General features: G+C 38.4%; 2 protein-coding genes and 2 long non-coding RNA genes across 31 annotated transcripts, besides 12 other annotated features; 3 read left to right on the forward strand and 1 right to left on the reverse strand.

Annotated features, from left to right (window-relative positions):
• Positions 33,176 to 33,653: a transcriptional cis regulatory region, noted in NCBI's record as "candidate enhancer chr7.924 targeted for multiplex CRISPR interference". NCBI's record gives its function as "positively regulates C1GALT1 gene expression with high confidence in K562 cells {active_cell/tissue: K562}" and the evidence as "EXISTENCE:mutant phenotype evidence [ECO:0000015][PMID:30612741]".
• C1GALT1 (core 1 synthase, glycoprotein-N-acetylgalactosamine 3-beta-galactosyltransferase 1) lies at positions 41,764 to 133,003 on the forward strand. Of its 16 annotated transcripts, none has more exons than XM_017012444.2 (7): positions 66,931 to 67,207; positions 67,813 to 67,981; positions 69,184 to 69,245; positions 69,771 to 69,864; positions 118,690 to 118,926; positions 122,642 to 123,309; positions 127,911 to 133,003. In XM_017012444.2, the coding sequence occupies exons 5-7, from the start codon at positions 118,707 to 118,709 to the stop codon at positions 128,112 to 128,114; spliced, it is 1,092 nt and encodes a 363-aa protein (XP_016867933.1). In that variant the 5' UTR covers positions 66,931 to 67,207; positions 67,813 to 67,981; positions 69,184 to 69,245; positions 69,771 to 69,864; positions 118,690 to 118,706; the 3' UTR covers positions 128,115 to 133,003. The 16 variants fall into 16 exon arrangements, with proteins under 16 accessions (XP_047276576.1, XP_047276579.1, XP_016867933.1 ...); XM_017012445.2 differs by having other exon boundaries at positions 69,771 to 69,860; XM_047420621.1 differs by lacking the exon at positions 69,771 to 69,864.
• Positions 66,671 to 67,280: a silencer, noted in NCBI's record as "silent region_17961". NCBI's record gives its function as "represses an Ori minimal core promoter by ATAC-STARR-seq in GM12878 lymphoblastoid cells {active_cell/tissue: GM12878}" and the evidence as "EXISTENCE:reporter gene assay evidence [ECO:0000049][PMID:35858748]".
• Positions 67,501 to 67,720: a silencer, noted in NCBI's record as "silent region_17962". NCBI's record gives its function as "represses an Ori minimal core promoter by ATAC-STARR-seq in GM12878 lymphoblastoid cells {active_cell/tissue: GM12878}" and the evidence as "EXISTENCE:reporter gene assay evidence [ECO:0000049][PMID:35858748]".
• Positions 85,731 to 86,249: an enhancer, noted in NCBI's record as "H3K27ac-H3K4me1 hESC enhancer chr7:7240975-7241493 (GRCh37/hg19 assembly coordinates)". NCBI's record gives its function as "activates a minimal SCP1, AML or CMV promoter by ChIP-STARR-seq in naive H9 embryonic stem cells {active_cell/tissue: H9 hESC(naive)}" and the evidence as "EXISTENCE:reporter gene assay evidence [ECO:0000049][PMID:30033119]".
• Positions 86,400 to 86,529: an enhancer, noted in NCBI's record as "active region_25638". NCBI's record gives its function as "activates an Ori minimal core promoter by ATAC-STARR-seq in GM12878 lymphoblastoid cells {active_cell/tissue: GM12878}" and the evidence as "EXISTENCE:reporter gene assay evidence [ECO:0000049][PMID:35858748]".
• Positions 93,800 to 94,371: an enhancer, noted in NCBI's record as "NANOG-H3K27ac hESC enhancer chr7:7249044-7249615 (GRCh37/hg19 assembly coordinates)". NCBI's record gives its function as "activates a minimal SCP1, AML or CMV promoter by ChIP-STARR-seq in primed H9 embryonic stem cells {active_cell/tissue: H9 hESC(primed)}" and the evidence as "EXISTENCE:reporter gene assay evidence [ECO:0000049][PMID:30033119]".
• Positions 94,372 to 94,942: an enhancer, noted in NCBI's record as "OCT4-NANOG-H3K27ac hESC enhancer chr7:7249616-7250186 (GRCh37/hg19 assembly coordinates)". NCBI's record gives its function as "activates a minimal SCP1, AML or CMV promoter by ChIP-STARR-seq in primed H9 embryonic stem cells {active_cell/tissue: H9 hESC(primed)}" and the evidence as "EXISTENCE:reporter gene assay evidence [ECO:0000049][PMID:30033119]".
• Positions 94,943 to 95,514: an enhancer, noted in NCBI's record as "OCT4-NANOG-H3K27ac hESC enhancer chr7:7250187-7250758 (GRCh37/hg19 assembly coordinates)". NCBI's record gives its function as "activates a minimal SCP1, AML or CMV promoter by ChIP-STARR-seq in naive and primed H9 embryonic stem cells {active_cell/tissue: H9 hESC(naive and primed)}" and the evidence as "EXISTENCE:reporter gene assay evidence [ECO:0000049][PMID:30033119]".
• Positions 139,541 to 162,456, forward strand: LINC03016 (long intergenic non-protein coding RNA 3016). Its single transcript, NR_108073.1, has 4 exons — positions 139,541 to 139,565; positions 143,939 to 143,983; positions 151,624 to 151,829; positions 161,972 to 162,456. It is a non-coding gene; the product is annotated as a long intergenic non-protein coding RNA 3016 (long non-coding RNA).
• LOC107986764 (uncharacterized) lies at positions 155,791 to 261,799 on the forward strand. The gene is made up of 3 exons (XR_002956539.2): positions 155,791 to 156,231; positions 260,948 to 261,023; positions 261,657 to 261,799. It is a non-coding gene; the product is annotated as an uncharacterized LOC107986764 (long non-coding RNA).
• Positions 205,981 to 206,080: an enhancer, noted in NCBI's record as "active region_25639". NCBI's record gives its function as "activates an Ori minimal core promoter by ATAC-STARR-seq in GM12878 lymphoblastoid cells {active_cell/tissue: GM12878}" and the evidence as "EXISTENCE:reporter gene assay evidence [ECO:0000049][PMID:35858748]".
• Positions 206,131 to 206,180: an enhancer, noted in NCBI's record as "active region_25640". NCBI's record gives its function as "activates an Ori minimal core promoter by ATAC-STARR-seq in GM12878 lymphoblastoid cells {active_cell/tissue: GM12878}" and the evidence as "EXISTENCE:reporter gene assay evidence [ECO:0000049][PMID:35858748]".
• COL28A1 (collagen type XXVIII alpha 1 chain) lies at positions 222,581 to 428,257 on the reverse strand. Of its 13 annotated transcripts, XR_926936.4 has the most exons (37): positions 420,137 to 420,260; positions 417,139 to 417,299; positions 415,735 to 416,291; positions 408,616 to 408,636; positions 406,292 to 406,348; positions 404,449 to 404,502; positions 402,183 to 402,224; positions 400,201 to 400,227; positions 395,478 to 395,522; positions 391,504 to 391,548; positions 390,401 to 390,454; positions 374,965 to 375,033; positions 373,776 to 373,844; positions 361,499 to 361,567; positions 358,988 to 359,056; positions 340,431 to 340,499; positions 337,827 to 337,895; positions 336,706 to 336,774; positions 328,805 to 328,876; positions 327,972 to 328,040; positions 325,177 to 325,248; positions 321,781 to 321,849; positions 320,782 to 320,850; positions 317,019 to 317,087; positions 316,860 to 316,928; positions 304,272 to 304,340; positions 302,246 to 302,314; positions 265,931 to 265,999; positions 265,169 to 265,249; positions 265,047 to 265,082; positions 259,848 to 259,884; positions 257,385 to 257,933; positions 255,112 to 255,269; positions 244,777 to 244,915; positions 243,016 to 243,192; positions 225,130 to 225,186; positions 222,581 to 224,064 (listed from the first exon to the last, which is right to left on the reverse strand). XR_926936.4 is itself a non-coding variant. In XM_011515360.3 (36 exons), the coding sequence occupies exons 2-35, from the start codon at positions 417,260 to 417,262 to the stop codon at positions 243,020 to 243,022; spliced, it is 3,378 nt and encodes a 1,125-aa protein (XP_011513662.1). In that variant the 5' UTR covers positions 417,263 to 417,299; positions 420,137 to 420,260; the 3' UTR covers positions 240,590 to 241,407; positions 243,016 to 243,019. The 13 variants fall into 13 exon arrangements, 12 of the variants coding, with proteins under 12 accessions (XP_011513662.1, XP_011513660.1, NP_001032852.2 ...); XM_011515360.3 differs by lacking the exons at positions 222,581 to 224,064; positions 225,130 to 225,186 and adding an exon at positions 240,590 to 241,407; XM_011515358.4 differs by lacking the exons at positions 222,581 to 224,064; positions 225,130 to 225,186; positions 420,137 to 420,260 and adding an exon at positions 421,525 to 428,257 and having other exon boundaries at positions 242,262 to 243,192.
• Positions 323,039 to 324,238: an enhancer, noted in NCBI's record as "P300/CBP strongly-dependent group 1 enhancer chr7:7478283-7479482 (GRCh37/hg19 assembly coordinates)". NCBI's record gives its function as "activates an origin of replication core promoter dependent on BRD2, BRD4, P300/CBP, MED14 and CDK7 cofactors, with strong dependence on P300/CBP, by STARR-seq in HCT116 cells {active_cell/tissue: HCT116}" and the evidence as "EXISTENCE:reporter gene assay evidence [ECO:0000049][PMID:35650434]".
• Positions 349,796 to 350,479: an enhancer, noted in NCBI's record as "NANOG-H3K27ac-H3K4me1 hESC enhancer chr7:7505040-7505723 (GRCh37/hg19 assembly coordinates)". NCBI's record gives its function as "activates a minimal SCP1, AML or CMV promoter by ChIP-STARR-seq in primed H9 embryonic stem cells {active_cell/tissue: H9 hESC(primed)}" and the evidence as "EXISTENCE:reporter gene assay evidence [ECO:0000049][PMID:30033119]".
• Positions 428,258 to 429,523: the final 1,266 nt, after the last annotated feature.

Consider the following 429,523-nt stretch of genomic DNA (forward strand, 5'->3'; position numbering starts at 1 on the left):
GGATTACTTTCAAAAACTTAGAAAATACAGATAAACAGAAAGAAAAAAATCACTCAGAATCCCATCTCTAACTACAATCACTATTAACATCACAGTACACACCCTTCAAGATCTTTCCTCACATTAAGTCATTACATATAGACATGTCCAGGTTGGGACCGGGCTTATGTGCAGGAATTGTTCTTTACAGGGTCAGTGCCATGACTGCAGTATTGCTCAAAAGAGACTATTCCTTGTTCCAGCTAAAAAATTTCAAAAATTTGTGGGTTTTTTCTTTGTTTTACCCCTCACCAATTGCTTTAAACAGGACATGACTTTTCATTTTGTACCATGTATTCCGTACCTTTCTTATATCCTAAAGTTTTTCAAGCTCTCGATGATAAACCAGGCCAATCCACCTCAGTCTTCACCCAAACAGCTCCCATCTGGAGTCCTCAATCCTCCTGCTCCAATGTAGGCTATTGCTCTTCCTGCTGCTGCCAGCAAATGTCCTGAGGCCTCAACGCCCTGCTCTCCTGGGTTGGAGCGACTGCTCCAGCGTCCCCTACCTTTCTCTTTCTTAAATTATTCTGTCATTGCTGAAATCCATCCTCAAGGAACATTTTTTAAAAGGGTATATTGGAGATAAAATTTCTAATACTTAAATATTTGAAATGCCTTTTTCCTCCTATTGATTGTTTGGTTGGCCAAACAATAGCATAGCATAGCAACCTGTATTTTAAATTACTATATAAATTACTATTTAAAACAATAGCATCGCAACCTGTATTTTAAATTATTTTTCCCAGAACTTTGAAAGCGTTGCTCCATATTTTTCTTAGCATTTCATGATGCTGATAAGAAGTGTGATGCTGGTAATTAAGTCTTCTGTTCCCCTCTCTCTCATCTCAGGTTTTAGAGTGAGTTGGGTTTATGTGTGTAATTGCTAGATAAAAGGGAATGTGTATATTTCACTGTAGTGGGCCGAATAATGCGCCTCCTCCTCACACCCCTCAAAGATGTCCATGTCCTAATTCCCAGCACCTGTGAGTTTGCTATCTTACACAGCAAAAGAGATTTGACCGGCATAATTAAGGTTACCGACCTTGAGATGGCGAGATTAGTTTGGATTGCCTGAGTGCACTCAATTTAATCACACAAATCCTTGAAAGTAGACAACTTTCCTGTCTGGATCAAACTTGAAACAGAAGGAGGAGATTTGAATCGTGAGAGGGACTGGAGCTGTCACTGCCGGCTTTGAAGAGAAAAGACTATAACCATGAGCCAAAAGTACAGGCAGTTTCTAAATGATAGAATTGCCCTCAGCTGATAGTCAGCAGGACCACAGGCAATTTGGATTTACATATTATCTGCAAGCAACTGAATTCTGCTAGCAACCAGAATAAGCTGGAAACGGATTCTAGAGCCTAGAAACCCTAGATCCTAGGACTAGATCATAGAGTTTCCAGAAAAGAACACAGTCCTGATGACCCTTTGATTTTAATCCAGTGAGACTCGTACCAGACTTCTCACCTACAGATCTTAAATTAATAAATTTGTGTGTGTCTTTAAATATGTGTTGTTTGAAGCCACCATGTTCGTGGTAATTTGTTACAGCAGCAATAGAAAACCACTTTTTAAAATAAATGCTGCCAAAATTTCATCCCCCAAAGCTAAATTTATTTATACTTATACCAACAGGTGATGAGAAAACTCTTCCTCAAAACCTTCACTGACAAGGGATATTTTCAATATCTTGATTTTTCCAAGCTGATCCTGAGAAATATTTCACTTTTGTTTTCATTTGCAGGCCAGGCCTCTAATTTTTTTAACAAGGTTGAGCATCCTTTATATATTTGTTTAACACATTCTGTTTTATTTGGAATTACACCATTTTGTAAAAGTCCTATCCTGGCTAACAAGGTGAAACCCCGTCTCTACTAAAAATACAAAAAATTAGCCGGGCGCGGTGGCGGGCGCCTGTAGTCCCAGCTACTGGGGAGGCTGAGGCAGGAGAATGCCGTGAACCCGGGAAGCGGAGCTTGCAGTGAGCCGAGATTGCGCCACTGCAGTCCGCAGTCCGGCCTGGGCGACAGAGGGAGACTCCGTCTCAAAAAAAAAAAAAAAAAGTCCTTAGATTTCTAAAATTTCAAACTATTAATAGTTATACTATGACTATGCATATAAAAATATGTCCTGTTTGGTATTTGTTAAACACTTTTAATTTAATGATTTATATCTCCCACACTGGAAATTATTTTGCATAGTAAACACTGTGGCAGAATCTGCTAGCTGCCTAGCTGAATATCAACACTCCCCTCCTTAATAAGCACATCTTGATCTTTTTAACATCATATTGCTGCCCAGAATAAAGGACTACATTTCCCAACTTTCCTTGCAGCTAGGTTTGGCCAGTGAGATATAAACGGAATTAATGAAAAGCTTCTTAAAGTTAGCTCCCACAGCTTAGAAGGGCCTTTCCCCACGTCACCCTGACTTCGCTTCTTTTTCTCGTCTGGATTTAGGCTTAAAGGATGCAGTTACAGCAGCCATCTCGAACCATGAGGTTGCCGTGCACATGGAAACCTTTTAGCGGGGGGAGTGGTAGCTCAGCCTGTTTTCCCAGCACTCTTGAGAGGCCAAGGTGGGAGGATCGCTTGAGCCCAGGAGTTTGAGATCAGCCTGGGTAACATAGTGAGACCCTCTCTACAAAAAATAAAAATATTACCTGGACGTGGTGACTTGTGCCTGTAGTCCCAGCTACTTAGGAGGGGGAGGTGGGAGGATCGCTTGAGCCAAGGAGGTCAAGACTACAGTGAGCTATGGTCACACTACTGCATTCCAGCCTAGGCAAGAAAGCAAAACCCTGTCTTAAAAACAAGAATGAAACAAACCATTTGGTAGATGATAGAATGGGAAGGTAAGGGCCTGGTGATCCTAATGCCTCACTGAAGTCACCAATCCACCTCAAAATTTTCTTTTATGTGAGTGAAAAACTTATGTCTTTTCAATCTTCTATCATTTTGTGATTTTTCTATTGTATGCAGTCAAATCCATTCCTAATACAGAATTCTCACAGTGATCTGTTATGTATTTTATCTGCTATCTTTTGATCCCTCTCTCTTTTTATTTTCCAGGTGAGTGCCTTGATTTCATCTTTAAAACTTTTTTTAAAAAAGTTCTGCAATTATAATTTCATTTTCTAAGAGTTATTTCTTTTTCATAGCATGTATTTTCTTGTTTTGTGTATGCAATAGCTTTTCAAATCTCAGAAGTCACTAGTTGGAAAGTCTGTCCTATTTTGAAGTATACTTCTGTTCTCTGAATTCTTTCCTTTGATGTCACATTTTTCCCGTTGGTTTATCTTGGGTTTTCCTTTTCATGTTAGAGACTTTCATCTGATGTTTATTGATCCTTGGTTACTGCTCACACTAAGAATGAGACAATAATGGGGTAAATTTACATTACATGCCTTATCACAAGATACGCACTGAGGAAAACACTGACTTCAGTGGTCTTCCTGCCAAAAGTGCATGACCTGAATTTAATCATGAGGAAACATTAGACAAACTCAAACTAAGGGACATTCTACAAAATAATTGACTTGTCATCTCAAATATTAATACCATGAAGCACAAAGACTAGGAGATTGGGCCCCATTAAAGGAGATTAAAGACATAAGACAACTGAATGCAACATGATCTAGAAATTTCCTTTCCTAAAAAGGACTTTTTAAATAATCAGCAAAATCTGAATAAGGTCTATATTTAGATAATAGTATTATATCAGTATTAATTTCCTGCATTTGATATTCTTCCTCTAATTATGCAAGAGAATGTTTTTAAGAAATAAGCACTGGAATATCTAAGTATAAAGGGGCATCATGTCTACAACTCTGAAATGGTTCCACAAAAATAAATTGCATATCTATCTATTCATCCATCTATCTCTCTATATATCTATGGAGAGAAAAGGATAAAGTACATATGTTAAAATGTCAATATTTCAGAAACTTAGGTATACTATATATGGGAATTCTTTGTACTTTTCTTCCAACTTTTCTGTAAATCTAAAATTATGCCAAAATGAAGCCTTTTAAAAAGAATATGGCCCATATAAAGATTTTCTGGGAGCTTTGTGGGCATAGTCAGGACTGGTTAATGACAGGCTTCAATAGTGTGTGTGTGTGTGTGTGTGTGTGTGTGTGTGCAGGCATGAAGCCAGCTGTAACTCTGGGAACCTTTAAATGCCAGACTTAAGAGGTATTTACTCTAAGAGTGCTTTCCCTTGCCATCTGCCCAATTTTTTCCTGGGCAATGTCTTAAGATTATTTAAACCCTCTAATTTTTGGCTTGGGGCAAATGGCTGCCTGCAAATCCTTTCAGTCCAATTTCTCAAACCCATTTCCCACTCTATCTACTACAGCCTTTCTGGGTGTCTGCCAGGACAGTCAGCTTCATGGTGCTCCCTTGGCTATGGCTGTCTCTACTCAGCTTCATCAATTTTAAGAAAACTTCCAGAAATGTATTGCAATCTCTTGTCTACCAATTATTCCCTCATTCTTTTTATTGTGCTGTTTTTGTTTTTTTTCTTTATATACTTTATTTTTATTATTTATATAATTTTATTTTTGTTTTTATTCTTTATATATTTTATTTTTGTTCTTATTCTTTATATAATTTTATTCCTAAGCATGTGTTTCATCAGCCATCTTGAATCAGAATTCTTTAGATAATTTAATGTTAATTTTTATCTGTAACTGGTTATTCATTATTTATGAACGCATACTTTTTTTTCTTTTTTGGTGTATCTGATAATCCTTCAGCTTTTCAACATTCCATATTGTCATAATATGGTATCACTACGGATCATATTGGATTCTCACCCTTGGTACTTTTTGTCATATTATTATTCATTGGGCCATTTAGTCAACATATATAATTCTTTCATGTGCATTGTCTTCTTTAGCTTCACCTCATAGATATTAAGTTTGCTAAGCCCAACGTCAAGTACATTATTTATTCCTTTCTTTTACCTAAAGTAAATATATACCCAGAAGAATAAGCAGTCCAACACATTACGTGCTACCTCTTCTTCCCCGAGCCATGGATGATTAGGTCAGGTATCTGCTCCAAATGGGCAGCCAATCTGTTGGTTTATCAGAGACCTCTGATTGGTATGGCTTGACTAGAACAGATGATCTGCATTAATCAGATTCCCTCCATCATTATTTTAAACTATAAAATACAGAGATTGTTACGAGTCAGGGTTGGACACTGGAGTGGCAAAGTCAGCTTAGTGGTGGAGGAAGCCATTTGCAAGCTGATGAGTAAGCAAATGAAATTGATTTTTAGAGAGATGAAAGTGGTATAGTTGTGGAAAAAGAAGCTGAGATTAAGTGAGAGACAATTAATATTGGTTCTAAACAGCTTTCTACTTTGTATGAGGCCCAGTTTCACACAGTTCTGTGATATATCTGTAACACTGAAATTAATCATCTTTTCTAAGCTAGTTTGAGTGAGTTTCTAATTCTTTCCAACCAATAAAAAAACCTTTCAACTTTTAATTTTATGATTTTAATTTCCTGTTTTTGTTTTTCAAAAGGGAAAGAATTCTTTATTAACAAAACTGTGCATAAAAATTAACATCTATACTAATTATTCCACAGTTTTTGGTTTTTTTTTTTTTTGAGACAGTCTTGCTCTCTCACCGAGGCTGGAGTGCAGTGGCACAATCTTGGCTCACTGCAACCTCCACTTCCCGGATTCAAGTGCTTTTCCTGCCTCAGCCTCCCTGAGTAGCTGGGATTACAGGTGCATGCCACCACACCCAGCTAACTTTTGTATTTTTAGGAGAGACAAGGTTTCACCATGTTGGCCAGGCTGGTCTCAAACTCCTGACCTCAGGTGATCCACCCACCTCTTTCTCCCAAAGTGCTAGGATTACAGGTGTGAGCCACCACACCTGGCCCATTCCACAAATTAAAGTGTCAAAGAATTAGAATTTTTTACAAATCCTCTGATAGAATATGGAGTCTTCTTCACTAATCCTTGACTGTTTTTACTGAGTTTAATCCCATCACTAAAGTAAAAGTTTATTTTGGGGAAATTTGTTTCAAGAATCAAGGATCAGGCACAATTTTCCATTGCAAGCTCGCCTGTCAGAGTTGCTACAAAAAATGGATTAGGGAAATGCCATGCGTCCTCCGTTTCCTTCATTTATCCTTCTTCTTCTTTCTCCAGAAGCAACAGGAGAAAGACCCAATGCCTTCAATGTGTTTCTGTAGTTGCTATTGTGAAATTATGACCTTTATATGCATTTTGGCCTTTGAAGCTAGAATTTCTTCTTGTTTTTACATCAGATCAATCAGATATATTATAGGTTTTTAAAAGAATATATAGAATTATAAAAATATCCAACCAGGATAAAATTATTTAAACACACTTAAACAAATCTTAATTTTGAAAGAGGGTTACACAATAATTTTACAAAAGTCCTCCAAAGTGAGTTCCCAAATGTAGGGACCATGTCTTTTAATTCCTTTGTATGTTCCCTCCAAAATGAAAAAACAAAAAAAGATTCAGAGTTATGCAACTTTCAGCTGTCCAATAAATGTGGTTGAATCGAATCACTTCAATTACCAGAAGAAAATTATATTAAACTTCCGTGCCAAGTTTCAATTTGAAAATACTTTTAAAGCAATGTTTGGAAATGACATTAAAATTTTTGAGTTGCAAAAGTCGGCAATTAAGAAAAGTGCTCCAAAATAAGCACGTCTCATCTCCTGTGAATAAGCAGTTTACTTTGGCAATGGCAGCAGCTTGTCTTGGGTGGATTCATAATATCCCACTCCATAGCTGTTAACTTCCAAACCAGTGAGAGATTTATTTTTTATTCAACTATCTAACTGATTGCTAAAGCTAAAACAAATGTGTTTTCATAACAACAATTTTTTCCACTTTAAAATAGTTTATGTTCATAAAAGAAATTTTTGAAAAGTATGACAAAGTTGGAAAAAGAAATTATCTAGAGTTTTATTCTCCAGCTAGATCCACTTTTAATATATTCTTTTTATTATTTCCTTATTGCAGTCCAAAAAATACACGAATTGCTTTTTTCATAAGATAATCTAATCTGCATGAAATGTTGAGTAACTGATTATCTAAATTACAATGTACCACTTGTTCGTGGATTCTCCCAGACTTACTTCTGTGTTCTAGATTACAGTTGCCCTGCTGAGGGAAACGCTTTGGCCTCAACCACAGGATGTTCAAGTATATATATGTTGAGGAAAGAGAGGGAAGCATCCAAAAACAGTGCTTCTCAAATTTTTCTGCACTTAGTAATCATCTGGCAATCTTGTTAAAATGCAGAGTTGGCATTTTAACCTAGAGTGTAGGATAATTGATGGAAATTTTTGCCTTAATACATCTATCTACCATTAAGCAATTACCCCAACTCTAACCCATTTCTGGGAATACATAAGAGTATTTTTCATACCTGGAAAGTTTCCCATAGTCTGAGGGTGGAGTAGGATTTATTTATTGCAATGCAAGTGAAAGTGTTGAGCAACTATGGTGAGTCCCTCTGCACAGGAAACCTTCCAAGGTTCGCAAAATACTTGTTCATTTCTTCTCCCTTGGTAGTAATACATATCATCTCTGGGCACGTAGCTTCCTAGAATAAAGTTGGCATTTCCCAGCTTCCTTTGAAGCTGGATGTGGCCATGTTACCAAGTTGCTGCCAATGGGATCTAAGCAGAAGCATGTGTACAAGCCATGTTTTAGGATGGCAATTATATTTAATTAAGATATTTTGTTTGTCCAATTCAGGTTAAGTTACAACCCAAGAGCAGTCAGCTAAAATTTCAGTTGAAAGTTTGCACTCCAGAGGTGGCATTAATGTTCTAATTAAAAAGCCTATATCATAGAAGTGATTGTTTCTGTCATTCATATCTGGGTCTTTGCTAACATTCTCAGTGAATTTCAGAAATGGGCTTTTAAGGGTGAATAAAATTAACAATCTACTAATGAATGCTAGATAGGAATTGTCATTGGCTAAATTAATGATATTTAAGGTATAAGGTTAGTGAAAATATTTTAGAGACACTCTCCACCTTTGCAGGAGTAGAATAAAAGAATCCAGTGTGACCTGTGGCCTATGGTTTGTACCTTTAGGAAAAATGCCCGTGGCTTAATCTCTAAATGATCCTGGGTTCGGTATTTGGTTTTAAGGGCTTTTTAGCTCCCTGATGCTGACTACACAGATAAGAGATTCCTGCTTCTGGAACGTTGTCATAACTGCCTTGGTTCAATTTTTCATGTCAGGTGAGATTAGAGATTGGAGGAAGGAGAGCCAAGGCTACCTTCAACTGAAAGAAAAGACTAAACTATTCTTATGCTTTCTTATAATTAAATGTTTTGTTATAAATGATTGCTTTTGTGGCAGAATTTGTTCTGTGACTTGCTTTCCATACAGCCTGATAGCAAGGTTGAAGAAGCAGCTGATACTTTCATCTCAAATCTAGTATATTCTGCCAAAGACACCCTAAGAGTTGTATGGGACCAAATGGGCTTGTGTCAGTCCACAGTACAGAACAATGGGGTAGAAAAAGATAGGTCTCCTAAAATGCTCTGGACTGCTCTCCTCCAGACAGGTTGTTGTGTCCATGTTGTGTCCAAATTGAAAAATAAATTTCCAATGTGTGCCAACCTTTATCATCCTATGTTTTCTGTTATTCATAGCAGAACCTATCTGATAGTCCTGTTGGCCCCAGTCACCATCACAGGGAAAACTTCCCATGGAAAACTTTCATGATTTAACCTCCCCCTTCCTCAAGCTTGTCTTGTCCTCCTCTTTAGTTTAGGGTTCTCTCTTGCCCCTCCCTCCCTCTACTTTTCAGATACTCTACATTCCCCTTCAATGTTTCCAATCAGAAATATCTACTCTCCCAGGGAAGGATCTTCTGTAACATTGCTGCCTTGGTGGGGACTTAATCACTTACCATTACTATTTCAAAGAAAAGAGTTTTGTTGTTGTTGTTGTTGTTGTTGTTATTGTTGTTGTTCGTCTTTTTGAGATGGAGTCTAGCTTCGTCACCCAGGCTGGAGTGCAGTGGCGCCATCTCAGCTCACTGCAACCTCCGCCTCCCGGGTTCAAGCGATTTTTCTGCCTCAGCCACCTGAGTAGCTGGGATTACAGATGCCCGCCACCACACAGGCTAATTTTTGTATTTTTATTAGAGACAGTGTTTCACCATGTTGGTCAGGCGGTCTCAAACTCCTGACCTCAAGTGATCCACCTGCCTCAGCCTCCCAAAGTGCTGGGATTACAGACATGAGCCACCACGCCTGGCCATCAAAGAAAAAAGTTTCTAATCCTAATTATTTTTCCAATGACAGATATATCAGAAGTCAGATATTTAAACCTTAGACTCTATATCTTACCACATATAACTTTAAAAATAAAAATGATCAGTTGTTCAGGATCAGATATAATCCAAAGCCCATATAACACGATATAGTATTTCCTTATTTTTTCAGGTACTTTTTAAAAAACTCATCTTTTCACATGAAAAAATGCTCATCATCACTGGTCATCAGAGAAATGCAAATCAAAACCACAATGAGATACCATCTCACACCAGTTAGAATGGTGATCATTAAAAAGTCAGGAAACAACAGGTGCTGGAGAGGATGTGGAGAAATACGAACACTTTTACACTGTTGGTGGGACTGTAAACTAGTTTAACCATTGTGGAAGTCAGTGTGGCGATTCCTCAGGGATCTAGAACTAGAAATACCATTTGACCCAGCAATCCCTTTACTGGGTATATACCCAAAGGATTATAAATCATGCTGCTATAAAGACACATGCACACGTATGTTTATTGCGGCACTATTCACAACAGCAAAGACTTGGAACCAACCCAAATGTCCAACAATGATAGACTGGATTAAGAAAATGTGGCACATATACACCATGGAATACTATGCAGCCATAAAAAATGATGAGTTCATGTCCTTTGTAGGGACATGGATGAAACTGGAAACCATCATTCTCAGCAAACTATCCCAAGGACAAAAAAACAAACACTGCATGTTCTCACTCATAGGTGGGAATTGAACAATGAGAACACATGGACACAGGAAGGGGAACATCACACAGCGGGGTCTGTTGTGGGGTGGGGGGAGGGGGGAGGGGGGAGGATAGCATTAGGAGATATACCTAATGTTAAATGACGAGTTAAAGGGTGCAGCACACCAACATGGCACATGTATACATATGTAACTAACCTGCACGTTGTGCACATGTACCCTAAAACTTAAAGTATAATAAAAAAGAAAAAAGAGAAAAGAAAAAAAATCTCATCTTTTGTGTTCATTTCACAATTTAAAAAAAAAAAAACAGTTTTTCAAGATTACAAATGCCTCAAAATTACATAATATTTGAGATTACATAACATGGCTTTACCCATTAGAATGCCTTTTAGGTCTATTACCATTCTTTGTCATTCTCTTCATACTTACACTCCACTTCTCCAAAAAGTAAATAGAAAAAGGAACTAAATAAACTAAATAAAGGATCTAAGACCTCTCCAATATTTGCATAGATCAGTACCATAATTTGAATTCTTCGCGGATTTCTCTTTGTGTAAAGTTCAGCCTGTGATGAAAGCAGGAGAGTCTGATGATTTAGCTTATGCTCTAGAGGCAGTCTGAGTTCAAATCCTGACACTACCCATGTGCCCTCAGGCAAATAACTTAACCACTTTGTGCCTCAGTTTCTCACATGAAAATGGGAATAATAACAATACCTACCTCTCAAGGTTGTAAGGGTTAAAGAAGATATTAAAGAGCTTAGTATAGTGCTTGGCATGAAGTAGCATTTAATAATATTCAGTTATTCAACAAATAATTATTCAACGTGTGCTTTGAGCGAACTACTGTTAAACACTGTAGGGAAATGAACACTGAGGCAGACTGGCTTCTTAGTCTTAAGGAATGTACAATCCAGTAAGAGAAATAAAACATGCAAAGTACATAACTAGAATAATAGAAATGGATATATGTGAAGCTATTCAGATACATTATTTATTGCAATATATTACAGATGGTTGCAAATCATTTGCTATTCCTGCTATTGAGTTTAATTCTCCTCACTTTGAATCTGGAGCGAGTCTTAGTACTTTGCTTTACTAATAGAATGTGACAAGTGATCCTCTAGGACTTCCAGTGTGTCTCTTAGAATGCTTGCTCTAGGGGAAACTAACCATTATGTAAGAACTCCAGGTATCTGGGACCACCATGTATAGGGAAGCCCAAGATATCCCCCTGATAAATCTGCATAGACATGGCACTAGGCCTAGCTATTCCAGCCGTCCCAACCAAGACATCAGACATGTGAGAAGAAGTTGTCTGGCAGCATCTTGGCTACCTCTGTGAACATGAAGTAGAGAAGAAGCAAGGAATCCAACTAACAGCCAGAACCAAGGGTTCACACCTATGGTCCCAGGTGAACTATCCTAGCCAACTAACTAGATATGACTTAAAACAAGGTAGTCAGCCTGTCTGTGCTACAGATGAGTTATCTTAAATGAGATTATGTCAGTTGTCATTCTTATGTCTCTCTGAATGCTGGAATGAAGAAAATAGTGTGAGCAGAATAGTTAACATAGCAGGCCTGAGCCTGCTATCCTTAGAAAGGCCCACTTACAAGATCAGCCCTTAGCTGGCATCTGGGAACTTGGCTGGTAAAAAGTTTCCTGCACACCTTTAAAAATTTGCCTAAATAACAAAGGTGACTCACTATGGCTATACTGTTTGTGTAAACAGCATGTTTATGGTGAACACCTCCCTGGGAGGGGAGCCTGGAATTTTGGTATATGGTAGGAAGAGGGTTCCTATTTGACAAGCCTTCAATAAAAGAAACCTTGGACACCAAGTCTCTTCTGAGCTGGCCCAGTAGAAAGCACTTTGCATGTGTTGCCACAACTCATTGCTGAAGGAATTAAGCCACTCCACTATGAAAGAACCCTTGGAAGCTTGTGCCTGGTTTTCTCCTGGTTTTGCCTCATGTGCCTTTTCCCTTTTTTGATTTGGCTTTCTATCTTTTCATGGTAATAATATCAGCCATAAGTACAAATACATGCTAAATTATTTGAATCCTTTTACCAAATCATTGGAAATGAGGGGTGGTCTTGGGAACCCCTGACACACAGCATTCTAAAAATTGTGAGAGAAAAGTTGGGAGAAATGAGATTGCTCTTCTACTTTCTTTTTACAGAAGGAGATTTCTCTCCTACCTTTCCCATGTTCTTCCTCTTTTCTTCTTCTTTCCCAGAATATGCATGCTGGACTTCCTTATTTATTCCCCACCAAAGTCCACAGTGGCCTGTGGACATAAACATAACTCTCAGAGACAACACTCAGTTCCTCAGCCCTGGAAAAGCTATGTAACTGCTATCTTGCATACAAATACAAGATTGGTTTCGCCTGTATTTTACTTTTTATCTAGTTGTGTTTACTTTGTAGGGGTATAGTATACAGACCTTTATCTTATTGGGCTAAAGATATTGAAATTTATTTTTAAAGCATTTACCTAAAGACTAAACTAATGATAAAAAGTGTTTTCCTTGCAATTACATAGCAGCCTTCTTATATTTTTGGCTAATCTCTAAAAGAACTGACACTACAGCAGGAATGTATGTCTACCGCATAAAATCTATGCAGCATCTCCTGCTATGTAGTATATCCTTCTCATATCATACAATATGCATGACTTATTTTCAGATGATTTTCCTGATAAGCTTTGTGATTATATTTTGACAGGTCTGAGTATCGTTTCTTTAATCTTGGAGAATGACAAGAGCTTAGGCACTATGACAAGCAAAGTTCTTGGATTTGGCTCTAAAAATTACTGACTGAGCACAGTATATTTTAAGAATTCATGCAAGAAGCCAGTAAACTACTGAGAATTGTGTGCAGGAATTCTGTTAAGTACTTAAAATCACGTTGTAGACATAGAGACTGAGAGTTAGGAGACCAAGTTGTGACCTGGTCTATGTTTTAAAGATATGGCCTTGGGAAATAATTTATCCTAATGGGACCTCTGTTACACCAGCTGTAAAATGACAGGTTTGAGTGAATCATTTTTTTCCATCTCAAACATTCTATGGTTCAATGATAATAGAAAGTGTGGGATAAGTGTCAAATGAGAGGATACAAGTGTATTTCATAGGAGGAAGAAGTCCCCAGAGGCTGAAATGAGAGACTTTAGTTGGCCAAACAGAGAGAGATACTTCTGGGGAAAGGAGCTTGAGTGAAGGTAAAGAGACACAGTGCACTTTGTGGGATCTTAGTGAAATGTCAATGTGCAATAATAATGATATTAATAATAGTTAACCTTTATGGAGCACTCACTAAGGTAATATGTGTTATCTCATTTAATTTCCACACCAATCCTAGGTATTATTATTATTCCCATTTTACAGAAGAGAAAACAGGCACAGAAAGATTCAGAATTTGCATGAGGTCAAATAGCAAGTGGTAGAATCCACATGTGAACCTAGGCAATCTGATACTCCAGAGAGTAACTTCTAATTACTGCTGTGGCAGCAATGCATGTAAGTCAGAAATAAAATGCTCCATAGAAGCACTATAGTTTTCGTGAATTTGACTGGAAAACTAGCAGTTTTGATAGGCTGTCATCAAGAAGAATAATGATAGTTACTATTTATGTAGTGCCAATTGTGTGCTTTTCATACATTAGTTCTAAACCTCACAGATGTTTTTGCTTTAAATGACCATTTTACGGATAAGAAATCTGGGCTCAGCACATGCAACTTGTACAAGGTCAAAGTTTGTAGGTAGAAAGCTGGGATTCAGCTCTGAGTTTGCCTTATTTCAAAGACCTTCCTTAACCCACTGTGCCACGCTAGATTCTTGGCTAGAGAGAAGAAACTATTTTCAAATATTAAAAACAGCTGTATATTACTGTAGGCTTTCATTTATATGAAATTCTAGAACAGAAAAAACTAGTCAATAGTGACATGAATCAGATCTCTGGTTTCTTGGAGTGGGAGAAATGAGGGGATTGCCTGCAAAGGAACACAAAGGAACTTTTTGGAATGACGGAAAGATTTCATATCTTGATTATGGTGGTGATTACATTTACATCATATCTGTCAAACTCACTGAATTGTACACTTAAGATAGGTGCATTTTATCATATGCATATTGTATCTCCATATAGTTGATTTTTGAGAAGCCCAGCTGAATCTAGTGTTTGGTCTTTGACAGAGGCTGGGGCCACTGGCATAATGTGTCTTTTTATATGCATGGGACCATAGTGATGGATATAAAACCCTAGCTTTTAGCAACCATTCCAAACACCTTCTATACTACTTTCCTGTATTGCAGAGGCTGAAAAGCTCAAAATTAGATTTCTCTGACTCCTTCGTAGCTAACTTTCTGATTGTAAGTGACATACTTCCAATTAAATAGCTTTGAGTGAGACTAGGGCCACCTGCCTGCTATGATGTTTGTCGCTGCTTGGTAAGCAGGACCATGCAGGCGATAGGTTTTTCTGCAATAGCATTCCAATATCCAATGCCCAGCTTTATGAGTGTTATGAGTTAGTAGCCGCAAGGATGACAGTGGCTTCTCCATCCTCAGATTGCAACTATAGCAGTGTGTTCAAGAATCCAAAAGTTTCCATGGCATACTCCTGATTTCACACATTTAGGACTGGGACAGAAGATACAGCTCCCCTAGCAAATCAGCTTGATGGTTATCTCCTGGGAGTTATTTCTGGAGGCTCAGTTTAGAGACTGCTCTTCCAGCTCTCCAATGATTTGACAAGCACATAGTTACCCTTATTACATCTCTTTCTATATGAAATTGCTGGAGTGATTTCTGTTTCTCTGGAACTATACACTGACATCACCATGAAAATTGGTATGTTTTTCTTCAGTCAAAATTATAACTAAAATGATTACTAGCATCATCAGATTAACAGCAATGTTTTCAGGGTACTGACTTTCTGCTAGGATAAATGCAGTAAGATGCAAACAGAGCACACCTTTATTCTTTCTCCCATGCTACTTAAACTGTATGGGTAGATTGTCCCCTACTGCATGAATGAAATGAGGCAGCTCTCAGATCATAAAATCAGTCACTCTCAGATCATCAAAAGTTCTCCAATTCATGTCAGTCCCCAAAATGATCTCATTTTAGTTAGTAAAATGTCCGATCTGGGGTTAATATTACATAACCCAATGCGCTTCTTGTCCACTTACATACACCCCCAGCTTGAGATTCCTTGGGGCTGGAGGAGGACATGGTTGGCTTTTGCTCAATTTCTCTGTAAGATGCCTCTCCATTTCCCTTCTCTTTCCTCTTCCCCTTCTATTTCTCATATTTTTCTCTCCCGCTTGGGATCCTCTCATGTGGGAATACAACTGGGAAGAGGTAAAACTGGGAAAGGGGAAGAGCCTCTAAACTGGTCTGGATGTCATCTGGCATCGAGCCCTCTTAGTATGGCAGATTCTCAGTGCTGACTCTTGCTCTGCTGGGGTGCTGGCGGAGCTTCCTCAGAGAACCTTCATTGCAGCCTTTCCACCGCAGCTTCTTACTAAGCTGGCCAGTGTTGAATCTCTCTCAGTTTCTGTATCTGACGGTATACTCCAACTTCTTTTAGCCAAGATCCAGTGTGGCAGGAAGACCCCTCACACAAGTCCTTTTGAAATGACTCCAGGCTAGCTTCATCCCTCCAGCCCACTGGGCACACAGGAAATTCCTCACTTCATTGTTCTGCTGTCAGTGGCAGAGCATCTGGACCCCTGCGGCCATCAGGCAGGCAACTCCAAACATAGCCTCCCACATTTAATCTTCACAGGTGTGAGTCAAACATCAGGTCCTACTTCCCCTCAAGCCCTCAGAAGGGTTCCTGTCACCTGACCTGAGGTGAGGAGGAAGCATTGGAGCAGGAAGAAAAATTCTCTCTAAGAAACAATTTCCCTCTACTGGCCTTATCAGCCTTGATTCCTTTTTCAGTAGAGCTGGGTGGTTGCATATACCAGCCCAAATAGTTTTATACTCTCTAAGCATGTCTTGCATAGTTAGTCTAGCAACTCACTTTAGAATGTGAATATTTTGGAATTAATTATTTTGTTTTTGTTCTTTGAGGCCATGGCCAAAATTGAAACAGAAGGAGCTCTACTCTAATATCATGTTACTCATATATTATGTAATGATCTCAACAACCCTATAAAATAAAAATCAATGACCCTATTTTAGAAACAAAGGTTCAGATGGCAGCAAATGGGATTCCAACACAGATGAGTCGGCCGCTAAGTCCTTTGCCGTTAACCATCATGTTTATACGATTGATATCACAAATACTGATGATTGTCGTGGGTTGAATTATGTACCCCAAAATTTATACATTGAAGTCCTGACCCCTAATACTTCAGAATGTGACCTTACTTGGAAATAGGGTTATTGCAGATGTAATTTGCTAAGTTACAATGATGTTGTAATGGAGTAGGGTGGGCCCCTAATCCAATGTGACCAGTGTCCTTACAAAAAGGAAAATATCTGGACACAGACACACAGGGAGAAAGCCACGTGAAGACTGAGTTATGCTGCCACAAACCAAGGAACGACCAGAAGCTAGGAGAGAGGCTCAGGGTAGATCCTTTCCTTGTGCCTTCTGAGGGATAATGGCCCTGCAGACACCTTGATCTCATACTTCAAGCCTCCAGCTTGGGAGACAATACATTTCTGCTTTACAAGCCACTTTCTGTTGGTACTTTGTTAAGGCAGCCCTAGAAAACCAATAAAACTACTCTGTGACAGCCATAGAAATATGATGGAGATTTCATGGTTGAAATCTGCCTGTGTGAGGGAGCACCTGAGCTCTGAGGGAAGAAAAGGTACTGGAGCAGCCGAAGTAGGGCCTGCTATTGTCCATGTTCAATGACAACACTGGGTTGGTCACTAAAAACTTTGGATAGGCTGTGAAGTAGAAAGCTTCTAAATTAATTCTACTTCCTTTATAACAGAGAAAGATTACTTGGAAAAACTTGAGAAAGTTTGCCTTGAAAAACTTTTAAGAAAAGAAATCTCAAACTAGAATTTTGCATAATTGTTTCTGAGAAGGCCTAAAGAAATTTGAAAGTGGCCCAAACAGGATATTATACCTGTATCTGAATGTACAGAACTAGGGGTAAATGAAAGGACAATACAGTACAAGCTTATATTTAATATTTAATGTCTTGCTGGCTTTGAGAACAGGAGCGCTGAGATATTGGAATAAGTGTAACGGAATTCTCTTATACATCCATGGGACGTCCAAATGCATAAATAATTATAAAGATTTTCAAATTGTAATTCATGCAGAATGTGAAGACACATCTGCATGTTCTGATCAAGATATGCACACACACGTTATTGTTTTAGAGATTTTAGATTCAATCAATTTCCAAAAATATTGGCTCAAGTAACACAGATATGCAATTAAATATTAATGCAAATATCCAAAACATCTCAGTTGCTTATCACAATAAATATTTATTTTTTGCTCACATCACAATCCAGGGTGGGTCAGATGGCCCTTCTATAGTTTGTAACTATGCCATCTAGAACATTTGACCTCCACCGCAGGGGAAGAAAGGGATAGAATAAGGCACTCTGGCTCTCAATCGCCTCAGTCCAGAAGAGACATAACACTACTTCTGTTCATAGTTCACTGGCCAGAACAAGTCACATGGCCCCCAACCTAACTGCAACTGAGTAATATAGAAAAACAGCTGGAAAATTTTGGAAATGCTAATTGTCTTTTCCATAAAAACAATACAGTAATGCAAAGGGAATAAGTGTGTAAAACACATTAACTCAAATAATAAGATGTTTGTTAGACGATACTCCAGTGAGAATCTGATCTCATTAATCTTAACAAGGGGACATTCTGGTGCCTTTCTATCTATGTGAAAATTATTATAGTATGGCTCAATTACTAAAATTAAATGCTGCTCAAGAGATCCCTATTTCTTCTGGAAATTCCCAAAGTAGTGGCTCATATGTGACCTCCCCACAAAAAAGCTAAACTGTTCCACATACAAAACAAAAAGGAACTCAAGAGTTTCCAGGGCAGCCTGGAAGCAAGGAGATAGCAGTAAGAGAATGCCAGGACTTGGAAGTGAAGTAAAAAGATGGAGGAGAGGTTCTCACCAGAGGGCAGGGGGCCCAGTCAGATGGCAGCAGGGAGGAGCCCTTGAGAGAAGGGTGGACAGCGATACATCCCCCATGTCAAGACAGTGATGTCTAATGTTCAAGTTTAAATCATTGTCAATTCTTTCATGAGCTTTCGTACTGTCTGTTAGTTTAAACAATACAAAAAGTCTACTATCCCTGAGTAAGAGTCTGACCTTCAGGGTCAGGGAAGTTTGGAGTAGCTGCAGAGACTTTAGTCCTACATTCTCCTGGGTAAGGCCATCATCTGGTCCCACATTCTACAAAAAGTCCACTTCCCAGACCTTGTGTCCCAATTTTGTCTTCAAAAAATATTGTCGTTGTGAAATCATCCCTGTGGAAAAACTGGAAAGAAAGATTTTTCTGTGCTGCAGGGAGGGCCCCATAGAGAGCAGATGACAGCACAGATTTGAAAGTAGAACCAGGCAGCATAGCTTTTGCCAACAGTGTTCAACAGAAAGAAAAGAAAGATCTATATTTTTATTGTATTACATTTGCATAAGTAAACCCTAGAGGGATATCAAAGAAGCTAATCAAGTAAGTACTTAGGGTGGGGCGAGGTGGGTGATAAGGCAGATGAGGGCAGAGGTGGGAGTGATAATTTTTACTATGCATACTTTTATATTATTTGATTTTTGAACTATGTGAATATATTATATATTCAAAACGTTGAAAGAAATTGAAAAAGAAAAAAGTCTTCCAAGCATCACAGATTTTGTTCAAGCTGTTTTGGGAGAACAAAGGAGTAGGACAGAATCCATCAAGAGGGAAGCAACATAGACAGAGGACAGTAGTCAAAGAAAGAATTACAATGTCAAGATAAGCAGGAAATGTGAACATGAGGGAATCAAGGGAACTAGGAGTCCCTGACTCAAATCCCCCTTCCTTGAAGTTCCAGAAATACTTAGGGGGAGAGGCTTAGGATGAGGAGGAGGATGTTGGGCTTTCCAGAGAATGTGGAATAGGAGCTGGAGACTTTGCAACTTTGAATATTAGAAGAAAGGGTGGCCCCAGAAGGATGGTGTGACTTGAGGACATCCAGGTGGCAGATACTTAGATTATATTAGCATGGCATCCAACGCCCTTGACAATTTGATCTGACCCCTTACTGACCCTCACTTCTTTCCTGCAGCACTTTTCTCATTAAGGACCAGTCCAGGCTAAGTGTTGGGGACACAGGATGAATGCAAGATTAAGGAGCACCCAGTCTGATTGATAAAAGCTGATTTAAAAACAAGATGTTACACATGCTCTACTAGTAAAGTGTACAGTTTCAGTAGGGACTCAAGTGCAAAGTGGACAATTGTGTGTTCCAGGGCTTCATTCACTTGTCAGGCACTCTAGCCAGGGTGATGAAAATAGCCAGGAATTGGCTGGGCTTCTCTCTTTTCACCAAATCTCTCATCATCCCATAATCTAGCCCTAGCTTCAGTACATGGAGGCTGGATCCCAAGAGTCTAAAGAAATCTGTAAGCCCTCTTAAGGTATAGGCCAGCAAGTCACATTGCATCATTTTCACCACATTCTATTGGTGAAAGCAAGTCATGGGGCTAGTCCAAATTCAGTGTAGAGGAAACAGATACTACCTCTTGATGGGAAGATTAGAAAAGTCACATCGCAAAAGGGCAAATTGTATGACAAGGATTATGGAGGCTGTCTTGAGAAATGAACTACCTTAGTGGCAAAGCACTAATTTGAGATATCTACAACTCAATTACAGACTCTCACTTAACCACTCATTAAAGACTTGTTCTCTAAATGTAGTGAACTTAGATTGATAACCCAATATCTGGACTGCCATTCTAAGTATGGGTATCTTCCTTACGATACCCATACACTTATGGCCACCACTAGACTTTAACACCCGAAGAGTAAGACTCTATCTTAATCATCCTCTACATTCAGGATTGAATGTGATACCTGGCACTTAGTAACACCATAAAGTATTCACTAATTACATTTGTTGAATTAATAAATAATAAAATTAGGTATTTATTGGGCACTCTCTTATACCAGAGACTATTCTAAATACTTCAGATGTTGTATTTGGCTGTTCTCATGCTGCTAATAAAGACATACCCAAGGCTGGGTAATTTATACAGAAAAGAGCTTTAATTGACTCACAGTTTCACATGGCTGGGGAGGCCTCAGGAAACTTAGAATCATGGCAGAAGGGGAAGCAAACATGTCATTCTTCACATGGCAGCAGGAGAGATAAGTGCAGCAAAAGGGGAAAAGCACCTTATAAAACCATCAGATCTTGTGAGAACTCACTCACTATCATGAGAACAGCAGGGAGATAACCACCCTCATGATTCAATTACCTCCTACCGGGTCCCTCCCATGACACATGGGGATTATGGAAACTACAATTCAAGATGAGATTTGGGTAGGGACAAAGCCAAACCATATCAGATGTTTTGACTTATTTAAGTAGTACAACTCTGGCTATAATTTGCCTAAGATTATATACCTTGTGTGCAGTGGCCCGGCATATAGATCTCCTTTATCTGGCTCCAGAGCCTGTGCCCTGAAGGCTTTGCTGCCTTAGCAAAAGAGTAAACAACTATAGTGAAGACAGGATTGAAAATTGCAGAAATAATGGACTTGGAAAAGGACAATTGTCCAAGGCATGAATCACTTAGAAGCATTTTAGTATACTGGTTAAGAGTGTAGTCTCTTTTAGTTTCAATTTCAGCGCTGCCAAATACTATCTTGGGTGGGATGCTGTCTGAGTCTGTTTTCTCATCTGAAAAATAAGTCTAAGAATAGTGCTTATCTCATAGGGCTGTGGTGAGGCTCAAATGAGATAGGGCAAGTAAAGTGTTTCTCTTAGTTCTTCAAACATAATGAATGCTCAGTGAGTATTTACCATTAATCACACAGACAAGCAATTAAAAAATGAAATGGCAAAACAGTGCTTAAAAGTAAAAATTGGAGTCAGATGTAAGTCGTTTACACCGTGCATGACAAAATTCCCTTCAGAAGTGTTTATTTTTTAATACAAAGAAACCTAAATTGGAAAAAGAAAAACAATTAAAACCCTTCATTAGAAAGTCAAAAGAACTCTGAACATTGAGCAACTTTCTCTTTATCAACAATGTTTTGCTAACCTTTTGAAGAGGAAGATTACATCACAAAGGTTTTAAGGGCTACTACAGGAAGAAAATAAAGGCTAGCTATAATAAAATCATTAAGCATTATAAATCTCAAGAGTCAAGAAGACTATCCCATGAGCAAAACACAGAAAATCACTGAACTCTATAAGAAAGGAAAAGAAAGAAAATTCCAGCATGCTAAAAAGCTAATACCAGCTTTCAAATTAAGGTTCAAGGGCACTATAAAGAAATCAATATGTAAACACCAAGTGATGAAAGTCATGAAACCTATCGACACAAGTTTTATTAAAAGGAAACCATGCTAGATAAGTTGAATAAGACTATGATCGATATCTGATGAGAGAAAAGTCACAGATATGATCACTAGGGTTGTCAAATAACGTTTTTTGGCACATACAGGAAACCTTTATTAGAAAATTAGCAAATAACTTCTAAAGAAATAAAAAATGATGCATCTTAAATTACATTTCAGTCATCATCCCTCAAGCTACTGTGGCTTCCCCTTCTCCTATGCCTTTCCCTTCGTCCCTCCCTCAGGAGAGTAAAGGAAGTGGGAAGGAGAAGAATTTGAGTGGCAGCAGTGGTGGTGAGGAGGAGATGGGTGCAAACTTCTGAGGCTATTGCTTTCTTGTTTCTATAACATATAACAACAACCAAAAAAGGCTTGTTTTCCATGTAGATATTGGACACTTTGTTTTGGCTTTAAATTATAAATACCAATTGAAGTAGAAGATTATAAAACTAGGTAGGTTTTCCAAAAGAGGACTTTTCTAAAAGAACTGGCTTTATAAGGCTCTATAAGACTAAAGACTATCAGGTGTTTACGGTGTTCCTTTTTCACTTCGCATGTTCCTTATGCAGCTCTGTAGACTGTAAATGATGCAGCACTATGAGCACTTTGTGGAAAAGAGGCATAAGAGGCCATATTTATTTTAGGTATAGGAAGCGTAAGAGCATGTTTTAAAAGGGAAGATAATATACAAGGCTACTTGACTTTCATTGACTAAATGATGGGATTCATTTAATCATGCATTCAGCAAATATTTATGAAATGTACCCTATGTGCCAGGCACTATTCTAGACACTGGGGAGACAGCAATAAACATGATGAAGTTCCCACTGTCTTGTGCCTTGCATTCTAGTGGAGGGAAACAGACAATAAGCAAAAAGACTTATAAAAAGTTATTGGGCCCTATGAAGAAAGATAATTCAGGGTAAAGAAAGGAGGGAAGAGGTTACGAATCTCTTTAGGTAAGATATTCAGGGAAGGCCTCCTGGGGAGCAAAGACCTGAATACAGTGAGAGAGTCTTGCAGGTATCTGAGGAGAGAACACCCAGGATCCAGGCAGAGGACATACCAAGTAGAAAGGTCATGAGGCAGGGTTTGTGATCTGTATACTCACATGGGTCCCCATTCTCAGAAGGACTCTGTGCTTTCTTCAATGCTCAGCAGTCACTGTCTTAAAATTCTTAGTAATTTTTGAGCAAGAGGCCCCAGGTCATTTTGCACTGGGTCCCAAATATTATGTAGCCAGTCATGTCGTGAAATGGGAGTGGTCTTAGCATGTTTGAGGAATAGCACAGAAGGAGCAGGGATGGAGATGAGTGATCAGGTGAGGAGTAGGAACGTAGGAGATGCAATGAGAGAGGTAGAAGAGGAGGGAGCAATTAGGACACTGCAATAATACTGGTAATTAATGAGCTGTTACAATCTCAGATGGTCATCATGGTGCTTGATAAGATAGTCATAAGATATGTTTCCTGATAAATAGATCACTGGTATCAGATCCACAAATTCCTTGTCGTTCATTATAAATTGCAGTACTATTGGTACAACACTGTATAGTCATGTGCTGCATAACAATGTTTCCCTCAAGGATGGACCACATACCCTTGGGTGGTCCCAGAAAATCATAATTGAGCTGCAATATTCCTATCACCTAGTCACGTTGTTGATGTTGCAGCCATCATAATGTTATACTGCAACACATTACATTTTCTGTGTTTACATACGCAAATACTTAACATTGGGCTACAATGGCATGCAGTATTCAGTACAGTAATATGCTATACAGGTTTGTAGCTTAAGAGCAATAAGCTATTACCATTCACCCCACGTGTGTACTAGGCTATGTCGTCTAGATTCGTGTAAGTACACTCCATGATGTTTATACAACGATGAAATCACCTAACGACGCATTTCTCAGAATGTATCCCCATCATTAAGCAATGCATGGCTGTATTCAGGATCAAATAATTGAATGAAGCCCAAGCCCTTCATTTCTAGGAAACAACTAATTTGGTATCTATTACTAGAGAAACTGCTAAATAGCAGTAGTGAACAAAGGATTTCCTGGGTGCTGACACCCAGTGCCTAGCTCTCTCTTTTAACACTCTTTACAGGTATTAAATAAAAATCATAGCAGGTCATTGTTTTGGGCTAAACTCCTGCACTAGGGTCCAATAGACCAGACCAAAAATCAAAAGGGAGTCAACTGTGCTAAAGTTGCACACTACCAAAACAAAACTAGATTGTTATGTGACTTTGAGAGGAATCAGGATAGAGAGATGACAGCCATCTGTCCAAACAGGTCAGTTTTAATCTTAACAGGCATGATAGTGACATTCCCTCTGTTTTTGTTTGTTTGTTTGTTTGATTATTGTACTTTAAGTTCTAGGGTACATGTGTACAATATATGTATAAATGTGCCATGTTGGTATGCTGCACCCATTAACTCGTCATTTATATTAGGTATTTCTCCTAATGCTATCCCTCCCCCATCCCTCCACCCCACAACAGGCCTCGGTGTGTGATGTTCCCTGCCCTGTGTCCGAGTGTTCTCATTGTTCAATTCCTACCTATGAGTGAGAACATGCGGTGTTTGGTTTTCTGTCCTTGCGATAGTTTGCTCAGAGTGATGGTTTCCAGCTTTATCCATGTCCCTACAAAGGACATGAACTCATCCTTTTTATGGCTGCATGGTATTCCACGGTGTATATGTGCCACATTTTCTTAATCCAGTCTATCATTGTTGGACATTTGGGTTGGTTCCAAGTCTTTGCTATTGTGAATAGTGCTGCAATAAACATACATGTGCTGGAGTCTTTATAGTAGCATGATTTATAATCCTTTGGGTATATACCCAGTAATGGGATGGCTGGGTCAAATGGTATTTCCAGTTCTAGATCCTTGAGCAATTGCCACACTGACTTCCACAATGGTTGAACTAGTTTACACTTCCACCAGCAGTGTAAGAGCCTTCCGATTTCTCCACATCCTCTCCAGCACCTGTTGTTTCCTGACTTTTTAATGATTGCCATTCTAACTGGTGTGAGATGGTAGCACATTGTGGTTTTGATTTGCATTTCTCTGATGGCCAGTGATGATGAGCATTTTTTCATGTGTCTGTTGGCTGCATAGATGTTTTCTTTTGAAAAGTGTCTGTTAATATCCTTTGCTTACTTTTCGATGGGGTTGTTTGATTTTTTTCTTGTACATTTGTTTAAGTTCTTTGTAGATTCTGGATATTAGCCCTTTGTCAGATGGGTAGATTGCAAACATTTTCTCCCATTCTGTAGGTTGCCTGTTCACTCTGATGGTAGTTTCTTTCACTGTGCAGAAGCTCTTGAGTTTAATTAGATCCCATTTGTCTATTTTGACTTTTGTTGCCATTGCTTTTGGTGTTTTAGTCATGAAGTCCTTGCCCATGCCTATGGCCTGAATGGTATTGCCTAGGTTTTCTTCTAGGGTTTTTCTGGTTTTAGGTCTAACATTTAAGTCCTTAATCCATCTTGAATTAATTTTTGTATAAGGTGTAAGGAAGGGATCCAGTTTCAGCTTTCTACATATGGCTAGCCAGTTTTCCCAGCATCATTTATTAAATAGAGAATCCTTTCCCCATTTCTTGTTTTTGTCAGGTTTGTCAAAGATCAGATAGTTGTAGATGTGTGATGTTATTTCTGAGGCCTCTGTTCTGTTCCCTTGGTCTATATCTCTGTTGTGGTACCAGTACCATGATGTTTTCGTTAATGTAGCCTTGCAGTATAGTTTGAAGTCAGGTAGTGTGATGCCTCTAGCTTTGTTCTTTTGGCTTAGGATTGTCTTGGCGATGCGGGCTCTTTTTTGGTTCCATATGAACTTTAAAGTTTTTTCCAATTCTGTGAAGAAAGTCATTGGTAGGCTTGATGGGGATGGCATTGAATCTATAAATTACATTGGACAGCACATCCATTTTCACGATATTGATTCTTCCTATCCATGAGCATGGAATGTTCTTCCATTTGTTTGTGTCTTCTTTTATATTGCTGAGGAGTGGTTTCTAGTTCTCCTTGAAGAGGTCCTTCACATCCCTTGTAAGTTGGATTCCTAGGTATTTTATTCTCTTTGAAGCAATTGTGAATGGGAGTTCACTCATGATTTAGCTCTCTGTTTGTCTGTTATTGGTGTATAGGAATGCTTGTGATTTTTGCACATTGATTTTGTATCCTGAGACTTTGCTGAAGTTGCTTATCAGCTTAAGGAGATTTTGGGCTGAGAGAATGGGGGTTTCTAAATATACAATCATGTCATTTGCAAACAGGGACAATTTGACTTCCTCTTTTCCTAATTGAATACCCTTTTTTTCTTTCTCTTGCCTGATTGCCCTGGCCAGAACTTCCAACACTATGTTGAATAGGAGTGGTGAGAGAGGACATCCCTGTCTTGTGCCAATTTTCAAAGGGAATGCTTCCAGTTTTTGCCCATTCAGTGTGATATTGGCTGTGGGTTTGTCATAAATATCTCTTATTATTTTGAGATATGTTCCATCAATACCTAGTTTATTGAGAGTTTTTTTAGCATGAAGGGCTGTTGAATTTTGTCGAAGGCCTTTTCTGCATCTATTGAGATAATCATGTGGTTTTTGTCTTTGGTTCTGTTTATGTGATGGATTACGTTTATTAATTTGCATATGTTGAACCAGGCTTGCATCCCAGGGATGAAGCCAACTTGATCTTGGTGGATAAGCTTTTTGATGTGCTGCTGGATTCAGTTTGTCAGTATTTTATTGAGGATTTTCACATCGATGTTCATCAGGGATATTGGTCTAAAATTCTCTTTCTTTGTTGTGTCTCTGCCAGGCTTTGGTATCAGGATGATGCTGGCCTCATAAAATGAGTTAGGGAGGATTCCCTCTGTTTCTATTGATTGGAATAGTTTCAGCTCCTTTTTGTACCTCTGGTAGAATTCGGCAGTGAATCCATCTGGTCCTGGACTTGTTTTGGTTCATAGGCTATTAATTATTGCCTCAATTTCAGAGCCTGTTATTGGTCTATTCAGAGATTCAACTTCTTCCTGGTTTAGTCTTGGGAGGGTGTATGTGTCCAGGAATTTATCCATTTCTTCTAGATTTTCTAGTTTATTTGTGTAGAGGTGTTTATAATATTCTCTGATGGTAGTTTCTATTTCTGTGAGATCAGTGGTGATATCCCCATTATCACTTTTTATTGCCTCTATTTGATTCTTCTCTCTTCTTTATTAGTCTTGCTAGTGGTCTATTAATTTTGTTGATCTTTTCAAAAAACCAGCTCCTGGATTGATTGATTTTTTTGAGGAGTTTTTTCTCTCTCTATCTCCTTCAGTTCTGCTCTGATCTTACCTATTTTTTGACTTCTGCTAGCTTTTGAATTTGTTTGCTCTTGCTTCTCTAGTTCTTTTAACTGTGATGTTAGGGTGTCAATTTTAGATCTTTCCTGCTTTCTCTTATGGGCATTTAGTCCTATAAATTTCCCTCTACACACTGCTTTAAATGTGTCCCAGACATTCTGGTACGTTGTGTCTTTTTTCTCATTGGTTTCAAAGAACATCTTTATCTCTGCCTTCATTTCATTATTTACCCAGTAGTCATTCAGGAGCAGGTTGTTCAGTTTCCATGTAGTTGTGCGGTTTTGAGTGAGTTTCTTAATCCTGAGTTCTAATTTCATTGCACTGTGGTCTGAGAGACAGTTTGTTGTGACTTCTGTTCTTTTACATTTGCTGAGGAGTGCTTTACTTCCAACTATGTGGTAAGTTTTGGAATAAGTGTGATGTGGTGCTGAGAAGAATGTATATTCTGTTGATTTGGGGTGGAGAGTTCTGTAGATGTCTATTAGGTCCACTTGGTGCAGAGCTGAGTTCAAGTCCTGGATATCCCTGTTAACCTTCTGTCTCATTGATCTGTCTAATATTAACAGTGGGGTGTTAAAGTCTGCTATTATTATTGTGTGGGCATCTAAGTCTCTTTGTAGGTCTCTAAGGACTTGCTTTATGAATCTGGGTGCTCCTGTATTGGGTGCATATATATTTAGGATAGTTAGCTCTTCTTGTTGAATTGATCCCTTTACCATTATGTAATGGCCTTCTTTGTCTCTTTGGATCTTTGTTGGTTTAAAGTCTGTTTTATCGGAAACTAGGATTGCAACCCCTGCTTTTTTTTTTTTTTTTTTTTTTTTGCTTTCTTTTTGCTTGGTAGATCTTTCTCCATCCCTTTATTTTCAGCCTATGTGTGTCTCTGCATGTGAGATGGGTCTCCAGAATACAGCACGCTGATGGGTCTTGACTCTTTATCTAATTTGTCAGTCTGTGTCTTTTAATTGGAGAATTTAGCCCATTTACATTTAAGGTTAATATTGTTATGTGTGAATTTGATCCTGTCATTATGATGTTAGCTGGTTATTTTACCCATTAGTTGATGCAGTTTCTTCCTAGCATTGATGGTCTTTACAACTGGGCTTTTTTGCAGTGGCTGGTACTGGTTGTTCCTTTCCATGTTTAGTGCTTCCTTCAGGAGCTCTTGTAAGGAGGCCTAGTGATGACAAAATCTCTCAGCATTTGCTTGTGTGTAAAGGATTTTATTTCTCCTTCACTTATGAAGCTTAGTTTGGCTGGATATGAAATTCTGGATTGAAAATAGTTTTCTTTAAGAATGTAGAATATTGTCCCCCACTCTCTTTTGGCTTGTAGGGTTGCTGCCAAGAGATCTGCTGTTAGTCTGATGGGCTTCCCTTTGTGGGTAACCTGACCTTTCTCTCTGGCTGTCTTTAACATTTTTTCCTTCATTTCAACCTTGGTGAATCTGACAATTATGTGTCTTGGGGTTGCTCTTCTCAAGAAGTATCTTTGTGATGTTCTCTGTATTTCCTGTATTTGAATATTGGCCTGCCTTGCTAGGTTGGAGAAGTTCTCCTGGATAATATCCTGAAAAGTGTTTTCCAGCATGGTTCCATTCTCCCTGTCACTTTCAGGTACACCAATCAAACATAGATTTGGTCTTTTCACATAGTCCCATATTTCTTGGAGGCTTTTTTCATTTCTTTTTACTTGTTTTTCTCTAAACTTCTCTTCTCACTTCATTTCATTAATTTGATCTCAATCACTGATACCCTTTCATCCACTTGATCAAATCAACTACTGAAGCTTATGCCTACATCACATAGTTCTCGTGCCATTGTTTTCAGCTCCATCAGGTCATTTAAGGACTTCTCCATACTGTTTATTCTAGTTAGCCATTTGTCTAATCTTTTTTCAAGGTTTTTAGCTTCCTTGCAATGGGTTCAAGCATCCTCCTTTAGCTTGGAGAAGTTTGTTATTACCGACCTTCTGAAGCTTAATTCTGTAAATTCGTCAAAGTCATTCTCCATCCAGCTTTGTTCCATTGCTGGTGAGGAGCTGCGATCCTTTGGAGGAAAAGAGGTGCTCTGGTTTTTAGAATTTTCAGCTTTTCTGCTCTGGATTCTCCCCATCTTTGTGGTTTTATCTACCTTTGGTCTTTGATGATGGTGACCTACAAATGGGGTTTCGGTGCAGATGTCCTTTTTGTTGATGTTGATGCTATTCCTTTCTGTTTGTTAGTTTTCCTTCTAACAGTCACGTCCCTCAGCTGCACGTCTGTTGGAGTATGCTGGAGGTCCACTCCAGACCCTGTTTGCCTGGGTATCATCAGCAGAGGCCACAGAACAGCAATATTGCAGGACAGCAAATATTGCTGCCTGATCCTTCCTCTGGAAGCTTTGTCTGTGAGGGGCACTTGGCTGTATGAGGTGTCAGTCAGCCCTTACTGGGAGGTGTCTCCCAGTTAGGCTATACAGGGTTCAGGGACCCACTTGAGGATGCAGTCTGTCCATTCTCAGAGCTCAAACACTGTGCTGAGAGAAGCACTGCTCTCTTCAGAGCTGTCAGACAGGGACGTTTAAGTCTGCAGAAGTTTCTGCTGTCTTTTTTTCAGCTATGCCCTGCCCCAGAGGTGGAGTCTACAGAGGCAGGTAGGCCTTGTTGAGCTGCAGTGGGCTCCACCCAGTTCGAGCTTTCCAGCTGCTTTGTTTACCTATTCAATCCTCAGCAATGGTGGCTGCCCCTCCCCCAGCCAGGCTGCCTCCTTGCAGTTTCATCTCAGACTGCTGTGCTAGCAGTGAGCAAGGCTCTGTGGGTGTGGGACCCACTGAACCAGGCACAGGATATAATCTCCTGGTGTGCCATTTGCTAAGACCATTGGAAAAGTGCAGTATTTGGGTGGCAGTGTCCAATTTTCCCGGTAGAGTCTGTCACGGCTTCCCTTGGCTAGGAAAGGGAAATCCCCCAACCCCTTGTGCTTCCCAGGTGAGGTGATGCCCCGCTCTGCTTCGGCTCGCCTCTGTGGGCTGCACCCACTGTCCAACCAGTCCCAGTGAGATGAACCAGGTACCTCAGTTGGAAATGCAGAAATCACCCATCTTCTGCAACAATCATGCCGGGAGTTGCAGACTGGAGCTGTTCCTATTCAGCCATCTTCAATGTTTTCCTGACGTTCCCTCTGTTTTAATCTTCACAACAAAAAGTCACCTGCAGCCAGGTGCGGTGGCTCACACCTGTAATCCCAGCACTTTGGCAGGCTGAGGCAGGTGGATCACGAGGTCAGGAGATCGAGACCATCCTGGCTAACACGGTGAAACTCCATCTCTACTAAAAATACAAAAAAAATTAGCTAGGCGTGCTGGCAGGCGCCTGTAGTCCCAGCTACTTGGGAGGCTGAGGCAGCAGAATGGCGTGAACCCAGGAGGCAGAGCTTGCAGTGAGCCAAGATCGTGCCACTGCTCTCCAGCCTGGGTGACAAAGCCTTGGTCTCAAAAAAAAAAAAAGTCGCCTGCAGTAAGCTGATGTCAGTCAGTTATATTTCTATTTTTCTGTCTCCCTATTCCTGTCTTATAATAAAAGTAACTTTAAAATGACTGCATTTTGTTCTTTGTTTCTGTTTTCTTCATCCCTTTCTGTGTGTAAAACCAAACCCTTCTGCACATCTCAGTGGAACACTTATTTTATGGAACGAAGTGTCGTCCTATTCTAGAATTGCAAATGAAGCCAGTTAAACCAATAAATATCTCAGTTAAGATCTTTATCTAAATTGATTGTACTTTTTTCTTTTGACATGAGCTAATTGTTTTCTGCTGAGAAGGTTTTGCAGTTTGCATTGTGGGCCATTAAAGATGCTGCCTATCTGAGCTGCTTTACCTGCCTGAATGGTAGGCTCAATGGCAACAATGACAAATCATACACATTTTTATCTTTCTTTATCAAAAGTCTTTCATTTTTCTTTTGTATCAACTACATTATCAACTCTTATAGGAAATGTTTTAGCTACATATATGAAAGCAATCAGTGACTCTGAACCCAGGACGTATTACCATTATCCAAAAGAAGGCTGTTTGCTTAAAAAGTTCCTTTGATTAAAAATGTCTTGTAGCTTGATAACATAAGCCCAAATCACCTTAATAAAATTACATTGCTCTCTTACTGATGCAGGTAGGGTACCTCAATGACTTTCCTCATTGGCCTGGCCTGTAGCTAGTTTACAATTTTACAAATGCTTTTCTAAGAACAACTGACAGGCAAACCACACATTTAAGTCCATGCTAATAACCAATTGTAAGCATCTTCCTCAACCTTATGGTCAAATTTACAAAGCAATCGTATTCTTGGCATCAGTGGGAACCAGTTGGAAAGATCTTTTTGAGGTACATCATGCTGGTTCTTTTGAGTAGGAAGAGGCTGGGTTGACCACATATATCATAGACCACCACTTCCCTCTTCTTTGGACCTGGAGATTGGCTGTGGCAGTGAGTATTCTGAGAACTGTTCCTCATGGGTTCTATGTCGTGGATAATTACTATTGCGGGCAGCAGTTTACACCCTCATTCTGGTTCACATGGGGCCCACAGAACCTACTGGATTCTCCATCAAGCCTGCACTGAGATTCTGCACAAACTCCTGTTATCATTGCAAAGAGTTTATCTCCTCTCCTTTAATCATATTCAGTATTATTTTTTAGTCCCCTTGGGCATTTGGATCATCCCTGGTGAAAACTGAGATTCTAATGAGTAGTACAATTGTCATTAAGAATTTCTTATAGGAAGTATTCGAATTTCATTACAGTATTTGGACTGAAGCAGCATTAATGTCAGATGAGTGCCCTCACCCTGTTATCCTCAGTCTGATATGTACCAGTGTGCTCTACTCTGCCCCAAAGTCCCATATGTGGATTTAGTACTACATATGGCTTTAAATACCATCTATTCACTGATGACTCCTCAGTTTATGTTTCTAGCATAGGCTTCTCTTGTGAACCCCATATTTACAAATTCATCTACCCACTTGACATCTTCAACTGCATGTCTAATAGGCATCTCAACTTAATGTGCCTAAAACAAATTTGTAATCTTTCCTGAAATATGTTCCTTTCTAAGTTCCCCCATCTCAGTAATAAATAAAATCTCTCCAGTTGTGTAGGTCAAAAGCTTGGAATCATCTTTGACGCCTCCTGCTCTCATATACCCCACATTTGATCTATCAGCAAATGCTGATGACTGTGCCCTCAAAATATATCCAGAAGTCAATGACTTCTCATCCCTTCCTTTGGAGCCAACCTAGTCCAAGTTATATTACCTTTTGCGATAGCCTCCCAATTGATATCATTGCTTCTGATTTTGCCCCACCACAAAGAGAGTCAGATCATGTCACCCCTCAGCTCAAAACCCTCCAATGTCTCCTCATCTCACTCAGTGCAAAGTTGAAGTCCTTTCACAGGCCTACAAGGCCCTACATGATTCTCAGGTACTTCACCTATTTCAAATCTCTTCTTCCTTCATGCATCTTCAGCCTCACTTATCTCACTGTTCTCCCAAAATACAGGATATAGGCCCCTCTGGGCCTTTGAACTTGTTACTCCCTCTGCTATAAATGCTTGTCCCTGAGATGGTCACATGTTTTTCTTTGTAACCTCTTTTAGGTTTTTCTTCAAATGTGCATTTCTCAGTGACCACCCTATTTAACATTACAGCTCCTGCTTGCAGCACTCTCTGCTTTTTTTTTTTTCTCCATTGCACTTATCACTATCTGACCTCGTGATTGTTTATGGTGTTACTCTCCCCACCCACCAAAATTTAAGCTTTATAAAGGAAGGAATTTTTGTTCTCCTGCTTCAAAGGTCTAACCCCAGATCAAAAGCCTGGCCTATACAGCTAATCTTCTGTATCTGTGGGTTCCACATCCATGAATTCTACCAACCATGATTAAAAATATTAAGGAAAAAGTTCAAAATAACAGTACAATAAAAATAATGTAAATATAGTATTATAATTATTTACATAGCATTTACATTGCACTAGGTATTACAAGTAATATAGAGATTATTTAAAATATACAGGAGGATGTATGAGGGTTACATGCAAATACTATGCCATTTTATATAAGGGTCTTGAGCATCTAGAAATTTTGGTATCCTGCAGTGGTTCTAGAACCAATCCCCCTCAAATACTGAGAAAAGACTGTATTAAGTACTCAAGAGATCTGCATTGCATGATTACCACAGCTGTCAGTAGTCTCTGGTGAGCATGAGTCTCCAGTGTGTTTGCTGGTGAGTAGGCTAGGGTGTGACAGGTCCTTAAGACAAGTGGAATTAAAGAACCTGACAAGAAAACATACAACTGCTCAGAATTCTCCTCCTGGAATGCCTGGGAGGTGAAGGAGACCAGAATGGCAGCCTGCCTGATGGGGTGACATCTCTCCACTCCCACAAGCAGCCTCAGGAACACAGGGCTGGGTAGGCCTCCTTATCTGGCCATCACATGGGGTATGAAGTAATACTCACTCACAAGAGTTCTTTTCATTGTACCCAGATCCTGACACTTCCTGGGCCTCATGCGAATCCCCAGGACCCCACCCCCTCTCCTTTAGACCCTTGGGCACAAAAAGTTCTCCCGTTTCTCCGAAAACAGAATTCCACTACCTTTGAGAAAGCTCCCAGAACTTAGAAAAGCCAGTTTATCCTACATGGAGGGTAAAAGGCTCTGGAATTAAGAAACTCTAAAGAACAAAGACCTTCTTTTATCCTATCTCAATACCTGTACTGTGTGTGTGTGTGCGTGCGTGTATGTGCGCACATGGGCGCAAATGCCTACCATTAGTCTCTTACAGTCACCAGCCCCTCCCTTCTGTAGCAGGTCACCACCTTGCTAATCCTGTTATTTGAATACTGGAGGAAATTGAAACAGTGCTAGAAGTCAAAATAAAATCATTGAATCCAGTTTTTAAATAAATAATAATGAGGGAAGATTTGTTTTTGACCAAGGGCCTATGAGATGATCAGGAAGCCATGTTTAATCAATCAAATTATATAGCTATATCACAGGAGTATATGGAGGCTTATGTGACAAATCTAGCAGGTTGGCTTCTTTTTTAAATATTTTAAAATTATTTTAACTGGCATTTTAAATTTTAAATTGGCATTGTAAATTTAAATTTTAAATTTTAAAATAAAAATTTTAATTTTTTCTTAGCAGGGATGGGGCCTTACTTTGTTACCCAGGCTGGTCTTGAACTCCTGGGCTCAAGTGATCCTCCTGCCTCAGCCTCCCAAAGGACTGGGGTTACTGGTATGAGCCACTCCTTCCAGCCTACATGTTGGTTTCTTAAACACAAAAGTTAGTTGAAGGCTACAAGATAAATGAGCTTTTTACTAACTAAAGAATCAATAATTTCTACTTTTATTTTTTGAGACAGAGTCTTGCTCTGTCACCCAAGCTGGAATACAGTGGCACGATCTCTGCTCACTGCAACCTCTGCCTCCCGGGTTCAAGTGATTCTTCTGCCTCAGCCTCCTGAGTAGCTGCAATTACAGGCGCATGCCACCATGCTGGGCTAATTTTTGTATTTTTAGTAGAGATGGGGTTTCACCATGTTGGTCAGGCTGGTCTCGAACTCCTGACCTCATGATCCACCCACCTTGGCCTCCCAAAGTGCTGGGATTACAGGTGTGAGCTACCATGCCCAGCCAATAATTTCTACTTTAAAAATATATATGCTAATTAAAATGCTCATTTTACTAAAATATATTTTTAATTGGCATTTCTTCTGAGAGAAATATGGAGACAGAAGTGCCATAAAGGGCAAAATGAATGGACTGAATTGCCTCAATCAGTAAAGGTGAAACTTGGCCCACCAAAAAACAAGGTCATCACCATTTACAGGTGCCTAATACAACTTAATTAAAGGTAATAAAACAAACTAATAGTTACGATAAGTAATAAAGCCGGAAAGTAAGCCAAGGTCAAGTACATGGAAACAAATGGTTCCAAGAAAAGCAATTGCCTGAGGAGTGGTAAAAAACAAGGTAACAGAGACTCACCTACATAATGGTGATATATTAGCTAGAAAATGATAATCTTTGCTATTCAAATGTGGCTGGAAAAGAAATTTGAAATCACTGTCATGCATATTTCTGTTGCAATCTTTGATCTGCAATAATTCAAAGGAAGGAAAGAAAGGTATAAACCCATACAAATTTAAATATAGTTTTTTAAGGAACTGTATTTCCTTTGAATTATATTTAATAGTTCCTGAAGGAAGGAAAGGTGTAAATTTAAGCATATTCAAATTTAAATACATAAAACATAAGTTAAAACTAACATTGAGGGGTATTTATGCCACACATATCCATTATGCTATTAATATTTCATCATCAACAAACCCTGCTGAGATGGGCATTATCTTATCCATTTTACTACTAATAAAATTGCCTCACAGAGAGATCTTGTAACAGATTCAAGTTACAAAACCAGCAATCACTAGTATGGGATTTGAACCCAGGTCTGTATAACTCCAAAACCCTTGTTTATTCTACTTAATGACCCAGCCTCTTTTCTGATCCTAATTAAACAAGTCCTGATAAGTGAAATGCAGGCAATGATTGTGGAAGCCAGAATGCAGGGTAGAACAGGACTGAACTTTGGGCTGCAGAGCCAAAAGCCAAAGATATTTAATGACAAAAACAACAATAATTATATATATATACATATATACACATATATATACATGTATATATACATATTTTATATATGTATATATATGTGTGTGTGTGTATATATATATACACACATACAGCATATGTATATACATACAGTGGCTGGTAGCCACTGAACCAGAATACAAAGCCAAGAAGACAGTCCAAAAATCTGTCAAAAAGATGTTAACCAGTGTTCCAAGAGGAAGTGGGCCGTCACTGGACACTCTCCCTTTCAAAAAAAAACCCCTGAAAAAAAGGGTGGGGTTTTTAACACCAAGAGAAATAGAGTGGTATAAACGGAAAAGCCAATCACCTGTAAGTGGGTGAAATTTGACAGTGACGAAAGCTATTATATAAATACCCAAGGGAAGTCAGGATATGGGATAAATGGGGCATTTATATCTCTTTCATGAGATAATAGTAATGATAATAATATCAACAACCATAGGAGCAACAGAGCTAACACTTATTGAAACTTCTCAACAACTATGTTAAGCACTTTGCAAACATTACATAATTTGATCACAATATCCCCCCAAGGTATATGTTCTTAAGGAGGCCTGCAGAGGAATTTGGCCCCAGAACTCTCAACTGCTACATTATAGATTCCAATTTCCTAAAGAAATAACCTACCCTCATTAGGGAAATTTTCTGCTTTTAACATAATTTTTGTCTCCTCCCCTCCCCTCCCCCACTACCCCCCTCACTTCCTCTCCCCTCCCCTACACTTCCCTTCCCATCTTTTTAAAGAGACGGTCTCACTCTGTTGCCCAGGCTGGAGTGCAGTGGTGTGGTCTGGCTAATTTTTTGATTTTTAACTTTTTTATAGAGAAAGACCTCACTATGTTACCCAGACTGGTCTCAAACTCCTGGCCCCAAACAGTCCTCTCACCTTGGCCTCCCAAAGGGATGGGGTTACAGGTATGAGCCACTGTACACTATACCTGGCCTGTATTTCTTTTCTTTTCTTTCTTTTTGAGACAGTCTTGCTGTGTCACCCAGGCTGGCGTGCAATGGCATGATCTCGGCTCACTGCAACCTCCGCCTCCCGGGTTCAAGCGACTCTCCTGCCTCAGCCTATCAAGTAGCTGGGATTACAGGCACCTGCCACCATGCCTGGCTAATTTTTGTATTTTTTAGTAAAGATGGGGTTTCACCTTGTTGGTCAGGCTCGTCTCGCATGCCTGAACTCAGGTGATCCACCCGCCTAGGCCTCCCAAAGTGCTGGGATTATACGCGTGAGCCACCGCGCCTGGCCACCTGGCCTCTATAATACTCTAGTCTTATTATGCAAAGATTTATTATTTCAAAATTCTTTTCTTTCCCTCAACTATTTAAAAGTATAAGAACTGGCTGGACATGGTGACTCTCTCCTCCTCTCTCATATTTTCCCACTTCTTCCCCCACAAAGGGAAAACCCTATCAGATAACACTGCCTCCAGGTTTAAACAGGTACCAAGGAGATACAAGTGATCATCTTGGCAAGCTTAAAATTTATGTCAACCAAATATAATGGGAAAACATAAATTAAGGACACATAAAAGCTAAACTATTTATAAATGACATTGAATGAATTGAAATCATGAAATGCTCAGGAAAATAAAATATAAGGTAATATTAAAATTTACATTTTCATTGATATAAAATTCATTTTAAAGTTTGTGTGTATGTGATTTAGTTCTATATTTATTGAAAATGAAGGATGATTATGATATATTTAGAGAAAAAGACTGCAAAAGAATATGACCATATGATTCTATTTTTGTTTTAAACATGAGTGTGCATTTGTTCAAAGAATAAAAATGTCTTAAAAGGTAACAACAAAAATATGTATAACATAGTAGTTATCTCTGAGCGACAGGATTATAAATAAAGATTTTTTTCTAACTTTTCCAGAGTAAACATAAATTGTTTTTGTAAATTTTAATACTTAATGAAACAAATCATGGCCTGGCACTCAAGAAACATTTTACTCTGAGATAGGGAGCAGGATTTATTTATTCGGGGGCCAGAGAGGGGAGTGAGTAACAATACTTAACGGTTATATTTTGCTGGTTACCAAGTTTTGTTTTTCTGTTTGTTTGTTTTTGCGATCTTTTTGAAATGGAGTCTCGCTCTGTTGTCCAGGCTGGAGTGCAGTGGCACGACCTCAGCTCACTGCAATATCTGCCTCCCAGGTTCAAGCAATTCTCATGCCTCAGCCTCCCAAGTAGGTGGAATTACAGGTGTGTGCCACCATGCCTGGCTAATTTTTGTATTTCTAGTAGAGATGGAGTTTCACCATGTTAGCCAGGCTGCTTTTGAACTCCTGACCTCAAGTGACCCACCTATCTTGGCCTCCCAAAGTGCTAGGATTACAGGTGTGAGCCACCGAGCTCAGTCAGCCAGTGACCAAATTTTTAAAGAGATCCTCACTAAGCATCAGAAAATTCTGGATCCATTTTCTGGCTCTGCCATGGGCCATCTGGGCATGTTGGACAAGTCACGCTGAGACACAGTTTACCTATCTAAAATGTGAAGGTGTAAATGTACTTAATCTAGAATTTCTTTCCCAGAACTAATATTCATTGACTTCACATTCCTAGTTCTGTGGTAACCAGTAACATGGTGATATGGTTTGGCTGTGTCTCAGATGGAGATAAGGAACTTGTGAACCTCTGCCTAGATTTCAGAAGATATATGGAAATGCCTGGATGCCCAGGCAAAAGTTTTCTGCAAAGGCGGGGCCCTCATGGAGAACCTCTGCTAGGGCAGTGCAGAAGAGAAATGTGGGGTTGGAGCCCCCACACAGAGTCCCTACTGGGGAACTGCCTAGTGGAGCAATGAGAAGAGGACCATTGTCTTCCAGACCCCAGAATGGTAGATCTACCCAACAGCTTGCACTGTGCACCTGGAAAAGCCACAGAAACTCAATGCCAGACCGTGAAAGCAGCCAGGAGGGAGGCTGTACCCTGCAAAGCCACAGGAGTGGAGCTGCCCAAGACCATGGGAACCTACCTTTTGCATCAGCATGACCTGGATGTGAGAGATGAAGTCAAAGGAGATCATTTTGGGGCTTTAAAATTTGACTGCCCTACTGGATTTCAGACTTGCGTGGGCCCTGTAACCACTTTGTTTTGGCCAATATCTCCCAGTTGGAATGGCTGTATTTACTCAATACCTGTACCTCCACTGCATCTAGGAAGTAACTAGTTTGCTTTTGATTTTACAGGCTTACAAGCAGAAGGGACTTGCCTTATCTCAGATGAGACTTTGGACTGTGGACTTTTGGGTCAATGCTGAAACAAGCTAAGACTTTGGGGGACTGTTGGAAGGCATGATTGGTGTTGAAATGTGAGGACATGAGATTTGGAGGGGCCAGGGGCAGAATGACATGGTTTGGCTGTGTCCCCACCCAAATCTCAACTTGAATTGTACCTCCCAGAATTCCTGTGTGTTGTGGGAGGGACCCAAAAGGAGGTAGTTGAATCACAGAGGCCAGTCTTTCCCGTGCTATTCTCGTGATACTGAATAAGTCTCATGAGATCTAATGGGTTTATCAGAGGCTTCCGCTTTTGACTCTTCCTCATTTTCTCTTGCTGCTGCCATGTAAGAAGTGCCTTCCTCCTCCCGCCATGATTTTGAGGCCTCCCTAGCCATGTGGAACTGTAAGTCCACCTAAATTTCTTTTTCTTCCCAGTCTCAGGGAAGCAGTGTGAAAATGGACTAATACACATGGGTAGATCTTTTCTTTTCCTTCCCAGGTATTAATTAATTTATTAATTAGTTTATTCCTCCATCCATGCATTCATACATCTATCTCTTTGATCGAATAATATTTATTGGCAAGCTATTACGTGTCTAGAACTTAGCTGAAGCATTTCCTGTGATTTTTTGGTTGAAGCTTGTTTTCTCTGTATATTTCTTAGGGAATAATATTCATTCAGTTCTTGTATGCTCACAATTGCTTTATTTTTCCGTAGCTTTTATATTTTAACGTAAGTTTGGGTATGCATAAAAATTTCTTTTTTTTTTTTTTTTTGAGACAGAGTCTCGCACTGTTGCCTGGTCTGGAGTGCAATGGCACGATCTCAGCTTACTGCAACCTCCGCCTCCCGGGTTCATGCTATTCTCCTGCCTCAGCCTCCCTAGTAGCTGGGATTACAGGCACGCACCACCACACCTGGCTAATTTTTGTATTTTTAGTAGAGATGGGTTTTCACTATGTTGGCCAGACTGATCTCAAACTCCTGACCTCGTGATCTGCCCTCCCTTGGCCTCCCAAAGTGTTGGGATTACAGGCATGAGCCACTGCACCCAGCCTACTTTTTTCTTTTTAATAAATATATTGCTCCATGGACTTATGAAATCTGATGTAAATATGATTTTATTTATGATTTTATTTTTGATGACTTGGTCTTTATGCCTGAATGTTCAAAGAGTTTTTTTATTTTCCAGTTATACTGGAATATGTCTTGGTATTGGCCATTCTGGCTCCACTTTTCCAAGGTTAATGGTGTGCTCTTTCAAAATAGGTGTTCAGTTTTTTTATAATTTTAAGAACGTCTTGTTGTATTATGGATTTTTGTATTTCCTTTGTTCCGTTGCTTTCATTTTCCTTCCAACATAAGTTACACTTATGTTGGATTTTCGTTTCCTGTCTTCTATATTTATCATTTTTCTCTCGGATCCTTTCTATTTCTTTCTTTCTGTTTTCTTTTCCTCCTTTGTAAATTGTATTTCCCAAGTCTTGTTTCTGAAAATAGTGAACTAGGTTGTTTTAGAACAATTTGAAGGTATTGAAAAACCACTCATGTAGTGAGGACTTATGGGGCCAGGATCCAGAAGAAAAGGGAACCCCAGAGAGCTGAGCCTGACATGTGCCATTGCTTTTAGTCTTGAGGCATTTGCCTATTTGAGAACAATGGCTGAAAGGATGAGAATTTGAACAAAACTTTCAATAGACTCAAGGAGTTGAGGGGAAAATTGGAGTTCTGAGCTGCACAAGGAGGATGAGATCTAAAATAAAACAAAAACCGAAACACGAAAACACTAGGCTTTCAATTGGGACCACAAGAGACCACATTTTATGAAAAAGGATAAATTGGAAATGGACCAGTGACTCAACTCCAGTTCTGAATTATATCAGTCCCCAATTCATGTTTAGCCATCTCGTCTCTGAGTTTCCTGGTTCTAATATATGCTGTTACTTTATAGTTTCCATTATTTTCTTAATTTGCTTCCATTAATTTTGTTATATTATTTAGTTTTCATTTTTTTAAATTATGTCTTTTCTGGTACATATTAACTACCCATTTTTTCATTATTTAGTTTATTTTCTTTATAATAGTGTACTTGTTTTGTGTTCGACCATCTCCTTTCTGTTGCTTTTGTATAAACAAAATCAGGTGTTCTGTACTTTTAGGAAATGCCTCCCTTGAAGGGAAATGGGATATGCTATGATAGCCTTTATAGTTTCAGTGCTTAAGAGATTCCTCCCCTATTATTATCACATAGCAGACAGATTAAGATACACATGTAGACGTGGATGGCCTTTGTGTCGTCACACCCACTTCCAGAGATGTGCCTTCTCTGGAGACCCACCTGACCTCCCAGTGTTTGATCTTTTTCTCTCAACAAACAACAAAGGCATTGTAAGGTCGTCAAAATATTGGATTTACTCTCAGAGTTTCTATCCTGCTCAATTTGAATTTTCTTCACGGAAGTGTTTTCCTCAGGAAAGATATTTTATTGGCTATTTCTGAGTTATTTGAGTACATAAGCCACCCAGTACCTTCTGATCTTCCCATTTTCTCTTAGTGTGTGGCTGAGATATTTTTATTCTACTCAGCCATAAATTGGAGTCAGAAGCCTTCTCCTTTTTACTGTTATTTTCACAATATTTACTTGCTGAGAATCCCACTCAAGGTAAGACCTTCTCTTTTTGAGTATTTGTGGACAATTTCTGTATTGCAGTGTTCGCAGAACCTTCTAAACTCTTGTTCTCTCCTGTCCACTGCCTCTGCACAGCTGCTAAAACTAGGCATGCTCTGTATGAGTTCTACTGCTGTTGTCTGTGGTTTGGGTGGGGCAAAACCCACTGGCATTCTGAGGCTCATGGGGATGTTTTTTCAGTTGGCTTTCTGGAGGATGTGGTGAGTAGAACTTATCTTTTGCTATTCTAGTTGGTTCAGTATGCTTTTAGGAATGGATTTGGGGAAATTAAGAAACTGTACACCATAACCTTGCCCTGACTTGAAGTCAAGATGGGTTTATTTTTAAATCATGAATCTATCAATCAAGGCACTGATTCCGTGTTGCTCTACTGTCTTGACTGGCTTCTAAGATTATATTTATTTCAATATAGTTTCTGTTCAACTTAGTTAGGTGTCTATTAGCTTCCCTAAAGATACTCTTTTGAAGTATAATCAACCTCTATCTCACAGTTGCCAACATTCTTATATTGCTTTCATTTTCTTTACCACCAAACTTCAAATTTCAGTTTCTTCATTAGCTAGCCTCAGTAAGGGTATGTACATGTACATTCTGAACAATTCCTTCAATCAATGAGATCTCTTTTCCTTTAAAATCAGACTTTATTTGAGAACTGTCTTTTTGCTAAAATTGCTGTATTTTCCTCCCAGGCATGTTTCAAATTGTTCTTTATATTTCAGGAACCTCAGTCAGAATGCCTCCTTTAATGTTCAGATAACTTGCTAAATCAAAAGTAGTTTCCTCAAGTTGCTGTTGCATTAACTTAGCAGTACATTCCTTTCACATGAAAATTGGTGTATTCAAGCCTGTTACCCTCACATGACCACAGCTGAAATATTTCTCTGATGAATACAGTAAAATTACTATATCCCTCTGAAGTTTTGTAGAGTCCACTCTAGTCTTTAGAACCTGTTAGAATGTCCCTTCCTTTCTGCTAAAGAAAAGAAATTAAATGGGAGGTTAGGGTGGGGTTAGGAAGAGTGGTCTCTAGTCTCCAGTGATCTACTGCAGGGCTCTATACCTGACTCTGTTCTGTCTAATTCAATCAGCATTCCAGTATTCCATTAACACCTCCTATGTGCTGAGTTTTATGTTGAATAGAAAGGAAAAATAAGTCTCCAAGAAGGCATTGGAGTTTGATGTGGACTCAAATTCTGATTCTACTGTTCACTAGCACGTGGCCCGAGTCAGCTGTTTGATCTCTCTGAGTCTTAATTTCCATATCTGAGTATAACGATTCCTATATAACATAGCTATTGTAAACACTTAGTATGTTTTTTCATTATATTTTACATATTATATACACATACATTTTTATATATTTATATATTATATAAACATTTGTATAAATGTACAGGTATATACACATGTATCTATTTATATATGTATGCATGTATATGTATATATACATATATATTTCATCTATAATTTTATAAAAGCTGTATCATGTAGGACTCATATACGCATATATGACATGTAATAGGTGGTCAAATAAGTGTTTGTTCCTTTTGGATAATGTTATGACCTACTTGTAATTAGATAACATTTCTTTCCCTTTTTGCCTACCCAAACACACAAAATGGCTGTTAGACGGCCTATTGATTTTCTTAATGAATTAAAATTAACTGTGTTTTAAGGCATTCTATCTCAAACTGTGTGACATTTGTGAAATATATTGAGACAACGAGCAGGGTTCTTGATCTGAGGGCGGTCATAAACTATTAAGGGGTTCAGGGAGTTTTTGAATCTTCTGAAATTATATGCAAATAGGGCATGTTTGTGACTTATGCATTTTTGGAGTGAAGCAATTCATTGCTATCACCAGATTTTTAATGGGACTTAGAAACAGGAAAAAAAAGTCAAGAATCATGAAGGTGTTATAAAATCACAGCTGGGACTCAAATGATTGTATGCTTTTGGAGGTCAGAAACTGTCTATGTAATTTTCTTTTTACAATGCTTGGCACAGAGCCAGAAAGAGTTAAGTACTTAATTTTTATTTTTGAACGACTGTAATATTGACCACCTTTTCTCTACTAGGAGGGTCAGATATAAAAAGTAGAACTAAAAAATAAAAAGGAAGAGATTGGAAAGACGCGGGACAAATACCAAGAGCAGTAAAAGACTAGGAAGCAAAGAAAAAGAAGGAAAGAAAGAAAACAGGAAGAGGAGGGGGAGGAGGAAATAGAGTGGAACAGAAATAGAAATGCAAAGCGGAAGAGAAAGAGAAAGGAAAGAAAGTGGTGTGTTGGACTGCGCTGATTTGTTTCCTTCCTTCTTGTCCCCTTTCCCCAATAATCTCTTCAAGGCAAAAGGTTCCCCAGAGGCTCAATAGAAACAGGACTCTTACAGACTAAATGAAGGTGTATGAATTCTAATTTTCGCTTAATTTGATAGTAATGCCTTTGGAAAGTCACTATTTTTACACGTAGATTTTCTTTATCTGCAATCTTTAGATAATGTTAGCAAAGTTAAAAAAATTCTCTGTCTCCATGTAAGCTATATTCAAAAAATTCATTTTAATGTGATTCAATTCAAAGAGGGCATTTTCCTATAGAAACACTGTTACACAGAGTATCACTACAGTTCATAAAAACATACTTAACATGTAATGGAAGAAAAGGGAACTGGCCTTTCAGCTATCAGCTCCGAGCTTGGTAAACTGGAGCACAGCATCTCTTTTCATTTCCTTTCTCACATCCTAGGGAGCTTTGCACCAATCCATGTTCATAAATTGAGGGATATGTCTGCACTTCAAAGATCAATGGCAGCAACACTGTGAACGGCTGTTCATACATAAGTAAAACTAGTTAAATTTCCTGATTCTTACTCTTTCCCTCAGCTCTTTCCTGCCCCACATGTGTGTCCTTCTTGTCCCTAGTACCTTTCCACATTTTATATTGGGTACACGTTCCAATAGCCTCATGGAACTAGAGATCTGTTTCTTCTCAACTCTGGAAAATTCTTTCTATTCCATTTCTGCATATGACCTTTACCTTCCATCTAGATCTTTTTGGTCTTCAACTGTATAGAGTGTTATTTCTCTCTTGAACCTCCACCTTCTACCTCCAACCCCTAATCCCTGCCATTTGACTAATCAGGTATATCCTTGACAAAAGTCTGATGTACAAGGGGACAGATAATGTTACCTTGATTGACAGTGTTCTAATACATATATTAAGCAGTTGATGTAGAACAGGCGGGAAGACAAAATGTTACCCTGTTTCTCATGAGAAAGGAGGCTACACTGCTCTTCTTAGGAAGTAGGAAGATAGATGCAGAGACAGATATTTAGAAGGGGAGGAAAATAAAAATTGTCTATGTGTCTGCTAACCTAAATCCATTCAGTAAAAGAGAAGTCAAGTTCAGTTCAAGACAGAAGTAAGGTTGGTTCCAAAGGATGGACACATACATGCAACTCATTCCTGGGTACACAAAAGATGAAATAGAGGGCGTGTGTCGAAGTACATGTCCAAAGGTATGAAGTAGCTGCAGGAATTTTATCAGAGAAACCAGTCCCCAGGACTAATGTTAACAGATGACAGAGGGAAAGCTGTCTGAATTATTTGCCAGTAGACTACTGGTCAAGAGGACTTGGAACTATAGCTGAAAAAAACCTTAGAACTATACACACAAACACAGTACTAATCAGCAGAAGTAATGAGTATTGAGAGAAAACAATGAGCCATAATTTACAATCAACTTAAATAGAATTTATGCAACTGAAATCTAAGACAGAATAATAGGCAGTAACTTCCAGTTTATAATAATGACTACTTGTGTAGTCATTACTACACAAAATTACTGACTACTTGTGTACTGACATGTATTTTGCACAATGATATGACAGACTAAGACAAACTGAATAGTTTGCAAGTAAACTACTTGTCAAGAGGACTTGGAACCATAGCTCTATTGACATGTAACCATCCTTACCAAAGACAGACTCAAATTCTCAGAAACGTTTGCTTCTATTTTGGGGAGATCATCCAAATCTATAAACTTGTGAGGCTTTAACAGTGGGAAAAAAAACCTTACAACTCACTTAGTCTAACTTCTTTACTTTAAAGGTAATTGCCCCTTGGATGAAAATCACTAACATTTTAGTATAAACATATTTACAGTGAATAACTTTACATTTGCTAGCCAAAATTTGTTGCCAAGGGACTAAAAAATGTGGCAATAAATGAAGTACTTGTTAAAAAGATACTTAGTTTTAAAATTTTTGTCAGTCCACTTTTTATTATAAGAGTTGCTGATAAAAATAACTACCATTTATTGAATACTTACTACATGTTAGACCCTTTGCAAACATCCTCCCCTTTAACCAGCACAACCACTAGAAAAGACAGGCATCATCATCTTCCTTTTACAAAGTTGAGGACCATGAGGCTCAGAAAATAGTAGATAGTAGTTAGTAAATAGTAGAGCCAGGATTAAAATACATGTTTTCTAATACTTCATACTCTATCAGATTGTGTCACAATGGTATTAAAAAAATTAGAAATATAGGAAAACATGAATACTTTCCATATTTTCTATGGTAGGTGCTATTTCAAGTATCCTTAAAATATGTGTGCAAGTGCAGAAGATTCTATTGAAGTTTACCTTAAGGCAAAGACAGTCATAAAGAGGTCAGAAAGAGGGCTGACTTACTGAAAGTACTTCAAAATTCTACTCTCTCATTAAATGTGAACAGTTCAAAAACTTTAGCAATTGTCATTGATCAGCATGGTGAAATGATTATGGCCTCATTTGTGAACAGGCCTGATAGGTTGCACTGGATTTATCTTTCTTCATTTCTTTTTTTTTTTCTTTTTTTTTATTAGCTATTTTTCTTTTTTTAAATTTTATTTTATTATTATTATTCTTTAAGTTTTAGGGTACATGTGCACAATGTGCAGGTTAGTTACATATGTATACATGTGCCATGCTGGTGTGCTGCACCCATTAACTTGTCATGTAGCATTAGGTATATCTCCTAATGCTATCCCTCCCCCCTCCCCCCACCCCACAACAGTCCCCAGAGTGTGATGTTCCCTTTCCTGTGTCCATGTGTTCTCATTGTTCAATTCCCATCTATGAGTGAGAACATGTGGTGTTTGGTTTTTTGTCCTTGCGATAGTTTACTGAGAATGATGATTTCCAATTTCATCCATGTCCCTACAAAGGACATGAACTCATCATTTTTTATGGCTGCATGGTATTCCATGGTGTATATGTGCCACATTTTCTTAATCCAGTCTATCATTGTTGGACATTTGGGTTGGTTCCAAGTCTTTGCTATTGTGAATAGTGCCACAATAAACATACATGTGCATGTGTCTTTATAGCAGCATGATTTATAGTCTTTTGGGTATATACCCAGTAATGGGATGGCTGGGTCAAATGGTATTTCTAGTTCTAGATCCCTGAGGAATCGCCACACTGACTTCCACAATGGTTGAACTAGTTTACAGTCCCACCAACAGTGTAAAAGTGTTCCTATTTCTCCACATCCTCTCCGGAACCTGTTGTTTCCTGACTTTTTAATGATTGCCATTCTAACTGGTGTGAGATGGTATCTCATTGTGGTTTTGATTTGCATTTCTCTGATGGCCAGCGATGGTGAGCATTTTTTCATGTGTTTTTTGGCTGCATAAATGTCTTCTTTTGAGAAGTGTCTGTTCATGTCCTTCGCCCACTTTTTGATGGGGTTGTTTGTTTTTTCTTGTAAATTTGTTTGAGTTCATTGCAGATTCTGGATATTAGCCCTTTGTCAGATGAGTAGGTTGTGAAAATTTTCTCCCATTCTGTAGGTTGCCTGTTCACTCTGATGATAGTTTCTTTTGCTGTGCAGAAGCTCTTTAGTTTAATTAGATCCCATTTGTCAATTTTGGCTTCTGTTGCCATTGCTTTTGGTGTTTTAGACATGAAGTCCTTGCCCGTTCCTATGTCCTGAATGGTAATGCCTAGCTTTTCTTCTAGGGTTTTTATGGTTTTAGGTCTAACGTTTAAGTCTTTAATCCATCTTGAATTAATTTTTGTATAAAGTATTGATGGGATGTATCTCAAAATAATAAGAGCTATCTATGACAAACCCACAGCCAATATCATACTCAATGGGCAAAAACTGGAAGCATTCCCTTTGAAAACTGGCACAAGACAGGGATGCCCTCTCTCACCACTCCTATTCAACATATTGTTGGAAGTTCTGGCCAGGGCAATTAGGCAGGAGAAGGAAATAAAGGGTATTCAATTAGGAAAAGGGGAAGTCAAATTGTTCCTGTTTGCAGATGACATGATTGTATATCTAGAAAACCCCATTGTCTCAGCCCAAAATCTCCTTAAGCTGATAAGCAACTTCAGCAAAGTCTCAGGATACAAAATCCATGTACAAAAATCACAAGCATTCTTATACACCAATAACAGACAAACAGAGAGCCAAACCATGAGTGAACTCTCATTCACAATTGCTTCAAAGAGAATAAAATACCTAGGAATCCAACTTACAAGGGACGTGAAGGACCTCCTCAAGGAGAACTACAAACCACTGCTCAAGGAAATAAAAGAGGATACAAACAAATGGAAGAACATTCCATGCTCATGGGTAGGAAGAATCAATATCGTGAAAATGGCCATACTGCCCAAGGTAATTTATAGATTCAATGCCATCCCCATCAAGCTACCAATGACTTTCTTCACAGAATTGGAAAAAACTACTTTAAAGTTCATATGGAACCAAAAAAGAGCCCGCATCGCCAAGTCAATCCTAAGCCAAAAGAACTAAGCTGGAGGCATCATGCTACCTGACTTCAAACTATACTACAAGGCTACAGTGACCAAAACAGCATGGTACTGGTACCAGAACAGAGATATAGATCAATGGAACAGAACAGAGCCCTCAGAAATAACACCGTATATCTACAACTATCTGATCTTTGACAAACCTGAGAAAAACAAGCAATGGGGAAAGGATTCCCTATTTAATAAATGGTGCTGGGGAAACTGGCTAGCCATATGTAGAAAGCTGAAACTGGATCCCTTCCTTACACCTTTCTTCATTTCTCATGTGGAACATTAATGTTAACGGGTCTATGATGTATGAAGAGCTAACTCTAAGTAAGCAGAAGTAAGTCAAATTCTATAACCTATTGATCTGAGATACCTAAAAAGGAGCTTGGATTTCAGGAGGATTGGGATACAGCTCTCCTCTTGCTTTACATTTTGCCATAGGCTGGGTTTTCCAGAAAACAGACTCTGAAATGGAGATCAGCATGTAGAAAGTTTATTAGGGAAGACTTTTAAGATCAGCACCTGTGCATGGAAAGAGACAGAAGCAGGATTGGACAGTGGGAAAAGTTGAGCTGTGATATAGTCTTAAAGTCCTCAGTCAACCCGACGAGGAACTCTGAAGGTGGAATGGCCCTAAAGAGTATCACAGGTCAGGGAAGGAAAGCTCTATTTTTAATACCCCTATGTTGATCAGTCATTGGATGTGGGTGCCTGAGGGGGCATGGCTTTAAGTTGTTTGCACCTGAGGCAGTTCCCTGAGAGGGCTGTAAGCTGAAGGTCATCTGCTGGCAGCACTCCCAATAGTTGTGGAAATAAATCTTTCTGTCCTGAAGGAGGAACAGGGCAAACCATTACAGTGTTCACCTTGGGTTTGCTGCCTTTGATTGCATGTAAATATTATTTTGTATTATTTAAGATGTGTAGGGTGAGTAAAATGCCCTAGAAACCCTAGGAAAGATTAACCTTGCCTGTCAACTTTATTCATTTATGTGTTTCTTTTAGATTTGAAAGCCTCAGAGAAGGACCAAACAGTGCCTGAGAAGTTTGAATTTAGAATAAAAGGTTGGTCTGGCATTTTTATGTGAACAGAACTAGAAACCACAGTAGCCAGGAAGAGAAGATGGCCAGATAACTGAAAGACAGAAGGCAGGTTAGGAAGGAGCTCAGGCCAGGTTGTGCCCACCCATCTGTGTTAGAAGATGGTGATCCTTGTGCAAGCAGATATGGAACTAAATAAAGCCCCTTTACTCACTGTGGTGGGATTATGTGGAATAAAGCACGCATCTAGGAGCCTTGACTATTTTTCCATTGCTTCCTTTTACATAATTATACCCATTTAATTTATCCTTTAATTTTTGTGAATGCATCACTCTATTTCAGTTACGCTAAGGGAATAAGAAAAAAATTGTGTCCATATTTGGATTAAAGAGAAAAGACAAACATCATATCCATGGGGTGCAGATGAGACAGGTGTAGGAGAAATCAAAGTGAGAAAGATTAAGAGGACGTTTCAGTGTAGGAAGCTCTAGATGCAAGAATTCAAAGCTTTCAAGACAGGAAGAAAGAGTCCAGAAAGGCATGTACTGCTATATCTTTTCTCATTTCCTTCTCCGATATGTTCCCTTTCAGGAGAAAAAAAAATGAATAGTTGTAAGCACCAATTTATGATCACATGGTACCAGTTGAGCATCTGTAATCCAAAAACCCAAAATCTGAAATGGTCTAAAATCCAAAGCTTTTTGAGCATCAACATGATGCTACGAGTGGAAAATTCCACACCTAATGTTATGTGATGAGTCACAGTCAAAATAGAAAAACTCATTTCATGCACAAAATTTTTGAAAATATTGTATAAAATTACCATCAGGTTATGTGTATAAGGTGCATATGAAACATACATTTCATGTTTAGACTTGGGTCCCATCCCAGAGATATTTCATTATGTATATGCAAATATTCCAAAAGTTCAAAAACTCTGAAGTCCAAAATACTTCTGGTCCCAGGCACTTGAGATAAGGGACACCTGTACCAGGCGTGTTCACGTTCTCTCATTTACTGATAACAACCATGTGAAAAAAACGTATATTACTGCCATTTTATCATGAGAAAAACCAAGACTCAGGGAGAATAATTAGGTTTCCTAAGCCCACACAATAAGTGATGGAACTGGGAAGAGAGTGTAGCACAGGTTTAGGGTGAGAAACAATTGGATTAAATGTCCTTCAGTATTTGAATGAATACAAAAATTGTGGTATATTCTTATAATAGAATATTACTGAACAATAAAAAGTAATAAACTATTGATAAACATAACAATATGGTTTAATTTCAAAGTAACAATGCCAGTGAATAAAACCAGATATGAAAAAGCACATAATGTATGATATCATTTTTATAACTCTAGAAAATGCAAACTAATCTCTATTGACAGAAAGCAGATCAGTGGTTGCTTGGAGATGGGGCAGGGTGGGAAGTGGCAGGAGGAAACTTTTGGAGGTGATAGATACATTCATTATCTTGACTGCGGTGATAGTTTCATGGGTGTATACATATGTCACAACATCAAATTATGCACTTTATGTATACTTATTGAATGTCAATTATACCTCAATAAAGCAGTTAAAAACAACCGGGTTGAAATCCGTGTTATACTATTTACAAATTGCTTAATCTCTAAGACTACATTTTTTAAAAATCAGTTAAATGGAGTTGCTAATGCCTACCACAGAGGGTTGGTGTAAACATTAAATCAGTAAGGCAAGTGCTTAGCACACTGTGTAATACAATAGTAAGCATGCCGCAGTAGTTATACAAGGAGTCCTAGACTGAGTTCTTCCTTCTTAGAGCTTTCTCCACTTTAACTAATCATGTTAGTCCTTTTTATTTACAGCTGGAATTCAAACACATCAATCTTACTTCAAAGACCAAGATCTTTCCACTAAACTGTGCTAAGCCATGACAAATTTTATGATTTGAATTGAGGAGGGCATGCCCTGATTGGACACCAGGCTCAGAGTATTCCACATAAATGCTCCTCTGTATTACCCCAGGGTCTGGAAAAGTCACTCTGGGCCAGGGAGGAAGACCAGTGGTTCAGCTGCATATTCTTTACCTATACTCCTTCAGATTCTATCTCTGCTCCTTTTTCAGATCCCTACTGGCTAAACAGCAATGAAATTGCTTATGCAGTGTACAGATAAATTGAGAGCAACAGGTCCTGTTTCTCAGGAGTTTGCCCCGAATGGCAATCCAAACTAGACATAATATTGGGAGAACAGCATTCATTGAGATTAACTGACTTACTCTTTATGAAACATTTGCTTTCCTGGATAAAATAGTGTATTAAGAATGTTATACATTATGTATTAAAAATGTTATACTGCACATTACACATCACATATTTAAACTACATGTAAATTTATAAAATATATAAACAATGATAAATCTCCCATGTTTATTTTCTAAAGAATACTGTTAAGAGTAATACATCTTTAATATGTCCAATCAAGATGCCATTTCATGGAATTATGTAAGTTTTTTTTGTTGTTCATTTTTTTTTTCTCCAAGTGATAATCATTGAGAGGGTCTTTTCAAGCAGAATCTGTGGTATGCTGACATCTTATAAGATTGTCCTTGGACATTCCAATTCACCAAAATTTGGACCCCCTGATACTACAGCTCTTTTCTTGGCCTACTACCCCCAGGCCTCTTCTCACAGCGCCCAGTCCCTTATTCTCCTGAGACTGTTGTTTCTCCTCTTTTCTCACCCTCTCTTTTCCTACTCCTATGAAGCAGCAAAAACATTCTCCTAGACTCAGAATGAGCAGCTTAGTCCTTGTCTCTGAAGGCTTGGTTAGCTTCGGCCTTATGGAATCCTAAGAATCTTACCTTCTACTCCATTTTTTTCAAGGTTTTAAATTTTCTTTCAAAGAAAGACACTGTTCTTTCTTAGAGAAATTCTGATGCCATCTATAAAGAAGCATGTTCTCCACATTTCACAGGGGAATGAACAAATTCATGAATAGGTAAGTAGAGATGGTGAATGCAGACTGCTGTTTCAAAAAACCTAGTGATAATGCAAAGGAAAGAAGTGTGCAGCAGTTGTAGAGGGTGGTAAGGTAATGGGATATAGAAGTCAGGGGCATGACAGAAATTGGAAATTTAGAAAAGATGCAGGTTAGTTGCTGAGGCAAGTGCTGAAGAGGAGGGAGGGGCTGGTCTCCAAAGCAGAGTACGGCTGGAAGGCCAGCCTAGAGCAGGAGGAGACAACACTTCAGAAGCTGCTACTGAGGGAAGTTTGCAGGTAGAAGAGAAGGAGTTGAGGTATATTATCTTAAAAAATACCACCTGGTGAGAATAAAAGTGAAGGAAATAAAGGAGTGTGAATATTGATTCAAGTAACTTTCATGGGAAATGGGAAAGAGAACTAATTGGAAAAGTAAAAGGAAAGCCGTCAGGCCCCAGCTGAGACAACAAACCTAATAGGTATAGCAGAGAGATTACTTCCAGCAATCTTCTCCTATTTTTCCTGTTAATGATAACTCTTAACAGTTACCATTTTCGTGGTTACAAAATATTTCATCAACTAGGTGTATGATAATCTATCAAGATTACTCAGTTCCTTTTCAAATGAACTAAAATGTGGTATTTTTAAAAAGACAACTAAGCATACTTTAATTACCTGTAAGAATATTGTCTACCTACAAATAATTAAAGTCTCTAAAAAAGGAAGCAATACATTTGCCTTTTCTGCCAACATTATTCCTGTCTTCAGCAAAACACCGTAATTTAAAAATATACACCGAATCATTTCTTTTTTTATTATGATAACATATACACAACACAAAGTATGACATTTTAACCATTTTAAGGGTACAGTTCAGTGGCATTAATTGCATACATGCTATTGTGCAAACACCACCACTATCTGTTAATGAAGCTTTTCCAGCACCCAAAACAAATTCAATAACCATTAAGCAATAACACTCCCTTATCCCCTCCACCTTTAACCTATTTTCTGTCTCTATAAATTTGCCTCTTCTAGATATTTCATATAAGTGGAATTATACAATACTTTGTCATTTCTCTGGCTTATTTCACTTAGTATAATGTTTTCAAGGCTCATCCATGTAGTAGCATATATCAAAACTTGATTTTTTTCATGGCTGAATAATATCCCACTGTATGTGTATAAAATATTTTGTTTATCCATTTCTTGGTTGATGAACACTTGGGTTGTTTCCACCTTTTGGCTATTATGAAGAAGGTCACAACAAACGTTCATGTACAAATATCTCTTGAGTCTCTGTTTTCAGTTATTTGGGGTGTATATCTCAGAGCCAAACTGCTGGGTTGTATGGTCATTCTATGGTTAGCCTTTTGAAAAACTGCCATGCTGGTTTCCACAGTGGTTGCACCATTTTACATTCCCACCAGTAATGTGCAAATGTTCCAATTTCTCCACATCCTTGTCAACACTTGTTATTTTCTGTTTGGATATTTTGTTTTTTTTTTTCTTAATCTTACAGCTATCCTAGTAAGTGTGAAATGGTACATCATTGTTGTTTTGATTTGCATTACCCTAATAACTAAGGATGTTGAACATCTTTTCATGTGCTTATTAGCCATTTGTACATTTTTTTGAGAAGTGTCTATGCAAGTCTTTTGTCCATTTTTAAATCGTGTTGTTTGTCTTTTAAGTATGTTGTTGGATTCAGTTTGCTAGTGCTTTGTTGAAGATTTTTGCTTCAATATTCAGAAGGGATATTGGTGTGCACTTTTTTGTGATGTCTTTATCTGACTTTGGTATCAGGGTAATGCTGACCTCACAGAAAAAGTTAGAAAGTGTTCTTTCCTCTTCTATTTTCTGAAAGAGTTTGAGAAGAATTGGTGTTAATTCTTCTTGAAATATTTGGCAAAGTTCACCAGTGAAGCTATCTGGTCCTGGACTTTTCTTTGTTGGGAGGTTTTTGATCACTGGTTCAATCTCTGGCCTTGTTGTAGGTCTAGTGAAATTTTCTATTTCATCTTGAGTAAGTTTAGTTAATTTGTGTGTTTATCCATTTCATCTAGATTATCCAGAGCTGGCAGTAATGCCCCTATTCTCATTTTAAATTTTAATCATTTGTGTCTTTCTTTTTTCTTTTGTCAGTTTAGCTAAAGGTTTGTCAATTTGATTACTTTTTTTACAGAGCCAAATTTTGGTTTTACTGATTCTCTCTATTGTTTATTCTGTTTTATTGATCTCTGCTCTAATCTTTCTTTCCTTCCATTGTCTAGTTTTGGGTTTGGTTTGCTCTTCCTTTTCTAGTTTCTCAAGGGATAAAGTTAGGCCATTGGTTATCTTTTGTCTTTTTTAATGTAGGAATTTATAGTTATAAGTTTGCCTCTGAGCACTGTTTTTGCTGCATCTGATGTTTTAATATATGTGTTTTAGTTTTCATTATTAAACATCTTATGTTAGGCTGGGCATAGTGGCTCATGCCTGTAATCCCAGCACTTTGGGAGGCCGAGGCGGGCAGATCACCTGAGGTCAGGAGTTTGAGACCAGCCTGGCCAACATGGTGAAACCCCATCTCTACTAAAAATATGAAAATTAGCCAGGCATGGTGGCAGGCATCTGTGATCCCACTTACTCAGGAAGCTGAGGAAGAGAATCACTTGAACCCAGGAGGCAGAGGTTGCAGTGAGCCAAGATCATGCCACTGCACTCCAGCCTGGGTGACAGAGCAGGAGTCCGTCTCCAAACAAACAAACAAAAACATCTTATGTTTTAATATGTGTGTTTTCATTTTCATTATTTTCTAGTTTTTATTGTAGTTTCTTCTTTGACCAATGAGTGTTTGGTAGTGTGTAGTTTAATTTCCATATATTTGTGGATTTTGCAGTTCTCCTTTGATTTTGATTTGTAGCTTCATTCTACTTGGTCAGAAAAGATACTGTGTATGATTTCAACTTTTTAAAATTTATTCACTTGTTTTGTGGCTTAACATATCATCTATCCTGAAGAATCTTCCATGTGCCCTTGAGAAAAATATGTATTCTGCTGTTATTGGGTAAAATGTTCTATATACACATGTTAGGTCTAGTTGGCTTATTCAAGTCTTTTATTTTGTGACTTATCTTCTGTCTAGATATTCTATTCATTTTTGAAAGTAAGTATTGGAGTCTCCAACTATTATTGTACAACTATTTATCTGCCTTTAATTCTGTCAATATTTGCTTGAAACATTTTGGGTCTCTGTTGTTTGGTGCATGTATGTTTATAATTATGATAACTTTTTGATGATATATATATTTATCTATATATCAATATATAATGTCCTTCTTTGTCATTACAACAGATTTTGACTTGAAGTTTTTTGCCTAATATTAGTATAGCCTCCTTGGCTCTCTTTTGGTTACTATTTGGATGTAATATCTTTTCCATTCTTTCACTTTCTACCTATTTGTGTCGTTAAATCTAAAGTGAATCTCTTACAGACAGCATTTATCCATTCTGCCCATCTCTGCCTTTGAGTGAATAGTTTAATCCATTTATATCTAAAATAATTACTCATAATGAAGTATTTCTGCCATTTTGATACTTGTTTTCTGTATGTCATACTTTTTTCCTCTCTTATTTTCTCCATTATTGCCTTCTTTTATGTTTAGTTGATTTTTTTGTAGTGAACCATTTTGATTCGCTTCTCATTTCCTTTTGTATATATCTTTTAGATATTTTCTTTGTGGTTACCATAGCAATTACGTTTAATGCCCTAAATTTAAGGCAATATATTTTGCATTGATACCAACTTAACTTCAAAAACATTTAAAAACTATACTACTATACATCTTTATCTTCCCCCTTTATATTGTTAATGTCTTTTTACATCTTTAACATTGTGTCCCCAACAGGAGATTTATTATTTTTATATATGTGTTTGTTAAATCTTATTAAAAATAAAAGGTAGAGTTACAAACAAAAATTAAATAGTACTTGTTCTTATATTTGCCCTACCTTTACTGTAGGCCTTTATTTTCTTAACATGGCTTTGAATTGCTGGCTAGTGTCTTTTCATTTCAACTTGAAAGACTTCCTTTGCATTTCTTGTTGGAAGGAAACGTTGAACTCAACTTTTGTTTATCTGAATATATCCTAACTTTTCCATCATTTTGAAGGACAGTTTTGCTAGATATAAAATTTCAGTTAATAGGTTTCATTTTCTTTCACCCACTTAAATATGTCACTCCACTGTCTTCTGGCTTCCATGTTTTCTGATAAGAAACTGGCCTTTAATTTTAATGAGGATTCCTTATATGTGATGAGTTACTTTTTTCTTGTTTGCTGCTTTCAAGATTCTCTCTCTACCTCTGGCTTTTGATGGGTTGGTTAAAATATCTTAAGTGTGGGTCTTTTTGAGTTTATCCAGCTTGGAGTTCATTCAGTTTCTTGGATTTGTAGGTTACTATATTTAATAAAATTTTGGAAGTTTCTGGCTATAATTTTTCAAATATTATTTCTGCCCCTCTCTTTGTCATCTAAAACTCCCAAAACACATATGCTGGTCCTCTTGATGATGACGCACAGGTCCCTTCATCTCTGTAAACTCTAAAAAAAAAATTAACAGACTTTATTTTTAATGCCATTTTAGGTTTACAGTGAAATGCAGCAGAGTTACAGAGAATTCCCATATATTCCTTACTCTCACACAAATACAGCCTCCCCCACTATCAACATCTCACACCAGAGTGGTACATTTGTTACTATCAATGAACCAACAGTGACACATCATTATCAAGCAAAGTCCATAATTTACATTAGAGTTCACTCATGGTGTTATACATTCTGTAAGTTTTGACCAATGTATAATGAAATGTATCTACCATTATAGTATCATAAAGAATAGTTTCCCTGCCATAAAAGTCTCCTATGCTCCACCTATTCATCATTCCTTCCCCTCATCTGATTGGAATCATGCAGTCTGCAACCGTTCCAGATTAGCTTCTTTCACTTAGCAATATGCACTTAAGGTTTGATATAGTTTGGATATTTCTCTTTGCCTGAATCTCATGTTGAAATGTAATCCCCAATGTTGGAGGTGGGACCTGGTGGGAGCTGTTTGGACCATGGAAGCAGATCCTTCATGAATGGCCATCCCCTTGGTAATAAGTGAGTTCTTGCTCTGGTTCACATGAGATCTGGTCATTTAAAAGTGTGTGGCATCACCCCTCCACCTCTGTCTCTTGTTCCTGCTCTGGCCATGTGATGTGCTTGCTCTCCCTTCACCTTCTGCCATGATTGCAAGCTTCCTGAGGATTCCCTGGAAGCCAAGCAGAAGCCAGCATCATGCTTCCTGTAAAGACTGCAGAACCATGAGCCAGTTAAACCTCTTTTCTTTATAAATTACCCAGTCTTGGGTATTTCTCTATAGCAATGCAAGAATGGATTAACACAAGGTTCAACCATGTGTTTTTTTGGCCTGATAGCTTATGTCTTTTTAGCATTGAATAGTATTCCATTGTCTGTGTGTACCACAGTTTATTTATCCATTTACCTTGTATTAGTCTGTTTGGGCTGCTATAACAAAATAGTACAGACTGGACTGGGCACAATGGCTCATGCCTGTAATCCCAGCACTTTGGGAGGCCAAGGCAGCAGATTACTTAAGCTCAGGAGTTGAAGACCAGTCTGCGCAACATGGTGAAACCCTATTTCTATAAAAAATACAAAAAATTAGCTGGGCATGGTGGTGCATGCCTCTGGTCCCTGTTACTCGGGAGGCTGAGACAGGAGGATCACTTAAGCCTGGGCGGTGGAGGTTGCAGTGATCCTGCCGAGATCATGCCACTGCACTCCAACCTGGGTTCCAGAGCAAGACTCCATCTCAAATTTTTTTAAAATAGGAAAAAAATAATATAGATTGAGTGGCTTAAACAACAGAAATTTACTTTCTCACAGTTCTGGAGGCTGGAAATCCATGACAACAGTGCTGCCAAATTCACTTTCTGGTGAGGGTTCTTTTCCTGGCTTTATAGGCAGCCGTCTTTTTTTTTTATGTCCCCACACGGCCTTTCCTCGTGTATGCTGAGAGACAGAAAGAGAGAGTGCTCTGGTATCTCTTCTTGAGAACACTAATCTTACCAGATCAGGGCTCCACCCTTAACTTGCACTACTTCCTTAGAGACCCCATCTCCAAATACAGCCACACTAGGTGTTAGGGCTTCAGCATAGGAATTCTGAAGGGTACATAAAAGCGCATCTTGGTTACTTTCAAGTTCTGGCAATTATTAATAAAGCTGCTGTAAACATTCAAATGCAGGTTTTTGTGTGGACATAAGTTTCACCTGATCTGGGTAAATAACAACGAGCCCAACTGCTGGATTGCATAGTAAGAGTATATTTAGTTTTGTAAGAAAACTGCCTTTCAACATGCCTACACTGAACCAGGTGTGGTGGCCCATGCCTGTAATCCTAGCACTTTGGGAAGCTGAGGTGGGAGGATTACAAGCTCAGGAATTCAAGACCAGCCCGGGCAACATAGTGAGAACTCATCTCTAGTTAAAAAAGAAAAAAAAAAAGTAGCTATACCATTTGCATTCCAACAACAAATGAAAATTTCTTCATTCTTTTTCCTTTCTGCTCCTCAGCCTCAGTAATTTCAGTGGTCTTATCTTCAAGTTCACTGACTCTTCTGCTTGCTCAGTTCTGTTGCTGAAGCCACTTAGATTTTTTTATTTTTATTTTTCAGCTTCAGAATTTCTGTTTGGTTCCTTTTCATAACTACTATCTCTTTGTTGATATTCTCATCTTGTTCATACATCATTTTCCTGGCTTCCTTTAGTTCACTGTCAATGTTTTCATTTCCATGTTTAGCATTTTGAGCATATTTAAGACAATTGTTTTAAAGTTTTTGTTTAGTAATTCCAATGTCTGGACTTCCTCAGGGACAGTTTCTATCCATTTATTTTGTTCCTTTGAATGAGCCATACTTTCTTGTTTCTTTGTATGCTTTGTGATTTTTGTGTGTGAGCTTGAAAAGTGGACATTTGGCTCCTATGATGTGGTAACTAGAAATTAGATTTTCTTCACTTTCCTAGGGGGGTTTGCTGTTTTCTGGTTCTTGAAGGCTGTAGCAGTCAGTTTATTTGATGCCTGTCTCAAACTATTATTTCAAAGACTGTATTCCTTGTCAATATGGTCATGGAAGACTCTGTCCCTTAGCCTGTGTTCAGCTAGTGTTTTGGCAGATTTCCTCGAATGCCAGAAGCTCTCACAGTCTTTGCAAAGTGGCTCTAAGCCAGGGCTCTACTTCAATTCTTAGTTAGCCTTGCACTGTGCTAAGGGATCAGCCCAAAATGAAAGCTTAGGGTTTTCTCAGGTGTTTTCTAAGCAAGTGTTTTGCCCTGGGCATGTGCATGGCTTTCTAAATTCCCACGTATATATGGTTGCTTTTGAATATTTTAATTTCCCAAAGAAACTCTCTCCAGATTTTGCCTTAGGCAGTCTATTGCATGTTTCAACTGTAATCTCTGCCTCCAGGTGTCTAGGGTTATTACTTCAGTTTGCTGTGTTTTCCAGCTTTTTCTGCCCTAGGTTCTGAGTTAGCAAAACAGAGGAGAGGATCTTGCATCAATCCTTCAGGTAGCCCCTTGTATTAGTCTGCTTGGGCTACTGTAACAAAATACCACAAACTGAATAGCTTAAACAACATAAATTTATTTTTCACACTTTTGGAGGCTAGCAAGTCCAAGATCCACATTCTGGCTGACTTGGTTTCTGCTGAGGGCTTTTTTTTTTCTGGTTTATAGATGATAGGCTTCTCTCTGTGTCCTTACATAATGGGGAGAGAGAACTCTTCCTCTTCTTGGAAGGGCACCAGGTCTATTGGATAAAAGGCCCTACCTTTATCCCCTCATTTTACCTTTATTACCTCTGTAAAACCCCAAAAGGATAGGGTTGGGGGGCTTTCCAAACACATAGAGGTTCCCAGAGGTTTGTATGCCTGGAGACAGCATGGAAGCTACATGCCATTTCTTCCATACCTTACATTATACATCTCTTCTATCTGGCTATTCATCTGTATCCATTATAATAAGTGAGTAAACATAGGTAAAGTATTTGCCCAAGTTCTGTGAGCCATTTCAGCAAAATGGGAATTTGTGGAAAAAGGTCGAGGAAGGAGATGCTTCTCTATGGAGGATGAATAGAAACAAGAAAAGGTATCTACTATAGGTCCACCTTTAGATTTAGAAATACAACTTGAAATAAGAAAAAAAAAATGCCACATTATGCAGCTACACAATTTGTAAGTCAATTAGTTCTTTTCAATAACAGATGCAACATATACATTTATAAATAATTTACTCCTTTGGGATTTCAAACTAAAGAAACTTCAACTATTTCACTTACAACAAATGTTTCTGCTTCTGTTTCTCATCAATTGAGAAAACAATTAAGGAACACTCCTGATTCTTATTCCAGGGAACTAGAGGAACAAAGAGTAACCCCAGGGATTCTAGCCTCGTAAGCTGAGAATATTTTTCTAGATGACACAAGTTCCTCAGTGCACACGTGACAGTCTCTGCTTTCAAGCTAATATGCTGTGAGTCACACTGAGTCCTCTTCCCTCGAGGTTAAATGTATTTCCTAGACTTTTTTTCTTTATTTCTTCCTCTGCTCTATTCTCCATCTTAACCCTATTCCTCTGTCAGTCAATTCAGAAAACAACACCAGCCATTCCAATTGTCTCAAAATCTTGGTAAATTTTGTAAAGATGTAGCTACAAGGAATAAAAACTGTTTAGAAAATGTTCTCTTAGGTTATACAGGGTGGCATTGTCAGGTATTTTCAATAGGAGACGAGAAGCTCTGTCTAAAAGCACAATGTTGCCAGAAGGATTTCCCTGATCTTTGTTTCCTGGTGTCCATTTTTCACTTACTCCCTAATTTAACATAGGAAATGAGGTGCAAGAAGCTCTGTCCCTTTCTTCCCCCTAGAGTTCTTCTTTTTCTTACTCAGGGATCATCCACAACAACAAACAGTCTGATATCTAATTAGGCCAGTAGTTTCAACTGATTTGGGCTCACAGCTGAATAGCTGAAAGCAAGAAAAAACCATACAATTAAATTAGGGACCTTGTATTTAAGGCCATTCATCCACTACATAATCAGGACTTGAGTCTCACACTAAGGCTCTGTCTTACTCATTCTAACATATTTACCTCTCAGGTTAGTCATGCCACAAAAATGTGCATTGTTAATAATTGCCTCATCTCTACCTTTGATGTTCCAGTATATAAAGCCTTCCCCTGTGTGCCCTAAGTTCTGCCCTCTGAAAGAGAAAGACATGTTTTCTGCCATTTATTTTCTTGCTATTGGGTGCAATTTTGCTCTAGGATGAACTCATAAACTCAAATAACCGGTTATATATATGTTTGTTATTAAGTTTGTTTAAGTACCTCTGTCACAACAAAGAGGAGCAGATATACTCAGCCACAGTTACAAATTAATTCATGAAAAAGAAAAAGGAGCCAGTGATAATTATGCATTCTTTTAAAAGAGTAATAAATTTTCAACAGGCTCATAAAATGAGACCTGACATATAAGCTACCATTCTGCCATACTCTTAAATCCAAACTGCTTGCTATGAATGATGCTACTATTTTATACAGTACACAGTAAAATCAGTAAATAAGTTGTCACTTCCTGAAAGGTCTCCATGGTATTCATGTAAAATACTTAATGCTTAATTGCTTAAACATCAGGTAGACCTCATCAGCCTAATTTAATTAAAAGAATGCTAATGCTTTATATGTAAAGCATATTTACATATAATCTCATTGACTGCCTTTTGGGGTACATTGGGATAATTTTCCCCAGTTAGTGGATAGGGAAATTGAGATTCAGAAGGGTTAGGTGACTTACTACAGGTCATCCAGCTAATCAGTGATAAAACTGGGGGCACTGAAAGATAAGTACCTGGATTGGGCTTACCAAAGTGGTGGCTACAAAAAGGCTGGAGCTGTGTTTAAAAGTTTACAGGAGAGCCATCCATTTTTAGTTGACTTTTTTAGGAAATGATCCAGTTTGAAAAGGAGCAAGAATGCAGGAATTCTGCAACAGAGGGCTTTGAGAGAATTTAGATCTGTAGATTCTGATCTTTGGATAGATTACATCAAAGCAGAATTGAACCGCCCCCTTGGTAGACCTGAGAAATGTAGACAGACCTGTTGGCGAGCCATGAAAATGTTGCAGAGAGAGTCATCAGAGGCATCTGTAGCTAAACATGCTATGCATCAGACTGGTCATTTGTGAAGAGAAATAATACAGCCAACTTTGTGAAATAGTATTGCAAGCCCTCTGGGCAAATTTGTATTATGAGTCAATCTGTAATTTGCTTGGAGATGGCAGACAAGATGGCTGTCTGGTTTCAAGACATGGTTTAATTTTGTGTTAACTCATTAATTTTTAAAAAATTAAAAAAAATTGATTGAGGAAAAACAACTGGGGGCAGAATTCAAGTTTCAAGGATTCCGTTGTTCTATTCACCATGTTACTTCCACAACTGGCAAAGTTTAGCTCTCAGTAAGATTCACACTACATCTCTCTATAAGAGATCAAAAAACCCTTAGATAATACAGGTGTCAGGGAGCAAAGATAATCCTAACATTGTATGCTACCTACTAAAGTGAAAAAGATATACTTCATTCAATTATTTATTCATTCAAACAACAAATAATTGAACACCTGCATGTGTGCCAGGCATTGTGCTAGGCTCTATTATATCCAGCTGTATGAGTTACCTATTGTTGTATAACAAACTATCCCAAAACTTAGTGGCTTAAAACAACAATCATTTAAACATTTAGTATCTCACTGTTTCTGTGGCCTAGGAATTCAGGAGCACCTTAGCTGAATGGTTCTGTCTCAGGGTCTCTTTCTAGGTTACAGTCAAGATGTTGACCATGATGCATGCAATCATTTGAAGGCCTGAAGGGTTGGAGGATCTGCTTCCAAGCTCACTCACATGGCTCTTGTCAGAAGGCCTCAATACCTCACCGGTTGTTGGCTAGAAGCCTTAATTACTCACCATGTGAGCCTCCTTATAAGTTGCCTGAGTGACCTTATGACTCTGACATAACAGCTACCTGGCCCCAACAAGTAATCCTAGAGAAAGAATAAAAAGTCTGGCATGTTTTATAGTCTCCCCTCAGAAGTCACATTACATCATTTCCACTACATTCTATTCATGAGAACAAGTCATTTAATACAGTCCAAACTCAAGGTGAGGGGAATGAAGTTTGACCCTTTGAAGGAAGAAGTATCAAATAATTTGTGAACATATTTTAATACTACCATATGAGTTAATAAAATTTAATACACGAAATTTAACTTAATTATTATAAACTGGTGTTAATATATTTGTAAAATGTAGGTATTTAAAGGGAAACTAAGTCTATTAAAGAAGACAATGTTTTAATGTTGTTGCTAGCTTGTTTGCATTTTCTGTCACCATTTTCACCTCATTCTGTCTATTAAAAAATTCTATATATAGTGCTAAATAAATGATGACTTGGCCTATCTTATTATGTCAACTAAGAATTGCATTTGATACTTACAACAGACAATAACAAAATCTTATATAGAAGGGATATAATCTTCCTCACCTAACAACAAATCCAGAAGTGGATAGTCCAGACCTGGTAAGTTGGCCCTCCAAAGCAACCATGGACCTAGGCACCTCTGGTGTCCTACACTATTAATAGTGTCTGTGTGGCTTTTGTTATTATGGGTGAAATATGGCTGTTCTACCTCCAGTATCATGTCCCTGTTTCAGGTTCAAAAAAAAAAAAAAAAAAGGGATGGGTGCATATCAAATGGCTAAAGCGATATTTCTTCCATAAAGCTTTCCTTGAGTCTCCTCTACAGAAATTCACTTTTATTTAATTGATGGTCACATGGCCAGCCATGACTTATGAAAGTCTAGGGGCATGAATATTTTTAACTGGCCACATTGTCACCCTGAAGAAATCAGAGTTCTACTAGTAAAGAAGAAAGGATTTTGGTTTAGACAACTAGTAATGTCTACCGACCTACTCCAACGAGTTTTGACATGCATTATTAAACACTAGACACAAGAGAAACAACAATACTGAGGTTTATGTGTGTTTCAAGTATGTTTCAAATGGGAGAATCTGGTCAGTTTTGAGTCCCACATATAAAGTATATTTTTCAAAGTAACCACAATTTTTATTCTCTAATTGAAAATGTCGAAGAATTGGCTGACATTAATGTCACTTCTAGGAATGTGTTCAAGGAGATAATTGCACAATTGTGCAAAAGCCTATGGATAAGAATGTTCATCAGAGACTTTTTTTATGGTAGTAAAAACTTGGAAACATAAATGTCAATCAATAGAATACTGGTTGGATAAATGATGGTATATCCATTTAACAGACAGTATGCAACTTTTAAAAATGATGTTATTCATGACTGTTGTTCACTGTGCAGATAATACGATCCAATTTATGAAATATTGTATTTATATGTCTATATGTGCTTTTATTCTTAGAGAGATGCCTAGAAGAATGTAACACAAAATTTAAGAAATGGTTATCTCTATATTATGGTATTTGGACAGATTTTAACTTCTTTGCATTTTTGTTTAAATTTTTTAAATTTGTTTGCATAAGCATGTATTGTTTTTATAAAACAATAGTTATTAGCTGGGTGCCACAGCCTGTGCCTGTAATCCCAACTACTGGGGAGGCTAAGGCGGGAAGATTGCTTCAGCCTTCAGCCCAGTTATTCGAGGCTGTTGTGTGCCAAGATCACACCTGTGAATAGCCACTGCATTCCAGCCTGGGCAACATAGAAAGACCATATCTCTTCAAAAAAAAAAAAAAGCTATTTTCAAAGAAAGGCAGGGTGGGGGCAGGGCTGATTTGGTCCAGTATTGTTTCTAGCAAGTAATTTTCCAGGATAAGGCTGTGGCTGACCTTATTTTAGGAAAGGGTTCTAATCTTTGCTCAATGGAAAAAAGTGTTATTCTTTATTAATTATAACTTTTAATAAAATTAAAACGAGATAAGGAGTTGTGAGTTTTGGTTTCTATTTGGAACACTGACCCCTGAAAGAGTTCTCCTTCCATGTTTCACAATGGATGGCAAGACATTGCGGAAAGGTGGAAGGATGTTGCGGAAAGGTGGAAGGATATTGCGGAAAGGTGGAAGGATATTGCGGAAAGGTGGAGGGGGAGGAGGCTGAGCAACAACTGTATACAAGTTGGGGAGGAGTAGAGAATGGACGTAATCATGTAAGGCAGAGAAGTCTGGACCCATGAGCCAAGGAAAGAGCAATAACCTGGACATCAGGATAGCTGCACTTCTCTTCTAACATGGACCTATCAGTTTATCTTTCTGGCCTTAGTTTTGTCATCTGAAAAATGAGACATCTGTATTAGAATCACTACATGTGCTTTATGTTTCACAATTCTTTTGGATATATTGATGCAATGTCCTGAGAAACTACACTACAGCTGAACCTAAGCAAATTAAAGGAAAAATAACAATAACTAATGTATATTATTATTTGTCTCAGGCATTCTAAGTAACTTGCCAATAGGTGGAGGGACCAAGATGCCAGCCCGGGCAGTCTGATTTCAGAGCCCATACTCTTTAACAACCATGCTGTAGAGTACTAAAGAACCGCTTGGATAGGGCATTTAAAGGAAGCAGGGTAGCTTTCCTATTCTGGAACGTGGTCTTGTAGATAATGGTTAACGCCAGTAAAGACTAAACCTTACCCTCACCTCATGACTATTGTGGGGTTGCCTCAACAGGTGGCAGCCTCCTCCCCCTATTCCAAAGACAACTTCCTTATTCAGAGCCCAGCGAAAGGGGAGATAGGTTTTGTTACGCCCCTAAGAAGCTCTTCCGGCCATTGCCCCACAGAACCGAAGTGCTGACAGAACCAAAGACGAAATGTGCCTATAGAAAGCTTTCTGGTATCATTATCTCGGTTCTCAGCTCTTCCTGGTTCTCACATGATGACCCAGCACCCGTATGCATACTTCATCTTATTACTTCCTTTTATTAAGCCCAGAGAGATACTGAGTAAAGAGAGCACGGGGAGAGAACAGAAAAACAAATGAACGGGTTAAGAGCAGGCTACAGGCCACAAGAGTCCTGCAGGGTTAGAGCCTGTACCTCAGACAAAGGTCCTTCAAGCATCCCCTTTCTCGCTCCCTATTGTTACCCTGCTTTCGTCCCGCTCAAGGTCTTGAAGCTAGTGCATAACCTTACAGCAGGATCAGAAATGCGGAGAGTAGCAGACACAAGCCGCAAGGGGGATACAACAAAATCTACTGCTCGTGCAAGATCCGACTTCCCAGACCCCTTCGCATTAGGGCGGAGCGTGCACCCGGCAGCCAATCCCCGCTTCCTCACGTCGCCGTATCCCCGCCCACCGCCCCTCCCGCTCCGCCCTTCCCTGGGGCTGGTGCGGCGGCGGAGACGTCAGCGCCAGGAGACTTCGGGTGGCGGCTGCGCCATAGGCGGGCCACGGCCTGGACGCGCTGCGGGGAGGGGCGGAGCGAGCGGGCGGGAGCGCGCGCTGGGCCCGCCTTGGCCGCCGCCGCTGTGCTGCCGCTGCCGGGGAATAATCTGGGCGGCAGCGGGCGGCCTCGGCTAGCGGCCACGAGCCACTTCTGCGGCTGCCCAGAGAAGCAAAGGTCACCAGTCCCAAGTCGTCCCCCTCTCCGCCCCCCAGGAGGGGCGAGAGGGAGCCGCAGCTGATGTCAGGTATGGCCGGCGGAGGCGCCCTCAGGCTACGGGTCCAAGGTCTCGTCTCCCCTCGCCCTCCCCCCTCTCCGGGTTGGTGGGGAAGCGTGGAGGATGGAACCAAACCCCGGGCGCGGCGGAACAGGTGTCTCGGGGTCAAAGCCGGGCTGGGGTCGTCCGGGCTCCTGAGGAAGGCGCGAGGACTTCCCGCTCCCGGAGCCTTAGCGATCTGCCACAGCGTTCGGCTGCGTACCCGGCCTCAATTTTGTGGACATGTACCCTCCTCTTCGTCGTGGGTCCTTCCCTTGTGCCCGCTCGCGCCCCTCTTCTGCTCGCGCGCTGCCTGGCGGCGCGGCGGGGCGCGCAGTGCGCCCGGACCGGACCACTTAGCGGTCCTGCCCCGCCGGGCCCTCCCAGTCCCTCCTCCCGGGCCCTCCCCGCCCCGCCGCAGACCTGTGGGTCCCGCCGGACTGGGCGCCCAGGTGTTGGGCACCTTCGCCGGGGAGCCACTCGGCTGCCGCGCCGCCTGAGCGCCCAGCGAGCGGGCTCCTTCCAGAGGTGCCTGGAGCTTGCTTGGGTCTAGCTTGGATCATCAGGTTTGTCTGTAGCTGATTTATTTCTTTAAGTTTCCCTGCCGCAGAGTGAAGCAGATACGTGTGTGTTGGGGCATTCGGGGCATGGAGGAGGAAGAAAGGCATTAAATTTTTTTTTTTTGCTTCTGCACCCCATTTTTCCCCAACAAATTGTGATGGAATTAGTAGGTGTTGACAAGTTGTCCATTTGCTTTGAATTTGGGTAAGTCGTACACTCTTAAAAGATGACCATAATTTAGCGCTGTGGATTTATTCTTTCCTGGTCCTTACCGTCTCCCCACCCCCCACCACCCCGCATTTAAAGCAAACAACAGTATCAGCAACAAAAAACCCACACATCCTGGAAAAATTCTCAAGATTTCTAACCTAGTTCTCTATATCCATTGTACATACTACTGTATTTCCTTTTAACGCTTTTTTAAGATAGAAAACTATTGTGCTAACCATGGATTGATTTCATTATGAATTTAAAAGTTATAAATTTAGAACCATAATGAATCAATGAATAATTGGCCGATGTGTAAGGGAGAGAAATATGTTAACTTACTAAAAGTTGGGCATAGAACATAGCTCTGCCAGGAAAAAGTGCGCATAATTTCAAGTTGCTTCATTCTGGTGTGAGTTTGGGAAGTTGGAATCCGAGTTTTTAGAAGGTATTTAGATGACAGCTTTTCACCCTCTTAGGTAAATGGCAGTTGAGCTTAATGCCCATGATGCTGTATGTTCTAAATATTGTATATAGTACACTATACTTTCTACCAGTCTTTATATATAGATGTACAGTTTAAGTGAATATAAAGTTTCAAGTTAGCAAACAGTTAACTCTTCACCTTATGGTAAGTGAAACAATGACTTAGTAAGGAAAGTATGACTCATTTAAAATTCTTCATAAAGAGAATAATTTTTCAGTATTAGTGGAGAGCTACTAAATGCCTCTCAAATTTGCCTGGAATGTGTATTTTTTTGTATCTTCCTACTTAGGATTAAGCATTTTAGAAATATTTTGTGTTTCCTATTTAAAGTTTTTCATAATTATGCTTTTTAAGACTAGACTACGTTGAGTAAATTCAATATCCAGTTATTCTTAAAATTGTATCACAAATTTATTTCAGGGTACACATAATGAGTTCTTGTTTACCTAATAGAAATATGAAAAAGTATGTCACTAGGCACATGCTACTATTTGTGTATTGATTTGTGCTAAAATTAAAATTGCATTATGCAGTTTAACATTATAAGCCATGGTAATTTAGAGTCTTTGTGTGGTAAAATCATTGATTGGAATTTTTGTGACAGTGCAGCTATAAATAAACCTTAAGTAGAAAATGGAAAGCTTGATGCTGAAATTAAATTCAGATAGGCTTAAAAGTTTAAGCTTCCCAATACAACCATCTTTTCTTTTAGAAGATTTCTTAAGATTTGATTAAAGACGCTGATGTACAAACTATAGCAAGGCTGAAAGAAAGGTATGACAAAAATCTTTTTACTTCAAATTCAGTGGGATTAAGTCATTCTTTTAAAAGAAGAAAGGTGGGGAGCGGGAAGGAGACTTGTTCCATAAAATGAGAAGTTAGCCTTTTATCTTAAAATCTGGTTAGAGAGGAACTCCAATGTGTACTTAAATTATTTTGCAGCTAATTCAAATGTCCAAGGGGAATATATATGCCAAAATCTGTAATATGTGAGAATAGGAAGAGGGAGAAAAAAAATATATAAAGAAACTGGTGTTTGTGATTTAGGGAAGCACATAAGAAGGTGGGGGAAACTGAAAGGAAAGTCTAAATAAATTATCTAGCACCTGTAGTATGTGCTGCCTTGCACATTGAAGGGGCGTGTTGGGGGCAACGAGAGGCAATATTAGGGAGATTCTGGAATGGGAAACCTGTATATTAAAGCACATTTAAACGGCTAGATGTTGGATAATAGGCAGAATTTGAAATTAAATACAGCTTGGCATAGTTATTTGCATTCTTGGTCATTGTATTTTCTAGGGCTGCGGTAACAAAATACGACAAACTGGGTGATTTAAAACAACAGATTTATTGTCTCAGTTCTGGAGGCAAGATGTCTGAAATCAAGATGTAGGTATGGCCATGCTCTCTCAAGGTTCGAGGGGAGAATCTGTTCCATGCCTCTTAGCTTGTTGTGTTACTGCCAATCCTTAGCATTTTTTGGCTTGCAGCTATGTCACTCCAGTCTGTGACTCTGTTATCACAACATAATCCCTGTGTGGCTCTGTCTTCAGATGGTGTGCTCCACTTCTTGCAAGGATACTAGTCGTATTGGATTAAGATCCACCCTAATCACCTCATCTTAACTTGATTACATCTGCAAAGACCCTATTTTGAAATAAGGTCACGTGCAGAGGTACTGGAATTAGGACTTCAACCTATCTTTTGTGGGGACACAGTTTAACCTGTAACAGTTGCACGGTTTATCTTTTACATCGTTCAGTAAATGTTTAGCATTATAGACTGAATCAGAGGCTATAGTGGAAACAGGATGGGACACTTACATTTATTTACATATATCAGTGATGTCTTAATCTGTTTTCTGTTGCCTCTAGCAGAATATCTGAAACTGGATAATCTATAAAGAAAAGAAATTTATTCCTTACAGTTAGGAAGGCTGAAAAGTCCTGGTTCAGGGGGCCACATCTGGTGAGGGCATTTGCTGGTAGGGACTCTGCAGAGTCCTGAGGATAGCACAGGGCACCACATGGTGAGGGGGCCGAGCATGCTAGCCCAGAACTCTTTCTTTCTTTCTTTCTTTCTTGTAAAGCTACCAGTTCCTTTCCCATGATAACCCATTCATGAGGGCTGAACCCTTAGTACCCAGTCACCATTTAAAGACTCCAGCTCTCAATACTGCCACAGTGGTGATTAAGGTTCAACATGAGTTTTGGAGGAGACAAACATTCAGACCACAGCAAGTGCTTACTATGTGCCAGGTCCTGGAGATAAAACAGTGGATAGGCAAAAATCTCTGTCCTCATGGAGCTTACATTCTGAAACACGGGTTCTAAAAATGTGGTCCCTGGATCTGCAGCATCATCATCACCTGGGAAGTTGTTAGAAATTGAAATTTTCAGGCTCCATCCCAGAACTCTTTATTTAACTAGCCTTCCAAATGATTCTGATGGAGACTCAGGTTTCAGAACCACTGATCAAGATGGAAAAGAGACAGTAAACAAGATGAATAAGTAAAATAATATTTGATATTAATAGGTGCTGTGGGTAAGCATAGGGTGGCCAGTGAAGACTCCTGAAAAGTAAAGACCTGAAGGAGTTGGAGAGTGAGCCATATGAGCACCTGGGTGCGTGTTCTTAGCAGAGAACAGTTAAGTGTGAAGACCCTGGCACGTTTGAGGAATGACAAGCAGTTAGTATTAGGTTCAATCTATGAAATTGCTGCTGTTTGTTCATTTTTGACCTACAAAAACACCAAATACTGGGGAGAAGAGATCAGAAAGAAAGGGGTGGAGTAGGATGCAGATTGTGGGTAGATCCTTGTAAGGTTTTGGCTCTCTAAGATTAGGAAGACGGGAGGGTTTTGAGCAAATGAGTGATGTGATCTGATTTCAGTTTTAAAAGGATCATTGTGGCTATTGGTAAAAATGGGCCAAAGAAGCAAAGGCTAAAGGAAGGGGAAAGTTGGTTAGAATGTTGTTGGAGTAGTTAAAAGACAGAGAGGTTGCTCAGACCAGGGTGATAGCAGTGGAGAAGTCAGAAGAGGTACAAGACTAAAAACGCACAGTAAATGGTTTGAAAAGTAAGTTTTTTTCATCCCACTCCAGTTACCCAGTTGTCCTCCTCAAAGGCAATTAGTGTTAAAAGTAGTCTTATCTCTATTCTTCCTGAGATTTTTTTTTTTTTGAGACGGAGTCTCACTCTGTCGCCCAGGCTGGAGTGCAGTGGCGCGATCTCAGCTCACTGCAAGCTCTGCCTCCTGGGTTCACGCCATTCTCCTGCCTCAGCCTCCCCAGTAGCTGGGACTACAGGCACCTGCCACCATGCCCAGCTAATTTCTTTTTTTTTTTGTATTTTTAGTAGAGACAGGGGAGATCTTTTATGTAAATGTGAGAAACAGTTTTAACAAATTAGTGGAGAGGTTGTTACCTGGAAACATTTAGCAATGTCTACAGACATTTTTGTTTGTCACAACTAGGGGGAATACTACTGGCATCTAGTGAGTAAAGGCCAGGGATGCTGGCTAAATATCCTACAGAGGACCGGACGGCTTCCACAACAGAGAGTTATCCAGCTCTTAATGTCAGTAGCGCCAAGGTTAAGAAACCTTAGTTTAATGGGATTTACAGAGGTTGGTGGGAAGCAAGTGTTGTAGTCAGAGAAGACAGTAGGAAGAGGAGCTGACCATATTGGGAACCTTTCAGTAACTGTAGACAGTTCAGGATTGCTGAAGCAGACATAAATTATAAGGCACAGAATAGCAAAAGACGAGGCTGGAAACCTGGACAGGCTCTAGGTCATAGCCTTTATTTATATATCATGTTAATAAAAAATGTTTAGTTTTTGTCTTGTAGGCAGTGGAGTTCCGTGAAAGGATTCATGGGGTGACATGGTCAGCTTTTCATTTTAGAGAGCTCATTCTGGTGACGGGGTATGAGTTAAAGAGGGATAGCACTTGAGTCAGAGAGGTTAGATATTGTAATAGCCTGTGGGGAGAGAGGAGAGTCTGAAATAGGATAAATACTAGAAATGGAGAGGAGACAATGGATTAGAATAATATTTAGGAAGTAATGTTGGCAAGACTTGGTAATTGGATTTGGGGTGAAGATAAGGGAAGCATTAAGAATATCTGTGTACTTTGTAGTTTAGATAATCCTGTGGCTCTGAGTGAAATAGGAACCCATTGGTGAATAATTTAGGTAATTACCAGTAATTAAGGTAAAATGAGCAGAGGAAAGTAATGAGTCACTTTGGAGGTGTTGAATTAGAGATGCCTATGGTCCAGGTGGAAGTATTTAGCAGGCATTTGTGTATGTGAATCTGAAACTTGGAGAAGTCTGAAAGGATCAAGAGATCATTTTGTTTGACAAGTGTGGAGAAATTAGTGGACTTTAATTTTTATCATATTATTTCACTCTGTAGATAAAAATTGCCTCCCTTTATTTAATTTTTATCAGAAAAGTAATGTGTGTACCCGATGCAAAATTAAAACATCAAAAGGTTATAAAATAAAAAAAAATTTGTCCTTCCTTGCTCATGCCACCCAGTGCTAGTTCCCAGAGATAGCTCTTGTTAAATATCATATGTATATATATCTTAACAGATTTTAAAATATATACAGAAACATTTAAAAAGCCAAGTGAAATCATACTAGAAAATATTTCGGTACATTGTCTTAAAAAATAAACCTTTTATCTTATACAGTTGTTAAAATGAATGACATTGTGTTATGGATAAAATAAGTGAAGGGGTAAATTAAAGTGCAGACTAACCGATAAGCATGATCTCTGATGTAAATTAAAAGCTGAACATACATATGTGATGATATAGGCATTACCCAACGATACGAAAGCAGTTACTTTTGGGGAGAGATAGTGGTAGAGATGGTAAAGAAAATTTACTCTTTTCTGTCTATGATTTTCTTTCATTTGTTTAGGTTTGTTCCTTTTGTTTTCTTTACATTTTCTGATGTTTAAAAAAATACCCAGTATACCTTATTAACAATAAAAAGTAACCTTTGTCAAAAGCACAAAGATTTTCCCTATCAGCACATGTAGATCATTGTTTTTAACAGCTACTACTATTCTATGCTATGGCTCTATCTTTTTTTTAAAAAACTGGTTCCTCATCAACAGACAGACGTCTTATGGTTATGGCTGTCGAGCATCTTGGCTGACTTCTATGATTATATCTGTAAAATAAGTTTCTGATCATGAAGTGATATATCAAGGCATAATTAGTTAAAAATTTAAAAAGATGTTGTGAAATGCCCTTCCAAAAGACAGTAAAAGTATGTATTATGAGAAAGAATACAGGACTACCAGTTTTCTTGTATCTGTGTCAATAACAGCTGTTAATAAACTTTAAAAGTTTTGCCAATATGTTAGGTTAAAAATAATATCTCTTCATTTGATTTACCTTTGTGAGTGAAATTTGAACATCGTTGACCATTTTTTACTGTGAATCTTTTATTTTCTTTATCTGTTTTTGTATTTGGTTAACTATCTTTTTTATTATTTATGATACTTTTTGGTTCTTTTTGCTGTACATTAAAAAAATATATTTCATAAAGAAATATGCCCTTTAACCAGCGACTTCATTGCCAGAAGTTTATCCAATGAATAAACTCATAGTGTTTTAATAGTCACAGCTTCTGAGTGTGGGAGAGATCTCAATTCGTAATATCAAAATGCAAAAATATATTTTCTTCCAGTTTTGTTTTAATTCCATTTTCTAAAATACTGAAATCTTAGAAACATTTGAAATTGTTACTAGAAAGTAAGGATCCAGCTGGTTTTGTTTTTTTTTCCCCAAAAGATTAATTAATTCAATACCATTTCTTCAATAAGCCACCTTTTTCTTGATTTGAAATGCTGTTTATTATGTATTAAATTTCCACATGAATTTTTGTTTTCCATAGAGTCTTTATTTCAACCTGATGAAGTCCCTTTATAAGATTCATCTGGTAGAGACCACCAGGGACACATCTGTAGGCTGACAAAGGTTAATTAGCTTGCTGCAGTGAAGGAGACTTGCACAGCAGAGGAAATGTCAGCATTTCTAAAGAAGGAACCAGGGTTATTATAGGATTTTGGAGAATGGTGGAGTTTGGATAAAGTTTAAACGCAACAATATTTGATAAGCTTAAAGCACGGCAAGACTGTGTGTCAAGGGTTAATAAACATCAGGCCTGGGCTGAGAAGCTGACTCAGGATTCTGATTCCCTGGAGACTACAAAATCGCGATACATGTGGAATGTTGTGTCTGGAAACCCCTTATCTGAAGCTCTGAGTTGCAAAGTGAGGTTGCTTCTGTTTCATAATGATCTACCATCAGTGCGAGAGTGGGATGTTCCATTCTCACTTTATAAAATTTCAAATAACATAGTTTCTGACAGTCTGATGTAGAGAACAGTTTCTCAGCACATTGTCTTTAGTATTAACAAATGCATTTTTTTAAACAGACTGAGAGTTTGTTCAGCATAAATACCAAATTGTTTTCATTACCTTTTTTAAGGTAATATATTTTTATATGTAGTAAACTTTGTCTCTTCCCCTTCCCCAGTTCCCCTTTCAAGAGTTTTCCAGTGATACTCACCTATTTTTCCAGATAACATTTAGAATAATTTTTGCCACATTAATTTTTTAAAATCTTTTTTATAACTTAAAATTGATCAGATCAGATTAGTACACCCCTTCCCACAATGCCCCTTTCCAGAATTTCCCAGTTACACCCACATGTTTATTGGTCCAAAGTTTTAGAATACTTTTTGCCAAGTTATATAATTTTTTAAAATCTTCCTGTGTTTTAGCTGGGATTACTTTACATACAGGTTAATTCGGAGGAAATCAACATCATTATCATTGATACCTTTTTTTTTCCAAACTTTTTAAAATTTTGGTAAAATACATACAAAGTTTACCATCATAATCATTTTTAAGTTTATAGATCAGTGGTATTAACTACATTTATATTGTTGTGCAACCATCACCGCTGTTTATCTCCAGAACTCTTTATTTTGTAAAACTGAAGCTCTATATCCGTTTAAACGATAGCTCTCCATTCTCACCTTTCCACAGGCCCTGGAAACCAAAAGCCTACTCTGTCTCTGATTTTTCACTACTTTAAAGTACTTCATGTAGGTGGAATTGTGCATTATTTGTCCTTTTGTGATTGGCTTATTTCATTTAGCAAAATGTCCTCAAGATTCATTCATTTTGTAGCATATATCAGAATTTCCTTACTTTTCAAGGCTGAATACTATTCCATTGTATGTAAATACATTTTGCTTGTTCATTCATCCTCAGTGAACACGTGGTTTGCTTCACATTTTAGCTCTTGTGAATACTGCTGCAATGACCATGAGTGTACAAATACTTTCTTGAAACCCTGCTCTCATTGGGTATATATCCAGAAGTGGAATTGCTGGATCATATGGTAATTCTATTTTTAATTTTTTGAGGAATTTTCATACTGTTTTCCATAGCAGAAATAACATTTTACTTTCATACCAATAGTATACAAGGGTTCCAGTTTCTCCACATTCTCTTCAACACTTAACAATTTTCTGAATTTTGATGGTAACCATTGTTATGGGTATAAGGTAGCATCTCATTGTAGTCTTGATTTGTTTTGCTAATGATTAGAGATGTTGAGTATCTTTTCATCTGTTTATTGGCCATTTGTGTATCTTAGGAGAAATGTGTATTTGAGTCTTTTGCACATTGTTGAATCAGGTTGATTTTTTTTGTTTGAGTTTTAGGAATTTTCTATATATTTTGGATACTAATCTCTTATCAGATAATACGATTTGCCTGTATTTTCACCCATTCTGTGGCTTGCCTTTTACTGTTGATAGGGTCTTCTGGTGCACAAATTTAAAAATTTTTCATCAAATCTAATTTGCCAATATTTTCTTTCAGTGACTCTGCCTTTGTTGTCACATCCAAGAAATCATTGCCAAATATAATGTCATGAAGCTCTTTTGTTCAATGTTCTAAGAATTTTATAGTTTTAGGTCTTATATTTAGGTCTTTGATCCATTTTGAGTTACTTTTTCTTCTTTTTTTTTTATTTCAATAGGCTTTTGGGGAACAGGTGGTGTTGGGTTACATGGATATGTTTTTTGGTAATGATTTTTGAGATTTGGGTGCACCCCTCACCCAAGCAGTGTACACAGTACCCAATGTGTAGTCATTTATCCCTCACCCCCTCCCACCCTTTACTTCAAGTTCCCAAAGTCCATTGTATCATTCTATGCCTTTGCATCCTCATAGCTTAGTTCCCATTTATGAGTGACAACTTACAATGTTTGGTTTTCCATTCCTGAGTTACTTTACTTAGAATAATGGTCTCCACCTCCATCCAGGTTGCTGTGAATGCCATTATTTCATTATTTTTTATGGCTGAGTAGTATTCCGTGGTGTGTGTGTGTGTATATTATACATACCACATTTTCTTTATCCACTTGTTGATTGATGGGCATTTGGGTTGATTCCATATTTTTGCAGTTACAAATTGTGTTGCTATAAATGTGTGTTCAAGTGTGTTTTTCGTATAATGACTTCTTTTTCTCTGGGTAGATACCCAGTAGTGGGATTGCTGGGTCAAATGTTAGATCTACTTTTGGTTCCTTAAGGAATCTCCACACCATTTTCCATAGTGGTTATACTAGTTTACATTCCCAGCAGCAGTGTAAAAGTTTTCCCTTTTTACCACATTGATGCCAACATCTATTATTTTTTGATTTTTTGATTATGGCCATTCTTGCAGGAGTAAGGTGGTATTGCATTGTGGTTTTGATTTGCATTTCCCTGATAATTAGTTGTGTTGAACATGTTTTCATATGTTTGTTGAACACTTGTATATCTTCTTTTGGGAATTGTCTATTCATGTCCTTAGCCCACTTTTTGATGGGATTGTTTGTTTTTTTTCTTGCTGATTTGTTTGGTTTTTTTGTAGATTCTGGATATTAGACCTTTGTCAGATGCATAGTTTACCAAGATTTTCTCCACTCTGTGGGTTGTCTGTTTACTGATTATTTCCTTTGCTGTGCAGAATCTTTTTAGTTTAATTAAGTCCCATCTATTTGTCTTTGTTTTTGTTGAATTTGTTTTTGGGTTCATGGTCAGGAAGTCTTTGCCTAAGCCAATGTCTAGAAGGGTTTTTCTGATGATATCTTCTGGGACTTTTATGGTTTCAGGTCTTAAAAGATTTAAGTCTTTGATCTAATCTTGAGTTCATTTTTGTGTAAGGTGAGAGATGAGGATCCAGTTTCATTCTTCTACATGTGGCTTGCCAGTTACCCCAGTACCATCTGTTGAATAGGGTGTCCTTTCCCCACTTTACGTTTGTGTTTGCTTTGTCAAAGATCAGTTGGCTGTTAAGTATTTGGCTTTATTTCTGGGTTCTGTATTCTGTTTCATTGGTCTATGTGCCTATTTTTATACCAGTACCATGCTGTTTCGGTAACTATAGCCTTTTAGTTTAGTTTGAAGTCGGGTAATGTGATACATCCAGATTTGTGGGTTTTGGGGGGTTGTTTTTGTTTTTGCTGAGTCTTGATTTGGCTATGTGTGTTCCTTTTCAGTTTCATATGAATTTTAGGATTGTTCTCCCTAGCTCTGCAAAGAATGATGGTGACATTTTGATAGGAATTACATTGAATCCGTAGATTGCTTTTGGCAGTATGATCATTTTCACAATATTGATTCTACCCATCCATGAGCATGGAATGTGTTTCCATTTGTTTGTGTCATTTTCAATTTCTTTCAGCAGTGTTTTGTAGTTTTTCTTGTAGATGTCTTTCACTTCCTTAGGTATATTCCTAAGTATTTTATTTTTTTTTTGCAGACATAGTAAAAGAGTTTGAGTTCTTGATTTGATTTGCAGCTTGGTTGCTGTTAGTGTATAGCAATGCCACCGATTTGTGTACATTAATTTTGTGTCCTGAAACTTTACTGAATTCATTTGCCAGTTCTAGGAGCTTTTTGGATGAATCTTTAGGGTTTTCTTGGTGTATGATCATATCATCAGCAAACAGCAACAGTTCGACTTCCTCTTTACTGATTTGATGCCCTTTATTTCCTTGTCTTGTCTGATCCCTCTGGCTAGGACTTCCAGTACTATGTTGAATAGAAGTAGTGAGACTGGGCATCCCTGTCTTGTTCCAGATCTCAGGGGAAATGCTTTCAACCTTTCTCCATTCAGTATAATGTTAGCTGTAGGTTTGTCATAGATGGCTTTTATTACCTTAAGGCATCTCCTTTCTATGCCAATTTTGCTGAGTGTTTTAATTATAAAGGGACACTGGATTTTGCCAAATGCCTTTTCTGTGTCTATTGAGATGATTATGTGATTTTTGTTTTTAATTGTTTATGTGGTACATCACAATTATTGACTTGGGTATGTTAAACCATCCCTGCACGCCTGGCATGAAACCCACTTGATAATGGTGTGTTATCTTTCTGATATGCTGTTGGATTCGGCTAGCTAGTATTTTGTTGAGGATTTTTGCATCTATGTTCATCAGGGATATTGGCCTGTAGTTTTCTTTTTTTTTGTTATATTATTTACTGGTTTTAGTATTAGGGTGATACTGGCTTCATAGAATGAATTAGGGAGGGTTTCCTCTTTCTCTGTATTGTGGGATAGTGTCAATAGGATTGGTATCAGTTCTTCTTTGAATATTGGATAGAATTTAGCTGTGAATCCATCTGATTCTGGACTTTTTGTTTGTTGGCAGTTTTAATTACCATTTCAGTCTTGCTGCTTGCTGTTGGTCTGTTCAGAGTTTCTATTTCTTCCTGGTTTAATCTAGGAGGGTTGTATGTTTTCAGGAATTCACCCATCTCCTCTCGATTTTCTAGTTTGTGAGCATAAAGGGGTTCATAGTAGCCTTGAATGATCTTTTGTATTTCTGTGGTATCAATCTAATATCTCCATTTCATTTCTAATTGAGCTTATTTGGATCTTCTTTGCTTGGTTAATCTAACTAATGATCTGTCAATTTTGTTTATCTTTTCAAAGAACCAGCTTTCTGTTTCATTTATCTTTTGTGTTTTTTGTTTGTTTCTTTCTTTGTCTCAATTTCATTTAGTTCTGTTCTGATCTTTGTTGTTTCTTCTTCTGGATTTGGGTTTGGTTTGTTCTTGTTTCTCTGGTTCCTTAAGGTGTAACCTTAGATTGTCTGTTTATGCTCTTTCAGACTTTTTGATGTAGGCATTCATTGCTGTGAACTTTGCGTTTAGCACCACTTTTGCTTTATCCCAGAGGTTTTGATAGGTTGTGTCACTTTTATCATTCAGTTCAAAGGATTTTTAAATTTCCACCTTGATTTCATTGTTGACTGAATGATCATTCAGGAGTAGGTTATTTAATTTCCATGTATTTACATGGTTTTGAGGGTTCCTTTTGGAGTTGATTTCCAATTTTATTCCACTATAGTGTGAGAGAGTACTTGCTATAATTTTGATTTTCTTAAATTTGTTGAGACTTGTTTTGTGTCCTGTCGTGGTCTGTTTTGGAGAAGGATCCATGTGCTGATGAATAGAATGTATATTCTGTAGTTGTTGGTAAATGTTCTGTAAATGTCTGTTAAGTCAATTTGTTCTGGGGTATAGTTTAAGTGCATTGTATCTCTATTGATTTTCTGTCCTGATGACTTGTCTAGTGCCGTCAGTGGAGTATTAAAGTCCCCCACTATTACTGTGTTGCTGTTTATCTTATTTCTAAAGTCTAGCAGTAATTGTTTTATAAATTAGGGAACTCCAATGTTAGGTGCATATATATTTAGGATTGTGATATTTTCCTGTTGGACAAGGCCTTTTGTCATGATATAATGTCTCTCTTTGTCTTTTTTAACTTGTTGCTTTCAAGTCTGTTTCGTCTGAAACAAAAATAGCTACTTCTGCTAGCTTTCTGTGTCCACTGGCTTGGAATATCTTTTGTTGTTGTTGTTGTTGTTGTTGTTTTTGTAATTTAATTTTATTTTTTATTATACTTCAAAGTTCTAGGGTACATGTGCACAACGTGCACGTTTGTTACATATGTATACATGTGTCATGTTGGTGTGCTGCACCTGTTAACTCATCATTTACATTAGGTATATCTCCTAATGCTATCCCTCCCCCCTCCCCCAACCCCATGACAGGCCCCAGTGTGTGATGTTCCCCACCCTGTGTCCACGTGTTCTCATTGTTTAATTCCCACCTATGAGTGAGAACATACGGTGTTTGGTTTTCTGTCCTTGCGATGGTTTGCTCAGAATGATGGTTTCCAGCTTCTTCCATGTCCCTACAGAGGACATGAACTCATCCTGTTTTATGGCTATATAGTATTCCATGGTGTGTATGTACCACATTTTCTTACTCCAGTCTATCATTGATGGACATTTGGGTTGGTTCCAAGTCTTTGCTATAGTGAATAGTGCCACAGTAAACATACATGTGCATGTGTCTTTATAGCAGCATGATTTGTAATCCTTTGGGTATATGCCCAGTAATGGGATGGCTGGGACAAATGGTATTTCTAGTTCTAGATCCTTGAGGAATTGCCACACTGTCTTCCACAATGGTTGAACTAGTTTACAATCCCACCAACAGTGTAAAAGCGTTCCTGTTTCTCCACATCCTCTCCAGCACCTGTTGTTTCTTGACTTTTTAATGATCGCCATTCTAACTGGTGTGAAATGGTATCTTATTGTGGTTTTGATTTGCATTTCTCTGATGGCCAGTGATGATGAGCATTTTTTCATGTGTTTTTTGGCTGCATAAATGTCTTCTTTTGAGAAGTACCTGTTCATATCCTTTTCCCACTTTTTGATGGGGTTGTTTGATTTTTTCTTGTATATTTGGATATTAGCCCTTTATCAGATGGGTAGATTGTAAAAATTTTCTCCCATTGTGTAGGTTGCCCGTTCACTCTGATGGTAGTTTCTTTTGCTGTGCAGAAGCTTTTTAGTTTAATTAGATCCCATTTGTCTATTTTGGCTTCTGTGCCATTGCTTTTGGTGTTTTAGTCATGAAGTCCTTGCCCATGCCTATGGCCTGAATGGTATTGCCTAGGTTTTCTTACAGGGTTTTTCTGGTTTTAGGTCTAACATTTAAGTCTTTAATGCATCTTGAATTAATTTTTGTATCAGCTATAAGGAAGGGATCCAGTTTCAGCTTTCTACATATGGCTAGCCAGTTTTCCCAGCACCATTTATTAAATAGGGAATCCTTTCCCCATTGCTTGTTTTTGTCGGGTTTGTCAAAGATCAGAAGGTTGTACATGTGTGGTTTTATTACCGAGGGCTATATTCTGTTCCATTGGTCTGTATCTCTGTTTTTGTACCAGTACCATGCTGTTTTGGTTACTGTAGCCTTGTAGTATAGTTTGAAGTCAGGTAGCATGATGCCTCCAGCTTTGTTTTTTTGGCTTAGGATTGTCTTGGCAATGCGGGCTCTTTTTTGGTTCCATATGAACTTTAAAGTAGCTTTTTCCAATTCTGTGAAGAAAGTCATTGGTAGCTTGATGGGGATGGCATTGAATCTATAAATTACCTTGGGCAGTATGGCCATTTTCATGATATTGATTCTTCCTATCCATGAGCATGGAATGTTCTTCCATTTGTTTGTGTCCTCTTTTATTTTGTTGAGCAGTGGTTTGTAGTTCTCCTTGAAGAGGTCCTTCACATCCCTTGTAAGTTGGATTCCTATGTATTTTATTCTCTTTGAAGCAGTCGTGAATGGGAGTTCACTCATGATTTGGCTCTCTGTCTGTTATTGGTGTATAGGAATGCTTGTGATTTTTGCACATTGATTTTGTATCCTGAGACTTTGCTGAAGTTGCTTATCAGCTTGAGATATTGGGCTGAGACGATGGGGTTTTCTAAATACACAATCATGTCATTTGCAAACAGGGACAATTTGACTTCCTCTTTTCCTAATTGAATACTCTTTGTTTCTTTCTCTTGCCTGATTGCCCTGGCCAGAACTTCCAACACTATGTTGAATAGGAGGGTGAGGGAGGGCATCCCTGTCTTGTGCCAGTTTTCAAAGGGAATGCTTCCAGTTTTTGCCCATTGAGTATGATATTGGCTGTGGGTTTGTCATAAATAGCTTATTATTTTAAGATATGTCCCATCAATACCTAATTTATTGAGAGTTTTTAGCATGAAGGGCTGTTGAATTTTGTCGAAGGCCTTTTCTGCATCTATTGAGATAATCATGTGGTTTTTGTCTTTGGTTCTGTTTATATGATGGATTACGTTTATTGATTTGCGTATGTTGAACCAGCCTTGCATCCCAGGGATGAAGCCAACTTGATTGTGGTGGATAAGCTTTTTGATGTGCTGCTGGATTCAGTTTGGCAGTATTTTATTGAGGATTTTCACATCCATATTCATCAGGGATATTGGTCTAAAATTCTCTTTTTTTTATTGTGTCTCTGCTAGGCTTTGGTATCAGGATGATGCTGGCCTCATAAAATGAGTTAGGGAGGATTCCCTCTTTTTCTGTTGATTGGGATAGTTTCAGAAGGAATGGTACCAGCTCCTCTTTGTACCTCTGGTAGAATTCGGCTGTGAATCCATCTGGTCCTGGACTTTTTTTGGTTCATAGGCTATTAATTATTGCCTCAATTTCAGAACCTGTTATTGGTCTGTTCAGGGATCCACCTTCTTCCTGCTTTAGTCTTGGGAGGGTGTATGTGTCCAGGAATTTATCCATTTCTTCTAGATTTTCTAGTTTATTTGCATCAAGGTGTTTATAGTATTCTCTGATGGTAGTTTGTATTTCTGTGGGATCGGTGGTGATATGCCCTTTATCATTTTTTATTGCATCTATTTGATTCTTCTCTCTTTTCTTCTCTATTAGTCTTGCTAGCGGTCTATCCATTTTGTTGATCTTTTCAAAAAACCAGCTCCTGGATTCACTGATTTTTTTTGAAGGGTTTTTTGTGTCTCTATCTCCTTCAGTTCTGCTCTGACCTTAGTTACTTCTTGCCTTCTGCTAGCTTCTGAATGTGTTTGCTCTTGCTTCTCTGGATCTTTTAATTGTGATGTCAGGGTGTCAATTTTAGATCTTTCCTGCTTTCTCTTGTGGTCATTTAGTGCTATAAATTTCCCTCTACACACTGCTTTAAATGTGTCCCAGAGATTCTGGTATGTTGTGTCTTTGTTCTCATTGGTTTCAAAGAACATCTTTTATTTCTGCCTTCATTTTGTTATGTACCTGATAGTCATTCAGGGGCAGGTTGTTCAGTTTCCATGTAGGTGAGCGGTTTTGAGTGAGTTTCTTAATCCTGAGTTCTAGTTTGATCGCACTGTGGTCTGAGAGACAGTTTGTTATAATTTCTGTTCTTTTACATTTGCTGAGGAGTGCTTTACTTCCAACTATGTGGTAAGTTTTGGAATAAGTGTGATGTGGTGCTGAGAAGAATGTATATTCTGTTGATTTGGGATGGAGAGTTCTGTAGATGTCTATTAGGTCTGCTTGGTGCAGAGCTGAGTTCAATTCCTGGATATCCTTGTTACAACTTTCTGTCTCGTTGATCTGTCTAATGTTGACAGTGGAGTGTTAAAGTCTCCCATTATTATTGTGTGGGAGTCGAAGTCTCTTTGTTGGTCTCTAAGGACTTGCTTTGTGAATCTGGGTGCTCTTGTATTGGATGCATATATATTTAGAATAGTTAGCTCTTTTTGTTGAATTGATCCCTGTACCATTATGTAATGGCCTTCTTTGTCTCTTTTGATCTTTGTTGGTTTAAAGTCTGTTTTATCAGAGACTAGGATTGCAGCCCTTGCTTTTTTTTGTTTTCCATTTGCTTGTTAGATCTTCCTCCATCCCTTTATTTTGAGCCTATGTGTGTCTCTGCACGTGAGATGGGTCTCCTGAATACAGCACACTGATGGGTCTTGACTCTTTATCCAGTTTGCCAGTTTGTGTCTTTTAATTGGAGCATTTAGCCCATTTACATTTAAAGTTAATACTGTTAGGTGTGTATTTGATCCTGTCATTATGATGTTAGCTGGTTATTTTGCTCGTTAGTTGATGCAGTTTCTTCCTAGCAGCGATGGTCTTTACAATTTGTCATGTTTTTGCAGTGGCTGGTACGGGTTGTTCCTTTCCATGTTTAGTGCTGCCTTCAGGAGCTCTTGTAAGGCAGGCCTGGTGGTGACAAAATCTCTCAGCATTTGCTTGTGTGTAAAGGATTTTATTTCTCCTTCACTTATGAAGCTTAGTTTGGCTGGATATGAAATTCTGGGTTAGAAATTCTTTTCTTTAAGAATGTTGTATATTGGCTTTCACTCTCTTCTGGCTTGTAGAGTTTCTGCAGAGAGATCTGCTGTTAGTCTGATTGGCTTCCCTTTGTGAGTAACCTGACCTTTCAGTCTGACAATTATGTGTCTTGGGGTTGCTCTTCTCGAAGAGTATCTTTGTGGCATTCTCTGTATTACCAGAATTTGAATGTTGGCCTGCCTCGCTAGATTGGGGGGGTTCTCCTGGATTATATCCTGAAGAGTGTTTTCCAGCTTGGTTCCATTCTCCCTGTCACTTTCAGGTACACCAATAAGACGTAGATTTGGTCTTTTCACATGGTCCCATATTTCTTGGAGGCTTTGTTCGTTTCTTTTTACTCTTCTTTCTCTAAACTTCTCTTCTCTCTTCATTTCATTCATTTGATCTTCAATCACTGATACTCTTTCTTCCACCTGATCAATTCGGCTACTGAAGCTTGTGCATGCATCACGTAGTTCTTGTGCCATGGTTTTCAGCTCCATCAAGTCATTTAAGGACTTCCCTACGCTGTTTATTCTAGGCAGCCATTCATCTAATCTTTTTTCAAGGTTTTTAGCTTCTTTGCGATGGGTTCGAGCATCCTCCTTTAGCTCGGAGAATTTGTTATTACCGATTGTCTGAAGCCTTCTTCTCTCAACTCGTCAAAGTCATTCTCCGTCCAGCTTTGTTCTGTTGCTGGCGAGGAGCTGCGTTCCTTTGGAGGAGAAGAGGCGCTCTGATTTTTAGATTTTTCAGCTTTTCTGCTCTGGTTTCTCCCCATCTTTGTGGTTTTATCTACCTTTGGTCTTTGATGATGGTGACGTACAAAATGGGATTTTGGTGTGGATGTCCTTTCTGTTTGTTGGTTTTCCTTCTAACAGTCAGGACCCTCAGCCGCAGGTCTGTTGGAGTTTGCTGGAGGTCCACTCCAGACCGTGTTAGCCTGGTTATCACCAGCGGAGGCTGCAGAACAGCGAATGTTGCAGAACAGAGATGTTGCTACCCGATCTTTCCTCTGGAAGCTTCGTCTCAGAGGGGCACCCAGCTGTATGAGGTGCCAGTCGGCCCCTACTGGGAGGTGTCTCCCAGTTAGGCTACTGGGAGGTCAGGGCCCCACTTGAGGAGGCAGTCTGTCTGTTCTCAGATCTCAAACTCTGTGCTGGGAAAACCACTGCTCTCATGAAAGCTGTCAGACCTGGATGTTTAAGTCTGCAGAAGTTACTGCTGCCTTTTGATCATACTGGTGACCAGGGAAGCGGGGGAAAGCCGGCAGTAACAGGCCTCACCCAGCTCCCACAAAGCCCGAAAGGCCAGTGCCACTCCCAAGGTGCCTCTTCCAGCAGCACTGAGTTAATTTCCAGGCAGCTGCTGAGCAGTATTGAGAAGCTGCCCCAGGCTATATGCCCTCCCCCTCCCCCGAGGAAGTAAGCAGGGCTTTCAGGTTTCACGCTTCCCTACCTGCCGTGGTTTCTTTGCTGCTTTCTGCACTGCCTGTTTGCCTCCTCCCCCGATTCTGTCCAGGAAACTTCATGTTTGTTTGAAACTGTTACACAGTTCAGCTGGAAGTTTCCTTCTCCTTGGGGTCTTTCCCCAATTCCACTGGCAGCTCTCCCCAAGGGCCTCTGTGAGACAAAGTCAGGAATGGCTTCCCTGGTGACAGAGAGTGCCCACAGGGCTCTTCTGCTTCTTCCTTTATCCCTATATTTCTCACAGCTCTCTAAATTAATCTCAGCTCCAGGTGAGGTCACATCCTTCTCTCGTGAATTGGCCCTTTGGGATCCCCAGTGAGGATGTGTGTTCAGAGGCAGACATTCCCTTTCACACATTGGGCACTCAGAGTTTTTTGGCTGTCTCAGGGGACCAGCAGCTGTAAACTGCTTCCTTTGAAAGGTCTATGGATTCTCTCGGCTTTCCTGGTACGTTCCCGTGGTAGTAGTTCTTCGAGTAAAAGTTCACGGTGTGAGTCTCCACACACTACTCGGTGTGTCTGAGTGGGAGCTCCAAGTTAGTTATGCGCCCTGTCTGCCATTATTTTCCCATTTTGAGTTAGTTTTCATATATTGTGTTATGTAAAAGTCCAACTTCATTCTTTTGCATGTGGATATCCAGTTTTCCCAGCAACATTTGTTAAAAACCTGTCCTTTTCCCATTGAATGGTCTTGGCTCCCTTCCCAAAAATCCTTTGACCATAAAGTGAGATGCTTTTTTTCCTCTGAATTCTTTATTTCATTGTTCTGTATGTCTGTTTTCATGCCAGTACTGCACTATTTTTATTAACGTAGCTTTGTAGTAAGTCTTGAAATCAGTAAGTATGAGTTTTCTAGCTTTGTACCTCTTTTTCAAAACTGTTTTGGCTATTCAGGGTCCCTTAATATTCCATATGAATTTTAGAATGGATTTTTCTCTTTCTGCAGAAAGCATTGTTGGGATTTCAGTAGGAACTGCATTGAATCTGTAGGTCACTTTGGATAGTATTGACATCTTAACAATATTAAGTTTTCTAATTGATGAACATGTAATGTCTTTCTAATTATTTATGTATTCTTTAATTTCTTAAAGCAGTGTTTTGTAGTTTTTGTCGTACAGATCTTTCACTGTCTTGGTTAATTCCTAAGGTTTCTTTTTTTTGCTGTTGTAAATGGAATTATTACTTCAAGAAGTGTTCTAGTTAGTGCGTAAAAATGTAACTCATTTTTGTGTTGACTTTGTATTTGCTTCTTTGCTAAATTAATTTATTAGTTCTAACAGGTTTTTTTTTTTTTTTGGAATCTTTAGGGTTCCCTGCATATAAGATCATATCATTTGTAAGAAGATAATTTTACTTTTTCTTTCCAGTTTGGTTGTCTTTTGTTTCTTTTTCTTTCCTAATTGCTCTGGGTAGAACTTCCAGTACTATGTTGAATAGAAGTGATGAAATCAGGAATTCTTGCCTTGTTGTAGATCTTAGAGGAAAAGCTTTGAGTCCTTTACCATTTGATCTTAAAGGAAAAGCTTTTAGTCCTTTACCATGTGTCTGATGTTCACTGTGGGTTTCTCGTGAGTGTTTATATCATGAAAGCATATTGAATTTTGTCAGATACTTTTTCTGCATCAATTGAGAGGACCATGTAGGGTTTTTTTTTCCTCCTTAATTCTGTTAATGAGGTGTATTGCCTTGATTGATTTCCATATGTACAACTATCCTTGCATTCCAGGATAAATCCCACTTGGTCATGATGTATATAATCTTTTAATATGCTGCTGAATTCAGTTTGCTAGTATTTTGTTGAGAATTTTTACATCACTGTTAATAATGGATATTGGTTTGTAGTTTTTTTTTTCTCTTTTTAGGTTGCTCTCATTTCTATTTCTAAAAATAATTTTAATTGACACAGTCATTGTACATATTTATGGAGTACATAGTGATGTTACAGTACATATAATGTATCAGGGTAATTAGCATATCCATGATCTCAAACACTTCTTTGTGTTGGGAACATTCAGTATCCTCCTCCTAGCTGTTTGAAACTATATTATTATTGTTAATTATAGTCATCCTACAGTACTATAGAATACAATAACTTATTTCTCCAACTATTATCATTAGCTGTAATTTTGCATCCTTTAACACATCTCTCCCTATGCCTCCCTTCCCCTTCTTGGTTTCTACTATCCTTTGTTGGTTTGTGGTTTTCTTGTGTGTCTTTGTCTGGCTTTGGTATCAGGGTAATGCTGGCCTCACAGAATAAGTCAGGAAGTGTTCCCTCCTCTTCTGTTTTTTTTTTTTTGTTTTTTTGTTTTTTTTTTTGGAAAAGTTTGAGAAGGCTTGGTTTTAGTTCTTTTTCACATGTTGAGCAGAATTCACCAGTGAAGCCATCATGTCCAGGGCTTTTCTTTGTTGGGAGGTTTTTGATTACTCATTCAATCTCCATACTGATATAGGATTTTCAGATTTTCTGTTTGTTATTCTGTTTCAGTAAGTTTTGTGTTTCTCACAGTTTTTCCTCATCTAGGTTATGCAGTTGTTGACATTCGGTTGTTTATAGTATCCTCTTATCATCCTTTGTATTTCTGTGAAACTATTAGCAATGCCCTACTTTCATTTCTGATTTCAGTAATTTGAGTCTTTTCTTTTTTTCTTAGTCTAGCTAGAGATTTATCAGTTTTGTTCCTTTTTGAAGAACCAACTTTTAGTTTCATTGATTTTTCCATGTTGCTTTCCTGTTTCCCATTTTGTTTATCTCTGTTCTTTATTGTTTTATTTCTTCTGCTAGCTTTGGGTTTAGTTTGTTCTTTTTCTGGTTTTTAAAGTTGTAAAAATAGGTTCTTGAATTGAGAACTTTCTTTTTGTTTCGTGTGTTAATAACTATAAATGTCTTCCTTAGCACTGCTTTATCTGTGTCCCATAAATTTTCTTATGTTGTGTTTTTCGTTTGTCTCTAAGTATTTTCTAATTACTCTTGTGATTGATTCTTCGCCCCATTGGTTGTTTGATTTCCACGCATTTGTGAATTTTCCATTTTCCTTCTTTTATTGATTTCTAACTTCATTGTATTGTGCTCAGAGAAGATACTTTGTATGCTATCTGTCTTTTAAAATCTATTAACACTTTATTTGTGGCCTAACATGGTGTATCCTGGGAAATATCCCCTGTGTACTTGAGAACAATATGTATTTGGTTATTGTTAGGCAGAATGTTCAGTCTATGTCTGTTAGACCAAGTTGGTTTATTGTGTTGTTCAAGTTCTCCATTCTGTGTGGTTCTGTTAATTATTGAGAGTGGGGTACTGAAGTCTCCCAACTGTTATCATAGAACTATTTCTCCTTTCATTTTTTTCACCTTTGGTTCGTTCATCTCAGTGGTCTGTTATTAGGTATGTAAGTGTTTATATAGCTGACCCCTGAACAACACAGAGGTTAGGGATGCTATCCCCCCCACGGAAATCTGCATGTAACTTTTGACTTTTCTAAAGTTTACTAATAGACTGCCGCTGGAAGTCTTACTGATAATGTAAGCAGTTGATTAACACATTTTATATATGTATTATTTACTGTGTTCTTATGATAAACTACAGAAAATAATGTATTAAGAAAATTATAAAGGAGAGAATTTATTTACAGTTCATTAAGTGGAAGTAGATAATCATGAATGCCTTCATTCTTGTCGTCTTCACATTGGGTTGAGGAAAAGGAAGGATTGGTCTTGATGTCTTCTGGGTGGCAGAGGTAGAAGAAGATGCACATATAGATGGACCTATACTGTTCAGACCCATGTTGTTCAAGGGTCAACTATAATTGTTATATCTTTTGCTGTATTGAATCTTTTATTAATATATAATGTCCTTCTTGTCTTTTGTAACCTTTTTTGATTTAAAGTCAATTTTGTCTGATATTAGTATGGCACTTCTGTTCTCTTTGTTCTTGTATGAATGGAATATCTTTTTTTCATGCCTTCACTTTCACCCTGTTTGTGTCTTTGGGCCTAAAGTGAGTCTTTAGTAGACAGCATGTAGTTGGATGATGTTTATCAATTCTGCAAATCTCTGCCTTTTGATTAGAGTTTAACCATTTACATTTAAAATCATAAGGAGGAACTTCTGTCATTTTGCCATTTTTTTCTATGTGCTTTGTAGCTATTTTGTCCTTATTTCCTGCATTACTGTCTCATTTCTTTTTGTGTGTATTCTATAAGCTATTTTCTTTGGTTACTGTGATGATTACACTTAATATTTAAAAATTACAATATTTATACCAGCTTAATTTCAGTAACATAAAAAAATTATGCTTCTTTACAATTCCATCCCCACCACTTATTGATGTTGCAGAATTATATCTTTATACATTGTGTGTCAAAAAATATAAACTAATTTTTTAATGTGTTAGTCTCAAGTTATGTAAAAAAATGTGGAGTTCCAAAGTTACAATAATACTAGAATTTATAATTGCCTATGTATTTACTGTCACTGCAATTTTTATTTTTTCATATAGCTACAAGTTATTATCTAGTATTCTTTTGTTTCGACTGGGAGAATTTTGCTCTACAGAGCAGGTCTTTTGGTAATAAACTCTCTCAGCTTTTTACTTGAGAATGTTTTATTTAAGAATGTCTTGAGAGGCTGAGGCAGGCGAATCACCTGAAGTCGGGAGTCAAGACCAGCCTGACCAACATGGAGAAACCCTGTCTCTGCTAAAAATACAAAAAAATTAGCTGGGTATGGTGGCATACTGCTGTAATCCCAGCTACTCGGGAGGCTGAGGCAGGAGAATCGCTTGAAACCAGGAGGCGGTGGTTGCAGTTAGCCACGATCGCGCCATTGCACTCCAGCCTGGGCAACAAGAGCAAAACTCCGTCTCAAAAAAAAAAAAAAGAAGAGAATGTCTCAGCTTTTGTTTTAAAGGACGGTTTTTGTGGATGTAGGATTCATGGTTGGCATTTTTTTTTTTGTTTTATTATCTTAATTATATTGGCCTATGCCTTCTGTCCTCCAAAGTGTCTGATGAGAAATCTGATAATTTTATTGAGGACTGCTTATGTGTGATTAGTTACTTCTTTCAGCTTTCAGGATTTTCTCTTTGCCTCTTAGTGGTTTCATTATAATATATTTTGCTGTGAGTCTCCTTGAAGTCATTCTACTTGGAGTCTTTTTCAGCTTCTTAGATGTTTATATTCATGCCTTTTATTAAAATTGGGATTTTCAACCATTGTTTCTTCAAACATTTTTTCTCTCTCCATTACTTGGGACTATGACAGTGTTTATGTAGGCCTACTTGATGGTGTCACAAGTCCCTTAGGACCTTCACATTTCTTCAGCCGTTTTTCTTTGTTTTCCTAAGACTCAATAATTTCAATTGTTCTCTCTTCAAGTTCACTGATTCTTTTTTTCTTCCTGTCTAGATCTGCCTTTCAGTCTCTCTAGTGGATTTTTAATTTCATTTATTGTACTTTTCGGCTTCAGAATTTTTGTGTGTATCCTTTTAGGTTTTCATTCTCTGTGTTTCTCTTACTCTGTTGCTTTTTTTTTTTTTTTTTTTTTTTTTTTTTTGAGGTCTCACTCTGTTGCTCAGGCTGGACTCAAACTCCTGGGCTCAAGCAATCCTCCCATCCCAGCTTCCTGGGTAGCTGGGACTGTAGTTGTGCACACTGTGCCTGGCTCAGATTTTCCATGTCTTTATTCATATTTCCATTTTGTTCATACATCATTTTCTTAACTTGGTCCACATTTTCCTTTAGTTCTTTGAGCATTTTTCAGAAAGTTGTTTTATAGTCTTTGTTTAACAGATCTACCATCGGGTCTTTTTCAGGGACAATTTGTTAGTTTATTTTCTTTCTTTTAGTGGGCCATATTTTTCTGTTTCTTTGTATACCTTGTGACTTTTTTGTTGAAAACTGGATGCTTAAATTTAATTTAATGTGGTAATTCTGGAAATTAGGTAGTATCCCTTCCTCAGGGTGTGCTTTTTTTCTTTGTTTTTTTTTTTTAATTGTTGCAGTCTCTTTGCCAAAGATCAGTCTGAGATTTTGTACAATTAAGGTATTTTCAGGTCTTTTCTGTGCCTGTGCCTTAAGCTGGATATGTAATACAATAGTCCCTCTTTATCCCTGCTTCCACTTTCTGAAGTTTCAGTTATGGTCAACAGTGGTCCAAAAATATTAAATGGAAAACTTCAGAAATAAACAGTTCATAAGTTTTAAATTACATGCTTTCTGAGTAGCATGATGAAATCTTGTTTCAACCTGCTTGGGACATGAATTATCCCTTTGTCCATCATATGCACGTTGTATATGTTACTCACCCGATAGTCACTTAGCAGCTGTCTTGATTATTAGGTTGACTCTCGTGGTATTGCAGTGCTTGTGTTCAGTTCAATAAAGTTAAGGTTCAATAAAGTTAAAATAAAGGTTCAATAAAGTTAACCTTTATTTTACGTAATGACCCTAGGGCACAAGAATAGTGATGATGGCATATTGTCATGATTTTTTTTATTATTTAATATCTTATTGTGCCTAATTTACAAATTAGACTTTCTCATAGGTGTGTATATTTAGGAAAAAACATAGTACGTGTAAGGTTCAGTACTATCTGCGGTTTCAGGCATCCACTGGGGTTCTGGGAACATATTCCCTGTGGATAAAGGGGGACTACTATAGTGAATTTCTATTTTCCCTTGTATATGCAGTTTCTTTTGAATGCCTCAGTCCTTGATGTTTGGCTCCTAAAAAAAAAGGAAAAGGACAAAAATGAAGAGGGTTGGGGAGAGCACCAGCCTTTAAGTTCCTTGGCAGTTACCTCAGCTAGAGGGGGAGGGGCTTGCATCAGTGGGTGGAGGTACAACCACAATGGCTGCCAGCCCCTGCACCTATATCTTCGTGATCAGAAGTAGCAGTCAACAGTCAGAACACCCATTCCTGATATTTGGAGGACGGGGTCCTTATTGCCCACCCTAACTCCCACAGCTACATATAAGCTGCTCCACAAACACGTGCACAGTTGCCTGCCTGTGGGAGTGAGGGTGGGGTGGGGTCGGTAGCTGCTGCTGAGCAAATAACTGAAATTGACTGAAATCAGCCACAGTTTACCTTACTGTCCAGGACTTTTTCTTGAAGTTTGAAGTTTTCAGTATACTTTGAGAGCTTCATAATAGTTGTATGAGATAGATTCTACCAGCGTAAGTGTTCTCTGGGTATACAGACTCATTCTTGGTGCTTTCTACTCTACTGTCATCCAAGAATCCTCTAACTTAATCATGGATTCTTCGTATCTCACAACACATCTTGTCTTTCCATTTACTCGTTTTATTTTAGATCCTTTATGGAATTATAGTTTTCTTTATGTAGAGCCTATACATTTATAGTTTTGTTATTCTTTGTTACTTATAGCTTTTTTGTTTGCTATTGAAACGTGACCTTCCATTATAAGTCGCATATTATCTGCATATAAAAAGTGATTGACTTCACATACTTTGTAAATGGCAGCCTTAAGTGAATTTACTGGTTTTTTTGGACAGCATTTTAGTATTTTTTCCGAAGATGGCCATAGTATCTGCAGTTAATGATGACTTTCTCACCTCTTCTGAAATATTTGTACCTTTATCTTCTTGTGCAGTTGGATTGGCTAGTGCTTCCAGTATTAAATAGTGTTGATAACCTGCACCCTTGTCTTAAATGGATACTTTGTGCATATAAGTATAGAAACAGGAGCATGATGCAGAAAGAACAAGCTCTTCAAGAATAATCTGCTTCCAGGTATGTCTTACAGCCTTCTGAACCTTGTAATGGATAAGGATCAGCCTACTCCTGGGACAGGCAGATAGGACATTCGTGGAGAAAGAATATTGGATGTTCCTAGAAAGTTTTCAGTGTGATAAAGCAGTATAATTTTCTCCCAACCTTGGGTATTGTAGAACCTTTCACTCACGTCCGTGTGAAGAGACCACCAAACAGGCTTTGTGTGAACAATAAAGCTTTTTATTTCACCTGGGTGCAGGCGGGCTGAGTGCGAAAGGAGAGTCAGCGAAGGGAGATGGGGTGGGGCCGTTTTATAAAACGGCCTATTTATAAAAATAGGATTTGGGTAGGTAGTGGAAAATTACAGTCAAAGGGAGTTGTTCTCTGGCGGGCAGGGGCGGGGGACACAAGGTGCTCAGTGGGGGAGCTTTTGAGCCAGGATGAGCCAGGGGAAGGAATTTCACAAGGTAATGTCATCAGTTAAGGGAGGAACAGGCCATTTTCACTTCTTTTGTGATTTTTCAGTTACTTCAGGCCATCTGGATGTATACGTGCAGGTCACAGGGGATATGATGGCTTAGCTTGGGCTCAGAGGCCTGACAGAACCTGTTGAGGTTGCAAAAAATATTTGTGACTCTTGGAACAGTAACAAAAAGTTGTTCTGACTTTTTATTTTCTGAACCTGGAATTGTGGGACTATTTTAAAGGGTATAATTTCAACTGGAGACTTGGGGAGCTTGATTTTGACTTGATTGCGAAGCATCTGTATAGCTCATGTTGTATGTCCAGTTTATGGCTTTGTATTATAGAAATGTATTTAAAGCTTCAAATGATGAGACCATGCATAATTTCATGGTGGGCAGATTCTTTTTTTTTTTTTTTTTTTTTGGTTTTAAGGAGCGGAGAGTTTAATAGGCCAGACAGAAGGGAGAAGGCAGAAGGAAGAAGCTCCCCCGTACAGAGACAGAGGGAGGGAGGCTCCAAAGCCAAGAGAAGGGATCCCCAAGTGCGGTGGACACCAGCCAGGTATATATGCAGAGGCTGGAGAAGGTGGTGTTCGATTTGCATAGGGCTCCGGGGATTGGGTTGACTAGGCGCATCATTCACATAGCTCATGAAAAAGCTGGCTCTTCCACCCTGGTCTTTTAATATGCAAATACATGGCGCCATGATGTTCTACGCTCGTCGGGATTCCAGGAACATGTAGGGCAAGGGCAAGAAGGCTGTGGGAATCTCCATGTTTGGGTGGACCCAGTTTCTAATGGCCTAAATTTGCATATGAAAGGTTGCTGGCCTGGCTTTAACAGCCGTGGCTTTACAAGAAACTTTTCTGGAGATGCTTTAAAAAATGAAAACTTTCCAAGGACCCCTTTTTCTTCTCTGCCTAAAATAATTTCTTAATAACTCCTACAACATTCCCGCCTGTGGAGATGCCACACTAACTGCTGTTAGAGGGTTTTGGGCAACAACTCCTTCTGGCTACTTACTGCTGAAAAGGGGCATCATATGGGGAACAGCAACTAGGGCTCCTCCTGGGGTTGATCTAAGGATCCTCGGAAGAATGGCATGTCCATGTGTGGATCAGTTTGCAGCACCATTTGGAGATTGATTGCTTCTAGGTGAGAGTTACAGTATTGAGTATACAGGGCCCAGATATCAATACAAGACATATAAACAAGAGAAGGCTTAAAAAAGGAGTTAACCAATTCCTTAAGGAAGACTGGAATGTATTAAAGAAGAATTTGTAGCCACCCGGGGCTGAAGCTGGCGTTTTCCCTGAGCCTGTCAATAATTTTGATTTGATCTTTAAGTACCTGTAGATTTTTCTCTACTTTACTAGAGGTGTTAATCACCCCTAAACCCAAAAAAAGTCCTAGCAGACTCAGTGATAGTAAAACTTTCATGCTTCCTTGTCAGTAACTATTATTCCTGCTCTAAGGATAATAATTAAGCAAAATACAACAGCAATGGAAACTCTGTCCAATATTTCAGTTAGAAGGTGCTACCGTGTGTATCCCTATTGCAAACAGTAGAGTGAGTATAGCAGTTCCCACAAGTGTGGTGTAGTAGATAATTTCCATCTAAAATTTTACTTGCCAAGATAATTTCCCTTTGGTGGTCTATGAAGCTTTGGTTTTATTTTCCTAAACAAAGAAACCTTCGGGTTATGGATACCCTACTTACTTTTATTACCTGGCAGAATTTGCAGGATAATTTCCCACAATTAGTATAGTGATTCAGATTTTTACATTACCCATCCCTTTTTCTTTCTTCCAAGCTGCAGAAGATTACCACTTGAGTCACAGGAATAAGCAGGGTTAATTTAAAATGTAGGCAAAAAGCTTAAAAACAATTAATGAGACTAGGATTTAATGACAAATGTATGATAAGCTTTGGAGCAAAATTTTCTCTCCAGTTCTCATTTTTGGTAAAAGCTAATTGTGAATGAACTTTAGTCTTATACTTGGCCTGATTATTTGCATGAAGTGTTAGCAAGAATGGTTATTTCTACATAGGTCTTTTGGATGGCTTTGATAAAACTCAGTTCCACAAGGAATCTTAGATAAGACCTTTAAAGCCTAGGCCAGCAATGGGTTTCTATCCTCAAATACCTGTGAGTTAGGTGATCCTCTCTTCTTGAGGTCCCAAGAAACTCGGAGCTTCCAGACCTGTTAGAAAGTGACGTTCTTTACTGACCACAGGTTAGGAGCCCTGTGCGGGGACTGTGTAGACAAGGTATGATGCCAGTTCTCCCAGGGGCTTTTTATTGGCTCTGCGTGTCAAGCTTGATTCCTTAAAGGGAAACACACCCTTTCAGTCAAAGCCTTGGTATAATAACCAGTTTTTCCAATTGTGTCCTGTTGAGAAAGAAAAATGGATTCTTACTGCACTAATGCAAACAACTATATTGCCATAAGTTAAGAGTAATTACAGTTAGTCTCCAAATTATAGAGGAACCAGGTGGGGAAAAATGAACATTGTTACTTATGTCCGTATAAGAGACCACCTGAGCAGGCTTAGTGTGATCAACAAGGCTGTTTATTCACTTGGGTCCAAGTGGGCTGAGTCAGAGAAAGGAGTCATTGAAGGATAGTGGGATTAGCATTGGTTTTTAAAGGTTTGGGATAAGTGGTGGAGTCAGGAGCAATTTTTTGTGGGTAAGGGATGGATGTTGCAAAGTACATTCACAAGGGCGGGGAGGAATGTTTCAGAGTACATTCACAAGGGAGGGGAGGGTGTATTGTCACAAGGGCTGGGAGGAATGTTACAAAGTACATTCACAAGGACAGGGAATATCACAAAGTACATTATCACAAAGGCAGGGGAATGTCACGATGGCTTGACCATGGTGCAGCCAGCTCAGAGGACCTTACAAAACATGCTCCAAATTTTGTTTACAGTAGTATACCTTACTCAATTATTAAAAGGTCATAAATAGTTTAGAATAAGTTTCCTTGACTCTGAAAAACCAAACAAGGATCAACAATATTCCAAGCAAAAGTTAAAAAGTTGCTTAAACTTTTTGAGTGCAGTCCACTTAGTTAACTCTTGTTTTGCTTGATATTTGTGAGCATGTCAGTTCTTTAGGAGTCCCATATCTTCTTTCTCAATTTCAGTGTTACAATCTTCAAAGCTATTAAAAACCTGCAGTTAAAGTCCTTAATATAGCTTGATTATAAACCGTCTTTTGAGAAGGAACAAAGCAAGACAACAATTGTCTGCAAATGACAAAATTTTCAGGATAGCTACAGTTAAAAACATGACTGATAATTTATTTCCATGGTTTACAGTAACTTTAGCCTTAATTGTGATTGACAGCATGTACTTCGGCATTAGAATTTTAGAAATCCCATACAATTTTGGAACGTATATTAGTATTATTTACCGAAATATAATTTAAAGAAGATTGGACATCATTTTGGCAATCTTATGTGACTAAACATGTCAGATGATTCCGTCTACCTTTTCTCTGAATGTTTCAGGGGCCCTCTGAGCCATCCAGAAAGCCAGGCATCAGGAAGGACAATTTCCAGATTGGCATAAATATTTTGCCAAAATGGTGACTTAAAAGGCAAAAATCTTTCATTAGCCTTTACTGTGACATGAAAATTTTGTTTAAATCCAAATTTTACCCTTGCACTAGTTTATTAATGTTAACCCCAATTAGTTTAAATGAAACCTTATGGATTATTTCATCTAATTTTATCCACTTTGACCATGAGGTAAAAATCTTTACAAACCTTTTATAACCTTTTTACTAAAGGGCAGATTAGTGCCTTAAGACCCTCTTGCTATGCGTTTATTTCAATGCTTAATTTATGAAAAGAACATATAAATATCATGGGAGAAGACACTGTAGTTCTTCTACCATGCATTTCATTGCAAGGCAACCCAAAGCCAATTGGCTTATTTTGTAATCAGTCCATCCCTGATGGGAGGCTCATCTCCCAGTGGGGGGTAGGGATGTTTCCTTATCTTCCAGGTGGCCAAGAGCATGCTTTCTAATTTATAACTACTATTAGCCATCCCTACAGTGTATTTTCTACTTAGTTATTACACACCAAAGCTTTTCATAATGTGAAGTAATTTGATACCCCCCAAACTTAAAACACAGTAGATAACACAATGCAAAACAGAATAGAGCCTTTGATTTTGAGAGGGATCCATCTCCTTTTAATTCCTGGGATTTCATGAGGAAAAAAAGGTTTTTTTCCCAAAACAGGGTCTGTGGCATCTCCTGTTTTTCCCAAGGAGTTCCATGCTACCAGAAGTTATCTTAGGACCTCTCATGCATGCATTAAGAGTGGTAAGACAAAAAATGGAGAAAAATAATTCAGTCGACTGAGGAGAGCCTTTTTCCAGAAAAACAAGATCCAAGAAGAGAAAAACATAAAAGCCTTTTAAGTATACCTATAACTTGAATATCCACTTTTAATTAAGCTGAGCACTCTTTAAGGAAATCCTTTTAAATCCCCTGTTACTTGACTTTAGCCATGCCAAGCAGTTAAGATTTTCGGCTTTCGAACTTTCGAAAGTAACCTCACAGGTGAAACCAACAAGGCTTAATCAGGTAATGACTCAACTGAGGGTGTACAGAGTATTTTCAAAATTGAGACTGAGACAGTGAAAGAGATCCAACCCAAGCAACTCCATTTGGTTTCCAGCCCCCAAGCTGTCCTTGCCCATCCCAGGGGTAGGCCGAACAAACTTTCGGAGAAGCCGGGTTTACATTCTCCAGTCGAAAACAAAGATGATAATAGCCACTTCCCATGATATACTTTCCACTTGCCTGGGGACCAGACCAGGAAGCTAGCTACAAGACTAGAAACCTTGGCCCAGGAGCCATGCAGCTGGAGGCTACAAGATTTTGACCCTCCTTAAACTGCTCTCAAGATCAGGCTTAAGATATTTTGTAAACCCTGCCTCTGATGGATCAGCTGGTACCATCCAGGTTGACTAACTGGATTATCTGATTTTGTGGCCCTCACCCAGGAACTGACTTAGCACAAGAAGACAGCCACCATTGTAAAATGGTGGAGACTAAAACAAAGTATTGCCACGCGGTTACAGATCGTGTTCCCAAGGACGTGAAACAAGATGGAGGCTGTAGCCAAGTTTGCCACCGACTGCTTTGCTGGGCTGGCTTGAACAGCAGGCTTACGGAGTCCTGGGCCTGCATCCTAACCTAAGGTACCCTTTCTTTGACAGAACCATACAGAAAGAGACATGCAAAGCACACCAGATTGTTTATAACTGAAGACCAACCTCACAAATCCTTCTTCATTAATTATAAATTTACAGAGAATATAAACAATGATCCTTATTATCCCTTTGCCAGTTTGTGCCGGGAGAGAAAAGCCAAAAGCCCGACTGGTAAGAAATTTTTACACTTTTGCCAGCATATCAGGCTTCTGGGTTCCCTTTCCCCCTAGCTTAACTTTAAGCCAAGCATTTTAAGGTTTGGAAAATTAGCCTTTTTCAGGTTGGAAGAACATTATAAAAGAGACAGAAGCCATTTTAAACCGCGAAAGAAGGAAAAACACCATAGAAAGGAATTCCAGTTAGGGTTTTCAAGAAGTATTGCCTCTCTTCCTATTGGGAATAGTGTTTCCTCTATTTCTTTGCCTTCCCTATTTTTTCTTTTCCCTTTTGGCGTACTGTAGGAGACATATTGCTTATCTCCAAAATTCTCTTCTGCTTGCAGAGCTGCCTGTTTTAGCTGCAGTGAGGGCTTGAGTTAGCAGCAACATAACATCCTCCCGTGTGAGGTTAAATACCTGAGTTAAATTTTGGAAAGTCTCTGTATACCTATTTCGGGTCATTAGAAAATCAGTCTAAGTCTCCTTTTACTTGCCTAAGGTCCTGCAATGAGCAGGGAACTTGAAGGTGCCCCAAATAAGGGGGACCCCTAGATGATTTCCCTGAAAGTTACTTTTTTTTTTAATTTTGGGGAACTATTTTCCCTGGGCCTGCCCAATATGGTGCTAAAAGATCTGAGTTGATCTTACAACGCTTGCAGAGGTTTATTAGAAATGCCATGCTCTTCTGCAAAAGAAAATGAGTTGCTTTCTTTAAAGTTCTGAGGTTAAGGAAGTTCCAGTGTTTGAGAGTGCACTCCAGAGGGGTGCAAGCTGAAGATAATTTATTACCCATTTAGAAAAAGAAGCGAGAATAAAAGCATTTTCTTAGTCTCCTTCCTTTCTGTATGACCCAGAGTGGAGGAGAAGACGGGGTATCCTCTGAATGTCTTACCTTCCCAGTTTCTGGATTCCGGCACCTTCTTAAATGTGCTCCCCCATGGTTGTAGGCATGGTCCTCCAAGCTGTGGATCTGGATGAACTAAGTAATGGGGCTAACCACATCTACCCAAGCAGCCTTAGCTTATCCGCCTTGTGTGATTTCTCTTTGACTTCCTAGAACCAGTGTGATTTGCCTGGATCCCCCCTCCCCCAGCCAAAAAAAACATCTGGAGAGGCTGTCACCTTTCGGGCAAGGCTCCTTTAACGGAGGCAATGTGCTATAGATTGCCTGCTATTACGGCCCATGCTATAAAGCACTTACCCTTGAAAGAAAACAGTTCCAGTTAACTTCCGAACTTAAACTTCCCTTACTAATTAAGTACTATCTTAATCGGAGACAGAATAGATGCCTTAAAAGAACGTAGGAATAGAATGGCCGTTTTCCCACTGATGGGACAATATCGGGACTAAAATCTGGCTGCCGAAGACATTTTACTGCTAACTTAAAAGCATAAACTTCCGTTCTCAGAAGAGTCCTAGAGCCTGATTTCTGCTAAGTGGCTTAGAAATGACCATGTGCTTCCCAGAGAAACCATAGAGAGAGAGAGTTATTGAGTACTGCCTGCTGTAATTCTCTTTCTTTTCTAACAGACCTCTTTTTCCTAAACTGTAAGTATTCCTGCACATTAGACACACACACACACAGGGTAAGAGATTGTGGATAAAAAGAGAAAATTTGGCGACAGGGTAGATGGAAGAGAGTATTGAGATTATAGGACAGATTTAAAGTTGAAATCCGCTGCATACTTACCAGTCTGATGAATGAACTTCCTTTACCGGCCAATGCACCAAAATGATAATGGTTCTGATGAGTGAAGGAACACCAGGGTTCTTGGTACTCATGCTGGCTTAGATAAAACGACATGGACACACATGGAGGGGTTTTAAGGAGCGGAGAGTTGAATAGGCCAGAAAGAAGAAAGAAGGTAGAAGGAAGAAGCTCCCCCATACAGAGCCGGGGAGCTGAGGGGGTGGGGGGGCTCCAAAGCTGAGAGAGGGAATTCCCCTACCTGCCCCCACCTTTTTTTTTTAAGAGACATGGTCTTGCTACATCACCCAGGCTGCAGTGTAGTGGTCATTCACAAGTGATCCTCCTGCCTCAGCCTCTTAAGTAGCTGAGACTACAGGCACATGCCACCTGCACCTGGCAGTGGTTAAAATCTTAATGATTATGTGGGCACATGCTTTATTCGCTGATGGATTATTTCATTTTTATTCCTTTTTGTTTAATAAGATAGAAACTTCTTTAAAAGCTTTGAGAAAACTATTGAAAACTTAAGAGGTGTAGGCATGATTTGAAATACAACAGAAGCAGTTCTTTTGTTTTTATGTATTTCCTTAAAGAAGCAAAGTCTCACTCTGTTGCCCAGGCTGGAGTACAGTGGTACAATCATAGTTCATTGCAGCCTTGTCCTGAGCTCACGTGATACTCCCACCTTGGCCTCCTAAAATTCTGGGATTACAGGCATGAGCCACTATGCCTGGCCCAGAAACAGTTTTGTTTGGTAAATCAGGCAGCATAGATACCGTTTGAGAAAAATCATTTCAATTGTAGCTCTCCCCTCCCTGCCGCAAAAAGCTAGATGGCTCTTGCAAGCTGAGCGGTATGTTAGATACTGGTGAGAGAAAGACACATGAGCCCATAGCTGCCATTTGCGGGGAGCTTTACTGATGAGTATATAGTAAAGGTGTAAATGAAGGAATAAGGAAAAATTTGATGGGATAGTATTATAGTTTGGCCGTGGGAGTTAGGAAAGGGGAGCAGTGGAAAGTGCTGAAACTAAGATAACCTTTAAAAGTTAGTTACAGGTCTGTGGAGTAGACAAAATCAGGCCAGGCACTCCAGTCATAAAGATTAAAATGGTCAGTCATCTGTATAAAAGGCCATGGAAGTCTTGGAGAAAGGCTCAGTGTAGGCTTAGGGATGGGGAATGTCAGAAATAAAATGACAGAAAGGTGAACTAGAGCTAGACCCTGTGTACCAAGTTAAGCAGTTGGATTTAATTTTGTGGCATTGAAAAGTATTATATTTTTAAGACAGGACTGTTAGGTGAAGTCTCTATGGGGTTGTTTGCAGATAGTAGTAAAATTTATTGGCCCAACGAAAAATGAACAAATAATGGAAGGAGAAAAGTGTCATCAGAGTGGTTAAAATGGAGCAACGTAGAGATATTAGATTTGGGGGTGGGGGATGAATAAGGTGAGCTGCTTTGCCCCCTCATTACAAGCTAGTTCTTGTGTATTGCACTAGTGCCTCATAAAAAGAATCATAGCAACTCTGAGAGGTAAGATATTCTGTTTTGCCTTATTTTGCCTTCTGAGAGTTTACACTGAAACAGTAGAAGATGTGCTAGTGACTATATCTTTGGCTCCTAGTACAATATTTAACATTTGGAAAGGTCCATTTGGTAGCACCTTCCAAAGATTACAGAAAACCTTGTAATTGGGTTTAAAATCAAATTGGTATACATCTCAAACCGTGTTTCTATTTTTTTTTTTTTTTGAGATGGAGTCTTGCTCTGTCGCCCAGGCTGGAGTGCGGTGGTGCAATCTCGGCTCACTGCAAGCTCCGCCTCCGCAGTTCACGCCATTCTCCTGCCTCAGCCTCCTGAGTAGCTGGGACTACAGGCGCCCGCCACCACACCCGGCTAATTTTTTGTATTTTTTTTTAGCAGAGACAGGGTTTCACCATGTTAGCCAGGATGGTCTCGATCTCCTGACCTTCGTGATCCGCCCGCCTCGGCCTCCCAAAGTGCTGGGATTACAGGCGTGAGCCACTGCGCCTGGCATGGAAATAGTTATTTTTCATAAAATACATGATTTGTGTTAACAGGTAGAAGGTTTAACATTACTGTTTTGAATAGTTTATACATAGGCTTTTAGGGGAATGAAAATATTCTATGATACTATAATGACAGATATGTATCATTGTACATTTGTCCAAACCCATAGAATGTACAACACCAAAAGTGAACCATAATGTAAACTGTAGACTTTGAATGATAATGATGTGTCAGTGTAGGTTTATCAGTTGAAACAAATGTACCCTCTGGTGAGGAATGTTGATAACAGGAAGCTAGGCATATGTTGGGGCAGAGAGTATTGGGAAATCTCTGTTCTCCTTCCTCTCAGTTTTGTTGTGAATCTAAAACTACTCTGAAAAAAATAAAGCCTTAAAAATTTTTCAGTTTTAATTTCTAATAAAAATCTAATCAATAGATAAAACCTACATAAATAAAAACTATTTGGAGATTCTCACTAATTAAGAGTTTAAAGGGATCCTAAGATTACTTTTTGAGAGCTGCTCAAGAAATATATATTCATTAAACTCAATTTAGAAAAATAATGTTAGTTGGCCCTTATCCAATTGAAATATTAGAAGCATTTTAAGTATTTTGGTTTATTTTCTTCTAGTCTTTTTTTAGTATCACTTTTTTTAAGCACATAATTGTAATAACATTGTCTATAAAATTTTGTGTGGAATTGTATATGAAATTGTTGTATATAAAATATTTGTGTTCACTTATGTTCTAATATGTTTTCATAATAAAATGTAATCTTCAACAATTTAGCAGTTGTATAATCTACTTAGTGGGTATATCTTAATTTACATAATTTTACCTTGTATTGATTCTGATTTGGGATATTAAATCTTTTTCATTTAGCACATCCTTGGAAGCTTATTATGTACAGGCACTGCTCATGAATGCTTTTTATTTTTTATTAAGATTTTCTTAGATTAAGAGTTGAGTGGCTGAGTAAAAAGAGGGGAATGTGCTAAAGAGAATCTTGTCTTTTGAGTTTTTTGTAGTAGCAGGCCATATAGCAAGCAATTAAAATTAATAGGAATTTACACAACTCTGTTAGCCAGCATAGGGTTGTGGAAAGTTATGGTAAATTAATTTAAAGCACTTAGAAGAATATCCTTTTCAATGAATAATTACTCAGTGTTAGCTATTTTTATTTGCTATATTATATTTTAGAGTTGAGTGTTCTTTTTAATTTGTAATTCAAATATACAGGTGACCAATTCTGAAACTTCTCCCAGTCCCCAGACCTGTATCTCCAACAGCTTGCTCAACATTTCTACATCAGTGTCCTACTGGTGCTTTAAAATATGGTATATGCTGAGCATTGATCTAAACAAAATCTGTCATGTCTTTAAAGTATCTTTATTCTTTTTTTTTTGAGACGGAGTCTCACTCTGTCGCCAGGCTGGAGTGCAGTGGTGTGATCTCGGCTCACTGCAACCAAGCTCCACCTCCTGGGTTCAAGAGATTCTTCTGCCTCAGCCTCCCAAATAGCTGGGACTACAGGCATGTGCCACCACGCCCAGCTGATTTTTGTATTTTTAGTAGAGATGGGGTTTCACCATGTTGGCCAGGATGGTCTTGATCTCTTGACCTTGTGATCTGCTGGCCTCGGCCTCCCAAAGTGCTGGGATTACAGGTGCGCCCAGCCCAAAAGTATCTTTATTCTTCCCTCACACTTGTTGCATAGTTTGAGTATAAAATTCTAGGTTGAAAATTATTTTTCCTCAGAATTTCAAAGGATTTTCTCCACTGCTTTTTAGCTTTCAATGTTGTGCAAGTCCAGAACCACTTACTTTCTGGTCTCTTGTATGTGACCTTTTGTTCCTCTCTCTGAAAGTTTGCAGGATGGCTTTGACCCACGCGTCCTGAGGTTTCATGATATGTCTTTATGGGTCTGTTTTTATTTACTGTGCTGGGTATCATTGGATCCTTTCAGTGTGAAAATGAAAATGTCTTTGAAATATTGAGTTAATGATTTCCTCTTCTCTTTTATCTGGACCTCTAAAGTGATCTTTAGTTTTCACAGTTTTTTTTCTTATTTTCCATCACCTCGTCTTTCTTGTCTTTTAACTTTGCTTACTTTCAGGGAGATTTCTTTATCTGATTTACAGCTGTTCTATTTGAGGTTTTCAATTTTCTTACATTTTAATTTTTAGGAGTCTTTTGTCTTCTGATTTTTAAAAACTGATACCTTGTTCTTCATGAATGCAATGGCATGGTATCTTTTCTCTCTCAAGATATTAATGGTGGTATGTTGTTTGTTTTTAAGTTTTCATCTCATTGCATAATCTCTACCAAATTCATTTAAATGTGACTGTTTGTCTTTTTCTTTCTTATCAGAGCCATTCCTTAAAATGTCTGGTGATTGATAACTGGTGTTGGTAATTTAGACTAGCTAATAAAAAGCGAATTGAAATGTCTGTACAAGTTGTTGGGACTAATCACCAGTGGTTTTTAACTGTAGGATGATCCCACTGGAGTGATATATTGCTCAACCTCTTAGGAATTCCATAATGCAAATCCAAACAAAGTGGTTTTTAACTTTCTGTATCCAAAACTTAAACTGTAGCAGATGATGCCAGTGCTCTCTCCATAGGCCTGTGTTTCCTTCCTGCTGTCAGACTCCTAGTGTCTGTTGATTCTCAACATCTAGCTCCTAAGGCTTGTTGCAAGGCCACCCTCACCATGCCAGAGCCTGTTTTGCCAATGTACATGCCGTGGAAGTGTCTGGAAAATTTGCTTCCTGAAGACAGCCCTTAACCAATGACTAATGATATGAGTAAACTCTGAGGTGTGACCTACGTTAACACCAGAACTACCCTGAGGGACTGAGCTAAAATTACCCTCTATGGGACCTTCCTTGGTGTCTTACCCTTGCTTAGCTTCCTTCCCTTCCTGTCCTGTTTCCCTACAAGGTTTTCCATAGAATACTTTCTAATAAATCACTTTGACACAAGCACCTCATCTTAGAGCTTACTGCCAAAAGACCCAACTTAACGATAACTACTACTAATTGCTCAGCATTCTCTTTAATTGGAGTGAAATCAGACTGAAGTTTTCTATGCTGTTCTTTGGGTTCTGTTTGTCAGATAATGTCATCAAACTTTTATATTAAAGAATAATTGGTTAATTTCTGCTCCTTAATTTTCTGGAATGATTTATGTAGTCCAAAAATTATTTTTTTAAAGATTGAGAGACTTCGTCCAGGAAAGTCTGGACCTTTTTGAAGTCTGGCTCTTTGACAACATTTTATTTTTTCTATGGTTGTCTATTAGGTTGTGTATCTTGAGTCAGATTTGATAATTAGCTTTCTTTTAAATAGAAATGTGTGTTTCATTGAGGTTTTTATGTTTAATAGCTATTATACAAAGTGTTATTTTTTCATTTTTTCTGTGAACATGAATACTATTTGAATTCTGATTTGAACAAACCAACTGCGAAAAGACATTTTTGTGCTAATTGAGACAGTTTGATTACAGAAGACAGTTGTGGAAATTTGATTACAGACTGTGGGTTAGATGATTCCAAATAATTATTGCTATTTTGTTAGGCATTTAGTAATGGCGTTATAGTTTTTAAGAAAATGTTGATATTTTCGGACAGGTATACAGAAGTATGTAGAAATGAGATGACTTTATGTCTAAGATTTGCATTAAAATACTATAATCATTTGAAGAAAGAATAAAGTAAATATGCCAAATTTTGTATTATAATTCAATCTGTATGACAGGTATGTGAGTTTTTTTTTGGTTTTATGCTTGTGTGAAGATTTTTGTAGTTAAGCTTTTTTTAAAAAAAAGTCAACTGAGTTACTTACGTGATGAAATTAGAACACATACTTCTTACAAGCACATTCTCTCCTATCCCCCTCTCCATTTCAGTTGGCACCATAATGCCATTTTTGCCTAACCATAACATAAATTAATATCATTTTATTTTATGGAGTTTTTCTTTCTGGGATAATAACATTTCTGCTTTGTTGCATAATTATCACAGACAGGTTTTTCTTTTTTTGGAGATGGAGTCTTGCTCTGTCACCCAGGCTGGAGTACAGTGGCGCGATCTTGGCTCACTGCAACCTCTGCCTCCCAGGTTCAAGCAATTCTCCTGCTTCAACCTCCCCAGTAGCTGGGATCACAGGCACCTGCCATCAAGCCCAGCTAATTTTTAAAAATATTTTTAGTAGAGATGGGGTTTCTCCATGTTGGCCAGTCTGGTTTGGAACTCCTGACCTCAAGAGATTCTCCCACCTCAGCCTCCGAAAGTGCTAGGATTACAGGTGTGAACCACAGTGCCTGGCCACACACAGGTTCTTTAGTTTTATATGGGAAGAGATTGCATGTCTTTTGCCAAGCCTTTCATTGTATGATTTCTCCATTTGTGAGTTTTATGGGTTTCGTTTTTGTTTTTGTTTGTTTTTTATTATTTTGGCATGTGTATCTTATATCCTGTGACCTTGCTGAATTTACTCTTTGTAGCATTTTTCTTTTCACAAAATCCTTGAGATTTCCTTCACAGTCACATTATCTACAAATCTGCAAATAGGGATGGTTTCATTTTTTCCATTACAATCTATATGCCTTTTCATTCTCTTTTTTATTTTTCTCCTTTATTATACTGGCTAGAATTTCCAGTACTATATTGAGTAAGAGTGATGAGAGTGGACATCCTTTCCTTGTTCATGATCTTAACGTGAAAACATTCAGTCTTTTACCATTAAGTGTACCATTAGCTGTTAGTTTTTGATACTTGTTCTTTATCAAGTTAAGGAAATTCCTTCTGTTTTTGTTTTTCTGAGAGTTATTTGTCCTGAATATTGGATTTTGTCAAGTATTTTTTCTGCATCTTTTCATTTGTGTGAATTTTCCTTTTTAGTTGGTTAATAGGATGAATCGTGTTGATTTTTAAATGTTGAACCATCCTTACATACTCAGAATAAACTCTACTTGGTCATAATTCTTTTTACATAATGCTGAATTCTATTTACTAATACTTTGTGAAATACTAATACTTCATTAAGTATTAGTACTTAACATGCTAATTCATACTTTTAAGTATTTTTGTTTCTGTATTTCTGAGAAGGGTAGTAGTCTGTAGTTTTTTTTGGTTTTTTTTTTGTACTGTCTTTGTTGGATTTTGGTATCAGGGTAATATGAACTTGATAAAATGAATTGGGAAGTGTTCTCTCCTACTTTTTGGAGGAGATTGTACAAATTGATGTTAAAACATTAAAAAATAATTTTTAGAACATCTGTTAGAATTCTCCAGTAAAACCATCTGGACCTGGAGATTTTTGTGGGGGTCAGGGGCGGGGGGTGAGGGGAGTTTTAAAATTGTGAGTTCAGTTTCTATAAATAATTATATGGCTGTTCAAATAATCTATTTCATATTGAGTGAATTGTGATGGTTTATGCTTTTCAAGGAATTGGTCCATTTCATCTAACTTGTCAAATTTATACGTGTAGAGTTGTTTGTAGTATTCCCTTATTATCCTTTGGTATCTGCAGGGTCAATAGAAATAACCCCTGTATTATTCCTGCTATTGGTAGTTTGTGTCTCAATCTTTAGAGGCTGTCCATTTTATTAATCTTATCAAAGAACCAGCTCTTTTTTTTACATTTTAGGTTCAGGGGTACATATACAGGTTTGTTACAGAGGTGAATTGTGTGTCATGGGGGTTTGGTGTATTTAAGCATAGTGTATTTAAGTGTATTAAGTGTATTTAAGTGTATTAAGCGTATTTAAGTGTATTAAGCATAGTGTATTTAACCAATAGATAGTTTTTCAGTCCTCACCCTCTTCCCTCCCTCCAGTCTTAGGTAGTTTCTGGTGTCTGTTATTCCCTTCTTTGTGTCCATATGTCCTCTGTGTTTAGTTACAAGTGAGAACTAATAAGGTTTTCTGTCCTGTGTTAGTTCACTTAAAATAATGCCTGTTTTAAATTTTATTAATTTCTGCTCTTTATTATTTTATTCCTTCTTGCTTTGGGTTTATTGTGCTCTTTTTGTTGAGTCTTGAGGTAGAAGCTTAAATAATCAATTTATTTCTCTCTTTTTTAATGTAAACAGTTAGTGCTATAAGTTTTCCTCTTAGCACTGCTTTTGCTGTGCCGCTCTATTGTTTCCAAACTGTTTCTTTGCTATTTTTACTTCCCTGTGTCATTAGCAAAACTAAACTCCAGGAAAGCAGGGAAAGGTACTTGCTTTTTGCTTTTCCCAGTATATAGCATAGTGCTGTGTATTTGAAAATAATTTTTGAGCTTTAAAACTTAGATCTCAGCTTGGCAGCTTACATCTGCTTATAACCAGGAACTGGAAGAAACACAATACAAATATTCCCTAAAATTAGAAGAAAACTATAGAGGGTTTATTGCAAGTAAAATTCTACTTAATAAATTTATTTTTGTTTGTTGAAAAGCATATGGAAAACACTGTATGGGTTAAGTCTTTAGCAGTGTGTTTTTTGTGTTTAAGAATTTATATAGAGAAACATTTGAGTTTTTTAATGGCAAAATTAAAGAGCAGAGGCATGAATATTTAGTCTGAAACCAGTTCCAATCTCTCAGCAAACATTAACATCCTCCCAGTCCATTCTTAGAGCCCGTGGACTTTTCAATATCTTATTTGCACCTCAAGATTTATAAATAGAGCAAAAGCGGTTTCTTGTTGGACCTACTGATGACATAACCTTTTAAGTATTCCATTTAAAGATAATTTTAGAGAGAAAGGGAAAGGATATGGAAAGTTAATAGACAGCTATAGGTGCGAGAGTGGTGTGTGGAAAAACTAGTGAACTTTAAATGAAATGGGGGTGAAAATTCCAATTTACCATGTTGGCTGGCTGGTTTGGGTCCATTTAATTAACCTGTCTCATACTCAGTTTCTTCATCTGTAATATGAAAGGGATACTGCTATCGAGTTTTCAGGTTGCTGTGAGCATCAGAAAAAAACATAAAAATTTCTAACATGGTACCTCACATGTACTATATTTGTAAATGTAAGGTGTGTGACTGTAAGATTTATATCACTTTCATAAGGAAAATCTTTTGGGAAAATATAAAGATGTATCAAAAATTATTTTAATATGGTTAGAAGAGGGAATATATTTTGAATACATAAATGCAGCAAATGAATGCCATAATCCAGAGCAAAATTAGAAGTACCTGATTGTCACCTTGGCAAAATGTGGTATAAAGTGTTAAAATTTAAAAAAAAAAATAACTAGAATTTCAGGGCTTTATTGTGAATTACACTCACTGACTTCCCGAAAGCCTGAAAGGAAGAAGACGTGCGCTCATGGTAAAGGGCATTAAAATCTTGGTGAAAGAATATTCTTGAACTGGTGGAGTGGCTGAAAACCAAGCATAAGAGAAGAGGTTAAAGGCTGTATCCTCAGAATTCTCTGGCACCCATGTAAGAAGACCATGGAGTAATATTTACAAAGTTCTTAGGGAGAAGAAAGTTTGTGCAATAGCAGACATTCTGAAGCCTGCAAGAATTTCAGATGTGGCACCGATTAGCGCCATTAAAAAAAACTGCTTGCTGAAACCCAGCTAACAAAAACATGATATTAATGAAAAACTCAAATTTAGAGGAGTTGTGATTAAAAAGGACTCTTGTTGAGCATGGAATCTAGTTTAATGTAGATCCAGGATTAAGCAGTCATGGAATTACAGTTCATAATTCATATAATGTAAACTATGTACATTTTTACCAAATAAAAGCAGTTAACAAAAATTGGTTGTGGCAGAGGGAGTGTGTGTGTATGTATATGTGTATATATATATTTGTACATGTGTGTATCCATGCTGATTTCCACATTTCACAGCAAGAAATCAATAGATAGTGCCTAAAATTGAGCTTATTTAATGAGCCCTCCAACTCCTTTCTGTTTTTTTGTAAACTTTTCTTAATTTTTAGAGGGATCCTTTAGAGGATGGGGGTCATATTACAGATGTCTAGGTGACATTCAGATTTTTTAGATTCCTTTATTTCCTATAAATTCAAATAAATCTAATATGTTAATTCTTTAAAAACGAGATGACTAATATAATTCCCATTCTGTAAAACTGTAGGGTTATGGTTTGAATATTTGTCCCCTCTAAAACTCATGTTGAAATTTAATTCCCAGTTTGGCAATATTAACAAGGCCTTTAAGGAAGTGATTGGTTTATGAGACAGACCTCTGCCCTCATGAATGGTTTAATCCATTAATGGGTTAATAACTTAATGGGTTATCATGGGAAGGGAACTGTTTTGGCTTTATAAAGAAAGGGAAGGCCGGGCGCGGTGGCTCACGCCTGTAATCCCAGCACTTTGGGAGGCCGAGGCGGGCGGATCACGAGGTCGGGAGATCGAGACCATCCCGGCTAAAACGGTGAAACCCCGTCTCTACTAAAAACACAAAAAATTAGCCGGGCGTAGTGGCGGGCGCCTGTAGTCCCAGCTACTTGGGAGGCTGAGGCAGGAGAATGGCGTGAACCCGGGAGGCGGAGCTTGCAGTGAGCCGAGATCCCGCCACTGCACTCCAGCCTGGGCAACAGAGCGAGACTCCGTCTCAAAAAAAAAAAAAAAAGGGAAGAGGAACAAACCTAAGCTAACACGTTAGCATGCGTATCCCTCATGCCATGTGATGCTCTGTGCCACCTCAAGACTCTTCAGAGGAGAGTCCTCAACAGCAAGAAGGCTCTTACCAGATGTGCCCCCTTTGGCCTTGGACTTTCTAGCCTCCGTAACTGTAAGAAATAAATGCTTTCTCTTTATAAATTACCCAGTTTCAGTTGTTCTGTTATAAATACCAGAAAATGGACTAAGACATAATAGCAAAGTGGTTAAGAGTCTGAATTCCTGATTCAGATTGCTAGTGTGACTCTCTGTGTCTGAATTCATCTGTAAATGGGAATACTAGTCCGTACTTTATAGTTTGCAGATGCTCTTAGTACAGGGTTCAAATGTTAACTGTAATTACCTCTCCTATTTTTGTTATTGCTAGAGAGAAACCTGTAATGATAATCACAAAATATTAATAATTGTTGTTTCTGGGTAGTAGGACTTGTGATGATTTCTTCCTTCTAAATCCTTTTTTAACAATGAATAGCATAAAGCTGTCCCTTTAAAAATAAAATTAAAATATAAATTTTAGTTGTCCCGGGAGTTCTTTTGTATCTGAAACCTCAGTTGTCAAGCTTGGAAATCTGTACTTTTAAAATATCCTCAAGCGATTCTGATTACACATCAGGTTTGGAAGCACTTGGCATAAAGAACTTCCCCCACCCAATTCAAAGAAATAGTATTTAAGCCCTCATAATGTGCAGTGTGGTTAAGCTGTGTCTTTTTCCAGTCTAGTCTACCTCAACACTCTTGTGGACATGATTTTTGCCAAAAATCTGAGTGAGCTTTGGGATGCATTCTACCCCCATGAGATGGCTATTTTATCCCAGGAGCAGGAAAAAAAAAAATGGGAGTTTACAGTTATTTAGTCATAAGGCCGGAGTCCTTTAAATTGGAAGGGAATGTGGTAAACACAACACAAGAGGAGCCAACACATTCTGAGTGTGCTGATACTCTGGGGGAGAAGAGTAAGAGAGTATGACAGGCATCAGACAGCATCACAAAACATTTTAAAGTTAAAAACAATTACGTAACACCAAGAAGTCAGTTTTCCTTACATTCACTCCAGGATAGATGCCTTGCTTAAAAAGTGCCTCTTCAGCTAAGAAAAACTGTGTCCATAAGTACTTCAGTAGCTTTCCACAAACAGTAACTGTTTTTGTGTTATAGAAGTAGGCTTGTTCTGAAGCTCAGCATGTCCTTGGAATATGATTGAGTAGCATGTTAGTATTCATAGTTGATGGAGCTGGGTTAGCACTTCTTTAACTTCAGATATCCATATGATGATAGAAATAGGAATTTTCTCTGGTCCTGCAGTCCTTCCTCTTCTCAGTCACAGTGCTTTCTGCCTAAGTGGTACTGAATGGCATTGTGACTACTGCTTTCTTCTCCAGTGCCAGGAGCGGTAGACTCTGCAGCAGTAAAATACTGTCTTTGTTCTTTTCTGAGATGGTGAAGTGGCTGTGTATGGTATTAAGGCAAAATCACAGCTAGGACAAAAAGCAATGGAAAACCAAGATCAGTGTGCTGTAAGGCAAAGTGTTAGTGAGAGAATCAGAGGATGTAGAGAGTGACAACTCAGTATCTGCTAATGCTCCAGGTTCACTGCTTCAATCGTATTCTGCTTGTCTTCCTCCATAAGAAATTAAGAGTTAAAACATCTTTCATTTACTTCTCTTGGCTTCATGTTTTCAATTCATGGTACTTTCATATCACATACCTCTATTGTAGATTGTCTTGATCATGTATACTGCTAAAGGAAGGACTTGTATAATATCGAACAGATACTTGACTAATCAGTTCTCTCTGGCTGTTTGAATGAAATTTCAAACCAAGATTTCTGGTTAGAGCAAGGTCTAATGAACTGGTCCTCAGACAATCGAGATATTTAGAATTTCAGAACAATCACTTAAGACAGGAGGGATATGTTTTATTGTATCTTTTGGATATAAAGATTACACTAACGGCCAACCTGAATGAGGGAAAGGGGGCAGTAGGGAGGCAGAATTTGAGACCCCCTCATCAGAGAAAACAGCAGAAAGACATGGTAAACTTGTTTCTGGTTTTCCTGTGGCAAATTTGATTGGGTGTAGAGAGAAGGATCGTTGAGTGGGGCTATGTACTCATCATCCATGAAGGCCTACCTTTCTGAACTTGAAGGTACAGTCAGGATAGAGCAAAAGGTGTAAACATGTATCTGATAGTTTCAGATGGTTAATTTACATCTCAAGATACTGGGCAGCTTTGCTTATACTGTGCTGTTCCTTCACCTCTCCTCTTCCTCTTAGGGTTTTTCTTCCCAAACTGGAATTACAATTCAGGAGAGAGCCTGAAATATAAGATATATAATGCAGCATAAGCATGGTGTGTTGTCATGGCATGTCAATTTTACTTGTAGATTTTGGGATATTTTTATATCAAATATGAATATATTAAGTATGTACTTAATGGGATAAAGACACATGAATGGGTTTTTGTATACACTTTTTACTGAAATAAATGTTAATACAGAAAAGTATGTAAAATCATAAATGTAGAGCTTAATGAATGTCACAGAGAACAAGCCATGTAACTACTAGTTTTTTTTGTGGTATCAATAAGCTTTCCTTTAATTACTGTTTGTATGGTATATTTTTCTATTATTTTGCTTTCAACTTTATAAATCTATTTAATATGTGTCTCTTGTAAGCTGCATGTAGATGAGTTTATTTTTCTCGAGTCTGGCTGGCAATCTTTATTTTTTAATTGTAGTTTTTAGTCTATTTGCTTTTAATATAATCATTGATATGTTTGGTTCTAAATCAACCACCTTACTATTTATTTTCTATTTGTCTCATCTATTCTATATTCCCTTTTTTTTTTTTTTTTTAACATTGCCTTGATTTGGGGTATTTTCCCATTTCATTTTTTTGTATTTGAATTTAATTATATTGTTTTACTGTTTGTTTGTTTAAAGATTATATTAGACATCCTTGGTCTTTTAAAGGCTATTATTAATCAGTTTTTTTTTTTTAAACAACTCCTGGACAGTGAAATGACTTTAGAGCTCTTAAACTCTATGGATCCTCCTTATACTTTTTGATGCCAGTTTTGTAATTTGTTTTAATGGTAATAATACTAATATCTTGTGAGACTTTCAAAAAATGTTTTATTATAGCCAATATTTATTTGGATTTACTTACATACATACCCTTTTTATGACTCTCCCTTCCTTCCTACATCTCTGAATTTTTATCTGAAATTCTTTTCCTTCTGCCTGAAGAATTAGAAATAGAACTGTTAGTGATAAATTCACTTAGGTTTTGTTTTTCTGAACATGTTTTTAAGGCTCATTCTTGAAGGACATTTTTGCTGGATACAGAATGCTAGGTTGGTAGTTCTGTTCTTTTAGCACTTTAAAAATAGTTCACTGCAGTCTTGATTCTGTTGTTGCTGCTAAAAAGTCAGCTGTCAATCTTATTACACCTTTGAAGTTTTTTTTTCTGTCCTTGGTTTTCAGTAGTTTGACTGATGTACTTAGGTAACATTTTCTTTTTCTTTGTAATCTTCATTGGGTTTTGTAGATTTTTAATGTGAGGGTTGGTACTGTGTCAGTTTCGGAAAATATTCAGTCATTATTTCTTTAAATACCACTTCTCCTGAGTTATGTCTCTTCCCTCAAAGGTTCCAGTTAACACTTACATTAGACCCTTTCACTTTATTCTGTTTTTTTGCTCAATTCTTTTTCAATCCATTTGTTTTTCCATACTTCATTCTGCGTATTTTCTTCTGACCTAGCTTTTTAGGTTATTAATTTTTTTCTTCAGCTGTGACTATTCTATGCCTAATTTCTTAATCTTGCCATTTAATTTCTTGACTTTATTAAGAATAGTTATTTCTAAGCTAAAAATATGAAAATCTTATTTGAGTCTTTTGGCTCTGTTTCTATTGTCTACTTTTTTGTGTTTAGCCGTAATTTTCATCTTGATGCCTGGTTGTTTTGGACATTGTGTATCAAAATTTTGTCCATGTTGTATACCAAAAAAAAAAAAGTCGTCATGATAATTTGAGGTTCTTCATGATTTTATATTTCTCCAGGAGAATATTTTTACAGTTAGGCTAGGGCGGATCATCCAGTCAGTGGCTGAGATGACTCTAACGTAGACTTCAGCCGTTGTAAAGATTGGTCTATTTTTGTTTTGTTCTTATTCTCAGATTGTAGCCTTTCAGAGTCCTTGATAAGAGCATAGGTGTTTTTCAGGACCTCTTCTCCTAAGCAGACTTTGGACATTAATTTTTGCTTAGCTTTATTGCCCTTGCTGTTTTCTCTTTCAGAATCAGTCATTGTCTTGAGGATAGAGCAGTGCCAGATGTCTGGTCTGCCTCTTTCCTTCCTTCTTCCAGATTTTGGCCCTACTAATTCTCACTGCCTTGATATCTTACCAGTGTCTTCAAACACATATTTATATTTTTTTACATTTTGTTCAGTTTTTCTGATTGCACTTGGTTGTACTAAAAGAACCTAGTCAGCCATTCCAGAAATACATGAAGTTGTTTTGTTTTTATTATTGTAGTGGTGATTGTTGGTTTGTACTTTTGCTTTCACAAACTATTTCAAAGCAATTTTGATTTTTAGGGTTATATTTCCCAGACCTCTACTTTCACTGCCCATTGCCCTCTGCTGTTAGTGGTGATTAGGTGAAGAGTTTGAGAAATGTAATGGAAAGGGCGTGGGTTTTTTTTTTTTGTTTTTTTTTTTTTGAGACAGAGTCTTGCTCTGTCACCCAGGCTGTAATACAGTGGCATGATCTCGGTCCTGCAGTCCTGCCTCCCAGGTTCTAGTGATTCTTTTGCCTCAGTCTCCCAGGTAGCTGGGATTACAGGCACGTACCACAACGCCTGGCTAATTTTTGTATTTTTAGTAGAGATGGGGTTTCACCATGTTGGCCAGGCTGGTCTTGAACTCCTGACCTCAGGTGATCCACCCGCCTTGGCCTCCCAAAGTGCTAGGATTACAGGCGTGAGCCACCACGCCCAGCCGGGCATGGGCTTTTTAAGCACACAGACCTACATTCAAACTGTGGCTCCTTCTGATTGTGTCAGCCTATATGAATTAATTACCTGTTTAAAATTACCTTTTTAAAATTTCTCTTTCCTCATCTGCAGACGGGTTTAGTGAGAATGAAAAAGGACATTGAAATTAAATTTTATTTAAAATGAAATAATGTATGGACAGCTTCTGGTATATAATAAATGCTTAGTAAACTTATTTTTTTAATTATCTTGAGGAATAGGAAACTAGAGTTAAGACCAATCTTTTAAGGAATTTAATAGAAGTTTATAACTTCACCATATAGTAATTGTTAACAAAAGCTTAAAAAGGGCGTTTATGTCAATGTTTGGTTGTGGGGCAGTTCAACAGGCATCTGTGTCCCAGGTACCCTACTTAATCTCGTTAATATTATAGATTCCATCCAAAATCTAGATCTTGCAGTATAGAGCAGAGGTCAGCAAACTTTTTCTTTTTTTTTTCTGAGATAGTTTCACTCTTTTGCCCAGGCTGGAGTTGAGTGGTGCAGTCTTGGCACACTGCAACCTCCGCCTTCTGAGTTCAAGTGATTCTCCCACCTTATTCTTACCAATTCTTCCCAAGTATTCACCTTATTCTTCCCAAGTAGCTGTGACTGCAGGCATATGCCACCATGCCCAGCTAATTTTTTACCATGTTGTCCAGGCTGGTCTCAAGCTCCTGACTTCAAGTGATCCACCCGCCTTGGCCTCCCAGAGTGCTGGGATTACAGGCATGAGCCACTGTGCCTAGCCAGCAAACTTTTTCTATAAAGGGCTAGGTACGGTTTTGTGAGACATATTGCCTCTATTGTAGCTATTCACTCTGCTGTTTTAGGGCAAAAGTAGCCGCAGTCAGTATATAAATGAATGGGCATGGGTGTGTTCAAATAAAACTCTATTTACAAAAACAGGTAGCAGGCCAGGTTTGGTCCATGGGTCCTCAAACTGTGCTGACCCTAGTCCTCCACAAGCTACAAGTGTTTTTTTACGTTTATAAAGGATTGTTTAAGAAGAAGATGCAACAGAAACCACATGAGACCCAAAAAGCCAAAAATATTTTATTTCTAGTTCTTTACAGAAAGGGTTTGCTAACTTTTGGGTTGGAGAAGGGGTGGTGGTTGCTACCAGAGAAAAAGAAGTAGACTTCCGTACTCAGAGTTAACAGCAAAGAAAGAAAAACAACACGACAGGAAGCCCTGGATCCACAAAGGATCCTGGTGGGAAGAATAGGAAATTCTGTGTGCAATACTGACATACTCATCCATACCCCACCCCAACTGTGACTGTCCTACTAATTAATCTGGTTTTATGGATTTTCCATAATGTGCTGTTTTAGCAGCAAATAGAGGGGTAAACTCATAGATAATAGCTAAATACTGTTAGAAATTAACTTTCCGTTATAGCTAAATGTTACCAGAATTTTTACTCCGGTTATGTATACAGCTTTGATTTTATAACATCCTGCTAATTTTTGTTCTTACAGAAATACACTTTCGGGAAATGGCCTCTAAATCCTGGCTGAATTTTTTAACCTTCCTCTGTGGATCAGCAATAGGATTTCTTTTATGTTCTCAGCTATTTAGTATTTTGTTGGGAGAAAAGGTTGACACCCAGCCTAATGTTCTTCATAATGATCCTCATGCAAGGCATTCAGATGATAATGGACAGAATCATCTAGAAGGACAAATGAACTTCAATGCAGATTCTAGCCAACATAAAGGTATGGTTTACTTTATTAAGCAGTAAACATAAGCAGTATTTTAGTCTAAATTTTGTCATATTCCTGTCTGTATCTGTTAATTAAAATGGGCTATATATTCCAGATATTAAAAATAATTCTTGGTTTGCCTCAAGAGAAGGGAATTGCTAAAACTCAGATTTATTTAGGGAATAAGATATTAATTTTGAATTCGTTTTTAAGTAGAAATAGTTCAGAACCCATGATTTGGGGAAGGGCATAACTATTCAGATTTGATTTGTTTCTGAAAATGTTTTTCTAGGTTCAGTTTTGTTATATGTGTGTCTTTGGTTTTTGTTACTTGTTTTGGTCATAGCTTTTGCTTAAGTCTTGTTTTCCTAGAGAAACTTGAGGTGTATGTAAGTTTCGATTTATATTTTTATAATTAGTTAATAGAACTAATCTTTTTTTTCCTCAAGAGGCACAAAGAACAAGGAAGTTAAAAACCAAGGATGCGTTCTAAAGACTTCATTTTCTCCTAGCCTCCTACCTCTAACCAGATTTTCTCAGTTGAGTTATTTATGTGTCCCTTAAGTGTTGGTTCTCTCCAAGTTTCTGTCCTTTAGCTGTTTGTCTGTGTGACATCATTAACCCGCATAATTTTAATTTCCTTCTATTTCTTACTGTCTTTAGCCCAGTTCCAGACATTGTGAGGTGACATTAACACAATGCAAAATACGGTTTGACAGAAAATAATATAAGTAGCTTGAAAACAATTGGAATTCTGGGATGCAGAGGGTCCACTATTCAGTTTTTTCTCTTCTCTTCTCAGTAGTAAATTATTTCTTCACCACCTCTCAAGCAGAGGTTGAATGGTGAGATTTCAAAGCCTGGTTCCATTTTATCAACTAGCAAACATAAACATACTATTACAAAGTATGTCGTGTTTTGTGATTGTTTATGTAACAGTAATTCAGCTCTGAGCAAGTGCTCTGTGTTCCTACAGAACAGTTTGGTCACTGTGTATTTGCTCTGTAGCATAGCCACATGTCTTTAGGTGATCAATTGGAGGCAGAGTTCCCTACTAATAGTAAGCCGTACGAGGCCTCACTGCAGGCATGTGTATTAGATACATACTTGTCCAGCTCAGTGGCCTACAAAATGTGGGGTATGCTAAAAGTTTGTCTACTCCCTTCAGACTCAGCATGTGTAAATTGAGTCTCCTTTTCCTTCCTACTCCTAGAAGTTGCTCTTCCTCCTCTATTCTTTCTTTTATATGGCTCATTACCATCTGTCTGTGCCAGAAATTAAGAAATCATGGTAGGTGCTTGCCTTCACATGCTAGCCAATTCGATTTGTCAGTACATTCTAACAGTGCTGCTACTTTACCATTTTTCATCTCTTTTCCTCTCAGTCCTCAGTGCATTTCCGATTCAGGCCTTCAGCTATACCCATGTACCTGCACTCAACCAAACTTCACCATTCCTTTTGGTGAACTTATAACCTATTTTCTGTATTATGTCTTTATTTTTTAATCTTCCTCTTTGTTCTACCTAGGTCCCTATCTACTGCTCTGTAGGATTTATTAGCCACTATTTTCCTTCAGCACATTGAATCCTTTGTTCATACCTCTATAATAACATCTCTTAGTATTTAGCAATTATTGGTTTGTGTGTCAGGCTCAGGCTCCCTGAATGGACTGAATTCCTCTGCAGCAGGAAATGTGTCTTACTCATTTTTTTCATCTCCTATGCCAGCCCATGCCCAGTACAAAGCAATTAGTGAATGAAAAATTATTTATCAAGTTCAGCGGTGGACAAACCTGTCTTACCTGAATGAAACAGATTGGGGATTCCTGCATTCACTGTTCTATCCATTCAAGGTTTGGTATATTTGTATAGCCAAGAGATTGGGCTCCTCAAGGATATGAGATGTCTATGCTTTCTGACTGAAAGTAGGGTGATTTTGTCTGCTGTTGTCCTTTTGGATTGTGAATCTTGATACTCAGAGGGACATGAGAATTTTTATTTTTTATTTTTTTTGAGATGGAGTCTCGCTCTGTCACCCAGGCTGGACTGCAGTGGTGGGATCTCGGCTCACTGCAACCTCCGCCTCCCGGGTTCAAGCAATTCTCCTGCCTTAGCCTCCCGAGTAGCTGGGATTACAGGCGCCCACCACTACGCTTGGCTAATTTTTTGTATCTTTTTTAGTAGAGACAGGGTTTCACCATGTTGGCCAGGCTGGTCTCGAACTCCTGACCTCGTGATCTACCCGCCTCAGCCTCCCAAAGTGCTGGGATTACAGGCCTGAGCCACTGTGCCCAGCTGGGACATGAGAATATTTTTATGTTCCACCCAGCTTTTCCCATTATTCCCTCTCAGTTGGTTAACTAGTATATTATATGCCTCCATTGTTAATTTCTCATAGGACTAAGCTTCTGTAACTTGCTGTTTGACCTTAATTTTAAGCATATGCTTCGTCAGGATACTGCCCAGAACATTGCTACTGAAAGTCAGTTCATAGACTCATTCTGGTCCTATAACTAAAGAATGTCTGCTTATTTGGGAGTAAGCAGAAACTTTTATTGTAATTGGAGTAATTTTGTCTGAAGCTAAAAATAAAAATTTAGGACTTGTTTTATATTTTAGTTTTATTTTTCTTATAATTCATTTTTATCCTATTTACACAGTGTAGACCTCTTTTAGAAATAAAAATTGGCCTTTCACCACAGATAGCTTGGGAAGTACTCATCTAGAATCTCATCATTGAGCTCTTCCTCTGTACCGGTGCTACTCAAAATGCGGTCCTGGCCTGACACTTTGTCAGCTGTTTGTCTGCACAAGATAATGAGGTTACACTAGGATGTAAATCAGTTTTACGCTCACTGCTTACTTAAATGGACAGTTTTAAGTTTCAGTTTTAAGCTCACTGCTTAGTTAAGTGGACATTTTGATTGGTTGGTTCTGATAGTAGGCCTTTTTCAAAGTAATGTGTTGCTTTCTGTTCTGGTATAAGCTCCTTATTTCTTTGCAAACCTGTAGTTTAAAGAGCACTGCTCTAGACCATCTTGGAATTCCCATGTCTACCATTGTTCTCTTCTGTTTTTGATTGGTGGATTTACATTTTGGAATGAGGTATGTGACTATCAGAAAGTAATCTCAACTCCTGTGCTTTGACCTTTTACCACCTCAGGGTACTTGTAGAAATTCTTAATAGTGGATTATTGTGAACTTCAAAAATGAACTGCCACTTCAGCAGCATGTCTTTCCTGCTCTTCAGAAACTCGTTCAGAGCAGTGAGAAATTTCTGTCAGTAATCTATTAAAAACTGGCTGCTTTCTTTTATGAAGTGCCAAGCAGAGACTATTTAAGGCAGCATTTAGCATGCCTATGAAGCACCAGGAGAACTTATTAAAATGCTGATTCTGAGTCAGTAGGTCTGGGCCTAAGATTATGCATTTCTAACAGGCTCCCAGGTGATGCTGCTGCTTTTAATCAGTAAACTACAGTTTGAGACGAATTTAGATTATAATGTCAACTCTTACTAGCTCCAGTGATGTCCTAGATAACACTGACATGAAACCAATAAATCAGAGTGTCAGTTCACATTAGGATGAGTTTGCTTTCCTTTGGCTAAATCACTAATAGAGGGATAAATAGGGACTTTGAAATTAGGACAGTGCTTTCTTCAGTATAATTTATTAATATTTGGATTTTACATCTATGTAAATAACCTTTTAAAATGTTTTGTTTAATAGATGAGAACACAGACATTGCTGAAAACCTCTATCAGAAAGTTAGAATTCTTTGCTGGGTTATGACCGGCCCTCAAAACCTAGAGAAAAAGGCCAAACACGTCAAAGCTACTTGGGCCCAGCGTTGTAACAAAGTGTTGTTTATGAGTTCAGAAGAAAATAAAGACTTCCCTGCTGTGGGACTGAAAACCAAAGAAGGCAGAGATCAACTATACTGGAAAACAATTAAAGCTTTTCAGTATGTTCATGAACATTATTTAGAAGATGCTGATTGGTTTTTGAAAGCAGATGATGACACGTATGTCATACTAGACAATTTGAGGTGGCTTCTTTCAAAATACGACCCTGAAGAACCCATTTACTTTGGGAGAAGATTTAAGCCTTATGTAAAGCAGGGCTACATGAGTGGAGGAGCAGGATATGTACTAAGCAAAGAAGCCTTGAAAAGATTTGTTGATGCATTTAAAACAGACAAGTGTACACATAGTTCCTCCATTGAAGACTTAGCACTGGGGAGATGCATGGAAATTATGAATGTAGAAGCAGGAGATTCCAGAGATACCATTGGAAAAGAAACTTTTCATCCCTTTGTGCCAGAACACCATTTAATTAAAGGTTATCTACCTAGAACGTTTTGGTACTGGAATTACAACTATTATCCTCCTGTAGAGGTAAGTTTAGAAATTTTATTACTATGTCAATACTTGGACTGACTGAATTTTGTTGATAAAAACATGTTAATATGTGTATGTTTCTTTAGTACCAACAACAAGGACTCTTCCTTAGTCTTTTTAAATAGAGTGGCAGTATAACAAAATAGATGAGAACAGGGACATCAGCAATCAGCAGTAGTCACTTAGCAAATAGCTATTGATGCTGTTATATGCCAGGCACTGAGAATGTAGAAGTAAATCACAGCCAATTTCCAGTTCTCGTGAACCTTACATTCTGGATGAGGAGATATACAGTAAACAGGCAGACTTGTAAATATAAAATAGGATTTTAGTAGTAAGTGCCCTGAAGAAAAATAAGCCAAGTAAGGGGATGGAGAGTGACCCAGAGTGGGATGGAGTCCTCTGGTTTGGGTGATTAAGAAGGCCTCTCAAAGAGGTGACTTTTGAGCAGAACCCTGAGTGTTATTAGAGAGCAAGTTGGGTGAAGATCTGGGTAAAGAGCCTTCTAGTCATCAGGAGGATTTAATGGAGGTTCAGAAAGACCTAGAGTCAAATCCTGCTCTCTCACTTAATAGCCGAACAACCTTGGATGGACAGGAGCCTTGGATGACATCTGAGCTTCAGTTTCCTCATTTGTAAGATGGACATAATGTACCTGTCTTATTTAGTTGTTGTAATTACAACATAGTACAGCCCTTCACACAGTAAGCATTTAATAAGCCTTGGCTCACATTCCTGAGAATTTTATCTAAAGTGCATTATTTTAGGAAGTATTCCAGTAGTACAAATATTTCAGAATATACATTGTACTTATCCCCTGTCTTTACCAAATATTAATCTTTTTGCCACATTTGTTTCAGTTATTTAAAGAAGAAAATGCTATAGTATTGTTTTTCAGATTTTTAAATAAATATCTTTCTACAACTTGCCCTTTTCACACAACATTGAGATTTATCAATGTTAATTACATGTCTGCTGTGTTCACTATTATAAGCATTGCTTCAGTGAATAACTGAATGAGACCAGGAATCATGGAACCTAGCTTTTAGGCTCAGTTCTGTTACTAATAATGCCTTTAGGCAAGTCACTAGTTCTCTATGCCTTCTTTTCTGTGGACCTAACGTATAAATAATACACTTCATGCTACTACTGTCATCTTCATAAGGCAATGCTTTCAAATCATCATCTGGAACAGTGATTCTCAACCCAGGGCAATTTTGCCCCCAGAGGACATTTGGCAAGGTCTGGAGACATTTTTGGTTGTTACAGCTAGGAGGCTGCTACTGGCATCTAATGGGTAGAAACCCACTACATTATAAACCTACTAAATGCTAAACATCCTAAAATGCACAGGACAGCCTCCTACAACAAAGAATTACTCTAGCCCAAAATGTCAGTAGTACCATGGTTCAGAGACCCTGGCCTAGAACATCTGACCCAAGCTTTAGGTAATCAGCTTTAAAAGGAAACTTTTGATAGTCTGTTTTTCTATTTTAGTGAGAGTACTACTTTGGATGCTTTTTTGATGTAAACTTTTCTTAATATATTTTGACCATTCCAAGATGACTTGATCTTTTTTCCTTAATTCTGTATCCTTTTCCCATATAAAAAATTTACCCAAATTCAAGAATATAAACATGTAGCAAATACATCCAAATGCATATAAGATCTTACTAAGAGTATCTGATGTTGGATACACATACAGTAGTAGCAAAGGGACATCATAATTGGCAAATTTGTTCTTTCTCTAGAAATTTATCAAATTATGTTGAAGACCATAAAACAGAATTAGAATTCAGAGTACCAAAATTGACCCATCAATCTGACATTGCCTGTTCTCCCTCAGGAGATTCTTACATAAACCCAACGTGAAACTAAAATTCTATTATTATCCATCTATCATTTAGTAAGTTTTCTTCCCCCTAAATGAGTTTAAATCTTATACATACTTTTTTTTTCTATATACTAATTACTGAAAATACAGAAAATTTTTATCTAGCAAGTCAGGGTAAAAGATATTCTAATTCATGAAAGAGTTACATTCCTAAATTTCTTGTTCAGAACTGACTCTTAAGCAGTTCCCTTCCCACTCCACCTTCTTAGTAATAGACTTTTCACCAGAGAAGTTGCAGTGAGTCTTAATATGGTAGATTTAAAATATATGTGTAATTGTTTACATATATATCTCTCTACATGAAAAATTGACTTTTCTGTAGGTCAGAAATGGTCAAATATGATCTACTTTATTCAGTTTTATTTACATTATTCTATCTGAAACATATTAGTACATAAGTGAGGTAGAGAGCTCCTGATTTTTTTAAATTGTTAACTAATTATTCTACTACCATTTTTTAACTCATTACTGATTTAAAATGTCCCCCTTATCATACACTGTAACCTTACTTATAGTAGGATCTAAATCTGGGATTTCATTTCTATGCCATTGTTCTCATTTGATTTTGGCCCAGCACCATATTGTTTTGAACCTTGTAGCTTTACAGCAGTTTTAAGTTACTATTCTAAGGGCAAATTAACTCTTCTTTTTTTCTAAGTGTTTTGGCAACTCATTTCTTTATCTTTGCATACAAACTCATTAATTTAGGGACAATAACATCTTTGCCCAGGATTTTTTGTAAGTCACCTTTTAGGTCCTTTGGTCAAGTTTTATAAACTATTTCCATAGGTATGCAATATTTTTGTTACTGTTCTACTTGGGCTTTTAAAGACTTAACTTTTTACTGATATATATGAAAACTTATTTGTTTGATTTTCTTTTTAAGCATCTTTAAAATCTGGCTTTGTAACTGAATTCTCTATTTCTGATGATTCTTCACTTGAGATTCTTGAGTTTTTTTGGGTAACCATAATTGTCTGCTAGCTCTTGTTTTCTAATAATTATAGCTTTTTACTTTTATTGTCTTTTATTGCATAAATGCTTAACAGAATCCTGGCCATCCAGTAAAATATAAATAAATAAGAGCAATATAATTAATGCAGTAAATCTTATCAAAAATATTATTTTACAGAATATAAAAATTGCTTCCAGAGGTCAGCAATTTATAACTATTACTGGTCTAGTCCTTAAGTTTAATATGCACTGGACAGTATAGTAGCCACTAAGTATGTGTGGTTATTGAGCACTTGAAATGTGGCTAGTCCAAATTGAGATATGCTGTAAATAAAATACACACCTAATTTCAAGAAAGGTTTCATTAATCATCGCAAAACTATTGCATGTTAAAACAGTATGATGAACTTTTTCAGTTAAATAAAATGAAATTTCACTTTTTTTTTTTTTTTTTTACATTTTTTATGTGGCTACTATATGGCTTACATATCTGTTGGACAGAGCTAGTTTAGATAATCACAAGTTGACTTATCTGGTTATTTTTCCTATTTGCTTTTATTCTGATATTTCCTAAAGGTGCAAGAGTAGGTTGTCTAAGAATCTACATATCCAGTGTGTGTTTCAAAGGAAAGTTTAGAGATAACAGCAGAGAAAACGCAGTGGACAGTTTGATAATTTTTACACACTGTAAGCTACATACTTCCAAACATAAATTATTAGATTTATTAAATATTCAGTCAATATGAATCTTCTCTTGGAACTTGCCAGACTATCTCCCTCATTCTTTACAAAGATGTCAGATGGAGCCTGAAGTTTTGTTGGAGTCACCTGGATGACACCAACATTCTCCAGATACCAATTCTGACTCTAGGTTGACTGCTTAATTCATCTCTTTTTCTGTCTTCTTAATTTTCTTGCTTTCTTGTTCGTTGTATTGTTGTTGTTTTATTTTAAACTTTGTTCTCATACCAACCCTATTAGGAATTTATGAGAATTACATAACTGGACAAAGGTTTAAATCTGACCTACCTTAGGGCCACCTGATATGATTTTTCAGTCAATAATAGCTAACATTTATTGGGCATTTATTTTAAGCAAAGGGTAATTTACACACATTGTCTCCTTTAAATAACCACCTTTTACAAATGTGGAAATTAAAGCTTATAGAGATTAAATAACTTACTCAAGGTCGTATACTAGCCCACAAAATTTGGGTTCAAACCCAAGTCTAGGTTGAGAGCTTTGTCTCAAATACTGTACTGTTTGGGTTGATACATATATAGATGAAGTGTATTGGGTTGTAGACACCTAATGGGCAAGGCTTTGTAGTCATTGAATGCCCTAGAGGTATGTTTCCGAGTATGAGCCACACAAAAAATTACAGTGAGAAAATGAGGAAGAGAAAGCAGATGTTGGAGAAGGAGATTTCTCCTTGTATAGCTGCTCCTTTGATTTGAAGAAATCTCAGTAATTTTATCCGCTAAAGAGTGTGAGAGAATATTGTTTCATTTAAAAATACTTTCCACAGTTTCACTTGGTTTCACCAATTTCAATTGGTTTTAAATCATTAGGATGTCTAAGTAAACTATTGATTTCTTCCACAGGTCTAGTACATTAGGTTCCTCTGCTTTACCTTGCCATCTTTAATGTTTGTATTCTTTTAAAATTAGCTGGTCCTTTATAAGTATGTAAATATTGTAGCTAGCAATGTGCTGTTTATTAACAATACCTGTTTCCACTACTTTTTTAGGGTCCTGGTTGCTGCTCTGATCTTGCAGTTTCTTTTCACTATGTTGATTCTACAACCATGTATGAGTTAGAATACCTCGTTTATCATCTTCGTCCATATGGTTATTTATACAGATATCAACCTACCTTACCTGAACGTATACTAAAGGAAATTAGTCAAGCAAACAAAAATGAAGATACAAAAGTGAAGTTAGGAAATCCTTGAAAGAAAATCATGAATGAACAAAGGTAATATGTCTAGCACTGCACTGAAAAAGGACTTCTGCATTTCTGACATAGAACACTGGAATCCCAGTGAGGAATTCTAAGTGAACATTCCTTATAGAAACCTTTCACATGAATGACTATAAACTGAAGCTTTAAATGAGCTGTGAAGTGTGTTAAAATGTGTTTTGATACAGTAATATATAAATATGTCTATATATATGAGGAACTTGTGTTTTTTAAATGGTGGCCAGGTAGAGGAACTAGAAAAGAGATTTTGTTGCCTGTTTTCTGACCATCTGTGTTATTGTCACTGAGAAACTAAAATAGTAAATTTACTAAAACTACACTGCACCATGTTAGTAATAAACAGATCTGCCTTAAAGAAAAGAAAATTTTAGAAAGAAATATTGTTGCTCAGTGTTGTTAATATAGCTCAAGAATTGAGTTTATATTTGCAGTATGCTATAAATGATACCCCCCTACCACACCCACACACACAGTTTTTGTCTAATGAAAATGTTGCTGTGATTATTTATAATTGGTAGTATTTCTTCCAGAAGAAGCTAAAATAAGACTGGCACTTACCCTGAAGTGCATTAATAAAACCACACTTTAAAATTATCATGGGCCTTGACTATATTATATACTTGATTCTAATTAGTCATCTTTTACGCAATCTCTGTTGTCTCTTTTCTAAATGTGTTTAGCCACTCTTGAATACCATTCTCCACTATTAACATTAATTTACTCAAACCGTTCATAGCATTCTGTAAACATGTATTTTACATATTTGTTCCCAAATTTGCCCATTGTTCATTATGGGTAACTAATAATAAATTTAATGCTGTTTCAGGATGCTTTTCTTATAACAGTGCCACTCTCAGGAATTACTAAGTGACATTTTAAATTGATATTTTAAACTCTTTCCAACTACATAGTTATGGTTTATTTCATTCTCATCCTGTTGGGATGAGAACTTGTTTGTGCCTTTCATAACTTGTTTAAAGCAGAGTTTTAAAATTAGTTTATAGGATCTGAGGTGGCTATTAGTTACAGTGGCAAGATTATTTAGAAAGCAAGATTTTGATGAGAATTAAAAACAATAGAAAATGTAGAGTGCTTAAACAAAAATGTTATATTTTGAAAGAGTAGATACTTAATTTATAAATAACAGTCTGAAGGTTGGTGCTATTTTGGGATAATTGTTTTGCTAATGGATAATTCTAACAATGCAGAATACCTAGTCAAGACTGTCATCAAAAACATTCACAAATGTTTCATTCTATTTTTAGTGACTCTGTTTAAAGAGTTTCTGAAAGGAAAGAAATTTTTTATTTTTATTATCTTTAGCAGTACTGAGTGTCATAGCAGAATATTTTACAGACTTTCTATGAGATTATTTTTATGGTACAAAGTATTTACATTTCCCTCATGTTTATCATTATGCCAATTTTACATGGCAGTCATGCCACTGACTCTGCTATTTAGCTAAGTAATTTCTTTTTTCGGAGACTGTCTCACTCTGTCTCCCAGGCTGGACTGCAGTGGTGCGATTCTCCTGCCTCAGCCTCCCGAGTAGCGGGGATTACAGGCACGCGCTGCCACGCCCCGCCAGTTTTCATATTTTTAGTAGAGACAGGGTTTTGCCGTGTTGGCCAGGCTGGTCTTGAACTCCTGACCTCAGGTGATCCACCCACCTTGGCATCCCAAAGTGCTGGGATTACGAGCGTGAGTCACAGCACCCGGCTAAGTAATTTCTATTTATTGTGCCAAAACATGTCAAAATCATGACCTCTTTGAATGGTATATTTGAGAGGATGTTCATTTCATTGGTTAACCATGGACTACTCTGTCCACGTAGTGAAAACATGCACCAGTTTTTACCTATTATCATGGTAGTATCATCTGCCAAAATTTCAAGGCATTCATTTTATTCTTTGAACAACTCTTCACCATGGTGTGGACATGAATTTTCATATGTGTTACTTGACTAGAAGTATAAATGGTTTACTATAGATATCCAAAAACCTTGAGATTTGCTCATAGGAAATGAATATTGTGATGAATCCTGGGCTCTAGAGTCAGACTTGCTTGGGTTTAAATTCTTGCTCTAACACTTACTGTTTTTGTAACCTTGAGCAATTTTAATCTCTCTGTGTCTCAATTTCCTCATCTTTTAATTAGGGATGATAATACTACCTACCTCACAGGATTTTTATGAGGATTAAATAAATGTAAGGTTTTTAGAACATTGATAGGGAGCAATAAATAGAAGATTGTATTATTATTCTGTTACCTTGGAGTGTAAGTACTGCATTTAAGTGAATGAAAAATTTGCTTTGACCAGATACTGAAGGAAATAAGTAATAGCTAGTATTTATCCAATGCCAACTGTATGCTAGGTACTGTGCTTAGATAATCTGTGTATAATAGTGTTAATCCTCAAAATTTGGGTGTTATACCCCTATTATAGATAAGGAAACTGAGGCTCAGAGACAAAGTAACTTTGTCACTGTCACAAAGCTAGTAAGTAACAGAGGTAGGATTTATATTCAAAACCCTGTGTGTTCATTGGAACCGTATCAGGCTTGGGGCTATTCATGTAGCATTATTTCCATTTTTATGTATATGATATATGACGTCTGATGCATTGGCCAGTAATAGTCAAATTAACCCAGCCAAATTGTCACAGTGATTCTTAAACTGTGGTTCTCACACTTGCCCAGGATGTTGTTAAATGCAGATCTGAAGACCCCAATCTCAGAAATTCAAATTTAAGCATGGGGCCCAAGAGTATGCATTCTTACCAGATACCTTGGGCAGTGACTGTCAAAAGTCTGGTCCCAACAAACAGCATTAACGTCACCTGGGAACTTGTTGGAAATGCAGCCTCTCTCGGGGCCTCATCTCAGATCAGATCTACTAAATCAGATACTCTAGGGGCAGGGGCAGGGGCAGGGGCTAGCAGTTGTGTTTAAGCAAACTCTGCAGGTGTCTTTCTTATCCTAGTTTGAGAACCAATACCCAACAACCTACGTGATTTTGGTGCAAGTAGTGTTTGAAACACACTGAAGATTACTGCCCAATTACTAAGACATTTTTCAAAAAGCATGTTTTAAATCAGTGTAGTCCAGGATCACACTATATTAAATATAAAGATAACTTAAAGGATCATTGGATCATTCATTTTGGCCAAATTTTTAGCTTCTCCAAAGTGACTAACATCAGGGCCTACAATAAAATCTGTAATTCTCCAAGTTTAGTAATTTTATATTGAGGCAGGAAGGGCTCATTAAGTACTAATAAGTACATAATTTATTAAAAACATACATAAGTGTCATCAAAAAGGTCCACAATTGTTAGTAAAAAAAATTAAATTGAAGTAGTAAATGCTGTTTTATAACATACATTTTTCTGCTAATTCATTCTGTTTTGTGTGACCTAATAAAGCAAAAGAAAAATAAAAAAGCAATTCTCCAAGTACTTCATAGAGCACATAAAACCAGATTTCATGATGATGATGTATTCACTATCTTTTAGATTAAGATCTTTGTTATTTGGTAAATGATTTCAGTATGGTTTTAAAACATAAGGCTTTTGATGTCTTATGTTCTCTAATAATGGTATGCTTGTATTTTCTAGTGGGAAGTTCATAGATAAAGCAGATTTTTGTCCCAGTTTGCTTTCAAATATAAATTTCAGAGGGCTTTTTCTTACTGTAATGAGGTATGAAAATAAATCATTGATCAGCTCTTAATATTTTTTGAATACAGAATTGGATTTGAGCAGTAAATTTGCTAACTGGTTATTTTCACAATTTTCTTGAATATTAATTTTTCACTTCTTTGAGACTGTCAAACTATAGTTACTACCAGGTTGATGCACTGTACTTGAAAGAATCCCTTGATTAAATTACATCTAGCATTTTATTTGCCATTTCAATTTTCAGTTCATTAGACTATAATTCTTTGACAGTTTCTGCCTGGTGTTTATTGCCCTTCTTTGTTTGCTTTATTACTAACTTCCATTTTCTAGTTACTCTTAAATGCTGCCTTCACAAGGTTAATTTGGCTGTTAATAGTGATTAGAATTTTTATCACTTAATTGATAATTTTAAGCCTACTAACTAGGGTTCCCTATGAAATTGAAAGTAAAAGTCTAAGAATAATGCCTGCTGGCTCTCGAGATACTTGCCCTACTTAAAAATCTATAATTTAAAATTAATTCTATGTCTACAATTATTAAAGGAAGTAAAGTTATTTGGGTTCTTCCACTCACCCTTTTCTCAAAAACAACAACAAAAAACAAAACTCATTTTATTTTTCTACTTTATAGTAGGCCTGACAGAAACATAGTGAAGCAATCTGGGAGGCAACCTGTGGTAGATTTTATGCTAAATGTTAATGTAACCTCTGTTGATTTTTTAAAAATGTGTTTATATATAAGATTTGAAATAAAAACTTTAATACAGGCTAGAATAAGGAATTTTACAAATTCTCTTTAGAGCAACCAACATTAAAGTTTTAGAGTTGAATTTTGCTCTATTTCAACTCCCTTACCTCTCTAGTTTTCAGTTTATATTAAGTTTTAATAACTTTGCGGGGCCCTGCAAATTAATAATCTACATGAAGTATATTATTAGAGGGAAACTAATCTTACTGCTAAGCAGTGTGTTGTACTACATAGTGAATGTTCGTGTTTTGGAATTTAAAAATTATTTAAGGTAATGGTGTTACGAATGGTTTAAAAATGTCTGGTGACTTGCTTATTTTTAAGTGATCACCATTAAGTCAGAAAAATGTATTTTTAAATGTTTCTTGAAGTGCCTTTTGAACATTTTTAAACAGCGGATTTAAATAATGCATAAAATAAATTGCCATGTTCAAAGTTGTTTCATCTGATTATTTTTAACCAATATAAAAGTTGTGAGATAAATGTTGTCTTTTATGGGTAGTTTGGGGTTATTTTTCCAAAAGTTTAAAATTGTTTTCCCATCAAAGCTATTTAGTTTGAATTGGCTTTCATAAGTTTTACTGCAATATATGTATTATTTACTTTAAAGCAACAAAATATTCCACCTCTGACTGAGAATAATATACTGTAAAAAAATTAGAAACACTGTAGTCTAGGTAAGTGTGTCTAGATGGGTGGGGGTGGAAGAGGGGAGAGAATCTCATATATTTAGAGAGAGATTGCTTCTGTGCTCCTTGGTATATTTTGATCTATCTCATACACTGAGAAATTAGTTTATTCAACAAATACTTATGCCAGGCATCTGCTAGAAATACAGTGGTGAGCAAGACATACAGGATGTCTTAATTCTAGAGTTAGAAAATAAGCTAGTAGATGAATAAACAAAGTATTTCATAGAGTGGTATTAGGAAAATAAAAATATTATCAGAACAATTTTCTGGATGGGGTATTAAGGAAGACTAGGAAGTAACATTTGAGCAGAGACTTGAATGTTGAATAACAGACATTTTATATACTTCAGAAGTTACTTTTATCTATGAAATTATTTGCTCCAACTATGTGTTAAAAAAAAAAAAACTTTCCACCCTTGCTTAATCATGCTGTAGGTGTAAGTGAAGGCTTACTGAAATGTACACTATAGGCTAAAAAACTTTGTGTTTTTAGGCATACTTCATCCAGAGCTCAGGTGTATTGATAGATTTGTCTGGGAGTTTCAGAATATGAATAAAAATAGACCTAGTATTTTATCTCTTTCTGGGCAAACAGTTACAAATTCCATAAGGCCCTTGAGTCTAGCCTATATGTCTTGATTTTTCAGTAATCTGCTACCCAGTATGTTATTAGCATGTGTGTGTGCACACGCAAGCATGCATACACACTGTTATTTGGATTAGACAGCTTTAGAAAAGCTGAGGAGATAAATACCACTTCATACTACTTTAGTAGTAGAGTTGTATAATTTAACATATTCAGACAGCTAAATATTTTCCAACCAGCTGTACTGATAATTGTTAAGTCATTGGAAAGTAGATATATTTACCTAAATATATACAATTAAACCTATTTTAAGTTTTCCAAAGGTATGACTTCATAGTACTGGAAAGCATACAAGAAGATTCTTGCTGAATTTATCTCCTTGTTAAAGGGAAGTACTCTACAGAGCTCAACATAGTGGTCGTCTTAAAGTCTAATAATGCTGACAATATGGATTGTTCAAGGGAAATTTTTTTAGTGGTTAAGAATGAACTAACATTTAACTACTAAAGTTGAATGAGTTCAGCAACATTGGCATTCTCCAGATGCATCTGTATTAGTAAAACAGAAGTGAACTTTGTTTTGCCATGAGTTTATTACTAATTAACGCATTTTGTATTGCTGCCTAGAACTTAAAACTGTCTCTGTGTTGCATTTCTTCTACAAAATGTGCTAGTGTTTCTTGTATTATTATCAATATTGCTTTTCTCCAGGACTGAAAATTTGTCCAGGGCATTATATACTTTCTTATATATTGCCCCTGTATAGTGCAGGTTAATACAACAGCTTACTTTGAAATAACAAAATACTCATATTTTAAAAAATGAGATTCAATCCTAGAACTTAGGCTCTTTGGCTTTTCTAATGAATGCCTAGTGAAAGATTAACAGTACTTCATTTCTAGAACTGCCGAATGATGTGCTATCGTAGAACTAATTTGGGTACAGTGTCTTCATTTTTACAACTAATCAGTTTTTGACTTTCATAAGCTTCAATTTTTTTTCATAGAACTACCTAAACTGCATTGTCTCCCCTTCTATACCTCTAACAGTTCATTCTTATTAATTTTCTTGTCTAATTGTTAGATTGTGGAAAGGTGGTGATAAAATCCAGAACATAGGTTTGGAAGAGAAGTAATATGCAACTTTTCCTTTAGTTCTACACATGACTCTCTTCCTTGTTTTTATACTTTTTGGTGGGGTGTGGGTAGGTGAGTGTGGGTATGTATATGTCAGAGACAAAGAAAAAGGATGGTTATGATTATATTTTAATAACTGGATTTTTAATGTAATTGAAGTATTAAAACCACTGCATTTTCATGTTGATTAGGTTTATATAATAAGTGGTTTATTTGATGAAGTGAAGGTAACTATGTGTTTAGAATAATTGGCCACAGATATAATTCCTGATTTTTAAAGTAATTTTTACAAACCTACTTGCCTGACGGAATTTCTCTCTTTTTTGGCCTTTGAATTTATAGCTCTTGGAACCTTCTCCTACTCATCTCTCATTCCATGTTTTTTTCTTTTACCCTTTCTTTTTCTTCTGATTGGCAGCAGCAAGTCTTTAGTTTCTTAAGACTTTTTATTGCCCCCATTCTTTTTTTTTTTTTTTAAGTAGGGACAGGGTCATATTGTGTTGCCCAGGCTGGTCTTTAAACAGTTTGGCCTCCCAGAGTGTTGGGATTATATGCATGAGCCACCATGCCCGGCTGCCTCTATTTTCTATCAAAATGGATGTGTTTAAGACTTTTTAAAAAATTGTGTATCTTTTGTGAACCTCAGTTCCCTCTCACCAGCCTAGAAGTTGCTGAAAGAAAGAAGAGATAGCACTCAAAGAATCGATGCCCACATTATCCTGCAGTTTCCTCTTTCTTAAGGAAATGTTTCCTTCTAGAACCTACTCAGTGAAAATATGGGTGCTTAAATACCTGAAAACCAGTGGGGAGAAAAACTTAATCTTTATAGATAAAAGATTTCAGTGTTCAGTATTAAGGCAGTCCTCTCTCACATCTTAAAAATGGTCACTATGACCTGTTGAATAAAATGAATATAACCTCAGATTATGTGACCTTCCACAGCCTGACCTAGCATGTATTCCCTTTTTAAAAAATTGCTATTCCTTACCTAAACGCCAGACAATTTAGCTCCAAATCATTTAACCAACATTTGAGTGCCTACTAAAAGTATTGAGCTAGATAATAGGGATAAAGTGGCAAATTATATTTGTTGCTGTCAAGGAACTCACCTTCTATTAGAAGCAAAGTACCCAAAAAAGTAGTTGTGTGCAGTAGAGTTATACTCTCAGGCAGTGTGCTAATTGTTTTACATTGCATTATCCCATGTAATTCTTACTACAATCCTGGTGGATGGATTATACTATCCACTGTTTCAGGCTTCTACTGGGGATCTTGGTATGTATCCCCCCGTGGTTAAGGGGGAACTACTGTATTTTGTTAACCTCCAGCACTTTACACAAAAGGGGAACTGAAAGTACCAGATGCTACATAGAAGAAAGAATGGAGTGTGTGAAGCAAGAGACTCTTCTCGAAAGGGGCCAATTTAAATCATTTCATTTCCATATGCAGCCATAACCATGTAAAAACTTCCATCCACATCATTCAATGGCTTTTATACTCTTAATTCATATTGCTAAGAAAACTTCTGGCTTATTCTTCTTGTTAAAGTTTATGAAGTGTCCTGATATGGAGGGGGGAAAATGCCATTTCTATGACATAAGCCCATTAACCCACCCAAGTTGTCAGAATCAAGAGGAGGTGTTTGAGAAATTGTTTCCTCTTTTTAAACATTTAACATTTTTCTTTTGTGTTAGTTTTTCTTCAAAACGTACAAAAAAGTACGCATCATTGTATCTTGTGTATTTACTACCAGCTTTTACTAGATAAGTCATCTTTCCATTGAAAAAGTGATAAGCTCCATTATTTTAAAAAAAACTTAAACATTCATTGCAGATGACCATTTCAAAGATGAAAATTTTTAAAGGACCCCAAACCCCACCACCCCCCAAAGTAATTCCAATTAATGCATAAATATAAATTGGATAGGAAGCTAAATAGATAGAAATGGTTTTATTAAAGTGAGATCGTGTAACAAATGCTAATTTTAACATTATAATTTCAAAAAAATACAGTTGCTCTTGATGTGGCCAAAATCTGCAAATTGTCCTGGGGGCAGGGAGAGGGGAATGTCATCTTAGCAGCAACAAAATTGAGTGATTTCTTTGGGAGGGGGAGATGGAGAGAGGAAGAACGGACTGGACTTAGGCTTCTCTGTAGCAACATTCAGTGCTAAAGCAGAGTGAAGCAAACTCTACCAGATTCTTGGGGGAGGAAGAAGCCAAGTGATTTCAAATGGAAGGGTAAATTGAAAGAGTGAGGGTGGACACTTCTTGAAAAATCTAGATGATGAAGCCCATCTAAAGAGATAAATGGACAAACATTGAGAACAGGACTGGTGGTGGTTAATTATTTAACTATGTAGCTATAGAATTATTTAAATAAGGCTATGGAAGCATATTGAAATGTTATAAATCTTGATATAGAAAAGATGATTAACAAGTTAGAAAATAGAATATCAAAGACGAGGTAATATATACATGCCCTAATTGGTTTTACTTTTCAGAATAGAAATTTTGTAAAATTGATAATATATCAAGAAATAGGGATGTAATATTCTGAATAGTTATGAAGGTAATCACCAAAACTGTAAGCCTGATAACTATTAAAATGAAAACACAAAATTAAAGATAACACAGGCCATATAAGAGAGCTAAAGGGAGAATTTACAATAGATGACAGAATTAAGACCAAACATAGATATGATGTCAAATAAGGAAAAATATGATTTAACTTATAAATGTATGAATATACAAAAACTGTTGGCAGTACCTTTGGGGAAGGGTACTAGGATTGGAAAGAAATTCAATAATTCACTGTTTTCCTTTTTGAACTTTTAAAAAATCATGTTTATACTGTCACAGTTTAGAGAAGTAAAGTGGGAAAAAAAAGCTGTTGGCCCTGGCTCCCTAGGGTTTTTACAACCAGTGGTGAAGAATGTCCACAGACATTCTTAAGCAGCAGTAGAGGTAAGCAGGTACACACATGAGCTGGAAAGATCTCAAAGCTGATTTGGATTCTTTTATCTTGCCATAAGAAATTACTTTCTTCAATCAAGGGTATAAAGACTGCTGAACTAGTTCATAATGAGGGTAGATGAAGGAGGTATCCATCTTCAAGAGTGGTAAATAGTTGACCCATACAAAGGACCAGCAGCCTCATGTGGACCCGTCTTAGCATCCTTCTCTCCTTCTACTCCAAGGGTGAAGAGTACTCGGAAGTTACTATTTATTCTCAAATCCTTGTGTCAGATTATTTTCATATCTTTCTTAGATCTGTTCTGGCTTAAGTCTTATTCTCTTATTCATGGAAATAGAAGACACTGAGCCCTTTCCCACATAAAAATATAGGACTACTGATTTCTAGAGCTTAAAGATGTTCTAACGCCTCGTTTGAAAGATTCAGAAACAGATCTAGAGATGTTAAAGTTTAGAAAAATGACACAAATAATGCCAGAAGTGGCAACAGAACTCAATTTTCCTGACTCCCAGGTTAGTGGTCTTTGTACTAAATGCAATTTCTTATCTTCCCTGAACAACCTGAGCTATGTACTTTAACAAAATTTTTTGTGGGTACATAGTAGGTGTACGTATTTATAGGGTTCATGAGACACTTTGATACAGCCATGCAACAAGTAATAATCACATCATAGAAAATGGAGTATCCATCCCCTCAAATATTTATCCTTTGTGTTACAAACAATCCAATTATACTCTTTTAGTTATTTTTAAATACACAATTAAATTATTGACTATAGTCACCCTATTGTGCTATCAAATACTAGATCTTATTCATTCTTTCTGTTTTTCTTTGACCCATTGTACTGCTAGATAGAACTCACATATTTGGTCCCTGCCTTTTCCCACCATTTGCAAATAGATTCTAGGAACGATCCTAATAGTTGCCAGGCACTGTTATCAGAGATCAAATCTGTCTTGTTTCCAATTGTGCCTGGGACATAATAGGATTTTTTTTTTTAAATAACAAAGCCATGTGTAGTGCTGCATGCCTGTTGTCCTAGCTACCCAGAAGGCTGAAGCTCAGGAGTTCAAGTCCACCCTGGGCAACAAGACTCCATCTCCACAACAAAAAAGTTTAAAAAGGTTACTATACGATTACTATACATTGTATGTATCAAAATATTACTCTCTCCCCCATAAATATGTACATTATATATCAATTAAAAGGAAGTAAATGGTGAGCATCCTTTCACTATGAAGAAAAGTTCTCCATATGCCCCCTACTTTCTTCTGTTTCATTTTTATGGAGACCTCTAAACAAAATGCTTTTCTCATAGATATGGAGGGACTCCTAAACAGGTTTTCTGCTTGAGAAAATCTTGATTTGAACTCCACGTATCATACACCATCAGGCAAAAAACCTCGCATTTACGTTGGAGAATACAGTCCAGAAAAAGAACAAAACCTCAAGTGTGGGCAGAAGATTGTGTGTATTTGCTATTAGGGAGGAGAGCTCAGGTTCCTTTTCTCTACAGTGACCATTAGACATTCCAAAGCACTGTCACTTGGTGTAGCTCAGTGCTCTTGGTTACTGAAGCAACAAGTGATCTCTGATGACAAAACAAAGGTAGGGTCGTGCCTAACACTGGTAAGGAGAAAACTGTGTCGAGTTAGTTAATAATTAATTTACATGTCAAGTTACAAGTTTTCTATCCTAAAATCCAAAAAAAGCAACAGCTCTTTTTTTTCCTCCAGTCATTAAATCACCCATTCAACAAACTTTCACCAGGCTCATGGTTTGTCAGCTATAGAAGAGAAAGGAGGGCGAAACCTGTGGTTAAGGCTTGCCTGAAGGATCTCACATTTGGGTTGGGGGCTGACATGCCAGTGAACAAATAGCCTCCTCAGGACTATGATAGAGGTATTTACAAAGAACTATAAGAGGACTGTATATTAAGTGTTTAGGGATCTGAGAAGTTTCAAAGAAATTGTGGCATTTGAACTGGATTTAAAGAATAAGGCTCAGGTACAACTTCATGTGAAAGAGTCGATATATTCACAAATTTGCCAAAGCCCAGTTAACTTCAATTCTTCGAGAGTTCCAGTTTTTTCCCAGGTGCAGTCAGTGTACCATTTTTTTCTGAGACCCACAGCCATTTTCTTTCATTGGCATGTTTTTAGGTTTATTTTTCAATAACTCCAGTACCCCTGAAATTTCCTTCCTTAGATCTTGAATAAATATATTCAAGTTGGGCATTACTGCATGGTTTGAGGATAATGTCTTTCCTGTTAAAAATATTTTTAAGTTTTTATACAAAGGTAATGTATGTGCTTGGTAAAAGAGAATGAATATAAAATGAAAAGCTATAATCTGCTACAGCCCCACCCAGCAGTCCCTTTGTCCAGCCATAAACAGAAAATAACAGAACTGTACTCATTTCCAAACTAAACACATCATTCTGCTCCTTGCCTTTTCTGCTTACTGTTTAATAACTTAGAGATAATTCTTTTTAATAGTTAACTAGATCTCTGTATGGATGTGCCACAATTTTTAAGCCATTCCTCTATTGATAATTGAGTTGGATACTTTTATTATAATTATTGCTGCACTGAACATCCTTGAAATGATTGTGTGGGTACAGCCATAGGATAAGTTCCTAGCAAGTAATTGCTGAGATAAAGAATGTATGCATTTAAATATTCATAGATACTGCCAAATTGCCTTCTTAAACTGTACTGTACTACCTTATACTACTACTCAACATTTGCGAGTATATTTTCCTGCCCCTTTTACCAAAGTTTTTGATTATTGAACTTACTAGTTTTATCACTGCATTAATATCTGATAATTGTTGATTTGTACTTAAGGTTTGAGTTTTTTTTATACATTGGTAATTTGCATTTCATCTTCGCCAGTTTTTAATATTGAATTACTAGGGTTTTTAAAAATTTTTATAAACTCTCTGAATATTGGTTTATTTATATGTATTAGAACTGTTATGATTATTTCGTACTTGTTTTTTCCCCACACAAACCAATTAATCTTTTCTTAGGGCTATTGAATTGTGTGTCTTGCTCACACCAAGGTTTATTTATAATATGCTTATGTTTTCCTCTTACTTTCATAGTTTCATTTTTTGTGTTTATATTTTTGATCCCTCCAGAATTTATTTTCTTATATGGAGTGAGGTAGGAAAATGGCTACCCGTTTGTTGTAATACACTTTATTTGACGATCCTTTCTTTCAACATTTATTTTAAATCACCATTACCCCATGATATTTCATTATCGGTTTGTGTATAAACTGTATTCTGGTCTGCTTATCTGCCTATTTCTTGTGCAGTACATTGTTTTAATGATTTCAGATTCATAACACTTAATAACTGACAGAATGAATTACCTACTTAAACATTTCGTACAGACACTGTGGTGGATTCTGCTACATATCATGGCATTATGCCATGAATGCTTTCCAGCATTACTGGCAGAAATAGCCACCCTTAAAATATGCCCCTCGTGATCCTCAGCGGTTCCCAGGGTACAGTGTAATGTGTACCCAGAAATGGGTTGCCCTCTTGCCCATTCCTGGGCTGCCTCCTAGGGACAGTGACTCCAGTTAACTTGCTGCTTCAGTGGGCACTACCATCTTCTGCTGGTGACTTCTGTCATCTTGTTTGACCCTGGGGAAAAGACTTATTTTCCTCTTTGTTGCCCACAGTAGAGACCAGACTTTCCTGACCGTTCCAGAATAATGAAAGAAAGGGTCCAGATAGTACTTTATGAGAGCGGCCAAGCTCCAGTGGAATCCTCTCCACCCTTACCAGGCTACTGCTCTGCCCTCTTTGCTACCTGTTTCCAGGTCACCAAAGGTAGTTCAGCTACCCCACTAGAAACCTTCAGTTATCAGCACTTCTTTAGAATTGGAGCCAAATTGACATCTGCACTAAAAGAAATGAGGAAGGTTTCCACTCACCTAACACTCTGGACACCCTCCTCCCAAAATTCCTGCTGAACCAACCTCTCCCCTGGGAAACTGGCAGTGAAAACATTTAGTCTTTTCAGAGGAAATTACACCTTTACTCAGAGAAACGTGGTCTGGATTTTGGATCTGCAGCCCCAGTAAGAGAATTGCCTAATGATCTGGTATCAGTTAGTACAATCAGGCCCTTCATATCTGTGGGTTCCACATCCATGAATTCAGCCAATCGTGGATCAAAAATATTCAATAAAAAATAATATGACAAAAATATAAACAATACAGTATAACTGTTATTTCCATAGCATTCGTATTAGGTATTATAGAGATGATTTAAAGTATGCAAGAGGATAAGCATAGGTTATATGCAAATACTATACCATTTTATATAAGAGATTTAAACATCCATGGGTTTTGGTATCAGAGGGGGTCCTGGAACCAGTACCCCAAGGATACTGAGGGACGACTGTCTATTTCGCAGTCTGTATTGTTTTTACAAGTGGGGCAGCAACAACCAAACCCAAATGAGGCCGCATCAGGCTCAGCCCTGTTCCTATTTTGTCTCCCTGCACTAAGGGTTTCAAGCATGTCTTAGGGCTGTGGTCAGCTTGTTAACACAAATCAGCCTTGAAACCTAACAGAATGTTACTTTACAATTTCCTGTTACTATGTTCCTTTTTAAAGTAAGCTACTTCCAAATCGATCTTCATCCTTTTCAAAATACCAAATTTCGGAAATGGAAGGGGGAAAGGAATGGGGGAAATACAAAGTGAAATCACCTGTATTTTCTTAGGGACCCTAACTTAGACATGACCAGCTATTTCTGAGATTCTTAAGTAAACTGTTTTTTCTCTCTGAAAGTCTGACAGTCTCTGCCATGTCAAGCTCTTTATTTCATGTCTTATACTTAGACCCACTCAGGCTACTTGGACAAATGCTCAAATAAGTTGACCAAATGAAAAACGTGTTCAGAGGTTGAGTGACTCAGAGTGAGAACAAGTGAAGCAGAACTGAGTGGTGGAACTTAACCTGCGCCTGAAGTTTTGAAACACATCAAGTCTAGTCTTCTGTATTTTAATAATATACAGACTTAGAGGGTGGAAAGAGATAAAGTGTTATGTGCTCATAAAATCAATTTATAAGTGACCTCATAGGGTCAATCACCTCAAGATAATATAAATTCATGATTTAATATATTAATGTAACCTTTGCTATGTATTAATCAGTATAAATTTATAATTCAGTAGTCTACAAATCCTAAACTTAGAGAATATTTTCTGAATTTGCTCTTTGATTACTCCACGTCTCTGCATAGAATTTTCTGACACTCACTCATCAGGATGTGTTTATAAAGGGTTTTCTTTCTTCCTCTTCACATTTAAATGATATAGAATTACCCAAACTTCCTGTTGCTACTGAAACTGAAGCAAGAGAAGCAAGGGAAATTGAAACTGAAAATGTGAACCAGCGACTTTACCCAGAAGCACAGTTGATGGCATCAATGAGATCAATTTTTTAATGAAATTAAAGAAAGTAGAGGTTTCAGCTGACACTGTTTTTCTCCAGACTCTCTACTATGCGGCAGGATGGTAGTTGTTTCCTCTCAACGGAGCTAAAAATTAACTTCATCCTATGGCATGATGTATTAAAATCAGGAGTGTTTGGCCCGGCGTGGTGGCTCACGCGTGTAATCCCAGCACTTTGGGAGGCCGAGGTGGGCGGCTCACGAGGTCAGGATATCACGACCATCCTGGCTAACACGGTGAAACCCCGTCTCTACTAAGAATACAAAAAAAAAAAAAAAAAATTAGCCGGGCGCGGTGGCGGGCGCCTGTAGTCCCAGCTACTCAGGAGGCTGAAGGAGGAGAATGCTGCGAACCTGGGAGGCGGAGCTTGCAGTGAGCCGAGATCGCGCGACTGTGCTCCAACCTGGGCGACAGAGCGAGACTCCGTCTCAAAAAAAAAAATAAATAAAATAAAATCAGGAGTGTTGATGGTAACTTTCTCTTTCCCCTCTCCAACAGGTAATTTCTCTCAAGATCCAACCCAAGCTATTCTATATACACAAGGTCAGCAAACATTTGATTCATTTTGTCAGCTTTAATATAAATCAAAATCACACCCAGGAGGCTGGGGTGTGGTCAAACAGACATCAAATCCCCTATTGCCCTAATAGCCAGTCAGTCACCCCCCTCTTTCATGTGGGAAAGAACACCGGAAGCAATTTGACAAGTAACAATCAGGCTTCTGGAGCCATGGACAATTGCTGTTAACTCTTGACTGTTCTGACAACATTTTAGAGCTATCTTTCAGGAATATTAGCCTCCCCCATTAACAAAACGGGGAAAAGCTCATTCCTCAAGGACCTCACTCTTCATTTAGTTCAACAGTTTGGATGGAGAAGGGAGATGTATCTTGAGGGAACACAAGTACATTGATCCCATTTTCTACCTCACTACATTGCTTGCAGGAAGAGGCCTGCAACTTGGTTCACCCCTTTTTTTTTCTGCTTTAGTATTTTAGTTGGGTCAAAGTAACTAAAGAGTTACTTACTTAAATTGCATATTGCGATCCCCATAATTTCCACTGGGTAAAATTTAGCTATACACTGAAGCTTGCTGTAAACATGCAAGCAAGTTGGGAGAAAATATTACCATTAGAGAAGTGGAAAAAGACCGGCCCCCTTCTCCATCATCACCAATCAGGTGTTGAGTGAAATCTCCCGCTTACTATAACATATTACTCTCACAGAGAATAAACACCGTATCTTTCAGTAAGGATCTCTGACCTGTCATTGTGAAGGGAGGACTAGCCAGACTGAGGGTGTGGTGAGGAACTAGGGGAAGCACAGACAGAAGAAACTGCTTTGAGAGGAGAAGCAACTTTGAAGTGTTGCTTAGTCCAGGCCCTGACCTAGGGTTTGGTTTTTTTGAAGTCTGTCATTAACCCTTCCCTCACTTTCCTTCTACTCTTCAAGTCCTATTACATTCATAGGAATGACTGATTTGCCCCCAGGTATTTTGCTGGTCCTGGGATCGCAGAGAGGAAAAGATACAATCCTGCCCGCAGGAACTCAGTGTATAGAGATGGCTTCTCCAACTTAACTATTACAGAGGGCTGATAATACTTTTCAGACATGTCGATCCAAAATGACCAATTAAGGATAAGGACTTGGAAGTAAAGAACATAACTCAAAGACAACAAATGCCCATTCACCAAAGATAAAGCCATGAACTGTCCAGGGCAAACGAGCTCGCCTTTTGGAGGCTAAGCTTCTTGTGGGAATTTGTAGAGTTTGGGGGAGGTCACTCAGTAACTTCTGTAATGAAAAGTTTTGTGGCAGCCAAGTGCAGTGGCTCACGCCTGTAATCCCAGCACTTTGGGAAGCCGAGGCGGGTGGATCCCTTGAGCCCAGGGGTTTGAGACCAGCCTGGGCAATATGATGAAACCTCATTTCTACTAGAAATACAAAAATTAGCCAGGCGTGTTGGCACACAGCTATAATCCCAGCTACTTGAGTGGCTGAGGCATGAGAATCAGTTGAGCCTGGGAGGTGGAGATCGCAGTGAGCCAAGATCGTGCCACTGCACCGCAGCCTGGGCAACAGAGCGAGACTCTTGTCTCAAAAAAAATAAAGAAGTTTTATTGGTAGTATTTGTTCTCTGTTAAGCCCATCTGTTGAGTTCTTGATTTCATTTATCAAGTTTTTCAATTCTAGAATTTCCATTTGGTTATTTTTTATATTTCCAGGTCTCTGCCAATGTCCTCAATCTTAATTTTTATTTCCTTAAACATTTTAAGCAAATCATTATAGAATCCATGTTGGATAGTCACATTATCAAGATCCCCTATTGGTCTAGGTCTATTGTCTGTTATTTTTTTGGTATTCAGTTACATTTTCTAGTTATTTTTGGTTGAATTCTGTCTTTGGCAAGAATATGTCAGTCACCTTTTGAATAGGATGAATGAATCTGTTACACCTTATGGAAGCCATAAAATCTATGCTGCCCCACATGGTGGCAATGGTGTATATACAAATGAAAATCTAAGAACCCCACTGACCTTCTGCTGACCAACATCGTAGTGAGGTAAAGAAGTCTCAGAGTTTAGCAAAGTATTATCCTTAAAGAATCAAATGAGATTGTAACCAGTTCATCTTGCCTGCTGCCCAGATACAGCCAATTTGTAAAGACAGGGAAGTGCAATAGAGAGAGATTTTAATATGCATAGAGCCAGCTAAATAGGAGACCAGAATTTTACTATTATTTAAATCAGCCTCCCCAAAAATTTGGAGGCTAGGATTTTTTAAAGACACTTTGGCAGGCATGAGTTAGTTCCTGGGTAGGGGCCACAAGACCAGATGAGTTGGTTTACCATTCTGGGTGGTGCCAGCTGATCCATCAGAATGCAGGGTCTAAAAGATATCTCAAGCACCAATCTTAGGTTTTATAGTAGTAATGTTATCTATAGGAGCAATTGGGGAGGTTAGTAATCTTGTAACCTCTGGGTGCATGACTCCTGAGTCATAATTTTTAATCTTATGGCCAATCTGTTGATTTTACAAAGGTGGCCTGGTCCCCAAGATACATTTTACCCAAGATGTAATATCACAGGAAACCAGAACCTTCCACTCAACCTCTCATACACAACTGGCTTTGTTAGTTTCCCACCACATTCAAGAGCACCTGATGCCCTAAACTGTTTAAGGTTGAATTAAGGAGTGCTCTTTTCAAACTATCCCAATTTCCATGAAAACCAAAGACAGCAGAAGACCTAGAAAATATTTATAGAATTGGGTATCTTGGGACATGAAACAAGTGGATACTTACATATGTGAATCTCACATGTCTTAATATCCAGACTAATTCCACCTTGACCTATTCTTACATACTATCTATTTTTCTCTTGGGAAGTTTTCTAATACTAGCTTAGCATCAGCATGTCTGTTTCAGTGAAATTAACACGTTAAAATATCCCCACTGGAGGTCAGTGAGTCAGGGCACATGCTGCTCTACAGAGGGGCCCAGTTACAACCTAAGGAGTAGCACTTCATCAGAGCTACCTCTTCAGGCCACATTCCCCACTACCTCAACCAACTGCTCCTCAGAAGAAGTAAGATGGATTTGTGGGAAATGATTTCCTTGAGCCATTTTTCCAAAGATAGTGGGGCATTCTTAAATGGTATTCATTTGAACATGGTATTCATTTGAACTTTGACATAATGCCATTATTTTGTAAATGCCATATCCTGGATAGCTAACTATGGCTGACAATCTACCCCTCATCATGACTGTGCTCAAATGCAGATATCTCTAGTGCATCATTGAACGAAAGGAATTTCACACACTTAAGCCTCTCTGAAATTTTCATCTTTCAATTGTTCACTTTTGTAACTTTTTTGTGGGGATGAAATTGACACTTTAAAAAGAAAAATTGAAGCTTGTGATGGGATTCTAAAATCTAAAAAATTTCCTTTCCAATCATATTTTAAACTGTTAGATCGTTTGCCCATTTATTGTCAATTTAACATGAAAACAGACACATGTGCACATGGACACATACACACAGGCACATGTGTTGAAGGCCTCTAGCAAGGTTGATGAGACTTGCTCAACTCTATTGCTAGCCACAGATGAGCATACAGGAAGGTCGTAGGACCCAAGTGTGTCCAACCCACAGCCTGTGGGCTGCATGTGGCCCAGGACGGCTTTGAATGTGGCCCAACACAAATTTGTAAACTTTCTTTAAAAAAAATTTTTTTTAAAGCTCATCATCTATTGTTAGTGTTAGTGTATTTTGTGTGTGGCCCAAGACAGTTCTTCTTCCAGTGTGGCCCAGGGAAGCCAAAAAATTGGATACCCAATAGTGCCTTTGAGATTGACGCCTATGGGGAAATGGAGGGAGCAGAATTGGGTGGAGGGAGAAGTTGGACCATGAAGCAGTCCTAGCAAAGGCCTAAGCCAATTCCTCAGGGAAACTGTGCAGCCAGGATAGCCCTTTGGTCTTGTTCTACTGGAGTCTGTCCTTGCTACCCTAATATTTACGAGTCATTGGATAAGGACCGCCCAGGGAGGAGCCATGACCTTGGACAAGACAGCTCTCTTCAGCTCCTCTTAATTCCCTGAGAAGAACTCAGCTGAGGGTCATCAGCTGCCAGCACTCCCAGCAGCTGAAGAATGGGTGCCTCAAACTTGAAGTGGGGACTGGCCCACATACCACAGTGTTCCGTATAGAATGACAGTAAAAAAAAGTGGTCATGAAGCTCATCTACAGTTTCTGTCTTCAAACCTGTAATTTTTTTCATTTAGGTTTTTCAAGATTATCCCAGACCCTCCCATTTCCAGCAGATTTCTTTGTGCTTTGATTTTTGGTCATTTGTTTGTTTGTTTGTTTCTATTTTGAGACATGGTCTCACTGTGTCACCCAGGCTGCAGTGCAGTGGTGTAGTCATGGCTCACTGCAGTCTCAAACTCCTGGGCTCAAGAGATTCTCCCACCTCAGCCTTCTGAGCAGCTGGGACCACAAGCATGTGCCACCATGCCCAGCATTTTTTAAAATTTTTTGTAGAGACGAGGTCTCCTATGTTGCCCAGACTAGTCTCAAACTCCTGAGCTCAAACAATCCTCCTGCCTCAGGCTTCCAAAATGCTGGGCTTACAGGCATAAGCCAGTGTGCCTGGCCTGATTTTCAATATTTAAAAAATATTCCAATTTGAAGATTGAAAAGCAGACTAAAATAGTATTGGCCTGAGAACTCCCAAAAAATTATCTGGACAACTACAAGGTATGCCTTGCTCCAAAACAGTAATTTCAGATCTGCCAGAACCAATTTGGGCTTCTGTGAAAAGTAGAATTGAGCTTAGGAAGGAGGGAAGTGGGTGGCTGCCAGTGCAGTATGACTGGAGTGGCCGTGGAAAGATTTCCCAGGCCCATCTGCTCTGAAATCATCTTTATTCGTGACAGCTTCTGAACTCCAGAAGTGCTCACCTGTCAGTGTCCTTCACCTGTCTCCTATTGCTGTTTGTCATTTTGTGTTTAACTGAAATCCTAGGCTTGAATACCTGAGGCCCCGAACCTCTCGAGGTCAGGCCAGCCTACTATTCCTCTATGTCCATGGGACCCACAAATGCAGCAAGTGAAATTGCCGTCATTCCTGCCTTGGTTTTCGCCCAACATAGGAAATGATTATACCTACATGGAGCTGCAGTGAAAGACATGATAGATGCTAACACTTCACCTGGAGATTGCTAAATACCAGCTGATAAGATTGAAGGCTGGATGAGAGCCTCTGGGGAAAGGGTTGCTGAACAGCAAAGTGGACAGACAGCTATGGTAGGCAGAATTTCTGAAAATGCCCTGAGGGACGTCCCATCCTAATCCTCAGAACCTGTGAAGATTGAGATATCACTTCTATGATTATGTTATAAGGTACAATTAACCTTAAAATAAGGAGATTGCCTGCACGGGCCTAGTGTAATCGCATAAGCCTGTAAAATTAGCTTTTCCAAAGAGGGGCAGAAGAGGAAGTTAAAGAGTTGCTGCTTTGAACATCGAGGGGACCATATGAGAAGGAATGTGGATGGCCTCTAGGAGCAGAGAGGACCCCAGCTGACATCCAGCAAGAAAGCAGGGACTTCAGTCTTAAAACCACAAGGGTGGAATTCTGCCAATATTCTCAATGAGCTTGGAAGTGGATTCTTACCCAAGCCTCCAGGGAAAAGCCCTGACAACACTTTGACTTTGGCCTGTGAGACTCTTGAGTATAGAACCCAACCTAGCCTGCCTGGAGTTGTAACCTACAAAAGCGTGAGATGATGAACTGGTGTCATTTTAAGCTGCTAAGTTTGTGGTAATTTGTTGCTGCAGCAATAGGGAACTAGTACAGTAGCCAAGACAAACAAGTCTACTTGTCACTATTTTTGAAAAAACACTTTCTTTGGAAGAAACTGGAATCTGCCTCTAAAACCATCTGGCATCTGGCATAAGGGGAAGGCGGACTGAGATCCAAAACTATTATGTGCCGGCTTGAGCTTCAACTTTATGTATACCAAACCATTTATACCTCACACCTACCCTCTGGGACGAACACTATTATTATCCCAGTGTTATCTCCATGGGCTTCTAACTGCTGTTCGGAGAAATTAAATGATTGGACCAGTAAGTTCTCAATCCCAGCTGTGCACCAGAATCACCGCATCACCTGAGTTTTGTTTATTTTGCTTTGTTTTGTTTTTAAGCTAATGAGCTTTTAGAGAGTCAGGATGCTGAGGCCTCAACCCTGACCCACTGAATCAGGGAGGCCCAGACCTCTTGCACTTATTAAAGCTCTTGGATGATTCTGATTTAACCCAGATGTTTGGCAACCAGTGGTATAAAGTGTGGTTAATGGACACCAGCATCAGTTGCCCTCAGGGTGGTGGTAACCGCTGATGTTGTGTCCCTAACAGCCATCCTCTGCTACTTCACTTACAGCAGGACCTCAGGTGTGCTCAGATGGCTACGTGCCTGGCCAGAGGGGGTTCTCAATTTTCAGCTCTAGTCATGTTATCACATTTCTCTTTCCCAATACCATCCTGTGAAGGTTAATTTCGTGGAGCAACTTGACTGGCCATGGGGTTCCCAGATTAAATATTATTTCCAAGCGTCTCTGTGAGAGTGTTCCCAAATAACATTAGCATTTGAATCAACAGACTTAGTAGGTTGCCCTCCCCGACATGGGTAGGCATCATCTAATCTACTGAGGGTCTCAATAGAACAAAAGGTGGAGGAAGGAGGAATTTGCCCTCTTTTTCCTGCCTCACCCCTTGACCTGGGTCATCTCATCATCTCTAGTCCTTAGACTGGGATTTACACCATCAACTCCTCTGGTTCTCAGGCCTTTGGACTTGGACTGAATTACACTGTCAGAGGCATTTGAACCAGAGTGACTCCATCTTGCATAGGGGCTAGGTAAAATAAGGCTGAGACCTGCTGGGCCGCATTCCCAGGAGGTTAGGTGTTCTAAGTCACAGGATAAGATAAGAGGTCAGCACAAGATACAGGTCATAAAGATCTTGCTGATAAAATAGGTCACAGTAAAGAAACTGGGCAAAACCGACCAGAACCAAGATGACGACAAGAGTGACCTCTGGTCGTCCTCACTGCTCATTATATGCCAATTATAATGCATTAGCATGCTAAAGACACTCCTACCAGGGACGTGACAGTTTATAGATGCCATGGCAATGTCAGGAATTCACCCTATATGGTCTAAAAAGGGGAGAAACCGTCAGTTCTGGGAATTGCCCACCCCTTTCCCAGAAAACTCATGAATAATCCATCCCTTGTTTAGCATATAATCAAGAAGCCACAATAAGTATAAGCAGCAGAGCAGCCCATGCTGCTGCTCTGCTTATGGAGTAGCCATTCTTTATTTCTTTACTTTCTTAATAACTTACTTGCTTTCACTTTACTCTATGGACTTGCCCCAAATTCTTTCTTGTGGGAGATCCAAGAACACTCTCTTGGGGTCTGGATCAGGACCCCTTTCTTATAACACCACCACCTGCTTTCTTGGGTCTCCAGCTTGCAGATGGCAGATTGTGGGACTTACTTCTTAGCCTTCATAACTGCATGACTAATTTATCATATTAAATCTTATTTTCTTTATATATATCTCCATCCTACTGGTTTCTCTGGAGAACCCTAATACATTTCCCATCTCTCTGCAGCTAGAATCAGCCAGAAACATATAAGGAGACTCCACCAGGAGTGGGGAGTTCTTGGGAAAGCTTTTGCTTCTGAAAAAAGATAAAAGTACACAGGAGAGCTGTCTGGTGCCATTCCTTGAGCATGTGAGAGACTGTGTCACCGGGAGCAGCAGTTATCTGTGGCCATAAGTTGAGATGACTGGATGAAATGCTAACATGTTGAGAAGGTAGGACAAAAAGAAAGAACCAGGGACACTGATGACATTGTTGAGGTGCATCAACCCTAGAACCATTATTAAGAGATTTATTATGTGAAATATTATTATTTACTGTTTTACTACTTGTAGCTGAAAGCATTTCTAACTGTGTACAGGACTACTTTTAAACGCAAGAAAGAATTTCTGGTGTTGAGGACTGGGTTATTTGCATTAACAACCATCCAATTCTTTGTGCACTGAAGTCTAAGTCACCCACATTCTAGGGTCACCTACACAGATAGTGATGAAGCTGCTTCTAACTGGTCCATGTTTTTTCCACTCTATGATAGTAAAAACAAATAGAAAAACATCTGCATTCCTCCCTTTTTACACACTCCCTGCGGCAATATTGGTATTAGACATAGCAGAAAATAATAACTAAGAAAATAACTTGAAGAAAACATGTCTACAAGCTTTTTGTTAAGAAAAAAAAAAAAACCCAATCTTTAAAGCCCGTATTTATTATACAAATAAATCAGAAATAATAGGTATATGGGGAGAAATGGGAGAAGAGAAAGGAAAGCCAAGATAGTGCTCATTTTTCACATTAATTCCAAAGGACAAAGGATGGGATGGGAGCTCGGGGGTTTCTGAAAATGCTCACCACAATCAGTTTACACAACTTTTCAGAAATATGTTAACTCTGTATCAGAGCACACTTTAATAATCTAGATATATATAGAGACACAATCTGTTTGTCTAAAGAAGCTTCCAGATTTTCCATTTAGTGTGTCTTTTACCTTTACCATAACCCTGAGTCATCTCTGATAGTTCTCATTTTGGAAGTGATTCCATGCATAGAAAGTTGTGTGTGGGCTCCCTAAGGACAGTAGCTGGGTCCCTTTTGTTCATTGGCTTACCCATAGCCTGCAGCACAATGCTTTGAACATAGGTAGTATTCAACCAATGTCAACTACAAGATCCCAGAAGACCCAGAAGACCCCTTACCTTTAGGAATGTGTGTCTTGTGAGGCACCTGGGATATTATCGCTAGCTCATTTTCTCAGACAAAACACAGAACAGTGACATAGTTTTGTAAAGGTCACAGGGCTAAGCAGCTCTCTCCAAATTTAGTCCTGTGCACTTTTCCCCAGATTTATTCCCAACAATGCCTGCTACACTCTTTAAAAACCAGCCTCAGACACATCTGTTCTATGAAAATTACATGGAACAGAGAAGTAACTATTTCCTCTCAGTGAACAACATTCTGCCATTTAAAAGGAAAAAGTGAACTTTGTGGGTTCCTCTTGTATAATTAGGATTTAATTTCCTTCAGATGGAGATGTGTAACTGATATTGCATATTATATACTGCACAGTCACTAATATAGAGAGATTCAATATGCATTCACTATGACAATGCATCAAAGAACTTTTTTTTTTACCCTTTTATCTTCATATCCCAGTTTGCTTTGCAAAAAGAATTGGCATTTCATTAAATATATAAATAAATAAAAGACTATTTTTTCAAGATTCACTAAACAGGTGTTGCTTACCTTAAGGCAAAATTTTTATAAACTAAAAAAATTCAGTTTCTGTAACTGTTCCAACATGAAAAGGACTAGTTATTCACCTGAGAGGAAATGTCTTATAATGAAGACTTTTTATTGAATCTGGATTAGTCCCTTGCCCAACACTAATACTGACATTTTTCCTGCTGAGTTGCAAGTGGCAATTCACTTTTGGAAGAATTTATGGGAAAATATAACATTATTCTATTTCCCAACCACAAGTTTTGTTTATTCCTCACACTATATAGATGGTGAGTCTCAGAGAACTGGGGGCTTCTTTGCTCCTTGATGGGGAAACCCAGCTGTGTGCTTCACGCAGGGCTGTCCATAGCCTGCAGCACAAGGCTTTGAACATATGAGGGGGTGTTCAACCAATGGCAACTGCAAGATCCCAGAAGGCTCCTTACACTGTGGGGACTGACAGCCTCTTATTCCCCAGTAACTCCTGTGGTGTTTCCAGCTTCACTCTTACATTGGCAAGTAGGGATGGAACGCGCTGACTGCCGTGTGAATGAACTGTGTACCTTGTTACTTCAAACATTGAAACTCTGATATTAAATTTTTTTTTTTTTTTTTTTTTTTTTTTTTTTTCAGACGGAGTCTCGCTCTGTCACCCAGGCTGGAGTACAGTGGCGCGATCTTTGCTCACTGCAACCTCTGCCTCCCGGGTGCAAGCGATTCTACTGCCTCAGCCTCCTGAGTAGCTGGGATTACAGGCACATACCACCACACCCAGCTAATTTTTCTATTTTTAGTAGAGATGCGGTTTCACCATGTTGGTCAGGCTGGTCTCGAACTCCTGGCCTCGTGATCCACCTGCCTTGGCCTCCCAAAGTGCTGGGATTACAGGCATGAGCCACCTCACCCGGCCCATTAAATATTTTTTAATGTGAGAAGATATACTTATTATCATGAACATACAAGGGAGGGATTTGATCACAGCCGAGCATTGCGGACATGTGACTTTGCGTGACTTGAAAAACCCTGGATACCAACATCTGATCAAGTGGAAAATTCATATGCCTAGGAAAAGTAGCCCCTGTGATGGGTGAATCTGGTGGCACTGAAATTTTTTCTTTAACTGCATTGAAAGGAGATGTATCAAACAAGCCTCAGCATGTTATTTAATTATGAGATCTGTTTTAAAATTTAAGTGAGAAACCAGGATATCTAGAAGCAAGTTATAGAGAATGCAAAACCTATTCCCCTTTAGGTATTCAGCTTGATGAGCCAAGTGATAATAATGGCTGTAGTCAGCTGTTGTTATTTTTGCAGTATCTAAGGAAGAGAGTGTAGATGAATTCTTCTCTTGTGAACTGCTTCAGTTAACTATGAAAGGAATCAATGTGTTCAATCTCATCCAAGATTTCTTTTTGAACCATTAGCTAACACTTCATGTGTGTGGATCAGTTCTTACTGATGGTACCTCCTGCTATGCTTGGTAAAACATCAAGCTTTGCTGCCTAGAATACAAAATAAAGAAAAATGAGTAGCTATTTGTATAATGCACTATTGTGCACTTGCTGCAAGAAGTTTGCCTGCAAAAACAAATAATGTTCTGTCTTCTTTATATGGTAACAAAAACTCCACCAAGAAAAAGATCCAAAACTTTGCCTCTTCCATGATTTTTTTTAAAGGAATTGGTAAGCTGACACATCCATTTCCATATAGAAATGAGGTGGCTTCCCACAGCAACATGTTTATTTTGCAACTAGATAAAGTGATGAAAATTAAGTGAAGCACTTCTCTCTTTCATCCTTCTGAGAGGGTAGCCTTCCCTTAGTTGTCTTGGGTGCCCATGTAATTGAAGAAAGAAAGAATGCAAAAATATTATATTTTTCCAATTCTGGCACTAAAAAAATAAGATTATGCAGGAAAAAAAAAAGACTTTCAAGTCAGGTTATTTCCTTGAGAGATTTCCCAAATACTCTGTCTCCTCTTTAACATACCATAGTCCCAGCCTGGAGGATCTAGCTTACAGAATTTTCCTGTGGGCTAGAGAAGAAACCTTTACTCCCTATGACAGCAAAGCTTCAAGACCTGCTGCTACATGGCAGAAGATACGACATCACAAAATAGACAACCCACCCTTTTTTTCCCCAAAGGATGGTGGGAAGAAGGAAGCAGAATGGAAAAGAACTAGGAAAGCCAAGTACAGAGATGATGTGTGTTCCAAGCACCACCCACCTTACCCCACCCCTGTCCCGCCCAGCTTAGAGGACTGAAGAGAATGCAGAATTAGGCATGGGTAGGGCTGCTTTTGTCCTAGTTCCCTTGGGACTGGTCGGGGACAGGCTCATAGGCTGTTCTGCACCACCCAGAGAGAAGCTGTGTCACTTGGCAGTACAGTAGGCCAGGAGAAGATTGTGGTGGCCCCACGTGGCTCTGTGGTATTTATATAGGATCCTGCAGCTGCTGAGTCTCTGGTGCGGAGCAGCCCAGTGGGGGTTGTTATAGTGGCAGTGGGGTGCCCTGTAGAGAGCATTACAGAGTGGGTCACCAGGCCCAGGATTAGAAGTGTCTGTAGCCCCCGAGGAACCGGGACAGGACTGAATCAGTCAAGAAGAGACGAGATGATGATGACGGAGTGGCCACAAAGTCCTCCCACCCCTACCCTATCCCAGATGAGCCCATGCTGTAACCACATGAAGAGCAAAGAAACAACTATTTATTCTCAGGGACTGTGTTAATGATTCCCAACCATCAGCATCGAAGAAGAGGTCCGGAAGAATGTGAAGAATGCTAAGTCTTGTGTGGAGAATAGAGGGGAGCATGAAGACAATCCACAGCCTGCAGGCAGGGACTTCATGGACACTCTACATTGTGCAGCAGCCACAGAATTCAGCCACAGGTGCCAGCTGGGTGAGTACCAACCAGGTGGATTAGGTCCACCACCCAGAAGATGCATAAAAAAACCACACCTGTCCCCCCAGATCCACAGAAGCCATCTTAGGGAAGAATCAGTGGGGATACTCAAGATAAAAAATGTGGAAGGCTCTTTTTCTGTCTTTTTTCCAAGAGCTGATTATTATCTGAAGGGATTGCTTACTAATTGGAACTAAGATTTCACCCAGACAGTGCTAAATGTTAGAGATTCTTCCCCCCGCTACTGGAGATCAGAGAGAAGTTCGCAACATTTATAGATAAAAATCATATCTCAATTGTAGTATAAGTTAAATTTGTAACTATTATATTTGTTTTTGAAAGCCATAAAAGTCTGCCTATTTACAACCAAATAATGCCATAGTTGACAATTTTAAAAAATAGAAAGTTTATCTTTTACCTAGCATATGCAGTAGCTATATTCAAACATGAAAATGAACACAATTAAGTCATCTAAATATTAATCTAATAAGAACATGGTGTGACCAGAGAGAAATTATTTGCTTTTATAAGAAAATTTTAGTGGGGGATAAAGCATATTGAAATAACTTTCCTTTTCTTAGAGAAACTGTTTTAACAAAATGAAAAACTGACCATTGCAACTGATATGACAACATACTTTGCAACAATTGAGTGACTCATTTTTATGGATTTTTTTTCCACTAGACATTTCATGTAGAAAAAAACAAAAACAAGAACCAAGGATACTGGAGCTTTTTTAAAAATTTCATTTCTATCGATGATTGTCTTCTATATAAATTATTTTTACTTAATTACAACTCAATGAATATATTTTAACAAGAAAGCCTTGGGAATTTCTGAGAACTTGACTAGCATTTTCTACAAATGGCAAAGAGAGCAGTGAAGATTATGTGATTTTAGATTTTTCTCACTTTTACACATCAAAATAAGAACTAGAAATTGATGTTGACATGAATATAGTTATTTCCAAGGGAAATGTCCTTATTTCTTGAATATCTTGGAACAAAAGCTAAAGGAGTATATATTATTTTTATATGGCAATAACTTTAATGTGTTATGAATTCAGGGTTGTAATAAACTCTAGTTGTGTTTTCACTCTATAATTATAATTAGTTAAAAAGTATCTTCTCTCATCATTATGTCCATGATGCTTACGTGGACATAGTTTGAGAAAAAAATGATGCAATTTGCCATACAATTAGGACCACAGTTCAAAATTCAAACTCAGCACAACTTTCCAAAGATCTGGTACTTAACTTCCGTTCCTATAGCAGCAACTCAACACACAAAGCCCACTGCCCTGATCTAAATGTAACCAAAACCTAATGCAAGCATTCATTTACCTCTCATTTTAAACCATGTCTTGTAGATTTTGATAGACTATGTGTGTTAAGAAGCAACTGGAAAAGCTAGGGCACTGTATAATCACTGCTGTTGATATAAAACAAATGTAGTAACTATGTCTAAATTGTAAGAGCACATTTTGAACATAGAATCATTTCAAGCAGGCATTTTCTCATGAGCTATTTGATCTTGAAGGCTCAGCATGTCAACATTCAATACATGAGCTCAGTGTCATTCCTTCCCTCCAGTGTTCTTCCAGCTGGCAGTCCTGTACGTCCATTTGTCAATGGCAGCTCCTTTTCCTTCCTCATTGGCAGTCAGTCTTGCTCGAAAATGTTGGGGCCTGCACCCGACATCTCAGCCTTCCTCCCTCCTTACTGTCCTTGTTTTTGTCCAGTTATTACACCTTCTCACATTCCAATGGGCACCAGATTCATTTTCATTAAAGGAAGTAGGTAGTGTGGAAAATCCTTACATGTATAGCATTTTGTTAAACTGTGCATTGGTTAGAGTTGAGCAATTAGATTGTCTAGATTCAAAGGTAGTTTTTACTACCAGATGTCTGCTTCTCCCAAGAAGAAAGTCTGTCTCACAGTTTCATCCCCAGGTCCCAAGGGGTCCACGGGGGTGTGTGAGCTTGCTTCTTGGGAAAAAAGACATCTGGAGTTCTCCCACACTGCCCATGCTGTGCAGGATGTCTGGGAGGCTCTCCTCTGCTGACTTGATGCTTCCATTTCTCATTGTGTCTAGGTCAGTCTGGCTGTTCACTTTGGTATCTCAGCCACCCACCCCTTCTTACTTCCAACAAGTGCATCCAACAGTATTGGATGCATATAATTTTTTTCACAATTTTACCAAGAAATCAACAAAGTACTGCAGCATGTTTACTAATACTGTAAAGACAAGTTCCTCATACAACCCTTTTCCAATCTCCATACTGCCCTGGCTCCTGCCAGTCTCAGATACCCTACTCTTAGACCTTTGTGTTTTCCACAAGGACTCTGCCTCTTCGGCCCAGTCACCTGGGTCACCTGAGCTCATGGCCCTCCATCTATAACCAAAGACCTATCTGAGTGCCACCCCCTTGGGAGGAACTCCTAGCAAACTCACACAAATTTTATGGATATAAAACTTAATAGATATAAAAATATCTGACTAATGGATATACATGAATTTATTTCTGGGTATGTTTTTGGCTAACAAAAGAATTTTGGATTAACAGCAGCTCCTATCAGGGGTACTTAGAAAAAAACAACAAATTAGTCATAGACAAAAGGAGGCAGAGAAAGTTGGAAGGAAAGGAATAGAGATATGTGTAATGGAATACTGAAAAGATAAAAGAAGATAATGGAAAGTAACCTAAGGCCTAAGAACCAAAGCATGCGAGGATATATGAGTAAAGAGAAGTACTGAAGAGCTGGGATGCTGGGAAGTAGGTGATGGGTGTTAACCTCAGAGTAAAAAATTCAGAAAAAGATTTGCAGTAAATATGGCTAGTTATCTATAGGATTCAATTTTCCTCTTCTTCTGTAATAAAATACTTATTTGTTTAGGGCAGAAATGTCATCAGTTCAGAATATTTAACTTCCTAGACCCCCCTTTGGCTAAGGGGCAGATGTGACACCAGTGAGATGCAGGTGAATGGGGTTCTAGAGGCTTTCCTTCCACAGCAGGGGACAAAGCCTCAGAAAGAAAAGAATGTTGCTATTTCCCTCTGCTTTCTCCTAATTCCTGCCTTGTGAGTGGTCCTGATGCTGACAGATGCAGTAGGTATCTTGCAGCCACGAGGAAGAAAACAGCATGACTAAGGACAGGAGGAGCTGAAAGGGGGATGACACGTGATTTCTGATGAAAGCCTTGAGCCATGACATTTTTTAAATGAAACTAGATACCTCTTACTGAAATGCAGAGATTTCCAGTTAAATTTCCAGCAAAAGAATGAAAAATGGAAATTAACTATAAATCACTTATTTATGTAAAATAATACGAACATAATTTCTATTTGGGGTTCTGTTTTTGTTATTGTATTTTAGTAAACCTTAAAATATAAGAGATTTAAAGCTTACTTATAACCTGAGTCTGCCAAGTGTTTTCTATTTCTTTGTGTATGGTTTTAAGTTCTTCAGCCTCAAATAGTACTTCACTGGGTGTTTTCAGGAACCTACATCTGTTTGGGGAGGAATTGCTATGTTATAATCCTCTAGGACTTTGAGTCCAAGGATATACACACCCCAGCAATCATAGTCTTATAGCCACTAATTCAATTCTTCTTATAGCTTTTGGGGTTTGGGTATTACCCCTTAGAAGCCAAGTTATTAGCTGAATAAGGAAGTAACACCTCCAACAATGCTGTTCACTCAGCATGTTTCTTAAAAAACTCCTTGTTATCCGAGCAAATCCTAAGGATATACACCCAAGATGAGTTATGGAGAATTAATTACTGACTCCTGAGAATCTAAAAATGGGGCAGCAGCCCAGGTGTTCTCATCCTGGAGTCATGCTGTTTCATAAATGCAACTTACCTTAGGTAAACTTAGTGTTTATTTTTGATAGTGCAACAAGTATAGAGCTCAGACCCGTTTCCGGTGACTTCCTTTAGGAAATCTCAGTATATATTTGTTCATTAATGTGCAATAAGAATAAGCTTTCTAAAATTTGGACAAGTAGAAAAAAGTGGTATTTCTGTTCTTTGAATAAAAAGCAAATGCATTTAAAACACGCATAATACACAAGTAGGTAAATTTATCAAAAGGAAAAAGTGATCAATCCTATTTAAACTACCTGTTTTACAATTGCAATAGTTTCTTATTCAGAAATGTATTAGGTCAACTTAAGTACTATTTATTACATCAGAACTACCAACACCTTTAGTACCCTGTTTGGAAGACCGAACATGGATCAGATGTTAGTCCCACCTTAGATATAGCAAATCATTTATTTCCATTTTAATAGTTGAAATTTAGAAAGCAAACGGACCCAGAGGGGATATGCCCACAAGCAGGAGATGAACGTGTTCCAAATGGCAGTATATTTCCAAGGAGACTTACAGGCTTTTTATTCCAAGGATTGGCTCAATACTTCATTACTCAGAAAGTGTGTTTGATCAGGCGAGACCTTCAAATTTGAGCTCCTCTGTGGTCAGGGGAATGCTAATGACTGTCTGACAGCTTGTCACAGACATTGGATTTTTTTTCTTAGCATCTCTGGCCAGATTTCCTGTTTTCTGGCAGCTGTGCTGGTGCAGATTGCCAAGAGGCACCATACCCACAATCTTGAGAGGATTCTGTTTCCAGCAAGCCTTCTTTTACTGTCATCTATGTATTACATCTCTATTTCAAGTCTCTCTAGAATTTATAGTCATACTGGGCATTTAGTTTCAATTTGCATTTGTTTGTTACGTGGCTTTACATGACTTTTTGTCTACTTCATGAATCTGTCCGATCTTCCCAGTAGATCTAAGTACCTGGAGGATCTGACTCTCTTTGACATAGAGAGACTCCCCAGAGACCATGCCTTTGATTTCATTTATAGCCCTTTAGGACAGTGTTTCCCCCTCAAACTCTCTTGCAGACTGGTAAATGTCCTAAATTACCATTTAGGAGTGGGGAATAGAAGGAATGGAGTAGGAAGTGAAATCCAAGACAAGTCACAGTACCTGTTCATAAAAGGGAGGGGTTGCTAGGCAGGAAATCTTTGCCACTCTGGTCTTTTCTCTTAGAGAACACTACCCAGGACTGCTCATCGATCATTGTCAACTATTTACTTTTACGTTAGGGTAAAAATGACCTTATATGCAAGTAGTAGTGATTCTTAGAGTAATATATGATGCCTAAACAATATCTGCAGGTGGTAATAAATTAGAGGTGTGACAGGGCAGTGCTTCACAAATGTTCCAGCTCAAGGTACAATCTCAAGCTTGTTCCAGCAAGTACATGCCCATGTATAGGGGTTAGGGGCTTTGTCTTCTACCTTCACCATTCCTAAGGTATTTAAATCCAAGTCTCTAATAACTTATTCTGGTTTTTAAAGAGGGTAGTTGTTCACATGATAATAATTTCAATAGGGCTGAGATGTTTTGGAGCATGGTAGATGGGCATCACTCCTACTGAGGCTTGCAGGCAAAGAGGAAGACAGATATTGACATTTCTCAGCACTGGTACATGTGCTGCAAGTCACCTATTGGTCAGTTGTAAGAGCAGGTGCAGGACAGTGTATATACAAGTCAACACTGGGAGAGGCACATGTAAGAGCTGAGGGCTTATAGCAAGGCTTGGGCAAAGCAAGGGGTATGGTTGAGCCAGAAAGTCTATGAGAATGAAAAGGCCAGGGGTAGAACCTCAGGCCTCAGATCTTGGTTAAATCCTAAAAACTACTCATTGTGCTTCTGTTGCAGACAATGCATAGGAGTGAATGAGACAGAAAGCAAGACCATGAGGATGACTAAGAAGAGCAAGTACAACATGGCTGAGACTAAGTGTCCAGGGAGTTGAGAATAAGTGGCCTATTGTCATGTCCTATATAAGTAGAGTATATGGATGGGAGGCCAAGAATACACCAACAAATAAAATATTGAATATATCGGTCAAGGGCATATCGAGATGATCAGGATGCTGCCTATTGGAATGTTTATCCTCCCACCCTACCCCAGAAGAGGAGCTTCTCGTCTTGTTCACCGCTGTTTCCCAGCTCCTGGAAGAGCCTGGCACATAAAAGGTGCACAATGAACATTCATTAAAATCAATGATTAATTGAACTGGCTAGTATTCCATCTCACTTTCATTACTGGAGAACTGAAGAGCCAGCTAGCCTACAAAAACTCATTCTGGATGTAGAAGCAATAAGAAAACATGCATTCAAATAAAAGCAGAGAATCCTTCTAATATTTCTTCATGTGTCTATCTTTTCCCATCCCCAACACATTTATTTTCCTTGACCTACAAAGGATCTGTTTTGTCCATGATGAGTCCCAAAAACAGCCCTCAAAGTGGTTCTCCCCACCTACCCCACTCCACTGATGCTGCATCACATGGTAGGGTGTTGCCTTGCTCCTCCATGCAGGGAGCTTTTCTCAGCACCACTAAGGTACCAGGGAAGTGGTAACTGGGAACAATTTTCCCCAATACAGATAAAGCCTAGATAAAAAGTAGGGTGATACATAGGCAAGGGGTAGATGGGGCCTTCCTAGAGGACACTATGTCTTCCTGAATTTAGTCCATTCATAATCAACAAACCAGCCCTACTGATTTAATGCCTAGGCTCTGCTGCCTGACTATATTTAGCAAAGCTTTTGAATGGCAGAGTGATTTCCTATAGGAATACTGAGTTTTTTCCAGGGACAGATGTAGCCTTGGTACATTGTCTGGTTATGTAGGATTTTTTTTTTTTTTTTTTTTTTTACTGCACTTGTGCTGTTCTCCTTTTTTCAACTTATAGCTGGAGACCGTTTTCTGCTACCTCAAAACCTTTTTGAAATTAACCAGTAATAAATAAGATCTTTCTCTATAGACAGCTTTTTTCAAAGGAATAAAAGAATTAGAAAATATGGAGGATCCATAGTATGCACGCCTTTGGTTCCTGAGGTCCCTTAGATGATATGGAATTCTTTAAAAATGTAGATCGATTTTGATAACATCATAATCAAGATCCTAAGAAATCACTAGCATCCATCAGATTATAAAGTTTCTGAGCAATTCTCTCCCCAACCCCCATCCTGAGCCTAACATGGTGACTTGCTCACAGCCTCACTGGATAGATACTGGTTAGATAAATGAAAGCATTCATTAATCAATGTGATGTGAAGAATTTAGATAAATGATTCCTATTTCTCTCAGTCTAACAAGGGGAAATAGTCCAATAAACATATCTGTAAGTTTAATAGAATTTGTAAGTTCCTTTGAATATTTGGAAATCTATGATTTCATTTTTAAGACACACAGAATCTATTATGATAGAGCACTGAATTTTATTCAGTTAGGTAATTTTGTGCCTCTTATTTTTAACCAGTTTGGTGTCTTTCTTGTGCTTTTCACTATAGTATTCATGGATCCTATTAACAGTAAAGAAAGTGGCAGACGCCAGGCATGGTAGCTCATGCCTGTAATCCCAGCACTTTGAGAGGCTGAAGCAGAATTATTTGAGGCCAGGAGTTCAAGACCAGCCTGGGCAACATAGTGAGAACCTTTTTGTTGTTACTGTTGTTGTTGTTTTTTAAAGAGAGAGTAGAGATACTAGGTTACTCCGTGGTGAGGCTTGGGATGGTGGTGGGAATGGAGTGGAGGAGGGACTTCCTTCCCAATGACTAGATATGTCTTAATTTGTAAGACGGCTCTCTCCCATGTGACTTTCTCTCCTCTACCTATGTCAACTTTGTGTTGGGAGTGTTCAGGACAATATGTGAATGGAAAATTCATAAATGAATGTACCAATAGAAATAAAGATACATGTGGGTGTTGCTTTTTCACTTTTTCAATGAAGATCTGATCCTTTGGTGTTTTACTTGGTCCCAATCCCACTTTTCCACAAGTTGTGGCTAAGGACTTGTCCTTGATTATAAGATTCTGGTTGTTGAAACTGTTATTTATGCATGAAGGACTACTCAGAATATCACTGTAATTACACATCTGCCCCTCTGAGTTCTTCAAAAATAGGAACATGACAGATATGTTTGGAAAAGGTTAAAAATATGCTTAATGCTAAAAGGAAAATGAGCTAAAATTTTCCTGGTATTGTATTATAGTTCTATATTTTATGATGATCTTTATTGCAATAGTTATACCTTGACTTTACAAAATTCTTTCATGTTTTAACCCTTGGTGTCCATACTTTTGCCTTTGGGAATATCATGCAGGCTTGATGTAACCATTTTGCTTATAAGACAAGCAAATTGGACCAGCCACAGTGGCTCACACCTTTAATCCAAGCACTTTGGGAGGCCAAGGGGAACAGAACACTTGAGTCCAGGAGTTCGAGACTAGCCTGGGCAACATGGTAAAACCTTGTCTCTACTAAAAATACAAAAATTTGCCAGGCATGGTGGCACACGCCTATAATCCCAGCTACTCAGGAGGCTGAGGCATGATCTTTTGTCAATTTAGTTTACAGGGCCCCAGCAACAGAACCTTGAAGGGTAAAAGAAAAGAAACCGTGTTCTTCCCTGCAATACAATAGGAGAGTTCAAAGGATGTGACTCAGGGTAGGTCAGAGATCCACAAGGGTTTCATTTCTGTTGTCAAAATAAGTACAGTGAAAATACCTACGAAAAGTAATAATTTAGAGACTATTAGTAAATAGTTCTTTGGTATAAGGTAATTTGTCATATTATTTGACTGGGGAAGGAACTTAGGTCATCCTCAGCTCTGGGATGCCTACACGGCAGGCAGATTGGTGCTTTTTGCAGCCTCACAGAAGACAGAAACAAGCAGAGGGCAAAAGATAGAACTCAGAAGGAGAAAGTCTAGTTGACAGAGCAGGAACATCGCCATCTTGGACAAGCACTGCCATTTTAATGTTCACCTTCATCAAAAACCTCGTAAATCCAAGGGCATCAGCCTAATGACTAAGGTCAGAATGACCATAAGCCACAAATGACATCTCTTACCAGAAACATTCCAACCATAAGATAAACCCCTCCCCAACCAGAGACTTGCCAGCCCCAAGATAACCTCCCCTCCAGCCAGAGAGATGTCAGCCCCAAGATAACCTCCCCTCCAGCCAGAGACATTCCAACCCTGCAATAAATTTCTCCCCCACCAGAAACATTCCAAGCCTGTGGTAAGTTCTCTCACCCTGAACCCTTAAATACTTATTCTGTAAGACAGAAGGCTCCTAACCAAAAATCAGCCAGAAGCCCCTCTCAGGTTTATTCTCCAAAATAAACCTGTCTTTGACGGTTGAGCTGCTTTTCATGTTTCTTTCCTCTTTGGCTCTTATGCTAGCGCTGTAGTGCTACTTCACTATTTTTTTTTCTAGAACAGCTGAAATTCTCTTTTTATGTAGAATGAGACTCAGGGAGATTTGATCACTTTATAAATTTTTTTTCAAAGCAGGTCCCATTTCTTTCCATCCCTTTCAACAATCCTCAGTGCCTTATATAAATGACAGTTTTCTAATAAATGACAATATTCTAGCTTAGTAGACAATAAACAAAATGGAGAGGGAGAGTTTTGCATAGTCTTAAATAATAGCTAAATAAAATATAATCATCAACTTAAAGATGAGAACTCTAATTACCACATATTGTGAACAATTTCCATATAATTAACTGTTGTTTAGGCTATAGAGTAACTAAGACAGCTCTCTGGTTTTCCTGTATGTAGAAAACATATTGGTTTGGCAGATGTTTTACTTACTATCAATTGCTTTTCAATAGATAGTTTCTCTTCCTTTGCAGTGAATTCAACACAATCCACTTAAAACAACAAATGTTTATTGAGTAATCAGTACATACAAGGCAATATGTTAGGCCTGAGAAGAAAAACAAAAATAAGCCTCAATACTTTCTCTTGAGAAGGTAACAAAAAGGAATAAAATGTATGTGTAAATTATGATAATCTGTGGCAGAAAAAGTAAGTGAATAAACATTTCATCTGGGTGGAAAAGTTTGGTCTTACATTTGTGATGATACTAGAAGGTAGGCAAGATTTAAAGGGCTGAGACTAAGGAGTTTCCAAGAAAAGGGAACACTGCCTATGAAAATATGAGGCAGATAATCTTGAAGTGTCTTAGTTTTTTCAAGTTTCTATAACAAAATATAAACCACGTGGCTTATAAACAATAGCAATTTATTTCTCACTGTTCTAGATGCTGGTCCAAGATCAAGGCACCAGCAGATACAGTGTCTGGTAAGAGCCCATTTCCTCGCTCCTAACTGACACCTTTCTTGCTGTATCCTTAGATGGTAAAAGGGGCTAGCTAGCTCTCTGGTGTATCTCTTATAAGCATACTAATACCTGTCATGAGGGTGGAGCCTTCATTATCTAATACCTTCTAAAGGCCTCACCTCCTAATACCATCACCTTGGACATTAGGATTTTACCATATAAATTTGGGGAGGACAGAAACATTCAGACTATAGCAGAGTGTTTTCAGGGAAGAATGAGAGATGTGGCTGACAGAAATTTAAGGGATCACAATAGAGTAGGACTAGTTTATGCTAATACAGTAGCCATTAGCTACACGTGGCTACTCAGCACTTGAAATATGGCTAGTCTAAAGAGAAATTTTCTGTAAATGTAAAATACATACCAGATTTTGGACACTTAATTTTAAAAAGTAAAATATCACATGTTTTTATATTGATTGTGCATTACAAGATATTTTCAATAATACAGATTACTAGAATTAACTTCATCTGTGCCTACTTTTTTTAATGTGCACACTAGAAAATTTTAAGTTACATATGTTGCTCATATTATTTTTCTATAGGATAACATTGGGCCAAATTATGCCAAAATTTGAGTATCAGACAAAGCTCCCCAATAACCCTTGCTGCCACTGCAGACTCCCATAGCCTAGGCCACCAAGGTTTCCCACAGTCTCCACAGATGGTGACCTCAGTTGACAGAGCTACATGGAGACTGCACCACTGCACCCTCCCCATAACTGCAGCCACTGCACCCCACCAGCCAGCACCCTAACACATACCTGCAAGTGAAACGCTTTCCCCACTGAAGCCAGTCCATAAAATCTGGAAATGTTTACTGCTCCCTCCAATGGCAGACATCTATGCAAGGCCATGAGAAACATGAAAAAGCAAAGAAACATGACACCACCAAAGGAACAAAATAATTGTCCAGTTACTAATCACCTCAAAATGGAGATCTAGAATTGTCTGAAAATTGATTAAAAATAATTATTTTAAGGTAGCTCAGTGAGATACAAGATAACACAGATACCTCAGCAAAATCAGAAAAATAAGACATAAAATAGGAAGTTCAACAAAGAGATAGAAATCATAGATAAGCCAAATAGAAATCCTGGAGCTGAAGAATACAATTAATAAAATGAAAAAAAATACAATAGAAAACTTCACCAGCAGATGAGATCAATCAGGAGAAAGAATTGGTGAACTCAAAGACAAGGCTTTTGAAATTATTCACTCTGAGGAGAACAAGAATAAAAGAATGAAAAAAAGTAAACAAACCCTGCAGGACTCATGGGCCACCATTAAGTGAACAAATATACACCTTATAGGAGTTTTAGAAGGAGAAAAGAGAGAAAGAGAAAGATACTTATTCAAAGAATTAATGATTGCAAACTTCCCAAATCTTGGAAGAGAAATAAACAACCAAAGTCCGTGAAGCTCAGAAGTTCCCAAATAGTCTTTACCCAAAGAAGACTTCACCATGACACATTATAATCAAATTGTCAAAACTCAGAATTTTGAAAACAGCAAGAAACAAGTCTTTCCACATACGGTGAAACCTCAAAGGTTATCAGCAGATTTATCTTGCAGATCAGGAGAGAATGGGAAGATACATTCAAAATTATTAAAGAAAAAAATTTGCTAATGGAGAATACTTTAACTGGCAAAGCTGTTCAGAAATAAAGGATAGATAATTTCTCAGATTAAAAAAAAAAAAAAAAGCTCAACAAGTTAATCATTCCTGGACCTGCCTTATAAGAAATGCTAAGGAGAGTTTTTCAACAAATGAAATGAAAGAATGCTAGCTTGTAACATAAAAACATAAAAATATAAAATTCACTGGTAAGGTAAATGTATAGTCAAATTCAGAATTCTTTAATACTCTAACGATCTTGTGCAAATCACTTTTAAACTCTAGCATATAAGTTAAAAGACAAAAGATTTAAAAATAATTGTAGCTACAAAATTTTGTTAACAAATACATAACATAAAACAATGTAAGTTGAGATATCAAAAACAAAATATGGAGTGTAAAGAAGTAAAAGTTGAGACCTCTTGTGTGCTATTTAAGTTTTTTTATCTTTAAATAGATGGTTACACTATAAGATGTTTCATGTAAAATCCGTGGTGACCACAAGGCAGAATCCTGTAGTAGATACACAAGAGATAAAGAGAAAGTAACCAAAGCATACCAATATAAAAAATCATGAAATCACAAAGAAGGGGAGTAAGAGAGAAACAAAGGAACTACAGCACAGTCAGAAACATTTAACTTAATGGCAATAGTAAGTCTCTACCTATAAATAACTACTTTAACTGTAAATACATTCTCCAATCAAAAGACATAGAGTGGCTAAATGGACTAAAGAAAAAAGCAATTATATGCTGCTCTCAACAGACTCACTTTAGCTTTAAGGCCATATATAGGCTGAAAGTGGAGGTATAGAAAAACATATTCCATGCTGATATTAACCAAAAGAGAGCAAAGTGGTTACACTTACATCAGACAAAATAGACTAAGCCAAAACTGTCATAAGAGACAAAAATAGTCATTGCATAATGATAAAGGTGTCAGTTCATCAAAAGGACATAACAACTGTAAATATGTATGCACATAATATCACAGCACCTAAATATATAAAACAAATATTAACAGATCCCAAGGGAAATATACATAACAATTCAGTAATAGTAGGGGACTTCAACACCCTACTTTCAACAATGGACAGATCATCCTAGCAGAAAAAATAATATAAAAGCATTGGAGCATTGGACTTAAAGTTCATTTTACACCAGCCAGACTTAACAGACATGTACAGAACATTCTATCCCAAAGCAGCGGGGTACACGTTCTTCTCAGGCATACATAGAACATTCTCCAGGACAGATCAGATGTTAGGCCACAAAACAAATCCTAAATTTAAGAAGATTGAAATCATATAAAGTGGTTTTTTTAATCACAGTTGAATGAAAATAGAAATTTATAACAGAAGGAAAATCTGGAAGGATCCAAAATATGTGGTAATTAAACACATTCCTGAATAATCACTAGATCAAAAAAGAAGTCAAAATGGAAATTTAAAATATCTGAGGCAAATGAAAATGGAAACTCAATGTACCAAAACTTATGAAATGCAGCAAAAGCAGTTATAAAAGGGAAATTAATAGCAATAAATGCCTGCATGAAAAGAAAAAAGATCTTAAATAAACTAACTTTACACCCCAAAGAACTAGAAAAAAGAACAAACTATATGCCAAGTTTTCAGAAGGAAAGAAAAGATTAAAACAAAAATAAATGAAATAGGGACTAGATAAACCATAGAAAAGATCAAAATTAAAAATTTATTTTTTGAGAAGATAAACAAAATTGGCAATAGTTAAGAAAAAAAGACTCAAAATAAAAAATGAAACAGGACACATTACAATTGATGTCACAGAAATAAAAAGGATAAAAGACTACTATGAACAATTAAGTGCCAACAAATTGGATAACCTAGAAAAAAATGAACAAGTTCCTAGAAACATACAACCTACCTGAATCATGAAGAAATAGAAAATCTGAACAGACTAATAATGAGTAAGGAGATTGTATCAGCAATCAAAAATCTCCCAATAAAAAAGCTCAGGACAGGATGGCTTCAACTGGTCAATTCTACTAAACATTAAAAAAAAAAAAAACAAAAAAACCAATCCGCCTTAAACTCTTCAAAAATATTAAAGATGAGGGAACACTTTCAAACTTATTTTATGAGGCCAGCATTACCTTTATATCAAAGACAGACAATGACACTACAAGAAAAGAAAACTACAGGCTAATAACCCTAATGAATATAGATGCAAAAATCCTCAATGAAATATTAGCAAGCCAAATTCAACAGAACATTAAAAGAATCATACAGCATGTTCAAGATGGATTTATCCTGAGGATACAAAGATGTTGTAATACATGCAAATCTATAAATGTGATACATCACATTAACAGAATGAAGAAAACCAAATGATCATCTCAAGAAATGCAGGAAAGACATTTAAAAAAATTTATTATTATTTTATGATTAAAACTCTCAATGAATTAGGTATAGAAGAAATATACCTCAAAATAATAAATGCTATATATCACAAGCTTACAGCGAACATCGTATTCAATGGCAAAATGATTAAAGCTTTTCCTCTAAGATCAGGAATAAGACAACAATACCCAATTCTCCCGAATTTCTATTTAATATAGTAATGAAAGTCCTATCCAGAGTAATTCGGCAAGGAAAAGAAATAAAGGCATCCACATCAGAAAGGAAGAAGTAAAACTGTATGTTTGCAGATAATATAATCCTGTATGTAGAAGTCCTAAAGGCTCAACCAAAAAAACTGTTTGAACTAATAAACAAGTTCAGTAAAGTAGCAGGATACAAAATCAACATACGAAATTAGGTAACATTCTCATTCTCTCTCACTTTATTGCCCAAGCTAGTCTTGAACCCTTGGCCTCAAGTGATCCTCCCATCTTGGCCTCCCAAAGCACTGGGACTATAGCTGTGAGCCACTGCACCTTGTAAGTGGTTTCTATACACTAACAATGAATGATCTAGGGGGAAAAAGTCAAGAAAATAATCCCATTTAGAGTAGTATCAAAAAGCATTAAACACTTAGGAATACATTTAACCAAGGAGATGAAAGATTTGAACACTGACCACTACACAACATTGACAAAAGAAATTGAAGATGACACAAATAAGTAGAAAGATATCCTATGTTCATGGATTGGAAGAATTAATGTTAAAATGTCCATATTACCCAAAGTGATCAATGCAATCCATAAAAGAATTCCAATCACATGTTTCCATAGAAACAAAAAAATCCTAAAATGTGTATGTAGCTACAAAAGACACCAAAGGGGGGGAAAATAAGCTAGAGGCATCACATTACCTAATTTCAAATTATATCACAAAACTATAGCAATCAAAACAACATGGTACTGGCATAAAACCAGACACATAGAAAAATAGAACACGGAGCCCAGAAATAATCTCATATATATAGTCACTAATCTTTGACAAAAGCATCAACAATACACAATGGGGTAAGAATAATCTCTTCAGAAAATTTGGTGCCAAGAAAACTGGATATCTACATGCAAAAGAATGAAATTGTTCCCTTATCTTACATATGTGAAAAATAAATTCAAAATGCATTAAAGTCTCAAACATAAGACCTCAACTGTAAAGCTACTAGAAGAAAACCTAGGAGAAATCCTCCTTAATGTTGGACTTGGCAGTGATTTTTTGAATATCACACCAAAGACACAGACAATGAAAGCAAAAATAAAGAAGTGGGCCTACATCAAAGTAAAAAGTTTCTGCACAGTGAAAGAATCAATCAACAAAATGCAAAGGCAACACACGGAATGGGAGAAAATATTTGCAAACTATATATCTGGTAAGGGGCTAATATCCAAAATATAAAAGGAACTCATACAACTCAAGAGCAAAAAAAAAAAAAAAAAAAAATTGAAAACGGGCAGAGGATCTGAATAGACATTTTTTCAAATAAAACATGCAAATGGTCAACAGCTATATGAAAAACTGGTCAGCATCCACTAATCGTCACAGCCACAAGGAGACATCACCTCACACACGTTAGGGTGGCCATTATCAAAAAGTCAAAAAATCTCAAATATTGGCAAGGATGCAGAGAAAAGGGAATTCTGTACACTATTGGTGGGAGTGTAAATTATTACAGCCATTATGGAAAACAGTATGCGGTTCCTCAAGAAACCTAAAAATAAAACCTAAAATAAAAATTGTATAATCCAACAATTTCACTTCTGAGGATATATCCAAAGGAAATAAAATCAGCATCTCAAAGAGATACCTACACTCCCATGTTCATTGCACCGTTATTCACAATAGCCAATGGAATAGGATATGGAAATAACCTAAGTATTTGTCAATGGATAAATGGGTAAGGAAAATGTGGTATATATACAATAAATTATTATTCTGCCTTTAAAAAGAAGGAAATCCTGTCATTTGTAAGCACACTGATAAACCTAGAGGACATTAAGCTAAGTGAAATAAGCCAGACACAGAAAGCCAAATGCTGCATGATGTCACTTAAATAAAAAATCTAAGATGGAATCTAAAAAAGTTGAATCCATACAAACAGTAGAATTGAGGTTGTCAGGGTCTGGGAATCTAAAATTCTAAAATCTGAAAAAGTCAAACTCATAGAATGTGGAATCTAAAAATGTTGAACTTGCAGAGACAGAGTAGAATAGTGGTTGCCGCCAGGGAGGCAGGTGAGCAACGGCAAAACGTTGGTCAAAGGGTACAAGCTCTCAAAAAGCTCTAGAGATCTAATGTCCAACATGGTGGCTACAGTTAATAATAACGTACCGCGTACTTGAAATTTGCTAAGAGAGTAGATCTTAAGTAGATCTTGCACACACCCCCATTCCCCCACCAAAAAACAAGGTAACTATGTGAAGTAAGGAATAGGTTGTTAATTAGATGGGGGAATTATTTCATAAAGTATATGTTTATTAAAACATCACATTGTATATCTTAAATATATACAATTTTTGTCAGTTATACCTCAATAAGGACGGGGGAGAGAATTTTGTAGCTATCCACTATTAAAGAAAATACTTTACATAGAAATTTCTGTAGGAAAAAAAATTTGTTATTATGAATCTGAATTTCTCTAGCCTGTAACTTTCATTTTCCTTTTGAAATGATAGTTCTTTATAATGGAATTGTTAAAAACTGAAGGTTGGTTACTTGGAAACCCAGTTACTGAGTTTTTTTATGCTGCCTGAAATTTAAGGTACTTCAGCATAGATAATGTGGTATGTAGGTGTCTGTTTAAATTAGTGTTAATCTATATCCAAGAAGATGCTTAACATTCAGTACACTCTAAACTCACACTTGAAAGGTGGGTTGCATATGAAAGATGCTGTACTCTGGATAATTCTGCCAGAGCTTCAAAACTTGCTATCTGAATCTGCACTTAAAGAGTTTCAGAAGAGATAATATAAGACCATTTTCAATAGTGAAATGAATGATATGCCTCCACTCTTGGATGAACAGAAGTGTGAGAAATGAAGAGCCTGGGAGCTTAACACCTTGGGAAAAGACTCCTAAAATTTAGAACCCTATCTTGCATTCCTCCCCTTAATGAAGGGTTTTCTTGTCTGACACCATTAGAAAGTTAGCTGATCTTTCAGTCAGAACACTTTCTCATTTTTCCTGGGAATTAGCCTTCCAGGCAAAGTGGCTACTAGAGTTCCTAGATGATCAGAGTATCAGGACTACACTGAGCTTACAGAGCAAGAAGTATGACTGTTTGGGAGTCTGCTTGTAATGGGTATTTGTACACCTCTTGATCTGAGACTTTCATGAGAGGTTGTAGAAAGATGTACACCTCAGTAACTATATACCCTGTTTTGCCCAGGAGGGTCCCAGTTTGCACTTACTGTCCAGTCTTGGTTTTTAATAACACCACTTTTCACTTCTAAAAGTTTCCAAGTTTGAATGTTAAATTATAAGGATACTCTTTTGTGGTATTTTAAAACATATGTCCACAAATTATTTGCTATTTCTCCCTCAAGAGAAGGAGCCTAATTCCTCACCTCTTGAGTATAGGCTGGACTTAGTGACCGACTTCTAAGGAATCAAATAAGGCAGAAGTGATGCTGTATGACTTTGGCCCTTGTCCTAAAAGATCCCCTTGCTTTTTTAGTATTTTTAGTACAGATGGGGTTTCACCGTGTCAGCCAGGATGGTCTCGATCTCCTGACCTCGTGATCCACCCACCTCAGCCTCCCAAAGCACTGGGATTACAGGCGTGAGCCACCACGCCCGGCCTAAGATCCCCTTGCTTTTTTTAGGGGGGACCACTCACTGGGGGGAGACCAGCTGCCATGTTGTGAGAACACCCAAGTAGGCCTAAGATAGGCCCACATGGCAAGGACCTGAGGTCTCCTGCCAACAGCCAAGTCAAGCAGGCCATTTTGGATGTGGATCCTCCCGCCCCAGTCAAACCTTCAGAGACCACAGCCCCAAATGACAGCTTAACTACAGCTTCATGAGAGACCCTGAGCTAGAACCACCTAACTAAGCCATTCTCAGATTCCTAATTTTCAGAAACTGAAAGAATGTAAATATTTGCTCAGCACTGCTAAGTTCTGAAGTATTATGCAGCAAAATAGAATACAACTACCTATAGCTTTCACACAGTTCTCATCTTTAGACTTTATTGACATTTACTATGACAAATGAAAATGACCAAATTGCCCTAGGTCTGGCTGAGCCCCAAACCCTCTCAGTATGTTCATATTTCAGCATGGCAAAGCAAAAATTAACCATTAAATTATACCCAATAGTAGTAATAGCTATCACTTTTTGGGCATTTAGAGTTTCTTAGAAACTTTGCTAGGATTTTGTATAGATTTACCTGATATACTTCTCACAATAAGCCCTATGAAAGGTATTCCCAACTTCATTTTGTAAGCAAGAAATCTGAGATTCAGGTAAGGCAGGCTCCAAAAGTTCCCACAGCCATTCATTGGTGGAACCAGCTCTCCACCCAGGTCTATCTGACTCCAAAGTTCACACTCTTCACCAAACTTAAAACTACACACTACTGTCTTTCAACAAAGAATCCAAAAAAAAAAAAAAAAAAAAGAACAGAAATTTTAGTGAAAGACAATGAACAAATGCAGAGAAACTTTGTCTGAAAAAGAAAATATGTAACGTTTTATATGCTGTTGTTAAACCATATTTTTTTCAAAGCAAATAATACATTCATATCGTTCAAAAGACACAAAAGATATTTTGACAAGATAGCACTCACCTTTGCCCCCAGCCACCTGGTGACCCCTTCCGGAGGCAATGAATACTGTTTCTTGCATATCTTTCCAAATATATTCTATGTGTTATCGAAGACCATGCCTACATATACTCCCCACCACTACCATTGTTTCTTACGCCAGTGATAGCATAGACTGTACATTGTTTGGCACCTGTTTTTAACCTAAGAATGAATTTTGGATGTCATTAAGAATCAGTGAATAACAAAGTATCCTCACTTTTTTTTTTTTTTCCTCTTTGAGATGGAGTCTTGCTCTGTCACCCAGGCTGGAGTGCAGTGGTGCAGTATCAGCTCACTGCAAGCTCAGCCTCCTGGGTTCACACCATTCTCCTGCCTCAGCCTCCTGAGTAGCTGGGACTACAGGCGCCCGCCACCATGCCCGGGTAATTTTTTGTATTTTTAGTAGACACAGGGTTTCACCGTGTTAGCCAGGGTGGTCTCGATCTCCTGACCTCATGATCCGCCTGCCTCGACCTCCCAAAGTGCTGGGATTACAGGTGTGAGCCACCACGCCCAGCCCTCACTTTGTTTTTTTTTTTTTTTTTTACAGCTGCATTATATTCTATTGAATTGTATAACATAATTTATGTAATGACTACCCTTTTAATAATGATTTTAGTTATTTGCAATCCTGTTATTTCAAAACAAAATGCTGTGACGACTAACTTTGCCCATATATCATCTCTAAATGCAAGTTCTCAGCCTCATAGCCTACACTGACTTGCTGAAGGTTCAGTCCTAAGGCATTGTGGACTAAATTATTTACTAGCTGAACATTAAAACTATAGGTACTGTGTTGTGATTTTTATTGTTATAGTTTCTAATTTGGACTTGAGATCTCTGTGGAGAATGGCCATAAGCCAAGATAGCCGCTTGCTAGGAGAGCCCTGGTTCAAGTGTGTTGGTCATGAGACAAAATGAGAAGGTGAAACCAAATTGCATGAAACAGAAGAAATGTATGACTTACATATCCCAGAGAGGTTAGGGGTCCCGATGGCAGGCCACAGAAGTCTGGAGGCAACAGGGAGCTCAACCACCAAGCGGGGAGCGAGAGAGGAGAGAGCACATGTGGTCACGAGGCTTTCATTAAGGCCCATTAGCCTTCCTGAGGGGGTTGTGAATTGTCTGGTTTAAAGAAAACACAGATGAAGGGGGAACTTATTAACTCTGGTGTGGGCCATTAGGTTTTATCATGGCCAGCAGCTGTGGGATGAGGAACAAGTGGGCTATATTGTAAACAACCACACAGGGAGAGGAAGTTTTCACCTGGTCGAATGCGACGGGGTACTACTGAGTTCCAGTAACTTGTGTTAGGTCTAAAATGGATGCCCAGGCAGCAACTCCATTAAATACATTTATGACAGTACTGAAACTACTGGTTTCCTTTTCTACTATTCTGAGAATGGGGTGAGGGCAAAAGAGCACATTTTCGTATTTCTTATCTTAAACAAGTGAATAGGCATTTATCTTCTAACCCACTTTATCAGAAAATAGCTGATGAAATGATTTGAATTTGGCAGGCTTATCAGTTCAGTTTTCAATACATTCTCATTTGTCTGTGCAACCAAGGAAATGGTGGCTGCTTTTTAATATAAATACCTTTGTATTTTCCTCAAACTTCCCCCATGTTCTCTTCTTGGAATTCCTACCTGCTTCCGTCCTGCTCCTCCTGTAAATATGCAATTATTTAGGCCTGAAAGCTGGAATTCACCTGTTTCCTCTTTTTTGCTCTCCCCCGGATTGTAGGGGCAATCATCAGAAGAGCCAGAAGTGACCTCGAAATTCTCATTCTTGGTTGCCAGGACAATGGGCCAGCTGGGATGGGAGGCTCCTTCTCACAGTATGAGAGGCTGCACTCACACCAGCTGCTCAAGTGACCAGCCCCCTTCCCAACCCGTCCCTCCTACCCGACACAATCTCCCATAATCTCAAGGTTGCCACATGCTGCATGACTAGCAGACTAGCATTCCTAGACAAAGTCTGTAAACTGCAGCCTCCAGCAGCGTGTCTCTCCCTGCAACAGATATCAAGGGGTTAGTTTCCACTGTTGGAATATAGACCCACACTGCACATCCAGCAGGGCACCCTGCCCCAGCATACTTCTCTGTGGGATGATGGGAGAATGGAGAAGACCTGCGGTCTCTTCCCTCGATAATTCTTCCAGTTTCCCAATAATTTGTCCCTTTTTCCAATAAAGCCTCTTCCTAAACACATGCTGTGTGGCATTGTGGAACTTGTCCTGCCCCTGAAATGAGATAAATGAGATAAAAAGAGACCCATCTTGCCTAGCATATGACCGGTCAGTCTCCAAATACTCCTAATCCTGGAGCGGCTGGTTTACTCAATGATGGACTTTGTAGGTAAGGCAAAGTACAGCATTTTTTGTTTCTCACCTCTCCCCCTTAAACCTGCCCTGCAGATCCATTCTAAGCCAGCCCTGGAAGAACTCTCAGGCAAGGAATATAACCTTTCTGGTCACTGTCACATAATAAACAGTCCATTCTAGCTGACCTGGCTGAGGGGATGAGGAATTACAAGAGCAGTCAATGTCACCAGAGTCAGAGCCACCTCTGCCAACCACCCTCCTGCGGCATGCATAGGGGAACTTCCAGCAGCACCACATCTTGGAACAAAGAGTAGATGTCCAACTTACCAGAGGGCAACATCCTACCAAAATCCCAAGGCGAACAGAAAGATACAAGGGGTGAGAAGCAGCCTCCTTTATTGGATAAAACCAAGCCTTTCATACCCGACCATGTCAACATGAGTAACTAATCAAAATAATTAGAAGGTGCTTACAGCTGAATACTGATCAAGCCTTCTTCCTGTTGGTGAGCAGAAATAGTATGGTGAGCATTTCCACACTGGTTTCCAAGGTGTATAAAAATGACAAGAATGAAGATGGATTCCTGTAAATGGTATATGACTCTCCGGAGACATTTGGAATGAAATTTCTATTTAAGACTGGCGAGACACATCTATTCTAGAATTTTTAAAATACTTAACATGGAAGCAAAGGGATGCTACCAGCTGAGATGGATCCATTCATTCAATCACAGGTCATCAAAACAGTAGCGTTTCCACCTAGGAGTTGTAGAAAAGCAGAAACACTTAGCTCCAGATGAGTACATTCAGCTTTGGAAAGCTATATTACTTAACCTACGCTTTAGAAATTTAAAAACAAAATACTTTGCATTTGAAGTTGCCAATAAAAGAGACTTTCAAGTTACTTTAATGTTTTTTTCCCCAATATGAATTTGCAATTCAAGCAGTAGCTTAAAATCATTCAGAGAGACTTTTTCTCTTTAGTTTCACAGAATCTGCCAACTTGTTTTAAAACCAGAGAAATCTCCATAAGAGGATCTTTAGGTATAAGTTTTCAAGAATAGCCCCCCCAAAACTCATTGCCATAACAGTTACTGCAAAGCAGGATACTTGGGGGTATATTTAATAAAAAACAAAACAAAAACAAAAAAAAACCTGACTCTGAATTGCTGTTCAAGATTTCTGATTTTTTATGGGAAGTATACCAAAGGTCAACTTTCTTGCAGTGTTAACAAGTTTTTACCTGGTTTGCTTCTAGACCATTACACACAGGGAAATAACAAAATCAAACCACTGCTTAATAGGAACCTTGAATAATTGATAGTTTTGGTCTGGCTTCTAAAACGGTCCCAGAGGGATTTAAAAAAAGTGGCATTTCTTTTATTTTGGATTTCCTCCAATCTAGGAATTCAAACTAGTTCTTGATTTGGTAAGTAAAGAAGCAGTTGTGATCAGCTACATTCTTTGGGACAGTGGTAGAAACTACAGAATATAAAAACTAAAAGCATGACAATTCAAATGTATTCCCTTCTACCTTTTGGCTTAAAGCTATACATGATTCATGTTATGTGTTAAGTTTAATAAAAGATGTTATTAAAAATTTCTCACATTTTTAAGAGTACTTCAGTTATCACTGTTAGGTGAAACAAGTCATCACAATTTCCCCACTCTAAGTGCACGTCAATTGTGAAGAAAATGTAGCCTAAGGAGACATATGTTCTTTACAAATACGAGGTTGGAAGTTAAACATCTTCAAAGTTCAATCTAGAATAAATGACGATGCTTCTCGCTACTTACATGGAAGTTGCATGGGATTTACTCTTTATGATTTCCTGGGAGTATCAGATAGACCACAGTTGTGTCATTGTAGACTGTAGAGGTAGCAGGTCAAAGTTCATCCTTCTGTGTTTGAATGTGTGTGAAATACCTGTATCTGTTAGTAAAAGTTATTTAATGGAGAGAAAAAGTCAATTTCACTGCATATGGACCCTCAACTGATTATAAAAGGATCTCTAGCCTCTGTCACCTACTCTTCCCACTGCATGCATCTGTCCACAGGGCTAATTTTTAAAGTGTATGTTTTTATATTGTGTAAATTCTTTCAGCCTGTCTAGTTTAGATTGTATACATCATCATATTTGGCATTCTTACCACTCCTGTGTGAGCCATAAGATTCCTATAAGAAATACTGCTTTACAAAAAACACCATGCTTTACAAAAAATGCCATGCTTTACAAAAATCACACATTAGTGGGTGGTCACTTTATTTATAGAATTATTAAAGCAAGTACTTTTTTCCTTTCTTTTTTTTTGAGACGGAGTCTCGCTCTGTCACCCAGGCTGGAGTGCAGTGGCGCGATCTCGGCTCACTGCAAGCTCCGCCTCCTGGGTTCGAGCCATTCTCCTGCTTCAGCCTCCCGAGTAGCTGGGACTACAGGCGCCCGCCACCACGCCTGGCTAATTTTTTGTATTTTTTTTTTTTAGTAGAGATGGGGCTTCACCATGTTAGCCAGGATGGTTTCGATCTCCTGACCTCGTGATCTGCCCACCTCGGCCTTCCAAAGTGCTGGGATTACAGGCGTGAGCCACCGTGCCCGGCCAAAGCAAGTACTTTTTAATGAACTATATCACATATTAGTGGGCAGTCATTTTATTTATAGAATCGTTAAAGCAATTGCCTTTTTAATGAACTAAAGTGAATAAGACACAACTAAAAACTAGTTTTAAAAGGCACTTGCTTTAAAGATTTAAAAATTTTAAAAACTAAAGTGCAGTCCAGTTTTAAAAACTAAAGTTTTCAGTGAAACTCAAAAGTCTCATTCAAAAGTCTCATTATAACTTTTCCTCTTCCCTACGTCAGGCCTACTTCAGGCTGAGAAATGTGTGGCAAAATATTCTTTAGTTTTAGAATCCTTTTTTTAGTATTGTTCTACCTCCTCCCTTCTATTTGGATACTGCTTTGGGCCCCTACAAGGGTACAGCAACAGAAGACTGGCAATTAGAGAGAATGGGCATAAAATATTTAACTTTCTTGAAAGGTGTAGCTATAATCTTTGTTGATATTCCTGGGGTATGATGAAAGCAAGAGCCTCCTTGGTACTTTGAGATACCTGTGGTGTGATGGCGGTATGAAGAGAAGCTTGGCCCTCTTGGCCAAGGTGAAATCTACACACAGGGCACCATCAAAAATGCCACAAAGTCATCTCTTCCCTTATTTCCTGGCCTCCAAGTCATTCTGCACATTGTCACCCAGTAGTCTTCTAAAAATCAGCTCTCACCTTAATATCACTCTCCCAAGCCCTAGACATACAGGCTATTGTTACAATTTCCCCGAAAATTCAAGATACCGTTCTCTGAAGCCCCAACTCTGAGGTAATTGCTTCTCCTAAAATAAATACAATGCATGTTTTTTTTCCTTATAGAGTCATTAATTGTTTATTATAGAAAATTAGGAAAATATAGAAAAGTAGAAAAAACTCATATCGCCACCATTGTTTCATGTTTTGGTGTATTTCTGTCCAGATTTGAAAAAGCAGCTTTACTTTTGTTTGCTTAGGTTTGCTACTTTAAAGAGGACAATGAAACAGAGAGGGTAATATATTTGTAATTTTGCATCTGGCTTTTTTGACATAATGTTTTAACGTAAATATTTTCCTACATTAATACAAAGTCTTTGTACACATGTACTGGGTGATGTTTAACTTTTTTGTATTTCAAGCCCAGAATGCCCTTTTATATATATACATATATACTTTTAGTTTTGGGAATCTTATGCAGCACGTGCAGGTTTGTTATATAGGTATACATGTGCCATGGTTGTTTGCTGCACCCATTAACCCATCATCTATGTGAGGTATTTCTCCTAATGCTATCCCTCCCCTAGGCCCCCACCCCCCGACAGGCCCCAGTGTGTGGTGTTCCCCTCCCTGTGTCCATGTGTTCTCATTGTTCAACTCCCACTTATGAGTGAGAACATGCGGTGTTTGGTTTTCTGTTCCTGTGTTAGTTTGCTAAGAATGATGGTTTCCAGCTTCATCCATGTCCCTGCAAAGGACATGAACTCATCCCTTTTTATGGCTACATAGTATTCCATGGTGTATATATGCCACATTTTCTTTACCAGTCTATCACTGATGGGCATTTGGATTCATTCCAAGTCTTGGCTATTGTGAACAGTGCCACAATAAACATATGTGTGCATGTGTCTTCATAGTAGAATGATTTATAATCCTTTGGGTATATACCCAGTAATGGGATTTCTGGGTCAAATGATATTTCTGGTTCTAGACCCTTGAGGAATCGCCACACTGTCTTCCACATGGTTGAACTAATTTACACTCCCACCTACAGTGTAAAAGCATTCCTATTTCTCCACATCCTCCCCAGCATCAGTAGTTTTCTGACTTTTTAATGATTGCCATTCTAACTGGCATGAGTTGGTATCTTATTGTGGTTTTGATTTGCATTTCTCTAATGACCAGTGATGATGAGCTTTTTTTCATATATTTGTTGGCCACATAAATGTCTTCTTTTGAGAAGTGTCTGTTGATTTCCTTCGCCCACTTTTTGATGCTGTTGTTTGTTTTTTTCTTGTAAATTTGTTTAAGTTCCTTGTAGATTCTGGATATTAGCTCTTTGTCAGATGGATAGATTGCAAAAATTTTCTGTTTGTCAGATGGATAGATTGCAAAAAAATTCTGTAGGTTGCCTGTTCACTCTGATGATAGTTTCTTTTGCTGTGCAGAAGCTCTTTAGTTTAATTAGATCCCATTCATCATTTTTGGCTTTTGTTGCCATTGCTTTTGGTGTTTTAGTCATGAAGACTTTGCCCATGCCTATGTCCTGAATAATATTGCCTAGGTTTTCTTCTAGGGTTTTTATGGTTTTAGGTCTTACATTTAAGTCTTTAATCCATCCTGAGTTAATTTTTGTGTAATGTGTAAGGAAGGGGTCCAGTTTCAGTTTTCCCCATATCGCTAGTCAGTTTTCCCAGCACCATTGATTAAATAGGGAATCCTTTCCCCATTGCTTGTTTTTGTCAGGTTTGTCAAAAATCAGATGGTTGTAGATGTGTGGCATTATTTCTGAGGCTTCTGTTCTGTTCCATTGGTCTATATATCTGTTTTGGAACCAGTACCATGCTGTTTGGGTTACTGTAGTCTTGTAGTATAGTTTGAAGTCAGGTAGTGTGATGCCTCCAGCTATGTTCTTTTTGCTATAGGGGCTCTTTTTTGGTTCCGTATGAAATTTAAAGTAGTTTTTTCTAATTATATCTGTTTTGGTACCAGTACCATGCTGTTTGGGTTATTGTAGCTTTGTAGCACAGTTTGAAGTCAGGTAGCGTGATGCCTCCAGCTTTGTTCTTTTTGCTATATGGGCTCTTTTTTGGTTCCACATATGAAATTTAAAGTAGTTTTTTTCTAATTCTATGAAGAAAGTCAATGGTAGCTTGAAGGGGACAGCATTGAATCTATAAATTACTTTGGGCAGTATGGCCATTTTCACAATATTGATTCTTCCTATCCATAAGCATGGAATGTTTTTCCATTTGTTTGTATCCTCTCTTATTTCCTTGAGCAGTGGTTTTTAGTTCTTCTTGAAGAGGTCCTTGACATGCCTTGTAAATTGTATTCCTAGGTATTTTATTCACTTTGTAGCAATTGTGAATGAGAGTTCATTCATGATTTGGCTCTCTGTTTGGCTATTATTGGCATATAGGAATGCTTGTGATTTTTACACATCGATTTTGTATCCTGAGACTTTGTTGAAGGTGCTTATCAACTTAAGAAGATTTTGGGCTGAGACAATGGTGTTTTCTAAATATACAACCATGTCATCTGCAAACAGAGACAATTTGACTTCCTCTCTTCCTATTTGAATACCCTTTATTTCTTTCTCTTGCCTGATTGCCCTAGCCAGAACTTCCAATACCATGTTGAATAGGGGTGGTGAGAGAAGGCATCCTTGTCTTGTGCTGGTTTTCAAAGGGAATGCTTCCAGCTTTTGCCCATTCAGTATGATATTGGCTGTAAGTTTGTTATAAATAGCTCTTATTATTTTGAGATATGTTCCATCAATACCTAGTTTATCGAGAGTTTTTAGCATGAAGGGGTGTTGAATTTTATCAAAGGCCTTTTCTGCATCTGTTGAGATAAGCATGTGTTTTTTGTCATTGGTTCTGTTTACATGATAAATTACCTTTATTGATTTGTGTATGTTGAACCAGCCTTGCATCGCAGGGATGAAGCCAACTGATCGTGGTGGATAAGCTTTTTGATGTGCTGCTGGATTCAGTTTGCCAGTATTTTATTGAGGATTTTCCCATAGATGTTCATCAGGGATATTGGCCTGAAATTTTCTTTTTTTGTTGTGACTCTACCATGTTTTGGTATCAGGATGATGCTGGCCTCATAAAATGAGTTAGGGAGGAGTGCCTCTTTTTCTATTGTTTGGAATAGTTTCAGAAGGAATGGTACCAGCTCCTCTGTCTACTTCTGATAGAATTCAGCTGTGTATCTGTCTGGTCCTGGGCCTTTTTTTGGTTGGTAGGTGATTAATTACCACCTCAATTTCAGAACTTGTTATTTATCTATTCAGGGATTCGACTTCTTCTTGGTTTAGTCTTGGGAGGGTTTATGTGTCCAGGAATTTATCCATTTCTTCTAGATTTTCCAGTTTATTTGCATAGAGGTGTTTATAGTATTCTCTGACAGTAGTTTGTATTTCTGTAGGATCAGTGCCATGTTTCTTGGAGGCTTTGCTCATTCCTTTTCATTCTTTTTCTCTAACTTCGTCTTCACACTTTATTTCATTAAGTTGATCTTCAATCTCTGATATCCTTTTTCCACTTGATCGCCTCGGCTATTGATACTTGTTTATGCTTCGCAAAGTTCTCGTGCTGTTTTTCAGCTCCATCAGGTCATTTATGTTCTTCTCTAAACTGGTTATTCTAGTTAGCAATTCCTGTAACCTTTTTTCAATGTTCTTAGCTTCCTTGCATTGGGTTAGAACATGCTCATTTAGCTCAGAGGAGTTTATTTCCCACCTTCTGAAGCCTACTTCTGTCAATTCATCAAACTCATTCTCCGTCCAGTTTTGTTCCCTTGCTGGTGAGGAGCTGTGATCCTTTGGAGGAGAAGAGACGTTCTGGTTTTTTGGAATTGTCAGTCTTTTTATGCTGGTTTTTCCTCATCTTCATGGATTTATCTACCTTTGGTTTTTGATGCTGGTGACTTTCAGATGGGGTTTCTGTGTGGATGTCCTTTTTGTTGATGTTGATGCTATTCCTTTGTTAGTTAGTTTTCCTTCTAACAGGCCCCTCTGCTGCAGGTCTGCTGGAGTTTGCTGGAGGTCCACTCCCGACCCTGTTTGCCTGGGTATCACCAACAGAGGCTGTAGAATAGCAAAGATTGCTGCCTATTCCTTCCTCTGGAAGCCTCGTCCCAGAGGGGCACCTGCCAGATGCCAGCCAGAGCTCTCCTGTATGATGTGTCCGTCGACCCCTGCAGGGAGGTGTCTCCCAGCCAGAAGGCATGGGGGTTAGGGACCCACTTGAGGAGGCTGTCTGTCCCTTAGCAGTGCTCAAGCGCTGTGTTGGGAGGTCCACGGCTCTCTTCAGAGCTGACAGCCAGGAACACTTGAGTCTGCTGAAGCTGCGTCCACAGCCACCCCTTCCCCCAGGTGCTCTGTCCCAGTGAGATGGGAGTTTTATCTATAAGCCCCTGACTGGGGCTGCTGCCTTTCTTTCAGAGATGCCCTGCCAAGAGAGGAGGAATCTAGAGACTCAGTCTGGCTACAGCAGCTTTGCCAAGCTGCAGTGGGCTCTGCCCACTTTGAACTTCCTGGTGGCTTTGTTTACTGAGGGGAAAACCGCCTACTCCAGCCTCAGTAATGGTGGATGCCCCTCCCCACACCAAGCTCAAGCATCCCAGGTTGACTTCAGACTTCTGTGCTGGCAGCGATAATTTCAGGCCAGTGGATCTTAGCTTGCTGGGCTCTGTGGGGGTGGGATCCACTGAGCAAGACCACTTGGCTCCCTGGCTACAGCCCCCTTTCGATGAGAGTGTACACTTCTGTCTCACTGGCATTCCAGATGCCACTGGGGTATGAAAAAAAACTCCTTCGGCTAGCTTGGTGTCTGCCCAAATGGCCACACAGTTTTGTGCTTGAAACCCAGGGCCCTGGTGGCATAGGCACCCAAGGGAATCTCCTGGTCTGCGGGTTGTGAAGACCGTGGGAAAAGTGTAGTATCTGGGCCAGAGTGCACTGTTCCTCATGGCATAGTCCCTCACAGCTTCCCTTAGCTAGGGGAAGGAGTTCCTCGACCCCTTCTACTTCCCAGGTGAGGCAACACCCCACCCTGCTGCTTACCATCTGTGGGCTGCACCCACTGTCTAACCAGTCCCAATGAGATGAATCAGGTACCTCAGTTGTAAATGCACAAATTACCCACCTTCTGCATTGATCTCACTGGGAGCTGCAGACCAGAACTGTTCCTATTCGGCCATCTTGCCCACGTCCAGTCCCTTTACTTTAAGTTTATGAGCGTCCTTATGTGTTAGGTGAGTCTTTTGGAGGCAGCAGATGGTTGGTGAATTCTTATCCATTTTGCCATTCTGTATCTTTTAAGTGGAGCATTTAGGGCATTTACATTCAATGTTAGTATTGAGATGTGAGGTACCATTCTATTCACCATGGTGTTTGTTGCCTGTATAACTTGGTTTTTTAAAAATTGTATTCTTGTTTTATAGGTCCTGTGAAATTTGTGCTTTAAAGAGGTTCTGTTTTGATGTGTTTCCAGAATTTATTTCAAGATTTAGAGCTCCTTTTGGCAGTTCTTATAGTGCTGGATTGGTACTGGCCAATTCTCTCAGCATTTGTTTGACTGTATCTTTCCTTCATTTACAAAGCTTAGTTTCACTGAATACAAAATTCTTTGCTGATAATTGTTTTGTTTAAAGAGGCTGAAGATAAGGCCCCAATCCCTTTTTGTAGGGTTTCCGCTGAGAACTCTGCTGTTAATCTGATCGATTTTCCTTTATAAGTTACCTGGTGATTTTGCCTCATAGCTGTTAAGATTCTTTCCTTCGTCTCAACGTTAAGTAACCTGATGACATTGTGCCTAGGTGATTACTTTTTTGTGATGAATTTCCCAGGTGTTCTTTGAGCTTCTTATATTTGGATAACTAGGTCTCTAGCAAGGCCTGGGAAGTTTTTCTTGATTATTCCCCCAAATATGTTTTCCAAATTTTAGATTTCTCTTCTTCCTCAAGAATGCTGATTATTCTTAGGTTTGGTCATTTAACATAATCCCAGACTTCTTGGAGGCTTTGTTCATATTTTCTAATTTTTTTTTCTTTGTTGGATTGGGTTAATTTAGAGACCTTGTCTTCAAGCTCTGAAGTTCTTTATTCTGCTTGTTTGATTCTAGTGCTAAGACCTTCCAGGGCATTTTGCATTTCTATAAGTCCATCCATTGTTTCCTGAGGTTTTGATTGTTTTTTATTTATGCTATCTATTTAATTGAAAATTTCTCTCCTCATGTCTTGTATCATTTTTTTGACTTCCTTAAATTGGGCTTTGCCTTTCCCTGGTGCCTCCCTGATTAGTTCAATAACTAACCTCCTTTTTCAGGTAAATCAGGAATTTCTTCTTGGTTTGAATCCATTGCCAGTGAGCTAGTGTGACTTTTTGGGGGTGTTAAAGATGCTTGTTTTGTCACATTACCAGAATTCGTTTTCTGGTTCTTTCTCATTTGGGTAGCCTCTGTCAGAGGGAAGATCTGGGGCTCAAGGCTGTTGTTCAGATTTTTTTGTCCCATGGGGTGTTCCCATGATGTAGTACTCTCCTCCTTTTCTTAAGGATGTGGCTTCCTGAGAGCTGAGCTGTACTGATTGTTATGTCTCTTCTGGACCTAGCCACCCAGCAAGTTCACCAGGCTCTGGGCTGGTACTGAAGTTTGTCTGCACAGAATCCTGTGATGTGAATCGTCTGTGGGTCTCTCAGCCGTGGATACCAGCACCTTCTCTGGTGGAAGTGGCAAGGGAGTGAAATGGACTCTGTGAGGGTCCTTAACTTTGGTTGCTTAATGCACCATTTTTGTTCTGGTTGGCCTCCTGCTGGGAGGTAGTGCTTTCAAGACAGCATCAGCCATGATAGTATGGGGAGGAACAGGTGGTGGGTGCCGTCCTAGAACTCCCAAGAGTATATGCCCTTTGTCTTCAGCTACCAGGGTGTGTAGGGAAGGACCATTAGGTGGGCGCAGGGCTAGGCGTGGCTGCCTCTACTGTGTCATGCAGGTTGTCAGGAAAGTGGGGGAAAGCTGGCAGTCACAGGCCTCACCTAGCTCCCACTCAACCCAAAGGGCTAGTCTCACTCCCACCATGTGCCTGCCCCCCACCCCCAATAGCAACAAGTCTGTTTCCAAGCAATGGGCAAGCAGGGCTGAGAACTTGCCCCAGGATACCTGCCTCCCAGCTGCAAAAGCAAGTAGGGCTTTTGTGCTTCCCCTACCTGTGAATTCTGCACACCGGATTCATACCCTCCCCCAGGTTCTGGCCAGAAGACTTCTCAATGGCTTCAAATTGTTACAAAGTTCAGCTGGAGGTTTCCTTCTTCCTGTTCCCTTTTCCCAGTGCCTCTGGCAGCCTGCCTCAAGGACCCCTGTGAGGCAAGGCAGAAACGACTTGCTAGGGCACCAAGCGAGCCCACAGGGCTTTTCCCGCTGCTTCTTCTACGCCTGTATTTTGCTCAGCTCTCTAAATTGACTCAGCTCCGGGTAAGGTCAGAATCTTCTCCCGTGACCTAGACTTTCAGGTTTCCCAGTGAGGGTGTGTGTTCGGAGCAGATGATTCCCCTTTCCTACTTTCACAGTTTGGGCACTCACAGTATTTGGGGTGTCTCCCGGGTCCTGCAGGAGCAATTCGCTTCCTTCAGAGGGTCTGTGGGTTCTCTCAGCTTTCCCGATTTATTCCTGCAGTCATTCTGGAGCAGAAGTTCAACAACGCGAGCCTCCACATGCTGCTCTGTCCGTCCGAGTGGTAGCTGCAATTCCTACTTCCACATTCTCACTTGTCAGATCAAAACTTTTCTTGGGGATCCACAGTTAAGCAGAGCAACAGAACTGGAAACCACTTCTCTGATTTCCAAACTGTATTTCTCCTCTTTCTTGGTATTCAAGCTTAAAATAAAATTAATTTTTCAGTCATTCATTCACAGTTGAGCACTTTATAAGAAAGTTCTTAGTAAGCATCTATTGTATTATCCCTAGAAGGACAAATTATTTTATGCTTACACAAAACTTTTTTTTAGAGATGGCAGAATGGGGGGAACAGGTGATGGTAGAGTATAATCCCAGAATAAATCCCCATGCCCCCTTTTTTCTGGGACTCTGATCATTGGATTTCCACTAGTAGCGGAAAATTATTAAATGATCTGTTCTATGCCAGCTTGGGGAGAGACAGACTCTGGGGAATCCTAGTCTAAAAAGTGAAAAGGGCAGTTCTTGACTAAGTCATTTGGCCTATCCCAGGTCCCGTGCCAGCTTCCCTTCTACACGTATGTGAGATTGATGGTGTAGGTAAACAGCAATCATCATATCCTAACCTGCATGTCTACTTAGGATTCGGCCTGGAATCCAGGAATCACAGAAGAAAGGTAGCTATTGTACCACTCTGTGCCTCCTAGCAGGCCTAGGCATGTGCCTAGTGGCCTGTGGGTAATTATTACTCTTTCATGGAGGTGCTAATGTAAACCCTTCTCATTGCCTGGCAGTCAGGCTTTCCTTGGAATCCAGTGGTCAGGAGGAACTGACACTCATGGAAGATGGCCACACCGGGAGGTAGAACACTGAATTGGAGTCACTGCATTCTCAGGGCCTTCATTTCCTTACTTCTAAAAAGAAGAGTCTCCTTGGACTCTTTTATCTTAGCTCATGTAGTCACGAGGAACAAATTTCTAAAGCACTTATCTTAAGAGGGGGGTTAATATATAGCTAGACAGAAACTGGAGGTAGAAAGTCAGAGAGTGTGGCGCAACTTCAGGAACCATCCTCAGCATCTATGGCTGTATCTCCCTCTCTGTCACTGCGTTGGTCTCCTCTCTCTCTCTCTCCTCCAGCTTCCAAGGCTGCCCCCTGCATCTCTTCTGTGCTCAGATAACTCCTGCTTGAACATGGCTTTCAGTGGCCCTGGCCCTGATTCCAGTACGCTGCTTTGTTTTACTTTGAACTCCACTCACCAACTGATTAGTTCTCTGTGTGTTTCTTAGTTCCCATTTCCAAGAAAAAACTTTGATTGACCCACTGCTGGGGGTTGAATTGCGTCCTTCAAAAAGATATGTTTAAGTCCTAACCCACAGTACTTGTATGTGTGACCTTATTTGGAAACAGAATATTTGCAGATATAATGAAGATCAGTTCATACTAGATAGATTAGAGTGGGCCCTAAATCTAATAAAACTGATGTCCTTATAAGAAGTGGTCAAATTTTGACACAGAAAAAAAGATGCATAAGGAAAATGCCACATGACAGCAGAAACAGAGATTGGAGTGACGCATTTAAAAGCCAAGGAAAAAGAATGATTGTTGGCAAACACCAGACACTGAAAGAGGCAAGGAAAGAATCTTCCCTAGAATGTTTTGAGAGAGGATGGTCCTGCTAATACCTCGATTTCAGACTTCTGGCTTCCAGAACTCTAAGAGAATAAATTTCTGTCATTCTAAGCCCCCCAGTTTGTGGCCATTTGTTACATCAGTCCTAGGAAATTAATACATGCAGCTTATCTTTCGGTGTCAGGCCAGCCTGGGAACTTGGTCACATAGGGTTGGACACTCACTCTTTACCCACTCAGACATGGCCAAGAGCATTAGGGCAGTATTTTCCAATCAGGGCCACTTAGGCAGCAACGCTGTAAACAGAGCAGTTTCCTTAGAAGGAGGCCTGAGTGTGGGTAGATGTTTGTTGGTGTCATCTCTCCATTAGCAACAAGGTGGCTTTTGAGTTACCTTTCATTTCTGCCCAGGACTGTATGCCATCTCTGGCTGTTTCCCATCCCAAGGAACATTTTTGTTAGCCAATGCATTGTTTTAAATATTAATTATTTTCTCACCTGTGATTCCTCAGAGAGTTTCTTGGAACAAAAGGCTTGTTGGCTACTGTCCAGACCTATTCTAGTCCACAGGTGAGCCCAGTGGCAGTGCCACCCACACCAGGCAGCTGCATGAGGAAGAATAGTTCTGGGCCAGCCTTGGAGGCATATTCACCTGGCACAGCCAGAGACAACTACATCTTAAGGAGAAATAATGATTTTACACAGAAAATTAAATAGAGCCAACATTCATGCCAAGTGAGGTAAAGAAATGAAGAGAAGAAGGTCCATGGCCTAAGGGTTTGAGAGCTTGATGGACCCAGGTGCCAAGAATGAGGAAGACAACAGTTTAAAACCAAGACTATAAATTATGAGCATATGCATTATTTTCTCTTTCTGCCTAAATGGTGTGTGATTCCAGGGTGGATCTTGTGTATCTCAGCACAGAGTAGACAGCCTAAGACTCTATTCCTATAGATGCTTTTTTTTTTTTTGTGGGGGATTTAACTTCTTCTTAATGAATTAATCATTTTGGTATATTAGAACTCTATATTTATGATGGTAGTCCTGAATATTTGTATCTTTTTTTAATTGATACATAATAATTGTACCTATTTATGGGGTACATGTGACATTTTGATACATGGAAACCATATACAATGATCAAATCAGGCTAATTAGGATATCTATTCCCTCAAACATTTGTGATTTCTTTGTGTTGGGAATATTTCAAATCCATAATAATAATTAATAATAAATTATTGTTAACTATAGTCATCCTACTGTGCAATAGAACACCTGAACTTATTCCTCCTATCTATAACTTTGTACCTGTTGACCAACCTCTCCTCATCCTCCCTGCCCCCATCCTCCCCAGCCTCTGGTAGACACTACTGTATTCTCTACTTCTATGAGATCAGCTTTTTTAGATTTCACATATGAGTGAGAACATGCAATATTTATCTTTCTGTACCTGGCTTATTTTACGTAACGACCTCCAGTTCCATTCTTGTTGCTGCAAATGACAGCGGCAAGGATTTTATTCTTTTTTTGTGGCTCAATAGTATTCCATTGTGTATATATAACATATTTCCTTTATCTTTTCATCTATTGATGGACACAAGTTGATTCCATATCTTAGCTATTGTGAATACTGCTGCAATAAACATGTAGTTCTGAATATATATTCAAGAAACTAATTATTAATTTAGGAACAGAATCATAGACTATAAGGAATTGGCAAGGTTTCCTAGGGTTTCGTTTTGTCACTTTTCTAGATATATGCTTTCTTGTGAATTTAAATATTTTGTTTTCATCAATGTACAAGTAACCTATGTAGTGTAGCGATTCAGGATGAAATCTTATTTTAAAGATTTTTTCACGCCTGTAATCCCAGCACTTTGGGAGGCCGAGGCGGGCGGATCACGAGGTCAGGAGATCGAGACCATCCCGGCTAAAACGGTGAAACCCCGTCTCTACTAAAAATACACAAAATTAGCCGGGCGTGGTGGCGGGCGCCTGTAGTCCCAGCTACTCGGGAGGCTGAAGCAGGAGAATGGCGTGAACCCGGGAGGCCGAGCTTGCAGTGAGCCGAGATTGCGCCACTGCACTCCAGCCTGGGCGACAGAGCGAGACTCCGTCTCAAAAAAAAAAAAAAAAAAAAAAAAGATTTTTTAGTGTCTGATGCCAGTAGTGATTTAGAATTCGGTTTTTTTCAACCAAATCTCTGCTGAAGTTCTGTCCATCTTAGTGCATTTTTTTTTCTTTCCCAGAAACTCCAGCTTTGCTAAGACTTAGAATTGTCACTTCTTCAGGAAAGCATTGTTTTTCCTCACCCTGGTTCCTCTATTTAAACAACACTCTGTGAAATCTGTCAAATTATAGGAATATCTTCCATTGCCTGCTCATACACTCACGAGAAAACCTTGGGAAAGATTCCTACCTGGAGCCAAAGACTCCTTGGCACTCACTTTCAGCGACAATTTGTTTATCTGGAAAGCAGGTGGCATTAACCTACCTCTAATTATTGTCTGTGATTCTTAAGCAGGTACCACAAGATCTCTCTACCACCTCCTAGAGATAGCCGCATATCTACAAAAGATGGGAGATGGTAGATCTGCAAATTTCCTGTTAAGTCCCACTATTTAGAAAGAGTCCTTGCTTCCTTTCAATGTTTTAACTTTTAAAATATGGGAAAACTGGCTATATGTTGCCCGATAGATTTGCATGATTATGGCCCTTTGGGGAAGGTAATAAGAATGATTGCAGCATTTTTCTTTCTGCCCTCACCTCCCATGTAGACTTGGTTATGCCCACAGAGATTTGACTATGAGTGGAGGACAACTGTGGCACTTGGGGTTATGAAAATCCATTGTTGATTGTTAGGCTTGAGCTGCATGTATAAGCCCATGTCTAGGATCTGGCCCATCACTGCACTGACTATAATTCTGCCTCCAGTCTACAGAACCTGAGGGTGGCAGATGACAGCAGGTGTGTTCCATCATTGGCACCCACACTCCACACCCTCCACAGGCTCTGCACCCGTGTCAGTCAGTTCTCTAGCTATAGCTGTACCTATCTTTTCCAAGGGCTTTTGAGACCAGTGACCCACAATACCAGTAAGCCCTTCTGATGGAGGTCCTCTCTTGTCTTTGATTTCATCATCATACTCTCTTGGATTGATTAAATGAGCAAAGGACATTCCTTGCATGGATGAAACTGGTCCTCTAGCTTTGCCCATGGGTTCTTCTCCTATCCTCCTTATTAGTGGTGGCATGTGGAAAGAAAAGGTGCAGTTAACATTGAATGAGATGATATTCTAGAAACATAGCAATTACAGCTCAAAGAGTTCTAGAGAAGACATGATTGGAAGACATGTTGTTCTACATTTATGGTATAAAATTCCAAGTGATAAATTTAACATAACCAGAAAATGAGTTTTCATTCACTTTTTTTCCGCATAATATGGGTAAGACTTGTACCTGTGGTCATTATCAACAAAGCATGTTAACCTTTAAGAGAGACTTTCAAAGCCAATATTCATGGGCAGCATGATGGATGATGCCATGTCATGAGTAATGATGTAACCAATATTACATCAGTGGTATCAGGAAACTGCAGGAGCAAGAATATCTATGAATCTGTATTTGCTTCAATACAAACAAGTTCTGAAGAGCCATAGCATTGTAAGAAATTAGCCAGTAGTGGTGCAGGTGACAGTAAAGAACACAAAGAGATGGTTCCTGGACCTGAACAGGTAGAGACATTACAATAAATATTTTTGTGTGCTGAATGGACAATAAACAAATCTGATAGTATCTCTTTTCTACCTATTACTTTAAATCTTCATTGATAGATAAATAACTACCTCACATGGGTCCATGAATTTTATAATATATTTTTAATCAAATTGCTTATATAGACTGGACCTTGCAAAAAAATTTTTGCCTAGGGCCTCACACACCCTGTCTTCATTCATTTTTCTTGAGAGAAAGAAGTGCAACATCTGCTTTCTAGGAGTAATTCTTTGGGCTATGACCTTGATCTCATACCATCCCTTTACTCATTTTGTGTGTGTGTGTGTGTGTGTGTGTGTGTGTGTGTGTGTGTGTGTGTGTGTGTATGCTTGGTCTCTCCCTCTCTATTGCTTCTTTTCCTCTTACATTTATGCAAATTCTCCTTTTTTTCTTGACCTTCCGATTTCAGTGAGCCACCATAAAACGCTCTTTCTTTTCACTATCACACTTATTAAAAGAATAATTCACAGCTTCTTCACCCATCTGTATTAAGTTCCTGTAATCACAGGTTCTACCTCCATTAATGACCCATTTTCCCTTTCTCTCTTTAGGCTCTGTTCGTGTGTGTTCTTTTATTTACACTTAATTCAGCATTGACCTCTTTTCTGAACACATTCTGAAGATATGCATTTCCACCTGCCAACCTGACAGCTCCACCCTTATGATCTCATGATTTATTTAAGCTAAACAAACTTAAAATTAAATCTACCATTGAGCTCCATTTCTTATTACTCCCATCTCCCACCCTCACCTAAAATGCTACTTCTGGCTTTCTTATTTTGATGGAGGTTATGGATTTCTTGGGAGCATTTTTTCTACTTCCCTTTTGAGAGCTTTTTTTGTATATGTTTTAGTACTCATTTACTACTCTTCTTTTGCTCTGTTCTTCACCAAGATGGCTGGCTGATAATATTGATCGTACATTAATCATCATTTCTGCTTTCTCTATTAGAGATAACGGTGATACAGGAAAAGTTTCCATTGAATTCTGAGATATGTCTTAAGGAAAACTCATTTAAAAAAAACAGCAAAAAAACCGCACCTTTTAATGTATGTCTCTGTAGTTCAAAATTAACACAGGATTGAAAGTTGAGGAAATTAAGGAAATCCCCAGAAAATAGGAGGAAAAGATAAAGAAATAAAAATAGGATGAAAAAGGTGAGGAACGTGAGAGAATAATCTAGGAGTCCATGATATCTCTAACAAGAGAAAAGCGCAGAGGAAACAAAGGGAGGGATACTTAAATGAGGAGATGCAAGACCCTCCTAGGCTAGGAGGTGACCTCAGGTTTGGGACTATTACCAACAGCTCCCTGAGTGTTGTTGCGCTTCACGTGCCACCTGGATCAATTTAGTCACTTGGCAGATGTCAGTCTCTTTTTAGAGATTATCTCTAGAATCAAGTAGAGGCAGTTCAGAGTCATTAAGTCAACCACTAAGTCAGAAAACTCACTATGAGATGGTAAAAGAATGAAGACAAATCTCAGACTAAATCTTCTAAATTTAATGCTATATAATGGCCAAGCAGGCACAAATAGTTCTGCAACAACTTGTTGGAGTTTGGGAGAGGACTTGTTGCTATGCCTTGAAGAACACTGGCAGCATGGCTAATGAAAGACTCTGAGCCAATGTGACCTTGCAGGATGAGAGGCCTGGTAGGCGACTCAGATGTATGGTGTGGGGAGGTCATGGGGGAGAATGCAGGCTGCATCTCCCGGGAATCTTCCATTTGGAGCCCATGGGCACACTGCCTCAGATTATGCCCCAATACCACATTATAATGACATTCATAAGTTGTAGTAAATTTATACACTTGTGCAATCATCACAATTGAGCTTTCGAATATTTCCATCACCTCCAAAATTTCCCTCATGCTCATTTGCTGTCAACCCCCCTTCCCATCTGCTTTCTGTCTTTATAATTTTGCTTTTTCTAGAAATTTTAGGCAAACGGAACCACTCACAATATGTAGTTGTGTCTGGCTTCTGTCACTTAGCAAAATGTTTCTGAGGTTCATCCATGTTGCTACAAGTATCAGTAGTTTGTTCTTTCTTATTGCTGAGTACTAGTTATTTATTTATGTAATTTATCATTTTTTTTCTTTAATAGATCTTAGTTTTTGTATCCTATCTAAGAAATCTTTGTCTATCCCAAGACCATAAAGATCTTTCCTATGTTATCTTCTGGAAGCTCTCTAGCCCAAGCTCTTACATTAGGTCTTTAGTGCACAGTGAGTTGATTTTTACTGTATAGTGTGAGGTAAGGGTCTAAGTTTTGTTTGTTTGCATATGTATATCATATTGTGCTGCATAAAAGGTTGAAAATATTTTTCAACATTGAATTACCTTGGTAACTTTGTCAAGTATCCATTCAACATAAATTTATTTCTAAGCTCTTTATTCTGTTCAATTTATCTATATGTTTATCCTTATGACAGTACCACATTGTCTTGATTATTGTGACTTTACGATAAGTTTGAAATTAAAAAATATTTTGGCTATTCTATGTCTTTTGCATTTCCATATACATTTTTGGATCAACTTGTTATTTCTATTCTTGAAAAAGCCTACTGAGATTTTGATTGGGATTGTCTTAAATATATAGATCAATTTGGGGAGAATTGCAGCCTTAACATGACAGAGTCTTCCATTCCATGAGCATAATATATCTTTTCGTTTATGTATGTGTTTTTCTTCCACAATATTATACTGTTTTCTTGTACAGATCTTGCAGTTTTTTCATTAAATTTATTCCTAAGTATTTTATTCTTTTTGACGCTATTGTGAATATATTTATTTTCTTAATTTTATTTTCAGATTGTTGATTGCTAGTTTATAGAAATATAATTCATTTTTGTACAGTGATCTTGCATTCTGTAATGTTGCTGAGCTCAGCAGTTACAATAGATTTTATAGATTCCTTAGGATTTTCTATACACGAGATTATGTCATCTGTGAATACATACAAGTTTACCTCTTCTTTTCCAATCTGTATGGCTTTACATTCCAATCAGCATGCCTTTACATTCTTTTCCCCTCCTTTTGCACTAGCTAGAATCTCCAGTACAGTGTTGAATAAAAGTTGTTAGACTGGATATCTTTGCCTTTTTCCTGATCTTACAGGAAAAGCAGTCTTTCACATTTAGTATGATGTTAGCTGTAGGCTTTTTGTAGATGTCCTGTGTCAGATTGAGGCGGTTTCCTGTATTCCTAGTATGTTAATTGTCCGATGCTTTTTTCTGCTACTATTGGAATGACCATATTTTTTATCTTTATTTTATTAATATATTGTATTCATTGATTTTTGAATGTTAGCTTAACTTGTACTCTGGGATACATCTGTTCGTTTCTAATGTATAGTTCTTTTTGTATTTTGCTGGGTATGTTTTGCTAATTTTTTAAATCAAAGATATTTGTACCTATGTTCATGAGCCTGGTTTTCTTTTCTTTATTTTATCATACTTTAAGTTTTAGGGTACATGTGCACAACGTGCAGGTTAGTTACATATGTATACATGTACCATGCTGGTGTGCTGCACCCATTAACTTGTCATTTAACATTAGGTATATCTCCTAATGCTATCCCTCCCTCCTCCCCCCAACCCACAACAGGCCCCCGTGTGTGATGTTCCCCTTCCTGTGTCCATGTGTTCTCATTGTTCAATTCCCACCTATGAGTGAGAACATGCGGTGTTTGGTTTTTTGTCCTTGAGATAGTTTGCTGAGAATGATGGTTTCCAGCTTCATCCATGTCCCTACAAAGGACATGAACGCTTCTGTATTCATTTTTATGAGGTTAGTATTAGCCTGATCCCAAAGCCAGATAAAGACATCATAAGAAAAGAAAACAGAAGGATATGAACATACACTTCTCAAAAGAAGACATTTATGCAGCCAAAAGACACATGAAAAAATGCTCATCATCACTGGCCATCAGAGAAATGCAAATCAAAACCACAATGAGATACCATCTCACACCAGTTAGAATGGCGATCATTAAAAAGTCAGGAAACAACAGGTGCTGGAGAGGACGTGGAGAAATAGGAAGACTTTTACACTGTTGGTAGGACTGTAAACTAGTTCAACCATTGTGGAAGTCAGTGTGGCAATTCCTCAGGGATCTAGAACTAGAAATACCGTTTGACCCAGCCATCCCATTACTGGGTATATACCCAAAGGATTATAAATCATGCTGCTATAAAGACACATGCGCATGTATGTTTATTGCAGCACTATTCACAATAGCAAAGACTTGGAACCAACCCAAATGTCCAACAATGATAGACTGGATTAAGAAAATGTGGCACATATACACCATGGAATACTATGCAGCCATAAAAAATGATGAGTTCATCATTAGCTATCCCAGAAGCATTGTATATTACAAAGAAAATAAATGTAAACTAGTAGAATTTCAGATCGCAACCACAGATAGAGAAGATATTTTGTTCTTTGGGGTAAAACTTTTGAACTCCTTAGCTCACACAAATAGATGATGCTGTAACCTGCCTATTTATAAATAAGTCTCATCCTGAATCAAGAATGGCAGCTAGTCAGGCAAGCCAGAGGGAGAATGTAAAAGGAACATTTAAACCCCATTACCTGTGCACTTAGACAATCTGCTCATGTCCAATTATTCTACTATTAAATGACTGTGCATCCAACCAAAGAGAAAGCTTCAAAGTAGATAAATAGATTAATTCACAGACTTCAAGGGTAAAGAAGCTTGTTTGAAATGGGGTTTTCTTACTTCTCACCATCCTGTTTGGAGTCTTATTCACACTGAGATTGACATATAAGGGAACCATTTATGAAACTGCACACCAGCAGACCATATGTCCTAGGAAACTTGCCTGGATGTCACATTGTGAGGGGTCTTCCACATGTCTAGTGATATAAGCACTGGAAAAACTGAGCCCAAGAACAAGACTTGGTTGGAAATAATTTGGCGTATTAATTGTATAATTCTTTTTTTTTGAGAAGGGATTTCGCTCTGTCACCCAGGCTGGAGTGCAGTGGTGCAATCTCAGCCCACTGCAACCTCCGCTTTCCGGATTCAAGTGATTCTCGTGGCTCAGCCTCCTGAGTAGCTGGGACTACAGGTGCATGCCACCACGCCCGGCTAATTTTTTGTGTTTTTAGTAGAGACGGGGTTTCACCATGTTAGTCAGGATGGTCTCGATCTCCTGACCTCATGATCCTACCTCTGCCTCCCAAAGTGCTGGGATTACAGGTGTGAGCCACTGAGCCCGGCCAATTGTATAATTCTTATTCTGTCCATATTTTTGTTTCTTCTTAACTCCTCCATCCCCCATTCCTGCTCATAGTATTCTCTGTGTGTCATTGTTTCAGAGAAGGTATGTGGAAGGTTGGAGACTTTATGCACTTCCTAGAAACTGAAGCCAACTGAGTAGATTAAGATATGAGGGAAAGAGGCATTGTGGGGAGATAGACTGAGAAGATCAAGGTAAGAAAAAGATACCCCTTGGCTTGAAGAGAAGAGAGACCTATGGTCTTGGATGAGCAGAGCCATGCTTCTGCTTCAGAACATTGCCCTAAGAAGGTGATGAGGTCTCAGGGACTTACTGCTCTTTGCCAAGTCTAGGTGGAAGAAGTCACAGTCCCTAGGATTTTGAGCCACAGCACCAGAAAGATTGCTATGGTCTAAGAGTAGAATGGAAGTAAACCAAAAGCCCAGGCGTGAAGCTGCCATACCCCCAGGGACAATGGATAACATTTTCTTGGACATAAAATTGATAAACCAAAGTTTATGCAGCTCCCTCTACACTAAATCAGCACTGGAAACTTGACATTATCCAGGCAGGAGGACTGGGAGGTGCCTCAAGTAAGGTTGAGGTAGAATTTACTGCCAGGTTAGCTTCATGGGAACTCAGAATGAAAGGCAAATGAATATATTTTAAAAGCAGATGAGGTTTCTTGTCTACTTGACTTTGTGGCTAAGGTTTATTTCAATGGGCAGGTACATTCTTCTCTGGACACAAACTGCAAAGCTTGAGGCTTTGGGAGTACAGTGGGTTTCTCACTGGAAACAATTTTGATACAGGCAAGGAAAGGAGGCAGTCTACAATCAGGGTATACTTTTAAGGCTACTGGCCAGTCAATTAAAAGAGCAGTTCCATCTTAAGGTTTTGCTACCTTTGGAGTAGGTAGTGGTTGGGCTGCTGTGATGGACAGGATGCATGGAGAGCCTTCTCCCCGTCACATATGTTCACCACCTCCTGTCCTAGTCCCTCAAAACTGCTCACAAGAAGTTCAGACATGTGGTTCTTGCTTTTAAGCTTTTTTAAAAGATACTTATAAATCCAGATCCTGTACAATTTTAAGCTTTTAAGATCTAAGATTCAAAATATAAATCATTAACAAGATCTTAACCACAGCGGGTGGTGCTTTCTAACCTCCCATCCCACCGCAAGAATGTTCCCTTGGAATGGGGAGGGGAGGGAGCAGAGGAAAGCCTCACCAGAAAGGACAGGTGGGGTAGACGTAGCATCACTGAGGCTGACATGGGGATGCCAGGTGGAGTGACAAGGAAGAAGTCAGGCCTTAGCCAGAGCTCCCAGAGCAGTGACTCTGTAGAAGAAGCCCCTGACAGAAATCTCCTTAGAAAAAACAAATGACCAGTGCCCTGGAAAGCTGGCTTTGGCCATCTTCCCTATGGAAACCAAGACCAATCAGTGTTAAAGAGAGAAGTGATAACAACCAAGAGAATCTGCCCGGCAGAAGCGTTCCTCCCTGCTCCTTACCAGTCACAGGGCAGAAAAAGGGGTGTAGACCATTCCTGGTCACCAAGCTAGCCTGTGCTGGAGGGGGATGGGGGGAATATGAAGTTTCATAAATTAAGGTTTTCATCAAATAGGAGATTGAAATTTTATAAATGAACAAGACTGAAGTATAAGAATGTGAATAGGATTGTCTTAACTAAATACTTGTGGAGCTAGGTTGAGATACTAAGTTATCTGACTGTTAACAGCTATAGATGGGGAACAGAGGGGGTGAGGGTGGGTCGAGAGAGCACAGTTAGCAGCAAGTTTTAGAAAAATAAAAATTAGATTTTGCATATATACCCGTAAGTTGAGCTTCTTCATTCAAAATTATTATGTTTACAAGCAATATAATTTCTTTTCTGCCCTTGTCTGTTTTTTTCTTGGCATGTTATCTGTATCTATTGATTAATTAAGGGTTCTTTACAGACTTAGGAAATTAGAATTTGGTCATATATTGGTAAAATATTTTTCCCAGTTTGTCATTGTGTGTCCTCTATTTGTCATTAATGAATTTTTTCCTGAAGTATTTTTTTATGTAATTAATTTGTCATTATTCTGTGGATTCTGGAGTTTGTATCTGATCCAGCTAAGAGCTTTCCTCACCCTAAAATAATAGCAAAAACAGTTGTTAATTGTAATACTTTCTTCCCATGTTTGTAAATGCCGTTTTGAGAAATCCGAACAAACCTTTAAGACAGAGCATCCTCTGTTGCTTTGACAGCAATGACTCTTTTGTAACTTTTTCTTCCAGCATTTTTCCACTCATACTTGGGTATTTTTCTCCCTGTCACTGATGTTCTGACTTGCTATGGATCACTGACATTTCAAGGTCTTCTTCAACTACTGTCATCTGGCTAATTGCCTATTTCTCACTTTGCCATTTGAATACACTGGTTCCTACTATATGCATGAACACTTCTCACAATCACTCCAAATCTCTGTTCAAGAAGTGGCTTGGTCAGAAAGTCTATCGTATCTTCATTCCACCTGCAAGAGTTGGTTTGATGTGAAGAACCCAGTCTGTTCCTAAAATTCAAGATCAGCAGCAGCCTCAGTGAACATAATGTTTCCTCATGTTTCTTGGGCTTAGACTTGCATTATATTTTCAATGCCATTTTGAAGATGAACAATGCCTTTCCATTCCACTTTCCAGAATTTTCATCTCCTGCTGGATAGGGATTATATTGCTGAAAGTCAGCAGTACTTATTGTAAGATGTAAGGAATTAGCATTAAAATAAATAGGGCATGTTATGTCTTTCATCAGAGGATTTCTATTAGGGTATTGCCAGCTTGATCCACCTGTCTCTTGGGATTTCTCTGTGGGCTAAAGAATAATGTTCCAAAGCACTATATAGGCCTCTCTAAGAAAGACTCAAAAACTATGTCATAATTACTGTCTCCTAAAGGTTTTTTTCCTCTATTATGAATTCACTCATTAATTCAACAGATCTTTACTGAGCACCTACTATACAACAGGCACTGGGGATAAAGTGTTATACAAAATTAAATCCCTGCTTTCATTGAGTGTACATTCTCATGGAAAAGACATGCCAAAAAAAATAAGTTAACCAATATGTGCCATAATATTAGACAGTGATAGGTGCTATGAAAATAAAATCATGCTGAGTCAGGGGGTGAAGAACAGTAGGCCTGACAGATGGTCATCAGGGAAGACTTTTCTGAAGAGACAACATTGGAGGCAAGACCTGAATCAACCGAGGGAAAGAGCAATGTGGAGATCATAGGGCAAAGCATTCCAGGAACAGGAAACAGCAACGCAAAGTTCTTTGCAGCAATATGCCTGGTGTATTTAAGAAACAGCACGTGGGCCCGTGTCGCTGGAGAAGTATGAACAAGGGAAAGAATGGAGACACAGATAGGATAAGGAAGATCTTATAAGCCAGATGCCAGTCTTCAAGAGGACTATTTCGTATGATTAAAATAAAGAGATGATTAAAGTATGACTTCACAAATCACATTTATTGTTACACAAATAGTTTTTTTTAGAACAAATCTCACAGGGAATACTCTCAAATAGATGAGGTATGTTAACCCTATAATCAGTGAGTTCCAATTTCATTTAGAGTTGAATTCTCATAGTCTAGTTGCTCAGTTAGGATGGAAACAGGCCTTTGTGGATGTAAAGTCTGATCAGTTTTGAGACATCCCTTTCTCTAAGAGGTTCTTGGGAGACACAGCCTGACCAACACAGGGGAGATCCATGGAACATGCAAGGTTCCTCAATGCTAGAGAGCAGTGACAGCGTAGATGGGGAAGGCTCAGATGTTGACAGAGATGGCTCAGATGTTGACAGAGATGAGCCCTCCCACAGCCTGAGCTGTCAAACTTCTGTCAAAACCTTGGGTATGTATGTGTTTTGGAGTCCAGTAGTTAAGGCCAATAACTCACATATGTGGTCTGATAAGGTGTGACACATAACATTCTTGCAGGGAATGGGATTGCACTCCATTCTTTTTTCTTTTTAATTGTATTCCTCAGAGATCCTTGTTCTGATTGACTTCCATTTTAGAAGGCTCACTCTGGCTGTAGTGTGAGGAATTGAATGCAGAAGGGCAGGAATGGAAACAAGGAGAGCAGTTAGGAGGCACAGGCCCGGCAAGAGATGATATGACAGTGGCTTGGGCCAGGAATGCAGTACCGGACGGGGTGAGAGGTGGTCAGATTCTGGAGATAGTTTGAAGGGCTTGCATTGGGATGAGAGAAAACGAAAAAAGTCAAGGATGACACTGAGGCTTTTGGCATGAACCTGTAAATAGTAATCATATTATGGAGATGAATTACAGTGGCGGAGGAATCCGTTTGGGGCTAAATTAAAAATTTGGCTTTTAACACATTAGTATTGAGAGGCCGATTAAACAGCTAAGTAGAGATTTCAGGCAGACAGTAAAATGAGACTAGAAGGTTGAAGACATGGCTAGAGATAAAAATTGGGGCATATAAGAAGTATATAGGCTGGGCGCAGTGGCTCACACCTATAATCCTAGCACTTTGGGAGGCCGAGGCGGGTGGATCACAAGGTCAGGAGTTCAAGACCAGCCTGGCCAAGATGGTGAAACTTTGTCTCTACTAAAAATACAAAAATTAGCCGGGTGTGGTGGTGGGCACCTGTAATCCCAGCTACTTGGGAGGCTAAGGCAGAGAATTGCTCGAACCCAGGAGGCGGAGGTTGCAGTGAGCCAAGATTGCGCCACTGCACTCCAGCCTGGGTGACAGAGTGAGACTCCATCTCAAAAAAAAAAAAAAAAAAAAAAAAAAAAGTATGTAAAGCCGTGGGGCTGGATGAGAGCTCCAGGAAGAAAACATAGATTGAGAAGCCATCTGAGACCTACATCCTAGGTTTCTCTGGTGCTAGAGGTCAGGAAGGGAAAGACGATGTAGCCAGGACTGGGAAGAAATGGCCAGTACTGCAGGAGAAAACCAGATGATTTCCTGGAAACCAAGGAAAAAAATAGGCACTTAAGAAGGAGGGAGGGGCCAGGCACAGTGGCTAATGCCTGTAACCTCAGCTTTAGAAGGCCGAGATGGGCGGATCACCTGAGGTCAGGAGTTTGAGACCAGCCTGGCCAAAATGGTGAAACGCCGTCTACTAAAAATACAAAAATTAGCTGGGCGTGGTGGCATGCACCTGTAATCCCAGCTACTCAGTAAGCTGAGGCAAGAATGCGGAGGCTACAGTGAGCCGAGATCATACCACTGCTTTCCAGCCTGGATGGCAGAGTGAGACTCCATCTCAAAAAAAAAAAAAAGAAAGAGGGAGGGATCAACTGTTTCAAAGGCTGCCAAGCAATTAAGTAGAATTAAACCTAAGGATTTTCCACTGCATTTGGCTCCTCTCCTCCCTGTTTCCTCTCATTCGATAGAATAGATTTATTCCTAGTGGCTCTTAGGGCCAGTCTTCCCCAGTTTGGGGAGACTACTATTGCCTATAGAATATTTTTTCCCTCTTCCCTACTCATAGACCCTACTTTTATCCAGAGTGCTCACATATCCACCTCCTCTGAAGCTAGAAATAACCATATGGCACAGGCCTAGCCAGTGAGAAGTAAACAGAAGGCATAGAGCGCGGAATTTGGAAAGTTCTTTAAAAGGGAGTAACTCAGTGGCAATGAGAGCTTGCTTCCCTTAGCTCATCCTTTTTGTTCCGCCTGGAACATGGATGTGACAACTGGAAATACATCCTGACAACAGGAAGACTATGGATACTTCCTAATGAAGGTGAGCAGGGAAGCTGGAAGGAACCTGAATTATTCCATCATGGTGTGGAGCCTCCAGGACAGTCCTGAACTATTTACCTTTTGATTCTTTTTTCATGGAAAAAAATACATATCCCCAATTTGTTTAAGATACTGTGATGCATTTGTTTTCTGTTATGTGACAACTGAACATAATCCCAAGTGACAATGCTAGTTGTGTGGTCTTTACCCATGGCTCTCCTGGCCAAAGCACTCCTGTCATCCCACAAAACAGAAATAACGTGGGGTTGGAGATGGCAGGCCATGATTCCTGGGCCATCTCTGCTAGTCCTATACAGCGGTATGCCTTGGTCATGTTGCTTGAACAATCTTTAAACTTGGCTTTCTTTGCCTGTAAAATGGCTGTGTTAGAAGGACCAACCCTTGACCTTCTTTTATGACTTTACATTTTTTCCTTACAATTAATTCTCTTGTTGGTTATCAATGAATTGCTCCGGTCATGCTGCTTGAGCCTGGATGAAATCAAGACTGTAAAAAGAAAAAAAAAAAAAAAAAAAAAAATCCATGAACTACAATAAAAATAAGCTCCTACAAAACTTGATCTCCAAAAATGGAAGGCTTCATTCCTTTTAGTGACTGCCTGGTAAAGCAAGAAAACACAAAAGCAAAATTTTTGATCATAAGTGAAAAGTAGGCTTGACACATTTAAAGGCCTAAATTTGAATTACAAAGTCTAAAAGTATTTCAACATTGTGGGTAACTTGTACAAGTGTGGGTTCGCATAAGACTTCAGCCATAACTGCTGGAGACACTGGTGGAACCCCCCAGCCCCCTAGAGAGTGGGCTGGCAGAATCGTGCAGGTCAACGTGGATGAGAACTGACTGCCTGGCTCAAGACCCATGCCTCGGGTCAGTGAGGCTAGCTTTGGAACCCAGGCAGAGGGTATGTGTGTGTGTTGTAGAGGGTTAAAGGAAGGCAAAGGAGAAATGAAAAGTCTAAGAGGAGGAAAGACGGGGGAAAGTGTTGCCTCTCAAAGAGAATGACTTTCAAAGTGTCATCTACAAACACTGATAGTTAGATCTAAAATGCCAGCACAGAATGTGCTGGTTAAGAGTAGTGTCAATTCAGGGTCCAGTGATTTTCCTGCTGGAAACCCTCCAAAGGAATTTGAGACACAGAGGAAGAACAGTCCTGGCCCGGGCAGAACTGCTTATGTCAATGTCAATGTTCATATTTGCATGACCGAAAACACACCCAGGGCAGGTTAGTCATGCTCGGGGCTATTGTCTGATCCAGCCCTGTCATTCTCACACTGTGAAAGAGAAGACTTCCACAACAAGTTCACTGGGGCGAAACGCTTAAAGTTGGTTGACAGCTTCAGCTGGGGCCACTTGTGTAGGAGCCCAGTCAGTTTGATCAATGTAGCTGAGTTGGCTCTGGGCTCTGTCATAGCCCCAGCTGGGTTCTGTTTACCATTTACTTCTGTGGGATATCAGCATATGCCTCCCAAAAATATGAAGGAATGTTGAGCTGAAGGCCATTAACAGGAAATGGACGCAGGCACACTCTCTGCCTTTCCTCTTTTTTCCTAAAAGCAGGATGTAGATTTACAAAGACATGTATATATGAAATATACATGTTAATAAACTTCTGTTTGTTTTTCTCTTCTGAATTTGTCTTTTGTAACAGGGGTCAGTTTCAATAAGAACCTGTTGAGGGTTATTATTTTTACCCTACAGTTCAAACATTTTGGTTTTTTTATACAACGATGTTGTAACTTATTGGGTTTTTTCTTATCATTAGGGGAGGAATGGTGGGCTCTTGGGTCTTTCTATATCTGGTAAAGGAGAGCCACGTGGTTATGGTTCAGTCCCAAGCAATATCATGGAGTCCCCGGGACAAAGCAGCTTGCAGGCATGCTCTGTGGGTTCATGGTTGGGAGCTTGTGACAGCTTTTCTTGTCAAACCCTGCCCAGAGCTCTTTCCACTTCGAAAAAGAGGCCCCAGGAGGCAGTGTCTTAGCTCAAAGGCATAACTGGTCAACCTAATGGAAGGACTTCAGATAAGTGGCAAGTAGATGGAATAGATATTTTAAGGTCACAGAGGACTTGCCAATTCCTTTATATCAGAGAACTGACGGGGTTTGGGACATGCTACCCCCCCCCCCAAAATATGACACCTTGTGCCAGTTTATTACCATTCGATCATGCCATTCCTTCATCCTATCACATTTCCTCCCCATTATTCACTCTTCCTCAAACCTACCATAAAATACACTCAGATTTAATAAAACTTATACTCAGCTTTAGTAAAACTCATATTAAATAAATGTGTTGCTTTTTTCTTCGTATAGGAGTCTCAGCCATTAACCTAGGGTGAGCAGAGAAAAAGGTACTTTTCTTCTCCTATAGAACCTTGGAACCTGCTTCATTTCTATGCCTGAACTTTGTACCAGCTGCTGATGTTACCTTGGGCTCAGAAAAATAGGTAAAGGGACTAGAGACAATAGGAGAGAGGGAAAGGATGGCCCTACTGGGAGAAGAATGAGGCAGTAATGTTTCAGATCACCACCATCAAACATAGGCCTGAAGATCCTACCCTTCTCCCATCCTATCCCTGCCCCCATCCTATCTCCCCCTGTTAACTGAGAATTTTTTATTCACCCATTCAACTGATACAAATTCATTGGAGCACCTGTTATACACAAAACACCATACTAAATTCTGGGATATAGTGAGCAAGACATATAAGGCACTTGCTCTCAGAAGAGATAGTAAAAAGTAAATAAATAAACATTGTGGTAAAGAGTCACTGCAGGAGCTCGTCACGTTTGAGCTGAGATCTGAGAGGTGAAGAGTGAACCAGTCATGCAAAGAGCTGTGAAAGGGCTTTCTAGGGTGAGGGAAGAGCAAGTACAAACACTCTGAGGTGGGAAAGAGCCTTGACTGTGGAGGCAGAGAAAGGTTGCCAGTGTGGCTGGAGTTCACGGGAGCTGAAGTGGGAGGCGTATGAAAGACTCAGGTAGGCGGCAGGAGCCAAGTCACATTGAGCCTTGTCTTGCAGGTTTTATGAGAGGCCATGGAATGATTCGTTGTAGGAGAGGGGCTCAATCTAATTTAGATGAATAATGGCCACAGTGGTAGCTGTGGGAGAATGTATTGTGTATTGGGCCTGGAGGGAGGATACTGGAGCATAATGTTGGAAATTGAGGAATTCCTCCCTCAGCCTTGCTCTGTGGGGCTTCAACAGCTGAGGAGAAAATCAAAGATTGGGGAAGCATACATTCTTTTCTTCCCCATCCAGAATTCTCTTCCTAGTTCCCAAAGATCTTGAAGGCATTTATTTTCCTCAGTGGTTATTGTGTCTTTTCTGCTGGGGGGATGTGCCCACATTCTTTTCACTGTCTGTTGACCACCATCTGCTGCCGTCTGGACTCTCATAACTCCCCTCCTCCCATTGCTGCTACTTTCTGTCCAACTGCTGCCAAGACTGTCTAGGGATGGGAGTGCTGGGATGGATCTTACCTCATGATTGGAGAGATTTCCCTTGACAAGACTGTCTCAGACTCAGGCCAGAGGGTGCTTTAAGGTCATTACTAGTTGCCATATGGAATACCTCTTTCAGTGTTCTGCTGTTCGGTTGTCCTGTCTCCAGTTCTTTGAGTGGCTCCAACCCAAGCCATCTTCTACTTCCTTCTAAAAACCAACACCCTAGAGTTACCTCAGCAAGTATTATATTCCACTCACTTATTCCCATCCTGCTGTCAACCTGATCCAGTGTGATGCTGACCTGAGACCCTGTGGACTTGACTTTTATCCTTGGAAATGAACATTTGTGGAAGGTGTTTCTGCTATTTGAGCATCAGCTTTTCCCACTGACCCCTGACTTGGTCTGTCCCTCCCATCTCTGCCACTAAAACAGCCTACAGCCGATCCCTCTAATTGGCCCCTGATTCCCTGTGAGAAAGGCTTGACAACTTCCTTGGATGCATCCTCTGCCCAGGTGAGTGACCCCACCCTCCTGGAATCTGACCATCTAATCTAAAGTTGCCTTTGCCCTTTCTCCCAGGAGTCTGAGAATGTCCTCATACAAACTGGACTCACAGCTGGCCCTGATATTCTAGAATTTCTAGGCAGACATGAAAATTAGATTGAAGCTGTGACCTTCATTTCACACATATAAAAAGAATGTGTGAGGACCTATGACTAATGAAAGCAGCCTCATTTCTTCACAGTCGTTTTCCAAATACCACTAATTGCCCTATGCTTTCAACGCAAACACAGAGTATTACTCAAACTGCCACAGAAATGAATGAGTAGAGAGTACCACACCTGGGTCACTAGCACATCTTGAATGACAAGGTTTCTGTTCTGCTCTCTTGACATCCTACCCTTGGAAGTGACAAGATTGGAGTAGACACTGGCTCAGGGATCGTTTCCTCCCTATCTGCCCTCTACATGTATCCTATCATCTAGATTTCCAGCACTTTCTTCTTTGCTACCTGAAAGAATCTAACCAATAACATGAGTAAAAAGAACCAGACTCGGTAGAAGCAAACATGACTATCTTGCTCTTTACAAAGCCAAATGGTTGATAGACTTCCCTGTATGTGGGAGAGAGAAAGGAAATTCTGACCCAAATAAGTTAGACCTTTTCTGTAGGATGCCAGAAGAAGCTGAGATTCCAAGCACATAGTGTTTTGGTTTCGATTTTGGAAGAATTAAAGAAGACTCAGTTAGTAATTGGAAGGGGACATGAGGAAATTGAGAATAGAAAACCACATGGATAAGGTTAAAACAAATCCCAAATCCATTTAAAAAAAAAAAAAAACACAATGTCCCATTGCCATGAGAAAATGAATGTAATGAGTGTTTCAGTGTATTGTCTATGTACGATGTTGTTGTAAAGCCATTTTAATGTGTTAGGAGGTATTTTACTCTCTTCTTGATTGGGTCACTGAAGTAACCGTGAATAGCAATGTGGTGCATAGAGGCAGTGTGGAAAGGGCGCTGGGCCCACAGCAAGAAGACCTGGATTGTGTACCATGTGAGGACAAAAGGCCACATAGGTCTCTAACCAATGATATAGGTTAGATATTATGTAGGAGGAAGACAAAGACCTAGAGACTGTGCAGCGTTCTGAGCAGTGAGCACTTGAAGATGTGCCCCACTCCAGAGATACACACTGATACATTTGTGATATTCAGGGGACTAAAACTGGTCTTACGCCATGGCAATCCTCGTCTCTTACAGGACATTCCTTCTCAGGAACATCCAACCTACTCCTACACAGAGAAGGCTTTTGGCCCCTCACTCTGCAACCAGGTGGAAGTGGCAAAACACTTGGTGGGCCACCCATGCCCACCGTCACCAATTACATTAATTCTTACGAAGGCACTTGAGTTCCATCTTTTTTTTCCTAATATATTGATGTGCTGTCATTCTCAAACCTAATTCTTAAGGGGTCTGAAATTACTGATGAATTAGAAGAAATTGCATTGTGAAAATGACAGATGAGATTCAGTATTAACATAAAGAAGAAATGGTGTTTTACAAGTAACAGTCAATGATAATTGCAAAACAATTCTTACAGCATTATGCATGGAAATGGGTATAAATCCTAGTGAATCTTATCTTGGATACCTCTACAGTTACGGTTTGCAACTTGAGAACACAGGACTGAAGAGGGCTTATCTGGATCTTAAGATTGTGGAAAAGAAAGCTAGGATTTTGATGAAGTGTAGATTTAAAATTCTAAGCCACTTGGTTCTAGGTCATATCCAAGGTCTAGGTTACACATTCAAGAGACTGCGTGAACAACTCTTGAATCTCAACTCTGCTTTAAAGGACACCCTGTTAAACAGTCCAAAAGTAAACGCAGTATTGCGAGTAGCTACTGCTATCTGATGCATATTTCTGAAATATTTCCTATATGAAAAGAAGTTGAGTTTCTGTTTCGGTAATTTGGCTGGCTGGAGTCAACCAAACCCATAGGTTTGACTCATAGCTGATCTACCTTTCTGGATACCTGTATCCCAGGAATGAACTGGAACCAAAAAGGCTGGAAGTTATTGTTTCTTCACTATTAGACTCTGAGGATTTAACAAACCACAGAATGGTCAGCACCCTGAGGCTGAACCAGAACTGACCAGCCCTTGGGAGTGGGCTCTTTGTGAAGGATCCTACCTGGTCAGTTACCCCATTCCCAGCCACCCTGACCAATAACTTTGGCAGTTAAAACAATAGCAACCTATTTATTGAAATTAGAACTGTTTTGGGGTAGTTACTTTCCTTTATAATTAGCTGTGTGACTAGTTAGATTAACTCACTAAAGTGACTAGCTGAAAATCACTATGAGCAAATCATTTTAACTTCAGGAACTAAGTTCTGATATTTGTAAAATAAAAGCCTTGGACTCAGTAACAATTAATAAACTATAAACTTCTATTAAGATTTATGGTAAGAAACATAAACTTTAAACAATTTAGGATATTAACCATTAGGGGAAAAGTCTAGGTCTTATTCATCTAAAACTCCCTATTTCTTAAATGTTTCTACTAAGTCAATCTTGGAGTTATAAAGATGCCTAACTGATAGAGCAACTTTTTTGGATTTCCTTAATAATAGGGAATACACATACTTCATGAAAATCCCCAATATTGTTTACATTAGAATAAAATTTAAGTATTGGACAGAAGAGTTTAGATTACAAGAAGAATTCATTTAAATAGCACCTGACGTTCCCTAACAACAGTGATTTTATGAAACATTGTAATTGATTTGCCACCTATGTGTGGATCTATCCTAAACTGACTCCTTTAGTTTGCAGGTTCGTTGGGGATTCAATGTCTTTTACTTCTTTTTCAGTCTCAACAACAGCTAATTCAGTACTCTAAATATAGTCAGCATTCAATACAAATTTAATTATTGACTGAATCTAGGCTGTCAGGGGAAAAAAAGATTTGCTACTTGTTTGGACATGTCTCTCTGATTCAATGCCACTTTTGCCTTACCAGCTAATCAGTCAGTAGACTAAGGGTGGTGCATTTTTGATCTTCCCCCTTAAAGAAGGTCAGTGGCTGAAAATGAGATCCAGAGTGATTACATTAGAAGGATTTTCATGTGTACTCCATCAGGGAGATTAAATGTCCAGGTGCCTCCCACGTTTCCTTTTAGGACTTGTTCTTAGTCTTCATACTTCAAGGGCTCAAGAGCAGCACTGACACGCAACATATTCATTGTCCATCCCCAATTACGTTCTCAAAAGGTAACTGTTACATATTGTATTAGAGTTCTCCAGCTAAACAGAACCAGTAGGATGGAGAGAAAGGGGGCTCGAGAGGAGGAGGGAGATGGGGGAGAGAGAGAAGGAAGGGAAGGGGGAAAGGGAAGCTGGTAAATCTAAAATTTGTAGGGCAGCCTGGCAGGCTGGAGACCCAGAGAAGAGTTGATGTTGCAGCTGAAGTGGGAAGGAAGATAGGAGGCAGAATTCCGTCTTCCTCAGGAGACTTCAGTTGTTTCTCTTAAGGCCTTCAATTGTTTGGATGAGGCCCACCCACACCACAAAAGGTAATTGGCTTTACTCAAAGTCTGCTGATTGAAATATCCTTAGATCTAAAAAACATCTTTATAGCAACATCTAGACCAACGTTTGACCAAACATCTGGGCACTGAAATCTGGGCAAGTTGACACAAGGAATTAACCATCACACATATCAAAATGGGACATTTTCATCATTCCAGTTATCTTTTGAAAGTTCTCTGATTTCTTTCACTATTTAAAATATTCTCCAAATAACAAACAGTTCGCCAATGCTGATAATTCTTTTTTTTTTTTCCTTTTTCTGTTTTTTTCTCTCTTTCATAAGACAGGGTCTCACTTGGTCACCCAGGCTAGAGTGCAGTGATGTGATCATAGCTCACTGCTGCCTTAAACTCCCGAGTGCAAAGGATCCTCCCACCTCAGCCTCCCAAGTAGTTGGGACTGTAGGAGTGTGCCCTCATGCCCAGCTAACTTAAAAGAATTTTTTTTTTTATAAAGACAAGGTCTCACCATCTTGCCCCGGCTCGTCTCAAACTCCAGAGGTCAAGTAATCCTCCCAAAGTGCTAGGATTATAGGCGTGAGCCACTGCACCTGGCCATGATTTTCTAATTACAGAAAGAAAAAAACTTTCTATGGTCTTTCACTGCCTCCTTCCACCAACTCCTACTTCAGATTTTGTTCATTTTCTCCATAAGTATTATACATTGGTGCTTAGGAGACAAAGAAGAGACATGGGTTCCAACCCTCAAAAAGCCTGTAGTGGGAGAAGAATGTGCAAATGATTGCAGTGGTGTGGGGTTTCTGCTCAGGTGTTTGATAGAACAGTAGAGGAAGTAAAATTTAATAAGCTTATTAGCATATAGGTGGTGCTTGCATACACAAGCCCTGTTTGGGCTGCACATACCCTCATTGTACAATGGTTAGAAGTATGATTTCCCCAGGAGCTGAGTCTAAGGGCATGTGACCATAAAGGTTTATAAACAAACTCATCATCTCAACCCCGTCGCCCCCGTATACACTCAGCTGAATTAGTTTAGTCTCTCAGTAACATGTGTTGCCCAAGGAGATGAAATTTACCTCAATGGCAACTTCTCTTTATGTCTGCTTAAAACTTTACATTTCTCTTCTAGCATTTTGTTCATTAAACTCCAGATTTTAAAATAGACTCTATAGGTACATCTGTAGTTGATGGAGCTGAGTCTGAGGATGGAGTGGACAAGAGTGCTGACCTGTGTCACTGAGACCAAAGCAAAGCCTCTTTTCTCACAGCACCATGGGGATGTGATTATACAGCTCTGGCACTAGCTCCTCAGAGCCAGCAAGGTATTAAACAAGCCCAGACTTTTCACTAAGCCTTTGTCCCCCAGGCACTGCTGAGAAACCACTGCCAACAGGAATTGAATTCTAGGAACCAGCATGCCAAGAAACACACCTCCTGGAATTTTGAGCATTTGACGGAGGTCTGGCAAGCCCTCCTTCTTCTTATTGATATTAGTAGTAGGGAGGGGGCAGAGGGGCTTGTGGATAGAGACTGGAAATTTTCAAAGATGTCCAGTTCTAGACCACAGATAGCATCTTCTGTTTTTAGAACTGAGAGCCAATACCATCAATGGAATAAGGAAAGTTATTATTGGTTTTGCCCCTTCCAGATTTAAGAGGGTCCTGTCCTCTTCCAACCCAAAAGCCTCCTGCCACTTCTCTTTTTTTCTTTGCTCCCAGGTATGAGCCCCATTTATTGTCTCAGGCCAAGATACAAAGGTGGAGAAATCCTGCATTCTGCCCAAAGTGTGAAGGGCTCTGTGTTGTAGATGGTGCTGCTGTCAGTGGGCTGCTTCATGTTCTTGACCCACATGAAAGAATTTGAGAGTGAGTCCAAAGTAAAAGCAGGCAAAGACATTTATTGCAAAGCGAAAGGACACTCTGCAAGCCAGGTCAAACTGGGTTCCTTGAGAATAAGACAGTCCCCTCTGACATTAGGAAATCTCATTTATGGAAAGCTTATGTGATTATTCATAAGAGGGTGGGAATGAGCCTGGCTGTTGGCTTAAGCATGTTGCAGGTGGTCTCCTGGGCGTGCATGTGCAATGCTATCACATATATGGCATGTCTTCTTATTAGCATCTTAATTCTCTACCCAGGAGTGTGTTTTTTACTATTATAATGAGCACAGGTCATGGACACTAATCATGGTCAAGGACACTAATCATGGGTTTCTGTGCTTGTGCATAATTTGGGGATTTTCCCTTCTGCTCTTCGTCCTGTCTGCTGCAGGATGTCCTAACCAAAGCTGCAGATGCCGTTTCTGCACTCTCAAGCGGTTTGTTTTCTCCACCTGTTTGGCAAGTTTGTTTCCCTTCAAGTGACTCTATGACCATCTTATCTAACCTATCTCTGTGCCAGATATGTCTGTAATTCCTCTCTGAAATATTGGAGGAAGGAAACAGAACTAAGTTTCTCGATTATCCACTTCACATGCTTAAAATTCCAGTGCGCCATTAGATCCTAGAATGGTTCAGAGTGAGAGTTCCAGAGAAAATGGAATAATTAAGCAGCAAAGCCCAGGCATATACCATTTAATAAAGCTACAAAAAATCCTGAGATTCTGAAAGTAGAAGAAAAACATTTGGCATAAGACTTATTCTCCTGCTTTTTAAAATGATCCTCACATTTTCAATATATTCTGAAATTAAATGTTTCATTCCACTTAAATGACTTCTGCATATTAACCATCAGTCTGGGGCAAATTTTGTGTTTCTTTTCTTATGTTTTATCCTCCCAGCTCCTGAGAGCAATTACATTGGCTCAAGTATTTGAAAAATCACTCAAATTAAGGAATTGCAGTCCCTCCTATTCTTCAGTAGGCAAATAAGAAATATAGGATCAGATCCATCTCTCCCCATAGGCACATCTCATGGGAATCATAATCAGAAGGATGCTTCCGGAGTCTTTAATCTGAGCAAGGGGTCCTGGTGGGGTGATGGAAGTGTCCACTGGCGTCAGTCTGTGACAGCCTGATGTCTCTGTCCACAGCAGGGATGAATCTGGACACCAGATGGGGCTGTGACCTGGTATGCCCCATCCTCCTCTGCCAGAACAGGATGGGTGCCACCATGTGCAGTTTTAAAGTAAACTGAAAACCAGTTAGTTTTACAGATATTTGAGAATTGTGAATTATCTCTTGAATCAACATAATTTTGCAAAGCCATAGTTAATAGGATTGAGTTGCTGCACAAGTGCTTCTCAGTGGTCCGGAATCAACTTGTGTCCAAAATGCTGCTTGATGTTGATGCAGGAGGCAGCATTTCATTAGGCCAGAAGGAAATGCTGCAGGTGGTATCATGTATATGTAGATTTAAATCATAAGAATTAGAGAAAGATGAAGTAGGAAAAATTGATATGGGAAAAAACAGAATTAGAAGGAGGTGAGAGGCAGGGGAGGGAAGCAAATACGTCTTTTAAGAGGATCTGTTTTTGCTGGAGGTATAAATTGCCTCCCAAAACTATGCCTGTGACCACAGGTTCCTGACAACCGGTTAGGCAACACAAGCATCTGAGTGGAGAAACAAGCCATGCGTCCTAATCTGAGATTAACTGAACAGTAATCCCTTGGGCAAGTTGCTTACTTTCTGTGTATTTTTCATCCATAATCCCAAGATAACAAATATTTGCAACGTAGAATGAAAATAAAGATCAAACTTTGTGGCTCACCATGATGGTATCCAGCCAAAATTACTAGTTGTTATTTTCTCAGCTCCATTCTTTCTTCTCCTTTTTTCTTTCCCATTAGGTATTGAAAACTACCCATTTATTTTTCTTAGTAACACCAAAAACTTAATTTCAAATTGGAGTCAGCCCCTAAAGCAAGCCAACCAATAACCAACTAAATACACCAAAATTGTTCAGAATATGTCATAACATTCACTTGTGAATTTCTTCAGGCTCAAGCATTTTGGTCAAAGAATTCGGAAGTAAATTATATTAATAAGTACTATGTCCTAGGTTATATATCCACAGCCTGGCTTGGATTTAGTCCAACCTTGCTAGATAGGTGTTACTTATCTCATTTCACAGATAAAGAAAGCATTTTGGTGGGCTTAATGGCCTGCATTCTTATTGCTAGTAAATGTGGAATTGTGATCCAAACTCACATCTGTCTAACTTGAACCTCCTTCCTGTGTCAAACCTTCTTCCCTTAATGCCTGATACCACTTCCCAATGGGGAGGAGTATTCTTTGAAGAATCGATTTGGGAACTTCCTTAGAAAAATGTAATAACTTCCAGTAAACTTGCTCTGCAGACACATGTATTATATGATTAACAGGTTGGACTGTCTAGTTATGCAATCTAGGGCAAATTTCTTAACTGCACCTAAGTTTCCTCATCTGTAAATTTAGGTTAATAATGGTAACCTCACAACAACAAATGAAGCAATAAAACAGAAGAGAATATTCAGAAATATTCTACCCATGTCGGCTCACCTCTTTTGGGACAGTCACTTCAATAAATGGGACTCAGTTAACTGGATAGCAATATGGAAAAAAAATCACTTAATCTCTACTTTACACCATACCTCAAAGTCAATTCCAAATGGATTGAAGATTTAAATATGAAATACAAAGCAATAAAGTTTTTAACAAGAAAAATATTTAATACCTTAGAATAAGCAAATATTTCTGATTTCTTATTTATTTTATATTTCGGGGTACATGTGCTTGCTTGTTACATGAGAATGTTGTGTACTGGTGGGGATTGGGCTTCTAATATACCCATTAGCCACGTAGTGAACATTGTACCCAATAGGGAATTTTTCAACCCTCATTTCCCTCCCACGCTCCTCACTTTTGGAGTCACTAGGTCTATTGTTTTCATCTTTATGTCCATGTGTACCCATTGTTTAGCTCTCACTTATAAGTGAGAACCTGTGGTATTTGGTTTTCTGTTTCTGAGTTAGGATAATTGCCTTAAACTCTAACTATGTTGCTGCAAAGGACATAACTTCATTCTTTTTATGGCTGCAGAGTATTCCATGGTGTATATATAGCACATATTCTTTATCCAGTCAGCTATCGATGGACACGTAAGTTGATTCCGTGACTTTGCTATTGTGAATAATGTAATGATGAACATAAGAGTACAGGTGCCTTTTTGATATAATAATTTCTTTTCCTTTGGGTAGATACCCAGTAGTGGATTTTTAGTTCTTTGAGAAATCTCCATATTTTTTCCATGGGGATGAACTATTTTATATTCCCACCAACAATGTATAAGTATTTCCTTTTCTCTGCATCCACGTCAGCATCTGTTGTTTTTTGACTTTTTAGTAATAACCATTCTGACTGGCGTAAGATGATATCTCATTGTGGTTTTCATTTGCATTTCTCTTACGGTTAGTGATGTTGAACTTTTTTTATATTTGTTGGCTTCTTTTAAGCAAACATTTCTTTTTTTTCCAACTTTTATTTCAGGTTCTGGGGTACATGTGCAGGTTTGTTACATGGAAAAATTGCATAAAATGACAAATGATCCTGTCGTGCAGGTAGTGAGCATAGTACCCAATAGTTTTCCAACCCTTGCCCCCCTCCCTACCTCCCTGCTCTAGTAGTCCACCGGTCTGTTGTTTTCATCTTCGTGTCTGTATGTATTCAATCTGTACTCAATCTGCAGCTCCCACTTAGAAGTGAGAACATGTGGTATTTGGTTTTCTGTTCCTGTGTCAATTCACTAAGAGGATGGCCTCCATCTGCATCCATGTTTCTATAAACAATAAGATTTCATTCTTTTTTATGGCTGCATAGTATTCATGGTATACATGTATCACATTTTCTTTATCCAGTCCATCACTGATGGGCACCTAAGTTGATTCCTTCTTTGCTATTGGGAATAGTGCTGGGATGAACTTGCAAGTGCACATGTCTTTTTGGTAGAACGATTTTTTAAAATATATACCCAGTAATGGGGTTGCTGGGTTGAATGGGAGTTCTGTTTTAAGTTCTTTGAGAAATCTCCAAACTGCTTTCTATAGTGGGTGAACTAATTTACATTACCATCAATAGTGTATAAGCATTCCCTTTTCTCTGTAACCTCACCAATGTCTGCTGTTTTTTGACTTTTTCATAATAGCCATTCTGACTGGCTACTGGTGTGAGATGGTATCTCATTGTGGTTTTGCTTGTAAGCAAAGATTTCTTATTCTTAAACAGAAGAGGAAAGTGCTATAATACAGGAAAAAACTGACAAATCGCTCTATAACATAAATAAGACTATAAGATTAAGATCATGAAAGGCATTATTAACAGACTGAACAGGTAATCCACAGAATAGAAGAGGATTTTTGCAATATATATATAACTGTTTCAAATCCAAAGTCTATAGCACTGTTTAAAAGCATACTGTTATGAAAATTAAATAAATTAAGGCAAGTTTAGAGTAGGATTTGGCACATAATATGCATTCACTCGGTATGTGCTATTATTATTATTACTAATCAGAACAAAAGTCTAGGACCCTCCTGTTTTGAATTTCTGTTATACTGCCAGCCTTTGTGTGTCAGGTTTTTGGTTTGGAAAACATAATCCTATAGTAATGAGGCACCAGGAAGGCAAATCTGTAGCCTGGAATTCAAAATACAGGATTGATTTAACGACAGGATTTGTTTTCCTGATTTAAAAACAAGAAAAATAACATGTTTTCCCAATATTTCAGTAATTTATTATTGCTACCAACCTCTATGTGCTGATAAGGCATAAAGTAAGGAGTTATGTTAAAATCTGAATTCAGCTCAAAGAGCAAAGCGTAAGGACCTCATGCCTACTCCTGCATCCTTTCCATTGGCATCACCAACATCTCCCAGTTCTCTTGGCCCTATAGGACCTCCAAGCCCCACAGAACCCGCCATCCAGGAGGCTCTTCCATGAGGCCTCACTCTCAAGCCAGTCTGAGGCTGACTCCTTTCAGAGGCACCAGAGTCTCCCCATACACTTTATATTTGATATATCCTAAGTATCTCTGGAAGGAGGACCTTTAAGTTCTCATATCCACCAAAGGTCTTCGAGGACTGATTCTCTTACAGTCTTGCAGTCCCCATAAGCCATCTCCTATTATCAGCACCCTCTGCCCCAAGTACTTCCTTAACTCAAATGACTTCCATTTCTATGTGAAAACTCCTCCAGAATGCTACCTTGTTGAGCTCATGATCACTCTTTCCTCTTCAACTACCCACTCTCATGGCCTTGCCTTAAACATTGTCATCACCCGATGAGCAACTGTTCCTCTGAAGTAATAAATTTAGGCATCCCACTCTTAAACCACAGGCTCATGTTCTTCCAATTGTCTATTACTCATCCAACCCAAATTTATATATTAAAGTCCTAAGTCCTAGTACCTCAGAATATGACTATATTTGGAGATAAGACCTTTAAAGAAGTAAATTAAGGTAAAATAAGGTCACACGGGTAGGTCCTAATCCAATATGATGGGTGTCCTTATAAGAAGAGGAGATTAGGACATAGACGTGTGTGTACGGAGAGACTGTGTGAGGACACAGTGATAAGACAGCCCTCCCAGCCAAAGAGAGGCACCTTAGAAGAAGGTAAACCTGTTGACCCTTGGTCTTGAATTTCTGGCATCCAGAATTTTCAGAAAATAAATTTCTGTTGTTTAAACCACCCATTCTGTAGTATTTGTTACAGCAGACTTAGCAAACTAATGCAACCACCTTCCATAGTTCCTTCTCTTTCAGTCTGATTTGTGTTCCATGATGCATGCACCACTCTTTCTGCTTTCTTGTTCCATCATCCTTCCAGTTTGCTGGCCTGGCAAAATCTCAACCTCACATGAACATAACATTTGATCTTGTCTAGGCCTGCATTTAAGCAGCTGAATGTGGTTGGAGAAAATTACAACAGCATGTTAGCTGATGAAACGTTAAAGTCATACGTGAAATCTCAACCAGGCATGCTACTTCCCTGGTTAGGTTTCTTTCCATATCCATAGACATCCTACCTTTCCTCCTCTTCTCTTGCTCTTGACAAATTATCTTGCCTCCTTCTCAATGAAAAAGGAGCCATCAGACAACAACTTACTCCACCTCTTACCATCAAATCAACACACGGCTCTGCTCTACACCCATCTTCCACTTTTGCTGTAGATCATATGCTTTCCCTCTACCTCAGGAACTTCCTTCTTTTGATGATCCCCTCTGTCCCATATCTTCAACCTCTTCCTCTATGCAACTCCTTCTGAGGATCATTTAAATATAAGCAAGTCTATTTCAATAAAATCAAATATAAAATCTAACCTTCATTCCATGTAGTACATTGATTGCAAAAAATGGCCCCAATTTTTTTCTTTTTTAAATAATTTCAACTTTTATTTTTTATTTTTAATTTTCGTGGGGACATAGTAGGTGTATATATTTATGAGGTACATGAGATATTTTGATACAGGCATACAATGTGTAATAATTACACCAGGGTAAATGAGTTATCCTCAACTTTTATTTTGGATTCAGGGGGTATATGTGCAGGTTTGTTAGATGGGTATGTTGTGTGATGCCGAGGTTTCACATATGAATGATTCTGTCACTCAGGTAGTGAGCATAGTACCCAATAGGTAGTATCTTACCCCTCGGCCCCTCCCCACCCATGCTAGGAGTCCCCAGTGTCTATTGTTCCCATCTTTATGTCCATATGTACCCAATGTTTAGCTCCCATTTCCAAGGAAGAACATGCGGTATTTGGTTTTCTGTTCCTATATTAATTTGCTTAGGGTGATGGCCTCTAGCTACATCCATGCTTCTGCCAAGGACATGACATGCTTCTGCCAAGGACATGATTTTGTTCTTTTTATGGCTTCATTGTATTCTGTGGTATAATGTATCACATTTTCTTTATCCAGTCCACTGTAGATGGACACCTAATCGATTCCATGTCTTTGCTATTGTGAATAGTGCTGCAATGAACATACGAGTGCATGTGTCTTTTTTATACAGTGATTTATTTACCTTTGGATATATATCTAATAATGGAACTGCTGAGTCAAATGGTAGTTCTGTTTTAATTCCTTGAGAATGGAATTGCTGAGTCAAATGGTAGTTCTGTTTTAGTTCCTTGAGAAATCACAGTGGTTGAACTGATTTACATTTCCACCAGCAGTGTATAAGCATTCCTTTTCTTCATAGCTTCACCAGCATCTGTTGTTTTTTGTCATTTTAATAATAGCTATTCTGACTTGTGTGAGATGGTATCTCATTAAAGTTTTGATTTGCATTTCTCTGATGATCAGTGATGTTGAGCATTTTTTCAAATGTTTGTTGACCACATGTATGCCTTCTTTTGAGAAGTGTCTGTTCATTTCCTTTGCCCATTTTTTAACTTGTTTTTTGCTTTTTAAGTTCCTTATAGATTCTGGATATTAGAACTTTGTTAGATACATAGTTTGCAAGTATTTTCTCCCATTCTGTAGGTTTCTGTTTACTCTGTTAATGGTTTATTTTGATGGGCAGAAGCTCTTTAATTAGGTCCCATTGTCAATTTTCATTTTTGTTGCAATTGCTTTTGAGGACTTAGTCATAAATTCTTTGCCAAGGCCAATGTCCAGAATGGTCTTTCCTCAGTTTTCTTCTAGGATTTTTATAGTTTGAGGTCTTACATTTAAATCTATCTTGAGTTAATTTTTATATATGGTGAAAGGTAAGGGTCCAGTTTTATTCTTCTGCATATTCTTCAGTTTTATTCTTCTGGCTAGCACCAGAAGAACTGGCATTATTCAAGCACCATTTATTGAATATGGAGTCCTTTCCCCATGGCTTATTTTTGTTGATTTTGTTGAAGATCAGATGGTTGTAGGTGTGTGGCTTTATTTCTAGATTCTCTACTCTGTTCCATTGGTCTATGTATCTGTTTTTGTACGAGTACAATGCTATTTAGGTTACTGTAGCCTTATAGTAGTTTCAAGTCTGGTAATGTGATGCCTCCAGCTTTGCTCTTCTTGCTTAGGATTGCTATGGCTATTCAGGCTCTCTTTTTGTTTGTTTGTTTCATATGAATTAGTTTTTTCTAATTATGTGAAAAATGATGTTGGTAGTTTGGCGGCAATCTGTAGATAGCTCTGGGCAGTATGGTCGTTTTAGCAATATTAATTCTTTTAATCCATTAGCATGGAATATTTTTCCATTTCTTTGTGTCATCTCTGCTTTCTGTCAGCACTGTTTTGTCGTTCTCCTTGTAAAGATCTTTCTGCTCCTTTGTTAGATGTATTCCTAGGTATTTTATTCTTTGTAGCTATTGTAAATAGGATTGTGTTCTTGATTTGGCTCTCAGCTTGAATATTATTGGTGTATAGAACCGCTACTGATTTTTACACATTTATTTTGTATCCTGAAACTTTACTGAAGATGTTTATCAGGTCTAAGAGCCTTTTGGTGGAGTCTTTAGGGGTTTCTAGGTATCATATCTCAGTGAAGAAAGATAATTTGACCTCTTCTTTTCTTATTTGGATGCCTTTTACTTCCTTCTCTTGCCTGACTGCTCTAGCTAGGACTTTCCTTATTCTTTACATCTACTTATGTGCTTTACAGTGAGACTGTGTAGTTTCTCCTACCAAGAGGTCAATCCCCTTCTCTTTAAGCTGAATTTTGGCTGACTTTGTGACTTGCTTTGGCCAGCAGGCTGTGACAGGGTGATATGCCAATTCATGATGAGGCCTCAAGAGATATTGCAGACTTCTGCTCTTTCTTAGAACCCTGCCATTGCCTTGTGAACTAGCATGCTGGATTATGAGAGAAACATGGCCCAGTTACCTGAAACACCCAAGCCAATAAAAAAATCAACTTCCAAAACTCTGAGTAGGCTCATCCTAGATTAGCCAGTTCTAAGCCGACTCCAAATGCACGAGTGAGCACAGCCAGGCTCAGACTGACAGAAACAACCAACTCATTCGTAGATATTTGAGTGATAATAAATGCTGATTGTTTTAAACCACTGAGTTTTGAAGCCATTTGTTATACAGCAATAGCTGATACACCCCATGTCTACTTTCATCGAATCCAATCTTTTGCCTCTTAATTCCCAGCTAAATTAATTGAAATAACATACTACTCTTGGTCTCTTCACTTCTTTACTTCCTATTCACTCCCTTAAGTATCCTAGTCTTGCACCAGCCCTAACACTCCTCTAAGACTGTTTTTGCTAAGGTCTCTGTATCTGTCCTGTTGTTCAATTAAGTAGACACTTTTGATATAAACCTTACCAAACCTTTTAGTAGCATTATCAAAATTGACTCTCCTGTTTTGGCTTTCGTGCTGAGGCAGAATACTGTTCTGACTCTCAAGTCACTCCCTCTGGGGATCCTCGGCAGACTTCTCTTTGATTTTCAATGCTCTGCCATTACTTTACTGTTAATTGGGAAATGTGTCCTAGAGTTCTTCTCTTTCCACTTTACACACCTTTCCTGGGAGATCTCATTCATTCATTTTCTTGCATAAAACTTCTCTTTTACAATCTGATTACTATTAAAAAAGAAAAAAGGCACATTATTTAATGACCACATGAGAATCACCATGCTGTGTTGTCCACCAAATTTGACTACTTCATAGGTGGTTAAGAAATAGTACATACTGGACGAGAACATGTAAGAAAATTAAATAAATTCTTCTGGGCTTGATAAAATTAGGTAGACTTTTAGGTCATACAAATTGTTTCTACATGATGATCAGGACTAGAAATAACATTTGTTTATTTCATGAAAGTCTGAATGTAGTTAAGAGAAATAACTTGAAAATCCTGCACAAATGTTGATTTGATAGTCCTTACATTATTGTTTTTGTTTTTGTTTTCATTGAGACAAGGTCTCACTCTATTTCCCAGGCTGGAGTACAATGGTGTGATCTCGGCTCACTCCAACCTCTGCCTCTCAGATTCAAGCGGTTCTCCTGCCTCAGCCTCTGGAGTAGCTGGTATTACAGGTGCACACCACCACGCCCAGCTAATTTTTTGTATTTTTAGTAGAGACAGGTTTCACCATGGTAGCATGAGCTACCATGCCCGGCCCATTATTATTTTTTGGTAATACAAGTTTTAAAAATTATCCATCCCAATATTTTTGAAAACCATATCAAGAAAACTCCTGTTTGAACTTTCCAGTGTTCCTGGTGAAGTCAATTGTGCTAGAGTACATAGGAAAACCTGCTAACCTGGCCCAGGTCAGGAGTGTGCTCTCATCTGAATGAAATTCTTGGGACTACTTAACATTGTTATTATTGATGTCTAAACTTTCCAGCTCACTGTGTCAAGATTTTCTTGATCCTTTCCCATACATGACAGCCTCTTCAGTGAGCTCCTTGGCTTTCCTGAAAATGTAACCTCTTAGCAGGGAATGATGCGGCCGTAGGCAATTAGCTCAATGACTCCTCACTGGCTGCCTTATTAATGATTTGCACTTAGACCAAGCACTTTGTACTAGGAATTGCCATTTCCCATCTTTTTTTTTCCCCCTAAGCAAGATCTTGATTCATCTCTAATCTGTGTTTTTTATACTTATACCTGCATTACTGCCGGGGTACTTTCGGGCTCACCTTGACATACAGACGACATATCCTTTCTCTGAGGCCATCTATAATCATTTGCAAACTCTGGGGAAAAGAAAAAAATGTACATTTGCACACCAACTGGGCATAACCTCTTACCTTGGTAAATATACCTTTATAATGACTAGGAAGACCTGGTTTGAATTTAGAATTCTTAGACTCTTCAGAGTTCCATCCAAATGCAGCCACATGGGGAGAGATGACCCCAGCTCCAGGCTAAGGTCCAAGCCCTTCTCTTTTCTACCACATTCTGTACTTACCCATACAGAGCCATGTGCATGCATAGGTAGACAGTCATCACCTCTGTGTGCTGTCCACAATCCTTGCAACACTGCCATTTGGCCACTTAAGGCCAGAACAGGCTCTGGAAACAAGCTTCAGACCATTTCAACAGAAATTATACGACTCCAGACACCCAGTGTATGATGTAGAAGGAGGATATAATTATTTGTGCCCGATCTCTTTTTTTCCTCTGCTCAGCATCACCAGAGATGTGTCAATTTTATTAGTCTTTTCAAAGAGTCAACTTCACTGATCATATCTATTCATGTTTTCTATTTCATTGAATTATGTTATTTTCAATTTACTTTTTAGAATTATTTTTGCTGATGCTTTTATCATCTCATTATTTTCTTTTTTAAAATGTATTTCCCTTTTTAAATTTTTTAGAGACAAGGTCTTGCTCTGTTGCCCAGGCTGGAGTGCGTTGGCATGATCATGGCTCACTGCAGCCTCAGCCTCGAACTTCTAGGCTCAAGTGATCCTCCCATCTTAGCCTCCGGAGTAGCCAGGACTACAGGTGTGTGCCACCACACCTGACTTCTTATTAATTTTCAGCCTTTTTTGCTATTATACAGTTTTACCACTTAAACTATCCTTTTAAGCACTCCTTCAATTATCTCTCTCTAGGTATGTAGTATTGATTTTCTAATTTGTATTTGAATTTTTAATGACTCATGAATATTTTAGAAATGTGTTTCTTCATTTATATATGAGGATATTTTAGTGAACTTTTTGTTGATTTCTAGTTTAACTACATTGTTGTCAGAGAAAATGCTTTGCCTTTGAAATTTGTTGAACTTGCTTTTTATGGACCAGTATATGGTCCATAAATATTTACATTTTGTAAATATTTCATTTATACATGAAGAGAATATATATTCTGCAGCTGTTAGGCACAGTGTTCAATATACTTCCATTTCATCAAATTACTTAATCATGTTATCCAAATATTCTATTGCCTTAAAGATTTGTGTGTGTTATTCTTTCAGTTACAAAGACAGAAATCTCCCACTGTGATTTTGGCTCCGCCTATTTCTCCTTATAGTTCAGTCCCTTTCACTTTATATCTTTTGAGGTTATGTTATTAGATACATACAAGTTTAAATTATTATATCTTCTTGGTGAATCAAGACTTTTATCATTATGAAGTGAAATCTCTATCTCCAATAATGCTCTTTTGCCTTCGTATCACTTTGTCTGACTTCAATATAACTACACCAACATTCATTTGGTTCGTATTAGCATGTTGTATTTTGTCCATATTTTTATTTTTACTCTTCCTGTTTGCCTGTTTTAGATTTGTCTCTGGTAAAAGAATGTATAGTTAGATATTTTTATCCAATCTATTACTCTTTGCCTCTTAATTGCAATGCTTGGTCTGAATACATTTAATATAATTATGAATACGTTTTGGTTTAAATCCAACATTTTGTGTTGGGCTTTTTATTTATCTGATAGGACTAACATTTTGTTTTGCTTACTTTCTTTTTTTAGATTAATTACTTTTATCTTTTTCCTTTCTTTTTCCATCTACTAGATTTGAAGCTATGTCCTCTGTTTCTATTCTTGTATTGCTTTTCCTAGAAATTCCACATGCATATTTCACATATCAAAGTCTAAAGTTAACCAACATCTTCATCTTCAGACCAGAACATTAGAATATCTTACCTCCTTTTACTCACTTTGGATTTATACATTACCATTGTTTTGCATTTTAATTCTTTTTAAAACATCATATTATGATTATTAATATTATTTGGGCAATGTTCATTTATTTTTACATACATATTTATCAATTTGTTTGTCCCTTAATTTTTCAGGTTTTCCACTGGGAATCATTTTCCTTCTGCCTAAAGAATCCTTTTTTTTATATAACTTATTTAGAGTTTTCTAGAGTTGACCTCACTCTTTTTCATCAGTAAATGCCTATTTCACCCTCATACCAGGAAATACAATTCTAGGTGGGCAATTACTTTCTTCCAAAACATGAAAGATACTCCTTCACTGTCCTTTAGTTTCCACTGATTTTATTAAGAAGCCAGTTGTACATCTAACCGCTCCTTCTTAGAGGTAATCTCTGTCTGATTTTAAAATTTGGTCTCGTCTTTAGTATTCTGTAGTTTCATATTATATATATATATAAGTGTAGATTTTTCAAATTTATCCTACTTAAGATTCACTGGGATTCTTGAACTTTTAAATTGATATCTTTTATCAGTTCTGAAAAATTTCACATGGTATCACCTTTTTAAAATTGTCTATGCCTCATGCCCCCTTTTTTCCTTCTCAATCTAAAATTCCAATTAATCTCAGACTGCTCACTCTAACTTCCATGTCTCTTAACTTTTCCTTTATATTTTTAATCTCTTCATCTTTTTCCTTGCTGCGTGCTAGACAAGGTCTTCTGAATGATTTTCCAGTTTTCTCTCTTCCACTGCACATAATCGGCTGTTAATTTATGTGTTACTTATTTTAAAATCAATTTCATGGGGTATAATGTACACATAAAAAAATGCACTCACTTCAAGTACGTAGTTTATATAAGTTTTGGCAAATAAAGATGCAGAATATTATAATATATGTGAGTACGTCCATTCCAGCTTTGTTATGCTTATTCTTTGCCTTGTATATTTTTCTCATCTTTTTACTCTGAACATATTTCTCTTTCTATATTTAAAGTGCATTTATGGGCCAACTGCTGTGATTCATGCCTATAATCCCAGCATTTTGGGAAGCCAAGGAGAGAGTATAGTTTGAGGCCAGGAGTTTGAGACTAGCCTGAGCAACATAGTGAGACTTGATCTCTACAAAAAAATCAAAAATTAGTTGGACATGGTGGTACATGCCTGTAGTCTCAGTTACTCGGGAGGCTGAGGTGGGAGGATAGCTTGAGCCCTGGAGTTTGGAGGCTGCAATGTGCTATATTGTACTACTGCCTCCAGCTGGGTGACAGAGTGAGACCCTATCTTAAAATAAAAATAAAAAAAAAAATAAAGGTGCAGGTGCATTTCTTAATTTCTTACATTCATGTTTCTTACATTACATATAGTTTAGTCTTGCCTTTTAAAATCCAGCCTGACATTCTCTGTCTTATGATTATTTAGTCTACTTGTATTTAATGTAGTTATCTATAAGTTTGAATGTATGATTGTCCTTTTACTATTTATGTTCTTATTATTCTCATTTTGTAGAGACAGGGTCTGGATTGTAAGTGGGAGCCACTGCACCTGGCCTATTGTCTCATTATTTGTCTTGTCTGGTTTTTGTTCATTTTTTTTCTTCTTTTCCTGCCTCCTTTTGTATTAATGAAGTAATTTTTAGTGTGCCAGGGTAATCCTCTAATGGCTTTTTAGTTATATTTCTTTGTATTATTTTTTAATAGTTGGTCTAGTGATTATAATATGCATTTTTAGTTTATCTCAACCTACTTATAGTTAAGATTGAATTACTTCAGATAAAAAACAGAAAATTTGCAACAATATAGTTTCATTTACCTCCATCCACTTTCTTTGTGCTATTTTGTCATATATCTATATAGATTTAAATTCCAAAATTACAGAGAAATAATTTTTGTATTGTTTCACATCATCTGTCTTTTAAATGCATTAAGAAAAGTAAGAGAATTTTTTTCTAAAATGTGAGAAATTAGCATCTAGTGGGTAGAAGCTAGGGATGAGGCTAAACATCCTATAATACACAAGACATTCCCCCCAGCAACAAAGAATTACGCAACCAAAATGTCAACAGCAACAAGGCTAAGAAACCCTGCATTAAACTGCTGCAATCTGCTGGAAGGCTGAACGCTTTTTTCTGACAAACCTGTCAATACATCATTTAGATGCTCCTTTTCATTTTTAGTCAGATATAATCAGATTAGGCAAAATTGAGTTATTACAGCGCAAGATCAAATTGCAGGTGCACAACCAAAAGAAAATGGACAGGAGAAATGAGTTTGGCCAAGAAATACACATACACACACACACACACCCCTTTCGCCTGAAGAGGTGTCTGTGTGTTGGCGGGGGTGGGGGGCGTTCTCTTTTGTGTGATATACTTGCTGAATTTGCAAAAGCAGCACCATATTATGTTATTTTATTAACAACCCCTTAATAAAGTAACTAGAAACAGCAAAATAAAATAAAATGTGAGAAATCAGAAAATGGAAAAGCTCTACCTATTAAAAGTTACATGATGTTGTTTGTATTGAGAGAAAAATAAAAGTTTCTCATGATGGAAGCAGAAACTTTAAAAAAAAAGCATACAGAATATAATGGAAACCTATTCAAGGCTTTTAATATGTTCATTATTATCTTGTGTTTGGTGGCTCAGGAAATCAAATTATAAAATCCAAGATCCTGTACTACTTGTATATTATTTTTACCTACATAGTTACCATTTCTGGTGTTCTTCGTTCCTTCCAGTAGATCCAAATTACCATCTGGTATAATTTTCCTTTAGGTAAAAAACTTCCTATACCATTTTTTATAGTACCTATCTACTGGAAAATAATTACCTTCAGTTTTTGTTTTTTTGTGTCTTTTTTTAAAATCTTCATTTTAAAAGAACAGTTTCACTGGTATCAAATTCCATCTTGACAGGTATTTGTCATTCAGCATTTTGAAAATGTGAAAATGTCTTCCAGTCTCCATTGTTTTTTTACAAGAAGTCAGTTGATAATCACATTTGTTGGTCCCCTGGATGTAATGTGTCATTTTTCTTTTTGTTGCTTCTCAGATTTTCTGTTCATTCTTGGCTTTTAGCAGCTTGACAATGATGTGGCTATGTATGTTTTGGTGTTTTGGTTTTTGTTTATTTAGCATATTCACCCTGCTTGAGATTCTTAGCTCCTTGGTTGACTTAATGTTTTTCATCTAATTTGAGATTATCTCTCTGTTTTCACATATAGACTATTTTTCATCATCCACAAGCTCCTTGATGTCCCTTTGCAGTCATTATTTTTTTGGTAGAAGGGTACCCTATTAAACTCCTCATTTCATGTGATCCTGAGCTTTAAATTTTGCCTTTTTTATATTCAGAAGCTACTAAAACTAAAGTTTAAGACATTCTGAAATAACAAGTATTTGGTGGCAAAATCAGCTCTAGTGTTCTACTATTTGCTCTAATTTCCCATTTTCCCTTAGATTTTAGCCTTGGAACCCCTTAATATCTCATTAGCTAGTTTTAATCATTTTTTTTTTAAGATTTCAGAGATCTTTTAAGAAATGTATTCAACTTTCTTCAAGAAATTAGTTGTTTTCAGCATAAGGATTTGCCCAAATAAAGTAGTCCTGCATATCGCTAGGAATAGAAGTCTCTAATTTTAAACAGATTCAAAATGTGTGTATTAATAAGAATCTATATTTACTAAAGTACTCATTCTAAACATTCTCTCTAAAATGAAGATAATCTAGAGAATTAGAAAAGCCCTCCCTCTTAAAGGCAATACAATGTTGTTTGAATTAGAATGAAAATAAAGATTTCTCCCATTGTGGAAGTAGCAACTAAAGAAAACATACAGAAAATACCAGAAAATGACTCAAGCCCTTTAATATGTTCATGTCTATTTTATATTATAGTTGATGGTTCAGGAAATCAAATGATACCATTGAATTTCCTATAGTCATTGATCTGAGAGATCTTTTTCAAAATAAAATAATGAAAAATTCATTCATTTTGGAAACTCATTTAAGCTCAAGGTAAAACAAAAATAAGCTGAAGGAGGGGCAGTATTTGTACTAGGAAAAGGGCTTAAGAAAGATATTCATTAATTTGAACTAAGTTCTGGGAAAAGGAAGATAGCAAATATATCACGAGAAAAACTTTCCAAATTGTTATGCCAACATTCCACTTAAAAATTATTTGCCAGAGCCTTTTGATACTGGAAGGATAAGTATTATCTATAGGGTCAAGTTTCAAAGCTTTATTATCTTAAGATATTTAAAATTATTTTTCTTTATCAAACCAGATAAATCAATTGCAACATTATTTTAGCAGACATGAATTAAGAAACCTGACTTTCATTTCTTAATACCAGAAGGCTTTTTTCCATGGAGTGATGGATCTTGATTCAGATGAATTATAATGTCCACACTAGCAAAAAAAACAATGTATATGAGCTTTCAATTAGTATTTGGCCATACCAGGCAGTGTAAGGAAATGACTGATCTCCTTCTTGTCCCTGGTGCATGAGCCCTGACTTAAAATACCTGTTACAGCCTCCTTTGAATGACACAGCTCCCTTTGTCATTAAGCAAATCAATTCTTTCCCAGTGGGTGGGTTAATATAATTGCAAGCCTCTAAATACCCAGAACATAGCTCTTTCTTCTTATGTCTATTCTAAGAAAAATGGCTGTTCATATTTTATTGCTATATTTCTAAAAATGTTCTCAGTCTCTAAGTGGCTCCAAGAAAGGGGAATACTGCAGTGTCCAACCTAAGCAGTTCCTCTCTCTTCTGGCTACCTCCTTTTTGCACCAGCATTTCAGTCATTTCTCTCAGCCCAACTTCACTGCCCCAGGTTGCAGTTAGTTAACATCTTATTTGTGCTGTTAGTAAATACCACTGGAGCAAAACCATTTGGGAGTCAAACAAAAGGGAGCCATTTCTGGGGCAAAGATGAGGAAGACTTTATCAAAGATATTTTAACTAAATCTTATATAGTCTGTAGGAGACTGCCATGTGGAGAAGAGACAGAGGAAACAGCAGGTACAAAGACACAAAGGCAAAAATACCAAAAACAAGCCCAACCTAATATGTTTGGGATTATTAAGCGAAGGCTGGAGCTGAAACATAAGGTGTGGAGGGGATGCTGAAACAGGATGAAGGCTGGATTGTGAAAGGCATTATCAGCCCTGGTAAGGAAGTTGAGCCTCCTCATGTAGGCAATGGGGGAGGGGGGTAATATTTTAATCTGATATGTATCTTAGGAAGAATATTTCTAATGATTCTATGAGGCATTAATTGGCATGGCAACTAATAAAACTAAGGAGAACATTTAAAAATAGCAGAAGTCAACATATAGAGGAGGAAATAGATTTGAGAGATTTCTGAGGTCTAATTGACAGGACTCAGTGAGTTATAGAAAGGGGGAGGATGATAACAGCTGAAGGTAAGCTTGGGAAATTGGATACATTTTGATGCCGTTAACTAAGACGAGGACAATGAGAGTAAAGTTGGAGTTCAGAAGGACTTGCAAGTATCATTGGAGCGATTCTAGCTGCTCTATGAGTTACGTAGTGTAAGGGGGAGGTGAAGAGCTCCATCCATCTCTCAAAACTCCAGCTTCTCCCCTTAAGATTAGGAGATGCTAATATGATAATCAGATTCAGGTCACCAAAGGAGACACATTTACCCCTAGGTAGGGGCAGTGTCAATTAAAATGCCAAGCTCATAAGAGATCTCCAGTCTCTGGTGAGTTCTAGCACACTCTCACTCGCTCACTCTCCCTCTCCCTCTCCTCCTACAAGATACTTTTAAAAACATTTAAAAGCTTTATTGAGCTATAAATGACACACAATAAACTGCATATATTTAAAGCGTACAATTTAAGAAGTTTTGACATGTATATATCTATTTATTTTCTGCTTCCTATTTCATTAGTTTCTGCTCTTTTTTTTTTATTATTCGCTCTTCTTTTCTCATTTCTTAAGGTGGACGCTTAAGTCATTGATTTGAGACCTTTCTTCTTTTCTAGTAGACATTTGGTGCTATAAATTTCCTTCTAAGTACTGCTTTAGCAGTATCCCGCAATATTTTTTAAGAGTGGCACAATCATAGTCCACTGCAGACTTGAACTCCTGGGCTCAGGTGAGCCTTCTGTCTCAGCTTCTCCAGTAGCTAGAACTACAAGCACCTGCCGCCACACCCAGATAATTTTTTAAATTATTTTTTTAGAGATGGCATCCCACTATGTTGCCCAGGCTACTCTTGAGCTCCTGGTCTCAAGCAATCCTCCCTCCTCAGACTCCTAAATAGCTGAGATTATAGGCATGAGCCACTGTACCCAGCTACTAATTTTGATATGTTGTGTCCTTCTTTTCAATCAATTCAAAACATTTTAAAATTTCCTCTATGGTTTATTTTTTGACATATGGACCTTAAAGTAGTCTATATAGTTTAGAAATATTTAAGAGTTTTCCAAATATATTGTTTATAATTGATTTCTATTTTAAATCCATTGTGATAAGAGAACATACTTTGTATGATTTGAATTCTTTTAAGTTTATTAGCACCTATTTACGGCCCAGAATACGTAGTCTATCCAATACTTCATGAATCTTGAGGTTTTCCAGTCTGGCTGGTGTGACAAGCACTATTTCTATCCCAGTATTAGCACCTGCTCCCTCTAATCCTTTCAGTTGGTTCTGTTACTGGCTTTGGGTAGTTTCCTCACTTGCATGCACCCCTCAGTACTTAGCTGAATGCTCAAGGTGAACCCTCTGCAGATCTCCTAAGTTTTCTTTCTGTGAAATTCCTTTCTTTACAGTACTCTTCCTTCAGAATTCTAGCTGCCTTAGTCTTCCTGGACTCCAGTATTTTCCCGTCCATCCTGGAAAACTGCCAGGCTCTGACTTGGTGTCCCCTTTCTGTGCTATGGCCTGGAAACTCTCTCAAAGCAGTAAGCTGGGGCCATCACAGGGCTCACCTCACTTTCTTTCCTGCCTCTCAGGGATCACTGCTCTTCCTTGCCTGATTTTGCAAAGCATCTTTTCATATATTTTATCTGTTTTTGGTTGTTTCAGGCATGAGAGAGAATTTGGTCCCTGTTACTTCTTGGTAAGTAAGGAAGTAAAGAAGAGAAAGAAAATGCGAGGTAGGGAGAGAGTAAGGGAGGGAGTGAAGAAGGGAAAATTCCAAAGGGAAATGAATAGTGCTCTCAAAAAGAAGCAAATAGTTCAGTGTAGCTGAATTGAAGAACAAATTTAAGGACATGGAGAGAGATAACCTGGAAATATAAGTGACAGAGAGGTCCTGAAAAACCTTGAATATGATGCTAAAAGGTTTGCCCTTTATCTTAAAGAATATGGAGGGCCCTTAACGCATTTGAAGGAGGAAAATAATTGGATCAGAATTACTGTAACTCCACAGTACTGGGCAGATAAAGATTGGAGAAGAGGAGGCCAATTTGGAAGCCAGGTGCAATGACAGTCTCAGGGTGGAGAGGAACAGGAAGAAGTAAGATAGACCAGACCCACTGAGCAATTGGATATGAGGAGTGAGGGAGATGAAAGGTTCAGGGATGTTTCTCAGAGGCCAGCTGCAGTCATTGGCTGGGTGACTGTGCCATTCACAGAGAGATGGAATACAGGGACTCCTGGTGTACAGTGGAGGTGGAGAGTGAGACAAGACATATGTAATAGACTTGGCCTCTAATCTTTAGTATAAGGAAAGCTAAGATAATGCTCCAAAATTTGAAGAAGCACAATTTTAGTCAATCTCACTGTGTTTGTCAACCTTTTCTAATAGTAAAACACATAATACCTCAGAGGCAAAGTCTATACCAATTCCAATATTTATTTCTTAGAAGATTAAAGATGAGATAATTACTTAAAGGCAAGAGTTGTTTTTGTTTTGTTTCATTTTCCAGCAGGGAGATGTTCTGTTTTTTGTTTTCTTTCCTTTTTTTTTTTTTTTTTTTAAAACCGCTGAAGGCAAGTCTCAGCAGTGATTTATTCTTAACGGAATCAGTTTGAGAAAAATCCCAAGTTGCAGATACTGGCAAACCATAGCACTCCTTATTAAGACGTACAAAAAAAAAGTATCCAAATGATACTTTGGCATAATACCAACAGATATGCCAAGAAGGAAATAACTGGAACATTCCATTAGCATTTACAAATAATGTCAAGAAACTGAGTGTGAAGTTTAAGGGCAAATTTGAAGGGTGGTGAAAATAAAATTTAAGCTTCTAGTCGATTTCAGAGAAAAATAGAGAAAGTCTTTGCTGTTTATGCAATCCACAAGTCTCAATTTACTTATTGATTTAGAATTCTGACTATGTAATTTCTCAGTTTTGTTCTACTGCCAAACTAGAGGGATATTTTGTCTTTTATTGACGTGGAAACCATCTGAGGTGGAATCCATAAGAGTATAAGAATTAGAAGAAGGAACATTCTGGTTTGTTCTTCTCCCCCACTTTAGTCACCGAAAACATCCTTACAAGCCAGAGGGCACGCTCAGAATTAGAGGATAGGATGGTAAAAGAGCCATGGAAACAGGAGAAGCTGCAGCAGCAGCCAGAATGAGAAAGGATATATTGACTGTCTTACAATAATAACACAATTATTATGATTGGCTTTACAAGGTCAGAGTAGGAGGCCAGAAGCCACAGAAGACATCCAGCTCCAATTACAGCAACAGAAGGCAGTGTTGTCTAAGAATGAGCTGCCCTTGGCAGAGATAATAACCTTCCTGAAACCCCAAGAATGCCCAGTTGCTTGGGGTGTTTGTCTAAAGGTTACAATAGCAATAGAGGGGACATAGGATTGGAAGACTCCAAGATTTCTTGGTAATTCTAAGAGCCCATATTTTCTTAACTTGATTAAAACAGGCTTTAGGGATTCCTAATTTTTGGAGTCTGATGTGACTTTAAATGAATTAGTTCATTTAAATGAAAGATTTTTTCAAAAATTACTAATTTATGTAAAATGATGAGTACATATAGACATTAAATCAGTCCAATATTTTAAAAATTAAAAAAACAAAATGTCATGTGTGTGTGTATGTGTGTGTATGAGTGAGTGTGACATATGACTTGGGGCTATAAACCAAAAATAAAATTCCAAGGCCCCCCTCTACCATCTGAATGGACACTCCTCTCAGTCAAGGGCATTCCAAAGTTAACCTGAAAAACTAGTTCAGGCCATCATGGGAAGAGGGAGCCATACTTGTCTCATTCTACTCTCTTTCCTTTTGGAATTACTGATAGAACACACTCTTTAAGTCTGAAAGGAAATATTTACAATCTATTCTCTCTGAAGCCTGCTACCTGGAGACTTCATCTGCATGACAAAACCTTGGTCTCCACAACCCTCACTCATTGATATATCCCTTCTCTCTTAGTCTCCTTTTAAACTAGTGTGGGTTGTTTTTTGGTTTGTTTGTTTTCTGATCTTTTTCTATTCCCGTCTTGCAAGTAGCTCATTATTTCTGTAATGACTTTTATACAATGAGTTCAATTTTTAATTTATTGAGTTCTTCTTAAATGTAAGGAACTAGGGATACAAAGATAAACAAGGCATGTCTTCGCTCTTAAGTAGCTCAAAGAGCAGGCAGAGGACACAGCTGTTGTGGCAGATTGAATAATGGCCCCAGAGATGTCTGCTCCCCAATCTCTCCTGTATATATGCTACCTTACATGGCAAAAGGGACTTTGTAGATGTAACTAAACTGAAGGACTTTGAGGTAGCAAGATTATTCTGGATTATTCAGGTGAGCCCAATCTAATCACATGAGTCCTTAAAAGGAGAAAATCTTTTCCAGCTCTGCTCAGAAAACCAGAAGGATGGCAGAATGTGAAGGACCCAACATGCTGTTGCTGGCTTTAAAAATAGAGGAACTATGCGCCAAGGAATGTGGGTGGCCTTTAGATGTTGGAAAAGACAAGGAAATGAATTATCCCTCAGATCCTCCAGAAGAAACACAGCCCTATGGACACTTTGATTTTAGCCCAGTGAGACCTTCATCAGACTTCTGACCTACAAAATTATAACATAACACATTGTTGTTGTTTAAGCCACCAAATCTGTAGTAATTTGTTATAGCAGCAAAAGGAAATTAATGCAGATGTGCCTCAACTAAGAGCAAAGTAGCTCAGCCTGACGTCAGTGTGCAGAATGGAGGCATAAGCCAAGGGCTTTGGGTCCTTAGTGTTGGGAGTGAGTGGACCACGTAAGGGAAAGGAAAAAAATCTCGGGACCTCCCCAAATTCTTATGCAAAAGGAAAGGTGAAGCCTGGGGCTGAGTCACTGTATTACTCTCTTCCAAATGAATAGCTGTTACATTGTGCATCAGCCAGATCCCCATGGAAAAGTAAAAGGCATTAGGTACCTGGAGAGCACTGCCCCCAACAGATCATTCATAGGTAAATCCTTTCCTGGCCTCCCACAAACAAGGACATGCCAGTTGTAACTATAGGTCTACAATCCAAGTCTAGTTCCTAAACTGAAGTCTGTTCAATTCCACACTGATAACATTGATTACAAGTTTATCTTCCCAGGTGCAGAACAAAGACAAGAGATCAATCTTTCCTCCACCTACCCAGAGACATCTACATAATTGGCTCTTGCTTCACTCTCTTTTTCTCTTCAGACCTTCAACTTGTCTTGTGTAAAATGTAGATCTACTGGGCACTAATGAAAGACACACAGGAATATAACTATTTGCCTTTCTGCCTAGCTGCCCCTCTTCCTGCATGCCTTCCCCACTTTACAGAAATGTATAAATACTAAACCTTCTGAAAGCCTCTTCAAATGGGTGTTTTCCCTGGATTTGCCCTAAAGTTGGCTTAATAAACCTCGATCATTGAGACCTGTGCCTCAGCCACTCATTTTGGTTGCCACTCAATTGGTAGAGATGAGAGGGTACCACAAAGAAAGAGGCCTTCAGGTTGTCCTTGCAGTATTAAGATGTGGTCAGTCAGGGAAGAAGGAGAAGGACACTGCAGACAAAGGGACAAACACCCAAGTCAACATTTACAACATGCTTCCATATCAGTTTTCTATGTGGGCAAAATTGTGAAAAGCTTGAACAAGAAATGTAAGTACTTTTTCTCCCGTCAAAATAGCAGCCTAGATACTCTAAAGGGTCCTTCTACTTTCCAACAACAATATAGTGACTGATACCTATGTTTTAATGCACTGTGGGCATCCAGGAAATGAGAAAATACCCATAGCTCTCCATCCTACAACAAAAAATATGGTAAAGGCTATTTCTATAACTCATACCCATTTTCATGCGGAGGACAACTAAAGAAGATAAAGGAGAAAAAAAAATTTTTTTTTTTTGAGATGGGGTCTTGGTGTCACTCTGACTGCAACCTTGACCTCTTGGACTCAAGTGATCCTCCCACCTCAGGCTCCCAAGTAGCTGGGACTACAGGCACCCATCATGATGTATGGCTAATTTTTTAAATTTTTTGTAGAGATGGAGTTTTCCCATGTTGCCCAGGCTGGTCTGAAACTTCTGGGCTCAAGCGATCTGCCCACCTTAACCTCCCAAAGTGCTGCGATTACAGGCATGAGCCACCGCACCTGGCCAAAAAAAATTTATTTTAAGCACCTAGAAATTACCAATGTTACTGGAAAAGGGGTGTCAACCCAGACCACAGGAGCAGGTTCACAGATTGTGTGCAGTAAAGAATTCAGGGCAAGTATCAAAGTATAGTGAAATTAAGATAGTTTATTAGAGGCTACTCTTATTACAGAGTAGGGTGTCCTCAAAAAGCAACAGGAGGAACGCCCCTACCTAAAACTTAATACTTGCTTATATAGGGTATTAGAGCTAAAAATAATGTGCTTTATTATAAAGGCTTGTGATCAGCTTGTGACAGGCTATTAGTATTGTTATTCTCTTCTGCAACTATTGATTTCAGCAAGAATCTATGAGTATATTATTATTTCTAATGTGAAACTCTAAAACTAAGAATGCTTTTTGTTCTTAAAATATTGGGACACTTCCATAACTTCTGAGTCTTACTTAATTAATTAGCACCATTAACTTGTTCCCTTAACCATAAATATCTTGTGACCAAGAGTACCTGACTTCCTGGGAATGTAACCCAGCAGGTTTGGCTTTATGCAGCCGTTATTCAAGGTGGAGTCACTCTGGTTTGGATGCCTCTGACACCAAAGAGCTAATAGGCTCCTAAGAAGTTACCTGGCACGAAGATGGTTATCTAGTGAGGTGGAGCCAGCACTCAGAGTCACTTTTGTCCTAAGGACATTTCTCACCCAAGAAAGATGACTGAGATGCTGACAGGCTGAGCGGAATAAAGAAGGAACAAAAGTGCCAGCCACAAAAGGAAAGATGGGTAAATTGGACTGCATTAAAATTGAGTTTGTTAAAATAAGAAAAAAGTAAAAAGACAAACTATGAAGATATTAGCAACACAAATAATTAGCAAAGAATTATATTTCAGATACATAGGAATTCCAAGAACTCAATAAGGAAAAGACAAACAATCCAATAAAGAAAATCTTTCCTAATTATAAACAGGTATTTCACAGAAGCAGCAGCACAGAGGGTAAATAAACATGGTAAGGTGTCACCAGAGAAACGTAAATAAAAATAATATACTGGCCAGACACAGTGGCTCACACCCCAAACACTTTGGGAGGCTGAGGCTCATGGATCACTTGAGGCCAGGAGTTCAAGACCAGCCCGGACAACATGGCAAAACCCCACTCCTACTAAAAATACAAAAGTTAGCTTGGCATGGTGGCAGGCGGCTGTAGTCCTAGCTACTCAGGAGGCTGAGGTGAGAGGATCACTTGAGTCCGGGAGGTGGAGGTTGCAGTGAGCTGAGATTGTACCACTGCAACACTCTGGGCAACAGAGCAACACTCCATCTCAAAAACAAATATAAAATAAAATAAGATACCATTTTATACCTATACTAGCAAAATAAAGAAATCTGATAATACTAAATGTTGATAAGAATATCAAGCAATGGGAACTTTTATATGCAACTGGTGGGAATTTATAATAAATTGGCTCAGACACTTCAGGAAACAAATGGGTATGATATACTACTTTTGAATGTTTACATACTCTGCAACCCAGAAATCCTACTTTTGGGGAATATACCCCAGAAAAACACTGATGTGTGTGTACCAAGAGACATGAATAAGAGCATTCACAGCAACAGTGGCAGAATACTGAGGAAAATGAAATAGGAGAACTTAACTGATCATAGATGAGGCATATTGTGGTATATTCACACAAATATACAACCGTGGAAGTAAATGAACATGTATGAATTATAATGCAATAATCTAGTGAGTTGTAGAGAATTACAAATTATGATGGAAGTTTTTTAAAGCTCAAAAAAGCTAAATAATAAATTATCTAGAGTACATTTATATATCATAAAATATATGGATTAGTTATACCATTGAATGAAAATAGTTAGTTGCAGAAGACTAGCGTATGACACCATTGACACCATTTTTGTAAAACTGTAAAATAAGCAAGGCTAAATATTTATTGTTTGGCAACACATAGAGATATATAGAGTTTTACATGTAAAATTACCTATAAATGTCAACAGCACATTGACATGGTAAATACGAAGTTCAAAATGGGATATCCCTGGCATGGAATAGAGAGCTGGGATGGCGGAGGGCCACACGGGAAGCTGCAATAGAATTTTTGATGTTTGCTTCATTCTCTAGGTGATGTGTTCACTGGTGTTCATCTTATCATGTTTTTAAATTGACAAGCATGTTACATATACACCACAGAATACTATGCAGCCATAAAAAATGATGAGTTCATGTCCTTTGTAGGGACATGGATGAAGCTGGAAACCATCATTCTCAGCAAACTGTCACAAGGACAAAAAACCAAACACCGCATGTTCTCACTCATAGGTGGGAGTTGAACAATGAGAACACATGGACACAGGAAGGGGAACATCACACACCAGGGCCTGTTGTGGGGTGGCGGGGGAGTGGGGAGGGATAGCATTAGGAAATATACCTAATGTTAAATGACGAGTTAATGGGTGCAGCACACCAACATGGCACATGAATACATATGTAACAAACCTGTACTTTGTGCACATGTACCCTAAAACTTAAAGTATAATAAAAAAAATTGACAAACATGTTGCATTATCTTTTGTAGTATCAAATATTACATAATACAATTTTAATTAAATAAAAAAATTATACATATCATTATTTCTGCCAAGATGGCTATTCTTCCATCTCCTTCTTCCGTGAGTGCTCTTTTTTGCACTGTTGAATTGAATGAGGGTAGACCTGATAGAAGGAGAAAGTATTTTGTTTTTTGTTTTTGTTTTTGTTTTGAGACAGAGTCTTGCTGTGTCACCCAGGCTGGAGTGCAGTGGGGCAATCTTGGCTCTCTGCAACCTCTGCTTCCCAGGGTCAAGCGATTCTCCTGCCTCAGCCACCTGGGTAACTGGGATTACAGGTGCACACCACCAGGCCTGGCTAATTTTTGTATTCTTAGTAGAGACGGGGTTTTACCATGTTGGCCAGGCTGTTCTCAAACTCCTGACCTCAGGTGATCCACCCACCTCGGCCTTCCAAAGTGCTGGGATTATAGGCGTGAGCCACGGCGCCCAGCTGAGAAAGTGTTTTGTAAGATAAAATATGTGGCCGGGCGGGGTGGCTCAAGCCTGTAATCTCAGCACTTTGGGAGGCCAAGGCAGGTGGATCACGAGGTCAAGAGTTCGTGACCAGCCTGACCAACATGGTGAAACTTTGTCTCTGCTAAGAATACAAAAATTAGCTGGGCATGGTGGCGCATGCTTGTAATCCCAGCTACGCAGGAGGTTGAGGCAGGAGAATCGCTTGAACCCAGGAGCGGGAGGTTGCAGTGAGCTGAGATTTTCCCACTGCACTCCAGCCTGGATGACAGAGCAAGATTCTGTCTGGGGGAAAAAAAAAAAAAAGAAAGAAATATGCAAGTGCTGTCTGAACTCAGCTCAGAACTAATGCTCTTCCCAGACAGGATCTTGCAAAAGTATTATAAAATGACAGAGTCAATTCTCCGTTACTCTCCATTACTCGCATTTCAATTTGGTGGCTCACTTTTCAGTGTGAATCCTGTCTTTAATACACACTGTTCAAGAGTGGATGCCAACTTCAAGTGGTTCCTGGCTGTCAAGGGCCTTCCCATTCCACTCCATAAAATGGAAGGGCCCACTGACATATTTTAATGGAAGGGTATAAAAACCTTCTTTGTTTTAACATACATTAAACACTTGTTACCAAACATGTTGGAGGAATACAAAGTGACAGTCTGTGATACATTTAAGTAATTGTAATTCAGATTGGTTTCTCCCTATTACCACTTTCAGGGCAAGTGAGGCAAAAATCTAACTACCCTCACCATCCCGACTCCTATCCCAGCACTCCTGCGTAAACATTTACATCATTTCTAATTCTCACACCGAAGTCCTTCCTATCACCTACATCTTGCTACTGCGAGGGACATAAGGAGGTTAGGGAGGTGAGTGGGTGGAGGTATGGGCAGGGACAGGGGTAGGGGTTTGAGCTGACATAGTACATACAACAGGAATTAAAGGAATCAGAATCACATTGCAGGTTGTGAAGTAGATAGAGTCTGTGTATTGAAGTTACACAGCTCTAAGTCTAAATCCTCAGCTCTGAAACTTTTTAGTTGGGTGACAGTTGACAAGTTACTAAACTTCTCAGAGCCTCAGCTTTCTTACCTATATAAGTGGTTAATAATATGTACATCCTAGGGCTGTAGTGAGAATTCAATTACATGTATAAGTTGTAAATACTCAGTATACACTCAAATATAGTGCTGTATTTGTATTGGGTGAATATGTGGAAATTAGGGAGTTCTATGCTTTTGATAGAGACAGGCCAATTTACTTGCTCATCCTTGAATGCAGGTTTCTTGACATTCCTTTTCACTGTTGAATCTATTTCCTGAGCCATTACAGCCACTGAACCAAAATCGGGCACAAGAGTTGACCTGTTTGTCATAATACCATCGAACCACATATTCACCACAGTTTCCAGGCTTCAAGGCTTCCAAACATCTAGGATCTAGAGTGAGAAAAGGAAAATGTGTCACGGATTTTTCTTATACTGAAGACATGAAAAATAAAAACTGTATAAAGTTATATAAATAAACTTTATTCTTCATGCACACTAACAAACCAAGAAAATATGGTTCTAAGTAAGTGAAAGAAGGATTCCCTAAAACCCAAAATATTTCCCTCACCACCTGAAACTCTGCTACTAGATATTAATTCTTTTGAAAACATGAAAGTTTTTGATCCTCATGAAACCACATTAAAAATGTTTATTTCCCTGAAAGCCTAAGTGAGACTTCATTGGCTAATACTTTTGTGGGGATTAGAAAGACAGGACTTCTTTCATTTACACTGGATTTGATTTACAATCAAATTAATATTTGGAATAAAAAATATTTCCACTTTCTGTACACATTTCCTCCCATTCTGTTCACAGAAGGCACCACTATGATCACATGCAATTGCCCACTATCAAAGGAAAACTCTTTAAGTTACAAAAAAAAAAAAAGTAAAATGAAGGACTGTCTTTATATTACAATTATAGTTTTAAAAGAGCAGCTCTTGCAGGACACTAAAAACGTGATACAACTTTCTAACGTCATATTGTCTTATCGTAGAAATACACCTACTATAAGAAAGCATAGGACAGCTGTAACAATAAAGCCACATTGTCCTAATAAGGTTCCTTTAATTATGGAACTCCTCATTTGCTAAATCCCTTTTTATTGTTTGGTACTCTGGAGTGCCTTGATTAGTATTTCCTACTTCAGGAAGTGATGCCAAGGTGGGAGAAGCCAAAAAACACACAAAAAATCCCCAAATAGATAATTGCTATCTGGGACTTATATGTGATAAACTTTATTTTGCAATAGCTAAACCAGCACTTTCTCTTCCTTAAACATTTTCCCAGATTTGGGGTATGGCTCGGTTCATTTATTTTCTCAAACTTACCTCTAAATCTACCTCTACTATGAAGACTCCCTAGACCAAATGGAAATGAGCCATAGATTTCTACTACCTCTGCCCTTAAAAACAAAACCAAATAATATATATTGTGTAATTCATTTTAAAGATAATCTAAACTTTTGAGCACAAAAATTGTCTCTCATGTTCTGCAGAAAATATGTACATAATAATACATTTTCTATAGATATTAACTCCATAGAAAATATGTTAATGAATCAGAATCTAGATTTTCGCTTGTTTCTCTTTCCTGTGCAATAAAAGGATCACAAATTCAAATGCCTACATGTGTGAAGGGCACATGTAAGACAATAGGGAGCAGTACGGACTACGGTAAACAGGAGAATGCAATCCCCTCTAAAGGCATTCAAATTAAAATAATAAATAAGAACTTTGAAATTCTTCATAGACCAAATTTACTCCACAGTTTTCAAATTCTACATATAGTCCAGTGAAAACTATATTTTGTCCTGCTTGTTTAGAATCATAACATTTTCTCTCTGGGTAACCCTGTGCCTTCCTCACATTGTAGATACAGTAGCAGATTGGCAGATCTCTCTTTCCTTTGTGCACCAAATCTGTGCACAAGACTGTAGAATCAAAATGGGACTTGGAGTTCTGGTTTACCTACCCTCTGCCCCATCCACAGGGGTGCTGAGCAGTGGCCTGGGGGTGGTGGTGGCCTCAGATGAGGTAGTGGCAGGCAGATCATCAGCCCACGTTGGCTCTGGAGCCTTATCATCTTCATCCTGGTCTCTGGTGACACTCAACTACACAAAAATATTCACATTTTGTGTTTCTGATAATATCAAGTAAAAAAAATACTAGTTTGCTTTTGGGAACATATAAAGACTAGTTCAGCCATGCTGTGTTTCCCTAGCTCTCTGATACTAACTATTTCAAATAAAACTCAGGAAATAATGCCCCTCCTCTGTGTCATGCATCCCTCAATACCCAAGTTGTGGATTTTCCCACCACTTGGTGTGGGTGTATTTCTGTGTACACACACATATACACACATACACACACACACGCAGCCCACCTCCAGGCACAGATTTTTGGGTGCTGGGACATCCAAAGCAGATGTGAAAGATGCAAAGTTGAGAGGAGTTTATTTTCATTCTTAGCCACTGCTATGAGAAAATAACCACTCATTTCTTTAACATTTTTATGGCCTTTCTCCATTTCCTAACACTAGACGTCTTAACAATATATTCCAAAATATTTACCATGAACTCAGTCAATTTTGAGATTGGGAATTAGGGTAGCAGAAGACAATAATACAGCTGAAATAAAAACAATAGTGGCCACTTTTTGATTGCTTACCCAAATCTCAGCTGCAGACACCTTTGCCTGCTCTATTATCAGACCCCAGCTAATACCAAATGCTGTAGGATGCTTAACATATAAGATGCTCTAAGAAATGTTTGATATCTAAAGAACAAAGGATTTTTGTTTCAAAAGCAAATTTTCTGGACTAAAATTTCCAAGTTTCATCCAAATTTATGATATATAACGAAACAAGAAAGGCATTTTACTTTTTTTTTAAAAATAGTGCCTTTATAGTAGAATGATTTATAATCCTTGGGTATAGACCCAGTAATGGGACTGCTGGGTCAAATGGTATTTCTGGTTCTAGATCCTTGAGGAATTGCCACACTGTCTTCCACAATGGTTGAACTAATTTACACTCCCACCAACTGTTTAAAAGTGTTCCTATTTCTCCACATCCTCTCCAGCATCTATTGTTTCCTGACTTTTTAATGATCGCCATTCTAACTGGCATGAAATGGTATCTCATTGTGGTTTTGATCTACATTTCTCTAATGACCAGTGATGATAAGCGTTTTTTCATGTTTGTTGGCTGCATAAATGTCTTCTTTTGAGAAGTATCTGTTCATATCCTTCGCCCATTTTTTGATAGAGTTTTTTCTTGTAAATTTGTTTAAGTTCTAGTATAAAGACACACGCACACATATGTTTATTGCAGCACTACTCACAATAGCAAAGACTTGAACCAACCCAAATGCTCATCAATGATAGACTGGATAAAGAAAATGTGGCACATATACACCATGGAATACTATGCAGCCATAAAAACATGAGTTCATGTCCTTTGCAGGGACATGGGTGAAGCTAGAAACCATCATTCTTAGCAAACTAACACAGGAACAGAAAACCAAACACCACATGTTCTCATTCGTAAGTGGGAGTTGAACAATGAAAACACATGGACACAGGGAGGGGAACATCACACAATGGGGCCTGTCTGTGGGTGGGGGCCTAGGGCAAGGAAAGCATTAGGAGAAATACCTAAAGTAGATTACAGGTTGATGGGTGCAGCAAACCACCATGGCACGTGTATACCTATGTAACAAACCTGCACATTCTGCACATGTATCCCAGAACTTAAAGTATAATAATAAAAAATCATGTCAGTCATTCTTGACAATTACCAGGAGCTAGACAAATCTTTTATGGGAATAATTATATTCTTTTGCAAATTTTTCCTTGGATTCCAGCTGTATGCAATTGAATCAGTCATTCACCTGAGTCCTGACACTTGGTTATTTATCCTTGCAAGAGTTTCTCTTATTTGTTTGTTTGCATTTTTATTTATTTAAATAGTCAAATCTGTGACTGAGATAGTTTTTTATGCTTTTTTACCCAGGGATCCTGGTATGCTGTCATCATTAACTGCCGTCTGCCAGCTAAGCTGTTCTATTGCTTTTGATTTTTTTTGTGTGTGCATGCATACATACACACACAAGAGGGAAAAAGTAATTAGTACTATTACTCATGTATGCGTATTTTTTACAGTGATTAAATTACTATCAGGTGACTTAGAGCAAAGATTTTTCCATTTGGATTGGTCATTAGCCCTATATAAAGGGCACACAATTCAAATACAATAGGAAATTTTCACTGTCCCCTAAACACAACTTTTGGTACAAGTGGAGACAAAACTGTGGATTACTTGAGGTTCCTCTTTCTTTCAGAATGATCCTGTATGCAGATACAGCAATTTGAATGTGAACTTTTAAAAATAATCATTATACTAGAGAATTTAAAGCTAGAGGAAAACTTTCTTGGTCCCTTATTTTCTTTTTTATTTTTTATAGAGATAGGGTCTCGCTGTGTTGCCCAGGCTGGTCTCAAACTCCTGGCTTCAAGTGATCCTCCACATTGGCCTCCTGAGCTCAGCACCGAGTCCCTTATTTTCTACTGGGGGGAATACAAAGCTATAAATGATTAAGAAACTTTCCAAAAGTTATTGGTAAGCTAGTGACAAACCTTCAGGAAAAAAAGTACTGGTTTTTTTTGCCTGCATGTATTTGGTTTTAAGCAACAAATAAAAGTTTGAGGAGTAAGTTTATCAAACATAAAAGCCAACTGACATTAGTCTACACTTCAGATATACGGTCTAGAAGGTGAGACTGTTCCATTGAAGAGGCGGGCTAAGCAGCACAGTTTTCTTCAAAGAATTAACTCAGCCTTTAAATCTTTACCTTGTTCAAGTCCTGAGTCCTCAAAAGTTATATTTTACCTCTTCTAAGCTTAGGAATGTGTGTTTCCATTCTCAATCACATAATCATTTGGAAATTTTGATATCTGTTAACATTACTCCACAGATTCCAAGACAAGCAAAATTAACTTTAATAAATGAAAATAATTTCATCAATTTTCTGGCTCAGTGAGATGTCAGATTATTTCAACAAATGCATAATTATTACGGCTTGCTATTTTTATAATTTCCTTACCACAAAAGCAAGCATGTTAACTGAAAGGAATTTTAGAAAATGTGGATATCAAAAAAAAGAAAACAGAAATCAGAAGTAATTCTACCTCCTAAAGATAGTCATTGTTGGCATTCAGGTATATTTTTCCCTAGTCTTTTTTCTAGGTGCATATCCATTTTTTTGTTGTTGTTGTTGTTACAAAAAAATACTGTATGTTCAGTTTTCTATGCTCTATGCTATTTTAAAAAATATACTATATTATGATCATTCTATATATTTCACCATGACTCTATAACATTTATTATTATTATTTTGAAGACAGAGTCTCGCTCTGTTGCCCAGCACGATCTCGGCTCACTGCAACCTCCACCTCCCAGATTCAAGCAGTTCTCATGCCTCAGCCTCCCAAGTAGCTGATATTACAGAGGTGAGCCACCACGCCCAGCCTCCTCCACATTTTTATAACCTTGTCTTCCACTACTCCCAGAATATCTGGTCAGGACCTTTCATTCCTTCTTCCTCTCTATTCTGCCTCAGGCTCTCAATATCAACCCTTCCACCACAGCCTAGGAAAAGTTGGTCTCCATCCGCAAAACCTTCTCCAATAACCCAGTCAGTACTGATTCTCCCCTTCTAGATGATGCACAGTACCTTCTGACTCTTCTATACTCAGTGCTGATTGTGTAGAATTTAACCTTTAGTCCTATCCTATTGAAGAGTAACAGAATATGCCTCCCAAAATATGCCACTTTGGCACATTGATTATTTTGAACTGAAGGCAATTGAGAATCAGATATAAGCTCATTTGTCTAAATGCAGGACATACATTCGTAAAGGAATCCCTCCTCAGAAAATCAGGGTAATGACTCGAGAGGAGTCTAGACCCTTACTTAGCCCAGAGATACACCAGAGGACTCTACATAAAAAACTATTCACTAATCCTTATCTTCCATTAATTCACCCATATGTTTACCTTCCCACCATCTGCTGCTGTAGAAAGTCCTTTCCCATTGTCGTCACTCCTCTAAGCTCTATTGTTCTTTCGTTAAGATGCTATATAAGACCAAGTTCTAACCACCCCTTTGAGCTACTCATCTCCATGCTCCTATGTGTATATGCTACATGTTAATAACTTCTGTGTGCTTTTCTATTGTTAATCTGTCTTTTGTCAGTCTAATTTACAAGGCCTTACCTAGCTAATAACCCTAAGATGGGTAGAGGAAAAAAAAATTTCCTCCCCTCCACTATCTTGTATAATTTCTTGTTTCCTATATATAAATACCACTTCCCTGATAAAAGAAATTATCTTTTTTCTTTCTTTTCTTCTTTCTCTACCTCTTTTTTTCCATAGCATAGAATAGGCAAAAAGTATCCATTAAATAAATTCACAATGGGTTAATCTTTCTGTTACACTCGTCTTCAGGTTGAACTTAATAAGGATATGCAAAGAGCGAAAGAGAAAGAGATAAATTTGCATTATTTAATTCCTCTAGACTTTAACGTCATCATTTTTCAAATAAAAAAAATTAGGCCCTAACATGACTTCCAACTCTAAAAGTTGGATTTAACCAACACAAACGACTGGCAGAATACACACCCAATTCACGATAGTGATTGCCTCTGGAGAGAGGAGGAAAAAGAGCTCTGGAGGGAAAAAGCTAGGACTTTATCTGAAGCAAGAGTGAATGAACAAATGGAAACATTGGTTACTTCTGGGTGGTGAGTACGCAGTCAAATGTTTGTTTCTATTCTTGTTAATAAATCTTAAATCTGAAAACACAAGCTTGCCTGTCAACTCTGCACATTTCTACTCCAGCCACACTGGCCTGCCTTGGAAAAGAAGGCTAGCTCCAGCTCTAAGCAGGGACACCATAGTAAAAGGCACAAATGAGTTGTCTAGGGACACCTGAGAGCCGACACCTGGAGTCCAGGGCTGCTCCGTGTAGCTGGACAAGCAGACGTGTTATCACCATTCTCTTTCAGCCTTTGAGCTGATCTTTAAGGGGAGGAAAACAGACTCAGTGCAGTATCCCAAGAACATGTATGCATGAGCTAAGAAGGATTGCTGACCAGGTGCCACATCCAAAAGGTCTTTTGCTTTCTGATTTCCAAACATTTTCCTTGAATTTATTACCCAGAATTTTGCATATATTACAAAGTCTTCAAATCTGAACACATGTCTGCTCTGGATGAATGCTAATGATCATCTGCATTAGTGTTTGTGTTAAGACTTAGCATATTCCCAGGAGTGTGGGTCAAAATTTCTCCAATTTGGCTCTGGGGATTCTACTGCCACTGGGCTCCACAGCCAGCATCTTCAAATTGTCTGGCTTCTCAGGAGTCCTTCTTGATTGATTCTCCCCAAGAATCAAACACACTTCTTTGTCAGGTCTCTCTGCACTCAAATACTTAAACTGAAGGTTACTTATTTGCATTTTAAAGTTACTGGGGCCTTTAGGAACACCTTGAGTTTGGGCTGCACCTCTCTGGATTCACTGTGGCTTTCAAAAAGGGTGTAATGCAGGATTTTGTTCTGTTTAAACCTCTCATACATTAGTGCAGTAAAATAGCCTGCATTCTGGCTTTACCCAGTAAACATTTTTGACAGCTGTAATCATATACTTTTAGAACAGGAAGAACATTCTAGTAACATTCTTTAATTTTACAGATGAGAAAACTGAGACCTCAGGAAAATAGGTGATTCCCCTAACATCAGGCAGCTATGAGATTTCATTTCTAAGATGTCATTCATCATGAGATATACCATAAATTTTAAAATAGTTTTGAAAAAAGACCACACACATTAAATAGATGCATCCCAATTTCAGAAATAATAAAATCGAAAAACTACAGACTTTGGAGTCAAGAGAATAGTCCTTAGCTTCAGCAATGAGACCACAAGCCAGGTTTCCTGACTTCCAGGTCTAGAATATTTCTTCTAGATCAGTTAGGAATATGTTTATTATTTTTGTTTTTTTCCTCTTCCATAACACAGGTGCATGTTATATTCTGAGGGTAACAAGTCTATTAGAAGCAATAAATAATACTTGTACAGCAACCTTTTGTAGTGATACTAATAATTAGTTGTTACGCAGGGTTTTATGAAGAATTTGAATGTTTTTCACGATCACGGTGAGAGAATGCTAATTTTATTTTTCGCTAAGAACATATTTTGGTAGAAAGAAGAAGAGGAAGGAAGGACAGAGTTAGGTGTCTTAAGGGAGTGACAGAAGGGACAACAGTGAAAAGGAAGAGACAACAAAAGGGAAATGGTACTTCTGAGATCATTGTTTACTAGCTTTGCAGTATTGCCTAGGGTAGGCTCAGGAAGGATCTGAGAATAGGAAGGTTGTAACAGATTCATTTTATTTTAAATGTTTGGATACTGTAATTATACTTATTAAAGGTGGGTGTGCATGCACAGAGGCATAAATATGTTCTTGTATGTGTGTATGTATATACTATGTGTGTGTGTGTGCGCGCGTGCATGTCTGTGCAGTCAAGTGCTGCATAATGACATTTTGGTCAACCACACACATACATGACAGTGGTCCCATCCGATTATAATACTGTATTTTTACCCTTTTCTATGGTTAGATATGCTTATATATATAGATACTTACCACTGTGTTACAGTTCCCTACAGTAGTACAGTGATATGCTGTGCAGGTTTGTAGCCTAGAAGCAATAGGCTAAACTATCTAGCCCAGGTGTGTAGTAGGCTATACTATCTAGATTTGTGTGAGTACACTCTATGATGTTCACACAAAAACAAAATTGGCTAGCGAAACATTTCTCAGAAAGTGTCCCTGTCATTAAACGATGCATGACTGCATGTCAAAGATTTAAATGTGAATAGAAATGCACGTTTGTTCAAACTAAATATCAATAAGGAAATAATTGTTTAAAAATTCAGTTTTGCATTGGTGCTTCTTTAAAAAGAGCCAGAATGAGAAAGCCTAGAGACAAGAGGCACTATCCGAGAAGGTCAAGTTCATTGCAAGGTCCCACTATCTGGGTCAAAGTTCCCCTAGAGAGACCTAGCTGATGTTCAGTTTCCCTTCATGTGGCTCTTGGTGTTATAAATCCAGAGTATTTTGGTTGTATTTTTCTTACGTCCTCCCCTCCCCAGCTACTAGAAAGCTTCATATGTCCTAGTCTGTTAATGTCATTTGTCTCTCAAGGCCATCAGGCTTCCTGGGATGTGATACAGAGGGATCTGTTCTTACTTTTCCTCATTACGTGTCATAACTGCCTTGGATGTCCCTCAGGCACCTCCACTTTACATGGTGCAAACTAAACTCACTATTTTCCTTTAAAAAAAAAAAAAACCACCCTGCCTTTTATATTCTCCATCTCAGTATATAGTGTTTCAATCCATCTCATCTCCATGCTAGAAACCTGACAGTCCTACCCAAACCCCTCCCTCTCCCTCACCTCCAATCCTTTCAATCACTATATCCTGTTAATTCTACCCTAGAAATGGCTTTTCAATCTGTGCCTCCTTTTTATTCCCAGTGCCCCTGCCTTCTTTCAGGGCCTCATTATCATTTTCCTGGACTATCACGCCTCATATCTCAGCCTCCAGTCTCCTCACCTCCTCCTCCTAGGTATGTTTCACACAGCAATCAGGGTTATTCTTTCTGTGAACCAAATATGACTATATGATTCTTGCTTTTAAAACTCCTCTGCTGTCTCTGCCTGCCTGGCCTATAGATGAAGTTCAAGCTCCTTGCCTTAATACATTAAGACATTTATAATTAGTCCTTAAATTACCTGTCCAGCTTTAGCTCTCATCACTCTGCCACCCACACCCTAGGCTACAATTAGACTGAATTTGTTCAACTTTCTTGAAATGCCATGGCACTTTAAAGACTCCCTTTGCCTACTGTTTTTTTTGTTTTTTGCTAGGAATACCCTTCCCCCTGCTCTTCTCTTGAAAAACTCCTAGTTATTCTTAAAACTTGACTCAATGTCACCTCCTCTGTGATGCCTTATGTAATGAACTAAATGTTTATGTCCCTCCAAAAATCATACATTGAAACCTGAATCCCCAGTGTGATGGTATTTGAAGGTGGGGACTTTGGGAGGTGATTAGGTCATGAGGGTGGAGCCTTTATGAATGGGATCAATACCCTTATAAGAAGTGATGTGAGAGATGAGCTGTCTCTCAGCCATGTGAAGACATAACGAGAAGGTGGCTGTTCACAAGCCAGAAAGCAAGCCCTCACCAAACACCAGATTTTAGACTTCCCAACCTCCAGAACTGTGAAAAATAAATATTTGTTGTTTAAGCCACTCAGTCTATGGTATTTTTGTTATGGCAGCCCCAACAGACTAAGACACTTTCCCATTACTCTTCCCTGAAATTAATTGCATCATCTCTGTGCTTCCTTCATAGCTCTGGCTAAAATTCATAATGCATCTTGTACTTACCTATCTCCCTGAAAAAATGTGAGCTTCTCTCAGGCAGGAGCCATGTCTTAAGAGCCACACCATCTATCACAGCAGTTAATAATCAATACATGCTATTGGAATTCATTGGTATTAATATAGCAAAAAATGTGATTCAGTGATTATAAGGAGGGCTCAGTTTAAGCATCAATTCCTGGATGAAACCTGAGCTTGCTCTTGTTTAGGAAGGCTTTAGAAAGGGATGTTGATTGACTAGGAGAGGGACAAAGTGGTAAGTCACACAAACAGGAGAGGCCCCAGTAGCGGTCCATGCTCAGGAGGAGATAGACTGTGTCCATTATTGTCTGGAATTTACTTTAAAATGCACAATATAGATCAGGGTTGGCAAACCACTGTGGGCCAAATCTGAGTCACTATCTGTTCTTGTGAGTAAGTTTCATCAGAACTTATTCATACTCATTCATTTAAGTATTATCTATGGCTATGTTTCTACTTCAAACGCAGAGCTGAGTAATTGGAACAGAAATCAAATTACCTGAAAATCCAAAACTATTCAGTATATGGCCCTTTACAGGGTTTGCTGACACCTGGTATAGACCATGGAGTATAAATGTTTGTGTTAATTTCAATCTGCAATTTAGTAGAATCTATTGCCCTGACTGGAATTACCCATTTTGCAGTTGGTTACTATTTAATCAAATAGAAATATGTTAGAGGCCTTTCTGCACTTTTGTGAACAGGATACGAGAATCTAGTGAGTTCTATAGCCTGTGCCCTTAGGAATGGTATCCTAGGCCTGATTCCTGAATGGCCCTGAGTCCAACTACTGATCCGAATGTTCCTTAGGGCCTTAGTCTAAGTAGACTGTTAGCTGAATCCTGATGTTAGAACACTGTTGCACATGCTCATGATCACTCTTTCATGTACATGAAGGCTTCAGAAAAGGGCAATGCAAGGACTTTACTGAGCTTACAGAACAGGGGCATGACTGTTATGTGCCTGCTTGCCAGAGGATGTCCATGGGGTTAATAGAAATGGGTCTAGACTTGCCCAAGTTGCAACTTGGTGGAGAAGAGACTATAGCACTCATCGGTAACTAAAAAAGGCTCCCCCATTTTCTCCTTAAAAAAACTAATATTTGCCCATAATCTGATTGGCTGAAGTCAGTTCCCAGAAGCTTGCTATGAGGACAGTCACATTTGTTTCAATTGATTCAGGAGGTGGTTCTTCACATACTATGTGATTGAGGAGCTCTGAAACAGAGCATCTACTTTGCACCATATGCATATATAGCCTCCCTCACAGTCCTCACTCAGAGCACAGGAGGTGGAAGCCAAATGAGCAAACACATGGCTTGGAGTGTGGGAGAGTGGCCAGTTGGGCATATGCGTATTTAGAAAAGACATGAGAGGGTACAAAGTGGGAAGCAGATGCACAGACGAAGAGGGAGAGTTGTGGCCTGGTATGAAAGGCACTGCACAGCATGGCAACTAGGTGAATTCAGAGTGTTGTGTTAATCTGTTTCAGCATACATGGTTACTTTGATGGTAATAGGAGTATAATATAAAAATATTATCAGCAACATTTAATAAATACTTATAAAATATGCAAGTTTTTAAAAATATCCTACAAAACCTAATGCTATTTCAGAACTGGAAATCTAGAGTCAAGATACTAACATTTAGAGCCAAGGACCTAAAAATACACGTGCCTCAGCTGATTCTTGACAATGCAGGGCAGAATGATCTTTGATATGAAACAGAGAGAATACACCATTTTAAGCTCACAAAGTAAGTGAGACAGTTACTTACTGACTCAGAAATTTCTTTTTGAGGCTCTGGAGTAGATTCACTGAGTTCTTCCCCTGACATCCCAAATCCAGGTTGAGGTGACGATGAACCAAAAATTTGAACGAGATAGGAATCAAAATCCTCACAAATTTTTTGAAACAATTTTTGCTTCAGGGTGTCTTTTAAAAAAGAAGTAGAAAAGAGAGATAGTAGAAGCAATGAAACAATACTTAAAACTCATTTAAAAAGATCTGCACTCTCCTTAAAATATGTAATTTCCCATTACTTGAAATCAACTGCTAAGTTAACGAACTTATAAAAGCATTTTTACATCCTGTGTAAGAGGTCATCTAAAATAATATATATGACACAAAGAGGCAAAAGAATGACTTGAATGTATGTTCATCCAAAGTGTCTCTGTTCAACGTGAATCACTCCTTGTCAAGAGCTAGCCTCACCCATAATAAGTTGAATTGGCAGCTACCTCTGGTTTTAAGGAGAGCAAATGGCCAGCCAGTTGCAAATATTCTTTACAGGCTGTAACAAATTACTAACTCCAGATATAATGATAAAGCTCTTCAAGGATTAAAATATAAGTTGGCTCTGAAATGTCTTTGGCTATTCTGACACATTCACAGCTGGGTGAGATTGAATATATCAGATAAACAAACCCACCAGTCAGCCAGCAGGGTACTGATGAAGTAGAACCCTAGGTTAGAAAGCTCTGGAGAAGGTGAGAAATAGCAAAAAAGTTTCTGAGAATGGTATGCTTTCCTTAGGGCCAGTGTGCTGGTACACGGCATAGGCAGGGCATGAGGCACTGATGGGCTGTGCCCAGCCACATCAGACTCCACTCCCAGGTGGGTGAAGGAGGAAGGATGAAGCCAAACTGAAGCCTTTCACTTACTTCACAAACTTGCCAGGTACAGGCCTGCCAGAATGAATAATCGGTTTCCAAAGAATTGGGATAAATTTTATTATAAAGTCATACTGACCATAATTTAATCATAGCTTAAATTAGATCAATGTCCTAGGATGGCTCATTAGTAAATATCAGTTAATGTGAAAGGATAAACTTAGCATAGAGAAGCCCATCAGATTAGCACTGGCTGTACAATAAATTCTATTTATTTTTTATTTATTTTTTGAGACAGAGTCTCGCTCTGTCGCCCAGGCTGGAGTGCAGTGGTACAATCTCGGCTCACTGTAACCTCCGCCTCCCAGGTTCCAGCAATTCTTCCGCCTCAGCTTCCCGGGTAGCTGGGACTACAGGCACACGCCACCATGCCCAGCTAATTTTTGTATTTTTAGTAGAGACGAGGTTTCACCATGCTGGCCAGGCTGGTCTCTAACTCCTGACCTCGTGATCCACTGTGCCTGGCATTGTACAATGAATTTTAAAAGGTTGTTCTTTGGCTGGGCACGGTGGCTCATGCCTGTAATCCCAGCACTTTGGGAGGCCGAGGCGGGTGGATCATGAGGTCAGGAGATCGAAACCATCCTGGCTAACACAGTGAAACCCTATCTATACTAAAAATACAAAAAATTAGCCGGGCATGGTGGCGCGTGCCTGTAGTCCCAGCTACTTGGGAGGCTGAGGCAGGAGAATCACTTGAACCCGGGAAGCAGAGGTTGCAGTGAGCTGAGATCACACCACAGCACTCCAGCATGGTGACAGAGTGAGACTCCGTCTCAAAATAAATAAATAAATAAATAAATAAATAAATAAATAAATAAATGGTTGTTCTTTTGAGATAAATTCCCGATATCAACCTGTTTATTCATCATTATCTGCTTTCATAAAAACAGAGAATAGAACATCCCCTCTAATTAATCCCAGTTACTTGCATTTCTCATCTCTTTAGATGACCATAACTTTTTTTTCATTCAGCAGGTACTTCTTAATTCATTTTGATTTCCTGACTGTTTTCTGCCTTGCTGTTGGCTTGCTCGATCCCTTATTTTAGTTAGGTAACTTTCTGAACATTAACCAATGTTAGCAATACTCCCAAGTCCTATTCTTTCTCTCCATTCCTGTCTGTTGACCATGGACTCTAGTTAACTCCAAGGCCAACTCAGCATTTATTAACCCTTAATAAAGACAAGGGATTGTACCCTCCAAACTGAATGATATTAAACATTTTTAATCTTCTGGAGTTTACGTGTTACCATTTAATGTTGGCATAAGCCTTATTAGCCTCCAGATTTTTCTATTTGGTCAGGACAAACCAGTGATATGGTACTTAGAGGAACAACATAAATGCCTTTCCCCTGGGCCAGATAGCCTTCCTTACCTTGCAGGGTAAAGAAATCATCAAACTGGTAAACATGCTCTGGGTCAGTAGCAATTAGATTCATTTCTTTGTGGAATATTTCAAAGTTGGGATCATTTTTCTTCACCACCCCTATCACAAATATCTCCACATTGGTGTCACTGGCATTCTTCACCACCTCTGTCAGTTTCTCTTTATCACGAGAATCTGTCTGTCCATCAGTGATGACCAAGGCCACTTTTTTTACACCTGGCCTTGCATCTTCAAACATGTCGTTGGCTGCTTGCAGAGCAGTGGCTGTGTATGTGCCTTCCCCCAGATACTGCATGTTGTCCACAGCCAACTTGAAGTCATCCTTGCTGGAGAACTGCTTCAAATTAGCCACCTTCTCCACCTTATGGCTATAGTTGATTATGCCTATGCGGGCCGTGGCAAGGTCCAGAGCAACCCGGTCAGCCATAGTCTTCACAAAATTTTTAATGATCTGAAAGTTCTCTGGCCCCACGCTTTCTGAGCTGTCGATCACAAACACCAGCTCTAGTGGAGTCTCTTTGCATTTGGGCCCACAACCTAAAAGATGAATGTTGAGAGAGAAAAATTGTGGGAATGATTGACATCAGATTGTTGAGGGGAGGGGAGAAAAAGTCAATGATGAACCTGAGACCTAAACTATTCTCTTCCTTTTCTGTGATTGTGAAAATACCTGACAGCTGTCTCCATTCTGGTTTCTTTTTTTTTTTGTGAGACAGAGTCTCGCTGTCGCCCAGGTTGGAGTGCAGTGGCGCGATCTCGGCTCACTGCAGGCTCCGTCCCCTGGGATTCACGCCATTCTCCAGCCTCAGCCTCCCGAGTAGCTGGGACTACAGGCGCCCGCCACCTCGCCTGGCTAATTTTTTGTATTTTTAGTAGAGACAGGGTTTCACCGTGTTAGCCAAGATGGTCTCGATCTCCTGACCTCGTGATATGCCCGCCTCGGCCTCCCAAAGTGCTGGGATTACAGGCGTGAGCCACCGCGCCCGGCCCCTTCTGGTTTCTATACTTGACTCTTAAAAAAAAAAAAAAATATATATATATATATATATATACTTGGAAAAACACCGTAGTTGATAAAATAATAAATACTTATGTGCTCGTTTCTTGGATTATAAAATAAAATATTTTTAAAAGAGTTAGGATGCCCTGTGGATGCCGTCCCAATAACATTCCTCTTCCTCTCCCAGAGAGGTAACCACCATCTGACATTTGCTCTTTATCATCCCACCATTGTATTTAATCTGAATCTGAAAGCTGATATTTCAGTCTTCAACCATAGCCTTATGTGAAAATTGAAATTTGCTCACCAGGCTGGCCAATGGATGAAGTAATGGGATGAAAAATTGTCATTGTGGTAGAAGGATTGGGACCTTAAATGTACACAGGAACAGCTATCCCTAACTACTCTAGTTGATGTCTCCAGTCACCCACAATGACAACTATGGCAGCTTTCACGTTATCAAGGAGGCCAGCAGTACATCCATGCTATGAAAGCTTTTGAGGGGAGTAATCCCCGAGAACACTAGTCAATTTAAAAAAACCTTCCATTTAGGTTGATAAACAACCACTTAAAGCAGTTGCCAGAGTCATCAGGAAATATAAATTATCAGGATTCTGTTTCTTTATTCATATCTTCCTGTTGTTCAACAAGCCTGCCACAGAAAACCATCAGGAAATCATGTGCTATTTTTATAGGGCTTCTAGAACCCAGAAGCCATGTCTAGATTGGTCTCTCACTAGAGAGACTCCCAGGCTGCTTCTTAGGCCCAGCAGTCTTTTAGGGAATAAGCTGGTTCTGGGATTCTCTGTATAGAAGGACAATATGCCTGCCTCTGACCACTTTAAACCCAGAAGATTCTCCCATCATTATTCCATTAGTCTCTTGTCTTTTGGCTAATTTCTTTACTTCCTCTTTCTGGTAATTCTAAGTCTACCATTCAGTCATGGAAGCATTTAGTAGTTGTGAAGCAAGGTGAATACCTGACTCTGTCCTCCCACCTTTGGGACTGAGTACAACTCAAAACTCTACTCAGAAAGAATTCATGGCTTCGGGAAAAACACAGACATTCTAATCACCAGCTAGGCTGGACTCAAATACCAGTTTGGCTCTTGTAGTCATATTTCCTTTGTTGAGTTTTTCGTCTCAGCTCAGGTAAATGTCACTGAATACAAACGAGCACTGTGCTAACAAAAGGCCCGGCTGCCTACATACCCTAGGCTGGCACCTTCACATGCCTTAACCAGCCTGGGAAGATGATTTTATTTCCTTACATCAGGATTCCCACAGTCTCTCTTACTGCTTCCTTTCAGTTTCCATCGACTTTTCAAATGAGCTTCACATTTTCCCGCTAGCTATATAATATACATCTGGACGAACACATTCTGTCACCAGCACAGTACATAGTGGGGCTGATGCTTTAAAGTGATGTTTTTTCCTTGATCAAATCTTACCACATATTTCTGTAATAAGTTTGATAATTTCTTCTTTCTAGGGGATAAAAAGAAAAATGTATTACTATATGTATGACTATAATATTTTTCCTAGAGCCATAAAAGATATCTCATTACAATCAGCACTGGACCATTTGATTTAATCCTTCCACTGCAGAAAATAAAATAAACAACACAGAAGTCAAAAGCTGACTATAATAGACCATAACTAAAATGCGTTTGAGCTGTGAAACTTAACAGCTGAGACTTTTGGAATTCAAATTGCAACTGCAGCATTTATCAGCTGTGTGACCTCGGGCATTTGGTGCCCTAACAGTATCTGTGTCTCAGGGCTATGGTATGGATTAATCAATGTTATGCACACATTAGCACAGGGTCTGGCAACTTTAACATACCTACGGTGCTGTGGTGCTATATATACATTCAGTTATACAATTTAAACCACATGTGCTGAGCAACCAAGACAAGCCGCAATGCCTACAGAGAATTCATTCTATGCTGTATTTTCTCTTCTTTTTCTGTACTAGTTCCTGATTTTTCAAGTCCTCTCTTCAGCTTCTTAACACCCTCACTTTGGCTCTTCTGTGACATTTCCCCATGTTCCTGAACGCCCTTTTCTTGTCCTGCTGCCCACAAGCTCCATCAGAAGGGCCTGAAATGAGCTGGGTACTAGAAATAAAGCTGCCAATGCCCTTCCCTGTGCAGTGTGTTTATAAGTAACTACAATGAGACTAGAGAAGGCAGGATTCCACATTTGCCAAACACTTAAAGCTAAAAGAGATGATTAACAGAAGCCTAGATCTCAACAGGAAGGACCAGTGGACCCAATCTAAGAAAATAAAGTTTAACAGGTGCAAAAGTAAAATTTTTAAGAACAAATCTATAATGTCAAATCGAGGTGGAGGTGATGTAGCCTGTAACATGGCTTAAAAGTAGAATATGTGGGGAATATTCATAGTATTTTAATTTAACTTTTTAAACTGTAAACTAAGTAAAAGCTAACGATTCCAAGTGGCTATTTAAAAAGAACATCTACTGCAGTGCTGAGTTATATAATACAATTCTACAAAATGAGAGTCAACAGTCTTCTTTTTTTCTAGGCCTTGTCATGCTTTTCCGCATTTAAAAAGGCATTTAAAAAAATCCGAAACAAGAACATGTACAGAAAGGTAAAATGTATGTATTTATATATTTATATTAAGTATATCTAGAAAGGGGAAATATATGTATTTATATATTTATGTTTAATTTTTTATAAACGGAGAAAATACACCAAGTTTTATGGTTATAATTTGTCACCTAATACTATATTATAATTCATTTTCCACATTATTAAGGATTCTGAAAAACTTGATTACTGAAATTGAATGTGCGGCCATTTAAAGGCTCTGCGATACACACTCTCACACTGTACTTTAGAAAAGTTGTGCTAACTGACACCTCCAACAGCAGTATATAAGAAAATCTGTTTTATTTTAGCCACACAATACTGGCTATTATTATTATATCATCACTGTCAATTGGTAGAGCAAAATCTCTCATTGTTTTAAATTACACGAATTAAATTATTCATGAGGCTACATTTCATTTCATATGCATGTTTCCAGGTTGTATTCTCTTGTGCAATCTGTGTATGTTCTTTGTCTTATCTTTTTCTATGGGAATATTTGCTTTTTATTCACTTATAAGAGCAATGCATGTATCAAGGTTAGATTTTAATTTTGCAACATATTTTGTGGCATAATCAGGTTTAAAATGCTTGAAGTTACCATATATGTAAATTTTTTCTTCATGTTCTTTGCATTTAAGTGACTGGAAGAGTTCATTCCTTCCACTGAAATCACTGAATAACTACCTTGGCTACTTGGTGCCAATGATGAAGGCATCATATTTATACCCCTCAAAGGATTCACAGTCCAGGAAGAAGCAGACAAACGAAGACTTTCATAAGTGCTATGGAGAGCCAAGGAACCATCTCGATCTGCTGGGAATTCCTGGGGCAGGAAACTGAGGATGGGACTGTGGTCCAAGGAGGCAGACTCTGACCAGGCTGGGACAGGGAAGGGGAGCGTTCAGGCAAGGTGGTCGGCCTTCTGTCAGAGCATACTGCATTACAGTACTCGAGTAAACTTATGAATTAGGGCACATAGCAGAAACAATGACAAGAAATGTTGGAGACAGATGGACTCTTGAAGACCTTTGTGTCATGTTGAAGAGTGTGAACTTTCTCCTGGGCAGTGGGACTCACATGATCCCTAGGCAGAGAAGAGCTCTGGTGGAACTTTTATTTAAGAGAGATGATCATAGCAGCCAGTGGAGGGGTTTGAGGTTCCTCAATAATTCACGCAAAAAAAAAAAAAAAACCAGACATCAGAAGGCTGTGGTAGTAGTAATGGATGAGGAGGACAGGCCTGGAGGGACATTCCAGAAGAAGAATGAGGGGCTTGGTGAATAACTGGAAGAAACGATGAGGGAAAGAAGGAGTCTAAGAGGAGGCAAATGACAGTGGGGCCATACTCTGAGAGAGGCAGGAGTGGGATAGGGGCAGGTTGGGAGCTCATGAAGATGACTGAGCCCAGCTTGAGTCTGGCTGAGTCTCATACGTCTATAAGACATCCACCTAGAGATGTCCACGGGCAGCCAAGGATGTAAGATCTGGCGCTTGGGAGAATTGTCCGGGCAGGAGGCAGATTTAAGAAATGCCAATGTACAGTTGGCTGTTAAAACAGGGACTAAAAGTAAGATTGCCTAGAACAGGGCTGCTCAGCCTTTTTGAAACCGGTGTGTTTCTCCTTCCCCACATTTGATAAACACATTCTTTCTGCTTAAAATAAAAACACTATTTTTTCATTCACTATATGCTTTCACTGTACTATAGAATTAGCCTTTTCAAACTATATGTCCCCCTGCCTTTAGTGGCTACATTCCCTGAGAGTTTGAAGACAGGGAAGACTGGGGCCAGACACCGGGAAATGCTAACACCGAAGTGACATGTGGAGAAACAGAGTCTTTTCAAATAATTTTATGAGATGTATTAAAACATTTAGTGCCATCAATGGCATTTGCCTCTTAAAAGAGGAGTTTGTTAGTCTGAAATGAATCTGCACAATTGATAGCTATTGGGGGATACATTCGATCACAGAAAGGATAAGAGGGGGAGAGGAAAGAGGCCTTCTGAGAACAGCTTTCATGGGGGAGCAGCCTGAACTTGGTATCAGACAGGCCACCTCTAGCTATAAGGGCTCTGCTACGTGCCAGCTAGATGACTTTGGGCGTAATGTCCAACCTGACTTGTGTGTCTCCATTTGATGTGGAGATACTGTCTACCTCATGGAGCTGTCATGCAGATTAAAGGTGGGATCTTAGGTAAGAGAAGGTTATGGCCATCAGCCTGTCACCGTCTTCTTGTACCACAACCCACTAGTCCTACACTGCATGGGGGTTTGGCCAGCATTCATGCTGTGAACCAGTCCTCATTTCCAAGCTCTGTCCAAATCCCCTGAAACCACCTGCTGTTTGGCCACTTCTTGGCTGGGCCCATGCATCCAGGCCAGTGCTTCAGCTCTCCAAACCTGTGGCCATTTCAACTGAGAATTCTGGAATTGCATGCATCCAGAGTGTGGCATAGAGGAACATATGTGCATGCCCTTTGGCCCCAAGGACTTCTAACCTGGAGGAAGGAGCGCAGCTGGAGAAGGACGAGGGTTCCAGAGCGGGGGCCTCTAAAACACCCTGCAGTACTAGGTAAGGAGCCTAACATGTACTGATGTACAGGAGCCTAACACAGAGCCTGTCACACACTAAATTCTCACTTAATGCAAATTCTCTTTTCCTTCACTCTTCTCGTCTTGCTAGTCTCTTCTTCCAGAATCTAGAAAACCAAAGTCAGCAGAATGATGTCCCTACTTCTAAGGTCTCTGCCTCTTGGTTGAAAAGCTTCCACTCAAGAGATAAAGCCTATCCTGCCCTCAAACACCATCATACACCATTTTGTCTGCTCTGGACCCCGAGACCACATCTTCTATCATAGCATTTATCACTCCGTAGGTGAACATCTTTGTTGTCTTTCTCTCCACCAGGCTGTGAGCTCTCTCAGTTCCAAGAAGTAGCCTCACTCTCCACTATTTCCCCAGTGCCTATTTTGGAGCCTGATCCAGAGTAAGGTTTACTGGATACATCCAATAAAGGTTGGTGAAATGAATGAATGAATAAATGAATGGAGAAAGGAAACCAGTCCCTCTCCCCACGTTGGGACAGTAGGGCAGGTATAAACCTACAGGGAACGTTCCTCTGCTCATTTACATACACTCTCCCCTGCTACTTTTGGGGAGAAATTGTGCATATGTAGCTACTTCATCTACTATGGGCATCTTTCGGGGTCTGACTTGTGGTGGGGAACAACAAAGAGAAAAAGGCAGACAGCCCGCAGAACACATGTGCAGTTCTGTTGGTCACATGCCCAGCTCTCAGCTCTTGCCTTCACCACCTGAACTGCCACTCCCTCACACTTGGATGTTCCTAGTACATCGAATCAGCCCCGCTAGACCACAACCCTGGAAAAGTCTAACAGGAAAAAAGGAAAAGGTCTGTGATTTTCCTCAACCCCAGAAGACAGATTGCCTTCAAAGCAGAAAGGAAGAATGAGACTTTGCCTTCCACTCATGAGACTTTAAAGAGTCAGTTTTCTGTTCTTAATGGTGTGGGGAGAAGAACAGGGAAACGTTTATAGATGCTCAGAAAATACTTATTGAATAATTGAATCAATATATAACTATAATCTCAATTTTGTGATTGCTGCTCTTCTCAGAGCACTTCTAAAGGAACTAGTTCAGGAAAAAAGAGTCCTCATTCTAAAATGAGACGAACCACATAAATTAAAGTCATTTGGTAATCTGGCTTTTTTGAAACAGCTCACCTCCTTGTTGGCCAGTAACAGCAGTGTGATCATTTCTACCAAGCATCCGAGTGGAGTAGTCACACACACCCACCACAAGGCAGGACAAGGTTTTATCTCTCCCCTCATAGTCAGATTCAATTACCTCATGCATCTAAGCCAACACTGGGCTGGTAGTAGTTGATCTCATTTAAATAGAAACTGGGATTCTGCATCCAAAAAATTCATAATTCTAAAGCTAAAGCATGAATGCAACAATTTTGCAAGCACAAAACCCTCAATTACCCTCTAGAATGGATACTCACTGTAAGTCCTAGGTCTCCTTTGGGTCCTTGTAAACCCTACTTAGTGGAAGAAGAGTAAAAGTCAATATAGGTTGGAACCAGTTAGAGTATAAAATCACAGTGAGACATTAAAAACTACTTGCCTGTTTTCCTGGAGATCCAGGCTCTCCAATTTCTCCTTTATCACCTTTCTTTCCCACATCGCCCCGTTCTCCGTGCTCTCCCTTTACACAATAGGGTAAAATGATAGGTTCAGAATGTGAATCTAAAAGCCAGATAAGAAAAGCTCTATAATTTGGTTATCTGCAACTGGCATCTCTTGAAGACCTTCAGTTCTTGTTTATACAAATGCAGTATTTGAAAAAAAATTGGGGGTAACTTATTTACATCCCATCAGATACCATAATCTAATTCATGATGAACCAGAGGTCTCAGAGTGAAGAGACCTTGAGATATAATACCATCTAATCGGCTCACCTTTCAGGACATACAATTATTACACAATTTACCGGGTACCTGAGTTATCTGGTATCTCCTACATGGTATGTTGTAAGTATGTTGTAAGATAACTAATAAATCCTTTATTAGTTATCTTCTGAGAATAAAGAAAATGAGATTTTTTTAAACATAGAGATGGGATCTCACTATATTGCTCAAGCTGGTCTTGAACTCCTGGCCTCAAGCAATCCCCCTACCTGAAGCTCTCAAAGAAAAGGACATTTTATAAAGTGAACCTATTTATAGGTAGACAAAGCAATGCACGAGGATTTTATTTTGAGTGGATTGTTTTTCTTCTGAGAGTTGTAAGGGGAAGAGTGACACATATATGAGAGTTCTTCCAAAGTTAAAGTTAAGCTATTGCGATCCTAAGCCTAAGCATTTCTCTAAGATCCTGAGACACTTACCTTCTGGCCTGGGAGGCCATGGCCCATTGTGCCCTTTGGGCCTGGGAAGCCTTGTGGTCCTTGTTCCCCCTACATAGGATATGAGAAAGAGATGTTCTATTAATTTCCCAGGATAGCTTGGCTATTCTTTGGGTCAGAAACACACTTACGGTTTAAAACTGCATTATAGTATTATCTAAATATTAGGGGAAATATATATATATATGTATATAAATACATATGTGTATGTGTGTATGTGTATGGCTCAATGGTTTGCTAGTAAGTGTTTAACAACTAAGACTAGGATAGGAGTGAGGGCTCTGATTTATGCCATTTGCCTATTTCTGTGGTGTAAATACTTTCACTGTGGCTAATTCAAGCTATGAACACATCAACCAGTTCACACATAACAGATAGCTGCTATTTCAGCTATGGTAGTAAAGGTGGGTTCCATCTTCTTTACATTTTTCCATGTTTTCTGGTATGTTAAAAAACACATGTTATTGGCTGGGCACGGTGGCTCATGCCTGTAATCCCAGCACTTTGGGAGGCTGAGGCAGGTGGATCACCTGAGGTCATGAGTTTGAGACCAGCCTGGCCAACATGGCGAAATCCTGTCTCTACTGAAAACACAAAAATTAGCTGGGCATGGTGGTGCGCACCTGTAGTCCCAGCTATGCAGGCGGGTGAGGCAGAAGAATTGCTTGAACCCAGGAGGCAGAGGTTGCAATAAGCTGAGATTGCACCACTGCACTCCAGCCTGGGCAACAAGAATGAAACTCTATCTCAAAAAAAAAAACAGAAAAAAAATGTCATTTTAGTAACGGGGAAAAGAGTATATAACAGCATCCATCCACAATTAATGCCAAGTTATTGTTTATGTAATTCCCTTTATACTGTTAGTTCCATCTCTCATAATTTGTAGCAACATTCAGGACTTGTTTCCAGATTTCTCCATCACATTTTAACATTATTTCTTGCCCCACCCAAACCACACAGTTTCCAAGGGGTTTCATGGTGTTGAGCATGAAACAGAAACAATCACTAGCAAGTATACAAAGTCATAGTTCTAATGCTCCTTGGATCTTATACTCAATCCTTATTTGACTCTGGATAATTATTAGTAATGAGTCTCTGGCAAAGGCTTGAAGGACCACGGGCTCCTCGGGATTGATCTGTGGTTTTCAAAACTATCCTGATCATCCCCACCAAGATCATTGGCATGCTTGATAAAAATTGCATCTCCCAGGCCCAACCTCAAACCAACTAAATGAGAATCACAGGTGAAGGTAAAGGCAAAATATGCATTTTGCCATAAGTCTGCTAAAGCTTGAGAGCCACTACTCCAGGAGGCATGATGGGATTTACGAGGCACTCCTGGAAGGGGCCACAGAGGTTTGCTTGGAGACCATTACAACTTTGGGCACCTCAACATCCCTAAGCCTCCTTTACCTTGTTCATTGGCTGTCAAGCTGTTTCAAATCAAAAGGGCCTATTCTCTTTTAAATTGTTATAATGAAATATTTCAAAACAAAAATCATATAGAATAAAGTAAACACCTATCTACCACGTTAAAAAATAAAACAGATACAATTCAAACCTCTTAGGTACTCATCCCCAATCCTATTTCTCTGAGAGAAAAAATCTCTATCTGAAATTCATATTTATCATTCATATCCATGTTTTTATGCTTTAACTACATTTCAAAATAATACATCTTTTTTTTGTTGTGTGTGTGTGTGTGTGTGTGTGTGTGTGTGTGTGTGTTTTTTTTGAGACAGAGTCTCACTCTGTCAACCAGGTTGGAGTGCAGTGGTGTGATCTCAGTTCACTGCAGTCCCCACCTCTCAAGTTCAAGCGATTCTCCTGCCTCAGCCTCCTGAGTAGCTGGGATTACAGGTGTGTGCCACTATGCCTGGCTAATTTTTGTATTTTTAGTAGAGACAGGGTTTCACCATGTTGGCCAGTCTGGTCTCAAACTCCTGACCTTAGGTGATTCACCTGCCTCGGCCTCCTAAAGTGCTGGGATTACAGGCATGAGCCACCACACCTGGCTGATATTTTTAATATTTTAAATTTCCAATAAATGATATATTTATGCATCCAATTTTTTAAAAAAACCTCAATATTATCTATTTGAAATTTGTGTGTGTGTGTGTGTATATATATATATATATATATGTATATGAGATTCTAATTTGTTGATCGTCTCTCTGCTATAAAGTATTTCATTAAATAACTGAATACAACTTATCCATTAGCCTTCTGATGCACATTTAGGTTATTTCCAATATTTCTGTATTAAAAATAATATTTTAAGAATATCCTTTTATATGCCTTTGCACACTTGTATACATTCCTAGGAGGAAACTCTTACATCGAAACAAATATTATATAAAATGGTACAAAATAAAATGAACACAGCACAGATTCTCTGAAGCTGAACTAAAGGGCTCCATTTTTCACACACCCATCCCTAACCTCTCACGGCACATTGGCTTGACTGAACTCTAAGGTTCTTTTTATTCTCTTACATGTGTTTCTAAACTGTTTGTAGGTATGGTGTTATGGTATTGCCTCCCCAGTTCAACACCAGAGGACTTAAAATAAGTTCTTTACAGGGGTGAGATTACAGAGAACTTAATTCACTGAATGTCTTTTCACTTTGGTATCTCTTGAGCCAAACCCAGTGCAGTAACATACTGGGCCCACTGGAAATGGGTATGCAGTGTTGCACTACAATGTCTTGGGCCCACCTAAGGAGGCTCACCCAGAAGAGGAGTGCTTCCTCTGTTAGTTGCTTAGAGGGAACAAGTAGGGATGATTGGTCTTCTTTATTCAGTTTAAAGTCAGAATAGAATACAGTAGTCCCCCTTTATCTGTACTTTCATTTCCCATGGTTACACTTACCCACAGTCAACTGTGGTTGGAAAATAAGTGAGTATAGTACAGTAAGATATTTTGAGAGAGACCACATTCACATAACTTTGATGACAGTATATTGCTTATAGTTGTTCTATTTTATTATGTGTTTGTTAATCTCCTACTGTGCCTAATTTTAAATTAGGCCTTATTATAGGTATGTGTATATAGAAAAAACATAGCATATTTAGGGTTTGGTAGTATCCAAGGTTTCAAGCATCCACTGGGAATATCGGAACATATCTCCTGCAGATAAGGAGGGACTACTGTAATCTTTTCCCACCAGGAAACTTGATATCATTGGGAGCCCCAGAACCCTGGATAGGAATTTGTACCAGTTAAATAAACCCTAAACATTAAACTGACACTGGCATTCCAAGATGAAAATTCAATCAAAAAAAAGGAGAGGAGAAAAATTTGTCCTGTTTCCAAAGATGGCACTCCCAACATAGGTGTCATGAAGATGAATAGGTGGGAAAGTGTAGATAACACAGAACAGCCTCATGAGGCTCCCTGCAAAACATGCTCTAATAGGAGTGGATCTGCAGCCTGCTTCTGAACATGAAGGTTAGTGGGGTCTGCCTACATACAGACTAGCAGCCAGCCCCCAGAGTGATATGCAGGACTGCAGGCAGCTACCTGCCTGAGGTTATACCATCTTCTTCTGTTCAAATCAAAAGGAAAACAAACGCAAATAGTATAGGAACGATATCTCTTAAGAAAGATGTCTTGGTAAATCACACTTTGGTATAAATTTGTTTTCTCAGATTTTTTGTGGAGGTGAATGAGGACATTTTCATTCAATGAGGTACCTGGTAGAAGGTTTGGGTTGCAAGGGAGATGCGTCAGACCGCTGTACCTAAGTTAGGGGGTACAGTTGGCCAGGGATAAGACAGACTAAAGGCTCATGGGAGAACACTAAGAGGAAATCCATGGTTGGCTTTGTCTCAGCCTGAAAGGACAGAACAGTGTGATAAACAGAGGAGCTGAGACTGTGGTGTGATGGTGAATTATCGCTAGGAGTTATATGTTTAGACAAAGTGAATCCAGAAAGAATGCCATACCTTTCTGACAATTACTCAGAATAATTATTTCTTTTGCAATATTTCAGATTCCTCCAGAAGATGTCCAATACATGTTCATGACTAACTAGCTGCCTTTAAGAAATGACACAATTTCCTAATATAGCTAAAACCTACTGTTGTAAGGGGAAGCATGACACGTGCCTGAGGGAAAAAACATTAGAGTAGCAAATTATCTTGTTAGGGTAATGTTCAGGAACTTCTTTTGCATTACTTCACAATGTAAGTATTTTCTATATAACTGTTAACACTATAGATATTCCAGGCAGCTAGATTTCCCTATAATAAAGGCAATTCATTTTCTTTTTAATCACTAGTTTCCCTTCAAAATACTTAAAGGCTTCCTATAACTTTCAGAGTAGACTATCTAGCTAAAAGCCTTTAGCAAGTAAATCCATGTCTGATCTTGGCAGAGGTGAATGCTATCCAATCAGACTTTTCAATGTATAAGTCTCAGGAAAATGATAAACAATGATTTGAGTGTGGGTCAGAAACAACTGCAGGAAACAACCTATTTTATTGGAAGCTATAATTAAATCTAAATTTCAAACCCTGGTTAATCACTATATCACCACATTAGATGGGTCCTGATAAAGAAGTGATCATTTTCATTTTTCAGATGACTGCTTGTTCTCTGGGAGAGAAATTTCTAAGAATAATGCACATCTACCTGAATGTTTCCATTGATTTATTTGTGCATTACTGATACGTCAGGAAACAATGATTTTTCTTTCGAAATGTTTTCTCAGTAAGGTGTGGTAAGAAAAAAATCAAATTTATAGATGATCATAAAATGTAAAATGGACATCTGGCTTCTGCCAGTGTGTAGAAAAGTGGAAAAAAATGCTACTCTCATTCTTAAAGCCCCAACAACAAAAAATGAGAACTAATCTGTGAAGTCACAGCTTTTCTTGAATCCATCATAGAGCTGTGGTTGCAGGGCATCCCGCCAATTCAGCATCTAAGGAAAGTCAAGATCCTTCAAGGAGACACAGGCTTGGAAATTCACCTACCTGGTGGAGGTGCCACATGTTATACAAGCTGGTGAGAATTTAGCTAAAATTTTTAACAGGATGCTAAAGGCTGAGTGTGGGATAGCAGGAGGGGATAGGACCCCTGGGAGCTGCAGGCACAAGAGAAAATCACAGCTACTCACAGACTCTTCTCAGGGACTTTGCTGGTGCTCAAGAGAAAGACTGGGGCCAGGACTAGGGTCAGGAGTAGGCTTCCCTTGTGGTGCTAGCCTGGGAAGGGAAGCACAGGTCCCACAGGTCGCAGTCTGTTTGTGCTGCTATAACAAAATACCATAGACTGGGTGGCTTATAAACAACAGCAGATTATCTCTCACAGTTCTGGAGGCTAGAAAGCCCACGATCAAGGAATTGGCAAATTCAGTGTCTGGTGAGGGTCCATTTCCTGGTTCATAGGTGGCACCTTCTTGCCGTGTCCTCACATGGTGGAAGGGACAAGACAGCTCCCTGGGGCCTCCTTTATAAGGGTGCTAATCCCATTCCTGAGGACAGAGGTGACCTAATCACCACCCCAAGGCCCCACTTCCTAACGCCATCGACTTGGGGGTTAAAATTTCAACATATGAATGTGGGGACCATATGAATTTTCAGACCACATTCTGTTTCCTTTTGAAGGAAACAGAATAAACCTTGCAAGAATGAATCCTGGGCCCAGATCTTTAGAGATGCCCTACTATTTGTGGAGGGTCAGGAAACCACGCCCAGACCATTAGATGCCTCCTCGTACGGGTTTGCTGGAACACATAAAACTGCATACTAAAAAGAGTAAATTTTACTGCATATAAATAATCCTTTACTAAAGAATAAAACAATACTTTAAAAAGTTAAAAAGAATTAGATAAACACTTGGCAAAATTTAAATGAGTTCTATAGATTAAATAGTATTATATCAATAATTTTCTGATGTTTATTATTGTACTGTGTTATATAAGAGAATGTGCTTGTTTGTAGCAAAAATACTGATGTATTAGGAGTAAATGGGTACCAAATCTGAATTTTACTCTCAAGCGTTGCAGAAAAATAATATGACACAGACATATATATATATATGCAAAGTGATATAGCAAATGTGGTAATATTAACATTTATAGAATCTGGGTAAAGGATATATAAAAATTCTTTGTATTATCTTTGCAACTTTTTTTGCAAGTCTGAAATTATTTCAAAATAAAAGTTAAACATTAATACATAAAATGAATGCATGAATAAACGTACCAAGTGGTTGCAAAAAGATGTCAGCTATCACTGCTGCAGCGGCTAAAGCATATGAGTATACAGGTACTTTGCCTACTCAAAGTTTGGGAGCCCAAAGGCTAAAAGAAAATCAAAAGACCTAAAACAAAGCTGCAGGTGTGGATTTCTCCCTACGCAGAAACAGCTTCTGCTGTTTGAATTCAGGAGGCTTCTACTGTTACCAGAAGCCTCTATACTTCCCTAGGATTTGTATTCATACCAATTTCAGTTCAATTTTTTTAAATTATAATTTCTGGGGTACATGTGCAGAACATGGTTTGTTACATAGGTATGCATGTGTCACGGTGGTTAGCTGAACCCATCAACCCATCATCTACGTTAGACATTTCTCCTAATGCTATCCCTCCCCTAGCCCCCCACCCCATGACAGGCCTTGGTGTGTGATGTTCCCCTCCCTGTACCCATGTGTTCTCATTTTTCAACTCCCAGTTATGAGTGAGAACATGCAGTGTTCAGTTTCCTGTTCTTATGTTAGTTTGCTAAGAATGATGGTTTCCAGCTTCATCCATGTCTCTGCAAAGGACATGAACTCATCCTTTTTTATGGCTGCATAGTATTCCATGGTGTATATTGCCACTTTTCTTTATCCAGTCCATCATTAACGGGCATTTGGGTTGGTTCCATGCCTTTGCTATTGTGAACAGCGCCGCGATAAACATGTGGGTGCATGTGTCTTTATAGAATGATTTATAATCCCTTGGGTATATACCCAGTAATGGGATTGCTGGGTCAAATGGTATTTCTGGTTCTAGATCCTTGAGGAATCGCCACACTGTCTTCCACATGGTTGAACTAATTTACACTCCCACCAACACTGTAAAAGCATTCCTATTTCTCCACATCCTCTCCAGCATCTGTAGTTTTCTGACTTTTTAATGATCGCCATTCTAACTGGTGTGAGATGGTATCTCATTGTGGTTTTGATTGGCATTTCTCTAATGACAGTGATGATGAGCTTTTTTTCACGTTTGCTGACTACATATATGTCTTCTTTTGAGAAGTGTCTGTTCATATCCTTCACCCACTTTTTGATGGGGTTGTTTTTTTCTTGTAAATTTAAGTTCTTTGTAGATTCTGGATATTAGCCCTTTGTCAGATGGATAGATAGCAAAAATTTTCTCCCATTCTGTAGGTTGCCTGTTCACTCTGATGATAGTTTCTTTTGCTGTGCAGAAGCTCTTTAGTTTATTAGATCCCATTTGTCAATTTTGGCTTTGGTCGCCATTGCTTTTGGTATTTTAGTCATGAAGCCTTTGCCCATGCCTATGTCCTGAATGGTATTGCCTAGGTTTTCTTCTAGGGTTTTTTTTTAAGGTTTTAGGTCTTACTTAAGTCTTTAATCCATCTTGAGTTAATTTTTGTATAAAGTGTAAGGAAGGGGTCCAGTTTCATTTTCTGCATATGACTAGCCAGTTTTCCCAACACCATTTATTAAATAGGAAATCCTTTCCTCATTGCTTGTTTTTGTCAGGTTTGTCAAAGACCAGATGGTTGTAGATGTATAGTGTTATTTCTGAGGCTTCTGTTCTGTTCCACTGGTCAACATATCTGTTTTGGTACCAATACCATGCTGTTTGGGTTACTGTAGCCTCATTGTATAGTTTGAAGTCAGGTAGCGTAATCCCTCCAGCTTTGTCCTTTTTGCTTAAGATTGTCTTGGTTATGTGAGCTCTTTTTTGATTCCATAAGATATTTAAAGTAGATTTTTCTAAATCTGTGATGGAAGTCAATAGTAGCTTGATAGGGATTGCATTGAATCTATAAATTACTTTGGGCAGTATGACCATTTTCACAATATTGATTCTTCCTGTCCATGAGCATGGAGTGCTTTTCCATTTGTTTGTGTCTTCTCTTATTTCCTTGAGCAGTGGTTTGTAGTTCTCCTTGAAGAGGTCCTTTACATCCCTTGTAAGTTGTATTCCTAGGTATTTTATTCTCTTTGTAGCAATTGTGAATGGGAGTTCACTCATGATTTGGCTCTGTTTGTTTGTTATTGGTGTATAAGAATGCTTGTGATTTTTGCACATTGATTTCGTATCCTGAGACTTTGCTGAAGTTGCTTATCAGCTTAAGGAGATTTTGGGCTGAGACAATAGTGTTTTCTAAATATACAACCACGTCATCTGTAGGGACAATTTGATTTCCTCTCTTCCTATTTGAATACCCTTTATTTCTTTCTCTTGACTGATTGCCTTGGCCAGAACTTCCAATACTATGTTGAATAGGAATGGTGAGAGAGGGCATCCCTATCTTGTGCCAAATTTCAACGGGAATGCTTCCAGTTTTTGCCCATTCCACATGATACTGGCTTTGGGTTTGTCATAAATAGCTCTTATTATTTTGAGATATGATCCATCAATACCTAGTTTATTGAGAGTTTTTAGCATGAAGGGATGTTGAATTTTGTCAAAGGCCTTTTCTGCATCTATTGAGACAATCATGTGGTTTTTGTCATTGGTTCTGTTTAGGTGGTGGATTATGTTACTTGATTTGCGTATGTTGAACCAGCCTTGCATCCCAGGGATGAAGCCAACTTGATCGTGGTGGTTAAGCTTTTTGATGTGCTGCTGGATTCAGTTTGCCAGTATTTTATTGAGAATTTTTGCATTGATGTTCATCAGGAATATTGGCCTGAAATTTTCTCTTTTTGTTGGGTCTCTGCCAGGTTTTCATATCAGGATAATGCCGGCCTCATAAAATGAGTTAGGGAGGAGTCCCTCTTTTTCTATGGTTTGGAATAGTTTCAGAAGACATGGTACCAGCTCCTCTTTGTACCTCTGTTAGAATTCGGCTGTGAATCTGTCTGGTCTTGGGCTTTTTTTGCTTGGTAGGCTATTAATTACTGCCTCAATTTCAGAACTTGTTTTGGTCTGTTCGAGGATTCAACTTCTTCCTGGTTTGGGCTTGGAAGTGTGTATGTGTCCAGGAACTTATCCATTTCTTCTAGATTTTCTAGTTTATTTGCATAGAGGTATTTATAGTATTCTCTGATGGTAGTTGGTATTTCTGTGGGATCAGCAGTGATATCCCCTTTATCATTTTTTATTGCATCTATTTGATTCTTCTCTCTTTTATTGGTCCAGCTAGTGGTCTATTGTGTTGATCTTTTCAACCAGCTCCTGGATTCACTGATTTTTTGAAGAGTCTTTTTGTGTCTTTATCTCCTTCAGTTCTGCTCTGATCTTAGTTATTTCTTGTCTTCTTCTAGCTTTTGAATTTGTTTGGTCTTGTTTCTCTAGTTCTTTAGTTGCGATGTTAGGGTGTCGATTTTAAATCTTTCCCACTTTCTCTTGTGGGCATTTCGTGCTATAAATTTCCCTCTAAACACTGCTTTAGCTGTGGCTCAGAGATTCTGGTACCTTGTATCTTTGTTCTCCTTGGTTTCAAAGAACTTATTTATCTCTGCCTTAATTTCGTTATTTACCCAGTAGTCATTCAGCAGCAGGTTGTTCAGTTTCCATGTAGATGTGCGGTTTTGAGTGAGTTTCTTAATCCTGAGTTCTAATTTGATTTCACTGTGGTCTGAGAGATTGTTTGTTATGATTTCCATTCTTTTGCATTTGCTGAGGAGTGTTTTACTTCCAATTATGTGCTCAATTTTAGAATAAGGGTGATGTAGTGCTGAGAAGAATGCATATTCTGCTGATTTGGGGTGGAAGGTTCTGTAGATGTCTATTAGGTCCAGCTGGTCCAGAGCTGAGTTCATGTCCAAAATATCCTTGTTAATTTTCTGTCTCGTTAATCTGTGTAATATTGACAGTGCTGTGTAAAAGTCTCCCACTATTATTGTGTGGGAATCTAAGTCTCTTTGTAGGTCTCTAAGAAGTTGCTTTATAAATGTGGGTGCTCCTGTATTGGGTGCCTATATATTTAGGTTAGCTCTTCATGTTGCATTGATCCCTTTACCATTATGTAATGCCCTTCTTTGTCTTTTTTGATCTTTGTTGATTTAAAGTCTGTTTTATCAGAGACTAGGATTGCAACCCCTGCTTTTTTTTTTTTTTTTTTTGCTTTCCATTTGCTTGATAAATATCCCTCCACCTCTTTATTTTGAGCCTATGTGTGTCCTTGCACATGAGATGGGTCTCCTGAATACAACACACTGATGGGTCTTGACTTGTTATTTAATTTGCCAGTCTGTGTCTTTTAATTGGGGCATTTAGCCCGTTTACAGTTAATATTGTTATGTATGAATTTGATCCGGTCATTATGATGTTAGCTGGTTATTTTGCTCATTAGTTGATGCAATTTCTTCAGTGTCAATGGTCTTTAGAATTTGGTATGTTTCTGGCATTGGCTGGTGCTGGTTGTTCCTTTCCATGTTTAGTGCTCCCTTCAGGAGCTCTTGTAAGGCAGGCCCAGTGGTGACAAAATCTCTCAGCATTTGTTTGTCTGTAAAGGATTTTATTTCTCCTTCACTTGTGAAGCTTAGTTTGGCTGGATATGAAATTCTGGGTTGAAAATTCTTTTAAGAATGTTGAATATTGGCTCCCACTCTCTTCTGGCTTGTAGGGTTTCTGCAGAGAGATCTGCTGTTAGTCTGATGTGCTTCCCTTTGTGGGTAACCTGACCTTTCTCTCTGGCTGCCCTTAACATTTTTTCCTTCATTTCAACCTTGGTGAATCTGACTATTATGTGCCTTGGGGTTGCTCTTCTCGAGGAGTATCTTTGTGGTGGTCTCTGTAATTTCTGAATTTGAATGTTGTCCTGTCTTGCTAGGTTGGGGAAGTTCTCCTGGATAATATCCTAAAGAGTATTTTCCAACTTGGTTCCATTCTCAATGTCACTTTCAGGTACACCAATCAAACGTAGGTTTGGTCTTTTCACATAGTCCCATATTTCTTGGAGGCTTTGTTGGTTCCTTTTCATTCTTTTTTCTCTAATCTTGTCTTCATGCTTTATTTCATTAAGTTGATCTTCAATCTCTGATATCCTTTCTTCCACTTGATTGATTTGGCTATTGATACTTGTGTATGCTTCACGAAGTTCTCGTGCTGTGTTTTTCAGCTCCATCAGGTCATTTATGTTCTTCTCTAAGCTAGTTATTCTAGTTAGCAATTCCTCTAACCTTTTTTCAAGGTTCTTAGCTTCCTTGCATTGGGTTACAACATGCTCCTTTAGCTCAGAGGAGTTTGGTATTACTCACCTTCTGAAGCCTACTTCTGTCAATTCGTTAAATTCATTCTCGATCAGTTTTGTTCCCTTGCTGGCGAGGAGTTGTGATCCTTTGGAGGAGAAGAGGCGTTCTGGCTTTTTGTGCTTGTTTTTCCTCATCTTCATGGATTTATCTACCTTTGTTCTTTGATGTTGGTGATCTTCAGATGGGGTTTCTGAGTGGATGTCCTTTTGTTGATGTTGATGCTATTACTTTCTGTTTGTTAGTTTTCCTTCTAACAGTCTGGCCCCTCTGCTGCAGGTCTGCTGGAGTTTGCTGGACGTCCACTCCAGACCCTGTTTGCCTGGGCATTACCAGTGGAGGCTGCAGAACAGCAAAGACTGCCACCTGTTCAATCCTCTGGAAGCTTCGTCCCAGACGGGTACCCACCAGATGCCAGACAGAGCTCTCCTGTATGAGATGTCTGCTGGTGGGAGGTGTCTCCCAGTCAGGAGACACAGGGTTCAGGGACCCACTTGAGGAGGCAGTCTGACCCTTAGCAGAGCTTGAACGCTGGGCTGGGAGATGCACTGCTCTCTTCAAAGCCAGCAGGCAGGGATGTTTAAGTCTGCTGAAGCTGCACCCACAGTCTCCCCTTCCCCCAGGTGCTCTGTCCGAGGGAGACGGGGGTTTTATCTATAAGCCCCTTGCTGGGCTGCTGCCTTTTTTCAGATATGCCCTGACCAGAGAGGACGAATCTAGAGAGGCAGTCAGGCTACAGCGGCATTGCTGAGCTGTGGAGGATTCCACCCAATTGGGACTTCCCCGCAACTTTCTTTACATTGTGAGGGGAAAAGTGGACCTCTTTCTCCACACCAAATTTGAGCATCCCAGGTCAACTTCAGACTGCTGTGCTGGCAGTGAGAATTTCAAGCCATTGGATCTTAGCTTGCTAGGCTCCGCGGGGGTGGGATCCGCTGAAGTAGACCACTTGGCACCCTGGCTTTAGCCCCCTTTCCAGGGGAGTGAACAGTTCTGTCTCGCTGGCGTTCCATGTGCCACTGGGGTATGAAAAAAAAAAACACTCCTGCAGCTAGCTCGGTGTCTGCCCAAACAGCCTCCCAGTATTGTGCTTGAAACCCAGGGCCCTGGTGGCGTAGGCACCCAAGGGACTCTCCCGGTCTGTGGGCTGTGCATACTGTGGGAAAAGCATAGTATCTGGACCAGAGTGCACCGTTCCTCATGGCACAGTCCCTCATGGCTTCCCTTGGCTAGGGGAGGGAGTTCCCTGACCCCTTGTGCTTTCCAGGTGAGGCAATGCCCCACCCTACTTCAACTCACCCTCTGTGTGCTGCCCCCACTGTCTAACCAGTCCCAGTGAGATGAGCCAGGTACCTCAGTTGGAAATGCAGAAATCACCAGCCTTCTGCATTGATCTCACTGGGAGCTGCAGACCAGAGCTGTTCCTATTCAGCCATCTTGCCAGCCTGCAATCCTATATAAGCTTTCTATAAATTTGATTTTATAGTATGGGAAACTAATAATATTCTGCACTTTGATATTCTTACTTTTCGTAAGGTTTATTTAACTTATTCTTAAATTCATTTGAAGATGTGTTGAAAGCTGTATTTTCTGCTGCAGTTGCTGAGGTTGGCCATGACAATAAGGAAATTCAGGATGCTATAGCTATGGAGGGTCAGTTCAATCTTTTAAACCAGCAGGATTGTCCACTTGGACACAGCCAGTTTGTAGGTCTGATGCTGGTTATCTACCCCGAGACTGTGAATTCTATCTACACATGGATAATATAAATGCTAATGGAGAAGTAGGACACCAGGGCTGGACAGCAAGAAAAGGAATCTTTTCCCTTCCTGTTTGAGTTCATGCCTTCCCAAGGTTCCTTTGTCATCTCATAGGTAATAATAGAGGTAATTATTTATAACACACTACTTATTTCTAAGAAGAGATAGGTATTTTACATTTACAAAACTGTACTAGGAGGTTCACTCTTAAGGAGAAAAAGGAATGAGCTGTTCTTGGATTTCGGCACTTGCTCATTGCCTCAGACTGAAATGTGGAAGTTGAGAGAAAAAAACAGCTATGGGCTGGGCATGGTGGCTTATGCCTGTAATCCCAGCACTTTGGGAGGTTGAGGTGGGAGAATCACTTGAGGCCAGGAGCTCGAGACCAGCCTGGCCAACATGGCGAAACCCTGTTTCTACTAAAAATACCAAAAATTAGCCAGGTGTGGTGGCATGCTCCTGTAGTCCCAGCTACTTGGGAGGCTGAGGCAGGAGAATCACTTGAACTCAGGAGACAGAGTTCTGCAGTGAGCCAAGATCACATCACTGCACTCCAGCCTGGGCAACAGAGTGAGGCTCCGTCTTAAAAAAACACAAACAAACCAGCTGTGGTACCTGAATGGGATTTTGGCCCAAACCCAGGCTTAATTCAGTGAAAACATTTCACCTTTTAATCTTTCATCTTTGTACTCTTTTCATTTTACTATTAAGTTGCTTTCTTCCTTATCATTTTCCAACTTTTGCAAAACGAAAAATGGCTAACTAAGGCCAATAATAATGGCCAGCATTTCTAGCTCAAACAGAAGCTTGGGTTTCTCCTCCATTAAGATTTGCAGTCCTGTGTGATAAATCAGAGAGACCTGGTTACACATTACAAACAAATGAAACTTCTGGCTAACCATCAGTTATAGTCAATTGGAACATGGTTGGTTGAGAGCACTTGCTGTAAAAGCTCTGAGAAGAGGAAGAATTTTACTTTAGCACAAAATTTTCTTTGCTGGGATGCAATCATGCAACCATATCAAAAGTTTAAACCCATCCCCACTACTTTTTCATGGCCCCCAAAACATCCCAGAATAAATAATTTTACCATTCTTTCCTCTACTTCTCTTCTAGTTTGCCTGTCCTCCTTTCTAATTACGTTATTGCTAATTAGGAACCGGGGGAACTGTACATTTTGAAAGTGGTGTGTGAAAGCCTTCTGCTAGGTCAAATAAAACAGCCAGGATTAAGATGTTGACTTAGTGGGTTAATAACAGTTAACAAGACGCAGTGACCTACCTGAATAGTCAACAAGTATTTGGCCTGGAATCCACGAACTACCTTTGTTTTGAAAGGGATCATTTTCTGCTTTGTGAGTACAGCTAATTCACTTGAGAAGGTAAAGGTATTTCTCATTAGCCTTTCTAGTACATAAAATTATACATATTGATAGAAGGACCTTATCCAGAGACCCCCTAGAGCAACCCAGTGGTCTGCCATTTGGGTATTGATCTCCTTCCCCCTGAAGTTCTGATCCTAATTCTCCTACTGTAACCAGCAACTGCCATTTATTGTGTGCCCATGTGCAAAGAATTGAGCTCATATACTCATTTAATTTTTGTGATAACCCTGGGAGCAAGTATATACATGATAAAACCAAGGCTTCACTAATACTTTCACTCAAATACAAAGCTGGCAGTCCCTCCGAACAAAGGCTTTGCTGGTTTTCATTCCCTAATACTATCTTGGTGTAGAGCAGAAGCCAGGCAGTTTCCCCTTCTCTGACTTGATAATCAGCAGCTTCCAGTGTTTTAAAATCCTTTTCCTTTGTGCAATTCAATCCCTCTAACTTAATGTCCCATATAGATATGTTAACATTCTCTAATGGGGACTAAGACGGCCTAATGCTTGTTCAATAAAGCACCCTATTTGGTTGGGAACAGAATCAATGAGTAAGTTACTTGTTATCAGGCAAGCCATTTGTTGAAGTGTAGGCCTGGCTCATTTGGTACCTGGCCAGAATACAATCCTGATGGGCTTAATGGAACAAAAACATGGCTTCATTATATTTGATTTTCATTCAAATGGTGATCTAGTTCCATTGTGTCTGGTGAAAGGCAGAGAAATAGTTGACCTTTTATAGATGCAGGGACTGATTTTGAGTCTGTTCCTAAAAACAGTTTAAAACCTGCACCATTTGTACCTCTTCCCCTGTCTCCATGGCCCTCAATGCAGGGCTTTTGTTAATAACCTAAGCACTGTCAGCCATGTACAGCAAGGGTTTTCAGAACGGCTCCCATGGAAATGTCCCTGTGCTGGACCAAGATGCTGCTGACATTAATACTGATGGCTATCTGTTTTCTATTGCTGTTGTAATGAATTGCCATGAATTTAGTGGTATTCTCTTACAGTTCTGGAAGTCAGAAGTCTGAAATCAATTTCACTGGGCTACAGTCAAGGTGTCAACAGGGCTGGTTTCCTCTAGAGGCTGTAAGAAGAGAATCTATTTCCTTAATTTTTTCAGCTGCTGGTGGCCACCTGTATTCAACAGTTTTCCTCCATCTTCCTGCACTCCAGTCTGTTTCCATCATCACGATGCATCTTCCATAGTCTCTTCTCCTTTTGCCTCCCTCTTATAAAGGACATTCGGGCCTTATATTCAAGGCCCACCCAGATAATCCAGGATAATCTCCCCAACTCAGGATTCCTTCTGCCATTTAAGGTAATATGTACTAATTCCAGGGATTCAGATGTGGACGTCTTTGAGAACCATTATTTAGCTTACCACGGTGGCTTTTGCTCTATTTATACAAAAAGTAAGATAATAATTATATTGTCTGTAATTTACCTTAATACACTTCCATTTAGATCATATCATGAATATGTGTATGTGCAAGTTAACTTAATTTGCACTCTAGGGATGCTAAGTTAACACTTGAAATAGCGTATTCAGTAGTCCACACTTCTCAGGCGTGAGCTTCAACTATTGCTATCTGGATTTGCTCCATAGGGATAAGTAAAACAATTTATCTTTGATGAAATAAGGAATGTTTAAGACATGTGGTAGCTAGAAATGTTGTACAGGTACCTTACCCCCTACACAAATTGGGCATAAGAGTGAGGTCCACCCACCAGCCAAACAGAGCACCTAATTCTTGAGCTCCATTCAAAACAAGTGCCTCCTACTCTCATCGCATAATGAAGAATCCCTTCACCTGACGTAACTAAAAGGTTAATTGGTCCTGTCATGAGAATATTTTTGCATTTGCCTCAGAGTGTTCATTTCATGCAAAATGCTTTAAAATATATTGAATTGGACCTTTGACCAATCTTTTAGTAAAAGTGTTTATGCCTGCTTATAATAAATAGCTGAACACAGGGTAGAATTCTGTGTTCTTATAATAAATAGCTGAACACAGGGTAGAAATTTGTTTTAATTGAAACATGCCATCTGATAGCAAAGCTGTCTAGGAGGAAGCAGATACTCCTACTGAATTCTATTCTTCAGAGGCCATTCTTCTGATAGTCATCAAACAGAATCTAACAAATAATAAATATCCAAATTGGCTTAGCTCAGCTCTCAATACTTACAGTCAAATGTTCTCCATTTGGAGATTGTTTCCTGCAATCATTTTCTTAAACTTTTAGTCCTTGCTTCCATTTTTTCTGTTTATAACGACTAGCAAATGATAAAGTGATTGGACAAGTAGCAAATGAATATTTGCCAATAATCTCAGCAACAGTCAAGCCACTTAACTATGTTGATTGCTTCATGGATACATGCTCACAATTTTGATTTTCTATCCAATTCACAGAATTTAGTCCTGTTTTCTGACAATGAAATTGTTCTTAGTTTAAGTCCTAGAGTTAAATACATGGATAGGTCATAGTGCAAAGGGTGCCATGGCTTTGAGGGGCTTTTCCAGTTGGACTCAGTTGCATACATTAACTTGTCCTGCCCTCCTATCTAAACAGCTATCTGTAAAACCTGCCAAATTTCATGAATGCCTCACATGGCATTTGAATATATTCACACTACAAGTGATAAATACAGAGAGACAGGGTTGCCTTTATGACAGTTGACTCTGCTAGAGACAAGGATGTCTCGAATGCTGTCTTTGCTGGCCATCTGCACGATGCAGTCTCCTTGTCCTCCTGAGTGTTTAGTGGTTTGTGTGTTTAGATGTCAGTTTGCCTTTAACTACTCCGATGCCTCCGTTGGTGCTCCCTGTATCCTCGAGGTAGGTTTCTGCCAGGGTCCCTTACTTTTACCTTCATGTTATCCTTAGCAATCTTGTCCACTTCTAAGACCTTAGTCATAGAATCTCCAATTCTCTAGTCCACAGTCTCAGCCCTGTCTCTTAGATCCAGGTGTAACTTCATATCTACTTTCTACAGTTTTCCATATGCTAGCCATTTCAGAACCAAATCCATCAAAATACACCTTAGCCACATCTGCTTTTCACTCTTGGCTTTCCTTTCTCCACTCACCCCTCAGGCTCAGGATTCTTTTTGTGTTCTGACCTCTGTGCTTCCTGAACACCCTCATCCAGTCTGTGGGCAAGTCCCAGCCTCCCAAACACATCCAAGAAGTCTTCCCTGATCCTCCCTGACCTCAGCCAAGAGTGACATCTTCCATATCAACCCACAACTTTCTTAGAGCGTGTGTCTCATAACAGGCTTGGATGCTCACATCCTATCTGTCCTACTTATTATAAACTCCCAAAGTGGAGGCATTTCTCCTTATTAGCCTTTCTACCTTCAGAGTGCCTATTTCAGGGCCCTGCATATTGTTCTGAGCTAGAGGTAATGGATGTGGAGGTTGGCCATCTTTTTGGTAGAAGATGCCTAGAGATGGTGCATCCTAAATTTTGTCTTGTTTAGCCTGGGTTCCTCTCAGGTTGATAGGAAGCAAATTTCATGACAAATTTTTGGAGTTCAATATGGAAAAGAAATAATAAAATAGGGATACATGGAAAAATGCGATCCAAGAATTCGTTATGTGGGTCAATTGAAAGAAGTGTTTACAACCAGATTCTCTGGGCCTGGAATCTGGAGCTGAGTCTAGGGCCACTTTATTAAAAAATTCTGCGGCACTGTCATCTGAGACAGTTAAATAAAGCAGATAAGGGAGTAACCGCAAGTTAGAAAAATACTACACTTCATTTAAGCAGCATTCTGCTGACTGCATAGGCCACTTCAGCAGAGCTGCCAGTATGCAATGCCAGCCAGAACTGCTGACCTGTGTGGCCACAGCTGCTACAATAGCAGCAGGAATGGGGCCTCCAAGCAAAGCATTCAATCCCTCTGTATATTTTTCTGAATGAAAGGATTCCATAAAAGGTTGTATGCTTTTCAGATTACTCTTCTCTTTTCCATTTATCAGTTCATTAACAGACAAGAATGGACCCAGAAGCAGTGAAAGGGCAAAGCCCCCTTCATGCTGATTTAATACTTGAGTAGGCTAAACAGTGGCCCCTAGATATCCAGGTCCCCATCCCTGGAACCTATGAACCCTATTATCCATGGAAAAAGTTAAGGATTGTGGCATGGGTGATTATCCTGGATTATCCATGTGAGCCCTAAATGTAACCACAAGTATTCTAAGAGCAAGGCAGAGGGAGATTTGACAGACAGGAGAGAAGAAGGCCAAGCAATAGAAAATAGGGTGAAGCAGAGTCAGACAGAAAAGATGGAAACCCTTGGCTTTGAAGATGGAAGAAGGAGCCACGAGCCAAGGAATATGAGGAATGTGTCTATAGAAGCTGGAAAAAACTAGGAAATGTATTCTCCCCTAGCAGAGTCTGCATGGCCAGGTGCCCTTCAGAATGTTGTAGAACGCATTCTCATGTTTGGTGGGAGGGGATCTGAAGAATCCCTTTCTTATTTGAAAAATCAAGCACATGCCTAGCAACTCCTTCCTCTTTGGCATTACAGATTTTTTGTCTGCTGGATTGTTTCCAGCAGCATACAACATATAATAATATCTCCCAGCTTAAAAAAAAAAAACCTTCCTTAATCACACATATTACTTCCTCTATAACTCCATTTCTGTACTTCTTTTTCACAAGTGTTGCCTGTATACTTTGTCTTCACTTCTTTCTTATCATTTTCTCTTTTTAAAATTTCTTATTTTAAAATCATTTCAAACTTACAGGAAAAAATTACAAGAATAATACAAATATTTCCCATATTCCCTTTACCCTAATTCATCAATTAAGACTTTCCATTTTTTTTATTTCTCCCTCCCTCTCCCCTCGTCCCATAGGACGTGTGGGTATTTGGGTGTGTGTGTGTGTGTGTGTGTGTGTGTGTGTGTGTGTGTGTGTGTGTGTACAGCTCTTGTGAAAGTCACCAATGACTTCCAGGTTGTCAAATCTAATGATCATGTTTCAGTTCTCATCTAATCAGCAGCACCAAAATTAGCTCTCTGTGAAATATTTCCTCACGTGGCTTCCAGGACACCTCTTTCTTTTCATTCTGTCTACCCCACTGGCCACTCCATCTCAGCCTTCTTTGCCAGGTCCTCTTCATCATACAAACTTCCAAATGCTGGAGGACCCAGGGCCCAGTCCTTGGATTTCTTCTCTTCTATGTATACTCTCACTCTCCACACGTCCTCATCCAGTCTCAAGACTTTAAATACCATCTATAAATTGTTAAATAAAATTTATATCTCTTGTCCTGACCTCTCCCCTGAACTCCAGATTTCTATCCCCAAATACCTACTCGGCAGGTCCATTTAAAGATTTAGCTGTACATGCCCAAGTCTGAATTTCTGATTTCTCAACACCTACCTATTATATAAAGTCCATTCTTCCTATTATATAGAGTCTCCCATTTCAGAAAATGGAAATTTCACCTTTCCAGTCATTCAGGTCAAAAACCTTAGTTATCCTCGACTTCTTTGTCTATATTATACCCCATATTCAGTCCAGAATGCAACCACCCCTTATCACTTCCACCATCACCACCCTGCCCACACCATCTCCTGCCTGCACTTTGGCAATACATTTCTATCTTACTTATTTGTTTTTGTCCCCTTATAGCCCATTTGTCACATACTGCCACAGAACCATCCTTTTAAATCATGATTAATATCAGGTCACTCCTCTGTGCAAAACCCTTCAAGAACTTCTTATATCACAATGCTCACTGCATTCCAAATTGTCACTGACGTTCCTCAAATATGGCAGGCATGGATTCTTATTCCAATCCCTAATTGAGAACCCCCAAAATTTATTCTATCCATTGCCTGAGCTTCTACTCCACTTCTAAACATGCAGGATTCAATGTTAAGAGCCAGGAATGCAGAGTACAGAAGGACAAATAACAATGCTCATAAGGGAGGCTTTTTGAAAAAATAAGCAAAAGCGTGTAGTGACGGGATTCTCCCAATGGGTGAGGAGTTGCCCTAAGTCTTCCTTTAATTCATACTTTAAAATCTACCATCAATACAGCTGGCTACTCTGGGAAACTGTTTTGCACATTGACTGAGATTACTAAGATTAGTTCCAGCTCACAATTTCATCATTTGAACATCAAGGTTAAACATCAGAACATTTCGCTTCTTCCCGTCAAGGCTTGTTGCAATGTCATTATCTTATGCAATAAGAAGAGATAAATTATAAATACCTATATTCTATGGCTCAGAAGGAGTGGATTCATTTTAGTGTGTGGTATATGGATTCAATCTTACTAGTTCCCAATCCCACCTCATATATTACTCTTTGTTCAATACTTTTATCTCAAATACAATTCATTGTTCAATTAGCAAATGAGAGACTGCATGTAGTAATTGTATCATATTTAAAGAAAATTGCTTTGTACAGGTATTTAGAGAATCAAACTAGGGAGATACAGTTCTCACTATGAGATGAGATGAAAACGTTGACACCAGTTCTATCAGGCACTAAATAAATATCAAGGCAAAACACTAAACAAGACCAACTTATCTTTTATAAAGTAAAGGGACAACAGACTCAATCCATAGGTCCTTATTTTCTCCCCCACTGTATGTTTTGATATTTTCTTGCCAAATGGATTTAAGGGAATGTGGATGGAGACTTCATAGAATCTAATCTCCATGCGTAGGGGCTTTAGCTGTGATAGTCCCTTCTATCTTCAGCACTTACCACAGTACCCAGCACATAGATGCTCATTAATATTTGTTGAATAAATGCTCTGGAAGATGGGCAAGATTATAAATACTGAGGAAGACTACAGACAGGACTCATGTTTTTTCCTTGGATAGCTACTGTGTATCCAGGTGTATGTTAGGTGCTCAGTATACACAATAAACAAGACATCTACTATCTCACAGTCTGGTGGTTAGATAAGAAATGATCACTCATGGTGTGAGAAGTGCTATGATGTGGACTAGTCAGTGTACCATGGGAGCACAGGCTTCAAGAGACAGGGAAGGCTTCTGGAGGACAGACTATCTAATATGAGCCCTGATATGTAAGTCAACCTGTTGAAGTTGGGGTGAAAGGGATCTTTCCAAGAAGAGGGAACAGCACGTGAACAAGCACCTGGCCCAGGAAACACAGCTTTCACGGGGAAGTGAAAGACTTTCAGTACAATCAGATCAAAGCCGAGGGGAGGAGAAGACTTGAGGATGGGTACCTAGATCATATGTGTATACTAGTTTTTGAAGCTGATCTCTTTGGGTATATGTCATAAACTTAAAGAGGCTTCTCAACGCCTCTTTTGACTTGTTTTCTTGATAAATACAGAAAATCTTTTTAAATTATAAGATGGATTTTTTATTTTATACTCACACTCACATTTTACTGTGGATGAAGGTTTAGTTTATTAAAAAGTACATTCCAGAATGTTTGTTAATGGCCAATAACAGACAGACACTTCCTTACTGGACATTGGTAAGGAAGTCAGTAAGGATGAGTGCTACTTTTCTTAAATGTATGTACTAAACCTGGTAATGTGACTTATAATGTCTCAGCACGTAATATTTATAGACTAAGGTGATAGAAAGGATGGATTCCACCATTGTTCTTGCTAAATGCATAATGAAAATATTCATCTAGGGACAGGATTGCTACATATGCTACAGTCCAGATATAAAATACAGTTTTGTATGGTTCAATAGCTTATAATTTAGTGGGTAGATTTGCAATTAGATTTATATACCTGGCATCAATTTTGTCATAATAAAATGTTTTCCATTCCAGGTCTCAGCTTTTAGACACAAGCCACTAGATAAAAACCTTTTCCTAAGAAGTTAAATGTATGTGAACTAGACTTTTGAATGCCATTTGTAATTGCCTGGTTGCCTGCAATAGCTTTCTTGGTGCAATCCTGGCCCTGTTGCAGTGTATTCTCAGCCCAAGAGTCACAGTCATTTTTTTTTAATTGCACATCAATCTTTTATTAGACCGATCAGGAAAAAGGATTTAGTAAACTTACGCTCAAATGAACACTGGGCCCATGTGGCAGGGCCAAGCAAATAGAACATGGTTCAGAAATCAGTCAGTGAAAGACACAAAACAAGGTGGGGGAGGGATTCTAAAACACACAGCAGGAGACACTCCTACCCCTCAGAGGTCAAGGAGCTTATATGTGGTCTGACTTACTCTTTGAAAGAGTGACTGCCCCCAGGAGACAGTTACTCTTTCAAAGAGTAAGTCAGACCATATCATGCTGTTGGTCGAATCCCAGCAAATGGCTCCCCATTTCACTCTGAGGGAAAGCCAAGGACCTAAGAAGGCCTATGTGGCTATAGGCCCACCCCAAATTCACTGCTGTTACCTCCCTGACCTCATCTGCATCCACACTAGTCTCTTTTCTCTTCTTTGAACATGCCAGCCACCCTCCTGCCTCTATAGGACCTTTGCACAAGCTCTTCCCTCTTCCTGAAATGTTCTTCCCTAAGAAATCCACAAGGCTGTCTCCCTCACCTCCTCCGGTCTCTGCTCAGATATTATCTACTCATAAGGCCATCCACTAAAATTACATCACACACTTCTAACCCCCTACCGTGCTCTCCTTGATTTGCCATAGCAGTTTTCACCTTCTAACATACTATATAATGTTTGTATTTATTATATTTATTGCTAATAGAAGCAATATCCACAAAGTCTCATTTTTGTCTCTTTTGCTTATGATACATCCCAAGCACCTAGAAGACAGACTGGCATACTTACATATGTTCAGTGAACATTCATTTACTATTTTATTTTAATTTTTTTGACACAGAGTCTCACTCTGTTGCCCAGGCATGAGTGCAGTGGCATGATCACGACTCACTGCAGCCTCAACCTCCTGGGCTCAAACAATCCTCTGGCCTCAGCCTCCTGAGTAGCTGGGACTACATGCATGTGCTACCATGCCCAGCTAATTTCAATAATCATTTATTGAATAAATTTCTGAAATAAAACTTTGTACAACTAGCAAGGATTGACTAGTGGAGCCAGTATCCTTCACTTTAAGCAGAAAGAAGATCTGATTTTAAAACTTGTATATGAACTAATTTCCTTTATATGTAAAACAAAAGCAGATTCTATTTTGAAGGACATATTAGCATTATTCATCTCACAACCCTGGCAAAGAGTGTGTGTACACCGTTATTTAAGTATATACATAGCAGGAAAATATAGCAAATATGATTGTTCACAAAATCACCACAGTATGGTAATTTAAGATAGATTGACGTCTGTGGAAGATTTATTTCTTTCTAAAACTGGCATAATAATCACAATGGGAACTATTAATACATCAAATTTCATTTTTCAAAACCAACAGAAGCCAGTTGGGGAACTTTTGGAAGACTAGTATTCTAATGGATTAAAAATCTATTTTCTGCTTTGAAATTTAAGAGGTACCATTTAAAGGCATAATTGCATATGCCTTTTATAAAGTCTTATAAAAGCTCACTGTCTTTATGCCAACAAAGAGGAATTGTAATGAATGTGTTAGGACTACTCTCTAAATGTCATCTCCTCAAATATGAATTCACAGGAAAAGCTGTCCATTTCCAAGACAAGCTTCCTTGTAGAAACCACAACTAGAAAGCATCAAGTGTCTCATTTATTTCTAATTTAATTATTAATCTAAGAGGGCCATGGAAACTGTAACAATATTGCATAATGATTGGCTGATCTAGTGACAGGCAATGATGGAGTAAGGCTCCTCCACCTTAGCTCTTTAATATATTAATATGAGTCTTTAAAAGTAGGACCTAGATCAGATCAATCAAGAATTTACTAAATATATACCCTATCATGGGGCAAAACCAAAGCATATAAAAGAACCAACAGACACAATACCCTTAGCTTTATTCATGTCAAACAAGTACATTCACTTTTATTGCATTCATTGTGATCCTGCTGCTTTATAGTGATAATTTGATCACAAAGGTATCAATTTAAAAAAATCAAATCCAGCTGTACCAAGTAAGTGCCTACCTGCTAGGCCAACCATGTATACCAACCTGTGAGTGAACACTACTGAACTTCCACTACTGAACACTAGGATTTAGAAAAGAATCACTTCACAAGTTTAGGGTTCTCTTTAATAATGGAATCCAATAATTGTTTGTTGAATTAAAGTATATATGAATGAATCATTTTGTGGGTCTAACAGTATTACTGCAGGTGGAGCTTGGTCATCACCCACCAAGTAGCCTCCATACATTCATTCAAGTGTTCCTTACTTTGCTTATTCATTCAACAAATATTTATTAAGTGCCTACTATTTGCCAGATACTCTGCTAGGTGCTGGGAAGGAGAGGGGGATAAAAGAAACACAGCCTCTGTGCTCACAGAATTTCTTTTTACTTTGAGAAGGCAGATAATCAACAAAGAAAGAAATATTTTCAGATAATGATAGTGCTATGAAAACAATAAAACAGGATAACATGATAAAATGATGGAGAATGGGGTAGGGGCAGGATAGTGTGGTCAAGGGTGGTCTCTCTAAGGACATAATATCGGAGCTAATACTGTCATAAAGAGAAGGAACCAGCCATGTCAAATGCCAAGATAGAAGAAACAATAATGCAAAGGCTCAAAGGAGTGAATATTGTTTTTGAGGAACAGGATGAAAGCCAATGTGCTCTGATTGTATTGAGTGAGATAAAGTGAGATGCAAGATAAAGTCAACAAGGTGGACAGCATCCAGATTACAACATACCAGATTAGTGGTTTTCTTTCTTTTTTTTTAATCTTTAAAAAATATTATAGGAATACCTTAGAAGCTTTTTAAGCAAGGAAGTGATATGGACTGAATTCTTTTTCTAAAATAATATTCTACCTATACAGAATGACTATGTGGGTTTTAAAAAATCAAATAGAACTTCTGGAAATGAAAAATGTAACTGAAACTAAAAACTCAATGGACTGGTTAAATGACAGATTTGATACAGCTGAAGAAAGATTTAATGAACTGGAAAATAGAATAGAAAAATAACGGCCATAATGTAACTCAGAATGATTAGATTGAAAAAATATATATAAAAAAGATATGTATAGATTGTAGAGAGGAAAGAACTAAAACGTTTAACTAATTGAAGTTTCAGAAAGATGGTTAGTGGGGCAGAGGGGGAAGAAGACTAGGTCAGAAGCAATCTTTGAAAATATAACACAGAGAATTTTCCAGAAATCATAAAATATACTAGTCCACAGAATCAGGAATTCTAATGAATCTTAAACAAGATAAATAAAAAGCAATCTACATCTAAACACATAATAGTAAGAATGCAAAACACTAAATAAAAAGAGAAAGTATCAAAAGCCACCAAAGAAAGGATAAATTACTGTGAAAGGAATAGACTGACAGATAACTTCTCGAGAGCGATAATGGAGACTAAATGACAGAGGAAAATCTTTCATGCCCTCAGAGGAAAAACTGTACTTGAAATTCTATTCTTAGGAAAATATCTTTTAAGAAGATATTAAGGAGGAAAAAAAGATACTTTCAGGCAAAGTAAAATGGAAAAAAATTGCTCTAGTAGACTTTTACCAAAAAAAATTCTAAAGAATACAATGCAGGCAGAGAGTGGTTTCAATCTGGGATGCAAGACGGATTAAAGAGAAAGAGAATAGTAAATACATGAATAAATCTAAATAAACAGTGACTATATCCAAAAATAATATTTTGGGGGCTTAAAAACTGATTAAAATGTAAAACAACAATATCAGGGTAAAGTAAACAGAATTTAAGTGTTAGAGGATTAAAAATAGAACACCAGTAAAATTTAACCAAAGGACAGTAACTACATTAATTTCAGATAATAAAAGACTTTAAGGCCAAAAGCATTACTAAACACAGGGTCCTAACGAAGTCATCACAACCAATATCCTATTCTCTTTTCTTCTATTTCTTTTTCCATTTTCTTCTTAATTCCATTTCTGTGTCTCTCTGCCTCCATTTCTCTTCATTTTAATACTGTTTGTTCTTCTCATTTGGCTTTCTTAGAGCAGGGTAGGCACTAGTTCCTACATTACAGCCGTGCTCATGATTCCCGCTCTGACAATGTGAAAGTTGTTCTGAAGAACTGCCGCTGAAGAATTTTTGCAAGATCAAAGACAAATTGCTCTGGGGCTAAATATCTTTATGGACTGCCAATTTGAGCCACAAATACTCAAACCTTCATTATCTTTCCTTTGTTAGAGATTCTGTAAGTAACCCTGAGCAGGTAATTTACTTCATTTCCCCTCACTTCTTATAATTAAAACAAAAAGACTTATCTGCAACTAGGTAAGGAAAGGTGCTGATGATAAAAAACCAACAATTGTAAAGTTCTTAAGGTGTTTGTAAGAGCAATAAAAACCTGTTTAGATTACATACTATGCACTAATTTGTCACAGAGGATTGCAGTACAAAAATACATGTCCTTCAACCAGTCAAACAGGAAAGAACTTGGTAAGTCTTTGAATGTATGAGAAGTGATTATTACAGCCCCACCCAAGTGCAGCTACACATGCCAGCCCAGATCCTGCTGTTGTTTTTCCTTGTAAAGCTAGCATTGATTTCAAAAGGTCACTAAATGCAACTCCTGGATTCTGAAGAACTGTACTTAGGGAAAAAGAATTGCTCTTTATGTAATACTTCTATCTTATAAAAAAAATAGATTATCAGGAAAAAAAGACCTCACTTTATATACCTCACATCTCCATGTGTCAACTTTAAATTTCAAGATGCAAATTAAAATTTTGAGTGACACTTTGTTTTTAAGAACTCAAATTGATTAGTTTTCTCTCTCTAACATTTATTCTGATTTGATTACTCCCTAACGCATGATTACTTCAAGTAGGTCGTGTGAAGAGCAGCTCTGAGTGATTTGGGAGATGTTGTTTAACATCTCTGTGCCTTACTTTTCTATAGCCTACCTCACAGGATGGTGAGGCTTGAATAAAATAATACATCATATTTAGAGAGTATAATATTTCCCTACCTCTCATCAGGAGCCCAAAGCTCTAAGTACTAAAAATACCTCTTACCTTGCTAAAAGGAGATGGAGAAAAATTTATACTAGTAACTTACTTCTGACCAACCACTGATGGGTAGGAAAAGGATAAAATGCCTTTTATAAATTTTCAACAATGAAATTCATGCGCTATAAAGGTGGTAGGAGCAGCTAAGAGTAACTTATTCATGTCTTTCACTTGACTTGGTTTTATATGGACAGAATCTGTTACAAGAATGAAAAAATAAATATATGATGTCTACATCTTTATATATTAGACAGATATGAGTAGGTGGGTAGGAGGAAGGGAGAGAGAAAGAAAGAAATGAAGGAAAAGGAGAGAAAAAAAACCAATTTAAACCAGCAGCATGTGTACCATAATTATAAATTATGGACTACTATAGCATGATGAGTAGTTTTAGTATATGACAGTTCAAATGAAATCTTTCACATGATTTTCTAACTTTTGGTGATATTTTCAAATCTCCTTTTTAAATATTCAGAATCAGCACATGGTACTGAACAATGTCTTATCTTTATTACCAAGTCAGCAGCCATTTTTATTTTTCTTTTGGAATTTGGAAACTATAGTAAACCTTGAGGTAGGGCACCCTATTTAATTCAAAAACGTGATTTCAAAATTTGCTTTTCCTTTTTGTTTCATGGCAGTGTAGGGAGTGTGGTATTTCAGCAAATCTGTGACTGTCACTGTCATCACACAGGGCCTTGTTCATAGCAAATAGGCAAGAAATATAAGCCGGTAATAATGATGATTCAAGCCCCACTCAATTGAGAGCCTAAAGTTTTCATTCCAAATCTGATTTGGAGAATTGGCTATTAAAAAGGAAAATTTAATAAGGAGATTGAAAGAGGAAAACAGCCTACTATATCCTCAGATTCTGATTTAGGAATTATTTTTTAAAAATTATCCTTTTTCTTAACTGGCTTGAAGGAATGAAAGCAACTTGGTCCAGGAGGAAAATGAAAGCGTGAACTAGTAAGTGAAAAACACAAATGGCCACAGATCCAGCCTCAGTTAATAAATGCAAATGTGCCCTGATGTGTACTACCCTACAGAGAATACTGTGGACTTTTGATTTTGGTTTATAACCCAGGTAATTGTTTACAATTTGGTTTTAAAAATAATAAAGGTATAGAGACGCTTTCAATGTCTATAACCAGGTTTGTAGATTTTGATCACCAAGATAATTTTAAGCCACACCCTCGACCCCCTGCCACAATTGACTTGGCAGGTATAATCCTAAAACACCAAACTATTCAAAACTTGAGGCCTCTCATGTGGTCTCGACTCCTCCTTTTTATGAAGTGGAGTCATCGTGTGAATTTCAAAATTACAATAAGAGATAAGTCACAGAGGTTAATTCAAAGAGAGTTTCTGGTGCACTCAAACACATCGTCTATGCTATGCCGTTAAGTGGATAACTTATTGTTTCTATTACTTTCTGAGGTGTGTTCAACTTGAATGCAGTGATTTTACTACTACCAAGATTGGTTTTGTCTTCCTTTTTTTTTTTTAAATGCTGTTGTTTATTTGCAGTCAAGAAGGAGAAAAAAACCTTTAAGTTCAAATGCCAAAGTCATAATATTAAAATATATGTGTGTTGCTCTCTTCATAATTAACACCATTGTACAGCATGGTTATGAGTTTAGAAGATGAAGGAAAAATTCCTCATGTCAATACTTTTTAACCCTTCTGCAGGTACTTACAACTTAGTGTACTTCAAACCCATCTCTGACTTTTTTAATAAATGAGATTCCTTTTTCCCCCTTAAGTTAGTTAAATTTCAACGAATAAATCGTTTCTATTTGGCCTTCAAGCATGGCAATTTTCTGTGCTGTAAAAGGTTCATTCTAACCACAAATCTAGTCAAGTGGATTCTGGAAACACTTTCAAAGCAATCAGGTCACAGGTAGGAGCCAGGCAGAAGGTTGGCAGGCTCCATGTGAGATTTCCACTACAGAATCCTGACATTCTTTCAAACATTATCTTTTCTTGTAAAGGGAAGCCAGAGGTAGCAAAGACACCTGATTCTATTAAAAGAGCCCTTGGAGTTTACAGAAACACAGTTACTGTGGCACAACTGAGACAAACCAAAAGAAATCTTCCTAAGAAATGACATTAATCTTAAGCACAGAGTCAAGAATCTTATAACGTTCCACATTATGCCCCAAATTCCTGAATCAGAGAGCTTTGGAGGAAGAAGCAATTTTCTGGCTGTGCCCATTTATGCTACACTCTGCAAGGTGAGCTGACCCACCCATCTTCACACCCCTGTTTGGTCTCAAATGCTGCTGGCATCCCAAGCAATCACCCAGGACTCCAAACCTTCCCTTATTCTCCTTCAGGAGCCTAACTGCTACTCCTCTTTTTCTCCTGAAATCAGGCTCTTTGTGCCAGCTTTGTCCCCCTCCCCTGATCCTTTCCTGCTCATCTCTCCCCAGCCTTTGAATCATGGTGCTCCTACTAAATTCCAGGTGTCCCTCATTCTCTGGCCCTGGCTTTGCTATGGACATGAATGAACTTTCCTGGTCCTACCAAAAACCCCAAGCCCCCTCCAGCTCTTTGGCGAGTTCTCAGCCTGTCTACTGACAATTTCTAAGTCATCCATGAGTAATACTGATGCTGTTTGAAATAAGAAAGAAGATTATCAATGCTCTAAGCTTCTCTTTTTAGGATAGGATAAAATAAATGACGGGCTAAACCCAGTCCTTATAAGCCCAGGTGTCTGTGCCCACAGTATCAGGAGAATGACGGGGCATTCTGGAAGTTGCCATGGAGACCACCATACTTTCTGTTCTCTTCTGGAGGCACCAATATACTTCAGAGCAAAAAATAACTTAAAATTTCCATCCTTCCTAGAAACAGGCTAAATTATGAATGGCAATGATTGTTGACTCTTCACCAAACCTCTGGTTCCTTTTCCTCCTGGGCACACAGCATGACTACCTTTCCAAGCCACTTTGCAATTAAGTACAGCCATGCAACTAGTTCTCACCAATAAAATGTGAGCAGAGGGGATACATGTCAAGTCCTGGCCACGAGTTTATGAAGCAGGTATACCCCTTCTACATGCTCCCTTTTTGCCTGCTGGGTGTAAGTGATAAAGAGGCCCAGCCAACAGAAGAACCATAAATGGAAGACAAGGTTTTCTAAAATTCTGTGTGGAAGAAAATCACCCACCAACCAGGAACACACACATTGGACGGTTATGTGAGCAAAACCCTCTACTATGTTTGAACCATTATACATTTGGGTGTCTGTTTGGTATTGGAGCAATGTCTACACTAACTAATGTAACCAATATATTATGCTTAAGAGCATTAAATCACTTGAGTATTAGAATTCTAGGCCTTGTTCCTGGAAAATACAAGAGGGACTAGCGAAAGGGAAGGGAAGCAGGTGGAAATAATAATGTGAATAGCTGCAAACATTTTCCATATATATAACCATGTATTACATGCATTACACATACTATCTAATTTCAATCATTCCTCACAACAACTTTAGGAAACAGTACTGTATTATCCCATTACTCAGATATGGAAACTGAGGGAGAGATGAAATACTCAGGAAGTGGAGAAGCCATGATTCAAATCTGTTGACTCCATAGCCCACACTCTGGTGGAATATCAACTCTGTGTCCTAGACATTTTATACAATTTTTTCTTTTTAACACTGTGTAAAATAAGCCTTATTAGCCCCATTTTAAAGATTAGTAAGCTGAGATTCAACAAAGATAAATGATTTGTCTAAGGTTACAACTAGAAAAAATCGAAACCCAGATTCAGGCCAAGATCTGACTGGCTCTAAAGCCACTGAGAAATGAGTCCCTCATTCTCTTTCCCTTACACCACAGAGGTCAGAATACAGATGGGGGGAGATATCATGCAGAATGTATTTCACTCTATTTATGGGCTTCAGATGTCTCAGAGGTTGATCTGTTAGGCCTGTGACTGTGTGACCACTGCAGTCATTACTATTTGCCAGTTTTGGGGACCCCAGGGTTTCTGTTGGATAGAGGTCACCAAATTACCCAGCCTGTCATTGAGGCTATTTTTTAAAACTGATAACAAACTTGTTAGGCATGGAATAGTCAGTCCCTCCTTTGCTATAGCCCCATAAGAGGAATTCTCAGCCAGGAAGTTGCCATGTAGACCACCATACTTTCTGTTCTCTTCTGGAGGCACCAATATACTTCAGAGCAACAAATGACTTAAAATTTCCATCCTCCCTAGAAACAGGCTAAATTATGAATGGCAATGATTGTTGACTCTTCACCAAACTTCTGGTTCCTTTTCTTCCTGGGCACACAGCATGAGTACCTTTCCAAGCCACTTTGCAATTAAGTACAGCCGCGCAACTAGTTCTCACCAATAAAACCTGAGCAGAGGGGATATGTGTCAAGTCCTGGCCAAGAGTTTATGAAGCAGGTATACCCCTTCTACATACTCCCTTTTTGCCTGCTGGGTTTAAGTGGTAAAGAGGCCCAGCCAACAGAAGAACCATAAATGGAAGACAAGGTTTTTTAAAATTCTGTGTGGAAGAAAATCACCCACCAACCAGGAACACACACATTGTACTGTTATGTGAGCAAAACCCTCTACTATGTTTGAACCATTATACATTTGGTTCAAATGGGTGGGTGGGTCAGTCATATTCAAGCCTACAGGAAGAGCAAAAGGCAGTGGCATAGAAGCTAATTCTCTCAATGAATAAAGCATTTATGCATAGGAAGAGTTATAGTAGAGCCAGTCCACAAATCTACCTCACAAAGTCTTTAAAGTCAAGGAGGGCTACCAGGAATTGTGTTTATATAAGGACTTCTGGGTCCTCTGAAAATAAGTACTAAGGGAATGTCAGGGCTGATCAGGACACTGGAACGGACTTAAACAAGGATGGAGATGGGGAAACTGGCATAACTCCCAATTAGAAATGAAGAATGGGGAGAAGCCATCCACATCTGTCTCCGTGCTTTTTAACCTGGGTGGTGCACCCTCTGATCACATCCCTCCTGGCCTCACAATGGCTACTTGGCATATAAAGGAATTCCTCCAGGTCCAGACCCATTCCTTCTCCCTTCTGACTTAATCTGTGGGACTTCTGATATATCTGGAGTCTATATCTGGGTTACTGCTGGAGGCTTACAGTGGGACAAGATGGCAGCATCATATAACTTCCTGGCCTGTGACATGAACCTGAAAGTCCAAGGCCATTTTAGGATCAAACAGCCACAGTCCCATATTCATTGATCCAAACAACAGACATCTGTGGTTGGGAAAAAGCCCAAGGCCCTGAAGGAGCTGGAGTTCCACTTCAGGGCAGAGCCAGTTGGGCCAGCAGAGGAATGGCAGGAGGCTGCCATGGTACTAAATAAAGAGGGGCGAGCCCATCGTGCTCTCAGGGTTTTCCAGGACCAGAGCTACCACAGCAGCAGCCCTGGGTGGTCCCAGAGCCCCAGGAAAGGCCGGGGAAAGAAGTTCCCAGAAGATCATACTCTTCCACATAGAGAATCAAGAGAATAGGAAGGGGCATGGAAAGAGAAGCCCTTCTACTCCCACATTCCTTCCAGTCATGTCCATTCATTCTACAAATGGTAGCCAGAGTGAGTCTCTTCCAAACTGATCAGATCATTCTTCTCTGACTTCCAGTTGCTCCTAGGATTAAGGCCAAACTCATTACTTGGCCTATAGGACCTCACAAGGGCCCTGCCTACTGCTGTAATCTAAATTCACTCCATTGTGCCATCCTCTATACTCTCCAGAACTCAAAGTTTAATTATTTTATAGCCTGTAAATTCCATGAGGACTAAGTTCACATATTTTTACTCACTACTTTATACTAGCACTTGGCTTATTTGCCTGACATAGGTGATGCTCAATCCGTATTGGTTGGTCAGCTGAATGAATGAATGACTGGCTGAAGAGCCAATATTCTAGCAACTAAGTTAGGTTGAAGCAAATCACTTGTGATTGCAGCTACAACCCTTATTTCTCCCATAAGTGGAAGGGGATAGAGAGACAGAGTACAGTTCAGGCTTCTGTGTTAAAGGTTAACAGCAACAAAGCTTTCCGTCAAAGGCTACTAAGCACACACACCTGCAAGCAGATTTCACTGATTCAAATGCTCTTTGGAAAGGGGTAGGAAATAAGTCAACAAATGAATGTAAGAAATGAAATTTTACTGTTCCTATATCCTTGAAATGACTCAGAAGAATGCCACCAATTTGGTTTTTCAGTTCCCTCCCTTTTGCAGTGATGGTATTTCGTCGGTGCAAAAGTAATTGCGGTTTTTGCCACAGTCAGGAAAATGAGATGGAAGTCCTGAGGGACGAACCTCTGCCCTGCTACCAACTGGATGCCAGGCAATCCAATATGTCTAAAGAGGTTTTTCTGGTTGTTTTGTTTGTTTTTTGAGACAGAGTCTAACTCTGTTGCCCAGGCAGGAGTGCAGTGGTGCGATCTTGGCTCACTGCAACCTCCGCCTCCAGGATTCAAGCGATTCTCCTGCCTCAGCCTCCTGAGTAGCTGAGATTACAGGTACGCACCACCATGCCTGGCTAATTTTTGTATTTTTAGTAGAGATGGGGTTTCACCATATTGGTGAGGCTGGTCTCAAACTCCTGACCTCATGATCCACCCACCTCGGCCTCCCAAAGTGCTGGGTAGTTTTCTTTTTTTGGGAAGACAAGGTCTCACTCTGTCATCCAGGCTGGAGTACAGTGGCACTATCTCAGCTTACTGCAGCCTCTGCCTCCTGGGTTCAAGCGATTCTCATGCCTCAGCCTCCTGAGTAGTTGGGACTACAGACATGCACCACCACACCAAGCTAAGTTTTGTATTTTTAGTAGACACGGGGTTTCACCATGTTGCCCAGGCTGGTCTTGAACTCCTGACCTCAAGTGATCTGCCTGCCTTGGCCTCCCACAGTGCTGAGATTACAGGCATGAGCCACTGCACCCGGCCTAGAGAAGTTTTATGAGTGAGCCTTAGTCAGGGCTCACTGCTAAGCAGCATCAGGCTACAGCCCTAAGTGAAGGAAAAGCTTATCTCATTTCTGATAAGATGGGATACGTGGCAGTTTTGATTTTGGTGCTTTCCTGTGATGGGAGGCTTCAGGACCTGGTTTCACCCAGGATGGAGTTTAGACACAGCATAACCCTGAGGGCATAAGGAGAGGCAGGAAGCCAGATAAGTTATAGTCGGTAAGGATTAATTAAACACAACCCAGGTGAGAATGAGGAAGTAGTTCCCAGATAACAAAGTGGAGAAAACCGGCCCCAGGCCTAAAGACGTGGCAGCAATAACCTAACAGCATGTGTGAACTGAGCTCATGTTGGTGACAGGACCTGTGGTTTGGCATAGGTTTATTCCCTAAGCAAACTCATGCAAAACTGGGTATACAGCACTACCACCTTCTAACCACAGAATTTAAAGATTAAGTATGAGATTGGTGTTGTTTATGAGAAAGCAGAGTGTTGCTGTATTTTCTTTCCAGGGCTTGTACAATATGGGCAACATGCCTATTTGGCCTTTGCTTAGATACTCAGCCCGAGAGATGAACAACAGTTATTTAGAAGACCTGCTGTAGAAGCTCTAGACATTGTGTGATAAAACTGGAGATTTAACACACATTCTATGAGTTCTGCTCTTGACTAAGCTTACTCTCTCTACACAGAAGTAGGCAGTTTAATTTCAACACAGGATTTTCACATTATCTTAAGCTCCTACTGTCTCCTACTGACTAAGAAGTTCTGCTATTTGAAAAGGAGTTTATTTTGAATGTTCCCACAGTTTTAGAATCAATCTCAATCATCCAGAGGTGAATAACTCAGTTTCAAAGCTTAAGCATGGTAAAAATATATATATATATAAATGTATGTAAAATAAAAAACCAGCTTATGACGGGGGCAGCAGTGGAATCGGAAAAAAAGAGAGTGAACCGATAAGAACAACATCATCAACATATTAGAAGCAGAAGAGGGAATTTTTTAGAATTACATAGTAATGTTTAGATGCCAAATTTGTCTACTGAGACATGAGAGACCCTGAGAGTCCCAGCATGCTGGACAAGCTTGTTGCTGCTGACGCAGAAGCAAAGTGACATGCAGATGGCTATGAATTCCAGTAACACAGACTCAGGGCCTAGAATAGAGGTTCTCACCTTGGCTGCTCAGGAGAATCCCTTGGAGAGCTTTGAAAACCACAGCACTCACACTCTACTCCCAGAGATTCGGATTTCGTTCCTCTGGGAAAGGGCATTAGTACTATCCAAAAGCTCCCTAGGTGATTCCACTGTGAGCTAAGATTGGGAAGCCCTGGGCTACCATGGAGGATACAGGTGAGGAAGGTAAGGGAAGGAGGGAGGGGGAGGGAAGGAGGGAGGGGGGAGGGAGGGAGGGAGGGGGGGGGGAGAGAGAGAGAGAGAGAGAGCAACTGAGTATAAATTCTCCATTCAATTCACAAAGAGGGGAAAGCAACAAACCATAGAACAGTTCACTTTTGCACCAAGCAATTTATATAATGTTTAGCATTTGCTGAAGTATTGTACTCATACCATTTTTACACTTCCAGATGATGTCTCTAAACACTGGATGCCATTTAACTGCGAGGCTCACAATAAATCTATTTCATAATAGCCATTTTTGCGTTATCTACAACCTCTTCTCCCAATCACTCTGGTGAAATCAGAGGTGACTCCAGCACAACCCTATTCACTTACTTTAATTCCCTGTGATCCATAGCCAGGGGGGCCAGGAGGGCCAGGCAAGCCTTTCTGCCCAGTATCACCCTGTTAGAAGATGGGGAGAATTTGAAGACAAAATGTAAGAAGATCGAAGAAGAAACAACGTTAAGTATTACTACTCTCAGCTGCATTCTTACTTCAGTCTGACCAGGACTTTCATGCTGCCTATAAGCTACTTCCTATTTTACTTAGAGTGCTTCCCCAATATTTTTAAACCACAGAATTCTATGCAAACAAAACCTTAAATATAATCCAAATAAAAATTAAGCAGTAAGCAGAGCCGCTGGGCCTAAGCAGAAATGGAGGCCCAGGGCCTCATCTGCTTGGGCCCCCTTCACTGCCCTACCACCAAGCTCAAGAACACCAGGGCTGCCCTGCACCACATATGAAAACCACTGACATGTGGCTCCACATAGCCTTAAGATGTTGCTCCATTTCAATATAAGGTGTGATTTCACTGGGGTTGCACTTAAAGATCCAGTGGATATCAATGTCCAAATTTTTAGGAAAATGTGTAGATGAAGCTATAAGCAAGTGTAGCATTTCCCAGTATCTGTTCATAAACTGAGCCCATGTTTCTTTGGAAACACTTCGTGGTGGAATAAGATTGGAAAATAGCATGCGCTTTCCCTTGGAGATCTCCAGTGCACACTAATATAGTAGACTAATGGCTCTAACAAGTCCCACAGTAAAGAAATTAGTGTAACGTTGCTTATCCCAGAAGTTCCTAAATTAACACTGGATGGAAGAAGCCTTCAGAAGTGCTGGGTTAATATAAGTTATTGTATAAGTCAGTCTTTTACTTTCCAGTATTAAAAAAGCTTGACTTTTTCTGATTATAAGAGGAATACCTGCCCATTGCAAAAAAAAAAATTAAACAGAAATAAAGATGACATGAACAAGAAAAATAGACCCATCTTCCCATCACCCAGTGATAATGACTACTAACATCTTGGGGGGATCTTCATCCATTTAAAGTGATCTAGAAGGTTCAAAAATAGCATACCGCCAAAATTGAGTTGAGGGACAAAACAGAGATAAACTGAGAATCTTGGTAATTCTGGGATGCTCAGTAAAATCTTTGACTCATACAGCCTTTTCCCTCTCCTCTCTGAGAATGGGCTCTAATTCACTTCTGTGCATTTTCGGCATGAATATACCAATTCAAAATTTGAATTTGTGGTGGGTGGTTCATTGACATCTATTTTCCCTATTGAACATGCTTGCTACTTCTTTACCCTACTTTCGAACAAATCAAAGAAAGTTGTTGAGCAACTGAATGAACAATTAAAACTAGGTTTCTCAAACTCAGCACTATTAACATTTTGAGCTGAGTCACTCTTTCTGATGGGAGGCTGTCCTGGGCATTGTAGAATGGTTGGCAGCATCTCTGGACTTGATCTACTACAACCAAAAAATGTCCCTAGACATTGCCACATGTTCTCTGAAGCCAGGGAAGGGAAACAAAGTCTCCCTCTTTGAGAAACACTGGATTAAAAGAATAAAAGGATGAATAACCACCAAACTGAAGGAGACATAGAAAGGAGGGAAACTGGGCCAAAAGAAGTTGCTCTCATCTTCTCCAGGGACAATCAGTCTAGACCCTTGTACTGACACCCTGCCAGAGTAGCTGTGGCACAAAGGGCACAATGACACATTAGCAGGTGACCTGTTAAAAAAGCCACCTGAGGCACCTCTGCCAAAGTAAAGATGTGCTTCTTGATGACGGCACAGCCTCTAAGAAACCCAGAAATGTTCTGAGCACTTTGCAGTTAAAAAGAGGCTGACTTGCTCATTTCTTTTGGGGGAAGTGAATGGCTTTATAAACTCGAATGTTCTATTTTACTGAACGTTCACCTGATATGAAAAATAAGACGTTTCATCAGTCACCAAGAAAAAAATAAGTCAACACCAAGACGAACACTTATTATGAAGTTACTGTTCACTTGTTTGTCACTGATGATATCTGACCCTCACACAAAGCACTGAGCTGAGGACTCACCTTTGGCCCTTGGGTTCCTACGCCCCGAGGCCCAGAAGGACCTGGAGGGCCTCTGACCCCAGGCTCTCCCTGAAAAGACACAACAAATAACAAGTTACTAATTTTTTAAAGACTTTATGTTTTTTTCAATATATATATTTTAATATCAAAAACTTCTTGAATGTGACTAAGGTATTAATTGAACCCTCTTCTCCTAGATCACTTTTCTATTACCACCTAGGCAATCTTCAAACCAACAGATCCAGGTCCATTTCAAATTAATCAAGTCAATTAACTTCTTGGCAACATTAACTTTTTTCAGAACCCTCTTCTCTAGAATTTGGAAAAGTAATTACGAGTATTGTGAATAGAGGATGGAAGAAGAGACAAGAATAAAAAACAACCATTAAGAAATATAATCATATCCTGAACTAGTTGCTTTTATCATTGTATGCAACAAAGATTATGCTATTTGAGTTATGATGTTTCTGCCACCTCATTAACTGGAACTGCAGGGTAAACTCTAAAAAGGATTTTCAGCTTCACTAAGGCATGACAGCTTCATAGCTGGCAACTATTACCAGAAAATTGGTGGTACCTGATGAGGGTAGGTGACGCCCTGTGGCAAGACCTACTAGAGATGCTAATGATGGGAAGAAGGAGAGAAATAAAAATTGCTTCATTAGCCACCTTCTGTATTCCCAAGACTATGCCATGTATGTTCATATATGTTATTTGATATAATTTAGTACTCACAATAATCTTGCATTATAATGATGTCTAGTTTATGTAACTTCTCTGAACCTCGGTAAATTCATCACATATGTAGAAAATAATATCTACATTTCAAAGGGCTCAGAATTAAGTGAGACAAAGCTTGTAAGTGTTTCTATCATGATTTTTACCACAGAATAGGCACTTGGTATATGTCAGCTCCACTCACCTATTTTATTAAAGTGGAAGCTAAGGTTTGCCCAAGTCTGCACAGCTATTAAGGTGCAGGGCTAGAAGGATGTAGAAAAACAGGAACCCTCATAATTGCTGGTGCAGCCACTTTGGAAAACAGTTTGGTGGTTTAAGGTTCAACATAAATTTGCCAAATGATACAGTCATTTCACTCCTACATATACACCCAAAGAAAATAAAAATGTATGTCCACTTAGAGACTTGCATATGAATGCCCTTAGCAGCATTATACATAATCATCCAAAACTAGAAACAGCCTAAATGCCCATCAACTGGTGAATGGACAAAGTGCTGTAAATTCAGCAATAAAAAGGAATAAACTATGAATAAATGCCATAACATGAATGAACCTCAAAAACATTATTACTGATGAAAGAAGCCAGATATATGATTACATTTATAAATAATACCCAGAAAAGGTAACTCTATAGAAACAAAAAGTAGATTAGTCACTGCCAGGGGCCAGGGACAGCAACATGGATTAACTATAAATGGTCGTGAGGGATTTTACTGGGGGGATAAAAATGACCTAAAACTGATTTATGGTGATGGCTGTATAGCTTAGTAGCAAATTTACTTAAAGAACCATTGAATTTTATACTTAAAAAGGATGAATTCTAGAATGTGTAAAATATGCCTGAATAAAGTAATAAAGAAAAAAAAGAACCAGGGTCAGGCTTTGAACTACCACCCAAGACCTTTAGCCTTAGGTCCTGTTTTGCCCATATCCTGTTACCAGCTAAACAGCTTCCAGCTTCCAACACTGCAAAAACCATAAATTACAAGAAATGTTGAAGTTGTTCATTCAGAAAAACAGTCCATCTTTTAATTTACTTTCTACTTATAAACTCTAAAATACTTCCAGATAACCCAAGCCCTTAAAAGGACGGGGGCCACTTTAAAACTGTACTTTATTACTGACTTAATTCTTTTAATATCTACTTTCATAATTATGTATTTCTATTTTGCTTACAGACCACTTTTATTATACTGTCTCCATCTGTTCCACTTAGTACTTAGCTGCTTCTAAGGCTACGGGTGCTAATTATCTCTTTAACACCTCTCTCCTACTGACTCCCATCTTTGAGGGTCCCCAAGTTCCTGCCAGCTGAAAGGATCACTCCAACATCAAGGGCTCCAAGTAGAGAACATGAAAACCCTGTAGTACATACATTTCCATTAGCACTCCTTTCTTGAGTACCTATGAAGTACTTTCAAAGGGAGAGTGTGTAAGTTCACTGCCTGAAGTTCTCCAACTACACCTGACTGATTCATACACTTTGCTACATCTTAAAAGGACATGTCTTTTCTCTTCCAAACATTTTGACACTCTCCAACAAAACAAGTCAAGCATAGTTAAGTAAATCTTACCCAAAATCATCGAAAGTTTCATCAAAAATAATACTCCTCTTTGCTCAGTCACCCCAACCCACCCCAGATTTGGTGGCTTCCTCTCATTCATTTCCGTTCACCTGTGCCCTTCCAAGATGAGGTGAAAAGGTTAGGAAGGATATGGCCAGGTTGGGCGCAGTGGCTTACACCTGTAATCCCACCACTCTGGCAGGCCGAGGTGGGTGGATCACATGGTCAGGAGTTTGAGATCAGCCTGGCCAATGTAATGAAACAGTGTCTCTACTAAAAATACAAAAATTAGCTAGGCGTGGCGGCAGGCACCTGTACTCCCAGCTACTGGGGAGGCTGAGGCGGGAGAATCACTTGAACCCGGGAGGCAGAGGTTGCAGTGAACCAAAACCACGCCATTGCACGCCAGCCTGGGTGACAGAGTGAGACTCTGTCTCCAAAAAAGAAAAAAAAAAAGGAAGGATATAGCCAGACACCATGTGCCTCCTGCTGTGATACATTAGAGAATACACCACCCTACCTATCAATATTCTGGCCTAGAAAAAACTGAACCTGGATGTAAACACGTCTCTTGACCTACCAGCTTTGAGTGTCCCCAAGTTCCTGCCGGCTATTACTACCAGCTTACAGTAATAGACGGAAGAGGGAGAAACACGTTACACAACACCATGAGGATATCATCAGCAAATCCGCAAGTACAAATAACACATACACTAACTGCGAGCTAAAAACAAGGGAGGAGTCTACTTTGATTAAGAGAGATTTAAGAGCTATTTCAATCAAATGCAATGTGTGGGCATGATTTGGATCCCAATCCAAACAAACCAATTGCAGCAAATGGGTAAGACAAGCTTGGAAATGTGAATGCTGGATATTTGCTATATTAAGGAATTGTTCATTTGTTTTAGGTTTGATAATAGTATTGTAGTCAAGTTTTTAAAAAGAGTTCTTACATTTGAATGACAAATGCTAAAGCTTTATATGGATGATGTCTGAGGATTGCTTCAGGATAATGTGGTGAGGGGAGGAGTGAAGAATATAGCTAAAACAAGATCAACTATGTGTTGATAATTGTTAAGGAAGTGTGATATGTAAATGAGAGTTCATTTCACTAGTCTTTCCACTTTTGTGCATGCTTAATTTTCATAATTGTTTTAATACAATTTTTAAAAATCCATAAACAATATCCAGCAAAAGTCTCTCCAGTGAACCTGAGATAGTGTTGCTGTAATAGACCCCCTTAATAATAATTCATGATTTTAAAGATATTAAAACTGGGCAAAGGGGAGGAGCACACAGGTAGATTCAACATCATTAGAATTTACATCTGTCGTGTGTATTCTTGGGATGTACCAAATGTTACATAATTTTTTTTTTAACATAGGGATACGGAGAGAAGGCAAGATTTTTTTTTAACAAAGTAGTATGTTTTAAGAAAAAATTTGACACTGTAGTATTTAATTCATGATTTTTTTTGTGTGAGAATGTTAGCTAAAACCTCCCCTCAACTAGTATTAATTACACTAATACCCACACATGGGAAAGCAAGCGGGAAAAGCAGTTAAAATAGGTCCATAGTTTACCTCAGGCCAGCCTTGTCAATGCTCAGTGTTGCTATTCATTCTCTCCTTCACAGTCTCCCTTATTCACGTCCCCCTAACCCTCAACCTTTGGGAGTATCTGAAGGCCAACTGCAGTAGGACAGCTGACCCTGTAGATACCTTACTGTTCTCTCTGTCCCGCAGCCTCAGCCAATGAATTTAAGATGTGTTCCATGTCATCTGTGGTCCTTCAGTGTTCACCTAAAACAAACTGTCCATCCTTATCCATATAATTGTTGACATATAGCTATGTTTCACATATCTAAATAATCTTTTGTATCTTTCAAACTACGGGAAAATAATGACTTATAGCAATGCTTTTGTGAATCTAATAGACTTTAAATCAAGTCTTAACGTTCTGCAGATATTAGAATTGGTCTGTAACACGGCATGAGAGTTGTTCCTCAGTGTATATGTACCATACTTTGATAGATGGGAACATTAGGCATTTAATGATCTGAGAATCCACAGAAGTAGTGTCTCTCCACTATGGTGGGGTCTTTGAAAATGATCTTTTGTGGTTCCATGGGCCGTGTGTCCATGTTAGGCCACCACACCTGGTAAATGTGAGCAAGAGAATTGCGGACAGGTCTTGCTTGGCCATTTGACGGCACTGGTTTTGTCATAAGGCAGCACCGTAGGTACCTAAGAAGTGCGTTGACCTGTGATATTTTCAGATACACAGTTTATTGTCAGTGGATACAGCAATATTCACAAATAAAGGAATTACAACAGGTTGTCGCATAGCTGGACATAGCTTCCCACGCAACAGCTGAGGGTTGTTGGAGCCTGCAGAGGGAGCCCTTGTATTAGGAGATAATGAACAGACGTGCGAGCAAATTCTAGAGTCGCCATTGGTAACAACATCTATCACTTTCCTAAGATGACAGTCTTAGCCTTACCCCTAACCCCTGCACCCACTCTCTCAAAAGAAGAATAACGGACTGTTTAGATGGCATACCACTTCCTCTTGGCCCGCCAAAGGGATTCTAGATGGGAGATACTACTTTCATTTTCACAGGAAACGGCCAAATTCAGGACTGTCTGCAGTATTTGTGCATATGAACTTAACAAATGATTCAGTGAAGACCACCTAGACCATAACCTTGCAGAGTGGATAATTTTAACTCCTTTAAAAATACACATCATCTTATGATGGTTCTAAAACTCACACATTGAAGCTTTCCCTTTTTAAATGAAAGAAGAAAGAGGAGAGCAAACACATTCATTCATTTTCTCATTAGTAAATCTTCACTTTGGTTAATATTAAAACTATTATAATAAATAATAAATAAAAATAATACTTATTAAGTTTATTATGCAGCAGGAAGTTTTCATTCATTATCTTACCTGATCTTATCAACATCAACTTATTCCATTTTACAGATAAGGAAACTGAGCTACAGCAGGATACATGACTTGCCAAAAACCAGGCAGTCTGAAGCAATTCAAACCCAGGTATGACTCCAGAACCCATCTCCCATTTTGATGTGGACTGGGACTAGATGCAAGACGCTAACTTTTCCATAGACTTTCTTCCAGCTGTCATTTAATGCAAAGACCTCGGCTGTTTGGCTGTGAAACTGTAAAAGTCCTTTCCCTACATCGCCAGTCACACCCTCTCAAGGAGAAGAACATCCTGGATTATAAGATTCATCCTGTATTACACAGGTCCCACACGACCTGCACAAGAATCCAGCCCTCTAAGTCTTCCCGTCCCATTTTCCCTCCGTTGCTAATCCTTGGTTTTGCGGTTTACTCCAATGTGTTAATTGACTTCATTCCAGATCTCCTACCTATACCAGTTCTTAATCTCTCTTCTTATCCATCCTACAATGTGTGTGATTTGGCAGCGTGATGCATAAAATGGCTACTACCACTAATTATATTTGAATTTGTTAGGATTCATAAAGATGTTTTACATACATTAGTCTATTAATTTATCATAATAAACCTGTGAAGTAGGCATTATTATCCCAAATCACAGATAAGAATGCTAAGCCTCAGGGAGACTAAACGACTTGCTGAGGTCACACAGCTAATAAGTGGCAAGGTTTCAAGGTGGAGCAGTGACAAGGAAACAACCCATTATACCTTATGAGTTTTCTAAAAATATCAATATAATATTTGAGGAAATAATCAGCCCATTAGATTATTTTCCTCCCCCTTACTCCCCCACACACTAATGAGGCTTTAATCATACTCTCTCCCTTTGTGCCAGCTAAGTTGCTGCCACTCTTTGAGAAGAAGGTGGAAGCAAGATATACTTGTTCCAAAAGTGATTTCATGCTTTTTCTACTTTGGGGACAATAAAAGCAAATTAAATTCACTGTGAAAGAATCAGCCTCTTAAGGATGTTCCAAGGAATGGTACTCTAAAGATTCTGCTAAATGATGAAACTGAGGAATGACTGGGTTTTAAAATAAGGTAGAAGTCAAAGTGATGATAGCAGCTGCCTTATGTTTCTTTCTTTCTGGTTTTTAAATAAAATTAAGATATAACTACTCCAACTACCACAAACATAGGCAGAACTCTGGAATGAATTACATAATTCCACCTATGTCATGTGTTAGGACCTCTAGAATACCTCACTCGTGGTAGCCAGAATGTCAATGGAAGTTTTAGAGGCTTTTTTCTAAGTATATGCACATATTGGCAATGTGTATTGATTATTGAATGACCGTTGTCATATGACTCAGTCATTTCTCAATGACACCCTTTAATATGAATAGGAAGATAGTACCAACTGTCAGCATGATCATCATGGGGATGAGAAAATAATTATACAAATGCTAGAAAACAAACTTCTCAAATTGCTACATTTCCTCTCAAGTATTTTCTCACCTTTAAATTTCAAATTATTTAAAGTATTTTCAATTACTTGAATCAATTTATCTCCTAAAACTTTAATATTCACCCCAAAACAGCTGTATCTCATAGTCCCTGACAATTTTAAAACTTCTTATTTTTTCCTTTTCTCAAAATCATCTCATCAAAGATGAGCAAATGATGGCCTTTTGCCAAGAACTTCACTGGAGAGCAAGAGTCTTTCTTATTTAGCTTGGTTAGAAACCTTGAAAACATAAATATTGATACTGCCCCTTACGACAGTGAGAAGAGCAGGCTGTCTTGTACTAAAACTGAATATAATTTTCCACTGGGAGAAAGTTCCTCCAAGTCTGCATGATCAAAAATAACAATATGTTTATGGTGATGTGGGCAATGAATGTTAAGGGGATTTACCATGTGTCTCCAGGGCTGAAGGAAAAGTACGTACATACTCATAAGAAGAGAAATACAAAGCTAGGAAAACAGCAAGGAGAGATGAAAGCAATATTCAAAGTCATGAGGTGGACTACTAGAGTGCAGCTCAGATTTTAGAGATCAGGCATATAACTGCATTGGGGAGTAACCTTGAATAGTCACCTTTTCCTGGTCTTGGATATGACCCTTTCTGAAACCTCTGGGTCAAACTGCCTAGGGTCTAAACTTTGTATGGCTCTGGCTTTAATTAGTTCTGTTTTGGGCTGATTGTCCAGGCTGAAGCAATTTTGCAGTCATATTATAGGGAGGTGGCTTTCTTCAAGTCCACTTTGGAATTACATGCCCTTAACTTCATTAAGTCTGTATCCTAGGCCAGCCCTCCTTGTTGGGCACTGTTCAAAAATGGAGTTCCTTGTCCAGTCTATGTCTGCCAATGGAATTCACACATTCCTAATGCATCTCTGTGTGAATCGGTCCTCTGTTCCACCAATGCCTGTTGGTGGAGTGTACATATGTGAGCCATTGCAGAGAACAGAGGGGCAATTCAGATGCTGGGAACATTTTTAGAATAATGATACTCAGTGGAATTCCACATAGACTTGCATTTTATGGCTATGGGTCACTTTTGTCAAATAAAGCATGTATTTACAATACTCAAACATTTAAAGTTACTGAAAAATATTTAACTCTTTTGGGTTTGGGGTTTATGCTTCTCTTTAATGTTTATATAATTTAAGTTTTGACAATAGAAAAGCTAGGCTGAAAGGGGAAACAATCCAACTGCACACACAAAAGAGTGCCTAGATAGAAGACGGACAGCATAGGAGATTGAGCATCTGTGGATCAGGGTAAGTCATGCTTTCTGCTCTGATTTATTCATCCATTTAGTTTTTCATTCATTCATCCATATCCATAGCCCCTCTCATATACAAAACAAATGTAGTATCAAAAATGTTTCTATTGTAAAGAGACAAGTTGCTCAACCTTCTGGTTCTTCATTTCTTCATCTATAAAACAGGGGGACTGTTAAAAATGTCATAATATTCTGGAAATATTTAGGTAATACATAATCATGACAATGATAATAGTAATTATACCTGTAATAACAACAACAATCCAACAAGTCTTTTCTGCCAACAGACTTATGCCAACAACTTGATGGTTAAGAGGTCCTAACCCCAAATCCAGGTTAGATCTCCTCTGTGCAAAGATTAGGCTAAGTTCAACCACTCCAAGGCTTTGGAGCGGGTCATAGCTTTTTCTGTGATGATCCAGCTCCCTGAGAGGGCCTGAAAAAAGCTAAGAGACGGGCACGGTAGGCTGTACCTGCCCTTAGTGAACTCAGGAGAGCCACGTCTTATATTCCTTTTCTATGAGGCCAGAAATAAACTCTTATATCAGAGACATCAGGAAATCAGACCTTATGCTACATGTACCTTACAAAGCTTTGGGGGTGAAAACACAGGAACAGAGTTATCTGCAGCTCCTCGAAGAGAAATGAGACGTATGGCATGTTTGCCCTCAAACCACAAGAAGTGCCCTTAATATCTAAGGCTCCAGAGAAGAAAAGCAGGCTGTGATGAGTGGGGCTTGGAGCTTGGCTTCCCCATCAACGAGCCAGGAGATTGGATCCAGGAGTGAGGACACTGGATGAGCACTTCCCACTTAGCAAGAAACCAAATTATCAGTTCCTCTTCCCAGCATGTTTCAAAGGTGAGTTTAAAATCTATATCTCCTCTCTCCTTCAAAGTTGTAGTTTTTACAAGAATTTTAGAAATATCTCAGAAGGTCTTGCCGAATTTGAATTAAATTCAAGGTAATTGTATCCAGAAGGACAATAACCACTGATGTTGCAGGGAATTTTTCCACTTGGAAAAGAGCCACGGAGAACCACAAGGGTGCTAGATGTCAGCAACTGCTTTTTATATGTTTTGAAACACAGAAGCTTTGAGTTTAATGTCTGTGTCATATGCTAAACACATGTGACCTTAACTAAACAGCACCAAAACCCACCATAAATTCATCGTCAACCTTAATGGTTTCCTCATTTCAAAACACATTTGTTTTGTAAGTTAATGCCTTAAGGCCACAATTTTAAGGCGACTACACAAAGCTTAAATGAAAAACATATCAGGATCCATATGGCTCTACTACCACACACACATATATACAGTTTCACTGTCATTTTAACTCAAAAGGGGAGAAATTTTGCACACATTTGGGTCCTGTGCTTCCGCTGCCATGGACAATTTTTGGTATTTTCAGAATTTCCCGTACTTTACCAAGCAAGAAGGGCAAAGTTAACTGGAATTATCTTCCTTTCTTTGCCAGTTTCTGTCTATGAATCTCCCTCTCTCTCTCTCTCTCTCTCACATACACACACACTCTCTTTCTCTCTGTGCTCTGTGTGTGTGTGTGGGGGGGGGGATGGTGTGTGTGTATGCGTGTGTGTTTCCAGAAGTTTTCTTCAGAAAAAAAGGCCACATAGAAATTTTGAAGCCCCTGTAAAAAAGGAGAGATGATTTTTAAAGTTACTTAGAAGCTGGTATTTTCTTTTAGACTTTCCTTTATTTTCAAGTTTATGATCCAAGTTCCCTTGATTCTAAGACCAGCTCACCCTCCTAACATCTCCTTCCAGGGCTAGAGAAATTCTGAACAACACAATTTCCATGGGAAGAGACAAGAAGCAATGGAAGGAAGGAAAAGCAGGTGAGAGGGAGGCGTGCAGACAGGTAGGTCCTACCTAGTACTCTTCTCCCCCGGGCTCTGCCTGCAGCTGGAAGCAAACCATGGACTGCCGCTTCCACTCAGCCTTCCGCGTGGGCTCACTCAGACAATGGGAGTTTCACTTAAGATACATCTTCTGGCAGCATATTAGCCATTTCAAAAAAAACAATAGGCAAGATGAAGTTTTGAACCCTTTGTTTCTTACCTTTTTCCCCCTAAAATGTAGACGAAGGCAAATACAGGGGACTTTTGGAGGAAAATGGCATATGCAATCATTTAGTAAATGTTTTAGTCTGTATCTTAGATAATCTGACACAGTGAAATATTCATAAGAATTGGGTTTTTTATGTTCTTTTTTTTTGAAATGGAGTTTCGCTCTGTCGCCCAGGCTGGAGTGCAGTGGTGCGATCTCAGCTCACTGCAACCTCCGCCTCCCGGGTTCAAGCAATTCTCCTGCCTCGGCCTCCTGAGCAGCTGGGATTATAGGCGCCCACCACCACGCCCAGCTAATTTTTGTATTTTTAGTAGAGACGGGGTTTCACCATGTTAGCCAGGCTGGTCTCAAACTCCTGACCTCAGGTGATCTGCCCACCTCAGCCTCCCAAAGTGCTGGAATTACAGGCATGAGCCACCACACCTGGCTAGTTTTTTAAGTGTTCTTTATCTGTGCCTAAGTGCCTGTATTTATTATTATTGCTCAATGTAAAGCAGTAACATAATCGTATAATTTAATATAACATCATGTCTAGTTATATAAAAAATTCATAATAATCTACTCTGTGAAAATGTAAATGATCATCTGTTTCCATTGGAATACACATATTCTAGTATATATTTAACATATTTTATTTCATGTTTTATTTTACATAGAAATAAGCTTCTACTTCCCTAAATATTCAATATACAAGTTTTTACCATTGTTTCACTCACAGCGTAAGATAATGAGGTTTACCTATTGAATTTCTCTATTTTTTTTAATTTTAGGATTTTGACAGGTGCTATGCCTTAAAGAAAAAAGAATACATCAGTACCCAAATTTGGTGCAGTTTATTGATACAGTTGAGGCTTATTCAAGGATCTGATGTAGTCCTGAGTCAGACCAAGCCAGATCCTTCATCGAAGCACCTCGGGTTTGTCCTGTCTGTACAGTGTACACAGCACTTCCAGATACATCCTCATTGGACTCTCATCATTACCCCCAGAAGCAGAATGTGGCAGCTATCAAGATTCCCTTTTAAAGATGAAATTTAGTGCCATGGGTCTCCAATCTTTTATTCCACCTGGGAGAGGGCAAAGAGGCACTTCTAAATTTTGTGGCAGGGGCAAAAACCAAGGGGAGAAGTTGGCATTAAGCACGTACAACATCTTTTCTCTCTAATGACCTGGAAACATTCAAAAAAGTAAGTAGATATATTTCAAAGGAAAAATTCTCCCTTTAGGGTAATATTGATCATTTATTCATTTTCCATTCATTCAACAAGTTGTAGAGCTCCTACTGAATGGTACACCTAGTTCTGGTGACATGAAGTTAGGAGGGAACAAAGCAAGAAGCCTGCTCCAGGAAAACCTTCACTCTCATGGAATATGCAGAGAAATAAATGAGGAAGATGATCTCAGAAAGTGATACACGCTACATGGAAAACATACAGAGGGGTTGGGGTAGTAATGCTTTCTGTATGGGTGGTCGGGGAGGTGACATTTGAGCTAAGCTTTTAATAATCAGCCATCCTGGCGAGTCCCTGATGCAGGAATGAGCTGAAGTAGGGCAGGCCATTTTGGCTGAATGTCGGCAGCCAGGGAGAAATGACAGAAGCTGCAGTCGGGGCATGAAGGATCTTCAAGGCCATGGGAAGTGTTCAAAGTCTGAAAGAGAAGCCACCAGGGTGTTTCTAGGAAGGAATGGTATATGCTCTGATTTACGGTTTTAAAAGACCACTCTTCCTGCTAAGTTATAGGAGGACAGAGGTGGAACAGAGGGAAGACCAATGAAGAGGCTATTTTTACAGCCCACGTAAGAGATGACATTGTCTGCCTGGCAGAAGCAGAAAGAAAAAAAGGAGCCAGAGTTGAGATATATTTTGGCGGTAGCATTGACAGGATTTACCAAAGGACTAGGTGTGGAGGAAGGAGAAGGAAAGGAAGGAACAAAGGATGATGCTTAATCCTTCTGGCTTGAGCATGGAAGAGCCATTTGCAGGGTTATGGGGCAAAAATCAAGGATCTTATTTTGGATTATTTTAAATTAGAGATGTTTGTGAGAAGCCCAAGAGGGGATACATGGTAGGAAATTAGATACATGAGACCAGATTTTAAGGGAGAAAAGATAGGTATTTGGAAGTCATCAGTGTGTGGACAGTGGTTAAAGCCATGGGGCTGGACGAGAGTATCTAGGGAAAGAGTATGGCTAGAGGAGAGAGGAGATCTCCGACTTGTACCCTGATCTTGGTATAAGAAGAGGAAGCAGCAAAGGAATGCGAGTTGCTATCAGAGAAGGAGGACCCAAACCATAAAGTTAGTCTACATGTTCAGATTAGTTCCCCAGGAAGTCTATAGATAAGGGCAAATAACTTTATCAATTATTTCAGACACCTCTACTCTTCTAGCTGATAAAAAATTTTATTTTTACCAAAGTCACCTACCTATAGGTGCACTCTTAGAAGCTAGTACGTTGCCTACTTTAAAGTCTTACCTTTGCTCCAGTGTCTCCCACTCCACGTAAACCCATCGGCCCAGGGGGTCCTGGTAATCCACGAGGTCCCTGAGATGACACAGTAAGGGAGGGAGTGAGCATCCTTGTAGTATGCAACACTCAAAAAGGAGGGAGGGAAGAAAAAAATGTCCCACTTACAGGCACACCAGGATAGCCATCACCTTTGAGTCCTGGAGCACCCACTGGTCCCCGAGGGCCTTGGACACCCTGGGTAAATTCCAACATCAGTGATATCATGAGACTCAACTAGAAAACACCTGGTCAAACTTAAGCATAACACCAACTCAATATGCCAACGGTCGATTTCTAACCCGGGAGTTAGAAAATGACTTATTGCTAGTACTTTAATTCTTAAAATTATAAATTTTTAGTGCATCGTAAATCAAGAAGAAGTATAAAAAAGAAAATTTATTAAGCACAATGTGAGAAGAGTAGAAAAGAATACATAGCAAAATTTTGAGTGTGGGATAACTAGTTTCCTATTGTTGCGTTAAATCTATTCTCTTCATTAATGGGGCCCGAATTATACGGGGAATAAATAAACCCAGATGAAAATAAAAACACATTAATTTTTCAAAAACAAGTTATGAAGGGATAGAGTTTGTGACTCATATCTTGAGACCTAGGGAAAAGTTGTAAATATTGTTTTACAGTGATGACCTTAGGCATCAAAAACTTTTAGTAACAGCCCTTAGTCTCCTACAGAAAGAGCAGGGAGGGGTGATTATTGTCCTTTAGACAACAGAGTTTTCTAAGACTTGTAACTGTCTCACAAACAGCAATCAGAAAATTTCTGACTCAAGTAAAACGGGGGGAGAGAAAAAAATTAAGAAGGATCTTTTAGAAGATTACCTACAAGTGGCCGGGTGCGGTGGCTCACGCCTGTAATCCCAGCACTTTGGGAAGCTGAGGTGGGTGGATCACCAGGTCAGGAGTTCAAGACCAGCCTGGCCAACACGGTGAAACCCCGTCTCTACTAAAAATACAAAAATTAGCTGGGCATGGTGGCGGGTGCCTGTAATCCCAGCTACTCAGGAGGCTGAGGCAGGAGAATTGCTTGAACCTGGGAAGCTGAGGCTGCAGTGAGAAGAGATCACACTACTGTGCTCCAGCCTGGGCGACAGAGCAAGGCTCTGTCTCATTTAAAAAAAAAAAAAAAAAAAGATTACCTACAAGTCCATTACACTTTTATTTAAAACTTGTAATACTTCTTTTTACAACATATTCCACTGATCTGTTACACCGATCTGTTGTTGATGACTCTTACAACAGCCCTTGTCAATATGCAGCCCTTGTTTTGATAAAGAGCTGCTCATGTTTTAAAATATTTATGGTTTTTCTTTATATTGGGAGGAAACTCTAACAACAGGCAGACCTTTGTTTTGCAAGAATGGAGAAAGAAAGTAGCAGGACTCTTAAGAACTTTCCTCATATGCAAACAAACTCGGAGATCAAATTGCCATTATTCCAAGTGAAAATACTGCCCAAAGTCCAACTCTCAAAAACTATTCTCAACTATACTCCAATAAATGAATAATTGACTGGGAACAGGGGAAAATTTTTTATATACTCTTTAAGCAATCAGAAACTTTATTTTAAAAACCAAGAATGCAACAGCTGTTATTTCCTATTAAATCTAAAAGGCTGTTTTTATGTGGTTAACCTTCTTAAGAATGATCATCTTTAGGAAATATGTGGCCACTTATAAAAATTTAACCTACTATTCATCATCAACAAAAACTCAAGGTGATTTTTTAAAGTTGAATGAGAGAAAGGAAGCCCATGGTCTTCAGGACAGGTAAATTTGGGTGTATTCCAACTATGGGGAACTGGTCACTTCTCAGAACCAATTTTTTATGCTATTCCAGTTACATTTAAGGATGAAGCTCTAAACATCTGCATATGAAACTTGTCCCAAAATAAGTTTTCCACTTATCTCCATGTTTACACAAGGAGAGGGCCAACAACAAACTAAAGCAGTAACAGCTCCCCGGTTGAATTAAAAGGAAAAGAAAATTGGAATCAAAATTTACTTTTCAGTTTTTATTTCTACAGTCCAAACTTAGAACAAATTGTCAGCAGCTGCTCTTGTTTAACGTCTGACACCACAGCGGAGGGGAAAACCATGCAAACACTCACAGTTTACAAACATCCTTTTTATAGAGATCTTTGTCCTTGCTCCTGCAAAAATCTCAGGTAGCTTGTTACTTCTATTATTAACAGGAAATATCAAGGAGCAAGAGGAGGAGCAGGTTTTTATTTTGGACTCCTTACCATATTTTTATAGATGGAATTTTGCCACTTGGCTTTTCTGTACTGGATTCAAGGAAATGTCCTACAAAGTTATTTACTTCAAAGTGTTTCTCTCATTCAATAGAAATTAGGGTAAAAATGGAAACCTAGTATTTTGAAATCAGCTTTAGGGGGCATCTGGGAGACCCCTGAAGTATTACATAAAATGAAATTAATGTGCTAAATCTTCCGTCAGACCTTCAAAGGTGTGTATGACCCTCCCAAAACTGAAAAACTAATGAACTAGGGAAGAACAACAGAAAGAGTATCATTAGAGTCCAGGGGAGTAGCAAAATGATTGAGTGAAGAGGCAAATATCTTTAAATACCATCACCTATAATGCCTAATAATCATCAACAGAAAACAGGTGAGGCCTATAAACTCTAGCAGCACATTTAATTGGATTGTATTCCTATTGCAAACAGAAGTATATGTAGAGAGAGATGTATAAATCGGATTGTGAATACACAGCTTCAATCTATCAAAATTGTCATGCAAATATAATTGATCAAGGTCATAGCTGCAGTTTTCAAATTAGAAAATTTGCTATTGTCCCCATGAGCTGTCTATATAGCTTGTGTTTCTAAAGAGAGTGGTCTACATAGTTTGGGTTACCTTGGGATCTGTGGGAAGTAGACGAACAATTCGTCCAAGTTTGCCCAAGATTTTCCCAGTTTTAGCCCGGAAAGTCATGCGTTCCAGGAACCCCTTCAATCCCGGGCAAACTAGGGCAGCTGTCACTCTAGCAGGGAGGACTGTTAAAGCAATAAAAACAGGAGAGGCTCAAGATTCTCCCTTTACCTTTAAAAAGAACCACTCCAATTTATGTCAGTTTTTATACAACAGGTTTTGCATCATATTTTATTTAAAAAATGACTCCATGTTTTCTTCTTTTAACTTTGAAGGTCATCAGTTTAGTACTTGAACCCTTTTATCTAGATAAGACAACTTAGTATGGGAGAATATAAGCAAGTTTCAAAGCTACGTAACAACATGCTATTGATTTTAAAAGTGCTAATGATGGGGCCCTGAAGCTTGTCCTCATAAACAGAGATATGCTGGTTGACACCTAGGAATGCTATACATGCTGAATTTTGCTGTGGTGCTGGGTATAGTGTGAGGAGGAAAAATGGTGCTTCGTTGCCATGAAAAACCAGATATGATTACAGAAACCTGGTTTCTTCTTATTTGTCTTTCCCTTTGAAATAACTCAAAAGGATAAATAAAGCAGGAAATTTTTATTCAGCAAAGCTTCCAAGCACACACGCTTTTTTGGACAATGTTTTGCAGAATAGATACTTCAGCCACTAATATGTAAATGAAGAGGCCAGAGGCCATTTAATGCCTTGTATCACTGACAGTGCAAAAGAGCATTTTTCAAACAATTGTCTAATCAGCAAAAATTTAACCATAAGAGCTACTTTTCCCCACAAGTATGAAAAATAAACTATGTGATTGCTTGTTTTTTTAAAAAAAGGGAATAGCTATATTCTTACATTTTAGTTAATCAATGTAGAAACCTCACAAGTAGAAAAATCAACTTATGCATTAAATCTACCTTCATTTATTTCAGATACAGAAAAACAAAAAGAACATGAATAAAGCATACCTTTGGTCCTCGAATAGAAAGTCCAGGTTCTCCCTTAAATCCAGGTATCCCAGGTCCTCCTCTATCTCCCTGTACATTTCAAATAACATTTCACAGGCTACAGTTGTGCGAGAAATCACAAGCACACATAGCAAAAAAAACCATTGGCCACTCTGTAAAGAGCTTAATCTGTCCATCTCAGACCTTGAGATAGTATATTCTTCAAACATATTTGAGGGGACTTTCAAATCCTAAGTAAATAACACCTGTCAGTAAAGACTATTACTGCTGTTGGGAGAAAGTCCATTGAAATAATATGTGGCAATTCAGACTCAAATATTTCGACTTTAAGAATGGCTGAGAATGCTCTTAAAATTGAGTGAAGGCCAGGCACAGTGGCTCACACCTATAATTCCAACACCTTGGGAGGCCAAGGCAGGCGGGTCACTTGAATCCAGGAGTTCAAGATGAGCCCGGCCAACATGGCAAAACCCCGTCTCTACTAAAAGCACAAAAATTAGCCAGGCATGGTGGCACATCTGTAATCCCAGCTATTTGGGTGGCTGAGGCAAGAGAATCACTTGACCCCAAGAAGTGGAGGTTGCAGTGAGACAAGATCGCAGCACTGCACTCCAGCCTAGGGGAAAGAGTGAGACTGTCTCAAAAAATAAACCAGTCAACCAACCTGAGTGGATATCTCTTCTGCTAAACTCTTCAATTATAAATCCTGGTAGATTCTTCTGAATAAATGTTCTAAATTCTTACCTGCATTAGGGTTTAGGATTTGGAAGACGTAATGAAGGGTAAAGTGACAAGCTTGGGACCAAGAGCACAAAATCTGGTTTCTAGTCTTAACTCTGCTGCTGGCTGTAGTTTGCTTATCTGTGAAGTTTCAGAGTTAAACGGAATCATTTCTAAGGCTCTTCCAAAACTAAAATTCTAGTTCACTGGTATCATGATTTTTTTTTCTCCAACTGCCAAAGGGTCAAGAAAAAGAAAATAATCTCCAAGAATATATACCTTTGGCCCAGGTGGTCCAGGAATTGATGTTCCAGGCATTCCAAAAGGGCCCATAATGCCCGGTTCACCCTTAAAAAGAGCAAAATGCTCACTACATTTCAAGCAGAGAAAGCACATATAGAGACAATATTAAGAAAAGTACAGAAATGTCTGCAGATTTTTAAATTATGTTATGACCTCTATCTGTTTCAAAGACCAATGTGAAAATAATTTGAGCATCTTTTGTAACCACTGCTAGTTATTGACTAGTAAGATTTCAGTGCTTTTAAATAACTATGTTCAATTAATCACTGAATGTTAGGAACATTTTATCTCTTGTGCAGCCTCTTATTAGCTAATAAAAATTATGCAATTCATGGTGCTTCCTTTTTGTGTTGTATGTTGGGAAGCTCAAAGAGAATTTTTTTTTCAATATAGCAATTATCTTCAGCAAATGTTTTAGGGTGTACTTCTAGGTTATAACTCTTTTTTCTTTGTTGTTTTATTTTAATGACCAAAGGTAAAATAGTCTTCCATTCCATGTTATCTCACATCCTTTTTAAGAAGTAGAACCCCTATGGGCTGGGTGTGGTGGCTCACACCTGTAATCCCAGCCTTTGGGAGGCCGAGGCTGGCGGATCACTTGAGGTCAGGAGTTTTGAGGCCAGCCTGGCCAACATGGCAAAACCCCATCGCTACTAAAAATACAAAAAAAAAAAAATAGCCAAAATTAGCCAGACATGGTGGCATGTGCCTGTAATCCCAGCTACTCAAGAGGCTGAGGCAGGAGAATCACTCAAACCCTGGACGCAGAGGTTGCAGTGAGCTGAGATCGCATCACTGCACTCCAGCCTGACCAACAGAGCAAAACGCTGTCTCAAAAAAAAGAACCCCTATGATTTTAAAAAAATGACATTTTTAATAGAAAATTTTAAACATTTAGTGGGGGAGATGTCTAATATTTAGAGTCTCAAAGACTCAATCTGGAGCAACAGGTAATTCTCCTGTTCCATCTGGATCTAGACAAGTGATTCTCAGATTTTAGAAGCAGAGGAATTATCAGGAAAGTTTGGTAATGCACAGTTCTGGGTTCAAACTCCAGAGATTCTGATTCAATAGCTCTAGAGGTTGGGGCCCAGGATTACGAAATTTTATGAAGCACCCCTGGTGAAAAACACTATTCCAGAGCAATTGTCACCGCACACCGCAAGGTGTTCCAAATGACCCACTGGGATATAAAGAAAATATTACAACTTGTCTCTATATTTTTATCTCATCAATTAAAATTTCATTTATATAAATTCATAACATATTAGTATGATAGCTTATAAACAGAAATTACAATTAAAAAATTAAAAATCTGTGGCATGTGATCAAAATTTTACTGGAGGGGTTTATAATCAAAACAGTTTGGAAACTACTTCTCTACGGTAGGTGGGCCAAATCCAGCCCACCCCCTTGTTTTGTACAGCCTTGAGCTATGAACGGCTTTCACATTTTCAAGTGGTCATTATACAAATAACTAAATATCTTCCATTTTGCCTCTTGGGCCACAGGACCTAAAATATTTACTATCTGGACCTTTACCAAAACAAACAAACAAAAAACACTGTGGAGATGAGTCGTGGAGAATGAGCTGTATCTATGCTATGTCTAAACATGACCCTCTAGGTTTTCAGACTGCTGACTACTCCTGCCTCCGTCTGACTCATGTCCTCTGAAAATTCAATTGCATGAGCTTCCTTTTCAGTCATCCTGCTTCCTCCAGCAGGGACTCCATCAGTCAGATTCACCAGTGATGACTCCTGCCCAGGGCCGTGTTCATCTTCAGAGCTGAAGCCTCCCGCTGTATTGATTAGCCAATACAACCAACAAGCTGAGCACACTGGCCCACTGAGACCCAGTTCTTGCCAAGGCATGTATGTGCCAGTCCTTAAATCCAAACCTGGAAGGCAATGGCACAGGACATGACAAGAATCGGGAAACACAAAAAAACCCCATCCAAGCCTTTGACAAAGGAACAGAACATGAACCTGTTAAAATTCTTCACTAAAACCAAAGGAAAATCAAAATTATGTCTCTAGATTTAATTTTACTTCTTTTTTCAAAAAAAGAGGTCAATTACTTTTATACCATGAAAAGTATCATGGAGAGTATTAAAATACAGGTCTCAAATACCCTGTATTAAGGGGTGATTATGCTTTAACATATGGCAATTCTTCACCTTCATCTTTAAAAACAGCTTTATTTCAAAACACAGAAAAATGTTCACTTTGAAATAGAGTAACTAGGACATAAAGACTAATCTGTTATTAATACTAATACAACACATCTGTTACATAGTGGCACTTCTCATAATGTGCTTCCTGAACTCCCTGCAGCACAGGGCATTTACTTGAGAAGCACAGATTCCTGGGCTCACTCACCACTGAATCCAGAGAGCTGAGGATGGTAACAAGAAATCTGGATTTGTAATCATCCCCAGGTGATACCGATGGACACTGAATGGACACTGAAGTTTAAGAGTCACTGGTGTACAGGTGATGTTTTGTATCTGATGTTGTCAGCACCATTTTTTAAAAATGTGCTTTTTAATCATCTGGTCCTAAAATATACTCCTTGTCTCTTTCTCACAATTAGTATCTTTCTAGAGACATGAACTCTCTTACGTTTGCAGTTTCTGTTTCCTGACACATTCAAATGACCTTAATGGTGGGTCTCTGAGGCTAAGTCAGGACACATACTTAATTGCTCACCTCACAATCCCCTTCGCTTCTTCCTCAGCACTGTGTTATCAACAATTTACCAGGACATAGATCCCCTACTTCCCATTTCACCATATTGATTTTTTTCTCTGAATAATTCGATGTATTCAACACTTACTATATACCAGGAAATGTGCTAAGTGCTTTATTAACTCTTTTAGTCTTCACAACAACTCTGTGAAATAGAGCATATCGTTATCTTCTTTCTATAATTGAAGCGACTTGCTCCAAGAGGTTCATGGCACAGGAGGATGCAATCAGCCTTCCAAAGAAGAGCCTTCATCATCACTGTGCTGCCTCTCACTCTCAGGCTTTTGGGTTGTTTAGCAAAGCAAGATTATGAAGAACTGATAGCTCCTATGGTCCCAATTTTATCCCAACTTCTGAATATTTGGTTGTTACTAGAGAGGACTGACAGACAAATTAGGAACATAAGTATTTCTATGAGTATTACATATTTTATGCAATCTATTCCATTCTATTGTGGTCTGGGAATAGTATGTTTTCTATAGGTTTCTTATTTTGGGGTATTTGTTTTGTACTTGTTGGGAAGGAAACAAGGAATCCAATTTTCAGTGGAAATTTAATACTATATTAAAACCAGACACAATACAAACTCCTCAAAGCGTAAGTCAGAATACAAGAAACATACCTTTGGTCCTTCGGGCCCTGGAAGTCCCCTCTGTCCTTGATTTCCTTTGCTCCCTTTCTTGCCTTCGTCACCCTAACAAAATAATTATGAAAATATAGATTTTCGTATGGTATTAGCAACCTCCCCTAATCTAGCAAGGACCATAGCGGAGCCGGATTCTCGACTAATACCAATTTTAAAGTGGTGTGCCCTGAGCACAGCTCAATTGCGCAGGATTCGTCAATGTTCTTGAGGAGATCAGATGACTTCAGATTGTTCAGCCTTTACTATTTATTCAATATGATTTGCTATTTTTCAAAAATCTAAGTTTTGTATCTTTCTTTTGGAACTTTTGTTTGAATTTATAGTTCATTTTCACCCTTGGTCTATTAACAGATGGTTCTGAGACATTCACAGTTTCAGAAATGAGTACTATCTATGCTTTTTCATGCTGTTTTTCAATTTTTCTATTTCAGGTTTAAAAGATGAAATGAGACATTTTAAAAATCACAGCCCTATTTCGTCCTCACTGGGGAGTCTAATTCTTTCCCCCAAAAGAGACCAATAGTTTTATTGGCAGGAAGATGCTTGAGCATTAACCTGGGGCAGAGCTAGGAACTGACTACTAGATGTTGCCCAGCAGGGTTGTGTAAAACAGTGCTCTCCCAAAAGAATTCCTTTACCTTCAAAACTATCTTTCAACTAGGGTTCAACTGCAAGGCGCCATATCCAGGGATGTACACAGCTCAACAAACGAAAAAAAAAAAAAAAATTCCTCGTGGTCTGCAGCTGAGGCTATTTAAATATTTATACTATAAATTACTATACCATGGTTTTTAAAGTTGAGCAACAGAATCACCTGGAGAGCTTGTTAGACCACAGATTGCTGGGCCCTCCACCCAGAGTTTCTGATTTAGTAGGTCTGCACTGAGGTCCAAACATTTGCATTTTTAACATTCCCAGGTGATGCTGATGCTGCTGGTTCAGGGACCACACTTTGAGAATCATTAGACTATACTAAGGTCATCAGCAAAGCAGGCACTTTATTAAGAAGAGATGACCTCCTGTAGAATCCACAGAGGTTTCCATGGTCCACACTAATGTAAAGCAGTGGCACCGGTGTAAAAAAAAAGAGTTGAATGTCCAAATATCTTATATCATTATCACTTACCAGTAGAGACAAAATTCAACCACAACTCTTTATTTTCTTCCCTCCACTACCACTAATTTAGGTTATTGACCTAAATCACCCCAGAAATGAACAGCAGGAACCCAATTACATGTAATAAATCGCCAACACTGAACCATGGTATACCTGGGCTATGTAACATGTTCCTACCACTCTTCTCCAATAGGCTTTCATAAGCCACAAGTCACCTCAAGCCACAAATTCAGTAGCCTCTCTTTCCAATGCACATTCTTCTTGCCTTATTGGTGGCATCTGATACCACCCATTGCTTTCATCTTGAAATCCTTTCTCCTCAGTATCCCTAACATGCTACCATTCTGCCTATTCTGTAGAGTTGTTGTTCTCCAGCTACCTCACAATGTGGGGTTTAAACCTCAACTCTCTTCCTTAGAGACATTGTTCATTCTCACGGCTTCAATTATTAACTCCAAGCGCCTATTTTCCAAAAACACATCCTAAAAACAATTCTCCTGAATGTTAGCAGATCGGCATTTCTAAAAGTATATTTCACGTGATGATGTTATCCCCTCCACCTCACCCAAAAAGGATCCCCGAGACTGGTAAATCAATAAACAAAAATGTTTAAAAGCCTACAAATATATTTAAATTTCATGTCCTCACATTTAAGATTAAGGATTCAATTTTAGTGAGTATGTTCACAAGACATCAATTACTATTTTAGTAGAATTATGAACAGAACACTAATATGTATACAAATTTTATTTTTACTTGACTTGTATATAATCCATAACAATCTTTACATGGGAATTGATAACTACACATAAAAATAGAAAGAAGCCCAGGCGCGGTGGCTCACACCCATAATCCCAGCACTTTGGGAGGCTGAGGCAGGTGGATCATGAGGTCAGGAGTTCCAGACCAGCCTGGCCAATATGGTGAAACCCCATCTCTACTAAAAATACAAAAATTAGCTGGGTGTGGTGGCACACACCTGTAGTCCCAGCTGCTTGGGAGGCTGAGGCAGGAAAATCGCTTGAACCCGGGAGGCGGAGGTTGTAGTGAGCCAAGATCGTGCCACTGCACTCCAGCCTGTGGGACAGAGTGAGACTCCGTCTCAAAAAAAAAAAAAAAATTGCAGGAAGACCTGGAATCTTAGGGGCTATAGGTTATGTCACTAGTTGTCTTATCCTATTGATGAATTTGTATAGTCTCATCTTAACATATAAAAATGTTATTCAACTAGCATTTCTACAGTGGTTAAAATAGATTTATGCCAAGTTGTGAAGTGAAATGGCCATTCAATAAAGTGATATTTCTTATTGCATGAGATTTTATAAAGAAAATTTATGGACTGTCAAATCTCAACGATGTATCTCAAGGCTTCTTTTCCTTCCTATGTGTTTTTTAAATGTCAATCTGACCATTTATTGAGAAAACGTGTGTCAAACTCTTCTCTATGCTGGGTCTTACAATAGACGTTAGGAAAATAAAAGTGAATCATATACGCTTGCTGTCTTCCAAAAGCTTCCAAGACAGTATTCATACTTTTAAGCCAGACATAAACACATTGACATAGTAAGAATAACAATCAAATTTCTTCTAAGTTGGCTCCTCAGTATGAGGACCAGAACACAGGCTGCTTCCACCAACACTGTCATTTCCATACCTTGGGGCCAGGCTGTCCTTTTCCAGGTGGTCCTTCTGGGCCTCTTGCTCCCGGAAGCCCCGCTTCTCCCTAGAGAAAATGACACTGATGTGTTAGCTGACCCTCCAGTAGACAGACTGTACGTATCATCCCACCTTGTCTCCTTTTATCATTAGTGGATTCAGCTGAGACTCTCCAAAACACACCATACCTTCACTCTAGTCTCAAAATCAATTTGGAAGTTTATAAACTTGAAATAAAGTAACATCAAACTCCAGTTTAACTCAGAGCAGCTGCAATATCATGAAAAAGTAATTTATCAGCCAATTTCCAAAGCAATAAGCTCATTTTCTTTTGGCTCTTCATTCGCATTTGGTAGATTTTTTAAAAAACAGGGAAGACCTTCAGCCTTTCCATCTGCTGTTTTTTTTTTTTTTTTTTTTTGCTACTTTTACTGAAAAATGAGTATTTCAAATGTCAACACAAAATACTTCAGGAAATCTTTACAAAGGCCTTATTTCCTGTATGCATTTACAGACTTGCCTCTTAGGGGGAGGCGGGGGGAGTGGCTTTCTCTTAAGTTTAAATTAATGTGCTTTCTAGAAATCCTGAAGAAACTAGGCCATAACCAAAACACCAGACAGAAGGCAGAGGATGTGAGACACTATCTCAGCCTTTGAATAGGCCACTCCTTCTCTCAGGGAGAAGTGGAAAGGGACATTTGGGATTGTGAGATATTTTTTCTTAAAGAAACTAAGTTTGTCCTGAATGGTTTTATTCGAGCTCCTGCAGGACCAAGATATCAGTTTGGTTCAACAGTTCCTACTCCAGTAATACGAAAAACTTGGTGTTACCTTCTTCCCTGCAGCTCCATCTTCTCCTGGTACTCCTGGTTGTCCTGGGAGCCCTATTGAGCCTGGCTCTCCCTGGTGAATGAACAAATATTTTATTTCCCTAAAGTTCATACCTCCATTCTGAGGTACTTGCAATTGGATGTATCTTACAGTGTCTGAGAAAAGCCTCCGAGAAATCTCATTAGCAATTAATACTAAACTATTTGATCTTGGGAAGCTACTTAACATCCCTAGGCCTTAGTTTTTGATTCTATTTTTATGGGCTGAATTGTGACCCCAAAAAGATATGTTGACATCCTAACTCTTTGTACCTGTGAATGTAACCTTAATTGGAAACATGGTCTTTGCAGATTTAATCAAGTTAAAATGAAGTCATTACAGGGGGGCCCTAATTCAGTATAAAAGGTGATATAATTTGGCTCTGTGTCCCCACCCAAATCTTATTTGAATTGTAATTCCCAGTGTTGGAGGAGGGGCCTGGTAGGAGGTGATTGAGTTATGGGGGTGGACCTCCCCCTTGCTGTTCTTATAATAGAGTTCTCATGATATCTGGTTGTTTAAAAATGTGTGTGTAGCATGCCCCACTTCACTCTCTCTCACTCTCCTGCTCCTCCATGTGAAGATGTGCCTGCTTCCCCTTCACCTTTTGCCAGGATTGTAAGTTTCCTGAGGCCTCCCCAAAAGTCAAGCAGATGCCAGCATCATGCTTCCTGTGCAGCCTGCAGAACTGTAAGTCAATTAAACCTATTTTCTTTATAAATTACCCAGTCTCAGGTAGTTATTTAAAGCAATGAGAGAATGGACTAATACAACGGGTACTATAAGAAGAGGAAAATGCCTCTTGAAGACAGACACACAGGGAGAGCACCATGTGATAAGAGAGGCAAAGACTGGAGTGAGCGTCTGCTAGGCAAGGCATGCCAAGGATTGACAGACACCCTGAGAAGCTAAGATGAGACCAGGAAGCAATCTCCCTTACAGGTTTTGGAAGAAGCATAACCCTGCAGACTGATTTTGGACTTCTAGCCTCTAGAACTGAGAGACAATAAATTTCTGTTGTATTAAGGCACTCAGTTCCTAGTACTTTCTTACATCAGCTCTAGAAAACTAATATAAAAGTGAAATAACAAATTTGTGCCCTAACAACACTTCCAGCTCTAATATTCAGTAATTCCACTTGCTTTCGAGTTAATTTACGATTAGTAATAAATCCTTTAAAATGTTCAGGAAAAAAATATGCTACTTTCAATCAGTTTAAAGCATCTTTATGGCATTTATTAATAGCAACAAAATGGAAAATAATTGAAAGCAACTTCAACTAACCTAAACAAGCCAGTGAAAAAAAGCACAGTAAATCTAACACTAAGTAGATGGAATGATAAAGATGAGAGAAGAAAATAATAAACTTGAAAACAAAAAGTAAGAAGATTCATAAAACTTAATGCCTTTTTTTTTTTTTTGAGATGGAGTTTCGTTCTTGTTGACCAGGCTTGTTCAGTGGTATGATCTCAGCTCACCGCTACCTCCGCCTCCCGGGTTCAAGTGATTCTCCTGCCTCAGCCTCCTGAGTAGCTGGGATTACAGGCATGTGCCACCACACCTGGCTAATTTTGTATTTTCAGTAGAGACGGGCTTTCTCCATGTTGGTCAGGCTGTTCTTGACCTCCTGACCTCAGGTGATCCGCCTGCCTCAGCCTCCCAAAGTGCTGGGATTACAGGTGTGAGCCACCGTGCCTGGCCAGTAATGCCTTTTTAAAAACTAATAAAAGTAAATAAATTTCTAATAGGAATGATGAGAAAAAACCTAGAATAATAGGTTTTTTAAAAGATATCAATAAACAATATCAAAAATGAAAGACATAACTATATATATAGTAAAAATGTTTTAAGTCATAGAAAATTGGTGATAATTTTTTCAAATGTATTGGAAAACAATAATAATCTTTGAGAAAAATATGAATTATATAAATGCTGTAAAAAGAAATGAACAAGCTAGATAAACCAATAATATTAAATAAATTGAGTCAGTGATTAAAAGTCTCTACTTTCTCTCTCTCCAAGATCACAAGCTTAGTTGGTTTTACAGTCAAGACTTACCAAACTTCTAAACTTTTGAAGAACAGTTATTCCCTATCTTATACAAACATTTCTAAAAAAAATAGAAAAGAGGGACGTCTACCTAATTTATTTTATGAGGCTTATAAAGCCTTTTCAAAAACAATTATACAATGGCAAGACAAGAAAACAAAATTATAGACCATTCTCCCTATGAGACATAGCACAATTTAAGCTTCCAATCAAATGCTTTAATTTCTTCCAGTGCCTGTACAAAGTTTCCAGGTCATAATGCAGGGATTGAGAAACCAGGGCAAGTTCAGGCATCTCTCTAAGGAGACAAACATGCATCTGGGTGAACCAAGGTATCAAAAGTTCACAGAGTAGATTACCAGAAAGAGTTACACAGAGAAAACTATAAGTATCTGCTGAGCATCCATCTTGAGTATTCAGCTGAATATTGCTCAGTACATGTGTGTGAAGAAACTACCCAAGGCCAGGAAAACAACCAACTTAAAGGATTAGAGAGAACTGACATTGAACCAGGAATAGTGCCTATTTCTACTGGCAAGAAATAAAACCTCACAATTCTGAGGGCATAAATTGGAGTTCTAAAAAGGGTCTTACCTCAACAGTGGGAAAAAATTAACCCTAGACTAAATGTTGCTGTAGTCTTACCTAATAAAACTTAAAAGCAAGACCCAAATGGGTCAATCTGTTTTCAAGTAACTAAAAAACATCCAAGAACAAAGCTCAAAATAGAGGAATACAAAAATATCCAACACAATAAAAGGTAAAATTCACAATGTGGGGCATTCAATAAAAAAGTATTCAGCCTGTACATGCCTGTAATCCCAACTACTCAGGAGGCTAAGGCAAGAAGACAGCTTGAGCCCAAGAATTCAAAGCAAGCCTAGGCAACATAGCAAGACCCCATCTTTTAAAATATTAATATTAATAATAATATTTAATTTAAAAATAAAAAATAGGCGTTCAAAAAGGCTGAAAAATATAGCACTTTGTGTTGAGAAAAATCAATCGATTGAAACTTATCCAGAAATAACACCAGTAGTAGAATTAGGAGGTAAGAACATTAAAACAGTTATTATGACTATACTCCATACAGTCAAGAAACCAGAGGAAATTTAAAGCATGTTAAATAGACAAATGGAAGATATATGAAGGATACAAATTAAAATTTTAGATTTGAAAATTATGATGTATGAGATAAAAAACACTGGACAGAATTAAAAGCTGATTAGTGTCATGGAAGAAAAGATTAGTGAACTAACACATATAGCAATAAAAGCTATCCTAAATTAAACACAGAGAGAAAAGAGACTGAAAAAGAATGAGCAGAGCACCAGTGAACTGTGAAATAACCTGAAACATCCAAATAGCCAGGCCAACATTACTAAAGCCCATCTCTACTAAAAAATACAAAAATTAGCCAGGAGTGGTGGTGCCGCCTGTAATCCCAGCTACATGGGAAGCTAAGGCACTAGGATCTCTTGAACCCAGGAGGCAAGGCTGCAGTGAGTCAAGAGCATGCCACTGCACTTCAGCCTTGGTGAAAGTGAGACTCTATCTCAAAACAAAAATAAAATCCAAAGATAAGTAACACTGGAGTTCCTGAGGTGAGGAATTGCTATTTCAAGAAATACTGGCCAAATATTTTCCAAATTTGATGAAAACTATAACTCATAGATCTAAGAATATCAGTGAACCAAGAATACCAATGAACTTCAAGCACAAGAAACATATCTAAGGCACATTATAATCACACCACTCAGAACCCATGATGTACAGGAAATCTCAAAAGCAGCCAGAGAAAAAAAGACATGTTGTGTAGAGAAACAAATATAAGGATAACAACACATTTCTCATCAGAAACAATGCAAGTGAGAAGACAATAGAACAACATCTTAAAAGTACTAAAAGGAAGAAAAAGCAACTGCACACTATAATTCTATAACCAGAAAAAATAATAAGCAAAGATTTTTTTTTTGGAAGTTGATTTGGCAATTTCTTGGAAAGCTAAATGAATACCTACCTTCTGACCTAGCCATTTGACTTCTAGGTGTTTACCCAAGAAAAATAAAAACAAATGTCCATACAAACACATATAAAAATGTTCATTTATAACATTTTATTTATGATAAAATTTATAAAAATTTATAAAATTTATTTAAAATTTTTATTTATAATATTCCAAATCTGGAAAAAAACAAAATTTATACACAGGTGAATGGATAAATAAATTGTGGTATATCCATATAATACAATACTATTCAGCAATACAAAGGAATGAACTGTTCATATATATGCTACAACATGGATCTTAGATTTTGCTGCATTAAAAGAAGCCAGAAAATATCATATAGTATATAATTCCATAAAAATCTAGAAAATGCAAACTAGTCTATGATGACAAAAAACAGATCAATGGTTAGCAGATAATTGGAAAGCAGATCTGTGGGAAGCCTATTAGTGAACATAGAAGAAGTTACAGAGGGATAGAAGGACAGATGGTAACTTCTGAGGGTTACAGAAATATTTATCATCTTGATTGCAGTAATGATTCCAAGGGTATACACATATCTCAAAACATCAAATTGTATACTTTAAACATGTGCATTTATTATATGCCAATCAGATAATACAGTTATTAAAATAAAAGCAAAAATCCTGAATAAAAGATTAGTCAGTTGAATGATCATCATAAAAAAGTACACATAATGAATTGAGTTTATCTCAAGAATGCAAGGATGGTTTGACATCTGAAAACTCTGTAAATGTAATGTATCGTATTAACAAGTTAAAAGTGGAAAACAACACAATTATCTTAGTAGATGCATAATTTGATAAAATCCAGTAATCATTTATATTTAATAAGTAACTTTTGGTACAACCAAAAAAGAAGGAAGCTTCCTTAACCTAATGAAGGGTATCTATCAAAAACTTTCAGCAAACATCACACTTAAGAGTGAAATTTTAGAAGCACTTCTTTTGAAGTCATTTCTTTTAAACATTGTACAAGTGATCCTAGCAGTACAAAATGATAAAAAAAAAATCAAAGAAGAGCTAAAAAATAATAGGCAAAACTTTATATTCAGACAGTATGATTGTGTACATAGGGACTGAAAAAGCAAGAGATTCCACAAACAGATTTCACAGGGTGGCTGGATACAAAATCAACATGCCAAAAAACAAAACAAAACAAAACAAAAAAATTCTCCTATAGACCTATACTAGTTAGTTAAAAGATATAGAAAAAAAATTCACAATTATAAAAATTTCTTCAAGGTATCTGGAAATAAATTTAACTAAAAAAATACAAGACCTTTATGGAGAAAATTACAAATATTTTCTTGAAAAATTACAGCTTTACTCTGTGGTGTGAAAGACTTGCTATTTAATCTGTAGATTTAGTGCAAACCAAATGGGGTATCCTGTTAAATATGACAAGCCAACCCTAAAACATGTATCTTAGAGTCAATAATAACCAAGAAAGAAGATGAGAGTATTTTTCCTTTTAGATGACAAAATATATTATAAACCTATTATAATCAAGACAAGGAGGTAATAGCACTGAGAGATATAAATAGACAAATGGAGTAGAATACACAGCTCAGGCACTGATACTCAAAATATGGAAGCTTCATATATGAAAGAGGTGGTACTGCAAATCAGTGTGGTAAAGATGGACTATTCAACAACTGATTCTGGGGTACTTGTTTATTTATAGTAATAAAAAATAGATCCCTACATTGACCCATACACAAAAATAAATTCCATGTGGGTTAAATCCCTAAATTTTAAAAACAAAACACTAAAATTTTCAGAAAAATGCATAAGAATATCTTTATCAATCTCAGGTCAAGAAATGTTTTAAAATAATATTCAAAAATCACAAATCACAAAGGGATAGAAATATAGAATTTAAAACTTCTGTATACTAAGAAGTACTCTAAGTGAAAAAAATAAGTCAGAGCCTAGGAGAAGATATTTGCAGTTTGTATAACACAGTAAGATATATTTGTACACACTTCATATTTGCACAGATTTAGAGAAAGGAACATCATCGCCTACTGCTAGCAGGAAGGTAAACTGGCACAAGCATTTTGGACAAGATTTTGGTAGTATCACAATTGAAGACTCGCACGCTCTATGATCTTCCCATTCTACCTCTAACTGTCTATCTTCTACAAGTCAAGAAACTTGTCCTCCAACGTGTGCAAAAGGAAACAGAATGTTTGTGGCAGCATTGTTGGCAAAAGCAAAAAGAATGACAAGCAATTTAAATATCCACCATCATGAAGATGAATAAATATAAAATGAGATATTTTCATACAGTGGAATACTATAACGCGATTAATATCAATGAATTAGAGGCATACAAAAACACAAATAAAACATAAGGCTGACTATAAATATATTGCAGAATGATATATCATGTAAAGTTTAAGGACACAAAAAAAGTGATATATGGTTTATGGATAAAAATGTGTGGGAAATTATAAAAACTTCAAAAGAATGATAAACACCAAATTCATAATAATGATTATGTGTGAGGAGAGAAGGGAGGGCAGTGGGATTGGGGAGTGCCAGCAGGGACCTTCAGCCACACCTACAATGTTTCTTTTAAAAAGTCTAGAGTCAGTGTGGTAAAACATTAACATTTGATAAAGCTGGGCCGTGGAATACATAGGTGCTCTTTGTATTATTCTCTGTATGGTGAGTATATTTGAAATACTTCTTTTTTTTTTTTTAAGATGGAGTCTCACTTCGTCGCCAGGCTGGAGTGCAGTGGCGCGATCTCAGCTCACTGCAACCTCCGCCTCCTGAGTTCAAGTGGTTCTCCCGCCTCAGCCACCCTAGTAGCTGGGACTACAAGCACGCATCAATACGCCCAGCTAATTTTTGTATTTTTAGTAGAGACGGGGTTTCACCATGTTGGCCAGGATGGTCTCGATCTCTCGACCTTGTGATCCACCCGCCTTGGCCTCCCAAAGTGCTGGGATTACAGGTGTGAGCCACTACGCCCAGCAGAAATACTTCATTTTTTAAAGTAAGTTTAAGATTGCACGTCATAAGTAGTGAAACTGAGATTTAAACTTGGGTACTCTAACGGCTGAGCCTTACTATATCGTATATTGCCTCTCTGCAATTGACATATATATAACATAATATGTTTGTATACATACATACACAGAGGCATATATTACACATATGTATAAACATATGTCAAACTTGGCACTTAGTATACTGTGTAGCACATGGAAACCATGTAAAAATGGCAGCTATTATTACTATATTAATACTTTTTTATCCTTTGTAATCATGTTTATGTATGTAACATGTATATTCTTCTTAGACCTACATCTTATATATTCTTCTAATACTCAAATGCTCGTAAGAATATGACAACAACAGAACAATGGTGAAGTTGAGCGCTCAACTGGCTCTCTAGATCCTATATAACTTCAGGATGACTTATCGAAACTGTGAAGGGTAAACTAAGTATTCGTTCATTTATTCAGCAGTATTTATTGAGAATCTATCATGTCCCGAAAGCTGGGGATTCTATAATAAACCAAGATAAACAAAGTGCCACCCTAGTGGAGTATATATTTTAGAGCAGCACTGTCCAAGAGGAAAATAAAGCAAGCCATACGTGTAATTATAGCTTTTGCAGTAGTAGTAGCCGCACTTAAAAAGTAAAAGGAGCCCATTATGTAGAGTTAGATAACACACACAGAGTCTGTAAGGCAATTGGATATAAAGGAAACCTTATATAATGTTACATAAAGTATCATATCACTTCTGAGCAGCAGTCAACTCACCTTTGGACCTTGTACTCCAATTCCCACTGGTCCTCGAGGGCCTGTAGGTCCCATTTGGCCTACTTCTCCCTAGTAAGAAAAGAGTTTAATACAGCAGCAAAGTGAAAATAATATATTCCTGCTGTTGATCTCCTAAAACCTGTCTTATATCAACAAAGTAAAACAGTTTCATGTGCTCAATTCATATATATTGCCTGAAATCCCTTCGGGGGATGGATTTGCACCAGATTTGGAATATATATGTAAATGAAAAATGTACATAATGTTTGATGTATATATGGTCTGACTTAAAATATAGGCCACATAGCATATTCAAAATTGATTTTAAGGAGCCCCTTGTGGAGGGTATCTGGAAAAGATAGGCAGTTGCATTCTAGAACAACTAAAATTGGCACAGGAAAAGCCAAGGTAACTGCTGATCAAGAGCAATGTCATAAGCAGAGAACGCAACTCAAGCTTTCAAGGCAGGCCCCAAATCAAAACTCTCAAGAATAGTCAGAGTGGTCCATTGAGCAGCTTCTCACACGGACAGCTCTAGGGAGTGTGTTCTAAGGTGAATAGTCTCAGAGAAGTATTTTATTTATTTAACAATGATTCATGATTCTTAGAAGCAATATTAAGGATAACTAGTTAAATAAGTGCCATGCTCCTCCTCAAGGAAAAAATAATAGTTCCAATCTATGAGATAGTTTGATTCCCAAGTAAATAAAACATTTTTATTTGTTAGGTCATTTCTGACCCCATCTCTTTAGCTAAGGTTTTAGTAGTTGCACCTACTGTCAGAGTGGTGGTGAGAATGAAAATTAGCCAACCTAGAGAGACACATAACCACTGGTTGCCTCTATTAATATTACTGTTTGAGTTGGTAGAATAGGATCTCATAAATAAAAGTAACAAAGAAAACAACAAATGAAAATTGTGTAAATAAAGCTTTCTTAAAGCATAAAGAATACATATTACATTTTCTAAATTGTCAGGAATATCAGTAACATTTTGCATTAAGTAGAGATCTCTGATTTTTAAGTTCATTCTACCTGCTGTCTTCCCTTGCACTGGCACTGATCAGAAAACAGCAATTATACTATAGATATATTAAACTCCGCTCTCATTTACAAAGTTACCTTGGAACCAGGTAAGCCCTGTCCTGCGGGCCCTTGTGGACCAGGTGGACCAATAGGACCTTGGATTCCCTTTAAAATAAAATTTTATAAAATAGTGTTAGTGAAATGAAGTAGTTTCAAATCCTCTAAAGTGAAACTTTAGTTCATACCCCATAATAAGTTACTTACACTCAATAAGCATTTGTGGAGTGGGGTGCCAGGGGCTGCTAGTTAAACCACAATTTGCATTCTTCCCTATTTCCATATTAATAGAAATTTTAGCTGGCCCGTATATCTGCCTAGAATAAAGACCACGTTTCTCAGTCCCTGTTGCAGCCAGGCGTGGCCATGTGGGCTAGATTCTAGCCAATGGGATAGGAATGAAGTGATGTGTGTAACTCCTGGTTCATGCTAAAAGAAGAGGTATGCCTTCTCCTTCCCTTTTCCTCTTCTTCAGTAGCTGGAATTAAGAGAGGGTGGCCATCCAGGATCATGCAGATGAGGAAAGCACCCTCAGTATGGCAGACTATCAAGACCGATTAATAGAGGCAGTAGTCAGTTGATTAACAGAAGCAATAGTCAGTAGATACCAAACTGAAGAAGGTTCAAACACTTGACTCCCTCCTTCACAATATAAAGGAGGTTTTTATACATGGGTATAAAAAAGGATATGCACATATGTGTACATTTGTATATGTGGTTGTTTATTTTTCACTCTATTTGTAAAAGATCTGAGTTGATCAAGCCTCCAAATATTTAACAAAAATCTGTGGGCCATTTAAGAGAGATTGTAAACATGTTGCTGGAAACAGAAGTTCCCTCATAAACACATGAGGGAAAACATTCATTTTTATGAGAGAAATAGGAAGATCTAACATAACAAGAATTCAATGGATAAACACATCAAATTAAAGAACATTGAATAACTGCATAGACAGAGGTTAAATTTAAGTAGAATTTATATCATTTGTCTTAAAAGGTAAATAAATTCTTTTCTTGCTCAGATCATTTTACAAATAGAGATCTCATTTCCAATAGAGATCAGCTCTGTAAGGACACATCTACCTCGAAATTTTTTTTTCTTTACAAAAAGAAGAAAAGGGGGTAAGAAAATGAAAGAAGTCCGAGACTTTTGTTTTGTTTTTTTTCCCAAGCTGAAGAACAACAACCTCCACCAAGGAACAGCATTAAAGGCGACAGGAAGCTGTAGGTAGGAGGTCCAGAATTCACAGGCCATCTGAACAGACTTGTCTTCGAACCTCATATTTAGCCCCATAGTGGTCACTCAGCACCAGGAGCACTGCAAGACCCAAGATGTGACAACACTGTCCGGCCACTTTTGGGATAAGTAAGCCCCTGCTAAAACCAACAAATAAACTAAAAGGCTTGAGAATGTCGGCTGGTATAATCAAATGATGATATTTGAGTAGCCCAAATGTCCAGCTCTTAATTATTATCTAAATATTTATTTATACATTTATCTTGGCTTCTTCTGTACCTTAAGATTCCTAATGTGTTAGACTAGGACCTCTGCCAATGGCAAGGGAATGGAAAAAGGAGTCATATCCAACTTTGCTGTTGTTTGGACTAGCAAGAAAAGTAATAATAATAATAAATTAGCAGCCAATTAGAAATAAACCCAAAGTAAATCTCAACAATGACACCGGAATTATCTCATTTTTTAAATTCTTCCCTTCTCCCACTACCCTAGATACAGAAACTAGATACAGAAAGCACTATTCATTCTTTAAGCAATAGAATAATTCAAACCTTACTCATAAATCTTAATCAAACCTGACCTGCCACTTTCTAACCAGGAGATATTTAGCATAAAACTGAATTTGTGGGTTGCTTTGATTAATAAGGCTGCGTAAGTATATGGCAAACAACAAAGTATATGGTAAACAAAAGACTACATGGTAAACAACAGTAGAGAGTACTGTTATACTATCTTCACATTATTTAGATTTATCACAATACCCAGATTTTCCAAAAGTTATCAGAAGATTTTGGAAATGGTTCTAATCACGAATGTAGACATTCTTACAGATCTTTCTTTTCTTCTCACCAAGAGGGGCCAGGTGTCATTTATAAATTATATCTGTGTTTTGCTTCTATTCCAGAAGTTTGCCCCTTAAACTAAGTGGTTATCTCTGATCCTGGTCCAAGTTTTAACTATAATACTTTTTTAAAAAATGGATATGTGGCTAGTTAGAGTGGTTGGTAGGGGGATACCACTCTACTCCATTGGGAGAGAGTGGGATTTAATTTTCACAAAGCTTCAAGGAGAAAAAAATACACAAACCAGCAGGTGAGTAAACTATTGTTCCCAAGGGGAACTAAAAATATTGCACCAAAACATTTACCTTGTTAATTAGGTTTTAATGTTAAAAGTCACAGCATCAAGAAACACACTACTTATTTTTTAAGCCTTTGGAAGTTCTAAAAAATAAAATCTTCTCATGAAACCATCTTATCCTTCCCTATATTCACTTCTGGACTTATACTCCACTGCAATTAACTGTCAAATATACTCATAGATGTTTGCAGGACTGGCCTTCAATGAAGACCAGGATTGGGCTGGAATGTTCTGCACTGAAGGGAAAGGAAGAATGCATTAATTACCTGTTCCCCTTGACTCCCGATTCCAGGGATACCCATTGGTCCTTGGGGTCCCACAGGTCCTATATCCCCCTGCACAGAAAATAAGCCAGGAAATATAACAATAAAATAAAATCTTATTATTTCATACTTTGCTAACCTGGAATTGGGCTGTGTTAAAATCTATCTTTATACTATAAAAAAAATTCAACATGGAAAATTATAAAACTTTATTTTATTCCTTTAAAAGTTTATAATTCAAATTCCCCAAAATAGTAAATGACATTTTTGCTATTCAGTCTAAGTTGGTGAGCATTTGTATAGGCTTATATTTATCAATCATTTTCTCACAAACAAAATTTCCTGAATAGTTGTTATGACACAAACATTTCCTGCTAAGATTGTAACAGAAATATTTAAAAGTAGAAAATTCATAGGATATAATAAAAATAGAATGAGAGATAAATTGAAGAAAAATATTTTTAAATTTTCTAAATACCCTTTCCCTCCAAATCTTATTGAAAATGCATTTTGAAAATGAAGAAATGATCTCAAGTGAATGCAGCAAAATTAAACAGCCCTATTTTCTTCTTCCATGAAATTGAGAAAACAAAATTAAAGTTACCAGCAAGAAGAACATAATTCATTCTTTCTGTGTCTTTATACAGGTGTTTGTTGAGTGCCCATTATAAGCCAGAAAGTGTTCCAAACACTAGGAAAACAACAGTGACCAAAACAGCTCAAAATCTCTGTCCTCCATTGAGCTTAGATTTTAGTAGGGGAAACAAGATGGTAAACAAGACAGGTAGATAAAATAACTAGTATGTTGAATAATAAGTGTGAAGGAGAAAAATTAATCAGGGAAGAGAAGAGGCAGCGATGATTTTGGTTAAGATGTCCAGAGATGAAGTCACTGACGAGAGGGAATGAGCCAGGTAGAAACCCAGAAGAAAAGCATTCCATGCAGAGAAACAGCCAAAACAAAGATGATGCCTGACATGTTCCAGAAACAGCAAGGAGACAGTGCGGGTGGAACCATCTCCATGAGGGAGAGCGGTAGACAATGAAGTCAGAGAATTATGGCAGTGGAGTCAGGTAGAAGGATCAGTGGGGCCTTTGAGGCCACTGTAAGGACTTGGCTATCCTCTGAGTAAGTTAGGAAGCCACTGGAGGGTTTTGAGAAGGGAAGTGAGAGATCTGACTTGGTTTTTAAGGCCCCATCTGGAAGCTGTATGGAGAACAGACTGAAGGGGGTCTGCATGAGAGATGATGGGGCACAAACCAGAATGTTGAGAGTGGAGGTGGTGGGGAGTGCTCAAAACCTGGATAATGTTGAAGGTAGAGTGATGGGATTTGCTGAGGACTGAAAGGACTCTTGGCAGAATAGAGTTGTCATTGACTGAGAAGAAAAAGCCTGAGAGAAAAGCAAGGTTTGAGGTGGAGGGTGATATCAGGAGTTCAGTTTTGGACATGTTTAGTTTGAGATCCCTAAAATGAACATCCAAATGGAGATATCAAGTAGGTGGGAGAGGCCTGGGATGAGAACATAAATTTGGGAGCCCTCAGTATATAAATGATATTAAAGGCCATAATTGAGTGAATTTGCCAAGTAATAGAAAAAAGAGATGGTCCCAGGACTGAGCCCTTTAAGCACTCCAATCATTAGAGGTCAGAGAGATGAAGAAGTCACAGCAGTGGAGACTGAGAAGGAAGCAGCCAGAGAGACCAAGTGAAGAGAGTGTTTCAAGAAGGTGAGGGATCCATCTGTCAAATGCTACCAACAGGGCAAATTAGTTGATGACAGAGAATTGACCGCTGGATTGAGTAACATGGTTAACATGCTCATTTTAATGGCAGTTGTATTTAGACTACATTAGGGCCGCAAAACTTTTAAACAGTTGGATAGCAGATACTTTGGGCTTGAGGGTCATAATGATGTCTCTCGTAATTGATCAATGCTGCTTTGGTAGTACAAAAGTAGCCATAGATAATATATAGTGAACAAGTATACCTGTGGTCTCATAACATTTTATTTGTAAAAACAGGCAGCCAGCTCAACAGTTGGCCAATGTTTGAGCTAAATAAATATGTTTTTATGAAGAAAAATGTATCATTTGCTGGGCGCCGTGGCTCACGCCTATAATCCCAGCACTTTGGGAGGCAGAGGTGGGCGGATCCCCTGAGATCGGGAGTTCGAGACCAGCCTGACCAACATGGAGAAACCCCATTTCTACTAAAAATACAAAATTAGCTGGGCATGGTGGCACATGCCTGTAATCCCAGCTACTCAGGAGGCTAAGGCAGGAGAATCATTTGAACCGGGGAGGTGAATGGTGCAGTGAGCTGAGATGGTGCCATTGCACTCCAGCCTGGACAACAAGAGTGAAACTCTTGTCTCAAAAAAAAACAAAACAAAAAACAAACAAACAAAAAAAACAAACAAAAAGAAAAGAAAAATGTATCATTAGATCAAACTTTATATAACATTAAATATATAGAACCTGCACTAGGAGATGCCCTGGAATACACTACTTAGTGCTCTATCAACCTTTGATCTACATAAATATTACGGAAGGAAAACATAATGGAATCCAGTTCTGGCTCAGAGCTGGACTATTTTGATTCAGAACTTGATTTCTTATGCATCAGATATTGTGCTTAATGCTTTACATCCTTTCATTTATCCTCACAACAACCCCTGTAAAGTGGCCATCCCCATTTTTCAGATGAGTGTAAGTAACTCACCCCAGGTCACGCAACTGTTAGACGGCAGAGGTGACAGTCAAGTCCAACTCATAGCCACTAGCCAAAACCCAACTCATAGCCACTAGTTTGCAAATATTTGTTAAACACATAAGAGAGGGTCCCTTTTTGTGCAGTGTTATTGACATTTAAATACCTGTGCCATAAGTACAACTTTGTTTTGTACCATTTACATACATTTGAGAGGCCTTATCAGAGGCGTGTTTATATTATCACTTGAATCACAAACATCAAGCCCTCTGAATCTAGTGTTATATGTAAAAGAACAGGAAAGGAAGAAAGGAAAAAGAAGATGGTATTGAGGGAACAGCAGATAAAAGCTTTGCTATGTAATAATATCCTGATACTTCAGAGTGATTTCTTTGCATGACCTCCAAATGTAAAAATAACATGCACCATGTCCCAACACCACCTGAAAAAGTTAATTTACTGAACTCATAAAACAATGGTTCTGTTGTATTCAGTTCTCGCTGCTCCAAAGGAAGAAAGAGCAACTCATGTATTTTTTGGAGTATTTTGGAGTTGCTGTACAGCCAGAGCTAAGAGATTGAACAAAGAATTGTATTGCATCTAAAATTCCTATCACTCACTATTTATTTCTGCTATTTAAATACAAACAGCTAGAAGAGATAACTACCAGCAAATAAAAATAAGTCATTCAAGATTGAAACCCAGCACTTGAGATAATCATGAATATCAATTGTTATCCTAATATAATATACAATATAATTATCTGCTTAAAGGCTGATATATAAATGACTCCAAATTGATATGAGTTCTCTGCTTTTTTATACATTTCTTATATCCTTCCCCCTCTGGCAGCTTCACTTCCAATGCTCTTTATGGCTGTATCAGCCTCTAGTAGCTCCTATCACCAGCTCCATTCCCATTTCTAATCTGGTATAATCTGCAGCTGTTTTAAAGAAAACAAATAGCCAGTGAGAAAGAGAAAAGCAATCCCTAACAACGAGGAGCTGACCTGACCCTGGCAAGTAGGCCGTGGTGTCAAACATGAACAATTTGACAAATCATCAAGATCAAACAAGGCCACCCCATGACTGTGATGGACCAAGATGAAAGCCAGACTACTCCATAATTATATCTGAGCACAGACAAAAACAGCAAACACTATATAAAACCCTCAAATTATCAAACATCCTCCAATACTGGCTAAAATGAGTGACTGCTACTTCTATCAGTTATGACTCAGCCTAACTCCATTTGTCCCAACTTCTAGATGAGATTCATTAAATACTCAATCCTAAACTTATCCCCAACTATTGACAACATTAAATCCAGAGCCCATCCCTGATTTCTTAAATGCTTCCCAAAATCACCTAACACAAGTGCAAATCCTATGAAATATCTTTCATCCTCTTCCTGAGTCACTGTAGGTTCATCGTATGTGGTCTTCCTTCCTTCAGAGTCAACAAGCCTTGCTAAAACTCTGGATGGATTCCTGTTGGTCCTTGCTGGAGGGCATCAACACTAGTTTTCTTAAATGAGTTTTCTGATTTTAACCTGATTTTAAGATAATATTTTTGAGTGGGAGCCTAGGGATGGATATACACTTCTATAAGAAGGTCAAGTCAATGTTTTTTGTTGTTTTTTTTTTTAGAGATGGAGTCTTGCTCTGTCACCCAGGCTGGAGTGCAGTGGTGCAATCTTGGCTCACTGCAAGCTCCGCCTCCTGGGTTCACCCACCATTCTCCTGCCTCAGCCTCCCGAGTAGCTGGGACTACAGGCGCCTGCCACCACGCCCGGCTAATTTTTGTATTGTTAGTAGAGACAAGGTTTCACCGTGTTAGCCAGGATGGTCTCGATCTCCTGACCTCGTGATCCGCCCGCCTCAGCCTCCCAAAGTGCTGGGATTACAGGCGTAAGCCACTGCGCCCGGCCAAGTCAATGTTTTTAACAACTGTTTTCTTTACTAAGAAGAAATGTCTTTCGATAATGTCTGGATTCAAAGCTGCTTTGCTGATGGTAGAAGTCACTGGATGTCAGAACCCAAATAAGTGAGACATTACAATAAATAGAAATAACCTAATTTCTCAGATCATAACTCATCCTACATAATAACACACCTTGCATATACTAGATTTGGAGATCATCGTGGACAGGAGGCAGGACTAGATCGCAGCTCCCACTCGGATGGAAAGAACAGCATGTGGAGGCTAGCACTGTGAACCTTTGCTCTAGAACGACTGCAGGAATACATTTGGAAAGCCAAGAAAACCCACGGACTTGCTGAAGGGAATGGATTGCTCCTGCAGGACCTGGGAGACATCCCAAATATTGTGAGTGCCCAAACTATAGAAATGGGAAAGGGAGATTGTCCGCCCCTGAACACATACCCCCACTGGGGAACCTGAAGGTCTAGATTATGGGAGCTGAGTCAATTTAGAGAGCCAAGCGAAATACAGGAGTAGAGAAAGCAGCAGGAAAATCCCTGTGGGCTCAGTGGGTTCCCTAGCAAGCCATCTCTGCCTCACATCACTGGGGTCCTTGAGGATGGCTGCCAGAGGCACTGGGAAAAGCCCACAGGGGGAAGGAAACCTCCAACTGAATTCTGTAATAATTTCAACAGATTGAGAAGTCTCCTGGCCAGAACTCAGGAAAGGGCGTGAATCCAGTGTGCAGACTCCACAGACAGGGGAAGAAGGAAAGCTCTACTGACTTTCCTAGCTGGGAGGTGGGAAGCCTGGGGCAACCTCTCAGCCCTACTCACCCACTGCCTGGAAACAGACTCAGTGTTGTTGGGAGGGCACGGTGGGAGTCAGACCAGCCCTTCAGTTTGCACTGGAGCTAGGTTAGGACTATGACTGCTGGCTTTCCCCCACTTCCCTGACAACCTGTATGGCACAGCAGAGGCAGCCATTATCCTCCTAGGTATACAATTCCATTGATCTGGGAACCTCTCCCTTACCCCCACAGCAGCCACAGCAAGACCCACCCAAGTAGAAGTAGAGTCTGAGCTCAGAAACACCTAGCCTTGCTCCCGCCTAATGGTCCTTCCCTATCCACCCTGGTAACTGAAGACAAAGGGCATATACTCATGGGAGTTATAAGGCCCTGTCCACCACCTGTTCCTTCCCATACTACCACAACTGATGCTCTCTTGAAAACACCACCTCCCAGGAGGAGGCCAACCGGCACAAAAATACTGTACTAACCAACCAAAGCTAAGGACCCTCACAGAGTCCATTTCACCCACTGGAGCAGGCGCTGGTATCCATGGCTGAGGGACCCACAGACGGTTCACATCATAGGACTCTGTGCAAACAGCCCCCAGTACCAGCCTGGAGCCCGGTAGACTTGCTGGATGGCTAGATCCAGAAGAGAGATAACAATCACTACAGCTTAGCTGTCAGGAAGCCACATCCCTAGAAAAAGGATGAGACTACTAAATCAAGGAAACACCCCATGGGACAAAAGGAATTTAATGACAGCCTTGAGCCCTGGAACTTCCCTCTGACAGGGCCTACCCAAATGAGAAGGAAACAGAAAACCAACTCTGGTAATATGACGAAACAAGGTTGTTTAACACCCCCAAAAAATTACACTAGCTCACCAGCAATAGATCCAAACAAGAAGACATCCTTGATCTACCTGAAAAAGAATTCAGAAGGTGAGTTATTAAGCTAATCAGGAAGGCACCAGAGAAAGGTGAAGCCCAATGTAAGGAAATTTAAAAAATGATACAAGAAGTGAAGGGAGAAATATTCAATGAAATAGATAGCATAAATAAAAACAATCAAAACTTCAGGAAACATGGACACACTTACAGAAATGCAGGCTGAGCACGGTGGCTCACACCTGTAATCCCAACACTTTGGGAGGCCGAGGCAGATGGACTACCTGAGGTCAGGAGTTCACGACCAGCCTGACCAACATAGAGAAACCCCGTCTCTACTAAAAATACAAAAATTAGCCGGGCGTGGTGGCACATGCCTGTAATCCCAGCTACTGGGGATGCTGTGGCAGGATAATCACTTGAACCCGGGAGGCAGAAGTTGTGGTGAGAGCTAAGATCACGCCATTGCACTCCAGCCTGGGCAACAAGAGCAAAACTCCATCTCAAAAAAAAAAAAAAGAAAAAAGAAAGAAATGCAAAATGCTCTGGAAGCTCTCAGTAATACAATTTAACAAGCAAAAGGAAGACCTTCAGAGCTCAAAGACAAGGTTTTTTAATTAATCCAAACAAAAAAGAATAAGAAAATATGAACAAAGCCTCCAAGAAATCTGGGATTATGTTAAATGGCCAAACCTAAGAATAATTGGTGTTCCTGAGGAAGAAGAGAAATCTAAAAGTTTGAAAAATATATTTGGAGGAATAATCGAGGAAAACTTCCCCACCCCTGCTAGAGAACTAGATATCAAAATACAAGAAGCTCAAAGAACACCTGGGAGATTCATCGCAAAAAAGATCATCACCCAGGAACACTGTCATCAGGTTATCTGAAGTTAAGAAGAAGGAAAGAATCTTAACAGCTGTGAGGCAAAAACACCTCACTAATGTTTAATTGTAATTCTTTAATAACATATTATATCGAGCACTAAATGGAACTTTTAAGTTTTATAAAGAGTATCTACAAAAACCCTAGAGCAGAAGTAATAATAATGAACTGTTGAAATCTTTCCTGTATAGGTAACCTATAAAGGAAAACCTATCAGATTAACAGCAGATTTCTCAGCAGAAACTCTACAAGCTAGAAGGGATTGGGGTCCTATCATCAGCCTCCTCAAACAAAACAATTATCAGCTAAGAAGTTTGTTTCCACTGAAACTAAGCTTCATAAATGAAGGAAAGATACAGTCTTTTTCAGACAAACAAATGCTGAGAGAATTTGCCACTACCAACCCAGCACTACAAGAACTGCCAAAAGGAGCTCTAAATCTTGAAAGAAATCCTGGAAACACATCAAAACAGAAACTCTTTAAATCATAAATTTCACAGGACCTATAAAACAAAAATATAATAAAAAAGGTATATAGGCAAAAAATAGCACAGTGAATGGTACCTCACATCTCAATACTAACATTGAATGTAAATGGCCTAAATGGTTCACTTAAAATACATAGAATTGCAGAATGGATAAGAATTCACCAACCAATCTGCTGCCTTCAAGAGACTCACCTAACACATAAGGACTCACTTAAACTTAAGGTAAGCTGATGGAAAATGACATTTCATGCAAATGGACACCAAAAGCAACCAGGGGTAGCCATTCTTATATCAGACAAAACAAACTTTAAAGCAACAACAGTTTAAAAAGATAAAGAAGGTCATTATATAATGATAAAAGGCCTTGTCCAACAGGAAAACATCACAGTCCTAAATATATATGCACCCAACACTGGAGCTCCCTAATTTATAAAACAATTACTAATATACCTAAGAAATGAGACAGACAGCAACACAATAATAGTGGGGCACTTCAATACTGCACTGACAGCACTAGACAGGTCATCGAGACAGAACGTCAACAAAGAAATAATGGATTTAAACTATACCCTGGAACAAACGGACTTAACAGATACTTACAGAACATTCTACCCAACAACCACAAAATATACATTCTATTCAACAGTGCATGGTACCTTCTCCAAGATAAAACATATCACAGGCAACAAAACAAGCCTCAATAAGTTCAAGAAAAGTGAAATTATACCAAGCAGTCTTTCAGACCACAGTGGAATAAAACTGGAAATCAACTCCAAAATGAACCTTCAAAGCCATGCAAATACATGGAAATTAAATAACCTGCTCCTGAAAGATCACTGGGTCAAAAATGAAATCAAGATGGAAATTTAAAAATTCTTCAAACTGAATGACAATAGTGACACAACCTATGAAAACCTCTGGGATACTGCAAAGGCAGTGCTAAGAGGAAAGTTCATAGCCCTAAACACCTATATCAAAAAGTCTGAAAGAGCACAAACAAACAATTTAAGGTCACACCTCAAGGAACTAGAGAAACAAGAACAAACCAAACCCAAACTCAGCAGAAAGGAAATAAGCAAGATCAGAGCAGAACTGAATGAAATTGAAAATTAGATAAATGAAACAAAAACTGGTTCTTTGAAAAGATAAATTGATAGACCATCAGCAAGATTAACCAAGAAAAGAAGGGAGAAAATCCAAATAAGTTCAATTAGAAACGAAACAGGAGATTTACAACTGGCACCAAAAATCTAAAAGAAATCCAAGCAGAAATCCAAAAGATCATTCAAGGCTACTATGAACACCTTTATGCGCATAAACTAGAAAGCCTAGAGGAGATGAATAAATTCTTGAAAAGATACAACCGGGGGAGGAGCCAAGATGGCCGAATAGGAACAGCTCCGGTCTACAGCTCCCAGCGTGAGCGACGCAGAAGACGGGTGATTTCTGCATTTCCATCTGAGGTACCGGGTTCATCCCACTAGGGAGTGCCAGACAGTGGGCGCCGGCCAGTGTGTGTGCGCACCGTGCGCGAGCCGAAGCAGGGCGAGCATTGCCTCACCTGGGAAGCGCAAGGGGTCAGGGAGTTCCCTTTCCGAGTCAAAGAAAGGGGTGACGGACGCACCTGGAAAATCGGGTCACTCCCACCCGAATATTGCGCTTTTCAGACCGGCTTAAGAAACGGCGCACCACGAGACTATATCCCCCACCTGGCTCAGAGGGTCCTACGCCCACGGAATCTCGCTGATTGCTAGCACAGCAGTCTGAGATCAAACTGCAAGGCGGCAACGAGGCTGGGGGAGGGGCGCCCGCCATTGCCCAGGCTTGCTTAGGTAAACAAAGCAGCCGAGAAGCTCGAACTGGGTGGAGCCCACTACAGCTCAAGGAGGCCTGCCTGCCTCTGTAGGCTCCACCTCTGGGGGCAGGGCACAGACAAACAAAAAGACAGCAGTAACCTCTGCAGACTTAAGTGTCCCTGTCTGACAGCTTTGAAGAGAGCAGTGGTTCTCCCAGCACGCAGCTGGAGATCTGAGAACGGGCAGACTGCCTCCTCAAGTGGGTCCCTGACCCCTGACCCCCGAGCAGCCTAACTGGGAGGCACCCCCCAGCAGGGGCACACTGACACCTCACACGGCAGGGTATTCCAACAGACCTGCAGCTGAGGGTCCTGTCTGTTAGAAGGAAAACTAACAACCAGAAAGGACATCTACACCGAAAACCCATCTGTACATCACCATCATCAAAGACCAAAAGTAGATAAAACCACAAAGATGGGGAAAAAACAGAACAGAAAAACTGGAAACTCTAAAACGCAGAGCGCCTCTCCTCCTCCAAAGGAACGCAGTTCCTCACCAGCAACAGAACAAAGCTGGATGGAGAATGACTTTGAAGAGCTGAGAGAAGAAGGCTTCAGACGATCAAATTACTCTGAGCTACGGGAGGACATTCAAACCAAAGGCAAAGAAGTTGAAAACTTTGAAAAAAATTTAGAAGAATGTATAACTAGAATAACCAATACAGAGAAGTGCTTAAAGGAGCTGATGGAGCTGAAAACCAAGGCTCGAGAACTACGTGAAGAATGCAGAAGCCTCAGGAGCCGATGTGATCAACTGGAAGAAAGGGTTATCAGCAATGGAAGATGAAATGAATGAAATGAAGAGAGAAGGGAAGTTTAGAGAAAAAAGAATAAAAAGAAATGAGCAAAGCCTCCAAGAAATATGGGACTATGTGAAAAGACCAAATCTACGTCTGATTGGTGTACCTGAAAGTGATGTGGAGAATGGAACCAACTTGGAAAACACTCTGCAGGATATTATCCAGGAGAACTTCCCCAATCTAGCAAGGCAGGCCAACGTTCAGATTCAGGAAATACACAGAACGCCACAAAGATACTCCTCGAGAAGAGCAACTCCAAGACACATAATTGTCAGATTCACCAAAGTTGAAATGAAGGAAAAAATGTTAAGGGCAGCCAGAGAGAAAGGTCGGGTTACCCTCAAAGGAAAGCCCATCAGACTAACAGCGGATCTCTCGGCAGAAACCCTACAAGCCAGAAGAGAGTGGGGGCCAATATTCAACATTCTTAAAGAAAAGAATTTTCAACCCAGAATTTCATATCCAGCCAAACTAAGCTTCATAAGTGAAGGAGAAATAAAATACTTTATAGACAAGCAAATGCTGAGAGATTTTGTCACCACCAGGCCTGCCCTAAAAGAGCTCCTGAAGGAAGCGCTAAACATGGAAAGGAACAACCGGTACCAGCCGCTGCAAAATCATGCCAAAATGTAAAGACCATCGAGACTAGGAAGAAACTGCATCAACTAATGAGCAAAATCACCAGCTAACATCATAATGACAGGATCAAATTCACACATAACAATATTAACTTTAAATATAAATGGACTAAATTCTGCAATTAAAAGACACAGACTGGCAAGTTGGATAAAGAGTCAAGACCCATCAGTGTGCTGTATTCAGGAAACCCATCTCACGTGCAGAGACACACATAGGCTCAAAATAAAAGGATGGAGGAAGATCTACCAAGCCAATGGAAAACAAAAAAAGGCAGGGGTTGCAATCCTAGTCTCTGATAAAACAGACTTTAAACCAACAAAGATCAAAAGAGACAAAGAAGGCCATTACATAATGGTAAAGGGATCAATTCAACAAGAGGAGCTAACTATCCTAAATATTTATGCACCCAATACAGGAGCACCCAGATTCATAAAGCAAGTCCTCAGTGACCTACAAAGAGACTTAGACTCCCACACATTAATAATGGGAGACTTTAACACCCCACTGTCAACATTAGACAGATCAACGAGACAGAAAGTCAACAAGGATACCCAGGAATTGAACTCAGCTCTGCACCAAGCGGACCTAATAGACATCTACAGAACTCTCCACCCCAAATCAACAGAATATACATTTTTTTCAGCACCACACCACACCTATTCCAAAATTGACCACATACTTGGAAGTAAAGCTCTCCTCAGCAAATGTAAAAGAACAGAAATTATAACAAACTATCTCTCAGACCACAGTGCAATCAAACTAGAACTCAGGATTAAAAATCTCACTCAAAGCCGCTCAACTACATGGAAACTGAACAACCTGCTCCGGAATGACTACTGGGTACATAACGAAATGAAGGCAGAAATAAAGATGTTCTTTGAAACCAACGAGAACAAAGACACAACATTCCAGAATCTCTGGGACGCATTCAAAGCAGTGTGTAGAGGGAAATTTATAGCACTAAATGCCTACAAGAGAAAGCAGGAAAGATCCAAAATTGACACCCTAACATCACAATTAAAAGAACTAGAAAAGCAAGAGCAAACACATTCAAAAGCTAGCAGAAGGCAAGAAATAACTAAAATCAGAGCAGAACTGAAGGAAATAGAGACACAAAAAACCCTTCAAAAAATCAATGAATCCAGGAGCTGGTTTTTTGAAAGGATCAACAAAATTGATAGACCGCTAGCAAGACTAATAAAGAAAAAAAGAGAGAAGAATCAAATAGACACAATAAAAAATGATAAAGGGGATATCACCACCGATCCCACAGAAATACAAACTACCATCAGAGAATACTACAAACACCTCTACGCAAATAAACTAGAAAATCTAGAAGAAATGGATACATTCCTCGACACATACACTCTCCCAAGACTAAACCAGGAAGAAGTTGAATCTCTGAATAGACCAATAACAGGCTCTGAAATTGTGGCAATAATCAATAGTTTAGCAACCAAAAAGAGTCCAGGACCAGATGGATTCACAGCTGAATTCTACCAGAGGTACAAGGAGGAACTGGTACCATTCCTTCTGAAACTATTCCAATCAATAGAAAAAGAGGGAATCCTCCCTAACTCATTTTATGAGGCCAGCATCATTCTGATACCAAAGCCGGGCAGAGACACAACCAAAAAAGAGAATTTTAGACCAATATCCTTGATGAACATTGATGCAAAAATCCTCAATAAAATACTGGCAAACCGAATCCAGCAGCACATCAAAAAGCTTATCCACCATGATCAAGTGGACTTCATCCCTGGGATGCAAGGCTGGTTCAATATACGCAAATCAATAAATGTAATCCAGCATATAAACAGAGCCAAAGACAAAAACCACATGATTATCTCAATAGATGCAGAAAAAGCCTTTGACAAAATTCAACAACCCTTCATGCTAAAAACTCTCAATAAATTAGGTATTGATGGGACGTATTTCAAAATAATAAGAGCTATCTATGACAAACCCACAGCCAATATCATACTGAATGGGCAAAAACTGGAAGCATTCCCTTTGAAAACTGGCACAAGACAGGGATGCCCTCTCTCACCACTCCTATTCAACATAGTGTTGGAAGTTCTGGCCAGGGCAATCAGGCAGGAGAAGGAAATAAAGGGTATTCAATTAGGAAAAGAGGAAGTCAAATTGTCCCTGTTTGCAGACGACATGATTGTTTATCTAGAAAACCCCATCGTCTCAGCCCAAAATCTCCTTAAGCTGATAAGCAACTTCAGCAAAGTCTCAGGATACAAAATCAATGTACAAAAATCACAAGCATTCTTATACACCAACAACAGACAAACAGAGAGCCAAATCATGGGTGAACTCCCATTCACAATTGCTTCAAAGAGAATAAAATACCTAGGAATCCAACTTACAAGGGATGTGAAGGACCTCTTCAAGGAGAACTACAAACCACTGCTCAAGGAAATAAAAGAGGACACAAACAAATGGAAGAACATTCCATGCTCATGGGTAGGAAGAATCAATATCGTGAAAATGGCCATACTGCCGAAGGTAATTTACAGATTCAATGCCATCCCCATCAAGCTACCAATGACTTTCTTCACAGAATTGGAAAAAACTACTTTAAAGTTCATATGGAACCAAAAAAGAGCCCGCATTGCCAAGTCAATCCCAAGCCAAAAGAACAAAGCTGGAGGCATCACACTACCTGACTTCAAACTATACTACAAGGCTACAGTAACCAAAACAGCATGGTACTGGTACCAAAACAGAGATATAGATCAATGGAACAGAACAGAGCCCTCAGAAATAATGCCGCATATCTACAACTATCTGATCTTTGACAAACCTGAGAAAAACAAGCAATGGGGAAAGGATTCCCTATTTAATAAATGGTGCTGGGAAAACTGGCTAGCCATATGTAGAAAGCTGAAACTGGATCCCTTCCTTACACCTTATACAAAAATCAATTCAAGATGGATTAAAGATTTAAACGTTAGACCTAAAACCATAAAAACCCTAGAAGAAAACCTAGGCATTACCATTCAGGACATAGGCGTGGGCAAGGACTTCATGTCCAAAACACCAAAAGCAATGGCAACAAAAGCCAAAATTGACAAATGGAATCTAATTAAACTAAAGAGCTTCTGCACAGCAAAAGAAACTACCATCAGAGTGAACAGGCAACCTACAACATGGGAGAAAATTTTCACAACCTACTCATCTGACAAAGGGCTAATATCCAGAATCTACAATGAACTCAAACAAATTTACAAGAAAAAAACAAACAACCCCATCAAAAAGTGGGCAAAGGACATGAACAGACACTTCTCAAAAGAAGACATTTATGCAGCCAAAAAACACATGAAGAAATGCTCATCATCACTGGCCATCAGAGAAATGCAAATCAAAACCACTATGAGATATCATCTCACACCAGTTAGAATGGCAATCATTAAAAAGTCAGGAAACAACAGGTGCTGGAGAGGATGTGGAGAAATAGGAACACTTTTACACTGTTGGTGGGACTGTAAACTAGTTCAACCATTGTGGAAGTCAGTGTGGCGATTCCTCAGGGATCTAGAACTAGAAATACCATTTGACCCAGCCATCCCATTACTGGGTATATACCCAAAGGACTATAAATCATGCTGCTATAAAGACACATGCACACGTATGTTTATTGCGGCACTATTCACAATAGCAAAGACTTGGAACCAACCCAAATGTCCAACAATGATAGACTGTATTAAGAAAATGTGGCACATATACACCATGGAATACTATGCAGCCATAAAAAATGATGAGTTCATATCCTTTGTAGGGACATGGATGAAATTGGAAACCATCATTCTCAGTAAACTATCGTAAGAACAAAAAACCAAACACCGCATATTCTCACTCATAGGTGGGAATTGAACAATGAGATCACGTGGACACAGGAAGGGGAATATCACACTCTGGGGACTGTGGTGGGGTCGGGGGAGGGGGGAGGGATAGCACTGGGAGATATACCTAATGCTAGATGACGAGTTAGTGGGTGCAGCGCACCAGCATGGCACATGTATACATATGTAACTAACCTGCACAATGTGCACATGTACCCTAAAACTTAGAGTATAATAAAAAAAAATAATTAAAAAAAAAAAAAAAAAAAGAAAAGATACAACCTTCCTAGCTTAAATCAGGAAGAATTAGATACTCTTAACAGACCAATAACAAGCAGTAAGACTGAAATGGTAATTTTAAAATTACCAACAAAAAATGTCCAGGACTAGACGGATTCACAACAAAATTCTACCAGACATTCAAAGAATTATCAATCCTATTGACACTATTCCACAAGATAGAGAAAAAGGGAACCCTCCCTGAATCATTCTATGAAGCCAGTATCATCCTAATACCAAAACCAGGAAAGGACATAACCAAAAGAGAAAACTACAGACCAATATCCCTCATGAACATATATGCTAAAATCCTTAACAAAATACTAGCTAACTGAATCCAACAACGTATCAAAAAGATAATCCACCATGATCAAATGGGTTTCATAACAGGGATGCAGGGATGGGTTTAACATACGCAAGTCAATAAATGTGATACACCACATGAACAGAATAAAACAGGCTGGGCATGGTGGCTCACACCTGTAATCCCAGCACTTTGGGAGGTCAAGGCAGGCAGATCACTTGAGGTCAGAAGTTTGAGACCAGCCTGGTCAACATGATGAAACCCCATCTCTACTAAAAACATAAAAATTAGCTGGATGTGGTGGCGGGCACCTGCAATCCCAGCTACTCAGGAGGCTGAGGCAGGAGAATTGCTTCAACCTGGGAGGTGGAGGTTGCAGTGAACTGAGATGGCACCACTGCACTCTGGCCTGGGCAACAAAGTGAGACCCTGCCTCAAAAAAACAAAACAAGAAACAAAAATCACATGATGATCTCAATAGATGCAGAAAGAGCATTTGACAAAATCCAGCATCCCTTTATGATTAAAGCTCTCAGCAAAATTGGCATACAAGGAGCATACCTCAAGGTAATAACAACCATCTATGACAAACCCATAGCCAACATAATACTGAATGGAGAAAAGCTGAAAGCATTCCCTCTGAGAACTGGAACAAGACAAGGATGCCCACTCTCACCACCCCTCTGACACATAGTACTGGAAGTCCTAGCCAGAGCAATCAGATAAGAGAAAGAAATAAAGAACATCCAAATCAATAAATAGAAAGTCAAAGTGCCTGTTTGCTGATGATATGATTGTTTACCTAGAAAACCCTAAAGACTCCTCCAGAAAGCTCCTAGAATTGATAAAAGAATTCAACAAAGTTTCCAGATACAAAATTAATATACACAAATCAGTAGCTCTTCTATACACCAACAGCAAACAAGCCGAGAATCAAATCAAGAACTCAACCCTTTTTACAATAGCTGCAAAAAAAAAAATAAAATACTTAGGAATATACCTAACCAAGGAGGCGAAGGACCTCTACAGGGAAAACTACAAAACACTGCTGAAAGAAATCATAGATGACACAAACAAATGCAAACACATCCCATGCTCATGGATAGGTAGAATCAATATTGTGACAATGACCATACTGCCAAAAGCCATACACAAATTCATTGAAATTCCCATCAGAATACCATCATCATTCTTCACAGAATTAGACAAAAACAATTCTGAAATTCATATGCAACCAAAAAAGAGCCCACATAGCCAAAGCAAGACTAAGCAAAAAGAACAAATCTGGAGGCATCAATTACCTGATTTCAAACTACACTATAAGGCCATAGTTACCAAAACAGCATGGTACTGGTATAAAATAGGCACATAGACCAGTGGAACAGAATAAAGAACCCAGAAATAAACCATCATACTTACAGCCAACTGATCTTTGACAAAGCAAACAAGAACATATAGTGGGGAAAGGACACCCTATTCAACTGGAATAATTCAGCTGGAATAATTGGCAAGCCATATGTAGAAGAATAAAACCGGATCCTCATCTCTCACCTTATACAAAATCAGCTCAAGATGGATCAAGAACTTAAATCTAAAACCTGAAACTATAAAAATTCTAGAAGATAACATTGAAAAAACTCTTCTAGACATTGGTTTAGGCAAGGATTTCATGATGAAGCATCCAAAAGCAAATGCAATAAAAACAAAGATAAATAGCTGGGACTTAATTAAACTAAAAAGCTTTTTCACAGCAAAAGGCACAGCAAAAGGAACGGTTAGCAGAGTAAACAGACAACCCACAGAATGGGAGAAAATCTTCACAATCTATACACCTGACAAAGGACTAATATCCAGAATCTTCAATGAACTCAAACAAATTATCAAGAAAAAAACAAATAATCCCATCAAAAAGTGGGCTAAGGACATGAATACACAATTCTCGAGAAGATATACAAATGGCCAACAAACATGAAAAAATGCTCAACATCACTAACGATCAGAGAAATGCAAATCAAAACCACAATGTGATACCACCTTACTCCTGCAAGAATGGCCATAATCAAGAAATCAAAAAATAATAGATGTTGGCACGGATGCAGTGAACAGGGAACACTTCTGCCTTGCTGGTGGGAATGTAAACTAGTACAACCAGTATGGAAAACAGTGTGGAGATTCCTTACAGAATTAAAAGTATAACTATCATTTGATCCAGCAATCCCACTACTGGGTATCTACCCAGAGGAAAAGTCGTCATTATACGAAAAAGATACTTGCACATACCTGTTTATAGCAGCACAATTTGCAAATGCAAAAACATGGAACCAACCCAAATGCCCATCAATCAATGAGTGGATAAAGAAACTATGATATATATATTACAGTGTGTGTGTTTGTTTATATATATAGTGTGTGTTTATATATAGTGTGTGTTTGTTTACATATATAGTGTGTGTGTTTGTTTATATATATGATGGAATATATATACTGTATACTATATATACAGTATATATAGTGTGTATATAGTGTATATATAGTATAACATATATTATAGTGTGTTTTTATATATATGATGGAATACTATATATATACTATATACTCTATATATATATGGAATATATATATATATATATGTGATGGAATACTACTCAGTCATAAAAAGGAATGAATTAATGGCATTTGCAGTGACCTGAATGAGATTGGAGACTATCATTCTAAGTGAAGTAACTCAGAAATAGAAAACAAAACATTGTATGTTCTCACTCATATGTGGGAGCTAAGTTATGAGGACGCAAAGGCATAAGAAAGACACAGAGGACTTTGAGGACTCGGGGCAAAAGGGTGGGAAGAGGGTGAGGGATAAAAGACCACAAATTGGGTTCAGTGTATACTGCTTGGGTGATGGGTGCACCAAAATCTCACAAATCACCACTAAAGAACTTACTCATGTAACCTATCACCACCTGTTCCCAAATAACCTGTGGAAATAAAATAATTATTTTAAAAAAAGAATATACTAGATTTATAATTAACCAGATACCTGTGTGGCATGGTTGTCATGTATACAGTTCAGAAATGTACATACATAAAGAACAATGACAATTTTATTGGCATTGTTTCCAGTGTACACCCTATTATACAGTACCTTCTCCCCTTTGATTGACAGGCCTTGTAATCCCTGTGGGCCAGTTGGTCCTTCAGAACCTTTTTCACCCTGAAAGTACAAGGGAGGGATATCAATGCACCAACCAAAATCTGAATTTTAAAAGAGTTTACATTACAAATACTATGAATTGTGCTTCAAAATTATTTTTTAAATAAAGCATCCAAAGTCACTGTTTACTACAAATGGGTAATTCTAATTGACTCTGAGATTTGCAACTTGCAAAAAATACATTAGTCATAACACTTAAACAAGAAGGAAGCTATCCAAGCAAAACACATATGTAGCATCCCTGAAGTTAGAAAAGAGCTCAGTTCCCAATTTAAACAAAAATATTCTGGAAATGGATCACCTAATCAATCACATAGTATAACTAACTGGATCAAGTCTCCTTTTCCTTAATATTGCTGAAACTGGGTCCATCACACAAGGAAAATTTATTTCTCGTACTAATATGTGAACTAATACTTGCTAGGATTAGATTATTACCTTTTTTTTTGTTTATAAACATTCATTGAAAATTTATGTTTAAAAGAATTCATGGAAAATCTTCTTAGATATGCTCCTACAGTTACATGACGTAAGTGAACAGCTCTGTCCTTAATATAACGTATATTGTCATAATACTTCATGCATTTTTATGAAAAATAAACCATATAATAAATCAGAAGCAGCATTCATTTAATAAATTTATTAGAACCAAGAGTAAAATCAAAGAACATTTACAAATTAGCCCCAAATAGTACATACAGAGAACACCCATTGGTCTGACTAGTTGGGGAATGAAATATTCTGATTCTGGGTTCTTCTGATCATTACCACAGAATATAACTGCATATACTTGATCCTAAAGCAGCACGGAACACGATGTGTTCTTTCTTTGATGAGATAGAGGTCAATGCCCATGAGCTATTACATACAAGAGTATCAATAAAGTATGATAATACCTCATATAATATAAAAGTATGTTGAACCTGTCACTATGAAATACCCTGGAATATTCTTCTTAATGTTTCACATATTCATTTCTCATTTATTTCTTTCTCTTTAAAAAACACAGATTTTAAAGAGAAATAATTCTATTTGAATTTTTCAGATTATTTGGGCTACACATAAATAGAAGTAGAAATTTACTAAGTGCCAAAAAAATCTCAAACTGTGTATTACAAAACTTTCGGTGATGTCATGCCAAGTTGCTGACCTGTCTTCTGATAGTGATACTGTGATTAGTCAAAGGTGTTAGTAATATCCCTTTATCCAACATATTATTTCCATTATCATGACAAATTAAAATGTGTTCATTAACAAGGGCGTCTTTTAAAATTTAACCCAGCAGTCACTCAAAACTAAGGATGAATTATTTGTTTTTATCTAATTGTTTTCCCTCTAGTAGAGATTTAGGATTCTCATAGATAATTGAATATCGATCATGGTGGAAGAAGCTGAGAATGAAATGCACTTTTAGAGCATGAGGCCATACTGAGAAGGCCATATCTTAGTCACCTGATGGAATGACTGATGTGGAGGGTCTCAGACACTTAGAAAGCAGCATGTACTTCTCCGGGCAGTATGTGTGTATATGCATGTGTGTGTTTTTTGGGGAGACTTTGGAAATAAAGGAAGAAGGACTCCAAAATGTATCTTTACGTACTCTGAAATGTTGTTGATGCTGCTCATTTTGGAAAACACTTTTTAACATGCCCTTCAGCAAATGTGCCAAAGATTATATACAAACTGCCTATATCAGGGGACAGCAAACTACAGCCCATAAGCCAAATTCAGCCCACTGCCTGTTTTTATATTATAAATATAGTTTTATTGGAACAGCCACATTCCTTCATTTATACATTGTTTATGGCTGCTTTCAAGCTACATCAGCAGTTAAGTAGTTACAGCAGATACCATATGGCTCACAAAGCCTAAAATATTTGCTATCTGCCCCTTTACAGAAAAAGTTTGCCAACCTTTGGTGCAGAACAACTTGAGCTCCAAGAATTACATAAGGGAAATGACAGGAAATTCTCAATGGCTAGTTAAAAAGGAAGTCTTTCATAACATTTTGTTTCTGTAGTAAAATTTTCTTTCTTATTATATTGATGGCAGTACTATTACAGATTGGTTTCTTATCTGTGTTTCACGAAAAAAGCTGTGAGCAAAGAATTGCCATAGCTACACTCGATGATTTAACTTCTGGGCATAAGGATGTTATTTATCACTGTGGCTTTAAATGACTACAAACTACTTTAAGAGATTTTTCTAATTTCATATGTAGTAATTACATGAAGTAGAAGTCTTTCAATTACTTATTTGTAGTTCCAAATTTTACTGTATTTTCGCATTACAGGGAAATTTACATATTCCTTCATTAAATGGAATAAAGATGGTCAGAAAAATAATTAACTTCTAAAAATTGGCTAGGACACATTTTTAAAATTTGTAATTCACGAGCATGTAAGACAAAGCACCTTTTCCTGGTACAGAAGGTATTGTTACCTTTGGTCCTGGAAATCCTTCTCCGGGTAAGCCCCTCTCTCCTGGTACTCCCTCAGGACCACGGGGACCCTGGTTAGGATAGGAGAAAATGAGGAGCAGGAGGAGAGAGAAAAGGGAAAGAGGAGTGATGAAAAAGAGGAAAGAGGAAGAAAGAGAATGGTTATATTTCAGTTTACATGCCAAAAAAAAATGGATAGTTGGATCTGTACTAAACATGTACAGGCTTTTTCTACTTTATTAGTTCCTAAATACTATAGCATAATAACTATTTACACAGCATTTACATTGTATTAGGTATTGTAACTAATCTAGAGATGATTCAAAGTATACCAGATGTGCATAGGTTATACGCAAATACTATGCCATTGTGTCTGGAATTGGTGGGTTCTTGGTCTCACTGACTTCAAGAATGAAGCCGCGGACCCTCGCGGTGAGTGTCACAGTTCTAAAAGGCAGCGCGTCCAGAGTTTGTTCCTTCTGATGTTCAGTTGTGTTCCCAGTTTCTTCTTTCTGGTGGGTTAGTGGTCTCGCTGGCTTCAGGAGTGAAGCTGCAGACCTTCGCAGTGAATGTTACAGCTCATATAGGCAGTGTGGACCCAAACAGTTAACAGCAGTAAGATATACAGCAAACAGCAAAAGAACAAAGCTTCCACGGTATGGAAACGGACCCCAGCAGGTTGCCTCTGCTGGCTAGGGCAGCCTGCTTTTATTCTATTATCTGGCCCCACCCACTTCCTGCTGATTGGTCCATTTTACAGAGAGCCGATTGGTCTGTTTTGCAGAGAGCTGATTGGTCCGTTTTGACAGGGTGCTGATTGGTGCGTTTACAATCCCTGAGCTAGACACCAAAGTTCTTCACCTCCCAGCTAGATTAGCTAGATACAGAGTGTCGATTGGTATATTTACAAACCCTGAGCTAGACAGAGTGCTGATTGGCGCATTTACAAACCCTGAGCTAGACACAGAGTGCCGATTGGTGCATTCACAATCCCTTAGCTAGACATAAAGATTCTCCAAGTCTCCACCACATTAACTAGATACAGAGTGCCGACTGGTGCATTCACAAACCCTGAGCTAGACACAGAGTGCTGATTGGTGTGTTTACAAACCTTGAGCTAGATACAGAGTGCTGATTGGTGTATTCAAAATCCCTTAGCTAGACATAAAGATGCTCCAAGTCCCCACCAGATTAACTAGATACAGAGTGCTGATTGGTGCATTCACAAACCCTGAGCTAGACACAGGGTGCTGATTGGTGTGTTTACAAACCTTGAGCTAGATACAGAGTGCTGATTGGTGTATTTACAATCCCTTAGCCGGACATAAAGGTTCTCCAAGTCCCCACTAGACCCAGGAGCCTAGCTGGCTTCACCCAGTGGATCTCGCATGGGCTCGCAGGTGGAGCTGCCTGCCAGTCCCAGGCCCTGCGCCCACACTCCTCAGCCCTTGGGCAGTTGATGGCACCAGGCGCTGTGGAGCAGGGGCCGTGCTCCTTGGGGAGGCTCAGGCCACACAGGAGCCCACGGCGGGTTGGGGAGACTCAGGCATGGCAGTCTGCAGGTCCCAAGCCCTGCCCCGCGGAGAGGCAGCTAAGGCCAAGTGAGAAATCGAGCGCACTGCCGGTGGGCCAGCACTGCTGGGGGACCCAGTGCACCCTCCGCAGCTGCTGGCGCGGGTGCTAAGCCTCTCACTGCCCGGGGCGGCAGGGCCAGTCGGCTGCTCCAAGTGCGGGGCCCGCCAAGCCCATGCCCACCCGGAATTCTAGCTGGCCTGCAAGCGCCAGGCAGCCCTGGTTCCACCCGTGCCTCTCCCTCCACACCTCCCCGCAGGCTGAGGGAGCCGGCTCAGCCCTCGGCCATCCCAGGAAGGGGCTCCCACAGTGCAGCGGTGGGCTGAAGGGCTCCTCAAGCATGGCCAGAGTGGGCACCGAGGCTGAGGAGGCGCCAAGAGCAAGTGAGGGCTGCGAGGGCTGCCAGCACGCTGTCACCTCTCACCATTTTATACAAGGGACTTGAGCATCTGTGGATTTTGGTGTCTACAGAGGTCCTTAAACCAATCCCCCATGAATACCAAGGAATGGCTAATGACTGTGGCTCTGTTTAAATTTTTAGTGAGAATCCTTCTAGTCAACTCAATACTGATCAGTAGAATTGTAGAGCTACGAAGAATAATACTCCCATTGTATTAAATACTCGTTCCATTTGATTGGCATAAAATGTTCTATTCCACTGTTCTCAAAGTAGAAGAAAATGGAAATTAAATGATGCTTTGAAATAAGAATTAAGAAATAAATTATCTGAGGAAATGCTAAAAATCTGGAACTGTGTGGCCCAGAGAAGGATGCAGAGTGATTTAATAATTTAATTATCAGGGGAGTGCTGTGAAGAAATCATCACACAGCTGTTTTAAAGCATTAAGTGCTGTTTACATGTGTTTCAATTTCTGTACTGATAAATTTGGATTAAAACTTGAATTATTTCAGGAACTGGTTGAACCCACAGGCAGTTTTATATGCAAATTGAAATCTTGATAGGATCATTAAGGGGAAACATGATTTTCAATTGCAATGATTCAAATTAAGAAGTTCATGTAACTATTGCTCAAAAAGCCACTAGGAAAGATGACTTCTCACATGAGTTAAGAAAAACACAGTCTCGGGCTTTGAAATGGACTTGCAGAAAATGTACTAATGGAAAAATAAAAGAGTAATAGTGAGGTTTTCATTTAAATCAGGAATTTTTAAAGACAATAATTTTTCTCTCCTTTTCTTCTTGGCCAGAAGGTAAAAAAGTAGTAAAGGAACTTACAACAAGAATCTTAGAAGAAGAAAATGAAGCTTTTCCTCTGATGAATCTAAACAAATAATTAGGCTTCACTTGCCAGAGAAATAAACCTATGATGGAACAAAGTCTGCCAACTTTCCTGCAAGTTCCTAAACCAGCACACTACAGACACTGAATGATGTTTGGGCTTGAGATACAGTAATCCAGGGTGATTTAAGACGCTTTTCTCCTCAAGCCCAGTAGCAGAACGAGGATGCAGCATTATACTCATCAGTGACTGATCATAGTTATAGATTCATAAGAAAAAGATCTGTTTTTCAGTGTTTAATTTTTTTGTCTTTCCCTAATGTTTTATATTTTACAAGACAATCTTCTTTAGTATTTATGCATACTGATTTTGTAAATAATTAAAAGAAAAAGCTAACATCTTTTTCAATTTAAATTGTAACACTTAACAGAAACCTAGCTTTTAACACTTCCAAGACCTTAATGAAAGCACTAATATCCATGACAGTTTATTGTACGGGCAGAGCAATTAGCTAGTAGGAAAATAAATAGGAGCATGAAAATTATTAATAGATTGCAAACTCAACCAAATTATTAATAGATTGCAAACTAAACCAAAAGTGCCAAGCCAACATCACATACTTTAACAAAGAAAACACATACTTTAACAAAGAAAACACTGACAAATTATTTTTTCCCTAATAATATGACAAATGAAAAAAAACACAATTTATATTAAATGTAAGGAAGTATTTTTCCAGTTCACTCAACTTTTTTCATTCATCCAACAAAGATATACCAAACTTCTAGCAGGTAAACGGCATTGTGCTAGGTTCTAGGGATAGCAGACAAAACTGCTCCCTGTCTCATGGAGCTGACAATATTGCATAATAGTTAAAAGCAGATTTTGGTGTCATTTGTACTGAGGTTCAAGCCCCAGCTCTGCTACATAGTAGCAGTTTCACCTTAAACAAGTAAGTCAATCTCTGCAAAGCACAACATCCTCCTCAAAATGGTTGATAATAATAGTATCTACCTCAACCACAAGTGTTCATGTAAGGATTAAGTCAGAGAGATTTAAATCTTTTACAGATTAAGCACTCAATAAATATCTGCCATCATTATCCAAATTATTTTACTTGAGTCCTGTAATTGCTAAGAATGTCCTTTCATGGAAGTTTTTACAAATAAAAGCAGTCTCTGAGTGAATGATTTAAATTAAACAATGTGTAAAAAGCATGCTGCACTGAATAAACACTGAATCTTCCTTCATTCTCTGCACTTCTAGAGTACGTTAGCTAAACTGGAGGTGAAAATATTGGATCTTTAAGGAGCCAAGTATTCAAAGCTGCTGAGAACGGAGAGTTAATGCTCATGGACAGTCTTTTAGGAGAAAAAAGCAGTGATCCAAAGTGTAATTACTATAAACCATCAGAGTAGTATTCCACGCCATCAGTATATTCTCAAGTCTTCCAGTTAAACACTCAGCATGGACGATGATCATTAGCCAGAGAAGAGAAGTAGAAGGTACTTGGGTTAAATGGTTATAGTTTAATTTATTAAGATAGTACCAAAAGATTATTTTTAAAAGACAGAAATCCTTCTATTAAAAAATCTCAGTGTCCTTTCTAAGGCCATGAGAACCAATTACAACTACGACATACTTACTTGGCTTCTAACGAACACCTCTAATAAAAAATAAATAATGAAGGAATCTAATTATCAGTTAACACAGCCTGATCAGTGAAATGCTTTATCTGAGACATTAACGATGAGATGAAATACGATTGTCCATTATGTTCATCTTATTACTTTCCGTAGTAATCTCAATAGTGTTAATAATCAATACAAATGCTTTCAATATGCATTGCAAGCATTAGAGATAAATATGCTAATAATAATAGTAACTGTCCATTATCTTCAAACAGTGCCATCTACTTTATTTTTTAATCTCAAAATAATTATAGTTCCCTTTCAGGGTTTTTTTTTTAATTTACAGTGCTCTGAATAACCTTGCATAAAAAACAAACAGATCACCCTGACAGTCTTAACCAATTTAATTTTTATGAATCAGTTACATCTACCAGACCAGCACAAAACTAGTGGTAATCACATAAAGATGACAGATGACAGTTCAAAAGTAGGTCTCGGAGCTAGAATATTAATTCAATCTATCAGCAGATTTATATTAGTGTGGTAGTGAAAAGAGAGTAGTACTAAATACGAAACACTTGAAATAATTCAGGCAAAGAAACAAAAGCAAAGGACTTTCAGTAGAATCTTTGTCAGCCCTAAGATAAGTCTTTACCTTACTTCTAAATAATTCAAAAATTCACATTGTTGGCTGAGCATGGTGGCTCAGGCCTGTAATCCCAGCACTTCAGGACGCTGAGGTGGGCGGATTACCTGAGGTCAGGAGTTCGAGATCAGCCTGGCCAACATGGTGAAAACCCATCTCTATTAAAAATACAAAAATTAGCCAGGTCTGGTGGCTGGAGCCTACAGTCCCAACTACTTGGGAGGGTGAGGCAGGAGAATCGCTTGAAGCCGGGAGGTGGAGGTTGCAATGAGCCAAGATCGCCCAATTGTGCTCCAGCCTGGGGGACAAGAGTGAGACTCTGTCTCAGAAAAAAAAAAAAAAAATTCACATCATTGATTTTTTTATAATGACATTTTGGTGCAACATTTTGATACATTATTTAGGAACTTTCCTACCTTTGTTATGATTTTAGTTCCCAATTAAGTATAACTCTGTAATTATGACTTGGAAAGCAAGCAAGCAAGCAAGAATTTCATGTTCTGGTAATATTGTTAAAAACTCTCAACTACAAACAGTTAGAAAGACAGGTAATATACGTTTTTTAAGATGAATTTTAAAGGCATGGAAGAGTCCAAAGAAGATAAGAGAAATTGCAGGGTTCAAAAAGAGAGAATCAAAACTCGAGAACTCTAGCATATAAGTTAAGCATCTTAGGTAAGCATCTAAGCTGGTGCTACAGCTGTCCTGAATAGAAAAGTGTGTTTGTGTGGTGGGAAGAAGGCTAGGAAATTTAGAGGGAGGAACAGCAGCAAAGACTTTGGCTCACGCAATGGAAAATGAAGACAGAATTATAACTGAGAGACTGAGATTCCCACAAACTTAGACAGACAGTCTCCAACTTAAGATGGGATGGTTCGACTTAAGATTTTTGGATTTTACAATGGGTTGGTCAGCATGTAACCCCATGGTAAGTCAAGTACCTCCTTATGACTTACAATGGGCTTATGGTTTCTACTGAATGCATTGCGTTTGCATCCTCATAAAGTAAAAATATATATATAAATCAAACCATTGTAAGTTGGGAACCATCTTCGGTGTTACCAACACTAAATGCATTTTCAACTTACAGTATTTTTTATTTATGACGGGTATAGTAGGATGTAACTCCATTGTATGTCAAGGAGCATCTGTATATATTCAATGAAAGAACAAAGTAGAAAAAAGCCATCCCATCAACACAGTGGTATGAATGACAAGAATCTTGTCTGCTTGGCTTGGGCTCATAATGACTAAAAATTTCTACCATGGTCCTGTGCTGTGTATGAGTTTATGATTTCAATTGACATTATCTAAGTGGTTCATGAACACCTTAGTCAAGACATTAGCATCAAGGAAACCCCTGGAGTACAAAAGAGATACAAACACAAACTCCTCTCAAATCCTAAGAATGCTTAGGATTCACAATTAAAGCCCAGCTGAAAATAACTCAGATGGAAAAGTACAAAACATAAAAGAAAATAACTCACAATGAATAAAAGTAAACTAACACAACGTAAACTTCCTCAAGAATGTCAAATAATAGAATAAAATAATAGAGACAAAAAAGAAGTACTTTAAATACTTAATGGTCTTATGGAAATAATGGAAAATACAAGAACAGTATAGTAAAAAGATAATAAATATAGTTAATAAAAGGCAGATTTTAAAAAATAACTAAGAATTTTTAAAATACTTATTAACTTAAAAATACAATGAATGAGTTAAGAACATTTTATAACATGATGAAGATAAATTTGTGGGTTATAAGTTAGATTTGAGAAAATTATCCAATTGCAACCAAATATCTAGTAGGATTTCTTGATAAATAGAATGGGGCAAGAAAATATTTGAAGAAATAATAGCTAAGAACTTTTTTAAACTATGGAGTCCTCAGATTCATGAAACGGTAAATCTGAAAAAGTATATGTGAAAATATACTCACATTTATATGCATCATAATTCCTCTACAGGAAATCTAAAGAATAAAAAAAAATTGCAAAAGCAGCCTAAAGCAAAAATGAATTACTACAAGAAATTATAAACAGACTAAAGACATGGAAACAGAAACCATGGTTGCCAGCAGACAATGGAATTAGTACACAATCCAGACTGCACCAGCTAAACTATTCTTACAAAGCAAACTAAACAATGGCATTTCAACCAAAGGCTGAAAGGGTTTACTGCTAACATATTTTTACTGAAAACATCTTCTGAAAGAAGTATTTATTGAAAAAAACAAAGAAATCAGCCAAGAAGAAAAGAGAAATTTAGGAAGCTATGTCAACTAAGAAATGGGTAAATATATGGGTAAAACTATACAAATACTGACTTAAAAAAGTTCAAAAATAATAATAAATAATTTTGGTAGGATGAAAATAAAGTAGAACTAAGTCAATAGGAATGATACTCTGAAGGTGGAAGAAATGATTGAAGTAAAAGTGTCATATGGTCAGTATATTTTTCAGGAGTAGGTGGCAATATTGATGACATTTCAAACTTGTTAGTCAAGAAAACATGTTAGGAATCAACCTAAATGCCCATCAATAGTAGACTGGATAAAGAAAATATGGTATATATACACCATGAAATATTGCACAGCCATAAGAAAGAATGAGATCATGTCCTTTGCAGCAACATGGATGGAGCTAGAAGCGCTTATCCTTGGCAAACTAACTCAGAAATCCAAATACTGCATGTTCTTACCTATAAGTGGGAGCTAAATACTGAGAACACAAGGACACAAAGAAGGGAACAGCAGACACTGGGGCCCACTTGAAGGTGGAGGGTGAGAAAAGGGTGAGGATGGATAAATTGCCTATCAGGTACTATGCTTCTTATTTGGATGATGAAATAATCTCTACACCAAACCCCTGTGACATGCAATTTACCTATATAACAAACCTGCAAATGTACCCCTGAACCTCAAATAAAAGTTAATAAAAAGAACACATATTAAAGTTTAGTAACCACAAAAAAAGAAACAAAATATGTAAAAATATATACAAGTATATGTACACATATATAGATATATACATACCAAGTTGTGCATGTGTGTGTATATATGCTTGAGATATGTATATATATTTGATATTTTGCCCAATTTCTAATTCGATTTTTATTATTGAGTTTTGAGAATTTTTTTTAAAAATGTATTCCCAATACAAATCCTTTGTAAATGTGTAGTTTGTGAATATTTTCTCCCAATCAGCAGCTTGTCTCTTTATACCCTTAACAGAGTCTTTCACAGAGCACACATTTACCACTTTGATGAAGTCCAGTTAATTACTTTTTAGGGGGGGATCATGTTTTTGGTGACATGTCTAAGAAATCTTCATCAAGCCCACGATCCTAAAGATTTTCTCATATGTTTTATTCTAAAAGTTTTATAGTTTTTACATTTTATATTTAAATCTATGATCCATTTTGAGTTACTTTTTGTATAAGGTGTGAGACTTAAATTGAGGTTAATTTTTTGTGTTTGCACAGATAACCAATTGCGCCAGCACCATTTGTTAAAAAGACTATGTTTCCTCTATTGGATTGCTTTCACAATCTGTTGACTATACTTGTGTAGGTCTGAATCTGGGGTCTCTATTCTGTTCCACTGATCATATTTCTATAATTTGCCAATACCACACAGTCATTGTTACTGTACCTATATAATAAATCTTAAGACCAGAAAAGTTAGTATAATTTCTCCAAGTGTATTCTTTTTCAAGTTTTTTAAAAGCTATTCTAGCTCTTTTGCCTTTCCATATTAATTTTAAAATAGCCCTGTCCAAGTCTAAACAAAATCTTGCTGGGGTATCAAAAACATTTGCACTAAACTTTTACATCAATTTGGGAAGAATTTACATCTTTATGTTGTTGAGTCTTCTAATCTGTAAACATGCCTCTAAATGTATTAAGTATTCTCTGATTTCTTTCATCAGTGTTTTGTAGTTTTATACAAGCCCTATATGTGTCTTATTAGATTTCTACCCAAGTATTTTCTTTTTTAGCAATTAAAAATGGTGTTGTGCTTTTAATTTTAGTTTCTATGTGTTCATTACTAGTATACAGAAATTAAATAGATTTTGTATGTTGATATTGTACCCTGTGACCTTGCTGAACTCACTTGTTAATTCTAGGAGGTTTTTGTATAGATTTCTTGGGGTTTTCTATGGAGGCCATCATATCATCTGCAAATAAGGATAGTTTTATTTATTGTTTTTATACCAATGCCTTATATTTCTTTTTCTTGTCTTATCGTGCTGGCTGGAACTTCCAATATGTTGAATAAGACTGATGAGAGCAGACATCTTTGTCTTGTTCCTGATCTTAGAGGGATGCATTCACTCTTTCACTATTACGCATAATGTTAGCTCTAGATTTCTCATAGAAATTGAGGAAGTTCCTCCTCTATTTATAGCTTTCTGAGAGTTTCTATGAGAGATTTATCAGCGTTTATTAGGGTTTTGAGTTTTGCCAAATGCTTTCCTGTGTCTTTTGATGTGATCATGTGATCTTTCTTCTTTAGCCTATTAATATGGTGTATTCCATTGATTAATTTTCAATTATTAAGCCAGGCTTGCATCCACAGGATAAACCCCACTTAGTCATGCTGTATAATTCTTTTTATATATTGCTGAATTCTATTAGCTAGCATGTTGTTAAGAATTTTTATGTCTATATTCACAAGGGATATTGGTCTGTAGTTTTCTTCTTATGTATGTTTAGTATTTTGTTTTGGTATCAGGGGAAAACTGGCCTCATAAATTAAGTTGATAAACGTTTCTTCCTCTTCTATTGTCTGAAAAAGATAGGGAGACTTTACTGTATCCATAATGTTTTATGTTTTTTAAAGAAAATCTAAAGCAAGAGTAGTAAATGTACTAAGTATAATTGTCTACCTGGCGGAGGTTTACCAACTCATTCTCTATATTTTCCAATATGCTTAAAATATTTCATTATTTAAAAAAAAACATTTTAAGAACGACAATGAATAAGTGACACTCATTCTTAAGTTTAGTGCTGAGTTTGGAAGGTATAAATAATAGCAAAGCACAAAGTTCTTTGGAAAAAACAATCATCAATCTATATTTAAAAATTTTTTACGCGGGGCACAGTGGCTCACGCTTGTAATCCCATTACTTTGGGAGGCAGAGGTGGGTTCATCACCTGAGGTCAGGAGTTCGAGACCAGCCTGGCCAATATGGTGAAACCCTGTCTCTACAAAAACTACAAAAATTAGCCAGGCATGGTGGCGGGCACCTGTAATCCCAGCTACTCGGGAGGCTGAGGCAGGAGAATCATGTGAACCTGGGAGGCAGAGGCTGCAGTGAGCCGAGATCATGCCTCTGCCCTCCAGCCTGGGCGACAGAGCAAGACTCTCTTAAAAAAAATTAATTATGACTTATTTCTTTGACATTTTCAGAATATTTCCAGCTCTGAAAATCATAGACCTAAGGAGAACCCAATCTTTTAATTTTATAGAAGTTAAAATTTGAGACTTCGCTAAATTAAATACATCCACAAGTTCTTTGATATTCTTCATAAGCGGGCAAAATCTTTTTCTATTCCACTCGAATCTGAGCTGGTCCTATACTTACTTTAGATGTCACAGAAATGATGCTGTATAATTTCTGAGGCTAAGCTTTACATGATGAGTGGTTTCTGCCTATTGGAACACTCCTGCTTGGATTCAAGCTGCCATGTTGTGAGGAAGCCCAAGCAACCACTGTAGCTGCCCATGTGGAGGAGAAATGAGGTCTCTGGGCAACAACCCTAGCTAAGCTCCCAGACAACAACCTGCACCAAACTGCCAGCCATGTGAGGCCATTTTTAACATTGCAGCCATTTTAGCACTCCATCTGACTTCAAGTTATAAAGAACTCTCATGTCAACCCGCAAAATCATAAGGAATAACAAATTATTGTTTTAAGGCACTTAGTCCTGAGGAAGTTTGTTAAGCAGAAACACAAAACCAAAATAGAGACCAAAATAAGTTAGTGGTTTATCTTTAATGGTACTATCTATTTAGTGGAAACTAAGACTAGATCACTGATCTCTAGATGATTAGTCCAGTGTATTTTTCTTCCATATAATGCTCTCTTTTTTGAATTAGTATGTTCAGACATTAGTGAAAAGCCTAAACCTAAATAATATGTTGCCATTTCACTCACAGAGTGCAGTAAGGAAGTGTATGTTTCTGTGAATATACACATGTGAGGAACTATGCAGTGCAAAGACAACTTCAAAGACCAGCTATCCACAATCAGTTGTTTTTATTTGTACCTAAGTGAGTCAGCTACTATTTTTCCCTAGGAGAATAATGATTACTTGAAAAGTTAACAAGCTTTATATACCAGAATAATCATATTTTATTCACTTCCTCTCCAAATGTCTTTTAGTAGAAATTTTTTTCTTCTCCAACAACAGTAAACTTCAAAACTACATAAAAGAGATGCTGTGAATAACGCAGGTATTATCTGTCTACCATTATCAATCCTAGCTTTAGAGCATACTCATGGATTAGATAATGAGCCAAGTCCTTATTCTCAGTGATTTTTCTCATGGTTACAAAGAAATCCATTATAAAGTATAAACATTAGGCTTGAGTCCAGATCTTCCTAGAAAATTTTAACACATGAGAACTCTTTTCTTCTTGTTCAAGTTGATTCATCTTGTAAGAAGTTACAGTAAAAGAGAGTTGGTGTAAACATCATATATATTTACACATATACATATATACATAGTTCTATTTCAAGTGTTGTGAAAAATAGCACGTGGATCTGGTTCTCGCATATTTATTTTCATTTGTTGCTCGTAAAGATGCAAGGTGGTTGGGAGGCTGAGGTGGGTGAATCACCTCAGCTCAGGAGTTCGAGATGAGCCTGGCCAACATGGCAAAACACCGTCTCTACTAAAAATACAAAAAACATTAGCTGGGCCTGGTGACGTGCACTTGTAGTCCCAGCTAATTAGAGGCTGAGGCAGGAGAATCACTTGCACCCAGGAGGTGGTGGTTGCAGTGAGCCGAGATCATGCCACTGCATTCCAGCCTGGGTGACAGTGAGATTCCGTCTCAAAAAAATAAATAAATAAAATAGATACAAGGTGGATTAATCTGACCATTTATCCTAAACAGAAAGAACAAGTAAAAACTATATTTGTCCTTTTCATTCCATCTAGAATTTTTGCTACTTACTGGCTGTCCAGGCTCACCAACTCCAATGGGTCCTGGAGCTCCCGGTCTTCCTTCTTGGCCTCTTTCTCCCTAAGAGAAAGAAATAATAGAATGAAAGCTTGAGATTTTAAATAAAGAATAAACATAGCGCAAAGTTCTCTCAAGATTTCAACAAGGATAAATAGCGAAATAGACAAAATGTTGGTTTTCATAAAGGTAAAAAATTCTAGAGGAAGAGAAATAGCTCGAATTTAAGTGAACAAATTACCCTAAAATGTTTATTATCTCTTCTTGTCCAAATGTAATTCAGTATTTTCAGTTTTCACAAAATATTGTGTAAGAATTGGCAGGACAGACTGTGTGGCAATGCAGGTTGGTTACAGAGCTGACTAAGCTGACAATGTGTGTGCTGTGCCCTGCCCTCTTGCCACCATCCAGGAATGTCACCCCTTCCTTGTCCCCACTCTATCCTATTCATCTCTCCTTTAAGCTCTTTTCAGACTTCATCTCCTCCAGAAAACTTCTCCATAACTCTGCCAGCATAAACTCCACCTTTCCTGGAGTCTCAATGTGCTCATTGTTGAAATGCTATACATGGGGATATTCAATTACATTCAAAGTACACTGTTTTGTACTGCTTGCTATTTTAATCCTGCATCAAAGTCTTATTGTCACAACCACTTGGAAAAGCCATTCAAAATAGGCACTTCTGCTTTATTAATATGTCCTGCATAATGTACAGCCTCACAGGATGGACGTTCCTTCCTTCCCTTTCTAGTTCTCTACAAATCTCTCTGCCAACATTGACCTATTCATTGCCATGGCCCTTCTGGTTTCTGCCCCTTTATGCTTATTCAATGTGAACCATGATTGTTGATGTGTTAAGTTGTTTCACTTCCCAATAACATATTTGCATGTGAATGTTTAAAGTCCATGAAAACAACAGAACTACATGTACCTTGGCAAAAGGGTGGGTATTTGGAGACAAGTAAGTTTTTCATTCCAACAAAATTAAAAAATACGTTAATTATTCTTGTGGTAACTGCCCCTGACAAGCACATTTCTGTGTCCAAGCACATAAAATGAAGTAACTTCAGGAAGCCTCCTTGTGTCTATTGGATTTAGGCCAAATGGAGTTCAAATCATGGCTCCCCCAGGCCCTACAATAAATTCAACAGTCATCAGTGGGCAAAAAGACAAGTATCTTTACCTTAATACCTTGCTGTCCAATTCCAGGAGCTCCTGGAGAACCATAAGGACCAGGAGGACCTGGCTCACCCTGGAGGAAGAAATAGTGACATCAGTTATATGTTAGGTCGACTCAATAGTATTGACTAAGCAGCTTTTAGATGTATGGTTTTGCAATAGGGGCTTTCAGAGCAACAACAAACCTGTACATCGTGCCTGCCCTCAATTGTTTACAACTCATTTGGAAAGAAAACACAGACCCAAGATCAAATTATCCACTAGGCACAGTAGTCACAATATCTGGGTCCACAACACTTTCAGGAGCCTGCAAATATGTTCCAATTGTAATTTTTTGATTCAAAATAAAAATAAACATAATGACTATATAACAATGAATACAGCTTGCATTCATAAATATAATTTTTTAATGTGTTTATGGAGGAAGGGGCCCACAAAGTCAAGTGTTTTCAGGATCCATAAAAGGCATAACGCAGCCATCACTCATTCATTCACAAATCTTTAAGTGCTCTGGAAGACATATTTTGTTTCCTCCCCTGCGGCTGTCCTTTCTCAGCTTTCCTTCCCTGCTGATAAACCCCCAATTGAGTCAGTCAGTGGGCAGCTGTTCTTTGCCCTCAGAGGTGTAGGATGAATGATCATTGGCCTAATGCAAGATGGGAATCTCCTTTCCCTTTGTCACTGATTCATCTCAGTTGGTCACATGGCTCAATTCTGACAAACGAGATGTGAAGGACCTTACTGGATGCAAAGGAGAAAACTGCCTCTGTCTCTTCTTTCCTACATAGAGATGTGATAACTGTCTTGTAACTATGAGGCAGCAATCTCTAGGACAAAAGCCAGCTGCTGAAGAGGCCTGGCTCCTGGATACCCTCAATGAGCAACTGATCCAGTCCTGGACTACCTGCCTTCAAATATTCTGTTTACTCAACAGCAAGAGTTCTCATGATTTAAGCCACTATTATTCAAGATTTCTGTTACTCAAAGCCAGAGCATTTTGAAATAATAATAGCCTATGATGTGGCAAGCCCATAATAGAATTCAGGCATTTTAGAACTAGATGTGACCATTGCACTCAAACCCCTACATTTCACAGGTGAGAAACCCAAGTCCCAGAGAGATTACCTGGCCAGCCCAAACTCACACCTGAATACCACTCACACAGTTACAGCTCTTTAGGTCTCTCCGGCTTTAAGCCCTGTGGCATGATGATAGGGGAAGGGGAGTGGCTATTGACCCCAATTACCCATTTCATAATATTATTTTTTTCTGTTTATCAAAATAATATGTCTCATTGTAGAAAATTGTCATATATTAAAAAGCATGCATGCAAAGAAAATTTTAAATTACCTATCTGTAACTATTAATACTATAAAATTTCGGTGTATTTCCTTCCAGTTTTTTACATTCACACGTGTACCTTTAATTTATGCTAAGGAAGATTGCTGAACACTCTTTATGTTTCAGCTAATGAATATTTGCTATTAAAAATTTCATTCAACCCAAAGGTTTCTCTCTTCATGCTTTCACTAACCAACAGTAAAATGAAACAGGAAAGTGAAACAAGCCTTCTCTGAGATGAAGGGAGATAAAGGAGTTTTCAGAAATATTAAAGTCTCAATTTACCCCAGAAGCTTGTGATTTTGGAAGGGACACCTAATGACCAGAGCAATGTTCTGTGGATATAGTAAAGACATTGCTTTACTATAAGAAGTCTGTAACCGATGTGGTGGCTCATGCCTGTAATCCCAGCACTTTGGGAGGCCGAGGCAGGTGAATCACTTGAGGTCAGGAGTTCAAGACCAGCCTGGCCAACATGGTGAAACACTGTCTACTAAAAATACTAAAAAAAAAAAAAAAAATTAGCTGGGCCTGGTGGCATGTGCCTATAGTCCCAGCTACTCGGGAGGCTGAGGCAGGAGAATTGCTTGAACCTGGGAGGTAGAGGTTGCAGTGAGCCAAGGTCACGCCACCACACTCCAGCTTTGGCAACAGAGTGAGACTCCGTCTGTTAAAAAAAAAAAAAAAAAAAAAAAAAGGTCTGTTGACTTTGACCAATTGCGAAAGAGAACCAGAAGGGCTAAGAAGGGTCAGAGTCAAACCAGCTCCCCAGAAGATATGCCCAGGCTCAGGGTGATTTAAAACAAAGGAATCCTGCCTCAAAATGAGTCATCCACATTTATGATCCTTTGATATTTAAGTGGATTGAATTCAAAAGTACTTACTGTGCATGCTGTTGAGTACAAGTCAGTCTGGCAAATATTTTTTCCCTTAAACTCCTAAGGTTGTACTTGTTTTTCTATATTGATTAAGTTTTCTGAGCAGCCAGTTGACTGACATTCTCATTTTACATGTTTTTAGCCATGGAATTTATATATATATGTTACATAATATATGTAACATTATATATACCTGTTATATAATATATATACATATATAACAGGTATATATAATGTTATATAATATATATAACATTAATATATAATATATATATATATACCATTAAAAATACAATAATAATATCTACCCACTGCTGAATTTGTCTGGCTAAAAAAAATACAATAATAACAATACAAGGCCCTAAATTCACTTATTCTATTCATTTTTTATCCCTTCTATATGTAGCATTGGTTCTGTAATGGGTCAGAAGGCATCTAAATTATATATTTGGTAGAGAATTTGAGGATTTTTTGAGTAGTGGAAGTTCTGCCCTACTTGGTACTTATCTGATGTTTGATCAGAAACAAACCAAGAGCCCAGGTTGGTGACAAGAAATTGGTTTGGTCATTACCTTGAAATGTATGGATCAGGAGAATCAAGAGTAGAAGCAGCTCTCTTACCTTGAGCCCATGAAATCCCTTTAGCCTTAGTCAAGTACCAAGAGCAGCTGAGCAATATCTTAATATTGCTTTACAAGGCAGTTGCAGGGATCTGAAGATTACAGAGGGATTGCTCTCCTTTACCTGAACACAGCCCCTTAGCAATGTAGCTTCACATTTCACTTGCTTAAATTTATTTCTCGGGAGCCTGGTATCTCAAGGTAGGATCCACAAAACAGTATTGGCCTATAGCTCATGTTTATTCCCTTCCCATTTCCCCTTTTTCTTTCCTACAGAGATTCCTGAGGTAGTAAAGAAAGTGGTCCTGACTCTAAAATATGCTGTCTGGGTAAAAACAAAACAGGGAGGGAAGAGTCAGCACTCTAGTCAGAATAGCCCTGGTAAGACGGCAGGCATGATTCCTTTCCTGTTAATATTCCTACCCCAGCCCTTAGCAACACACACACACACACACAAAGACAGAGAGATGGCATGCCCAAAAAATTGCATGCCCACAGTAATTATTTCTCTACTTTACTTTCATTTGCCATCAGAGCCATTTACCAACAGGCAAGTATAACAAAGAGGTCTGGGTTAAAATCAGTAGCCCCAGAAAGAATATGTTTCTCATTACCTCCATGTGAGTGTGAATGTGTGTGAATGTGAGTGTGAGCGTGTGTGGAGGCAGCAAAAAGTTTAGGTAAACCACCTTTGTCCTTTTCAGAAATTAAGAACACCCATACTATGGGCTTCAAGAGGACAGGAAGCCAATGTTTAATAAAACCTGCTATTTATCAGCACTGCCCAGACATGTTACATACATTATCTCATTTAATCTTCTAACAATCATAGGAAATAGATTTTGGGGTTTGGGTTTTTTTTTCGAACTCCTTTCCTCAAATGATTGTTCTGTCTTGGCCTCCCAAAATGCTGGGATTACAGGTGTAAGCCACCACACCTAGCCCTTCATGCATGGAGTCACAGGGAAAAAACCATGGCTTTGAATCATTTGGTCTTGTAGAACCTTGGTTCTATCATTTACTAACAATTTTAGCTTTTGCAAGATCTCCATATGCAAAATGAGGATAATTATATCTGCCTTGTAGCATTGTTGAGAGGATTCAAGATATTGTCTGCAAAACATCTAAGTCATAACCAGTCACACAACACCTGTTTAATATGTATAGATTTAATTGTTATTCACCAGACCTTTTTTGAGCACCAAACTAATAATAGGTAAATAACAATTTATGTCTATAATTGAATATCAGGTTACCTAATCACAGACATAAATCAGATTGCACCTGCACTTTGCAGAAGCTTACAATCTGGCTGGAGAGACAAATCAATATAAAATAAAATACAAGCATGTGAATTAGCATAATAAAGATATTAACAGAATACATAAGACTCTGAGGCAGAAATGTTTAATTCTACCTTAAGGAATTGGGAAAGTTTCATATAGTAGAGGAGATGTTTGATCCAAACAAAGAAGTAGGAATCATAGCTAATCTGATGGAAAAGAAAAGAAACAAAAGTTACAGAAGAAGAAAGAGCATGAGGCTTAAAATGGTGTTAAATATTCTAGAGACGGTCAGCAGCCCGTGAGCCCAACAGGCCGGAAACAAGGTGACACTAGGGCCACTGTCTGGAGCAGCATGGTCCAATGCAAGTAGACAGCGAGCCACATTTGTAATTTTAAATTCTCTACTAGCCACATTAAGAAATAAAAAAACAGGTAAATTATAATTAATAAATTTTACTTAATAAATACAAAATATTATCATTTTGACATGTAATCAACACTTTTTAAAGTATTAATTATTTTTTTACCATCTTTTAATGCTAAGTCTTTGAAATCTGATGTGTATCTTATACTTACAGCACATCTCAATTTGGACCAGCCACATTTCAAATGCCCAGTAGACACATGTGGCTACCTTATTGGGCACTGCGGTTTAGAGTGATTAATGAGGTTGAAGGCTCAGGTCAGTACCATGAACAGTACCAACATTTAAGTCAGGTGGGAGTGGAAGAATACAAAGATGTCTTGTGGGGAGTTGGGGAAAAAGAGAATTTCAAAAAGAGACTCATCATTTCCAAAGATAAATTGTCATCTTTCACTCCCCAATATAGTCATCTTCCAGCCCTTCCCACCTCAGGGAAGGGCACCAGAATCCCTCCTGTGTCAAATGGGAACCTAGGGGTCATTCATGACACCTCCCACTCCCTCTGCCACCATATGCAACGCATCCCAACACCTATCAGTATGCCTCCTAAATATCTCTCAAATCCATCCACTTCAGTCCTCTACCACGCGTCTCCAGTCTACAGCAAACTGATAATACCTCTTGTTCAGAGTACAACAAAGCCCTTAGTACTCTACTTGCACCCACTCTAGCATGCTCCAATTTATTCCCTCCATTGCTGCAGAGCAATTTTTTAATTTTAATTTTAATCTGAGTAAAACCTTCTGAGGCCTTTCCCAAAGACAGAGCTCCTTACAAGGCCCTGCCTCTCCAATCCATCTGTCATCAGTCACCTCTTTACTCCCCACCCCAGCAACATTGGCTTTTGTTGAATTCCTTGTACTTGCCTTGCTCCTCCTGCCACAGGATCTTTGCACAGTCTATTCTGTCTGTCTGGGATGCTCTTACCTTTCTCTTTCATAGTGATTCTTACCCTTCAGATCTTATTTTAAGCAGCATGGCTTCAAGAAGGGTTTTTCTGATAAGATGAAATCACTATTTTAGTATTGATAGCACTGTTTTCCTTTTTTTTCTGAGCATTCATTACAAGTTGCAACTTTGCATTTAATGTTCTCCATCTCCTCCCCACTAGACTGTGGGGATGATGCATATGATTTTGTTCAGCTTTGCATTCTCAGTGTTTAGCTCATTACTATAATTCACTCAATCATCCATGCACCAGACATTTACTGAGCATTGACTAGGGAGCAGGGGCTCTGCTAGCTGTGGGAGGTGAACAAAACTGGAAAGCTGTTCTGGGCTGAGGAGCTGTGGGTCTAGAAATGCTCCTCTGCAGTTCCCTGTGGTTCACTTAGGTTTTCAACTAGGAGCAACTGTATATAAATTACATAATGATATCAAGTACCTATTACACAATTTCTCCTACCAATTCACCCAGACACAATTAATCTTTTTTTTTAGCTGAAAGAGTAATGAAACCACAATGAAGAGGAAAATTCAGCTGAGAAAACCGACTAACACTCCGTATCCCTGGCACTGATTCTAACCAAAAGCAAATCCTTCATTTCTCTAAGACAATACATAACAAATGGTTATCCAAGACTGAATTATTTGTGGACAGAACTTTACACTTTTTTTGATAATACAATTATGAACAATTTTATCATATTTTCTTAACATTACAAAGATGTTTTAGCAACTTTTAAAAATCATTTCCCAGATATGCATGGGACCAACTTTAATATTTTAAGTTTTATTGCAAATATTCTAATACTTTTCAAATGGAAGAAAATGATGGATGAACATTTTGTAGGTGCAGAATGGTTCAAGTATGGCCAGGATACATTCTCAGCTGAAACTCAGTGAAGTGATGACTGTATACAGAGACTTGGGAGAAAGGTCAAGAAAGCCTCCTTTTGGAAAGAGAGGAAGGAAGGAAAGGAGGGAGGGAGGGAGGGAAGAAGGAAGAAAGGAAGGAAGAAAGGAAGGAAGAAAGGAAGGAAGGAAGGAAGGAAGGAAGGAAGGAAGGAAAGAAGGATCAATATTTATCAAGTACTTGTTAAATCAAGCTCCATTTTTAGCACCAAGTTTCTCATTTCAGAGGAAGTGTTGTGTTATAAAAGGCTTGTTTTTAGAAAATTTACCAGAATAAACTTGGTCTACATTAGTATAAAGTTGTCAAAATGCTTAACTACTTAATTAAAATTACCAACACATATGGCACTTACTATGCAAGAAGTGCTGCTCTATGTGACTGACGTGTATTAACTCATTTAATCCTCACCACAGCTCTAAGAAGTAGTTACTGTTATTAACTTACTGCATGGATGAAAAGATTGAGTCATAGGGAGGTAAAGTAACTTGCCCAAATCATAGAGCCAATAAAATATAGGACTGGGTTTGAAACCCAGCAGTTTGAGGTTAAACCCAAATCTTAATCACTATGCCAAACTGCCTCTTGAAACTTTTTAATTCTTCTTTTAAAGTATTTCAAAAATTGTATGACTGCAGACTAAATTCATATCTTTATTACAGGATGAAAAATACAAAAGTCATATAATTACAATCTACTCACAACTGAAAATCCATCATATGAAGACAAAGCATCTCTAAAATAAAATATAAGCCAAGGGGAAATATAATTTATCCAAGCTGATGCACATGCTATTTCAGGTACATAAAGTCTACTTGGTTGTCACTTAATGTTAAAAGTAATGTAAATTATAACTGGCAATACTGTGATCACACAAGGTAAATCTACATATAAACTGGTAAGTGAACTGTACTGAGTTTGGAACCACTATTATGTCAAATCTCCAACTAAAATCTTTTTTGAATACCAGCTATTTAGGTAAGAGAGAAAGTCCAGTCCATATACTCTACGTACTTGTGCTTTCTAAAGCAGAAAAAGACTCCATAATAACAATGAATTGGTGAAGAATATAATAAAAATTATATTGAACCACATTTTAGTAACTCTTAACTCACCTTCTAGAATGCTATTAGGTTTAACCACATAAAATTGACAATATTTGATCATGTTTGGCCTACAAACATGGCAATTCATGTGTTTCAACTAATAGGAAAGTCATACTTCATTATATATAACAAAATCTGAGAAAATGCAAGTCATTTTCTCTGAAAGGAAGGACCAGTCAGCAGCCCATTAGGAGAGCTTTTGAGAATCGCAGCTCTAGAAGACACTGTTTAGAATCCTCCAGCACAAAATGAGTTGCTGGTAAAAATTCAGGGTGGACATGCTCCATTAACCTAAAAACAAGGCCACTGATTTATGAGAGCAGATGGGTGTATATGACAGCGTGATAATGTTTCTTCAAAACTTACCCTTGGAGGCTGGGAGGAGGGAAACATGGGGAGTTATTGGTTAATGGGTACAGAGTTTATGTTGAGACAATGAAAAACTTTTGGGTATAGATACTGGTGATGGTTATACAACACTGTGAATGTATTTAATACCACTGAATTACATACTTATAGATGGTTCAAATAATAAATATTATGTTATTATATATTTTACCACAATAAAAACACCCTTGGAATACAATTAATTTTCTCTGTTGCAAACTTGCTATTGCAACTTACTTGAAATAAATAAGGACATTGATGTAATTACAAAGAAAACATTCTGACATCCCTCTGAAGACACTGCAGTGGCTGATTCTGTTCCATTTTAGTGCCCCCTTTGACTATGCATGCAGTTTAAACTCAGCCACTTTGTGGGAAATGTTGGCAGCATTTTCAGTTCCTTGGTCCATCAGAGCTTTTACCTGACAATCTACACACACACGCACACACACACACACACAGAGTATATATACCCCATCTGCTGAGAACCACATGCATCAGCTATTTGGGAATAGAAATCATCTACCTTGAAGCTATTGGCTGACATCCCACATGTTCTGGCAGCCACTTCAAGTTGTCACTATCAGTTGTCTCATGTCAAACGAGTTAATAAGCTCATTTAGAGTCTTGGTGGGCAGATGTGCATGTAGGTCAAAGCCTTTTCTACAGCAAGAATTGCTGGATTACTAATGATTCTTTCCCTTTAATTAGGCCCAGAACAGAAATAGCATTCAGACTTTGACGTCTTTGAAGGAAAAACGTTCACATCGTTTGGCGGCTTGGCTATGAGTCTTCATTTAACAGTTATTTATAATTAAAATTGTAAAGGGATTCTTCCTATACACTGAGCAGTCACAACCCTTGTTCAAAATTGTTGTCCTGCCAGAAGAACCAGAAAGCAAATTACTGTTTTTGGACAACTAGAAAAGCTGACATGTTCAAGTACCCTACACTTAAAATAGTTTATATGAAGCCAAAAATACAGTCATTCTGTTAAGAGAATTGTGAACTTAAAACAGTTTTTTGTTTGATTAATTATTCTTTACCAAGAAATGTAGGAATCTACATGTTTTCACTTGATTTACTTCACTTCAAGTGATAAATTATAAGGAATTATATCCTGTTACAAATCATGACTTTTTAAGTGGTTGAAAGCAACATCATGATGTTAGGAAATTGTTAGGTTTTTGACTTATATAAGAACTGAAATATATCTACACAAGATGCTTGTTTGAGGAGAAAGTTTAAAATTCTTTATAATTGTTCATATTTGTGATGTTGAACTACTTCCAACCCATAACTGGAAACATTAGTTATGTTTAGTAGGTTGACCTAGCTACTAAGCTAATTTTGAGCCAAACCAAGTACTTAAATAATGACCAAAACAATAATGTATTTTTAAAACTACTAAATCTTCATTAGTGATTTCTATTCTAACGAAAATACTGGCATAGAAAATGTAAGACTCTAAGTTGTACACAAGAAAGTGTAAAAAATACAAATTAAACCCCAAGTCTTCATGCCACTTTTAGAAGAAAGTAGAAGTAACACATTGGATTGTTTAATGCACAGGAAGCTTTTGATGGGGTATGTCAACACTGTCCTGTTTGTCTTTATTACCCAACTATGTTAGAAGAATGGTCAATGTTCCCGACTGTTACATCCTTCTCTCTGGTTTGCTCCACAACTCATTGCCATCTCCTTGACCCTTCTACTGAAATTATTCTTTTGAATCTTCCCAATGACCTCAATATTGCCAAATTAAGTTACCACATAGGCAACTGCCCACATAACCTGTCTTCAGTATGATACTGTTGACCACTCATGCCATTTAAAACCTTTTATTCACTCATTCATTCAAGAAATACTTGTTGCTTCATGTAACTGTGTGTGAATTAGTGTGCAAAGCAGAATTTTTGAATCTCCCAGATAGTGGTGTTCCTGACCCATTGTTCCCAAATCTTCTGATTTAGACTTTTCAAAAATAGTGATAGACCTGCTCATATCTGTCCAGTTCTTCTGCCAATGGTTCCTATCTGAAAGAAGACTAGGAATGATTAACGGTATAATACATGGAAGCTCAAAGGAGAGAAACTTGATTAGCACACTTCCAGCTCCCAGAAATATCCACACATGCATTCCTAATATCATATCTGAAAGGAAGACAGCCAGCCCTCTTACCAAAACCCTTTTTCATAGAACACTTTGAAGAAAACAGGATGTTGTGTAGGGACGTTTAGCATGCTTACAGTTTTAAGTTCAGGGTCTGTACATCTAGCTCTTGTTTACTGAATCTCCTCATTAGTATATCATTAACCTGAAAAATATATCCTTTGCTTGGGAACCTCAGAAACTGGGATGGAAGCTTGAAAAAGTAGGGTTCGGAAAAGTAGGGTATCCAAAAACTGTGGTGTGGTGCAAGCTTCAGGGTGAACTAAATATATCATGTACTACCCTCATCGCCCTCACTGCAACGAACTCCTCTTCAAACATGGTTGTAGTTCATTCACTAACAGTAGGTCTTTTGTCCATTTGGGATGAATGTTTGTGTCATTTACCCTGACCATATCCATTTATTAAACTGGGCCAGTCTAGTGCTATTTCTCTATGGATTTTCTTAATATCTCAGAAGTTTAAATTGAACATAAAGTAAGACCAAGTCTCATAGGTAAAAGAATGCTAAGTTTCTTACACTTGACTGTACAGCAAGAAGAAAACACTTAGGACAAATATCCTGCAGGAATATTATGAACGTCCTAGAGTAGAACAATGGAAGGAGTTAGGAGAAGGGAGGCAATTCATTTTTTAAGATAAATATACAATACTGCAGTATTTTTTAACTGTTTGAGGATTAGCATATGGTACTTTCCCTTGGGAAAAAACATGAGGGATATCTCCTTGTGCCCTTTAGGCCTTGAAGCTCTAATGCTGGGGTACTTCGAAATGTCACCAGCTGCTTCCTGCACACGCCACTGTGCAGTCCCTCCTCCCAAGGCACAAAGAGAGTCTTGGAAAGAGTGGATTTGCATGAGATTTGAGAAGGAAATGCCCTTCAGAAATAACCTCAGAAAGACATCAAGAAAATGGCAAAAATTACCTAATATAGGCTGGGCAAACCCAGTGTTCCACTGTGTTGATTTATTCAAAATTAGTTTTGGTAACTTGTCCTCTGTGACTTGAAAGGCCTACCAATCATAAGCCATTCTTCCTAGTAATTAAAGGCCTTTTTCAAGGGTCACATGTGATTGCAACCTGAGCCACCATGACAGCCCCATGGAAGGCAGCAGCGTTGGGTTTTTAGGGGTTCAGTCTTTCCTCAGAGCATAGCGCTGTCTCCTGAGTCACAATTTCAGTTTGGTCTCAGGGATAAGGCTTCTTGGGCACTTGTGTGATTACAATTCTAACTGATTTCCGAGACTATTGAGACGTTCCGTTTTTTTTCTTTTGAGACAGAGTCTCGCTCTGTCACCCCAGCTGGAGTGCAGTGGTGCAATCTTGGCTCACAGCAACCTCTGCCTCCCGGGTTCAGGCAACGCTCTGCCTCAGCCTCCAGAGTAGCTGGGATCACAGGCGCCCGCCACCACGCCCGGCTAATTTTTGTGCTGTTAGTAGAGACGGGGTTTCACCATCTTGGCCAGGCTGGTCTTGAGTCTTGAACTCCTGACCTCGTGATCCACCTACCTCGGCCTCCCAAAGTGCTGGGATTACAGGCGTGAGCCACTGCGCCTGGCTGAGATGTTCTTATGAATGCCACAAGATGACCTTCCTGTGTGGTAGAGGATGAGGTGGACTCTGAGCTAAGGCTTCTTTCTGAGAAACATCTATGTTTTGTTGCTAAGGCAACAAAGTCATTCAGGGCAGACTAGGAGCTACTTTACATGTGGAAAGTATTATTGACAGAAATAATTTGTGAAAATGGGCCAGGAGCACATTTTTTCCTGACTTAACACATGCATTTTTTTCCTTTTGTTCTTTGGCCACCTTTTCTGAAAACCCTTTAATGAAGAAAAGCCAATCCCTAAAGCAACAGAAAGTGAGCGTAATTCAAGAGAAAGACCATTTGTAAATTCATAGACATAGGCAGGCCCTATCTAGAACCTCTCGTGGAATCTTTGCAAATGTTGCAAGTTTAAAGGTTTCTATTTTAAGGTCTTATATGAAATATAGTATTTGAAAATGCACAATTAGCATTACCGTTTTCTTTCTCCCAAGATATTCCCTTCCTTTTTTTTTTTTTTTTTTTTTTTTGAGACGGAGTCTTGCTCTGTCGCCCAGGCTGGAGTGCAGTGGCGCGATCTCGGCTCACTGCAAGCTCCGCCTCCCAGGTTCACGCCATTCTCCTGCCTCAGCCTCCCGAGTAGCTGGGACTACAGGCGCCCGCTACCACGCCCGGCTAATTTTTTGTATTTTTAGTAGAGACGGGGTTTCACCGTGTTAGCCAGGATGGTCTCGATCTCCTGACCTCGTGATCCGCCCGCCTCGGCCTCCCAAAGTGCTGGGATTACAGGCGTGATATTCCCTTCCTTTTTCCTGCACTTTCAGATGAAGATTAAAACCCAGGAGAAATGCACCTTTCAACAAACTGTTGTCCCTAGCCAGAGTCCACCAGAAGGGAAGACAGATAGAACTTCCACACTGTCAAAAAGAAATGCATTTATTTCAGGCCAAATATTCAGGAAATTCAGCAATTTTTCCTAAAGGGATAAATATAATATGGTAGCTAAGAGCAGACTTGTGGGTTTCAATACTCAGTCTGTCCCTTACTAGCTCTGTAGACTTGGACCCATTGCTTAAACTCTTTGTGCCTTAGTAGACTAATCTGTACAATGGAAATAAGAATAGATCATGTCTCAAAAGGTGGTATTAGTATTAAATGAGCACTTAAAACTTTACTTATACATAATAAATATACAATAAATAAATGTTAGGTACTGTACAAGTTTCAAAATAAATAATCTTCCTTGTGCCCATTAGAGAATACAGAATTACTGAATTTTAGAGGGTTTCTTTGCACAAATTGCAAAAGCAGCTTCTTTTAAAATTGTCTAATAAAATGATAATGGATAAAAATAAATGTCACTATAAAATATTATTTCCAGATTGAGGAACAAAAATAGCTTATTATGTCTTCAAAGTATAGTACATTCTGGGAGGCAAGATGAAATCATTCCCTGAAAACTGACTTTTATGACAGTACACTAATAAGTGTATAAAATGAAAAAAATAGCTAATGACCAATATGACATGAATCTCCAGCTAACAGATCCAAAGAGCAGTAGAAATTATATAGAAGTTAGTAATAGTGTCAAAGTAAGAGTACAGACCTTAAACCAGAACTATGACTAGAAAGAAAAGGGGGAACTCATGCCCACTTCATAGACTCCGAGCGATCCCCAACATTATCTAGAAATTGACAGCTTTTTGATTGGCAATGAACTTTGTTCACTTGGCAGTGAACTTTGTGCTTAAAACTTAAGTGGCAATTTCATGTCATGTATATTTTACAAAAGAGAGGCCCTTGGGAAATTGATGAAGTCCTCAAATGCTTTTGGAAAAATGACTCCTTTTATGATTATGCTGTAAAAGTCAACCACAAAGTGCTATTATGTCAGAAAAATTATAACCAACCCCCCCAAAACATACTTGATGCATTATTAAAACTTAATGCACTGCTGAAATTAAAGGCCAAATTTTATTGAAATATGTTTTTAACCCTAAGTGATAACACTATTAGACATAAAGAGTTGAGCCAGGTATGGTGGCTCACACTTGTAGTCTCAACTCTTTGGGAGGCCAAGGCAGGAGGATTCCTTGAGGCCAGGCATTCCAGACTCAACTGGGCAACAAAGCGAGAGCCCATCTCTACAAAAAAAAAAATTATAATTTAGCCAGGCACAGTGGTATGTGCCTCTAGTCCTAGCTATTTTGGAGGCTGAGGCAGGAGAATCACTTGAGCCCAGGAATTCAAGTTGCAGTTGGTTATGATCATGCCACTGTACTCCAGCTGGGGGAACAGAGCAACATCCTATCTCTAAAAAAGAGAGAGAGAAGAAGAAGAAGAAAAGGAGGAGGAGGAACACCTTTTTATGGACCATTCCCTACCATACCACCACAACTGCCAGCCACGACCTGCATCACCCAAAGCTGCAGGCACTATTTCCAGGCCAGCACCACCTCAGTGCCCTCCACAGATGATGGGACCTCACTGGGACTCTGCCTCAGGCAAGCCATTTGATCTCCAGGCTTTGTTTCTCATTTCCAAAATGAAAATGCTAAGCCAGTATGATCTCTAACATCCCTAGTGGCTCAAACATTCTATAATTCCATCATACTGCAAACCCCAGCTCTGATCCCTGACTGTAAGCCTCTTTCTCACAAACATGAAAATTGTCATCTTAGGTAATCAAAGAATTCTAAAAATTGTGTGGTCTGTCAAAATATATATTTTTTTCTTACTGTAGGATTGTACCTGTAGCCAATGCAATTTTATCAAAACTTCTGCTCATCAGTATTCAACAAGGCCATTTCTTTCCCCAGAGAGAATTAATCATAGGCAAGAAGTGAAAAAGACAGTTTCCCCAGTTGAAGCCTAAGCACATGCCTGCTGAGAAGCCCATTCTATTTTAATTTGCCAATTCAAAGTGGCCTGGTAAATCACACACTGTCATTATCTCATTAAAAATATTATACTGTCACTCTCTTTCCTCTCTCTCAAGTAGCCCAACTGCTCCCTACAACTTCAGTTTAATATCACCCTTAAAAAGCTGGCTTTCTTTAGGGTCAGTTGAGGATGGCATCTTCTGCTTTTATTACTGCCATAAATTCCATACCACTCAAATCACTAAGTCGACACCATTTACTGGATATTTACTATATCCGTGAAATTTACTAAGCTTTGAGAAGAGTTAAAAAGGAACTAAACAGCTTGTTTTAGCAAATTAATGGTCACTCTCATTGGAAAAGAGAGCCTTATAACCAGGCCTTTAAAGATCCCTCCCATCTGCATCTTTTTGTTCTGCGTGGCTTGTATTCAACCCCTCCCTATTTGTCTTGGCTGGTTATCTGTGGACTGATACTACAAGCATGGTGCTGATGGTTGAGATTTCCCTGTAATTAAAAAAAGCTTGATTTCTGTTGGTATAACAACTGTAAATTTCCTTCCCCTATAAAGTGTATATTGAGGTGGCATTACATTTGAGAAATAGAGTGGTTTGAATTGTGTCACTTGTTATTGCTTTTTGGTTTCTAATGAGCCATAAAATAAATAAAAGTCAGGAGTAAGAAGGAAACACAGCAAAGATTCTAGATAATGGCTTATAGTTAACAATATCCCTCTTTGAATAACATAATAATAAATGATAAAGGTATGCTGCTAACTTCCTGAATGCATTAGGACTTAATTCTCTGTATACATCTGCAGGTTATTATGCATTTCCAAAGGTACTTCCTCAAAGAATCCATTGACTTTTACCTAATAAAACATACATTACTATAGCGCACTAGGGGAAAGGCACTCTGCCTGTCTTTAATCAAAGGGTAAGATTACCTTATTGCCTTGAAACCCCTTTGGGCCTGGGTCTCCTGGAGGTCCAGTAATTCCCTGCTCCAGGATGAAAACCAAGAATTAGTTCTGTGTACAAAAGGCCAGCAGGAATGAATCATTCTTTAGGGTCCCTAGAGATCCTGGCGATCGAAGTTAGACTGTGTAACTCAGAGCTAAATTGAAATCACATTCAATCGAGAAGTGGGATGAGATAAAATTTCTTGTGTCAAATACGTAGCTTCCAAAATAGCACTTATGCTAAGAGCAAACATTTAATTAACGAGATGTTTGTTTACTAAACCTGTGTTTCCAACATTATTCCAACGTTCTTGACTCCTTTTAAAAAATATTTTGCCAGTTAAGTATCTTCTTTTTTAAAATATCTAAGGCATATGTAACTGACGTTAGAGCTTCCAATGAACCTGGGATAACCAGAATGACTGCCTGGCTCTGACATTTCCAGGCTAAAGCAAAGAAGTTAGTGGTTAACTAGATGGTGTCTAGGAGATTCTGGGTAAAATTATAATTTTCTGTAGGCTTTTTGAAATACTGAAATTAACTCCTCACACAGAGCACCATTATAACTTTAGAAGAGATAAGTTCCTAGGCTAGGAAAAGATTCAAATTATTTTCTGAAATCTATGGATGTCTAACTTAAATGCCTTAGAGAATCAGTCCATATTATAGAACATTATCTAGTTATAGAACAATAAAAATATACTGTGATTTAGATAAAATGCATAACTTTTCCAACTACATTATAGTAGCAGTGCAAAAATAGTTACATCCTGCTTTTAACCACTTGACTTTCCATCTTTCCAGACTCTTAATTTTTTAACTTCATCCCCTAAGCTGCTCACTAATACTTGCCTGTTGGTACCTATCTTTAGGGAGTCTTAGTTAAGTTAATGAAAACATTAGGGAAGTTGTTTCCAAAATTTATTGCACATTGTAATCTTCTGGGTATCTTAAACAATATTAATGCCTGGCTTCAATCCCCAGACATTCTGATTTAACTGGCAGAGGGTGCAAGTGGGCAAGGGGATGGTTTAAAAACTCCCCAGGTGATTCTAATTCAAACTTAGATTTGGTTTTAACCCCCTTACCTGAATTCCTCTGGGTCCCTTTGGTCCATATGGCCCTGGGGATCCCTGTGGAATAAAATTGAAAATAAGTCTCTCTAAATATACATCTTCAACGTGCAGTGATTTTAGGTAGGAGGGAAGGAAATGTGTTCTCGGTAATTGCCATCTTCCCTGGTTATCTTAACATCAAAGGCAATAAACTGAAATAATCCTAATTAACAAGCCAAGGGGTAGGAGTGTCAAACTTTCCTTCAGTAAACAATCTCCATGAAAATACAATTTTAGATGTAAGTCCGTTGCCTACATATTGACATTTTGGTCATTTTGGTTACAGTAAAGAAATTACTTTATAAGATTCCTTAGAGGGCTATAAACTTATTGGAATATTATTTCCTTCCGACAGGGTAATGTCAGTTAAATTAACAATGTAGTGCATTTCCATGCTATCTAGATCACTCTTTTGCTCATCTTCAAAACACTGAACGTGGCAAAACACTGTTTATATTCAATACTCTTCTAATAGAAAATATTTCATTCGGTCCCATAACCAGGAAACCCTTTAAAATTTATTTTGTGAGGGAGAACATAGTCTAGTTTTTATTTCCCCAGATTTCCACTTTTTTTTTTTGCTTATCAAAGTACAACCTGTTAACAATTGACACACTTTGACAATTATAGAAACATATAAATAAACAATTTGAAAAATCACACAGAAGCAAATGCTGTTAACATTTTAGGCATATTTTCGTCCAGTTTTATTCCCAGTAGATTCCTCTTCAAATAATGTGATCAAAGTGTATGTCTGATTTTGTGTCCTACCCATTTGGCCTTACACTGTATCAAAAATATTTTTCCGGCCAGGCGTGCTGGCTCACGCCTGTAATCCCAGCACTTTGGGAGGCCGAGGCGGGCGGATCACGAGGTCAGGAGATGGAGACCATCCTGGCTAACACAGTGAAACCCTGTCTCTACTAAAAATACAAAAAATTAGCCGGGCGTGGTGGCGGGCACCTGTAGTCCCAGCTACTGGGGAGGCTGAGGCAGGAGAATAGCGTGAACCCGGGAGGCGGAGCTTGCAGTGAGCTGAGATCGCGCCACTGCACTCCAGCCTGGGCAACAGAGCGAGACTCTGTCTCAAAAAAAAAAAAAAAATTTCCTTTTTCCATGTCATTAAAAACTCATAGTAAACAGATAATAGTCAAGAATAGGGAACTACCATAATTTATTTACTCATTTCCCTAGCTTTGACCTAATATTATAATGAACATCTTTATGTATAAATCTCTGCCCAACTTCTGATTCACTCCTAAGAATAGTCTACTAGAAGAGGATGATGGAAGCAGAGACCATAAGCACATTTAAGGTTCACCGGCTGTCCTTTGTCTCTCATGCCATATATAGAAATAAAGAGAGAGAAACTTCCTCCATAAAGTTTGTTTGTTAATCATTTCCACTACCCGAGTATGAGAGAGTGTATCTTCATCTTATGGGCTCCCCATCAACAATTAGTATTATACATTACTTCACTGTTTGCTAATTTGATAGGTGATATAATACTTTTGTATGTTTGCTTTTGGTTGCTGGTGTTGTTGTTGTTGTTGTTTGAGACAGGGTCTTGCTCTGTTGCCCAGGCTGGAGTAGCTCACTGCAGCCTCTATCTCCCAGGTTCAAGCAATCCTCCCACCTCAGCCTCCCTAGTTGCCCACACTGGTGATATAATACCTTATTGTTTTATTGTTGGTTTTGTTTTGTTTTTGAGATGGAGTCTTACTCTGTCCCCCAGGCTGGAGTGCAATGGCACAATCTCGGTCCACTGCAACCTCTGCCTCCCAGGTTCAAGCAATTCTCCTGCTCCAGCCTCCCGAGTAGCTGAAATTACAGGTGTGCACCACCATGCCCAGCTAATTTTTGTATTTTTAGTAGAGATAGGGTTTCACCTTGTTAGCCAGGCTTGTCTCAAACTCCTGACCTCTGATGACCTGCCCACCTTGGCCTCCAAAAGTGTTGGGATTACAGGCATAAGCCACCACGCCCAGCCTATTTTGTTTTTTTTGAGACAGGGTTTCGCTCTGTTACCCAAACTGGAGTAGAGTGGCACAATGACAGCTCACTGCAGCCTCAACCCCCTGGACTCAAGCAATCTTCCCACCTCAGCTTCCCAAGTATCTGGAATTACAGGCACATGTCCAACTAATTTTTAAATTTTTTGTAGAGACGGGGCCTCACTATGTTGCCCAGGCTGGTCTCAAACTCCTGGACTCAAGTGATCCTCCCACTTCGGCCTAATTTTAATGTATTAATTTCACTTATCTGATTGCTACTGTATTCGGATATTTTTCTTATTTATTAGCCATTTTAATTTCCACTTCTCTATCTCTTCATGTTGTTCATATGTTTTTCTGAACAAACTTGTGTAAACTCTTCGTGTCAAGGACTCTATATCTCATCAGTTCTAAGGCACATTTTTTCACATTTTTATATCTCTGACATTGGGGTATATTTTACAGTCAATTGCACCTTACATTTATAATTGGCAGTGGGTTTTTTTTGTTGTTGTTATTCCTTTTTGGTATGGAAAATAATGGGACATTTAATAATCCCTGACATCTTAGTCAATGAAATATGATATCCTTTGTCAACCATTTTAATTTCATCTAGTTTTCCCAGGTATTCTTTGACTTTCATTTCTATTCTATTCTATGTGTGTCCCTTTTTCTGCATTGCCAATATCCAGGTCCATCTTCCATGTTCAGTTATACTCCAGGAAGAATCTATTCATTTTCACATTTCCCATTTTGACCAGAGATAATTACCAAGCCTACCTTTTGCAGATCCACCTGACTTTAACTCTACAGTACTTTAAAAGCATTCAGAAAGTCTCAATCTATTTAAAGTGTTTAGTTTCATGGGCCAAAGTCATTATCTCACCCTCTTCTCCTAACCTTCTGCCTCATTTTCTCTCCTTGACTCCCTTCCAGAATTATAACATAGAAACTGAAAAAGTTTGGTATCTTGGTGGCATGATGTTAATAGTTCTTAATATAATGAAAACTATTTATTTTTACTCTGTACTTTTTTGGACCCTTTAACATCATGTTTCAGATATACTCTCTGTATATATTTGGCCTTTTGAGGAACTCTTTAACATAATATTATTTCCAAATTTAAGTGCTTTCATTATTGATTGATTGATTGATTGATTGATTTTTGAGACGGAGTCACTCTGTCACCCAGGCTGGAGTGCAGTGGCACGATCTTGGCTCACTGCAACGTCTGCCTCCTGGGTTCAAGCAATTTTCCTGTCTCAGCCTCCTGAGTAGCTGGGACTACAGGTGCACGCCACCATGCCTGGCTAATTTTTGTATTTTTAGTAGAGATGGTGTTTCACCGTATTGGTCAGGCTGGTCTCAAACTCCTGACCTCAGGTGATCCACCCACCTTGGCCTCCCAAAGTGCTGGGATTACAGGTGTTAGCCACTGCGTTCAGCCTATATTTATTTTTTAAAATAAAGGTGAATATTTATCCAATTGTTTGTGTCTACATTTTCAAAATTCCAAATCTCTATGTCTAGTTGCACCACACTGTTTATAACTATTTCACTGACTGATTTCAGAGTTCTTCACACTATTTTGGAAAGTGCCTGTTTTCAGTGTTTGCATCTGGAAAGCACTTCTACCCTGACCTAACTGCAGCTTTAATTAACTTTGCAGGTTAAATAATTCTTTTTACCATAACATTCAGTGGGCGTGGCCTCCAAGGTTAGGGTGTCAGAAAATGAAGTCTTAATGGTCCATAAAAAAGGCATTTGGGGGTTCTATTATTGAGTTAGGCATCACTTTGTTTTCTACCACATGTTTTACAGATGTGAAAAATTGAGCCATTGATTCCAACTCTAGTAGTGAGATCACCATAATTCAGCCCAGGAATTTCCCCTTAAGGAAACGCAACCCAAAAGGGATCACAGCTGTAAGCAGTTTAAAAACATGTTCCTTACCTTGTCACCTTTTATCCCTGGTTTACCACATTCCCCACGTTCACCCTAAAAAATAAATAAGTGAAATAAATAAGAGAACACTTGCAGTCATTCACTATTAAGAATGTTTGTTTGTTTGTTTTTTAAATTCCCAGCAGACTCTTGTAACATAAGCACTCTTTTGGTTTCTACACAATATTAGCCTCAATACTGTGGGTTTTATGGGCATTGAAATCTGAATATTTTTACCCAAGAGTCATCCTTAACTTGACAGGAATAAATCAGGAACAATGTAATAAGGTTTGACATTTTTAAGAAATGGATGAAACTAGAAGAAAAGGAACCTAGCATCTAATCACATATTAGATGCCCTTTGCATATGTGGTTTAATTGAATCCACATAACGGTCCAGGGAGATCAGCTTTATCATTCTTATTTTATAATTGAGAACATTTAAACTCAACAAGATAATTTCCCTCTATCAAATAGCTAGTAAGTAAAAGAATCAGAGTCTGAACCCAGATACTTTAACTTGGAATTCCTATTTTTTCAAGAACACCATGCTTCAGCCTGAGTACCAACCTTGACCACCTAGTAGTGTTCACCTGGAGAACCGTGAGAGAAAGGTTCTGAAGTGAGATTGCATCGTGAGTTAGTGGGAACAGGTGCCATGATGAGTTAGCGAGGACTGCTGTAGGAGAGCCGGGCTTGGCAGCAAGCATGCTACATATTTTTCATTATTATGCTCTACTTCCCTGTCTTCCCTAGAATATTGCTGAAAAAACAACATTTGAGTTATTCTTTAGAGTTTATCAGTGATAGTTTATCATAAATATTTTATCTTAGTTAATCTGACATTACCTGTCTGAGATAAATATTAATCCAATTTTATAGATTAAAATTTTGTAATTAAGAAGGTTAAGTAAAGAGAATGTGGTATACAATGGAATATTATTCAGCCTTTGAGAAAGAAATCCTGTCATTTGTAACAACATAGATGAACCTGAACCTGGAAGACATTATGTTTAGTGAAATAAGCCAGGAACAGAAAGACAAATATGGCATGATCTCACTTATATGTGAGATCTAAAAAATTTGAACTCACAGAAGCACAGAGTAGAAGGGTGGTTACCAGGGGTAATTGGTGGAAACTTGGGAAATGTTGGCCAAAGGATACAAAACTAGTTAGATAGGAGCAATAAGTTCAAGAGATCTATTGTTCAACACGATGACTATCATTAATAACAATGTCTTGTATTGAAAATCACTAAAAGGGTAGATTTTAAGCATTCTCACCACAAAAACTGATCATTATGTGAAGTGATATATATGTTAATTAGCTCAATTTAGCCATTTTATAATGTATACATTTATCAAATTATATTTTATACAATACAATAAATATGAACTTTTTAGATTTGTCCATTAAATTTTTTAAATAAAACTAAATATTTTTAAAAGGTTAGTTTCCTCAAGTAGAAGGAGAATTGGGACCTCTGAATACTAATCCATTATATCAGACTTTTGAAACTTCTACTACTTAGAACTAAAAGGTGACAGTCAGAAAAATGACTAAAGTTTCATAATCATAGTAATATTATCTCCTTTATAAATCACTTTAGAGTTTTCAAAATGCTTTTATATATATCGTTATTTTGATCCTCAATTCAATTCTCATTTTCAAGATAAGGAAACACAATTGGATATGTCAAATGATTTACTTAAATGTACAGGCTACCCAATGACTCCTAGTCCAGTGCTCTCAACACTAGCTTCTGCTGCTGCTTCTTTATTCTGCCTCTGTACTGCTCTAGGGCATGTTACTGGAAGTGCCACTACACAATGACAAGGAAATTACATTCAAATGTAAATCAATGCACTGCTTCTTTCATCAAGGAAGTCTTGCTATGAAAAATAAATGTCAGCTGAACTTTAAACAGTATACGTTGTAATATAGTGGATTTATATGCTGGCGGAAGCTTTATCTTGTTGCAGAATAGCAACAAACCATTCACAGACTGGCAGCCAGCCTGCAGACCACAGTTTCAACAGCAGTGCTCTATGGAGGGAAATCACAACTGTAACCTCCAATTATGGATGCAAAGTGTGTGCCATAGCCTTTACATTATTGCTAATCCCCATAGCAGCCTTGCGAGGTATATATACATATCTCCACTCACAGATAAGCAAAATGAGGCTCAGAGACATTACATACTTTGTCCATGACCACAAATTTGAGTCTGTTAGGCTCTCAAGTCCATGTTCTTATCAGTCACCTGTAGCTGAACAAGGCACACTATCATAGGCTGCAAGTCACTTTCCATTAACCTGACATTTCTGCCTAGGGTACTGCCTGGGCTCTTGCAGGCATCAGGAGCAGGAAAGAGGGAGGTGTGACTCTTAGAGCCAGCTATGCCTCTGATCAAAAGCAATCTGTTCTCTCTTCACATCCTTTCGTGAGTCAAACTGACCCAGGAAAAACTGAGCTTTCACTTAGAACAAGTTGAACATTTATTTCTGAATGCAAATGGAAAATCACTTTTGAAGAATCAATTAGAAAGCAATTAATTTAATAATTTTGGATGGGAATAAAATGAGTCAACCACCAAAATATAAAACAGAAAGTACCATAAATACACTCAAAATGCTTTTGGCTACAATTCACATTCCATTTGTCCAGACAGATTTGTTAGCTATAGGGGCCTGAGGAACAGCATTTGTTTTTTGGGGGGCACAGATTGCCATCAATGAAAATATTGTATTCATGTTATTTGCCTCTGCAAAGGCGTTTTCCTTTTTGGTGGGCTCATTAATCCCTGTGGAATGGCCACAACTACATGGTTTCAGAAAGCGAGTACTTCAGAAAGCCATGAACAGATCAGCTCTGTTCTCAGCCTCTATTTTCTGATGCTGCTGCTCCTGGTGAAATTCTGGTTTGAATGTCGATGGTTCAGGGTCACTTTGCTCTGACAGCTTGTATTTTCCAAGTGAGAACTCTTCCAGTGAATCAATAATTCTCCAGAAAGTGAAATTAATCTTTTCAAAAAATATATGTATAAAGCTTCCTTGTGTTGATAACTACCTCACTATATAAATCAAAATGGAGGAGGGGGCCACCCACTATTTTCCTCAACTATACACACAGTTGATAATTTTACAACTGTGAAACTTTTTTAGTTTTCCCATATTAATATTTGTTCCTTTCCTCTTCATAATGGCACTTACATTTGTAGACAAGCCAACATTTTGGAATACATTGTCACGCCCATTATTTGATTCTCCAACCACTCTGTAAATTAGGCAGGCCTGTACAAATTGTATTCCATCCAGTTGAAGAAACAGATACTCCAAGACATTGAGTTACCTAAGTTCTTAAGGCTGCTAAGTGTAGAATCATGGGATTCCTTACACTCTTCCCCTTGGAGTTCTAACATTGCCAGCGATTAGGATATATTTATTGGCTTACATGTAGGCTCACCCCTAATATTTGCAGGGCCCAGGGCAAGAGTGTAAGTGGAAGCCCACATACCATGTGTCTAAATAGTTGAAAGTTATAACTAAACTAATAATGTTCTGGCTTCCTTCCTTAACAAATATGTCTTCAAAAGGGATAAAGAATTAAAAGACTTATGAATTCCTCAGAGGTCCTTGCCAGACATAGCCCCCTGCAGCCTGGCCCCAACTTCCCTTCCCACCTCCAACTCCTTCCACAGCAAGAGCATGAGCACACACGTGAAGATGCCCCGGGTAGCACAACAAAGCCCGCTACATGACCTCTCCTGCCCCAACAAACAGCTACCATTCGGCTCCCCCTCCAGCCTAGGAAAATGATGGATATGGAAAGGAGGTTTTTGTATGCCCTCCCAGCAGCAGGCCTTTTGAAGTCTTGGCTACCCAATGCATGATCCAGGAGAAGGAAGCACAGACCTCCTGCAGACTCCTGGCTCCATGAGAAGCAGGGAGGCCAGAGGAGACTCAGAGCTGGACCCTCTAAAGTTCTAGCCTCTTTCTCATGCCTGAAGGTTGTAGCCCTGTAGGATGGAATGGATGATAGGTGCATGTTCTGATTCAGATAGAAAATCTGATAATAACAAGAACTGTGGGACAGACTTATCAATGAACCAGTGAGCACTCTCAGAGGTTCCTGAGCCCCAGTATGACTTGTTAATCCCTTTTAAAGCAGTTTGGTATCCTAACTTGTAACTCGCAAATAATCATCAAATCATCTACCAACCCATACCTTTTGTTTGCTTGTTTGCCAAATTTACTCCCCTGCAAGCTCTACCCAATTGGCTGACTCAGTGAAGTCAGTGGCTCTTCACTGCTTAACCAGGATAAATCCTCTCTTTTCCCTGGGAGAGGATTTGGTGTCTAGGTTTTCACAGGAAGTTAAACACCAAGGGTGCAACCTATTTGCAGTATTGCTGAATCTGTTTGTGTAAAGAAACTTTTAGCCTGCATACCTGTGCTGCATGGCTTATAAATTGGGGTTCTCTATTAAAATAATTCATGTTTGCAAAGCTGAAGGAGGCTGGATTCTAATCTCAGGAATCATGGTACCCTCCATCCCTTACAACACACATCCATATGTTAAGTTCTATTATTATTTTATGTTAACTCAGGAATGAGGGAATCCAGACTTACAAAAATAAAGAAAATAACTTTTATTAAGTTCCTAAGTACACTTATGTTTCTGTTTTTCTTTTTGAAATTCTGGTCAATCTATTTGTTGTTACCAACTTACCTTGTCACCCTTGTACCCAGGAATTCCCTAATTTAAAAAGAAAATAAAAAGTAAAATATGATACTCTGAGGCAGAATTAGAATAAGGATTAGGTATTTTTCAATTACAAGGTATAACAAAAACACATCTATACAGTCTGGAAAATTAGATCATAGAAATGTAAACTGTTCCACTTCTCTTTGTGCTTGGAGAAATATACATTTACTGAGGAGAAGAAAATAATCTGTTTTCCCTTTATCACATTTTATTCTCAGTTTCAGGTATTTTTCCATATCCAGTTTCTTGCCCTTTGGCCCAAAACTAGAGGAGATAATGTACACTGAAAGTCATTGTAGAAGTGATGGCCTATAATGGTCCCTTCAAAACTGTTATATTGACTTTTAAACTATGAACTATTGCAGCTAAGAATGTTTCATAGAGACTCTGAAAGAAATTGGCTTTGAAAATGAGCTGAGATAATGGCCTTTAAAATGTGTGTAAATATTTGTATCCATTATGGTCCTCCTTACAAATTCGGTCTAAGATATATAACATCAAGGAAATGAAAGGTTCCTTTATCAGCCCTAATGCGACAGTGACCTTTAAGCTACTGTCTTTTATCTCACACTAAATAAGAGGCCAGCACTTCTACTGTCTTCTGTGTGTCACCCTTGGGAATCCTGTACAGCCTTTTCCATTGTGTCACTGCCCATGGCCCTTTAAGAAATACAATAGTGAATATTACATGGCCTGGGAAATCACCAGCTCTAAGCAGCAGCAAGTCCTCTTCAAATGGGATTTTTTTGTCTTTCATACAGCTATATTTTTCAAATATGGAAATAGAATTGTCAGATTTATTGAGAGCTGAAGAAACCTATTTAATAAATAAGCTATTATTACAGTTACATGTGAGTCAGACTACAAAATTTTGTTCTATGCATGACTTTTTTATTAATACTATTATCTATTTATTTATTTATGTGTAGAGAGAGGGTCTCACTATGTTGCTCAGGCTGGTCTCAAACTAGTGGCCTTAAGTGATCTTTGCACCTAGGCCTCCCAAAGTGCTGGTATTACAGGTATGAGTCACTGTGCCTGGCCTGACTTTTTTTACAAAAGGAAACTTCATGAAGGAAATAAAACTTCCAAATGTGTGGTCAATGAGGAATAGAAGATAAACGTAGAATTCTCTCCTATGAGATAATAAGCTTTTTAAAAATACAAGTACTTTATCTTAGTTTTATTTTTACATACTTGTATGCTTTATATGTAGAATATACCTAAGAAATGTTTCCTGAACACAAATTTCAGATTTTTTGTTGACATTACTAAACTTTCTATCAGATTTTTTAATGAAGTTGATTCAAAATACCAAGAGAACAGTTTTTAACATCTCTGGGTCTGAGTCCAGGGCACATCCAGGGGGACAAGCAGAGAGGGGCAATGTCATATGGTCTTCTTTTTATGCACCGTACACATCTCTGCTATTTGATACACTTACTGCAATGCCCAGAAAAGTGCAAAATAAGAAATATACTGTAATTAGTTCTTGGGCAATATCCACTATCTTCTAATTTGGGGTATAAGAAATCAAATAGAATGGTAAATTTTATTATGTCTGCAGAATTGGATTAACAAAAGCATAGTTTAGACCATGTAGTTCTTATGCTCCTGAAATTCTAACTTATTCTTTATCTTAAAAAACTTAAGAAATAAAGCAAACAGTTTTCTCATTGGAGCCTTTCACCAATGTCAAATTAAGCATCAGAGAATTTGATAGGGTTGAACACTCCTGCTCCCATTTTCACTCTGTTAGCTGAGTATTTTCTCCCCACATTTCCACTTCTAAGATCATATCTTTCTGATTGCCTTCTTGAGCCATCAAGAGCACAAGGTAGATAGAAATCACTTTTGCACTTGCACTAAGGGGGTCAAAATGGTCAACCACAAAATCAGTAACCTAGGATCACTTTCTTAGGAAGGCATTCCAGTTGTGTACATACCCCTGGACCTCTTTCTCCAGCTTCTCCTTTTTGAGCGTTGCCCTGTGACAAACAAAAAACAGTAAAAATTCCACAGCCCTGAAGAGTGACTGATTGCTCAATAAAATGCATTATACAGAAGATTAATAGCTTAGCCCAATTAGGAAACATCTTTAGTCTTTCCCGTTGACATTTTCACTATGCAATCTAGGCAAAAAAAAAAAAAAAATAGCAACTCAGATAAACTTTGCCCTTTGCAGTGAAGCCAGATGTGTAGGGTGCAGGATCCAGGTACCTTTTCACAGCTTACACCACATCCCAGTTGAACAACACAGCGATTGTTCTCAAATACATCATTATACTCACTTGGAGCCAGTCACTCTGGCTTTTCTCTAAGGGGCTTTGGAATGTTTTCCAAAATGTCCTCAAGAGTGATTGCTTGATTTCAGCAAGACTTAAGAAAATATATTATGTGGCACAAAATTACAAACCAAAGAAATAAAATGTGAACTTACATTTATAATGGGTATTTAACACAAAAAAAAGAAGACATGATAGCATCAGTTTGGACGTATATAAGATGAGTGAGTATAGGGTTGTTTGGTTGAGCATGTGTGTGTATGTTGTAAAGCTATCCAAGGCTGCTATATTCCCTTTCCTTGACAAGCAGACAATTGCCAAAAATGCTTTTATGCATTTAACTTTTGATTTTTTTCATTACCTCTCTAAAAACTTTCTAATAGGGCTGTTTTAGAGTTCATTTTTGAGTTAATTTTTAATGTAATAGTTAACTTTGTTAGTATTTGAGTACCTCTTACTTATTGCCTAATTTTTCCCAAACTATTTGTGTCAAGTTACCTGCAATGAAAAGCAAACCAGTTTCACTGCCACATTGCTATCACTAGTTATTATTGTTTTAATATTGCTGTGTTAATTGCTATAATGAAAGAAATGTTTTTAAACGTCAAAACACACACAAAAACAAATGATGTGAACTAGAAAACCACTTCCAGAAAAAAATAATCCTCTGGATTCCAAAGTTTCTAAAATGTAAGTATCACTACTAAAGGATATCTCATTCTCTCTATTTAAATTTATTTTATTACCTAATGAAATTAAATGTGCTTTTACTTTTTTCTTTACTAGTTTTGTTTCCTCTCTTGAAAATTGTGTTCAGAAATTAACTCAGTGTACTGTAGAAATTAACCCAATGTCCATTACATTTGATGCAAATATTTCCTGATATTTCTATTTCTTTAATATTCCTTCCTTATATTAGGACATTCTCATGCTGCTAACAAAGACACACCTGAGACTGGGTAGTTTATAAAGCAAAGAGGTTTAATGGACTCACAGTTCCACAGTGCTGGGGAGACCTCATAATCATGGAGGAAGGTGAAGCAGGAACAAAGCCACATCTTACATGGTGACAGGCAAGAGAGCTTATGTAGGGGAACTTCCCCTTATAAAACCATCAGATCTCATGTGACTTACTCACTATCACAAGAACAGCATGGGAAAGACCCGCCCCCTATGATTTAATTACCTCCCACCAGTCTCTCCCACCACATGTGGGAATCATGGGAGCTACGTACAATTCAAGATGAGATTTGAGTGGGGACATAACCAAAGCATATCACTCCCTTTTCTTTAATTATTATTTTTTTCATTACACAGAATTTTGCCTTAAATTTTCACATAGTTATATCTACTTTTCTCTTTGTGATTACTGCTGTTGTTCTTGAACTTGGAACCAAAATCCTAACAATGATCTGAACAGATGAATGTTTTCTTTAAAAGCCTGGGATTTTTTTTGATAGGTACACAGAGAAAAGAATTCGAGAAGTCCTTGAAGATGCTCTGGGAGTGAGAAACAATCTGGTGGTTTTTCTATGATTATTGTCAGTCAGTTAATCATTAAAAGTATACCCATTAAAAACACAAGTGCCAGTGTCAATCTGATATGGAACACATATTACTAGTTGCTGAATCATCATCCTAAATAAGATTGGCTGCTATCGTTTAAGTACTAGTTTCTGTTTATTCAATGTCCCTAGGTTTCCTAAACTTACTGACTAAAATGTTCATATATGTTACTCAGAATTTGTGAATTCAAGCTAATAGAAATAAGATAGATAATATAGGAAGTGGAAATCCTGTATTCTTCACAAAAGTTGTCACATTTTTGCCATATACTACAATGCTTTTTATTTTTAAAATTGTTGTTTTAAAAAAAAAGTCTAGAAGGAGATACGCTGGTTTAAAGAAAAGCTGTTTATTCATTTACCGGGTTTCCTTTTGGTCCTCGCTCACCTTTGATACCTGGATTTCCATGTGTACCCTGAAGGCAAAGGGAAAAAATATTATTTTAAGTAGGAATTCTATTGTTTTCTATACTTTATAATAATTTCTGATCAGTTTTGTTTCCTAGAATGAGGGAGAATTGTAAAACCTTTACCTGCCAAGCAGAAATTCAATTCTCTTCTCCCTTTTTCTACACCAGGAAAACCACTGTCTTGAATTGGCAGATTTTCTAGATTTGCTCAAAAGAGAATAATGTTTCTCTCTTCCCACCAATTACTTCTTCCCAAAACAATCACTTCTCAGCAGTTTTGCAAACAAAATCAAACTCATGCAAAGATTTAAAAGAGTAGCTGCAACAGGCAGAAGGATAGGAGTTGTTCCCAATCTCTCTTCATTGTGGGTCACTTCTACGATTCCCTCTGTCACTCACTTTTAAAAGGACCAAGCTAGCTTGCTTGCCTTTGGTCAAAGAGGTTCTGATATCCAGGAGACAATCTCAAAAGATGGGAGAAAGGAGCTCTGTAATCCTGTTCCAGAAAAGCATTTTGTTTTCCTGTTCCTAATCAACCAGAAAGCTTGCTTTTCTGAGAAATGGTGTTGGGGGTACTCGATAATGTTAAATAACATATTCTGTGGCTTATCCCTACTAAAATGTGACAAGAATGTGACTAAAATTGTCAGGTGCTTAGCAATTGTGAGCTTTCTTATTGCTCATTTTAAAATATAAAGAAATATTTCTTACCCTGGCCATCTCTTGGTGTCATAGAGATAAACGAAGACTTTATAGGAAGGGATGGCTAAACCTTTGCTTTAGCCAAAGTCAGCTTCTACTGGCTGCCCCACTATCATATAACGCATCTAACTTTGTATTTGGGGAGAAAAACATCCCTTGATTGGTAGGATGGTTTGAAAAATTGTAGGCTTTGGACCCGAGTCTCAAGGTAAAATTTGTCACATTCTAATTCATTCACAGTACACATTCCCCTCCCACCCCCAAATACAAGCATTAGTTGAAAATTTTTATCCATGCATTTTGTGAGATTCTCCATAGGGCTTCTTCTGAACTCTAAGGATGATATTTGGAATTATACAAATAAATAGAAGACTGAATGAGCACGTGAATGCTTTATGAAGATAAATGTTAAAAAAATGCTCAGCATTTCCAGTGATCTAGATGTCATTTCAAATGCCTTCCCAGTACAGACATGGCACCTACCAGTTATTAGGCCAGAATATAAAGAAAGCACTCCTTCCTGGATTATCTTATCAAACAATGAATCATCATAGTCAATCCTGCCATTTATTTTTGGTTGCCATGTGCTTACTTCCATTTCACAGAACTCACCCTAATCCCCCAAAGCATCGTGACCAGCTTCCTGTCCATGAGGCCACACGGTGTTGCTGCTGCACTGCTGCATTCGTGTGAAGCCAACATTTAACTTTCAGAGAGGCTTGTACTCCATGTTTCTAGTAGGATAAAGCTTTGCTTAAAGCACTGATTATTTGTATTAGCTTTTTCTGTATTCACTTCACTATTGAGAAATTCTGGCTTCAATTATTTTATGAGGAGGAATATAAATGTCCTTTGTGGGAACAACTTCAAAACACACCTGCCCTCAGTTCAGGTCAGTAAAATCCCAGGCTTATTTCTAAGGATAGAATGTGTCCCTTTAGAAATAAAAGAAAGAAGTAGCATTTCCATTTTTCCTCCCATTTCCAAACAATTGCTTTTCAGCAGTGCAAAATAGCCCCGATGTTTTCAAGAGCGAGTAGAGCTATCATTGCTAGGACTTTCTGACTTAAGTTCAAAGTGGAAGTATACTCACAGGAGGCCCTGGATCACCTGGATCTCCCTTCTCACATTCACAAATCTTGCGTTCACACTGAATCAATAATGAAATATGATATTAACACACAGTGAAATTCAAATTGTATGCAGCATTTCAAATTGTATTTCAAATACATTTCAAAGTGTATTTCAAATAAATTTCAAATAGCATTTCAAATTGTATTCAGTATATAACCAACTGGAGCACTCTCAAAGAAATTTTACCTTGCACATTTATGGATGTTTTGCTCTCTCTATTAAATTATTCCAGGCAAATTTATACCTACCAAGAGCTAGCTAACAAAATATTATTAAATTTCAGCATAGTTAAATAAAAGACATCCCATCAAAAATACATGTATAATATATAGATGCCAGTTAAAAGGAGAAAATAAATATTTTCAGTGGACTTTTAGAATTTCTGATCCTTCTCTTCTATATAACACATCAAAGCTCAATAATATAATAATATTAAATGCTCCTTTACTAGGCAAAGGAAAACATTTGACTTATAGCATATTTTACTAATTGTAAGATAATTGTAAGATGCACCTTCTTCCTCATTTTAACAACTCTGAAATCAGAATGAGTCTTATAACAGCTGTTGACCAGGTTCAGTCATGACAAAGTAGTTGCTTTTTGCACATGCACTTCAAAACTTACAGAATGAAATGGGAGAAAATTCCAGAACATACTTAAGAAATGCTTCATCACCAATGGTTTTGCTGGCATAGAGGTCAGTATTACGCAGAAAAACAAGGACATCAACAACTCAGACAAAAAATGATTCAGATTTACCAGGGGTGTCTAATCTTTTGGCTTCCCTGGGCCACATTGGAAGAAGAAGAATTGCCTTGGGCCACGCATAAAATACACTAACACTAACGATAGCTGAAGAGCAAAAAAAAAAAAAAAAAAAAAAAAAAAAAAGGGCCGTGCATACATTTTATAACGTTTTTAAAAAGTTTATAAATTTGTGTTGGTCCGCATTCAAAGTCATCCTGGGCTGCATGTAGCCTGTGGGCCGCGAGTTGGACAAGCTTGATTTAGAGTCTGATGTGAAGAAGTTTTAGAAATAACCAAGTTATTTTGCTTACATATTCCCTTATATGTATATATGAAAGTGATACAGGATTTTAAAATCTACATCCAAAATGTCTAAAAACTTATTTCCACAGGTATAAAATAAAAAGTGCAATTAATAAGAAGACACTGTATCATAGATAAGCTAGCAAGGGTTTTTTCCTTTCTTTCTTTTCTTTTTTTTTTTTTAAACGGGAGTCTCACTCTGCCACCAGGCTGGAATGCAGCAGCAATCTTGGCTCACTGCAACCTCTGCCTCCTGGGTTCAAGTGATTCTCCTGCCTCAGCCTCCTGAGTAGCTGGGACTACAGTCATGCACCATCACCCCCAGCTAACTTTTTTGTATTTTTAGTAGAGACGGGGTTTCAGCATGTTGGCCAGGATGGTCTCGATCTCCTGACCTCATGATCCACCTGCCTCGGCCTCCCAAACTGCTGGGATTACAGGCGTGAGCGACCATGCCTGGCCGTTTTTTTTTTCCTTTCTTAATGGTACATAACATAATGGTATATCCGAACATGTACAATTCAATAAAACATGGTGTGACGTAGGTTTGGTTGACTCCTATTATTTTATGCAACAATACTTGTAAATTTCCTGATGTTAAATAAGCAGCTCATTGAACAAAGCTCAGATGTTCCAAACTCTTTCTTTTAAGAAATGCATGTCCAGGACAGGACTCCTCAGCAAGCTGATGATTATCTATTGTGCTAAGGCTCGTCCAATCTTATTGGCCAGTTTCCTTTGCCACGTGGTCTGGTTGCCATCATCAGGCTGCCTTTTCTTCACAATAAGGAGAATGAGCTCAAAGTCAATTGGCAGGCAGCAGGGGATGACTCTAGACTCTGTCTCTTAGCTGGGAACCCTCTGCCTAACCTAGCCAACACCAGGAACACCCCCCAAAATAGAGGACCTGATGTGGCTGATGTCAGATACATGCTTAGAATAAAGGAAGCACATCAAAGTAAGCAAAAACTATGTAGTTTGCTCATGACTGATTTCTAAAATCACTCCTGGAGTCACATTCAATATTTCCTACTTTTTCTAAATTTTCCAACTTGCATTGAATATGGTAGTATAAAAGAAATCAGATGGCTGCCTCAGAATAGAGTGGCTCATTTTAAAAGAACTAAGCATTTTTATTTAGTCACACTTAATCTTCTAATGTGAATTATAATGCTGATTTGATAATGCAAGTGTTTGGAGTAATTCGTAGTAATCAAAGCATGTGGTGCTTACCTTCTTTTCAAATAAGATATCCTACAAGGGAAAAAAGAATGAAGCATTAACTCGATTGATAGTTCTGCCTCCAGCTACTTATTAGTCATAACTATTCCCTATGGGATATGAAGTTTCCACAAAGAATAGCAATTCAGCCTTTTTAAACTTGTAAAAGCAATAAAACCAACCAGCCAACCACCCAAGGAGCAGTCCGAGCCATGTAATAATAAGAGATATAACTACCATTAAAAATTAACCTATATTTTCTAGGAACTTCATCTTACTGCATTCTATGTTTTATCTTTTGTTTCCTTTATCAGCTCTGTAATCTCCATAATTTGACTATAAAGTTAATCAGTCATAATGACAAAGCTCTCACTTTTACATACAAAGACTGAGGCAGAATATATAATTGTATATTTTCAATTTTTTCCATCCCTATGCACATATACATGCATCTATTTTTCATGATTTATTTTTCAAGATTAAAACAATATAGTCATAACTTCATGAAATATTAATGGGTGTTAGATCATATTAAAACTCAAAAAGAGAAAATTACAAAGTCCAGTGACATTTTTTGAGATGATCTGAATTATGAGAAGACAAAGATTTCCATTATTATGATCACTAGGGGAGGAGTTTTCTATTTCAAATTTGAAAAGCCTCCAATATGATACTTTATTTACAGAATTTCAACAGAAGCCAAAAAAGATACTCAGCTTTTAAATTTAAACAGTATTAGGAATAATATTTTGGTAAAAATTTTGAACTGTTCATAGCAATATGCATTACTTATGTAAAAGAGGACTTACATTTATAACTGGCTAACTTAGGGGAAAAACTAAGTGATAGAAAAGTAATACATATTTCATAATAAAAAATGATCATTATGAAAAACAAAAAAACAAATTTAATGAGTCTTAGTCAATCAGACTCAACCTCTTGCTTTGCAATAAGGAAACATGGTTCCACCATAATGTGACTCAACTGAGGTAACACACTTGGGCTGCACCTCCTGACCGTCTTCAGTGCATGTCATATGTACCATACAGGAATGAATTAGCCAGAATATTTTTCAAAACTATTTTAAATTTATAATTTTGCAGAAATGTCATGATCTTGTTTTTGTCTAACACCTAGGCCTCACTACCATACTTGAATTCAGTGGGATATTACCTGACAAGTGCACTGAAGGCTGTGTTGGAAGACAAACGCTGGAAAGAAACTAATCTATGTTTATATATAGAATTAGTACTTTCTTAACCTAGAAATTATGTGTCAAACCAGTGCCTTGTGATTTCATCTGAAGGGGTAATTTACATACGATAAAATAGAAAGATGAAGGAGCAAGCACTGGAATATTTGTTGCAAGATATTAAAAATGCAGAAGCTAACAAGGAAGTTAAATAAGAGTATGTAGCTTTATGAAGGATGCTGCATCCCTTTAGTTTTATTTTTACTTTATTTCCGTACAAACTAATACTATAGAGGGACGAGATAACAAAATGCTTTAATGATTTAATAGGGAAAAAATTAGGCTGGGAATTAAGTGTCATTCTGGGTTTCCATCCCGTTTCAACAATTAACTAGCTATGTGGCCTTGGACAAGTCATACAATCCTTCCAGGTAATTTTCTCCATATATAAAAAAGGACAAAGTTTGACTACATGATCTCAGGAGCTATAAAACCCTAGCCACAGACACTAGCTACAAAATTTAGAGTCTCACCTACCACCCCTCCCAACCAAACGATTTTAAATTACTAGCCATGTAAATCCAGGCTGAAAGCAGATGAGATATTTGTATCTTTAAGAGCTAGGAGGTCCTATGGAGAAATAGGAACTCAGATACACTGATAGTTTTAGTTAAAATGGTATTACCCTCTGTAGAACATTTGGTTATGCCTACAAGGCTGAAGATGGACCTGCTTTATCACGAGGCTGCCAGGACAATTCTTGCTTTTGCCTGTTATCCTGACATCCTTTCTAGACATACCACAGGGAAATTCTTGCACTTGCACATTTCAGCATTCATTGTTTTTTGTAATGAAAAACTGTAAATAAAATAATTGCCAATAGTGGAATGGATCAGCAAATGAAATACTACTCGGCAGTTAAAGTGAATGCATTGGATCTACACATTTCAACAAAATTTCCAAAAAAACATTGAGTGCAAAAGCAAGTTGTAGATAGATACATACAATATGATCTGATTTATTAAAATACGTAAGATATTTCAAACCACGTCAGAGAGTGGTTTCCTCTGGGAGAAAGAGAGAGAAAAGAAATTCAAAAGAAGTTCAACAGAGGCAGTAAAACAACTAATAATTCAAGTCAAATTGTAATATTTAAAAACCACTACTGAAATAAAGAAAAATTTAAATATTTGTCACTTTAAAATCTTTTAACAATGAGCAATATCTTTTTTTTTTCTTCTTTTTGAGATGGAGTCTCGCCCTGTCACCTAGGCTGGCATGCAGTGGCATGATCTTGGCTCACTGCAACCTCCACCTCCTGGGTTCAAGCAATTCTCCTGCCTCAGCCTCTGAAATAGCTGGAATTACAGAGCACGCCAACAAGCCAGGGTAATTTTTGTATTTTTAGTAGAGACAGGGTTTCATCATGTCGGCCAGGCTGGTCTCAAACTCCTGACCTCAAGTGATCCACCCACCTTGGCCTCCCAAAGTGCTGGGATTACAGGTGTGAGCCACCGCACCTAGCCACAATAAGCAATATCTTAATCAATTTTTAAATTCACGAATTCAGCTCTTACTGTGCCTGATGTGTAATTTTATACTTTTTTCAGTTCTTTCTTTTAAAATTCAATTTCTTCTTTGCCATATTGCTCTTTAGAAATATGTGGCATAAGGCTTAAAACCATAGCAATGCAAAAAACTATTTTTGGAACTCATTTAATTTTGTGTTTGCTGGAATTTATATTTCTATGGAAACAAAAATGAACCCAAAACTACACAATAGATAAGACTGTTTCAAACAAAGAACAAAGCCCCATCCCTGAGGGCTCTTATAGGCTATAAGCCCCAGGAACAGAGGACAACACACAGCAACCCGAGTAGGAAGGAGGTCCTAGGCCAGGGGCGGGGGAGCCGCTAACAAGATGGCTTCTTGGAATAGGTGGGTTTTCTGGATGGTTTTGAAGAGAGGAATGCAAAGGACCACCCATTGATGGTATGCTGTCCTATATGTCAAAGTTGATGAGGAAAAAAGTCATAAGGACTAGTGTGGGCAATAAGACAAAGGAAGTAGTTATGAGGAACATTTAAAGGGAGTGGATGGAAGGGCCCACATGGACAGAGCCGGAGGCCTTGGGAGGTGGCGAGGGCTTGCACTCAGGCAGGGAAGCAGGCTGCAAGGAGAACAGTGTCAAAGCCTGACGGGAGGCCATGTTCAATGACAGACTGGGGGCATGCTTGAGTTTCAATGAAAAGGATAAATAGGGAAAGGGTCTCATGACAGCAAAAGAAGATGCAGTCAGAATTTCATTAATGGATTCATATATATGGCATATATTCACATATACTATATATGCAAAACCAGAATGCTAGAATGGAATCACCAATTTTTCAAGGAGTATAAGGTTTATGCTGTGAGAAGGGGACAGAAAACATGTGAGGGATGGACAAATATCACAGCACATGGAATGACAGCAAAGCACTCGGTAGGCAAGGGGAACAAACCCTGTGACAAAAAAATTCAACTTAAAATGGTAGCAAAATGGCCACTATAAAATCTAAAACAGAAAAATAAGGCCCTAAACAGAGGAAGTCTTGAAAAAATGGAAAGTGATCATAATTAATAGATTAAGAAAGCATAGGATTCTAAAGATGATATAGACATCATCACATTGATCTCTTCTTGGTATGTGAGGGAGGGAATACCTTAAATTTATGTTTTTTAAAAATCGTTCAGAAAAAAAGACAAATTTGTCACAACCCTTATTTCCATAAAGGCTTTTTAAATACTTAACATCAAAGGCAATAGAGGGAAAAAATTGTCTTTAATTTTCACATATCCTCTCTTACTCTTCTACAGGACCAAGTAATATATCCAGGACTTTGGAATGAATTTGTTTGTTTGGTTTCAATACTATTATGTAAATTATAATAAAAATAGCAATAAAAATATATTACATGTCTTCTTCAATTTGGAGTCATTAAGTCTCTTTTGAGTAATTCAGAACTAAAATGTTTCTATGGGGTTCTTACATGATAATTCCTACTAGAGGCATCAAGGAATTTGCAATGATTTGTTTTGTCTTTGCTCCTGAAGAATCTATTCATTCTGTATACTCGTGTCCATTAAATTCAACTAAAGTCTATTCTACAATAAAAGGGAGTAAACTTCTGATACAGAAAAAAACCCTGATGAGTTTGAAAATCATTATACTGGGTACAAGAAGCCTGACACAAAAATAATACATACTATTTGAGTTTGTATAAAATTCTAGAAAGTATACACTAATCTAGAGTCACAAAAGTAAGATCAGTAGCTCAGGAGCAAATGGGGTCTTACAAAGAGATATGAGGCAATTTGGGGAGGTGATGGAAATGTTCTCTATCCTAATTGTGTTGGTAGTTTCATAGGTGTGTACCTATGTCAAAAGCTCATGGAATTGTGCCCTTTAAGTTAATGCAGTTGTGTACTTAAATCATACCTAATTAACTTATTTAAAAAGTCAACTACATAATTATTTTAAAATAAAAAGTTTAAAAATTCAACTAAAGATGTAATAGAAAGGGATTAGATAAAGAATTTTTCCAATGGTCTCATCAAGAGTCAAGTTCTGGGCCCGGCGCGATGGCTCACACCTGTAATCCCAACACTTTGGGAGGCCGAGGCGGGCAGATCACCTGAGGTCAGGAGTTTGAGAACAGCCTGGCCATCTCTACTCAAAAATACAAAAAAATGAGCCGGGCATGGTGGCAGGCGCCTGTAATGCCAGCTACTTGAGAAACTAAGGCAGGAGAATCGCTTGAACCCGGGAGGCAGAGTTTGCAGTGAACCAAGATCGTGCCACTGCACTCCAGCCTGGGTGACAGGAGCAAAACTCTGTCTCAAAAAAAAAAAAAAAAAGAGTCAAGTTCTGCCTTCTAGATGGTGGCAATTTGTAACATTGAAAGTTGGTATACCATTCTTTGAAGAGCCTAATAAGCACTTTGGATCCTGTAAGTGTTTGGAAAGCAGCACCTCCTTCTAAAAAGTGGTTTATTCATGGAGCTTCCATCTGAACAAACAAGCTGAAATCACAGATGCTAAACAAACAAGCTGAAGTCGCCGGATGCTAAGGAAGAGCAGTATTCAGTCATTTTCTGTTTGCCCAGGAACAGACAAACAATTTTGCTTCCAGTCTACTGCCAAGAGCCTGTGTTCTCAGTGAAGCAGGTGCTCTCAGCGAGGGTGTATCTGGTGGGAATATGAACAACCTGAGCCTACACCTGTGGCCAAACAAGGAGCTGCCTGTCCCGCATCTTCTATGGTCAGCTCTTATCCATCTTAAGGTGAAGATGAATAAGTAACAACAGCCCACTCATGACCACATCACCAGGATTCTCTCCCACACGGGCTGGAGCCCTCTGTTTTATGTTCAGTGGTGAGGACCCCTTAAGTCATGGCACAGGCAGGGCTAAGTGTTAGCCAGGAACCACTACAAATTTCCCTTTCATGCAAAAGAGCTGCTCAGAATGAGTACTTACCTTGAGCACCACAGGACTGGGCCCATCAGCTCTATCTCTGATCTAGGCATAACTCTCCCATTTACCCCGAATCCCCAAGGAAAAAAAGGCTAGAAACAATAGTAACTTTGGAGGAGGGCTGCTACCAAACTGTTTCAGAGCAGTTCTGATTGAGAAAATATTTTTTTAAAAAGCAGTTACTATTTCCTCTCTCAATATGCCTTTATAGGGTTAAGCATGCAAACTGTGAGGTCTTCACCGGCCTTAAATTTTCAACTACAAAATGGGTATAATAACATTACCTACATCATAAGATTGTGGCAAACATTGAATAAAATAAAATATATAAAGTGTTCAGGAAAATGCCTAATACAGAGAGAGTACTCAATACCTAAGAGCTATTATTTAGGTAAGAAAACCTCAGATCTTATGCTGAAAGCAACAGAGAGTAAAAAGATAAGAGTAATGTTGAGAAAAAGATCGAGGGATAAGACAAAAGGAGCAAAACAATCTCTGAAATAGAGCCTGAGTTTTCTGTGCAAGCTGTAGAAAACAGCCATATGAAACGCTCAGTACATAAAGGACACCTTTGCCTTCCTTTCTCAGGAAATCAAAGAAATCCAAGTTTTTAAGAAAATCAGTTTTTAACACTCAGCCAATCAACCAATTTATCTCTAGGCGTTTTCTCCTTGAGAAATATTGTGAAGAGGGATTTCCTTTTGATTGTGGTGCCGTGTGTTTTACAAAGCAGCAAGGAAAGGCTTTTATACACAGCTGAGCAACAAACAAAGAAAAGCTGACCAGACCTATCAAGTGGGACTCATTGATTTGATGGGAGAAACTGTTGCTTGACTGCAGGTTGCAGATGATTTTAAATTGGATGGGCTTGAGAACATCTAAGAAAGAAGGAGGTAATTTTAAAAATTGGAAGTCTATGAACTTTGAGTAGCATAATGTAACAATAGGTGAGACAGAGTCAAAAATACTCAGTCCTTTAGAAGAGTAAGAGAGAATATGTCAAGATTATGTCAAAAATACCTGTACAGATGTGGAATGGGAAAAGACCAACTTGGTACAAATATAGCCTAACACCTCAAGTTGAGCACAACCTGAATATAAGTCAGCAATGTTCATGATTGTAGGCTGTATAAACAGGAGCTTAAGGTATATGATTGGAAAATAACCCCTTCCAAAATCCTCAGCATCAGCTAGCAATAAAGTTAAAAATGCAATTCCAGGGAATTAGCCTGGAACTTTTCCAGATTGTCTGGAGTAAACTGCCAAGAAAGTGGAGTGACACTTCAGAAAGATTCTTCTTTCTGTTTTCAGTGTTAACTCTCATTTTCTCCATCTTTTTGACCCAGTATCTCTTCTTATGGGATTTACAACAAATATGTCAATATTATGATGATAACTGTATAATCAACCCATTAGGTACCTACCAGACGATCTTGAATTTTATCTACAAGGGTTGGATCACTCAACAGTAAAGTGGGTTCACTGGATGAATCCCCAGAAATCAAACGAAGTTTGGCTTCATTGACTACCGTAGAAAGTGCAATGGTGATAAATGATATTCCTGAAATTCTGGCATCTTCAGAAATACTTTGAACATCTGGATTCTTTGGATGGTCGATGCCATCAGTCATCAGCAAAACCACTTTCACACCATCCTTACGCCCTTCTCTCTTAAGTAGCCTAGTGGCATTGGAAATGGCATAATAAGAGAAGGTACCTTGCCCTATTAAATTCATAGACTTGACCTTCTGCTTAAATGTCTGCAGGTCCTTCCAGGAAGAAAAAGGTGGATCAATTTGGACAGAGCTGCTAAACTGAAGGGCTGCCAGTTTGATGTCATATTCCAAGGAGCGACCAGGAGTCAATTGGAAAATCTTGTCACTCAAGCTATCCACAAAATCTTTCTGTTTATCAAAGAGGGCAATTTTAGAACTTTCAGAGCTGTCCACGATGAAGACAATATCTATGAAACAAATGGAGCCTGAAACAGAATAAACAGGTTAGGCAAAATAATTATTCCTATCATGAAACAAATTTGCATACGGAAAGCCCTGAAGTGGTGTGTTGTATATTGTTTGGTGTTGAGAGCAGCGTGAGGAGAGAAAGAGAGACACGTTGGACAGAAGGCTTCAATTGTAAAAAACTAAATGTCTAAGTTTATGAATTATTTTCTCCTTGTAAAATCATGCAAATTAAAAATAAATAAGATATCTTTTATTCTGAGCATCTTTTCAATGTTAAACCTGCTGAAAGTGGGAGGAAATGGGAAGTCAAGATGCATCACATTTTAAAAATCCAACTAACACTGAGCATAGTTGTCTAGAAGTAAATGATACTCTAATTCTCAGGTTGTGTCATATTGGTGAGTCCCTATTTTTTTTTAAACTTTCTTGAAATCAAGGGAGAAAATGACTATACCCCCTATACCAAGAGTAAGTGGAGAAGAAACCTAACTTAAACACAACTTAAGTTTAAATCCCAGCTCTGTGTCTCAGTGGTTAATTTGCCTATGGCCTTGAGTATGCCACTCGACCTGTTAAGACCTCAATTTTTTTAATCTACACTATGAGTGGCAATCTCCGTCCTGCCTATTTTACAAGGTTACTGTGAGGCTCAAATGAGATAATAAGTGCACAAGTGCTCTTATTAAAGACTCTGATGTGCTATAAGTATGTAAGGTATATTATCATCATATAATTTTATCAAAGTAGACTATCACATGTATACATGTATATGGCTTGCTATTTATATCAAATGCTATTTAGAAAAATTCACATAAGTATTTTTAACAGGCTAAACTTAAAAACAAACAATTTTTTTTTTTTTACCCTGGACATCACTTTTCCTTGCAAGCAAATTTGATTTTGGTCCTTTCTTTCTTTGTCCGGATACTGTTTGACTCGTAAACGCTGACAAAAGCAGGAGATAGAAGACAAAATATCTGTTCCACATTATGGTAGATGGTGAAAAATCATCTGTCTTGTAGCACCTTTAATAGAAAAGTCAGTTACAAATACTTTAATAAAATATGGTGTTTGTTATTTTTAAATTTCAAGCCAGCAGGGTTGAAAACTGGCATGTGACTGGAAAAAAGAGGTTTTCATTCATATTTCTAGAAAAATATTCACATTGAGATTTTGAAAGATTTCAATCCAAATAAATCATGGCACCATGACCAAACATTTATTAGTGAATATTTCTATATATTCAAAGAACTATATTTAAGTATTCTTAATTCCGCATTGTATTTTGAGGAGCATAGAGTTGGGAGAGCCATTTAAAAACATTTCAATCCCGCTCTATATGATTACTGTGGTTCAATCACAGGGTCTGCTTTGACATTTCCAAATTCTTCAGGGGGAATTCAGATTGCTATATGGTCATTTCATTCACTTTCATTATAACTGATTCCTGACAAATCTAGTATTTTGTAGAACTGTAGACAACCACCACCCTTTCAGGCTTAATACTACACACATAACTTCAGTGAGTTCAGAGGTCAAGGTAAAAATTAAACGACCCTTCTGTTTCCATAGAACCCCATCTCTCTTTTCTACCCTAGCTTTGGAAACTTTGTCTCCACCAGGGGTTCAAAGCTGCATATGCAATGAATCAAAAGAGTATGAGAGCAAAAATAATAGATTTGCTTAAAAGCAACACTCTTCTTCCAGTGATGGCTAAAAGAACTAATGGACAGAAACGGGACTTAAAGCCAAGAAGCACCCCCTCTGAATAGCCCCGTGAAACTATTTTTCTGGGTGGATTAACAACGAAAAATCTAATTCTGTATTAAAATCCTCAATCTTCATCAGTCAATATGCCTAGCTACACACCAACTGACTCTTAAACTGACAGATTTCCCTGGGAGGAGAAGACTCATGTGTTGCTGCCTCAGTATACCCAAGAGAATGGGAACGAGAAAGCTTATTTCGAATCAATACTTAGTATGGCTTAAAAATGCTTGCCTGCTGAAACTTTATTGACTTCAGGAGTTCTGGAAAAGGAATCACATTTTCCTTCTTTGGCACCTTGCCTTTAGGGGATAAGAATCTGGGAAATCATGAGCACGATTTTTCCAGACTCTGAGTAGAGAGTGGAAATATATGCAAAGGCAGTGAGGAGTGAGATGGAGACTGACTTTTTTCATACATGCCAGATGGATAAACCCCAAAGGGAAACAAAACTGTTGGGTTAGGAGAGGACCAATGGATGGCTTCATGCCACAGTCTGCTCCTCACATAGCATCATCCAGCTGGAAGTGTATTAAAAGAACTTTGGATAGGTATGACCAAACATCTTGTGTAGCAATTGGCCAAATGCCAACTGATCCTCAGACAAGGTATACTAAAATGTAAAGACAGCTGGGTATTAAAAACAAAACAAAACCAAGAAATGTGCTAAGGAAACAGAACACACAAAGGCCATCTCTCCTCAAGTTGTCCCTTTGCTAACCAAGGAAAAAAATAAATGATGTACAACTTTAAGTCTGAAGGTTAGTGTAAAGATAAGGCTATGTGAAAAACACAGTTGTTATTGCATTTTCAAAGGGGAAAGGGAATAACACCATGGCCATGGTATTACATATGACTTTTCTCTTTGGTTGAGTTCATACCATAAGGAACATCTCAGAAGTTCTGGAAATAAGAGGCTGAGAACTGAATTCCATTGAGAACTGAGCAAGATTTTATAAGCAACATAATCAAGCAACTCTTCAAAACCCTTCATGTAAGGTTTTAGAAATACTGGCTTTAAATAAAGATTTATCTTTTCCCAAAACTAAGCACCTGCTCTTACTGTTTTCTTGGCATATAATCATGAATTTGTACCTGATCCCTGTATATATGATATTCACAAACATAACTTTTCCATTGACAATAATCCCAGTATCTCATATTTTGTTCTTATTTGCTCTGACATTGTTAATCTAGCTCTCCCAAACCAAAGTCTTGTTATTTCTTTCTGTTTCCCTATTGTAGCCAGAGGACATTTTCATACCTCTCTAGATTTGTTTCTCTAGCTTGTTAGTTCTACTGCTTCCCTGAAATATCTTTCTCGTTTATTAATTTGGCATCTTGAGAGCCCACTCATTTCTAATCACTTTTTACCATGTTTTATTTTGCCTCTGTTTTTAATAATTCTCACCTTTCTCTCTTTCTGATGTCACGTACAAGCAAAATAGGTTTCAGAGGAAACAGTGCCATTAGTTAAGTGAAAGAAATGTGAACCTCTGTGTTTACTATAGGTTACATTTTATAAATGCAGAAACAATCATAATTATTAATCAAATACCGTAGTTTTACTTTTGGCCTAAAATTTATTTGGGGTAAATATCAGGATCAGTAAATAAATCCAAGATACTTTATTTTTTATAATTTTTCAAAAATAAAATGATCTTATATCAGAGTTCACCAACTTTAGTTACAATGTTTGCATCTCAGTTTCTACACAAATAGAAAATGATTGAATAAAGACTTTATTCAAATTGACAAATTAGCCAAGTTGTAAAGTATTCTATAACTAATTCTGAATTGTAAACCCTGTTCCAAATTAAGAAAAAGATGTCCTAAAATATATTAACATCGTTGTAAAACAATTTAGAAGACTGTAAATTAAAAATCCATTTCAAAATAATTTTAAGTTTTAAATTTCTACATTTTAACAATGTTAATATTTTTCTAATAATTGATTTGAAGTAATTGCAGAGAATACAAACTATTGACAAGCTTTCTCACCTAATAATTATGTAAGTAAGTCATTTAGTCTTCCACAGTTCCTTGATGGTCCTATCTGATTTCAAGTGACTAAAATAAATCTGTTATGTCTTACCTTATAAAGTTTGTCAAACAGGAATTAAAGACTAGTTGAGTAAATGCCAACAGCAAGGACTGTGGTTGGGGGTGAAGTTAGCTATTTGATATTGTTCTGTTCTGTGGGAAATAAAAGTGTCTTTGCTTTAGGATCTTTTGCAGTCTTTTGTTCATGTTTATTCGACTAAGTCAAAGCAAGAGTGGTCAGGCATTTGGCCAGGGTGCAAGATCTGGGTGGGATCAGTAAGCAATTTAAAGGAACAGTGTCCTTTCAGAATGAGACTGTGTTTTCCAGACTATTGTAAAAACAACTTGAGAGAACTTTCTACATTTTAGGCATTGGTTGACAGCCTGCCTTTTTTTCTCATGCTATGTCCTTCTCTTTTTATTGCTACATTTCTTTGCCTGGGGGATGTGCTCTAAGATACTGGTTCTGAACATCTCTGTGAAGGAGTATAAATGACACCAGACTCAGAATCAAAGCTGTTTTTTTAAGAGAGGTAACAGTTTGATTGTTATTAAAGCTGGATGATGAGTACATAGGTGTGCATTGTTCTAGTCTTTGTATTTCTGTGATTTTTGAAATTTTTTATAATAAAAGGTATATATAATATACAGGGAAAGAGTGGTCTGAGTATAGTCATAGTTCTGCCCCTAACTTTTATGGGGGCTTCAGTTCCCCACTTATGAAATGAGAGAGTAGATTTAATCATTTATTAAGATGTGTTCGAACTGTAACATGAGAGGTTTACAGCGGTTAATATTTTGGTCTCTCTCTAGGAAAGGATCACTGTGGTTTTTCCACTCCCTGTTTCCCTATTTTCTACCTTGTGGTTATGGTCCATATTAAGTCAATGTTTATCATGTAATATATACTGCCAAGAAGCCACCTGACCCCTAGACAGCTAACAGGCAGGCTTCTCCACGGACTTCCTCTGAAATAGAGAATAGCAAGATCATCCGAGAAAGCAATACAAATGTGCATGTTACGGTTATTTAAAATGAACTTTCTTAGCCATTTTAATGTGTATGAATTTCCTTATTACAGCAATAATAGCCTCCAATTCATGGACACTTACCAGGTGCTAGGCACTGTCCTGAGTGCTTCACACACATTACCTCATTTAATCCTTCACAAGCACAACCACCTATATACAGTAAGTCCTCACTTAATGTCCTCTGTAGGTTCTGGAAACTGTGACATAAAGTGAAACAATTGATAATGAAGACAATTTTCCCAAGAGCTAATTGATATAAATAAGAGTTAAGCTCTTATGGCATATTCCTAGTCACAAAAACATCACTAAACCTCTAAATACTCAAAACACCTCTAATAATAAACATTGAAATAAATCTAAGCTATATATACATTTATGAAAGATTGATAAAAACAAGATAACTGCTTACCTGCATATTCCAGTTCAGGGTCACGGTTGACCAGATCCTGTCCCAGCAGCTGAGGATACAAGGCAGGAACCAGCCCTGGACAGGATGCAGTACTGTCAAAGGGCACTCATACACCCACCCACTCTCTCAGACAGGCACCATGTAGACACACCAATGCATCTAATGGGCAAAGCTTTGGGATGTGGGAGGAAACTCCAGGACCTGGAGAAAACCCACACAGACATGGGGAAAACATGTCAACTCCACACAGTGAGCCTGGCCCAGGAATTGAATTTTTTTTCTCATCAATGTTATAACAAAATGACATTGAACAAAATATTATTCCAGGACCCCTTGTACTTAGTAGATGTTGTAAGAATTCGAATTTTTCCAAGATGGAGGCAGAGAGAGGTTCAGTAACTTGTCCGCTGTCATACTAAAACCAGAGAATGGCAAAATGAACTTTTAACTCAGGCTGGTAAGACCTGTGAGCCTCACTTATAACAACTACTGCATCATTAAGTATCTATGCGAACGTCTGTGTTTTCACTGTCTCCTCCTCACAAAACAGGTTTCGAGGAACTGAGGAAGTTTTGTGAGGCTTTGGTAACAGAAAGAAGAAACGGTGGGTATAATGCAGAAATAACAACGGAATTTCCTAGGGAACAACCATGTATTTACCTGATAGCCTATGGGTGTTAGTCACACTTTTTACTTTTGTAAGATGAGAATCAAGAGACAAGGAAGTAGCATCTTTTCAGGTCAACTCTCTTTTTGCTGAGGCAGGTTAAAAACATGCAGAATAATAATGCCACTAAGAAGCAAACAGGTGATTCCTAGATGGGGGAAATGGACTAAAGCCCTCCTGCCTTGGAGCTGTTTTGATTAAAGTTGGTGGGAGGTTGGAGTCCAACTTAGTCATCCATTCCCTTTCATTCTCCAACATTAAATAGGGTAACTCAAACCAAAGATTTGCCACCTCTCATTCTCAAGCGTGAAAATCAGCACTAAATTAATTGGGAAGATTATGCAAAATAAAATCTTCAGTTTCATCAATCTATAAAAGACAATTAGTTTTGCACCCAGAGAAACAATGCACCACAATCTTAATCCCAACAGATGGTCTTGAATTAGTATGCTATTGGACTTACACCAGAACAAATAAGAGAGCATGGATAACCATAATGACTAGAAAAAGGCAACGTGGAGCCCATGCCCTTCTGACAGTTATTTTGTAGTAAAAGTCTTTATGGAAGAAATATAGCACACTATTTTCATTGTTACTACTATAAATAGCCCAGAGTAAGCAGTCATATTTGTGAAATAAATGATTATTAGAAGTAATTTTTAGTGTTTATCAGTCACTTGAGGTCTGTGATACAATAAATTGCTCTTCTCCAAAGCTCTGCTAGATGAAAATCTTTTTTCAACTTTTTCAAATTCTTTTAATATGCTACCATAGTAGCATCTGCATTGTGTTTATTGATTCTAGTACCAGTGCCAACATCTTAATTTCAGTGGTGATGATATTTTGGGGTCCTAGAATCATTTAAAAAGAGACAAGTCTGCTAGGACTTACATATTTCAGAGAATTGTATCTGCATGAAGTCATAGAAATACACACAAAAAAAGGCTGGTAACAAATCAAAGTTATATATTTTGACCAAGATTAAGGCATAGTATAGTTTCACAAGCTTCTCCCTATTTTAGCCACCTCCCACACTGCTGATCTAGAGTAGAAAAAAAAAAACATTACCAACTAACAAGGAAGAAATTAATGACCTTCGTACCTGATTTGAAGAAATTTGTTCTTGAAGATCCTTTCCTTTCTTTCTTTCTTTTTTTCTTTTTCTTTCTTTCTTTCTCTTTCTTCTTTTTGTCAGTAGAAAAGCTTGATATAGTAGAATTTCTAACACCTGCCCCAAAGCTCTGAAATTTCTGGGATTCATTATCCTTGGACCCAGAATATGACCTAGGCATTCTCTCAACTCCTTCATCAGTAATTAGAGGAACACTGTCTTAGTCCATTTTGTGTTGCTATAAAGGAATACCTAAGGCTGAGTAATCTATAAAGAAAAGAGGTTTATTTGGCTTACAATTCTGCAGTCTATGCAAGAAGCATGACACCAGCATCTGCTTCTGGTGAGGGCCATTGACTGCTTCTACTCATGGCAGAAGGTGAAAGGGGACCAGCGTGTGCAGATCATATGGTAAGAGGGAGCAAGAGAGCAGGGAGAGAGGTGTCAGACTCTTTTAAAGAATCAGCTCCCCCAGGAACTAATACAGAGAGAACACACTCATTACCGCAAGGATGGCATTAAGTCATTCATAAGGGATCCACCCACATGACCCAAACGTTTCCCATCAGGCCCCACTTCCAACAGTGGGGATGAAATTTCAACACGAGGTTTGGAGGGGGCAAATATGCAAACCATGGCAAACACCAAAACTGTATTGGTCTTATTTGTCAACAAAGGGAAAGATTAAAAGCATTCAAAGACAATAAGAAAATAAAAATTATCATTGGTAATAAAATACAGGATGTGGCATTGCTTAAATGTGGAACAGCGTGACTTCAGTTCCTATGCCCTCACCAAATTCTGATTGAGTTGATCCTTCCACATTCCCTCTACTATTTTTCAATTGTTACTATTATTTAATAAACTTTATGGTTTAGAGCAGTTTCGGGGTACAGCAACACGGACTCAATTATCTTTTATATCGTTTACTCCCTAAGATCTCTTGCTTCATTATTTGTCATTCAATCCCCAGCTTGAATAATTGTGTCACATTTGCAACACACAGTGCCTCATAGGCTACAGTGACAGGCTAAATTCCCGTTATACCAATCTTATGACTATTAATCTCTTTCTCTAAAATATTTTTTCAATATTAATATTTCTTCTTTCCATGTTGTTTATTCCTGACTAAATGCAATTATTTTAGACCAAAAATAAATCAAGGTGCCATCTGGAAAGTTTTACAATTTTTTTTCTAAGAAATATCTGAAAGTAGATTGATCTAGTCCTATCATAGGTTTGAATGTTCAATATTTTTCTTTAATTATTTTCTTTGGTCAATGGATAGAGCAGTTTTAACTTTTTCATGCAGAGCCTACAAATAGAGAAAGATCAGATCTATTTATACCTTGACTAAACTCTGCTTTAAATGGCAAAATATTTCTATTTTTCACTTAGTTCATTTTACTTTCAGATATTAGACAGTGTTATTCTAGATCTTGGTGAATTATTTGATAACCACTGATTGGTATTTAAACTTTTCTTGTATTGGGGACAAACAATAGTGTTAAATCTCTGAACTGGAAGGAAACTTAGAAACCACTTTTATTTAATTCTGCCATTTCACAGTTGATAAAATAGAGGACAGATATTAAGACCCACCCAAAGGTCAAATCATTAATCAGTGAGGGACTAAAATTTAGGTCTTTGTGCATCAAAGTGGCCATCTTTCATTATCTCTAAATGCCCTAGAAAATTTTTAGGCCTTTGCGCTATCCAGGCTTGTGCTTGAGCAGGAGAAAAAGGAAGCTGTATGGCTAATAATTTATATTTATAAGGATTTAACTTTAGTGGCAAATGGCTCAGAACAAATCATCATGGGCTAAGTCCCAGCACATTAAAGAGTCTCACCTCTCACTGTGTAAATCTTAGTGCCTGGGCCATTAAAGGCAATGAACACCACCTCTTCGAACCCTGGGTTGAAAAACTTTCTCCTCCAGGTTTGGACAGGTTTATCTGAGTAGCTGGGGATTGTTACAGCTACTTCAATAACTGATCCCTAATCAAAACATAGCCAGTAATATAGGTAGATATCATCATTTGCATGAATATTAAGTTGTAGAAACACAATACCTACTTGGGTTTTCTGGTCAGTGTATTGAGATTTAATAAGAATATCCAAAAAAAGTTTTAAAATAACTCTTCTAAATTTCTGGAATAAAAGTGTTTTAAGAGCATTAAGTAACTTATTATCCCATGTTATATTAAGCCGTTACAATGCTGGTTTACACAACATTGTTCCCAGTTAAGGTAATAGGGTCATCTGTTTTTTTCATTGCATCTAAATTATATAGTTCCTCCTGCACAACAGTTTGTTTCTCCTTCTGCCCTTAGAAATTCTATACTAAGGGTAAATTATTCATGGACAAAATTTATAGAAAAGGGGACTTGAGGTGAATTTTTTTTTTCCTATTTGGGGATATGAACAACCTTTTAATAATACTAAATTCTACACAGAAATAAAGTACCTATTATCATTATTCATTGTTTATATCCAGAACTATAGATTTTGAAATCACATATATAATGTTATTTAATGTTGAGTAACTTTTACTTAATTATATATTTTCTGTTATTCTAATTGACCAAATTCAGAAATGCCAAATACTAACACAATTTAGTCAGGACTCTGCATGGGTCTTCAGGAAGTGTTGTTTGAAAAAAGATATTTGGGCACCACCTTGTGGGACTTTGTAGAAAGACATAGTGTGAGAGTTTGTCAACTATTGTTAACAGATGAAAAATTTTAATCGTCTGTGATGCTGAACGGGTGGAATAAAAGTTGCTTTCTACAGCTTTTTTGGGCAGAAGAATGAGGAGACGAACGAAAGAGTGATAAAACTACTCTTATATAGGATCAAGAAGCTCTCTAAGTAACATCTGATGAAATCCATAACTCATTCACTTAACTAACATCAACTTAGTTTCTACTATATGTGAGGCACTGGATAGAAAACAGATAGATGCAGTCACTTCAACCCAGTGAAGAAAATAAGCAAGTAAAGAGCAATGGCAAGTTTTACCCAAAAAAAAAAAAAATTAAGTAATCACATATCTAACTCTAGTTGACAATACCATGCTGCAGGGTTTGGGAACAAAATTTACCAGTGTCTGCAACTTACTTTGAAATGCATCATAAAGAAAGAAGATGGGGCTGGGTGCGGTGGCTCACGCCTGTAATCCCAGCACTTTGGGAGGCCGAGGCGGGCAGATCACAAGGTCAGGAGATCAAGGCCATCCTGGCCAACATAGTGAAACCCCGTCTCTACTAAAAATACAAAAATTAGCTGGGCGTGGTGGTGCATGCCTGTAATCCCAGCCACTCAGGAGGCTGAGGCAGGAGAATTGCTTGAACCAGTGCGCTGAGATGGCACCACTGCACTCCGGCCTGGCCACAGAGTGAGATCCCATCTAAAAAAAGAAAGAAAAAGAGAAGAAAAGAGACGGGTAGAAGAATGGGTAGATGGGTAGATTATGCAATAGAGCAAATATGTTCATTGTAAATACAATTGTGAAATCTGGGTGGCAGGTAATGGGTTTGCTGTATAATTCTGTTAACTTTTCTGTATGTTTGACAATTTTCATAACAAAATATTAGGCCAAAAAGAGCAAGAGCAATATAGTGTGATAACATCTATAAAAGAGACTTACACAGAGGGCACCCAGGTCAGACTGTGATATGGAAGTTGGAAGTGCAGGAGCAGAGGATAAACAGTGGTTTCTTTTATGCCATGTTAAAGGGTTTAAACTTTATCTTGAAAGCAACGGGAGCCACTGAACAATTTTAAGCAGGGTTGTGACATGATCACACTTTCATGCTAGGAAAATCACTCTGATTGCTGTGTGAATAATGGCAGGAAAACAAGCTTGGAGGCTGAGATCTACTAGGAAACTTACTATGACACCAATGAGAGATAAGGCTCTCAAGTACCAGCAATGAGAATGCAAAGTGAAGAAGTCTAAGAAATATTAAGAAGCAGAATCAAAGAGCTTAGTACCTAATTGGCCTAGGAAAGTGGAAGAAATGAAGGAGAAAGATGGTACCCAGCAGTCTGCCAAAAAGTATTTAATAACTGTCTCTCTGGGGAAAAAAGTGTATTGTACACATATACATACGTAAGTTTATCAGAAATGTTATTGATAAAGAACGTATGGTATAAAATTTTCAAATAATAATAAAATACACAATATTCTCTATTATAAATTCTATATAGCAAACTGATTCATACAGATTGCTTTCATTGATTTTTGGCCAAATTCTTATATCTTTAGCCAATCTATGGTTGTAATTGATGAATGAGTATAGTTCCAACAAGAATGTTGGTTGGCATTTTCCTCTTCTTGAACAAGTAAGACAAAAATGAAACAAAGAAAAAGGTGCATGTGCATTGAAACTTCATTTGTTTGTCAATGATATAAGCAACTTTGTAGCTGAATAATATAATACTTTTCAAATACTGAAACATTTTCTTAGTTTTTTTCTTATTCAACTGTTACAGATAAAATACACTTTTGAGTTTAATCTGCATTATTGTTTTCTCCATCACTTTCTTTGGCCTAGACAATAAATAAGACAGTAATTCAAGCCCTAATTTGTAGCAGATTTCTATTGTGTAAAAAGTCCTACTATGTCAGATTTCAAATTACTAATGTGACATCACTGAACACAGGGTTGCAAAGAGAAACACAAATATATAGCAGCATACCACTATGCAGGATTTCCATCATATAGTTGCCATGGATGCAAACAACTTCAAGTACACACACAATAGTAAGATTTAGTAAATAATTAGGAAGTAATGAGTTTTGAGTATTTATTACTATTGTTTTTAATGTAATTTATTTACTTGTAAGTTAAATATATAATACAACATTTAATAATATCTGCGGTTAACAACTGGCTCAAAAAATTTCTGGAAATTTAGCAGTTGACCCTCACAAGGTGACATGAGCCATCTTCAGCACACCAGAGACTATACCTAACTTCCAGGCTGTGCGGTGCGCTCTTGCCTCTTAAAAGAGTACAGCACACAGGTCTGAGAATTGGTTCTGCCACTTTTTGACGCTGGACCTGTAAGTTCTGAAAGCCTTACACAGTTTCCACATCCGCAAGTGAAGACTATGAGGAGGAGCCCAATAAAAATAAGGATAGCAACAGCAGCATCCGAATCAACAACAAAAATAACACCTCTCTCACAGTGTTGTGGTGAGTATCAAAAGAGCTTTGTAAACAGTAAAAATCCATAAATGTTCTGTAATTTCAAAAACAACTTAAAAGACAAACTAGTAAAAGAACAGAGATTATAACAAACTATCTCTCAGACCACAGTGCAATCAAACTAGAACTCAGGATTAAGAATCTCACTCAAAACCGCTCAACTACATGGAAACTGAACAACCTGCTCCTGAATGACTACTGGGTACATAACGAAATGAAGGCTGAAATAAAGATGTTCTTTGAAACCAACGAGAACAAAGACACAACATTCCAGAATCTCTGGGATGCATTCAAAGCAGTGTGTAGAGGGAAATTTATAGCACTAAATGCCCACAAGAGAAAGCAGGAAAGATCCAAAATTGACACCCTAACATCACAATTAAAAGAACTAGAAAAGCAAGAGCAAACACATTCAAAAGCTAGCAGAAGGCAAGAAATAACTAAAATCAGAGCAGAACTGAAGGAAATAGAGACACAAAAAACCCTTCAAAAAATTAATGAATCCAGGAGCTGGTTTTTTGAAAGGATCAACAAAATTGATAGACCGCTAGCAAGACTAATAAAGAAAAAAAGAGAGAAGAATCAAATAGACACAATAAAAAATGATAAAGGGGATATCACCACCGATCCCACAGAAATACAAACTACCATCAGAGAATACTACAAACACCTCTACGCAAATAAACTAGAAAATCTAGCAGAAATGAATAAATTCCTCGACACATACACTCTCCCAAGACTAAACCAGGAAGAAGTTGAATCTCTGAATAGACCAATAACAGGAGCTGAAATTGTGGCAATGATCAATAGTTTACCAACCAAGAAGAGTCCAGGACCAGATGGATTCACAGCCAAATTCTACCAGAGGTACAAGGAGGAACTGGTACCATTCCTTCTGAAACTATTCCAATCAATAGAAAAAGAGGGAATCCTCCCCAACTCATTTTATGAGGCCAGCATCATTCTGATATCAAAGCCGGGCAGAGACACAACCAAAAAAGAG

Source organism: Homo sapiens, chromosome 7, assembly GCF_000001405.40.
Source record: "Homo sapiens chromosome 7, GRCh38.p14 Primary Assembly".
Classification (NCBI taxonomy): Eukaryota; Metazoa; Chordata; class Mammalia; order Primates; family Hominidae; genus Homo; species Homo sapiens.

Bases quoted from the DNA above. Each gene is read 5' to 3' on its own strand.
- C1GALT1 (XM_047420620.1), top strand. From the start codon at position 118,707: ATGGCCTCTAAATCCTGGCTGAATTTTTTAACCTTCCTCTGTGGATCA. The intron at 118,927-122,641 runs GTATGGTTTACT...TTTGTTTAATAG, and splicing joins AGATTCTAGCCAACATAAAG to ATGAGAACACAGACATTGCT. The intron at 123,310-127,910 runs GTAAGTTTAGAA...CTACTTTTTTAG, and splicing joins ACTATTATCCTCCTGTAGAG to GGTCCTGGTTGCTGCTCTGA.
- COL28A1 (XM_011515360.3), bottom strand. From the start codon at position 417,262: ATGTGGAACAGATATTTTGTCTTCTATCTCCTGCTTTTGTCAGCGTTT. The intron at 406,349-408,615 runs GTAAGCACCACA...TTATTGATTCAG, and splicing joins ATATCTTATTTGAAAAGAAG to TGTGAACGCAAGATTTGTGA. The intron at 340,500-358,987 runs GTACTGTATAAT...TTTTCTGTGCAG, and splicing joins TGTCAATCAAAGGGGAGAAG to GGGGATATAGGACCTGTGGG.